General features: G+C 42.8%; 3 protein-coding genes and 1 long non-coding RNA gene across 9 annotated transcripts in view; 3 read left to right on the forward strand and 1 right to left on the reverse strand.

Moving 5' to 3' along the window:
• The window catches only part of PAPPA2 (pappalysin 2), a 232,112-nt gene extending 199,886 nt beyond the window's left edge, over positions 1 to 32,226 (forward strand). For all 3 annotated transcript variants that reach the window (XM_084794567.1, XM_084794566.1, XM_084794568.1), the window contains exons 22-23: positions 27,473 to 27,571; positions 29,576 to 32,226. In XM_084794567.1, the coding sequence (XP_084650693.1) occupies positions 27,473 to 27,571; positions 29,576 to 29,662 (186 nt within the window). In that variant the 3' untranslated portion in view covers positions 29,663 to 32,226. The remainder of the gene's footprint in view (positions 1 to 27,472; positions 27,572 to 29,575) is intronic.
• Positions 32,227 to 51,951: 19,725 nt separating this feature from the next.
• Positions 51,952 to 362,119, reverse strand: ASTN1 (astrotactin 1). 2 transcript variants are annotated; one of them, XM_084772141.1, is made up of 23 exons: positions 361,400 to 362,119; positions 249,218 to 249,405; positions 221,362 to 221,755; positions 219,372 to 219,518; positions 218,306 to 218,413; positions 213,637 to 213,786; positions 212,328 to 212,519; positions 202,763 to 202,847; positions 154,282 to 154,356; positions 146,486 to 146,623; positions 145,830 to 145,980; positions 137,244 to 137,410; positions 134,093 to 134,287; positions 132,590 to 132,717; positions 125,573 to 125,677; positions 123,366 to 123,554; positions 86,223 to 86,491; positions 79,221 to 79,354; positions 75,574 to 75,725; positions 74,399 to 74,534; positions 68,385 to 68,485; positions 60,905 to 61,088; positions 51,952 to 55,121 (listed from the first exon to the last, which is right to left on the reverse strand). In XM_084772141.1, the coding sequence occupies exons 1-23, from the start codon at positions 361,755 to 361,757 to the stop codon at positions 54,884 to 54,886; spliced, it is 3,984 nt and encodes a 1,327-aa protein (XP_084628267.1). In that variant the 5' UTR covers positions 361,758 to 362,119; the 3' UTR covers positions 51,952 to 54,883. The 2 variants fall into 2 exon arrangements, with proteins under 2 accessions (XP_084628267.1, XP_084628268.1); XM_084772142.1 differs by having other exon boundaries at positions 212,352 to 212,519; positions 361,400 to 362,117.
• A 5,544-nt stretch (positions 362,120 to 367,663) lies between these two features.
• On the forward strand, positions 367,664 to 471,146 carry BRINP2 (BMP/retinoic acid inducible neural specific 2). Of its 3 annotated transcripts, XM_084767398.1 has the most exons (9): positions 367,664 to 367,984; positions 368,134 to 368,467; positions 419,476 to 419,820; positions 447,155 to 447,345; positions 448,484 to 448,692; positions 461,018 to 461,123; positions 465,433 to 465,669; positions 467,541 to 467,763; positions 469,503 to 471,146. In XM_084767398.1, the coding sequence occupies exons 3-9, from the start codon at positions 419,552 to 419,554 to the stop codon at positions 470,617 to 470,619; spliced, it is 2,352 nt and encodes a 783-aa protein (XP_084623524.1). In that variant the 5' UTR covers positions 367,664 to 367,984; positions 368,134 to 368,467; positions 419,476 to 419,551; the 3' UTR covers positions 470,620 to 471,146. The 3 variants fall into 3 exon arrangements, with proteins under 3 accessions (XP_084623524.1, XP_084623523.1, XP_084623525.1); XM_084767397.1 differs by having other exon boundaries at positions 367,664 to 368,467; XM_084767399.1 differs by lacking the exon at positions 368,134 to 368,467.
• A 17,421-nt stretch (positions 471,147 to 488,567) lies between these two features.
• Positions 488,568 to 512,828, forward strand: LOC311601651. Its single transcript, XR_014780619.1, has 3 exons — positions 488,568 to 488,704; positions 511,803 to 511,915; positions 512,701 to 512,828. It is a non-coding gene; the product is annotated as an uncharacterized lncRNA (long non-coding RNA).
• Positions 512,829 to 572,821: the final 59,993 nt, after the last annotated feature.

Below are 572,821 nucleotides of genomic sequence, written 5' to 3' on the forward strand. Positions count from 1 at the left end.
TGCTGCTGCTGCTGCTGCTGCTGCTGCTGCTGCTGCTGTTATTATTGTTGTTGTTTTAGTCCAGGAGGTGTGCCCCGGCATCACCACAGCTAATTGCACTGAAAGGGGAGGCCTACGCTGTGCAATAGGCGGGATGTATAGCCCTGCCTCGTTGGCTGAGCAATAGGCAGGATGTATGGCTATGCCTCATCTTCAGACACTTCCTAGGCAGTGGGCTCATCTAGGAGTTTGTTTTGAAAGCATGCTTAGGTTTACACAAGGGTGACTACTTTAAAATGGACACTCAGGGTTCTGCTTCTCTTTATTTTATGTCACACTTGGCATGAAATGCAAGAATTTGCTTTTGACAAAGTATCCCCAGATAATTTTCCCTAAGGTGGTCTTCAGCTACATGAAGGAAGCACAGGGTAAGGCTAGTTCATTTATGGGCAGGTGATTGTAGACCTCTTATTTAGCACACATCTCGGGGTAAAAAGGTGTCCCAGGAGTTCCAAAGCAAATGAAGAAATCACTCAAAAAAATTTTTTTCTGCAGAAAATGTTGACTCCAATACTTATAAGCCAACAAGGATAATAGTTGTCTTAAAACAAAAACAAACAAAAACAAAAACACCCCAAAACTGTGGTTCGTTCATGTTGGGGTAGAAGGCAGGATGCCTCTATTTTTAAAACAACCACTCAAACAAGTGCAAGCAACAGCAGAAAATGTGAGGATCTTCTTATTTATCATTTTCTCACTATTGATCTGATTCTATTTTCTCTTTAGGTATAGCCCTCAGAATGATTGGAAAATACAGGACATGTCAAGGGTAACAAAAATAGCACAAAATCTAGGTAGTCATACCTTTAAGGGAAAATCCAAACACACGGGTTATCTTTAAGCTTAAGGTAAGAAGGAAAACAATTAATATAATAAATATTTTAATTCATTAAAAATTTTATATATAGAAAGTTAATAGTCACTCCCCATGACAGCCCAACAGACCAGAAATAATAAACATAAATTCTAAGTGAGCTATTTAAAGCAAATCTGTCCAAGAATAACCTGGAAGTATTAACCTTTATACAAGGTTATAAAGAGAAGTGTTTAAAAGGCATGTTAGTCTTTCCAGAGTTTTAAAGGCCCATATTTCTCTCTTTCTGACAGGCTGAAATATTTCCTCCTGTCTCAAACAGCAAAGATGTCATGATATTCCATTTCTCTGTAAACCTAGCACTCTGTGTCTAAATGTAAATATATTTGTGATTTTTTAAAAGTAAAGTAGCTGGTGAGATACTTTTATCTGTTACTACCCTAAATGTACTCTCTATAGGAATTTATATAAGAGGGAATTGGGAGTGGAAAAACAAGACCCTGGGGACAAATGTAGCCTCACCACAGTGGCTGCATGACTGAAATACAGGTGGGCAGTGAGGCTGCTTTTACACCTTCAGTAGAGAAGACCAAGCATGCGTCCATCACTAATTCATTCCATCTGCCACTCCGTTCCTTGGATTCCTTCTCCTCTGTTGTCTTGGACTTTGCTCTTCTCCTCCTTTATTATTTATATTCCAGATGGTCCTCCTGTTAACTGTGCTTGTTATTCTGTACTTCTTGATCAGTCGCAGGCGCTGCCTAGTGCTTTAACTCCAAGGGACGCATGGGCCAATATGCAGTTCATGAGGTAGAAAATAGTGGCATTAAAAATTGAATTGTTATTCACTATTTTTCTCCTTGCTAAGGAATGAAGCATAAAAGTATATCATGCTACTATGAAGGGGTAGAAAGTAGCTGAAATCTGACTAGCAAGCACAAGTTAGAGGGCTGTGTTTTACTTGAGAGAACAAAATGCCTTTGTACAGACACAGAAAAGAGACCCTCAGAGGAGGGAGAAACAGGTCAGCCTCTCTGAGATGAGTCATGCCGGCTCCTTTGCTAGAAATGTTGCATGCCTAGTTAGACTGCTCTTTTCCTGTTTTCTAGGATCTGATGAGGCGTGTGCATGTGTGCATATACATGTGTATATGTGTGCATGTGAATGTGTGTGTGTGTGTGTGTGTGTGTGTGTGTTTCAGTTCTTCCTGTTTGATCATGTGAGGCTCCACTGCAGGTAGCTAAAGCCTCACTCTCAGTGCAGCTGTAAATATAAAGATAGTTTGTTTAAAAGGTGTGAGTGCCCAGGGCTGCAGTGATGCCCACATTCCTTAAGGCAGCAGAAAACAACAAAGCAAGAAGAAGATTTCCTCTCTAGTTCAATGTTTCTCAGCATGTGGGTCATGACCCCTCTAAGGGTTGCATATAATATATTTACATTACAACTCATATAGTAGCAAAATTACAGTCACGACATAGCAATGGAAATAATTGTATGGTTAGGGGTCAACACAACAGGAGGAATTTCATTAAAGGGTTGCAGCATTATGAAGGTTGAGAAGCACTGATCTAGAGGAAGGACTCCAAGATGCACAGGGGATGGGTTGGCAGCAGCCTCAGCTAAGAGCCTGGAGCATCTCAGAGACTGGGACCAAGGTCCAGCAGTCCCTTTTATCAAACACCCTAGAGGGCTTGCACACTCAGATTTAAGATCCTCTGGTGTAGTGTAAAAGAAAAATGACAGTAGAACTGTGGTAGTTTGGGAGATGGATCTATCAATGCTAGGCACCCCTCTATTGTCCACAGTCTCTCTTGTTTCTGTTCCCCTCGGCTTTGTAGAGAAATCTGTTCCTGCCCCTCCTCCAGCCTTCCTATCTGTAAGATTTATGCCTGTTACCATCCTTCAGTAATCTGCTTTTCATCACCAGTAGCACAAATTACTCTTCACAAATGCCAAAGGCTTGATAGTATTAAGACAGCCTGTTAGAGACTTAGAAAGGGCGCATGGAATTGCTCCTGATCTTTTGTAGAGCACTTTCATTGGCATCTCTCTTGATGACCTCCTCATTCAAAAGAGAAAAACAAATTGCATTTATGATGGAAGATAGGGTGTATTATTCCAACTTTAGGACAGCTACCCTGCATGATGACGCAGTCAACGTCTCTTATTTCCTCTTTATTTATATGTAGTTATTTAAATAATAGCCAGCAATTAAAATTCTCTTTGCCATATTTCAGCTGTTCAAAACCAGATATACTAATCATCCCTCTTTCTCTGTGGAGACATCCTCTGGGCTTAGTTTGAATTGTTGTTAAGTCTGTTAGAATCTACAGGAGGAAAGGAATTATAAAATGATCGTGTGGGTTGGGAAAGCACTGTCCTACAAACCAGTGACAGTCACTACTTTCTGATTGGAATACTGTACGTCCTTGTAGCTCTAAATCTAAAGATGTGTTAGACGTGTTAAAAATCCAGAGAGGAATTGGAAATTAGCTTAAGCTGGAGCTGTCTTCCAGGGCTCACTAGCTGCCAAATTCCAATCCCCTCAAGAGATTTGTTTGTGAGTTTCTTCGCCAGTTTTGTGCAGTATCTGCACCAGCCTGAAAATCCAGGCACGTCTTTGGGCTTGTCCAGAGCCCCATTCGGTTCAGGGCTCGACTTCAGACTCCCCAGCTGGAATCTCCAAAAATCAGACTCCAAATGTTAATTAGGACTAGGTCTTCACTTTGAAAGCTATAACCATTGTTGTTGTTGTTTTCCTTTCTGCTTTTTAAAAGAGTAAAACATTAAAGGCACAACCTTGCAAATTGTAAAACCTCATTTAGATTAACAACACGCACGAGAGTTTATGCTTGTCCAAAGCTCTCCCAGAGCCACGCTCTGTCAGTGTGGTGGGCTTCCTAGCAAGCTGTGTTTTCCTCCTTTTAAGTCCGTGGGCCTCCTGGGTGGGCAGGCCACTTTCTCACTCACTTCATTCTTTTTACAACATGGATTTTTCTTCTTTCTGTCATTCACAACACCCTTGGTCTAATGTACTCTGCTTTTCCTTCATTGCCCTTCAGCTTCTAAGCCAAGGTTTATAAGTTGCCACAGCTGTTCCCAACCTGTCGGTCACATGTCAGATATCCTGCATATCAGACATTTACATTATGACTCATAAAAGTAGCAAAACTACAGTTATGAAGTAGCAGTGAAAATAGTTTCATGTTCAGGGGTCACATGAACATAAGGAGCTATACTAAAGGTCACAGTATTAGGAGGGTTCAAAGCCCCTGAATTGTCAGAAGATTGAGAGTACTCATCTGCCAAATACAAATACTCACCCACAGAAGTGCCAACTTCTTTTCTTCCATCTGCCACAGCTTTCTGCTGCTTCTGAGTGATTACCCTGATGTTGTGAGCAGTAAGCGCCATTGTATCTATAAATATCTCTACCCGATCTTGTTTTCACTGGGTCTTTGCTAGGTGAAGATGTGTGCTTAACAATGTCGGTTCAATGCTTTCTAGCCAAGACACAAACACATTCATTGAAACTATTCATGAATCCTACCGGTACTGATCATTTTCATATTTACTATCGCCATAATTGGGCATAACTCTCTTTTTTTCCAGAAAATCCATCTAAGTGAATTTCTAGCTCATCTTAATAAAATAGATATCTGTATATTGAATCACATTATTAAATGTTTATTATAATTAGTAAGTCCTATTGAGAATCCTGTTTAATTTCTTATACTTTATTTTAAATGTATTAACCATATAAGCTTATTTTATATAATTTATATATTTATATAATTTATATTTATACTTTATAATTTTATATATTTATAAATTTATAAAAATATATTTTAAGTGTATAAGTTTCATATACACATCCATGTGTTTATATATCTTCTCTTTGGACTAATCCAGCAGTGAAGACAAAAACCAACCAAACAAACAAATAAAAAAGGATGCCACTCTTAAGCTGATTATATATATTTACAAATTGCACTAAATAACATTTGTAGTAGGAAGAATACATATTTCAGATCCTAACTAATGGATTTTACTCTTAGTCCCAATCATATCAGATACACTTATTTCTCACGTTTTGACTCTTTTACAAAATACTTTTATAGAAGAAATGCATGGACTAAGATTGAAAGCCTGATAGTACTCCCAGGCTAGTTTGGAAGACTACCAATGCCCGGTCCTCTGACCCCTGACCTCTACATCGCTCTTTGAAGCTACCCTATCATGTGTTTGTGGGGTTTTTGTTTTTGGTTTTTTTTTTTTTTTTTTTTGCCCTCCTGTTTCTCATTAATTTCTTCTGCACACCCTTGAAGTTTATTTCTTCTACTGCTAATCTACTACTGAAGATCTTCTTCAGATCTTGATGACCTGACAGAGCACAGGGCAGAGTTCCTATTAAAAGGTGAAGGTGAGCTCTGACATCATCACATGTACATGTGACCCTGTACGTGGATGCTCCTGCTTTCACAGGCCATAAACATGTATGTACATGTTGCTACCTTCGCTGGCACTGAACTTTCTGGGGCTGGTAGCATTGTGAATATTTAGCTTTCTGCTCTCTTGAACCTGTTGTGCCAGCTATTTGTTTTCCAGTTTGGGAAATGTTTGGTTCGCAATCACTTTTCAATGTCTTTGCAGTTCTCTTTTTCGTTGAGATGTGCTTTGATATTTATTATTGTTGTTGTTATTATTATTACTATTATTATTATTACTATCATAATACTGCCATCATCATCATCTATTATTTCAGTGGGGTTTCTGGAAGGAGCAGATTTAAAGACAAGGTCAGTTCTTACCTTTTCAGCTTTAAGCCTTGATGTAGCAGACGCTTAGTGACCACTAAGCTGTGCCTCTTCCCTTAGGAAGAATTGATACCCATAGGCGTGAAGAAGAGGCAGCTAACAGAAGTGGTGCCCATTATTCGGCATGTTTCTTCCTCTTTACTTCTAAATTTTTATTTGTTCTCAGACCAAGCAGAACTCTGCTCAAGTTGAGTAACTCCAGAATAAACACTAAGCGAGGAGCACTAATGACTCGAGTGAGATGCACTGTCCATGTAGGGAATTAGACCACAAAACATACAAATGAATGAGTCGAGACCCTACCTGCTCAAGAATCACTGCTCATCCTGTTGTGGAAGTATGTCAGAGGTCTCCAGAGTGGAGAAAAAAAGTGACAGAATTTGTGAATCAAGGCAGAAGCAGGTTCTTGGCAAAGGGGTCTTAGCAATTCCCACTTGTAAGGGGCCCTGGAGGATGTGGCCATTTCTCCAGTTGGAGACAAAGCACAAAGACCACAGGCAGCAAAAAGTGAGTGGGAAGCACTGGGGTCTGAAAATGCATGAGATATTAATAGATGTACTAGAATGTTTGCATATGGAGGCTCAGGCACAAACAAAGAGATAGGGGGCCAGGTTAGGAAGGGCCTTGAGATAGAAACTTCATTCTGAAAACTTAATAGAGCCTCACATACCTCCTCACCAAGAAATAACAAATCAGATGTTATACAATGTTAGATATAAAGCTCGAAGGGGAAAAAAATCAAAGATAACATATGTAATGCTTAGGAGCCTATTTCAAGAGATAGATGATGAGACGGGACATCAGAAATACAGACAGAAAGAAGTAAGGTAACTCCCCGGGAAATGAAGGGGCCTAATGCTATTCACCTCTGTAAAGAAAAAGAGTCAGACTTATAAAAGAGATTGGCTTGAGTTCACAATGAGTTCAGCAAAATTTGAAATAAAAAACCTTAAGCTTAAGAACACAGTGACTTGACTTATGCTGAGAGAATCAGAAAGTGGATGGTAATTGACAGCAGACAGTGGATGAGCTCATGCAGGAAATGTGAGTGGGGTGAGCAGAGGGAACAAGGCCAGGGAGGAAAAAAAGCAACAGAAAGGAAGAATGTAGGAAGTAAAACAAATCACAGAGATGGAGGGTTTTTAGAGAGGGTGTCTTCATTAGAAAAAAAAAAGGTAAAGAAGAAAGGTTTGTGGGGTCATACGTGGGCTAGTGTTAAATGCAGCAGAATGGGAAAACAGGTTGAGTGCTAACAAGAGACCCATAGGTCTATGCATTACCTGAATCTCAGAGAATCTGGTAACAGCAGCGATCAGGGGAAGCAATAGATTGGCAAATAACAAAGAGATTAGAGCAAATGAAAAAAAAATCACTTCCCGAAACACCAGTGTTGGTGAGCTGAGTGAAAAATGGTGTCTATGAGAAGACCTTTGATAGGAGGAACTGAGGATATTATTGGCTTTAATGATGATACGGTTGAGAACATAAGGGCCCACAGTAAAGAGTAGCTTTAGTAGAAGGAACTATAACCCCATTGCTTCTGAGTCAAGTAGGAAGAAAGTTAAAATAACTACAAGTAAGGTTTGTAGGCTTTCAGATGGGATCCAAGAATTCATGGTATTTCTCTGTGTAGTTTCCTATTTCTGTTCATGGCAAGTTCTTCTGTCTAGTTGCTCAGGACAAAATTCCTAACTCTACTTTTATTCTTCTCTTTCTGTTACTGGTCACATCCAATTCATTCAGTAATCCTATTAACTTTGCTATCAAATATATCCACAAAATAACTCTTTTTATTCTGTCTACCCCTTCCACACTGGTGTGAACCGTCATTGTCACCTCCATTGGTGCACCACTTCCTGGTTGGTCTAACTCATACCTCTGTTCTCTAATAAATTGTTTTAATTGGTCTCCAGAATATACTATTTAAATGCACACAGAAGCTGGGTGGTGGTGGTGCATGGCTTTAGTCCCAGCACTTGGGAGGCAGAGGCAGGCAGAGTGCATTCGAGGCTAGCCTGGTCTACACAAGGTTACACAGAGAAACCTTGTCAAAAAAAAAAGATGCACAGAGATTCACAGTTAATATTCCCACTCCCATTTAACTTTGCTTTCTATTGCTGTAATAAACACCATGACCAAAAATAACTTAAAGGGGAGAGGGATATTTTGCTTATACTTTGATGTCACAGACCATCATTGAGAGATTTCAGTGAAGGCAGTTAAACATCAACTAAAGCAGAACACATAAAGAAACACTGCTTACTGACTTGCTCTCTACCTCATGCCCAGCTAGCTTCATTATACCACCCAGGCCTATCTCTGTAAGAATGGTGCCGCCCTTAGTGGGCCAAGCCCTTCCATATCAATCACTGATCAAGCTAATCTTTCTCAGGCATAGTCATGGGCTAATCTGATGGAGGCAGTTCTTCAAATAAGGGTACCTTCCCAGGTGCCTCTAGGTGGTGTCAAGTTCACAGTAAAAGTTAACCTCCAAGTTTCTTGTTTCTCCATAATAAAGCTGGGTGTCTTTATAGTGGCTTGCATTTCCACTCCAAATATTATCTCTGTGACCATTTGATTGAAAGTTGCAATTGTCCTTCCTTTGTCTTCCACTGCCAGTACTCTACCACACAGCATTCTTGATTCCTTTACATAACCTAATTGCTTCCTTGTTAAATATAAAACAGAGAGAGAGAGAGAGAGAGAGAGAGAGAGAGAGAGAGAGAGAGAGAGAGAGAGAGAGAGACAGAAGAGAGAAGGGAGAAACAGAAGCCCCACATAGCTCTTGTAACTCAGCCTGGTTTCTTTTTCTTCTTTTTTTTTTTATTTTTTGACACAGGGTTTCTCTGTGTAGCCTTGGCTAGCCTAGACTAGATTTGTAGACCAGGCTGGCCTTGAACTCAAAGTGATCTGCCTGCCTCTGCCTCCGGAGTACTGGGATCAGTCTGGTTTCTTTCAGGCCAGCAGCTTTGAACTACTTTCTGTATCTCTTTGCACTGACCTTTCCACATGTAAGCACACAATTGAGTGTTAGAACTTGATTAGTGAGAATAGTAACTCAAAGCTGAAGCTTCCCAGCCTGCTCCCAGCACCAGCCCAACAGCTAGAAGTTACCTTCCTTTAGCAGCTCCTTTTAAGAGAACCTCAATTTTGAGAGGATCGCTGCCCTTGTCTTTGCCTCCATTTCTCTAAGCAGAATAATCAGAAGAGAAACACAAGTCTCCAAAAGCCCATCCAAACCCAGTTTAAAAAAAAAAAAAACCAACCATGAATCAATTTTGCAAGCACAGACTTGTTGTCTGACCTGTTGCAAAACCTCCAACCTAGTGACCCTGAGTCACTGTTTTCCTAGTATGAACCCTATCTCTTCTTTAATCTTATGCGTCATTTTTACTCCTATTTAAAATCAGCCTATGCAACCCAGCAAGGAAAAGATTCTAATGTGTCAGAAGGTCCCTGTGGCTTCTCTCAGGCTTTCTTTCCCAGCTCCTTTTAGCCTCTAATATAGTTTGCAAGGATACATTGCCTGGAGATCTAACCCATGGTGTGAGGCTGCCTCTGAGACAGCATTTCAGACTAGTGAGCCAAGAGCCAAGAGCAGGTTTCTTACAGCAAAGGGCTTAGTGTTTCCTTGCATGCGCACATGCACACACAGCTGCGCAGCCTGGGGATCCTCATCAAGAACAGATGTCACTTCCCACAGTGCCAGCCACGTGTCATGCATGGCGTCTCCTCCATTTCAACTCCTGGCAGCTATAGGTTTTTCTTTTTTGCCCCCTCTCTTTGCCCCAACCGTCTTTCTCCACTCCCTACCTCCCACTTCCTTTATAAATCCTCTCCTGATTCATAGTGGGCCAGCTCTGTGCTTTTATTGTTGATGATTTTATTGTAAACATCCATTGCTTCCAATGCTGGAAAGAATAAGAAAAAAAAGCATAGAAAGAAAGAAAGAAACCACAACATCCCCCCAAAGAAAACACGTTCTAACCTAGGAATGTACAATGCTTCATGCATGGGGAGGCGTTTCCCACCTCTCTAAGTTTAGCTACGGAATGCAGGCCTCCAAATTTCAACACACATACCAGAGATTTTCTCTGCTTTTTGTATGAACCTCATACCATTCCACAATGACCAAATTTTTGTTCTCTTCCTCAATGACTAAGATTTGCAATAGGGCATATAGCATAACCTCCTTTCTGTGCTAACAAAACTGTAATCACCTCCTTCGGGAGCATTTATTAATTTCTTTATTCATAATGATATTTTATAAGTGTCCACTGTGTGCTGAGATTACCCAAGAAACCGTCTATGTTCCAGCACAATGTATCCAAAGGAGATTTTTGAAAATCAGATTGTTATCCAAAGGGAGTAATGCAATGAAATAAGACAATCTGTATGGGAGTGCAGGGAATAAAACAAACAATTCATTCAAAAAATGTGATGAAGTTCTTACACACAGAAACCATTTGAAATGGATTTGAAGGATATGTTGGAGCATATGGAAATTCAAAGAAATGATAGGGATTATCATATAGTTATTTCCTGTTAAAATGTTGCATAGTAAGGTAATCCACTAATATCTGCGTCTTAGTAACAAAATTCTTGCTGTGCTCCTAAAGGTTGGATAACATGGCTCTGCTTTAGATCTCTTCCTTAAGGACCCAGGCATTAACACTGCAGGGTCAATAGCTACCTTCATAATCTGAGCTATCTTGGGAAGGAAAGGGAATGCTGCTAATCCCTAAACTTTGTTGTTGAGTGCAGTGTCTGCTACACACATTCATCTTCCATTGGTCTAAGTAAATAATGTGGTTAGGTCCAAAGATAGGAGAAGGAGGAAATAGACTTTGCTAACTATGAAGTCATGACAAAGAAAGGGCAAATGAAAAGAACTGTGGCCTAATATTAGTCAGCCTTTCCTGTCAAATGCGTGTGTTATATTCTATACACAGTGTGTCTCATGCCCAGACATTGCAGAAGTTGACCATCGGGTTTGAATTCTGAACCTGGAATTTGCACCAGGTTGTGATGTAACATTTCTGGAGTGCCACATAGTAAAATCTCAAGCTCTCTCCATCTCACTTACCCTAGATACAAAACGGAGCAGAAACGAGACAAACGCAATAAACATTCACATTCAAGGGGAGTAGTGAGACTCACATAAAAGTCACTGATCCATAGCAATTCTGAAATATGCGAAGCAGAAGTTACAAAAAGACTGTGCTGTGAGAGCAGGGACTGCTCCGTTGGTAGTAACTTGTGATTGTTCCCTGGGTGTGTCTTCCTGTGGATGTGGATCATCCTTCGTGGTTCTTGGCTCCAACCTCTGCTGTCTTGGAAGCCCCTGCCTTCCCTTTATCCCCTTAGGTCACATAAAGGGAGCATCGACAAACATTGCTTTTGGGAAATCTGAGCAACTTTTTCATTCTGCTTTCTCCTGGTAGAACTAAAACAGGCCACAGTCCTCTTCAAAGTTCTCCCTATGTGAGGCTCCTTCTTCATTCACAGGATAGCGGTTTTGAAACAATGCTCATCACAGACTATAGGATTTCATATATATTTAATTCTGGTCAAATCTGTGTGCTCAGAGCAGAACTCTAAAGTATCTCAAACACTTGACCATCTTTATGAATGTATTCTAAGCTTATGTGACTTCTTTTAGATATCATTTCTGGGAATCTTTTGTTAGTTTCAATGATTTCTTACATGTCATGTTTACTTGATTAATGGTTGTAATAACTAGTGTATATTTCCACATTTGACTTGCATTCTTCTCCCAATGACGTTGTCTTAGCTTTTCCTAGACGGTCTTTCTAACCTCCATACCTGTGCACATCACAACCTGGATTCAACTAACTGTGCACAGAAAATAATCCATAAAATACCACATCTGAATTAGCATGCACAGGCTATTTTCTTATCATTATTTCCTAAACAATACAATTTAACAACTACTTACGTATCACTTGTTTTTATTAGAAATTGTAAATAATATAGTGATGAGTTAAAGTCTACAAGAAAATACTTGCAGATGTACAACTACTATGTAATTTTTGCGGAAAAGTATTAAGAGTCTGCAACATTTGTTATCTATAGACATTCTAGTGCCTGCCTACCACAATGTTGTAATAAAGGAACTACTGTAATCAGTTTTAACTTTTAGTATCTGAAGCTAAGAAACATTTTTTCTTTTTCTTGTAGCACCAATTATGGAATTTCTGTTGTTTGTTATTGAGTTGGCTCTACTGGCCATGCAGTGACCTTTTGTGATCTCATTTCTTATTGTAGTTCATTATCAAATGAAGATAACAACCCACTTATTAGCCCTGGTATATTCTTCAAAGATTCTTTACTTTAAGCCAATAAGTTTTAGTATATATTCTGACCTATGAATTTCAACAGTTAACAATATGATTTCTTTCATATACAAGCAATGCAGCAACAGCAAAAACAAAAACTATAGGAAATATTTTCTTTAAATAATTACTGCATCCTAAATAAATAACTTATTTTCTGGTTTCCTAAAACAACTTCTTTACTCTTTATTTTTGTTCCATCTAAGATCCAATCCACATGTTCCAGTTTTAATTATTATGGAACCCCACTTCTGATACCAATTTATTTTATTTAAAAGAATACAAAATTGGCTTTTCACTCATGTAAAGTTGAATGTTACTCTAGTAGAGCCACTCATATGCCTTACTCTTCCACCCTCTCCACATTGTCTCTATGGTTGATTCTAGACAGGCAAAGAATAGAGGGCAGTAATTCCCTGACACTCTTGGACCAAAAATGTCACATGATTTCTGTTTGTCTTTCCAGTTGTTGTAAGCCCACTCTAAGAAATATGCTCTTATACATCTGGATATCTAGTGAGCTTTAAGAGTCTCAGCAAGAGAGGGGGTGATATAATATAATTTGTAATTTAGCAAGAGACCATAATAGCAGATTTAGACTGTGGAACACTGTCATTTCTTTCCTAAACTGATGGAGTAATACAATATTCATCTGCTGGGTGATGAATATTTGATAGTTAGCTATAAGGATGAGGGGAATTGAAAATAAAGTCAACTGGATTGGAAGAATAGATTGATGGATTATAATATCTTATATGTCATATTGATAACATAATTTGATCTGGCAAAAAAAGCACAGTAAGGCATTTGTGAACACAATGCTTAAACTCCTGCTAGAGGGGAACAACTTGGATAAATACTGATACTCACATTTGGCTAATTAGTACTCATTTTGGCCAGCTGTTCTTGTCTTTGGTAAATTTCCCTATTCACTAAGGGTGAAATACTGGGATTCTGAACTAGAGTTAGTAGTTTATTTTTAAATTATGTAAACCTGATAGTAAATGAAATCTGCATTATGCAAACATGAAAAACCTTCAACCAACATAGATGGAGCCTATTCCCCAATGTCCCCTCCCTTTCTGTTGGAATGCTTAAGTTTAATTTTCACCTCTATTGCTCATTCCCCAAGTGACTTTGGGGCATGGCCTTTTGTCTCATTTTCCCCATCAGTGGAATATGAATGATCATATTAATCTGCCTCACCAGGCAATATGAGGACTAATTAAAAATGAGATTAGATTCAAGCAAAGTCTTATAATGTGGGAAATATTAAGCTTGATGAAGCATGTCTGAAATGTTCTTTGATCTCTGGGAATAATCTCTGTCTTTGGAGTCTCCTGTGACCTTGAGGATATTATAACTAAAATGTGAGTCCCTAAAGCCCTCCTGTACTGTTCATCTGCTCTGACATAATGTGCTCATCCTGATAGCTAGTCCTGTCTAGACTAGACAAGCTTGGAACTGAATAACAGAAGACATGAGTCTTTTACCTCTGAGACTTTTTCTCCGGAGGCCAGAGGAAGTATCAGCATCTTTCCCTATCATTCTCCACTTTATTTCTCACTGAATCTGGAACAAAGTGTCTCAAAGCTACTATAGGCAGGGAAACATTAAGAATGCCACCATTCCCTAGGCACCTCTTGCCTCTGCACCTCACAGCACTGTTACAGGCTCTTATGGCCATAGGTGTCTTTTTACATGAGTGCTGGGGATCTCAACTCAGGCCCTTGTGCTCACACAACAAGCATTTTTAGGTGCTGATTCATCTTCTCAGTCCTATCCTTTCACTATGTCTTCATGCTTCTTCTTTTGAGAGGGAAATGCTAAGGATATGGAAGAGCTGTTAAACCCATAGATGCTTAAATTGATAAACTGATTAGACAACTCATGTGTTAGCTCATGCTCACCCTCTGCTCCCTCTCTCTCACACACACACAAAGAGAGAGAGAGAGAGAGAGAGAGAGAGAGAGAGAGAGAGAGAGAGAGGGAGGGGAGGGAGAAGAGAGAGAGAGTGACAGAGTGACAGAGACAGAGAGACAGAGAGACAGAGAGACAGAGACAGAGGAGAGCAAGTTAACATTGTTGTTTCTGATTTTTCTCTGTAAATATTCCTTCTTAAAATATAGATCATCTTTAGAGTTTATTCAATTGCAGATACCTTTTAGTCTTTGGTCCCCAGTGTGTCTGCTGCTCTGACATCATATGCCCGTCCTAGTATGCTTTTTGTTGCTGTATCTATTTTAAACATCTGGTTAAGCCAGCTTCTAGAGGGTAAGAGTCATGGCATGGATAATCTCCTGTAGCTTCAATTGTATTGAATATCAGTTTGGATAAATATTGATATTCACATTTGGCTAATTAGTATTCATTTTGGCCAGCTGTTCTTGTCTTTGGTAAATTTCCCTATTCACTAAGGGGAAGCATATATAGACACTATGTTTGGACATAGAGAAGCAAGTACATGACATAAAACAGACAGAAAAAATGTTTTAAGAAACTGAGAGATGACTGTGGAGTGCTGATCACCACCTGTTAGGTTACCTCCATGGGCTCTACAAACTCTAAGCCCAAGAAAGAGAAGGTACGCCAATAAACCCTGCCTAGTACTGCTTAGAGACTAAAAAACATGAAGCGAAACAGATGCAGTTGATCAGTGGACGAGTGGATAAGACACACAGACAAGCATCCTGTAGATAAAGAGAGTGTAAACAAGACACTTTCAGAAAGAATAGGTTCCATATGGGCAAAAGTGAAATGGGAGAGACCCACCAATTAGCAGAGAACAGAACAGCCGGCTGACGACCCAGGATGGCATGACAGGTTGAGAATAAGAACTACAATAATCAGTCACACAAATTGAATTGTTCATAGACACGAGAACTTAAAAACTAGACTGACCTAAAAGAAACAAGAGTGTTGGCAAGGAACCATTCTAGAATAAACATGACCCATCCCTCTTGCCATTCCTCCACTCAGCTAGACCTAGATATTCCCAGGGGGTCATAAAGTACTTGTGTTTAAGTTGTGGAGAAAGCCTGGCAGAGACTGGACTGAACAGAGAGTGTCCTGCGCCCCTCTAGACCCGTGTTTACACAGGAAAGTAACATGTATACAGCTTCTTGTTGTCAATGAGGACAGGCTTGGCTGCCTGGCTAGGCTGTGAGTCCCATGACTCAGTCCCCGGAGTGTGGCAAGGAGGATTCTTTCTAGCTGGGCTTTCAGTGAACAAATTGTTTAATAAAAACATATCGTGATTCAAATAGTCAGAATGTTATAAACCGTTATCTCCACCAATCTTTCCCCCAAATCTAAGCACTCAGCAATTACTGGCAATCGCCCACAGTCACTGCACTTCTGCTTGCTTTTATCCATCCCACATCACAAGCAGTCAGTTCTGTCCTTGGCTCGGGCTGTTTGATCTGAATGTCTCCCTGCTCATTGTGCCCCCAAATTCTCTCCCAGACACTCTTTGTATTATCCTCAGATCCACCCAATAAAGTGTAACTTTTGTCATGCTCCTCTACTCAAAAACCCTTCAGTTGTTCCCTATTGTCTTCAGGATATGGACCAAATTCCTCTGGATAGAGATGTTGACATAGTTCCAAACTCAGATCATTAAAACTTGAAGCAGAAAACTTAAGATATATCTCTTCTTTCTTTCTTTCTTTCTTTCTTTCTTTCTTTCTTTCTTTCTTTCTTTCTTTCTTTTCAATCTCAAACCTTGGCTGATATTTAGCTTTCCTACTCGGACTATTCTTTTTAATTCTTTGCTCAAATCTTATAGTCTTCAAAGACTAAGTCTAACCCCCTATGCTCCACAAAAGCCTTCCTAAATACACCATCTCCCATATTTTTGAATAGCTGAAGCTATAAATTGTAGTGTTATTAATTACTCAGGTAATTCTCTTCATTGGCTCCTAATTTCTTTTCTGTTGTCTCTGGTGTTTCTCTTACTCTGTCTTATTCTGTGCTCATAGCAAAAGCCTTTTTAGGGCAGTATTTTTGTTATGTATAAAATGTACTATGGTATCCTGTATATAGGGGACACACAATATATATATTATATAATATATATATATATATTAGATGTATATTAGGTGTGTCAGGATTCTAGCTATGAGTCTCATACTTGACTCATAATAAATGTTTTAACATTCAGTATCGTTTTAAAGTTTATACTTAAAAATATAAAGCTAAATTTATGCACGCATTTATGTGTATGTGTATTTACCTACTTGTCTATACATGTATCCTGCATGTACAGTGCCCACAGAGGCTAGAAGAGGTATAATTTGCAGGAATTGGAGTTACAAGTTGTAAGAATCTTGATGTAAGTTCTGGGAAATGAATCCAGTCCTTTGCAGGAGCAGGAAGCACTCTTGACTGCTGAGCCATCTCTCCAGCCAGACATTCAAAATCTTACAGGATACATTTGTCATAGCTTACTGTGACATTGGCCTTTCCTAAGACAGAAGGTAGCTACCCATATTAATGGTGTTGCTGAGGGACAGGACTAGGACTAGCTGTGTAACAGTAAAGACTGTAGGGAAAAATGTTTGAAGAAGTTGACCACGGTGCTGGAGGTACTATGAGCCTGACAGGCCTGGACATCAGGCAGTGGCTCTGCAGGTTGTTTTAAATCACATTCTCTGACAATTCTAGTCCTTAAAACTTTTTGTCTTTTAAATATGTATGATAGTGCCATCACCATATGAAGTTATTGTGAAGACTCATGTGCATACAATTTAGAGTACACAGCGCCCACCACATAAAATTTTAAAATAGCATTTTGCTTGTTTAGAAGAATATGTTTTATATAGACAGTTTGACCTTTAGGTTTGTTCCTTTTGTCAGAGACTTCTAGAGAAATTGTATGTGTGTGTATGAGTGCATATGTTATGTGTGTCTATATCATAATTATGTGGTAGTAATTATACAGCATGTGTCTCACGGATGTGAGAGGGGATATCTACATGTTGTATCATAAATGTGTACCATGATGTATTTGTGTATGTGAGTACACGTATTGACATATATTCATTCATCCACCTATGCATATATTGCATATGTACAAAAGAAAGAAGTTCTGTGAGCTCTAGTTCACACCTAGGAAAACTATGTGGAGTCGCACTCAGAGTGAACACGCTACCTTGACAGGGTTTTCTCACCTAGTGTGGTTTCCCTAAATAGCTTTCATCTTAGGAGTTTCCACTTTTTTCTCTGAACATTTCTTAGTGGGCTTAACTGCTGGGGAAGAGAGGGAGAACAAAAGAGGCAGTGGGGGGGGGCAAGGGGAGACACAGAAAAGAAGAAGAACAGAATGGAAGAGAACGAGAAATAAAAAAAAAACTAAGACACTCAGCAAACAGCAGGAAGGCCAAGAAAAATATTGAATCCAAACAAATGAATATTGTCATTTCCTCCCACAGTCTGCATTCCCAGTCATCTTCCACGGGCGGGCCTGGGAAGCCAAGAAATGCTGAGCTGCCTGGCGCGTGCGTGTGCCTGTGTGGTGGTAGGGGGCAGGGATGAGCACGCGTGTTGGAGCTGTGGTGGAACATTCCAGTGGCCAGTTTAACTTACTTCTGCCTCCCATGAGCTGAAGGAGCCAGAAGCCAGAAGTAGAGGGGAAGAGTAAACTCTAGGGCCCCATGGAACTCCAACAATCTGCTTAGTTTCTTGTCTCCTATGAGCAAGCCTATACCTAGAAGGTTACATTAAGCCACTGTTATAGTCAAGTCTTGCTTTCCAGCCTCGGGCCATCTCTTCATGCCCCTTCCACACATGAACATATGAATTATCCATATCCAGACATGCTACTCTTCTCTTCCCTCAGTCTTTCCTCGTCAGCACAAGGTGAGCCAGCCTTGGTGGCTCTTGTCCACGCCAAGGCAGGGCTAGGTGGGGTAGGCAGAGGTAGAGTTGAGGGTGGGGAAGACAGGACGGGCATGGAGGATTCAGTCACAGTACATATATATCTCTGCCAGGAAAGCATTTATTGAGCTCCAGCTGGCTCCAAGGTACTGACAGGACTGCACACCACTCCATAAAGTCCTAAGCCACAGCATTCCTGCAAACTTATCACCCAACTTTCTGTTGGGAGCCAAAGTAGTGGTTATTGTTAGTGGGGGATGAAGGGGTACCCTCCCTCCACCTAGAGACCTCACTGAGGACAAAATATTCTGTGCCTCCTCTCTGTCACCAAAGCTGTAGGACATATATTTGCAGACTGTGAAAGCACCGGGTTGCTCATTCACAGCTACTGTCATGCCACCTGCAAAATTCCCCACCACTTAAAACTATGCCTTGGCCTATCTAGATGTCTGAGCCTAGTCCCATGTCCTAAAACTCTCAAAAATAACAACACCCTTTTTTTTTTCTATGAGTTACTTGTCTTCCACGCTTTTGTCTGACACAGCTCACCCTGTGTAATCCCACTAGTCTGGATTTCCCTCAGTTACTCCCTAAGCTCTGGTTGTGCATCAACTGCATACATTCTTCATACATACAGTATCTCAAAAAGTTGTTTAGTGATAACAGGTACCAACTGGCAGACCTCTGGGTGATCTGATTGCTTAGGTCAAAGTGCTTACGTTTGTGACAAAGCCCGAGTCTGAGCTCAAAATCCCACAGAAATTGATCCTGCAATACCTCCAGATCTCTCTGGAGTGCCCACAGCAGGGCCTGGGAGGGCTGTTTCTGTTCATGGTTTTCTTGCTGTCAAGCCTGGAGTGAGGCAAGTGGCCTGCTAGTCCCCCTGCTGCATGGAATTTGGCTTCCTTCTTGAAAAGAGCAATGACTTACCAGCTATTTGCTCAGGGACTTCCCTGACTCCTGCTCAGCTCATTGAAGCCTACTGTGTCCCAAGGTCAGAATTCCAGATCATGAACACACAAGAATCCAGTTCTATAGGGATCACAAACAGGGATACCCTCATGTTACTCCCTTTGTATTCGTCATCCTCGTCCTGTGTTTTGGGAGGAATCAAACCAAAGCTTCTAGCATGCTGGGCAAGTGTTCCTCCAGCATCCTCCCCCGGAGCCCTGTTCCCTTACATCAGCCCAGTGTCTAGTGCATCAGCAGCTATATCCAACAGATTAAGTTGCTGTTTAATGGATGGTGAGAGGAGAAGCCCACATGTTTTCTTCAGTGTTGTCTTCATGAACTAACAAGGTGGGCAGTATTTTCTTTCTATTTAAGGATCTCTTTCCCTGTTTTCGTCCTAGTGTCACAAAGGCATTCATTTTACTCTCAGGAAAGAGAAGGCAGTGATGACTGACTGAGACACTCAGCTTACCACTATGCTTTTGAGGATTAGCCAATTTCCACAGCCTGGGAAGGCTTTCTTCTTCTGTTTTTCCATATTCCATACCCTTTTCCTGCATACCTGGCCATTGCTCCCTCACAACTCAAATCCTTCTGTTTGTAATGAAGGAGAGTGGGCAGGATGCTGTCAGAGAAAGGAACATCTGGGTTTGTCCCAAGGTGTTGGTAGCAGAATCTTGAGGCAGGGGTACTGAGCAAGGCAGAACTCTGAGCATGTGTTCCTTTAACATGGTATTTGCATTCTTAGTCTTTGTGCAGGCTCCATAGTCTCTGTGTTTTCTGAGATGAGAGTGCTAGAGCTCTGGGTCCTTCAAAGGAGATAGAGCATTACAGAGAAGAAAGGCATGTGCTCTTATTTTCCTGGATTTTCTTCTTCTACTTCAATTTTTCCACTGCTCTTCTCAATGGATATTGATCTTTTTATGACACTTATGAGATAGATGCCACTCTGTTCCTGGTGTCAGGTATAAGTTAAAGAGATTGTATTAAGGTTTTCTTTCATTTGCCTCCTCTGTGGGTTAGGTAGGAGAAACTTAAGGTCCTACACAGAGTCCATAAAACTATATGTAAACCATTGATACATTGTAGACTACAAGACTAGGCACAGTGGTACAGGCCTGTAATACCGGTTATTGGGGTGGCTGAACTGGGCTACAGAGTGACTTCAAGCAGTCCACTGAAAGAACACAGCAAGGCCATCAAGAAAAAAATAGGGCAGTGGATATAGTTGAGTGGTAGATGGGTTTCCAAATATGTGGAAGGCCCTGGATCCACTCCCCAGTCCTGAAAAGACTAAAGACTAAAATGACTACCAGGCTCACATCAGAGTCCCTCTGATAGCCAACAAAATGTGTCTGTTCACCATTTTCTTACAACTGCTTCTTGCTGACTCTAGATATGAGCCGTGGCCTTCAAGGTGGTGCTTTTTTAAGTTAAAAACCCAGCAGTTCCTTGGCATCTTAGTTACTCATGAGTCTAGCAAAAGTTTGGGTTTGAGTTATGAAGACTTCAGGCCTAATAAGCAGGACCAGACCCCCAGTCTTCCAAGTTAATCACATTACCTGTGCAGTATCAGCATAGGACTGGGCCATTCTCTACAGTTCTCATTGAAACACAAAGAGTGGCACTGATTCCTCCACACTTTGCAAAGACCTGTGCTCTAGTCCCCTGTACTTATCCCAACTTGAGTGCAGATTTGCAACCACTTCTAAGATGTTTGTGATTTACTGTCTTCTTTCTGTTCTAGTTTTCATTTTCTTTGTCTTTTGTCCCCTGGAGAATTTCTTTTCCTTTCTTAAAAATTTTAGCTGTGAAACTGAGAGGATGTGTTTCATATTTTCTTTAAATATTTGATTAGTTATATTTTCTCACATACTTAAATTTGGTTACCCACATTTCCTTTTTCTCATTCTCCTGACTCACTCACCCCTCCCACCTCATATAATTGTCCCTCCAAATTCATTTTACGTGGTTTATACAGGGAGGCCTTTCAGATTCTCTGTTTGACTTCTTACTTGTAGAAACTGGTGCACATCAATACTCTAATATGTAATGGAAACCTATAAATACATAATAGAAATACATAAATATGTGCATGTTAAGTGATGTGCTTCTCATAAAGCAACGTGTCTGTCAAGTATCCTAACAGTGGAGGAATAGTGAAAAGAGGGAATCTGGTCATACATTATGCAAATGGAGTTTGCCTCTCACTTCTAAACAGAACAGTCATACTAATTTATTTGTTGAGAAAGTACTGTGTCTGGAACTTAACTAAAGACTGGGTACTGGAAAGCTTATTAGATCGTGGGACTTGGAATGAACTTTCAGAGTGTGAAGTTTTATGAAGCACATGCAAAGAATATGCTTTAGTAACTCTAAGGCAAAAAGAACTCTAGATTCAGAGAGCTAGATAAGATTTTCCAGAGGAAATATCTAAGATATCCATTTAAAATCGCATTTTCCCAGAGTATTATAACCGTAGAGCTGTGCCATGCCTAGAACTTTCTCTCATACCAGAGAGTGAGTGCTGAAAGAATAGAACAACATTCTTCCCTTATTGCATCCAATTACTACAAGGTATATCAAACTGCCTGGATTTAGCATGGTGAAGGACAGAATACAGTGATTCTGTTGATAGGACTGGAAGAGACCAGCGCTTCCTCCTGGCGAGAGCCATCTTCAGGGAAAATGGATCCAGCAAGACTCAAGCCTCAGCAAAAACAGAGTGTTTAGAAACTTATTTGACATAAACCTTAGGCTACAACTGAGAAATGAAAGAAATGAAATGCACTTTCTGCCATGGAAGCCTATGGAAACTTACATGTATGAGCTTTTCTTCCTATATGTGCTGGGTTTATTTTCAAGCAGTGCATACCTCAGTTCCTTTTGTAGAGACACTAAAGGAATTAATTAATTAATTAATTCCCATTAAATTAAAAGGTGAATAAAATTATCTGAGAGTGAAAAAGAGAGGTCAGCTGACCAGTAAGTGTAAAATCTAACCTCTGTTCCCAGAATTGCCAGGAACTAGTGTTGAAAATAAGGTGGTTCACTTGTGTATGTATGTCTGTATGCATGACCATGTATGTGTGCATGCAATTATACGTGGAGGCCATCAATTAATGCCCAATGTCTTCCTTGATAACTCTCCAAGTTCATTTTAAATGGTCTCTCATTGAACCAGAAGCTCCTTAATTCAAATATACTGGCTGACCAGCAAGTTCTTGATCCTTCTCTCTCCATCTCCTTCGTGCTGGGATTATGCTATGAGTCACCACACTTGGCTTTTCCTATGCATGCTGGTAGCCAAACTCAGGTCATTGTGATTACATACCAAGTGCATTACTGACTAGGCCCTAGCCCCAGGCCACAGTTCACTTTTAAAGACCCCATTTCATTATTTGTAAGGTGGATATTTGTAAGGTGTAATCAGACTTTCAGCCTCCATCTTATCCCCTAGGATTTCCTCTTTCTAGGGCCCTTATAAACAAATTAATAAAAACACCTTCTCATCACTCTTTCAATATGTACCCAACAATGAGGTTGCTAGGTTATGTTTGTTGCAGGAACCTCATACTAGTCTCTATAATGACATCTCTAATTCATGTCCTTACCTTTAGTCTCTTTCATTGCCAATATTTGTGATTGATTATCTTACTGATGAGGAAGTAGAATTCTGGCAATATACATCCATGAAAGGCATCAATAACCTCCCATGGTTTGCCTATGTGATTCTAAGAAAACATTTGTAAAAGAACTCTTGATTTTTACATCCTTTAAAGCCCCCACATGTAAATCCCAGGTATTATGGATACAGTGGACATAGCTGAGGTACCTTGATATGTTTGTGATGTTAAAAGAGATGACTTAAACCTGGGTAAATTATAATGAATATATGTTCCCTGACTCCCATTTCTGAATCCAAGATGTCTAAGGTCAAATTGCCATCTAATGGTGAAAGGTAGAACAGAGATGAGGGAAGGAGGGGTAAAGGGTGGCACAGGGAGGGAAAGAAGCCAAGCCAAGCTCCTCTTTTACAAGGAACTCTCTGCTGAGACACTACCATTAATTCATTTGTGAGGACAGATCTCCCATGACCCAATTCCCTCTTAAAAGTCTCACATCTTAATGCTGTTTTAATAGCAGTTGTGCTTTAACATGAGCTGGGAGCATACAAGCATTCGAAGCACACAGTACAAAGTGAAGTTGGGACTGAGGGTAGGCAAGATGTCATCATTATTGACGAACCAGAGAACGGGGGCACTTGGTCCACAGATCATTCTTCTACGTGGAGCTTAGTGTGGATGATGTTTCACCATCGATTTTCTGGCTCCTGACACAGCCTGATCAATAGGAAGAAATAGATGTGCTCTCATTTCTCATCTGCGTAACAGGAAAATTTGTCCAGTAATGACACACAGAGAGAAAGCAGTGCTTGGTATCAGGCCAAACTTTAATATGTACTCCTGGCTCAAGTCATCCTTGTAACCAAACAAAAATTTCTGCCCCAAGGTTCCCAGAGGGAGAGTTCCTTCTGGTTGAGATGCCAACCTTTATACTAGTACAGCAGGAAAGTGGCTGGCCTAGCCTTCCTAGAACATACTTGTGGCCTTAGGTTCTGCAACCTGCAAAAACAACCCCCCCCACACACACAATTTTAGTCTTGTCCAAAGAAGGGATGTGCCAATCTATCAGTGTCTCTTGACGGTGGGTTACGTGGCATGCTGACTGAAGCCCCCTTCTCTATCATCATCTTCCTTCCTCTTTTATAGTTCTTTTGGCTCCTATTCTCTGTGGAATATTCTAGCCCTACACTGTTCTTCAGAGAGAATAGATGTAGCAGAACAAGTCCCCCCAAGGAGATTCTCTCATCTCCAAATCTGAATCAAGTTATGTCTTATCCACATTTCAGTGCTAGCCCAGCCCTTCAAACTAGGTCTACTAAGAGTGGCCATTCTCAAGAGCAGGAGACAAGTTTTCACTCCCTCCATGTCCCTATGACAGAACCCTCCATATAGAGTTATAGACTAAAGAATGCTCACGGGTTAGCTGGATTACCACAACCACAGACTTCAGGCAGAGCCACCATCTCTGTGGCTCAGTCTGTAGGGGACAAGTCACAGAACAATAAATGTCATTAGACACAATGGGAATAACTTAATCTGTTTAGAAGGAGCCTTCTGTGATAATAGCATTCATGAAGAAGAAATTGTATTTACTGTAGTGAAGCTTCCAAAAGGTATGCAGGTAGAATAGACTTGCTTGTGTTTCAAGTGTGCTCTCATTGATTATTTATGTGATGGTCTCACTTTCTTGCAATGTAACGCCAGCAAGATAAGCCTTTCTGTAACAACCAAAACGGCTACCATAAGGGACTTCATCAGAAAAAAAGCAACCCAGGTACTTCCTTCAATTAAAGAATTTAGTTATAGTTTACAGGGTTGGATTTCTGTCTCAATGTGAAGTAACAACTGAAAGGTGTGTGTGTGTGTGTGTGTGTGTGTGTGTGTGTGTGTGTGTGTGTGTTGTATGCACACACATGTGCACATCAGAGGAAGCATATTTAGCATAAATCTTTCTGAACACTGAGAACTAATATTCATATTGATGACTTTATGTTGTATAAGTAGCTATACTTGATAGATTTTTTCTTTGTCATCATGGTAAATATGAGAAAAGTGGCCTCTAAGAAATGAGCTTTAGATTAAAAAGTACATTGACATGGGACATCTTACAGTACAAATGAGTTGTTCATATAGGTGGAGAAATGTAGCCACGAACACAGAACTGAATCCCTCCCTGCATCCTCTCTTGTGGAGCACTTTTAAGAGAGGAGTGGTACACTGTGCCCAACTTCTTCAGCTGTTGAGATAAAAGGCCACTCTATAGCCAAACTCTGGATCAATTAATCATCTTTCCTTTTTTGTTTTTTTTTTTCCTTTGTATCTTTGGATTCAAACTGCCATTCTTCCAAGGCATATGTTGCCATAGGAGACTCTGTTGAGGCTGGAGTGGTTGCTTTTGGCATATTAAAGGAGGAGCAATTAACTCTAATAGGTATATAGTATATTAAACACTTGAATTTTTGCAAAATGTCCCTGTATTTATGGCCACTCCCTTTTAAAAATAAATTTCTTCTTCCTCCAAGGACCCTTTAGGAGTAAAAAATAACCATCTTTTAGAAAGCATTTGAGGATTACCATAATAGAAATGCAGTGAGGCCTAGAAAAAGGTACCTAGGCTGTGCCGGCTTCATCATGGGTTCCCTTCTGTTCTTGAGAAGTCACCCATTGTAAAGATGTTAGAAATAAACAATTATAGGATTATTTCCTAAAACCATTAAAAATATAGGCCAGAGCTGGGAAAATGGCTCTATTTGTAATGTTTTTAATCTTAGAAGCATAAGGACCTGAATTTGCTCCCAGAACTCATGCATAGAACAAGCAAGCAAACAAATAACACCACCAAAACCAAACTGGGTTTTGCAGTATACATGTCTAATCCTAGTGCTAGGGAGGAAGACGCAGGCAGAGGCCTAAGGCTCTCTGGCCTCTTGTAATTGATCAGTTTCATCTCAAAACAACAAAACCACAAATGGCACCTGTAGAATGACACCTAAAGCTGTCCTCTCACCTCCATAAGCATGCACACACATGTACACAGGCACTGGAATACACAAAAATACACATACATGCATATACAGTATAAACTGTCTTTTTTTTTTAAGGAAGACACCTTCAGGCTTACTATTCCCTCCATTCTAAAGAGCATGCTAATATGTGCAAGAGAAGTGAGAGATGTGAGTTTTTATAATTATAACAATTATGTTGGTAGTAAAAAAAAGTGCTGACCAAGTTTGGACAATTAATCAGCCAAGGTTGGTGGAAGAGTAACCGATCTTAGTATTAGGTGGGTAGGTTATTCTCTAAGCACTTAAAAAAGAAAGAAGAGACTGAAAGATCTTAAAAGATTGGTCTGCTCTCCCAAGCCCTAATTATGTAGGCACCTCAGGCTTTCAGGAACCAGAGTAACTGGTCCAGTGTGAAAGGCAAATGCTCATCCTTGAATCTTTGTCTTTTTTCCCAGAGAGGCCTGTGTTGCAAACAAAATTCATTTCTCCTTCCTGCTCTCAGCTGACATCGCTGTACAGCTGTGTGACAGCTGTTGAAGTCTCCCCTAAAAGTTGCATCTCTTCAATGGTTGGCAAATGGGTATACATCTGGGATGAGATGCTCAAATGACCTCAGGACCCCATAGAATAAATCAAAACACTGAAGTAATGCCTTGGATGAGCTTGTTCTGATGTAACTCAGTGGCTGAGCATTATTTCATAGCCATTACAGAACTGAATGCTCTATCTCATCAAAGCATGATAGACTATGGGATAATCTTTGTACTTGATATTGGGAGGGGGGTAGGACAGAAGTGATCTTCATGTGCAACTGGAAGGTGGTATCAGAACAGCAACATTCTGTGATCCAAAGAGCTTACCCATGAGATATTCCCTAAGGGTTTACATTTGGGCATGAGCTGGAGAAGGCAACCAGAGATGCAGTACAGGTAGGCTGGCTGATAGGCCCTCCTAGATTCCTGTCTGGTCTATTTTCTTCAAGAGGTAGCTGTCTGGAAAGGCAATGTGTTGTTCTGCTGAACTATTTTTTTTTAACCACTTGTTGGTGTTCTTATCACACATTCTCTTTTGGGGTGAAACATTCCATTAACTCTGGGTTTTGCCTGGGCCCCGTTCCCATTTCTGTTCCTGTTAACTGACAGCAGTAACAGAAGCATATTGAAACAATTCAACTCAATGCTCAGAAACTGTGTCTAAGTGGCTGTGAATCAGGTAGCTAACTGTACATGTAGGAATGTCTTTTTTGTGCCAGCCCTGGTGTTCTTACCCTAGGACTACGTTCACCTTGGACAGGCAACATACATGCCATCATAGCACCTGAGGACTCTTAGAGTCTCTAAGTGCCAGGCATCCGCACACCAGAAGAACATAAAGATGAAGAGAAGTAGGATAAAGGCAAGATGATGTGACATATGATGCCTATGTCTGCCTGATTCTGCCTTTTTGAGCTGGGAGATTATTAGCATCTGTATACATTTTTGTTTTCTCACTGATAGACACACTGGCCCCCAAACACTGGCTTTCTTGATAGTTAGCAGAAAGAAAATGTGGAGGTAAGGCAGAGCATGGTGGCACAGGCCTGTAATCCCAGCACTCCAGGAGGCAGAGGCAGGTGGATTTCTGTGAGTTTGAGGCCAGCCTGGTCTACAAAGCAAGTCCAGGACTGCCAAGGCTACACAGAGAAACCCTGTGTCAGAAAAAACAATGTGGAAGTCTGCTACAGTGACTGATTAAAGAGTTTAATGATACAAGCAGAACTTGGGCTAGGCCGGAAGCAGGTGTTTGTTGTGAAAGTAGACAGTGCCTTGGACACAAAGGTTTTTCCTATGACTCTTCAACTGTTTGCGAATGTGTTCTGCCTTTTGGCTGCTCATACGGAGTCTCTTGAGTATTTTGTGAATTGTTTGGAGTAGGTTAGAGGTGATTTGGGGGAGGGGGAATGGGGCCCATGAAACCTCGCAGGACACTGACCCCCATCTCTCCACAGCCTTTCCAAGCAGATGGTTGGTGTGACACTATCAATAACCGGGCCTATTGCCACTATGATGGGGGAGACTGCTGCTCTTCCACCCTCTCTTTCAAGAAGGTAAGTGAGAGCACCTGGGATGGCTGGAAAGGCTGTGGGATTAGCCGGGCTTTGGCTAGCTTTCCTTGGTGCACCATAATTGGTTCCTACCCACTCACCAGGAGGGAACTACAACAAGTTAGGGGCAGAGTTTCTGAAGTGATTAAGAGATTAGGAGATTAAGTGATTAGGAGATAAGAGGGAGAGCATGGCACACTAAATCGCCAATCTAGGGACCCATTGGGCCAGCAAGAACTTTTGTTGCTTTAAGTCTCCTGGTGGCTTGTCATTACCCAGACAAAAGAACATCTTCCTTCCCTAGAAGGTTCTAGATTACCAGTGAAGAGCTTCCCAGTTATCACTCATCTTTGTAAGTAAATAAAAAATTCTAATAGTTCTGTACGATTTGTTACAAGTACATCGTAGGAATGTGCTAGGTAGCTACCTGGACCATATTGGCAGCAACCAGTTACCTGACAGACTTTGCCCCTGTTATGCTTGGCTCTGTTAAATTAAAAAGTAAGATTCTTGGGTCTACAAAATTGAGGGAGCTGAAATTTTTCGATGTTATGAGTAAAACTCCAAGTGCTCTGAGGAGTTTTGAAGCTAGTTGGCAAATTCAGTGAATTTGAGATATGCAGATGTTATTTCCTTCTCTCTATGCATCTCCATAATAAAGCCATAGTCAACTATACACAGACTAGAGTACCATATACTGTTTCCCTCCTCCGATCACTTACTGTGTACTACCCACTATGCTCACCTTTGCACAGGAATGAAGTGACTTAACACGTAATTAGTACTTAATGACTAGTTACATCACCAACCAATTTGGGCCCCTGTTTCTCTGAAAACTAATCCATCTTGAGCTAAGAGAAACAAATCTTAAACTTTGACCATAAGTCAGAAATCAGGCCAGCAATTTTCTTTTCTTGTAGAAGTAGCTACTCAAGGAGCCTGCCTATATACAGGAAGGCCACCTATAGAGAAGTCACTTAACTCTTTCTCAGTTTTATCTCTGTAAACTTGGGATTTGTCTATGAATTTTGGTGCCTCTAACTAGCATACAGAGAAACCGAGTTCATAAAGGCGCATTATTTCACCTCTCTACTGACTCTACATCATCTTTCATTTCACATACGCAAAAAACCTCACCTGTTCTCCAATCTAGTTGTCCAATCACTGAACCCATGTCTACAGTGGATCTTCACTAATATGTGACATTTACATTCCTCTTGTTTAATCACAAGTACCCAAAAGGTAGAATATTTACTGTTATCATGTCTCTGCATTGTTTTTGACACTCAAAAGGAAGTGCTTATCTGCTGGTAACCAAACAAGCAAGAAGAAAGCCACTTATTCTGCCCTGTCTCAGAAATGGGAGAGGGATAATTACATAGAAATGAGGTAACAGCCACACACAGTGGGTAGGGATATGCAGTGTCTCACAACCCCCAAGTATCTCCTAGGCTCAAGAAGGGCAAGAATTCATGCATACCAAGATATCACTGATGATCCCACTGTCCCAACAGCACGGAGAAATTAGAAGTAGGAATATTTAGGGATTCTAGGCTTCTAAGGTGGCTACTGTTGCTCTGATTTAAGTCTGTTCTGGTCCTTCTCATAGAGAGAAAGTGCTAATAGTCATCTTTATGTCTATGACGATTACAACAGGAACAAAAAAATTCACACTAGTATTGTCAATAATACTAAGAGTTATTACAACAAATAGTTATAGGTGTAGGGCAAATTATAATTGTGTCACAGCATCCATTTCACCCAACCCCACAGATGTTCCCTGAAGGGTGGTATTGATGTCTTCTCACCTTATAGATGAAGAAATGATTACCTTGACTAAAATGACATGGTATATAATAAGAAGATCCAGTGTCAATTTCAGATCTATGATGTGAACCCCCCAATCTTATACTTCTTTAGGACCGAGTGAGGGGAATTAAAGCCAGTTGAAAAATGTGAAGCTTGGCACAAAATTGGATGATTTCAACTTCCTGTTCATTCTCCTAGGTCATCCTATTTGCTGCTGACTGTGACCTGGATGAATGTACCTGTCGAGACCCCAAGGCTGAAGAAAATCGAAATCAACAACTCTAGGACCAGAGCACACCCTCCCCTGCTCTGGATGCAGACTAAGAGAGAGAGAGGTTCCTATAGCAGGATGCAAAGGGTTAATGAATAATACAGATCCCGTGGTGGAAGGAGAGCCTAGAACAGAGCCTTAGAGAAATGCAAGAGAATGTTCGTAGGTGCCAATTAATGTGTTAAGTAGCCCAAGTAGGGAGGGCTTATAGGCAAAAGTTTCTGTATAAAGATAAATGATTAAAAATGGAAGAAGAAGCATGGCAAACAGGACCCTCTTCCCCATTTTTACTCTACTCCATCATCTTCTCAATTCTCACACTCCTCCCACTCTGTATTGTCAGTGGCTCAGCCCCACCCAACATGTACACCAATATCAAAACATTAGAAGATAAACTGCCAGGGACACTCTGTTAATACTCATTTCAGGTGGACTGTCATCTTTCAGGGCTCATCTACTCTAAACTGGTCCTTTGCCTTTCTTTCGCATAGTCTCTCTTAAATAATGAGTTAGCTTTTTCTTTATGAGTATTTAAACATAATTATATAAATATATTATATATTATATTTTTTGCTGTTTACTAAGCTAAAAATTATCCATTGTTCCACACATGCTGCTGTGAAATTCATGTCCAGTTGGATACTGAAGCTTCAAAGACAGAAAGAAAGGTTCTTTTGCCCTCCTCCCAGAGAGAGGAATTGGCAGGTTAGATGGGAAGAAGAGAGTAGTTGGAATTCTGGATGCTGGCCTTTCAGCTGATCATCATTTTATGACCTGGGAGCTGGGCCTACTGAAAGCAGATAGACTCGGCTTGCTAAGGGCAAGAAGCATGGAAAGTTACAAATGGGAACCCATTTGGAAGTAGGTCCACGAGAACTAGACAATGGTTTCTAAGTATCTATCAGGAGGAGAACACAAACTCTTCAATGCTTCTCAGAACTCCCAATTGGAGTTGATGGAGTTCAGGGTCTTTTCCATTCCTCCCTCTGCCTAATCGAAGTGCAGCTGCCAGCGAGTCAAAAAGTGTGTATTATGGCTCATTCTCTGAACACAGGCTCACAGGGACTGACACCCTCTTCACACTTGGCCAGTCGGCGGTGTCTCTCTTTGTTGGAAGTCTCCGCGCCTGGCCATCATTCACAGCTGCATCACCCACTGTTGATTTTCTGAGAAAAGAAAATGCTTTGGAAAGTCAACGGTGGGAAAGGTAAAAAGAGATGAAAGAACAGAGAGGGATGGAAGAGCCAAAGGCTGTCAGAGAGGTGAGGGGTCAAGAATAAATGAGGTTTAAGGATAAGAGGATGGAATGAGTGAACAAGTCCCTGTTCCAAGTCTCCAAAAGAGGCCAGAGATCCTTCGAGCAATGAGATAAATCTTATTCAAGTGCAAGGCATGAAATTTGTGGACCAGTAGGCAACATGTGGAGCGAGGGTGACACTCTGTGGGGAGAAAGGAGAATTTCAACTATTTGGGGTCCACGTTGTCTTTACAGATTTCTTGTTCAATAGCTGTATGGACTACACACAAAACAATCACATCGACACTTCCTTTCTGTCCATCTTAGGCTCGCACTTTTGCATGGGGTCTGTCCTGGATATGTTTTCTTATGACAGCTTCTGAATTGCACCTAGGAAGAGAGTAAGGACTCTGTTTCTTATGTTTAACATTGGTCTTGTCTTCTTACAAAGGCTCTAAGCTCTGTCTCCCTTATTTTTTTTTTCTCCAGTGGAAAATAAGTCCAGGCAAAACTTGGAGCCACTTTTGTTATCTCCATCGCTTCTCCTTTTGTGCCTACCAGTGTATGTCCAGGCTCAGCCTCTTCGTTAAGTCCATTAAGAGTAATGGAGAGGACTCTTCTATCTCATAGTTCATTTTAAGATACTTTGTTCTTTCTTGGAAACATATACAGTGCCCTGAGAAGGCAAGAGGACAGTTTCTATGGTGTGTGAAAAGCTCCCCAGGCTGAAAGCCACTTAAGTCATAATCAGCTAGAGACAGAGGCAGTGGTTTTGTCTAGACTTTACGCCTGGGCCCCAGTGTTTAGAGCAACTCATGTCCCTAGTAAAGAAAACGACCAGAGATGGCAGGGACAACTCATGCTTGTCCCCAGGTGATTGCCTGTATTCTGTTTCTCTTAGACATCCATAATGTGATCCAGGGCCCTTCGCAGATGTTCCTTTGTCTGATTCTGTGTTCCAGACTCACCTCTCTATTTCTTCTTGTTTCTGGTAACTAGAGTTTTAAGGTCCACAGGGCCCGGATGTGGCTGACTTTCATAGTTAGCATGACAGCCTTCAATCACAGACACAGAAACGAGGTCAGCAGGGGCAATGAGCAGATCCTGGCAAAGAAGGCAGCAAGGAGAGTCTTCTGGGTTCTTTCCTTTCCAACATTATAAGACATTGGTCTTGACACTTCATCTATTCTGTGTGATCACTATTGAGTGTGTCAGTTAGCACCCAAGGGGACAGTTTGATTGAAAACACAGTGAAAGGAGCTGATCTACTGTATTGTAATGTAAAACAGCTACATCTAGTTATTTTATAAGATGATAAAACATTCATTAAAAAATCAGCACATAAAATATGAAGTGTGTTTGGTGACTTATTCTTTGTTTAAATGATTTGTTTCTGAGTCACTTTTCATTGGCCTGTACCAGATCCACATTTCCCTTATTGGCTGATCATCCCCTTCAGTCACTTGAAAACTATTTGTTATATAAATAGGTTATGAAAGAGAGATAAACACAAGATTCCACAAGAAGAGGTGACATTTACAAAGGTAGAGTGTGAGGCAGTAATACCATGCGCCTTGTGGGCTGTGAAACAATGTTCAAGAATCATTTACATTTTGGATGTGATAAGAATCATCCATGGAGACCAACAGGAGGTGACATTTGAGGGTTGGTTGGTAAAGATTGCATGTGATCTGAGAGGCAGAAGCAGAGGAGTGCGCAGAGAACAGAGGTGAAGATGTGGCAGTAGCAATGACAAAGACTGCCCATTATTGGACATCAGTGAGGAACCCAGCTTAGCTGAAACTTAGAACTAAATTAATATGTACCGGAGAGTTGATAAATACAATCTTATTTAATTATCGGGGAGTGGGGCGGGGGCAGGGGGTGGGGTGGGGAAGAGTCTGAAAATCACATATTCTCACTTCCCATATGAGAACACCAACCACCATTCTGGAGAAGACAGTTCTCAAAGATAACATACTAAGCAAAAAGTTTCAAGGCTGCTTTGTCGGATGCTGGGGTGTAAGGAGAAAAACATAGTGATTGATAAGAAGGAGGTGGTGATGGGCAGTGTCAAAGGTGATGCCCTCACCTCCTGTGACACTGAGGGGAAAGGGGATCAGGAGAACAAGTTTTGGAACAAGAATACCAATTTTCTCTTTTTATGAACTTTGGTTAATGGCCAAACTGATAATTAGTTAGAAGTGTCACAGAGACCTGAGTTCAGCACCCTGGAGGAGACTTCTGCACCTAGAACCAACAGGCTAAATTCTCTGGTCATGCCAGACACATCTGGGATGGCCAGATGGGTTGCTTGTCCCACCTACTAGACACTTGGGAAGACATGATGAAAAGGTGCCTGAAAACATAACCTTGGACTGTGGGGGAAAAGGTTGTGGTTAGAAGTAAGCATTTCATAACGAAAGGAATTACTCCTTGGCATTTTCTGAAATAACTTGCAAAGTGCCTTCCTGCGATTTTTTAGCTATCTGTGGGTGAGGGGTGAGATCACTTTTTCTATTTCACAAGTGAGAAAATAGAATGATGTAGAGATTGTTAGAAATTTGAAGTATATATACTAAGCTGCAGCTTTTGTATTTATTTGTTTGTTTGTTTATCCTCTTAAATGTAATGTGTTTTCTGTTATACTGCATGTACCCCAGTAGACCCAAGAGGGAACCCAGATCCTATTGCCATGAGAAAGTTCACAGCTTTTCATCTGTTTGTGTTTGGAGGTACTAGCTGCTTTCCCTGTTGTTTTCTTAGCCTTTCTGCTCCCCTGCTGCTGTCATGTTAAATGGTAGGGAGTCCTCCTTGAGGACCACCCCCTGCCCCGACTCTCTCTCTCATGCCAGGCTTTGAGTATAAACAGATGCCCTAGAACATGCCAGTTACGACAGCTGGGCAGAAACATCTGGCAAGGTTATATTCTTCTTAATAGTTTCCCCAGGGAAAGTCCTGGACAGAGACTTTGGGGCTCTGGTTTTTATTGACTGACAAACTGAAATGACATGATGAGTCATGAATAAGCCTTGAGCCCTGAGCTAAGAGACCAGCCCTTCTTTCAGGCCATGCAGGTGATGAGAAGTTCTTTGGGGAGCGGGGAGCGGAGAGCGGGGAGCAGAATGCTTTATATGTTCAAATTGTTCCAGTGAGTCTCTGAACCTGGTGTTGAGTCACTGTGTGTGTGTGTGTGTGTGTGTGTGTGTGTGTGTGTGTCTATGTGTCTGTGTGTCTGTGTGTCTGTGTGTGTGCATGCACACATGGGCAGACACACATGCATGCACATATACATGTATTCATATGTGTGATTGCACAATATGTTTGGTATTCATGTATGTTCACGCGTGTGAAGACGAGAGGACCACCTTGGATATTGTTTGTCAAGCACTATCCACTTTTTCTTTTGAGACAGTGTGTCTCACTGGCCTGGAACTTGTCAATAGGCTAGGCTTCCTGGCACTGAGTCCCAAGGATCCATTTTTCTCCACTTCCTCAGTGCTGGGATTACAAATGACCACCATCATTCCTGCAGGGCAAAAGGGTTTTTCACACTGAGATTTCTTCTCAGACTCTGAATCACATTTGTTTTTAAGTTGCTTCATTTGATTTTTTATTTTTGTTTTGGGAGACATAGACACATAAAGACAGAGAGGGGCCAGGGAGACAGAGAGAAGGGAGAAAGAGCACAAGGTTGCGTGGGTAGGGATGAGGGGGGAATCTGGGGGGAGATGGAGGAAAGAAAAGAATGTGACCACAATATATTGTATGAAAAAAGTATTTAAAGAATCCCATTGACTGCCACTTTTTATAATTTAAAGAAGATCATGTATTCATAATGATCTGTGCCAGTAAACTTTCTGTAGGTTTCTTGTATATTTCTCCTGTACAAAGACCAGCTTGGTTTAGAGAATAGATATTCTCCAGTCTGTCAAATTTGTTATCCTAATAGACGCCATGGTGGGGTCCAGTACACTGGTCTGCTTCATTCACATCCTTACAGATGGTCATTTTTTTTAATGACCCCTCTATTCCATCTTAGGGGAACATTGCTAAGTGTTAATAAGAGCTGGTATGATGGTGGTGAAGTACATTCTTGAAAAAAAATATTCTGCCAGTCTAATCTGCATAATGTTTCCAATGAATATTAAAAAGAAAAAACTTCTAAGCTCTGCAATATAGTTCTGAGGAACTGCAATTTGCTAATGTTTTCCCAATCAAATTTTCTTCTAAGGGTAATTTAATATAAACGAGCTTCCTTTTCTTTGTCCTTGTCCACATAAAAGTCATTTATTTGAATATAAATAAAAACGAATAAAGAGAGAGTGTTGACATTGTCATGACTACACATCATGCATCTATTTGCCTTTTCTCTCCACTAGGTAGCCTGTTATCAAAATGCTATTGCCTTTAAATGTTTATAAACATACAGGTATTTAAATCTTACAGAACCTCTGTCAAAATTTTTAAAATGTCCTGATATCACAGTTTTTCAAAGGACAAGCCAAATTGTTAGGGACACAAATGACTTCCAAGTATTGACTCTGTCGGTGATCAATTAATAGCCATGCAAAACATCCAAGCGTCCTTCACACTGGGAAACACTGCTCATGCCTTTTCCACTTTAACTGAGATTTTGTCCTAGGGAATCCAGGGACAAGAATGACTTTCTTACGTCCCAGACACTGATTTGCAAGGATGGAAAAGCCTGGCAAATAGTGATTTAATTCTGGCTGCAACACTCACTAGATAAACATCCGGTTACTCTTTCTGAGCTTCAGTCTCCTAAATGACCAGTACTCTCAGTGCCAGGCAGGCAGGACTTAAGGGGTGTGGGCTGGTAATGATGAGTGTGGTCCACTGTCTCAGAAGTTGAAATGTACAGACTTTCAGGAAATGGGCTCTCTGTGGATTCTAAGGACTTCTAAATCCTCAAGCAGCCCATGAGTCTGATATTAGAGGGCTGCTGGGATATGTAGCGCCATTCGTTATATGCATAGGAGACTGAGAGCACACACTGACTTCCTAGTAGTTGGGCCAGGAGATTTTCTGGCCCACTGATCCAGGGAGAAGCAGATTGGATTTGTAAGGTAATCATGGTAAAGCTCAGCACTGAGAATAAGAGGAAATTCTTAGGAGTTGGAAAAACCATACTTGTAAATGCAATTGGAACCTACTAGAAATTTACATTAGTTACATAAAATTCTGATTATTTTCTTCAAAACACAACTGACTGAATCACTTAATATATCCGTTTCACAGAGTAGCCCTGTCCAATATGGACTTTCACACTGTTCTAAATTTGCATTAGTCAATGTATCAGCCACCACACGTCTTGCTATGCAGTGTATGAAATGTGGTTAATGAGACAGAGGACATTAATCCTGTACAGTACTTTATTCCAATTATTTAAATGTGAACAGCTAAACGTGTACCTAGTGGATCCCTTACTGTTTTATACAGCTGTAGAATGTTGCACGTATCAGTCAATGTGCTTCTTAAATATATTCTGGATGTGTTGTTCTGTTTTGTTTGGCAGTACTTGTCACAGTTAGGGTTACTGTTGCCATGGTGAAGCATCATGACCAAAAGAAGCTTGGGGAGGAAAGGTTTGCATTTCCACATTCTTACAATCTGTTACTGAAATCAGGACAGCAACTCAAACAGGGCTGGTACCTGGAGGCAGGAGCTGATAGAGAGGCCATGGAAGAGTGCTGCTTACTGGCTTGCTCCCCACAGGATCACCAGCCCAGGGTAGCACCGCCCACAATGGGCTGGGCCTTCCCCCATTTATATCACTCATTTTAAAAATGCCTTATAAGCTTGCCTACAACCTGATCTTAGGGAAGTATTCTTTAAATCAAGGCTCCTCCTTCTTGGATGACTTTAGCATGTCCCAAGTTGACATGACACTATGCAGTTCCATTGACCCCTTGTCAAGTTGATAAACAAACACATCATCGTTAAGGCACAACCTTTCCTTTCTCATTCATCCTCAAGATATTACATTTGAAAGATAACTTTTAAAAGCCCCACAGTCCTTATAAATTTGAATACATTAATTAAACATCCAGTATCTTTAAAGTAGCCAGTGTCTTTTAAAATTAAAAGTCTCTCAACAGTGGTCTCCTGCAAAGTCAAAAATAAACAGAATAGTTTCTTAATTCAAGAGGGAAGAACTAGGACAGTCACAATAAAATCAAAGCAAAACCAAACTCCAAAATGTAAACTCAATGCTTAATGTCTGGGATTCACACACGAGCTATGCTCCTGGAAGGGGCTTGGGTCACTTCTCCAGCTCCACGCTCTGTAGCACACAGCTCTTTTTAACCTCCCGCTGGCTCGACACCACTGCTGCTGCTACTCTTAGTGGTCAGCCCATGGTTTTGGCATCTCCAAAAACGTTGGGGTCCCTAGCTGCAACTGAGCTGCACTTTCACCAATAGTCACTCATAGGTTCCCTTCCTGGTGCCAAGCTTCAGATTCTCCACATGACCCCATCAGTCCTAGGCCTTCAACTGCCACTGAGGCTGCACCTTCACTAATGGCCTCTCTTGGTCTCTCACAGTGCCAAGCCTCAGCTGCTCTCTGTGATCCCTGATGCCTTCAAAACCAATACCACTTGGGTGACTTGTACACTACCAAGTTAAGCTACTAACATAAGGTACAGCCATGGCTGCTGTGGAGAGCCACAGATAGCAGCACCCCCTGCTGCTTCCCCGGAGCAATGCGCCCCTTTTGCACATGCGCAGTGAGTAAACCTTATGCGCATGCTCAGTGAGCAAGCCCCTTATGCGCATGCCTGAAGGCATGACGTGAGGTGGCGTGATTCAAACAAGGCATAGCGTGAGGTGGCGTGATCCGAATGCACCAACCAGGAGCGACAATGTGGCAGTCTCTGATAGGACCAGGCACACTATAAAGGTTCTGTGGGAGCTTTTCCCGGGGTCACTCCGCTAGTCCAGGATCCTGAATAAAACTGCTGCAAGAAGAGTTCCCGGTGTTGGTGTCTTTCCTGCTGGTCAGGGGTGGCATCGACAGGCTGCCTCTGGAACACAGCTTTCATGTGCTCTCAGGAAACACTTCCCAGAATATTTCACCTCAACCATGCTGGTCTCTTCTTAATCACTGCTAATTTCTCAACTCTAGCCAACTAGCATAGAGTGTCACAGCAAAGCAATTGGTTTCACCTTAGTAATTCTGGTATTTTGTTAGTCATAGCTGATTCTTCAGACCCAGTTAACCAGAACCGTAAAATATTAATATAAGAAATGGCCCTGATAGAGTGTTTAAACAAATCTCTAAAGCTTCACAAGCCAGTCCCCTAGCATGTGCACTGCTCTCAACATTCTTATCTTCCAGGCTCCTACAGAACATCCAGCTGAGCTCTCGACACTCAGTGGCTTTTCTAGGCCAAAGTTCTAAAGGCCTTCCACAGTCCTCCCCAGAATAGCATGGTCAGATCTGTCACAGCAATGCCACAATATTCTGGTATCAACTTATTCTAGTTAAGGTTGCTATTTCTATCATGAAACATCATGACCAAAGGCAAGTTGGGACAAAGGGTTTATTTGACTTACAGTTTCACATCACAGACCATTACTGAAGTCAGGACAGGAACTCAAGCAGGACAGGAATCTGGAGGCAGGAGCTGATGCATAGGCCCTGGAGGAGTGCTGCTTACTGGCTTGCACCTTATGGTATGCTCAGCCTGCTTCATATGGAACACAGAGCCACAAGCCCAGGCATGGCATTGCTCAAAATGGGCTGGGTCCTCCCCCACGGATCACTAATTAAGAAAATGCCCTATTTGCTTGCCTACAGCTTGATCTAATGGAGAAAATTTTTAATTGAGATTCTTTTCTTTCAGATGGCTTTAGTGTGTGTCAAGTTGGCACAAATCTATCCAGCACAGCACTAGAAATTGAAACCCATACCTCAAAGCTGTCAGACAAATGCTCTGTCATTGAGTTACATCTTAGGCCCTGGGCATGAGGTTTTAAATCACGTTACTTAAATCTCATGGCTGATGTAAGGGTACATTGCACATAGAGAGTTTTTCATTTTGTCTTATATATGTGTGTGTATATATATAGGTATATACAATATATACATATATAGTGTTATATAATATATGCATACATAGTTATAGTGTTATATGTTATGTATAACATATATATAATGTATAACATATATACATTATATATACATATATGTGTGTATAGTGTTATGTACAATATATGTGTATAATACTATATATGTATAGTGTTATGTATAACATATGTATAGTATTATGTGCACATGTTATAATAGTTTGGGGTAAAATGTAATAAATCAACTACAAAAGCCTCCAATGATAAACTGAAAGACAAAACAGGCCTTTTGCTGAGCCATCCTTTCCATAATACCTTTATATAATTTTTACCAGACAAGGAAGCAGGGGGACCCCGGGAGAAATGAAAACACTTAACATACATAAGATACAAGAACTATTCACATAGGTACAGATAGACCAAGGTTGCCCAACTAGCAATTGGCAGAGCCACAATTGGACTCTGTAGTCTCTTTCTAGAGTCTGTAGATTAACCAACCCTGCTGTTCTAGAACACTCCATTTAGAAGCCATACACATAAACCAATGCTCAGTTCATAAGTTCTCACACTTAAAAGTCACTCCAGACACCCCATCGTCACTATTCAGAGAGCTTGTCCTACCTCACTTGAGTCAATCTGGTATTATGAAGCTCACTTTCTCCCAGTGCTGTATATTTCAGATAATAGCCTTCTCTGACTTGAGGGGATCAATGCATGTAACATTGGTGAGGATATCATTGTTGCATCAGTGTGTTTTGTTGAATACCTATGCTGTGCAAATTGGTAAGGAGAGAAAAACACACCCAGGGATCACATTGCTGTCCTCAAGAAGCTTAGCAAGCAGCTGAAGAAGACAGACAGCATTATTTAGAGAGAGGACAGGAAGGGATTATAGAAACAACATGCTTCATTAAATAAGAGGATGAGGCAAGTTTTCATGAAATAAGGCTTAGGAGATGCACTTGGGGGAATGAACATGTGGAAGCAGAAAGGAAGGGGCCCTGGTGAGGGAATAGGCTGAGCACTCCAGTGGGTGGTCCAGGCACTGATGAGGTATGCTGTCAACACTGCTGAGAACGCTATGAAGATAGTGAGGTGTGGCGAGAGGGTAATGAGTGGCCAGGGCTAGAGGGAAGGGTACATGAACTCTAAAGATGTAAAGAAAGTGAGTGATCAGGCCAAGTTAATACTGAGGGGACAATGAACCTAGTGCAGGAAACAGTAGGCGTAGGGTGGGAAGGACTTCCTCTGTGGGAAGAGAAAAACTGACGTGAGCCAAGCAGGACTACAGTGAGGATTGAAGATAGGTTGGAGAAGTAAAGGGTGTAGGCGAGTGCAAGTGGTCCTGTAGCAACCCTTTAGTCATGAGAACGCAGCTGGCTCTCATGCAGAATAAATTTCCTTCCTATGTTGTTTTCCCTATACTTACACACAACTCATGTTTATACATAATAAACTTTCAATACTTTTTTTTTTCACAGCTATCATCTTTCTTCTTACTTGGCCTGCTCTTGCTCTGGCTTTGCACTGGCATCACCTTTTACAAAGGCATGGCGACATCTCCAAGCAGGTCCCACTTTCCTGCTCCTTCTCCAGACATTTCATTCAGCTGCACCCAGGACACATTACCATTCACAAAATACAGCCACAGGAAGTCACTATTGCTGAGGCAAGTGAGTCTATTGCCTCGGACTTTCTGTAATGATAAATTCATCGCAAATCACAGCTGACCTTTGACCCTGAGCTCCCACTGCTTCTGAACAAATACTCTGCCCCTCGAATGACCAGACACTTGGTCAGTGCCTGGACTTTTCACTGTAGTGCCCAGCCATTTCCTGTCCTGGACTTATTTGTTCCTTGTGTTTCCTTCCTCAGCTATTTCTCACAAGTCTTGTTCCATGAAGCCTTGCCTCATCTCCCTTGTTCTGATCTGATTCCTACATCATCATCCAAAACCATACCCAAAAATCAATGTGAGGAGGAGCAAAGGGTTTATATCATATCAAATCTTACAGTCTTTCATGAAAGGAAGCCAGGGCAGGACCTTGGGGAGGATCTGGAGACAGTAACTGAAGCAGAGGCCATGGACAAATGCTGTTTGCCTGGCTCACTCCCTGCGACACACTTGGTATGCTTCTTTTATACCTGCCTAGGAATGCTAACTCTCATCAGCAATTAATCAAGGAAACGGCCTACAGGGGCATTTTACCTGCTGACCAATCAGATGAAGGCATTTTTCTCAGTTGAGATTCTTTTCTCCCCAGCAGATGACTCTAATGTGTGTCAAATAAATAGCAACAGCAAAGTAATCATCACACCCCTATTTGATGAGATTTTGGTTTTATGGTCCCTTCCCAACTCTAAATAATAAGTACGATTGACTGATACTTGTTTTTAAATGTGCTCTTGGCTTTCTCTAGTATTCAACTGTGAATTCTTTGATGACTGATGAAGTTAGAGATCTGCTAAGCTTTTTGATATCATTGTGAGAATTCAAAGAATAAACCTTCCCATTCGAGTGAAAGCAAACCAGTATGAGAGACCTGTACTTCAAATTCCAAGTAACAAACAGTACAGTCCAAGTGCATTTGCCTCCATGACCAGGCAGTAATGGGTAGCACATATCTCATGCCTCTACATGGCAGCTCTAGAAATACTCTCATTCATTTCAGGTCTGGATTTGCCTTCTGTGGTGTCCTGTCCATTGAAACACCGAACTATGATGAATCCATCACCAACCCTCATTTTATAGATATGAGACAAAAGGAAAATCAGACATGTTGTTTGCATATTTGGGGTTGGTATGAGCAGGCCAGGATAAATTTGGGCTGTGTGCATGGCTGACTCTTTTACAATAGCTCAACCAGTGATGTCAGCATAAGGCTAGCACAGAAGACTGTGGAGTTTAACTGCATAGTATGGACATGACTCAATGGTCAGTAACTCAAATACCATTGAATTTGAGGCTCATCATTTGTTAAAACATACGTTGGCCCAGGTAACACAGGTATAAGCATGTAGTCCATGGGGCAGAGGGAAAAGAATTAACAACCATTGGCTTGGCAAGATTTATAGTCTAAGAAGCAGCCAGGCAGCTTAACAAATTGTTGTCACGAGTATATTACTTTAAGTTAACAGAAACGTCCTTGGTACAAGAAGAAACACACTAGTAGTGTGGTAGCAGGAGTGAGTGGCAAAATTTTGAATTTCTGTGTGCTTTATTTTGCCTATAGTGTATGCTATTCTAATAAATTAGTTGATATTATCATTGCTTCTTTAATACACATATAAACGGCAAGCCGTTAAGTGTTCTATGAGTTTTGGGTTGTGTTTGATTTCATCTAAATCTATGGCATGCTCCAGTTTGAAGTCCCAGATTAAATCCTTAGAACATGACTTTAACTTGTGATCCTCCTGTCTCTGCCTCCTTCAGCAAATCCTACCAGCATATGCCACCTTGAAGAGTGAGGAGGGGAAGTATGAGGACCTGGAGAGAAAAGGGGGGCTCATCACTCAGACAAGCTGGAGACCTGGGACACAGAATATAGGGAGGATGTGGGGATGTCTCTAGCTGAGCCTCCTAGCAGTGGGTGACAAGAGACTTGCAGAGGTCACCGATAGGCAGGACTTGTAGTGGGTCAGGGGCCACCTACAAAACCTTCGAACCTAAATTTATCCTGCCTACAAGATGTGAAGAGAAATAAAGACTGAGGGAATGTCCACTCAATGCCTGGCCCAACATGAGAGGCACTCAATAGGAGACAGCCGACCCCTGACACCATTAACAATACTCTGCTGTGTTTACAGACAGGGGCCTTCCTCGACCATTTTCTCATAGGCCCCACCCAGCAGCTGATTGAATCAAATGCTGAGACTCACAGCCAAGCACTAGGCAGAGATCCCAGAGTCCTGTGGAATAGTGGGAGGGAAAGATAGAAGTACGCAGAAGGTACAAGAATTCTGCAAGAAGACCAAGAGAGTCAACTAACCTAGACCCAGAGATGGAAGCACCAACCAAGGAACAAGCATGGGTTGGACATAGACCTCTACATATGAAACTGATGGGCAGTTTGATCTTCATGTGGGTCTCCTAGTATGCTGAGTGGGTGCTACCTATGACATGGACTCTGTTGCCTGCTTTCGATCACTTCGCCCTAATGGGGCTGCCTTGTTTGGCCTCAGTGGATGAGGACGAGCTCAGTCCTGATGAAACTTGATGTGCTGGGGTGGGTTTACAGGGAAGGCTCCCCTTTTCTGAGGACAAGGGGAGACAGATAGGGGTAAAAGGGTGGGAGGGAGAGACTGGGAGAAGAAGAGGAGGGGAGCTATGATCAGGATGTATAATGAATATATAAATTAAAAATAAATTTAAAAAACAATCACACCAAAAAAGAATGTGATCCTAAGTCCAAGTATCAAATGAGAAACAGTTTTTTTTTTTATTAAAAATTGTGTCAAAAAGATGTAATTGACAAGGTATTCCAGAAGGGCACTACAGTGTCAGAGCCCACTCCATCACTTTCTCTAGACAGCATCCATTAATGAACAACCCTTGCTCATAGATAATTTAAGTGTTAAACAACTTACATTGTAAAGTCAAGAGAAGCAAGGACATGGCTTGGACAGCAAGAGTAGGAGAGATTTCTCTAGTTATAAATGCCTCCATTGTTGCCAAAGCATCTGTACTTTTTAGTCCTTGACTCCCTAAGTGTAATCTTTAGTAGACATCCTGAACTCAAGTGTGCTCATTCATAGAGGATAGACTTCAGAAATGAAAACCTGGTTTGTCCTCTCAGCTCAGGGTGGCCTTGAGCAGGTGACTGACTGCTGATGCACCAAGTGAGGAGTGAGTGCAAATTTGTTGGTCTGTTGTGCAAATTCAAATGGGTTGTGTGGAAATAACTCTTGATTGCATCTGTCACATAAAGTGTCTGATAAGTTCTTTACTCCTTCTATAGCTGGAGCTCAATTAAGACTTACTGACAATAGATACAGGGTAGTTCTTATTAAAGAAGCAATTTATGTACTGCGTTTTAAGGAAGTGTCATACACCGTCCATGTCAGCCTTAGTCCTTCACTGTATTTGTAGCCTTTTTTTTTCTGGATATTTTAACCCAGTACCATTTACTTTCCCATTGCTAACACACATCTTTTGATCAAACTGTGAGGGTCTTGAGCTAGCAGGTCTATTCCCACAGTGATAATAGTCTTTCAGAGGACAGGAAACAAAGCAACTGACAGAGGTGGCCTTCTGTAGGGGAAGCCTTTCAAAGTGTCTCCTCATGTTCTGAAAAATATCAGATTCAGAATTTGGGAGAAAGAAATAATTTATCCATCAAGTTTCTTCTGGATCTTTGAAGAGTTTTCCAGATGTCTTCGGGGAGGCCTCCCTTCTGTGGCCAGCAGTAGGAAAATCCACACCTGGGAGGCCTGCTTGCCTTTTCCACTCCCGTCTTTATCCTGAGCATTCCACTGAGGTACAGGCAGTTCCTGCTAGTGGCCTGGCCCCAAGCTTTGCGGGAAGGAGTACAGCTAAGCTCAGACATTCCAGTTGCTGCTTAAACCCAATGGCACTTCATTAAGTCCTGGGCCACACCCTCCTCCTCTAAGTGTTTGCTGCTTTTCCATAGCAACCAAATACCCTTTCTGTATGCCACCCCCACCCCCTTGCCTCACTCCAGTCAGCTCCATCACCAACACCTCTGTTGTAGGCATCCTCCAATTCCTTATTAGTTGCCAAGGGACACAGAGGGTACAGAATAAGGATCAAAGCATCTTTCCCCATCTAATGCCCAGCAGTAAGACTATTTAAAAAGCTGGAGGTCTGAAGTACAACTGGGCTGTAGTCAGAGAACATCATGATACACACATATGATATCATAATAGGTGTCTTAGACTATTTTTGCTCAGTTGGTAACTAGATATCGAAGCAGCTGGGATGGTTTGTATGCAAATATGGTCAGGCTGAAGAATGAGCTGATGGATATACCCCAACTCTTAAGTCAGAACAGGTCCAAACTCAATGAAATCAGAACCAGAGGAGTTCTGGATTTGTCCATTTTCAATAAACACCTATTACCAAGAACATTGACAATGTTGAACTAATGGGTTTTCTCCATGGCAGTAATGCACTGCGCTAAAGACCTGGAAGGAATAGGTCTTTACAGGAAGTACACATAATATAATATAATATTATATATATATATATATATACACACACACATATATATCAGGATTACAGTGGCAGAATGAGACAAAAGAAAGAATGAAAAGTGCTCTTATGATGCTGATAACTGGTAGGTGATCAATTAATACTAGATGCAGCTAAACACAATAGAATATACGGCAACAAAAGACAAAAAGATGCTTTATATATTTAGGGATAACTCACACAAACACACAGACACATACACACACACGCATGCACACATGCAACAACAGTTAAGTAAAAAGAGGTCATGAAATCTAAAGAGAGCCAATGTCAAGAAAATGGAAAGTTTTGGGGGGAAGGAGGAAATGTTGTAATTATATTATAATCTCAAGAATTAATTCTTTTAAAAAAGAAAGATGCTTTGTGCAACATGGCAAAACCTCTCCAAGAAAGCTCAATGTCAAAATTTGAACAGGACCTTTGGTACATAAAAAGGATACATAATGTGAAATTGGGACATATTTTCTTGCTGGTCAACCATGCTGTCAAAAGAAAGCACCCAGAAAATTATGAACCACTTTAAAGTCTGAAGAGCACTGAAGGGGGCGTGGTGTGGGCAGAGCACCAACATCGTTGAGCAGTTGGCACGCTTCCATCATGGTGCCAAGTACCTTCGAAGGTGATGTCATCTTATGAAAACTTCAAGTTACTTAGAACAGCTACTGTGTCTTGATTCACTCTTTCTCACTCCATGATGCTGTTGTTGAAACGCTGCAAGCGTTGATTTATTTTTGCTAGTCAGTCACAGGTTAGGTCTTATTGAATGGGTACAGGAGAGGGCCACTCAAAGGAAGGAGGGGGATGGGACTGATTCTGCCTGTTAGCTCGCTGCCCTAAACGGCTTGTCTCACTAGGGCCTCTTTACCATGGCTGCAGCAATACGTTCAGTCCCTGGTGTCTGGGTTCTTCATGAATCATCCCCACCGTTCCTGAGGGTAATTCCAGCACTGATGAACAATCTTTTGTCCCAGAGAGGATCTGGTGTCTGAGACCTCCTCCCCTTCCCGTGGCTTCCAGCCAAATGAACTGTGCTGTTTTCTGTAGTTATTATCACTGTTCATGCACAAGGCCATTGTCTATCATGGTCCTTGCTTCTCAGTCTGTAATATTTGAACCAATTCCTTATCCTAAATCCTTACTGTTGAGACCTAAGCCTGAGTATCAAAAATGGGGGCTTTGAAATGCTTTATTTTGTGACATTTGAGATAGTAAAATCATACTGTTCATATTCCTTAAAATTCAGTTTTAGAAATGAAAGTGGCATTTCAAAAAAACATAATAGATCCTGGGGCTTTCATCACATATCAGTGAGTCCAAAAGATATCAGAAATGAGCTATTTTCTCTGCTTCTATTTCCATTATCAGAGAACAATGAAATTTTGTTCACTTTAGTGTTTCCATAAGAGATTTACAAAATATGATTCATATACTGCCTGTTTCCAGTGTATTTATAATTTTACATATCTTTGCCTAGTCTGTGACTATAATTAGGGTAGGCAATCAAGAGTCCGGGAAGTCATCATCTTTATATTCTTTCCAGATATTAGTAGATGTCACTTTTCCTGAGCAGGTACTGATAGTCACAGCCTGGATGCTCTTCAAGCCAGGACCAGGAGGCAGTTCACATGTGTAATCAACCTCATGATCAAATTCATCACAGAGCCGAAAACTTCTTTGTTATTCCTACAAGTAGTTTTAGAGTTTAAGTAAATCTAAACTCTGTCATCAAAAACTCAATCTTTAAGATAGTCTCCAAGAACTTAAGCACTTCCAAAAGTCTTAGGTCAAGCACTACGTAAGTACTTCTTACAATAACGTATGTATTAGTTAAAACCCATATAGGGAAACAGAAATCCTATTAGGTCACTTCAGAGAGGAAGTTTGAAACGTGACACCATATAGAAAGACTGGGTGAGTGGAAAGGGAATGTCAGAATTGTAAGACAAGCTTAGATATGGCAACAGCCAGAGAAGTGCCTACTTTGTGGTCACAAAGGATGCACAGAGGAGATAGAAGCCACATATGAGGTGCTGAGGACACCAGCCAGGGTAAAGGAAGGAGGAAGCATCCCAGCTTGCTGCCTCTGCCTGTCCTCTAAGCTTCTGAACACTTATCATTGACCAGTGGAGACCAGTTGATAAGAGAGTCTAGAAATACCATTACTAAAAGTCCATTCGATGTGATGAAAAATAGAGCAGAGAAGCCCCAGCAATGCTTTCAGAAGAGACCATTGGCTGTTGAGGATGCATGAGGCTTGTCTGACCTTAGCTTTGTCCATGTGAATAAACTTCAGTCCTGGGATACCACAAGCACATGGTTTGAGGTTGGTTTACTGTCTAGTGGACAAGTCAGAGAACAGTGTGTGACTCTTTGGACAACAGCCTCAGGGTCTCTTGACATTTAACCATTCGAAACAAAGAGACTTGCCCTTTTTTATTAGGCATAGGGTACAACTGGGCTTTTCTTCCTAGGAAAGGTAGTAAGGAATGAATTACACTAATTTGTACCTCATGTGGGAGAGGATATCATAGACTCTAACAAGAGGCAGTTCAGGTGAAGAAATGTGATGTCAGAACCTGTCTATCTGTAAGGAAATTGGCTATTTGCAGCACACACATTGCAAAAGTCCAAAAAAAGATGTTTGCTTTTTCCCCTCAATTTGGATTCATGCAGACATGAACTGAGCCCCAGATTCCCCACATGAACTGAGAGTAATTTCCATACAATGTTGAGGCTTTAGTTGAACTGGAACTGCTAATTAATTGGTTCATATGAAATAGTAATATTAATGGAATTTGTGGTGGAATCAGGGTTAGTGGTTAAATTTATCAAAATCAGGGCTGGGTTCTGGGTCTCTGTATCAGTCTCTGCTATCCTGAAGGCTACTATCCCCTGAGATCTTACCCTAGTATGGACAGGACTCTGGGTGCATGGGGGCGGAGGAAACAGACCCAAAAGATCCATAATGGTATGTACAGAGCCAGAATAATAGTTCTGTAGCTTTGTATGACCCTCATGTGAAAGAAAAATAAATAAAAGGAAGCCAAACAAGAAATGAAAATATGCTCAGATTGTGAAAATATACTATGGCACTTGAAAGTTTTTCTTTTTCTTTTTAAATCTTGAAACACTTTCATACATACATAAACACATGCATGCATGCATACACATATGCATACATACATACATACAATTATATATACATATACACACATGTATATATACATACATACATATATATACATACACACACATATATATGTGTGTATATATACACACAGACACACACACATATGTAATAGATTTCAACTGTCCATTCCTCTTTCTCATCCCCTTGCATCTCTCACTTATCTTTTCCCCAACAAAAGCCCCTCCTACCTTCATGTTTTCCTTTAGTGTGTGATCCAGTGGTTTAATCGCAGTTGCTTGCCCATGTTTAGATGTGTAGGAGGCTACTTACTAGACCACAAGAATCTTACCATCCTGGCATCACTGAAGAAAATGACTGCACAGCCATCATCAATGAAGCTGCCAACAGGATCTCACAGAAAAGAGAGGCCACATGGAGGCCTTGCCCTAGCCGCAGTGAAATGTTGATGGGTCCAGTCGTGTGCTACAGGTAACTACTACTGCATGGAGATCACAAGTGGGTGGCTATGGAATGTACAGAAAATTACTCATTTGCTAAATAGCTCCCCAGTCTATGGCTTTCACATTCTTTCTACTCCCTCTCCATGGTGTTTTCTGAGCCTTGGAGGCAGATGATAGAGATGTCTCGCTTAGAGAAAAAGCATCATTTCTTCTCCACTGAGCTGATTTTCTAATGGAAATGATGGGTTTCCATGGGATCAGAGATAGCCTCCCCCTCTTGCCTGGCGTATGGCAGGCAGGCAATGATTTGGGCAGCGGGGGTGGGGGGGAGCTCAATGTGAGGAGAAGTGAATGAAACACAAATGCAGTGGGTAGAAGAACCTCATCAGCATCTGTCACATGGGCCTTGGTAGAAGTGTTAGGCTCCTCCTTGTAGATGCTCACTTTCTCTTTCGTAAATATTGTCTTCAGACTTGTGATAAAGACTGAAGGATAGTATGCAGTTAGGAGATTAGCATAGGACCTGGCACATAGGTAGCATGGACCAGCACATCCATTTCCATGAAGTTCCAAATGCAAAAGGACATGCAAACAAGATAGCTGAAAGCAATCCCTTTTCATTCAACACTTTTCCTCATTCTTTGCCAGGCTCTTCTCTCTCGTTTTCTGTCCCTGAAATAATGCCTCCTCATTCTCAGCATTACCACGTATGCTTTGAGGTTTGCTCTCCCGGAAGCACTGTGATACATCATCCCATCTTTCTTTCTGTAGTTCTTTCGTGGACCACAGACTGTTCATCAGTGAGAAGAATATTCTACTTACACATGCATGCCTGTATTGGCTTCCCCTCCTTTCTGAGATGAATTTACACCCAGGGCAGGTCTTATCTGTATACTGGTCACTAAGCAAATGGTATGGGCTTGTTAGTATTCATCAGTCCCTTTTATTTAGCAAATATAACCATTTGACTATTTTATATAATTTGGACAAGTGTCAGGAATTCTGGGCAGACTTGACATGGTAATTCTTATTTTCTTCATCACTTTGACATGAGTTAGTGGTCCTATTCAATAGGTAGGGAGACCAGTCTTCTTTTTTAACATAATAGTTTTATTATGATTATTTGGGAATGTCACATCATGCATACACATTCTCCACTCTTTCCTGTCTGCTCCTCCCTTGTGACCTCCCCCATATCCCAAATAAAATAAAAACAGAAACAAAATAAAACAAGTCCAATCTGTGTTCTCTATATACTCACTGGAGCGTAGTCAAACTCTCAGTGGCCTGCTTCTTAAATAGGACTGAGCTCTTCCCCTCCTGCACCAACAAGAGCCATCAATTGTCAATAAATAACTTTAGCAACCTTATCACACTTCTTATGAGTTCTCCTCAATGACTTTCTCCTTGGGCTCCTATTTTGGGGAAGACTGGGAGTTGGGGTGAGGGTAGGGGTTGTCACAGAAGCCTTCCACAGTCCTCTTTCTCAACTGTGTGTCTGCGATTATCGACACCATTGCAAAAGTAGCTTCCTTGCTGTTTACACTCAGAGAGAACACAAATCATGGGCTTCCACATAGTTTCTGGCCACAGCACAGACCATGAACATGGCCCATGGTTGCAGTAGGCCCACAGATCCAGATACGGCCCTTTGAAGGCAGCCAAGAACACAGGCATCATCGTGGCCTCAGGTGGCAGCACAGGATAGTCACATCAAGTTGCCCCCACTCCCCAGCAGCATGGCCCACGAACGTCAACATGTCTTCGGGCTGCAGCAGAAACCATGGATTCCCAACATCTGTATGGTTGTTGGCGGTAACACATGCCACAGATATCAACACAAAACCCCGCTGCAGTAGGACCATGGGTCCAGACACATCCTTCAATGGTGGGGGCTGGGGAAATAGTCTTGAAGGTATCAGACTGCTTCATTTGTGTATTCTCAGCAGAATTGTCTGGGGGGGGGTGTTTTATGGACCAAGAGCTACCCCATCATGGAGTAGAAGGAAGCTTGGCTGGTTTGGATTTCTTCCATTTAAAAAATGTATTTATTTTTATTTTATACGTAAGAATGCTTTACGTGTGTGTGGGGGGGGGTGTGGGTGTGTGCACGCACGTGCGAGCACACATGCGTGTGTTGCCTGCAGAGGCCAGAAGAGGTGTCAGATTCCCTGGACCTGGAGTTATGGATGCTTGTGAGCTGCTGTGCGGATACTGGAAGCTGAGTACAGGACCTCTGAGAGAAGAGAAGGCGTGAGTTCCTGCTGAACTATCGCTCTGCCTCCAAGTCTTAGATTTCGCATGTGAAGGCTGACTGCTCCAAGAGTATCAGCTCCAGAGCAGTCCAAAATCCAAAGCCTTCAGTGACTCTGATGTAGAAGTCACAGACTGTCACTTCCACCATAAGTGTTTGATCAAAACAGCCATAAACCTGCCCAGACTTGTGGGGAGAGGCAGAACAACACACTTTTAGATGGACGGGGTGTGGAAGAGTTTGTGGCCAAAATGCGGCACTGCCACAGCCTGTGTCTTCTTTTAATCATCTCTGCCTGGGCAGGGCCTCGGACTTTGATCATTGTGTTTCAGGGCATATATTCAGGCCAGACTCTTAACCTCTGATGATTGACGAATTTAAAGTGAATCATGTGTTTTGGTGGCAGACAGGAAACATCTAAAGTCACACTGTAGAGTGGAAAAAGGGAGATTTGGGGTTACATACCAGGAGGCATTTCATAACATCCAGCTAATCCCAAAGGCCTTTGCAAAGCACAAAAATGGATGTGGGATAGCCTTTTGCAACATTTTTCTTAGACATGCAGGGAGGGCTTAAAACGGAGCAGCTCTTCTCCCATCTTGTCCTTTGTGTCAGTCTATCTTCCTCTTGTAATGATGTGCTCAACGTGGAAGGCCATGATTTGACAGGCCAAGCGTGTAGTTCTCTGTGTCTAGCATAGAGTGGATACACAGCAAAGATGGTCCACTGACTGCTTCCTAGGCTCATAATTACCTGCGGAAACCAATTTTTGCTTCTTTCTAGTTAAGATGATGGCTTCAAAGCCTAGGTATTTGGAATCTGAATTATTATAACATATAAAATTTTAATTCACCAGTGGGTCAGTGTGATCACCGAACTTGTGGGGAGACACAAGGTAATAGCCACACACTCAGCACTTACTGACAGCTTTGTTTATTATTTAGTCAATTACTTCATTTCTCATAATCGTACAATAATTCTCTTAACACTGTTATAGTTGAAGTTGGCCTCTTCCTTCTACAGTAGTGGAGTGGTTTTCACAATTATTTTTTAATAGAACATTTGAATATTGAGGAGTGCAGTTAATTAAAAATGATGAATGGACCAAACTTCAAAAGAAACAATTGCACACTCACTTAAGGGTCTGATGCTATACAGTGGTGTGTGTACATTCAAGAAGGAACAAGAGAGTTCTCAGTTGGACACAGAACTGCAGGAGTTTAGGTGGATGGATGTGGCTCCCTTAAGCCTTGTTTGGCAGCTTAGAAATGAGGTTTAACACTGGCTCAATCGCATTAGCCTTTTTAGACAGTTCCTCCAGGCAAGAACTGAGACTCATCAGCAGGGTGTGATTTGTAAAGCTAAGGATAAAAGTCCTCCATCCATATGTATAACCATCTCAAGACTACCACTAACCCACTCGTGCTGGACTTTTTCACTCAAAAGTCCATTGGACCAGTCACAGGAAATGTGTATATAGTGCTTGGGAGTGAAAGTGTGTACACACACACACACACACACACACACACACACACACACACACACACCTGAAGAGAGAACACAAAAGCACACCGAAAGAATAAGGCAGTCAAGAGGAAGAGCAGAAAAAATGGAGGATAAAGGAGATGGATAGGATATGGAAAAACTTCGGAGAACAGGGCAAAGGTAGAAGAGAGGAGGAGAACATGCCTGGAGTAAGAGGAGAATGGGCGTGGGGTAACCAAGTAGTGATCGTAATACCAGTCTCTGTCTTCCCTCCTGAGCCCGCAGGCTCCTGTCTGCAACAGGGATGGCGGCTACAGCAGTCTCACTATCCTTCTGCCCAAAACCAAGACACCACTTTTCTTCAGAGGTTGAATAGAAGAATAGAAAAAGAACAGCAGTAAGGGGAGGCAGCAGACACTGCCATTCCAGCCCATACCGCCCCCTTGCCTGGCAGCGATGAACGATTGCCCTCGGATGAACTTTTATCAAGGCCCCTACACTGGCCACAGGTGAGATGGCCAAGTTTTCAGCTGTGTTTTGTTCTAAAAGTTGGGGAATCTGTGAGGCCAAAAGTACAAGTTGAGTTTTCCAATATTCTTTAGAAAGAAACAAAAGGAGGAATAAGAGGGGTTCTTCCCGCTCCTCCGTGGGGAAGCCAGTGTGCGGCAGTGCTGGGGGCACCAAGTGTACCCTGACTCCAAAGGCTATTGGTGTACTTTGGCTCCTTGCCTTTCCACTGCGTGGTGGGTACAACTGGACATGGTTCCTTAGGAAGGTGAAGTTCTCTGGGAAGGTTCCCTGTGGAGCGTTGAACTTCAATAGCTGTGTGCTATTGAACACAGATAGGCGACACAGAGTAGTTTAACTCCTGTGCTCTAGAGACAGTGAGCTCCTCTTGTAGCTCAGAGCATATAGTATATGAGAAACCTGGGGAAAGGCGAGCCACCCCACTGCCTTGGCTTTCTTATCACTAAAAGGTAGATAAGAACAGAGCTTTCTTTAGGGGATTGCTGTGAGAAATCAGTCATTTATAGTTGCATTCATCACACAGCAAATAGTCAATGTTGCCTGTCATTATTTTGAATTGGAAAGCATTATTAGGACTCAGAGACTGAGTTATACAGCCTTTTGGGCCTGTGTCATGCATTTCTAGGTCACCATAACATTCTTGGGCAGTGAGTGCAGATGGAGGCCCAGTCCTTATGTGTGATCACCAGATGTTCTGGTCTATGCAGAGGCTCTGCTACTGTTCCGTAAGTGGCAGAGGTGGGTGGGCAGGCAGTGACAATGACAGAATTCTGACAGAGAAAAGACTGTCAACATTTATAATATAATTACAAAAATTTAGGAAGGGGAGTGTAGACAGACATGCTTTTCAAATTGATAATAGCTCTAGTTTACTGAAACACTGACAAGAAAGAATATCATTCCTTGATTGGACCAAATATCAGTCAAGTCCTTTCTGTCCAGGGGAAGAGGCTGGGTCCAAGCAGAATCAAGGCTCTTAGATTTCTGATGCCTAGGAGTATACAGATATTTTATTAAAAAAAAAAAAAAACTCCGTTTATTTCCTGCAGTGGGTTCTGTTAAATAGTCTTGCAGGTGGACCTCTCTGAAGCTATATTTGAGAGGTGATGTCTCACTGCCTCTCAAAGATCATGTCGTTTAGAAGAAAGGACAGAAATCTACCAGAAATTGCAGTCCCAGTTTGATAAAGGAGAGGGGAAACCTAAAACTGTATATGGCCCAATGGAGCTATGACAGAATCTGGGTTCACCTGCGAGGTATTGGAGATAGCAACAGGAGAGTCTGGAGAGAAACCCATGAGAAACAGACATGAGTCACCCCATTATCATCTTCAGCACATGCTATGGCTCCAGCATTCCAATGCTTCCTAAGAAATGCCTGAGCTGGGGCATGAGGCAGGTGAAGTATTATAATCTCATGTCTGTCCCCAGGTGCCACAGACTTGGGACCCTTAAGCAAAAATACTTTCACTTTCGACCTTTTGTAGGAAGCAGGATGGAGCTCTTGAGCATCCTGGTGAATTTCTTGAAGGGAAAAAAAAATGAACGAAACAAATGAATACTAAAGTGAGTTTCAAGGTAATCTTCTAAGGGAAAAAAAAATCTGGTGCTGCATGAAGCTACTGGCTGGCGGGTTGAGTGATCATGCGGGTGGAGAACATCACACTGGACAAGTCCTGCAGGGAGCAAGGGTCACCCTCTTCCTGTTTAGAAGGTTCCTGTGGAGCTTTGGATGTTCCATTTTTTAAAAAAAAAGTCTAAAAATCCACAAACCAACCCAGATGTCCCCCTCTTCTCTCCTGCTTTATTTTGGCAGCGACTCCCTGACCCCATGGTGCTAGATGTCTTTGCTGTCCCCATAGTCATTGTAGGGGACACTCAAGGTCTGTTCCTCACATGTCTTCCTGAGGTCCCGGCTGAGCTCTGACCAGTCCAGTCCATAGGGCTTGATCTCACTGTAGCGGCAGCCCAGGTACTTGAGGGAACCACGCCTCAAGCTTATCTTGGGTTCCTGAAGGAGTCCATTGCACCAGCTGCTCAGATCTCCAAGCTGGGAAAGAATGAGGCCCGCTTTCCTACAGTCCAAACAACAACAAAAAAAAAGAATACTTCTGTCAGAAAACAAACAAGCAAAGAAGAGAAGGCTAGGAAAAAAAAATGCTGCCTGAGCAAGACTCCAGATTTTTAAGAAGAAGGCGCTGACCATTCTATGTTTTCCAATTAGCACAGCAGATCTTTCAGGTGTGTCTGTCCAATGAATGAATGAATGAGTGAGTGAGTGAATGAATGAATGAGTGGATGAGTGAATAAGTTGTAGCACAGGTATGCAAAATGGTACAGGCACAAAAATGAAATAGAGGCAACAAATGCATCCCGCCCCTCCCCCCACCAAAAAAAAAGCAAAAATGAGAAAATTAATAACTAACGTTTTAGTGGGGGATATGTAACTTTAAAATCATGGGTCTTTGGTCTTGAAAGAAATCAAATCAACATTCTATGAAACCAGTAATTTATCATCACTAAACGACAAGTAATGTGCTTGCCTGAGTATTTCTCCTTTCAAGGCTGTATTCGAATTGATTAAAAAAAAAACAGTCAATATGATGAAATGAAAGGGATATCTGATATAGCCAATTATGCCTGTGCTGAGGTAATTATATATAATAAGCTGAAGGACAATAGGACTCTGGCCCATGCTCATATAGGAGCCTAGTTTGGACAGAGCAGACTCCCAGGCACACACAATACTCATTTACTCTCCAGGGGAGCTCACACTGCACTCCTCCATCTGCTTCCTAAAGCCACAAGGCCATCTCCATTGCTACCAAGGCCCCATTGGAAAAGCAAGCAAGAGGGTGGGGGCACCTGAGCCATTGAGGATCCCTGTGAACAGAAGGAGAGGAGAACAAGGCTGCCTTGAAACTACACACATTGGGAAAGGCTGATTGCTTAGCAGGTGGGAGACTCTGGCACACAGCCTGGTGTAATGGCTAACATTGGGGTGATTGCTGTGTCCTTTTTTTCCTGGCCTCCGAGATAAAGGATAGCTAGAAGCCAATTCTCAAACGTTGTTGGCTTTCTCTCTAAAGCTCTAAGGACAAGAGATTCCCTCCCTTGGTTGTGTTTCGCTTCAATTCTCCAAAGATGATGCACATGGCTAGGGCATCCTGGAGATGATTCTGCTGATGGAGGCAAGCTCATGGAAGGCTCAGAGTGCTGTGCAGAAAGCCTGCTATACAGAACCCCTTGCAGTATTTACTAACTGTAAGCTGGGAAACATCTCCAGATGATTCTGTGAGGATCATCTCTCCCTTAATCAACAATTCCTTACATGAATAAGATCTTTTTCAATACTTCATTTATAATAAACGTTTCAAAGAGGAATAACTACATTCCTTTAATTCCTCTTTATCTGGGCAGTAAGTATATCATGGAGGAGGGCAGCAGCTAATGTCACTGGATTCCTAGGATGACAGGAGAAAGGAGGGTGAAGCTGATGTTGAAGGAAGGATGCTGAGCTCCAAGCAGCAAAGTCCATGGCTGATGGCGCTGTGGGGGTCACTGGAGGGAAAGTTGTATTTTTCTCCAATGGCGGTAGGTCAAAAGAATTCAAAGGAACACTCTACCTGCCAAACTAAATGGCCTCTCAGAAGGCTGATATGTGCTTTCCCTCTTAGCCTCTGCAGTTTGGCCAGGCAGGTTTTCCAAAAGCCATCACCATTAAGGACTTTGGTGGCTCTCTCCTCTTAATCCTTCCATTGTGTCCTATCATTAGCCAGCCTCTGAGGAGGTAACAGTGGTGGGGGTGGGGGGTAGGGTGGGGCGGTGAAGAAGGAATGAGAGCAACATCTCATCATCTTCCAGAAACAGACAGAGCACAACCCAGTAGCCTTTCAAAAGAGTGAATTGAATTAGTCTATGGAGTCTGTGTAGCTGTTTTCATTGCTTACTTATTGCTCTTCAAATGATAATTACTTCGGGTCTGCCCTTGACCATCTTAGAGGCAACAGCCTTCTTTGTTAGCAGTGGGGCAACACTGCTGTCCTCGGACTGTTTGTAACCTCCGCTCAGTCTGGAGGCCTCTGCAGGTTTTAATGGAATTGGGTTTAGCAGAATTGTGGGAATCCTTTCTGTTTGCTAACAGGAAGCATGTACCCGCAGACCCATTTTTATTCATTCTTACGTTAACCCCAAAATGAATCGATGTCCCTCAAGGCAGTGGACTTTTCCTTTCCTGTAGCTCTCCCTGAGCTCCAGGACATTAAAAACCAAGGCTTTGTTTACTATGAACTAATGGAATAACACAATGTTTTCTACTATGTATTTGTGAAAGGCCAGTATTACCCATGAGAGAGCCCCTGAGAGGAGGGCGCGGAGAGGAGGGGGCACCAATCAACAGTAGGATTTTCTTCGCAGTGACATCCCCCATTTCCTCCCCTGCTCACTTTCTGCATTAAACAAATTTTCTTCTGAGTCTCAAGTCACAAAAGAGAATTTTTAAAGATTCAAATTCCATTAGAAGTAACAATGAAATATGCAATATTGGTGCTATTCAATTTGTGGCATTTATGCTCCCAAACAAAGAACTGTGCATGTATACTCAATAAATCTCAGACAAAAGAAAAAAAGAGGGAAAAGAGGGAATTAGGAACAGACGGGAAATGAAAGAGTGGAAGATGAGGAGGCTTTTAGACAAGAGAATATCAGGTGTGAGCAACAATTTGACCAGGGGCCGAGACAGGGTACAGAGTAGAATGGACGATCCCTAATGCTTATCTCTCTCTAAGCAAGGGTTCATTTCTTAAAACGACTAAGACAAGACAGATTAACTGACCCTTACATATTTCCCTTAGATCCACAGCAGTGGCTTTGTTTGTTTAGCGTCTATTATTCCTTAAAATATACAGAGTGCAGCAAGATCCGGTCTGACTTTATGCAAATAATCTTTTTATTCTGGGAAAAATACCCTGAATTTTTTACTTCCCTAAAAAAAAAATAAAGTAGGGCTTGGAAAGATGGTTCATTCAGCAAAGTGCCTGACATGCAGATGTAAATGCAATTCCCAGAAATCAAGGAAAAACCAGGGCACTGGATCAGGATGCAAGGAGATCAATGCCCAAAGGTGACCTCTGGCCTCCATCCATACACCACACCTGTGTACCTGTAAACACGCATAGTTAAAAACAGATAGATAGATAGATAGATAGATAGATAGATAGATAGATAGATAGATAGACAGACAGATAGACAGATGATAGATAGATGATGATAGATAGATAGATGATAGATAGATAGATAGATAGATAGATAGATAGATAGATAGATAGATAGATAGAAATACAAGGGAAATGCCATGAACAGTGGTTGCCTGTGAATATTTATAACTACAGAGGTGAATGCCCTCAGGTGTCAGAAGAATGGCTGGGATGACTTTTGGGGAAATTGTTCTTCATCTGTTGACTGAAGTTTAAGAACTGCTGGAAAGCTGGGAGTAGGGGATGCGCACGGTACTAGAGAACCAGTTCCACCCATTTACCTTCTTATCTTTATGTTTCTTCTGTTTTCTTTTTCTTTTTTTATATTTTTATTTTATTTTATTTTTAAATATATTTTATTAATTTATTCATATTACATCTCAATGGTTATCCTATCCCTTGTATCCTCCCATTTTTCCCTCCCTCCCATTTCCCCCTTACTCCCCTCCCCTATGACTGTGACTGAGGGGGACCTCCTCCCCCTGTATATGCTTATAGGATATCAAGTCTCTTCTTGATAGCCTGCTATCTTTCCTCTGAGTGCCACCAGGCCTCCTCATCAAGGGGACGTGGTCAAATATGGGGCAGCAGAATTCATGTGAAAGTCAGTCCCCAGTCTCCACTCAACTGTGGAGAATGTCCTATCCATTGGGTAGATCTGGGTAGGGGTTTTAAGTTTACTGCACGTATTGTCCTTAACTGGTGCCATAATTTGAGCAGGACCCCTGGGCCCAGATCCGCCTATCATAGTGTTCTACGTGTAAGTTTCTAGGACCCTCTGGATCCTTCTATTTCCCCATTCTCCTTTGCTTCTCTCACCTAGAGTCCCAATAGGAACTCTGTCCCACTTTCCTGGTAAGTGAAGACTTTCATGGGACATGCCCCTTGGGCTAGTGTCCAGATATAAGTGAGTATATACCATTTGACTCTTTCTGTTTCTGGGTTAACTCACTCATTATGATCATTTCTAGTTCAATCCATTTGTCCAGAAATTTTGGGAATTCCTTGTTTTTAATAGCTGAGTAGTATTCCATAGTGTAAATGTACCACAGTTTCTTTATCCATTCTTCTACTGAGGGACACTTAGGCTGTTTCCATGTTCTGGCTATTATGAATAAGGGTGCTGTGAACATGGTTAAGCAAATGTTCTTGTTGTGTGCTGGAGCATCTTCTGGGTATATTCCAAGGAGTGGAATAACTGAGTCTTGAGGAAGCCTTATCCCAAATTTTCTGAGATAGCACCAGATAGATTTCCAAAGTGGTTGTCTTTGCATTCCCACCAGTAATGAAGGAGTGTTCCTTTCTCTGCACATCTTCACAAGCATGTGGTGTTACTTGAATTTTTGATCACCAACCCTACATCTGACAAAGATCTAATATCCAAAATATATAAAGATCTCAAGAAATTAAACACAACCAAACCAAATAACCCAATTGAGAAATGAGGCTCAGAACTAAACAGAGAATTCTCAACAGAGGAATATCGAATGGCTGAGAAACACTTAAAGAAATGCTCAACGTCTTTAATCATCAGAGAAATGCAATTCAAAGGAACTCTGAGATTCCATTTTCCTTTTCTTGCTCCCCCACCTCGTTATCTCTTTCTGTCCTCTACCTTTTCGCCTGCCTTATCTTCCCTTTTAAAATTTTTTATCTTTATTTAATTAATTTACTCAGATTACAACATCACTTGCATCCTCCCGTCCTCCCTCCCTCCCTCTTTCACCCTATTCCCCTCCCCTAGGTCTATGACCAAGTGGGACCTCTTCCCTGACTGTATGGTCATAGGCTATCAAGTCTCACCTTGGTAGCCTGATTATTCTTCATTTTCTTCCACTGTTGTTTCCATATTCTCACAGCTCTACTTTCATTTTTCACGAGTTTTTGAATAATTTGTGGTACTAAATTTCATGCAACCCACCTCATTATCATGTTTAAGAATTCCAGAATTTCTAGGAGGCCTTCCTTCTCAAGATAGCAATACATGGTCATAATAATTGGTATAAGTGAGAGGGATATTGTTCCACACTCCTCCTTCCTTACTTTCCAGAAGCGGTATCTGAGTTCTGCAATCTAAAACCAGTATGTATTGTGTGCTAGGAATGTGTGACAAGCTTGGGTCCAGGGCAAGTAGGTGAATACCATAGCATCTTAATGGAGGCCTCGTCTCTGATACTGTCATGAAAGAGCATACAAAAGTCCACACAGCATAGGTACCATTCTTATGCACTACATGTTTCAGGATAATCTTAACAAAACTCCTAATTTCCTTTCCCAAGACTGAGCATTCATTCCCTGAAAATTTAACATTTGGAGTTGTGTATTGGTGTGATCAAGATCAGGGGCAAAGGCTTATTTTCAGGGTTCAGGAAGTGAATTCATGACTCAACTGTTTTAAAAGAGCTTATTCCAGACCATTTTTGCACAACCTGGCCTGTGTCAAACAAGGGCACTAGTTCTCTGAGCATCTAAGATCTTTCAGAGAATCTCTGCAACCACTGTGAAACAGTGTAAGTGTGTAAGAGATACAAGAGTCCATGGAGTGTTTAAAAGAGAGAGTACAGTTCATTGAGTAAAAAGAGAGAGTGCAGTTTGTGGAGTACCTGGGTCCTAATTCATCTTCACACCGCCAGGTGAATTCTCCAAAACTCTCGTAGTGCTGATTATAGTGGTAGAGGACTCGATGCAAAGTGGGGGAACCCAGATCCAGAAGGGTGTTGTAGGCAGTCTGCTGCTCCTTCCCGCTGGTGTAGCCGTTGAAGAGATTGTAGATCTTGTCCGCTATTTCTGAGGAGGGAAGGGAAGGCAAGTCCAGCGGTGCTTTGAGAAATGCATCATTAAGCGACTTCAACTCTGTGCAGGTATCGGGTAGAGTGGCGCCAACCCAAACCTAGATGGTGCAGTCAGCTGACATGTAGGGCATGTGATATACACAAGGCACAACCTTTTGCTCCTGGAATCATGACGAGCACCGCAGGATTAAAACAGGATCGAGAGAAAGGACTCAGTCAACGGTAGACAGAGATGTGTGCGGCTGCTGATGCTGTGAAATGGCGTGCTATTTACGACAAGGCATTCTGTTAAGCAGAGTGCAGTTTGAAACAATGCTATGTGTAGAATAGCAAATACATAAGCCAATGATAGTTGCTTGTTACCATGATCAGTATTATGTAGGGCACACAGTCGTGTAAGTTGCATGACTGGCGACACAGTGGATTTGTTTACATCAGCATCACAGGCCTGTGAGAATGCAATCTGTTTTAGCATCATAACTGCTACAGCACTACTGTGCATAGGAAGTCTGTAGCCCCATTATACTCTTATGGAACCATTGGAGTATATGTGGCATATGTGATCTGTTACTGTTTAAGTTATAGTTACAGAGCATTCCCGCATATCCACACTTACATATGCAAGGAAATAAATAGATACATAGTTACTTGTGTGTGCATGATGCTATTTTAAAACACTGACCCTAAAGTGTGAGAGTGACTTGTGCAATTCACCCTACCTCTGTGCCACTGAGTTTCAGTTCTCTTTTAATAAATTAAATGCCTTTGACTAATATACTTTTAAGGTCAATTTTAGCTGCAATACTTTCTGTCTTACCGAGGTTTACTAAAAAATATATAACCTGAGGCAAACGCTCATATATTCATGATTGATTGGAAAATGAAATCCCAGAGAAACAGGGCTGGGGATAAAGGCCAATGAGGCAAAAAAAAATGAGAATAAATATTAAGAATTACATTAGGAAGTGGGAACACCTTTTTAAGAACTGGAATGCTATATTCTGCAGGAGAGGATGTTTGAGGGTCCTGCATCACAACTGGGCCATGCAGTCGGAGAAACAAAGACTCTATTTATGCCTTGATCCAATTAAAGATTGATCCTTCTCTGTTGTATGCCTTTGGATCACTTTACCCTAGCTGGGCTGCCTTGTCTAGAGGGAGAGGATGCCCTTAGTCTTCAGAGACTTGAGGTACCAAGTGTTTGGTACCCCTTGGGGGGTCTCTTTTTCTCCAAGAAGGAGGGATTGAACAGGGAAGGATGTGAGGATGAGACTGCTAGGAGAAGAGAGAAGAGACTGGGATTAGTCTAGAAAGTGATTAAATAAAATTAGATGATAGATAGATAGATAGATAGATAGATAGAAGGATTTTAAATTTTTAAGTTAAAAAAATCAAGAACTGAAGAGATAGCTCAGTGGTTATGAACACAGGCTGATCTTCCAGAGGTCCTAGCTCAATTCCCAGCACCCACTTATGGCTCACAACTTCCTGAACTCCAGCTGCCCAGGATATGACACCTCTTTCTGGCCTCTAAGGACACCACACACACACACATAGTACACTGACATACATGCTTGTAAAATAAATTTTTAAAAAGAAATAACTTTGGATAAAATCTAAGGAAGTGAAAGCCCTCTACAATGAAAGCATAAATCACTGAAGAGAGAAACCGAGGTGGACACCAAAAGATGAGAAGATCTGACATATTTATGGATTATCATTATAAGAATAAATACTGAGGATCCCTGCAGCCTTTAAAGCTGGAGGGAAACAATCTGGTGATGGAAGAACGAAGCCATGTTCACCCCAATGTCGGTAACCAGGGCTGGGAAAAACACAAAAACAAAAGATTGGTCCAAGTTTGCTCCAGTGAGACACTGAAAACCTTATCTGTGCAGGCAGCATTTCCCTGGGTACCAAGTGGCTCTCTAAAAAGCACCAGGGAAGCTCAGGCCACAGGTGGCAGAGATGAATTGAGGCACCACCAGGTAATACCTCTGAGCCATGAGAGGAATCTGGAGAACAATCACTTTGGAAAACAGAACATTTGCTAGAACCATGTAGGCCTGATCTAAAGGTAAGCAAGCACGGGGGCAGAGGGAGGGGCGTCTATATCCAGAAACTGTAGCTAGAATATTATACAATCCCAAATGAGTAATCACTTAGTTTAATTTATGTCTGTGATGTTTCTGCTTCAAAGGTTTCCATGGCTAAGACTGAGTTTGGCGACATGGTAAAGCAGTCACAGTTTTGTATAGGCTTCCAATTTTTTGCTTCATAGCTCAAGGAATGGTACCATTACATGGTTTTTTTTTTTTTCATTACAACTCTCAGAAAAGAGATGCTTTGCATGATCTCCTAAACTTCTGGGAGCTAAGGGCCAGTGAGCAGGTGGGCAACGCTTTCCCTTGGATGTGCTAATTCTGGAGAAAAAGGAACTGAACCCTCGGGTAAGAAAGTCAGAGTGTGTCTATTTGACCCCATTAGTCAATCATAGATGAGGCTCTTTGTGTTAATGCCAAGCAAATTTAGGGATATTGGTAAATAACGGATCCGCCCAAGGGTTTTGTGGAGAAAATGACTAAAACATCCACCCAGTGTTGGCCTCTACATAACACTGCCCCTCGTGGCGACTGGAGGCAGACCTTACTTTCTTGTTATCCACAGATAAAATATCGAGTCAGAAATTGTCAGCTGAAGGGATAGAACTCAGAACGTCGAGGGTAGTTTGGTCCCATTTTCTAGCGGCGTTTCTAAGTGAGCCCTCTCCAAACTGGTTTACACTAATGCTAGAGGCAAAACATGCAGGTAACACATTCAGCTGTGTGTGACTCTCAGCTACACATGACCTTCCTTCAGAAATTCACTTCGGTTTTAGGCTGTCAAAATTCTCAGGTGGCTAAAATGAGGATTTTTAGACAAAAAAAAAAAAGGCAACCATTTAGAAACTGAAGTCCTATGATCTCTCTAGGTCTTATTAAAGGTTTACGCATTAATAAGCTAATAACTTTCCATCTGCACCCCTCACTGCAGATTTATGCATATCCCTCCATTGACAAATGAGATTAAGAGATAGACAAGGCTACCAACTCAAGATCGCATAGCTAGTGTGGGCTGTGGTGAAGGTTCTAAACTGTCTATTTGCCGTTGTTACTTTGCATCAATGCTCAGTCACCAGTGGCATATAAATAGTTGAAGAATCTTGGGCTAACTAGCTCCAGTAGAGCACAGTGGGCAGAGGCCTGGAGTGTGCTGGGGGCCTGTTTAGCAACGGTCTGATTATTTCCTCAGTATAAACATCACCTTGTCTCCACTTTGCTATGTTCTTCTGGGTCTGGCTACAACACATCTATGGGAGAATAACCTCTAAAGCATAAAGTCTCAGGTGGCTCTTCCGTCCCAAGTCCTCAGGGACATCCCATCACAGTCCCAGATACAGTCACTTCCTACCAGTGACTGGGTCCTACCAAATCTGCCCAGAGCCTCTGGGAACTCCTACTCCTCAGCGCCCGCCATGTTTTCCCACAAATATGAGCTAACAACCACAAGCTTCCTTGTTGTCCTTAAACATCCTATAGTCCAATCCTGCTACTTTCTGAAAGGATCTTTGCAAAGATATTAGTGTGGCTTCCTCCTTCCCTCACTTAATTTCCCAAATTCTAGTTTCTCCCCTTCCTTTACAAAGCTCCATTTATTATCTCTGTGCCAGGCATCATCGTTTGAAATCTGCATTGTATTATTTGATTCCATTGCCCAATGTCTTTATGTATACAGTTATACAGGTATTGTATTTTCGCTCCTGATGCCTAGGACAGATATTCTATAAGAACTAGATATTTGTTGGATGAGTTAATAAATCCATGGAATTGATTACAAGATTCATGAAAATTGATTCTGAGTCCAATACTAGGATCTGATAAGTATGTGTTCAGTGACTAATACCAGGAGCTACAACACATCTATGGGAGAATCAAATAAAGGAATGGATACAATCGTGTGGCATCAAGAAACGAGGGCCAATGCTAAGGGAATCAAGGATAAGAGCAAGCTAGCTTTCCTTTGATGAGATTCCATGGGGGACTTTGAGGCTGTCACATCTCAACCTTCATATTAGACACGAAGGTTTACCTTATTACTAATACAGGTTTGCTTCAGCTCCAAAAGGCTAGTGTCAGTGAGAGGGCAGTAGAAACCTACTTGTACAGTGGCTTGAGTGTTATGGCATAGTAAAATTCTCAGACAGTATCTAACTATCTCTGGATAAACATCCTCATGAGGGATAGTGTCTGGGAGCTGACAGCACACTCTAGGTCAAATTCCTATTTGCCCTTAGATTTAAGCTCAGACCCAGGTGAGTTATATTTATGGTCACCATCAGGGTTCAAGAGAGACAAAGCATATGGGGTTTCCTTTAGTAGAACTGTATTAGTTTGGAAGGATGCTCTCAGTTAGCCTAACACATTAATCTCCAGACTTGCTTTGTGCAGGGTGCCTTCCTGGCTGAAGGATAACAGGATCTGGGATTGTTATTCTAATCTCTTAACACTAAAAGGTCTTCTTGTGTCCCCAGTTCCTTTGTCTGGAAGCAAAATCAGGCAGAGAACCCATTCAAATATCCTGTACTGGAACCGACAGACTACGGTAGCCCTCCCAAGAGAGAGGTGCTCTGTACCATGGGCCCCGCAGCACCTACCTGCTGCATCATTTCTCCTTCTAAGCTCCTCCTTGCTATTTCTACTCAGCCAGGAGCTCCATGGCAGCTACCCACTTCTCCACAGATTCCAGTAAACACCAACCAGGAAGACACCTCACAAACAGTGACTGGGGGTGCTATGGATCCCCCAAGACAGACGACTCACACTGTCTTTGTCTTCAGGGAGCTTCATTGACCTTCCTGGCTCAGATTCTGTAAACCAGTTTCATTCCCACTGAGACACACTCCTGCCTCCTACTTGTGGGTTTCTGTTCTTAACCCACTGGACATAGCCCTAACTGGGAGAATTCTTGTTATCTTTTTTTTTTTTTCACAGCATCCCTTTTCTTCACCAGGTTGAAGAGACAATGACCTATTGATTCTTTCACCCAATAACACTCCCAATTTGTCCCTGTAACATTACAAAAATAAATGGGAATTTTGGTCAGATATGGGCTGCAAGTGTAGGCTCCATTAGGTTCTTTGTAACCTTGGGCACCTTATTTACTTTACTCTGAATTTCAATTTTCTTATATGTAAATTAAGGGCAGTGTTGTGTTCATTGCTTCATACATTAACTATTGAGTTTCTATCAGAAGGCAGGCCTTATGCTCAGTTACTGATGACTATGATTCCTAACATTTGATGAGAATTTACTATGCATTAAGCACTGTTTTTGCTTTTACTATTTTAAGTTAATTATCTCATTCAATTCTCACTAGATACCTCACACTGGGCATACTGTTTCCTTGTTCTCTCATTTCACATATAAGTAAATTGAGGCATGGGATAAAGTAACCTGTTCAAGATCAAGTAAGCAAATGGTGGATCAGGAATCCGAACATAGGCTGTTGGCTTCAAGGCCAACGTTAAGTTCTTATGTAACCTTCCCGACAAGTGTAAATGCCTTCTAGATCTTAGGGACATACAGTGCAGAAAGAGAGACTGATTCATACCATCATGACACTCAACGGCTAGTGGTGTCATTATATAAAATGAAAGAAATATCCTAAAGTCAGAAACACAGTACTGTGAGGACACCAGACAGTGGTTCTTGTCCTCTTCTCCTGTGAGGAGGGGACACATGAGGTGAGTTCGCACACTGAGATGAATTAATCATTTGGAAGGGTACAGAACATTTAGAGTAATAAGGCCTAACATATGCAATGACCCTATAATAGAAGTGAGACCTGTATAAGAGGAACTGAGGAAAGCAATAGGCATGGAATGAAGAGATTGATGAGGCAACAGAGAGCTGGCAAGCAGGCGCTGAAGGAGAAGGGGGTCACCCATTTAGCTCCCAATAAGCCTGTTAAATATTTATGCCACAAGAAGAATGGCAATCCATGAGTGGATTGTTACTAGAAAGTGTTACATTACAGTCAAATGTCTTTGAAGATACCATGCCCACAGCATGCCAGTAAGATTAGCTATGAAAATACTTTCCAAAGTTGTACACTACTAAAATATCAGTGGTTTTAATTAAATCAGAGCTAGTAGGTCATCCATTTTGGTTATCCCATTCCTGCTGCAGGAAGCTGTCTTTTTGCTTTCCAAAAAAAAAAAAAAAAAAAATCCTGCAAGCTCATTCTTAAAAGAAGAAGAAGAAGAAGAAGAAGAAGAAGAAGAAGAAGAAGAAGAAGAAGAAGAAGAAGAAGAAGAAGAAGAAGATACATAAATGTAGTCTAGATCATCCTTCACCAAATGATTTTCATCATTGCGGTGTCACCCTACGGCATTCTGGGACTATGTCCCTCTTGGTTAAGATTATATATCTACACAGCCTATATGTAAGGTAATGAGAGGCATCAGAGAATCAGCTTAGCCATGGTCCATCCCTGACAGGAATCTGTAGAACCAAAGTGTTCAGTGTCTCTGTTAATGGAAAGGTTTCAGTTTCAGTTCTGCCTAATAGATGTCAGTGGCTTATGGTGTCACCTTAGTTGGTGCTGGAGTCCTATAAAAGTGCTAAGCAGAACTAAAAGATTTCAGCTTCAGAGAGGTAAAAACTATAGAGCAGGGGATGATGCCAAGACCAGCCAGGAAGCATCTCTTGTGTGATGGATAATGATTGAGGGAAAACTTCCTAGTGGACCAGTACCACTGCCAGTGAGGGAGCTTACACTGAATACACTGAGGAAGTGGCACATAATAATTTCAAAGTATAGAGTTAAAGATGTAGGTGCATCGAAGGAGGGGCTGATAACTGATCAATTCCAAATCTACAACCTTGTAGGCTGAAACAAACTTTCATATGTACAAATTCCCAGGTAGAGCAAGTGATCAATCCATGTCCTGAGGGCAGAGATGACAGGCACTTTTGTATGGGCCTAAGCACACCTATGCCTGGGGACTTTATCCATGTCTGCTGATGACTCCTGCCCTGTGGAGTGGGTGGGACAACAGAATACAATGGAAACTTCTGCCAGAGTGCAGAGGGGCTGACAGAAAGCCCAAGGTTCTACCTTGAACCTGAATTCTTCCTTCTTGCCTCACTCAGTCACTGTGTTTACTCCTTTGGTTACAGGGTCCTTAGTGTGGCAAGGGTAGATGGTTGGACAATCATGAGTAGACCCTGATAACTTTCATGTCTCTTACCTTGGGCTTTGACATCATCCACCACAGGACACGGGGTCTTCACAATCACATCACTTGGCCTGGAACGTCGTCCTGTGTTGTCTACTCCCCAGAGGGTGAACCTGTCAGAGGCATAGGAGAATAGCATTACTAGAGGGTGCATGTCTAGGGGCTGCAGCAGAGCAGCTCCATGTGGAGGTATAGGTCTGTTTGGATAGCTCAGGACCCTGACTGCTCCATCACCCCACACTTACCACCAGCACTCTGGCTAGAAAGCAGTGGCATGGAGCCTTTCACTGCATTCAGTGGTGTGTGGATGGGATATGTGGTCCTGAGTGATGTCTGAATGGAAGCATCATCGTGAACAACACTTCATCTCCACAGGCACCATTGCTGGAAATTCCCAGGCCTGGTTTGGAACTACTCAGTATGACGTGGGAACTAGAAACAAGTGTTTTCCCAAGGTTTGACACTTTTTTTTTTGGTTGGTTGGTTTTTGCTTTCTTTCTTTTAAATTTGTGTATTTCTTTATGACAAGGGGCTCACTATGTTTCCCAGTCTTAAAGAAGAAATTTGTGGCCTCAGTTGATCATGTCTTAGCCATGACACAGCACCCGGCTGCCTTTCAGGTGACACGAATGCCATTTTTATTTTGACAACCATTGGGTGGGAGAAAAAGTGGGTGGACGTCCTTTGAAATGGATGGCTAGAACTCGGATCTAAGGCCATGCAGATTTACAGCGGCCCCCTGCAAGCTCTCTTTTCCCTTGTGTGTGATATGGAGAGGACGGAAAGTCACCGTGAGAATGAAAGGAGGTGATGGTGTACACAAAGCCCTGGAACAGCACACCACACCATGGTGGTTCTGTCCTGTTCCATACTGCCCGGTGCTCAGCTTACACCTTTATGCTAAGACTGATCATAAATCCATCCTTTGCAGTCAGAAGGAAATAGGCGGAGTGAAGGGCCCCCTGCCTTGTCCATGGTGGGACACTCTGTCTCCGGCATGCAGCCTCCTCTGTTCTAGTCATCTGTTTCCACTGAGGCCCGGGAATCTGGAGGGAAGTGTCACAGTCCAACAGAGGGAACACTAGGCCCAAGGAAGTCCCGCTGGGTGATGAAACTGATAAAGAAAGGAAAGACCCCAGGGACCTTTGCCATGAAAACAAGCCGTGGCACCTGTAACTGGGCATCTGACAGCTAACCAGGCCCCCTAAAGAACATCACTACCACCTTCCTGCCCTCCCTTCTTTGTGCTGTGTCACCACAGATTGCTGTGTTTATTGGAAAACATAGATTTTTTTTTCTTTTTGGTTCTTCTTCTTCTTCTTCTTCTTCTTCTTCTTCTTCTTCTTCTTCTTCTTCTTGTCAAACTTACAGAAAGGGAGAGGAGGAAGGGGTAAGGGAAAGAAGAGTGGCCTAGGTAAATGACCGCTGGACCTTAAACACTTGAACCTGTGAAATAGAAAGAAATGAATACTACCTAATTACTCTTCCAAGGAATGTGTTCAAAGGACAGAGGACCTCACGCCCACTGTTCCTTCCTCACAAAGAAGCACAGAGGACAGTCAGAGCAAAGAGCTGACTGCGCTGAGATGCCATGTGGCTTTCTCTCCTTAACCTCACACCAACGCCATGGAAGCTTCACATAGGCAGGCTCCACCATATCAGGACCCCTGCTCTAGTAAGACCTAAAGTGTGATGGCCCACTTAGCAAAAGGCTATGCCGTAGCAGTTGGTTGCTATAAGGCTCTCTCCGCTCTTGGATCAGAGCCAAGAATTCAGCTTTCTTTCTTATCAGCAGACAGGGTTCAGACCACCCCACCATGCTTGCCTTATGCTCTGCTCCTAAGCCCCGCTCAATGGCCTTCCGGAATAGGGCCACCAGTAAAGGTCTTCCCTAACCACATACATCCTGATTCTCAGCAAAGCATCTTGCCATCCTTCTCCTGCCACACCTTCCCAGAGAGAGCCTGGGGCTGCACTAGCACCCCTTACCTCCACTCCAGCCCTGGAAGCCATGGAATATTCTCTCCTTTGACCCTGTGTGCCTCATCAGCTTCTCAGCCCTGATCTTCCCCAGACTCTCAAACCGGTAGCTGAGACATCTGACCTTTTGGAACTAGCTCCTTTTCGGAGTCCAACTTCTTCGGCCAGTCGTAGAGCACACTCGACTACAGTTCCGAGGGGTACACCTAGAGATACCACGGGCTGCTCCCATGCAGACTCACACTTCTTAGTGTGTGATTGTCGTGCCAAGCCATGGTCTCTGTGACTCCCTAATAGTACACGGAGCTGGAGACCCCTGGGATTTGTAGAGAACAAACCTATACTTTGGGAATTTGAGACTTTTTTTTTTTTTTTGGAAGAGGCATGTTTTTCTTCTGCTTGGGCTGCAAGGTTCGGTTATTGCTGCAGGCTCCATCAATCCTAGGAGCTGTCCTCGGGAGAGCCAGGAGATTCAAAGCTCTGTTCTTTGTGGGCTGACACTCCAGACTGGCATGGGCTCAGCCTTGGATCACAAGCCTATCCCTGTTGCCCCCTCTGCTCATAGGTAGCAGCTCTTCTTCCGTCAGCTGTACAACCCCAGATAAGGCTACAGTGTGGCTACTACAGTTACCTTCTATTAAGCTGAAGGCATCAACCTCAGCTCTCTGTCTAAAGCCACTCTTTGCAGCCCATCATAATTTAATCCTGCACATTTAATTATTAAGCTACCCTGGACTATGACATTCTATTCTTTTGGTTTCAAACTGGCTGTGAGATGGACCCTTGACTTTCAGTGCCTGGAATGGAGTCAACCACAACCTCCAGCTAGTCCACACTCCTGGCAGCTCTGCTTCCTCTCTTGTCTCGCTATGAGTTCCAGCTACACTGTGTCAGATCTTGAGCTGAGACAAGGACGCCCCTGTGAGCCTTAAGTCTTACATACTCCGCAGGGCAGCTAAGTGTGAAACACAAGCTGCTAATCTCTGACTGTTTAATGGCACATTTCATTTTCACTATAAGGCAGATCTTAGGAAAGGAAATGCCTCACACAGCCTTCCAAGTACAGACAGAGCTTGACCTTAAGAACTGCTCCTCAGCAGTCCCAGCTCTCCCCGCCCCCCTTTCCCGCAGAAACACCAAGAGAGGAGCCAGGGTATTCGCCTATGAAAGGCTGGGGAGCCCTTTCCACATTATCATGTGGAAACGCCACGTGCTGTCATTTCAGGAAGGCCTTCTCTGTTGTTAGCATTTTTATCCCCGCCACAGCACTGTCCTCAAACAGCAAGGGGGTTAGCTGGAATTACTGACAGAGGAGATAAGCCTTGCTCCAGATCCAGAGGGCTCATGTCTAAGTCCGTTTACTGCCTCTTCCAAAGCTTCTGGGCTTCTTCCCCAGCCACAGGCTGGGACCTTTCAGTGCGTAGTTAGCAACGCGGTGATGACACGGGGGAGGCATGTGTGCGTGGGAACTGACACAGACTGGCTCAGGCCCCAGGGCTGCGCCTTAAAGGTCTGGAGCCTAAATGCTAAGGAAGATCGGAAGCCTGCCAGGGGCTGGCTGCAGGGCTGGCTGCGTCACCTGCCGCTCTCTCGTCTTCTTCCTGTCAGTATGGTGGCTTTTGCTGATCCTCTGATTCAGAAACTGTTTTCTATCATCTGCCTGCTGTCATGTGCTCAGAAAGGCAGGCGCTCTCCTACTGGTTTTTGGTTGTGGTGAAAGCACAGTGGGGAGAGGTGGCATGCCCCTCCCCAGCTAAAATGAAGATGTTGTATCCAACACCCTTTATGGAGTGCTTACCTGTGCTTGTGCCACATGATCTATCCCCAGAATGCTTCTCAAGTGGCAGTAAATGAGATATATGACAAAGAGAGCCAGACGAAACTCAGATGCAACTTCAAAACACACAATGAAGACCAGCTTTTGCTTTAGGGTGCAAGACGGCTTTTCTAGATCCTGCCAGAATAACCTCGGGTGGCCAGGAAGTAAGATCCAGTGTGTGGGGAAGAAGAAACCCTGCTTCGGTGCCTAACCATTTTTATATCCCTAGGTGTATGATTCTGGGGGAAAGTTATTCAATTCTATGGAACCTCATTTTCTTCAGCTATAAAACGGGAACAAGTAAAATCACACAGGGCAAGATCTCCATAAATGATGGCTACCTTCCTTCTAACTTATTAAGTAAGAAAGCTCAGGTGCAGAAAAGGTAAGGGTCCTATTTAAAGGCACTGTGGTTAGAGACAAACCAGGCTTATGGGATGCACCAGGGACGGAAGGCCAAATATCCCTTGCTCCTCAGTAGAGAGGAGTGAGTCCAACCCACATCATTATTTTCCCACAGATTAGGTCTTATGTCCAGGACACCCCATTGCCAGGGCTGAGGAACATCATGTTGCTCACTATAAAGCAAGAGCTGGTCCTCACTGAGGGCTGTGAAGTTACATGACTGTCAGCTAGCTTTTCCAGCGATCTGCAGTGCCACCTGGTGGAGACTGGCTGTCCTTTCACCTGGTGTGGCTCCAGCAATCAACATTGACAGGAAGTAGGGGGGTTTCCAGAACATAGGAAGTGAACACTAGAACAAGATCACGATCACGAAGGATGTTCAGTGTAGAAGAGGATCTTAACCTCAGGGCTTTGAGCAGGAAGCAAAGCAGGCCAATTCACTGACGGTTCTAGACTCGCTAAAGGCCTTTCTGAAAGAGCTGGGCCCATCGATTGCTTCACTAGAACTTCTAACTTCCTAATTAATAAGTTTTGTAAATGGCCATATGAGTCACATTGATTTGGAGACTTTTTTTAAAGCAGATGGCTTCTTCAGTCCCAGACCTGTGTCCCTTTGTCATGAGCTCTTCCTCGGAAGGACCACAGCTATTTAACATCAAGAGAGCTGTTATGGGTCATGGCATCCTTGTCCCAAGAGCAGACAGGAAGTATTGGGTATCGTGTGTATATCAATTCCAGAATCTCAGATATCACTCATCGTTATACATTTTACATTCACCTTGCACATCCCTCAGTTATATCTCCTATTTCTATATGGAAGATACGCAGCTGAATGTCCAAATCCATCACGATCAACGACACGCAGACTTCTAGTGCTTTCTGCCTTTGAACTCTTTAAGAGAGGAAGTGAGGATGATTTATTCTGGAAACCTTGACTTTATGCCTGTGACCTCATCTATAAACTGTTAGATGTTTTTCATACTGATGGGGTCAAAAACCTCCCAAACTGCATCACCACGAATTCTGCGTTAGATCCTGAATTTTTCCATCGTGACTTAGATTCTGTCACCATATCTCCTCTTTTGGCATCTTTTATGTCTCTGCTTGCAAATGTTTTGCAGTTGTTCCCAGATCACAGGAAGGGATGGGAAGGGATCACAGGGAACGTACGGATGTTCCAAGCATGGGGATATAATTCACTGTATTTTCTTTGAAGAAAAATGCTGACCAGTGCTGCACTCTATAAATTATTTCAGAGCCACTAGAGATGGCTTTCTAAAGCACAGTTCTTGGCATTGTCCTCAGCTTTTCTCGGACTTCTCTGACATACAGCGTTCACTCTAGTCTCCTAGGTGCATTTTCTTCCACTGCTTTTTACTTCCCATCTGATTCAGACCTATTGGCCCACCCACTGCTCTCCTTCTTTCCTCTCTACCTTTGCCCTGGGGCGGGGTGCGGTTCTAACCTAGTGTTTCCCTTCCCAAGATCACAGTAACTATTGAATTCTATACAATCCAATTTAGAATCTACTTCGAACAAATCCCCCCCCCCTTTTTCTTTCCAACATGTCCCTGGCCTTTCTAACTTACATGTGTTTCATTCTGTGTTAAGTTGCGATTGACTGTTCCTATCTGTCCTCTGTAGATTGTAAACTGTTTGATGACAAGACTTCAGACGTTTCTCCATGATGCCTATTGAGATAAAATGTCAGAGACTAAAAAAGTCTCTTGCAAAGTCTCTGGGGAAACTTGGGTAACAAAGGGGAGCCAGCGAAGATCTGGAACTTTCTGGGTGAGGAATCATTAAGGTCTGCACTACTTACATGTAAATGGTGTCAGGTTCCAGGCATCGGATGATGAGAGAAATAGTGGTGAGCTGCTTGTCTGGCACCTGAGACGGCATGGCACATGGAGCCTTTGCTCCGGAGATGATGTCATCTACAAAGCTCAGCACTGTTTCTGCACAATGGAGAAAGAGTGGGAGAAGCATGAGAAACAGTGATGTCCGAACAATGAGCAGTGCTGTGAGAACTCACGGAAACTTTGAAAATTCATAGTAGAAGGAAAAAGGAGACCTTGGAGAAATCCATCTTTTCTGACAGTTTCTTTGACAGCCAATCAGCTGAGAGCCATTTGTTCAGAACTAGATCAAGGACTACTAAAGCAGAATAATGTACATGTCACATTTGTGAAAATTTCCACTAAACACCTTGACATTAACAGAGAACAGCGGCGCAAGTCCTTGGGCCCCAACATACTGGCCTTGGCAATACCTGTGCATACCAAGGAAAAGCCTCAGACTCAGCAGCTGACAGCTCTCCATGTCCCAGAGATGTTTCTTCAAACCTCATCACCAGGTTCCCTAGAAATTCTTAGATAATGGGCATCCTCATCCCCCAAAAGGGCCATATTTTATGTGCAAGTCTTAGGATTGTTTATGTAGGCTTTTCTCTATGTGTTGGTAGTAGACTAGTAAGGCATGGGACTTTTATTTCTGTGGGTTATTTCTACTCATGCAAGGCTTCCCTTCTCTCTCAGGACTTGACAAAAGTCAGTTTGCTTTAGGACAAAACATGGATCAAGAGCATCTGTTTGCACATGCCTTTGCCTAGAGGGGGTTATTAGCAAAGGAATTTTTTTTCTGTAATCATGGCCGTGGTTAGCAGAGAATTGTTTCTTAATTGTGGGCTAGGATAACTAGTGTACTATGTTGTTGTTGCTTGTGAGTGTGCCTAGAGGCAATGAAATGGACACCTCTTTTTATAAATAAAAGAAAAGCAAAATCAAAACAAGACTCTGTCAGATGCTCACCATGCAAAAACTTAAATGGACAAGATGGCTACTGCCTGCAAGAGACAAGAGTTGGGACTTTTCCATGCTTCTCTACCCTGAGATGACGGGGGCTTGAAGCAATGCCACGAGGCAGGGTGTGTTTTTTTTTCTTTTGCTTTTACTACCTTGGAATAAGACTAGCCCAGGGGGTGGAGACTTCACTCACCTGTCTCTACTTTGGAGTGGTCCATCCGGTCAGTGACTTTCTCTTGCCGGATCAGGTAATCTACAATCTGCACTCCAATTGGTGGCTCCGAATGTTCCCACTCCAGGACCACAAGAGTGCTACTAGGTTCATGTCCTGTGGAAAGTCTCAGCCTGAGTACAGAAAAACAGAAACACGAAATGGGGACCCAGCTGGGACCTGTGTCACTCTGTAGTCACCATGTCAACACCACGTTACAAACTCTTCTTACAAATGACTACTCTAGGCTCTGAGTGCTTCTCCCTCTCTCTCTCCCTCTCCCTCTCTCTCCCTCCCTCTCTCTCTCTCTCTCTCTCTCTCTCTCTCTCTCTCTCTCTCTCTCTCTCTCTCTCTCTCTCTCTCTCTCAATGCTAATGTTACCAAAGATCTAGGGGATTTGTGTTTGGATGGTGTGAATTAATATATAAGTAAATAAGTAAAGGTGTAAGGATCAATGAAGGTCTACACAGTGTATGTGTTTGGCAATTGGACTCTTCTGATTGGTCTCTTTCATATAGCTCAAAATATAATTTCTGGGTCTTCTCTCAAGGAAATACTGAGCGTATATCATGCAATGTGCACTTCAAATCCCATTGAAGGTGGCACCCAAGAGAATATTGCCTGACTAAAAGCACAATTACTTTAAGATCCATAAGCATCAGTTAGTTTCTGGCAGGCCCCGCTTCCCCTGCCCTTTGTTCTGTTAGGCTTCTCTCTCTTTGTCCATCTGCTGACTGAACTTCAGAACAGGCTCAGCTTCAAAGTAATTCTCACAAATTGGCCACATGCCACATTCTCTTTGGGGTGATATCCCGTGTCTGCTGCTCAGGACCCCGATGTCAGTTTCCGTCTGTCCTTTTGGATGCCTGTGACCCCTGTCCCTGGTTCCAGTCTCCATTTGTCTTTATGTCCAGTTCACAGTCACTTCACTCTTTTCAAGTTGTCTTTTGAACTTGGTGCCTTGCCTTGCCATCTCATACCTCTCTGCAGACTATAGAGCGCCAGTAACCGATGCTGATGCTCACTGGTGTGGCCCTCCTGACTGCCCACGTGGGTTCAAGTTGCTTTCTTGTGCTGACTTTTTGTATACGGCTCAGGTTTCCTTCTTGAGTCCAACTCCTGGTTTCTCTCCGTACCACTGGACTGTAAGGGTTTTTCCAGTTCCTGCTCATTCTAGCCTCCCTCTCTCACAATATCCCTAGCATTCACCCACATCCTTGACCTTGGTCCCTCTATGTCACAAGTGTCTGCAGTCCTAGCCTTTCACCTTCTTCTACTCAGCTCAAAGGCGCCTCTCATGGTCTCAAGAACCAAAGGACAAGACAGCAGAGCTGGGTCACACCAAACTGCCTGTAATGTCCAGTTCCAACTCAACACATATGTTCATATGTTTGTCAGCTGGAAGGCTGTGTGGGAGTGGTACACAAACCCATCCCAGACCTTCTTTTGTGCAATTCAATAAGTATCCAAAACATACCATTATGAATGTGATAAAACTTTAACATGAAATCAAGGGATGCTGTTCGGGGAATAAGAAGCATTTCAACTAGTAGAAAAATAATAAGAAACACATGGTCATTTGCTAGTGGCTACCATGAAGGAGCGCATAGTTTGCATGTGACATTAGGATGGAATAGACCCAAAACAGTGCGGATATTGACAAATTCATTAATTAGAGTCATATGCAGAATGCTATTTTGAAGAAAAAGAAACCACTAGGAAGCTTAAGTTAGTAACTAAGCTTTCTGGGAACTCCAATTCTGTGAAAATAGGAACTAAGGCCAACTCCTATTGAGAAATAGAAATGTGTATGATTTACGTGGACTTATATAAAAGTAGAATATATTATTTCTAACTACGAATTAAAAAAAATAAGATGTGCAAAAAAAATCTGTTGTTGAGAGTAGTGATCAGAGCTGACAAGAAAAGTGCCATTTTAATGAACATTTGTCCTGTCTGATACTTAGCTCATGTATCACTTGGTTAATCCATTTAAAAAAGTGAAATCAGCCACAGGACATCATGGCTGGATCTTCTGTTCCTGTCTTTGACAGTCTCCATGTTACTTTTTCACAGTAGCTTTTCTATCTGGTGAATCCATATGACAGAGCTAAATTCTTAGTGTCATCTTTTCTACTAAATGAAAAATTTTTTAAAAATATAGTTAGGGATGTTGATTCAGGTATCCAAGTTGCAACTACAAAGAGCAAGAAGCCAATGGCTGGCATATTCAATGGCACCTACATAGAGAATAAATTGGCTTGCTGTGACGGTCTGTTGGCAAGTGTTACCCTCTTTCTCAGTTTTCTTCTCCTTCAGTTCTATCTCTTTGTCATCTACCCTCACCTGCAGACAGGGCAGAGGGCAGCCTCTCCATGAGGACTCCTGTCTCTGGTCCCCTGCTCTGTGTAATTAGCCTTCCAACTACTACAGTCTTGATTCTCACTTTGGGCCTTCCTGGTCTTATGAATCCATGGGGTTGTATGCCACCACCATGTTCTACCAGCACTATTTCACAGACATAACATGCTGTGCCTTAACCCCTGTGGAAGGCCCCTTGTCATAGGATAATTTGAACGCCTACATTGGGCTCTCACCCCTCATCTTTTCCGGTTTCATTCGACCATCCCATGAGGGATTAGGAATTTAGACATGGTTTTTCTCACCTACTCTGCAGCACCTCACACATCCCGTCAATGCAGACATTCCCTCATGTCTGCCCTAGGCCTCTGCTCTTCAGTGTGTGTTGCTTACAGAACACCCTTCCTCCAAGCTATGTCTCCATCTACCATCTTTCTGAGACTGATTGGAATCTTATTATCTCTGGGTTTTTTTTTTCTCACAGAGCTCTATGTCCCTCTGCCTATGGAACATCTACACAATTATCCCTCGATCACTGACAGGCAAACCCAACTGGGCCTGGCTTCCTCCTTCTCAACTCCTCACACCTCCTGATGGGTTCTTCTCAACGAGGGCTCATCCCCACTGTGAACAGTCACCATGCTCTGTTGGTTTTAACCCCAAATCATCTCTGGCTTATTCTCTCTGGCATCCCAGTTGCTCTCAGCCATGAACTGCTTCCTGCTCTATAACTTTGGAAGAGTCCAATCCCGCTGAAGCCACTCACTTGTCTATTAATTAAAGGTGTGGTGATAAAAAAAAATGCTTACTTACTCCATATATTGCCTGGCACCCAGGAAGTCTTTGAGAAGTGATAGTGTTGTTGGTCTTGTTCTGCCTTCACTACAGACCTCTAACTTCCTCCATAGCTACAGTACTGTTGCTCGTATGACCTTCTACCCACGCCGTCTTATCGAGTCCTCCATATGGAAGCAGTCTAATTGCTATTTGCTCCATAAAGTCTTTATCATTGCCCAGTTGCAGACTCAATGAACAGCTCTTCACACTTTACAAATGCAAAGATTTGTCACACCACTTCCCCTAAACAGCTTGTGTGCCTGTTAGCATACTGAAAGTTCCCAAGGACAGGAACTATGCACATTCTTCTTTCTGATCCCCAGCACTACTCAGCCTATCGCTTTGATACTAGTATCCACTCGCTCCTACTCTTATATAATGGTGCTGAAGGCATACATGCAGGAGAGGGGTCATGGGAAAAGGGACCATACACAGGCTGTGGGAGGGGCGCACAGGTAGGAAGTCCGTCTGCTCCAAAAGCAGTAGAGTCACATCGACACCAATCCTCAATGACATCTCCAGTTCCTGAACACCAGAGAGAGCTCATGGTGGCCTCCTGTAAGAGCTGAGCAAGAAAACAAAGAGTAAGTGTTGCGAAACCATGGCTGGGTGGCCATTACCCAGAGACCTAGCATCAGGATCCTATGCAGCCCTAAATCACTTTCAGAGAAAGGGTTATTCATTACTATGTCACCATTCTTTACTTTGAAACTGTGTCCCATACAATGGACTATAGGATAACCCCAGCCCTATGGGATATCTGGGGCATCTCTCTCCCTTTAGTTCATCTCCATAGTTAAGAGTTGTCACCTTATAAACCAAGTGCAGTAACACATGCCTGCAATCCTAGCATTTGGAGGCAGGACCAGAAGTTGGAAGTCAATTATATACAAGTTTGAGGCCCATCCTGGGTAAAAAGCTTATCTTGCTGGGCATGCATGCTAGTGCACCCTTTTAATCCCAGCACTTAGGAGGTAGAAGCAGGTGGATTGCTGTGAGTTTGAGGCCAGCCTGGTCTACAGAGCGAGTCCAGGACAGCCAAGGCTAACACAGAGAGAACCTGTCTCGGAAAAAAAAAAAAAGAGGAAGGGGGAGATTTCACTTTGAAAGAAAGTCAGTTTACATCACATTTCACTTTATCACACCTCATACTGCAGGCTCTAGTAACAGTAATTTCTTCACCACATATCTCTGGATGGCCTGTCTTTGCTGTATTTCCCTCTACCTAGTCACACTTGCCCTTCTTCAGAAGCCTCTCTGTGAATCTATGTCTGCCCTGTTCATCCTGCCCTAGCCCTTCACGGCTCCTCGGCCTGTTTTGTGATCCACTTTGAATGTGAATGTGGTTCTGCGTTGGGTTGTGTGATTAGGCATCAAGCATCTTTCTCAGACCGTGAATAGGATAAGCTATGTCACATAAAGGCGTCTACATCAGTCTTCTGTGGATGAGAGCCTCAGCTTTGTCAATCACTGCCTGTGACCTTGGACAAGTTACATAAACTCACTTTCTGCTCTGACAAAAATATCACTTTCCTAATAGGGATGTTGTGACAATTAAATGAAACAATCTATGCCAAGTGACATAATATATGCACCACACCTGATGCACATTATTGTTTTTGAATGACAGGGTTGAGCACTAGAACCTTATAAAAATTACAGTCTCACATAGTTCTTTACTTTACATGGAGTAATCTCATGGAGATGTTTACTGTGGAATAAAAGAACCAAAGGTAAAATCTGGTCAAAGAGGAAACAGCACTTCTGATGGGCCGTTCTCCGGCAAAAGAGCAGATCCTCAGTGAGTGACGACCTCTCCGAGGGCTCCTGCTCCCTCAACTCAGATAATCTAAGGGTGAAGGTTCCAGGCCAGCTAAGCTCAGAGCTGTGTCTCAGAGGCATTCGACAGGACAGCTTTGGCCTTGGCTTTCTTATGATTTTTTCTCCCCTCTGTTCCAGTGCCAACTTGTCCACATGGTACATTAGGGAAAGTGGACGTGGCTGTCCTGTAAAAATCCAGACTCTAAAATCATAAAGAAAAGAAGGAAGTGTGGTAACAAGGAAGTGAGGAGGGAAGAGAGGAAGGCGGGAAGGAAAAGGATATGACTCCATAAATACCGTACAAAGAGACATTCATCTACGGCTCAGTTTTTCAAAGTTTACCATTGGTCACTTCAGGCAATGAGGTAGAATAAAGGTCCCACTGACTTGTCTCCTGAGAGTCTCTATGAAGCAGAAACTGATTCTGGATTGTAGTTGTGGTTAGGTATCGTGTTACTAATTCATAGGCCCATTTAGATCCTAACTCTTGGGTAGATGGTAATAATGAATTACATAGTGAAAGATGCTGAGAGTGATAGTTAGGTACTTGCTCAGAGTCACAGGCTAGGGAGTGCGGCAGTGCCAGGGACTGGGGCCCCGGACATTTCAGGCTCCTCCCAAAATGTGCTCTTCCTTACCCCTGAGTCCAGTAGCAAGTTACTCACCTTATGGTTTTCTGACTGAAATTCAAATAAAAAAGGTGAACTTCTGAAAGCTAGGAAGACAGACTCTTTGAGACAGGTGGAATAAAAGTGAAGTTGTGCCTGCTGTTCGGCAGAGTGTTCAGTCAACCAGTGTTTGCTAAGCACTGACAAGGGGCCATTTCCTGTGCTAAGCATGAAGGATGCAATGACGCAAAAGAAGACACATATGGCCCCTGTCTGCATAAATGCTGCCGCTAGATAATAAACAAGCAAGCTGGATTCATGTAAATATCCAAATCCCACAATTGTGTGGAGGGATCCAAATGGCAAGGTGAGGCACTGTGGGTGCACACAGCAGCAGGAAGCCTCCATGAGGAGAGAAAGATGCTCTTCAGCTGCAAACAAGAATGGATCGCTCGTTTGGGGGGAAATGGAACTGAAGTATGTGAAGTGAAATAAATAGATGAAAACATAGGTATATATTTTCTCTAGTAAATGGCAGTATAGAAGGAAATGACCTGGAAATAAAGGAGGAAATGTTAGGTAAGGGAAAAGGGGAAAAGGAGCAAAGGGAATGGGGAGGAAGGGAGAAGAGAAGAGCGTATAAGGTGGGCTGAATGTGGTCCAAGGACAATATAAGCTTGTATGGAAATGTCGCAGTGCAGCACATTAAATTGAATGTATACATACATATTAATGATTTTACTTCTGTAAATGTTATCAGGTCACAAACATTGTAGTAATATAGGTAGAACATCTAGCATTAAGAAGACTGGACCCTTGATGAAACTAGACCTCTAAAATCAACTAGAAATACTTATCAGTCTCTAGGAGACATGGGGCAAAGGAGTTCTTGGCAAGTGACAGGGCAGCAGGGCTGCGTGACAAAGGGTATGTAATGGGAGGTCCCATCTCAAGAACAACGATGAACCACTGTAACATTTAAAACATGGAACATGGTCATATTTTTAATATAAAAAATGGTGGGGCACACATGTTATAATTATTTTAAATGCCATTTCTTCAAAGGTATTAACTCTCTCCCCGTTCTCCACACCACCTGATGAGAGCACCCACTCTGAGTCCTGGGCTGCATCCAACTGCTACAGGGTTGACACAGGGCTGTTATGGTTTGGATACAACATATCCTCTTCAAAAGGATCCGGTGCAGGAGGCTTGATCCAAGATGCTTGTTCTACTGAGAAGAAATTAGAAGGCACTGGTCCACCCCAATATTAGTGCACTGGTTGCTATGTAACTTAATGGGCACTGGGAAGTAAGCCCTAGTAGGAAGACAGCTCAGCAGGACTTGCTTTAGAAAGTTATATATTAGTCTTGGAATGCTCTTCTTGAATTACTTTTGCTTTTCAGCGACCATGAGCTGAGAAGGCTCCTCTGCCACACACACACACCCCTACTACTGTGATCTTCTACCTCACCACAGGCCCAGAGCAATAGGGTGGGGCAGACATGTACTAAAATGTGAGGAACTGTGACTTCCTTCCCTCCCTTTAAGTTGGTTATGTCAGGTGTGTTGTCGCCGTGATGAAAACCCAATGAACACACAGTAGAAGAGAAGAATCAAAGTGAACCCCTTCTGAGAAGGAAGAGAAAGGGAAACCCCACTTTCTTCTGCACCTACAGTTTGTCATTCCATGCACTTCCCGCAGAAACCATACTTGTTAACAGACTTAATAGAGTCTAGTGGGGAAAACATTCAACATTGGCTAGTGTTTTCCTTAAACAAGAAAAATCTGAATTTCTAATTCAGTTTACCAACTGGAGATTTTTTTTTATTCATTCATCCATCCATTTAGTTATTTAGCATAGCATCAACCCCAGCATTCTGTAGAAGACAAAGCATTGTTCACAGTCTGAGTGGAGCAAATAACCAAACAGCAAGTCTGATTATAGGGGATGCATGCTTTAAGATGTGCACATGTACAGTGGGAGTTCCATAAGGGAGTCTGAGTCAGACTGAGGCCTTGGAGGAGGGGACCAACCACGAGAGCTAGTGATACTCGGCCTGAAATATGGCATGGTAGTAGTTTTCCAGTGACAGAAGTGGGATCAAGTTTGTTTTGGGGACAAGGGCTGAGAAGTCTGAAAGGCTGAATTCCAGAAAGAAAATGTGCTATGTCACAAAGAATTACATTTTGGAGTATAGTGTACTAATGACTTAAGCATTTAAGTGATGGCCGATCAGATCATGAGCATTTGTAAGGATGTGCTAAAGTCTCTAAATTGCACACAGTCTGAAGAAACATTAAATTACCTCGATGCCAATATGGCCAGAAGTCCATACTGTAGAATAATTCCAGGTGTTCTAATACAAGGACCAACAAGAAGGTTGCTGCAATAACACGTCTGACATTACAATGAAGTTAGGTTGTGATGTGGGCCTCGGATACGGGGATAGATGCAGGGTGTACTTGTTGCACTTGACGGTGAAAGATAAGGAGGCATGACAAGGGCACTGATACCCTTTAATTAGATGGGGTCACAAGTGGTATCTATTTGACATACAAGGTAATGAGTTAAAATTTGTTGGGTTGTTTAAATGGTTTAACCTATGTGTTGATCATAATCACAAATCTAACTGAAAGTATGACATCAGAGATTATCCAGTCCAACACAAGGACAATAGATGAAAAAGGCTAGGTAGAAAATGAACCTACATATTGGAGGGGAAGATGAACATTCATACCGAAACACCAGTGTCATGCTGAGCACCTGTCCTCCTCAGCTTCGGTACCCCTTGTCTATATTCTTTGAAAGAAAGTGAAACCGAGAAAGATAGAGTTACAGAGGGGATGACAAGAGCAGGGTGTGTCACACCAAGGAAGGAAGAGGAGAATCCTCTGATAGTGAGCAAATTCTGTTTTAGAGCCAGCTGGTCTGCACTTAGAAATGAAAGGGTTCAGCACAGAGAGCCAGATGAGGAGGGTGCAGAGTAAACCGGAAGTGTGGGTTAGCAGCTTCCAAAGTGAAAGAAATGACAGCGACAGTTTGCTGCCGGACCCCAAGCTCTCTATAACATTGGAACATTATCTACAATCTTCTGGCCCAGTATATATGAAATACATATTTGTGAAGCAGGAGCTATTGAGGACTTGCTTACCCTATCTTGTCAGAGTTTGGCCGTCAACTCTACCTGCATCCAAGCTTGCCCATTTTTAGGCAGAATTCTGTAATTAATTTTATTCCTTCTCAAGACTCTGCTGGAGTTAAAGACCAGATAGTTTAGTTCTACAATTAAGTTTAGTTGTTTAGGAGTTATGATGTTTTTAGGTCTAGAGAGATGTTTTAAGTTGATAGAGATGAGATATGATAGATGTCAATTTACACTCAGAATTTTAGACTCACCAAGATAGGAAAGATGTTTTCTTCAAGGTTGCCAAATATAAATAGCCAAAACACTATGAATGTAGCATTAATATAATTCCTGATTGTTTCATGGTTCTTCTTGATGTATGTAGTTTATTTTCTACGTGTGTAATAATATACATGCATATATAAAATATTGAAAATACATTTTTAAAAAAGAAAGCTGGTGCAGAGAAAGTGGGAAGGTGTTTGGCAAGCATAGAACCCACAGAGAGGCTGCTGGAGTCTGGAGTTGAATATCCTTTGGAACCCTGGTTTTGATTTGATAGTCCCCAAGACCTTTGTCTCTCACTGAGCTCTTCTCAGTAGCTTTGTGCCCTAGTTCATTGGATTGCCCTGCTGAGCTCTCAGCCCGCATGGTACCCAGACTGGTGACACAAGAAGTGTTTGGCTTCAGCTGCCACAACCTGAGAGAGTATGATGCAAGGGTAAGGCAGCCACTGTGTTAACACCCCGCACCTTTGGGTGTCCAATGAACCAAGCCCTTCCTTCTTCAAGTCCCGCTCCCCCCAATCCTTGTTCCGTAACCATCTTTTTCCGATTCAGCATGAATCTGTAGGCCAGCGGGAGCCATTTGTCTTTTTGTTCCTGTGAAAAATTGTATTTTCAAACACTCGCTGAAATATCCATGGAAGAGGTGGGTAGGTGAGAGAAACACACATGCAAAATCCCTCCTGTGGGTCTGAGCAACACCTATGAAACCAACTGTGGCACACCAGGTGTCTCATCAAAGACAAAAAAGAAAGCAATTATCACCCCACCTGGACCAGCATCCCTCTCAGTCAGGTAAGCATTTCAGCATTTGCCTTGCAGAGAGCCTTAGAAGGCTCTCACTTGAAGCCTCTCTGTTTAGGGTTTGGCATGGCTCATGTCTTTGTCTGTGTGCTGCCTTACTCTAGTCTGTACACTGAAGGAAGGAAGTCATCCATCTCGGCTACACCCATCCTGGCCCCTGATCCTTAGGGGCTCTCTCATGTTCTCCTAAGCTCCTTAGGAACAGAGAGGTAAGAAGGAAAAAAAAGGGTTGGGAAATGTCATGACCTTCCTGCCTAATATAACAAGGTCAGCACAGACGTGGTGTTTTGTCCTCCAAGCCTGTGATAATCAGGGTAGCAGAGCTTTCCAGCCTGAGGCTGCTAGGTCCTTCCTCTGGGTCCTGTATTTGATACGTTCCTTCTAGTCCAAGTGCAGCTGGTGGTAGGCTGGGTGATCAGTTAGGGGAGACGGCCCACCTGCTCTAAGGGGGAGATGGAGGTGAGTGTCCTTACAACCCTAGGCCCTTTGCAAAAGGTATTTCAATGGCCCTGATGATTGTAAACCATGTGCTTTCCTAACTATTTCCTTCCAGCTCTTTCTGCTCAAAGGCCACAAGTGTTCAGCTGTGACTCCCGTGTCACATTATTGTGGGTGTTATGGAATGCATTGACTTGATTTGATTTGACTTAATATACAAACATGCAAATCTAAACAAATTAGGTGCCACTCTTAGCTGAACAAAAAAGATTCTCTATCTGAATTGCCGTGTGGAGCAAGTTGTCCGTTTCTGGTACCTTCCAGCCCAGAGTATCTCAGCCCTCTTACCCTCTGGGTCTGGTTATTGGTCACCAGTTCATAGATGGGAGATGCTCGGGTTACTTCCAGCAGAACCGGCTCATCAGGGGTTTCAGGGTTGGACGTCACATGACACAAAGGACAGGATGAGGGGCACCGTCCCTTGCTCTGGCACTCCATTCGGACTCCAGCTGCCATACGCTTGGTGCCAGAGTCTGACAGGCTAGCGATGTATTCTGGGAATGTCAGCACCTTGGGATCTCTTTCCCGTTCCTCCGACTCATCAGATGGGGAGTTGCCTGCCAGACAGAAGAAAAAGAAACAGTGAGGGAGGCAAGACAGCAAGGACTGCCATGACTTGGTGGCTCCTGAGTTCTGAGGTCTAGCCTTGAGAAGTTGGAATGTGTCACCAAGAGAGTAAGATTGTGACTCTGTCATTCCATTTAATTAGGGCACACATCTTCACAGTGACACGCAGAGTAGGAAATGGCTCTTCAAGTATGAGAGTCGGTTGTTTCTTTTCTGAGACTCATCGGCTCCACTGGCCCACTCAGAAGGATGTGTCGGCATTATGTCCACTACCAAGAGTGCAGATAATAACAACAGTGACTGTTCTATGCCTTGGCTTCCTCATGGCACCTACCTTTAGCATTATTAAGCGGATGAATCACAAAATGATTTGGCGACACATGTATGGTGTCTAACATACATGAAGCACTCACCATCAGAATCTTGGTCATAATTACAACTGAGATTATGGAGCCTTCCTAGGACACTGGAGTTGATTCAAGCTCTCCTTTCACCATTACATAACCACTGCTAAGAGTTCACTATTATACCCATTTCTACATATCAGGAAAGGACAATATCATCAAGGTCACAAAGGTAGTGTGCTATGAGATGTGGTATCTGAACCCAGGCATGCATATACATATATATATATATATATATATATATATATATATATATATATATATATACACACACACACACATACACACACACACACACACACACACACACACACACACACACACACACACATATATATATATATATATATATATATATATATATATATATATATAATGTCCAAAGCATTTATGCTGTAAAGCTGTATAATTAGCTCGTGTGTTGAGAATGTGAAGGGAAGTTAGGCCTTTTTAAAAATTATTTTTCTCATAAAGATTTTTCACTGTCATTTGCTGCTCAGAAGTTAGCTCCACAAACTCTTGATCTATTTTTGGTGACAAACATGAGAAGTGCCTACGAGACACCCGCGTCTGTTCCCCACACGAGAAAGCACCCCTTGCTCTTCCTTCCTCCGGTCTTCTTCACGCTCATCCACTTAACTCATTATCTATAAAGGAGTCTGTGGACAGAACCCTCCGGAGTTTTTAAAAGCTATTTCTGACAGTTGGTGTCCCGAGCAGGAAATGATTTTGGAGAGACTGCTGTGCCTTCAGAGATGGTGGCTACACAGAACGTTCTGGTCTCCCGTGGATGCATTCAGAATGTCGTACTTGATGGGGGCACAGTGTGAACTGGTTGAAAGGTTTCATGAAGTACTTCCAGGAGGTGACTGGGAGATATGACTCACAGGCTTATGAAAAACAAATGTTCTACCCCTAGGGTACAGGGAGCACCTTATCCCCTTTCTTGTTTTCTGTGTAACATGGGCTGATTTGGGAACACAGTGAGGTTTCCAAAGCTCTTGATTCCCAAATGAACAACGTCATTACGTGGCCAAGGCACTTCTACCCAACCACTCTTGACAAGGGACTCCTCCTGTGTGTGAAGGCAAAGGGCACACTCAGTGACTGTGGCAAACAATAAATTTAACATTTGCATTTTATTTAATCATAGATCCAGGGCTGAGCTCCTTCCCCGGGTGGTAGAACGGGACAGCTGCACACACACCACAAGTCAGGGACTATTTATCAAAAAGAGCCCAAATAACCAAACCCGAATCGCTTCACTCACAGGTCCATGTTTACGAATATTTAGGCTTCTGAAGCCCAGTCATGGTTCTTCACTTTATCCTAGGTTGAGGATGGGGTTCCTAGCAGTATTTGAAAGGACCACAGACTCGCCAAGACTTTCTGCACCCTCTTTTTAATCTTACCTTACGTCTTCTCCAGACTGCTGAATGACTAAGTCAAAGTAAGTGGAGGTGGAGTAAGGTCTTCGAGAAGTGTCCTGTATCTGTGCCAAGTCTTTATGGGGCTGGGGTTCTTTTCCTCTTTGGCTCTTAACCACCTTTATCACACCAGAGGCACTTCTGTACCAAGCCACAGCCCTCCTTTGTTGAGAGCCCATTCTGTACATGCAAATCTACAATACGACCACTAGATGGAGGTAGTGGATCTAAAATAAAGGCCTTCTGTGCTGTGAAACCACACTAGGGAAATTAAATGCTCTGAGCTCTAAGTATGGTGTGGGTATCTCAGCATTTTTATGGATATTTTTTCTTAACACACAGGGAAAAAAACTAAGAAGTAAAGCAATAACAAATTATATACCTCAAAACTTCACTAGATAAATAAGAGAAACAGGAGATAATGATGGGGTAATTGAATGAAAACTCACAAGAGAAAAATTTAAAAGAATCCTCCCCGAATATTCTTAATTTTGAGTAAAAGTTACTACAAAGCGGAGTAATACGCCGACACGTTTCTGTTCTCTCACCTTTTAAGCAAGCTTTACTGGGTTACTAACTAGGTGAATTATACTGACATGAACCACCAGGGGGCACTGTAACATGAGTGCCTTGTAAAGCCTTAACTTCCCTGCTCTCTAGCTTGTAATTGCTGTAAACATGAAGGGCTGCTCCCCTTGTTGCTGTCTTTGGGCATGCCAATTAAAATCAAGATGTGGTTAATCTCTGTCAATACCCGTCCACCCTGCATACTTGGCAAGATTACAGAATACACAAGGATGCTGAGAAAAGGATGTAGGAAAAGATGATGGGTGCCACCAAATGCTCCTGTTTTGCTTTTTTCTTCAGAACCTTGTCGTCCATCTTGCCCCCACCCCCACCCCAAATCAGGTCCACATACAAGGTCCCTTCTGGACGCCAAGGCCAGTGTACCTTGCTGGCCCGATGCTCACATGAGATGAAGCTGTTTAGCAAGAGGCTGGATTTATACAGAGCAATGAACAGTGAGTTCCCCAAAGCCATCTATTCAGTCTCCAGCCAAGAACAGACATGTGTGTGAGAGAGATTTTTCAAAGAGGAAATGCATTTTCTATGTGCAGTTAAAGATACAATTGGGAAATACTCTTTAAAATGATGGAGTCCATTGATGAAAGCCCACATAAATCACCCTCACCCCAAAAGAGAGTGCAGCCAGTCACTGGATGTGAGTGAATGGCTCAGATCGGAAACTCTTTGGGAAGAGTCTGCTCTTTGTGGTGGAAAGGTGGGAAGAGGGAAAGCCACTTTATCCCCTATCACCCAGTGGTCCCCTCTTCCTATTGGCTGTTTCTATTACAGTCCTTGGCACCTCTCTCCATCCTCTGGAACCTAGACAGAGATGCTCCTGGAATCTGAAAGACTGTGATACTTCTTAGGAAAAGAAATATCTACTTCAGTAGACACATAGTCTTTGAACAAAACAATCTACAGTTACGATCTTGGAAGATAACGATTGGCAAGTGTGCCCTCTGACAAAGAATACCTGTGTGGCCCCTCGCCATCAGTGTTGCAGGATCCACCCTTTTGCTCTCATGTCTGGCTGTGACATGTAGCTTTCTTGCAAGTAGAGGAATCTTCAACCTGGAATGTAGTTAACAACCCTAAAGCTGCAAAGCATTTTGCAAATACAGTTTGCTATAAATAAGTGCCATTTGCTTTAGGCTAAATCTGTATCCTCCAGCACACAGCGGATGAGTTTCCCCAATAGAATATCATGGTATGAGAATATTGGCATCCTTAATGCGCAGAATCTCACTGTGTATGTGCCCATGGCCTTAGGCATGTACATATTGACCCACCTAAATCCAGGGGCACATTAGGATGATGAAAGTGACCAAGCCATTCTCGAGCAGTTCTGCTCTGTTTATGTGAACTGACAGGTCACAAAGGTGAACGACTTGTTATGAAGTAAATTGGTACAATTCCTGTAGGATTCTGAGGACTGCTTAAAAAATCTCTCTCCCGAGCTAGTGCCCAAGGCAATGAGATGCTAATGACATCACAGCTAGAACTACACAGGCAGTTCATTAGGCAGCAAAGAAATCAAATGCAAACTAATCAGCTTACAGCTTTGGGGGGCTAGCTTTGGATGAACAGGAAGAAGGTTGACATGGGCAAAGGAAGCACCTCAGTGAGAGGTCATGGAAGACTGCCCACCCACAGCCGGTATGCCAGGATGCACCCCAACCTTTACCCCTATCTACAATGTGAGCGATGATTCCAAGTTATCTGGTGCACATCTCCTTCATCTCATGGCTTCCAAGGAGAGGAATCCAACCTGGGATGTCATTAACAACCCTAAAATGGGTTCCAGGCAGTCTCTTCAGGTGCTTAATATCTTTGGAAAGAGTTGGAAGTCAGTTGTGTGGGACTTGAACTGAACCACCAGTCACATCATCATCACATATTCTGAGATTCAAACCAAACATCAAGCTGAAAGAATAGAAGCATTTGCAAACAGTTCTCCTATCCCTGACTAAGTCCCTCAAGAATCAAAGGCAAAAGGCAAAGAATCAGTGTGGTAGCAGCTGACAATGTGACTCTACCCAAGGTCTCTTTCCCAAGTAGCAAAGCTTTAGGTGACTGCTACTACTTGACATCCACTTATACAGGTTACGTGACATCATGCCCAAGGTTGCCCTAATTGTGGCCACCATCTCTTCCACACTCTCTTGGCAGCCTCTTCCTCATCTTGCACAGCTCAGCTCAGCAGAAGGACAGCTGATTCCCCAGTAGCTCAACTCAAATTCCCTATACCTCACTGTCCCCTCTCTCTCTCTCTCTCTCTCTCTCTCTCTCTCTCTCTCTCTCTCTCTCTCTCTCCCATATTCATTCATCATCATGATCGTCAATATTACATTACTTTCTCTCCTGACCCCATGCCCTTTCCTCCATGCTTAATGCCATGCCAATGTCATGCAAGGGAAGGAGCAGTTTGAAGCCTACTCCATGGGTTGCCTGAGTTGGCTTTCATTCTGCTTTGTTGTTGTTGTTGTTTGTTTGTTTGTTTGTTTTGTTTGATTTTTTTTTTACTTTATCTCTTTACAGATGGGTGATTTGGGGGCAGGTTCCATAGCCTTCTAGAGTCTAGAATTCCATGTATACAAAGTAGACATGTCTAGATCAATTGATTACTCACTGAAAGAACCCACAACACAACTGAGCATGGAGATACATGCCTGGAGTCCCTGCATTTGGGAAGCAGAGGCAGGAAGACCAGACGTTCAGAGTCGGTTTCAGCCAAGTGTGGCGGAGCAAGCCTTTAATGCTTGCACTCAGAGAGGTAGCGGCAGGTGGATCACTGTGAGTTCAAGGCCAGCCTGGTCTACAAATCATGTCCAGGACAGCCAGGACTACACAGAGAATCGCTGTCTTGAAAAACAAACAAGCAAAACAAAACAATAGCAACAACAACAACAACAACAAGAAAAAGTCCATTTCAAAACACCAAAGCAAAAACAAGCAAAGTGAGTCTTGAGCAGTCCTCAGGACACAATGAGCAGATTCTCAGTTTACTTACTCTGACCCTGCTTGCCTACTCCCCCTGCTCTGCCTGCTCCCAACAGCCTCGTATAAGCGTGCTGTGAAAGGGAAAGTTACGTCTCGCCCTCAAGTACAATACCCCATAGTACCCAATATGTAATAACTCAGACATTCATTAGAAAACATCCTTGTCATTTGTTGAATGACAAGAAAGTTTATTGAATAGTAAAGATTTTCCAATGAGTTGTATATAAAGTGATTACTTCCTGTCATCTTCCAGTGCTAACTAGACATCTGAGCTTCAATTAATGTGACACACTGGTGTCCTAGGTTCTTCTGAAATGTTCTAGATTTGTCTGAAATGGAGGGTACCTGAGTGCTTTCCAGTATTCTCAGGTATGAAAGATTTTTCAGAGATAACTTGTTTACAAAGACTTAGGTGGACTGTACCCCAATAGCTGGGGTAACCAAGGAAAGACATCTGCTGGAAAAGTGGAGTTTTGTTTAATTGACAGTGACTCAGACAAATGCTTACTTTTCCTGCAGTTTTGAACTGTATACAAGCGTATCCATGTGGGTGCTGAGCAATTGTTTACTGGAGATGTGAGGATTTAGACAGGAATATCCAGGATGGCTCTGAGGATGAAGGACAGTGCTTCTCCATGCTTAGAAAATCTGGAACATTGTTTCAAACAATGCCTTCGAGTAGCAAAGGGGTCAGGGACTGCTGGATCTGGGTCAGCAGAATGTCCACAAGCCCTACATGGACATGAAAATGCCAACGGGAGAGGGGAAGGGCAGGGCATTGTGCGTGGGTCTGGGCAACAGAGTCATTCTGAGCTCATGTGCTTTTTTCCCAGCAAAGAGCAATAGCTGGACTCCATGGGTTGTCACAGGAAGGGAGACACCCAGAAACCTGCACCTTCTACAGTTTTCCCAATCCCCCAGTCTCAGCCTGCACACAGGAACCACTCCATGTTCTCAGCCTCTCATCCGTCAATACCAAGTAGCTCCAAGTAAGCAATCTTCTTGTGGAACTAAATAACAGAAACCACTGGTTGCTATCTGACCGATTGTGTCCAGGAAAAGACACTTAACAAGAAAGAGTTTATGTTCTTGTTCTTCCCTACAAACTAATCCTAAAAAGTTCCTTTCTTTGGGGCCTATCTCTTCTTTTGTTCTAACATCAATGTCATTGCACATTTCAGACTCAGTCCCTTGGTATTTCCTTAGGAAATATCTAGAAATAGTGGGTCTTTGCTATAATCAGACCCTGCAACCAGTCCCTGGAGAGAAGTAAGGAAGGGCATGGTGGAGCATCTGTCATTAAATACCCACTGACCACCTCACAAAGTGCCAGCAGCTGAGGGTACCCAAGGAAAGATGTCTACTGGAAAAGTGGAGTTTTGTTTAATTGACACTTCCTCAGAAAAAAAAAATGCTTACTTTTCTGCAGTTCTTGTTGACCTTTTTTCTTTTCTGAAAATGCAGTGTTCCAATTTCCTGCCTGCTTCATAAAGCATTGCCTACCAAACAGAATTAAACCTTTCCCCGAGGTGCCTCCAGGTGATGGTTTTGTTCATCAATTATGACTATGCAGATTTGGAAGTTGGAGGAGAAAGAAATAAAATGGCATCGATGCCCTGATGGCTTTTAAAAATTGATGGATAACACAATGTTATAATTTCTTAAGATAATCTCCCCTCTAAAGGCTTGTTTTCTAACAAATAATTGTCGACTTGAGGTCCCTAGCTAATTAGGTTCATGTTAAATTTAGATTCTTTGTAGGTACAGTCCTTAGTCTTTGCCAAAAGCTGTTAGTCAGTTTTGGGTTGGGAAGAGTAAATTCAATAATAAATGATCTAAATTCACCAAGCATTCCATAATGTCTCCCTTGGTCATTGACAGAGACCTTGAGTTCAAAGTTCAGTCAATGAACCTTTATGGTATCAGAATCTACCAAAGAACCATAAAACAAAACACCAAAACAGCCTTTTAAATGAATCTGTGACCCCATCTGCACCTTCCTTTTAACATCACAATGTTTGTGCAAAGAAATGAAAGCAAGGCTAACTCGGCCGTGTAAGCAACTCCTTGAAAATTCCTGGAGATCATATCTGCACAACCCATACATCTCAGGAGGAGTAAGGATCAAGGCCAAGAACTGCTGGAAGCCCTAAAGATTTCGCTACAAAAACAAACTCCTCGCCGACTCAGGTGCACCGTGAGTCCCCAGTGCGCAAGGAGCTGTCTTATGCTATGCTGCATTGTCGTGCCCAGTGCCCCACACTTGAATGTGTTCAAATCAACGGATGCACAGGAATAGAAAGAAGCCACAGGAATTATGTCCGTCCTCTGTCTGAAACCCTCAAAGGACAGTCTAAACTTTCATTAAGATTCACTATAAGGGCAGCACCAGAGAATTTAAAGCTTAGGCAGATTATCCGGAAGGCTTTGCGAAATGCCTACACAGAGATGAGAGCATGGGGGACTGGGCTGAGCCCCCAGTCGCTCAGACCTAGAGTTCCTGCAATAGTGGTGCCTTCTTTCTCTCCATTCTTTTATTACCCTTCCCATTCTCATAGAATTAATTCTACTGGCAACTTGTACAGACATACACAGGAGACACGGTCAACTACACTCTGTTCTATGCATCCGGTCGCACTCAATTCCATAGACGGGACATCCCCAGCGCGTGCCCACAGAGTCCAGTACAAGTGCTCTGCGAGAACAGTCCAGGTCTTGGCTGGCTTATAAGACTGTCGTGTACACACTGTGAGATGTTAGGAATGGGAACTTAAGGGTTAGACGAAGATCCTTTCCCGTTGCCTCCCATAGACTCATTTCTTGAGTTTCTAAATGCCTTTTCTGCAAATCAGGGCTGATCACCAAGGTTTGCTCTCACCAGGGTTCCTAAGGCTGCATTTACACATCAGCAGCAGGTGGCTTAAGTGATAAAAATGTATCCACTCCAGGCCTGAAGGCTAGAAGTTCAAACTGAAGGTGTGGTCAGGGCCATGCTCCCTCTGAAGGCCAGGGAAATGGCCACCACTGTTTCTTCCAAACTTCTTGGAGGTCCCAGCACTTGTTGGCATTACCTGACTTGCAAAGTTGTCACTCCAGTCGTGGCCTCAGTAGCCATGCGGCTTTCTTCTCTGTGAGTATGTGGCCAAATCTGCTTTTCTCTTCTATACTAGCCATTGGGTATAGGCTGTGTCTTGAGTTCATGATCACCTCATCTTTCCTTTTGCAGAGACTATTCTCAAATCCATTAGCATGATGAGGTCCCAGGTAGGCATGGATTCTAGTCAACCCACCGCTGTGTCCCAGCTTTTAACACCATAGGGTGAGTCCTGCGATGCAGACCTAGTGAGCTTTCATTTGCTGGCCATCTGGGCACTGGCCACCCCTTGGCTTCCTCCCAGGGCACTCAAGCATTGGAAAAGAGAAACACACGTCTGACTTCTTCAGCATCCCGCTGCCCAGCAACAGCTGCGTGCAGCTTCTCATCAATGTCAAAATAAACCTGACATAGAAATTCAGAGTCACATCCTTCAGGATGTGCAGAGCTGGCCTGCGTTCTCCCTGCTGTGTGCCCACTGACGGAGTGGCATGGGCGTGAGAGGGAGTGGGGAGACACAAGGCTGGGATGGAGGTGAAAACGAGGAACACCTGTGGGATTTGCTAGTCTCCAATCCCCATGAGCAGGAAGACAAAGTGAATGGGGACGCATGTTCAGCAGATTACCAGGAGAGAGCCTCCCGTGCCCTTGTGTGAAGGGGCACACGTAGGCTGTCCACCCATAGTTCCCTTGTGTGGCAGGCTGGACTAGGAAAACAGAGATAAGATCCTGTAAAATCCCATGGCAAGTGCTTGTTCTCTTTCTGGGTCCTTCTCAAGAAAGAGCCAAGAAAACTCTCAGAGGAACAGCCCAAAGCAGGGAAGGGAAGAAAGAAACATGACCTCTCAAGAAGCAGAAAGACTCAGAATCCTACAGACAAAAGAGAGCCTCCAGATGTAGCTTCCAGCCCAGGAAGTGTTGAGGATCCACGCGTCTATAGAAGGAAATCAATGACGCTTTCTTCTAGCCATGTGACAGCGTTATTCTCAGGCAGGGGAGCTGCTGTGTCCCTTTGGCTCTCCAGCTCAGCACTCCAGCACTCGCTTCTTCATGGATGCACTCTGGACTTTGGAATGATGGATGCCTACCTTTTGATATACCCCTGACCTCTCCCTTGTGCGCACCTGCCTCTCTGTCTTCCTTTCAACTTGGGCAGGAGCGCAGGACAGAGACACTCTGGAGAGTTCTAAAATAGGGCAGCCCTGATACGTTAGCATGGCTTGCCCTGGCTCCTGCGCACTCTAAGGATGTGGCGGCACGTGCAGTGTGGCTGGGTGAGGACAGGTAACGTGAGTTACACGCAGGTGGGAGTCTCTGGAGTGAACTCAGCTCCATGGTGTGATATTCACAGCCTCACCAAGATGCTGCGGGGGCTGGTTATAAATATCCTTAACTACCAAATGGTCTAGAAATTTTTAATAAAAATATTATTCAATAATAATACTACTCCGACCGGCAAGGGAATGCTGTAACAGCCTCCATTTTCCTCCGGACAGTCATCTAGCTTCTGTTTTTCAAATGAATTTGGATGTTAAATCCTTTTGCTGCCCTGACCAATTTATCCTGAAAATTAACTACATATGACAGAACTTAAAGTCCGTTACCACTTAGCTCTGCTTCGCTGAAATTTATGCTGCTTCTCTGCCTGCTGGGGCCACTAGCTCCAAGCCACTGTGACTTGGTGGTGATTTGGGATTCTGCACAGTCCTCTCACCTCTTGGTCCTCATCTCTTGAGTTCCAAAAATTGCTGACTGGGCCAGGCTCTTTTCACCTCTAGGTGACCTGTGCCCTCTGTTCTCGGGTCCTCTGGTCTCTGCTGCTGCCTCTCTCAGCCTTAATGAAGTTCTCTTTATGAGATGTGGCCTCACTCAAGGTTGTAAGCCAAACCAGCAGACTCCGGAGCCTTGGACTGATCTTCAGTACCACATGTGAACTTTGGAAGCAGCCAAATGGTATGAGACAAAGAGGCTAATGCTGAGCATGGCATGGATGCTAAGCCAGTGGAAGGGTATGAGAGCATATTAAGAGAATGTGATGCTGTGGATGGAGGGCCACGTTGCCATGACAGACCTACACCAGGAGTTGGCTCAGCTTTCCTTGGACCAAGTGCAGAGTCGCATTCACCCTGGGGGAGGTAGTTAGACTTGCAAGACACTTAGCTGTCCTGTGCTGGATATCTCCTAGATGTTTTAGATATCTGATAGGCTATGTCCTAGAAAGGGCACCACATGTTTTCTGTGTAGATCAAAGATCAGAACTGAACACCAAAGGCAGGAAATAAGAATGACTTGAGTTTACTGAACTTTGGATTTCCCTAACTATATGTGCGGTGCCAGAATTGGTTCTCAGTGTTCGTGAAGAAAAATGCAAGATAGTTAAGGAAATAAAACTCATTTTTTTTTCAGTGTTCCTAGGATGGACAGGAACATGGCTATGGTATGAGAGCTTGAGTTAGAGTATTGGGAGGAATTTAGTGTACACAGAGAAGTACTGAGACCTACTCCACTCGGGAAGTTGGGCTAAAGAAAGACACTAAATTCCTTTAAGAATGGCTTTTGTATCTGGGCGCAGTGGCTCATGCCCCCTGTAATCACAGCACTCTAAGAGGCAGAGGCAGAAGGATCTCTGTGTTCAAGGGCAGCTTGATCTGGAAAGTGAGTTCAGGACATCCAAGGCAACACAGAGAATCTCTGTCTTGACCAACAAAGCAAACCAAAACAAAAAAGAATGTCTTTTGTAATAATGCTTTCAGCTTGTACGAAGTAGGGTAGGCAGCCTTGGAGATGAGACGGCTGACTTCTAACCAGAAGTGGTGTTCACAGAGAAGCTGGAGAGCCACTTGGCAGGGATGTGAGCACAATATGGGCATTGAAAAATTAGTCCCATGTCCCTTTAAAAGTTAAATTTAATCTCACTATTTGCAAGTAAGTGGCAGTGGATATCTGCATCTGATCAGGCACCCCTGGGGTGCTGGCTGAAGCAGGCTTCAGGTAACATATTGAGATTTACCACTCCAGTAAGGGCAATATTTTATTAAATATTTCAAGACTACCTTTTACAAGTCTTATAAACATTTCTAATAAATAGAAAAGCTTAAATTGTGGGATAGACTTTTTAGGCATTCAGCAGGTTATTGTTTGATGACAATAAACAATTCCATTGTTTATGGAGGTGTTCTTTAAGCATTTATGCAGCACTCCAGAATATACAATAGGGCAAGTTTCAGAGCTATTGATTTCAGCTCTGATGACCTTGGCCTGAATTTCCAGAAGCAATCAAAGGTTCTCCCCAACCAGGAAGTTTTGCTGAATCTGCATAGGTGACTGTCACAAGCAGAATATTCTATCAGATACCATAGTTAATTTGCTTCCTGAGTTTTACAGGACAAAAATGCTGTGCCCTCTGTCATAATTAGCAACAAATAAAGTCAGAAGCATTTTAGATTCTTGACAAAGAAGAAATCTACTCAATTGCATAAGTTCATCTTCTCATGAAGAATGTACTCTGGGCCTAGGTGTAGGGTCCGTGTATTCAATCCAAGCATGCAGAGGCGGAGTCAGGAGGGTCTCTGGTTCAAATTCAGCCTGGGCAACATATAGAGTTTGATGACTGTCTGGGCTACACAGTGACGTCTTGTCTGAGAAAGAGGAGGAGTGAAAAAGACATTGAAAAACAAGAAAGCAAGGTTCTGATGGAGAAATGAGAGAAGGTAGCACCCCCATACGCAGCCACCCAATGAGACTAGCACAGCCATCAGAAGGAGAGGTAGATGAAGACACGTGCTCTCTTCCTAACATGGCTCCTGTGTGAGCTCACACTGACAGCATGCAGCCTTAACTCTTCTTATTCAAATGTCTGAAGGAAAACTTTATCATTAGGTCCAACAAGATGTGTTGTGATTTTGTGTTACTTCTTGGTATTCTTATAACAATAGTAGATGTGGAGCTATTATAAATATTGTGGGCCTGTTTGTTCAGAGTGACAGGTGGCTTTTGTTCCCCAGGGAACCTGCAAAACTGGGAACCAATATCTCTACAAATTGTCTGTGGATCAATATTACAGGGAAGAAGTGGGGAGAAAAGAGGCTATTGGCCATGCTGAGCTTCATCTCAAAGAAAATGCTGTATTAGTAGAGAGAGATTAAGCTCTGATCCTCAAACCCATTCTTTTCCATTACAAAGGATTCTCCCTGAATTGTAGCCATAGTTGGATGATGCTTACACAGGGTGATGGTGTATAAATGGGAGCCGTTAAGAACTTCCATTCTGTATCTTAAATAACTATTCATAATACTTAGCTGTCAGCACTAAAGCAGTGCTCAGATTTCTAGATTATCTTTTGTTTTCACAGAAAAATGAAAAATGCCTGCCCTTCAAGGTATCAGTAAAACCCAAGGGGTATCTTTACCCTGTCTACTGCTGGAATCAGAAACCTACAGAGAAACACACTCTGATATATTAAGTCATGAATTCTATGTGTTTCCAAAGCTTTCAGCCATAGGATCTTGTATTTAATTTTCATTCTTACAATAACAAGCCTACTGCCAGACAGCTCAGATATTGTCCTTACTATACTGTAGTGTCAAACAAATAAGTCAACACAAGTCAATGTCTATTCCTGTGTATACATGCACATCCCCAGCAAAAGATCCCAGTGCCAGCAAATTCAATCCAGCTAACAGAGCTGGAAGATCCGGGTCCTCTTAAAAAGCCTGATAAGAAAGTTTCTGAGTCCCAGGCACATCAGACAGGAAGGTCTCATACATTGCAGGAGCTTTCCACTTAAATCTCCAGCCCCCAACCACAGCTATTTTCCCCCATGTGTGCATCATTTTAGGTCCTTCCTGCGCTTCCTCTGTCAGCCTCTCAGGACTGTCTTTCTATCAAAAAAGTTTCATGGCCATTGGGCAAAAGTCACAAGACCCAAACGGGAACTCAACTCAATTCAATATAGCAAATACAAAGTTACTGAGTGTCTATTTACACGGTGCCGTGGTAGCTTTCCTGAATATCCCAAAATGAATTATATGTAATCCCTACACTCACGGGATCTATTATCTCCCAGAAGAGAGAAGACAGACACAGAAAATATAAATGCCATTTTACAAAAAAGGATCATGTAAGAGGCAGATTCCATCAGGGAGGTTAGAATGAGAAAGGACCCTTGACAGGCCTCAAGGGATATGAGCATCCTTTAGGGGAGACTCATTGCCATCTATGGCAGGAGGTGACAAGGTCTTTCTATAAAGAACAAGACTGAAAATACTTTAGCCTTTGTGGGCTCCTGGTCTTTGAGGTGACAACTCCATAGTACCTGTATACTACAAAAGCTACCACAGACATTATGCAAAAGAGCACATTTGTTTCAATAAACCCGTACAGTTCCCAAAGCCTCATAGTTTGCAGGTAGCTTTACATAATTTGCACATGTTGCCAAGTTTGCTCCCTTTTTAATTTTTATTTAACAACTTTCAAAGAATTCTGATACTATTCTTAGCCTGTGGCCATTTAAAAAACAAGCAGCAGGCCAGAGCTGCCTATTGAACACAGTGTACAACCAACCTCTCCTCTGCTGACGTTTTACTGCAAAGAAAGGCTTTGTTACACCTGACCTCCCGAATCCTTAGACTTGCTCTCTGAGGTAGGCAGCATCATTCTCAGCTTCCAGACTTCCAGATAAAGCTTATTGACCCTGGGTCATGTGGGTCTCAAAGGCCTTGCCTAGACCACTGGGCAACACTGTCTCTTTATAATGGTCAGAAACACATAGGGACCATGTGATAAATGTTGTTTGGTTGTTTTTTTGTTTTTGTTTTTTTTCCCAGAGGCGCTTCGAAACCCAAGCGGTCTATTAACTAGAATATGAGGTTTGGTGTGGTGATTCTTGCTGATTAGAGTCACTTTGGATTCCTGTGTTTATCCTGTTTTCTCTTTAACAAGTCATGCCAGGGCAGGATATAACACTCAATGATTTTTTTAAAAAAGATTTATTTATTTATTTATTTATTTATTTATTTATTTATTATGTATACAGTGCTCTGTCTGTAGGTACACCTGCAGGCCAGAAGAGGGCATCAGATCACATCATAGATGGTTGTGAGCCACCATGTGGTTACTGGGAATTGAACTCATGACCTCTGGAAGAACTGCCAGTGTCCTTAAGCGCTGAGCCATCTCCCCAGCCCACTCAATGATTTTTATTTCCAGAATATCACCCCCATATTTGAGGAGAGAAAAAAGTACTCTTTCAGTATATATTCCAAAGTCTTCCTTCCATCTCCCATGCCGGGCCAGAAGCCATGTGTGGAAGGTTCTCTAAGGACTGCAGGTGGTGGACGCGCTTGGAGACAGGACTGTCTAAGCCTCTGACTTCTCTCTTTATTTTTTCTCTCCATTCAGAGGCATGATTACCTCTTGCAGGCTTCTTTACGTTCTCTGGTTTAAAATCGATTTCGTGTGCTGGAGGAGATGGAGGGAGAACGGAGATTGCCATGTTTTCTCCCATCACCTGGTATGATTACCCCAGTGGTGGTCTCCAGCCTTCTTGTATCATTTTCTTTCTCTGAACAGAGCTAAACTATCCTTTCAACTGTCTGTGGGGTTTTCACAAATGTAGGCTCTCCCTGAGCTGTCAGCTTTTTGATGGCACAGACACTCATCAGTGGAGACAGACCTATTAGAAATCAGCCTCGTGTCGAGCCCTGGGCCAGGCCCTGTGGGGAGTACATGCAGTAAATTGTCTTTCCTCAAAGAATTTATGATTTACTTAGGATAGAAGACCAACAAATACATAATAACAGCATAATGCCAACTTCTCCTTATTAAATATTTTCCATGTCCCTGGTGTGTGTTCTATCAAATAAAACAAACTTTGGCTTAATAATCAGAGATTTATTCAAAAGCATCATTGCCAAGGTAGAAGTGGCAGGGACACTGTTGCCATACAGAGAGAACCATTTCCATAGTGAAAACACTCTGATGGCGTCTGCAAGTTGCTCAAGTTACATGGAAAAGCTTTCTACTTTTATAGACAGAAGCAAACAGAAAAATAAAGCATATGAAATGCTATACTTGGATAGAGGAGCTGAGGTCAGAATGCTCTCTTGTAGCTGTGTCCTGGCCCTTCCTGAGGGTAGGCCAGAGCTCAGAGGTTGAAGAGAACTAGCTAAACCAAATGTTGATTAACAAACACTTCCTTTTCTGTTGATGATATAAGCAGTTCAGCCGACCATTTATGAGACAAAGAACAGGAATTTAGTAGTTGGCCCTGCAACCTCATCAGAGGTAAAATATGGTATCTTTGCCAAGTCCATCTAAGTATCAGAAAGATATTACTTCTTGAACATGGATGAGTACAGGGATTTCTCAGTTTCTACACAAAATGCATCACCATCCATAATCTGCTTGCATCTTCAAGGTTAGTGCTGAAACAGTCGATCTTACGCCCAGGTCTGAACCCAGGGAATATAATCACTCCTAAATTATATAGTAGCAACCAAAGGTGTAAGGAAGAAGAGAGTGAGTGAGGGCTGGAGAGGCCCTCGGGATTTTGTAGAACAAGTGGAGGCTCCCTAGATTGTTAGGACAGAGTATATTCCTCACAGAGGGGAGGAAGATAAATGCACACACACACACACACACACACACACACACACAGAGAGAGAGAGAGAGAGAGAGAGAGAGAGAGAGAGAGAGAGAGAGAGAGAGAGAGAGAAGGTATAGAACTTAGTAGTTTAGCTCTGCACCCCAGGCATGTTACCTGGGAAAGAATAAACACTAACGTTACACGGTAAGCCATGACCTGAAGAAGCAAGGCAGAAATGGAGGGTGTAAAGCCACATCTGGAGGAAAGCACTTGCTGGAAGCTGACGAAACCTGCCTGGTGAGCAGGCTGAGGAAGGTAAGTGATACAGCATCTGGACTTCAGCCCCTGAAGGTCTGGGTGAACGAGAAACCAGTCAGAAGACAAGGACAGCCACTCAGACTTAGAGTTCCGGGGGATCAGACTAGCAAATGAAGGGAAAACCAGGGGCCTAATGGGAGGATTCTGCAACACGGCTGAGGAAGGACGGATCTCACTGTCTTAGAAGGTAAATAACAACAAAACCTCAGAAATTGTTGAGGTAGGTTTTTAGGAATTTTGTTTACAGACCCTCCGATGGCTCTTTTGTCTAGAATCCTTTAAAAGCATTGTTTAAAACAATAAACAGGCTAACACAAAAGTTTTCACACTTTGAGATGCCAAGAGAGCTCATGTCAAAGTTAAGCCTACAAATCTTCAAATCTTATGAATCTTTTTATAACTCTGTTAAATTCCTAGTATGTATTAAAATCTCATAGGATGAAATAGAGAATGTGGTGTTGGGCAAAATTCAATTCTTGAAGAAGACCTTGTTTGGACCCATGTACTGCGAACCCACTTCAGCAAAGTCCCAGGAGTCTCATTATTCAGAACCTCCCATGGCCTTGTGACCTTTTGGAAAGGTCACAGTGTTTTCAAGGTATCCAGTGTTTTCATTCTTCCATTGTGTAGATGAAAACTCTGAGGATCAGGGTGTTTGGCCCTTTGTTTGAAGATTATATAGCCACTAAGGATCTAACTACTGCCTCCCTACCCCAGCTTAATGCATCCTTCCACATGACAGATGTGCAAGATCGTCAGTATGAGACTTTCACAGCTGACTCCAGAACACCTGATTACCCAATTCTTTCTGAGTTGTTTTCACCACATTCTGAAGTCCTTGCTGGATTTCATGCACTGTGAGCCTGCTGATAGCAGCTTCCAATCTATTGGCATTCGCCTGTGGTTCTACACGGCTTCCGGTGGTATCATTCGGATTTTAGATTGCTCCTCTCCCTTTGTTCTCTAGAACCTGGCATCTATAAACATGACAACACAGGCAGGAAAGGGCACAATGAGCAATCTCCTGCCTCCTAATGCAGGCTGGTGTGCTGTGGGGAAGAGAAGGGGGCGGGGGCAGGCACGGATAAAGTCCTGACGTCTTATACGTCCCTGGAATTGACATGCACCAGGCTAGTTCTCACAGTTGCTCCCATCAAGAACCATTTAGTGTTAAATTTAGAATAAAAACCAATTAAAAGATAACAAGGAAACATATGCTCAGAATAGCAAGAATCAAACACGACTGCTAGCTACTGGAGGGAAGAGTTCGTACGCTTCACAGATTGAATTCTCCCTTGCTCATTCTCCATCTCTTGCCCACATCGCCGATTCATCTCTATCCAAATGACCTGGGGGTGGGGCACTAGGATTTTTACTACATGTATGGTGCATGCAGCAACCTGATCATGCAAACCAGAGTTCCTACTGATCTGGTCCTAGATCAGAGGAGTCTGCCTAGGGTGCCATGAAGTCTTAGAATGGTGACACGAGCTAGGTTTAAGGCACTTCTACATGGGCTTATTGCCATGGCACTGGTAGCTAATGAGATTAAGACATAGATGATATACCAGCTTCCTGTTTCTCCTGTCTACCTCAGGAAGATGTACTTGAAGCTGGGGAGACTCCACAAAGCCCAGAAGGTGATATATGTTCTAGTGCCTTCTATGCTGCTATGATAAAATACTCATCAAAAGCAACTTGGAGACAAAAGGCTTATTTTGCTTAAAATGCAAGGACACAATCAATCATTGAAGGAAATCGAGGCAGGAACACAGTCACGAACCTGGAGGCAGAAATCACACAAGTTGCTTACTGGCTCTTTCTGTCTGTCTATCTGTCTGTCTGTCTATCTGTCTGTCTGTCTCTCTCTCTCTCTCTCTCTCTCTCTCTCTCTCTCTCTCTCTCTCTCTCTGGCTCAGTAGCAGGTGCATGTTTAACTAGCTTTCTTATACAGGCCAGAACAACCTGTTTAAGGATGCCATAGTGTGAATTAACAGTTAAGATAGACCTATAGGCCAATGTGATCTAAGCAATTCCATAGTCTAGGCTTTCCTTTCAGACAGCTCTACACTGGGCCAATTGACAAAGATAACTAGGCCACTGCCTTCATCATTGCCAGCCTCTTCTGCATGCAGAAGCAAGCTGACATAGAACACAGTTCTGGTACCCAGAAAATCATGTCATTCAGTTTTCTGCCCTTGCCATCTTGCTAAATGTTGGCTTGGGAAGTTATACAGGCCCTTGTTGGGTTTCATTTATGGCTTCCTGGATAATCCCCTATGTTAGGCTCCGCTATGGTTCCTCACAGTCTTGCCCTCCGTATCCAGAGAGCCTTGCAACCTGACAGAATTCCCTCGACTCTTGTCACAGCCACAGCCCACTGGACATGGCTTTCCCCTTTACCTAACCTTACCCTCAGCAGTTCCTACCAGCTCTGCTCCAGAATGTTCTTGGTTTCCCATCTTCTCCTATGGTTCCTTTCCCTCCAGTCATCCCTCAGCATATTCTTGGTGGTACCTTTCTAAAGCACAATCAGAGTGCAAATTTTCCTCCTGAAATCTTTCAATGACGTTAAAATAACTGAAAGACGAAGATCAGATAAGAAGATATTGCTGGCTGGCCCTTAAGCCTGGCCCCAACCCCTCACTCTCTTCGGGATCTGGGTGCTCCATGTATTCTGAGCACCTTCACTTCTTGGTCTCACCTGCCAGCCTAGACCCGTGTCCAGCTTAGATGCCCTTCTTGGCCTTGGAAGCACTGAAATTCATTCACCTTCATCACTCAATTCAGGCAATGTTAGTTTTTCTCAATCCTGAACCAGCCCAGGTCATAATCTGCTCTTTCAGTTTTTTTTTGTTTTGTTTTGTTTTCATCCCATTAGTAGCTCTCTTGCTTCATTTTCACTTCTTGTTTACCGGCCACTGCCTAGCTATCTGTGGAACAACTTAAAGGCACTGCCTACATTTTATTCATCAATGTACCCCAACCCTCAGCACTTCGTGCAGGTCTGGGCTGCTGTCCCATATACATACTTCATACACATATTTGAGGAATGCAAAAGTGAGAGGAGAAGGGAAGAGCTGAGCAGAGTTAAGGTTTTCTTCTATTCTCTTGTCATTTTAATATTTCCCTAGCAACGATACAACTGTCAAGCAAATGATCATGACTGATTTGGTACCCTTGTGCAGGGAAGTGGGCATGCCAGGCAGATCCAGGAAGGAAGAGCCATGCCCAGGCAATAGGTATGTTTTGGACACAGATAAAAACAAATGTGTATGTAGTTCTTTGAGACTGGGATGACAGGTAATACAGACCCGGTCCCGGTTTCTGTTCTGTCGCTGTGTGACTCACCAGCTACAGTCCTCCCCTCTAGACCTCTGGGTGCTAGACTGCTAATGGAGGAAGAAGGAGCGTCACAGTACAAAACGGCTGTCTCTCTGGATGATGGTGTCCTGACTGGGAAGTGGCTTCTCTGTCACTAAGCTACAGATGAGGGATAACCTCCTGGCCCTTGTGAAATCTCAAGGGACAGCCCTGTTCAAATCAAAGCTGCACTTTTGTGAGTGAACACACTTTCCATAAGCCCTTCACCAAACAGGATCTTGCTTCCTCATATGGTAAGGCAGTAAGAAATGAAGTATGTGTGGAAAACAATAACAATTTCAAATTTCTGCATATGTACTTCATTATAATCATGTTTTATAGCTTTCACAGTTTTGGTACCTTATGACTCTCTATGGCAGGCTGTCCAATCTGCCTTAGTAGTTTATTACCAGTTTCAGTAGGACAAGATGTGGCTGCTCCACCCTTAGGTACCACAATCTCCCATGTACCTTTACCTCGTGGCCTCCGCTCTATAGTCACTTTGCTGCCCACCCACTTCTTCCACTTGACCTGCAACCAGGGCACCCTAGAGTTGAGTCTTGGGGCTACTCCTTTTTTCCCTGGCAGGCTCATCTCCCCACCTTCCAAGGCTTCAGGCACTGCAGGTTTGCATCTGCAGCTCTGATGCCCCCTCTGAGTTCTAAACTTGGCACTCTATTTCTTTTAATTTCTGCATTTGGATGTCTCTATGGCCACTCAAAACATCCAGGTCTACCTGTAGCTCTTTCCTCTTACCTCTCTCCCACCTGGTGGGTTCCATCACTCCCAAATTAGGAAGTGATTCCTTCAGATAATCAGTTACTGAAGCAAATATCCAGAAACTATTTTTGGCTCCTTTCCCCTTGCTCCTTACTCCCAAATTCACCTCATCACCAAATTTCTCTAGCAATTACTTTTAAAAAGGCAAACATCTCTTTTTTGATCCACTGCCAGGGCACTGCTGTGAGCCACTTACAGCTGTTCCTGTGTCAGCTATGGCTTCTCTTAAGCCATTTTACCCAGAGGAGGGGCGATCTGGAACTCTGATTAGTGACCTCCTACCTAATGTCCTAGTTGGGGCTGCATGGCTCTGTCTGTCAATCCTTAGCCTCTCTACCTTCCCAAGCGAGAGGTCATTGTCCCATTGTTCATATTGCAATGTCCTACCTTAAAAGTTCTGACTGGTCACTGTACTCTGCCCTCTGCCCCCTGCCCCCACCCCATGGATGCCTTTCCTCTACCTAGCTCATCCTACACAGCTTTGGCACGGGCAATTATTCAGCTGCGACTTTCTTGATACTTTCTATTATGGGCAGCCTGACCTTATTCATTCTAATAGCTATTCAGTTAACTCAAAACCCATAATCATTTGCTGTTTATTTACTTCTTTAGCTGCCATCCTTTCCACGGCCTCTGTCTCTAACAGAGCAGTGACGGCTTCCCTGATCCTGTGTTGTTTGCCCAGTAGCCATCAGTTAGAGACTTAGTAACTGTTCACTGCAGGACTTAAAAATAAAGTTTGAAAAGAAAAGCCAATTTCACCGGTTTTGCATTTTTCTCTTGTCTTTATCTGTGAGTCACCAGTGACCTTTGCCAACTCTACAAGTGCAGGGTACATGATCCGTATGAACTGAAACATACTGAAGACCCTTTGGGAAGATATTGAAGACAGTTTAGAGGATCCACCCTTTTTTCTCCACATAGTGCTCTAGAAGAATCCAGAGAGCTTTGTGTCCAGTTGTCCTCATCCCACTACTGTGGCCAATACCCAACGCGAACTCACTGTGAGCAGGATCTGTGGCAGCACCTAGCGGGGCTGCAGGGAGTGGGACAAAGCCTGCACTGTAAGTAAAGGAGCAAACGGGGTATATTTCAATCTTCTATCTGTTGAGGCTTGCTTTGTGACCTACTATGTGATAGCCAAGGGATAGGTCATTCTCCACAGATGAGTGAAGAGTAGGGACTGACTTTCACACAAACTCTGGTGCCCTATATTTGACCAGGTCCCCTTGATGGGGAGGCCTGCTGGCACTCAGGGGAAGGATAGCAGGCTACCAAGAAGAGACTTGATACCCTATGATCATATACAGGGGAGGGGGTCCCCCTGAGTCACAGTCATAGGGGAGGGGAATAGGGTGAAAGTGGGGGAGGAATGGGAGGACAGAAGGGATGGGATAACAATTGAGATGTAATACGAATGAATAAATAAATAAATAAATTTTTAAAAAAAGAAAGAAAAGGAGTAAACAGACGGAATGAAATGTATACAGCCTAAAGGTCCCCAACACATCAATATAACAGAGCCAATTACCACAGTCATTAACAGACTGACAGGAGGAAGCATGGCCCCTCGCCTGGGCAGTAGAGGCACATGCAGGATGATTACAGAGTGACAGTATAAGACCCCTCTGTGGGGAAGACAGCAAAACCTCCCAGAAAGAAAAAATGCCCAGGGAGTGTCGCTGTCAGCTTAGCCCATCACGCTGTTTTCCTCTACTGCTGGCACTCACATTTCACCTCCAAAACTGGCACATGTTTTGAGAAATTGAACTGCAGAAGGACATGTTTCTCCCTTTTCTTTTTCTTCATGTTTATCTTGTCTTAAACAACCAAACAACCAAACAAAGAACAACTCTCATTTTTTTTCAGTTACTCTAAATTAAAGACTTCTACATTCTAACTCAGTGGGATGTATACTTGCCCTGCCTGGGTGAAACACTCTGGTGAGTTTGTGTGATTATTTGACTTAGTGGAGCAGTGTGATCCTCTTTTACTACATCATGCTTACAAGACACCAGCGAAAATGACACCAACAAAACTGCCTTCACTGCCCTGAAGTTTGAGCTTTGCTGAATCCTACCCTGAACCAGAGGGCAGCCTGATGTCTACCAGTCTTAGGCTGTCTAGGGTGTGCCTCGCCTCCCCCCACCCCCAACCCCAACCCTGCCCCAGCAGCTACTTGCTCTTAAAAGGCTTATGTAAATTTCCTTCGCTCAAACCTTCCTCACAAGCTCCCTTGCTTTTCCATTGTTCATCCCACCAAGGGCAGCCATCTCCATTATGGTACCCTGTGTGTGAAAAACCGAGCTCTTGCTCTCTCGCTAGGGAGTGTATTTTGAACTTTTCATCAGCTTTCCTTGCTTCTTCTGTGGGACCCATGGAAGGAACCACAGGCTCTTTCCTGAACATAATGACTAGGCAGCTGTTAAATTCACCCTCAACGTTCCCTGTAGGGAGAGTTTAAGGAGGGAAGTGGATGCAATTGAAGAACCACCGGATCAGTAACAGATGAAAGAGGTAGACCAGGGCCCCTTGGCTGTTGTAACATGAACAATCTACATTTCAAATAGTTACTGACTGGCCAGTGGGACCAGGTTTGAAAATGATGTCCCTTAACTTCCTTTTAAAAAATCACTTACCATATATATATGTGTGTGTGTGTGTGTGTGTGTGTGTGTGCACGCGTGTGCGTGTGTGTGTGTCTGTGTGTCTGTGTATGTGTGTGTGTGTGTGTGTGTGAATCCTGGTATATATTTACATATTAAAATATATTTATACTTAGAAATATATAATATACATATATGATTCACATCTATACATATATAATGTATATGTATATATATTTACTGATTCCCTAAACATTAATTTTTTCATATGTGTTTCTAGCTTTTTTTCTTTAAATAACATCTTAAGAGCTCTCTAGTAGGCCTAAGCATAGCAGTCATGGAGCCAGTAAGTCTTACCCTCTCCTCTCCTTTCTTTCTCTTGCTAAACCTTTAAATTAGTCCCTTACGCAGGCCACCAAGGTCTATTCCCTCATTTGGCCACTTCCTTGTGACTGACTAAACCTCTAAGGTTTAACTATCAGAACACATAGGCCCAGCAATCAGAGCTCATTATTTGGCTTCGCTGTCTGGCTAACATGTGTAATTAGGACTTACCAACTCCCTTTTTCTCTCCTTAAAAACTCCTCCTGCAGAAATACGTGCTGTCAAGAAGGCACCACTCCCTGTTGTTCCTCCAGAGTAATAAATCTCCTTTGTACTGAGAATTTGGTGTCTAGGTTTGTAATGTGCCGACTCTGAGGCACATTTCACTATGAATGGAACCAACTTCCAGGAGTTCTCTAAGACTAAAGAAAACTCGGTCTCTGATACAGAACATAAACTTATGAGAGCTAACAGTGAAGGGATTCAGTTATGTGTTGATTTTCTTCAAAGTATTTTCTTATCTGGTGTGTTTCTTTTAAACATAAGTTGTACCACCTAACACTTATCCCCTTGTCTTTCATGGAAAAACTCTTTACATTCACTTTACCAAAGAAAAGCCATGAGAGCTGGGCATGGTAAACGTAAGCTTAAAATCACAATGCTTATGAGCTGGTCTGGGTTACACTTGGAAATCCTGTCTCAAAACAGAAAGTTAAATAGTCATTCCAAAAACGATCTGAAAGGTGGCAAAGAAAAACTTGCTGTTGATTTCCTACAGTAAGTATTGGTATTGATAACCCCAAACTCAGAATAACAATCACAAGTTAGGAGTCAGTTGTGAATCTAACCTGTTGCTGACGTAACTTCGAGTCTCACGTCGTATTGGATGACTTCCTTTTCCTATCTAGCTCACTCTTTTAATGCCACATTTACAGGCAGGACATTATTACCACACCAACTCCCATAGGTGATGGAAGTCTGAGAGGAAGGTGAGGTTTTGGAGCAAATTGCCTCTGGAGTCTGGAAGGGCTGGCAGGCATTTATAGAGATGATCTCTTAAATAATACCTGGCCAGTTTTCTTGAAAAATGAAAAACAGGAGGAGGGAACGGGATGAAGAACAGAAGGAAGAGGAGGAGGAGGACGAGGAGGAGGAGGAGGAAACAAATGGAACTAGAAACCATTATGCCACGAAAATAACCCTGACTCAGAGAGACAGTGCTCAGTGTTTTCTCTCCTTGTGCACTCTATATTTTAGTTTTTATGTACATGTGTGTACATGTGAGGGGAGGATGCCATAGTCCTGGAAATGGGACCATAGAGGGGGAACCTGAAGGAGGACAAGAAGGTGACAAAATACATGTGCTGTGAAAACAGAAGATGGGGTGGAGGGGGTGGGGGTGGGGGGACTGGGGAACCAGTAGGAGGGAATAAGGGGCACAGAAGAGGAAGAACGAAAGACCAAAGGACTAAGAATGAATCAAGGTGGCGTGGCGTAATGAAGCCCATTACTTCGTATGCTAATTAAAAGCAAATACAAAGTCTTGTTTTGTTTTGTTTTGTCTTTTCAAAAGGGAAGGTCTGTGCGGCTGAACAACCACTTCCCCCCTCCCGGCCCCCCCCCCCAGCTGTTTCTGCTTGGAGGACGCCTCCACAGTTCCTAAGCACTTAAAAGGCAGTGGCACACCCGCTGCTCCTCAGAGGTTTTCTTTGGGCACCCCTTTTCCACAGGGAGCTAGTGTTCGCACCCCCTCCTTCAAAAGACCTCCTGTGAGATACAGGTTTGATCCTTGCTCCCAGGAGTCTGGCTCTTAGGAGATTTGTCGCTTGTGAAGAAAACAGCATTTGTTTGTTTGCGGGAAGAAAGGGAGGGTTTTACTGAAGACCCTTCAAAAGTTTTTAATCTGTGGCCATTTTGTTCAAAAGTAGGGAGATGAGCTCCGTATTTCATGAAAATGCTGATAAGAAACACAGAAGCAATAGCAATAATCTGTGTCTTGGTGCAGCAAATACAAAGCACCAGATATTTTGCTTTACATAGGAAGCTTGAATCCCTTCCTTGTGCCACCTTGCGAGGCATCTTACTGGGCCTATCTTCCGGACAAGGGGACTGAGGGCCACAGCCAGTTAGCAAACGTCTCGACAGCCACATGTAATAAAACATCTGATGCAGTTCTGTCAGACACTGAGCCCTAGCTGCAAGCAACTCCATTAAACTCCTATTGCAGTATCAGTTGAATTAACCTATTTAGCCTTGAGTCAGGCGTTATTAAATGTTGCATTATGTTATCAGAAATAGAAATCATTTGCGGAGTTTATAGAGTCACAGAACATTAGAAGCCGAAGAAACTCTTAAGTGTAATCTAATTTCAAGTTTGTTATTATAGAGACAAGAAAATTATTTTGAAGAGGGTTAGGTAATTTCTTCAAGGTCAAGCTGGCTGGCTAATAGCTCAGCCAAGACAAAAGAACCTGGTTCTCTAATGATGTCCCTACTCTAGTGGCCCTCGCCTCCACCCACGGCGACAGAGGAAGATGAGACTGGCAGGCTGAGGAAGAGCACTCGTGCCACAGAGCTGCGAGAAACCCAGTGACATCAAGTTCAGATTCTCCCTTTTGATACTGTCTCCTCCCAAATTACACTCTTTTCTGTATTTTTCTTTTACCATAATTCCTGTAGAGGTAATTAGGTGTAGAATTCATCCAAAAACTTTAATCAAGATAAAAAGCCCCCAAAATAGGTGCATTGCATTGCTAAGCGTCTAGCCATATGTATTTTCCTCCTGAGTCTATAGCATCTTTGCAGCCCACTGGTATATGTTGGATAAAACTAAATGGAGCAAACAGAGTTTCCACGTTTTACATTGGTGAATTTAGTGACTAGAATATATTTGGCCATATGCAGAGTCTCTCCTCTTTATATTCCATTCTCTTTATATTGCACTCCAGAATCCAGCCCTCTCTCCTCTCCACAGCCATGTTGTTTCACAGCCCGGTATTTTTCATAACTCCTCGTGTTAGTTACTCTATGTGCGGCTGAGACGACAGCACATGAGAAAAGCAATTTAACAAAGGAAGTTCTATTTTAGTTCACTGTTTGAGGATATGGCTAATGTGGGAGGGAAGTCAAAGGGGTGGGACTTTGAGGTGATTGGTCACTGTATCACAGTCAGAAAGCATAGAGAAAGGAAAACTGATACTAGGCTTGCTTGCTCTTTTCTATGCAATCAAGATCTCCAGCCAGTAGAAATGTATCCTGTCATTTAGAGTGGGTCTTCTGGTCTCAGTTACTCTAATCTAGAAATTACCTCACTGATATGCTTAGACGTTTGCTCCTAGAGGATTTTTAGGTTCTGTTATATTGATGATCAATATTAATGATTTCACTTCTATATGCACTACATTATTCTAGGAGCTATAGGAATAAAGGAAAAGGGCTATATGGCTATTATTGCATCTGTCTATATTATTTTGCCCTCAGGGCTTTATTTTTCATTTTTTAAATTTTTATATGTATGAATGCCATCTATGCAGTGGATCCCCTGGACCTGGAGTTACAGAGTGTTACCGGTGCTCAGAAGGAAATCTGATTCCTCTGCAAAGGAAGCAGGTTCATCTAACCACTGAGCCATCTCACTACCCCTGTACCTAGGTCATCATGGGGCCAGCCCCCCTCTTATCTTCTTAGAGCTACCTCTCTCTGTCATCACCGGGTGAGTCTTGATGGTTTCCAACTTCCTCCATCACCAATTTCCTAGTGAACCTTTAGCATGTCAGCTGCTTGTAGTGATATGAAGGCGTGGCATAGACTCCTGTGTGAAGCCATTGCTTTCATTCAGTCACTACTTGCTTATTTTCTCTCCTCTCTAGTACGCGAAACTCCAGAGCGGTAGATTTTTCTTCTGCGTCATTCATCATATACGCAGCACCTAGACCAATGTCTAAATAGAGAGAAGCTACTGCAGAAATAAACGGCTAAACCTAAAACCCATTCTTAGGAACCAATCAATCAAGCTGCAAAAGTGAAGCTTATATATTTGTAGAGACTGAAAATAACCCAGAATACAACTGTGATGGGTGATCTTGACTGTCAATTTGAAGGCATTAGAAATAAATAACTGAACTACCAGGAATGCCTGTGAGGAGTCATCTAGGTTAGGTTAACCGGGGCAGAAAGGCCTGCCCTAAATACGCGTGGAAACGTTCCATTAGCTGGAGGCCATAAGAAGAGAATGACCTGTGCAGCAGCACTGATCCCTCCTCTGCTTCCTGACCATGGACACAATGGGATTGACTACTTCCTGCCTGCCACTGCCACTGCACCTCCACTGCCATGGCACATCACACCGTCTGAAATGTGGAGCCAAAATAAACGCTTCCTGAAGCTGCCTTTGCCAGCTATTCAGTCACAGCATGAGGTCAGTAACTAATACAACAAGTCAACGACAAGGCTGCATAACAAATATGTTGCTTTTCTACTGTTGGATCTAGACACCAGGGTTATCCTAGCAACCAAAATACTGTCTGGGTTAAGATATGAAATTATTTGACAAACTGTGGTACCCAGAGGGGGCAAAGATGACCATCTTGTCTTAAATATAGTTTGCAGCAATCTAGATATAGCTTGCTTGAGATAGTTGGCAAGATAGTGTTGCCTAGAGTACAAAGCTAAGCACCTTTAATCCTGACTGATGTGTATTTCAGATTCTCTTCAGTGTCCAAGTGCTTAAGACAGTGGCACGCCGGCTGCTTCTGCACACAAGCTTAATAATGAATGGCCTACTCAAAGCCATGTCTCCAGCCAAGCTTAGTTCTTCAGCCTGTACCACTCCTTTGCAGAAAGGACACCAGGAGAGAGCCCTGCATGGTACCAGCGCTGAAGTTTGTTGCTTAAAACGGTGAGAGAACATTCTGCCTGTTGATCTTTGAGAAAGTATACACAATGTGTTCCTGGGATGAACAGCTTTGGTGTCATCTGGAAGCGGGCTGGAATGCAGCATCTGAGGCCCCACCTAGGCTAACTTAGTCATTTTCCATTTGAAAGAGATCCTATGCAATGTATGTGCACATAAAATTCTGAGAATCATTGTTGGGGTTGGGGAACTCCTGGTACCCAATACCCTGATGAAAAATAATTCCTCAACAAGCCACCCAGATCCAGAATATTAAAAGAGAATGACAGAGCATCCACCATGCACCCAGCAGGGCTGGACATCTCTCCTTGGTGGGCTCATCTTAGATCAATTTCCTGACTTTGGTGATTTCCTGATCTCACCTTGAACCCTTTTTGTAATGTGTACTTGATTGGTAACATGCAAGAAGCCATTTTCAGTATATGTCATGTGTGTGTGTGTGTGTGTGTGTGTGTGTGTGTGTGTGTGTGTGTGTGTGTATGTGTGTATACACATATGTGTGTTTGGGGACCAGACATCAACTTTGGATGTTATCCCTGAGGTTTCATTTTCCTTGTCTTTTGAGATGAAGGAACGCACCAGGTCAGTTGGGTTAGGTTTCCGGCAAGTTCTGGAGCTCTGTTGTGCAGCCTCTTAAGCACTGAGAATATCAGCATGTACCGTCATGCCCAGTTCTTTTTCATCTTTTATATCTTTAATGTAGGTTCTAGGGATTGAACTCTGGTCCCCATGTTTGTTTGAAAGTGCTGTGCCAATTCAACTCTCTCCCAGCCTTGCGGTCAATCTTTCTTGGCCTGACTGGCTACCCATTAGTCTTGTAACTACATACAAATCACCAAAGCTCTGTGGAGATTTTCTTTCTATAAATGGGGGAGGGGAGGGCTTGAGTGATCTGTCTGCTAGAAAATTAAATGAGCAAAGCTACATTGTGTGTATAGCAGGTTATCCGGCTGAGAACAGCATTCAAAGCAGTCATTATTGGGAAATAGCATTCTTATTGATATCCTTCCTCAATTTACAGATTCTGTTTACTCTGAGCTCATTGTATCAGAACCTAAGGAGCCAAAGCCTCAAACTGGATGTTCGCACATATGTTTAGGAAAGCTTAGAGGGTCTTTCAGAGGCCCTGCCTATGGCACTGTCATGCTTAGATCTGGTAGCTCCTTCTGCAAACCTGTAGATGCCGCAGAGCAGCATAATTCTCCTGGTCCCCTCTTAGATTACTGCAGGCTTTTACATGAAGCAGACCCTTAGCAAATGTTTGCTGAATGACTAAATGAATCATTTAGAGAAAATAGCCATATGCCATAATTGCTTTGCTACTTGAGGGCTAACTTTGTTGTTGCAAATATACACAGAAAGGGCCTTTGGAGATGGTTTGCAACCTAAGGGTCATAAAACAAAACATTACAGAAAATTTAATGACTACTTTTCATCGGATTTCTGTAAGCTTGTGTCTTTAACTTGGTCACATTTTCAAGGCATGCATTGCAATCTGGGACGTTAGCCTGAAACCCACACTAGTGTAAAATATATGAGACCAGATTTCAGCCGACCAGCACTCAGCCTGGCATCTGAAGGCTAACCCCTGATGCAGTGGCTGCTCTTGTGACAGCTGGAGCAGGGATCTGTTTACTACCCTGGGAAAGGGACTGGCCAAATCTGTCCAAGACCAAGGCCACACAACAAACAGCAAAGCAGAGAAACGTGGAAAATCTGATCCTAAGTGGAGGAGATACAATGCCACAGAGGTGAATTCCTACCTTTTTTTGCCTCTAATCTGACCACTGATGGCGTAGAACTGGAGAGCATAAGATGGGACAAACTCTCACCAAAATTTCAGAGGAAAACAAAGGCATCCTGCTCAGCTTTCCCCATGGGAAGGAGGCCACTGTACTGATAGCAGTGTGCACTATGCACTAGCATTATAGGCTAAAAATTATGGACTATGCAATAAAGACTAAGCATTATGGACTATGGATTATGGACTAGGCATTACAGACTAGCATTATGGACTAACAGTCAAAGCAGAAAGAAAACCGTGCTTATTGCAATTCGTCAGCCTAGATGCCTCAGCTGATATGCAGCAAAAAACACTGGTCAGGAAGGCAAAATGGCCAAAGGTGGCATCTCAAGTAACAATGCAAGTCATATTGAAAAAGGAGGGAAAGAAAGGCCTAAGGGACCAGCTCTGAGCGGAAGCATTAACAAATAAAAGAAAGACAGGACCTGTGCTGGGTGAGTGAGCAGGGGATTAAGGCTAAGACTGTAAAAGGCTTATCTGAGGGAGGACCACTGGGTTTTGATCACTCTTCTGAGATCCACAGATCTATAGCTTTTTACTGTTTCTTCAGAAGTGAGGGAAGGTAAATTACTCATTCTTTTCCCAATCTGTGGGTGCCAATTGTACACCAGACCCTCTCTTGAGGATAAAGACTTAGAAACTAATAAAATGTGGTCATGATGCTTTGTATTTCTTCCCAGACTTTTGGCCAGAGTTCAGAGATTTGCTTTTTCTTTTCCTTTTTTCTTTCTTTTCATTGGAAGAGGGGTTGCTTAATGTTTTTCATTCAAAATCTCACATAATCCAGGCTAGCTATAAGCTTGCTGGGTAGCTGAGGATAACCTTCAACCTTTAACTCTCCTATGTCCACTTCCCAAAAGCTGAGATGACAACCAAGCCGAAGCTGAGCTATGTGTAGAAATAGTTTGCTTTTGGAGGTTAACTTTTATCAGTTTTTCAAGATAACATAAATTTTTCAGAAAATATGCTTTAGTTTTCTAAAAGTGTTTATTATAGAAAAGGTATATATTTTTGTAGGAAATGAAATATAAACATTGTCACAATAAAAAAAACCCTCTATTATACTTGTCACTAATCAATCTTGGAGCAAACAGCTAGACAACGTGCTCTTCTATATAAATGAAGTGATTTTGAGATTACATATACATTATATATATATATATATATAACTAGTTAATGTGTATATTTGTGTGGGGGGCATAAGTTACTGTGTAATTCAAACGCTGATTTCTGCACCCTCACATCTGGTTGAATCCTTGTTCTGAGAATCTCCTGTCTCAGTGTGGTGTAAACACTGCTCCCCAATTGTTCCCTGATGTCGCAATAAAGCAACTTACAGCCAATCACTGAGCAGGAAAGAGAATAGGGCTAGACTTCCTGAGAGCAAGGACAGAAGGAGTTAGAAGAGGAAGTAAGGGATTCAGCCCCTGACAGAGGTCCAGGAGCAAGGAGAAAGATTCAATGGGAGCAGAATAGCCATAAAGTGCAAGTATCTCAGGGATTTTGGAAAAGAGGAAGCCAGATTAGCTTAGAGGGTTAAGAATAAAGCAATAACTGCTCAGTTATTGTGTTGTGACACTTGTTTAGCAAATAATATCAGAGTCTCAATTAGTGGGTTAAGAGAGAAACTGAGAAACAAACATAATTATATAAAATTAACTGTAACATGTGTGAATTTATATATACATATGTCCATCTCTATATGGATCTATACATAGATAGGAATATAGTTATACAGAGAGAAAAGAGTTAAAAGTTTTTATATGTATATTTATGTATTTATGTATTTGGATACAAACATCACACACATATGTATAAGACTAGATCCTAATTTAACTCTCCTACAATTTTTTCATATGTTTATAAATAGTGAAGAACAGAATCTCCAGATGTCCAGAGAATAAACTAGTAGTGATCTGATAGTAAACTCTCTTCTTGCCTCTGGTGAGTAGATTACTAGGAAACAAGATTTGGGTGGTGGGATTTGTTTCTTGTTTTGTGCACCTTGAATATTTTAAACAAATACACTTAAAATTCAAAAATAGGAATAGAAATATAGTTAATGCTGCCAAGGTCATCATTTTGGGAGACAGTCCTACACGGAAATGACAACACAGGGGAGTGTGAAGAATGTTTCGCCGAGCCTACGAAGCACAAGAGAAGCAGGAAACACACAGCAAGATCTGCGCTTGGAGCCAGGAAGGCCCTGTGGCAGTGCTGTTGCTCTAGTTAGTTCCTGCAGGGTGGAATGGAGCTCCAGGATGGTGGGCAAGCTTGGGTAGATGGGTAGCCCCAGGCTTCAAGGCTCAGAAGTCCAAAGAGCTTCAGTGCCAAAGCAGGATCTGAGAGAGCCCTTGTTCTCTCTTCCAGATACCAGCCCTGCAGGCTTCGGCCCACTGAGCCTGGATCTGCACTTCTGCTCTCCAGAACTAGAAGACTGTGCACCTACGTTAAGACTTCAGTCTCACGTAATTTGTTACAGCAGCCACAGGAAACTGATACAGGGAGTAAAGCTGCACTTCTCATGCTGAGACAGCAGGATCGAGTGAGCATACGGTTTCAAGCTGAGGAGCAATGCCATTAAACTGCATTTTAAAAAGGTAACAGATGGTGAGGTTTAGAATGCAGTGAAATAGCAGGAAACAGAATCAAAGGAGTTACAGGAAGAAACCATTTAAATGGTGTTGTTATTGATGCAACAATAACTGTACAGATTTACGGGCACAGCATGACATGTTGACTGATGGATATTATGTACATGCATGATGTTATGCTTGATGTAATAATCAAAGCAAGGTGATTAGTATAGCCATCACCTAAAATGTTGATCACTTATTCATGAAGAATACACTAAAATGTTCACTAATAGCTACTTAGAATATGATAGCATTACATTTAATTATATTCACCCAACTGTGCAGCACAGATCTGGACTTAACTCCTGCTACCCATCACAGCACACCATGCACCATGCTCTAACTATTTCTCCTTCCCCTTTACGCTCTTGAATCTGAATCGATAGCAGTTGATATAGTAAATTTAGCCTTGAAAAATGCCATACACAGGATCAGAATCTAGTGGCTGCAGGGAAACCAGGTGTTGATCACTGCTGCTCTGGAAGGAAAGGGATGATCCAGATGAAAGATGAAAGGCGGCTGGAGAGACGACTCAGTGCTTGAGAGCACTTGTTGCACTTTGCGAAGACCAGCGATCAGTTGCTGGCATCCGAATTGGGTGTCTCACAACCACTAGTGAGAGCTCCAGCTTCAGAGGAGCTGATGCCTTCGCTCGGTCTCTATAGGCACTGTCACACTTGCGGACATACACACACACACACACACACACACACACACACACACACACACACCACACAAATACACACCACACACATACACACCACACCACACCACACACACACACCACACAAATACACACACACACCACACACACCACACACACCACACACACCACACACACCACACACACACACCACACAAATACACACCACATACATACACACCACACCACACCACACACACACACCACACAAATACACACACACACCACACACACCACACACACCACACACACCACACACACCACACACACACACCACACAAATACACACCACACACATACACACCACACCACACCACACACACACACACCACACCACACCATACACACACACACCACACAAATACACACACACACCACACACACCACACACACCACACACACACACACACACACACACACACACACACATACACACACCACACAAATACACACCACACACATACACACCACACCACACCACACACACACACCACACAAATACACACACACACCACACACACCACACACACCACACACACACACACACCACACCACACAAATACACACACACACTACACACACCACACACACCACACACACACACACACACACACACACCACACAAATATACACCACACACACATACACTGAGAGAGAGAGAGAGAGAGAGAGAGAGAGAGAGAGAGAGAGAGAGAGAGAGAGAATAAATCTTCCAAAAAAGGAAAGATTTGCATTCTTATTATAGATGTAAATGGTTTCTTTAAAGGACTCAGGGCAAAGGGGATGAAAATAAAGATTAAGAACATAGGAAGAGAGCATGAACAGAACAGCAGTAGGAACATCAGTGAAGAGAAGATTTTTAAGGAGTGGCATGGTGATAGAAAAGTCTATAGATAAGATGGATGGAGTGGTCACAGAATAAATGCTAGTGACACTCTGATTAAAAGGTCCTTGATTTTCTCCTCTAGTGCTGTTAAAAAGCAATTGGAAGAGTGAAATGAAGTCAATGAAAGGAAGCAGAGAAATGACACAAAAACTCTTAGGGAATTTATTGAGAATATGTTTAAAGTAAACAGTCATAAAAGAAAGGCTCACATTTGCGAGAAGATGAGTTTTCAAAGATTCGGCATTGGGAAAAAGAAAATCTGGCTGCTGAAGAGGTTGTAAAGATTTAAAAAGGACACAACTAATGAGCAAGGTGTGAGGAGAGAGAAGACGGTTGGGAGCCAAGACACAGGCAGAGACGTGGGCCTGAGGTGGAAGAACTTCCCGTTCTTGGTGCTCAAGGGCAAAGAATGGTGAAAGAAGAAAACAACTAACTTTACAGATTTATGTACAGGGACAAAGGCTATTGGGAAATTCTATTTGCCATTGTGTTCTTTTGTGAAAAAGAAAGTGAAAGCGATCAAGCGATCAAGTCTAATCTTAGATGTAAGAAAAGGAAGTGTACTTTTCCCACAGGTTTCCACAATTTTCATGTAAAGATATTTAATCCAAATGCTAGGCTACACAATGGTATCATGAAAAGTTAAAACAAAACAAAACAATATAAAAACAAAAAACTATTGAATGGAAAGCTGCCTTCTAACAATCTGGCCGACAGCAAGCACCTCTGAGTTTTCATCAGCCGTGTAACTAATGCTGCATGCCTACAATGGTGCCCACATAAAAGCCCAAAACAGAAGGGTTTTTGCATCAGTTATTACCACTACTATATCCACTGGCAACAGCTGCACGAAACCATAACAACAGTAGCAACAAATGATCGTGTTTTAGAGTGAAGGGAGACCAGTGTCCAACAGGACAAACAACAGCACAGATGAATCCTGTAGCTTACAGAGAAGTCTCAAGAATGGGTGTACACCAGGGTAAAGATGGACAGTGGTCACTGGTGACTGCTTACAAGTCGGGCATAACTAAAGCAAACTGAAATGATTGGACACATTTTAAAAGGTAAGTGGCAAGCAAGAAGTTACATAAACCGTATTCTGAGAAGACAAGGCAACAGCTGGGCCCTGAGTGGCAAGAGTGGCTTCCCATGAAGAGAAGCAACGCACCATGCCAAGGCTAGGACACATTTCCCTACTAGGCTCAGCATTTATTTTTAAGGACACTGCCGTGCTGTGCCTGGAGAGAAGCAACATGTAAAGGCAGGAGCTTGGCGAAAGGGCAGATGTTCATTTCCCAGAAATCCGGCCTTGTGATTCAGTCCCTGGCTTCGGGAACGGAGACTTGAGACAGTTTTGCTATCTGGAACTGATCTTATCTATGTTCGCTTGTACTACGCTGTTCTCTTGGCAAATTGGAATCAGAGCATTGCTCACATTCCAAAGTGTGAGAAGTCCAAGGTTGCGTCTTTGGTGGACTCTGGCTTGGGGGACCGTTCCTACCGGCGGGTAGTCCAGAGATTAATCTTTTGGTCCTGGGGAAAAGATGCCACCCAGAAAAGAAGCCATAATACATCTGCATCCTGTTGAGGAAGGAACACAGGTATGGAGCTCACAGAAACAAGAACTCTCAAGCCAAAGCCGTAATTGTCCTTTTGGTGGAACTGAAAGAAGAGGGTCCCTAGTCTCAGTGGAAGTTTTGATCCATGAGTGTTAAGGTGTTCAGTTTCTTGAGTTTCATTTATCAGTGTAAGACGTCCCCATTAGCAGCTCGTACATCCATAAGTAGCTCTCACCAGAATACCATGCAGATCAGCTCAGGGGAAGTCCAAGAATGGCAATGCTAAATCGGTCTCGATATGATTATAAATACTTAGGACAGCACCACTACCATACAACAAAGTGACTTCTGAAGACTTGAAAGTTTTCAGGATATTATACTTATTTAGACTGGCCATTTACTCGCTGTTCAGAGAGTGGGGACAAGGGAAGGTTTTTAATCCTGTCATCCATTAAGACATTCCTTCAAAACACAAATCAACAGGGAAAATGGAAAATAAAGCTAAACATTGTGCAAGATGGAATGAGAACGGGCTTAGGATGTCACTCCTGTGAGGGTTAAGAGGCAATATGTTGGGGGTCACTGTGGGTAAAGACTGGAACATTCTCCTTCTTTCCTCCTGTTCCACTGCAGTGGAAGAGATGGTGGCTGTCGACCGTTAGTGGATACTGTGTAGTAACTATCACAGTGAACATATAGTTACCATTCCATTCTGCTTTGTATAATATCCTCCTTTTGAGGTTTGATATTAGCAAGCTGACTAAGAAAATCTGAAGATAAGCACACAGAGATGAGGGCAAGCTGAACGACCCTTTTCCGCTGGTGCCTTTATGTTTGGCTATACAGATTGTATGTGGGCAGACAGTACTTTTGCCACTGAGCAGGTCACTCACCTTTACTGATGTCCTCATACTCCAGCCAGAGTCGCCGCTGGACTTGCTTGTTTGGGTACCAGATGGAACAGGATTCCTCAAAGCCATAGACAGCTTCCTGGATGTAATGGTTACCAAACTGATCCAACAAGGCCACAAAATCTGCACGAGATGTAGCCCCATCCAAGGAGTGGAGAGCATTGCTGAAGGCTATGGGAGAACATCACCCAAGAGTAAATAAGGATGGGAACTCACCAGTTAGGGTTATATGGATTCCTAGGCAACTTTGTCCCATATGTGACTGTGTGAGCTAAAGTGACATTTGAGAGCTAAGTAGGAATAATATCATGCATTTCTGTTTAACTGAAGTAAATATTCCTGTTCCTAAATAGGTATCTTTTCAAGTATGTTGGTTGCTTTGTTAATTTTATGCAAGTTAAGCAGAGGAGTGCAAATTCTGACTCCTGAAACCATTAAGTAAATGGTTTTGTGTCCCCTAAAACTGCAGTTCATGACATTAAATCAATTTAGCTGGTTCAATTAATAGCATTTTAAAAATAGAAAGAGAGTAGCACAGTCTAAAATAGAAACATAAATATTAGCAGGGAACATTTCACATCACAAGATGAAGTGTTGTTTTATGATATATGTGTTGTGTGAGTGTGGGTGTGTGAAGCACAAGGTCATACAATATATATATAATTACAAATTATATATAAATTATATATAAATATATAATATATATGGGTAGAGACCAAGATGACTAATACCGATTGTCAACCTGACAGAATCTTGAATCACTTAGGTTAATGAGCTTCTGAGCATGTCTATGAAGGAGTTTCTAGATTAGGGTAGTTGAGGTGTGTCCAGGTTGGTTTTGTAAGCCTGGCACAAACCTGGACAAAAAGAAGAAGAAGGAGAAGAAGAGGAGTAGAAAGACGAGGTGGAGGAGGAGGAGGAGGAGGAGGAAGAATATTGAGACAATGTCTCCATAAGATTTGACTATAAGCAAGTCTGTTGGGAATTTTCTTTATTGATGATTAATGTGGGATAACCTAACCCATTGAGGGCAGTGTTAAGCTTTGGCAGGTGGGCTTCAGTTGTTTAAGAAAACAGTCTGAGAAAGCCATCAAGGAGCAAGCAAATAAGCAGCACTCCTCCATGGCTTCTGCTTCAGTTCTGGCCTGGAGTTCCTGCTTCAGCTTCCTCCCGTGATGGACTATTACTTGGGAAGTAGAAGATAAAACAAACCCTTTCCTCCTGAAGTTGCTTTTGGGCATGGTGCTTTGTCACAGCAATAGGTTAATAAGTGACGCGGGTGGGAAGATATTCCCTAACTCTAGCTCTGTGTGGTACCATTCCATGGGCTAGGGTGCTGGGCAGAATACAAAAGGAAAGCGAGTTGAACACCAGCATTCATCTCTCTCCACTTCCTACGAGCAGACACATGTGACCAGGTGTCTCCTTATCCTGCCTCCCTGCTTTCTCTGCCGTGATGGTGAGGCAAAACAAACAAACCTTTCCTTAAGTGAACTGTGCCAGGTGTTTCTGTCATAACAATGAGTAAACTAAGGAATACAGGGACCAAAAAAGCTTGTAAAACATTTGACTAAGAAATGGGTAATGAAAAAAAGTAAAAAAGAAAAAAAAGAAATGGGTAATGAAAAGACAACAGAAGCCGGGCACAGTGTCTCACGCCTGTGATCCCAGGACTCAGGAGGAAAAACAGGTGGATCTCTGTGAGTTTGAGGCCAGCCTCGTTGACAAAGTGAGTCTAGAACAGCCAAGGATACACAGAGAAACCCTGTTTCAGGAAAAAAAAAAGAAAAGAAAAGATAATGGAAGAAAATAGGTAAGAAAGGAAAAACTGCTTATATTCTATTTTATATATGTCAATGAAGCAATGCTTATATTTTATTTTAGGAAAATTGAAGGCCAGCCTGGTCTACAAATTACATCTAGGACAGCTAAGGCTCCACAGAAAAATCCCTGTCTCAAAAAAAGCAAAACAAAACAAGGTGTATAAAATATACCTTGCAACTTAATCTGTGCCTAGAAAAAAATCACATGTTATCCATTTGCTCAGAGGAGTCATTCTGAGCGTATGGGTTGCGTGCCTCACAGAGTGTCTATGCGTTAACCTGCTTCTGAGCTTCATGGTCCCTTTGGAATGACTGACATTCCTAGACCTGGGGGAAGGCGGAGGGAAGGCGTGCTCTAGTGCTCACCCTGAGAGACAGCTGCTTGGTTGAGTTTGATGTGGTACATCACAGACCGAACCTTCCAGTGTTGCCGCACTGGGTAGCCAGACACTTCACTGAAGTTCACCATCCCTGGGGACAGAGGAGACGAAAGGTCAGTGTGTGAGGCTGATTCGCAAGTCCCGAGTTGAAAGGCATGACCCAGCTCAATTAAGCTAAGGATGTAATGGTGAGAAAATTATAAAGTGCTCTTTGATGAAGAGACTTTCTAGAAGCATAGTTGTAACAACCATCTTCTATTGAACTCTTGCTCTCCGCTGGGCATTTTGCTAAGCACTTTGCATATGTTAAGCCATTTGATCCTTGTCCTATAGGTGTTAGCATCTGCACCTGCCAAATGAAGACTCTGTGATGCTGAGAGGGTTCCTATATAAAGTACCCAGGACACTAGGTTAAGCCAGGGTGAGCTCCCAGAAGGGCCTGGACCTAGGACCAGAGTCCTTACTCATTCTCTTGTAATATCTAAACAATAAATTTAAATTCAACACTAGACTTACCATAATGCCAGATTCTTAGTCTCTAAAAAAATATTTTCACTAATTGACTCAGTTCACGTATCTGTAACATCGATTTTTCTGTCTCGTTTAACTGATTTATATTTGGTATTTACACTTTAATTATTCTGAGGCTGATAATGCTTATTTCTCCTTTACCAGAAGGGATAGTGTCAGGGTAACTAAGTCGTTAAAGGGTAGTGACAGTCAAATATCAAGAGTCATCTATGTGCCAGGCAATACATTTAAGGAGCACCTTTCCCTATGAGAAAATACAGACTCTGAAACACTAAGTCTGTTGCCCAAGGTTCGCTCAACATGTGTCTCCTTGGAGCCTTTACACATGTTATCAATGATACTCTTTTCCTTAAGAGCTGGGAGACAAAGTTCCTCAGTTTGAATTCTAACCTTTACCATAAATTTAAAATGCTATAGAAACAAAATGATTAGGCCTCAGGAAAAAAATGTCTTCTTAAGTTTATATTTTAAAAAACAATTTTAGCTTCATTTCTGTGCTTGACATTTGTTATATAGATGCCACATATGTGCTTATGTGTGTGCATATATGTACACATATACAAATACATACAGCAAGTGTATATACACTATGCATGACATATAGAAAGTATATGCACAAATATGGCAGTGAAATAGCCATACACTTCCTCAAACTAAATCAACCAACTTAACAGCAAAACTGAATGAAAAGTGGGCAGGATTAATTAGCTGCTTGTCAACTCTGATCAAATTAGGTGAGTAATTACCAAATTTCCAATTTTGTGTGAATCATATGGGAATAATTATTGGTAAGGTAAAAAGAAGAAAGGTCAGGAAAAGTTTTTTAGTGAAGTGATTGCTTAAATTTAATCTCAGGTAATCAAAGAGAAGTTTCATGCAGTGAAGAGAAAGTCTAGGGTGTCTGCATTCAAGTGTTTATCTTTCAAGGTATGACGCCTTTTGATGACAGTCACACGACTGCAGATTTTGGCCTTCAACCTCTCTATTGACCTCGAAGGCACACATAGGAAGTTCAGACTTCACAACTGTAAGACTTCATTACCTTAAATATAGAATTCCCTGGCACAGAAAGCACGTGTGCAGTGTGGAGCCCTTCCATACAGAGTCCACATCAGCACATTCACTCTGCTGCTGTCTGAAAAAAATGCCTATTTATAACACACACCAAGTCTAACAGATACATATCTTTAATAATAGGGGATGGATCCCACTAACTATGTCCTAGTAGGAAAAGAAAAAATAGACAAGTAACCAGATGACCTGGCCGCCAAGGTTTGCAGTGTTGCTACAGCTGAAAGTTTCAGAATGACAATTACATTGATGCCTGCCACTTTTCCTTCTTACAACCCAAGTAGCTTCTGTCTGGCTATGTGGCTATGAGACATTTTGATTCCCAGACGTTTAATCTGCCAAGGCAGAGGGATGGCTGAAATAAACTCTGGTTTCCTTTTCAGTCCTGTGATTTCAAATAGCTGTACATATGACTTGAGGCAAGCGGTGCAAACGTTTCTGTTTTCATATCTGAAAAGCGGGGCTGGGGGCATTTATCCCATTTACTATACGGGTAGGTGGCCATAACAGAATAAAGTTATGAGTGTAAGACAGTGTGGAGGAGAATAAAGTAGCATGTGCGTGCATGTTCCTGTGGTATTCTCACTTTTCTCCCCTCCCCCTCCCCACAAACATATGTAAACTTGACATTTTTTTTAATGCATACATTGCTGTGACCTTATAGACTGCACTTCAGAACGACACAGAGAGTTTAAGAATAGGGATGATGGCATCTTCTCTCTACCCACGATGAGATAACAAGACTAGATGTGCTTACTTAACGGCCAAACACAAATCCAGTGGCGGTGCGTAGGCTCCACTGCAGTCAGTGAAGAGGGTACATAACTGTTGGTGCTTGCGAAGTGTCTGCCTATGCCTATTTACAGATAGTTGCTCCCTAGTTAAAAAGGAAGAATAAAGTACGTATTTTCCAGCTGAGTCATGTGTGTTTTTTTCTCAGTGTGTCCTTAACTTGCAGTCAGGTTCATTTTATTATCATTTTTGAAACATATTTGCACCAAACGGCTATTTTTCAAAAAAAAAAAAAAAAACAAAGCAAAACAAAACAAAACAGAAAACAAAACAAAAAAAAACCCTCCATGTTTTTTTGAGAATGGGTACTGGTTTTATTTTATGTATTTTAAACTATGCTTGAGTTGCTGAACATACCTCTGTCGAATCTGAAAAGAGAAGGGGGAAGAGAGAAGGGAAGGAACCAGAAGAGAACGAGAAAGGGAGAGGAGGGCAAAGGAAGGAAGGGGTGTGCAAACGGACAGAAGACAGAACAACACAGAAGGAGAACGCTACCCAAATCTACCGCGAGCACTCGGGGAAACCATCCCAGCCATTGTCTCTAGTAACAGAAAGCACACTTAAAACCCATAAGTCAGTTGCGTGGAAGCCAGACCCTCTCAAGCATCCTACATTGGAAGCCCAGTGATTATTCTTATAACAATTTCATTCCTACACCCAGGATCTTATTAACAACTGAGTATCCACTATGTCTCCCTAGCCAATGGCATAGGTCCCAGTTAGCTTTCCTACAGGTCCCGCACATCAACAGCTGCCAATCATACTTGCACCCTCCCCCTCTCTCTTCATGAAGGTTTCCTGCTTTCCTTCCTACTTTTGAGGCTGTGCCAAAACACACAGGATAGCTGCTGTGTTCCTTGCTATCACCAGCCTGGGATAAATAGCTGTTACCTGTTTTCATCTGGCTGGCCTTCCTTTATTTCCATGCAACCTGTAACAATGAAAGGCCTGGGAGCTTAACTGTTACTGTGAAGACGCCAAGGAAGATTTATAAATCAGTATTTCGAGTGTGTTATTTAATAATTCTGCCAGATGGTCTGTGTGCAAAGGATTCTCTAATTAAATAGGCTTGGGAATCGCTGGGTTAAATAAAGTGAGAGGGATTTCTTGCCTGCGGGCTTGCTAATACTAAGGTGATGTAAATTACTGAGAGGAGGGTGCCATGCCACATGCAGCTTTCCTGAATGTATTTGAAGTCAGAACCGGATTTTGAATAGAACTTCGATTTTTCATGAAAAGATAAAGAAAAAAAAAAGCTTAGAAATGCTGAGACGGAAGACTCTGAAGATCACTTTAGCTCTAAAACCCTCCGAGCTTGTAGGTCCAGGAGGATTATGACCCATAACCACACCGAGTGTGACAGGATGAAAGATTGGCTGTATCACTGCACGGAAAGTTATCACTAAAATATTGCCAGAACTAGCTGGAAAATATGGAAGGTATTTGGTCAGCCATCTCTTTCTTCGATCCTTCTAATTGTTCTGGGCTTTAAAACTACAAAGGAAAGAGTTCCATCTTTGCATATATCACAGATAGACGTGCCCTTGTTCTAACTAGCTCTGCTTAACCAAAATAGCTTAAAAGTTGGATAGAAAAGCATCCAGGTCAAGAAGCGTTACCTCTGTGATTCCTATTTCCCCTGTCTTGGAGCCATGCAGGTTAGAAGTGTCTCAACTTGCCATCTTTAGAAAAGAAAACTCTAATAAGATATGTTAATAGAGGTCCAAGAACAAAAGGCCAAATATAATTTTGTTGTGGCTAAGATCCTAATTTGAAGCTCTTCCTTATCTCAAAGATGTGGGTTTAAATCCAGGTACTACTGATGTTTTCCAGCTCTAGCTCTGTCACTCCTTCTGAACTGCTCCTGATCTGCCCTGGGTATCCTCTGAGCCTGGGAATTTCAGAACAATCTTCCCTTCCAAAATGAGTCACTAACTTGGCAGGCGGGATGTGTGTGGCCCCTGGTGAGTCTTTAAACAAGTAGTTTGTTAGTAGCATGAAACTTCCCCTACTTGTATGTGTCAGCTCCCAAATCTTCTTTACACACACACACACACACACACAGACTAGGAGGGGAAGAGAGCAAGACAGAAAGAGGGAGAGAGAGACAGAGAAAGACAGACTGACAAACAGACAGATACACACACACAGGGTAGGAGAGGAGAGGAGAGGAGAGGAGAGAGAGAGAGAGAGAGAGAGAGAGAGAGAGAGAGAGAGAGAGAGAGACAGAGGACTATCTCTTGGTAAATAAAATGAAGTGAAAAATTATAGCAAAAATGTACCATCCAAACCTTCTTTATAAGTCCTTACACACACACACACACACACACACACACACACACACACACACACACGAGAGAGAGAGACAGAGACAGAGACAGAGACAGAGACAGAGAGACAGAGAGACAGAGAGAGATGGTGGGTGGGGGATGGGAATAGAGAGAGGAGTGCTTCAGTAAATAAAATGGGAAGTGCTGCTGGAGACCTATGCTCCTTATAGCACGCCTATAGAACCCTGTCTACCATACTGTATCAGAACCCAATAATTATTCTTATAACAATTTCATTCCTACACCCAGGATCTTATTAACAACTGAGTATCCACTATGTCTCTCTAGCCAATGGCATAGGTCCCAGTTAGCTTTCCTACAGGTCCTGCACATCAACAGCTGCCAATCATACTTGCACCCTCCCCCTCTCTCTTCATGAAGGTTTCCTGCTTTCCTTCCTTCCTACTTTTGAGGCTGTGCCAAAACACACAGGATAGCTGCTGTGTTCCTTGCTATCACCAGCCCGGGATAAATAGCTGTTACCTGTTTTCATCTAGCTGGCCTTCTTTTATTTCCATGCAACCTATAACCATGAAAGGCCTGGGGAGCTTGGAGAGCTTAACTGTTACTCTGAAGATGCCAAGGAAGGATTATGAATCAGAAGTTCTATTCACTTGTAGTTCTACCAGTGGGTCTAGCCACAAGTAGCCCTCCTGAGGCTACAAGTTATTATCATAAGGGCTGTATATGTGTGTGTGCACGCGCAACGTGTGTGTGTGTGTGTGTGTGTGTGTCTGTGTGTGTGTGTCTGTGTGTGTGTGTCTGTGTGTGTGTTCAGTCTTCCACAGGCAACTGATTTTTTATTTTAAAGATATCCTTGAAAGCCCAGAATGTATGTACTTTTTGTTATTATTTTTATGTTGCTTCCTTTCCTACCATAGGGAAGATACATAAAAGACATGGCCAACCTTTTGACATTGAGACATGACATTGTTGAGACACAATGTTGTCATCTACCAAGTTCTTGCTTAAAAGATGCCATACAAAAAAAGAAAGAATAAAAAGGATAAGAAGAAGGAAAGACACAAACAAAGGAGAAAGAAAGAAAGAAACCAAAAATTACCAAATTATCTCACAGTGTTTTAAGTAAGTTTACCATTTTCCCATCATATTCAGCCACAGGTTGTACATACTGAACGGTAGCTTTCATTGTTACAGTTATTTAGTCAATAAACACAGTTGTCACAATGTGTTAGGAATCATTTTTATTAGTGTTAGTCTCTCATATAAATTCTATGAAGAAGATAGTGTTCTAATACCGAATTTTAAAGGTAAAAGAAAACTAACCACAGAAAGGTCCAGTAGCTTCCATTGAACTCAGACTAGTAAGGAGCAGATCCCAGCTGTCAGGCTCTAGAGCCCACGCTAAGAAATTACTATGTTTCATTGCTTCGGGAAGAGCCACCTCTAATCCCTGGTATCTGCTGAACAGTTATGCTCAGCCATTTATTAGAAAATGGAGGAAAAGAGGCAGAAAGTATAGAATAAGGGAGACAGAATGAATACAGAGGGATAATGGAGAAACAAGCATAAGCAATGAAATTGAGCTCATGCTATTGTCCTAGCAAGCGGTGTCAAATCCCAAGTCACCCATCTGCTACAGCTCAGGGGGCCACCAGAAGCCCACCTTCTTAGCTCAAGGAGGATCTATTCAGATACCCGGACCTGGCAGGGGATGGCATATGCTTTGGGCCCTGCCCTGTTAAGGAGGCAACATGTCTGTCCCTTACAGGCCAGGAGAAAGAACCGTGGGATTGAAGAACAGAGATGCAGGCTTCATTGTGTCCTTCACTTGATGAGGGATCCAGAGGCCTTTGCGTCACACAGCCAGATTCAAGCACAGGGTCACTGGATAACAGAACTCTGCCCGTCTCTGTCTTATCTCACTGCTCCATAAGTTCTTTGCAGGGAACTCAGCCACACTATGAACGCACATTCAGGCGATAAGTGCAATCCATCTTCTCTCTGCCTCTATGACCTACATACCTCTAACCCAAGCAAAGCATCTGAATGCATATTCTTCCCTTCTGACATTTTTTTGGGAGAATTCCTATACAAATTAGCAGGAAAAATATTATCACATCCATTTCGTAGTAATTATGTGAGAATATTGCCTTTACTGACAATCCTAATAATGTTTGATTTCATAACTATTGTTTATCATGTTTCAATGAAATGACTGGCTTAGAATCAAAATTGACATGATCAAGCAAGCCTCATGATTTTAAGAGACTATAGACGGCTGCCTGGGTTTGGCTGGAAAGAGAAGGTGCACTTACCAGTCAAGAAGTCAGGGTCAGGAGTGGGCTCCGAGATTTCCTCTAGACACTGACTCTCCAGTGGGACAGTGGCCACCACAAGACCATCTGGCAGTTGTTGGTCTAAACCACGAGCAAAGTTATTTTGTCTAGAAACAGAACAGACCTTCGTTTTCTGAGTGTCCATGGCATTCTTTAGCATGCAGTCTATATTTCAACACACAGTGTAAGAACTCTTTCTTGACCAAATGTCATGCCTCACTTGGTACATATGGCTTGACCTAGTCATACAAATAAGGGAGGTAAGGGGGTGCATAGAGATGAGCGGCAAATGAGATGGGAAAAGTCTATTGACAGAGTAGAGAATGCTTCCTTCCACCCCAGTTTTTCCCCTCTGCTTCCTTCTTTGCAAGACATTAACAGCCTTAGTGACATTCATAGACTACAGAGAATACTCTGGCCATCACAAGATCAATTCTGATACCACACTTCTTGTCCTGGCAAACCAGTGCCATCGATGAAAATGGAAAATACTTATAAAGTCTCCTGTACAGAAGAGATTCAGGAACTGAATCCAAGTACTATCTTGAAAATTTGCCTCTAATTTGTTCCCAAAAGTATATAGGCTTAGGTTATTACCAAGTCATGTTTCATGATAAAATATTAACATCATCATCATCATCATCATCATCATCATCATCATCATCATCGTCCTCTAGAAAGCATATTCCCATGGGTTCTAAGAAAATTCAAATAGCCCCCCCCAAAAAAGAACAAGAATGAGGGTCAAATTGAAGAATCACTCATATATTTTCTAGATATATGCTTCAAATATTTTGTCCTCAGAAGTGCTTTATAATCTTCAAAGTAATTAAATGTCCAAATGCTTGGTCCTGGTCATAAGTGTCAGTATTTACTATGTTTGAAATTAAAAAAGAAAATTTAAGAATTAATTCATATAAAAGTACCAATAAGCACATTTGATATTAACCTGTTTTATGGGAAAGAGGAGACTGGCATTATTTTATATATTAAAAGTCTTAATAGAAGACAATTGGATTCTTACAACTGAACCAACTTATTACAACACGTTTTAGTTGAAGTATATGAAGGAAATTTAGCTTTTTAATAGGTAGGATTTAAGTACTCCCTAAAGAAGTCCAGTAATGTGCCAGAGTCCTTTGCAAGCACCCCGAAGACTGGCATTCTAGACTCACTTAAGCCAGGCCTTAAGGTTTGGCGGTAGAATGGAACTTGAACATTTCAGTGTGGCTTCAATATAAAATCGTAAAGGTGTGATTTCATTTAAGATTCTACCATGTACCCAGAAGGAGCCCATGTCTTGGATTTTTGAATGAGGAGTGTAGAACTGAACAGGACTGTGGCCAAGACCACAATCTGTCCCTTTAGGTATATCACATTCACCCTGATCCAAGACGCACAACGCTATGCAGATAATAAGGTTCTTCAGAGAGGAAGATGCATCAACTCTGAGGAAGCAGCTTCTATGCATATGAAGTTCACCTGAACGTTCCTTTTAGCACCTGTCCAGTGGCCACTTCCTTGGACTGGTTGTTGTAACCAAAGAACATCTCCCCAAAGAGAGTCTGGTTCATGGGGACCTCTCTGCCTTCCCCACAGTCGCCTCCCTCTGGGCAGGTCTCGGTGACCAGTTGGCAAGACCGTCCATCCACACCAAGCTTGTAGTCTTCGATACACCTAAACAGACCAAGACCTTGAGCTAAGTTACTCATCAGTGACTCAGAAGAACAGACACATTCAACGAATAGGGAAGCAACGACCTCGCAGAAATGCTGCCTGGCCACTAACTAGGAATACTCCAAGTTGGTTTTGTTGTCTTACAACTCAGTTTCTTAAATCTATAAATTGAGGTGCTTTTCATCGTGGCCACATCAATTTTTTTTAATGCTTCCCTAGAAATGAAGTCTTTTAGGCTTAGGGAGCATCCACCTCTCCTAGCCTTCTGATTTTCAAGTCCAAGATAGGAATTAGAGGCGATCAGCTCATAAGCGAGTCAACATCCTTAAGAGTAAGGTGTGCCGGCATTTGTATGAAGACCATTCTATGGAGCTTCTGCATTTGTTTGCGAGGTAGTTAGGTAGCAAAAGAGTGACACTGTGCTTAAGAAATTAATAACTCTCTAAACGGGTCCTGTGGCAAGTCAACCAACAAATGATGAAGTTTGTGATCTCCTGGCTGTCTTCTGTTTGAATACATACAAACAAACCAGCAACTCAAGCCAACTCCCCTCCAGTCAGCACTGACATCCCGAACTAAATGGATGCCTGGGCCACCGTGTGCTCCCTAAGCCGAAATCTGCCTCCTCGGTGGGTGCTTTTCCTCATTGCACTGCTCTAATTAGGAAGTAATACTCATTTAGTAACCATGGGTCAGTGACTCATAAGTCATTAATTGGACTTTATTTGTAGTTATGTTATGAATAAGATACATTTGTTAACTCAAGTAAGACTTAATATTTTTAATAAGGCTGTCATTGTTTAAAAGAAAAAGAAAAAGAAAAAGATTTGTTTTCCTCCTGAGAAATAGAACAAATTTAAAAATGTAAGACAATTACGATACTGAGAACATCATTTATCGCTATCTGCAATAATTGCAATAAGTTAAAGAACTCAGCCTTTTGTAGAGGAACAAAGGATCACAGTTTTCAAAAGTGAAACATATTACTGAAGCAACATCGAGGCCATCCCTAACTAGGTAGCTCTGGACCAGTTGATTAAACTCTTAGCAGATTTCATTTCTAAAACTGCAAGAAAGGTGAGGGAAGTAGCTGTTGTACTAGGGCCATGGAGGGAATTAATTCATATAGTCAACATATAGAGCTCACGTCATGCTGAACGTACAGCTGGTTCTGGTTAAATGTTGCTATTGCTATTAGCAGGAGTACAAACGAGGACCATGCTTGTGCAACCGTCACTGCTGCTGCCTTTCCCCAATTATATGGTTGTATCCGCAGGTGTAAGTGGAGCTCTTTATTTGTAAGTGAATGCGATTACCTCAAATCAGGACTTACCTGCCAGGCAGACTATATATATAGTACCTTGGGCAACACATGCCTAATTTTAACTGAAACCAGAAAGAAAGCCCAGCAGGACGTTACAGCTTTTGTCCAGGGAACAGCTATGATTCAAGACCCACAGAGGACTGATTCCAGAGGGACACCATGAAATGATTCCTTCCTTAAGCCATATAAACCAGAGACTGGACAACAGGATTAAAGTTGGCTGGTTCCATTTCAGTCCATCTTAAACATCTTGGCAACTGCCTGTCCTTCCCACTCATTCTTCTGTCCAACTATCACACAGCGGATTTCCTTGAAATGGGAGCTCGAGCTGGGCATCCTTGGTTGCTCTTGTGTCTAAGACCTAACTAGGTTTTTCTGCACAAGCACATAATAAAATGTATATACAGTCAATAACAACAGACGCAACTTTGGCTGCCTCTGCTTCCGCTAATTGAAGTGGGTCAATCCTAATGGTAACATTACAGAACATTAAAATTTAGAGCAAGCTTCTATTTATGGAATTGGGATTTTTTTTTTTTACAAGAAACTACATACAAAAATTGCTCAATTGCAAAGGGAATGAGATAAAATACAATAAAATAACATTACACGCGCACTGGATATCTTCTCCTAGTTACTCAGCAGGCACCGGCTTTTAGCAAGCCCCTAACATAGTTTTATGACTATAAACATTGATTTTTTTCACTGCATGCTTATTAGATGGTGAGATCCTTGAGGACGCAAACCTAAATGCTAGTCTCTTCCTCAGCCACCTAGCGGCCAGTGTAGGTGTAAAACCTATAGCAGAGACCCCCAACTGACCTGCAGCAACAGGATGGGGTGGGAGAGTAGGGCAGGGAGTGTGGGAAGGGAGGAAAGGGTAGACACGCAATCTATAGGCATAGCAGAATTGGCTAAATCTTTACTTACTTGATAAATATAGCATGAAAATGACTTTAAATATCATCTCACTCAGTGATACAAATTTAAATTTTGAGGAGACTGCAGAGCTTTTAAAAAGTCAGAAAGGGCCTGAATTCTGGTCCTCATCTTCCTGTCTTCCAGTCTTGAGGGAGATAGTTCACTCCACCAGACATTCCTTTTCTCACCTATGAAGTAGGGTGGGTGGTGGTGCTCGCCCTGTTCCCTCACAGGAGTTTGGGGGAGGGCACAGTAGAGCATTATACTCCCAGGAGTCAATGCCTTTGCCAAAGGAGGAAGGGATATGTAAAATGCTGGGGTTTTGAGAAGTAGAATTTGAAGTTTCCATTCTTCTAAAACCGCCCCTCCCTTTTGACAATCTAGCAGTTTCACATAATCTTTCTCAAGTTTTGGATTACGGAAACAGTTTCTGTCATAAAACATATCATTAACATAGCTCCTCTAAGGCATAGTTTGGAACATCCCGGCTTAATTTGCAATGATTTACGTAAACCATGTGGTTAATTTCCTCCTTTCAGGTAAGCCAGAGGCTGTGTTTCTGTAGCCACTGGACTAGACTTGCCCTAAGGCTTCTTCCTCTAAATTAGACTATCAAAGTTCTCCTCCTATATACCAGCTCACTCCTTAGAGCCTAGGGAGTGAAGCCTACTTCGGGTTCCGCCCAGCAACCTCATAGCAGCTCCAACTCACCCACAGAACATCAGGATGTTGTACAAGGTGGGGTCGTCCGGAAAGGGCGCCATCTGCTGGAGACAAAGCTGTTCGCAGCCGCCGTTGAAACCATCTGAGCAGTCCACCCCGATGTGGCGGTCATAGCAACCTGAGCTGTCCTTCATAGGGCTGAGTCCTGAAGGGCACTGGCACAACCAGAAAAAGTCCACACAAGAGGGTAAGCAGGAGATCCGAGTGGAGACACTGACACACTCCACGTTAAACTATTACCCCTGGGCAAGCAATCCATGAATTTCCTTTTTCCCCTTTGTCTCCTTCGAAAAGCTAAATAACAGGCTTTTTTTTTTTTTTTTTTTTTTTTAACTTTCTGCTTCTGTCTGGGCACAATTCACACACATTTGCATTAAGCCTCTGGCTGTGAAGCAGGCTAGCACGGAGCACTGTGGCAAGACAGAGCAAGCGAATAAAGCTGCTTCCCAATCGGACCTCGGGCTGGCAGAAGAGGCGAAGTGGTGGGCCAGGATTAAAATGCATTAAGCAGGGATTCCTGTGGTCTAGGGAAAGCAGTGGTGCTGTTTGGACGCCACATTAAGAGGGCACTTCATCAAAGTTGCTACTAGTTGGTGATGCTGGGAATAATGGAGTGAGGCAGGACTGCCCGTCTGAGGGCAAAGGAGACTTTTTTTTTTCTTGCAGCCTTGGAGAGGAGGGAGATGCCTCCTCCCACAGTGGGAAATCCTGGGCTCACCACCTTGATTTCTCAAATGCATCCCTTGGAAACCACAGAGCTGACATCTGCTACACGAGGATGCTGTGCTTGGCTTTGGCTAGCTAGTCTTAATGTGAAACATTTGCTCCTCTGTACGCATTGTCCCCAGTCAGCTTCCTGACAGCCAAAGAGGTGACAGCAAAGGAAGAGATCATAGAGGTTTCAGACTCTGGGAAAGGTCACGGAGCAAGGTGAGCCCGGAAGCACCTGCACAGCCCCGAGCCACTGGCCTACCTCATTGTCTAACCCAATCCTCAGGACACCCCGTGAGAGGGGGAGTGTGACCCATCTGAGGAAACTGAGGCACAGGCCGTTTGACTCCTGCAATCATAGCTGTTCCACTGCGGCCCACATTTCAATCCCCAGCAGATTGGCTTTGGCATCCTGGTTGCATGGCTCTATCGTCTCCTCATGTCACAGTCGAACTCTGAGTGACACACCTATTTACTAAACCCCGGGCCTGTGATACTTTCTCTCACAATGCCCTGTGTTATCTTCATCCTAAGTCAAGGAAAACCCTGATATTGCTCTAAACTCTCTATGATTAAATTTTTTAAAAATTGCAACCTTGTTCCTGTGCTTGTGTGAAGATGTTGAGCATTAATATTAACACTGAATCTAACAGGCTGGGCAGAAGACAGGTATGAAAGCCAAGCTTGAGCAGCTAGAATAGGGCAGAGCTGAGAGTATGTCTAGATTTGATTCCAAAACAATATTCTCTCTCTCTCATCTATCTATAATCTATGTATCATTTATCAGTCTATTTACCTATCTATCCATACATCCATCTATCCACCCACCCACTATCTAATGTATGTACATATGTACGTATGTATATATGTATGTATTTACCTATCTATCTATCATCTGTCATCTATCTAAATATCTATCTACCTATCTATCCATTATCTATCTATCTATCTATCTATCTATCTATCTATCTATCTATCTATCACCTGTCTGTCTGTCTGTCTGTCTCTTGCAAGCACATTCCTCCAAAACCCAAACAAAACTTCTGAAACTTGGCACAGTGTGAGCACTTCCCTTCACTCTCCACTGCCTGCTTGTCCCCTCCCTCTCCTGCCAGGCCCCTTGGCTTAGCGTGGAGCTTAGTGCTTCTGCAGATGTCTCTGAAAAGCCACCCTCCTTCCTCCTCAGTCCCCAGTCAAAGATCGCAGCAAGATAGGCACTGTTTACTGACACTAATTCTGCAATTTCCTAAACAAATGCCCCCCCCAGGACCTGCCAGGCCCCCAGCTTGGTCTATTCCCTTTCCCAAGAAGGCAGATGGTATGCTGGAAGGTGGCAGCATTTAAAGCCAATTCCAAGGGCTGCCCCCTGCTGCGCACACCCAGATGTTTCCCATAATGGTTATGATGGCAAACAAGCAAATGCAGAAGCTGAGGAATGCACCCCCACGATTTGTTAGCACCCCATCCCACACATCTAACTCCTTGGCCACCCAGCTGTTAAGCCAGATGTGTCACAGGGGGTGCTGGCTTAGACACCCTGTAGCTGCCCAGTCTTGATTTGGGTATGGAAACAAATGTCTTGTACTAGTGGCCAGGAGTTGCTCCCCTGCCTCCCCCACCTCCCCCGACCCCCTCCCTTTACAAAGCCTGTTAGAAGCCATCAATCAGAGATAATGCCAGCTGTCTTGCTAATACTGCTTCACGTGATTTCAGCCCTCATACCAGCTAGCTCCATCAGCTTCCAGGCAGGACTCCCCAGCTTTGCAGCCACCTGCCTTTCTTCCAAGTGTTCCATCATGCACAATTTTTGACAAAGACTTCAGTGAATGCAACCGAGCAAGTAGGCTTTGTTCCAGGAACTCCATGTCCTGGCATATTCATGTCTTGCCTGGCCCTAATGTCTAGATGACCATGGCTGTTCCAAATTGGACCACCTGATGTTCAGCTTCTCTTAAAAGAGTTGGAGAGAAGACAGTATTAGCTGTTTTGTAAAAGTTGGATATTTTTTTTTCTTATAAGTAAAGCTAAAATATAATAGCCAGAGCTATCATGAATTAGGCAATTCTTTCTGTAGTCTGTTTTTATCTATTGTATTTTCTGTGGTCCCAACAATGCAGCTACACTTTGTCTTCTTAACTTTAAAGGTGGCTCAGAGAAAGAAGGAAATGTTTAAGGTCACCATGATAGGGAATGGAAGAACCAAACTTTGGACCTAGATTTGTCTGAATCCCAAGCTTCTGTGTGTCTCTGACATCCTGCTGACTACCTGTGATAAAATCTGCCTCCCTTAGAAGAAATAAAAGCCATGCATCAACAGCATAAAACAACCCTGTAGACTTGCCACTTGTCTATTTTAAGCTATTTCTGAAGTATATTCTTGGATCAATTATGGACTTAGAGGTTTAGCCTAAGTTTGTTTATGTGTTCACACACACACAAACACACACACACACACACACACACACACACACACACACACACACACACCATGTTATTAGTGGAACTATTTTACGACAAAACACTGCAAGTTGCCCAGAGTGATGACCTTGAAGGCAAAACAAGATCTGCAGTCACTGAGAAAGATGCAATTATCTTCATTGTACTGTAACTAACTGGGTGGCCGTTCAGTGTATTTTTAAAATGTTTTCAGGAAAAAAAAATATTGACATGAAATACTGTCCTTGGTATCTGGATCACCCGTTCCCCAGAGATCTGATCATTCAAGCATCCATGAAATAAATTTGGTTTCTCACATGTTTTCCTTCTGTTAAGACATTCAAATTTCAGGTTCGCTCAAAAATTTTGATCTGACTACAAAGAAGGGCTTACAGCCAACTGTGGCTTTGTTTCTGGAAATCGGTACAGCCTCACCCAAGGGATCCGAGGAGCTCTTGTCTATAGCAGTTTCATTTCCTGCTGGTAAGATTGGGGTGTTCTCTCTTGGCTATGAAAAATCCTTCCATTTAGTCCTTGAATAAGAGCCATTTGCCCGGGAGAGAACCCCAAGGTCATATATTCACCCCTCTTTGCATAGGTTACATTTAGCAGTCCCAGGGACTTTATGAACTACAGGCTTAGGAAGAAAACTCTATTTATTATAGCCATAACCCTCCCCCACCAGGAAGGCCTAATAAATGAGCTCATATTTCAGTGACCCCTAAAACACATGAGGTTAATCGTCTTTCATGAGGTCTTCATGGCTTCTTGACTCTTTACTGGTCTAAGGCATAATTTGCTAATGAGATTAAAATGATTTTCCCTATTCAAGTCTTTTTCTTTGCTGTCTTTCCCCCTCTTTCTCTACCAATGAGTTTTGGTTGATTAATTACTCAGGAGGCTAAATTGGAGACCACAGACATCTCAGGTCCAGATTACAAAGTAGATACTCTGATGCCAGATGGATATGAGTGAGAGACGCATGAGCTTATTCATATCCCCTGGGAGAAGAGGGACAGATTTCAGCAGCTGAGCCTGCCTCACCTTACTTGGATGATTCGTAAGCCATGCGACCACATTTTCCTACTGGAAATAGGTTCAATTTTTACTGTGTCGCAATCTCATTCATTTTGCAAGTGATGACTTCCAGAATTTCTTGATGGGCTTTGACATGCTGGTTCAAGCCATGCAGGACTGCTCCCAAGGCGAAAAGTATGATGGAGTTAAATTTATATTTCAGACCACTATGGTTTTCTGCCCTCATTTTTCTGGAAGCCTCTGAAGTGTATTCATTTACCCATTGTCCTACAGAGAGAAAGAGAGGTGCTCATTTCTAATGGTCTCTATCTCTGTACATGTGTGCTCTAGTGAAGGGAAAATGGGATGTGTTATGGGAAACCCTGGTGGACAGCAGGTGGAGGAAGGGTGTCAGGGTCACTGAGCAAGCCAACGTTCCTTAGAACATAATGGTCAGGCAGGGAAGGTTCTATACACAAGAATTCAGGAACACCACCCCTGCCCCTTGCACGGCCACAGTCTACATATCTAGTTTATTTCAACATTTTGCAAAGCAGAAGCATTTGTTGGACACTTTCAGCATGAGTGTGAGTTAGTAGGTGAGGAGGAAATGTGGAATTTCCTAGTTTCTTCATTTGTAGTGTAACAGAGTGGCTGTCATTTTCTAATTTTCAGGATACATTTTCTGCTGTACTTTGGTAGGTAGGACTGATAAGAATGAAGGGGGCCAGGAAGATGGACCAATGAGTAGAGCGATTGCTGCACAAGCATGAATAGTGAGTTCACATTCCCAATACCCATAGAAAGAAAACCTAGTCTGTATGGATGCAAGTAATCTCAGCACCAGGGAGATATACATGTAAGGATCCCTGGGGCTTTATGGCTTTCAGGAAGATTATCTCAGTGAATTCTTAAGATTTAGGTTTAGTGAGACATCTCATCTCAAAGAATAAGGTAAGGGGTGATTAAGAAAGACAATTGATGCTGCTCTTTAGAATTCACATGAATGTGCGCATACACACACACACACACACACACACACACACACACACACACACACACACACACACCAGTAAGGAAGCCCTTATAAAAACTGGGGCAGGGGTGAGGAGGCTGGAGTTCAGTCTGCTAAGTCTACTCAATCTCCACTGCCATTAGTCATGGATGGTTCAGCTAAATTTGTCTATATTACAATCATAGGAATGTAAGAGCATATCTCCTTTCATGAACAAAAGTATGTTACAGATGTGAAATCAAGGATCTTGAGATGCGGGGATAAGTTTGGATTACTTAGATTGGATCAATATCATCATAGGAGCTGTTCAAAGTAGAGGAAGAACATATAATGGAAAGGAAATAGACTACACAATAATGGTTAGAAAAATACAATGTCTCTGCCTTTAGTTTGCGGTCTACCAATAGAGCTCTGAGCTGACAAAAATGTATGGAGTCTAGGAGCTGAAGGGGGTAAAAGTGTCAATTCTTTCTAGACTTCCAGAAAGGAATACAGTCCTGACTACCCCTTAGTTTCAGCCCAGTGAGACCTATCCTGGATTCTCACGTAGAGCTGCAATATTAGAGCTGCAATATAATATATTTGTACGGCTTTAATCTACTAAAATCAAGTGTGATTTGTTTCAGCAACAATATGACAGTGTCTGGTGCAGGAGAATTTAAGGGCAGTGAATAAGACCCGGCTGTCAATAGTGGGTGGTAGGTAGCCTTATGCCTTGGAAAGGCTCAGGAAGCTTTCACAGTCCTTGGTTGTTGGAGAGGAGTCACATTTTGACAAGTGAGTTAAGGTTTGCTCAAGGAAATGCCTCTCATGGATATGTTTCCTGTCCTCAGAGACTATATAAACAACAGGATAATTAACTGGTAGCAATTAACCCCTGAGAATTTATGCATAACTAAAAGAGAATGAAGGTTGCGTAGCCAGTGTGGAACATAACATAAACCCTACCTGTCTGGCTTGAGTTTAAATTAGAAAAATATGGAGCTGCATCTTCTGTAAAGTCCACATCTCTGACTTCTTCCCAGGTTCCTGAAGGCCCAGGATGCTCTTGTTTCTCATTCTTTTCACCTTTCATAAAAATGTGCCTTTCTTGGGCAGTCTTTCCATTCAGCACTCAGAAGACTGGAATGTGCAGAGGTGGGCCAATTCTCAGATTGCAGGGGGTGCAGATATTCTTTGCCTCTGGCCCAACTCCAGATGACGCAGGACCACTCTGCTAACACGCCAAGACTTTGAAACAATACAGGTGCCCAGTAGACTCAGGCCAGGCTCAAAGTCAGATCCTGAGTCATCTTTTCACTAGGGTCACAAGCCTCATGGTGTGGTGTGTGAGCTCTCACAAAATCCACCCTTCTGTTGAGGGATCATATGCTTCACAGCCAATAAGAAACAGTGAGTGGGGTGTATCTGCCAATTGGCTTGGCCCTTTTGTCTCTGGGAGCCACGTGGAGTCACAGTGACTTCAAAGAATTATGCTAATAGAGTACTGGTATAATTGGGTGACTTTCTGCAGTGGCTCTGATTCTGCAAATGCATATTCATCAGGGCTATTTCTGCTAGCTCTGTCTCACAGATTACAATACGAAAACTGTAGAAATCCATCAGTGCAGCTGCATGCCAAGGGAAAGGCCAAGGATGGCCAACAGAATGCACCTGAAAGGCAACACTCCCGCCCCGGCCCCCCCCTCCACCCCCACCCCCACCCCCACCCCCACTCCTGAGGGAAGAGTCCTGATAGGAAGAAGTAACAAGTAGGAGGGAGTCAATTCCTTTGTATGACTATTCAAATCCTATGTGTGGCTAAAAAGAGTGGATAAGGGGTGGGGGGTAGGGGGAGAATCACATAGGTGCAGTCCAGGTTTCAGGACTTAAAATGACCCCAGAAAATAATGAGTGGAAAACTGAAGTCAGAGTAAAGAAAAGCAGACTGGGTGGTAAAAGAGAAAAGACAAAAGTACCTCATCTTGGAACACAATTGAGCAATGAAATTGTCTCCTGGGAAACCCAGGCGGGTAGAACAGGCTAAAAGGAGGAGAGCACTGAGGAGCTTCCAGCCATTCACCTCCTGGCTGTCCTGGAAGCCATGAGCTAACAAGCACTCTCCTGTTCTTTGTCTTCTTTGGGTATCTGCCAAAGCATCCTATCTGCCCCACACCTTTATCCCTCTTTTGCTTTTTCCTGTGTCCACTTCTTTCTGAGGTGAGCCAGACTCCTCCTGGATGCAACTTAGTACCAGCTTGGCGACTACACCCTGGACATTCATCATTGACACCGAGCAACTCCCTGAATGGAACAGATGCTCAGAGTTGAGTAAGAAAGAGTGTGAGAGATGGTGTTGGCTCTGCATCCTCACAGCTTCCCATGGTCTGGGTCCCCTCCCACATCACAGCTGTCAGGATGGGAAGTTAAATGGGGCACCATATCCTCCCCAGGGCTGGAAGCTCCTGGTTCTTTCTCCCAACCCAACACGGCAGAAATGCACATCTCAATGAATATTCTCTACCTCCTCTGTCCTCACATCAAGCATCTTCCCTGACACCTTTCCCTGAGCCAGCCTCTCTCCCTTCTTGGCAATTTTATGATTCTTCCTCCAAACCTTTAAAGAAGGTATGACTAAAAACAGATACATCTGTTAGGGCCAATATAAAGCAATGGCCAATATAAAGCAACCCCCCAATGGCTCCATTATCTTGTGCCTCCATTTACCTTTCTGGTCTAGTATAATTTTCATTTCTATAACCCAGGAGATAGCATAGTATGTCCTAGGCCCCAAAGTCTTACTGCGGAACAATGTCGCCCCCCCCTTTTTTTTTAACTAGCCAAGGTTATGGCCGTGAAAACAAACAAACAAAAACAAAAGAAACAAGAAATCAGATCACAATATATATTTTTGGACACAGTATCCATGTAGCCCTGGCTGACTTAGGACTCATTATGTAGACCAGGTTGGCCTCAAGCTGTCAGAGATGCCTGCCCCTGGACAGGAAGCTGGAGTGCTAAGCAGGGTGCTGGGGACACTTTTGTTGTCAGTCTTAGCCTTTAACAGCCGAGCCATCTCTCTCGTGCTCCCATCACATTTTAGTTCATGTTTTCCCCTAGCATTCCTACCATAACTTACTCCTTTCATTTCCCTAGCTTTCATTGGTTTTCTCCTAAATTTCCCTATTAGGCTTGGAGACAATGCTAATTGTTGAAGCAACTGATTAGCTTTCAAATAGCTCCCACCAAGTGGAAAGACTATACTATGGAAATTCATCTAGAAAGGTCTGGAACACCTAGTAGTGTTCTGAGGACTTTTTGATTAACTCCTCATTCCAAGAGAAAAAATTTTAATTTAGACTATCCCATCATCACTCCCCCATACAGGAACCTCCATGACGGAAAGACCAACATACCACACAACCAGTAGAGTCCAACTTGCGATCTGAAATGCAACGAAAATTCTTACTGCAGCCTCCATTATCTTTGCTGCAGTCACGCACCGGTCCAAAGGAGTCTAAAAGGACCTCCAGGCTGTCAAAGGATGATGATGTCATCAGCTCCTCTCTGTATGAAGAAGCAATGGAGGAATCAAGGGATTCCAAATGCAACAAGCGTCCCTGTATTTCCACGTCCCAATCTGGTCTGCTTTTGCTGGTCTCACTCTCGTTTATAAAAATTGCAGATTGGCCATACTCAAAATCTTGAGCAAACAAATCATGGGCATTTGCCATATCTGGGAAATGAGCCAATGCTATAATGCCTGGTCAAAGAAGGAGATCTGAATGTAGGCAAGGAAATTATCATTTTATTGCCTGTCAGTCCTTGAGGTTTGTGGGAAGTGCTTACAAACTCGAATTTTATGTCCTTTTCCAGTGAATGAGCCTTGGCGTACACAATGTCAATCCAGATGAAGAGCATGTCTGGACTGTGTATGTGGGGAACTTGAACACAGCTTTGTCAGCTTCAGCTTGCTAAAACACTACCACCACCACCATTTCCACCACCAAGCTTTGCTACCTTGATGTAGTTTCTCACTCCACTTCCTAAGCAACCCTGAAGCAAGACTCACCTGACCTCCACAGCGTCTTCCATCACTGTCATGTCGGTCTTACACTTTGCCGATGGATTGATGGCCAGTTCAGCTGGGGGAATCACGAAGCTCTTACTGAGGGGCAACCACATGCCTTCCCCGAGGGTGTAGGTAAATCTGCACAAACACACATACCAGGTGGTTACGGCTGAACATAAGTGTCGACTGGTATTCTGTCACTAGCTGCCCCCTCTTCAGTCTTCATGGATCTACAGGTTCCCACATAGCAGGTGACTCTGTAGGGATCTACACACCAGGTAGTTATGGTGTAGCATAGCAATTACACTAGAGGGTCTGAAATTCTGTCTCCACTTGCTCCTTTCTCATCCTCCTCTTCCCTTGCTGTGCTCTTCAGATAGGTGAGACAGTTGAAAGTGTCCAGCATGGACAGCATGATTGAGGCAGAGAGGCCTCCTCCCATTCACGGGCAAAAGATTATGGTACCCATTCACCAGATGTTAGAAATAGCTTTCATCAAGTCATAAAAAGTGAGTGTCAGATTTCTTCCAGGTTTGAAGCTGGGCTTCCCTTATGTTAAGTCATACAAAATATGGAAGCATTGCAATTGAAGCAAGGTGCTGGCCACGCCCAGCTGCATCCTATAGTTGTATACTTTCAGTGGCAGCCAGGGTTTCTCCAGCCCTGAAAAGGAAGAGGTTGCCTTTTCTGGCTTCTGTATGACAGGAACAGAAGTAACTGAAATAAGGGGCCTCCAGGGGTAAGAAGAGAGATGAGCAAATGAGCAAAACATTTATTTTCTAAACCCCTAACTACACCCAGCGCTAACAATGATAACCCATGGGATACAGGGAAGACTTTTTTTTTTATTTATTCTTATAACAAGAGCTAAAAGGAATAAAAGAATCAATCAGCATTTCAAGGGAGAGCTTAAGGAAACCAGGAGAGATTATTTGTTTATTTATTCATTCATTTCATCTCAAAGACATTAAAGTACTCTGTATTCATGGTTTAAAAAAACGTCTGAGGGATTAAAGCCACTGTGGGTGGAACATCACAAGGAGGTGGCAGCCTAGCGTCTCCTCCCAATGTGATGTGGAGGGAGGAACAATAGAAAGATGTGTGCAATTAAGCAGAACTCTGCACCGCTCCCATCATCGTGCTGGTCACAGCTCTTCTCTCCCCTAGCCCACAGTCTTCTCTCCTCTCTGGGTTGCCTGGGATGTTAGGAAACCAGACTGATGCCTTAGATTTGTTTTTATGAAGTATGTAGGCCACCCCAGAGTGCTGGCCACATAACAGATGCACAGACTGGGGATGCCTAGCTATATCATTTCTTCCCATGACTGAACGACAGTTCGTTGCTATCAGAGTTGCTGAAAGAGGATAAGACAGGTTCTAGCATCACCACAGGAGGCTCTGGGAGAGGGGTGCATCTCTGTGGAAGTGGGATGTGGCTTGATTTGGTAGATATTTCTCCTATTTCTAATTCTGCTTCTTACTCCTCTACTCTTCTGAACCTTCTGAGCTTCTGGGAATGTTCTGAGATGTCCTTGATGCTCTAGAAGGTTCTCAGATCTTCCTGCTTCAAAGGGTATGAGGCAATAGGCAAACCTATGACTTAGGGGGAGGGTTGTGTGCAAAAAACTATTGCTGCAGTCATTAAGAACTCAACCTGGTTCCTTAACCCCCACTGCTGAAAGTCTCAGCTAAGGTCACCCCATAGACTCCAGGGAGCTTCCCCCAACTCATAGATATCTCCCCATTGATTCCTGTTCTCTCTCCCAGTCATTGGGATGTCCCCTTTCCCCACACCTGATTCTGACCACTGTTACCATCACCATCCCCTCTCCTGCAGGTCCCTCCTTCCATCTACGTCATATGTCTATTTTATTTCCTCTTCTGAGTGATATTCAACCATCCTCCCTTGGGCCTTCCTTGGCTTCTTTGGATCTGTGGATTGTAACATATTTATCCTCTACTTTATGGCTAATACCATGTGCATCTTTCGGAGTCTGGGTTACTTCACTCAGTATGATGTTTTCTAATTCCACCCATGTGCCTGCAAATTTCGTGGTATCTTTGCTTTTTGATAGCTGAGTAGTATTCTACTGTGTAAATGTATCACATTATCTTTATCCATTCTTTGGTTGAGAGACATCTAGGTTGTTTTCAGTTTCTGATGGGACTTCCAGTGGAGGAAGGGAGACATCAACCCACCCATAAAACCTTCAACCCAAAATTTGGCTTGCCTACAAGAAGTATAGCGATTCAGATAGTGCAGAGACTGAGGGAGTGGCAAATCAATGTCTGGCTCAACTTGAGACCCAGCCCTTGGAAAAGGGCTAATCTCTGACACTATTAATTATACTCTGGTATGCTCTCAGAGAGAAGTCCAGTATAACTATCTTCCAAGAGGCTTTATCCAGAAGCTGATAGAAACAGATAGAGAGACTCACAGCCAAACAATAGGCAGAGCTTGAAGAGTTTTGTAGAAGAGTGGGAGGAAAGATAGAGGGAGCTGGAGGGGTCAAGGATACCACAAGGAGACCTATAGAGTAAACCAACACGGGCCCATGGGGGCTCTCTAGACTTAGAGCTGTACACATATGTAGCAGATGTGCAGCTTGGGTCAACATATGGGTCCCCTAACAATGGGAGTAGGGCCTATCTCAGACTCTGTTGCCTGCCTCTGGATATCTTTCCGCTAGCTGGGCTGCGTTGCCAGGCTTCAATGGGAGAGGATGCCTTTAGTCTAACTGCAACTTGAGGTGCCACGGTGGGTTAGCACCTCTTGGGAGCCTCGCCTTCTCTGAGAAGAAGAAAAGGAGCATGGGGGAGGAGTGTGTGAGGGGTGAGTGGGAGGAAAGGCAGGAGGGGGCTAGGACCAGGCTGTAAAGTGATTAAATAAATTTAAAATATTGGTGAAAAAAAGAGAAATCAGCCAGGGATATTTATTAAAGGCATAGAAGCACATTTACACACACACACACACACACACACACACACACACACACACACACACACACACAAACTTCATCTGGTATTATGACAATAATAGGCTGATCTGAGGTGCACTGAGTCTGGGACTTAAAGATAAATGTGGGTTGAAATATATAACCTTCAGGCATTTGAATGATTTAATTTGTATTTCATAAAAGATATTCTTGAGGTGGCCACTTATTCTAGGCAGCTTGGACAAGGGCAATACTAATACGCACCATTTCAGAAGAAGAACCACAAGTTTGAATGGCATCAGCATTAATGTGGCTCATGGGACATTGACCTCTGCTTTTTATTTTGGCTTTAAAATTATAATTTTACTTGGATAATATAACAGGTTTTTGGAAATAGTTGGCAGCTCTGGCACATTTTACTTTTATGGAAGAATAGGGTTGCTGCCCAACCATCTTGCAATGTTCCTAAGGGGAAAAAAAACCACTTATAATTTGTCCCAACTGAAACTATTTTTCATATTCCTGTGCATGCAAAGTTGAAGACTCTGAAAGTGTCATGATGATCACATCTTTTGCTTCTTCTGGCCCCAACCCTGCTTCATATTTTCATTGCTCGCATATCATATGACTGTAGCTCCTACTATCCTTCTACACTTTTTATCACATTACTCTTGCTTCTGTTATTACTTCTTGCTGGATTTTATTTTCTCCTCACCTAAACTGACTCACGTAGACGTTCATTTACAGTCACAAACCCTTACAGAAAGTGTCCCAGAAATGTGGTCTTCAACACTCAGGCTGAGAAAGGGACTCCTCTCTTTCTACATACATCATCTCTGCTGCTGGTCCTGTATTGAATTGTACCTGTCATTTTTGTGTGCTCATCATCACTAAGCAGAATGCGCATTCCCAGGTAGCAGAGGACGGTTAACATGATTCCTAGAATAAGGGCCTCATTCAATAGTTACTATTCAACAGGCTATTTTGCTTCCTTCATTATCAATGGTGTCTGGGTGACATCCCTTCACTGTTCAAATTTAAAGGACGTATTGGTGAAGCTAATTCTTTATGGTAAACAGGGTGTGAGATAACTGTTGAGTCTGGATGGATCTAATGACCAAGACATTATTTTCCATGAGCAGAAGATGAACTGCTCTGTTAGTTAACAAGCATAACAATGTAGTCTCCTCCAGCCTGTGGCAGAATCAAGGCAAAACACTGTAGGAGAAGCCAAATTAGATGTGGAATGAAACTGACATTTGCTGAGAAATCTCAAGACAGAGAGAGAGAGAGAGAGAGAGAGAGAGAGAGAGAGAGAGAGAGAGAGAGAGAGAGGGAGACTTGCCAGAGCTGCTCATTTATCCTCATGATGGCCCTCTCAAGGAAGTACTGTGGCACCATCTTACAATCATATCATATAATACTATATGGAGGCTAGTGACCTCCTAAAAGTCAATCCTTTGTAGGAAGAAAAGATGGAGTTGGTCAGGTGTGGGTCCCAGCAGCTTGCCAGCCCATACTGACTGGTGCCTATGAAATTCTAAAACTTTATTTCACCCGCAGAAGCTACTGAACTCCAAAAACCAAATATAGACCAAGCTGTTAGAAAAAAAAAGTTGTGTCCTGAAATCTCATATGTCCCTCATTCGTGCAAATCTGGCAGGGATGACTTTTAAAACACTACCCTGGGGGAGGCTGGGTGAGCATCTGGAATGCTCTCCCACACTGTGCCTTCTCTAGAGATAGCTGGTGATGACCACTGCTGTTGAGGACTCAGCTTTATGCTACACAGAAATCCAGATAGCTTTATGCTGTTGAAACTCAGACAGAAATTTCTGTCCAGAGGCAAACACTCATTAGCTGCTGTAAGACAAAATAAGCATGTGGTCTCTGTAGCACATATAGACTGTGAGAAAACAGAATAGCTTTTGACCCGGTGTCTTTACCCTTCCTTGGGCCAGGTTTTTCTAGGACAAGGTATTATTCTCAGGGAAACAAACATATTTGAAGGGAAGATCATAGTGGGAAAAAAAGCCTATACTAGTCCTTGGCAGCAGAGAATCCAGTGGAATGGATGGATCTTCACAATGAGACACCACACGAATGTCATTGCTGTAAAAACTCAGCTGGCTGAATCAGGGTCCTCTTCCATGCAGTTTGGGGTGGCTGGTTTTTAAAGCTGGGGTCACTGTCCATGTCCTTTCCTATTTTGATTTCAAGAGCTTGGGAGATACCTCGAATGAGCACCCAAATATACCTGCCAAAGGCCTATATATTCAAAAGCAATATCAAGTTTATAAAGCTTTCTATGGAACTCCTTCTTTCCTCAAGAAGACAACCATCTAATTCAGAATCAAATAGCCAAGTTAAAAATAAATCTGAGACAAATTAATTGACAATTATCTACTATAGTCATTCATTATGAATCAGTACACTGAAGATTTATAAGAATGCTTATCATTGGCTTGTAGATGAAATTTACCATGATGTGCTCAGAAAGGATTCATCCCCTGGGCACAACTCCCAGCACTTTTGAATACATTGGTTTGTGCAGGGTATGTTGGTCCTTATATTTTCTGGCATTATCATCTAAAGCTAGGGATAAAAGAGCATCTCTTGGTTGAGTCAGAAAACTTAAAGACAGGAATCTTCTTTATCAAGTTTATGAAGGTCATAACTACAGCATCTGAAAACATGCTTTGGGATGACAGATACTCAAGAGGATCATGGATCTGGAGACTTGGTCTGAACTGCGGACATGTTCAACACTTATATTACGAGGAAAATATACAATCTTGCTGAATGACAGAGTATGAGAAAATACTGGATATAGTTGATCAGATACAATGGGAGGTGGATTTGACCAAGAAAGGAAATTTCCATAGGAGAAGATCAACTTGTTTAATAGCTGAATGTCAACATTCAGTGGGGAGAGGACTGAAAGCCACAATTTAAACTCTATTTCACAGGTTAGAGAAATCTTCAGTGACTTGGATTGATCAAAATAAAACCGTGTTAGTACAACAGCAAACAAATAAAGTTTTCATCACTGACCAGATGAAATGTTTCCCAGAATTGCCATTGGTAAATGGTTGACTTTGATGCCAGAATGGTTTTAATTTAAAAGTGCCCAAAATAAGTGAAGCAAACCCATTGTATTCATTTGAGAAAGGAGTTATTGCCATGTTAGGGACCAAAATTGTTAATAACATATTGATCACTCCATTGGCTCCTGAGGCGGTGAAGTCATGGATTAAACCACACACCTGCTCCCCTCTGTAGATCATGGCTGTCACATACACTTGGCAACCAGCGAGCTCGGGGGAAAAAATGATGCTTTTGGAGATGGCATGCATTTTTATATTCAAGTTCTGCTCTAATAGAGATTTGACCAAAACCTTTTGGGTTTTAGTATTAACTTAAAATTTTGTAGAAAATGGGTAATTTATCTATGTCAATCAAAGGAACTGCTCCCGACTACCCATCACCTGGTTTTGGTTCCCTCAATCACTCTAGCAGGAGAACAATAAGAAAATGAGGGGAAAGTCATTAAAAAAAAACATGGTTGGAAAATTTAAGACCAAGCACTGTTGTTGATTTCTCATAGACCACATGTGTTCAAGAGCAGCCTGATGCCAGTGTCATTAACTTGACTCAGATGTCCCTAAGAGAGACATTCAGGAGACTGAAAGGACAAGGAAAGGCCATTTGAGGAAGTGGTCCTGTAAATGGGAACGGTAGCTGCATCCATGCTAAATCATGATGGTGAATGGTAAACACGTTGCATGAGGTCGTGGCCTCATGGAGGCAGATGCATGGGGCAAAATCCACAGGGAAGCTGGGTGTAATTGAGAGAGACGGGGTTGGAGAAGGTGGCTGTAAGGAAACCTCAGCTAACCGCATTACTGCAGGAATGAAGAAACAAGTATTCCACCCGTCCCCCACTGCTCACCCTCCAGCAATGGCATGCAGTAACTGAGCGCATTCTCTGACAACATCCACCTGTGAAGGTGTGCTCAGTTCCTCCAAAAGCAGGTTTGCTCCTGGAAGAAGACAGAAGTTCACACTGCCAGGCCAAGCACAGTCTCTGACTTTAAACGGCTACATGCTAAATGGATGGTAAGGGAAAGGCATACCAACTACAGGAATGAACAATACGATCTTAGATTGGAAATAAGCTTATGTTCCCGAAAAGGCCTGGTGTGAATTAAATTTTGTGAAAATTCAATAGTTCATGGCTGGCACCCAAATTCTCCCTTTGCTTGTGAGTCTTTCTAATATGTGCTATTTATTACCAGATATGCAGGTAGAAGTTGGGAGGGAGTAGGACCATCAAATTTGATCAGGAAGGTAATAGATAAAAGAAAATAATAATGAGGTAGGGTTGAGAATAGAGGGAGGCAGGGGCGGGATAGATTAATTTTGAACAACTTAAGCCTCTATGAGGAAGGTGCAAATTAGATGTAAAGCCAAGAGGCAGAAGCTGACATTAATTGCCTGTTCTGTGCCAGATTTTGTGCTGGGGACTTTCCCTGTATTATCTCGCATATCCTTCACAATATCCAGCCAGGCATGTAATATTGCCCCATTTAACAAACGGGGAAACTGGAGTGTCTGGGAGTTCGAGCACAATCCTGAGGCTCACTGAGGTGACAAGGAAGGAAATTAGACCCAAACAGGATCTGACTGACTTCCCAGTCCTCCACGCTGCCACCGGGGATGATGTGGGTCAAGTACTTTGTTCTAAGTAGGCAAAACAAGTCCAGGTGTTTTCCGTGTCTAACACTGGGAATGTTCAGTGAGAGGGTGGCACACTGGGTTTATAGACACACACAAGCACGTCCCTGGACATGAACTTACCTGAATATTTTATCAGAGGGCTGTTCTCCCAAGACCAGGTCAAAGCCTCGCTGAAATATTGTGTAAGGCCAAGGCCTAAAAGGAGAAACATCATCCAATTAAAGTCCACTCAGCAAACACTCTCTTCCTGCCAGGTATCATGCTGCTTCTAAAGACCCAAAGAAACAGCACACATTCCCTGCGCTCAAGATGCTTGCTAGGGCGAGCTTGTGTGCAACCTCGAACCCAGGGAAGGGGTCAAGAACAAGGTTAATATAAAACCCTTTGAGCTACCATGAAAGCAGAAATTGACAGACATAACATTGCTTCTGTTTAGCGTGAGATGGGCTCAGCCATAACTTACTATCTTTCTGTTGTACATTCACAGAAATCTATGTTTGACTTACTTAAGAAAGATGGGGGGTATAATACTTTTAAATAGTCAAATTCTTTGAACTTAGGTATCCCTGGATTCAAAACCTGCTCTGCTACAGAGCCAGCTGTTTGAATAAGGGAGATAGTTTGCCTTGTTGACTCTACCTCCTCATTTGAAAAAAACAAAAGATGTAGGGGGTTAATTACAGCAACCTAACAGAATTTTTAGGTCAAGAGTCATAGGTCAGAGTCTTCACTGTTTCTTGTCCCTACTCAAAAGAACATGAGGGTTCTTAGTGGTTGAGATAACTCCAGATATATCCAAACATTTTAATGCCTCTCTTATAGCCAGGCAGTGGGGGCGCATGCCTTTAATCCCAGCACTCGGGAGGCAGAGGCAGGCGGATCACTGTAAGTTCGAGGCCAACCTGGTCTACAAAGTTAGTCCAGGACAGCCAAGGCTACACAGAGAAACCTTGTCTCAAAAAACAAAACAAACAAACAAAAAAAAAGCCACTCATACAAACAGAAGATATTAACTCTTTTCAAGTCATTATCGACTCTGCCCTGCTAGCAAACATCTGAGTACTGGTAAGAATTCTAGAAAGTAGAAAAATATCTCTTTTGACAATGTGGATCCTTTCACTAGCTCAGCCATGGAAACCCCAAATGAGTTATTAATTCAAACGAGTGTTAGAAAGCCTGGAACTTGGGCTGAGTACTGAGCTAATGTGTACACTGGGTGGACTTAGTCCTTCAATTATGGAGCGTAATTATGGAACAGCCTCATAATTGATCCAATTACTGAGCATTTATTTTTGGCTATTCCTTTGTTTCCTGGGGGGCTACGAAAAGCCAGAGAATATGTTATAATTATTATTTGGGGCTGAGCCTAATATTAAGCATTAACTCTATGGTTGCCAGCACAAGGCTTAGCACCTGGGAGACAGAATTGAGGGAAATGTAGAGGATTGCTCTGGAATGACACAGTGGTAGTTGAACAGCAGCACTGGCATACAAAAGGTAAGGTTAGGATGATACTGTAGTCACCAAGACACAATACTGCTGTGCACAACACATGTCCAGCATATGGCCATTTGGTTAAGCGCTAAAAAAAAAAAAAAACCCTGCTTATAAATCTGAGCCTAAATGCTAACTCGATTTACATATAAACACAAAGTAGTTTGTACAGCTTTAATACAAGATCCATCTCAGGGATCCATCTCAGGTGTGTGGCTATTGAGAAATTATACATTGCATAGTCATTAATTGATAAAAAAACAGCATATACTTGTCTACATTTATTTTGTTTTGATAATTTTGAGAAAGGGTCTAATGCTGCCCACGCTGGCCTCAGATTCTCTTCATAGTCAAGGGTAGCGTCAACACCTTGGTCCTTTTGTCCCTGCCTCTGAAATGTTAGGATTTCCGTGCTGTACCACCATACCAGATGCAATATAGCATATCCCCATTAGTCTCCATTGCTCTTATTATATTCACGTGTCCATTATGTCTTACAGTAGGCAAATTGTATTCCATACAAATGTCTGCAATAGCACTTTTTTTTGTGCTGTAATAGAGTATTTACATGTTAAAAAACAGTTATACCACTATAAATTTCCTTGCTATTTCTCATTTAATTGCTACTAAAGCATCCTATTTACTTGTAGAAATTCTGTATGCACAGCTTGTGTTATTTATGAAATTAAGGAAAATGCAAGAGATTTTAAACGGTTGTTATAAGATGGGGTATTGTGCTAAATCAAAGTTGAGAAGCGCCAATTAACCTAACCAGGTAAACTATCAAAGGCACAGGAGAGCCCATGCTTCACAGGAAGAGGAAGGAGGAGCCATTGGTGTGACAGAAGGGAAGACACAGCATAAGTGATGCCTTTTTGTGCTTACTATTTAGAAATGCTTTCTTCCTAGAATTCAATTTAGAAATATCCAAGGCTTCAGAAGTATCTGAACACTGCAGAATGAATAGCCTCCACATCAAAGAAACCTTTCCCCCACTAGATGCTGTCTATGTTTGTTATGTTCTTCATATATGGGTGCAGACCCATATTTAAATCTGTTCTTGTTTGGCTTAACAGGAAATGATGTATCCTGAGTACTACAAAAGATGAACCAATTCAATAAAAGATGACCCAGCTGACCCTAAACACAAGAACAATTAAAAATAAGGAAAAGAGGCTTGCTCCTTTTTTTTTTTATTTGCGGGTAGTATCATATTCACTTACTATTGTTTAGTAATTTTAATACACAATTTGCCTTCAAGTCACCTCTCAGTGACTTGTGTGTGGAATCGGAGTAAATTCTTGCCTTGGTTCCTGGATTTTTAAAAAATATATTTTTAGGTAGGACTAGCTTGATTACAATGTGAGTAAGAAATGCATAGGCACACACACACACACACACACACACACACACACACACACACACACACACAGTCTGTCTTCAAGGTACAGTTAATGAATCAGCCAGCTTGGAAGCACTTAAGCAGACATCTGCATGTTTCTCAATGGAAGTAGAAGAGGCCTCCAGCTCTTGAGTCAGTCCAAAGCTTAAGTAACTAATACATGGAGGGCTCAGATATGCAGAATAGACTTCCCCTCCTCTCGAATGCTCACATTTAAAGGCAGGTGATTGGGACATAGGTTCTGAAGCGAGTCTGTGTGATCTGAATTCCAGGCCACTAACAGCCCCTATAATGACCTTGGGCAAGTTCTTTAACCATTCTGTAACCTCATGTCCTCATCTATGAAATGAAGCCAATGACAGTGGCTGTGGCTGTCAGGTAAGGTAGCAATGAGGAGACACTAGCTCATCATTAGTATACGCTCAGAACAGTGCGTGCATTTAATGAGTATCATAGAATCCGTTATTATATATGTTAAATTTACTAACTACCTGGGTCAAATATAAACCCTACAGTAAAGAGTGATTTATCCATGTCTATAGAAGAGTGTTCTCAACCCACGGGTGATGATCCTTTGGGGGGTGGTCACATATCAGATATTCTATTAGCTATTTCCACTACAATTCATAAGAATAGATAAATTACAGTTATGAAGTAGCAAAAAAAGTTATTTATGGTCAAGGGTCACCACAACATGAGGAGCTGTATTAATGGGTCACAGTCTTAGGAAGGTTGAGAATTTCTCCTATAGAGGAAGCTGTGTCTTGCCCCAAGGTACAATGCAATGCCAGCACAGGCTATATGTAAAACTCAGATTGTAGACACATTGGAATTTTCAGGAGAGAAAACAAGTGTGAGTATGGGAAAGGCAAGGCCCCACCCAGTGGAGCCAAGCACTCAGTATTGACACTAATCACCAAGAGACGGGGAAGAGGACATCATAAAATTGCTGTAGAATTCAGGTAGCTGCAGATCACAGTAACAATGGAATAAAAAAAAAACATTTATTTTTTTTCTCCCCGTTAGGCAGGAATGATCTGGCAAAGACAGGGATTTTAACTTGATATATTTGCCATCTATTTCCAGAGGCCTATTGTGTGTTAACTGTGGTACTAGGCAACAAGAACTGGAATAAGGAGATTCTTGCCCTCCAAGGAATCTTCAGTTTTTCTGAAGAAACACATGTTCATTTAGATAAACAAAAGAGCGTGTTAACAGCAAAGATGGGTAGAGTTATAGGAAGCAGGCTACATCCACACTGGCTGATAATAGACCAGCCATCCAGAGAAGAGAAGGCTGTGTGTTTGGCAAAGCCCGAAAATGATGGTGGGGAGTTTGGCTTATAGCACTGGGGAGGCAATGTCGTGACTCAGGAATAGCAGGAAGTAATGAGGAAATAGTATAACAGCACCAAAAATACTTTGAAGTTGAAGATCTGGAACCAACCCCAAAAGGAAAGGTTTCTGTTATTAGAACTCCTTGAATTAAGTCAAGAAAGAAAAATGCACTGGTCCCAACACAAGGAAGCGCATCTCGCCTCAGGGCAGAGCTGATCCTTGAGGTTAGATGCTAGGTCTACAGGCTGTTAGAAATGTCTCTCTCTTTTCTTTGCTGCTCACACCATGAACTTTGTCCTCTCCACATTGGTAAAGCACATGGTAGATGGACACAGTAGCCACAGCTCACGTCTCCACAGCCTCAGACCTCAGGAGAGAAAGTCCTCTCCCTCATTAGCAAAGCTACAACTGTAGAATTATTGGGTCATGTCTCCCAGGTCTCTCCATCAGATTGTGGCCCAGGACAGAGGCATCTCAGCAGGTTTCAAGTCACGTTCGTTCCTCAGCATTAAATCTGGGAGATAGTGTACCTTATTAATCAAACCTGAGGAGTTCTCAGTCTTTTGCTTCCTCTTGGATATGTAGCCTCCAGTATTTCCTGTGCTGTACTAGGCAATACACCTGCATCGTCTTAGCTCAGGGAAATGGGCAGAATCTGAAGTTAGAAAATAGCTTTTTTTTTTTAACTTGGTACACAACTTCATTCTGACAAATCAAGGCGCTGAACCTTCCCCTGCCATATGGGCATCCTCAGATGGCCTCTCCACGAAGGCCCACTCAGGCCAAGTCAGTGACTGTCTTAGAGCCATTGCTTCAGACACAAGCAGACTGGTGAGCCACCGCGAAGCCCACTGTAATGACGGCATGGCAGCCGGAAGGGTCTACACTCAACTATGCAAGCTGAGAACACCAGCAGCCTCTTACTGCTTTTCTTTTTCTGTTTATGTATCAGGTGCTATCCACAGCATACTCAGTCTTCTCCATGTACTGACGATTTCTTAGCTTTCAGTTTCTGTTAACAACTCTCCCTTTTCCCAAGTCCTAAGGATGTGCTGGGTCATGAGTGAGTTGGTTGTGCACATGATTGGCCTTTTGGTCTTATTTATGATTACTTTGACAGTTCCTTCACTGTGTGACTTGGATATAATTGATTTAGAAAAAAATATTTGACCAGCCTGCTATGTGTTGGGCTGAGAACTCTCTTCCTCTGGGCTCTTTCTTTGCAGAAACAGACTACTTGCATTCTACATGAGGGTCCTTTATATGCTCAAGGGCTAACTCTGATTTCCTGTTAAGTAGGGCACTGGAAATAGAGAGTAAAGCCTTTGGCCAGAATGTCAGGTGATGGACTCTATTGTGGAGGCATCACAAGGGAATGGTGAATAAATGTGTGTTTTTATCCGAAGTCTTAAGAATAATAATGGTTAACGGTGGCCAGGCTTATATATGACACCTATACCCTCAGGGTATTTGCAGATACTTCTATACCTAGAATCTTTCCTGCCACCATTTATATTACTCTTAATTCATACGATTGTGTATTATTAATAGTGTTTGAACTACTAAATAGTATATTTTGCACTGTCTTCATTGTATGTTGTAGATAATTAATACTATCTAGTTTAGTGTATAGTTTTACATTTAGCTTAAAAAAATAGCTTCCAAACTCTTAGGCCATCCCTGGCTCTTTTCTTCCTAGAACATACAAAAATAATAAATATATTAAGTACTCAGCTAACATACCCCCTCGCCATCTAGAGAGGTCATGATAACGGCTATGTCTCTGGTGGTCACTGCATCACACAGCAGGTACTCAGGAAGCCTCACTAAATCACAGGGGATGGATGGTTGGACAGATCTGTCTGTTGCCCTGGGTGAGACAGTCATTGAACTGCACACTGACAGTAAATCACTTGATATTCCCAACCTAGTGTAACCATCTATGGGCATGTGCAGATGTCAATCAATGAGCACTTTCAGAGCCCATTTGAGGCTAGAAATCATGGATTTACTGTGCCAATCAGCAAAGTAACCAAATGCAATGGTCATTGAAGTTATTGAGTGCTAGAAATATTTTGGTATATAGAATATAATACATGAACGAAATCTTACTTGGTATATTAGCACAGACTTTGGCTGTTTGAGACACATTAATACTGGATTCCTAAGGAAAACATTTTTAGGACAGCTATCCATTATGGTTCACATTTCTACTTGGTGAATAGAGAACGCATTTATAATGTCATTATAAAATATGAATTGTGATGACGACAGCATACTTCATAAACTTGTGATCTTGTAACATGTAAATCTCATGGGATGTAAAATTAAGCGTTCATGAGAACATATCCATTGTTCAGTGTCTATTCATGGGTAACATTAATTTCTAGTCTTATATGTAAAATAACATGGTTATCAATAACTAGCAAAGTAGTCAGGAGTGGGCTCAGGAGCTAGAGCAAATGGTTTCATATAGGCTTCAAGAATTGCTAACTCCGTGATTATAGAAAATTCATACTTCCTAGCACAAGACCATTCCACCCACTTCTGCACCTTGCCAGTCCCGCCACAGCCACAACACCTTCTGCCTCCCTCCAGTCTCACAGTCTAGATCTTTGTCTTTGCCATGGTTTCTATCATTCTCAGTTATTTCAGTATCCAATGAAGTGGTCCTTTCAATGTTTGTGCTAGATAGTTTTATGTCACCTTGACACAAGCTAGCATCATCAGAGAGGAGGGAGCTTCAGTGGAGAAAAAAAAATGTCTCCCTAAGATTGGGCTGCAGACAAGACTGTAGAAGATTTTCTTAATTAGTGATTAAGGAGTGAGAAATATAAGCCAAAGGAAGCCCTTTCTCCCCGGGTTGCTTTTAGTCAGGGCGCCTCATCATAGCAATAGAAACCTTACGTAGGACAATGTTCAAGACACTTTTCCAATGATCTCGTCTCTTGCCTTCATTCCCACCACCACATCCTCACTTGCCACTCTCTGGAACCCATCACTGATGTCTGAGCACAAGAATCCCAATATCTAGTCTGGCGTGGTGGCGCACGCCTATAATCCCAGCACTCAGGAGGCAGAGGCAGGTGGATCGCTGTGAGTTCGAGGCCAGCCTGGTGTGCAAAGGGGTTCCAGGACAGCCAAGGCTACACAGAGAAACCCTGTCAAAAAAAAAAAAAAAGAATCCCAATATGTAACTCTCTTCATTCACATTCTTGCCCCATTCCTGGTATCTGCCAATATTCTACTGCCCTGCGACAGAGAGCCAATACACCACCATTCCCCTAACAGTCACCCAACTCAGGTACTTTCTTTTCATAAATTAAGATTAAGTTCAGTCATCAGTTACTGCAACAACTCCCTTTCGTGTTGACTAGTCCCCACACTTCCACATACTTTTCTGCAATACAACACTGGTTAAATCCAATGGGCTTGGGGCTCCATTTCTGTGTTACACAAGGGAAGGCAGCTGGCAACCATACTGTTGGGTTTTTTGTAAACCCCTGACCATTCACCTCAGTGTGTTCTGAATTCTTCCCATTGACCAAGTTACATTTATTTTGACCATTCGCTCTCTTTTCTAGACTACTATTTAATTACTGTCTTCTTTCTCTTCGAACCTCTGACACCTGACCCCTCGTCGTCCTTCAGCTAATGTCTTCTCTCCACACAACTGAGGAGAAAAAGGAAACCAGATTCAAAGCTTCCCTCACCACCTCTGTGACTGTGGCTTGGCCTCTTGATGATAACGAGGCATAGAAAGCTTATGGGAAGTTTAGGCTCACCACTGGCATCCTACGAGAAATGGACTGTGAGGCAGAAGCGTTATATGGAACTTAAAATCCACACACTTTCTTCAGATCTCATGCTTTCAAGTAAAAAACAAAAACAAAAAGCAAAGCAACAAAGAAAAACACCGCAGAGCTCCACTCTCTTCATATGAACCCTTGATATTGTTGAATGAAGTATGCATAAATAAATTTCAAACCATTAAGAATCTTGGGTTTAATTTTAATTCAGTTTTTTTTTGCAGTAGTTTTCATTCTATATTTTATGTGTGAACATGAATATGCTTTACATAAATTATTTTATTTAAAGATAGAGCAGTGAAAAACTGCCACATCCCTGCCTGCGTGTGGCTCAGTTTTCTCCTCTATAATAGCACCTATGTCATCAACTGCACACAGTGAAATTATTTTTTTCAAAGATGTGCACTCAGAGTCCCATAACTCTAGGATAAAGAAATTAACTATTATCATCTATATATTATATGAATGATTAAGTTGTTAAAATGAAAATTTTAATCTTTGTATTGTATATAGTGTGTGTATGTGTGTGTGTGTGTGTGTGTGTGTGTGTGTGTGTGTCCAGAGGCACACATATGTCACAACACTAATACAGAAATCAGAGAATAATCTTAGGAGTTGGTCCTCACCTTCCACATCCTTTGAGATGAGGTGCCTCTTGTTCATTCATTCACTGCTGAATGCACAAAGCTAGTTGGCCCAGAGCTGCTAGAAAGTTCCCTGTCTCTATCTCCTTCTCCCATAAAAGTACTGGGATCACAGATACCCCCAACTATGCCTCAGGCTTCTGTGTGGGTTCTGGAGATCTAATATGGGACCCTTGAACTTGCACAGCCATCACTTTGCTCACTGAGCTGGCTCCCACCCCTTAAAATGGAGTTTTACCTGAAGACATTTCAGAGGTATATAAAGTGATTTGGAAATGCAACAATGAAGAAAATGTACTCCGCCCCCCCCCTTAGATTTGTGGATTCTGGGATACAGTTTGACCACCCTCTAAAGGAGCAATAAGCAAAAACAGACATATTCCCAAATAAATTCCACATTTGGCTTCTTCTTCTTTTTTTTTAAAGGGGGCAATTTGGATAATATAGGAAGTAACTCCAATGATATGGAAGACATTAGTACTTTGACTCCGAGCACCTGACTTATGGGGAGAAATTCTACATGTTCTTTGAATTAAGAAGCATCATAGAAGGCAGAGGTAGATTGCATGTATCCTCAGATGGGGAAAGAGGGCCTTGTCTTGAAGTTCCCCTGAATATTTTGGGATTCAGGATTATTTAAGGCAAAATGAGGGGGAAAACTCTTGAATGAGTCAGAAGAGGCTGGTAATAGTAGCTGCTATTTATTGAACACTTATCATATGCCAGGCAGGCACCACACTGCAACATCCATGTAAAACTCATAGCCACTTACAGAGACTGCAGCTATGTAATCATTATGCACATGATGCATAAGTGAGGAGATATGGTACAGTTCAGTCAGTTGCTTAAGGCTGGATAGCTAGTAAGGAGGAGAGATGAGGGTCATCATGTATCACCTGATCTACTTTCTGTCACGTCTTGTTCGGTTCCTCTCGCCACCATGGGATGAGAGCTGTTGGAGAAAATTTATAAATACAGCCTTGGGTCTAAACCCAGGAATATTGGATAAGCACTGACTTGGCTCTTTGTGTAGAGATCATCCATTGGAGCAGAAGTTATCTCCAGTCCACAGGAAGACTCCCCTGTACTTTGGCCTGTATTTTTAGGGCAAGTACATATGGCACAGATAGTAATAAAATCACTCATTTCTCTCCATTTTTGGATGTTCTGAGCCACACATAGCTACAGAATCTCCTTTATCTCTACACCACTCAGAAGTGACACTTAGCACAACATTTCTCAAACTTTAGGGTGCTGCCTAAAGACTTGCCTGCAATATGACTATAATGATTCGGAGTTGTGGGGTTCTCTCATCCACATATCTAAGGTTTGGCTAGACATAAATATTTTGGGGGAAGTGAAGCAGATGACCCCGAAGCCAACATTTCAGGAGAATACTGATCTATCAGCCAAGCACATTTTTATGACACACTTGGTGTTTTATAAACTATGGCTGCCATTGAAGCGGAAATTATAATGAATCCTTAGAACTCAATGAAACCCATTTATAAAATTCTGAATGATGTCGAGGAAGAGAGTATATTGAGTTCCTTATTAATAAACTAAGATAGCCTAAATCTCGTTGCTCTTATATGTGATGCAGATTTATTTTTATAAAACCCATCAGTCATTTTTATTTCTGTAGATCAGCATTCCCATTAATACAGCATGTTTTAGTCAGTGTTCTGTTGCTGTGAGGAGACACCACAACCACCACAACTCTTAATAAGAAAAGCATCTAATTAAGCCTTGTTCATGGTTTCAGAGTTCCATTATCAGCATGGTAGGCAGACATGGTGCTGGAGGAGCTGAGAATTCTACAACCAGATCTTCAGGCAGGAGGAAGGAGAGAGAGAGAGACACTGGATCTGGTTTGAGCATTTGAAATCCTGGAGCCTACCACAGTGAGACACTTTCTTCAGTAAGGTCACACCTCCTAATCCCTGTCAGGTCGTGCCATTATCTAATGACCCAGTGTTCAAATATATGAGTCTATGGGGGCCATTCTTATTCAAACCATCACACAGTATTACACAAAATTATGGCTTCCCACATATATCAACACATCCACAAATACGGATGTCTATGCTCCAGGAGATGTGACACAAGCCACATGCACAGTCGTGGAACTCATATTACTCAGATTGTACAGCTACAACATTTCTTGTAGGGTTTGGAGACCAGATAACCTCTGCTCTACCCTCCTAGCAAGTGCTGCAGATAAGAAAGCACTAATGCGGAGCACAGCTAGCTGAGGTAGGAGAGCGGGCCCCTCACAGACTACCACTAGCCCTGAGGACATTCAGACAAACTAATCCTAAAAGGTCTCACTATAGCTCCTGTGGTGTCTGGGCTCTGAGGTCCGGCAATCTCTAGTCAAGTGCAAGGTCTAGATCTGAGTACCGTGCCAGCCACGTAAAACTGACACATGTAAGATACTTAACCCTTCAAGTACCCGCTCCCCCTTTGCATAAAGATGTTAATAGTCAAAACTCATTTCTTAGGGAACTGTAAGATGATTAAATGAATGAATAAGTGGATTTTCAGGACATTAACTGAAGTAGAATTGTCATTTCTGAATAGAAATTTCTTCTCAGCTTTTCTCAGTGGATTCTGCATTTAGAGGCTCAATAGTTTTGCACTCTGGGCTAATGCAACCTGGGTCTTAAGTTCAACCTTCCTGAAAGCTTGTTAGTCTTGCTTTCTCTACAGAGCCTGCAGTATGTCCCTGACATCCAACTTCAATCCCAAGTGAACAAAGAGAAGAACTTGGCAATGGATCTACATAAATTCACTGGCAAACAAGGAAAATGGTTCAACATCCACCCGTGACAGAATGTGACCTCCTAGGACAAGGGAAGCCACAGACCTGTGGCCTCCTACTCCACCACAGATGCACACATTCATTCTTGTAGGGAAGTAAATAGTACTAACTCAAGCGAAGGGAGAAGAATGAGGGAACAGAATGTACAGTGGGAGGCACTGATGGCTGAGTTGGTATGATTAATAATGTAAATAAGCCAGAGAGGAATAAAATATCCATCAGGGAACCCAATTTGTATTTTACTAATCTCCCAAAGCCCCCCATCTACCAATTTATTTCAATTCAACATATATTTAGAAGTTTTGCTTTTAATTGAACCTCTCATCCATTTATTCATTTATTTATTTACTTGAAAATATTAATTAACCAATTGCCATGTAAAAAACACTTTGCTAAACACTATCAGGGGACATTGAAATGATTAATAGACATTCCTTGCCATCAAGGACTTCATTAATGTACTAAATCATTCCCCAAGCATCTATTATGCACCTCTGATGAGCAGCCACTATGGAGAGCTCTGGGACACAGACAAAAGGCTGGGTCCTTGTCCTGGATCATGGTCCAATGGGATGAAGATGACAAGTAAACAAACCCTGGCATTTAGGTTATGACTGAACAAGTAAAAGCTGCAGTTTATTGTATATTAACTAATAGTCCTGAGCAAGTGCTTTACATTTGTTGAATCAGCTCTCATTAAGAACCATAGAGAAAGCTACTGTATTAGTCCTACTTAATGTACGGTGAAAGCAAGGCTAAGGAAATCTAAATAGCATTAGTCAGAAGCTTTCAGCTAATGCAATAGAGACAGAGTTCTAGTCTCAAGTCTTAGAAGCCAGAGCCCTTTCTGCAGTGTTTGAGAATCCCCACCACCCTGTTCAGCAGAACAGAGGATATTGAAAAATTAGTGGGGCTAATGGGATGAGCACACCATCTGGATCCCGAGAAGATACAAGATACTCCAAGTGAAATGGAAGCATATGGGCTCAGAGGAAGAAAAGATTACATCCAGTTCAAAGGTCATGAAAAAAAGACTTGTGCAGGGAGAGACTGTTTAGAGAAACGGGAAAATGATCTGAATCTAGGTATTTGTGGTGCAGAGGATAGAAAAGACTTGCTGCAGAAGGAACAGTGTGGACAAAGGCATGGACCAGGTGGACACCAAAGAACACCAGAAGCAACTAAGGGGACAGTCATGGGAAATGTAATGTAAGGGCAGTTAAGAGGAGGGGAAGTGAATCCCAGAGTCATATGGTGATGGTACTAGAAAATGAATCTCTACTATTATGGCAGTCGGGAGCCATGTGCCAGATTCGGAGCAGAGGAGTAGTAACATCAGAACTTTGAGCCTAGGAAATCAGGACACATGGATTATAGCAACTTTAAGATAAATCAATAGCTGACATTTTGCAACCAAGGTGAAAAAGATGCATAAACTTGGTGGTAGACGTGACTCTTAAAGAGACGTTGCCTCCTAGGGCATGGCCTCTCTGTGGTTGCTCAAAGCAGTAGTTGAGAAACAAGGGGTAGTTTAAGGTGGCTTTTGGGTTCAGAGATAAAAGGATGGGGACAATAATCCTGCTGTGAATTAAGCCAGTATTTCCAAAGGATGGTTTTTCATGGGATGCAGGTGTAGAGGAGCAGGTAGCTAGACAAGCTGAAAAAGCGTGGACCAGAGAGGCAAGAACACAGGTGGAGTCTCATGTTGAAAATGGCAGACACACAGGAGAGAAGAACATAGTTACATCAAAATATGGTGACTAGTCACTTCATGCTCCCGTTTTGCAGACAAGCTCAATGAAGTTTGGTGACTAAATCACCAAAAACTCACGGAGAAGAAAAAGGAGAAAAGATAGCTTATTTGTTCATTTACTCAACAAACAGTGCTCCTATGAGATGGAAGTAAGCAGAGGCCGTTGGTGACTTAGTGAATGTGTCTAGAAATGTATCTATAAAGGCAAGCTGAGGACGGTGCTTGAAAAGATCACGGTGAGGCAGGAAGAGCCTCAGTGTGAAGGCAAAGACCAAGGTTTTGGGGGCCTAGAGACTGAAGAAATCCCTTCTTTAAATCCACACCCAGACCATACAGGTTCCTGTATGATGCCACCCTTCCCACTGGTCAACCTCATCTCTCACTTTTGCCTGCTGTCATGGTAGCTAACAGTCCCTAAAGGGGCTCATGCAGTCCTTCTCCAGCACCTTCCAGGCTTCCAAAGCTCATGTCATCCCTCCTGGCCTGCCTGGAGGCCAGTGCTCAGCTTCAGCTCAGAAGTGCTGGCTTCCAAACTTTAAGTCAGCCGTCTCCTCCCTGTCTCCTCCCTGTCTATACACCTCACTGTACTTTTCAATGTAAGTCCTTGTAGTGTTTGTTTGTTTGTTTGTTTGTTTGCTCTGGTGATTTCACCACATTCCTAGTCATTGGAAGCCAGATACCTCAATGTTTTATCCACTGTTGTGTCTGTAGCCTGTATTAAAACTCAGTACAAAGCCAAAGCCCTTAGAGTGAGTGGGGAAAGAATATAGAAAGAAAAACTTCAATTAACTATTTGCGTGATTATAAACTAAGTGTGTGATATTAGAACATTTTTATGAATATGAATATAGGGCATGGAACAAAAAGGGTCAGAGAGATTACAATTTGAGTTTAAGGTTTTAAGGCACCAACTGTAGCTCCAGCACCCAGGAGATTCATCAAGGAATTGGTGATAAAGACAAAACCAGTATATGTGTACATTTTCCTTAGGAAGTGCAGGCAATGAAAGTAAGTCAGGAAAATAGTAAAGGGTCAGGGGCTCATTTTGATATTTGGATAAGGGTGAGAAGATGACTCGGTATAACAGAAAATTCAAGTATGGCTGGCCACGGGCCAGACTACAGAAAGTAGAAAGCCAAAGAATCCAGCTAGTGAATAAAACTATGATTCCCAAACACATACTGGAGTGGGGAAGGATAAAGATAAGGAGAGCAAAAGATGAAAAAAAATGATGAGGGAGAGAAAGCAAGAATGTTGAGGAACAGGAAAATAACAAAATGCCGGAGCGGACAGGAAAGGCTGTTGCCACATGGCAAGAAATAGCATGGTGATGCTGCTGTAAGCCCTGACCTGGTCTTAGAGCGGACACAGATGGCTCATTTCTGTGAGGTCTGCCTTAGTGCCAGGAAGTTCCCGAGCAGAGAATCAGGAAGGAAGCCATTCCAGGCAAGGCTTGGGATATGCCAGACAGAGGTTGCAGAAGAAAAAGAAAACAAAGATTTGGGGGTGAGTGTAAATATACTGTAGCAATGGCTTTTCTACTGGCCTGGGTTGGTTGAGGGAGCAACGGAGTCAGAAAAGGCCAAAACAAGCCTGGTGGACATGAAGGACATTAAGAAACAGTGTCCAGGTATGGAGCTTGGGGAGAGTAAAATGGAGGAAAGAGAACGTGGGGAGGCTGGGGAGGGATCCACGGTCCAGATGCCCTTCCCACTCGTTCCCTGTCTCAAGCTGGAGATTTCCTCCTGAAAAAAAAAATCACAGCTACTAACATCTTGTTATTTTTCGTAAGAGACAGAGAGGAGGACAGAGAATACAGTGTGTGAGTCTTGTTGGATCGCAGCAGATTTCAATCCCTTTTACTTATTTATGGGCCCATTTTCCCCAAGTGCTCCCTTTTCCCTGGTATATTTGTAAACACGTTTTTATTCCACTTAATCCTTTCGGCAACATTAACTCATTCTGCACTTCACCGCCTTTAGCTTTCCCATGAAGTGCTCATAGACAGTTAAAGCTCAAACATGCTTTTTTCTCTTCTACCACTTTTTATTTTGGGGGGCTTTGTGGGGTGTTTCTTTTCTTTGTAGATCCCTTTTTTCCCCTGAAGGCAACTTGCTCATCTGCTCAAAATTTGTTTTCTGCTTTTCACAGCACAGTATCTCTGTGCAGTACACAGCCTCTCCTCTCTCTCTCTCTCTCTCTCTCTCTCTCTCTCTCTCTCTCTCTCTCTCTCTCTCTCTCTCTCTCTCAAACCTCTAAAGTATTCACTCTGACCTTGGACATGGGCACAGTGGTGGGCAGCTTCCGGCCTCTGGACTAACAAAAGGTTTCAGATCCCTGTGGCCGTGCCTCACGCATCTCCCACCAGTCTCAATTTCACTCCTACAAATGACAGCTGCTGGCACTGCGACTGTTGGATTGTGCCGCGGTAGAATGTTCTGGCTGGAGCCTAATCCGTTCTGTCAAGCTGACTGACTGTGAGCAGAGACTCCAGGAACTCCAGCAATTGTAAGAGCCCAGCCAGAGGCAAGACAGAGAAAGAGACAGCAGCGGAGCCTCCTGTCCTCCCCCTTTACGGACACTGTGAGTGTTTTGCCATTTCTTCAGTTTTTTTTTTAGCATCTTCCAACATGGGGGCTTATTTTCCCTCCACACCACTGCTGCAGTAGCCAGGAACAAAAAGCAGAGGCTGTAATTGTTCAGAACAGACAGTGACAAGAGTGGAACAGTTCGAAAGTGCATTCTGCCGTGTTTGGCTTTTGATATTTTTCTCTTCCTCCAATTTAAGTGATGAGGGATGGTAAGCATCACTCTGGGGATAAAGGGATGAAGAAACTTTGCCTCTATTACAACCATGGGAAAGCAAAGTCATTGCCTTATAAGGTATCAGGGTGCCATCACATTGAAAAAAGTTCAGACACTGAACTCTGTGGGAAATTTTGAGATGATGGTAGTCTCAGTGGACAGACTGGACTTCTTTGCTTTGTGAGATCATAAAACGCTAAGGTTTAGACTCCTGGAAGGCATGTCCAATCTGCAGCCAGTGGGCTGCACGCCATCAAGGACAGCTACAAGATGCAACCTGACACAAAAATCAGAAACTTACTTAAAATATTGCAAGACTTTTTCGTGATCTTTTCTATAATCCAAATGTGTGGTTCTCAAGTGTGAACTTTATAGGTGACAATGTCGTGTCACACCGTCACAAAGTTGGACATATCTCATACATTTCTCCCGACAAACCCATTGCCACGTGCAATTATTGTGAGCTTCATTCCCAAGTGCCAAAGGATGGGACACATATTGCCTCTCAGTGCAAAGTATTCTATTTTGAGATGGTGTAATGGTGTTGAGCATTCTTTCTTTCTTTTCTTTGAGACAGTGCTGGGATTACAAGTGTGCGTCACTATGCCTTGCTCATTTGTATAACATTTCAATTGAAATATGCTCCATTCTCATAAGCCTCAGCCTTTCCTTTCTGGGGCAAAGCACAGAGAGCTAGCCTCATGTTCTTACTCCATTGGTTTGAATATGTCTCTCTTACTTCTTCTGTAGTGAGTGCTTCCCCATAGCTAACCAAGCCCTGGTCACTCTTATCTGTATTCTCCTCAGCCTGTCACTGAATCCCCTAGACTTATATCATGATATCTACAATTGGCATATTCTAAGCAAGAGTCACATAAGCATCCGTGTCATCTGCTCTGCCCTTTCCTGGACACAATAGATCTCCTTGAATCCACGCAACATGACCTTAGCTATAGTCAGGTGAGACTCACGTGCTTCTCAAGTTTGACCCTTAGGCCAAGTATCAATGAGAACACCCATGCTCTTACCAGTCCATTCTGTTCTTGAACCCTGGGATACAGCACGGACACTCCCTCAGGCACCAGGCACTCGGGTTCCCAGATGGAGAACAGGACTGTGGACTGAGTACCACCAACCCACCATTGGGGATTGCCCTTGGCAGAAGGGAGCTGCTTGGACTCATAGTGGCCTGCTTCTCAGGGAAGTTTAGATCAATGACTAGTCAACATGGGAGGCAGTGGTCTAACTTCCAGCTCCATTGGAAACCATTCTAAGGCCCATCCTAGATCCAAGCTCCCCAAGCTGCCAGTTATGGCCTCTTCTCTTTCTGTACATTTGACATCTCTCAGTGTAGAATCTGTGCCTCTCACTCTTGCCAGAGCACGCTCCTGAATTCTTCTCCGAAATTTCCCCTATCCAAGTCTTCCCCTACAACTTGACTTACCACCTGTACCCAAACCTCTCTCAGGCATCTCTCATACCCTGCTTTGATGCAATGTGAAGAAACCACTTGCTGCCTTCTACTTCAAATCCAGTGAACGTTTTCTGCAAACACCTTCCCATCCTAGGGGAGACTTGCCTGTTCAGATATATCAAAAAACCCTTTCATGTTACCCTCTCTTGGGACAAACAAGGTTAGATAACATGCACAGTCTGTGCCAGGTCAAGAAAATGCCCGAGATGAGCAGACCAGTGTCCACTTACCTGTGTGCCAGCCCAGCATGTGTCTCTACTCTCTCTTTGTTCTCTCCCAACTGCTGGCTCACCCCTCTCAGCACTAGTATAACCTGAGCCCCATCACCCTTTCACTGTTGTGTTGTGTGCCTCTCCCCACGCCCACCCTCGTTTCCCATGTTTCTAGTCCTCAAGGTCACTGGAGCTTTGTGTTCCTTCATTCTGTTCCTTGCTCTTAGCAGTCACTGTACCCTCTAAAAAGAAGGCTGGATGATCAAACAAGGATTCTGGGCTAGAGTGAGTGGCCTGAACAACAGGGGCATGCTTTCAGTATCCCCTTTTGTGGCTTGCTGGTCCAGAGGACATGCCTTGGTGCCTCATACTAGACCAAAGCCAAAGTAACAGGTCTGTAGTCTTCCATCCCTCAGCCACACCTGCTTCCTGTGTCCACTGCTGAAACCCTTCTCGCTGGCCATGTGTTGAACAGCCTGTTCTGTCTTTCTGGCCCCACTCGCCCTACTAGATCTCTGCTGGTCACTAAATGGATACCTTTACTTTCAAACCATAATCTCTAGTCCTTGCTATTTTGTTGTTATATGATCTCCTGTCTAGGTTATTTTCTGAATGGAAGAAATGGGGCATTTTCTTGCTACAGAGGTGACCATGAAAACTCTGATAAGATCAGAGAAAGCCAAATGACAGATGTGCTGAGGTGGTGCCTGAGCCCTGAGAGGCTGCCCTTAAAGCTGATTCTTAAACTCACTCTCTTGCCCCTCAAAGCAGTGTCTTTCTCTGTGGTTGTCTTCCAGGGTCCCACATTCATCTTATACACAATTCTCTTCACAGCACATCTATTTGCTGGGCACAAACTAACTAGGAAGACTCTAGAACTGATGTTTGGTTCATATAGAAAATTAACCCAGCTCCATTCCAAAAAAGCCCACTTTTGGGCTTTTTGGTAAAGCCATAAACAACATTAGTGCAGAGCTAAGGAGCCACCTTGGCAACCCAAGTCATGTTATACTGACTGATACAGGACAAGGAAAAAAAAGATGAATGAAGAATCATCTGAAGAGAGATCCTAGCTCTCTTGGTGGTTAAAGTGGAACAAAAATGGTCTAAAGCAGGGGAGAAATAGCCCATAACATTTTATTTTCTACAGTGTCATACCCACTGTGCCACCAAAGCACATCAAGTCTCTTCTCTTATCACTCAGGAGAGTTTCATGGTCACATATGTTAGGTTGGAAGCCAGATGGGGTGCAGAACATAGATTTGACATGCTGGCTGGCTGACCTTGAGACAATCTTACTCCTTTGTCTCATTTCATTCTGTGCACAATAATAATCATTTAAACCTCACTGGAGAGTAATGACAGGACAGTATTTACCTCATGAAATTGTGGGCAAAATCGAAGGGGTTAATGCATATAATGTGATCCCGCCAGTGGTAGGCACACAGCAGCACTGTGGACATGTATGTTTTTATCACTGTGTCTGCCATCCCATGTGGCAACAGAGTCCTACACTGATGTTCTTACAACACTAATGCTGAAGTCTACAGTGTGGGTACAGGCAGACACAAACACACACACACACACACACACACACACACACACACACACACACACACACACGGGGTGGTGTCTAGCCCTCTCCTGACTTGGGAAGCCTGCAAACATTTCTAACTGTCACAGCTTAGGGGTTGCTTGCTACACACGTGTAGTGGAAGGAAGCCAGGGACATCAGAATCCATACTACAAATGACAAGAGGGCCCCATAGCAAATGGCAATACCTCTGAGACCGAGAGCTTTTTATGTAATGCAGGGATTGTCAAGCTTTTTCTGTTAAAAGCTCCATGATAAACATGTTTAGCTTTGTGGGTTCTGCAGTACTCGTGGCAAGCACATGACGTTAACACTGTAGCAGGGAAGCAGTGCACAGAATACACTTAAAGGCACGGGTATCAGTGTGTTAACAGTAAAACTTTACTTATAAAACCATGTGGGAAGTCTGGTTTGGCCTGAGGCCACTCCTGTCATACCCTCATGGCCCACCTCACATCCCGCTCTTTACAGTTCCCCATGTCCTATTAGTCACCACCCAAGCTAACTGTTTGGAATCCAAAGGCTTCTTCAGTTTTCTCTCCTTGCGCTCTTGCCTCTCCTTTGAGAACCCACAACATGATCACACCACCGTCCCCAAAGAAGCTGTGCACATTCCACAGCCCAAACCCTAGTACTCTGCCCTACCATAAACACCACCACATCCCAGATGGGATCCCCTTGTTCCCTCCTTCCTTCCTCTCTTTCAGAGGCATGCACAATGACAGTGAGGGCAGTCAGAACGGCACTAATGGTGTCTGAAGACACTGGAGCATTCTCGGGGGCAACTGCTTTGCAAAGAAAAGAAACAAATAGCATCAAGAGGCATTTCCAATACGAACAAATCGGGTCTGGTGATTAATAGTAGGTATGTGAAGGAGAAAGTGGACAGGGTAATTGTGGGGGAATATGGAGACTTTCTCCCAAATTACTCACCTGGGAGGATGCTGGGTAGATGATACTGCTTATGTGGGCTACGATGTTGGGAGTCAGAGGAGCTACCCATGTGGGAGTAGGCTTCATGTTCCATTCTGGACAGGCTAATTTTAGATACTTAGAGCAAATCTGTGAACAGATATCCAGAGGCAGCTAAAGATGGCGGCATAAAAATAAGACTAGGGACGCGGATTGGAGATAACACCTTGGAAGTAGCATATGGACTAGAGTCAGGACTCCGGGATGGGGAGAGCTACTGGGGTGGGGTGGGGATAATGTGGTCATGGAAGGAAACAATGACCCTGCAAAGCCTCCAGGAGGAGAAAGGAAATGCAGGGAATGTCACTGGAAACAGGAACGTTTCAGATCCTCAAATGAGTAGACTTGTCTTAGTGTGGCAATCAAAGGAGTTCAAGGTATATATTCACATGAATAGGAATGAGGGGGAAATGCACTTGTAGCCCTAGATATAGTAACAAAGAAACTTCCAAATAAAATTTCTCACTCCCTCAAAGAAACTTGGCTCTGGGTCTAAACCCACACTCTAACTAAACCTAAATGTGCTTTAAAGGATCCAACGGATGCTACTGCTTTTGGATCCTAAGCTCAGAGATGGTATTTATTCCTTGATGGAACCTAAGAGCTATTTGTTGCTCCTTCATTTAAAAAGAAAGTATTTTGAATTAAGGATCTTACATGTTTTTAAATCTCTTTCTTTCTTTCTTTCTTTCTTTCTTTCTTCCTTTCTTCCTTCTTTCCTTCCTTCCTTCCTTTCTTCCTTCCTTCCTTCCTTCCTTCCTTCCTTCCTTCCTTCTTTCCTTCCTTCCTTCCTTTTAAACTTATGTTATTGGTACCTGTACCAGAGCATCACTGCAAGAACAAGGGGAGGCAGAGTTGCTCTCAGATAAAAGAAATCAAAATTCATCATTAGGACGTATAGGCCAGGTGGAACTAAGTATTTATACAAACATGCGCATTCTACTGTTTGTTCAAATGGTACTAAAATATCTCCTTGTGTAAGGAACACTGGGTGTGACAGTCACTCCCTTGTTAAAACTGAGGAACTCTACACAATGGGATTAGCATCAAGCCTAAATGCAGGAAATGTAGGCAATTACCCAGTTGACACTGCAGTAGGGAAGAGGTCTCAAGTATTTAATAGGCTGAAACCCAGGTTTAAAAAAAGAAAAAAAAAAAAAGAGTATTCACTCAGTTTTGACTGGTCCTGATCTTTTACAGGATTGAGGTTAAAAAAGTGAAATGCTAAAAAAGTGAAATGCATTTGCCATTATTTTGACTCACATAGGGTTATAAGTGTGATGGAAGAAGAATGCTGTGTGACAAGATAGTTCATTTTGGTGTTTGGAGTTTGTGTTACTTTCTGAATGACTGCGGGCCTAGACATTCAATTTATTCTGATTTAGCAACTTTTTATCCAGCTGTCAGAGGCATAAGATCTACTCACTGCCACTTTCTTCGGAGAACAGTAACCTCTGCATGGCAATATTTTCTGTCCCTTTCAGTAGTAGGTAAAGAGCCAATTAAGCGTCACCCTGCAGAGGTACAATGGCCAAACACACAAACCGCAAACCTAGCAACTCCATTAAAGCTTTGCAGTCATAGCCTGTGAACACTGAAAGCCGGAAGAGGGTACCAGTCACACCAGGCCTCTAAAAGTGAGGGTCACTTTCTCTTTTTAAATGAAGGGCACATGTGGTCCCCTGCCTTCAGTGTATTTCTTCTGCTTTTTTAAGAGTGCACGGAGAAGAGGAAGGAGAGAGAAGAAAAGAAAGGGTTAGCCTGGATGGTGATTTTTTTTTCCCCAGTAATGGAGGAATAATGGCTCATTCCAGGAAGACAGAGTAAATGGGCTAAATTAGAAAACATTTCACAATGCTAGGCCTCAGTATCAAGTTGAGCCAAACTCAATCCAGCACAGCAATTTCCCACCTCCCAACTGTTTCTGCCTGTGCTCAAAGCTCCAATTATATCAGCCCGAATCCTTCTCCTAAACTCCAAACTCTGGCTTCTCCTTTGCCTCCCCCTGCCCCCACCTTGAGCTCTCTCTGGCTCCAAAAGGGAGTGTTGACTGTCAGTGGATTTGGGCTTCCTTCCCTCCTGCAGCTTTCTTGAGCTGTCTCCCTTCTCTCCGGTTTCCTTTATTAAAAATGCTAATGCTACCATTTTCTGCCTGGATCTCAGACAAACACAGTCAAGAGGAGCCGGGATGGGAGGGGACAGAAATGATCTGCACCAAGGAGCAGCTTTTTATCTGGCTGTCCCTCTAGTGGATGCTCCCAGCCTTCCACTGAGGCTCACAGCACTGCAAGCACAGCAGGGTTTGGGGGAGGAGGAGAAGGGGGAGGAGGAGGAGGCTGATTTTTTTTTTTCATTTTAAAATTAAAATCCCCTAAAAGGAGAAAATGCTGTCCTTGTAACTTTGGCAGAGACTTTCGGCTTTTGTTCTCTTTGTCAGGGTGGCAAATTTCATCTACTTTGGAGGGAGAGAAGGGAAGAACAGAGGCATGCCATATACCGCGTACCTGGAGGAAGAGGAAGCCGAGGAAGAGGAAGGATAAAGAGAGGGATGAAGGAGACTGAGTGTAAGGAGGTGGTGGCAGCAAAAAGTACAGAGGGGAGAGAAAAAAAAAAACAAACAAAGGGCAGATTGGAGTGGACTTAAAAGAATAGGGAAGAAACAAAAAGTAAGATGACAGTTCCAGAACTATAAAAACTGCATATAGGAAAATGACTCACGCAAACCTCCAGAGATCGGCTATCATCCCCAGGTATGTTCCCCAGGACTTTGTCCATCTCCCAGGCAATGCAGAAATGTGTGTGGTGCCCCCTCCTGTACTGTCCACATCACCTAGCAAACATCAACATCACATTCTCTTCCTACATTTTCTTCCATTTCATCCCATTTCCTGGTTATATCTACTTAAATAATTTTTTCTGCCCTATCCGATGACATTGTTATCATATGGATATTACCAGAGCATGGGCACATCTCATATAAGTATGCTTACCAAATTATACACCCCATGTTAGTTCTTTTCTCTCTCCCTGTAAACTAATGCCTGTCCCCCCTATAATTAGTTTCGGTACTCTTCGCCAAACTCCCTCATTTTTCTGTACTTCAGGTAATAAAACACCCTTTACATCTGGCTGTGAAAGCTGCAGAAGCCATTATGAGTGGTTGTCCAAAGCTGGGAAGAAAGAGTTCATTGAAGAGGAAATAAATGCACAAGCAGGCCCCTGGAGACCTGATCCCTGATAATTCAGCATTAATCAGCTGTGTGACCAGCTGGATTTGTGTGAAGCCTGCTTTATCTCTGACAGTCTTAAGACCTGATCTTCCTTAAGTCTGTAAGAGAACAGCACACTGGGGGACGGGGGATTGGTTTCAGAGCCTTCCAGTCTTGGGCTCAAGTCTTGGCTTTACACACTTACGAGTCATATAGTAATTTATTTGACCTTCTGATGGCGATGTCCCCAGAGACAAGCTTGGGGAGATAATGCTCACTAGGTGAGCTTCTTAGGGTGCTGCAGAAAGTAAGAGGAGATGCTCTAATGTGACTCTCTAGTTTTCACAGCTCCCCTAGGCTGAAAGAAATATTTACAAATTTCATTTACTACAGATTTTGTATTTATAGCTACAACTTTGCAGCCATTAGAAAAAACTAATAGCCATAAATTCAAAGTCATCAGTATAGTATGTGGCCTTCACTGCTGTTTGCTTGATAATTTAAAACACCTGACAATGGCTCTGTAAAATGCCCCTGAGGTAATCCAGTGGTTCTCAACCTTCCAAATGCTGTGACCTTTCAATATAGTTCCTCATGTTGTGGTGACCCTCAACCATAACATTATTTTCAGTACTAATTCATAATTGTGATTTTGCTACTGTTATGAACCAAAATGTATATATCTGTGTTTTCCAATGGCTTTAGGTGACCCCTGTGAAAGGGTTGCTTGATCCCCCAAAGGGATTTGGACCCATATGTTGAGAACTGCTGATGTAAGTGAAGTATGGGTAAAATTCTTCGTAAGGACACAGTAGACCTCCTACAAATGACAGCTTTTTCTGCTACTAATGGGAATATTTCACAGCATCTGAGTTGGACCTACAGAAGTGAATTCACATTGATCTCATCCAGACTCATTTTCTTCCCTATGGTGTTAAAAATACGGGTCCAAAGGGATGCAGGAAAAAAATTCAGAAGTCAAGTCCTGGCTGGCACACTGCTTTGAAGGAAATGTGTGTGTGTGTGTGTGTGTGTGTGTGTGTGTGTGTGTGTGTGTATGTGTGTGTATGTGTGTGCATCCATGTATATGTATATGTTGTATATGTCTATATTTGCTTATATATTTCATATACAAACATATAACTGTATAACTATATGTAACTAATATATATGAAATATATACATGTGTATATATAATATATATGTACACATATATGAAATATATGTATATATATGAAATGTATATGTATATGAAACATATATGTATATATATGGAATATATATCATATATATATATATGAAAAGTTCCAAAGATAACCATTTTGAGTGAGAATTCTCTCTTGGATCTCATTAGAGGCCCGCACCATGGGACCCTGGGCTACTGACATGAAGAAGCAGGCTAGGTGACTGTGAGAACACCCTCCACTGGACCCCGTTTCTCTCCTTTGGGGTTTGCCATCCCTTCTGAGATGAGTGCTCTTGTGCAGTTTGTGCTGGGTGTGACTTTGGTGGAGGGTTCTAAAGCAGGAGTGACTCAGAAGAGTAAAGAAATTCCTGTTACTCTTCCTCTGGGAACCAACCTCAGAGAGACGGCAGCCATTGGCTCTGCTCCTTCGTTCTGATGTGATTCTTACTCAGCACTGCCCTGGGATAAAGTGTGCCTCTCCTGAAAACCAGTCTCTTTGCAAAGGCCTTTAGAGAGGTACTAAAACTAAAGAAGGATGTGGGGTGAAGCTCTTATTCAGAGGGGACTGCTGTCCTTAGGAGAAGAGGAAGTGAGGTTCCAGAGCTTCCTTTTCTGGGTGAGGACACAGTGAGAGTGCATCCATTGGAAGTCAGCTGTGGCTACCTAAAAAGCACTCCAACCTGGGCCTCAAGCCTCGCCAACTGTGAACAAATCAAATAAATGTCTGATGTTCAAGGTATCTAATATGCAGTCTCATTTTTTTTTCATTCTTATCTATCCTTTGAGAATTTTGTGTGTACACACACACACACACACACACACACACACACACACACACACAGAGAGAGAGAGAGAGAGAGAGAGAGAGAGAGAGAGAGAGAGCGTACTCTAACTTCTTGCACTCTGATATGCATGGGAATTGAATGTGAATTGGTTATATCAGGAAGATTTCTTGATCTACAAAGTGAGTCCAGGACAGCCGAGGCTACACAGAGAAACTCTGTCTCGAAAAACCAAAAAAAAAAAAAGATGGGTTTTTTCCCCTCTCTCTGAGTGTATGTAGTCACTTCTCCTTCTGTGTTATAACACAGTATAGAGTTCATTATCAGATGTTACCATATGCTTTTAGAAATGACCTAGCATATGGTATTCTGTCGTAGTGGTGGAAAACTAACCAAGAAAAGACAAGGTGCTGATATAACAAACATCTGAAATACATGACTTTGGAAATGTACAATGTGAAAAGGATAGATGAATTGAAAGAAATATGTGGACCAATCCTACAATTGCCTGACTACAGCATTAAGAGCAATTCTGACAAAGGAGGACTTGGAAGATAAAAGCTGTAGTAAGGCCTTTTGGAAGTCTCTCGATAGTTGTGACTGGATCGTGGATAGAGACATTATTATGAGATGTGCACCAGTCTAGAAGAGACCAGATGCATGGATGGCTCACTGCATGGCAGCCTTCTCTTTCAAGGTCATAGTCAGTCTGCAAGACCAGCATGATACCTTGCATCATGACCTGACAGCCTTCCAACATTTCCTGCCTCTTAAAAGTTTTCACCAACACAACACTGCAGGGTTGAAATTCCAAGTACGTGAACTTCTTTGGAATCAACTACCCCCAAAGGGAAGGTTTCTGCAGGGAGGTGGCGGGGTGAGCTATTGAAAACTGGAGTGAAGGCCATATTTACCATACAGTTGCATAGAACTCGATGAAGTTCTATCTGTATCCCATCTGGAACTTTATGGAAGGCAAAAGTGAGGAACGATAAACCTTGATATGTGGCCCCAGGCATTGAAACTTCTACTTTAATGTAGCCACTTTAGCCATATACACTAAAGTCAAGAACAGAGAGATGATTTAAAGATGACATGTATAATTAAAGTGTTACCAGATTGGGAGAACTTGGAACCTGGCTTCCTATAGATTAAAAGAGTAATGTATAGGAGAAAATACTGGAGCTGTAGACCTGCCCACCAGCAAAGGAAGGCAATAGGACAAAAACACTAAAGCACCGAGGGCCCCCTCCTTCTAAGGGTTGCAGAGATCTAGAAGGGTAGACTAGTTTATGAAGACACTCTATGGGATCCGTGCCTGGAGCTTTCTGGAGCCTCTGCTCTCCGTTCTTGGACAGTTTTCCCAAGTCATAGCTTAATCAGCCTCAGGTACAAACTGGCTCTGGCTGTTGGTCTAGAAGGTAGAACTGGCAAATCTTAGCAAAGTCAACATGGCCATAGGTCTCAGGCTCCAAGGATGTAAGCGCTAGGGCAACATGGTTATCCTGGGTAAGATTCTGATGGGAGGCCGTCTAGACAAAGCCTTGCCAAAAAAAGCAGAGCCACTGCAAACAGCTCCATCATAGTGAAACATCTGAGCTGGAGCTGCACTCGAAACCCAAGAATAGTAGAGATACCAGCATGAAGTGCCAGCCGAGGATAGCCACGGGACTGAGACTCCAGCCCTAGAGGAATAGGGCTTAGACATAAGGAGCAGTTAGGGGTTTGGGAGCCAAGTCTCGTGTGCCCTGTTGGAAAACATGGACTTGACCGCCATTGTCTTTTAAGACTCAACACATGCCCTGTTAGGTTTTTGGGGTTCCTTGGGACCACCCCATTTTCTTGCCTACTGCTCTTCTTCAGAACAGGAATGTCCACTCTGTGCCTATCCCACCTGGTTATCTGGGAAGTAGAAAATGTGAATCCATGTGCTCACAGCTGAAAGGGATGTGCTTCAGGTTCAATCACACTTGAGTGCCATCTACAACCGGCTTAAATGAAACGCTGCCCTTTGGACTTTGGACTTTATGTTTAGAAGAATTTAGACTTTGCGGCTAACGTGTGCAATGAATTTATTTTGCTTGTGAGAAAAACACAGGCTTGAGGGGACCTACTATCATCAAATATACCTCTTTAAAAGTTATGCTAGCTGGGCGGTGGTGGCACGCATCTTGAATCTCAGCACTCAGGGGCAGAGGCAGGTGGATGTCTGTGAGTACGAGGCCAGCCTGGTCTACAGAGTGAGCTCTAGGACAGTCAGGGCTACACAGAAAAACCCTGCCTCGAAAATTTGAGTTAATTAATTAATTAACTTAATTAATTAAGCTGAAATTTAATCTGTCTTAACAATATTAAGAGCTTATCTACCTAAGCATATTTGACTCACAGATGAGTGTTATCTAAGGAATGGTTAAGTGATCTCTAGAGTAGTGGTTCTCAGCCCTCTTAATGCTGTTGCTGGTCCTTCAGTACAGTACTCACATTGTGGTGACCCCCCCCAACCATATAATTATTTTTATTGCTACTTCATATCTATAATTTTCTACTATCATGAATTGTAATGTATATATCTGTGTTTTCTGATGGTCTTAGATGAGCCTTGTGAAAGGAGTGTTCCATCCCCCAAGAGGTCATGACCCACAGGCTGAGAACAACTGCTCTAGAGCCAGCTCACTATAAAAGGGAGTTGGATGTTCTGTTCTATCTTCTTTGAGGTTTCCTGCTGTAGTGCCACGCATGGCACATGTGGCAATTGCTAGGTGCTAACGCCACTGGACTTCCCAGCTTCTATAGCTAAGATAACTTCTATTGCTTATAAATGATCTATTCTATGCTATTTTGGTATGTTGCAGGATATTTGATCCCATTGTGAACCCTGAGATTGTGAACTGTAGAAACCTGTTTCTAGTTTTGGAGTGGCTCAGCCCTAGCACACACCTTTAATCCAAGAGCTAAACAAAAATCAATCTTAGTTCAAGAGGTGGAGCAAGAAACCAGCTGACAAGCTGGGAGTGGTGGCGCATACCTTTAATCCCAGCACGTGGGAGGCAGAGCCAGGCAGATTTCTGTGAGGCCAGCCAGGTCTACAAAGAGTCTTGAAAAATCAAAAAGACAGAAAAAAAAAAAAAAAGAAAGAAAGAAAAGAAACTGGTAGACAGAGATTAAACAGAAAGGAAAGATATTGAGAAAAGGCGTGTAAGAGAGTGCGTAGAAGAAGGAGCTTTTGGCTTTTAGCTTTTGGCTTTTTTCATCTGCATTATGAGCTGAGTAAGAAAGGCCCTTTTCCTTCTGGGAAATTTTAGAGTAGGAAGGTCATCTGGGTACTTCATCTGCCTCTCTGAACTAGCAGGCTTTCACCCCAGCATCTGGCTCCTGAGTCTTTATTGGTAAAATCGAACAATTGGATTTTTCCTTTCACTATAACAACATTGTTGTACATCAAAATGCATTAAAAATCCTGTATATTCTACATAGCATAGATCCAAATGGCTTGTATATAAAGCTTTGGACAAATAACTAATGCATCGCCTTCCTTTTTATTTTCTTTCTTGCCAATTTCAGGTGCCTTACTCCTCACTCTTGCTCTAGGATTGCATGTTCTTATATAAGCTGGTTCTAGCATCTTAGACTAAGACAATCTCATACAGGTCGTTTCCACATAAGGATGCTTAGCAGTGACTATGAGTTTATGTAGGGGGAGACATTACAAGCAACTATAGAATCTATACTTTGAATGAGTTTTGATTTTTGGATTTTTAAATGTGAAATATGATTTTCTCTTCATGATGTTGGAAAGTCACAGCTCCTGGTCAAGCCATGCAGTTGCCAGGTGAATAAGTAATACTCTCCAGCACTAAGTTTATAGGGTTGTGAGTATTAAGAGAATGTTTGTGGGGGGGGGGGGAGGGGATGTTACAGGAATTAACTATGTGGTCCAGAGTAGCCTCAAACTGACAGTTTTCACTCTGTATACTCTGAAGTATTGGAAGTGTAGGTGGGAGCCACCACACCTGACTAAATACAGTTTGACCTATGGTGTTTCAGTATATCATAGGTTTATTGGTAAGTATCCCCAATATTATTTGAGGTGTATCTGCATTCCAGTTTACCCAGTTATAAAATCCAGATGGACATTGGCCATACCTTCTTCTAACTTTGTTGTAGAGAATAAATGAAGTGAGTGCTTTGAACAGAGTCTACCTATCATCAGCCCTGAGTGGTGGCTAGTTATTATTATCTATCTCTTTTTCCTTAGGTACCTAAGACAATACATGAGACATCAGCAAGGGCTTTATAAATGAATAAATAATAGCGGTACTCTACTTTAGTGGTGCTCAGAAGACAAATGAGATAACTCATAAAAGAATACCATGCCATAAAACACTGATTTCTCCTTAGGAGACAGAAGGACTTAAACACTAGGTGTCATGTAGGGGTTTGATAGAACCTGCATGCTTAGCCCTAAGTACACCCATTCATTTACTCAGCCCATGAACATTTATGGGGTGCTTAGAAATGAATGTGACAGGAAACACCACAGAGTTATAAAAATGACACATGCAACTTGGTATAACAAGGGCACAGGGAGATACACACACAGATGATTATGGTTACCAGATTATGGTAATTATCATTTGAAACCAATAACACAGGTATTAATGTGGATAGCAGGATAACAGGAGAGGCAGAGGGCTTCTTGTAGACTGGCTATCACTGGTAAGCATTGCAGAAAGGGCCATCTCAGTATAGACTTAAACACTCATATGGTGCTTGCGTGTCCAGAGGGAGAGAGGAGGAGGAGGAGGAGGAGGAGGAGGAGGAGGAGGAGGAGGACAAGGAGGCTTCCCAAGCACTGGGTATCTGCAGACAAAGATAGTAGAGACATGGACACAGCGTGGTACATACACAGCCTCTGCAAGAGCCACACTGCCATAGCATTCCAGACGGAGAGCGGTTGGAGTGAGATGGCTGGAGGGCTTGGCAGAGATGTGGCCAGGGAAAGCTTCTAACTCATCTTGGACAGCTTCATGTTTCTTTTCTGTAAGGCCACAGAGACGACAGATGAGTCTGAGGCAGAGTGGGAAATGGCCAGCCAGCTCTTTTTGATAAATCCTTTTGGTGGCTGCAAAGTAAGGTCTTGGGGGATAATTAAGGATGTGGGAGCCAGATAATAGCCTGGCAAAGGACGCAATCAGAGACAAAGCTCCTACCTGGAGAGCTGTGGTCCTACAGAGGAGTCTATGTGCATCCGTGAGAGATCCAATGAATAAACATGTGGGGGTGGGGGTGCCCCGTGGAAAACTTTGAGGAGTAATCGCAGAGACCTGGACCCCATACCAGTGTCCTTTTTTAATGAGTCCTATAATGGAGAGTCATCATGGGTCTTCCAAAGCACGGGCAGGACAGGCTGTTTTTCTTAGAGTGCCAAGACATCAGCACTGAAATCCAATGCCCAAATTTGTGCAGAAATTTAAAATATGATCTTGGAAAGATATTTTTGTTAAACATTATTTTATTCACATTAGCCAAATAGCTTTGAAGGGGGTTGAGGGCTAGAAAGCTAGAAATAGAGATGCTCTCTAGCTCCTCAATAAATAAAAGCTAAACTATGGCACCAGCCAAGGATAATATGTGCAGTGAACTTCAAACCCCTACCCAGATCTAGCCAATGGGCAGGACATTCTCCACAGTTGAGTGGAGAGTGGGGTCTGACTTTCACACGAACTCTGGTGCCCCATATTTGACCATGTCCCTTGGATGGGGAGGCCTGATGGCACTCAGAGGAAAGATAACAGGCCACCAAGAAGAGACTTGATACCCTATGAGCATATACAGGAGGAGGAGGTCCCCCTCAGTCACAGTCATAGGGAAGGGAAGTAGGGGGAAAGCAGGAAGGGGGGAGGAATGGGAGGATACAAGGGATAGGATAACAATTGAGATGTAATATGAATAAATTAATAACATACATATGTTAAGAAAAATAAATAAATAAAAGCTAAAATTCAAAACCATAGTAAAAAAAAAAAACAAAAACAACAATCAACCAACTAACTAAAAATTAAAAAAAAAAGAAAGAAAGAAAAAAAATAGAAGGAACAGAACAACCAAAACAGCAACAACAACAAAACTAAAGTCTTACTAATCTACACGCACACACATGTACACACGAGAGAGAGAGAGAGAGAGAGAGAGAGAGAGAGAGGAGAGAGAGATTGTTTTCCAGCTTCATAGCTTACAGTGATTATCAATTATATTTTGAGTATCTTCTTCCTCAGAACCATTTCTTTTTCTTACCAACCCCTATCTCACAGTAGCCTTAGGCTATCAACTCGAACTCCAACCATGCCCTACATTCTATATTGTAGGCCATAATAAATTTAATTTCTAAATTGGCTGAAGATACAAAGAATGGGAAGAAATTCTAAGATAGCATCATCAGCCTACTCCCCGAGTTTCAGTTCAAAGGATTTGTGGTTTAAGGCCAGAAAACAGCAGACTTAATGCATATATAGGCTCCTGTCTCCCCACCCCCTTCCCCACAATTCTCTGGTGTACAAGGGTGGAGCAGGGGGTGTTGGGAAACAGAGTCTTTGATGATGTGTCCTCCCTGCTGTGAAGACTAATGACTTCAAAGAGGGCATCTGCTGTGCTGGGGGCTTCTGTGGAAAATCTGACTGCAGCTTAATTAGGCAAGAGGCCTGCGTTTAGGATATTGTGTCCAACAGCACCCTCCCCTGCCCAGTGCGAAGCACAATTTCGGGAAGAGTGAGACAAGGCTTTTGAAGAACATGACTGTCTTTGAAGCCGGCAGAGAAAAGAGAAGAAGAAGAAAAAAAAACAGTCAAAATCCAAACTAAATAGAACCCAGGCACCCCGTGGCCTCCTAGGCAGTGACTGAAGTTCAAAGTTTGGAACAGTGGTAGCGAGACCTCTCTTCTGAAAGCCATGTCCCTAGCAAGTGTTGTGTCTGATGCCAGAGTCCCTCATTCTACAAAGAAGAACCGTTTAACTTTATTGTCACTGGTGTTACCAGCCTTCTCTGGGAGCCATACACCTTTGCCTTCCGTGATTCTGTCATTTACAGTCAGCCTTCAGGGTGTGTGTGCCCCCTGACAGAACTGCATCCATACTGAGCCAGCACGGACTCTCCCTTCTCGTTATTTCCTAAGCAACGCGGTGCAGCAGCTGTTTACTGGGTGTTTACAGTGTACCTGGTGATTATGAGTAAGCTAGGGATAATTTCAAGGTTATAAGGAGATGCACATAGGTCCAAGTGCAAATGTCACAGGGGCAGAAGCCATCTTGGATTGTGAGTCTGGGAGCAGTTAGGAGAGCCAATCATCTGAGAATGCTGCATGCTGTTTTTACTTCTTACTGGCCCTCAAAGAAATAGTTACTGTTAATGACTCTAATTCATAGGGGAGGAAGTGGAGATGCAGAGAGCTTAGGGATTTGCTCGGGGGAAGTAGGTAGGTAATAAGGAGTAGAGCCAGGAATTGGGCCCAGATGATCTGTAGAGACTTAATTCTCATCTTCTGGCTCAGTTCTGTACAGACTAAAACGTCTTGTCTCTGAAATGAACTGGATCACAGAGGGCTTCTGGATCACCAAAGGGTAGATAGTAAAGAAGAAATCCCTGGTAGAAGTGATGTATTAGAAGCAACATCAAAACAGCCCTTCCTTCATGACCCTCACATAAAAATTTGTCCTGTGAGTCCATATCTCATAGTATTAGAAATCTCACTAGAAGCCACTATTTAATTTTTATTAAACATCTATTGTGTACATCTGAGAAAGAGTCTCAGAGATATTCTCTTATTCCAAAGCCTTATTAATGAGCCGGGTGTTAAGACAAGACAGTACAGGACGCAAAGTGACATAGCAAAGTCATAAGCCTGAATCAACCAAAGATGGAGATGGCTTCCAAATGGAGATCCGGGAAGGTTTAAGGGTGGAGCAGTTATTTGGGCTAGCCTTGAAAGAAAGGTAGATTGGGGCACTATTCTGAGCTACTCAGGGGCTGTCCTGAGCCTTAGTGGAGAAGGTGGTATGGACAAGTGACTCAATGGGCTGTTGGGTCCGCCTTGGGAGAAGCTGCTGTCAGAGACCCTGGTGCGTGCTTCCATGGGGCCAGATTTATCCGCAGACCTCACAGGTAGCCTTTGGCCAGGCTTCTGAGATCATCACACCTCCTTCCACCCCTACTGGGGGGGTCTCATGCAACCTCTGCATACCTTTGTGTCCTGACATCCTCACTCCTCAAACTTGCAGAGGAAGTGATGTGCATATTCATAAAGCTTCTATCAGTACTGCCTGCCACTGAGAAAGCACTTAGTAAAAGTGACCTGATACTAGCTAAACTAGGTGCCAGACATAAGCAACTAGATTAGTTCATCACTTAGAAGGATGTACATGACATGTCATCTCCCTTCCTCACTTACAGGAACCATGGGACAATTGCAATGAGTTCCTCAAGTGTACCCTGTTGATGTCTGCAGCAGTTTAATTCTCTGTGTTAAAGTCCACTTATTCATCATGTGATATTTACCAAAATCCAAACAATCCTGGGACCTAAGAGGAAAACCTCAACTGAGGGCCTCAAGCCTAGACAAAGAACTCAAGGCAGCTAAGGAATGCTGAGAAACTGTTTTCTCCTGGGTAGGGTTCCCTCTATTGATTATCCAATACCAATTGTCATCTCTAAAACCATATACGTGCAAGTAATAATATATGGACTGAATAGGATGTATTTATATATTTAAGAACAGATAGCTAGACAGACACATCATATATATGTTTAACAAGCAATTAAAGAAAAAGAAAGCATGAGTTTGAGAGATAGTAAGGAGGTAGGGACATAAAGGAGAGATTGGATAGGAAAGGAAAGGTGGGATATTGTAATTATGATATAATTCAAAAATAAAAATCACAATTAAAAAGAAAATAAAAATACTGTTAGCTGATCTAACTGATTTGTTTTAAAACCAGTGCATATCTATAATCCCAGGAGAGGTGGGGACAGGCAGATCCCTGATGCTCACTGGCCAGACCCAGCTTAGTAGAATTAGTGAGCTTCAGGTGCGGTGAGAGACTCTGAGAGTGACTGCAGAATTCTAGCCTCTGTATACACGTCATACATCACACACACACACACACACACACACACACACACACACACACACACATAAATACACTCATGTAGACATATATCACACACATACATACACACATATGTGCCATGTATACATCATAGATCACACACACATACATACAAAAATACATAGACAATGTACATCACACATACATACACAAATACATACAGCATACATCACACACATACATACATACACCAGTATATATACACATGTACATCATGCATACACACACACACACACACACACACACACACACACACACACACAAAGTGGGAGAAGAGAAGGAATAGTTGGAGATTTAGGCATTTTTGAAAAGAAAAGTCTCAAAATAGTTATCCTGTACACACTGATCTGGAACATCAGAAAAATTAAGATCCAGCCAGCCCACACCTGACAATGTTATTTGTTCTCAGGCATCCACCCTACACTGCACAAAAGTTCAGTGTATTTTTGTATCTACATCAAGCTATCACAGGAATTAGCAGTGAGGAATAGAAAAAGGAAGTAAATACATTGATTTTTATTCCAAGGGACAGAATTGGCCAAACAGGTGAAAGCCACAGGGGAACATTTTTATTCAACCCAAAGATCTGTTTAAGAATCCATGTTACAACCACAGAATGAGCTGCCTCATCAAATGCCATTGTCCCTGTCACTAACGATGTTCAAGCAGTGCCTGGAAGGCCATCTGCTACAAAGACTGCAGGAGGGATGTCTACACGGAGTGCCACATTGGATAATATGACCTTGAGGTGGGCTCCCAACTCTGAGTTTCTAGATTTGTCAGTGATCCAGCTGATAAACTCCTGTTCTTGTCCCTAAAATTAGATATGTGACTCACCACTTTCAGGAGAAAAACTAAAATTTAATAAGGTTTTATATAAGACCTGTAGAAAAACAAGGCCTGGTTTTGTCTTTTCCAAACCACATCCAAACTTGATAATTCTAAATTGGTCACTGGCTTTGCCCAGGAAGGATTCCTCAAGATGAACATGTATTTTTCACTTACTTAACAAATATTTACTGAGTTACTACTATGTTCCTGGCAGCATGTTATGGTATGGCAATGCAATGACATAATGAAACACTATTTTTTTCCACCATGTAATTTATATTCTGGTTGTAGGTTCTGTTAAACTCACCTGCAAAATTGACATTAAGATTGCATCATTTGGTGAATGATTAAAGAGCAGAAAATAGCTCACAACTAATGCTAAACAAAGATTTTAGCATTCACTGTATACTGATCCAGAACTTACATGTTTATGAATATTATTGAGTGGAACACATCATATTCAGGTTGTCTCAATAATCCTTATGATAAATTTTATTAAGTAGATATCATTATTCTTTATTGTTAATGGCAATGAAAGCAAGGTTTATAAAAGTCATAAATTATCCAAAAACAAAGGTCTTTCTTAGTGAGTAAAAGATTTGAACCTATGTCTGTCAGACTCAGCCTCTTGCATTTTGCTTTGCGCTATCTCCCATAAAGGTTAAATGTGAACAGGTGAGGGCAGTGGGTAAAGCTCAGTGATAGGGTGCTTGCCTAGCCTGCAAGATGTTCCGAGTTCAGTTCCTAGAACCTAAAATATAATAATAAAACCACTGGGTAAATATTAATCCTTTGTGGGTGGGAGGTATACAGTTTCCTGCCTAGCAGGAAGTTTGATCAAAACTGCTTGGAGTCTGTTAAGAATGCCCAAGACTATGCCTGAAAGAAAAAAAACCTCTGAGTACGCCCCTGATGACCATGTCCCTAGGTCAGGTAGCGGGAGGAAGATGGGCAAGTCTGTCTTTCAGACGCGAACAATGTAATACCCACTCATAACTCACTGGACAAGGGGCAAGGGCTGTGAAAGATGCCCAGAGCGAGGGTCTGCCTCAGCACTTCACTCCCCTGCTGTAGGTGGTGCATCTGCTCTTCTGAGGTGAGCCATCATGGCCGGGTGCTGGCCATGGTTTTGCACTAACAATAGCACAGAGATACTCAGCAACAGACGCCTGTTCCACACAGACAGTTACAGCCTAGGGCCCCCCCGGCATATATGTAGCTCAAGTGCCATTTTACCTGAGTTGGACCGAGGCCAATGGCACTTACTGTGCTTTAGCCTCCAGCAAGGTCCCTCTAGTGACTTGTTATCCTCCCTAGGATGTTATGTCATTCTGAAAGATTCTCAACTCAGAACACAAACTTACTGTTTTAACCCAGTCCCAACTCCTAAAGTCTCCGTCCTCGGAAATCTAAAGCTAAATTTCAGCCTTGTGTCTGTTTTCCTCTTGAGACTCTTGGAAACACTTACTCTTAAAGTGTTTGACCAAACAAAGTCCTCTGTAGGGACTAGGATTTTATCGCCTTGCCTATATAATGTGGACAAGGATCTTACCTTAAAGTTTTGAAGTGAGAATGAAATCTCATCTAGTGGTGGGTTAGTGAAATTGATAGCCAACTTCACACAATTTACAATGACCTAGGAGATGAACATATGTTTGAGAGGTTTTTGGAGGCCTATTTAACTGAGGTGGGAAGACCATCATGCATGGGGGGTGGTGCCACCCCACAGGCTGGGGTCTCCGGCTGCATAAAAAGGAGAAAGCTATCTGAACCCTGGTACTTGTCTCTGCTTTCCAACTGCGGGTGCAATGTGGCCAGCCACCTTAGCTCTAACCTTCCCTACTATGACGACTGTAGCTTCCAACAGTGAGCCAAAACAAGCCCTTCCTGAAGCTGCTTTTGTTCAACAGTTTGCCACAACAAACAGAGAAGTAACTAATACAGGTACTTAGAAGGGTGGCTGCAAAGACCACGTAAAGGCCACTTTGTTACTATGACTATTATCATCACAAGCGGCACTCCTGTACCCGCCGGGTGGAGGACGAGGAATGTTTTAATCACTGGCATGTGAAGTGTTATGGTCCTCAACTCATGTCAGTTCCGCACTAGGTAGGCATTTCCCAGAGTTGACTATGTTCCCTCCGGAGACCCTCTCACAGTTGTGAACCCCGACTCCACTAAAAGCCAGTGTTCTCACATGACTATAAAGAAAAGCATCCCTGATGTACATCAGCATGGATGGACAGACTCCATGCTGAGAACTAGCATCTGAGAGGCCTCATGGGAGACTTGCATCTCTAGAGCTAATCGGGCTGATGCAACCTCAGGGTTTGTGCAGCTGTTTGTGGCCTCATTTCACAGTCCTCTACAACAGAAGTCTGGGGATTCCAGAATGCAAAGGTCTTAAATCCAAAAGCCAACCACGAGGGGTAGGCGTGGACTGGCTGTACATGATTGTGTCTCCTGGCTGTATCTCCTCAAGCTGTGATGCTAATCTCAGTGTGGGAAAATCCTGTGGGACGATTAATAAACTAGGTGAAAAAGAGACTACTAGGGAAGGAAAGGAAGATTCCAGTTGATGAACACCACTATAGTATAATGAAAATAACCCGGATGTCAGGATCAGAGTTTAAGGAGTTCTGCTCATGCCTCTGTGAAACTGACCAATGTACTACTGAATCTCAAATAATAATAATAATAATAATAATAATAATAATAATAATAATAATAATACTTTTGGGGCTGTGTGTTTGTATTTACTTCAAGGGATGAGATTTTACATTACCTGGATTCTCTTACTTTTTGCTGCTCTCGGTTCCTCCCCCAACACACAGATCTTTTTCGGCCCTATGCATTGCTTTTCTTATATGAAGGGAAACAAAAGACTCAGCACAAAACTTGATATCCGTGACAAACTGTTTATTTCCTAATTTTTGAAATTATATATAACATTTAAAGCCTAGGAAAATAGTTATAGTGTGAGTGATTGAAAAATAATCTAAACCACTTGTCTAGGAGGAATACACCATAGGATTACTTTTAAGGAAATAGCTTTCACAGAAATTGTAGGTGCCATAAATATCACTAATTGCCCATCTCTTTAAAAAAGCATTGTTTGTAGGATTTTTAACTAGATAGATATCGTTCACTCACTCACTCACACACACACACGTATGATTTTTTTAAAAATTATTTCTATTTGGGGGAAGTGTGTGTGTGTGTGTGTGTGTGTGTGTGTGTGTGTGTGTGTGTGTGTGTGTGTTGTATGTACAGAAATGTATGCAAGCACTCATGGATGTCGAGGAATGACATTGGTGTCCTACTCTGTCCGTCTCTGTTTTATTCCTTTGAGATACATCTCTCACGGAACCTGGAGGTAATGTGACAACCAGCAAGGCCCAAGCATCCTCCCATTTGTATCCTCCCCAGTTCCAGGCACACGTGCCCATGCCTAGTGAGTGGTGGGACTTGAACTTGGATCCTTGTACTTGCTCAGAGAGTGCTTTCACTCACTAAACTATCTCTCTAGCCTCTTAGGGTGATATAGCTTTAAAAACAGCTCAGCATGGTATTTATCCTTACATGCAACAAATGATAAGAATTAGTTAGCATTGCATGAGGAACTGCTCTGTATGTGAGAACACTGAAGTTGTATTATACTAACCATCACAGTAAACGTGTAGGCAACTACTTGCTGTTCACGCAGCTTTTTTCTTTTTTTATTACGCTGACTTACAGGGGCGTGTACTAAAGTCTGGGCCTGCATGCTAGGCTTAAAAACCACTTGTTTCTTCTAGCTCACTATAACAGGTTATATGTGTTAATTTTCTAATGGGAAAAAATGACGTTTCCATTAGGCATCAAGACTAACTTCCTTATGGAAAGTTTTGAGAAAAATAATGTGCTGCAAGAATACTTGTAATGATCTTCTCTGTGTCTTTCTGCTTTTCATGATTATAAAGCTTAGGCATATTCATTGCTAAGCTATGGGAAAGAACACAATGCATGCAGATGGAAGAAGGTGGTAGCAAGGAGAATTTCTGATGCAAAAAAAAAAAAGGAAACTGGAAGGAAATACACACAAATGGCAAATGGTAAAGGTAGTTTAAACATAAAATAATGAGTGAATTTCTTTTCCTATTGATTAAAAAAGAAAGATATGTAGCTCAGATTCCAAAGGGAAGGAAAAACTCACAGCAGTCACCTACCTAGTATTCTGAGACTGGAACCTAAGAAAACTGAGGGCTCCGGGAGCATTTTTAGTGGAAAACATCCACGCATCAATAGAATATATGAATTCAGGACACTCTCTGGAAAGCATAGGCAAGACATAAAACATTCATTTCTATAAAATTGAAACAATTTATCTTCCATTCTTGAGCAGATGGGAGGGTAAATTGAGGTTGATTTTTTTTCACCCTGGTGGTCAAGTTGGAGGAAATATGAGAATTCCCGCCTCTGGCACTGTTTAAAATAAGTCTCCTGGTGCCTTGACTGGGCTAGGCAGAGACAGCAGTGTGGTAGAGGGCTACCCTCCTGTGGAGGGTAGGCAGCACCGGAGGTGGATGCCTGCCACTCAAATGGGGGAAGCCTGCGATAAAGATGAGTTTAGCTGCCCTGGGATAGGGAATGAATTCAAGCAAGCCTGCCACCCACCTCGAGCTAATAACTGACTCTCAGAATAGTACACACTTTTCATTCCTCTCCCTTAAATATTTATCCAATTGATTTATCTCCAATAGTCAGTTGTTACTATACAGCTTGGCTACCAATTATGTGGTCCAGAATAAGTTATTTCACCTCCCAGTAAAATGAAAATAACTTTTAAAGTTACTATTCCACAAACCCACTCTTATCTTCTCGGGAAAGGGGTGGAAAACTGATGGCAGGTGCCCTATTCACCAGGTTTGGAAAGTGTTTGCTTATGAAGTTTTCTTTTCTATTTCTTTTTTGGTTTTCTGGGACAGGGTTTCCCTGTGTAGCCTTGGTTGTCCCAGACTCACTTTGTAGACCAGGATGGTCTCCAACTCAGAGATCCACCTGACTCTGCCTCCCTGAGTGCTGGAATTACAGGCCAGCACCACCATGCCTGGCTTTTTAAAAAATTCTTTTTCTCTTTTTTCTTTTCCTTTCTTTTTATTGATTTTTGTGCGAAGTTTTCTTAAGTTTGGCTGTGCTTCACTGTCATTTGAGAGAGAGTATTAAAACTACATACTCAGAGACTGAGGAGATAACTCAGTTGATAAAGCATAGCCTTGCAAGCACAAGGACCTGAGTTCGGTCCCTAGGGAACGCACATGGCTGTGATGGCTCATGCTTGCAATTCTAGCATGCAGAAACTAGAAGATTCCTGAAGTTTGCTGGCAGTCAGTCTATCCTGATTGCAGAGATCCAGGACAATGAGAGATCCTGCCTCAAAAAGGTGGACAGTGCTCTTGAAGATGATACCCAAGATTGTCCTCTGTGCACCCATATTTACACACAGGCACACACACACACACACACACACACACACACACACACACACAGAGACACACACACAGACACAGACACAGACACACACACACACACACACAGACACACACACACACACACACACACACACACACACACACACGCGCATGCACGCACACCCCTATTAAAATCCAAACCAAACCAACAACAGAAATATTCTACAATCATGGCGCTCTCCAAGACTGATGATACTGAAACCATCAAATGACAAAGTCAGAAATGGGATTCCTCAATGATAGAAGAGTAGTTGTTCTGTGGACTGCACTGGCATGCAGGAGCCTCTCATCTAGGCAGAGCTTGCTTTTAGGTCATCCACAAGTGACCAAGACAGTTATAAGTGTTATTCCTAAGAAGGGAGCTGAGGGCTTTACCCAAATTGACCCTGAGGGTCAGCAGTAGCTGAACAAGGGCTGTTGTGCAGATTAGACACACAGAGTTTGCCACAGAGGTGTCATGCCTTGGAAAGCACAGGCTGGATTAGTCTGTCCACAGAAGATGAAGTGGTCATTATACTCAGGTGGATGGTCATACACTTTCCATAAAAACTGGTGACATATGAAAGGTTGTGGGGAAAGAGGAACACTCTTTCATTGCTGGTGGGAATGCAAACTAGTACAGCCACTTTGGAAATCTATCTGGTGCTATCTCAGAAAAATGGGAATAGGGTTTCCTCAAGACCCAGCTATTCCACTCCTTGGAATATACCCAGAAGATGCTCTAGCACACAACAAGAAAATTTGCTCAACCATGTTCATAGCAGCCTTATTCATAATAGCCAGAACATGGAAACAGCCTAAGTGTCCCTCAGTAGAAGAATGAATAAAGAAACTGTGGTACATTTACACTATGGAATACTACTCAGCTATTAAAAACAAGGAATCCTCGAAATTTGTGGACAAATGGATTGAGCTAGAAATGATCATAATGAGTGAGTTAAGCCAGAAGCAGAAAGACTCAAATGGTATATACTCAAAACTGGACACTAACCCAAGGGGCAAGTCCCATGAAAGTCTTCACCTACCAGGAAAGTGGGATAGATGTAAGGACATCCTATTGGGACTATAGAAGAGAGAAGTATGGGAGAATGGGGAAATAGAAGGATCCAGAGGGTCCTAGAAACGTACAAGAAGAACATTATGAAAGGCAGATTTGGGCCCAGGGGTCCCGCTCAAACTAAGTCACCAGGCAAAGACAATACAGGCAGTATTTAAACCCCTACTGAGATCTAGCCAATGGACAGAACATTCTCCACAGTTGAGTGGAGAGTGGGGACTGACTTTCACATGAACTCTGGTGCCTCATATTTGACCATGTCCCCTGGAGGAGGAGACCTGGTGGCACTCAGAAGAAGGATAGCAGGTTACTAAGAAGAGACTTGATACCCTATGAGCATATACAAGGGGAGGAAATCCCCCCCAGTCACAGTCATAGGGAGGGGAATAAGGGGAAAATGGGAGGGAGGGAAGAATGGGAGGATACAAGGGATGGGATAACCATTGAGATGTAACAAGAATAAATTAATAAAAAAATTTTTTTAAAGTAAAAAAAAAAAACTGGTGACATAAAACCTATTTTCATTTGAGAAATCTGTAAGAGTGGGGTCCAGAGTTTGTCAAACAATTTCTTGGTCAGGGGATGAGGCTAAGCCATAGAGGAAATCCTGGCATGTGTGGGCCACTTTCAAGTTCTGGCTTGCTTATTCAAGAAAGAGGTGGTCTGTGGACTGATTTCCGGTTGCAGTTGGCTTCTGCAGAGAAGGAGCCAGGAGATTTAGGCTTCATTCTAAGAGCCCACTTCTAAAATTCTAACCTTGAAATGAGGAGGAAAATGACAACAGTATTGCTTCTGACTCTTGAGGGGGAGAGGGGGAGACAGAGGGAAGGGATAAAACAAAGCCAAACAAAAACAGAAGGGGAGAAAAAAAAAAGGAAAACAAATAAATTCATTGAAACTCTTGTTAGGAATTAGTGACAGTGATTACAGATGGGGGCGAAGAGCTAATGGGAAGATAATCCCATTTGTGGATGGCATGGCAGTGACAGGAACTGGGCACAGACAATGAGGTCTGGTCTGGAGGGCAGGGGAAGAGGCACTGAAGATAAGGCAGCAGCCGGTGGCCTTGCTGTGTGTTTTATCTGAAGGGTTAGGGGAAGGTGGGTGGCCCTGGTGACATAGAAACAAGCAAGGGAGTAGGCTAAAAAATAAAAAAATAAAAAAATAAAAAAAAGGCCAGATTGTGAGATAGAAACAGGTTCTCCAAATTCAAGAAATATTGTCTTACCAAGGACTTTAACTCTATCTAGAGTCACTTCCAAAGAGTTTCATTGCTGGTCAACGAAGTTCACACTAAGCTCAAAACCCAGGATAGAATTAGAGCTACACAGAGGCCTCTAGCCCAGCTGCGAGGAGATGACGCACTGGTGGCCTGAGGACCTGGGTTCGGCTCATCGTCTCTACATAGAAGGCTAGGCGTAAGGAAGCCCCCCCCCATAAGTAATCCCAGCTTTGGGGAAGGGGATACAGGTAGATGCCTAGGGCTTGATGGCCAGCCAGGTGATGAGCCCCAAGTCCAGAGAGAGACCCTGTCTCAACCAATCATATAAAGAAGCAATTATGGAAGAAACTGAATGTCAATCTTCAGCTTCCATATCCACGGATACACACGCATATATTCACGTACAATGTACGCATAATGGAATACACACACACACACACACATAGGCACGCAAATGTGTGTGCATGCACACACACAAACAGAGGATTTCATGGGCTTACATGGGGACATTAATCCTTATAAGGCTGGATTCCCTGCCTAAGCAGAAACCACTGGGTAAATCAGAATGGAGAAGTTGCAGAAACGGATGAACTGCAAGCTCCTGGGACAATGGCAGAGCCATCCTAAGGCAGTATAGACCATGTACGAGCAAGTGACTCAGTACTGAAGATGTCCTGGGAAGGGTGTCATCTCCCTGGGCAGCCATGAGAAGAGCAGTAGTCCTGGGAGCAGGGTCAGTCCTGCCAAAGGCTTTGAAATCCTCGCAAGCACCACCTGCTCATTTCCCGCAGCAGGCCTCTCCCCAGCTCATGAGTTATCACTCTGTCTTTATCCTTCAGCATGAAAGCCCAGTGATATTTTATAATTTTCTATTGGAGAATCTCCTTGGTGTTGCCCTCTGCAGCTGAGATGCCAGAATAAGTAATCAGACTATTATTTACCAGGAACCTCTGAAAGCATGAATTTGATCTAATTGTGGTATTCTGAAAGATGTTTCTAGAGGCCCTTGAGTACACTTTTAATTTAGCAAAAAGCCATTATTATGGCCTTTCTTAATAACTCTGAAGTATCTAAATAAATTTGGGTGTCTCTTTTCTTCTCTGATATTCTCATGTAAATCAATCTTTCTTGCTTCTTCCACCCCCACTTATTGTTTTCATTTCTCATCTGTGAACATTTTCAATTTGTCCTAGCAAACAAATATCAAATGCAGCCTCTGGCTGGGTCATGCAGCCACAATGATGGGAGGGCAAGAAATCACCGGGAAAATTCACACAGGAAAGACAGAAGATACAGAAAATATGGCACTAGTTCAAACACTCCAGTTCTGTGCTCTCAACTGGCAGTTGGGTGATATGGAGTGTTACAATCGGGAACGTTTGATTTTGTTGCCAACATCAAAGATTAAGGATGCATTTTCAAACATCCCATGTTCTTCGAGTGACCCACTAGAAATCTGTAAGCCACAAGTTCTCTTTAGTCCTGAAACCATTTTTACTCTCAGTGAAAATTTTCTTCTTATCCAAATGAATTCTACTATTTTACAATCTTCCACCTGGACCCCTTGAGCTATGCAAGTTGGAGCAGCTGGCTTTACCGTGCAGAAAAAGACATGACTGTCTCAACCTGCTTGCTTTCTCCTGGCATTGCTGGCAGGACTGAGGTATCAGAATTATTGTAATATAAATCCTTAGTAGATCTTAGACATAGTCTCTCCAATTCTCAGCCATTCTCTCCTATTTGTCTACAGGAAAGTTTCAGAAATATATTTAACTTGAAGAATGTAGGTAAATAAAACCTACAAAATCCCAATAGGTTTTGATCTTGGTGTGTGTGTGTGTGTGTGTGTGTGTGTGTGTGTGTGTGTGTGTGTACAATTATTTGAAGTCATTATAAAGGATTCCCACATTAGCTGTGTGGGGAGAAGATGCACAAACATCTATGAGAAGTTCCCCTCTATTAACAGTTCTAGGGTCCTGTAAATGGGTTTTAGTGTTCGTAGCTTCAGTAAGCAAGACTTCTTTGAGAGCTAGCTTTTACCCATTTTAGCTTTCCCTCTTGGCCATGTTCAAGGCTTTTAAACAAAATTGAGCTACTTATCTACCATTCCTGGAAACCACTGCTCCTCGTATATCTACCTATCGAATAGAACAACTCAAAAATCTGGCTTCTCCATTAAACTCTATTTCAGTTCTTCATCTTTATCTAAGCACCACTTAACTATGCTCTCACTGACCTTTGCTCCACATCTTCCTTTTGGTAGGCCTTAGAACTATTTCTACTTGTTCATTGTATGTCCATCTTCCTACGTGGACTATTAAGTATCCCAGAACAGAATATCAACCTTGTTTTCAGGCATAACAACTATACGCTCATCACCTGGTGAGTAATGGGTGAATAGATACTGAAAACATGAATGAATTGAAGAGTAAATGACAAGACATAGTGGTGAGAGCCATTGTATAAGCATACTGGCTCATTTCATATACACAGTCACACTGCACAGTCATAGAGACACCACACACACACACACACACACACACACACACACACACACGGCAACCAGCAGTGGCACAATGTCTCACAGTTAACTCCTCTAACTCACATAAGCACCCATCTGTAACTTTTTGTATGAACGTCCTTGATTAATTTTCTTCCATGTCTGAAAAATCACTAATGCCTTTTTTGCCACTTTTCCCTGACATATCAACCTTGATTTCTCACAAATGACTTCAAGTATTACTAGACCTGGATTTGGTTTTTCTGCCTAGAACGAACCTACTGCAGTCTTAATGTATGCCTCATCAGTATGTTAAGAGGCAAACATAAGTACCCCTTATGTGGGCTGCTCACCTTCGCCTTCTAGAACGTTAAGTGAAAATCCTAGGAAAATTAGGCTTACCATTGATTTTTCCATAACACTCCAATATGTATCATAATTTAGAAGTCTGTCAGACGGTTTCAATTCAAATGGCAGTCTTTACACTCAAACCAATTTAGATTAATTTGGGGGGAAATCATCTAAACATTACATTAGTTTGGTACCCTGATTTAAATCACGATGTATGACATCTTCTACTTTTCACTTATCTTTTTTATTTCAGGAGGGAAAATGCATCCATTTGTCTGGCATTGTTTTATAAATGTGAACTCAAGCTGCTTATCACTGCTGCTCCAATGTCCTCAAGATACTCACTCCCTTCCCTCCTCCTGATAGTTGTTCCATGATTTTATTAGTGTCCACAATGAGACCTCATAGACAGTGACGATCATAGAATAATGGAAATTAGAGATGGAAATGACAGATTGGGTGTCTTTGTCTATTTCCTGGGGCTAGTGCTCTCGTCAGTGTGCAGCTCAGTGCTTTAGTCTATCTTGTTCCAAATGACACCAGTGTTGGGACCTCGACCGTTTCTCCCCCGAGGCTCTTGTCTGCATCCTAAGACTGTCTCTACACGCAGCCATAGGGAATAACAAAAGCTTTGCAATTACCAAGTGAAGTCAGGCCCATCCTTACGCGATATGTCTACAAGGCTAGGGATGTGGAGGCTTGAGCGATTTAGCCACCAAATCCAATCACTGCGGAGGGCCAGCCTGGATCATTTAGAGCAAACGTGAAATGATATTTTGGAGTTGTTTTCTTCAGCGGCAAGATTGCAGGCTATGAGATAGAGAGGTGGTGATCCATCACCTTTCACAACATTTTACTCAGTAAGAACCGTGGTCGGTAAGATCCTCAGCCATCGCAGAAGCTGCAGGGCTGGTCCCACAGCAATTGTGCAAACAATTCAGTGCCAACGAAAGTCCGAGAACAGTGTGAAGCGCAGCCAGTGCATGTCCTTCTACGTTCATACCTCACTGGACAGCCATTGGCCAATCCTCTGCTTTTCTCTCCAAACACATCCTTTTAAAGTTTGTGGACTGCCTATCTGATAAAAGCTCAAATTCCATACAAAGCAAGCCAGTCTTCACTTTCACTAACACAAAAAAGATTTCATGGCCGTTGGACTACCCTAACTTTTCTGACCTGTGACCCAGATTTCTTTTTTCCTAACTTCATTTACTCTTGTCCTTATCCCTTAACTCCAACCGGGTTCCAGAACATTTCCCGTTTTCCGTGTCTGTGGACATCTATCAAACCCTGGCTAGTCCTCAGCTGGCTAAGTCATCAGCATTGAGTTCTTCCCTTCTCTTATCATAAATCACTCCCCTGGGCTCCTCAATCATTTTTATTGCTCTTCTCCAACTCTCACCCATTTGTCACCATATTTATTGCTTTGAGAGTCCAGAACTGCACTCAATATTCTAGGTTCGGTCTCATCAGAATCACGTAAAAGGGACAGATTATTGACCCGGGAGTGAGAGTCTCTATGGCAATGTCAGAAATGACATTGTGGTTTGATTGGGTTCTTTCCCACGTTGTCAGGCTGCAGTCCAGAAAATCACCTACCAACATGCCTTGATTTCCTTCTGATTCTCCCTATCTCATTGACTAATATTATCAGTTAGCATTTAATAGTTAACATTTATTGAATGTTCTCACCATATGCCCAATGCAGAAATCAAGCTCTTGGAATTTAAAAGAGGACACATAAATTGCTTTTAAAAAATCATCACAAGACATAGGGTGGTGATGGCTCTCTAGTGATATAGGCTTACTTAATTTCATTGAATCATAGACTCAGAACCTATTAACATGGTAAATTCATGCTACTTATGTTTTATTACAATAAAAACATTTAAAAATGTAAGAAAAAAAGGAATAGATAAAATAGCTACTTTCCTCCAGTCACATGGAGTTGTGGGAAAATAAAAGTCATACAAAGAAATGGTAACTGGGGATCTGACACAAACGCTCTTCCTTAGCACAGAGCACTTTCTTAGTCTGGTACGTCACCCCTGTTGACAGTGCTGCTGGTAGCATGTTTTGACTCCTGTCAGTCTCTCCCAGGACTCATCAAGCTCCAAGAGCTACAGTTGAGTCTGTGTTGCTTCATGTGTGCCAACGAAAACGTCAGCTAAGTTCTGCCTGAGAAATTCTCATGGACGGAGGTAGAGTGGAGAAGAAGAGGAAGGCAGCCTCATTTCCAGATCCCACTTGGAGGCCACAAGTCAGAAGCATCATCCCCCGACTTGCAAAGGCAGGGAAAGATGGCATGGACATCACTGGCACAGCGTGACTATGAAAAGGCAATGACATTTTTACTATGGGCTGTTTGGAACACAACCACCCATTAACTCTGCTTCCCTGTGCACAGTTGCCCCCAACATATCTGCATACGAAAGCAGTGACATGGGAAAGTGCCAACTTGTCATGTCACTTACCCCTGGTTTGTCCCCCATTCATTCCGAATGCAAAGATGCTTGTGGACAGGATCCTTCATGTAGCCTTCATAGCACAGACATTCCCCTTGGGATCAGGGTAGGAAGAAAAAAGAAACAGACAAAAGTCAAAGATCAACTACTGTGTCAGTACTTGAGAAAGTTAGTGTGAAATGATCAGATTAAACCTGACTTCATTAATAGCATAAATGAAACATACATCCCACTGTATTACACATGCTCCTCTCCATTGTCCTCATGAAGGAATCTCCCCACTTTCCAATGTATGACAATTTTGTACACTGAAGGACCCTAACATCTGCAAGCACCTAGTATGTGTGTATGTGTGTACTCTATAAACACAAAGACCAGTGAGCCTTTGAGGAAGGGGGCACCTTACGTTCATTTTACCAGTTGCAGGGTACTACATGGCAACTAGCAAGTGATGGTAACTGTTTAAAGTCTGCACGTGTGAACAATTTCAAGTTTCTCTAAGAACCTAGGTATTGTTATTATATTATATGCTGATGAGGAAGACGAAGCTTGGGCAAGTTATGAGACTTACCAGCCTCTTAAAAATGACACAGTTAACACGTGAGCCCATGGCTATGTGACTTGAGACACTCTCATCACGCCATGCTATGTCAAGGACATTGCGCTCTCCTCTTCTGTTTTTCTAGGAGCTCTAGGTTTTCCAGTGACAATGGCTAATGGTCTCTTGAAGCTAGTAAATAAGCCTGAACTGTTCAGAATCATTCTACTCTTCCCTATCATTAGTTTTATGGGAGGTTTTTGTTTGTTTGTTTCTTTTGTTTTGTTTGTGCATACTGAGAGGTCCAAAAGCCCTCTAGAATTGCACACAAGATTACCTATCTGAGGGTGTCAGTCTCTCCAAGGCAGGGTTGCATGGAGTTCAACCAGTTAAGAAGTAAACATGAGACCTCCCAAAGGGTTAGCACCTACTGCTCTCTTGAGTAGCAATCCTGAGGACAGTAGCTGCTGCTTCCTGATGTGACTGCTGTCATACATGGTGCTACTTGTCTCTGAGCCATGTGACATGTTACCCTAAACCATTTGCTTTTCATCTTCCAATGGCTGGCTATTTAATTTACAACCAGTGAAATAACAAAGTGTGACTTCTTGAAATTTGTAAATAACAAATTTACAAAGGTGCCAAATCCTGAGGAGACAATACGTATGCAGTCTATTTATCTCCCAAGGAAGAGAAACTTAAGCTGGATATAAATAGAATAACAGCTTTAAATGCTCTTTCCTCCTTATGAAGATAAAACTTAATAAAAAAAAATGAAGAGAATGTATCTGACAGAAGAGTGTGAGTGGGGCAATTTTTGTTTAAGATTTTAGCTCATACATTAAAAGCTATCATCTCTTAGGGCCTCTATACCAACTAACAGTCACTTAACCCCTATCCCAAACACACTCAGATCAATGTACTGGTGGATGTAGTGAAAAGGGGGTGACTTCTTTGTTTCAAACAAATCTAAAGAGTATTAGAGATCGGTGCATTGTTTTATGAGTAGCAAATTCTGATTTTAGTATCATGGGCTATATTGGAACCCACTGACCTACTTTAGGTGCAAATTTATTACCTTCACTGGTACTGGGCTATAGCTACAAATGGCCATGGAGCTTAAATTGAAACATCAGAAATGCAGCTTGAAATTAGATGGCTGGTGATCAATGATGGCCATTGATAAAGGGAAAGGTAGAAGGCAGGTTCGAGTTCAAAGTAAAAAGAGAATAAAGGCTTTATGCCTCAAGAATTCCAAAGAACGCCTAAATCCCAACTGTAAAATACACAGGACAAGGATAAGGTTGATCTCCTCAAACAAGTAGGCTTTGCATAGATACTGTGTGCATAGTTACTTGTCTTGCGTTATGACAAATAGTGGACAAAGGCAATCTATGGGTTATTCAGTCTCCTCTGTATGATCCATCAAGGGGGCAGGAATATTGCATCTACAACCATGAAGCAAAGGACAATGAATGCGGCACTGAGCTGGGTTTATCCTTTGTGTACAGTCCAGGAATCTAGCCCCTGGAGCAGTACCTGTTAATCTAAATGACAGTTCTTGCTTCAATTATCCTAATCTAAACAACCCCCATAGACAATGCACAGAGGCTTGTCTCTCTCAAGAAAAGTTAACAATCAATATTAACCATCAAACTATGGTTCACCAATTAAATAATTAAAGTGTTTAACCTGAGAATATAGCTCAGTGGTAAAGTGTTTATTGCTCAAGTATATAAGAACTTGAATTTGGATTCCCCGGCATCCATATTCAAGGCAGGCATGTCAGTGTGCACTTGTAAGCCTAGATCGTGAGGTGTAGACTGGTGAGATTACAGAACCCAAATGGTCAGACAATCTACCAGAAGGGGTGAACTCCATATTCAGTAAGAGACTCTGTGCCAATGAATGTACACACACACACACACACACACACACACACACACACACAGGCAGTAGTAGAAAAAGATAGCTGAAGTGGATCTCTAGACTTCACATACACACCCATTGACACACATGAATATATATGCACACATAGGATATATCACACAAAAACACAAAAATAAAGGATAGAATCTGTTTATTGATAGCAATAACCCCTAACACCAAAATATCTAAGCGAATTAATGGGTTAAATGCCCAAATGTATCTTTTCTTTTGGGAAATGTACTCCCCTGTTTGTCCTCATTGGCAGTTAGATGAGAAGATGATGCTTAAAAGCAGGATATACTCATTGGAGAGTGTCAAGTACATCCTTCTGAGTCTCAGAATGGTCTCAACTGGACCTTGGGTTGCAGCTCTGTTGGTTGAGTACTTGCATGCATTCGAGCCTGGGTTCAATCCCTAGTACCACATATACTAGACATGGTAGAGAATGCCTGCAACCTCAGTACTGAGGAGGGGGGCATAAGGATCAGAAGTTTAAGGTCATTTTCAGCTACATAGTGATTTTTAAGCCCATCCCAGACAACATGAGACCCTGGCAAACAAAAACAAAATAACAAAGACACGAAACAAGACTAATCTCAGCTGGACACCTTGTCTAGAATTAAGGATGAACAATAAAAGACCATCCTCTTCTCCATCTCATATCTGGTTACCACAAAACATGTAAAAATAAATTCAGTAACCACTCTGAGTTCAAGCAGAGACCCATTTTGCTAATGACGTAAATATCTAGCATTTGTACAGTGCATTTACCTTCTCAAATTGCCTTCATGGTCATTATCCCCACATGAGGCTTCCATCACTCATTACCATGTGGGGACCCACTGCTGACAACAGATAAAGCTTTTCCCCATATAATGGCATATGCCACCCTAAGCCAGAGAATCAGGAATTTTCAAACATACCAGGCTAGAGTTTGGGGATATCCAAAATCTGCCTCTCAAACAGATCCTCATTTCTGGACTCCACCAAACTTCCCTCTTCTTTATTCCTCCTTAAACCAGTTTGGACATATATGCTGCGAGGAGAGTTCAGACTTGATGAGGAAAGTTACTATGGAAACCAACTGCTAAATCTTGACTTCAAGAGGGGTTTCATGTAAGCACAGACTCCGGCTGTTAGCTGTGAATTTTAAAGACCCCACAAGGGTGTTGGATGCCCTCCTAAGCCGAAGTGTTACAGTCTCCGCATCTGCTGTGACAGATGGCAGGGAACACATGAGGTGCTGACTCTGTGGTGGTGTACATAGGAACCCAACAGAAGGACATGTCGTGGCCATGGAGAAGTGCCCAGCCAGGAGAGTGTAGCATGTCACAGTGGCTGCAGAAGGTATTCTGTGGATCACACTGCCAGGGAAGAAAGCCCACTGAAAGGGTGCAAGGGACAGAGACCCCTATACCTACTTTTGTTTGGTACCTGGAGAGCAAGCACCCTGGGCTATGTTGCATGGTGACCAGCACCTTTGGTCACCTCCCATTATACAGTTGAATCACTGCGACAGAAATCTCACCTAGGCATTAAGAAAGACCTTCAAGTTAGGGGTCCTCATGTTTGACTGGGATCACCACAAGTTGCTACGTCATAAACCCCAAATCAAGGCAAAAGCCTGAAGTCATTGCATTGCTTCAGGTAGCGGTTGGCTTTTATTACATAGGACTGGCTGTCCCTTGCCTAAAAGAAAATGTTCAACTGGACGTGGATAATGTCAAATTGCCTAATAAAACCCTACCACTGGGAGTGAGCAGGAAAGAGGCATGCGCAGGGCTGAATGACCCCCATGAAACTCTGCGAGAGAATATAGGGAACATGCAAAAGCTCACCCTGAAGGAAGACACTATAATGGAGCAATGGAAGTGAATTTGGAATGTGTATGTAATCCAGGTTAGAGCAACAAAACAGAACTGAGCTCTCTTGATAAATTGGGCTTAAAAATGCCCAGTGAGAGAGACAGAGAGAGATGAGGGTACAGGAAAGTGGGGGAGAAAGTGGCTCAGAGCAAGGAAAAAGGTTGAGGTGACTTGTTTGGAAATCTGGCCCATGCTCCTAAGCAGCTTGGTACATTTTGACCTGGTTGTGTTGGCCATAGAAAGACCTGGGAAAGAATAGATTTCTGAGAACATGTTAGATAGATATCAAAATATTCAAGTTGAAGTTTTCTTGGATATCTGTGCTCCTTGCACACGTGAAAAAGTGACACATCTTGAAGAAGGTCAAGGTGGTGGGGGCTGTGGCCAGAATTGATGTGGCTGAGAAAGGAAGCAGGCACCCGAGGCCCCCACAGCTGCGCGTACGTCAGGACAAAGACTTAGAATGAGTAGAGAGAAAAGCCAATGAAACTAGGTAGACTGTCATCAGAAAACAAAGCGGAGACAAACAGCCACCAACAGTCACACTTAGTAATCACATAGCAGGTCTGGTGTGATGGCACACACCTTTAATTCCAGCACTCCAGAGACAGAGGCAGGTGGATTACTGTGAGTTCGAGGCCAGCCTGGTCTACAAAGTGAATCCATGACAGCCAAAGCTACAGAGAGACCCTGTCTCAAAAAAAACAAAAAGAAAGAAAGAAAGAAAGAAAGAAAAAAAAAGAAAGAAAGAAAAATAAATCACAGGGCAAGTCAGCCTTTACAGGACCCAGAAGACACTAAGAAATGGTGCCTTAGAGCATCTAACTTGGCCAGAGATCCTTCAGGGGTGATGGGTTGGGGTGGGGGTGGGGTGTCAGTCTTGTGAGGTAGGCAGGGAGATTGGCAACTGGCAAAAGGCCTCATTGGAAACTGAGGCTCCCAGCAGCCACCCAGAAGGAAAGAGGGCAACCCTCAGCCTTACAACTAGGTCGCCTTCATAAGAAGAAGAACATAAGAATAAACATTACAAAACGACCAGACGTGTGGGTTCTGATGTATCATGTACCCTGAGAGTACAGTCCATCTGGGCTATTCACTGGGCAAGGGTGGTAAGCCAGTTAGTTGGTCAGCACCTCTCTAAAGTGGAGATAAAAATACTGTCGGCTTTATAGGCTTGTGTGGGGAGCTTTGATTGTCTAAGCAAATCACAGTGACAATAACATGATGAGCTCCTGATAAGCACTGCCTAGCATGATTTATTTATATTTATTTCTTTTTTCAGAAATCATTTTCCCACACATTTTCTACTTGACATTACAGAGCAGTGGGGAGAAGGACCACACAGTATGTTGTATGAAGTCATCAGCAGTCTGCACCTGTTTACAAGCATCCCAAGTTTTCCCACGGCCAGGTACTCGGACAGATTCATCACAAGTTGATATCTGCTAGAAGAGGACCACAGTGTTTGGCAGAGATCGCAAGGGGCGGGCATGAAGGTCTCCGCTTTCTCAGGCACAGCCACACACAATCAGAGGGTCTGAGGAGTTGGCATGATTCTAAGAACATTTAGCAGTGATGATTTGCTATTGTCCAAAGTTCGTTGGTGCCTGAGCTCCATCCGTCACCGGTAACATGGTGTTAGAATGTCAGTGGAGAAGAAGGAGCAAGTTTCCTGTAGCCCTGATTCCTTCATAGGTCCTCATATATCTTTAGAAGTTCTAGAATTATGATGGGGGTATAACATGCTTCTTTCCTTTAGCTGTTTTTCTTTCTGCCTTTGGCGTGTTAGTAGCAGATCTCAAACTCACGTGTAATAGCAAAATCAATTCATCATGCCATTGTAGGCCAGAGGGGAACAATGTGGGTTTTGTGGGGCTAAGATCAAAGTGAACTACATAGTAGGTCTCTACAGAGCTATATGCTCCTTTCTAAAGGCTGTGAGAATCTGCTTCCTTGCCTTCCTCTTTCTAAGCTGCCTGCATGCCTGGTTCATGACTCACCCTTTGTCTTCCAAGTATACAATACCGTGATGAGTCCTTCTTTCATCACGGCACTTGTCCCTATTTTCTCTTCCACTTTTGAGAGGTATCTGCACAGCATGGGGACCCCCAGATAACCTAGGGTCGTCTTGCTTTTGTAATATCAGTTGTTTGGCAACCTTAATTCTACACGCCGTTTTACCTTCCTTTGCCATGCAACATCACACATCTACAGATTGTGGGGAGGAGGATGTGGGCATCTGGTGGAGTAGGTCCATATATCTGTCTCTGCCACCTGCTCCTGTAGAGTCCTGTGCAGTTAATGTGTACACACACACACTTAACTTTGGGATACTTTTTGGAAGGCTGCTTAGGGAGTACTCCAGGCACCAAAGGCTGCTCCTTCGCAGTGCCTGAGCATCTGTGTTTGTGTGCTTGTGTGTTTATGGGTACGTGTGTCTGAGTGAAAAAAAAATACACAAGTGCATTTGCACAGCCCTATGCATCCATATGGGCAGACCCCTCAGCTCGGCTGAGAAAGCACATGTCCCAACACTCTGACATTTCCAAGTAAGCTAGCTGGAGGGCTGCAAAAAATAACGTCGACTTGACTTGAAGCCAATTCCCACACTCAGCTCTTTAGAGAAAGGCTCTAGGATGGCGTGTGGGAGGCGATAAAGTTTCTTAGTGATGAGCGTGTGGGATGACCACATCATCCCATGTGCAGAGAGAAGCAGCACAGGGGTGGGTGGGGGTTCCAGTCCCAGCGTTAATGAAAACGAAAGGCTCCCACGGCATCATTTCTCAGCTGCCGCGCCAAATGAAGATGTTGTACCTTAGCTCTGTCGCAGGGCCTGGGTTCTGGTTTTTAATATCCCTTGTGACTTTCCTGTTGGAAATTCATTAGTTGTTAGAGATACCAGGAAACCATTTGCAGTGGAGGGGCTTCCCAAAATCTATTTTGTGGGAAGGATTAGAAATTAGACATTTGGATAGGGCTGGACGGTAGACAGGACGACTTCTGTATAGACAACCAGCTTCCTGGCACACTCACCAGGGATGCTTAGTGCAAGTTGCCTCCTACTCCTAAAGAGCTGAGTGACAAATATGTTGGATCTGGCATACCTGGGTATATCAGGCTTCCCTTGACAATCCTACTTTTGCTCTGACTTCAGATTAAACATAAGTTCTCCTTATAGGTAGCCATGAAGCTCTGGGCAAATCAGGCCCAGAGAATCAAACGTTATGTAAAGTAAGAAGGAAGTGTGTGTGTGTCTAACCCTCCCGAGTGTACACCAGTCACCTCCTTTGCACATGTCAATGTAGGCCCTTTATTTTCTTTCCAGGCCAAGAAGGAACATGTGCGATCCTCTGGAGGTCTTACTGCTCTCAGAAGTGAGTTTATCAGCTAAGATTGTCCCAAATCCTTGTAATCCTGACCAGCTGGAGAACGAGGGAACCAGAGACCAGCTTTGCTACATGGAGAGTTCCCACCTCTGAGTTGAGCTCTTTTTAATTTCTTCCAAGCATACTAGCTTTTGGGCATAGTGCACAGCCCATCTGTTTGGTTTGGTGTTTGCCTGACAGCGTAGGAGGGACAGCAAGCAAGCACCGTCTTAGACATCAGATGTTGAAAGTGCTGTACTTTCTCCTCCATATGGGGACCTAGAATCTCTGTGCTGGGCCCACGTAAAATAAGTTTAAAAACCTAAGAACATGAACTTTAGATGTCACAGTTACCTGCCACTTTCTCAAAGGGATTTAATAATGGATTACAACAAATGCAGAGTATATAACTTAGGCTACATCTGTAGAAAGACCTTTCTGAACTGAACTTTCTGAAGATGGCCCACCCCCTGTCTGTCTTAGGAATTACACATGAAAGACAAAGATCTTGAGGATTTCGTTCATGACCCCTTCCTTTGTTCTACAGTATTGCACTACTTCTCCAAGAAGGGTTCCACCTGTGGATTTAAGCTCCTGAAAATGGTCTTCCTCACAGAGGCTACTATGTATGAACCTCTTATTATGGCTTAAATGTGAAATTTGTCTTTAGGACTATGTGTTCGACTAGTTGGTCCCCAGTTGGTGGCACTGGAAGGCTATGGAAACTTTTGGGCATGAGGTTTAGCTGGCAGGTGTAGTGTTATGGGAGCAGAAGCAAGGTTCACAGCTTCTAGGTGAGCTCCATTTCCATCTTGAGATCTCCGGTTCCTGGTCCATAAAGATGCAGTAAGCCATGCCACACTTTCCACCATCACATCTAGAACCCGATATGCCATGCCTTCCCTGCCAGAATGGACTATGTTGCCTTCAACCATAAGCCAAAATAGAACCTTCCTCCCCTAAGTTAGGTCTGTTCAATATTCTTCCATGATAACAAGAAGAGTAAACTCCCTTCCTGCCACAAAAATATAAATCTATCTGGTGTAGAGACGTGAGCTCCTGGGTGTGCAATGCTCTTGGTGTAAAAGGCAGCAGTTCCACCGCTGAGTCTGCACCTTACTCAGAACTACCCTAGTCCTGCTTGATGGAGTAAGACATTTAAACATGTCCACAGCCTTTGTGTAGTGATCTACCTCTAAGATTCACTGGGAAAAAATAAATTCTTATGTGCTCCACATTTCTTTGTTGAGAGTTTTGTTTTCATAGTATTCATAAAAATGAAAAAAAAATAGAGCTTCCTAAATTCAACGTAATGAGACTGTTCAAATGAGCTGTGATACAGAGGTACAATGCAACAGCAAATGACCATTAAAATGTGACTGAGGATGATGATCACGGAAAGTTCTTATGATAGAATATTAAGGAAACAAATTCAGGAAAACCCCAACTAGATTTCCTATGGTTATAGGAAAACTTTAAAAAATTATGCGTAGGTTAGTGGTGGAAGGAAAGGACATACATTTTAAAGTGATTTACCTAGGAAATAGAAATATAGATGATTATAATTTTCTTCTATACTACTTTCATAATAAACATAAATTGGTTTTGCCATCATAAAATGGCAAGCCATGATACCTAGAAAATGACAATGTGGGCTATAGAGGTTATTCCAAACTGGCCTTTCCTGAGTAAGGATACAGTGGAGGTCTTGCCCAGGCTTCTGCCAGACTTGCTTATTTTTATGCTCAGTGGCTCAAGCACTTGGTAATATGCATGTGTGGTCCATGCTTAAGATGGAAAGGGGACAGTGAAACTGGGAGAGATGGCCTGAATTTCAAGGGGATGATTTCAAAAGGCATGCTCTCTCTGACAGTTACCCGCTGCCCGGTGCTCCCGCCTACCAGTTTCGGGGTCACATTGGTGTTCACAAGGGTCCAGGAGCCGCCGGGCACAGAGGTCCATGGCCCAGGGCCCACTGGAGTTCTGTTGAGAGAAGAGAACCACTTGGGCAGGGTTCAGCCAGTCACTGGCATCCAGCTGGCTCCCCTCCAGCAGGATGAAGCGGCTCCCTACAGGGTGACAGAGAAGCAAATCTGAGGGTTCGCACACAATACCGGGGCACAAGTCACCAGAGGGAGCATACATCCTGATCTGGGATCATGGCTCCCACCAGCCCTAGCCTACCATTAGTACCAGCACAGGGGATCAGCAGATGGAGGTTCTACAGTCACACTGACTGCTGTGAGGCCAGGGACATCAAGCCTTCCAGCCTTATCATCATCTACTGCCTCGCCTCATCCCATATTGCAGGAGTGTTCCTAAGGGATAGAGGGACAGAGTGGCTCTGTGGTAGCCATGGCGTGGCTCCATCAGACCTAGCCACAAGGCATGGGCACTGAGCCAGGTAACAGGCATGCACTGCCTGTCTTCACTTGCTGTGACATAGCAGGTCCTCTAACACTGTGAGCATTCCCCCACCTGTTTCCAGCCTTGTAGCAACAAAGAGAACAGACATTAACAAGTCAATTAGGTGCTGTGGGCTTAAAGGACTCAGGGAATCTCAGAACCCATGGTATGCCCTTAATATATTGGGGTCCCCTGCGTGAAAGCAAATAATTCCTTTTGACTTCTAGGTTCATAACAAGTTAACGTAGTTAACAGTCTCTCACCTGAACAAAACAAGCCAATTTTTCTTTGAGACAAGAGTTTCTCTGTGTAGCTTTGGCTGTCCTGGACTCACTTTGTAGACCAGGTTGACCTCAAACTCACAAAGATCTTTCTGCCTCTGCCTCCCAGAGTGCTGGGATTACAGGCATATATCACCATGCCCAGCTGCATGGCTGATCCTTAACCACCTCTACTGACCTGTTGAGTTTTTCTTTTCTCAACCAGTGAGGGACCATAATGTCTACCCATCTATATAGTCAGTGTGCATTGCATTTCTCTACAAAGAGGGGCTTATTTATAAACAGAATGAGCATAGAGAAACAGAGATGACTCATCCAGTTGATTAGCCCAATTTCTTAGATTATTAGCTGGCAGACAATCTAACTGTAACCCCTATCCTACTCTTTTGAACATATCCCCTCCAACCCACTCTAGTTATCCTTAGTTTCTTCATCTTTTCCCCAGCCCAAGAACTGCCAACTACTGAAGGTGCTCATACTCTTGGCAGAATAAGCTCACCATCGGCAATCAGGTGCTCGGGGACATGTAGGGTGATTTTGACAACAAGAGGGCAGCTGACATGCGAGGAGCACACAAGGCCAATCACACAGCTGGTGATGCTGATCAGGGTCAGGGTGGTCTTATTCACCGGACTTCGGGGAGAGCCCACTGAAAGCAAGACAAAAACAAGACATGGTGGTAAAAATCCAGGCCTTGACCATCTACTCAGCCTTCAGTTAGCAAACAGAACCCACAGCGGTCAGACATAATCTCTCTATGAGACCTCAGGAAGCTACATTCAGGACATCACATGACCTGATGAAGCCGGGAGGAGCCTGGCCAGATGATAGCCCTCAAGGTCAGTAGTGGTGAGTTGGGTACAGATTCTCTGCACTTTGACTGGGTTGGGTTCACAGGAGGCCACGAAGACGGCAACTCTCCCTTGACTTCCCTAGATGATCTCAAAACTCTTGGAGGCAAAATTGTTTAAACCCTACAGCACTGTCCTATTGCTGTCTGCAAAGCGTGTCTTAAGGCCATGCTCCCAGTGTAAATCTAGGCTTCCAGAAGAGTTTGCCCCACCGGAAGAGAGTGCACTTGTTCTTTGGTGAGCAGATGATGTTATCACACCAGATTCTTCCCCCGAGTCTGGACCACTGGAGGGAATGGTAAAGGAGGGGCTTGTGGTGCTCATCTGGGTGGCTGGAGATTTTCTGCTGCTTTTGGATCAAGTGATGGTAAGTAGAGGATCTTTTACTTGGAGTCAGGATGCATGTGGGAGGGTAAGAAAGCAAGGCAGCAAAATGTATAGTTCTCCTGGAATGTTCTTATTTATGTTAATATTTATTATGAATAGTAATACACATCCCATTATGGAAGACGCTCTGCTAAGCATTTCCACACATTATTTCCTTTTAAATACTTGCCTCTTCATAATACACCTGTGAGCCTGCACAGTGACTATCTACTTTGCAGAAGAGGGAAATAAGTCTCCAAGAGATGGCCCTAATTGTGACAGCTCACACTTATGAAGTGGTCATTATGTGCTGGGTACCTGTGCTCAGGGCTGTACATGGCTCGTGTCATTTAATAACAATGGGCACAACACAAAGTAGCTGTTGTGAGAGGCAAAAGAGCAGAGCCAAAGCCAAGGAGCTATAAAGGTTAGAGCTTTGGGAACTGCTGCTCTCAGCAAATGTGGGGATGAGTTTGGGGCCCAAGACCACCCACCTATCAGTGTGCAGAGTCTTCTGAGGGGCCCTGGAGAGAGCTGTGAGGAGGAAGAGATGCTGAGGTTGCCGGTAGTTTCTTTTTCTTGCAAGTTGGAGAAATACTAATCACACTAGTATCTTTAAAGCATGTGTTAATTCTGAGATTCTCTGGGGGGAAAACAATCCCACCATTTTGGGCCAAATTTGAAGCAAGCTTTATTAAATTAAGCCTGGACCAAGAGATGGACTTTGGTCAGGTCCATTCCCTAGAATTTCCCAGCAGAGTGGCCCTGAGACCTATGTTTTAAGGGTCTATGAAGACAAACCTATAGGCCACCATACTTTCTCATGAGGCTTTGTGTTATGTATGTGTGTGTGTGTATGTATACATATATATATATATGCATATGTGTGTATGTATGTATGTATGTATGTATGTATGTATATATGTATGTATATAACTACAGCATTCCAGACAGTAACCTGGTCCTTGGGCAAGTGGGGCTTACAGAATACTTTTGCACATCAGACATGCAGTTTGTTCCCTCACACTTAAAGATCAACACAGCTTGGTCAGATCAACCAACAGAACACCCCCACCCCCCACCCCAGCCCCACACACTGAAATGCTACATACAGCAAACGACACCTGTCATATTTTTCAAAACCTAGCTTCCTGTCTTATCCCCATTGTCCAGGGTCTGACTCTGACATTGGATGTCTTCTCAACTCAAACAACTCCATTAGGTCCAACTTGCTCCCCATTTGCCCACAAGATACACTTTCTTACCACCATTTTATTTTCCCCCATTTTATTAAAAATTTTACCTCCCTTCTCTCATGTTACAGTAGAATCTGGCAGTACCCATCTTGCCCTCACAGACAGATGTCCTGAATCTCAGCTCCCATCTAGACTACCTAAAGAGGAGACTTCCTCATATCACAACTTGCTAACACAGAAGAATCAAGACCTCTCCCGTCACGACCAAGTACTTCCTGGATTCTGCTGATCTCTTGGCTTTCTTTCCTGAGCAACCCACAAACATGTATCCTAGACTTTGCTAGAGGAAACTATTTTTTCAGCTTTCTCACTAGACCATCACTTCCATTCCAGTGACATTGCACATATTATCTCCTCCTCCACAGAAGGCCATTTTGTCACCTTGTCATCCCGGTCCACACCTACTCTTCAACAACAGCTTCTTGAAAATACTTCCCTGAAACCTTCAAGAACAGATCCTCAGGCACCGTAGCCCTCAGTGCACCCTGCTGTTACAGCTCTTATCACACAATGTCATCACTGTTTGCAGGAACTTGCCACTGCTCTCCTGTGATTGCAGTAACTTGCAACTGATATTTTTGTCCCTTTCATCTGTTTGCATCATCAACCCACAATCCAGCATCCTAGCCCGCCTTCGCATTTTCCAATGGTTTCCTATTTGTTTACAGAGGCAAGTACAATTGCAACAGCGTGGCAGGTTTGTGCTTTGGTAGCTAGCTTATTCTCCAGCCACATCCCTACCTTCCTTATATGTTTATATTTATATCCTAGCTACAACTGCCGGCTTGGCTCCCTCATTTGCTTGACAAGCACATTGCTTCGAGTCCTTGGAGCTTTTTATGTACTACATTCCTCTACTGAAATGTTCCTACCTAAGTCTTCTTTTTCAAGATATTCTATACCTTGCTTATATTTCAGTGCTAATTCTTCTTTATTGCCTCCTATTGCTGCCATGTAGAATTAAGGGTTATTGCTTCTGAGTATTCATTTTATTTGTTTATATTATTTAGTGAAGCCTTATTGTTGTGTCATGTTTTCATGTTTCTGTTGCCTATCATAGAGGCTGACCCATGGGAGGCAGGTTATAAGATGTTTTTGCTGGTCTGATTGACGTATCCAGCCCAATTAAGCAGACACTTACACATATAAATTATAGGCAAAATCTTTTAGTAGGCACTTTGAAAAAATGATTACAGGAACGCTCTACCCCTAAGCTACTTACAGTTTACTTAATAACAGTAGAAAGTAATGACACATTACAGGGGCTTGGAATTTAAAGAAACAAATAATTTTACGCTGTAAACCAACTAATTCTAACTCATTACCAGGGGTTTTCTCAAGCAAGACTTTATTAAAGCAAGACACAACCTGCTTTGATACAGCCTGGATTGTACGTCTGCTCTATAAAATGTTTTGGGGGTCGGGGAGAGAGGATGGTGCCATCCACATTCTCACTTTCGAAAAAACAAGACATGTACATTAGGCAATTAAGAGCCCCACTGGCTCTTTGGAGAAATAATAGTGAGAAAATCTCAAATGTTACAAACTGGGAATCTTACAGATACTGGAATACAGAAGGAAAACACCTTCCTTCTTTCAGTCTCTGGGAAGAATAAATTCTGTATGAAGAGAATTTGAATACAGGTAGGGTTCAGGCACATGTGTGAGTTCTGAAGGCTATTGGCTAGGTATTGATTGGAAATGCTACTGAGCTGTGTCCACACAAAGGGGACAATGGATGCCATTCATATATCCTCCACAGCGTTTCAAGGGAAGGCTGCTCAATATATTCGAGGGTGGGGCTCTGTAAAAACTATAGATCACTATTGGGAAGATGTGGCAGCAGCAATGGGGACTTCATAGCACCTTAACCATTGCCAAAATAAATAAAGGATGTGCTCCGCACAGAAGCTTTATGTATGCGTTATTGATAAGTCATCCTATATATGTGAGAACTGATGCTCAGGGAACTGTGTCCTTACCAATGCCACATAGCAAGTAAGTGCAGAAGCTCACTGGCATTCAACTGTAGAACTCCCTTGGAGGTAATAGCAATACCAATAAAGCCATAGATGGTGGCAACTACAGCAGCAGGAGCCATGTCTGAAGTCACTAAGGATGAGCCTGCCGCAGTACATACAGAGGCTGCACAGGGAGATGCGTCAGTGTGGAGAACAAATTAGCTTCTTAAACTGTGCCAGGAGAAATGAAGGGCCTGTGGGCTTGGGACTCGAGATTCTACTGAATAAAGACTTAAAGGCCAAAGAAAGCTGTGTCTTCTCGACTCTTAAACAATTCCTCACTGGCTGTGCCCTTCTACCCCAGCCTAACTCAATCCCAAAGTCAATGCAGCTGAATTGATGACGAGTACACATATCATTCATTTATCAAACTTCATCCATTCTTTTGGTCTGAATAGCAAGGCATGACTGCTGAACCTTCCAGAAGAAATGGAGAGTCTTCTGACCAAGAAACAGCCTTTCAAACAACTTGGAAACTTGTTTGAGAGTGCCATTATCTGGGAGAGATGATTCTCACTCTCAGCGAACTCTAGGCTTTTCCTTCTTCCTGGGAGGAAGCACCAGCTGAGATCCAAGCATTCTTCCTGCTGAAGTTGGCTCAAGTCCACAGAGCCCTCTGTGGCCCCTGCTCCCCAACCTGCACCACATCAGAACTCCTGCCCCACCATCCCTACCTCGACTGCGCCTCCGGCTCCGAGAGGGGTCCGTGTAAAAGGTCAGCTGTGGGTCATTTTCTGCCTCTGTGCCAGAGTCCCCCTCAGGGTTCAAGAAGGCAGAACCAGCTGAAATAGAGAGCCAGAACAGATATTTTCACTTTTCATCATGTAGAATCGTAGGGTAAGGCATAATTGTGAAAATCAATACAGATGAGAGTGGTTGACAGACACTCTGGGAGAGGTAGCTGAGGGGCTAGAACTTCTTGATATCCAGGCTTGTTGGGAAGAACAGGCATTCATGAGAACAACTGATAGTGCTCTGAACTCCACAAAGAACATGGTTCCGTGATGAGGGAGTGGCTGACTCTACTTGTCATGGAGGACTTCCAGAGGTGGGAGGGAAAGAAAGAAGAAAGGGAAATGTTCCCTTCTGGTTGATAAGAAACCAGGATTACATCAGAGCAGGAAAGACATTCTACTTCTGAGTTTTTTTTCTGATTCCAACATATATATTCAAGCCCTCTAAATCAGAAACAAATTCTTTTATCGTTTGATGTATATACCCTCTGTTCTTTTCTAACACTGAAGCAGGCAAAAGGTTTTTTAATCTCCTTTTAAAGTGAAATTATGTCATACCTTCATTATAACCTCATCAGATAGATAGGTGGGCAACTTTCCATATTAACAAATAAAGATCTATATGATCATTTTAAATGACTACATGGTAAGTCACTGGACATTAGGCAGCTGTGCCAGATAGTTAAGCAGTTCCCTCTTGGTGGGCATCTAAACCATTTCCCATTTTTAGCTTGTTAAAATCTAATAAGCAGCAATTTACCCACATCTTTGCACACTTGTTCAATTGGCTCCTAGAAAATATTTATGTCCAGGAAAGTATGTAACCAAAAGGTTTCTACTCTTAAAATTTTGGGGGCAAGTAGCACTTAACTGGCTTGCAGAAGACTGTGCCAGATAGATATATATATCTTTGTAGCCATGAATCACCATGCACGTAGTCAGTTTAATGGCCCTACTTCTCACGTTCTGAAACCCATCTGCAAGACGCAGGGCTAGATATGGGTACCTCTGGCTTTGTTGTTGATCCTCTTCCTCTGGCTGCTGGAAGTGTGGGAGAGCAGAGTGGCTTGCTGGTGGTTGGCATCCACCGGGCTTGTGGCTATGATATTATCTTTATACTTGTTCATCAGGGAAAGCTTGGCATTGTCACTTCCTGTATAAGGAGAAGTCAAGGCAAAGGGGAAAAAAAAAACGTAAGAGAAAAGGCAAAAAAAAAAAATATGAAAGGAAGTGAGAAAAATCTTCTTGAGCTGAGTGGATGGTTCCGGGAATTGAAATAAGGAACATATAAAGTGGGAAGCTGGTGGAAACGAAGACACTCCCCCTCTGCTTTCTAGGGGCTACAAAGATACAGGAGGGGTGAAGTAAGAGGATTACAATTGAAAATCCAATTTAGCTAATGCTGTATTGATAATGGTATTGCTTGCCAGCCCTTGGCTAAACACAGAATGCAGGGATGTTCCTTCTGGCCAGTACTGAGTCTTAGCAGAAATAGAATCTGTGTGCATTCAGACAGAATGTGGCCTGTCTTTCATCACAGACTTCACCGTTCCCGGCTGACTAAATGCTAGCTACTGCTCACATTGGTGGGCTCTGTCTGTTCCCTAAAGGAGTTTGGGCTCGAACCTCCAAGAACCCTATGTCCAGTCCGTGGCCTCGGTACTATGCCGAGTGTGGTGTGGAATCTGTGACCTGTGCTTCCAAATCCTCCTTCCTATTCTTAGGTTTGAAAGTTCTTGGATTTAAAGTTGTATTAGGAAATGATTATTGATACAGGTCCCCTTCAAGCTGCCAAATAGAATTTCCATTTTCTGCTATGTGGTTTCACCTTTTGCAGCCTCACCAAAAGCCTGTGCATCTTTAGCAGCAGTGTGCAGTGTCAAATGTGTCTTCCTCAAAGAAGGTACTGGGCAGTGCCTTGAAGCATCACTGTTGAGCCGTTCTCTTTCAAGATGTACTGATTGGTAGAAGTTTGAAAGCGAGAGAGGTGGGCTACCATGAAAAGAACAGTTCGTCCCACTCTGCGTGTTTTTGACCCTGATCCTCTTCTGCTGAGCTACTGGCCAAGGCTCTTCGATCCACAGTATCCATAGATATACCTAACATCTAATATCAGCTGCTTTGATTGCATTCCTTCATTTTCTTTGAACAACAACAACAAAAAAAAATGCACCCTGTGTAGAGACCACAGAAGCAGGGGCAAGATAATGCAATTTAGAGAACCAAGGTCCACGTTTTAGGAGACAGAGAAAAACAGAAAAAAAAAAAACCAACCCTCCATGTCACTAAAGAATTAAGTTGCCTGTGCAAATATGTGACCTACAAAGAAGTCAGGCCAGGTTGGTTCCCGATGCTTCCTAGAGGATTCCCAGTGTATATGAACGTGCTCTAACACACTTCTGCTCCCGAGCTAGGGGAAAGTGGAAGAGGAAAGAGATCCAACTTCTACTATCCTTCTTATTTTATAGACTAGAAAACCAGTACAGTTATCTAAGGAAACAGGTTGGTGTTTGGTTTTTGTATTTGAGAATTCATAAATGTATACAATGTGCTTTGATCAGATGCATCCCTCACGTCCCATTCTTACTCCTATTACATCCTCCCACGAGCTTCCCCATCCCAACTTTATGGCCTCTTAATAGAGTTTTTTATTTCTTTTTGGTGCTGCCTGTATGTATGTGGGTGTCGTGCTGTCCACTAGGGCCCAGGTAACCTACTGAGGTTCACACTCATAAAGACAACTGGCTCTTCTTCTCCTAGGAGCCATTAACTGATAATAGTTCCTCAGTTAGGGGTGGAACCCATGAAATGGGTTATATTTGCCTACCTGAGGAAAGGCATTGGTACATCTTGTTATTTAATATATAATATATAATTAATATATACAATATATGATAAATATATAATATATAATAAAGGGATGCCCACAGCTACCCCTACCTACTCTAGCTCCCTGACCAAGGAATAAACAGGCTTCATCCCTTCTCCATTCCTACCTGGTGTGAGGTCCATGCCAGACTTCTCATTGCAGCCCTGTAGGGAGTCCAAAGTGCGTGTGACCTGACTGGCAAAGTCCTCCCCTCCATTCATGCACTCCCTCTGCAGGTGGTGACGCAGGTCCGTGATGTCATACTCATAGCCATCCAGGATGGGTGTCTCCCGGATGCTCAGGGTGCCGCTGGAGTTGTGTCCCTGCACACGGGCATTGCGCAAGCTTTCCCGCCCATGGCCTCCAATCAGCACAGATGGAATGTAGTGGATCTCATTGGCTGCCTCTGCACTGGCACTCTTCTGGGGCTGGGGAACCCGGCGACGTTTGCACCAGCGCCTGCGAGTGTACAGGATCATCACCAGGCACAAGATGGAGAGGAGCAGGGCAATCATGCCACCCTGGAAAGACAGGACATCGGGTGTTTGCACAAGGAAAGACGAGCTCTCCCTGCAGTGCCACTGCTCCATTTGCTAACTCCACTCATCATTCGTTCATTAATTCATGCAATCAGATGTACTGAGCACATATAGTGAACATTACGCAGCAATCAAGGAATACTCTGCTGGCACTTGTGTTTAACGAGGGGAAAAAAATGAATCGGCGTGACTAGTGCATCATTTCAAAGGCTCCAGTTGCTCCTGGCTTAGCAAATATTTGAGACAGAGGATGGGGAGGACTGAGATTTTTGGGGCTTTTGGTTGTAGAAGTCTGAAAGAGGGCTTGTTTCTTAAATCAAACGTGCTACACATAAGGCTGATTTCGGGCTCTCTTTTTAAGGGCCAGCATGGGGTGGCATCGAGTTTCATCTCATTTCTAAACAATCAATCTTAGATGGATCCTAACACTGGATCCACAAATCGATACGTCCTATCAGTTCTGAAACTCAGACTTCTTGTCTGTACAGGGAAGAACTTAGCTCCTCATGGTGGTCGCTAAGTCTTAGGTTAATTGTTGATGTAAAGTGACCAGCTCAACACGTCGCACAACCTCAAAGCTCTGCTCAGAGTGACCCTAACTGTCTCCATTGGAATAACCAGCCCAGCAGGGGAAACCATCAACACATTTGCAGGCCTCAGAGTTGAAAACCAGCTCGGTGAAGAAACCCCACTGTTTGTGCGTACCTTGGGTGGTGGGGACACAGTTCGGTTTTGCTTCCATGGAGGAAAGGCCTGATACCATATCCTAGAGTAGTCAGGCTGGTGGGGGAGGTTCCTGCTGAACCTTCAGGAACCCAGGGGCCACCATTTCGGTGACCAATTCTTACAAGTTGGGACAGCACCAGCTGTCTGCTGGAGACAAGGCACATTTGCTCAGTGAACTGAACAATTGGATCTGCCAAGCCCACGCTAGGGTTTGGAGAGGTAAAGAAAGAGAGATGCTCTCGTGCTCTTTCCTCTACAGCATTTCACTGGCATCAACCTTCTAGTATGCAGTCAAGCGCACCCCTGTGTTTTGGTTAATATCCCTTCAAATCTATTTCATTAGGTTCGCCTCCTGACTTTGGCTGCAGCCACTGTCAACCTACATATATTATAGAGCTAAAAGGTCCTTATCATTTCCCATGGGGCCCAACCACGTAAAGATGGATCAAGAACATGCCCCCCAGCAAATTAAATGGTCTGATCCCCCCCCCCAGTTTCATAATGATTATGTTCTAGATTTATAAATACGGTCTTAAAGTAAATCTTCCTCTGTATCCTCCATTTACCACCATCTCTGCAGGAAAAGGACATATGTACTCATAATGTACAAACAAGCACACGCACACACATACATACAAGGCTACATGAGGAGGTAGAGGAACACATGGTAAGTCAGCTGCTAAGTGACATACTAAGCCAGGGTTTTTTTTCTGGGAACGTAAATGTCTGCTTTTCGAATCTTTCTTACTTTATTTTGAGGATGCACTCTTCTGATGCAATCTCTTGGGAAAATGCAGAGAGAGGAAACACATTCTGGTTGCACAGAGTAGAAATGTAAAACCAAGTATTCTATGGCCTCTTTAAGTGCTGCCTCCCCTGCAGTCCACACCGGGGAGGCTTAGACACACAGAACAGAGCCCCATCAAGAGGACACTGCACTCGACTATACAGAACCACGATCTGAGCTAATCCACTGAAAGTAAGCATCTGTGTATGACCTAGTAGTTTTCAGCAGAGCCATCAATCATCTTCATGTCAGAGTCAGATGGGCTATCCTTTCTCTCACCCCAAACTAAAGCTGCAACAATAGGTAATTAAGCCACATAGAAGGAATAACTTCCCGACTGAGAGAAGTTGTCAGACATTGAATTAGGCCACTGAAAGCCAGAGGTAATTTTATTCCCTAAAGAGCTGTAAGAGCAGCATAAACATCAATCCCCAAGGAACGGCTTAAGCACCATCCTTCTAGTTCATGCAGGGTTCCTTAGGAGGCCCTCCACCCTTCCTTACTAATTCTGCATACAGATGGTCACAACAGGGTTACAGTAAAATCCAGCCCATAAATCCATCGCCCATATCACTCAATAATAAAACAATAGCAGCTGTTCATTAGTGGGTTCTTACTATGTGTCAGACAGTTTTAACTCTAAGAGGCAGTTTAACCACTGTTGTTTGGGGCGAAAATGAGGCATGGAGGTTAAATAATTTGTCCAGTCACACAATGTGTAATTAAAAGGTCTAAAGTGGAGCCCTAGTGACTAATTTCAGAGCCTATATTCTCTGTAGGGAGGGGGGGTGTATGAATGGGGTACATGCATGTGCACAGGCCACAAGTCAACATTGGGTGTGTTCCTTTATTGATAGTCACCTTACTTTTGAGATAGGGTCTGATGCTGAACCCGAAGCTCCTGTTTCGGCTAGACTGTGTGGTCACCTAACTCCCAGGATCCTCCTGTCTCTGTCCTGCCCTACGCTGCATTCAGTTATAGAATCTCACCACAGTGAACCACAGCACTTGAATTTTATGTGGGTGCTGGTCATGAACTCAGGTGCTTAAGCTTGTGCCATAAGCACTTTATCTACTGAGGCATCTCCCTGGAGTACACGCTGCCAGACTACAGCCCCAGAGCCTCTCGGCCTCCCTCATGAGCTTTGCCCATACAGACATAAGCTCTCTCTGGCTCTTCACAAATCCAAAGGGCAGAAGAGGAACATGGTGGTGCCTGTACCTAGATCCATCCTCACTTTTTACAAATTAAACAAAAAGAAACCAGCCAAAAGCCACATCTAACTGACCAGAGGTCAGACAGAGCATTGTCACAAACGAGAGACTGTTTGCCAAGCAGCTACTAGGAATCCGCACTCAAAATTATTTGCTAGGAACACAACCAACCAACCACTCCACAGTTCTCTCACACTTTATTTTCTCTGTGTTTAAATAAACCATGTGTAGCATGTCCCCCTATATGCTAGCAAGATGCTATTAGGTCCTCAGATGTAGCTACATTTTAACAAAGAAATGTATGCTCTCTAGCGACCCACTGAAAATCTCTAGGTGGGACCCGCCCCTTCCAGTGATGAGCAGCCTGAGGCTCAGAGAAGTTAAGACATTGGTGGAGCTGAGTGGGTGACTCCCAGGTCCTCTTGCTGCTCTTTTCACGAGGCCATTTTTGTTAGGTTCCCATACAATTAACTTCCTATAATAGAGTCCAAACATTCAAGCAAAGATATCTAATTTTGTTTCTCTCTATATATACCTATATATAACATATAACCTATAGAAAGCTGGAAGTCAAGGTTTTATTTGGCTAAACGTGTGTATTTAGTATTTCTAGTGTTGCTTCAGTAGACTGTCTTCTGTTGAGAGGCAGTGACTTTTGATGACCTCAGCTCTCTAGTAATTGGTGACCAGTAATAAGCTCCAGTCAGCAGGGGCAATCCGCCTCAGGCATAGGGGACAGGATTCTCAGGGCTGAAGTTCTTCTGTAGTTTCTTTGCTCCCATAACACAAATTGGTGACAAGTGTCTCAACACATTGCTGTGACCTGCTAATTAATTGTGGATTATTATGTAAACAAAAATATGTAAGATGCAATGTTATATAATATTTATATGTTACCTAATAATGAGATTTTGTGATAACATCAATAAGCTCTCTGTGTCTAAGTTCCTCTGAAGTACCGACATGCTCTATTCAATGTTCAGATTCAAATAGAAGTATGCTTCATGATAAAAAAAAAAAGACCCATTTTTATATTTGAATAGGGTACGTGTCTAGAAAGCTAAACAAACTATCTTTGTACAATGAGAACTCAGAAGTCCACTCTCACATCAAGCTCCTGTTATATTCTCATACAAGCCCAGTTCACTGGAATGTCCCCGAACTTCATATAAAAGTTAACAAATGAACACAGATGTCTTAGGATATTTCTTTTGAAGATGCTAAACAAGGTGGCATATGAAAATGGCCCAAACCTTAGGTCAAGGGCAGCTGGGACTTCTTGTTAACCAAATGAGGAGAAATGACAAGATGAAGGTATTATCTTATCTGCAAATGAAAGTTTATTGGGAGATCAGTCTCCTTCTGGCATCTGCGTGCAGATGGACTTCTGTCTCCAGGCAGGCAGGGGAAGCATAGAGTTGCCGGCAAGCCTTGGCTGGCTCTGGGTTTCTGGACTCCCTCACTTTGCTCAGAGTGTATTTGTGTTGGCCTCAGATTTTATGGCATTGAAAATGCAAAACAAAACATTAAGGTGGATCTATATTCAGGTGATGAGCAATAAGTTGTAGACTTTGAACATTTAAAATAAGTAAAGACTGACTTCATGGTATAGCACTATTTTGCTCTTTGTTCACCTTTGCATGGGTTTTCTGACTATTTTATTGATTTGTTTCAAAATTGTTAACATTTCATAAGTACAATTGTACTGAAAGTATATGAGGACTCCACATCTATTCACAAATATCTTGCAAAAAAGTGGCATTTTAAAACACATTTTTCTTTTTAAAAAATCAATAAATCATTTCTACTGGCTTTAATAGAGATCAAATAAATGAGAACAACCTTTATTTTATTATGAAATTGACATTTATGCTACTCACCTGAGAGAGAGTAACATAAAGTTTATCAGATAATTTGTATATTTTATAATTTTTAATGTAACAGTGTTTTTTTCTATAATATTGGTGGTAATAACCGAGGGTCAGTAAATATTTATTCAGATTTTTTTGTGTGTTCATCCTAACCCCCTGTTTCATCCACAAGGCCCTCTGCGTCCTCACTCTCAGTCCTGGGTCATGCCTCCCACTTTAGCTGACTCATCAAAGTTAGTTCAGCATCGTTGCTTCCATGGACTCCTCTCAAGCCTCAGTGCCCTGGTCATAGAACCTTCCACACAAACCCTAAGTCCTTGTGCCTTTCACTGGCTTTTCCATCTCTTCAGACATAGTCTAGGCTTAATGAAAGTCAGAGTCATGTCTAACATATCTTTTAAGCTCTGGAGTTGATTGTAGTGCCTGGCATAAAGAAGAAAGTCAATACCTGCTTGTAGGATGAAGGAAAGAATGGAGGAAAGGAGTGGGAGAAGAAGACAGGGCTCATAAACTTTGAATACATTGTATTATAGACATCTCTATGCCTACAAGCTAAGCTGATACAAGCCCACTACATATGAGACTAATGTGTCTGTTACTGAGCTATTCAATGAGACCTGCATTAGGAATGTGTGTTTCTAGTGGGTTGTTATCACTGTTACAGAAATAATACAACTAGGGCTTCTAACCTAATGGAGTTTACATCCTAGTAAGGGAACAAAATCAAGCTAACAAAAATAAATGCAAGCTTAAAAGAAAATCGGGCTGATTATCAGTGCTAAAAGCAGCTAGGGCTTTTTTGAACAAAAGGCACAGCAATAGGTAAATATTTGTTGTACAAGAAATGAGGCTCTGAGTAACCTGGGAGCTGGTGAAACCCTTTCTTGATCAGTGGCACATGATCAATGAATCATAGAATAAAAGAGTAGGGGTCTATTAAATGTCACAGAAGTTTGGAGCATCACCTGGGCTGTGTGAGCCATTGGCAAGAAAGTGGAAAAGCTGAGATTTTGTTTCTAGTGACCATCTGTCTAGAGACTGTGGCCAATCAATCAGCTAGCATGTCAAAGCCTAGCAGAGGAGTAACAGTAGAGTGAATCTGAGACATCATTAATTATCCCTCGAGACAACTGGACACATGGAATTCAAAATCACATCCCTAAGGGAATTAAATAGTGGTGAGAAAAATATAAATTAAGTAGGCACATTTGTTCTCCCGTTTTTCCTTAAGAAAACCTGAAGAGCAGGGACAAGACTTATATGATACCAGTAACTAACATCTGCCTTTGACTTTTCCAGGAACCAGAGAAAAAGAAGACTCGGGAAAGCCATGGGAGCATCTATATTGTAATCTAGAACTAGGTTTCCCTGGATGAAGAATGAACAACATGGATGGCAGACAGGAAGATGATGAACACATAGACTAGTTAGTTATATGATAGACAAATAAATGTTACATAGATGGATATATAGAAGATAGATAGATAGATAGATAGATAGATAGATAGATAGATAGACAGACAGACAGACAGACAGCTTCAAATCCGTTCTGACCTTGTGATTTGTAAGTCTGGTAGAACCCTAGCCTAAGTTACTAGTATGATGATCTCTGTGATGATTAAACTAATTTGTTAACTTGACTGGATTTTAAATCACCATAGAAACATACCTGAGTGCATCTATGAAGGTGTTTACAGAAAGGTTTAACTGGAGAAGAAACCCCAAATCTGACAGTAACTGGCACCATCCCATGGCCTGAGGATGTAAGCAAGCACTAGAACTGATAACCCCAAACATCCCTACTTCCTGTTTGTGTGTACCCTCGGCTTCAAGCTTCTCCTACCATGGCTTCTTCATCTTACCGGACTGTACTTCTTGAAATATAAGCCAAAGTTAAGCCTTCTCTTCTCAAGTTGCTTCTTATCAGGTCACAGCAACAAGAAAAGAAATGAATGTAGTTCCAAGTAAAAGAATGACTCTGTCCAACTGTGCAGCTCTCTGCGAACTTCACAGCCTCATTGAACGTAATACAGACCTTCCTCTACAACATAAGGTGATTGAAGAAAATGCAGCAATTCATGTTATCAATTGTTGATGACTGTAATCATTATCCATGACAAGCAGAAAATAATGCTAAGGTAGTAGGGTATTAGTTGTCACGTCTACCTGCCTATCAAACCAAAACTACAGACTAAGGACATAATGGAGTTGATTCAGAAGCAAACATCAATTCCATTTAGCCCTGATAACAAGACACCTCCCTTCCCAAAGGTACAGGCAGATCTTTGAAGTCAAATACTGCCATCAAGATATGGTAGCATATTCTTAACCTTGAGGATCCCCTTTCTGCCAGAAGAAGCCACCCAAACTAGGAAGAAAATCCCTTGGTTATCTTCCCTGACAGATTTTCTCTTCTGTGGTGACTGGTGAATAGAAATCCATTATCCCTTGCCTATTTCTTTCCCAAGTGGAAGACAAGTGGAACGCTTTAAACATATTGAGTAGCAAGTTCTATTTGTATGTTTTTAAGAACATCACCTTCTCTTGGGGGATTTCTGGAGCTTTTAATCTTGTGGAAATGCTTTCCAGTTGCCATGGGCCACCCATATTAATTAAGAGGCTACAGTATGTGCACTGAGTCTTCAGACATGAATTGTACAACTCACTGGCAGGAGCTAGCCTACCACACCTGGCTAGCCTTCCAAGGGAGTGTGCTTTTACTGAGACTTCCAGATTCCCCCTTTTCACTCTCCTAGTTCCAAGTAGCCAGTGCTTAGAGGAGAAATGGGATGTTCCTATGATCCTGCCTCATTAAAATGCTATCTGTCTCGTCAAGAGAGAGAACAGCAACGTCCTATAAACAAAAGACCAACTCTGGCATGAAGAATCTTCTAGGTAGGCAGGGTGATCCTTAGCCCTACCCCCACCCCATCTAGTGAAATCATGAGCAGACTGTTCTCTAAGGCATCTCAATGTTATAATTTCTTATTTATTTACCTCATCTCACTTTTTCTAGGTCTGAGAGCGTTAAGACACTTAGCTTTGATCACTGTCTTTCCTCTCAAATCTGGAAGGTTTGTCTTTAACTCTTCTATGAGACTCAGGAGTTTCATCTAATGAGCGCCCAGAGCCAACAGGGACTGTGGCTGGAGGCAAGCTTGCTGGAGTCAGCCTGGGCTATTTTGAGTTATCCTCCTTCGAATTCTTTTTTTAGAGATGCTTTTTATGGTTCTTGAGTTTTTTTTTTTTCTTGACTCAGACCCCTGACTTTGCTGTCCCACTTCAACACAAGGGAATACATTTCTTCTTAAACTGTGCCCTGATCCTTAGTGGCCCCAGTTACCTGTATTTGCTTTAATGAGAATGCTAAGGCTGAGTGGTGCTGAGTGGAACAAAATGATAGAAGAGAAGTTGACCATGGCTGTGCTTTTAGATCCAAGGCCACCTCAGTGGATTCTTTCATTCTAATGAATGGCTTAGATCGCTAGAAGGGCAGTGAGGAATCAGGCAGAGCTGAGGTGAGGTCCTTACATCCCTCTGGATGTAAACTCAACAGCTTTATGAGAAATGATGCAATTGAGGCAGACATTATGGATGTGATCCCTAATCAGTGTCAGATATTAAAAGGACAGATCCTCATGGAACCCATTTGTGTAGCTGTGTGTGTACATCCGTGCATAAATGTGCATATTATGCATGACAGCCAAGCTGGCAGATTAAAGGATCCACATAGAAGCAAAAGCAGTCCAGGTCGCTGTTTCAGCAACCCATGGGCAGAACAGCATGAGGCAGGCTTTCTCCCTGGGCTATGAGCACCAGCCCTTCAAAACTTCACTAGCCAAGCATGAAGCCGATAAATACACATCTCCAGCTGGCTAATGCCCAATGCCTATTCTTGGCTACACTCCTTTTCTCTTCCCTCCTTGTTTCCATGCAGTGGGTGATCTTGATGAAATAAAATTGTGATAATAATCTGCTCCATTAGGACCAGACATTAAGGGGATTATTGAACAAGTAACAGAAGAGGTGGTTGGTATTTTTGCTAATGACCATTAGAATTTTTAATCAGATGGAATTATTTGAGATTTTCTTTTATCTCTTCAATTGTGAGGCATCCCAGTCCTAGGGGAGAAAAGAAACTCTTAAAGAGTTGATGGCTTTTGTGGGCAACAGCTGGAACTGAGAAAAGTAATCAGTTACTTTAAAACCAAGTCGTTGCAGCAGACCATATGCAAAGCATGCCTGGACATCATAGTGACTTGAGATGAAAATGGCCTGTGACCCCATGAGCTGAGAATAGAAGTTAAGATTTCCCTTAATTGACTGGCTCTGACATGAACTCTGGTGCATCATATTTGACCACCTGCCCTTGGTGAGGAGGCCTGGTGGCACTCAAAGAAAGAATAAGCAGGCTACCAAGATGAGACTTGATAGCCTATGACCATATAATGGAGGAGGAGGTCTCCCTCAGTCTTAGACCTAGGAGAGGGGAATAGGGTGAAAGCGGGAGGGAGGGAGGAACGGGAGGATACAAGTGATACAACAATTGAGTTGTAATCTGAATAAATTTTTAAAAAATTAAAATTAAAAAAAGATCTCCCTTAATTTGGTCCACAGTCTTGACTGACACGATATAAGCATCAAAGTTATAACATCAAAGATCTGTTTTGTTCCAAGATGAAAAATCAGAGGAACCCTTGAAAGCTGTGCTTCTCACAGAAGCTACACAAGGTCTGGGTGGGAAGGCCTTTTAGGTGAAGTATGACCTTTGTCATATTCATGACCCAAGTGTAGGGTATAACTTGATCATCATGAATGCTATGAGGCCTGTTTTTATTGATCCTATTCAGGTAACCAGACATCCTTGCTCTTATTATTCTCCTGTTAAAGATTCTTCAATGACAATAGAAGAATGGCAAATCTATATAGCTGATAGTTTGTCTGAAGACAATCTCAAGGACAAAGCACTTCTCATAAGTCTCAGCTTTTTATCGCAGCTCCACTGTGTATGCTTCATTCTGCTTTGAGCTTCTGTCTTGTTTGGTCATTAGGGGAACATACTGTCATCTTCCCATACTTTTGGTATTATGGAGACAAGAAACTAATAGTAATGATGGTGTTTGTTGAATTCTTATCGTGTGTCGGACACAATGCCTAATTAAACTCATTACTTCATTGAATGTGACCAATAACTATAACTAGAAATTAATGTTTTTCATTTTAAAAAAGAAAATAGAACATCAAAAGGGTTAAGTAATTTCTACAACTTTATCTGGAGGTCCAAAGTCAAGTCAATACATAACTACTGACCTTATTAATACAGCCACGGGACATTTTAAAAGAAGAAAGGTCTACAATGATGACCAGGGTTCTTGTCATACAAATCTCTCATTATCCTCTCTAAATTAAACCCTGGACTATCTTGCCTTGACATCTAATCTTTGGAACTGGGCAAGCAAGGATCTCTATGTGCCTATACTTGGTATTATCAATATTGCCTGCATCAAATGTCTCCATGACCTTTAGTGAAGCTCGATCATCAGGCTACCTAAATACAGAACCCAGGGAAATAACTCAATTGTTGCAAAGAGGGTCAATTTACATAGATAGAGGAACTTGATATTAATAGTTCTGGGATAGATGTTTTCAAAAGCATAAGCAGTGGGCTGGGAAGATAGCTCAGTCCGAAAAGTGCTTGCTTCCCAAGCGTGAGGACCTGAGTTCTGAGGTCAACAAACTGCAAACTGCAAAAAAAATAAAAAATAAATAAAAAAATTAAAAAATTAAAAAATAAAATAAAATAACCAAAAAAACCCAAAAACCGAAAACCAACACCAATAACACAACAATGGATTTAGTGGGAATTACCAACAATTCCAGCTATGGCAAAGATGGCTAGAGGAGATAGCTGGATCTGTGGAAATCTGCATTCTAGACAGGTGGATCCCTGGACCCCCACATGTCTGACAGGTAGGTCCCAGGAAAGCCATATGCCAGCCATCCTGGTGCATTGGGGGGAGGGGGGAAGAGTTCCAGGCCAGGGAGACTTGTAACCCCAAACAAAAGATCCAAGTACTTAAGAATCAGCACCCAAGGATGTCTTCTCATCTCAGCATCCATGCTATGAACATCCATGCTCACATCTACACATGAAACACACACACACACACACACACACACACACACACACACACAGAGAGAGAGAGAGAGAGAGAGAGAGAGAGAGAGAGAGAGAGAGAGAGAGAAATATATATGCACACAGACTTGAATCTCTTTATTGTCCATAAATTCTTATCCTACAATTAGAGACCTGTGTGAAACAGTAGACAGTTGGACAGCATTACAGCATACAACAGAGACGGTTGCATTTTACCTCTTAATGGAGACTAGGAATCATGTTACTGTCAGACTCCCCTCCCCAAATTTCCTACTCAGACGTGTAGACACAGAATATAAAAAACAAAACTGCCCACGTGGCATTTTGCATTACGATCTGGTCTAGTTTGATTTCATTTGCTATGATAAACACCTTGACCAAAAGCACCTTGTGGGAGAAGAAGGTTGGTTGGTAGGTCCTTCCAGACCACAGTCCATCCTGGAAGTCAGGGAAAGAGCTCTCTGGGGAGCTGAAGCAGAAACCATAAAGAAATGCTGCTTCCTGGCTTGTTCTGTGGATTGAGCTTCCTCAGCGTTTTTAGATGGCCCAGGACCACCTGCTTAAGAAATAGTCCCCTCCACAGTTGCCTGGGTCTTTCCATTCTAATCAATAGTCATGATGATTTCTTTCAGACACGGACCAGGCCAGTCTGATCTGGGCAATTCCTCAATATAAATTCTTTCTTCGGGGGTAACTATGGGTTGTAACCACATGATGATAAAAATTAACCAGCACAGACTTGAAGGATAGTATAGTGTTCACTCCCAACACAAACCATTAAATGCTGGTCATGAGGTGCCTTCAGCTGCTAAGTTACCAGACCCACAACAGTCAAACATTTAAAGACAAGCCCTGAGTTCTTACCTAAACCCTACAGAGAACAAAGAATTTACAGTCACATCCATTTCAACGCTCTAGCTGTGGCTCAGTCCTGGCCTCCAAGAAAGATGCACAATAGGGTTAATGACTGTAGCATAAGGAAGGAGAGAGGGCAGTTAGGGTTTAGGGGAGATGCGGATACCCAAGCACGGACAGAGCATTGTGTGCCAAGATCCCTTCCAAGCCCTCGTCCCTTGCCAAAGGCCCTACGCATGAGAGGAGGAGGACAGAGGTAAGGCGGGCAGGCAGAGCTGCCTCTCCAGGGCCATGAACTAACTGGCATGCTTCTCGTTTCTCCCTTTAAAGAACGTGTTGTGTTCCCTTTGGCTCCGGAGCTAATCAAGCACAAAGTCAGGAGAAGAGGCCTGGTTTGTGAAGGCAGTCTGAGCGAGAGCCTGACATCCTCATTAGGGCAGGCTTCGTTAAACCACCAGCTCCAACATCAGCAGCATACTGTCCTCAGCTAATTACATTTTTTTCTGGCAAAGCCATTAACCAAGTTTTCAAATCCTTCCCATCATTAAGGTGAAAACAACAACAACTAAATCCCCAACTGCCCTACCAGGCCTCCTCCTTTCCTCGTGTCCCACCCACCCACCCTTGCCACATGCTGCCAGCTTTGTTCTTCTGGTTTTCAGGCGTCCTCTCTTATACATGGTTTTTTTTTGGGGGGGGGGAGCAGGGGCGAGGGGCAGGAGTCCCGTGGAATGGTAATGGTGTGAGGTAGAGAGCTTGACCCAGAAGCTTCTGTTCGTTCACAGCTGGCCGTGCTTCTCTTTGTTCCCAGTCAGATGCCAGCTACATCCACCAGGACCTTGGGCACAAGCCTGATGCTTACCAGCTTAAGACGACCCAGGGCAAAAGGAAGCTTGAAGCTGAGCCCTAGCTTCCCCTGCTCCCCACTCATGGGAGACAACAAAAGGCTCAACTGCGCTATTGTTTGTCGGATTTTAATTTACTGATCAGTGGCTCAATCATGCAGAGCGAATCTGTGGGTCAGCCTGATCCAGCCAAGGATGATCACATGATGGAAGAACAGCAGAGACTCCTGCTTCCTAGGCAACTGGTGAGGCCGACCTCATCTGCCAAGCCAATGTCTCATCCTGTGTCTGGGGCAGGCGACCCTGGACTCACTGTTCCCAGCCACGGGGTAGTGCCATTATGAATTAATTTTAATTTAGATCACAGTGTTCATGAACTTTCAGTTTTCCACATTTTTAATAGTTGTGGCTTATTCTTTTTTATTATTCTTAACCCCTTATTCTCTCTCTCTCTCTCTCTCTCTCTCTCTCTCTCTCTCTCTCTCTCTCTCTCTCTCTCTTTCTCTCTCCTTGCATGTGTGTGTGCGAGAGGTACAAGATAACAGAGCTATTATTTACGCCCATCTCTGAGCCTTTACTCTTCTTCTGCCCTGACATTTCCAAGCATGATTTTGTGCCCAAACCCATCCCTCCTATTTGCCTAAGTTCACCCCACTCTTAAACCCCAGCACACATTCTCCTTCTGGTATTTTCCAACTCCCAAAATATACGCTGGTATCAATTAAACATGAATCCATACTTTTAGGTTCCTCACATCATAGTGCTGACTAGACTGGCATGCATCAACCACATTTTAAGTATACATACCTTCTAGAACCCTTGTGTTAGAAGAGTGTCTAGCCCACAGCAGACCCCTGGTGAGTACAATTCTTCAGCTAGCTGATACCCAGTGTCTCAGTGAGGTAGCATCACTCTCACACCGTTTGTCACCTGTCTTTGTATCTAGTAGCTGGTTGGCCCTTGGGCTGGCTCATTGGGTCACAAACTTAGCTACCCAGCCTCCATGGAGGAAGCCGGCTGGCGTAGGCTGAGAGTTTTCTCACCTCCAAGATGTTCAAATAGCAGGTGCATTGTATGGATTCACAGTTCAGTTCAGAAAGAGGGCTGTGTTTTCAGAGAGCCAGATATCTTTCTCCAGCCCCACTCTGGCACATGTATTTTGGTGCTGTTAGCTAGCAGTTCTGAGATGGCTGAGGGCTCAGCTCAGTGGACACGATTTTTTTTCCTGGTAAAATTAATTAACTTGTATTTAGATCTTACTGTTCCTGCCCCAGTCCGTGGGGCACCGCATGAATAGTCTCATCACCAGAGAGGGCAAAGAAATTTGTCACCATTTTTTTAAAACATCTATTTAGCACTTAATTATCCATGGCAACCTGGATCACGTGTTTTGTAAAAGGGACAGTGTGTTTTTTTAAAGGACCCTTTGCTTAGAAACTAAATCTCTAATTCTCATTTTTTTAAAAAAATCTGTACATTGTGTGTACTTATTTCTGTTAAATCACTTACACTCATGTTTCTGTTTCTACAGTGACTGGAGAGAGGACAGAAAAACTCTTGATAATTCCATTCTGGACTTGGAGGGGGGTAAATCTGGCCTGTAGGAGGACCAGATGTTGCCAGGACCAGCAGTTTTCTCTGCCACCACACCATGACATATAAGGGTCACAAGCTAGGGAGACCTCACAGCCATACTGAAGGCTCCACTCACCCCACAGCAGCTATAGCACCGTATTTTTTTCCTCTTAATCAAGAAAGCACATTGGAATGTGAATTGCGTGGGAACTACCTTATTATAGGTCACTTATAACCCAGACTCCACTCTAATGGGAACAGGAAGCCAGTTGTGGATTTTAGCACTTTACTTGTTGTTAGGTTCAAATGTACTTCCCACATCTGAACAACTGATGGGGACATAGCAGGTATCATGACATTATGGCTGCAAACTGCAGAAGTGTGAAAACAGCCACCAAGGACAAGAAAACAAGGAACAGCTGGCATTGCTGCCAAAAGGCTGGGTAAGAAACTCCCCAGACTTCCAGAACTTTAATGCATAACGCCACCATGTGGCCTCAGGCCCAGGACTTATTCTATGCCCCCTGACATTCAGAACTGGAGTTTTCACTCTAAAAATCTTTCAGTCGTTTTTTTTCCCTCACTATCAACTAAAATATGTATATGAACCTATTATATGTAACAAATTATTAATATAATCAATTATGATGATAATGATATGCTTATTTATGTATGAGATACATTATATATGCAATATGGAAGAGATATAGTCTCATGGCCACCCACTTCTGCTGTGAGTAACAGTCTTCACTTAAGGTTCTAGTCCCATGAATGTAGAGAGGAAAGGGAGCCAAGACCACCAGAAAGGAGGAGGCGGGAACAAAAGCATCCATCTGAAAGGAAGTCCCTGGTTTTTTACCAACTCCCAGTCATCCAGCCATTGTGCATCTCTGAATTTTAGCTCTGTGGTCAGACCTGCTCAGCCTTTCTCGCGGGGCTGTGATCTTTACCAGAGTCCTTTAAGGTCTCTTACCAGACGGTCAGCTGCTGACTAGGGATACAGAAGCCCTTACTGCCTCCCAGTGAGGCATGCCCTTCCACGGGAGGCACCCTCATACATTAAGAAGGACCACGGGGAAATGTCCATCATGACTCAACATAGCACAGAGGGAAGCAGAGTTGGGGCCAGTTTCCTAGAGGAAATCAAGAGGTGAAGATGGAATTTTCAAGAATTAGAAGAGGTGATGCCACACAAAGGCAAAATCATTGTGAGCCACAGGGTCGTCACTGCTTAAAACATGGCAGTATTGAACAGTGAGGAGGTCCAGGAAGCACAGCTGAGGTGCTCAGGGTGGCTAGGACAAAGAGTAAATATGTGTATGGAGGCTGAGGGTCAGGCTGTGACAGGTTCGACACCTTGGGCTTTAGTGTTCTGGCGGGAGGGGACTCCTCAAGGCGCTTTGCCATGGAGAGAATATAGTTCGAACTCAGTTTCATGAGCACAAGGGGCTGATGATTGCAGCAAGGGGCGGGGGTTACTTCCTGCTGGGAAAGTTGGAAGTTCATCTAGGGAGACACTTGAGAGGAGAAGAGTCGACACCACCGACACCGTGTGATGAGAAGCTCAGCAAGTTCTGTCACCTGCCAAGAGGCTCCTCTGTGCTGTGGGGAGAGATCACCGTCACCAAGCCTCTCCCAAAGACAGTGGGAAGGAGCACATCCCTCTCAGATGGAACATCTTCCATTCCACCTAACCCATAGCCACACAAACACACCCCCCCTACTTCCCCACAGTCTATTGCTTCATGTTAATGAATGGGGGGGGGGGGAAGGGAAGATCGAGTAGCTGCAGGGAATGACAGTTTCTGCATAGATTGCTTTCAAGTATGTCAACCAGGGACCTCTGTGTCCCAGACATCCTTCACTTTCACACACCAGAATGTGATAGCCCAAGGCTACCTGCAAGGTCGTCTAACCTGGGATGCCCAAGGAAGAGGACAGGGCCTGCCTGTGTGTTCCTAGAACGTGGCACACCAATGTCTGGTAGAAGGGCGAACCATTTTTATTTCATCATCAGTGTTATGAAAAATGATTTTTAACCTGCATTGAGATAATTAAGTAGACTTTCGAACCTGAGCTTTTATTGGTATTTTCGTCTCAGATAAAGAATGAAATAAGCTTAAGCTGGACTCATCAGTCAATTTACATTAAAAATGCTTGAAAAATGCTAATGCAGAGTAAATTAAAATATGGCATTAAAAAAAAAACAGAGTTTTCAGAATGTTTATTTCAGCCAAAGTCCATATTTTGAGATGAAAACTCACAAGAACCTACCTGAGGTTTCAGAGGGCTTTGATTAAAAAGGGGACGTTAACCCCTGACTTAGATTTCAGTGGCCTTAGCTTAACCCCAAGCTGTGAGTCTCACTGGCTTATTTCTCCTCATCACTGACATGATTCATAAGGTCCAATACAGGTTATTCTAGAAGAGCTGGGTTTCTACTCGTGCAGCCCTGCTATAGAAGTTCCCAGCACAGCCCCATTTGGCATGGAGTGGTGCTGTCCTGCCCCGTCCTTGGGGGAGTCCGAGAAGAAAGAGGAGGCCCTGCATGATTGCAGGATTGGTGCCAACATAGCCATCTGAAATCCAGGCCTGGTGACTTGGATGTGCATACTGCATGACATTTAGAAAAAGGAAAGCGAATAAAAGATGGCCACTTTGATATCACTGCTGGGACACAGAACCCTCCCAGGTTTGTCCCGTCTGTATGACAACTTACCTCGCTCTGTAAGAATGAGTCTAAAGCCAGAAAATGTCAGCTTCTGTCACGTCCACGCCAGTTACAAATGTCTGCACGCCTGAGTCCCAAACCCTTTCATAACCCTCCTTAGATAAGATATAGTACAGAAGAAAATGAATGTTGAAGTCTTTTATATCTGGCACCACATCTTCCAAACACATCTTCCATTTAGCCCTGCCTTCTTTATGCTATCTGGGTAGCAGAATATACATCACAGGGCCACCAAAAGTCGTTGTACAAAGCCCCAAATACAGGTATCGAGACTGCTCAATGAAGCACTTAGTTTTGCCAGCCACCACACAACATCAACAAATCGACATCTGATTCATCCCAAGTTAGTCAGCAACTTGACTCATCTCTGGCTATTCAAGGATGTCAGCAGCAGTGGTAGAGGTACCAGGATGGGAGGAATCAGAAATAGAAAGGCAGCAGCTAAAAGTACCTGCCCTTCCCCGATCTCTCCACAACTTCAGGCTACTGACATCATCGTCTCAGAAAAGCAAGACCTCTACTGAACTTCAGCAGACACCGAAAAGTTGACATGATAAGGCAAGGTCTGAATGCCTTTGTCCACCCTGAGCCTCAGTAAGGATACAAGAAAGCAGCAGGCTTTGAAAGCATCCTAATACCACTCTCCACGCAAGCTATCTTTATTGTTACACTGCATTTGGGAGCACAGTTCTACATTCATTGTTGTGCATTTATAGTGAGTGTTTGCTACAGAGGAGTTTTTACATATCCTGACATTTCATAAAAGTCAGCAGTGTTGCAGCAAAGTTGAAACCAAGCAGTAACCATCACTATTACAAATGAAAAAAAAAAGCATACCATGAATATACTGCTTACATTCTCCTGTCAAGTATAAGCATTATTTTGTTCTTACCAAGGTGTGTCTTGACTAAAGCTATCAACATCTCACAGAAATAGATAGTGTGCTTAGAGTTCGTCTGAATTTGTGAATACCACATGGTCTTCAATTTCTCACAAAAATAATGTATGTCTTAAGGAGCGATTACAATCAATTTATACAGATCTGACTAAAATAGTGTGCTGTCATTGCTTACACTGAAGACGGGACTTTAGCACTTATCTGACAGGTTATTACATTTCAGTCTCCTTAAGTTCTAAAGACAAGATGAGAATTTATTTGATCAAGCTCACAAACTATAGCATATAGTCCTAACGTGGCTCACTGATTGCTTTTTTTAAAAATTTGTTGGGAAGCAGTCATACCAATATATTACATATTACATATGGTAGTTTGGGAACTGCTTTGGTCAGAGTTGAACACTTGAAACAGCTCACATGCCCTCAAAGCTGGACAGGCTTATCAGGTGCCCTCTACAGGCCATTAGTTTAGATAATATTTGTCCCTGCAAGGTTCTCTCTGTGGGTTTATAGCTGGCTCCACATTCTATATTCAAGTCTATTATGTCTGTAGTGAGAGCCTGAGGGTACAAGTTTACAGTCAGATTTAAAGGCTACTTCAAGTCTATAAGAGAATCCTCAAATTGATTGATTGGTACGCTAAGAAGAAACAGCAGTATCGTCTGGAGAAAGACAACAGCACCAGGAATCAGAATCTCTGTTTTCCGACAATGTTAGCCCTGAGTATTGCCAATCATTCTATGACTTATTTTTGTGACTGTAAACAGAAGAAATAACAATCTTTGTATACATGGATACCTGGGAAGAAAAGGAATTCCCATAATGACATCACATGGGTTGATTAAAAATTAAGTCCACTAATGAGTTGGAGATGGGATTATCAGCCTAAGCCATAGGATACTTGCTAGGATACCTGCTAGGAAACCTTGTAAACAATGAAACAGAGGCCTATCAGTGCCTGGATATCCATGAACACATGCTATAGTTTGTAATAGACCAATTCTGTTGCTTTCATAGACCTAATTGCTTCAATCTTTTCCCTAAGCACAGATCCTCCAGGACTTCTGGAGGGGTTGCTATGATCCCAGCTGCTTTTATGGCTCCCTAGGGTAGCAGCCCCATGGGTAACACCTTGCACACTGAATTGTTACAGGCAGTTTGCATAGTACTCTGAGAATTTACCTAGCTGGTATTTACTGGGCATTTCCAACAGTCCTGGCAATGTAGGAAGTGCTCCATAAGAATCCCTTATGTGATCATCAAAACAGCCCCTTGAGTAAGACCTTGTACTGTCCCTGTTCTAAAGAGAGTTTAAAGAGATAAAGCAATTTCCACAATGTCACTAGAAAATCTAGTAAGTTCTAGGCTTATGATTTGGCTCAGTCTCTGATAGCAAAACCCTTGCAGTAAGCTATGTAATGGCAACTCAGCGCTGTAGAACTTACAGTCTTAATATGGTTCTCAAAGACTAGTGTTTACTCTTAGCCAACGCCAGTCTTGGTTGGAAGCCTGGCTCTCACGGTCCAAAGCAGCCCTTCACCTTTTGAAGTAGCCTAGAGATCATGCGATGGCGGCAATGCGCTCAGTTCCATATATATATCTTCCTAATCTTCATCAAGTATGGGATTTCTGCTGTGCTAGCTGAAAGAAACAAAACTACTTTGCAGTTTGAAAGTCTCCACAGACCAGGCAACCCCGAAGCTACCTGCTCAGGGGATACTGTAGCAAAGATGAATCTGGATACAAGAGCTGTGAGGCCAGGACTCACATCTCATGGTGCATCGGGCATTTCCCTAAGTGTCGATGTTCACATGTGGAACATGGAGTCATTTTCACTCATTTCACAAAATTCCTATGGAAAATATTTGGTGTTGGGCATAAAAATGATCTTGTGTGGTGCTGTGGAAAGAATAAAGTACTCAGTGAGGAACAACTTCATTAATTTGAATATCGGCTTAAAGGTTTACTGTGTGTGTGTGTGTGTGTGTGTGTGTGTGTGTGTGTGTGTGTGTGTGTTTGTGTGTATGTGTGTGAACGTGTGTGTGTGTGTGTGTGTGTGTGTGTGTGTGCGCGCGCGCGCACCACATGTGTGCAGATGCCCCAGAAGGTCAGAAAGTATTAGCTTACATGTAACTGAAGCTACAGTTGTTTGTCAACATCTCTGTGGGTCATGTGAACCAAACTAGGGTCTTCTGAGAGAGTGCCAAGTGCTTCAATCCCTGATAATTGATTTAAACATCATAAAGATTATGACTCCTGCTCTTATAGGAATCTTCAGAGATTTGGGGAAACTAAATATTCAAAAGCATATTGTCAGTTTCTATATGAAATGGTTTAAATTGCTGGACAGAATATCACATCAAATGGTTCAGAGGCAGCAAAATATTCATGAAGATCCAGCCTATTTATTACTTTCCTTGGTTTCTGGAAAGCTGGGAAAGCTGGAAGGCCTCAATGAAGCTTAGGATATCCAGCAAAGCTGAAGGAAGATACAAACAAGAAAGGACTAGAGAGGAGACAGCTGGTCCACTCGACTCTCAGGTCTGCCAAGGGCTATCCGCAAACATCAAGTATTAATAAAATGATTAAATGTTCTGTGAAGAAGAACCTTGTAATACTTAATTTCTATCTCTTTAGTATCTTTAAAGATGTCTGAAGCCTGAAAAATACAGTTAAATGAAAGAATCAATACTGAAATGAGAGAATGAGTCAATGCTTCATTTAAATCTATGGCAGATCGGCAATGCTTAAAAAAGAAGAAGAAGAAGAAGAAGAAGAAGAAGAAGAAGAAGAAGAAGAAGAAGAAGAAGAAGAAGAAGAAGAAGAAGAAGAAAATCATTCTGATTCTTAAAACTTTCCTGCAAGAGGACAAAACTGTATATAGAGAGAAGCCTGAGTTTATCATTATACGACTAACAATTTCAGCGTTGGAATTCCCCGGCTGGTCCCTTCTTTCCTTGCCAATAAGCTCAAAGCCAGCTGTGAGGAGGGGCAGTGGAAGCCAAGGTTAGCAGGTGGGTTTAGTGAGGCTGAAAGGAATCTGAGCTTCTGAGGTCAGCTGCATGGTAGAGGCTCAGAAAGCTCTGTGTTCTAGCAGGGCCGTGGGTCCTAGTGCCCACAGACTTGATGGGCCAAAGCAACAAAGGGGACTGTACCAGACCAGGCTCAGCACAGGTTCCCAAAACAACACTTGCTGCTAGTGAATACACGTAAGTACTACAGCCAGGTTGGTTACTTCCATTAGGACAGACATGAGTTGGGCCCCTCTACAAGTACAGACAAAAAGGCTAGTGAGATGCTCAGCTGGTAAAAGGGGCCGCCTCACAAGTATGAGGGGCCTGATGTAGAATCCCTAGTATCCACGCAAAAATTGGGTGCATAGCACAAATGTCTGGGCTCCTACTTGGACAAGATGAACTCATCCCAGAAGAGAATGCCCCTGCTAGCCTGTATATCTGCAGAAAAACAACAAATAAACTCTGCTTCAAACAAATGTGGTAAGGTTGTCTACTCACTTCCACACATATGTTGTCTATGTATATGTTTTAATGTGTGTGTGTGTGTGTGTGCATATGCGCGTGCATCACCCACACACATACAAATGCACACAGCAACAAAGACATACCTGTTATCATATAGAGCCTAAACTGTGCCAACTATCCAGATTCAAATTCTGGACCAGCAAATTAATAGCTTTTAAAATTAGGCTTTAGCCTTCCTATTCCTTAGTCACCTCTTTTGTAAGACCAGACAGTGACAATTTGTAATGTATAGTGTAGTGGTGAAAATAGAAAAAAAAAGTCTATATACGTTGAAAGCATTTAAAATAATATCTGTCTTGTAGCAAATACACATTCAGATTTTGATGATTATGGTGCTGATGATGATGGTTAGTGATAGCGAGGATGCCTACATCATCTGTGACTCTATTCACAGCTCTTCAAGTTAGATCTTAGTGTGCTTATCATGCTAAACAAATAAACAATGAAAGCACTGTTATTCACCACACACACACACACACACACACACACACACGCGCGCGCGCGCGCGCGCACACACACACACGCGCGCGCGTGCACAATTATGCTGTTCCCAGCTGTGCCAGGAGCAGGAGTTTGCCACTAAACCACCTTAACTACAGCCAACATGAAAAGATTAGGATTACATCTACCTATGGGTTAACATGATATGAAACCATTGAAAAAACAGGAACTAGGGTAAATGGTTTGATCCGCCTGTTTTTCCCCTCTTAGGAGGTAGAATTAGAGAAAAGGGAAACAGAAACAGTGGGAAACAAGTTGGAAAAGCTATGGTTAGGAGAGGTCACCAATGAGGTCACATAAAGAGTAAAGGAAACTTCAAACATATGAAATCATCAGAATGTTAAAAAAAAAAAGGAAGAAGAAGAAGAAAAAAAGAAAAAAGAAGAAACAGTGAGTGGACCTGTAAGAAGCTAACCTTTAGGAACAAAACAATAGAAACAGTGTGAAGAAGCCAGGCTATGATCCCAGAGGCTGAAAGCAACTTCCAGTCATGGGAATCTCTCATTTGAAAATCTATTGTTTTTTGATTGTTTGTTTTCTAATCAGGGAAGTGCTGTCTCTCACATCTCCATATGAAGTCCTGTAGCGGAACTCCATCACAGGCCTGAGTGCGGCTCTACTGTCTAATGCTGGAAGGCCTCACCAATGCACTCATCCGACAGATGGGATAATGAAGCTTTCAGAAAGGTCAGTACATAACCTGCAGTGGTAAAAATCAGCATGAGAAGCCTATGCCTGCAGCTCTCAATCAAGGACAGGTTTATACTGTAGCCAGGCTCTGAAGGTACAGGACACAGAGAGGCACCGATTAGAAGCAGGAGGGATGAGCCACTGAATCAGCAAAGGAACTCACGTATAACTGAGTGCAGTGCTTCCTGGCAGGAGAAGAGCCATTTCACAGTGACAGGTGAGGGAGGTCTGGAAGACAAATCTTACTAAAGTCTGGGCATCAGTCCCAGTGAGCCAGGGTACCTCTAGGATTTTTGCATAGTGGTCTTCCAAACAAACAGAGCAAAGACAATTGTTTTAGGGAGCTTGTTGATTATCTTAGAAACTGCTCCCCTGCTCCCCCATTTTGTTAATGAAAGGGAAAATATCTTGTGATGCCACGGACAGATGTGGATAAGACCAGTCACATGACTAATGCAATAGGAGTTATCACAACAAAAAGTAGACAGATGGACAGAAAGACAGACAAAACTAAAGGCTAGTTGCTGGGAAAAACTTAACCAACCTATGGGCATTTAGAAAATCTATTAACATTGCCATCTCTAATTACAGCTATGAAATATAGAGATAATGCATTTACAGTCTATTATGCACCATTAAATTCTTTTTACGTACTCTAAAGAGAAAAATGTGCATCGTATGTTAAATTACCAGAAGTACTATGTAGAGATTTAAATCAGCAGTGTCTGTTATAAATCGTGTCAAAATCTAGTCTTCTGTGGAATAAACAATTTGCTTTGTTGCAGAAAGCTTTTTTTCTTTTTTTGTTTTTTTACTTTTGGTTTAAAATTCACACTCGGTTTTAATTCATCACTTCTGCTATCACTAGTCCAAGAGTTTGCAAAAGAATATGCTTTCGTACTGTCATGGTTCTAAGTGTCAATTATCCTATAAAATTCGAAATAAATCTCTTCAGCCAAGTTTGAATCATGCAAGAGGTTAAAATATATCCTTTGACCCTCAAAGCAATAACGTGAGATTTCAGGAGGGAAATCCAATTATTGTATGTGATGAAGGAATGGTGACTCTTTTGAAAAAATAATTCAAAAAATTTTAGGATGTGATTGAAAAATAAAAAAAAAGAAAGCTTTTCCAAAGTTTTAAATTGCCAAGTGCCCAGCTAGAGTATTGGTTTTGTGCAAGCCCCTGGTTTTGCTGATCACAGATTTGTACTGGATGCTTTTGGTGAGAGAGTTTGCACAATTCTCTTTCATGTAAACTCAGAAGAATGCAAAAAGATATATTATTGGTCATTCCATCATTCCTTAAATGTTGTGTTTAAAAGAAAATATAGTGAAAGCATAATATGAAAACAAATGCTAGGCTCTGCATTAAGGCAACACATCTGAGAAAAGTGTGAATACACAGAAAGGTAAACTTGAAGGCTTTCACAAAACCATCCACTCCTGGTGCACATATTGGAAATATTTAAGAGTGTCTGGTAAGTTTTTAAATATTCAACTTCTTAGAGGGAGAGAAACAGGGGGGCATATTCATGTTTTGATAATAACCTTTATGTTTCTAATATTCTAATTTGAAATTAAAAAAGAGTATCATTATGGAGCATTAGAGTCCATAGGAAAACAGCCGTGTTATTGTTATTTCATGCGTAAGAGAATCGAGGTGAAATCATGCCACTGTCCGAGACTATTAGTAGCCAAAGGGTTTTACTATCTTCTGACATTTATCAGGCTGCTTCTCCAGATGCCTCAAGTAGCTGCCTACATTACCTCTAAAGGATATGGTATAAAGTGAATCAAATACACTCTACCAATCCCCGAGTCTCTTCAGAAGAAACCATCAGAGACTCTCGGAACGACATCTTCAAACAGGATACCCTCAGGCTTGGTTTCTGAGCTGAGGGCAGATCCTCAACTTCAGACTTTGAAACTGTTTCTGGAGAAGCAGCCTCAGGATGGTGAGGTAGCGTGGGTGGGTGCGTAGGGTGGAAGGAGAATGGGAGCAGAGAGGGGAGGCCAGGTGCGTTTGTCGCAGGCTCCGTGTTGAGCCACTTTTTACGAGGATGGGCGGGAAGACGGCTGTTGTCTCTTCACGTTGAGATTCCACACAACAGCTGAGGACGAAGACTTTCTAAACACGGATGGGGAAGTGAAGCCTGGCCACACCCCGAAGGCAACCCAACATTTGCCATCCTCGTCCTTGTCCCCTTTAAACCTCTGCATTCTCCAGCCTGGCTGAAAATGAGATTCAGTATACCAAAAGGAAGCTGAAAGGAATGCCCCATTTTATTAGAAAAATTAAATGTTACTGCTGGCCTGTGATGGGGAACTGGAAACATAGAAGAAGGGCCTGAAAGCTGGCTGCAAGGCTGGCACTGTTTCCTCTTCATTCTAATGTCAACTGCGTACGAATCCCTGCTCAGGGACGCTCAACTCAGGCATTAGCGTGTAGGGTGTCTCATAGGTATTGGTATAGCACAGTGTATTCCCTGAAGCCCTGTGGCATCCTTGATCAACATCTTTTTATTCTTTAAAGCTACTAACGAATATGCATGTGCACACATGAGCATTCTGGACAACTTGATAGAACATCTCATTCTAAGGATGGATGGTAGCATCCTTGCTGCCCTGACTGTGTGATGCAGCCTCTAGGGAAAGCTGCAGGCACTCTTGGGCCATTTTTTTTTTACCTTGTATCCTTTTCCTCTGCCAACCCCCCACAACTCCAGTTGTTGGTGCCCTCTCCTCACATAGCCTTGGTCTTAATCTTTAGGCGTCAGGGTCCCATGCTCTGATGTGATCACACCAAATGTTCATCCTTGGAGTTTTATCTGGTTTTTACATTTTTGGTATAAAAAAGCTAAGCCCTTCGAAATGGTCTCAAATCAAATGGAAGACAGAACTAAAATGGCTTGTGAGCACAAGTTTGAGACTAGGTGGTTATGGGGGACATTGCTGTCATAAACATGAACATGATCCAGGCCCAAGCTGACTGGGTGTGGCTGTTTGAGGCCACAGTTCTTTGGAAGCCATAGCTCGCACTAAAGAGGATACCCTTCCCTGGGATAGAAGACTAGCTTTTTACTAGAGGCCCACAAGTACTGTCTCCCATGAGTCAACTGACTGATTTCAATTGTGACGCAGAGTGTCTCCTTTCTTCACTTTATTTACAGTCTTACCCAGACATTGGGGTTCACCATTTCCTGTTCAAGAACCCATTATCCACAAGTGCCTGTGTCCATGTAGGTAACCTATCACTCCAGTTATCTATGAGGACACTGACTAGAGAAGAAATCAAATGTTTACATTCTGAGAGACTTAAATCACTATTTCAAGAAATAAAAGTCACTTTATTGTAAACAACTTGTAGTAAACAGGTAAAAGGTAGATGAGTTGTTAAAAACAAAAGAGGAAAAAAAAACAAAAGAGGATATAAGGCCATTTCTTTTTCTAGTTTTAAGTGTCATGGATTTCTCCTTTATTGTGTGGTGAACACATGCATCAAGTGTAATTGATAATAGAAGCATAAACTCCAAAGTGCAACTTCGTGCTACTCTCACTATCCAGAAGTTCATTAAGATGTATAGACACTGGGTCAGGACAAGTGCCAATTTGAGTGGCTACGTTAGTATAGATGTGCCAGGTTTTTCTAACTAGGATTTTTATGGAGAAATACTTTTGCATCCTAAATTTTGGGTAATAGAGAAATTTATGCTATATAAAAATGTACTGTTTTTCTTCCAGGCTACCATCAATAACAAAATATCGAAAACGTACTCTGCTCACTGCACTGTAGCAGAGACTAACGCAGTGCTGGGTAGAACTAAACAACATGTAATGATATCAGAACAAGAGATGAAGTAAAGCTACATGAAGACCTGGGCTGGGCCAGTTGTGAGCATGTTAGTGCAGAGGGAGCCGTGCACTACACACAGCCCATGAGGAACCAGTCCAGTGTCAACACACTCTCCTTAGAAATAGATAGAGCACTGGCTCACCAACACATTAGACGTCAAATGAATTGCATACTTTCTGTCTCCGTTGAAAATGTATGCATTTGTTCCACAAATACTCACAATGCATTGGCTATGTGCATACATTTTTCTATTGCTAAGTATTCACCAGTAAACAAGACATTACCAAAGCAAATCCCACATCCCTCACAGGCCTGTCATTATAGCATCCACTCTTAGTGATATTCTTGAGAACAGGTTCCTAGTTTTTAGGAAGAACGTCATGATGTTGCTGAAGCTCCATATTGCCATATAGATGGGGTGATGGTGGTGAAGGTTTGAACTGGGCTATAGAGCATCTATTAGTGTACCCTTCACTGTGGGATGAGAGAAAACCCAGGGTGCTGATTTTTCCCAGTTGGGATAAAAGGAAAGAAGAGTTGGTAGTAGCAAGCACCTTGGAGATTAAGTCATTTAAAAAAAAAACCCAAACAATAATAAAGGCACCTCCATGGAGTAAGTTCTCTAAAACATCCCAGAGAAAACAGTTGGGAAATGATGCTGTAGAAAGAGCTGAAACTTTCATGGCACACGTGGTTGCATTCTCCCAAAATGAGAAGTTTACATCTTACCGTGTTCAGTGATCTCCCTGGATTTAGATTTTACCCAGCTATGTCTACTGCAGTGGTTTATATGTCCCCTCTCCCTAAAAGGCTCATGGATTGGAAGCACAGCCCTGAGAATGGCAGTATTGGGGGTTGGTGTGAAACCTTTAAGAGGCGGAGCCTCCGAGAAGTCCTCTGAGGGAACTGTAGAGCCCTCCAGCTTTCTGTTTAGGGTGCCACCTCTTCCATACCTGTCCCGGTCATAGCCATATATCATGATGTGAATAGCTGCAAGTGTCCTCCCCAGAGCTGAACTGATACAAGGACTATGCCCTTGACCCCCCAGAACTGCATGCTCCTTCATATGCAATCACCTTGGATATTGTGCCATCAAGATGACAAACTGATGAGTACAATGCTGGCAACAAGTCTCTTCATATCAAGAGTGAGCACAGGCTACTTCTGGCCAGAAGGCTGCTGCTAGGCTGCTCTTACCATGACTGAGATGTGGAGGATCCTCAGCTCCTCTTCTGCTGACTCATGCTGGGGCTCCTCAGTTGGGTCTTGTCCAGGGAGACTTGGAGCACCATCTTGGTGATGGATATGAAAAAGCAAAGTACCGTTCTCCAGCCATTGCTGCCTCCAGCGCACCAGGGGGATGTCCTCCGTATTCCCTGAGATCTCTAGAGGAAAATCACCAAAGTCACGGGGTTAGATTTTTAGACTGGTCCAAGATTTCACATTCCTAGTTTCTGGTACAAACAAGCCAGTTCTGTCTGCAGACAACGAAGGGTTCTGATTACAGTCAGGTCAGACTTATTGCTGCATATAAAACTCAAGAAAGACATGAGATCTAGAGAAGAGGAGAATTATTCCCCATAGGCCTTTCTATGATAAATCTAGTGAGCTGGGCTCTCACCCAGTGAGAAAAATACTGAGGTGAAAACTCAGGCTCTTCCCCCTCATTCTGTGATCAATAGCATCCCTTCCACTGCACAGTTTGAATACCCCGAGGTAAATACAAGGTTTTTGCCTCTTATAAATCTGGACCTGTGAGATCCCTAGCAATTACTCCTAGATGCCCGTGTCTCTACCAAAGAGAGAGCTGGTAATTATGGTGCAGAGAACCGGCATTTATGGGACAGTCCTGGGAGGTTACCGTGGAGCCACTGGGGCTGCAGGCCTGTTTGTGAAACAGAGGCAGCACAGCCCACTGGAGACGTCTGATAACCTGTCATGACACATAAAGGAATGTTTTGGTTCTTTTTGTTTGTTGGTTGGTTTTCCTCTTTAGTTATGCAAAGCAGGGTATGGTGCATAAGGAAAGTGGTGTGAATTGGGCCCTTAGCAAAGACATAAACACTCTCTAGCTTCTGAGGAATTTCAATCTAAGCTGGACTATCAGCAATATAAAATGCCCAAACCAACAAAACAAACAATTTTGCCTTATGCACTGTAGTACAGGCCGAGGTGTTGCAGGAACACCCTGGCTACATATTGTCCTTTATCTTATTCCTAAGAGTTTTGGGCATCGCATGGTGGAAAAAACTGATTAATCCAGTTTTCCCAGAACTCCATTTAGCCTACAGACCGTGTTTCCTTTAACAGCTATTACAACCTCAAAGGGGGAACCAGTGTTCTGCTATACACACTTTAACAAATCATTACTTTATAAGATTTCATTTTCAAAAGGCATGCTCTTCTCTCAAAATTTATCACCTTTAGCCAAAAATTATTCCATAGATATAAAAAAGATTTAATAGACACATTTAGAATATATTCTCATCAAGCATCACAACCATAAAGAGAAAAGCAATTTTAAGTATTTATGGAATTTATAATTATCCTTCACTATTTATGGAAGAGCACACAGATATTATTTATTGGTCTAACCACTCATTGAATAGACACACACTGGACATGCGCCGTGTGGCAGGCCTCGTGCTAGGCACTCAGGTACTATCTGAAATGAGGACCTTCGCAATGTTTTAAAGCAGCCCGCCATGACTGAATACGCTGAATGAATCCTTTTAGGACCTTGAGAGGAAAAACTGACCTCAGCAAAGCATGCAAGAGGGCAATAAAGTGGTTTTCTCTAAGGAAAAAGATGCCTCATGGGAAATGGGAAAGGAAAGGGAGGAGTAGACAAGTACAAATGAGGAGGAGAAGGAATGGGTATAGCCTTGGGTAGTCTCTGTAAGCCAAACTGAGGCTTTCCATGGGACACAGGCCATTAGATTGAGACACTGATACAATGATGGTCTAGCTCACTCCACGTCACACTCACCAGGGGGAAGAAGAAACCTGAGATTGTGAAGGTGTGCTGCCAACCAAGTATCTCCTCTCATGCTCAGCCCCCATTGTCATTTGTTGAGTTAGTATATCCTCTGTGATATTGTATGTGATTGGCCTAGAATCCAGGGAGCTTCTGAGGGCAAAGAGACTGAGAAGAAAAAAATTTGTGTTTCAGACCTGGTTTTGTTCAGTGTAGTGGTGACTGCATTCACTGGGCCTCTAAAGCAATGGTTCTCAAGCTGTGGGTCACGACCCTTTTGCGGGGGGAGGGTCTATTGATTCTTTGACAGGGGTCTAATATCAGAAACTCTCCATATCAGATATTTATATTATGATTCATAGCAGTAACAAAATTACAGCTATGAAGTAGCAATGAAAATAATTTCATAGTTGGGGGTCACCACAATATGTAAAGTTGTGTTAAAGGGTAGCAACATTAGGAAAGTTAAGAATGATTTTTCTACAGTGTCTTCCATATTCTCAAGTGAGAAAACATCCCCGGAAGCATCACTGGTGGTAAGCACTAAAAGGAGCGGGAGTCAAAGAAATTGGGTGTGGGCCCATTAATCACCATCTCTTCCAGGTGCATGGCTGTATATCCTGCAGGAAGGCACTCCTCATGACTTTGCATGACTTCAAAGTACTAGAAGACTTGGAGAAATGCACCCTCCCCCAAGCCCTTGCTCTGCCGCTGCACTAGGAACCAGAGTCTGTGCCCATTTCAGCAGAGGTAAAAATCCGTCATCATTCCAGCCCCCAGTACTGCATTTGATGGTGCAATCAAGTCCAGCTTCTTTTCGGAACCATCCTCACCCAGGCTAAGATTTATTCTATGCGTGTCTCTCAGCCCTTTCTGTGACTATTCAAAAGGTTCTAACACCTGTCCCTTTAAATCACTTCGTAAACTTGATTTTGTTTCCCAGCAGATTTCCATCAAGTTGGTCAGACTCATTACCCCTGCTTTAACCAGGGGAAGCAAAACTAAGGAAGTACCTTGAGCAAGGTCAACCAACCTGGCACAGAACACAGACAAAGACAGATGAACCATTAGATGCCATGTATGCTTTTCACAAAAACAGACAGCATGACCTCGGAATATGGGGAGGGCGGTGAGAGAGAGAGAGAGACAGAGAGAGAGAGACAGAGACAGAGAGAGAGAGAGAGACAGAGAGAGGCAGAGACACACAGAGAGAGACAGAAACAGAGAGAGACTGAGAGAGACAGAGAGCCCTAAAGTAGGAAAGCCATGTGGTCTTTATGAGTTTAGTGGCTATCATAATCTAATCTTTTGGTCTTAGTATTACATGACTAATTTTCAAATTGAAGTGAAATTTAAATGCCTAAAGTCACCTTTTAATATAGTGGAGTTGTGTGTGTGTGTGTGTGTGTGTGTGTGTGTGTGTGTTCATCATGTTGTATAATCATCACTCAGTCTAATTCTAGAACATATTTATGAGCTCATTAAGAAATTTTGTATCTATGAGCTACTATAATATTTCAATGAGGAGTAAAGTGTTGTAGTCTATGGAATTGGGCATGGTGGTACCAAGGAACGTATAGGTGCCTTGACGATGCTGACAAAGTGCTCCATGAGGCAGTGGGATTAGCACACAGAGTCTCTGGCAGTGGCTTCCAGGTTAACCCTCTGAACCCTTCTGTGGGTTGTGTATTCCCATCCCTGCAAATGGTGACATCATGACTCTTCACAGACTTGGTTTACTCCAGGGCAAGAGGTAAAGGAAAGAGGCCACCATGTCTGCCAAGGGCATTCATCAATTCTTAGTTTCAAGATAATTACGCAACGATAGCTTCATCCTTGGCATTTTTCCCTCTTCCTGATAGGATCTGACATGAAACAGCTCAAATGCTAAACCAGGAACTTATTTATATTTATGCTATATCTGGCCTGACCAGCTAATGAAAAACCACACGGGACACAGTAAATGTCCTGCCAACTTCCTCACCAACAAGACTGAGATCTGATCTTGGAACATTATCGTAATCACATTGGTGTGAATGGCACTATCTTAAGAAGAAACGTAATGCAAGCCAGTCATGAGACTCCAAGGAGCAAATTGGAGTGCTGATATATTTGCTACACCAATCCAAAGCTACAGAGGATTGCCACTGAGGCTCACAGGGGATCTTTGTCACAATGTACTGAATAAAACAAATTCCAACAGGACCCCCTATGGTTATTTCCAGATGTCACAAGTGCCACAATTGCCACAAGCACTGATCCTTTCAGCACACAGTGGGGCGGAGGTCTCCAGGAAGGGTAGGCTGTCTCGGCCCTCACCATGGCTATCCTTGCCGCTACAAGCCTTATAGCTTCAGCGCCTCCCCAAATCCTGCACCACAAAGAAAGCAGAGTGCCATTCCTTCTTATATAAAATATAAATATTCCACAGTTGGAAATTAAACTATAGACTCCCACTCTCAAGGCGCTTTTCATCTAGCAGGAAAGTTCAGATGTGGCCAGGGCTAGGTGACAGCAATGCTGAGCATTGGGTGAGACTTGGCTGGGCAATCACTAATGGGAGGTAATAAAATGGAGGGAAGTGCTGGAGACACAACCCCTGCTGATGAGCACAGTGTGTGCAAAAGAAGCCGATGGAAGATGCACATTGTCAGAATGGCAGGAGGTCTGGTTAAGCTCAGGGGCAGGGGAGATGTAGAAGGGTCACAGGGGAACTACTCTCAGTCTTGAATGGCATCTTAAGAAGTTCACAGATAAGGGAAAGTCATTCCCGATTCTATCGGGCAGAAGCATGAACCAAGCTCATGATCAACAAGACTCAGAATGACTGATATACCAGATCGAGGTGTCACTGTGGCTCTGACTCTGCATTCTTCAGTGACGAGAGGGGTGTGACTCCTGAGGCCTGGCCTAGCCTTGCTCTGAGGAACTTTGAAAACGCTCCCTCACTTTGAGCTTTCTCATCTCTGTGAACCGTGCAGATCAACTTCAAGATTCCTTTGTAACTTTGATAATCCCATGGTCCTGTCTTCAGAGAGCATCTTAAGTTCAGTGTCACAGATGACATCAAACCTTTTCCCAGGTATAGCCTATGCTCCACTCCGGGTCAGGTCTAGCCTATGCTCCACCTTGGGTCAAGAGGCTATGGACAGAGACTTCATCATACAGTCCCAACTTCACACTGTACCTCAATCTGCAGAGGGAGACCCTCATCATGCTGCCATAAATATCTTGATTTTAAGAGATAACCGTTGAGCTCCATGTCCCAAAGAACTGTACTGGTGGAACAGAGAGCAGGGTAAGTCATAAGAGAGAAAGCTTGTGTTGGAAAAGGCAAAGTGAGATGATATCACTTTTAATTAGCCTTACTCATTGTTCTAATGATAGCTTGTGGGTTGGGAGTTTGTAGTCTCTTTGTGGGGTTACTTCAGGACACCCAAAACTTTGCTGCACAAATTTTAGTACCTGGCATTACAACATGTCCTTGCTACCCACATGCCTTTTCCCTTCGTTGTGCATACCCTCATACTGAGAGTACCTGATCTGAGTTGTCAAAAAAAAAAAAAAAAAAAAAAAAAAAAAAGGAAAGAAAGAAAGAAAAGAAAAGAAAAAAAATTCAAGTCAGTATCAGAATTTCTTTCCAAGTACCAGATCCACCATGCCCTTGTTCAATGAACTAGACAATTCCAATTGGAGTATGGATTTAATTGGGAAAAATCTCAAGGATCATTTAATTTGGTGCATTGCTTGGTGTATGTTAGGGCTTCTTGGGGCCCCTTTGCACTGCTAGCAAGCCTGAGTTTCAAGCTGAGTTCAGCTGAGTAGTAATGAGGTACTGTGGTTTCTGAGGTCAAGGTAGGAGGTAGCATTAACCTGTCCATGCTTGGCCTCATGCTGAGGGCACCAGCTGACCTGGTCCTGTGATCTTTCAAGGTTGATGTTGACACCTGCTGGTGGCCACTCTGCCTGCTGAAAGGTCTTGCTTGGCTTTTTCCGCACTCCTAACACAACCTTTTCTCCAGAGCAAATCTCAAGTGCTTTCTGAGGGACTCCCCAACAACAGTTAGAGAAGAGTTAGTTCCATTGAAGGAACAATAAAATGCATTGCTAAGCAAGACCTTGCTGGTAGAGGGTGCAGGGGAATCTCTAGTTATTTAGATTTATTGGTTATTTTCAATTTTTAAGTGTGATGTTACAAATACCTTTATACGTATTTGTGAAATAATTTCATGTAAAAGAGAACCTCTCTGAAAATAGAATCAAACCCCAGCTCCACTATATTCTATCTTAGTGCCCACTGTGTGGTAAGAATAATGTGGGGGGACGGTGCCTCAGTAGGTAACAGGACTTGCTGCTTAAACATGAAAACCTTTAGTTCAAATCCTCAGGACCCATGTAAGAAGTCAAGCGTGGGCATAAGTGTGCAACGCCAGCACTATGAGACTGTAGAAACAGTAGGATCACAAAGGCATGCTCACTGCTAGCCTAGCCAACAAACAACACAAAAACAAAACAAAAAAAACCACCATCAACAACAAAACCAACCAAACAAAAAAAACCACTGAGCTCCAAATCAGTGAGATCAGATCAGGGGAATAGGCATAGTCTGATAGAAAAGGAAATCCAATGTCTAACCCCCACATATGTGCATGTGTGTGCCTATGCGAGCACATGGAACACACACACACGCTCATGCCCACTCACATAGGCACATACACACATACATGCACACAGACACACACACATACACACATAAATTAAAATATTAAGCTCATATCAATAGTAGTGCTAGACCAAACCACCTGAACCAAAGTGTAACAATTGTGTCTTGTCTATATGATAGTGATTGTCAAAACTGCTACCAAAGATGGGCCTGAGACAGAACAAGTCCACTTTTCCTTTTCCCTTTTTTTTCTTACCTTCCTTCTCCACTCCCTAATTTCAGAGCTTGAAAGATATTGATGGGAGGCCTAGTTTTCCACATGGTTTCATTATGGTCTTCTGGCTGAAACTATTAACAGTGGTATTAACTTCTAACACCTTTGTAAGAAAATAACCTGCTGAAGTCAGGGGTTAATATCAGCCAAGGATCACTAATTATCCTGCAAATCTCCACCCTGGTATCAAAGGGACACCAGTCTTTAATGTCTCAGGAACAGCAGCCTCTGAAGGCCTCAACTTGTTTCATAAACATAATGACAGCAGCACATTAGTGTCTTGGCCATCTGTGAAGGAAGATGAGGGGCAGACAGAGGAGAAGGGAGTAGAAAGGACAAAGTCAGTGAGAAAATGAGACCAGCCTGAGAAATGATGGTGCTTGGGCTGAACTGGCTGCTGCCATGCACTGCTCACTACAGGGACCATCCGCTTTGGAATTCTGATGGGGGATGGTCACACATCCCAGAGTGACCATCTAAGGCAGCGTGCCACCTCTGAGCCTGAATTCAGCCAGCCTAGATGCCAGGGGCACTGGTGGTTTGCCTGGAGTGTGAACTTGCTAATGCCGAGCTAAACAGACAGCATGTGAGCTCTCAGAAGCAGGAGACTCTGGTGTGAAGATGTTCATAGACCATTTAGGAATGTGGCTCTTGTTGTGGTTTTGCATTCAGTCCACCGGGCAGCTTGGAGCTGTTTCCTATCACTCTGTTCTCTGTCCTCTTTCTCCAAACAAACTTCCGCAATGACTACAGAGCTATCTGGAACAAAGCTTTAGATTAAGACAGCTTAAGACACCAGACAGCTATCAACAGAAGCAAGGACTTTCTTTTCTCAAGTAAACAGGACCTCCTTGACTTGCTGGGATTTGGAGTAGAGAATTCAGCCATGGCTAGATGAAGGGTAACTAAATGTTTATGCCCTCAGCTTTGTGACATTTCACTCTGCATGACACAGAAACAAGGAGCTCAGTACACTGCTGGCCCAGTGATGAAAAATGGAAGCACAAGGCACCCAGGACACTGACAAAGGTATGGAAGCAGGTCTGTGGGTATCTGTGGAGCTCGTGTGCCTTGTCTTCAAGAGATGGGATGGAAGTCTCCAAAATCCTCAAGTTATGACCTCTCATTGGTGTCACTAAATCGAGCACATGGTGATAGTCAGACCCCCAGGTCAGGTGCAGGATAACTATATTTTTCCAGCCACTTAGATAAAAATCTCTATAGATTTTCAAATTAGGCTTCCTCTTAACCTTTGAATTAGAAGTGTGCCAATCCGGTCTATCTCCCTGTAGAGTGAGGGCTGGCTGAGGTGTCTAGGGTCCCTTACGGAGACTCTTCCACATATAGGTATAAGTACTTCCAAATGGCTGCCAGTTGGCTACTAAGCTGCATTACACTATGTGTATATAAGGAGAGCCTACTTAAAACATCATCTGACCCTTTAACACGCTTAAACAATATCTTTTTTTTTTACTATACTCCAAAAATCAGATCAGAGTCTTTAGCTATCTTTCAAGCTGCCCACCCACCCATTTCTTTTCCAGGATTGGACAAAAGTGGAATAAAATGAATCAACACAGGGAGCAGGCATGGTAAATGGAAGAAAATAGGGGCCTGGGTAGTCCACAGACTGCCATCTCTGAGGACAGTTGTGGGTGGGAGCTGTGGGAAATGGAGGGTGGCTTTTTAAATCAGCCTCCACGGAAAGCAATGAGGCTTTCTATGGATGCTCCTGGAAGTAGGTCACTCTATGCTCCTCGGTGCTGGCATGAATAGCAATTGAGCAACCCGCACACACATTCTGTTTACCTAGTCAGGAAGATGAAAACATTCCTGTGGGGGAAAAGATGCAGCCAAAAGGTTCTGACACAACCAGACAGATGAGAAGCATTCAAATGGCGTGTGATTTCATCCAAAATGGTTTGCTTGTTCCTACAACAGTGTTTCTTTGGATCTTTTCAAACCTCTGCAAAGAGTTTACCCACATGATACTCATTAAAGTCTCATTTGAAAGGAGGAAAAAGAGCCCAAAGCTCTTTGAAAAGGACCAGGTTATCTGAGCTGCAGATGTACTGGTAAAAGGGTTTTTTTTTTTTTTAAGCTTCCATCTAGTTCTATTCTCCATTGCCACATGGCTGACCTTTGTAAATTGAGATAACGACATGCATTTAACAAAATCTGACATCAAGTAAGATGTGTAATAATATTTAAACTCCAAGATGTTAAAATATGTATTTATAGATCGTTTTATACGTTGTGGGAAGAATAAGTCATTTGAAGTCTGAGGTTTCTCCACTGGCATTCTAATTTGAGCTTTGCAAGTCTTGGAGGGTTCCTCCTCTCCTAGGTGGCACTGGGAGCAATAGGGACACCTGGGCTTGAGAAACTCAGAACACTTGTTACAAGGTAATTATAGGGAACCCTCCCCACTAGAGCCTACAAGAGCTGTATCCTCACTAGGAGCACTCTGGGATGCGCCTGATCATTTGCAAACAAAGCTTTCAGTATCTGCTACAATTCTCATATCCTGGACTATTTTGAGGTTGTGAGGTTCTGTGGCTCTTGCTTTAAAAGGTGCATGGGTAAAGGGAGTTGACGATGCAAAAATCTCATCTGTAAGTAGTGTGTAGAAAGGGAGTGGTGTGTTGCTTGCTCTAAGCAGTCTTGATTCATTTCCACATCTGGTTAGTTCTCATTCAATTATATTTCTGTTCTTAACTGTCCATGATTCAACTCCACGAGCGATGAAGTACTTGGCTGTGGTGAGCAGCTCTCTCAGTGTTTCCTGAGTGTCTCAAACCCCACGGCCTTTCAACGTAGGACCCTATCTCCCTACTTTACAGGTAAGGAACTTGAGTTCCAGAGAAGTTCGCCTACTTGACCAGGTTTTCTCAGTTAGTAGTCACTAAGATGGGGAGAAGGGAAAAGCTATGTCTTCTGGCTTTATAGCCACTGTTCAGTACCACACCTTCCAGTCCTTGCTTTACAAAGCCTGATCTCAGGATACAAGCCAACCGGATGCTTAGTGGTTTCTGCCATTTAACAAACAAAAAAGACCACTGTCGTTGCTGTTGTTATGATTATTGGTGTCATTCGTATAAATGCAAACACTGCATGATAAGTTTTGACAAAAGTCGGCAAGTGGTACCTTCAAATAGTCCCAGGGCGTGCAGACACTTCTTAAGTCCAGAAGCTGTAAGCCTATGGATTAGTTCAGCTCTGACTAAGAAAGGTAGGCCAGGTCACAATGCTGCATTCCTGGAAGTAAGTGTGTGTGTGTGTGTGTGTGTGTGTGTGTGTGTGTGTGTGTGTGTGTGACAAAAATCAAATAATACTATCACTACGTTAAGACCCAGTGATTGAACATCCCCCTATGCATGCCCCGGTATCTGTGCCCACGGAAGGCTGGCACAGGAGACCAGCTTTTGGTGAACTGAGTGTCAGGCACTGCACAACATGGCCCTTAATTAAATTGTGCAGGTCTTGCTGGATAAGGTGGTACACACCTTTAATGCCAGTACTCCGGAGGCAGAGTGCTTTCCTACAGAAAGGTGGGCATAAGTGAGCTTGAAAGCCTCTTCTTACCCCACAGTTCTCTTGTGTCACCTTCCTATCATCTACACTTGCCATCTTAGGCCTGGGACAGAAGCTACTCCAGCGTGAAGATTAGATGTTGTCATTATCTCAGAAACCACCATTGTGCCATTCAGCCCAAGAGAGCGACGTATCAAGGGATAGCTTTGAAGACTTAGCTCCATGCCAACTCTTTTACTATGGCTCCTGTCTGAAAATTTGCAAAGCCTTTATTATAAGCCCCCTCTTTACAAATTATTCAGCCTGGAGGGGTGGGGTTCATAGAACTAGAAACCAGAAGTCCAAAGAGGGGGCTCAGTCCCTTCAAGGGAGAGAGTTAATAAGATGGAATAACAGGGCTGGAAACTTGTCTTCCACCTCACAGCACAGCACTTCACCTAATCAAACAGACTGTCTACCAAAGTGATGCATATTTACTCTTGAAACCATACGCCTGGTTCTTGCACTTCAGAAAAAACAAAGACATCCAGAATATATATCTATCGATAGTAAGCATGTGAAGGCATTGAAAGAGTTGAGGCTATAGAGCTGAGACTGAAATTTTGCTCTTAATCCCTTCACCCTAGTGTGCAAATCTGTGGTTTCAGCACACATGGCCCCTGTGGAGGATAAGATCTGCCTGGTCTGTGCTTCCAGTTTCTGGTCCAAAGACTCTTGACATTGTCTTGGCCCACTTCTGCAGGCTGACTTGCATATATGCTTCTTGGGGAAAAGGGTCAAGATGACCTCTAAATGACGTGATAGATATACCCTCATGGAAATCTTTGATGTAGACATCTAGTGTTTTCTGGGTGGGTGATTTAAAAGAGCTCAAGGTCACCTGATCTATGAGTTGTGTGATGCTCAGCTGGGAAAGATACACATCCACTCCTTGTTGGTTCCCTTTCCATATTTACAGCTTTAATTCTGAGGTCCTATGTCTGGAACACACAGGGACCCTTTTGTGTTTTTCCAAGTCAGAAGTTATTGAATAACAATAAAGTTTTGAGTTACAATGTTTTGGTTGGCCGTGGTTTACCAGTAGTCCCAATGCTCTTCCATTGCTGACCAAGGTGAATTCCTTTATGCCACTCTCAATTGTTCACTCTCAGATCACATAGCAAACATCTCTCTAAACGTCAGTATATATGTGTAGGTTGCAGAATGACTACACAATGTTAAAGAGGCCAAAGCAGGGTCCAAATTGATCCAGAGAGGCCTTCCTACAAGCCCTAGGCAAGAGATTGATGAAGATGCAGGAGGAATGCTTAGATATTTTTAAACCCATCAGGAATCCAGGCATGGTGGTGCATACCTTTAACCCCAGCACTCTGGAGGCAGAGGCAGGCAGATCTCTGTGAGTTTTAGGCCAGCCTGGTCTACAAAGAGAGTTCCAGGACCGCCAGGGCCATTATACAGAGAAAACCTACCTTGAAAAACAAAACAAAACAAAAAAAGCAAAAACCAGCACAAAATCAGCAGGAGCATTGGTCCCAAAAGTGAAGCCAAGCCTCAGAGTCAGAGTTTAGCTGAACCACAGGGTCTGATTGAGCTATCTGGCAAGGTGTGGACCACGAAAGACACAGAGGCAGAGGGCAGGCCCAGGTGAGACAGATGAACAGGAGGGTGAAGCCACTCAGGTCCTGACAAACAGATGGGGGCAGGAGGGACAAATGAAAAACAACAGGAACTAAAGGCCCTGGGATGGTCAGAAGTTACCTGCTTATTGGTCCCTTGAGACACTCGCCAGATCATCAGAAGACAGGCTGCTGGGAGGCAGGCTAGAATGCCTCCTCTTCATGGAGCCCAGGTGACTAGTGTGTTCAATAAGTTTCTATGTCTGATAGTATTGATATGATTTTAATATACCCATGAGCTCAGAAGGCTATAATCTTCTTTGAAGAATTTATAGGGTGTAAATTTTTACATAAAACTATTATCAATCTGTGTCTCCTTGGTAGGGACAGACAGACTGTTTTTACATGATGTACAAGGTACAGAATCATCCTGTCTCTGCATTTGTAAGATGGAGTCAGATGCTGTTTGTAAAAAATTGAGCTTTGACAAGGCCTAGATTTGCTTAAAGCCAATGTGAACCAGTCCATCAAGTGAAAGAATGTGACTGTAAGCTAAAGCCTCCAGGGCACGATTCCAAGGCTGTCCTTGGTCTCCTTTGGTCCCCTAGCTCCTGCCCTTCCTCAAAACATTGGTCTCTACACTTATCATAATAAATGTGGTTGCTCCCAGTCTCTTCAGGTTCTTTCAGGAGAAATAAGCTGACCAACAGCAAAACAAAGACTTCTGAGGGAATCTTGGCAAGTCTTCTGCTGCGGCCTACCTGACTCTCTCCCATCCTCGGCCCACATTCCGACCTTCCTGGGCCCCCACAACAACCCTACTGAGCTGTGAATTGGTTAGAGACTACATTGTCCCTTATCATCAACAGAAGGCTGGAATGTCAGAACCAAAATGGCAGATTTGCCTAAACTGTAGGATACTGTTCCTGCTCACTCCAGTCATTCCTCAGGAGCCTGTGAAACAGGTTTCTGTCTGCCAGGAAGATTTGCCTCCCTATTGACAACTACCTGTGTTGAATACCAAAGCCATGGACCCACAAACCCCCTCCTCTGCTATCCTAGACTTAGTTCACAGCATTTCTCCCTGAGCCTGAAGTTACCAGTTACGCCTTAAAACTCATAAGAAGCTCTTTCCCTGTTCCAGCTCTTCTATGTGCTCCAGAGAGATAATTCTGACCCTTGCTTATCTACCTGTCTCTTCTCTGCCCCACAGAGGTAGATTGGCTGCTTGGACTTCCCCCAAAGGCTTCTGGATATTCTCTCATCTCTATATTAAAAACCTTCCCACCCTTAAAAAAAAATGAAGCCTTGCATTGGTGAGAAGCCTGAGTGACAAGCCCTAGGCTAATGCCTCAGAACTGTGAAAGCAGAAGACAACAGTCTCAGGAACTGCAAGACGGTTTGTGAGCTCAGTGAGCAGCCTTCATGTAGATCTGTTAGGACAGAGGAACCTCAAAGGAACAGGTTAGGGTTTGGGTGGCAGAGCCAGGCACTGCGCTCCACATTTGGTTTTGCTGTTTACATTCCTTTGTTGAGCCCACATTTTCATAAGCTTTTTTGCAGGTAAATTCATTTCTGCTTCATGGTGAAGACAGACCCAGAGGCTATCCATACAGGCAACAGACTTGTCTGTTTTCTTCTGTCTTTTTACATGATTATGTCTACTGCCTTATCTTGATTTATAAGTAAAACCTACAAAAATAAATGTCTTGTGGTTTATTAAAAACAACAACAATAAAAAACACTTATTGTGAAGCTGAGCTCTATCTCTGAAACCCTGAAACCCACATGGTGGCATGAGCAAATCAACTCCCAAGTGTTGTCCTCTGATTTCCATTTGTACACATACAATAAATAAGAAATAAATATATTTTAAAATGGAGTCTCTTAGGACAAGGCTCAGCCAGAATGTTGTTTACATAATAAGAAGTAACTTCTCCGCCCTGGCAGGGCAGCCTTGCCAGGCCCCAGCGGAAGAGGATGCAGGCAATCCTGATGAGACTTGATAGTCTGGGGTCAGCTGGTAGGGGACAAGGGTCCCTCTTTCCAAAAACTAGAGGAGGGGGGGAGGGTGGTGAGGAAGAGAGGGTGGGGCCAAGAGGAGATGACAGATTGGGCCATGGTCAGAATGTAAGAAATAAAAAAATGAATTTTTTTTAAAAAGTAACTTTTCTGAGGAATAAGGGATGGAGTGGAGGAAGATGGAGGGAGGTGGGGACTGGAGGAGAGGGGGGGGATACAGCTGGGCTGTATGGTGAATAAATAAATAAATAAATAAATAAATAAATAAATAATGCAAAACATTTTGTAAATAGTCTGGTAATCTATTATACCCAGTTATATTTCCCTATTATATGTTAATTCAGCTTTCAATCAAATATTTAATCATTTTAAAGATAATAAAGATATCTGTACTTTTCCTTTAAAAAAGAAAAAAGAAAAGAAGTAACTTAAAGTGGGCACAGCCTAAACTCAACATCATCTTTCTCCACGTAATTAATAAAAAAAAAAAAAAAACACCCTTTAGGGGCCGAGTGGTGGGAAATGGTAGCTATGAGAAGGAGGCATTTTAAATGTGGAGATTTGAGGCTGATATCCAGAGAGCAATGTGAGCCCTGTTGATCGCATAAACTACATGTTGCATTGCTCTTCCTAGCTGATAAAACTCAAAGCCCCATTTGAAATCCAAGAAGAATGAGTTTAGTGGACATGAAAGGAAGTTTGGCTTCACCCAGCTGGCTCCCTCTGTCACTGATGCCTTTGTGCCCTGTTGCATTCAGAGGTGGCTTTGCTTCTCAGACAGTTTGTTCTTCCACCCCCACAAGCCCCTGGTCACTATCTGCCAAGTGTCTATGAGCTATGAGTGTGTTTATATTTTCCTTCTATCTGTTATCCACTTTACAGCCTGATCCCAGTCCCCTCTCTCCTCTCTTCCCAGCCCCACCCTCATCCCTCCCCCAACTACTACACTTTCATACACAGTTCCTGATAGCCCTTTTCCAGTCATTTAAGTCTGTTCTCAAAACTATGTCATTTAAGTTTCAGCGCCTAAAAGCCAAGTGTCATATTTTGTTTCTGCTGCGTCAGAGTATACTTTAAAGACACGCAGCTGTAAGTTTCATCAAATAAACCAAAGCATGAACAAAAGAAAGGCAGCTAAAATGAGTGGATCAGTAGGTTCTAGACAGGACACAGAGACGGACTGAGGGGCAATGCTGACAGCTTCACTTTCTCCTTCCCATTCTGTGGACAAGAGACGGAGAGCAGGGAGGCCATCGAGCGCCTCTTGAGCACTTCCCTGATTTCCACCTGGGAGCTGTGCTCAAGCTCAGCTTCTCAGGAGCACCACTTCTTTCAGTCTTTCATGCATCAAGTGCCCTGTGTCTTTTTGGTTGGTTCTGTCTCTGTCCCTCCTTCCCTCCCTCCCTCCTATGCTCCCTTCCCATTCTGTTGACTATACTCCACCTTGGGAAATGAGTTCCCTAAGAATAGAACCTGATTAATGGAGGTATACTTCCTCTCATCTTTCCAAAACTCACCTTCCTTTGGGTTTCAAACAAGTTTTGACATCTATCAGTTGACCACATAGAGGACACAGTCACCTTGTGCAATAAACCCTGTCACACTCTTCTCTTAATCGTTCCCATTCATATTGTTTTCCCCGTGCTTGGCTCTGACATGAAGTATGGGTTATGTTGTGGACTTCAGTTCCATTGACCCAAACTACTTTCTATGACCACAGTAGCCTCCTCTGCACACTCTCTCTGTTGATCAGATGCAGTCCCTGGAGTGGAACAAGACAGTATTGCAGAAGTAGGAAGGAGTCTTAACACTGGAAAAGCAGAGCCTGAGGTAAGGCTCCTACATGTAGAACCTCTTGAGTCATTGTGCCTCAGTTGCTCTTACTTTAAAAAAAATGGTAGTAATAAAAACATATGCTTCAGAGTGCTAGTAAATGAATATGCACACAGAAAGGCTTAGAAATATGAGAAATATTAGTCCCATTCATCAGTAATATTACCATTTAAAATTGCAGATAAGAATAATTTACTTTATTCCTGGGGTAGCAAATAGTCAGTATGGTTTCCCAAAAATGTAGAGTACTACTATGTTTCCTACATTCTTCATACTGGTATTTTGTTTCACCTTTTTGGCCGGGACATTATACTGGGTTGATGTTTCCACACAATGGGTTTAATGGACTCTAGATAATTTCCCCCAAGCCACCAGCAGTATGGTAGAGATCTTTTCCAATTCATAACTATAGGGGTCCTTCATCCATGAGACTGTTACCTTAATGATGATTACAGAAGAGAATCACATGATACCACATACCATCCCTTTCCCTCTCAATAGATGCTCTGATAGTCTTCACAGTCTGTCTCCACCAACTTGCCATTTTAGTATACAAAGTATCATCAAGGCATTGCTAAGGATTGGCAGTTAAATCCTTTCAGAACTGAAGTTCTATGCCCAATAGATACAGTAATGTGATGGTTAATCTTCACTGTCAACTGCTTTTGTCATTACCCAAGAGACACATCTCTGAGTATATTGGTAATGGTGTTTCCAGAAGGGTGTACACGAGGGAGAAAAGTCTCGCTTTGAATGTTGGTGGCATCATCTGATAAGCTAATCTCCCAGACAGAATAAATAGAAAGACATTATCCTTGTCCTCAAACTGTGGGCCAGGTAACACCTTCTTTCCTGAGTGGCTTTTGTCAAATATTTTGTCACAGTGATGAGAAAAGAAACTGATACAAGCAGTAGCTTATTGTTTAAGGAAGATGGATTTTAAAGGCATCCATTTGAAAACCTAAGTAGACCTCCTTGATGACTGTGTGGTACAGACAACTCGGGATTTAGACTCAGTTCTTCCTCAGACTCCCACCAGTAGCAATCTTCCTACTCCTTGTTCCTTACACTCCTGCCCATCTTGACTGGTTTTCAAGTTTTTACAGACGCCATCCAGCATCATCAATTTCAATGTTCTGCTAGCAAGAGGAAGGCAGAGTTATCTTCTGTAGACGATGAATGCTTTACCTTTCCCTAACTCACCTCTGAAACCCTTAGAGATTGATGAATGTATTTTATGTAGCACTATTATTTTAAGTATTCTTATTTTACAGCTTGATTTGGGATAGTCTTAGGACTAGTGATTACTTGTTTCCATACTTCAGTGTCAGAAAGTAACACACTTGTTGAGATTTCATTAATTCTTCAATAGAAATTGAGAAAATTTATGCCATCAGTTACTTTTTGAATTTCCATCATTCACAAAAATAAAAGAACTTCAGGTGTTCTGAGTGGCGTCATTTGTCCATATCTTGAGAAGATTTCTTACATGCCTATGGGTGATAAAACTGTTGTCATTTAATTTCTACTTAGCGCCCACTGTTTCCTGCATAGTCGTCTAAAAACTTAATAGATTTGTTTTAAGTCCTTGATAGTTTGAAATGATGTTTTAAAAGGTTCTGTTCATTCAGAAGCACTCTCCAGGAAGCTTTGCTTTCATTGATAAGGCTTTCTACAATCATTTAAGGAAAGTAAATTAATTAATTAATTAATTAATCCCACTCTGTGTTATCTTTGGGTTCCATAGACATGAGAGAATAATGCTTCTGATATAAGTATTGTTTTCTTTTTTTCTCTAAGACTTTTCTTCTTTAGTGAGAGATCCCTAAACTGCAACTCCTCACACACCACCTACCCTCAGAAATAACCCACAAAGGGCACATCTCCTCAGATCTGGAGACTTGCAGCCAAAGAGGATGATTAGACATTTCCAAATGGAAGGGCAGTTGCTGGAAGAAGGATTGGAGAAGGGAAGATGCTCCCTGTCCAGAGTTCCTTGAGGCTGTGCTACAGATGATAAACCTAAGATGAAGGGACTTTTAAAAGTAGCTGGCTCTGCCACTTAATTATCTTGTCTAGAACAAAAGGGTTGCCATCAGCCTGGAGACCGCTATGTTCAGGAGGATGATTGGAGTGAGGTATTTTTCCCTGCAATCTAAATTGCTTCGGTTTTCCTGGAATTGAGGCCAGCCATAAACCTATCAGTGACTCGAGAAAACTGAAGCAATTAAGTCTGCAGGTGTGCATATCTGTCATCTTAATGATGGATCTGTGTTAATACAAGGCACGGAAGACTTCTGCATGGAATATTCACTTCAATGAAGGATGCAGCCACCTTGTGGCAGCACCATGACTCCATAATGTTGATTTTAAAGTGACCTTTCCCATGGGTGTGGATAGACCTTTACAACCACAAAGTGATGTCTACCATGCCAGGGCTGCCTTGGAGGGTGCTAGCCCACTGTAACCCCAGTTCCCGTGGAAGTCCACCCAGGTGAAGGCAGTGCGAGTGTTGGATAATAGTTGCTGGGGGAATATGCTTTGAAAGAGTCAGAAAGACCCGGCTTAAACACAACCCTTTCTATGTCTAAACTATTTTTCTTTAGCCATGTTGAGGCGTTGTTTTATAAGATGGCTGTGAGGATCCAAAGCTCTGAACACAGTGTTCAGTAGTCATGGTCACTTTTTTTCCTTTTCTGACCTTGAAGCATTTCAGTTCCTAGAAATTCATTTCCAGCCATTCTTTGTTGGTTTCCAGATGACTTCAGGATGGGGAAGCATTAGAAAGCATTAGGAAAAAGCCGTAGGCTCCTGCCATGGATAAGTCTATTCTCAGGCCTGCCCACTGCCTTTTCAAGGAGAGATGCGCTGTCCTCTGACGGCCAATCTTCGCTGAGCCCTTTCTCTGACCCCTCTGTGGTGGATGCCTTATGCACGGATAGCTGAACTGCAGATGGTCCCATGACCTGCTGCATGGCTGGACACAAAGAGATGAGCTAATCAGCTTCTCACTCTTGGGAATTTGAAATAGGGAATATGGAACAAATGAGGCATAACTCAGCAGACGCACAAAGCTCAGAGAGATGCATAGTAAAAGCACAGATGGGGAGTCTGGGCCATAAGGGCCACTTCAAGCTGGAGAGATGAGGAAATAGAAAACCATGAGTAAGCAGGAGTGTTGATGTGGAGACAAACCGGAGGGCATAGAGGGAAGTGCTAGTGAGAAGGCAGGGAGAGACGAGGCGGTGTGTGGGAGGGTTGGAGGACCCTGGAGCATCAAGGGATTGCCACCTGGTCTGTTACAGAGCCCTCACACTCTTGGATCTCACCGCTTGGAGACTTAGCAGCAGTCACTTGGCAACTCTGTCTGCATTCCTGTGAGCTTAACGTCTCTGCAGAATGTGTGCTTCAGACAGGGATTCCCGGCACTCAGGAGCAGGAGTGAGTTGCTTACCCTGGAGTCATTGGAAGCTATTGGAAGTGCCGCACCCATTAGAAGACATAGTATGCTTCTCCCTCACTAGATGATTTTGATCACAAAAGCCAGGAAAGGCCCAATATAGGCCGAGAAGAAACCAATGCCGACCAAGTACAGGCCCAATGGAGGCCCAGCAGTGCCCCAATATAGGCCCAGTATAGGCCCAGCACAGTACTAATACAAGCCTAGAACAGGCCAAATACAAACCTAGTGCAGGTCTAGTAAAAACCTAGTATAAGTGAAACACAGGCCTAGCATAGGCCCAGAACAGGCCCAAAAGAGGCCTAGTACAGGCATAGCACAGGACTAGTACAGACCTAATACAGGCCCAGCTCAGACCCAATACAGGCTCAGCATCGGCCCAATGAAGGCCCAGTACAGGCTCAGTACAAGCTTAGTACAGTCCTAGTATAAGTTAAACATAGGCCTAGCATAGGCCCAGCATAGGCACAGAACAGGCCCAAAAGAAACCTACTATAGGCATAGCACAGGACAAGTATAGACCTAATATGGGCCCAGCATAGGCCCAGCACAGGCCCAGCGTATGCCCAGCACAGGCCCAGAATAGGCCCAGCACAGGCCCAGCACAGGCCCAGCACAGGCCCAGCACAGGCCCAGCCTAGGCCCAACATAGGCCCAGCACAGGCCCAGCACAGGCCCATCACAGGCCCAGCACAGGCTCAGCCTAGGCCCAGCACAGGCCCAGCACAAGCCCAGCACAGGTCCAGCATAGGCCCAGTACAGAACTAACAAAGCCTAGCACAGGCCCAGTACAGGCCCAGTAACAGGCTCAGTACAAGCTTAGTAGAGGCCTAGTATAGACATAATACATGACTTGTACAGGCCCAGCACAGGCCCAGTATAGGCCAAATACAGGCCTAGCAGAGGCCCAGTATAGGCCTAGTATTGACTTAACACAGTAGCACAAGCCTAATACAGGCCCAGTGCAGGCCCAATACAGGCTCAGTATAGGCCCAATATAAACCAAATACAGACCTAACATAGGCCCAATACAAGCCCAGCACAGGCCCAGTATAGGCCCAATATAGGCCCAGCACAGGCCTAATACCGACCTAACACAGGCCCAATACAGTCCCAGTACATTTCCATTACAGCCCCCAATCTGGCCCAGTATAGGCCTAACAAGGGCCTAACCCAGTCCCAGCACTTACCCTGAACTTTCTGGGAATAACAGGGCGAAGTGCCCTGTGAACCTATGCCTAATGCAATCCTCTGAATTCTGAGTTTGCAGAGGAATCTCCTACTCCACGTACAACTGATTATTAATACTTGCCACTCTCTATGGGAGAAGTCACTTAAGAAACATTTGTTCAGGTTATGAGATAGTAAGCCAGGTTCCAGATCTATTCACAATTAATTGTGTCTTTTGAAGTCTATGTATGGCCCTGATGTCCCTGTATAATTTTTTCCATGTGTAAAATGGGACTTACAATAGTGAGAATATCAGACCACAATATGCCACATCTGTAAGGTCATAAAAGCAAGCAGATTGTGATGATCTTGGAAACCTAATGCATTGGTTTTATTACTAAAGATTTTCCTTTGCCAACCCACATAACTTAACAGTCAGCAATAATGAGAAAGGAGACAAAAAGAAACCATGGCACATGACAGCTAAAATCAGAATTTGATAAAACATTCTACTTCTAAAGCGATACTGTCATGTTTAAAAAAAATCAATTTGAGTAGAAAAAATATCTGGCTTGTTTATTAGTTTTTCTCCTAATGCCACCAAATGGACCTCAATCTGAAATGGCTTTTGAAATCAAATTTGCTGTTCTCCAATTTTGCAACTTACTCTTTATGCTAATTTGTCTGCACCTGCAGGGACAGAGAGGCTGGCAGCATTGAGCATGAGATCCAGGAAGAAAAAGTAACACAAAGATTCAGGAAATGAAAGCAAAGCTAAATCGTATTAGGTGTAGAGAGGCCAGGCTCCATACAAAACAAGGGGATGGGCGGGACGCCTGGGTGTTTGGAGTAGAGACAGTGACGACCTTTCCCTAGGTCTCAGAACACTGTGTGGGTGTGGGGCAGTCAGTGACGTCAGGCCCTGGGCTATGCCACGTGGCCCTTGATCTTCCCGTTGCTCAGACCTAAGGGTTATTATAAACATTTCTTTAAACCTTTTCTCCTTTAAGAATTTAGCCCACAGCTACTCAAGTTAGCTCTTGTTCTCATTTTCAAAAACTTGAAAAATATGAAGCTCTGTTTAGAAAAAAAAATATTCCGAATTTAAGCGGAAAAAAATGCTGTCTCCATTTTCCCATATGTGTCCTTCAATGTGCCCCCTTCCCCACTTGTTTTCTGTTACTCCATCAAGTATGGTCTCAGGGTATCTATCTGGAGATCAAGTCCAACAGCCCGTGCGTTATAATACCTGAGGACATACATACTACAAAGGACTTCCCGGTTCTTTCATCACTAGTATAATTTCCCACCCCCTATTTGAATGTCATCATATTTTAAAATGCAACAAGTATTTTCTCCAAGATTTCATGAAGGCATTAACTTAGAAGCAATCAAGAGAAAGAACTCCTAAACAACATATCTCTCTGTTGTAATACGGGGGGTAGCCGGGGTTAGGGATGGGGGACAAACTGGGGACTATAATTTATATGTTCTAGGATTTGATTCTACTTTGCATAGTTTTTCAATTGCCGTGTCCAGTGTATTTAATTTTATATGCTCTGCATTGTATAAAGGCCCCATCAAACTTTAACTTCTGTAAGCAGTCAGTAATGGCTGTAATCCAATGAAGGCTGTGAAGCTATGTGTTCAATGCTCAAGCCAAAAAAAAAAAATCAATTCTTTTTAGTTATTAAACAGGAAAAGAAAGTCAGGTTGGCTCATCAAATGTTCTGCTTATGATTCCCCCCTTTCTCTCCCCCAAGATCCCCAGAGCACCTCTTCATTCCTTAATTCTCTTCACTACTATTGAACATGAACAAAGGTAGACTAAACCCATTAGCACAGGCTGCTTAAAGCTACATGAAATGAGAATCAAACATTTGCCCACTGCTTGATTTGGATTTGGCCAATCCCTTTCTTTTCTTTAGACCATCACTTGCTTCTTAGAGAAGTACGGGTACTTTTAGGGTTGGCAATTTTCATTGATTCATGAGAATTGCTGAGTGGCCTGTATTTACTAATACAAAGACATAGAACATAAGTTTAATTTCCTTTCTCAAAACCACATCATGCTACAGAGTTCGGGCTAGAGATCACAGCTCCTACCTCCCTCTTTCAGTCCAAGCCAGAGACTAGTGTCTTTTGTGAAACTTCTTGAGAGTTTCATGTCCCTGGTTCTGTTCTGTGTCCCTAGGGAATCTAGGGAGGAAATTTAGCGAAGGAGAAATGGGCTTTAGAACCAGGTAGGCATGGCTAGATTGTCAGCCCGGGTGTTTGCCAGCCCTGTGAGTCTAAGCCACATAGCTAGCCGAGGAGTCTCTGATGTTTCCTCTATAACTGGCAGAGAAGGGTACACACCCCCAAAGGCTGCACGAGAATGAAATGAGACCCTGTGTGGGACATGTCATCATTCAAAATATGTGTGCTTTTCTTACTTTTGAGACAAGGTTTCTCTGTGTAACCCTGGCTGTCCCAGACACACTTTGTAGATCAGGCTGGCCTCGAACTAACAGAAATAGGCTTGCCTCTGCCTCTCCGAGTGCTGGGATTAAAGGTGTGCACTACCATGCCCAGATATGTGTGCTTTTTTTTTTTTTTTTTTTTTTTTTTTTGTATTCTGTCTTTGGAAAACTAAATACAATTGGGGCAAAAGACTGAAATAATAAATTCTATGTACTGAGTCCTAATTTTCTTGTGATTTCTAAGGTTTTAATCTGATAACAGGATACATTTTGCTTTGTTTTGTTTTGTTTTGTTTTAAAGAGGCAGTAGTAATGTAATACTTCTTTATATATAAAATTCTTTCTCTAGGTAGCATAAAATAGTGAAAATATGAGTTGGTACAAAGATGACCAAAGACCTCTTGCTTGGCTACTGATGAGCTGTGTAAGTTTTCAGTCCCTCACACATTCATTTATTCATTACTTTAAAAACGATTTCTTCCTGAGTCTTCCTTCACACCACCAGACATGGCAGTTGGAGACATAGTAAGACTCTGAAGAGAGATTTTATATTTTAGAGTGAGCAAGTAAAAACTCTTCAGTAGAAATACAACAAAGGCTGCATGAAGACAGAACGCACACACTCAAGGCTGTATCATTCGGGACACTCTGTGTGCTAAGAAGCTTGACTTCGGTGTCTACAGAAAGAGAGTTTGCTTTCTCAAGAGTACATGAAAAACGTGTGGATGAGTGCAACTGTACAAATGAGCCAGGCTGAGAATAAGCGTGGTGGTGCTGGCCTGGAAAAATAAAAGGAGGATGGAGGTAGAGATTGAAAGAGAAGAACCAGCAGATGAAGTCAAGGCATGTGTGTTGACAGGAGGGAAAGGCATGTGGATCAGCCCTGAAACGGAAGAGCAGTTCACACCTTCCTCCTGCCAAGGAAGCAGAGGTTCAGGTGTAGGAGTGGAGGTTTGAACACACTGACTCCCGAGTGTCATGTTGGACATCCAGATGGCCCATCCCTGCCATCTAAACACACACGTGAGAACATGTGCTGAACTCTGATCTGCAGGCACGCACAAGCTATGCCAGTCGAAGCCAAGGGACTGGATGAATTTGCCCACAAATGTGCTGTATGTAAAACATAGAGGGCAAGAATAACAGCGAGGCCGACACGATCCTTTACGGACATGCTTCCCCAGTCCTCATTTTCCCCTTTGATTACAGGAGAGGAGGCACTGTTTTCTTTGTGGTTCCATTCACCTAAAAATGTCTCATTCAATGCTTTTTTTTTCCCCCTAATCTGGTAACGGAATTTCACTTGCACAAGCTCTTTTCTTTTCTTCCACCTTTGTTATTTTTGGAAAAAGCAGATGGAAGCTTAAGTTCCTCTGAAGTGGCCCCTTGATCTTTCTGTCATAAGGACACTCACACAAAGGGTACAGGAGGGAGATTTTTACAGCAGAAGAAATGGGGAGCGAGAGCCAGGGCAGGTCTCCGTGCCACGATGTGCCCTTTCCCATGCCTTCAAAGGAGCCACAATAGCGAGCACTTCCCTCCCACTCCTCAGTGGTTCAGAGGAGATGTTTTTGATACAGACCAGAAAAATAACACTAGGGCTTAGCATTAAATACTTCTGGCTTCCTTTCAATCGGGGATGGGGCAGAGGACGGGGCGGGGGGTGTCTTGTGCCTAAGGTATTGACATCACATTACTTGCTAGTAGATTTAGAACTTACTAGAACCGTAACATTTTCATTGGTCACATCAATACTTATCATTTTACCTGTATGCCACTTGTCAGTGTATATTTCCTACTTTTCTACATCCCTCCTCCAGTCAGCCACATGTAGATAGTCTCTGCAGAAAATACATCTAAATTCCTATTAAACCCAAGATAAAGGAGAGGAAATTCAATTTGCTTTTGTATACTGCCCGTTTCTCATTAGCCTTGACTTCTTAAGCCCTTGGGTTATGGGCCAGTGCTTATTTTCATGGCAGCGTTGCTAGATTTTATTACATTTGTACCGAGAAGCAAGATAGTCTCATTTTATATCTGGAGAAATAGGTTTAGTGACCTGGTGACAGCAGCGAGCCATGGATCAGTATATTTTCCTTATTATGTGAGTCTAGGGCCATATGTTTTTGGTTGTCTAGCCAGACTATAAAATGTATTGCTCATCACGCACAAATTCAACACCATCAAGCTACTGTGCTCTTTCTAAAACTCCCCAATATTAGGATGTGACAGTGCTCAGGAGTCTCAAAAATGTGAAGCGGGAGACCCTGTAAGCCCCAAAGCACCCTTCTTTTCTCTGTCCCAGTCAAGTCACGCCATGTGCTTTCGGGAGGAAAATGCCTCTTGTTGCATCGTTCAAAATGAAAGAGTTGAATTTAGGTTATCAGAAGGTAAGAATTGCAAGTGTGGAATGAAAACTGGAGAAAACCGTGTGGCAAGTAGAGTATTCTGTGTGCCAAACAGAGACAAGGCATTAAAATGTTAACCTCTGCAATAAGCAAGCACCTTCCAGCCTTTATGAATCAAGCAAGCAACAGAGGGAGGGATCCCATACCTTCTTGTTTGTTCCATGGAAGACAATGGGATTCAATGAACCACCCCAAATCCTGCATTGTTAGCACAGAGCCAGCGCAACCCCGCCACCTCCCCATACACACACACACATACCTCACCCCCTGGACAATTTACCCTTAGTGAGGAACACCAGGGATCAGGACACCAAGACTATGGTTTAAATATAGAATCACAAGCAAGTTCTACCAGCACCTGGACCAAAGCCCTGTAGGTATCACTGCTTCTGCCTCTCACAGCAAACCTCCAGGGCTCTGAGGACAGCTGCTCTTTGCTCCCCTCTGAACTGTCTTCCACCAACACTTACACTTACACTAACTCACTCAGATGGTATTCTTTTTTTCCATAAGAATCCAATTTCCCTTGCACCACTTAAACCCATTCCTTTGGTGTTGGCTTCTGTGAGGATGGAAAAGTGCCAAGTTTGGAGAATCCTGAGAACACCTGAAAATGCATGGCCCCCTCCCTCTGGACCACTGCATGCATTGCCCCTGATTCTAAACACAATGCTGCTCCAATCCCTGGTGCACTGAGCTTAGGTGTTCATGGTTTGCTCCCCTTAGGAGATCGTCTCAGGTTGGGAGTGCTTGCAGAGGTCCAGCTCCAGCTGGGATGAGAGAAAGGCAAACAGCCACACTAAACAAAGGCAAGACAACCATCTAGTAGTGCTTCCCTGAAATTCTGGTCCCGCATTGTGTGCTAGACAGAAGCCTGTCAAGTGAGCAGCAAGGGTTAATGGAGCTCCTCGGTCATGGATGTGCCTCACCATGAGCCCCAAATTTCCAGATTTCACATTCTGTTCCCAGGGTCTATCTTCATAGGTCTAATCTATTCTCCCAACCTAATTCAACCTACAGAAAAGTTGAGCTTGCTAAACATCCGTGCTCTCCATGATCTAAGACTCTTCACGTCTTCATTTCTACTCTTGTATCCTCTCTGTGTCAGAAGGAAGTAGCTCTGTTGCTGTCCATAGTTAGCTCTTGCACTGAGCCCTTGATACCCTCTTTATTTGTCATCTCCAAAGGATTTGTATTGTTATGCTCCCTTTTAGTTTTGGCCTCTCCCTTATTTCTTCTGTCTTGGTCTAAAATAATGTTAAGTTATTCTCGCTGCCATCCTCTCCAAAAATTACATCTGACCTCAATTTTAACGTCTCTTATGACTTCCTTTCTTTTTCCCCCCCTTTCATGAATTGTCCACCTGTTCAAAACTTGAGCCTGTGAATTCAGTCTCCGTATTCATCCTTGCATTCAATCTTAAGCCAACTGGGCCTTTGCTTCTGTCGCAGATAATATGGGATGTGGGCAGAAAAGCACTGCTGTAAGATAATATGAATGTCTAAATGTGTTGGGGGCTTCTTGAAAACATGCTTCGAGCACAACAAGTGAATGGTGAATGAAGAGAGGATTGAATGCAAGGTGGGGATGGGGATGTGGAAAAAAATAACAAAAGGTCAGCTCAGTGGATGGCATTTATTGGAGGACTGGTGGGAGTTTGACCCAAACACTGGCAGAAGTTATAAATATTTGTCTTATTTGAGTATAGATGACCTTGGTTCTTAATGCATGACTACTCCTAACTATCTAAATGATATTCAACAAGTTGATTATCATTTCTGGATCCTCATCTCTTATTCATAAAAGCTTTGTCTGGGCTAAAGAACTTCTCACGCTTCTTGACATCTCAGAGATAATAAGGACATGTGCTTGGTTATATATGTTGGAGTAGACCTTAGAAATGAAGTAATGTTGTGAGGACTGAGGCATCATTATTCTTTTTAAACCTGACAGGGATCTTTGTATTCTGCTTATCGTCTGGTTTAATATACATTTACTGTGTAACAATTTATTTCTCTCTCATTTTACACCAATACAGATGACTGGAAGCATGTGGTATTGTGACAAGATCACTGTTTCTGGATCCATGCCCTGTGAATCCGAATCCCACTCTGTCACTTACCAGCCAAATGATCTTCAGGTAGAGCACTTCATTGATTGAGCTTCACATTCCTTCCCTTCAGAGTGCATAGAAAGCAGCAAGGAGAGCCCCTTGCTGACAAGGAGCCTCTGTCACTCAGTGCTGGGCACCATGGAAGCATGAGACCACTATGGGGTCCCCTGGCTTTCTTTGTCTCTTTCTTCAATAGGGAGATAAGAATTATCATGTGGTTCTTACTTCATCAGTGCCCCTAGCTGCTCAAATCCACTGGGCTAGTCAGTGATGAAGTAAAGTTCATAGAGCTGGTGTATTTACAACTCATGTGGTTTTGATGTCCTTTATTATGCTATTTTGATTTGAGACATGATCTCTTTGTCTGCCTGTCTGTCTATCCCTCCCTCCATCCCTTCCTCCTTCCCTCTCTCCTTCCCTCCCTCTCTCCCTCCTCTCTTTTGTAGCCTGATTTCAAACTTGTGATTCTACTGCTTTGGCCTACCAAATAGGATTTCAGGTATGCATGTCTACCCTTCACACATTTGGTTCTTATCCAAGCCACTCACAGTGCTATTCGAGGATATACTTTTATCTCTATCTCTACTGATATATACAGAAAGACAATTGTTGACATTTTGTGGCAGACTTCTATTATACAAGATTTCTCAATATTATTGGACAATCAAATGTCCTGAACTTTTATAATACTAACTGACCTCTCACTTCCATGTCTGTCTGTCTTTCTTCTTTCTTTCTTTCTGCCTGTCCATCTTTTTTTCTTTCTTGTCCTTTTCTGGCACCATCGCTGTAGCTTTGGATACATCTAATCAACTCCTGTCTCTAATTTTTATCTTTCATCTACTATCAACTAGATTTAATCAGAAACTAAAGGGTTTTTTTAAAGGGGAGGGAAGCAATAACACTAAATTCCAACAAGTAAATTCATCCAACAACAATAATTAACAGTTAAACGTTAAACAAATATATACATACTATGGAAATGAATTATTCTAAAAATGTTCTTCTTGAGGTTGAATGAGCAAATGTTGGAATTCATTTAGATGCACAGAACAGATTGATAGGTGATTCTGTGGGTATATGATGGAATAGGATATTCAGTTAGCCATCATAACGTAAAAGAGCATTTAACGGCACAGCAGAGCACTGGCGATGCAGAGTTAAACCATTTGCTTCTTACCAGACAGGGTCTCACTATATATTACATACATGTTGGCCTGAATTCCAGGGCCCTGGAAATAGGGGTCCTGGAACTAGAGGTCCTGGAATTAGAGGAATATACTCCTCAACTGATGAAGTAAAAAACACTATTTAAGCTTTCAAATGTGCAAGATATGAGTCCCTTTTACTTTAAAAAAAAAAAGCACGTGGAAAGAAAAGAAGAGAATGTGTATCTGATGTTTGTTATATGCCCTTGAAAAATTAGAATTCTAAATGATTTAAATTTTTGCTTTAAATTTTTATTTAGATATTTTATGTTGTTCCAGAAGAGTAAATATTTTAATCAGAATCCAACAAGCATCACTTAGCGACTATGTATGTTCTCTGCCTTTATGATAGCTAATATGCATGCTCTGAGTGTTCTAACACGTCAATCTGCCAATGCCATTACATGGGCATGAAATAGTATATTTAAAAGGACCTAGAGAAAATGCATGTGTCCTAGAGGTTTCCTTTTTACAGGAAAACTCTTCAAAAGGAACTTTAGCTGTCTGCTTTGTTATATTGATAAAAGTAAGAGTTATTTTGTTTCCAGCAAGGATAATGTCCCGGAGTCCCATCATTCCCCACCCTCTCCTATTCCTTGTGGCAAGTGAAGGATACCAGTGAATCCTTTGGATCCCGGAGAACTTACTTGTGTAACAATTATTTGTCATTACCCATTTGCCTGGATGTTTACCTAGGCGACACACAGGGCAAGTTTTTAAAGGTATTTGGAAGACCCACTCTAAATGTTGGTGGCAACATCTCTTAGGCTGCGGTCCAGAGCAAATAAAGGGAGAAAAGAGAGAGAGAGAGAGAGAGAGAGAGAGAGAGAGAGAGAGAGAGAGAGAGAGAGAGAGAGAGAGAAGAGAGAGCACCAGCGTTCACCTTCCTCTGTTTCCTGCTGTGTGACTAGTCATGCCCACCACACCCACTCCATCATGATGGACTGTATGCCTTCAAACTGCAAGCCAACCTGAAGCCTTCCTCCCATAAGCTGCTTCTTGTGTATTTGGTCAGAGTGATGGAAGAGTGTCATGCCACCTATGAAGAACCCCATACCAAAGGGCAAAGAAGTGATTTACACAATCATTAGCTTCCTTGTTCCCTCACACTGAAACAAAAATCCCCAACATTCAGACTCCTGAGCTAGTTGCACAGCAGACAAAACTATATGAGGAACTCATCTTTCAGTAACACTCTTGGGAACTGAAACCAGTGTCCATACCTGCGATGCTGACTATGAATAGCTAGCTATCCTCAGCAATGCACTCAGCAAGCCATATGTTGAATTCTGCCTGTTCAGCAAGACTCCGGACATTATTTATTATTCAGAGGTGACCACGGCCTCTTTTACAACCTCCATACTTTGCAAATCTCCTCTAATCCCCACCTCTGCCCTCAGGCTGCCTAGGTTTACAAGAAAAACTAGTGAATTCTTTCCCCTTGTTGCAATGAATCAATGTCCCTGTAGCCTGCAAGTCCTCAACCAAGCTCCACACAGAGCCAACTTGTGGATGGGAGCCTAAAACTCAAAATCTTCCTGAAAGCATTCAAGAAGCCTAAGGTGTTTATAGGAACTGGGGAGTGTTAATCCCTACTTGTGAGGCCAACTCCTACTCTGGTAATTACATTTCTCCTGGAAAAAAAAAAACAACCCGTGTCTCTGCTGCTGCTAGTAGAGGCAGTCTTCATTTTCACCTCACAGACTGAGGTTTGGTCGTCAGGTATCTCCGAGGGTGGCTTGCTCACCTGGAGTACTGCTTCCTTCAGGAGACAGCCACATTTCAGCACCAGCTGGGTGGGGGTCCAGGTCCTGTGGTTCGGTGAGTGTTTGGCAAGAGTTCTGGATTAATGAAGTTGTGTCCCCGTAAGGTATTATTATCACCTAATCCTTTTCTATCTTCTACCGAGGTAGGAGTGATGAGAAACCGACCTCACATGCCTCAGAGTTTCAGTTCAGTATATGCCTAAAGGCCAGGATTTTGACAAGACATCGGAACCCCTCGGATGTGACAGGATTGGATTGGAAATCTGCTTAAGCACCTGAAGAGAAGAGAAGGCTTTCCACTTGCTAGTACACATAGAGATGTCTGCACGCCACCTCTGCCACTGACAAGGAAAGCAAGGCCAACTTCCCCTTCAAGTAGTATTCACTTCTAAGTATCAAACATTCTCTGTCTTTCTCTCTTTATGTCTCTATCTCTCTGTCTCTCTCTCTCTCTCTGTCTCACACAGCCCAGGCTCACTATCTAGCCATGGATGACCTTGACCTTCCCCTGAAATTATGAGCATATACTATGACAAGAATCAGTTTTGTGAGGTGCTTGCCATTGAAGCCAGTATCATGACAGGCAAGGACTCTGCCAATGGAGCTATAGCCCTAACCCCCAAGCAAGTTTTCTCTTGTTCTTCACCCCACAAAAGTGAAAACAGAGGTACCTCTTTTCATCTTGAGAAGCAGATCAATAAATGAAAAATATGGAAGGACTTGAATGGTTGTGACACTTGAAACACGCTTTCTCGAATGTGGCCAGTGTCCATGTCAGTGACCATAAGAAGGCAGGATACCAACAAAAGATAAATCTCTGTTTTTGTAATATCAATCTGCAAAGATATACCACTTTATTTACAATTTTTTGGAAAAAAACTTACACTTTATTAAGAGATTATTCTGTGAAGAGCTATTTTACATATTTTGCCTAAAATTGTAACATGCTTACTTTAAGAAACCAAACCATAAAAAAGTGTTCATTTGTTTGTTTGTTTATTGACAAGATCTCTTTATGTAGCTCAAGCTGGCCTTAAACTACCCTCTAGCCTATTATTCCTAAGTCATCATGTGATAATGTTCTAAGACAACCTATATGTTACTCAACAATCAGGAACATATGTAGTAGAATTCTCGTAATCTCCTGTGGCTATTTACTGTGCATTACTTTATACATTCTCCCTTCTCTAATATAAATGATCACTAAAATTAATTGAACATATACTATTTCATTTACTATTTAATTGTGTCATTATTACTATTAATTCTAAAAACACTACTAGGGTATTTTTATTATGATGGGATGTTATTCTGAGTTCAGCTCCTGCTAGAGTATCTGAAGCTAATGGGTACAGGGGCCATCAGAACTGCTTGAGCGATAAGTACCGTTGTGATGAAATATCAAAACTAGAAAGCGTTGGAAAGATCACAGACACCCTATATCCACCTTCTGTTAATCCTATACAACTGGGCGTGAGAACTGTGCTAATAAAAGTCAACTGTGTCTCCATCCTGAGCAGAAGACCATGGGCCCAGAGAGCACAGCAGAAACGCACTCTGCATCGACTCACAGAACCTCCTTCTCTGAGGCCATGATGCACAAATCTCTCTCTCTCTCTCTCTCTCTCTCTCTCTCTCTCTCTCTCTCTCTCTCTCTCTCTCTCTCTCTCTCTCCAGATATCTTTGTTTATTTGGTTTGGTTTTGGCTTGGTTTGGGGTTTTTTGTTTGTTTGTTTTTTGTTTTTGTTTTTATTTAATTAATTTATTCAGATTACAATTCAATTGTTATCCCATCACTTGTATCCTCCCGTTCTTCCCTCCCTCCCGCTTTTACCTTATTCCCCTCCCCTAAGTCTATGACCAAAGGGGACCTCCTCCCCCACTATATGATCATAGGCTATCAAGTCTTATCTTGGTAGCCAGCTTATTCTTTCTTTGAGTGCCACCAGGCCTCAGTTGAAGAATGGATAAAGAAACTGTGGTACATTTACACTATGTAATACTACTCAGCTATTAAAAAAAAAAAAGGAAATCTCGAAATTTGTGCACAAATGGATGGAACTAGAAACAAACATACTGAGTGAGTTAACCCAGAAGCAGAAAGACTCATATGATATATACTCATTTATAATCAGGTACTAGCCCAAAAGGCATGTCCCATGAAAGTCTTCACTTACCAGGAGATTGGGATAGATGTGAGGACATCCTACTGGGACTCTAGGTAAAAGAAATATTGGAGATGGGGAAATAGAAGGATCCAGAGGATCTTAGAAACCTACAAGAAGAACATCGTGATGAGTGGATCAGGGCCCAGGGGGGTCTCTCAAACTATTTCACTAACCAAGGACAATACAATTAGTAAACATCGAACCTTTACTCTGATCTACCCAATGGACAAGACATTCTCCACAGTTATGTGGATAGCAGAGACTAACTCTAACAAATCTCTTATATTCATTAACTCTTCTCACGGCTATGGGAAATCTTCAAATATTTGATGTTAGCTCTCGTGACGCCCAGAGATTTTTTTTTTCCTGACCAGACACAGCTAGTACATTCAATTGTTCCTTGTCTTTTCACACACTTCAGAGGCCCTCAACAATTCATTTACAAGTTTACACTTCCTGGAGAGGGTGGTGGAGATGTGTTGGGGGCAATAGACTAAATGTTTATAAGCAGCAAGTAGGATGCACACATGGGTGAGTTGCTTCTAATCTAATGAGGTAATATAGGAGTAGCAGGACTGGTGGCTGAGAGGAAGGCTGTGCCCTAGAAAAATGCCTCCAATGGGAAAAATATAGACCTTAACAAAACTAAATGTAGTATGCATTTGAGCTAGGTTCACCCACTGATCTAGGTGGTTCTCAACACAGCCACCGGAAGTGACCTCAAAAATCTGAGTGTCACTCAACCAACGCTCAATAAATTGTTGTTAATTTCTTACTGAAGGAACTTTACTTCCTTTAGTGCTGCAAACACCACATTAACCGTTCAGAGTGTGATATTCCCTTGACTCACTGCAAGCTCCCTGGGAACTAAATCCAGGAACTATTTTTATAGGGTAGTTATTAGTTGCTTTTCTTGAATGAAGTTTGAAGAATCTATGTTTACTCTGACTGCGTTTTATGCTGGCAGAGTCAACCCATCTTTCCAATCTGTCAAGTTTCTTCTGCACTCTGACTGCCATCTTTGCATCCAGTACAAGCATTGCCTTTGCCAGTTCCATGCCACCTATGGCTCCAAAGCACACATGCTATAAATTGCCTCTTATAAGATGTACAATCAACTGGATGATAAACACTGTGCATCTATCACTTCTGTCTAAGCCCAGAACAATGCTTTGTTTCTCTGTAGATCATACAAATTTCTCACTGCTCACATCACATTCCCCCCTTCTTTATCATTACCAACCATCTCATTCTCCTTCTACCCAGCCTTGGGCAACTACTAGCCCACTTTCTATATATATATGGTTGCCTTTTGTGTACAGTTCATAGAAATGAAATCACCAACATGTTGCCTCTTTGTTTCCTTTTCACTTAGTGTAATTTTTTGAAGGTACATTCATTCTGTAACCTGCGTTAGAACTTGTTTTTTTTTTTATATATAATAATGGCATACTGTAGAAATATATTTTGACTGTTGATGGCTGCTTGGATTATATCCATTTCTTATATAAAGAATAATGCTGCTATATATAAAATATACATTATATATAGGTCTCAATATAGATATAGACACATGAATACATATATGGTTTTCATGTGAACAAATGTTTTTCCTACTTTGGGGTATATATTTGAAATGGATGGCTGATCAGGGGAGAATTCTGTTTAATGTTTTATAAACTGAGATTTTTTTCCAAACCAGTTTTTCCTTTTCTACTGTGTGAGAGTTTTGATTTGGAACATCTTCCTCAGAACCTGTGGCTGTATTTCTTATTGGAGTAACCCTGGCAGCTGTGAGGTGGAATTTGAGTTTTCATCTTCTAATAACTAACCTTGTTGTATCTTTTTATGTGCTCATTGAGAATTTGACTATTGGCCATGGAGACAAGGCTACTGAAATCATTGCCCAAATTTTAATTAGATTATTGGTCTTTTTGTTGTTAGGTTGCAATAATGTTTATTATATCACCAACCCCTGATCAAAGACAAAATTCACGAATATCACCTGCTACCTGTGGGCTTGATTTTTTACTTCCTGGTGGTATTCTTTGAAGCACACATGCCTCAAACATTGAATTCTAAATATGCCTAGATTTTTTTCCTGTTACTTGTGGTTTTTGTTATTGTTCCAATTTTTTAAAAAATTGTTTTCATACAATATATTTTGGTCATACTATATTCCCTTCTCCAACTCCTCCCAGTTCCCACTCCCTTCATGTATGGAGAAGAAAAACAATTTTTTTTCCAGTGGAGTAACACTGGATATATCAACCACAACCCCAGGCAGGCTGAATGCTCAGGAATAGTTGGCTAACACAAAATGCACTCTATGTTTCTTGTTTTTTGTTGTTGTTGTTTGTGTTTTTGTTTTTTGAAAGCATAAGGGTTAGGGTTGGGCTCGGGATAGGGCTAGGGCTAGGGTTAGGGTTAGGGTAAGTGGATTCATTGCCTAATCCAAGATCATGAAAATTCTACCTACATTTCCTTCTAATGGCTTTATAATTTTAGCTCTTGCCTTTAGGTATTTGGTCTGTTCTAGTTTATTTTTATGCACGACACAAAGCAAGGGTCCAACTTCATGGTTTGCATGTGATGGATAGATGTTTCTGTAATTGTCCCAGAACTAGCTGTTGAAAAGACTATTCTTCCTCCATTGAATTGCCTTGGCACTCCTGTCAAAAATGCACTGTCTATAAATATAAGGAGTTATTTCTGAACTTCTAATTCTATTCCATTTGTATATGTCTGCGCTTATGCTAATAGCACACTGTCATTATTGTGCAGCTTTATAAACTGTGTTACAGAAACCAGTCATAGCAGTGTTAAAGAAGACTAGACTGAGTAAAGACCTCTGGGTGACACCTGACCATGAAGCTCAGGAACACATGGGATTCAGCTTCTTTGGCTACTAGTACATTTTTAGTAGACAAGGTTTTGACATATGATTAAGCTCTGAGTAAATATTTGTTCACTAATTGACTGAATAAATAAAAAAATAAGTAGAATCCATTTTCAAATTTCAATCCCATATAAATCTACTTACCTGGACCTGCCCCGCCCCCCCCCATTCCTCTCCCATGGTGTCTGTCTGGGACACGAGTATGAAATAGCTTGCCAAATGTCTTGCTAAAGTCCCAGCTATTTGTTTTAACTCTTGGTGCCAAGAGACTGCATGTAGCATCCATCACCTTAAAGTCACCAAAACAATGCCATTCCTGTCGTAGGCAGCCCCTCCCCCATGATTTGCAAATGAGCTTTGTTACCAACGTCTATGAACTGTAAGTTTCACCAACAATTATACTATTCTTGTTGAGTAGAGCAGGGGGGGAAAGAATCACTGCCCAAATCATTAAGTGTCACTATCCTTTGCCAAAGAGCCAGCCCAGAAAGTGATGAAAGAGGCAAAGGAAAGCCCCTCTATGCACTGTTTGACAGGGCCAACCAGGGGACCTTCCACTTCTGAGCAGGGCCTGGAGGAGATGCAAAACATCATGACAAGTACATTTTCATCTCACGATGAAATAAGTCAGTCAAGACAAGGAGACATTTCAATCTTTCTTCATAAATCCAGGACTTTCTTATTTCTATAAAGCAAATGACTTTTAAATCATCAGGAAATACCACACACATGCACATATGCAAGGCTTGAGTGCACAGATGCACATGGGTATGCACACATGCACACACACAGACACAGGTACTTGGAGCTGTCGCATCTCTGTATTTAGCTGAAGATTGGTTTCCAAGATCTACATACAAATACTGACACCGACATTGATACCCAAGCTAGCTTGTCTTTGGAAATGCCCTTGCCTGAACTTACAAGCAACTCCTGCAACATATCTAATCATTTCTGCCTCAAGTACTAGCACAGATTTCACGTGTATAAATAATAACCATCACCATTATCATCCAAGATTGCTATGCGGGTTATCCCATTTACTCTTTTCAGACGAGATAGATATTTTTCTTTACTGCAAAAATGAGACCATCAAAGCTCAGGGAAGCTGGAAAAATTATCAATTCATAATCAGAAGAGCCAGAACTTAAACCCAGATCTATTTGATACCAAACTGTATGGCTTTAATCACCGTGTCATGGTGCCTCTTAGAAAGACATACTGTGCTAAAACCGTGCATAGGGCAATCTTCAGTAAAGAGAAGATGCCTGTGTGCCCGAACGGTTCCCAAATATAATCCAATTGCTCTTTCTCCAGCTGCCAGCCCTGGACTTGCCCAGGCCAAATCCACATAATCATAAGACTGCCTGCTTCTCCTTCTCATAGCCTTGGGACTGCGTATTTGGAGGGTTGTTCGGGTTTCTTGTTTAGATTTTTATCTTTTGTTTGTTTGTTTTGTTGTTGTTTGTTTTTTAGCTAGATCTCCTGCTCTAGCCAAGGCTGATCTAAAATCATGATCTTCCTGCCTCTGACTCCCAAAGTGCTGAGATTATAGGTGTCCACCATTATGCCTGGTGTGCCTTTTCCCTGTAACAACAAAGCCCCACACCGAATGCACTCTACCCCCTTAACAATGTTTCTCTTTGTATTCTTAACCATATGCACAATTGCTGTACAGATTACTCTCTAGAACTTTTACATCTTACATGACAATGACTTTGCATTCATTGAGCAATTTTCCATTTGTCTCTCCCCTAGCCTCGGCTAACTACTGTCCTACTTTTCAGCTTCTGTGACATGACTGCCCTACATGTGTTATGTAAGTAAACTCGTGCAGTATTTACCCTCTATGGGTGACTTAGTTCTTTTCTCAGCATCCTCAACATTCCTCCATGCTGTGACACATGACTAAATAATATCACACTGCAGCATCTACCACATTTTCTTTGTCCATTTGCCATTCTGTGAATGCTTACTTGGATTTGTCATTACACACAACAACACAACAAACGAGAGAGGGCAGCTATTTTTTCAGGGCACTACTTACCATTTTAAAATAAATATCCACAAACAGTGCCAGTAGTATAGATCAGCAGGTAAAAGAGTTTACTTAGCCTGTGTATTGGAGTTGGAGCCCCAGAACTTACACAGTGGAAGAATAGAAATGTTTCCATAAGTTGTCTTCTGACTTGCACATGTGCACACCCCCAATATAAAAAAAAATAAATGCATGTAAAAAATAGTAAATAGAAATAGAAGAGATAGAATTGCAGGGTTGTGTTTTGTGTGTGCAATGTATATGTGTGTCTGTGCCTGTTTCTGTGTCCATGTGTGTTATTCCGCATGTGTGTGGAGGTCATAAATAAATATGGAGGTGTCATGTCTTCCTCAATTGCTTTCCACACCGTGTGGGTGTGAGTGTGCAGAGATACAGATTCATGTATGTGCATGAGTATCTGGGGGTTGAGAGTCAATATTGGTTGTCTTTTTTTTTTTGCTCTCCACACTTATTTTTTGAGACAAGGCATGTTACCTAATGTTAACCAACTCAGACTGGCCAGCCAGCAAGCCCACGATGTCCCTGCCTCCATCTCCCCAGCCCAGCACTGAAGTTCAAGACCAGCTTGGGCTATACAGGGAAATCCTATTACACACACACACACACACACACACACACACACACACACACACACATTTTTTACATATCATAAGTATGTGCAAATATATATATATGCATATTTCCTTAGATATTTTTATAGTAGCCCATTATGAAGATAATAGTTTACAAACAAGTATTACTATTACATAAATGTCACATGTTGATTTTTACTTCGATGCACATAAGCTGTTTAGTTTGAAGTTGTGATGTCATATCTGGAAACTTGTTACCAGAATGGTGTCCTCACGTGCCACCAGCCCCCCCCCCCACATGCCCAAGGAGTTTTATTGTTCCAGGCCTTACAATTTTACTCATTTTTGTACATAAATAAAGATCAAATTATAAGTGGATATCCAGTTTCTCCAACACTATGTGCTGACTATCCTATGACTTTTTTGGCATTTTTGTTGAAAAGAATTTGACTACAGAATATGGGTTTATATCTGGATTTTCTACTCTATTCTGTCTACCTATATTTTATCTTGTTATATCATTCTATTTTGCTTACCATAGCTTTGTAATATATTGAAGAAAAAAATGAAGAAAGAACCTAGACACATGCAGCAGAAGATTTACTACGGTGTTGGATTCATTCTTTTTCAAAGTCCCAGAAGGTCTTTTTGTTGTTGTTTTGCAGAACTACGGAGCAGGGCAGAGGAGGATTACGGTTGTGCTATATCTTGAAGTTCATAGAGAATCACAAGGGATCCTAAATAGCCAAAAGCAGCCATGGGGAAGAACAAAGATCTAGGCTTTAATTCCTTCCTCCTTCTTAAAGATAAGTTCACCACAAATTCTCTCACATTCACATGATGTTCTCTTGGGGAGACTATTTAAACAAATGAATTGCAGAAAGCTAAAGCGGGTCTCAATTCTTCAAGTCCTCTCCAGGTAATTTCTAGACGGAAGCTGCTATGGTTTGGATGCTCATGGCCTCCAGGTTCATACACTGAAACGCACCCTACAATGACGATGTCAAGGGCATGGAGTTGGAGCCGTTAGTTGCAAAGGTGGGAAAGGAGGAACGAGGTCAGCATAGAAGGTTTCCTTGCCCCGGAAGCCTTCTGCGCTATGTAAGTGTACAGCAAGTAACATCCACACATCAGCATGGTGAGAGGGTACCACCTATGAACCAGGAAATGGGCCTTCAGCACACATCAAATCTACAGAAACCCCAATTCTGGAATTCCTAGACCTATGCTCTGTGTAAGCTGTCTGGCACATGGCATTTTGTCACAGCATCCCAAATGGGTTAAGGCAGGAATCCAGCTCACACCAACCCTCATAGATTCAAATGGTTTCTTCCCCAAACTTGATATAGAACCCATGAATTTCATTCAACCTGTATCATTTCATTCAATCATTATATCTGGTATGATGATGCTGTGCATTTTTAGAGAAGGTCTCATTATTTTTCCCCAACTTCAAATGCCTTTTTTATTAACTTATTCATATTACATCTCAATTGTTATCCCATCCCTTGTATCCTCCTGTTCCTCCCTCCTTCCCTCCCGTTTTCACCCTATTCCCCTCCCGTATGTCTGTGACAGAGGGGGACTTCCTCTCCCATCAAACCCCTACCCAGATCTAGCCAATGGACAGGACATTCTCCACAGTTGAGTGGAGAGCGGGGACTGACTTTCGCATGAACTCAGATGTCTATTTAAAAAAACCATGACATGTCCAGTTCTCATGTACGCTTAGACCCTAGTTTTCTCATCTATCAGTTCCATGTCTCTACACAACTCATTCAGTGAATCCAAGTATCAATGATATCATTTAAGCGTAGCTGTACTATCAGTCCACATACGTCATGACACAATTCAAAGTGCATCCTTGGTCTTTGTTCGTGGTTCCTAGAACAGATGCCCTAAAGCACTTAGAATTTCCTGAATGGCTAGAAGGTGAAAGGGACATTTTGTTGCTGCTTTATTCATAATTTTCTTCTTTCAAACATACCTCGTTTTGCTAAGCACTTATGCGTGGAACTCTGGAGAGCTTCGGAATGAATAGAAGGGATGGAAGCTTCGTCAAAGGTCCAGGAGGATACGAACTGGCGACTGAGTTGATGAGCAATGGCCAATGATTTAGTCATTCACATCTATGTAATTCAGCCTCTATGGGAATACCCAGGACAGAATTCAGAGACCTAGGACAGCAAACTGGTGGGAAAGACCAACTGGAAAGGCACAGAAGCTTTGCTCACCCTCCTCTCTATGCCTTACTTTATGCGTCTTGTCCCTTTAACTTGTCCTTTTTGCTGTATTGTACTCTTTATAATAAGATAAGAAATGTAGATCAAGCATTCTCCCGAGTTCTATGAGGAGTTCTCACAAGATACTGAACCTGTGTAAGAGGTTAGGGGAAGCCTTCCACTCCCAACTATAGACACGACCAATCAGAAATATAACGGTAAGATTTGAGACTAGCCTACAAAGTAAGGGCAGCTCAGGGTGCTTTGAGTTTGGAAGCTAGCTTCTGGTAGATACTGTCAGAATTGAATTTTATTGTTAAGCATCCAGTTTGTGCCCGGAGAGACGCAGCATTGGCTGGTGGTATGGAAAAGCCTCGTATATGTAATGACAGCAGGCTGTGAGTAGGAACAAATCTTCCTAGCAGTAGATATACCTATGCCAATGCTTTGATATGGAGATTAAATTAAATGACACAGTGTCTGACATAGCTTATCAAAGACTATGTGTCATCTCCTCCTAGTTATGAACATTTACATCTCTGGGACTTATGGGTAGTCGCTGGTGTCAGTCACATGCTTTCTATGCACAGCATCTGTGGCTTTTCAGAACTGGGCAGGCGGATGAGATGGTTCTTAAAGAATAAGAAAGTGGGGGGAGGTGGAACAAAGGAAGGAAGGAGAAATGGGGGTCTAGAGAAGAAATGAAGAGGGACAGAAAAGCAAGGTGGAGGAGTGATTTGAGATCTACCCATTGCCTGGTATCTCCTGTGGTGAGCTCGTCTCCCCTTGGCATAGGACAAATAAGGAAATATAGTCCCTGGATATACCCTGATGGAAGTAAAGGTGAGAAAGCTCCTCCCTGTGACCCCGTGACCTCCTGCTAACTGGCTTTCTACTCCTCCCTGACGACCCAGTCTGATTTAGGTTCTTAGAGGTTGAGACGGAACCCAGATCACTTCTATGAATGTGCAATGAGCCTGTAAGTGCACTGTGGGCAACAAATCAAAACCACTGTTAGCAGTTACTTCAACTCAGGAAGCTCCTCTCTCTGAAGGACCAACTGCCCTTTCATTAAAAAAAAAAACCTTTTTCTGTGTGAACAATACACGCACTGTGGAAGGACACACATTCCCACTAAGCAACATCAATTCTCAACATTCGATATAATCTCTTGGGCTCCTATGATTAAAAATTAAATAAGAAATGTTATGTCGAAGAAGCTCCAAAGCTGATTTTATGTACTCACTTTTTCCTCTGAAAACATATTACTTACTAGGGTTTTTCCAGTATAATTATATTCCTGGGAAAACAGGCAAGCAAAAGAATAAATCAACATATAATCTGTCTTTAAAGTTCTAGTTTATATTTTATGATCTTTACAAGTTGTTAAAAAAAATCAAGTCTGAAATTTTCTACAGTGAACACATACTATTTTCTCTTTTGTTGATGCTTGTAAAAGGAAAATCATATACAATATTGGTTCAGTTGTACCTTTAAGACACAGAGAGAACCACAGGCTTTTACTCACTCTAAGGATTTCTGCTAGCATATTTCTTAACACAAATGCCTGACACAACGATGTTGCTTAATAGATTTTTCTGAATGGATAAACATTAATATTAACAATAAAACCTAAGAATATATTTGAGCTCTAGAAAAGTCAATGTTTTGCCTACCTGACTTTCCCTACCATACCTTCACTTTCACAAAGAGAGCAAGACCAATCTCAAGGGAAGCATAAGGCATTTTGCCATTTTCCTTAACTCACTTACAAGGGACATTCTCATTTGTTTATTTAGGAAGGTCACAGACCTCAGAGAAATTTACATCTGCCTTTGTAAGCTGTGAGGGGGAGACTCATATGTTCAGATACAGGAAAAATCTGATTACATGAATCTTAGTTGACAAGTCCAAACTGCTTACATTTTAAAACAGAAGATTTTTACATCAAGGGAGAAACCTATCCTCTCCTCTGTAAAGTTACAGACACTGAACTAAACTGAACTGAGTCGTCCCAGGGATACAGTGTGATGGCTAGTCTTGGCTGTCAACTGGACCACATCTGGAATTAACTAAAACCCAAGTGGCTGGGTACACCTGTGAAGGGTTATTGTCTTGATTAAGTAATCTGAAGTGGGAAGATCCCCTTGCAATTTGAATCTTTTGGGGTGGAATGATACACACCTTTAATCTGGGCCACACCTTTTGCCGCCAGCCTATATGAAAGTCATGGGAGAAGGGGCTGGTTCTTTCTGTTGCTTTTTCTCATTCTCACTGACCAGTCCATTCCGTCACTGGCATTAAAGACTACTTCCTGGGAATGTTGGCGTACATTGAAGCCCAGCTAACACTCAGCCGTGTGAACTGAACAACTACTGGACTGTTGGAATTTACATTGGTAGACAGCCGTTGTTGGACAAGCCAGACCACAGCCTGTAAGGCGTCCATGTGTACGGCTTATACGCCTTCACTCTATCAGTCTGTTTCTCTAGAGAAGCATGAAAAATACATGGAGACAGTAATTAATTGGCAGGCAGGACTTGTTCCCAAGCACCTAATTCGCACTCTCACACATGTTCCACCACACTGCACCGTGGTGTGGACTCCTTCAGTGGGTAGGTAGGAAACGTTAGTTAAGGCAGATGATGACAATAATGAAATTTCACTGTGCTGGAAACAGAAAAAAAAAATGAGGTCAGTCCGCTGGCATCCAGCAGAGCTTTGTTAAGGCAGTACACTCATTCCTGTCTCTCTCTCTCTCTCTACATTTAAAAAAAAAATTAGCCCATGTTCTTCATTTAAAATAAGCCCTAGGCAACTAAATATCATTCATTAAAAACAGTGAAGACAAGTGACAGCTCCTAGTAGTACATTTTGAGAACAGAACAAGCAGGATAAAGATAGCTTAGAAACCATGTACAAGCAGAATTCTTCCACAGCCATCCTGGTCCCCTGCTGGCCAATTTTTAAAAGTGTGTGTTTTTTTTTTAATCACAAAAATAAATACTCTGGGGTTTTGACATTCAGAGAAAGGCTGGTATCTCTGTAGAGGTGCTGTGCCTTCAAGAGTCTAGGAGAGAAAAGTCCTAGCCTTGGCTGAGGTTCCTAACTCCAGGGATGGAACTTGCGTGGGTATCGCAGCTCCATTTCAGTGGTACTTAAAGGTCCACTTGAGGCAGACACCTCCGTGTCCAAATGGAAGAGTGGGTTCCTGGCAGCAACTTGGTCTTGGATGTTTTCACGGTGTTACCACAACCAGGAGTTTCTCCTTTACGAACATGAAGACCTAGATTGGGGGAGTTCTACAGCTGTGTCTGTGAGAGCTAAGCTTTGACCCTACATAAGCTCTACATTCCACTTATTGGAATAGAGTTAACTAAATGTATTTAGACATGATGTCACAAGGCTTTCAGAGGTTCCCAGCAGCCCTGGTTAAAACGGCCCCAGATCGGAAACAATGGTGAGTGCTGGTGGTGGTAGGATGGACACATTAACGCACCGTTAGAGGGATCATGAACAGCTATTCTCAGTCATGAATACATTCCTATGAAAACCGTCGGTCAAAGAGGCCAACTCCACCCACAAAGTTTGCACTGAATACTAACTTGTAAACTAATCAAATTATCTACAGTGGTAAAATTAAGCCAATAGGTAGTGGATCCTACCTGAGAAGTGGTCCCTAAAGGCAATCTTAAGAAGTAACTGACACTCTTGTTAATATTAATAATAATAAGTTGTCTTATGCACGATATGTTCATGTGGACATGCATGCCACAACATGTGTGTGGAGATTAAAGTACAACTTTGTAGAGTTGGTTAGATCTCTCTTTCCACTTTTAGATGCATTCTGGGAATGGAACTCAGGTTGGCAGGCATCGTACCAGCCCTGGTGATTTTGTTTCTCAACTTGAGTTCTTTAGTAAAAGCCAGCGAGCACTAAGCTGACCGAGTGTGAGTTTATAAGAATGTATGCACATGACATTTTTAAAAATTGAAGTCCTAAAAATTGTTCCTATAGAAACACCACAGGGAGTGATATCAGTTAGTAGGAGAAGCAATCTGTCACCAAGGTGAAGACTGATAACCCCCACAGGCAGCCTTTCCTTTCCTGTCCTGATGTTCTCGCTTCCTTGATTATGAAACTGGTCACCAGCCCATAAATGAGAACACAATGTATTAAATGTCACATTTTTATGCAGGAACCAAGGCGCTCACTTCTTTGTGCCCGAAGGCAAGATCAGGTCTCAGTTTTTATATACTAAAAATGGACCTATTAGGATAATGAGTGGGTTCATGTCTGTCATTTTCAAATTGATTGCTGGCAATGTTCAGTACCTGAAACATGTCCTGCTAATTACAAGGAGCATTCAGCGACGTTCAGGGACATTCAGGAACATACATCATTTGGGGCCATGGACTAATTGGTATGTGTCCTTTGTAAAGTCTGTTGAAAAAACACAGAAGTCTGTCCTCCAGGTTCAATAAAGGGAGAAAGGTAAGGGAATCAACTTTTAAAATTTCTTTTAGGAGTTAATACACAGTTAAACATTTATATAATCTTCATGATAGTTTTCCATGATATATACTACTAGCCACAGTTTGTGGAACAAGAGACAAAGTCAGGGTAAGTTATACTAAGTAAGTTATACTGCTACTGAGTAAGGGGAAGATTGAAATCTGAGTGTGTGTATGTGGAGGGAGGGCGGGGGTGTCAATTCTGCCACACACTTTCCTACCAAGGTTGATGGTATTCTCCAAAACAAGTTCTTTGCAAGTCTACTTCTCTTCTATCCCAGTACAGATGAGTATTCCAAATGACACAGAAAACAAAACAGCATCTTTCTCAAACAAGGACAAATGCTTTCAATAGCTGAGCCAGTGTATGCATAAAAGTATCTGATTTGTCATCAATAGGCCAGATTGTGTCCCCCAACTTAAGCCCAATGTTTTAAGGAATGCTCAGGGAAAGACCTTCGGAAGCAGGACATAATTGTCTACTTTCAATGTGTCTGACTTCTCTTAGATCTAAGGGTGAACCATTCCCCTCCCTCTCTCTCTCTCCCTCCCTGCCCCCCTCTAACACACACATACATACACATTACCTAGTTTATTTTATTACTGGCATGTATATCTGTCCATTACATGTGTGTTGTGTCCACAGAGGCCAGAAGGGGACATCAGATCCCCTGGGACTGGAGTTACAGATGGTTGTGAGCAGTCATGTGGATGCTGGGAACCAAAATCTGGTCCTCTGAAAGAGCAAGCAACATCCTAAGCAGCTGAGCAATCTCTCTAGCTCCCACTCTTCACTGTTAACATTATATAACTGGTCAATATTTACCTAGGAGAAAAAAGATAATAAATGGGACCTTATGCAACCGAAAAACCTTCTGCAAGGCAAAGGATACTGTCAAAAGAACAAAATGACAGCCTATAGAATGGGGGAAAAATCTTCACCAATCCTACAAGAAATAGAGGACTAACATGCAAAATATTTAAAGAACTCAAGAAATTAAACATCAACAAATCAAATAATCTGATGAAAAAATGGGGTACAAATCTAAACAGAATTCTCAACAGAGTAATATCAAATGACCAAGAAGTACTTAAAGAAAATTTCAACATCTTTAGTCATCAGGGAAATGCAAATGAAACTGAGGTTCCATCTTACACCTATTCAAATGGCTAAGATCAAAAACTCAAGTGACAGCACATGATGGCATGGATGTGGAACAAGGTGATCACTCCTCCATTGTTGGTAAGAATGCAAACTTGTACAACTATTTGGAAATCAACCTGGAGCTTTCTAAGAAAATTGGAAATAGATAGACCTTAAGACCCAGCTATAGCACTCCAAGACATATACCCAAAAGATGTTCCATCATATAACAAGAATATTTGTTCAATTATGTTCATAGCAGCTTTAAAAGTAGTATCTAGAATCTGCAAAAAGCCTAGATGTCCCTCAACTGAAGAATGGATGTATTTTTTAAATTTTACACAATGGAATACCACTCAGCTATTAAAAACAAAGAATGAGCATTTCCCAGGCAAATCAATGGAATTAGAAATGATCATCCTGAGTGGGGTAACTGAGACCCAGAAAGACACACATGGTATATACTTACTTATAAGTGGATAGTAAGCCATAAAGTACAAGACAACCATGTTATAATTCACAGACCCAAAGAAGCCAAGGAAGGTCCAACGAAGAATGCTTGAATCTCACTCAGAATAAAATAGACATCTGAAGTAGATGGCGGGAGGGAACTGGGTGGGAGAAGGGTGGGGATCAGGTCGGGGAGAGTGGGATGGGAGTTGGAGGAAGAATCAAGACAAGAATGGAAGTCTGCAGGGGGGAGGCATCCCTGGGACAGAAGAGACTCCCAGGAGCCTATGGTAGTAACTCGAGCTGAGGTGCCTAGCAGCGGGGGTTAAGGAACCTGAATTCTCCACCTCCTGTAGTCAGGTGGGACCTCCAGTGGAGGAAGAGAGACACCAACCCACCCAAAAAACCTTAGGCCTAAAATATGTCTTACCTAAAGAAGTGTAGGAATAAAGATGGAGCAGAGATTGAGGGAATGGCAAACCAATGACTGGCCCAACTTGAGACCCAGCCCATGGAGAGGGCCAACTCCTGCCACTATAAATGATACCCTTCTATGTTTGCAGACAGGAGACTAGCATAACTGTCTTCTGAGAGGCTTCATTCAGCAGCTGATGGAAACAGATGCAGAGACCCACAGCCAAACAATAGGCTAAGCTAGGAGAGTCCTGTCGAAGAGTGGGAGGAAGGATAGTAGTAGCCAGAGATTCAAGGGCACCACAAAACCCTACAGAGTCAACCAACCTGGGCCCGTGGGGGCTCACAGGGACTGAACAACCAACCAAAGAGCATGCATGGGCTAGACCTAGACCCTCAACTCATATGCAGCAGATGTGCAGTTTGGTGAAAATGTGGGTCCCCTAACAATGGAAGTAGGGGCTGTGTCTGATGCTGTTGCCTCCTCTGGATCCCTTTTCCCTAGTTGGACTGCCTTGTCAGGCCCCAGTGGGAGAGGATGGGCTAGGTTCTACTGTGACTTCAGGTGCCAGGATAGGTTGGTACCCTCTTAGAGGTCTCCCTTTCTCTGTGAAGAAGGGGAGAAGATGAGAGGAGGGAGCATGAGGGTGAGACTGAGGGGTAAGGAGGGGTAAGGAGCTTTCTCAGAAAATTGGAAATAGATAGACCTTAAGACCCAGCTATAGCACTCCTAGGCATACACACGAAAGATGTTCCATCATATAACAAGAATATTTGCTCAACTATGTTCATAGCAGCTTTAATAGCAGTAGCCAGAATCTCAAAAAACAAAACAGAACAAAAAAAAACCCCTATCCCTAGATATTCTATCACTCAGTTCCCTCATAATACAGAAATACAGAAAAATGAGAATATCTACCTGCCATAAAGCATGAGAAAATCCCACCCATGTCTTTAAAAAGCTTTACTGGTAACAAAGCACCATAAAATATCTATGGTCCCCTGTGATCATAAGGGCGTTGAAGGAAGCTGGCCTTGGTCTGTACAGGCCTCACCTACAGCTCTCTCTACAGCTCCTAACAGGGAAGGGTTGAGAAAACTCCTGACCCCTAATGGTACGCAAAGGCAAATGGATAATGTAATGTTATACTTGGGGATTGCCTGGACCTGAAATTAAGTAGAAAAAGAAAACTAATAGTGAATTTGCCTGGATAAGGAGACTTACAATCAGCCTTGACTTTGCACTCAAAGGGACAGGACAGACATCTGTCCTTTAGCATCTCTGTGGCAGTGTTTGAAGAGTGGAACACTGGGAGAATCGTCCAGAGCCACATCAGAGAGTGTCTGTAGTAACAGAGCAGGCAGAGATAGATTTCCTTTTTTTTTTTTTTTTTTTTTTTTTGACCTAAAACTGGATTTAACAGAGAACAGAGAATAGGAGACAATGTGTTACCAAGATACCCCATGATTATGCAAATACAGAAAAACAATAGATAAATCAAACTTAATAGCTGGTATACAGTCTTGTGCCTCTCCACTCCAAGGCTTCCATCTGGTGTCAAGCAGGAGTGGATAATAAAGACTGCCTCTCAAGACCCCGAGTTAGGTCGTTTTACATATTTATCACACACTTCTCAAACCAGACCCTGAAAAGCACATATTATCATTTTTAAAGAAATAAAGGTCAAAGTGACATAGGAATTTGTGTAAGACAGTCAGAGACAAAGCCATCACTAAAATAGAGGTCTGGCTGACACAAGAGCCCTTGATCATTAAACTGGGTCCTCTTGTCTCTCATCAGTTATGCACAGTGCATACTAGTTCTGAGCAGATCTTTGGGCCAACCCGGTAGGAAATCCAAACCATGATGCTGCTTTGAAATTGCATAGGATGTCCTGGGGTGTAGTGTCATTCACCAAGCATTTGAGGAGTGCCAACCATGCACCAGGGTTCTGATAGATATGGCTGATACAGTGTTCTTCCTGGCCTGTACCCACTGATGTTCAACAGACCTCAACCACAAACAGCCTGTTAGATATTGAAGCAACCACAGATGAAGTGTTTGCCCCACCCCCTTGAAAGTAATTCTTAGCAAACATAAGCTCCTCAATAAACAATACTTCCCCCCTTCCTACCTTCCTTCCTCTCTATCCTTATTCCCTCTCTCTTTCTCTTTTTTGGAAGCAGGTCACATGTAGCTCAGGCTGTCTTCAAATTCACTATATAGCCCAGGATGACCTCTACCCCTCAGGTGCTGGGATTACAGATTTATACAACCACAGTAGATTTTATACTAGGCAAGAGATCAAGCCTAGGGCACCATGCTTACTAGACAAACACTCTAGCAACCGAGCTTTACTCCTGTCCTTGGAACATATTCTTTAGTCTAAATAATTGTGGCCATTCTTTATTAATTTCTTGACGTTTCTGGCTGAAAAGCTGCTACACATTCTTTTAATTACAGGCTCACAGAAGGGTTGACTGAAAAAAGAAAAACCAAACTAGTAAAATGACTGCAGAAAATTAACAGCCTTAATAATTTATTCATAATGCTATTAGGCAGAGCCACGCTTTATTGGGTAGTGCATGCTTATGTTGTGATGCAAAGGCCTGTAAGGCGGAGCTCTAGTAATGTATGATGGTGATTAATACTCTCCACATATGTTCACCGAACAATCAGCGTCTTCACATCCATTAATGATTTAGGTAACTACCAAGCATGGTTTTCCCAATTTAACTATTTTCAGTTGAAGGACTACCATAGACATTCAATCCTAGCTACAGCAGTGGCACTTTAGGAAAAGGGAAAGATGAATGGTAGTCTGAAAGGGGGATCTTGTCTCGGCTTAGTCACTAAGTGCAGGTGACCTTGAGTTCTGCACTCTTCCTCCATACTATAGATGAAAAGATTGGGAAGAGGCAGTACCTGGCTTTCCAGGCTTTATAACTGTGCAGGCTGACTTTGCCAGGCATTATCTTTATCCCTCCTTGATCACTGCAACCTTTTTATCAAGTATCATTTGGAATTGGGTTCCTCCCTTCACAAATGGCATTCTTCTATGACTACTTAGCCGAGCCCAAAGTTACACACAAAATGGAGACTCGCTGGCTGGGAGGAAAGCAATGGTTCTCTTTCACTCTGCTTTGCTGTTTGCCCTTGAACAGTGAGTCGCTTAGGAATGCAGGCCCATCATTTCCTCACTGATGGGGGATTATGTGACAACACTCAGCTACCACAAAAGACTGAGAGAGGATTAAATAATATGCTTGTACAGGGGTTTACCCAATACTTGATGTAACACTGGATACTCAGTAATAATTACCTTTTGAGATTCACAGAACTCACCTGAAATGCCTTCCACATTCAAGGGCAAATGGTTCCCTAAGAGGGCTTAGCTTCTTTTCATTCCCCAAGGAGCATTGTGCACAGACAGCATCTTGATGTGTCATTAAATGCACGGATTTCCCCTTTAACTGTGTCTTCCCTTTCCCCTCAGAGTACGGAAGAATCACTCTGCCCTAAAGTCCCAGATCATTTTTCCCCACACGCCTTTCAAAACAGATGATTATTATGCTGAGAACATAATGGGAAAATATCCAGCATGTATTTCAACACTGTTAAGATACGTACATACACCCAGCATAAGAAAGTCGGCCATCCCATTGTTAACTAAATTTTCACCCAAGCTGGATACAACAACACAGCTTTGTAGGGGTAAACCTCATATTTATGCAGGAAATAGACCTTGATTAGATGATAATAATAATTATTGCGAGCAGTGACTGAAAATGAGGCGTATCCTAGCATTGTTCTCAGCGATCCTCATTTACCAACTCCACTCGGGAAGACGCCCCTATGGCATTGTCTAAGTCATTTCCCTGTATGAAGAATGTACAGCCAGGAACACCAGGCTCTGTTTGCAGAATCTGTGCACCCCAGACCTGAGGTGCACAGCCTCACTTAGAGTCAGTGCTCTTTATCATCATCCTATTTTTCACAGAAGCTGTGATGATTTAAAGGCTACATGGAGAGAACTGGCCATACTGTGAGCACCCAATAGATAGGATTTTTGTATTATTTAGGTTAAAGAAGCTATTTATTTGTTATTTTATGGGGGGGGGGTCTGTATGTGTGTGTGTGTGTGTGTGTGTGTGTGTGTGTGTGTGTGTGTGTGTGTGTAGTATGTGCATATGGGTCTGTCCTGGTGCCTGCACTTGTGCCTGTGGGAGTGGAAGCCAGAGGAGGATGTTGAGTAACCCACTCTGATCATTCTCTACCTTGTTCCCCGAGGCAGGGCATCTCACAGAACCTGGAGCTAAGTGTAGCCACCAAGACCGAGTGACCCTCCTGCACCCAGCCCCTGAGTGCTGCAGTGAGGTGCACAGACAACCCCACTAGATCTCTGTAAGTGGGTGCTGGGATCCTAACTCAGGTCCTCATGCTTGAACAGGAAGCATGCTTGTCCACTGCGCCATTTCACCAGCGTTCTAATGTTATGTGTTGTTTTTCTCAATTAGGATGAAAAGGTGTGGCCTACATCCTCTTTCTCTCCTTCATTATCCAGTATTCTCAACTCCACTGGCCTCATTGCTGTCTCTGCCCATGAATCCCATGTTCAGTGGTGGTATCTACAGTCATCACCAAGGCAGCCTCTTTCCTATCCCGAGTTGTAACTTCCCCAGTCCCCGTCTTTTGGAGCTTTTCCATAGCTGACTGTCTGGCACAGCTTTAAGGAACGAGCGAGCCCTTCCTCCCTTCTGTAGACATTCTCTGTGATTTGCAGGTGCTTGAGTCCTAGTCAAACAGTCACTCACTACACATTATTCCAGAGTTCTGCTATTGAACAAAAGGGACATGGATATGTTAATTTAACCCCCTAAATGTGAAGCTCACTCCAAGATTATAGACTCCCCACTTCCCGCAACTCACTGATCCGATTGCCAAAACATCAGCAGCTTGTTTGGCTCAGGTAAGCATCAAGCTAAATGATGTTCAAACACATGACAGCATCGGTGAGGCAGATAGCAGGACTTACAGGACACTGTTCCCAGAAGATAATCGTGGTAATTGGCTGTCATCGTTCTTTCACGAGTCCAGGGAGAAGAACAGCGTGAAGTCATAACATAGGAGGCAGAAAATTTGAGGCTCAGAGAAGTGCACAGCACACCTGAATCCTAGGAACTAGTGGTGAAGCCAAGAAATAATTAAGTAGCAGATGGCCAGCCATGTTGCAGGAAGGGGGCCCCCCTCCCACTGACTCACCTATCTAATTTGGGGCAGCTGGCAGTTTATCTAATGACCATTTTCAACTAGTTCAGTGCCTTGCTCTTCAAATGAAGCCCATGAACTGGCTGCACAGGCATCACTTGGGAGCATGTTACAAATAAAGAATGTTCCCTGGGCTACAGCGCCCAAAATCAGCATCAGTAATGGGTTGTTCCTGAGGTCTTTTTGCTGGAGAGGTTCTGAGAAATGCCCCATAGCTCAGGCTAAGACAAGCAGGCCATGCCTAGTGATGAAATGCACTCTTTTAAAGATTTAAACGAATGAGTGAGTACAAATTAAGTACAAAATCAAAATAAGGAAAATGGAAATTAAAGTTTAAATTCTGATCAGGGATGAATGTGGTAACAGCCAAAGAGAGACCAACGCAGAATCCCAAGGGCATTCGACTTGCCGCTCCAGATCCAACATCTACTTCTCCTGCAGTTCTGCTCAGTGTGCAGGGAAGCAGGAATACAAACGCTGTGTGAATCCCTGGGTACCAGAATGACTCGAAATAGGTTTTTCAGGAGCTACAGAATAACAGACTGGGATTTCTTGCGTGTTGGACTCAGGCTGAATGTGTCCCCCAGTAACAGGCACAGCTCTCTCTCAGCAGCCCCTTCTGCCTAGTGAGTTCCAGTAGCCCCTCCCTTCCTCTCCATCAGGCCTAAGGATGGCAGTAGCATCTTCTGCCTAACCCCTACACACTACACTATCCTTCTCGGTACCTTTTTAATAATCCCCCTATTGCCCCCCCACACACACGATACATAATAGGAGTAGATCACCCATTTGTAGGAACACTTATTGATGGGTTTAGACAAAGTTATTCACTGAAAGAATGGAAGGAAAGTGAAAAGTAATAGCATGCTGTTGGAGAGGAGATTTGCAAGAGTCACACATACAAGGAGGAGTTACAGTAAGTCTGACCAAGAGATTAATCTACCCACTGTAGGAAATAGGTTCTCATCCTGAAGTTGCCTGTTTACTGGTTTTGTGATCCTAAATTCCATCATTGGGGACAGTACTGCATTTCAATCCAGATCAGCTATCTATCCACATCTACCATCTCTTTTGTTTTGTTTGCAATATTGAGAAACAGACAAAGGACTGTGTGTGCTCAGTAAGTATCCTACCACGGTGTTCTATGTCAAGACATGTCAAATTTTGACACAGGGGCCTCACTGTGTCATTGATGTTGGTCTTGAATTCACTCTGCACTCCAGGCCAACCCTAAAGGTGCCATCCTCCTGCCTCAGCCTCCTATATAAGGGCCATTATAGCCCATCCATCAGGTTCAACACTGTATTTTTAATAGCAAAATTCTTGTTGATGCTCATCTGGCTTTAAGACATGAAACAGCTGTGGAAGAGAAGACATCTGCACTTGTCTTCCATACCCTACCATGAGAGCCATCTTTTCATGGTCAACAGTTTGTTCAGTTTTCTCTTCTTTTTGCATACCTCCTATTTCCAGAAACAGATCTGATCATTTTTCTCTCCCCAGAAGTTTGTCTACACAGAAAAAAAAGAAAGAAAGAAAGAAAGAAAAAGAAAAAAGAAGAAATGTCTTTTTGCAGATGGCCTGTGGCACATGCCCCTCCAGACCGTCCAATGCAATGAGTAGTCAGCATGACCAGACCAATGAAATGGCGTGTTTTCCTGCACTTGCCCACCCACTATGACCATTCATTCACCAAGCCCAGGTCTTATATCAACAACCAACTCTCAAGGATTCTGCCTTACCCAGCATTGAGGGTCCTCAGAAAGTCTTGCCATCTTTGTAAAGCCTTCCTTGCAGCTAGAGAAGATTAAAAAGGTCGCCCTCATCCAAAATCTTCTAAGTCACGACCCATGGGACTCCTTTAGCAGTGCACACATCTGCCACTCAGGGTAGAAAGACTCAAGTACAACAAATGAAGCTCCTGACTTGAGAAGAGGGTCAAATGTACTTCGCTAATTTTCTAAAATTCGTTTTCATCTCTTAGATCTCCCCCGTTTGTTCCTGTAGCGTCGTTCCACACTTGTGACTACTCAGAGCATTCCTGTTGTTGAGAGTTTCTTTTTCTGGCTTTGGCATATTACATTCTGTGCTATTGCACAGGGAACTTAACATGTTCCCTGACTTTTCTTTTTTATCTAGGTAAAGTGCACATATCATAAAATTCACCACTGGCTTCTGCTATGTACAATTCAGTGGCATTCAGTAAATTCACATAGCTGTACAAGCATCACCGTTGTCAACCAGAATAGTTCTCACCATCCCAAACTGGCCACTGTATCAATTAAACACGATTCCCCTAACAACCAACATTCTACATTTTTCTTCTCTGCATTTTTCTACCCAACTTACTTCATGTAAGTAGAATTTTATGATTTTTTCTCTTTGGGGACTGGTTCGCTTCACGTCTTCAATGATATCTACATATGAGGTATGCCATACATATCTTCCTTTTTAAGGTTAAATACTATGCTATTGAATGTAATGCTCACATTTTAGTTCATCTGAAGAAGATGAAGACTTGGGAACTTCCACCCTTGTTCATCGTAAATAATGGTTGGAGTAAGTTTACAGTACAGAAAGGAGAAGAAATTGCTTGGAAGTCGAAGAGAGACAGAGAGAGAGAGAGAGAGAGAGAGAGAGAGAGAGAGAGAGAGAGAGAGAGAGAAGAGAGAGAGAGAGAGGGGGAGGGAGGGAGAGAAAGAAAATGAATCAAAGGATAGGTCAGGCTTCAGTGTCTAAGAGTCAATTCTTGTGTAGATTAAATTTGAGTGGATCCAAAGGGTCTTTATATAAATTTTTGGTTCCCAGAAGGTGTTATTGGTGTTTGTAAAATCTTTGGAAGGTAGAACATTGCTGGAGGGTTTTAAGTAATTGAGAAAATGCCCATCAAAGAAAAGCTTCCCTTTATCTCTCTTCTCCTAGCCTGAAATATGAACAGTGGCCACTACACATGACCCTGATGTGCCACCATCAGTCACACTCACCCCGAATGAGCTGACTTTGAGCCTCTAAAACTGCACTAAATACATTTCTTATCTTTATAAGTTTGTTGTTTCAGGTATTCTATTGTAGTACCATGATGCTAAATAAAACACATATAAAACATATATAAATGTGTTCACAAGATCAGCAACACATGTGAAATTCAGGCACAACGTTAGCAGTTACAGGCATCTCGATAGTCATGGTAACAAAGGAATGAACAAGATTGTCTAGAAAAAGCAGGAAGGCTAAAAGGCAGCAGGGGTGGGGAGGGGGTTGTTTGAGCCCTAAAGAACTCCAATTTTGTGGCTAAATGGAGGGAAAATGAACCAAAAAAGGAAGATAGAACAGCATACAGAAAAATAGAAATTAAGTTCAACAGAGTGTGTAGTTTTCACAAAACACCTGGAAGAGAAAAAAGAATAGACATACACATTTATGTGTGTGTTTGTATATACACATATTCACACATATATACATATATACATACATACGTACATACATACAAATATACATATATGTCTGTCTTGTGTTTATGTGGTGTGTGTGTGTGTGTGTGTGTGTGTGTGTGTGTGTGTGTGTTCAGAGGGCAGGACTCATGAGGGTGATAAAACTAAGATTGAGGATAGAGAAAACGGAAACTCATCTAATTATTATTAGTATTGGTCTTTCAAACATGATACAGTGAATAAAACATCTCAGCTTAAAGTGAGTGAGAACTGGGAAACACCCTGCCCAAGGACTAAGTACATGGATGTAAATACTTACTGGGAAGTAAGTTAAATGGTGATGTATTGGTGACAAACTGTTAGATGTTTGCGATGTACCTGATAAAACCTTCAAAATGGTTTTAAAAGAGATAAATCATACTTACACACACACACACACACACACACACACACACACACACACATCCCTCTAAAGGGGCAAACAACAGACTACATCAACTGCATGGAAGCCCCAGGATGGAATGTTTAAAATCCAGCCCTTGGCAATGTAATATCTGTAGAAGTAGGTGTTGTGCAAGAAACACAAAAGTGAGATGAGAAGCCAAGATGCACTCTCTGACTAGAAATTGCTAAATAAAATAAAATAAAATAAAATAAAATAGAACGCTGGTGGGGATCAAGAGACCACAGAGTATCCTCCTCTCACTTCTCTCTCAGCTTTTCTATCTGTGGAACTAGGTGTGTGCATGCCTCAGGAGGAAGAAGGCAGGCAGTGAGGAGCTCTCTTGGATCTCTGCTTTCATAATAGAGTGTGATTGTCTCTGCCCAGTTACTGCATTAGAAGGAACGCTCATCTTTCTTTTTGTGATATGCCAGAATAGGGAGCCCAGCTAAGTTTCTCAAGCTCGTTGCCTTTGCACCCCCACAAAGCTGGAGGCCTTTCTCCTCTTCTACTTCTAAATACTTGCTGCTTGTTCTTTCACCCACTTAATGTTTGTTTTCCAATTTAAATTCTCCCCTAACTTATTTTTCTACTAAGAAAACTCATTAGTATTTGATCCTTTCTCACTAAAGTCTGTTATTTGAGAACCAAGAGATAATGGATAAATATGAACTAGCTATACATTACATATAAAAAAAGTATTAAGAGGAATTCCACTAGGTCAGAATTTTATTACTTTTGGCCAAAGGCCATAAGACTTAGAGAGAGAAGACAGTCTACACAGGTTTCTTTAAAAGAAGCTATAGAGAGATAAAGCAAATGTAAGTTAGAATGACTTCCTAAGTTCAAAAGTAGGTAACATTTCAATTACTACATTAAAATGCATCTTAAGTCCTATGTATCATTAAATTATTTGGCTAGAGTATCTGATATAACATTAGCCCTAATTATAAAACCAGTGAGCAAAAGACAATCAAATGTTATGCATGTGTGCCAACCATGCAAATCCAATGATACTCTAAAATAAATATTGATCTAATTATTCCAAAAAATGCTTGAAGTTCCTTCTAGAGGCCAAAGAGAAGCAAATGAGTATGCATGGAGTACCTAGTGCATGCAGAGAACTTCATAGCTTTTCACTTCCTCTTCTCAGTGACCCACAGAACAGATTCATCAGTTCCATTTTCCAAATAAGACAATCAAGGCTCAGAGAGCATGGGTAACACCCCAGTCACACGTTAGTAAGTAGCAGAGCCACAATCAGGATCCAGGATCCCTCAAACTCACATTCCATGAAGCTGGCCATGTTCTGCTTTAGATGAAAAGAAAAAAATGGAAAAGGCCCGATTCCAGGATACCTTTAATATAAGCTCAGTAGACCAAGAAATAAGCCAGTGTCTTGCCTTTGCTTATGAAGTAGACATGATTTTATAAAAGATTGCTCTGAAAGCCTGGTTGAGTTTAAGAGAGGTGAGATCGATTGAGCAAAGTGCAATTCTGTGTAGCCCTCCTATAATGCTTGAAAACACTGGTTTCTATAAAAGCCAGCTCTTTGGGACAGGGGTGGGGTATTTTATTCAAGGGACCTCGAACAGGAAAACTTGTTGGTAGAGAAACTAAACTTTATTAAGCTTCTCTTCTTGCACAGAACTTGATGTCTATTATCTAATGGAATTCTCATGTCAGCCCCAGTGTTGTGATATCAAAATAGAGAAAGTGAGTCTTGGGATAGTGAGAATTTTGATTGACATTACTAGGTGATTCAGCTGAAGTTCAAATTTATATTGGTCTTGGAGTCTAGGCACATGCCTTAGTTACCTTTGCATAACTGTAGCAAAGTGCCTTGGAAAGAACAACTATTTATTTAGACTCAGAGTTTTAGAGCTGTCCATCCATCGTGGCAGAAAGAACAGGGAAGGGCATTTCATTATGTGGTGGCCAGAAAAGGAGATCTGGAAAGAGGCTAGGGCATGACAGAGGCAGCAAGGACACGCCCCTAGCAATCTATTTCCTCCTTCTAGGTCTCATCCTTTACATTTGTTATCTCCCCATAAAGCCACCATGCTATGAATATATAAAGGGTCAGAGTTGTCAAGACCTAGTGACCTCTGGACACACCCTCACAGTCACACCCAAAGGTGTGCTCCATTAGTCTCCCAGGCATTTGCTTTGATTTTCCTTTTGAGATATGGTCTCAGGCAATCCTGCCTGGCCTTGAACTCAGTATATAGGTCTGCATGGTCTTGAGCCTCTGGGTCTTTCTCTCAACCTCCTAAAAGCTGGGAGTATAGGCAAGTGCCACCTTGTCTAGCTGGAAGTCTTAGGGGGTCAAAGCCTGGGCTTTGTGCATAGGAGGTGAGTATTCTACTCACTGTGGTACACCTCCAGTCCCCCTAGGCATGTCTCAGTGTAGTCAAACTGACAGTCAAGCTTAGCAATCATGGTATGTTTACCACATGTGTATAAGTTCAAGCCCTCATCTCAATTTTGAAACATTTGGACAACAGCTGGACACGGAAGGGGTTGCACAGCAGCCGCTTTCTGTAAGGTAGAAATCAGAATTGTCCTATAACCATAGAGGACGCCAATGTTCTGAGGGACAATGATCATACCTTTTAGGTAGAGGCCAGCTGCTCTCAATAGGAAAGAGTAGCTGGCCTTTTAGAGGGGTTTGAGGCAAAGGTGCTGGGTAATCCTTTGTAAGGTTCCAGTACTCTAGCTGACCTTTGGCCCACTCCTGTACCATCCTCCCACGCACAGATCTCCTCCACTCTTGCCCCCAAATTATCAGACAACCTCCTTCTCTGGATGGCAAGAAACCATCCTCCATGTCTGCAATTCATCTTTGGGGAATGCTGTGCTATTTTAGTGGAAAACAGCTTCAAAGAAAATTGCTCTGGTTGCCATTGGGGGGTCACTTAGGTGTTCGCGGTGTCTGCATGCTCTGCAGTAATTGCTTTACTTCAGCAGGAAAAAAAAAGATACTTGTTACCATGTTCTTGCAGCTGATAGTGGCTTTTGTGGAAAGAATCTATCTCATCAATGAATGAGGGGGTATGTGGACAACACACACACACACACACACACACACACACACACACACACACGCACACACACACACACACACACACACACACACACACACACACACACACCAGCTGTTTTCAGGATGACTCTCTCCTATCTACCATGTCTCCTCCAAGCACCTGGCTGAGACCAGGGTATTAATCAGAGAGGAGGTGTCCACGAGGTCACTGCACTCTAGTCCATATTGAGTAGAGCGGGTGTTACCTGGGCAGCAAGCAGATAGAGACACGTTCAAAGGCAGATGCAGGTAATGAGGTCTGATGGGGGAAACAATTTTAAATAAAGCTTCCTGTTCCCAATCAATATTGCCACAATGAGTGGATTTTGCTGCCTCCAAAATAGGCTTCTCTGTTTGTTCCTCCTTCTCACATCCCTAAAGCCCTCAAGTTTAAGAGTTTAGTCTAGGAAGGGAGGTAGGAGAGGGAAGCACGCAGCGCAGATAGGCCCCCAACTCTAATAAGATGCCTGTGCTACCTTTTATCTGTACATTTCACGCAGCTTAGACAGTCCCAAGGCAGCCGACAATCCTTTTCTTTCTTCCCTTCTTTGAGTCAGTCTGTTATCATGCCCAGCGCTCTTCTCATTATTTTTTTTTTCCACATCATCTCCTGCTCCTCCCTCTGCAATGACCTCTCTCCCCTGTGACTGGTTCTGAGGATTCTCTTTCATTTTGCCTGCAAGACTGTCTTTGTAGCGCTAACTTTAACTAGCCGACCAATTCTTTCCCAACCCTGGAAAAGGCACCCCGTGAAAAGACACGTTAGCATGTGCTGAGCGGATGTGCGTAAGGTCAGCAGCTCTGCTGACTCTCCAGCCCTCTCTGCAGGAGCTCGGCATCTTGCCTGAAAACTGCCTCCTCCGCAGCTCGAGGAGTTCAGGCTTGAAGCGGTATGAAGGCAGCCAATTCACTATGGGAGCCAGCAACTCATAACCACTGTGCTTCCTCCAATCCAGAACACCGAGACCTCAGGTGGTTTCCAGCTTCCACCTTGTTCCTCAAAACCAAGACTATATCACATCTAGTAAGAAATTCAAGGGTATGTAATCAATGTCTTCCAGCAAACTGGGATCAAGGCCAACTGCATGGCACTTGCTGCTGTCCACATCCGGGACCTGTTTGCTTTACACAGACAGCATAAATGATAAAAGCTATGAAGAAGATGCCATCCAATGCTGTCACACCATTGTTATTTTCCTAGCTTTCATTTGCTGCCACATTTGTTTTGGTCTTCGCCCTTTCAGTCTCTTCTTTCTAGGACAATGGTTGGTTTAATCCCTCTGGTCCCCCTGCAAGATGTCTATGCACCTGCTCCCCTGGTGTTAGACCTTGAGTTGTGTGCAGCTGAGTGGTCCTCAGGCCTCTCTATCTTTCAGTGTGGGCCACAAGATTCATTGATAGCGAGAACAGGCCCTGGATGAACAGATTGTATAGACAAGCCGTACCTAACCCAATAAACAGTGGGGAATGACTCTCATACTAAGAGAGAGTTCAACTGCTTGATATAAAAATGTAAGTCTATAAGTACAGACCAGAAAAACATGACTTACAGGAAGATGCACAAAATATGTAAGTGGGGGGGAGCAATCAAGTTTACAAAGAAAATAGTAGTAATAGCGAGTTTACCTACAATAGTAACATTAACCTAGCAGGATGTGAATAGACTTAAGAGATACTGACATTGTGTAGTCATAAAATATGTTTAATGAAGTACTCATGGCTTTCTAAAACAAGAGATATATTTCCATATAGCAGGATGTGAGCCCCACTAACTAGAGGAAGCAAAATTGCTTGAAGAAATTATCGTGGCACTTAGATTATCACACATGGGAAACAATTTTAAAGATCAGTGTGATGAAATGATAGCTGTGAGGAGTGAAAACACCTCTATCCGTGAGAGCTCCACACCGTCAAGGCAAACGTGACATGTGACAGCACAGAGGACGTGGTGTGTGCTGACAAGCGCATGCTGTAAGTCAAGCTGCCTGGGTCCTCTTTACTCTGCAGTTACCAGTTGGCTGGACATGAGTAAACTACTTAACTTTTTGAGCCTTAATTTTCTTATCAATCAAGTAAGGATAATAATAATAGCTATCATAGGGCTAATGAATTGATTAAAAAGGAATAATGAATACAAAGAACATAGTTACCAAAGTGCCTAATACATAATAATTTCTTAATTGATAGATGTTTTTAAATGCCTTATTTTTACTATCAAAACCAAATGAGTAGTTGCTCTTACACAATCTAAACTGACCATGAGGCATGTGTGTGTGTGTGTTAAACCTTTGTTTTAAAAGTATAGTGAATTCAATCATATTTATCAGACGTAATTGAATATTATATATATATTTTTTTTTTACTCAATTTTATTTCTCTATCTTGAAATACGATAGTTCAGTATCACAACTGAGATACAGACACCACTAAATCCACCCATTTTATTAACAATCCCCAACTGTGTGTGTGTGTGTGGGGTGTGTGTGTGTGTGTGTGTGTGTGTGTGTGTGTGTGTGTACATGCACATGCATGCATGCATGCACACACAACTACCACCCTGGTCAAGATACACAAGACTTTTTTTTTAAACCACAATGATATGATTTTAAATGGATTTAAAAATCAAGATGTGGGGGGGGCAGCAGTCAAAATAACAGGTTTACCTTTCTTTTAATTTGTGATGCCTTTTACTGATGACACACAGAAATTTTCTAGAGCTCTCTTTCCTTCCTCCCTTGAGTATGTCTCAAAAGCACACAGAGCATCAGGAGAATTGCCAGCCGTGTAGGGGAGGCAAGGAGTGAAGAGTCAGGAGCAGAGGAAGTGAGAGTAGGAAGAAGGGAACAAAGAGAAAGGAAAGAAGAGGGAGGAGAAAGGGGAAACCTCTCCAGTGCCTAACTGACAAGGGGCTCAGAATCACCCATGCAGGCCAGGGAGGAACCTGGCAGAGAAGATGCTTCCACCCTATCCAACTTTTCCACAGGAAATTCTGAAATTTGATTGCAAACACAGAACATCCTGCTGGCCCCACCACAGGGGTTAGAAAACTAGGGCCCCAAACTCTACTTACTAGAAAAGACAGACAGTAGAGCATACATGGGCAATTCTGCTGTTGCAATATTTAAGTCCAGGTTTTATTTAAATAGTTTATGCTGATGAAGATAATATGAATTAATTAGATACACTTGGCAAGGATGTAAAAATACAAAGAAGAAATAGCAGTGTTTTATAATCTTAGCACAGAGAACTACTCTCAGAGTTCCTGTGGGGCACGATACCTTGTCTCTCCTTCTATGTGGGTATCTCCACTGTGGCCTTTAATCTACAAAACTTATGCTCTACTACACAGAGTGTAGATTGGATTTCTCCCTAATGTTTTGCTAGATCTGCCTCATTTTTTTTTAACATGGTAAGTGGTGTATATGATAAAATTTCATGCACACCTTCTGGAGAACTAGTCACAGGTTTCTGGTCATCTGCTAATAGGCCTCAGCATCTAGGCTACCAAACATTTCCATAAAACATGAATTCTAGAACAGTGGAGTTCCCTTTCTCTCTGATATGACTTCACCTTGTTTGGGGCTACACAGCCAAGCCTAGGATGAACTGTGACACAGGTGTAGTTACACGTTCTTGCTACTACTGTAAACCTATATCAATACAGCCCAGGCCAAAGGAGACTGCAAGAACAGTCATTGTTAGCATGGCTAAATATCATCTTGATGGACTGTTGCATTAAAAATGTATTATTTCATGCAGATAACAGCAAGTGTCTTGGCTAGAACCCCTTTTCTCAAAATCATATACATTTTTCTATATTACAGGAAAACTGAGTATAACATTAATCTTTATGTAGCCATATTATCTCACAAACATACCTTTTCCCCCATGAAATGTAAAATATTTTATATCTTTCATTAACTGTCATCTCTCTCAAGTTAGATCTCCCTCTAGCACTTGTAACTTCTTGTGTTGTCTGTCTCTCCCATTCCACTGTGGTCCTAACTTAACCCTGATGATCATATAGTGGTTATTATGGCTGTGATGAAACACCACGGCCAAAGCAAGTTGGGGAGGAAGGGGTTATTTGGCTTACACTTCCACGTCGTTGTCCATCACTGCAGGAAGTCAGGACTGGAACTCATACAGGGCAGGAACCTGAAGACAGGAGCTGATGCAGAGGTCACAGAGGGGTGCTCCTTTACTGCCTTACTCAGCATGTTTTCTTATTAAGCTAAGGACCACCAACCCAGGAATTGCCCCACCCACAATGGAATGGGCCCTCGCCAATCAATCACTAATTTAAAAATACCTTATGGCCAGATCGTATGGACGTATTTTCTCAATTAAGATTCTACCCTTTCAGATAGATAACTGTAGCTTGTGTCAAATTGACACTAACCAGCCTGACAAATTTTGGGTTCAAGGTTTTATGTATGGGTTGGTGTCGGAGTACACATGGCTAGACCTAGACCCCCTACGTATGCGTGGCAGATATATAGTTTGGTCCACATGTGGGTCCCCTAAAAATGGGAGTAGGGGCTTTGTCTGACACAGTTGCCTGTCTTTGGCTTCCTTTCCCTTAGCTGGGATGCCTTGTCTGGCCTCGGTGGGAGAGGATGTCCCTAGTCCTGCTGTGAGTAGAGATGCCATGGTAAATTGGTGCTCCTTGGGGCCTCCCTTTCTCTGAGAAGAAGAGAGAGGGGAATGAGGGAGGGAGAGGGCATGAGGGTGGGGCTTGGAGGAGAGGAGGGAGGGGCCTGGGATCAGGCTATAAAGTAATTAAATTAATTAATTAATCAAAAAACTAGCCAGCCTACCTATCATTTCACAAGCTTCTGCATTTTTCCATTAAATACATGCTTTACTCAGCTTCTCTCTTCTGACCTTGTGATCTTGCCCCTTGATCCCCAAGGATACTCAGCCCCCTCCACTCCCCTCGTCTCAGTGACCACCTCCACTCTACTAACTCCCACAGCTTGAACTGAGGCTTCTGTCTCAATGAAGCACATGAAGGAGATTGCATCAATTTCCCCTTTAAGTAAGCATCCGAGTGAATGTCTCCAATTAGCCTTTCTCAAAGCTCTTCCCCCACCCTCTTTCTCTCCGTATTCCCTCTACTGCCCTCCACCAAGGGGGCAGCTCCTCTGTGGCACTCTCTGTGTTGGGTCAGTGGCAGCCAGTGATTTGTTCACTTTCATGAGCAAAAGGTAGTTGGACACTCAGACACATATACACTCAGGGTCCACGGCGCTCAGCACATATCTCAGCTCTCCTGGCTGCATAGCTTCCTTTGCCTTCAGTCTTCAGTCACCCCGCCTTCAGCTTCAGGCAATCTCTTGAACTACTCCGATAGCTTTCTACCTTGATAACCTCCCTGATTCCTTACTCTCACATCATCACCAGAAATCAATTCTAAAGCCCCACCGGAATCCCATTCGGCAGTCATCTATTCAAACCTACTGTGTGCTGGTCGTCGGGATAAGCTCTTGCAATCCAGGAGTGAATGACATAGGTAGAAGCCCTCAGCTAATGAAAATTATACTCTAATGGGAACAGACAGACAATAAATAATAACCATAATCACAGCAACTCCTTCCTCAAACATCTTTGAACATCTCCCACTTCCACATAAAGTCCAAAGTGCTTAGCATGGCATTAAGAGTCTCACCCAAAAAATGCTTGCTGTAGCCCTGACTGGACCTTCTCCATTCCCCAGGCTCTGAGCTAGCCCTAGCCTTCCACCATTTGTCCCAGCAGTTTCCTTAGTCTGCCTTTTTCTTCTCTCTATTCCTACTGAAATGCTCCACTATTCTTGAAATTCTATGGAAATATGACTTCTGCACAGTTTTTCTTTCCTGAGAGACCTAGACACCCACCAAAATGAATGACTTCTCTACATTCATACAACAGGTTTATTTAACCTGACAACCACTCTGCTTTGTATCATACTTATCTGTGCATCTCTGCCCTTTCTTCTATATACTGTAATTTGTATGATCTTGAAAATAGGATTTGTTTTTTATGCTTATGTCTACCACAATTCAATATAGGATGAATGAATGAGTGAATGAATGAATGAATGACTAAATATCTCTATCACTACCATATTAGTAGCAATGTTGTTTGTGATATCTATAGTCTGAGTGTTCAGTGGATCTAAGTGCTGGAAATAGTCTGCATAAAAGTGCTCAATTGGTTTCAACAATTTACTTCTTTAAGGATGATGGGTGTCATTTTTCAATTATCACCAATTAATATGCATGGAAAGTTTATGGATGACTGGCACTGATCCTAGGGGCACTGTGGAACATTTCAGAGGGGGGCCTTGCTCTCCAGTGCTCTGAATGAAGTAATTTATCTTTATATTCTTAGTGTCAGGATGCAAATCAGTGCATCCTTGGCATGGTAGAAGCGGGAGTTCAGGGAAGGTGTGTCCCACTTTTAAAAAGTCATTTCATGGAAAGGCAAATGAATGATGTGAAATTTGGGTCGGAGGAAGTATTCCGATCTCCAAACAGAAGTCTTAAAAACAAACAAACAACAACAACAACAAAACCAGGCTGATCTTTACAAACCAGTCCTGGCCACTCCCTGGCTTCCCTGACACTATGTTAAAATTACATTTCCACACCATGTTAGAAATGAATTTGGCCCCAAAGCAGGTGTAGTGGTCAAGGCCCACTAAGGCATGGCAAGTGCAATCACTCCACAAACCTAAAACCAACTGAACATAGTACCACTGAAGGGAGAGCCTTCAAGAGCTGGGGATAAAGGCTGCAGAGAGAGCCAAGGGTGCTGGGTAGAGAAAAACCACAAACAAATCAGGAAAGAAATGCTTAAGTGGATATTTCTTCTGCTCGGTCGATGTTATCCCCACAGGAATTCCTATGGTAGTCTCCACCTGGAGAACTCCTACTCACTCCTCTTTGCTAGTGCTTGAATGCCATCTTTCCTCGACGGCTTCTTAACATCCTAAGAAAGTCAGCTAGCTGCACCCTCCCTATATTCATGAAGCACGGCACACATCCACTGTGGCCAGATGTTATGGTTCCTTGTTCCTTTGCCTGTGGTTATCTCATCAAAGCCCACTGCACACACACCTTCATGAGTGCCAAGGACTCTGTCATGTGCACTCACCAATTCCCAGAAACTACACATCCCTGATGCCTGGAAGATGTTTAATAAATGCACAGAATCTATGTGTAATGTCAAGGAAAAAAAAAAACAGCATTTGCTAGTGGATTCACAGATTACTCCCTTAATTCTATGTCTATTTTTTTTAAATGTTAATAATCCAGGAAACTGAACTTCTCCTGTAATGTTTTCTGGTTCAGCAGCACTAACTCCAGAGTGGGCTGTCACAGCCTTGTAGGCTGCAAGTAGGTTGCCATGGTAACAAGGTTCTGGATGGAGGCTCTGGCTAAAGAGCTCTTCTCAACTCAAAGGAAGCTGCAGAAATTCGAAAGATATTTTGGTTCCTCCTCCTTCTTTCCTTTTTTCTCCCAAACTACTCTTCCTTTCCAGCAACTTAAAAGTTGAAATGAGCTAAGTTTCGGAAGCCAGCTCTTCTTGGAACTCCATACCACACTTGGAATGGGTTTGCCAACACAGAACAGTGTAGGTTTGTTTCTGGACGGTGTTTAATGCCTTTGTGTTTCCTTCCTCTCCCTTTCTCTTCTTGCCTTTTTTGTTGATTTGCTTTAGCTGACGACATTACTCCTTTCCTCTTTGCCTCATTCTGAGCATCACATGAAACCATCCCAAGTATGTCTGCTGACATACGTGGTTACTTACTTTTCTTGGTGCTGCCATGTAATGTTCCCACAAAAGCAACTTCCAGAAGGACAGGATTATTTTGGCTCACAGTTTGAGAGCACACAGTCCATCATGGCGGGGATAGCATGGCAATAGGAATATGAGGCAGCTAAACTGTGCCTACATTCATAAAGTAGGGAGAGATGAATACTGGGGTTCAGCTTACTTCCTCTTTTTAATTTGGGCCAGGACTACAGTCCATCCAATGGTGCTACCAACCAATGTGTAGGGTGAGTCCTCCCACCATACTCAACTCAATGTAGGGACTCCCTTACAGGCATGCCTAGCGCTTTGTCTCCTAGCTGATTCTTAGTCCTTTAAATTTGACAGCCCATATGGATCATCCTTGTGTCCTTCCTGTCCTTGGTCATTGCATATAGGCAAAGGCATCCACTTATTCCTACAAAAGCAGGGTATGGAACAAGATAGGTTTTGGAAGAAGACTGCAAACCCCCTGTAAGCCCTGACATGAAAGACAAATGACATGTTAGACAATCTCCCAGAGGGTCTGTTTCTGAACCAGATAGAGAAGTCAGGCAACAACTCCTTCCTCATGCTAAGCAATGGTATTTTGCTGGGGGTTATTTCCTCCACTCTGAACAAAAAGCAAGAGTATCATAGCACAGGGCTGGGAAACGGAGTGGCTACAGAGCTCCCGTGTATAGTCTCACAGTAGACAGGCCCCAAAAAATCTGCTTGCTGAGTGACTGATGTTTCATTCAAACACAAATTGTCTCCAATCTACAGAAGCCCAACTTCTGATTTTTTTTTTCATTTCATAATAGTGTGAAGACAATAAGTATTCAAGGGAAATGATACTTCAGATTTTGAATTCTCATCTTTCCCTAGACTAGTGATAGATGGTACAATACTCTCTCGTGGTGCTGTTCCAGCAGAGAGCCACAGCTGTCACTCAGCCCTTAGAGTGTGAGAGAAAACAGTAGCTTCTCCCTCCACATATGGAAAGGGGCTGTGCATTGTGTCACTAGCCTATGCTGTTCTGATAGATGTATTAAATGCATTTTCAAATTATGATACTTCCAACTTAGAATGGGTTTATCAGGACCTAAGTCCTTCCTACTTCAAAGAGCGCCCGAATTAAAATGCCAAGCTGCGACCATACTCCCCTGAAAGCATCCCCGCCCCCCACTTCCCTGAGTCACTGGTAAGGCTTTATATAAAAACACTATAAAAATTTTAATATGAGAAGCTTGATGGAGAAGCCCCACTGGTTTTGGGGACCCCTGCCTACCATATCACCACTAAAGGCTTTCTCCTGAGCTCAGGCATCCCGAGAGGGTTCTCTTGATCTCAATTCACACAAAGCTAAACTTCCAGGGCAAATCCTGACAGAAACTCACTTCCACAATCAAACTGAAAAGCCCTTCCTGAGGCTAGTTCCCCAGAGTTATTTCATTCTCCCGGCCTCTGAGTTTCTTTTTCCTTCTCTTAAATAAGCTTATTCTTTTGATGCAATATTCATGACTCCCAGACACAAGGAGGGCCCTCCATTGCAGAAAGACAGCACTTTCTTCTATAATGAGTTTTCACTCTTCCTATCTCTCTCACACAGCCTCTGTCTCAGTCTTCCTGACTAAGCTGATATTCGCCTCAGCTTTCCTACAGGCTGATGGAATTCTACAGGAAAAATGTACAGGAGGTACGCTCAGTCATGAGAAAAGGTGTGCCCACCTGATGACAACACTCAGACTACACCGCGCGGAGACATTCCTCTGCCACATGGTCCTTCCTGCCCATTGGAATCTTCAGCAAAGTTTTTCCTCCCCCTTCGGAACTGAGCTGGCCCAGCTGACACACTACTGTTTCCTTTGATCGGCCCCAAGCCTGTAGCTTCATCTATGTACCGACAAGGCTTAGAAATGGACACTTTTCCACAGTGCAGAGCATTTTCAGCTCATGCAAATCAGGATATGAATTCAACGCTCCATCAGTCAGGTTTGGTTTTGTTTAATCTGCTGCTGCTTCGACTGCTGGTTTCTTGTTATAAACATCATGCAAAGCACATGTGCACTCCATGATGACAATTAAAGGCTGCACATTTTAAAAACCTCAGAGGCAGTGTCACCAAACACCAGCATCCTATAAAGGCTGACAGGGAGCTCTGGCTGCTTCATAGGAAGAGTGCAGAATAAACGAGTGAGAAAGCTCGCTCCTCTTATCAGCTCTATGACCTTGAACAAGTGACACAGAAAGAATCCATTTTCTGTTTGCTCAGAACGAAAATGGATGGATGGGCCCAGAGCAACTTTAATGCGCGCGCACACACACACACACACACACACACACACACACACACACACACACACACACAAACAACATAAACTTCATTTCATGGGCAAGAAGTGACCCTTAAAACTAGACTCCTACAACTGAGCTTATTCAAACAAACAAACAAAAGGGTAGTTTCGTGGTACACAGTTCTGTCATCCCAGTGCTCAGAAGTATGATGCAAGATGATTGTGAGCCCAAGGCTAGCCTTAGCTGCATAATGAGATTCTATTATTAAAAAAAAAACAACACACATCAAAACATACCTTACAGCAAAAAAGCTGTCTGTTGATGACTACACTGGTAGGAAGTTACAGTCATAGAACCTGAGGTTTCTCTGTTTAAAAGGAGGCCAGAGATAACACCGTGTGTCCCCTTTGTATCTTAGGAGGCATAGTGTAAACCCTAGAGACTGAGGCATCCTAGTACACTCAAGGGGTCCCCACAAAAGTCACATTCCAACCACCTCTCTCTCCTCTCTCTACACTTCCGGGAGCTTCCACACTGAGTTTCACGACCTGATGAAGACAGACCTCCATGGTGTGTACTCCTCGTGCTCCACTCAAGCACCTTAGACTTGTAGTGCCACCGGATAGAGGTTTAGCCCGGGATACAGGTTCCTAGGACCAAGAGCCTAAGCCGGGGGAACAACGATGGCAGCTGAGCTGGTGGCACTGTGCCATTTAGGGGCTGCGGTAGGTAGGGTGAAAGAAAATGCAATGAAAAGAGAAGCCTTCTTGACCCACTTAGCGTAAGCCTGGCAGCTTCATCTCTTGGCTCAGGCAGAATGCATAAAAGCTGAAAGGAGAAAAGTGTCCTGGTCACCTGGAGCACTTCGGGGTGACGGGGTTAAAAGAGAGATCGATGGGAACCCTGGTCTTAGCTGCCAAACCCCATTTTCCTCTTGCCAAAGTGGTTTAAAAATGAGATGCAACAAGATAAGAGTGAGGTTAAACCCTATGCTACTGTGGGACTGAGCGAGAAAACCCAGTAAGTTCACGTGGACGGCCAGAGATAGCAACAGGCGAGAGATGTGGATCAGAAATGGCACGAGCCTCGTCTCTCCTGTTCTTCGAGAGGCTGAACGTGATAGCCCCTGCAACAAAGCCCAGAGAGTGGAACTGTCTTTGCTTCTTGTCAACCTGATTAGCTCCACTACCTGGGGACACAGGAGCTAAGCAGTGACAACTCCAACAGTCTATTTGATTGTTGCTGTAATGTGGCAGCAGGGCAGAGTCTGCACTTGCAAGGTCACAGGGGCTCCATGCAAGACACTGGGAAGGAGTGAAACCACCGCCTTCCCCATTCTCTCTTTCCTCTCCAACCCAGCATCACTGCACAGCACCCTAGTCATCTCAGAGCATGGACCTAACGCCCATCCAGGAGGCCTGAGTCCTTATGTCACCGCCTGACTTTTTGTTTTGTTTTGTTTTACGTCTGGCCACTCTTAAGACTCCTTACCTCACAGTGGACAGCACTCTGTCCAGACATTACCTAACTCGTCAGACTCACTGCCTTCCCGAAAGGGAGGTGACGGTAACCATCCTCCTCCCTATTTCAGAGAACTGGAGGCAGGAATGTTCAGGATCTAAAAGGTCTCCTCAACTGCGTGCAATAAATTATGGAGAAGACTGAGAGAAAAGAGCCCTGGAGATAGTGAACTAGGATCAAAACACTCCTGCACTGCCTCTTCTGGAGCCCTCACCTTCTGTCTCTCTAGGGATTATTCTGACTGAAGAAGCACTCCCCAGCTCCAAGGCCAGGGCACTTTTCAACCCTCCCGGTGGGAACGCCTGGCACAGCTGCTTATACCTCCCTCAGCGAAGCCACAGGCAGCCTGGCTTCACCAAGGTGTCACTTGCTGATGAGGAATGAACAAACACATTCCTTTGTGAGGGTTCAGGGAGGGAGCCAAGAAAGCCAGTGCGCCTTGCCTAAGATGCGTGCATCACTAGTTGTCCCATGCAAAGCCCCCTAGTGCATGGCACACTGTCATTCCATCTGTCAGCAGGAAATACGGGTGAAGTTTGTACACACACAAAAATGTCAAGTCACTCATTTAAAAACAATGGGGAGGGCTGAGGAGCTGTCCTAGTCAGTATGGTGCTTACCCGGAAAGCTGAGGCCTGGAGTTGGAACCCCAGTACCCACATAAAATGCCAAGGTCGACAGCACACAAAGGCAGTGGATAGTGTTGCTGAAGATAACACCCAGGGTTTGCATCTGGCCTCCATATGCACAGATGCATACTTGCATGCACACATTAAAAAAAAAAAAAACAGGAAAAAATTCTCACCCAGTATCAGGTAAATAACATTTAATATTACGGTGGTCCTGGTTTTTATTTTTTGTTTTATTTATTTATTTATTTATTTATTTATTTATTTATTTAGCTTGTGGGTATGCATGTGTTCTGTTCATGTTCCCATGTTTAGGCCAGAGGCATGTGTACTGTGTACGGGTGTCTGCGTGCTATAGCATGCGTACAGAGGTTAAAGGGTAAATTACAATACTCAGTTATCTCCTTCCACCATGTGGTGCCCAGGGGTTGAACTCAGGTCGGGCCAGGCATAGCAACAAGTATCCCTAACCCCTGAGCCACGTGACTGGACTTGTGTTAATTGTCTGCTTGACACAATCTGTACTGGCCTGAAAGGGACTTTTGATGAGGGATTGTGTGGTCTACAGGCTGGGCCGATGGGAGCGTTATCTTGGTTAAGTTGATTGAGATCGGAAGGCATGCCAACCGTGGGTAACACCATTCCCTAGCGATTCTGAACTGTAGAAGAGTGGAGAAAGCGCGCTAAGGACCAGAACTCAGGGATTAATTCATTTCTCTCTGCTCTTGACTTGCTGCTTCAAGTTCCTGCTACTTTTATTTTCTGCAATGATGAACCAGAGCCTGGGACTGTCAGCCAAGGAAGCCCTTTCTCACTTAAGTCTCTTTTACCAGGGCATTTTATCACAGTAATGGAAAAGAAAGCTGACAACTATTTTCCCTCACTGATGATAATTAAAGTCTAATAACTTCCTAGCATCTTTTATCTTTTACTTTCTTTAAAAAACAAAGAAATATTTCCTTCGTCAGTGCCTATGGAAGAGACAGGGTAGCTACATTTTTTTCCCACTTTGTACAAAGGAGGGAGGCAACCAAGCCTCCAAAGCATACCAGCTTAACTGAAGGTCCCAAAGATGTTTCCACACTACGGATGACAGAACATGTTGGCTACTCCAGCTTCCTACTCTAGCCCTGGTGGAGCCCAGAGGCACATGGGCACCTTCCTTCTTTGTGCTGGCATCCCTGGTTCTTAAAAGAAGACATTCTCTGTAGGCAGCAGCTGTGACTTCAAGCTGTCTCTTCCCCACCCTGCCTCTGTGAACTGATTACATCTTGGCCAAGGGCACAGCAAGAAATTGGCAGGTCCAAAACCTTTGGGAGGTCTCAGGATCGACAGTGAGCTAACCTCAGGCAGGATGCAGAATTCCGTGGCTCATCAGCAAAGCAAGGAAAGAAAAAGGAATTAAATAGCAGAATGCTAAGTCTATTTCTATCTTGCCTAGGAGGGGCCAGGTCTGTTGTGTGAAAAGATTTGATTTCAGGACATTTAATCTTGTTCTCTGACAGAGGTTCTTGAGGATGCCTTTCAGGCACACATCTGAATATGTGTGCTGTTGCCCCATTGAGGCCTTGCTTCCCTACCACGAGGACCAGGGTTCTCTTTCTAAGAAGCATTAAGTACAAATTCAGCATTATTCCCATACTAGATGAAAATATGAGCTTGAAGCTCAAAATACCGAATAGGATTCAAGGAAGCACCTGTTAGTCTCATTTGCCCAAAGAGTTTACATATTAATATTTTCACCTCATTTCATCCTTACAGGAAGCATTGGAAAGATAATGAAACTGAAGTTGAGAAAAGTTCAGTAGTGTGTGTGAGACCAAATGACCCCAATTATTCTCCCACAGAGTCTTGCCTGCTTCCCCCCCACTACATATGAACTTCTCCCTCCATGTATCACCAGAGAGAAGAAGAAGAAAGAGACCCTTGAACTCCCAGTAGAGGCTTGGTGAGGGTGTGAGCAAACCCCCGGATATTGCTATGGATAAAGGCAATACCACCTCAGCTTTTAGCTTAGGAAGAACTTACCAATGATAAATTTCTGTGTCGGATATAAATTGCCTAAAGCATTTTGCTAACAGCTCCCATAGAAGTCACTGTCCAGGGGAACAAAGGAAAAAGATAAGACTGGCAAATTGTCTTTTTAAAATCAGGTAGGAGATTAAGTTTTCTTTATTATCAATTAAGTGGTCCTTAGGATTCGCCAGCATGTTTAGATAGAGGAGGAGGAGAAGAGGGAGTTAAGCTAGCACCACTAAAAGGTGCAATAACTTTTATTACTCTCGGTGAAAATTAAGGACTGCTTTCATTATCCAAAAGCAAAGAGGAAGCATTTTCACTTGGAACTACAGAGAACTGCCTGCTATGCCATGTCTGGGTGATGCCAGCTCATGTGCTCCTCGCACTCAGGAAGAGTTCAGCGGGCATCAACTCAGTGGCTGACGGGGTCCTGGATGCTGAGAGAGTGTGAGCAGGCTGTGAGATCTCACTCCTGTTCATACCAGGGTTTTCAGTTGAGTTAGGATGACATCATCTGTGCACAAAGTAATTAGCAACCAATTCAAGACGGCACACAGCTGAATATTTATGTCAAAAACAATAAATGCCAACTGATTTAAAGCAGTGAAAGGCCACAAAGAATGAAGTGGATAGAGAAGATTTTTTTATGGAGAAGTGGGAATTGGCCTAAGTCTTTTCAGAGGATGGATTAGATAAACAGACAGAGAAGAGAATCCAAGTACAGAGATTAATTTAGGCAAAGAACTAGAGTTCAGAACGGGTGTGATGAAACTAATGTATTTTATATTTGTGTTTCAAATGACTAGGCAGAGATCAAGTGGATTGATTGCCCATTTAATTCCTCCCTGGTTTGCAGAGGAGAATTAAATGCTAACAGACTGAGTATTGACAGAGGCAGAGTGGCCCTTAATGTGAACATCATCCCTTCCTAGGAATGTGGGGTGCTTACCTAGAAGGGGTGACAATAATTCTGACACATTCACAGCTCCCTCCATCCCTGGGGGGTGGCAAAGTTCCTGAAAGAACTGTGGACATTAATGATAAATACAGAAATGCAAAACTCTCCGTATTGGCTCAGACCAATGTTCCCCTCAGAGCAGCATTCATTCAGTCAGTGAAAGGACCCCAAGCATAAACCTGAAGGACATGATGGTCTTTCGTGACCTCAATCTTAAATGGTTGGGGGTAGTACCCTAAATACCCTTAGTTTCCTCATGAAGCTGACTGTGGCTCCATAAAATACAATTTATCTAAATTAGTCTTTAACTGGTTTGTCTTTTCTGCCAGTAACACCTCTAAGGGTAATTTTTCATATATTTATTACCCATTGTATTTAGTAGTAAGGAACCTCTCATTTCTCCTAAATTAATTCTCTCCTTCAAGCTTTAGTGTGTGCCTTTTATTTCTAATACTTCATGATGCTTATAAGCAAGTCTATATCCAAGCCTTACATTGAAGTTTTCTCCCATCTGTTGATTTTTTTTTTTTTAAACAAAGGAGCCTATAACTTAAGCTGGCCTCAAATTCATAATGTAGCTAAAGATGACCTTGAACTTCTGATCCTCTTGTCTTTATGTTATAAACTCTGGAATTAGAGGTGACATATTACCACCTTGGCTTATGTGGTCCTGAGGATTGAACCTGGGGCTTAGTGTAGACTAGGCAAGTACTCTACCACCTGGTCTACATACACCCTGAGCCTCTATTTGTTGACTCTTACTGGCCTTCTCTGGGCTATTCATGGTTCTATTTTGTACTGATTGGATTGTTATTTCTTTGTATGTTTACTTCCTTGCTTGTTTTTAATCACTGTCATCATCGCTACCACCACCATCATAATTGCCAACATTATCTCTTCAGATGCATTTTATAACCCTTATCTGATTGCCTAGGCCCAACACCATCGCTCAGACTATTGGCTCTATTTCACTTGACATGAACCAGCATGGCATCTTTGCCTAGGACAGTTCACTTCTGTGGAAGTGACAGGCCCTCAGCCTTAGATAGAGATTCATGGCCAAGTCTAACACATTTGTATCTCAATCTCTCTTGAAACTTTCAGATCAGATATGACACTGTGTTTTAGGGCTTAAGATCTGGCATCGTGAGTGGTCCTGCAGGGGAAGATGGTGTGACCTGGAAGAACAAAGGAGATAGCAAAGGACTAAAGGGAAACAGGAAGGAAAGGGGGTGTGTGTGTCAGAAGATAAACCATGTCTTCTCTTTAGTCTGAAGCTGTAAGGGGTACTTAGTCTAGCGATTCCTGTGTTACACAGTGTGCATGCCAAGTGACCTGCTCAGTCTTCTTGATGCTCTCCAGATGCAGTGGCCACTATGGCTGGCTATGCTCCTGAAATACTCCTGCTCTCCCTTTGTCAATGCAATTCTCTTCACTTTTAAGGTCCTTGCCTTGGAGATGAAGCAATGAGAGTTAATCCTTGCCTCATGTTCCGCTTTCTGGGAAACTTGAGCTAAATAAGCATCAAAATGTCACCAAAAATTTATTGAGAGGCAAGTGCACTCTTTGGTACTTATTCTGGTAATCTCAGAAGAAAAGCGTCAGTGTTACTGATGATTGATTCAAGGTATAAATACATGGAAAAAGGAAATAACCATCTTAGACCAGCATATTATTCAGGCCAAATAAAACATAAACCATGAGATACTCCAAGATGTGAGCAAATATTGTAATGGACAGAAAAAAAAACTAGTGCAGGTAAATTATGCTTATCAGATTATAACATGGGAAATTTCATTTTTAAAAAAAGAAAGTTATCCTTCAACTCTCATCTAACTTTCTCTAGCAATTATAAAATTTATTTCTATTGGCTTGACATGACTGCATGTGGAAGAGTTTAATGTAGACATTACTGTATGGAGAAGAGTTTAATGTTAATTATACACTAAAGAAATTTCATTATGATCTCTCTTTCCTATAGAAATATTAAAATGTTAAATTAAAAATATATGAAGCGGTGGTTTCTATAAGACCTCCTGATTAATGATTTTTTATTCCAGGAAATACTCATTTATTCTCTTCAACATCTAAACCAGTTCATCACCCATGTCGCAGTGTCTTGGTGTTTGTCTGCATGCAATCCTTCCTCTCTGAGTATGGCTTTATCAGCTTATGCATTCAAATGCCCTTCTTATTGTACATTCTTCACCTCTCTCTTACAGCAGAAGAGTTATCTTAGGGTCCAGAGAGCCATTGTGAACCCCTGGCTGCCTTGCACACTTGCACAAGCAATCCAAGCCTGGGGAGTCTTGTATTATTTGGCCTATGGCTTTCCAATTCTACCTCAAGTTCTTTCAAAAGTACTGGATGGATGGCATCCCATTTTGATGATTTATTTAAACAGTTTGTCAGGTCAACAGCATCCTGTACGTGTATGATTCAAAACATAAATGTTAGCTGTAGATGTAATTTTTCATGTCAACTTATGCACCAAGGGAAAATGACCTTTATTCTAGAGAGATGAGATTTCTCTATAAACACTAGCTTGTAGTGCCCTAGCAGAGCATTCACCACATTCTAATAAAATAAGATAATAATAGTTCAAATGTAGGTTTCAATTTAATAGCAGATTTTTTTTCCAGAGGATTCATTTTTTTTCTTAATTACAACCCTGTGGGAAACATAAGTTTTTACTTGTATAATTTTATTATTTTATGTTATTAGATGATTTTTAGCAAATAACATTTCTAAGGAGGATTTATATAACTTGGAAGAACTGGATAAAAATAAAAACAAAGGTCTCCATTTCTCTGTTTTTCATAAGCCTCTTTGGAGATTAGGCCTGAGCTCCGTGGGCTACACTCTCCAGATTTTCTCATTATACCCTGACACATTTGATGCCTTCTAGTAGGTTTTTCATGGCTAAGTTCAAAAATTGCAAACCACATTCACTGTTGATTTAAATGACTCAAAGGTCTAGGAGCCAAAGAGAGTTAGGATTGTTATCCTCGAATTGTCCACATATTACTATTTTTAAGGCTGAACAGTTTACTTTGAAGCAAGGGGCACAGTCTTAAAAATATTATTTTCTCTAGTTTAGAGACGTTAACATCCACTGCTGTTTTTGAAGCTGGTGTATGGCTGTTTGTGGTGAATATATGCACCAAACACGAGGTTCCATAAATGACTCGCATGTTACAACCTAGAAGAAACATCTGAGAGACATTGACACTCCTCCTCCCATCCTGTCTCTCTTTCCTGTGATTTCAACAGCCTTGGTGGTCCTTGGAATCTGAAAAGTTCTGAAAAACTAGTCTCCTCTAGGAGCACCTACAGAAAAAGATGCTTCATTCTGTAGAATGAATGAAAACTTGGTAGCACTAAAAGCTGAGCCACGGATGTCTGTGATGGGCACTGGCCTCCAGGTAGAGCAACCACCTTTCTGTCCTCTGGGGATAATGTGAGACCAAGACCTGAAGTGTGGATATAAGACATAATCAAAGAAAGAAATATGACTAATCTAAGAAGAAAGAAGAACGAGCCCCTGAGTGTCAGAGTTGTCAAGGAGCTCTAAGAAGGATGATATCATCTTCAGATAACTCAGGGATCATGCCACATTTCACAAATAGTGAAATTAATCTTTTCTCTTTTTGAGACAGAGTCTCACGTGTCCCAGGCTGCCTCTCATATATCACCATGGCGAGTTTATACAGTACTGGGGACCAAACCTAGGGCATCATACACCCTAGGAATGCACTCTATCAACTGAGATTCATTCCCACACCCAGGAGGATTAATTGTAACATGGACACAGACCTAAACAGCTATTGACAGTGTCAAATTTCTCAGCAAAGACGTGTAAGAAGAGTCAGGAGTCAAAGTTCCAGACATGTGTAAACTTTGAGGTCATACGAGTTGGAGTGACTTCCAAGCAAGGAACTCAGACCTAGGACACTGTCAGTCAGGCACGAAAAGAAGAGGTAAAGACAAGAAGATGGTGAGACGGTTTGGAAGATGCCACCAAGGATGGAAAGCAGTTGTCAGATGGGGCGAAATGGGATGCTGTTTCTTCTATAGAGAAAAGCTCATCAGAAAGAAAGAAAGAAATGGGAAGAAAGTAACAGAGAGAGGGAGAGAGGAGTGGGGGGAGCACATTCCTGAACCACAAGGACAAGGTAGCCATGTTATGTCCTCTCATCCTGCATTCATCTGTGAATGGTAACAAACATCCAATGGCCTCTCTCAGTACTGAATTTCACAGAAGAGGAAACAGGCTTATGACAGTGAACTACTTCATCTCAGGGTTGCAGAACCTGTAAGTAGAATCTCATTCTTGGTGAAACTTTAGTTTGTAAACTCGATTTTTTTCTAATTTCTTTGACGTCTTCTTTTTCTGTGGTCCCCCGTCCCCATTAAAGCTAATTTCTCAATGGAACAATCTTGCCTTGGTAAAATGAGGTGAAACAGTCCTTTGTAATTCTTGCTAAAAGGTTAGGCCCTTGCTCCACAACAGTTGGAAAATACCCTCAACTCTGGTCATAGGAGAGGGCAATAGAAGATTTTAAAAGATCAGAAGAAGAAAAAAACTCATGTCCCCAGGATGTTTACTGTGTCTAGAGAGGTACCACGACATGTACTGATGCTGGTGCTCTTAAATTGTCCCTGCAGTTCCTTCCCTGAAGTGAAGTAAGGTCAGAGGTTTCAGTGATGGTCCCCTCTCAGAAACAGCACACCTCAGGCCCTGTCTTTGCACTACGGTCTCCGAGCTGGAGGCAGGGTTTATGTACCTGACAGAGTTAGCCAAGGTAAGGACCACACCCTTTCAGTGAAAGCTCTAAAACCCCGAGATGCGGCTCATTAGGGACCTTAGCTTGTTAAGGCCCATCACATGCTGCCAAGGGTAATTAAATCAGGGATTAGTGTCACCTAGAGAGTTTGGTGTGAGCCTGGTCCATGTTAAAGTGCTTGACATTGAGTAGTGAAGGCAGACAAGGACACTGTTAGGTCTTGGCAGGCAGCATTCTCTCCGAGGTTTGCAGTCACTGGCTGGTGGGTCCCTGGAGTAGGAGAAAGCTTTACTTTTCAGTTTCCTAAAGCTTTTTTCCCCCGATATTCTGAGACCCAGCTTGCACTTATTGGATTTTTTAATTAAAGAGCATGACATACTTCACTTTTCAGACCCTGTTGAAGCTACCTCCCTCAAGTCATCAGATGCTCCTCTTGTCCATCCTCCCAGGTGGATGGGGCTGTGTGAATGGTCCTCGCTACTGTGCTTGCTCCCTGTCTATGGCGGGCATAGCAAAATATGCTCCTCTAATTCTCTGGAAGTATAAATTAATACTGTCTTTCTGGAAAGCCATTTGGCCATATGTTCCAAGAACTTAAATAATGATCATAACTTTTTAAAATTGAGGATATAAGTGTACTTCTGGGAATCTGTCCTAAGAAAACAACCAGAGATTAAAAAAAAAAAAGTTCTAACATCAAAGATGTTCACAACAACATTACATACAATTGCAAAGATGTGGAAATGTCAGTACTGAGTTGCATATTACATCCACACATTAGAGTGATATTGTTCATTCTGTTGGATAGGTGCAGAGAAGCAGGTTTTGTTTACTTGTGCTGGGAGACTATGTTGCTTCTTAACTTTATAATGCCTTGGGAACTTAGCAGTGTGCTATGCATAAGCATAGACAGCTTTTCCAGAGTCTACAAAGAAACATTATTTTTAGGTCCTGTTAATATTGGGATTTATCCACGTTAATATTTTAAATGAGAAAAATATTTTAATTTTTATATACCATAATATTTCAAGTAGTTAAAACTAATAGTAAAAGAAGAAAAAAATGTAATCTATATTTTCTAAACCAATACTGTGAATGTACATTATCTTTATGGTTTTAGGAGGTGCGAAAGTATTGTGTTTCTAAAATCCCAAACATCAAAGCAAACCCCTTTCTCACGAACAGAAAACTCTATCCTCTCTCAGGTAAGGAGACTCAGGCTGAAGAGCTGGCTCAGCTGGGAAGTGATGGCCCTGCAAGCATGAACATTTGAGTTCAGATCACCAGCAGCCATGTACAAGCCAAGCGTGTAATGCCTGCAGGGCTATTGCTAGAGAAGCAGAGCCTAGGATTCCTAGAGACTGCTGCCTATTTATTCTGGCTGAATTGATGAATTTCAGGTTCAATGAGAAGAGGTATATTTTATATATACATATATACAGAGATTTATATATATGATGAAGAATATAAAGACATCTCACATTAACCTCTGCCATCCACAAGCATGTACGCGTACATAGATATATGCGTACTACATATGAACATATACACATGCATATATTACACACACATATGTACATACATATACAGGGGAGAGTCAGGCCTTCCATTTTCAAGTCCCTAACTAATATCTTCTATTCTATTTACATTCAATAATTACCAAGAAGCTAAGACGCAAACAACGTTAAAAGATAGGAGTGATGTCACATGGCTTCCCCTATCCAGTGACTTCACTCATATACCTTTATGGTCATTGAGTTAACCCCTACGTGTTTTATGCTGGCCCCAATATCTCCTCAGCTTAGCCCTCAGGAGAAAGTATTAGTGGATCAGCATCAGATCCCAGTTTCATCCTGTCAGCCCAATGGTGACCTGGAAACAGTATTCCTGAACCCACCAAGGCCTGAGTGCACGCTCAGCCATAACTGGCAATGGCTCTAAAGACCCTGACACAAAAGAAGCACCTGTAATCCTCAGCAAGCCACCTAGTACCTGCCTTGGTCGGCACTCTACAACTTGCTTAGCAGAGTGTCTGTGTTTAGCAGGTGTGAAGCTAACAAAGCTGTTCGTTGAAGACCTGGAATCACACATTTGCTCATGCCGATCCCAAGCAGAATCATGGGTGCTAATGGGTATTCATAGCCAGAGTGAGAAGAGGGTAAAAAGAGGAGGAGGAGGAGGAGGAGGAGGAGGAGGAGGAGGAGGATATTCCTATCTGGCGTTCTCCTCCCTTTCTGGGTGGCTCAGCTTAGGTAATATTTTCTAGGAGGAGCAGCTTCATGGAGACTTTTAAAGACAACATTTAGAGTGGTTCTCACACCCCAGAGTCATTCTCAGACACGGAGGCTTATCACGGTGGATCTTCTCCAACTAAGGTTTCTGCAAAGATGTCAGTCGGCAGTAACCTAAGAATAAGGAGGGCTACCAAGCAGTGCACGTGTGGCTGTTCTTTCCTAATTCCCAGCAGTGAAAAGCCAATCTGAGCTCAGAGCACAAGGGTACCACTCACTCATGATGGGGACTCCAAGCGAGCTCTGTCTGGACACGCTGCCCAAGCTTTTCTCTCTCCATAGCACCATGTCACTTTAGAAAACTAAGAGTTTATTTTTAGAAGGTTCAAATAATTTTCTTTTACATGCAAAGTCCCCATGACAGGTGGCCTTGAGTGGCATCCCAATGCCTCATTTTGCCCCTTTCATCTCTCCATCTAGTGATGGATTAAAATGTCTGAAGTATAATGATAGGGCAGGGACGGGGCTGTATCTTTTCATTAATAATGCTTGTACACTTAATACCATCAGATCAAAGACTAGAGCTATTACATTGCCTACCACCCAGCTAATAGAATGATTTTCCACTTAAACATCTACCAGTAATTTGCAGGTAAGCATTTCTAGTTATGTACAAACGGATGAGAAAGTGTGGGAATGGCTGAGCTTATGGATTATTCTTGTAATAGTCATCTTCATTTTTATTTTTGAGGTGGAAAATAAAGTGCCATCCATGGACATAGCTAAATTGCTGCACACTGTGCTTGAGAAAGCTCTGTGAGAAGGAGTAGGTTGCGTTTGCCTTGACCCTTATATTCATTCAGACTCTGACTTATTTAGCTAACATTTCCATCAGATGTCAAGGAGATAAAACCTTCCGTACCTAGGTCTATGGCTTGTATATATTAGTCCCTCAAGGACTGAGTGTTGGATACACTTATTTACCTTACATAACAGTGGCAGGAAAGGGGGCACAGATCTCCGGATTTCCCAAGTTGCAATCTGTTGTGCTAACACCTGCAGAATTCAACGTGCCTTGTCTGCAGCTGGCCTCTGTGCTTCCAAGGAGCCCGAGATGCAGAGATTAGTAATGGACTGCAAACGTTAAGGATGTCATTTCATCAACACTAAGTGGGTTACATTTTCATTCCACTGAGTGCCTTCTCGCTTCTGAAACACAGGCCCACAAAGAAGCAGCACCTAGCTGACCTCCGCACCACTCATTAGCCACTCCTGCTCCATCACAGGGACCTAATCAGCTCTCCCAGCCCTGATCTTGTTAGAGCACATTGGTCTCCCACCCCTGGAGCTCTGCCTAATACGCTACTGGAATCAACCTCACCTCAGTGGTGAAGAATCCCAAGGGGTCTGGGTTTTTGTTTTTGATATGAGCCAATGAAACCCCCCCCACCAACACTACACACAGTGACTCTGGGAAATACTAAACAGCTTTTTCTTTCTTACCACTATTCGAAGGACAATGAGAGGAGCTATCCTATTTAATGCTTTAAAGGGACATGAAAGAAATTTATTGTCTCAAGACTGTGCAAATCTTCAAAGAAGACTCCACTGAAAAACAATGACTCTTTATAGCTTAATATATTGATTTTTTTCTCCCCTAAGTTTTAAAAAATAGCCTTGCTGGATGTTGCTAGAGCATGCAAAGAACTAGTAAGAAGGCAATAATAAGCATCATCTTATAGGAGGCTACTTATAGCAATAACCTGATGAGGAAGGAGAAGCCAGGAAAACACTGCAGCGTATAAATAATGAAGTTGACATGATGAAGGCACAGGCCTCCTCTTTTTCCACCTACTTTTTCCTTGCACTCTTCAAATGCAACATTATAGACGTGTCCTTCACGAGATTCTAAGAACTTTTGCTACACATAGGGTCGGGGATGGAGGTAGCTGTGTTGCTGCCATGGAACACTACCTTTGCTTTGTTGCCCTGGTTCTCAGCAATGAGGAATACCAGTTCCCCTTAATCTGTGCATCTCCTTCCATCATCAAGAGTGGCCCTAAGCCAGATAGAAGGGAGTTGCAACACCCTTCATTTGTGGCCAAGATTAGAAACCCTTTCTAAGAATCTCTTACTTCATCAAACAAAGACGGCACCTGATTAGCCTACCAGTACCCCATCTCCAGTTTCCAGGAGCCTTTGGTTCACCTTCCCTGCCACAGGAACTACTCGAGTTCCTTTCTTAAAGGCATCTCATAGCAATGAGCCAGGATGCACAGTAGCTACTGCCATTCAAATGACAGGAGCTTTAAGGAAAGGGCCTGGCCCAGGTACAAAATTCACAAGTACTAGAGCCTATTTACTTTCAAAATGAGAACAACAAGGGCCAGTTACACTATTCAAACTCCCCAAAGCCAAGGAGCAAGATGGCGGTGTAGAGAGAGGAAAAGGGAAAGATCTAGAAACTGAACCAAGTCTGGCTATCAACTCACCATGTTCTGCAGTTGAGTCTCCTCTTTACCTTGAGAAATATGGGCTTGGCCTAAATGACCTTTGAAATACTTTCTACCTTAAACATTTGAAAACTTTGTCACTCAAGACATGCCTATGGCTAAGGGTATAGCTACCACCTACAGCTTGTCAGAAATATTATATCTTTGTCCCTGGCCCATAAGTACCTAAAGAGACTGCATTTCCTTTCATGATGTCTCCAGGTGACTCATAACACATTAAAGTTTTACAGCAATGTTCTAGAATATTTCATCCAAGTTTTATAGTGAATTTCCAGCTCTAGCTTGAGAATTATAAGATAAACCAAATAAACCAAAATGAGTGTGAGACTTGGTGGCTTCTGAAGAAAGTATCATCATTGTCACTAAGATGTATGTGACACACCTGAAGTTTACCACCAAATTCAGTTGTCCTTTTTCAGTGTTATACCTGCTCAGTCTTGTTTCCTACCACGACCCCATCATGCAAGAACTCAGGAATCATTGCTAGTATCTTTGTGAATCTTCTTATGTGGAACAACCTATTTTGAATTTAGCTCAACTGGATAATTCCAAGTCCTAAGGTTTTATGACATTAGATTAAATATCCCTGTAGAATACTCTCTGTATCAAGAGATTATATAAACTAGCATCACTGTAGATTTGATCAGACATCTCTCTTCATTTTCTTCGCTTTGCCTATGAAATGTCAACACAACTAAATTCTGTCTTGGACCATGATTACTGTCTTCACCTACCCAGAGGTTACTCAAACAGTAATAAATACCATCTTTCTTTGCTTACTGTGCAACATTATGCTGCATCCTATGAGCAAGAATATGGACATTTAAGTTTCTATTTTGAAGGCATGAAAAATGTTTAGATCAGGGTTTCTCAACCTCAACATTGTTCACACTTTGTACCTAATTATTCCTTATTCTGGGGGGCTGAGCAACTGAGGATGGTCAACATGTTCTTGGTCTACCCATTAGATACCTTGGATAACACAGGTCTCTAACCCAGTTGTTGTCAACCTTCCTAATGCTATGACCCTTTATACAGTTCCTTGTGTTGTGGCAATCCCCAACCATAAAATTATTACCGTTGCTATTTCATAACTGTAATCTTGTTACTGATATGAATCAAAATGTAAATATCTCATATACAGGATGTTTGATATGGAGGCCCTGTGAAAAAAACTTTTGATCCCCAAAGGGGTTACAACACATAGACTGAAAACTGCTGGTTGAAGTCTAAACATTCTTTGCTTGTAGCAAAAAAATCACCTTTGTTAACTATCTCTGCCCTGCCCTTGCTCTTCAATTTAAAAAGTATTTGTGTTAGCAACTTAAGTATGGGCTGGATTTCTTCCATTCCTGGGAATTGTTGATTTGGACTCTGGTTCTGCAGTGATAAGAATCTGGTTCCATAATACAAGTGCTGAGCAAGTCCATGGATTGGCGATGACTGTGAAAGCCAATGGATTGGTAAAGAAAGAAGGAAGATTCAAGGCAGAACTGACTGAACTGTGATCACAAAGAAGAGAAATCAAGAGCAAAGAACACAGGCTTTTTTCCTGGGCATAGACATTGTAAACTAAGATGGAAGTGATATGAGAGACAAAAAAAAAAAAAAGTTCAAAGATACCATAGGCAGGGTTATTACAGATTGAAAATGTTACTTTGAAGAGTTAATTCCTAGAGGCAAGTTGACAAACATAGGTCCATAAATGCTGAGCATGAGATTATCCCACCATAATGTCATACACCAAGTCCTTAGAGACAAGTGGGCTTGCTTAATGTCACATTCATACCAAGTCAGAGCTGGAACACAAACCATCAAGGTCAATGAAGGCTTAGGCATGCCTTTGGCTACTGAACACCCAGAACTATACCTAGAAAACATTTACGACCAATAATTGCTGTGCAGTCAAACTGAACGTGGGTCTTCTACACCTTCCTCTAACGTTCTCTTCAATACGCCCTTCTGTTTGCTGTGATTTATGGTGATTTTATAGACTAGAAAGCCTATAAATGAAATGTTAACAAAAATAGCATCTAGTATATTGGAAAACATAAAGCATGCATCTATGGGTCTTAGAATAGAAAATGATGAGGATAAAGTTTAGAGTGAGGTTAAGAAACCAATACTCAAGGGAGGAAGAAGGTGCTTTCAAGGTACCAAAGACAAGAACAGAGAACTCCAAAGGCTGCAGAGGGGCTACTGATGGTAGAGTTGTCATACCACCTCTCAGCAACCAAAGCAAGCTTTCAAAACAAAGCCAAGAGCAACAATTCCCAGGGGAGGAAGGGATTCGGCCATTAAAGAATAGAGATCGCCCTTCTGAGCTAATATACCCTCTCACCTTAAAAAGGCTAGATAAATCTGGCTTCCATTCAAGGTCAGCTTTAGATAGAGCATGGTGAGACTGTAGAATTTCCCTGCCCTATAAGATCTCCCTGCCTGCTATGCCGGTATAACTTATCACAGGATAAATCTTCTTATTTCACCACAGAAAGAAAAGGCTTAACAATATAACTGCTGGCTGGGTACTGCGCAGGCTAACCCTCATTCCTATTCAAGTACAGTCTGTGTAATGAGATGAGATCCTCCAGTTTTTGCGGTGAGAGTGGAGGAGAAGCCATTGAGGAATCTCTGGTTGCTGAGGCAAGGTAATGAAAAGACAAGTCTGCAGAGGGAAGAGGCTGTAGCTCCAGATATTTTTAGAACAGTTGGTCATTTTTGCTGAGCCAACATGGCTCCACCTTCAACTGGACTGGGACAAATAGCTGTGTCCTGAGGTGGTTTTTGTCATGCTAATGCACCCAGACAGCTTGGCTTCAGAAGATTTAGAGGGAGGGTTGTGAGTTTGTTTGCACCAAGCTGGGCTTCCTTAGAAAGCCTTCATTAATCAGGATATCACTGAACCGCAAAGGAAAGGACACTTGGGAACTACCTGAGAGAAAACAGAGGAGGCAGCCTGGGTGGAGGCCAAGGGAGGAGCAAGAAGGGATATGTTCCTGCTGCCAAACTATGCCTGCTTCCTGCAAAGACAACCATTTCCTGCAGTCTTATGGGCAAAGTGCTACCTTACCCACACAGTCAAACCAAGCCAATAGAGTGATTCGCATGGCAGTTGTTTGGCCCTGGCTGCTGAAAAAAAAAAAGTTGCAGATTCTCTGACACTAAACCCCTTGTTCTTTTCATCCAGCTATGCAAAAAAGCAAGGAAGGAAAGAACAGTCTATTGAACAACCATTACTAGTACAAGTTAACAAGACAGAGCTCAGGATTTTGTGAATCTTGTTTATTCTGTGACTATGTGATGCACATAATACTGTTCTAGCCTCTGATAAGTCAAGTTCTCTTACCAATAACACCTTAAGAAACAATATCTAAAGACCTTGATACCCTATGAGCATATACAGGGGGAGGAGATCCCCCTCAGTCACAGTCATAGGGGAGGGGAGTAGGGGGAAAGCAGGGGGGAGGAATGGGAGGATACAAGGGATGGGATAACAATTGAGATGTAATATGAATAAATTTTATATATATATATATATATATATAAAATTTGAGCTCAGGCTCAAATCTCCAAGGAATCCGGATACAGCAGACTCTGTGATGGCAACCGAGAGCACTGGACATCATGAAGACTCTTTAGGATCAAGTGCAAAGGGCTGGTGGGCTTCAGGATTCATCTAACGCAGTTGCTATCCTAATTTTATAAGTGGAAGGTTATGGTGGAGTTCCGGTGGCAGGTCCACTACTTTCTCTGTTAGGGTTAATTATCACCTAGGAGATAAGCTATTTTACTATCAAATGAGTGAAAACATGTCCCAAACATAAACACTTCAACCTCAGAAATATGTTCAGTTGGCTCCAACCAGAACGAATATTAAAATACAGACGTACTGCAACTGAGCCAGAGAATCAAATGTATACAACAATGGTGAATGAGTGAGTGAATGAATGGAGGTCGTCATCATAGTGGTGCTGCAGTGGACATGTTTTTATTTTTAAAAAAAAAAATGTTACATCAACTAAAACTGGCTCTTCTTGGAAGCCACGGTGGCTCTCCAGATGTTATCATCTTATTGCTTTCCATTTATTGGTATATACAGGACCTTGTGATCCTGCACCATGTGACCAGTGTCATCTGTCCCATCAAAGCATTGCCCTAATTTATCTCTGACTTTCCTGGCTCACAGCAGACATTAAATACATCTTTACAGGTACATAAATGGATGAACTGATCTAAGGTATGGCATAACACTTTTTGGAAAACACAGCTAATCTCTCACCTAGCATACGTTGGTTCACAGATAAAGACAGTTTGGACAGTCTTGGGCATACTCTGTTTATCTACATGGTAAGTCTTTACCTTTCATTCAGGTTTGGAGTCGCTTGGGTATGCTACCATGTGTTTTAGTTAATTGTAAGCTACTGTCTATTCCTTGTAATTTGTCTCACCTAAGCCAAGATGGGTCTTCCATTAAGGATGTGGTGAAGTAGAGAAAGATAAGGCTTTGCATCCAGGCACGTGGAAATGGGAAAAGTGGCTAACGAGCCAAAGGCCTGTAGGATGTCACCCTGTTCTCTAGACATCAGAGGCTTTGGGGTCAGGCAGAATGAAGCTGAACTTTGTTCACTACTTAGCTGTGTGCTCTTGACGAAAGTACTTACCTCTAAGCCTTAGTTTACATTGTAATAAAACACACCCACTTCCTAATATGTGGTAGTGATTGTGTGAATACTGTGTGGGTAGGGGGAGCACCGAGCCCGTGTGGAGTTTTCCTTACTCTGGCTTCACGTTTTCATGCATCATCACAGCATCAGCACAGACCTCTCTACCTTCTCACACATCGTGGGAAGAAGATGAACATATCAGACTGGTGGCTATAGAAAACGGAATGGATCAATCCGGGCGGTGTCCCTCTTGCTCCTCTCTGTGTTCTTAGTGTCTGCACTCCTGTTGAGTATGCTTCTCTGTTCTGCCTCTACAGTTTGCAGCAGGGCAGCATCAGCTCTGCTTCTAAGGAGACCTGACACTTGCAGAGGTGAATTTTATTTTGACAAAATGGTAAGTGAGCATTTTGACCATACCCAAGCCCTGTATCCTAGCATAACTTTATCGGATAATTGTCGTGTGTTCACTTCTCCCCGCTGGCTCATGTCACTGCCCTTTCATTGGTTCTGAAGATGTGTAGAAGAGAAAAGTGGGACTAATTAGATATACTTGATCTCAACACTAAATATATTTTTGTGAATGGCATGACAGTGGCACAAAAACCAAGGCATATACCTATGTGCTGTGCTTTCACACATGACTGTATGGAATTGCCCAACGAGGTAGTTAAGTGTAAGATTAAAGTCCACATAAAATGTAGTACTTCCTACATGTCCTACTTTCTCTCTCAGCATGAATAAGTTCCCCTCACACATCTAGTGGGCATTGGTCCAACCAGAATATATAAAACCGCAATTGCCATTATGCCGTGAACTCCAGCTGCAATGGCTGTGCAGGCATCCTCTACGATGGCTCCTTTGATCATATTTATTCTGTGTTTATTGTTCTTTGAGGTAATAAAAATAATAATTGCAAATTGCTAGCAAATTTTCAAATTCCACACAAGATGGTCGGCATGTAGCTCCATCATCAAATTGCTATCGTATTTTTGCTATTATGTATTTTTAAAATACGCCTGTAGTACCAGCAATTGTTACATAATATGCAAATCCAACAAAGAGAAGAATAATAAAAAATAAGCAAGACAAAGCCAGCGCAGGAGACCAAGTTAACTACAGGTTATATGTCTGATGTAGAGGAATGTTAATTCAGAACATGGCTGTTCTGGCGAGAGATCACATCCAAAGACCTTCTAGGTCTATGTGATCTGGTTTGGCAAGAGATCACATCCAAAGATCTTCTAGGTCTGTGTGATCCGGCTGGAATTCAAACACACCTTTAATCCAGGAGATAGAGGCGAACAGAGCTGAGTTCATGGCCAGCCAGGTATAGAGCAAGATCAGGTAAAGAAAAGCTTAGATCGAGGCATGCTGATACATTCCTTTAATCCTAAACTAAGGTAAAGTTAGTTTGGAAAAGGAAGCATCTGTGTTTGAAACTGATGTCTAATTGAATGGCAGAAAAGGTGACCAATCAGAGAAGATTTCACAGAATAGGATACACCCAACTCTCATGAAAAGAGAGACAAAAGGGAAGCTCGTTAAGAGGCAGGCTTTTTGTTTGTTTGTTTGTTTGTCTGTTTAGAGAGAAGAGGCAGTTTTACCAGGACAATACTAGAGAGATGGGTTGCAGAGAGAGAACTCAGTTGAAGATGGAACAGGCCGGAAAATGAGAAGAAGCCAGAAGATTAGAGCAGATTGCTGAGTTAGTTTGAGGCTAAGCAGAGCAATTCCAGGCCAAAAGAGAAGCCAGATTAAATAAGTCAGCTGAGAGAAGAGTTTGAGTCAGAACAGCCCAGGGCTCACAAAGAACAAATAAGGGTGAGCTCATTAAGCAGTAAGTCTCAGAGGATGAAAACGTTCTAGGCCCAGGTTAGATTATACAGAGGCTGGGAGGCTCCAGGACTAGGCGTAGGCCAGCAGAAGGAGGTAGTAAATCTCCCAGACAACAATTGACGCAGGAGAATGAAAGCTACTTTTATAGTCTGTTGTTTATAAAATTGCATATGGTTGTTCACCAGTACTTGTGGGGCTTGGTACCAGAGCCCATGGCAGAGACAACAACCTGAAGTTGCCCAAGATCCTTTAAAAAGTGGCAGAACATTTGTATGTAACCTGCCCATACCCTCCTATATGCTTTGAATTATTCTACATGATTTATAATGCCTAAAACAATACAAGTCATAGTAAAATGTGTGTTATATCATATCGTTCAAGGACTAGGACAAAGAAAAATGCCTATACGTGTTTGGTACAGATGTGTATGTGTGTTTACTATGCTCTCAATCTGGCATTGCCTGAAGCCTAAGATGTGGAGGTCACAGATGCAGAGAGCAGACTGCATTTATCCTGCTACTCCAGGGCTCCTTAAGACTTAAGCAAAGTAATTCCGAGCACCAGATGACATGGCTTGGTCTGGACATGCAGGCACTAGAAACAAGAAGCAAGAGCAGACAGGCGAATTGCAGCTACTTGTCAGAGGTCCGTTCATACATCACTGCCACTCTTCATAGTCAAGATGCTACACAAAATATAAAATGAAAAATCCAAGGTGATCTGAAAATTGGGTGGACTGAGCAGGCGTTCACTAACAAAGACTGGTTGAGAAGCAAAAAAAGAAAAAAAATAAACTATGAGTGATGGGCCGTGCCTGTAATCCCAGCACTTGGGAGGCAGTGGGGCAGGAAGATTGCTATCAGTCTGTGTTACACAGTGAATTCACCAAGGAGAGAGAAAATAACAGCCCCCATAGCACACCCCACAATATCCAAATCATTTTTTCCACTATCTGGAAAGTCATTATCTAACCGAGTAAGGATCTGGCTTCCCTAGCGACAATCAAACAGGGGAGCCCATGTCTGAAGCCTTTTGCCTCACCAAGCTCACAGTTACTAATAGTGACGACACATGGAGTGAATCAAGATTCTGAGGTGTGGGGACCTCACACGGCTGAGCTACAAATTATTTAAAGTGAATTAGACTCCCAAGGGAACAGAAAACACTGAACTTTGGAAGACAGATGTCAGCAAGTTCCCTTCCAACTTACACAGGAGTTGCCCCCCAGCCTTCTGCCTGGCCCCGTGGGTGCCTAAGGCTCTCACGTAGCGATCCTGTGCCCCGCGTTCTTAGTAATCATCTCTGCACAGAACTCAGAGGACGTAAAACTGCCATGCAGCAGCATGATTTACATGGTGACCTGGAGACTAAAGCAGTTTTTGCATTTATATTGGGGAAAATCCATTAACTGGATAATTTACATTTCCCTCTTGAATCTCCTTCTAGTAAGAACACTTCCAAGTTGTTGTCAATGTCCAGTCTTTGGAAGAACATTAACTTCCATCATCAGCACCATAATCATCAATCTACATTGTAATGTGAGAATTACGGGTGAGTCTGATTTGCTATGGCCGTGTGCAGGGACATTATTCTAGGTTTGACCACCATCTGCCTATTGGATGGTGAATGCAGAGCTCTTAGAAGTGGTACCCTGAAACAAAAGGGCTGTTCTGGGAAGCCATCATCCTGGGAGCATCAGTCATAGGAGCATCCAAGGTAGAAAGTTCTTCAAATATCTAAGTCATGAATTTCTTTTAACACAGACTCCGAAATGCCAGACAATCAAGTGATACTTTCATAATTAAATTTAGCTATGTTGAAAATTAGTGATTTTTATTAAAATATACTTTATGCTTATTTTTTAAAGATGTATTTATTATGTATACAGTACTTTGCCTGCATGTGTGCCTGAATACCAGAAGACGGCACCACATCTCATTATAGATGCTTGTGAGCCACCATGTGGTTGCTGGGAATTGAACTCAGGACCTTTGAAAGAACAGCCACTGAGCCATCTCTTCTTAACCACTGAGCCAATTCTTTTTTTTTATGATTTATTTATTTATTATTATGTATACAGTTCTGCCTGCATGTACACCTGTAGGCTGGAAGAGGACATCAGATCATATTACAAATGGTTGTGAACCACCATGTGGTTGCTGGGAATTGAACTCAGGACCTTTGGAAGAGCAGACGGCACTCTTAACCACTGAGCCATCTCTCCAGCCAGCCAACTCTTTTGTTAATTTTAAAAACTGAAATCTAGTCACAAAAAATTCGATGAAATGATAGACTTGATATGGTTATTTAGTTGGAGTAGGGGAGTCCTTATTATGTGGTCCAGGTTGGCTTCAAGGAAACCATCCTTTTGTCTCAGTCACACAAGTGCTAGATTTGTGAGAGTATCCAGTAATTGGGCCTATTGTTTTTCTAACACATGCTTTCTAATATATGGTTAAATGTTTTTTTAAGATACTTCAAATGCCATTTAAGGTATTCTCAGACCTGTGTTAATTTAGTTCTATTATAACAACTAGGCACGATGATAGAGAATAAGGTGGATAAAGGACACAATGGTTTATCTAGAGATGCTTAGAAGTGCTTTCCTAGCTTTCTGAGTGCTTTAATGCCATTTCAGAATAATACGACGCAGTTATTAGGCAATCCCAATAACGAACAAATTCAAACAAATAAAAATGTACACTCATTTACTATATGATCTAGAACTATATCACGGCCCCTATGAAAAGTATGCTTATTGTAATATTATGTTTTCAGTTTCTACCTTGTGTTGATGGTATCATAGGAAACTCTGGGATGTAATCTCTATTCCAAGTTACATGAGTACACAAGGCTAAGTCGGGAACAAGTTTAAAGACTAGGAGGAAATGGAGCTCCATACTTTGATCTTACCCAAGAGCTGGCTCACTGGACTAGACTCCAATCCCCATATCTTACAGACAATCTGATGCAATCAAGAAGTGACAGTCTTCAAGTGCTGGGAAAGATACAGCAATAGCTCACTGCATGCATGGAGATTTCAACCCGTTCCCACAGAAATGGTCCAAGCTAGAAAAGTATTCCAGAAAGGCTATGCCACACCACCCGAGGATTTTATGGATAGTGAATGTGCAAGGAGTGTCTTCTCCACCTACCCTAGGGATGATTGGTGGGATGAGGAAGCCTGCTATTTACTCATCACTTCTAAAGATGTATCACTGAAAAGTTCTGGAAGCTCCTCCTAGGATCTTCTGAGCACCTTATATCTTTATTTTTTATTATAATTTATTCACATCACACCCCGATTGTTATCCTCTCACCATATCTTCCAGTTACCACCCTCCCTCTTCTGCCCTATTCCCCTCCCCTAGACCTCTGATTGGAAGACTCCTCCCCCACCATTTGATCACAGCCTATCAGGTCTCATCAGGGTAGCCTGCATCCTCTTCCTCTGTGTGCCCCCAAGTCGTCACACTAAGAGGTAGTGATAGCGCTACCTCAGCACCAAGCTGTACCACTCCTGGGTATATACTTGAAAGGTGTTCCAGCATTCAACAAGGATATATGCTTAACTATGTTCATAGGAGCTTTATTTATAAATAGCCAGAATCTGGAAAAACAGTGATATCCATCAACCAAAGAATGGATAAAGAAACTGTGGTACATTACACAATGGATTACTATTCAGCTATCAAAAACAAGGAAATCTTGAAACTTGCAGGCAAATGGATGGAACTAGATCATCCTGAATGAAGTAACCGAGACCCAGAAAGACCAGCATGGTAATGCTTCCTTACAAGTGGGTATTAGCCCAACATAGAAGTCCTCTGAAAAACTCCACCCAGTGGGGATTCGAGACAGATACTAGGACTTGTAGCCAGACCTTGGGAGGAGAGCTGAGAGCTGATTGGAAGATTGCGGCATGGGGTGGGGGGAGGAATGGAAGGACTCAGAGAGATCAGGAGCTGCACAGAGAGACCACCAAGGCCACTGGATCTGGACACAGGATCTGCACACCTTGATGCACCAACTGAGGACAAAGCATGCAGAGTACTGAGACCCCTTGTTCAGATGGAGCGGATGAACATCTCATGCTCCATGTGTGGTGGGGATGGGGGTGAGTGGGGAGTGCATCTGACATGAACTCTGGCACCTTACATCTTTAAATCTTAAGATGTGCCCAATCCTCAGGATTGCCTAGCTCTGGCCCAACTCTTAAGAACCGGATCACTCTCTAGATTGTTTAACATTTAGCATTGGAAGGATTTGCTCTCCCTCTGTTTCTCTGGTGACAGATGAAGGTACAAATGCCTGGGGTTTTGAGTGCCTGTCCTAGCATAGCTCAAACTCTTCCAGTAGCTCTAGAACAATAATCATCATCACCATCTCCTTTAATATCAGGGCCCCAGGGAAATAAGCCAAGGTTGGTTTAAATGTCAGTCTCCTGATTGCTCTCCCTGGTGACCTTTGGGTAACCATAACAGTGTGACTTGCAGGCTCACTACACTCTCAAAGTCCCAAAGTCAGTGGCTGAATAAAAGCACCTGTGAAATCCCCTTTAAGTTCCCAGATGGCGAGACTCTCAATCAACAGCCTTCCCTTTCTAACCCACTGACATTCTCAAGTGGCTGAAGTAGGTTAAGCTAAGCATCGCAAATCTAGTTGGTAGAAGTTATTGTGGAGGAGGGGGAGCTGCACTCAAGGTGATAAATAAATAAAAGTTATTGTGGACACAAAGCTTTGCCCCCCCCCAAAGTAGTCACAGAATACTCACGACACTTCAGTAGTTAAAAGAAAAGGGAACCAGAACCTGAAGTAGAATGAGATCGTGGATGTTCATATGTTCATTCATCAACTCGTTCCATCCACTCATTCAATATTATGTTCATTGACCAGATTCTACACACCAGTCTGACATGAACAGTAGGCTCAGAGACTAGGAAATGCAGACACACACACTTATGTACCAGTGGGAAGTGTGACACTAGAGATGTAAGCTAAGTGCTGTGGCATCCATATGAAAGGCAGTGGCTCCTCTCCGCAGCACCAGGGTCCATCCCAGCCGAGACGCTTTTGAACTGGGTTGGTAGTTCTCACATTCTTGGTATCTTTAAACCTTTTTAGTCCAGATCTTACAGAGCCCACAGGGAGTGTCTGTTCATGTGGGTTGTATCTATCGAGGTGTACCATATCTGAAGCCAGAACTGAGATTTTAAAACATTCACTGCTCCACTTAAAATAATAATAATATCAACCCTGATACATGCCATCATTACCCATGGAGTCTATGAAAGATAATTATTGATAAAACAAAGCCTTGTTAATATAACAGTTTCTAACCTATTTTTGCACAGCTTTTACGTGTTGTCTTGGGAGTTGAAGAGGACTCAGTCATTAAGAACTCCTGATGCTCTTGAAGAAAACTAGAGTTCGGTTCCCAGTGCTCACTGTAAAGCTCACAACCACTTGTTACTACAACCCCAAGAATCTGATCCCCTCTTCTGCCCTCCACAGGCAGCCCCGTGTGTGTGTGTGTGTGTGTGTGTGTGTGTGTGTGTGTGTGTGTGTGTGTGTTAATAAAAGTCAGCTGGATTCTTATCTCAGCATCTACACCAAACAAAGCACCAGGTTATTTGAAATGTGTAAAGGTTGACTTTGATAGAGATAATCTTGCTTAAAATGGATATGAATCATAACTGATTGTGGTTAATTTTTCCTTAATACTAGCCCCAAAAGTAATTTCTTTGTGGTGCGGGGCTATGTGGCAGCAGAAGCTAGAGGTTGAACATTCTGTACACATTGGATGTAAAATCCACTGTCAATTTTGAAATCTGAAGATACTGTCTTTATTCATGCATGCTTTCGAAGCAATACTTGGAAAATAGAATAGGCTTATTGTATAGATTTTCTGAATGTCAGTCCCTTTCCTACTACAGGTTCAAAAATTCTCACTCTATTAACTCTGGTTTGTTCATGGAAGTCTTTCAACATTGGAAAACTGTGATGTCTCTATGGTCATCACAAGTTTTTATAATATTTGAATGGTTCACTTGAAAGCTTGAATCTCAACATTGAAAATAAAACTGTTAGTTTGTTATTTAACCATGCTCCTTTTTAATCCATCTTTGAAAACACCTTTGCTAAATACATTTGAAAAGCTACAATTTGCCTGCCTATTTTTTCTTCAAATAAAAACTGTGTGATGAGACAAAAGCAGGTAGTTTAGCTTGTGACTCAGACACACTGCAGCTTGTTGCAAATGTGCATTTCTCCATTTTAAGACTAGTAGAGGGCATGGGCACAAGGGTCAATATTTAACAAATGAATTGTTTATATTGTTTCATTTCAGTTCTCCTTAAGTAAACACTGTATCTGTAAAAACAACCTGTGAGTGTGGTAAAAAGTACAATGACTGCTACGGCAGTTGAAGTGACTGTTCTTACTCCTGTTAAGGTGTCTGCATCTTTCCCCATCAGTTTCAACACCTAAATCAATGTAAATATCAACTTGATTTATAAAAAATACAGTGATATCTTAATATTATGATGAAACCCTTTCACATTAAAGAGCTTCTGCAAAGGGTCACATTGACCACTGGGGACCTGGTATATTCCTTTGCGAATCAGAGAGTTATACATGAGGCCTCTCTGGAGTCAGCCAGCTGAAGATCAGCAGAACCAGGGTCAGATGTGCCAACTATGCACCTACTTCAGGACTCATAAGTCTCACACTGGACCCTGGGGAGCTGGAATGTTTTCTGGGGTGTTTGTTTTGAAACCGTGATACACACAAACACACACACACGCACACACAAATACATACAACACACATATGCATATATAACACATACAAGCACACACACATACACATACAAAGCCACAGCCATATACACATACAAACGTAGATACACACACATACACAAATACACACATATGTACATACAACACATACAAGCACATACACATGTACACACATGCACACACAAAACCACAACCACATACACATACATACATACACACATACACAAATATACACAACACAATCATATGCACATACAAGCACACACATGCATGCGCGCGTGTACACACACACACACACACACACACACACACACACACACACACACACACACACCAAAGAATGCAAGCAATTCAAGGTTAAAACACAAGTGCCAGCAGAACATCACAGTTTTGGAGCAGAAGACAGAGTTGTAGGCATGACCTTGAGGTGGCCCATTAACCTGATCTCTGTCCAAGGAGCCTGAGAGTTTAACTTCAGCTCCAGAACAGATCCTGATTTTTTTCAGAGCCAGCTAACTACTGCATCATTCTGGACAGAAACAAGTCCAAAGATTGCAGGTGTAGTTCTGTTCTATTTACTAGACCAAACAGTGGAAAGGAGTGACTCCCAGGACCTGCTGGGAAAATGCTGTCTCCTTTCTTTCAAGTGAAGGATCCAAATCAATCTTGCCTCTTTCTCTGGACATTTTCCCACATGATGTGATGCCTAGAACTGTTGCAATTATCCTATGATCAGACTGACGCTGGCTGTGTAGCCCTACTCATCACTTTAAGGAAGAGCAACAGTGCTCAGGGCTAAGATGAGGATGGAGGAACGAGCTGTATTTAACTTCAGGGCACCAATGCTGACCAGGAGAACACATGAGCAGGTAGGTAAAGAGACTTGAGGATATTTGTAAGATGAAGGAAGGGACCTAGAGAAAAAAGTGGATATCTAGAAGAAAGAAATGGCAGAAAGAGAGGGGGCCTAGAAGTGGAAACCCTGCTTTTGTGGAAGTCTCCTTTATTTTGACTAGATTGTCAAAGTCAAGGGTGACATCTAGGACTCAATATCTGCTCAAAAAATTCTTGGAAATTGGAAGAAAAATAATAATGAAAGTAGAATTAATATACTTTGATTGGAGGTTGGAGTTACAGAGAAATCAGAACTTCTGCCTAATAGCCTCAAAACCTTAGGTAACGAACAAGACAACATGCTGGCAAGTATAAAGATGCAGGAATTAAGTTGAGAACTTAACTGTCTTACCAGAAGTCTGGTTTAATCACTTGGGGAAACGTGACGGGCAGTTCATCAAGCTCAATAAAAAAATTAATATCAATTTTAAAATTAATTTTAAAAATGTTCAGGAACAAATCAAGATCAGAACTCAGATAATTACAGAGCCTCAAATCCATGCAAGTAAGAGTATTTATATACAAACTTAGCATTTGCTCTGGACCTGGAAGAAAAAGCACACAGATCTTGGGAGCCGATTGTCATCTGCTCATCTGAGCACTGGATGCTGGATAGTCACAAAAACATTATAATTGAATATAGTGATAAAATTTATATAATGGAATAGATGGTGTCAGAGAGTTCTAAGGTACATGGGAAATACAAGAGGATCAAAGGGGAATTTCCAAGAACCAAGTGAGGGGCGTAGTGGAACACAGCACGAGAAAGCTGGAAATAGACGTTGTGGCACAGAGAGACAATATCAGAGTTAGGCACATTTAAGGACCAGGAGAGTATGGCCACAGTCGTACACGTACAAAATACATTTTTGAAGGTGGACTCTGGGAAAGGATTTCAAGGAATTATAAGTCAGACATTAGATGTACTGTCTATATGAAAAGGCTGGCCAGCTATAATGTGTGGGTCGCTTGTAATTTTTCTAAATAAAATTTAATGGAACATAGCCACAGTCACTCATTTGCCCATTATATGTACCTAGTATCTATGGGTGGTTCTTTTTTTTTTTCACTGTAAGCATCTATTGTCCAGTTATAGAGACCAAGTGGCCTAAGATTGAAAATATTTACCACCTTGTCCTTTCAGAAAACACTTGTTAACCTGGGTCAACACAGTTAATATGCTTGTATAAAGGCAAGTGACAAATTGAAAGAAAAACAAGGTCAGGGCCAAACACACTGGTGAGTAGCCTGGACACTGAAAAATGAGACTGCAAGAAAGGCAGAAGGGGACAGAACGGAAGAAGTGAACTTCCAAAACTAAGGGATGTTCTACAATGATGGTGGAATTGCATATGTGCAAAGGGATGCTTCTTTATTCTGGAGGTATCTTTCCATGCAGTCTCTCCAGAAATGATCCCTTAATTTCTCTCTGTTCTTCTTCATCTCCTTCCTTTGTTTTCTTGAACTAAGTCTGGTACATGGCCACCTAAGTAGCATCGCATTCCCAGGTGTGGCGTGGTAGTGTTATGGATGTGTGCAGTGTTTCCTCATTTCCTTATGTTAAAAAAGCATTATCCTGAACACCGGCCCTTCCTCTTCCAGCAGGTCCATGCATTCTCATGAGCTGATTGGCCATAGAAGAGGATACTGGCCTTCATCAAAGCAGAAGAATATGATAGAAAAATCTTAGGCTTCTAAATAACCGAATAATGCAGAAAATTCTGCCAAACTTATCCACTGACCCCAGAATTGCCACCTGAGGGGGAGGAAGACTTTCTCTCTACACGTTAACAAAGCCTCTTTTTTTTTTCCTCATACAGCTAGCCAAGCATGCTCATTTAAAAAATACCTCCATATCTAGGTTTACATTTACATATGCATTATATATTCAATAAGCTCTGGGGTCCTGATGCTGCAAATGGATGCTAGGGAAGCTTCAGTGGTGTGGCGAAGAAAGGAGCCATCATCCCATGAGCATAGGATATGTCTGAGAAAACGTACAGAGGAGACACGCCCCACACATTGGCATGAAATTCCATCAGATTATGCCCCTGGTCAGTGCTAGAATAAAAAAGCCCTGTGCTGTGCTAGTCACACTTTTGTTTCTGTGACAAATGTTTGATAGAACCCAGTTGAGGAAGGGCATGTTTGAGCCACAATTTCAGCGGTTTCAGTGCATAGTTCACTATTGCTTCAGGATTGCTTCAGGACCATAGCAAGAGAGACACACCACAGAGGAAGCATTGGTGGCTGAGAGCTGATCACCTCGTGTAAGCCAGGAAGTGAAGAGGAATAAATAATAAGAACAAAACATAGCTTGCAAAGGCATGCTCCCACCCAGACACTTCTTCCAACTAGACCCCACTTTTAACAATTCCACTGTCTCCCGATAGTCTATTTAAATTGTGAGCCCATCAGAGAAGCAACCATTGATTATGTCATGGCTCCCAAGATCCATGGTCCCAAGAGCTCTGACAATACACTCACAGACACACTCAAGTGTGCTTTATTAATTTCCTAGGCGGCTTTAAAAACTAAGATTCAACATATTAGTCACCCAGGAAATACTATAAAAAACAAAGAGGGGACACAGAAAAGGGAGTAAGGCTAAGAAAGAAGAGAAAACTGTGCATTAAAAATTAGTCTGAGGGAACTTATATGCAGAGAAAAAAAAGTAGCTCTCCAGGGGAAAACAGGGAAACCCAATGCCTCAGTCAAGACCACAGTGGCAGAATTGCCATCAACATCATCATCATCATCATCATCATCATCATCATCATCATCATCATCATCGCCACAATGTACAAAGAGTTAAAAACAGATTTCACTAGGTACTGGTACATAGTACATGTTTAATCTCACATCCCTTCAACTATGTGTTGTCATCTTTAGACATGGTACCAAAGTATTACTTAAGTATTTATTTATATTCCTTGACCAAGTTTTGGATTTACTCTTTTTATTCTTTGCTGCTTAAGCTACAGCTCATAATTTCTCGTGCAAATCTCGAAGTCCTGTGAGCCATTCATACATGGCAGCATCCTTTGACTTAGACCTCTTCCCTACATGTTCATTACCTCACTAACAAAGTCACTCACTCACAACTTGGTTGTGATAATCATCCCACTACTGGGGAATGATTTAGACACCATAGATCATTTCAAGGCTGTTTAAATTGTTCTTTAAAAAAAGAAGCAATTACTCTTATGAAGCAAATGTAAAATTGATACTAAATTCCGACAAAGGTTACAACAGTGAGAAAACCTAAGAATAGCCTTGCATAGAAATAGTGATGCAATGTACTCTCTGTAAAATATTATCAAACAAAGCCAATTTCATATTCATAGAGCAATTAATTATTACTAGGTAAAAACTGCTTCACAAGCGCCAAAGCTGTTCAAAATGAGGGAATCTATGCATATAACTCACTTTTCAAATAAATCCAGGGAGAAAAAAAAATCTTTATCATTAGCTCTATAAATACTGAAAAAAATAATTATAAAAATAATCTTCATGAAGGAAAAAAACAATTATATCTTTTTTAATATGCTAATTTTTATTAAACCTAACTTAATTTCAGAATCAGACCTAAATATATTATTAAATGAGTACAAAGTAAAGTGACAGTCAGGGGGACACTTGTGGCTGTTTAGCGAATGGCATAGACATATGAGTAACTATAGAGATGGCTAATGTATTGCTTTACATAGCATCACTGGAGAGGGTTATACCTCATGCTACATAGCAGAATAAGCTCAATACCTATCAAATATTTAAATGTAATAGATAATCAATAGGTAATAAAAGAAAACTTATGAATCACTTTATAATCTTAATGTGTAGAAAGCGTTTTCAGCTAACACTTGGAGAAAGTGTAGAAGCTAAAAGAAATAATTAATGCCTTTAATTTTTATAAATCTTAAATCTTTCTGAGAACCCAACAACAAAATGAATCAAATAAGGTCTGCAATGGTGATGCACATTTTTCCATCCAGAACTTAGGAGGTAAAGGCCAGCCTGGGCTATATGAGACCCCCCCCCCAAAACAAACAAACAAAACAAATATAATCAAAGGTAAAATACACAACATCATGTAAAATGTTTATAATTTATATTATAGACAAAGATATAACCTACCAAGTATCTGAACACTCCTAACACACAAAACTGACTAGCAATGGAATGTCAGTCTAGTAGACTGGAAAGTCTGGAGAATGGGAGGAGGCAGACACCTTCCCACATCGCTGCTGAGAGTGCAGACTGGTATAACCATTCAAGTGAAACCTGACAATGTTGTTATGTATTTATCATCTTTATGAACCAAAAATTCTCCTCCTGGTTGTGGTATGTGAATTTCCCCCAAAAGTACTTAAGGACGTGCGCACAAAGATGATAATTACAACACTACAGGAATGGTAAGCAGTAGGAAGCAACCTGGGTGTAAGCTATCCAGGGAGCTGATAAAATGTGGTTAGCATTCACAATGGGGTGTTCTATAGCACCTGTATTCCTTTGCACAATGGTATCAGGGTTCTGAATATGCACTGCTAGATATGACGGGCTATATATGTGTGAGCTTATTTAAGAGTTAACTAATTCAAAGTTAAAAATTAAAATTTAGCCGTTCTGTTGCACTAGCTACATCTGAAGTGCTCAAGAGGTGCATGCTATTAGGAACTACCATGTTGAGTAAGCCGTATATAAAACAGTAACATTATTTCAGAAAGCATCGCTAGATAAAAAGAGGCCTATAATCACACATCCCAGTACTAGTGCTAAGTAAATAAAAGAGGAGTGCTCAATCACACCTGTAGTCCTAACACTTATGAGGTAAAGGCAGGAGTATCAGAAATTCCAGACCATCCCAAACTACATGAGTCTCATTCTATAAATAAATAAAAATGTAAAGACTAATTGCGGGACAGTAAAGTGATGTGGTAGGCAGAGGTGCTTGCCTACAGGCCTGAGTTGTTGAATTCAACCCCTGGAGCCACAAGGTGACAGAAAAGAAATGACTCTCATGAGTTGTCCTGTGACCTCCACAAGTACAGTGTTGCATGGAGCACCTGTACTACTACACTCACACTCATGCACACACACACACACACACACACACACACACACACACACACACTGCATGCATGCATATACACACAATGAACTTTTTTCTCGGAAGAGTGAATAAGAATTGGGAACAAAAATGAAATGAAATGGATATCCGGATAAATTAATAAACCACCAGAATGAGAGGGGTTTCCAAAGACTTGAGATAAAACTAAGCTGTAAGTTGGGCAAAATTTTTAGCATAAATCTCTGAATTGAGATCACAATAAATAAATAAACACAAAATAAATAAGTAAACAAAAATTTGTTTGCAGGCTTCAGCCTTCTTGACAAGTTGAGGACATTTTAAAAAAGGGAGACAGTCAATGCATGTTCACTAGGACTCTAGCAAATATGAACTTGTTTCCTTGGTTGCTTAGGTACGAATATATAAGAAAGATACAGTTGCAAGCATAAAGGGAATGGGTGCCACTAAACACACACACACACACACACACACACACACACACACACACACACACACACACACAGATGTTTCCTGACAATACTGGAAGACAATATTATTACCTGATTCTTTGATGACCCTACGGTAAGCACCCAGGATCAAGGCAAAAATCTAGCCAAAATAATGAATATGTGTGTCAAACATATCAACAGCCCTAGGAGTCATGATAACTTCCTGAACATGTAGAGAAAAATTATGAGACAAACAAAAGCACTGAAGAAAAATGCATCTAGATTCACCTGAAAAGCCAGTCTGCTTCACCGAGAGTCTAGAGTTAAGGAAATATGGATGAGAAGAAGGAAGACCAGGGTATTTTGTAAGATGGTTCAGTTATTCTGCATAACGCCATAACTGTGGGTATATTAGCACAGGAGAAAAAATGAGAGGCACTAACCCATGTACATTTATCACAACACATAACTTTATAGTGCCAAGGGCCAACTCTAATGCCAGGAAATTAAAATAAAAGAAGTCATTTAGAAGGTTTGAGGACCCTAAGATAAGCTGAAGAATGTGACAAAAATTCTAACTCTAATATAGATGCATGAACAGTCTCACGGAAGGCAGTGAGGGGTAAGTGCTGACCCAAGCAAATCTGGAAATGAGTAATGTTTAAGACTAACGCAAAAGAAACTGTACCCAAAACTGTACTCTAACTGCTAGTCGGTTCCCATAGGGATGTGGATAAGCAGTTCTAATATCAGCTACAAATTGCATACTGGAATAGAAATTTTAAATATCTAGATGGCAGATGCTCAGAACCAGGTTTCTCCTTGCTGAAGTGAGATAACCAGGAGGTCAACCACAGGACGACTCGTGAATCCATTAATAATACAGAGAGAACAACAGCGTTAGAGCCAGCAGCAGGAGCTGATACTTAGCTTATGCCCACGGATGGTACACGTAGAAATGCTTAGGAATACATGTGTGTAATAGTCATCGTACACATTCCATTCCTTTGTTGTGACAGTCGACAGAGTAGAAACAACAATACCTAGTCAGTGCATAAAATCACATATGGTGCCTATATGTTGGTTTTTATTACCATTTTCTAATAAGGAATTAAGGCTCCATGGAGACAGAACTATTTCAGGTAGAGGTGGAGAATATGCCAGAAAAGCCTGTAAGAAACCATATTTTCTAAAAATGAGAAAGTGCTCAGAACAAAAATCCACACTAATAGGGGTATGTGAAACACACAGGCACCTACTGAGCGTTCCCAAAAGCTAGACCAAGCAATTTGAGCAATAAAATCAATGGGATAGTATTGAATTAAAACCCCAAATATAAAATAAATGTTTCCTAGATTATAAAATAAATATTTATGAGTCCATTTGTTATGAATGAATAAATAAATAAACAGAAAATACAATTCTCTCATATAAGATGATTCTAAATAATTTATGCAGACACTAAGCCTATAAGATAGGTGGACCATAAGTAGCTTAGTGTGGTCTGTGCACAATGTATTCTGCTGGAGTTGAGTATGAAATGGAGAGAAAAGTGAGCCTCTACGGAGGAGACCTCACAGCACAACCTCACTACGTAGTCAAGATCAACAGTACAGCCATGTTGCTATTGCATAATAAAAATGACAGACTATACCTTCTTCCTCAAAGCTCACATCTTTTCTCATTACTGAGAAAAGACCAGAAAAATCCCAATGGAAGAACATTCTACAGATAGCTGACCAATATTCTTCAAACTTTCAAGGTCATCAAGAACAAGTCTGAGAACCTGTCATTGGTGAGAGAAGCCTAAGGAAACAAGACAACTAAATGGGATGTAGTGTCTTGCGTGGGTCCCTGGGCAGAAAGGCAAAAGCTGGTTCTTCAACTGAGACAAGAACATCATACTAATGTAAAAAGTTAACAGAAGAGCCTGAGTATCACGGAGCAAAAACTGTTCTTAACAGTAGCTTATTTTTTCAAACTACAATTAATTAATTAACTAATTAATTTTGTCATCATCTTCAAAATTCCCTTTATTCTTCCTCTTCTCATTAAGACCTTTTATTAGAGGTGATTCTATTATTCACTTTGTCTTTTGCATGCTTGCTTTGTATACACATTAAACCACGCTGTACCTGTCCTTACACAAGATGGCTTGATCGTCTTCCACTAGTTGAGTGTGTCAACATATTTACTTCCAGTCTTCTGCTAAGGGTGCTTCCAGGCTTTGCTGTTACCAAGTGCATTGTTACAAATACTCACGGCATGCACAGAAGACTTTCTGTGCCGTGTGATACATAGCTAGAAGTGAAACTGCTTGGTCTTAGGGCGGGCATATTTTCAAACCTGCTTTTGCAAAAGTTGTGGTATCGATTCAGATTTCCATCAGCAATAATTTAATTTTTCTGAGTATTGTCCTTGGAAAAGAATCATCATGAAGAACCATGAAGATATTTTGATTTTCTTATAAAAGTTTTAAAGTATATCATATTTGTAATAAAAAGTAATATGGTGTTAGATGTCATTGCAGTGCATTAGAGACTGCCATAGGCTCACATCCTGGGTGATTAACTTGCTGTTGTCCACGGGAACATATCTGAATGTGGTACAAAAATGAAGAAATTAAGATTTGACATGTCATTTCCAAAAATGTAGAAAGTTCTATTCCCATAAACTGGCACTTGTCTGAGAAACTCCTAGCCATTTAAATTTAATTATGTTCAAAAGGAGGCAAGGAAGGGAGGGAGGAATAAAAGAAAAGCCTAGAAGAAGGAAGCAAGGAAGGGAACATATGTAAGTGTAGCATATACATATGCATGCGTGCATTTGTATATGTATGCCTTTGCTCTATAAAACAAGATCCCAATCTTCCCTCCAAAGAGGAATAAAGAAATTAAGCTTGTATTTATCTCTCTTTCATACTCTCCAATGTCTTGAATTTAAGCTGTATCAGCAGATTCCAAAGAACACTTGAAGAGTTGTAAAATTCATCATTCCTGCATTCAAAACTCCTTTGAAGTAAAAATCCACATTTCTGTGGAGAACCAGTAAATAATAACCCTCTCAGTACTATAAATAAGCGCATTATGCTAGTATGTGTTGTGTGTGTGCTGAAAACGCCAGCTTAAGATTGCCATCAGCCATCCCACCATGTCTCAGACGACATCGCAACCCTGTATAAACTTGTTCACTGTTAACCTAAACAGTTCGCTGTAAGGAAGAGCAAAAGAGCTAAAGGAAGTGCATTTTGAAGTTCCTCTTTCAGTGGCAGTTGGAGGCATGTGGGAAGAGAAGTCGTGGATATTGAAGTACTTTGGTTGCTTCCTGTTAACCCAAAGCCCACCTGTAAGGAGAAAAGGCTGTCCAGTGTTGCATCTGAGGCCAGGTGCTCGCCTCTGAGAGTTTGCTCAGCTCTGACAGTGGATTCAGAGCACAAGACCATATAACAAAGGTCAGAGACTTCCTCCAGGAGCTGGCCCTGTTTCCGTGCGGCCTCATGGTTTCAGCCCCTTCATATTCTGTTTGCATTTCTCAGAATATTGAACATATTACCATCCCCATCCAGCTTGTTCACCGTGCCTGTGAATGCGGTAAAATACTTCCAAGTAGTAAAGGAACAGGACTATATATAAGAATTCCCAAAGTCTTCAAGGCCAATAAAACTTCTTAGGTGTTTCTGATGGAGCTCACCTTCTGCATTAAGGCTTATGTAAGCAACCACTCAATGGACAGAGATATTCAAGAGTCATTGGCACAAAAACCACAAAGGATTTCTTTGCATAAAGCAGGTGAATACATTTTGTCTATCATACTCTTTGCCAGAGATCATTTATCTAACTGTAAAAGGACAATTTTTGGGAAAAAAAAAATTAAACCATACAGCAAATGATATAGAGAAAAGCCTAAATGTCGTATTAACTGACCTAAGTTTAAATGACAGGTCAATCTGCTGTTAACAAAGGGATCCTGAGCAATTTATTTACCGGAAACATCCTCACCTTTCTCCATTGTTGGAATGGACAGCAAGCCAGAAGCTGACACCAGATCTGTCTTCATAGCCTGTTCTGTTAACCACCACACTTTTGACAGCATCTTGTATGTGGGTCCTCGCTACACCTCCATTAAGTCCACAACAGCTAATACAAAATGCCAAGGCGCAAGGACAAGCTGTCTCTTCACTAAGATCTATATATGCAAAGGTTCAAGAGCTGGGTTAGAAGCAGAAGAGCATCCCCTTCGGCTAGCACTGGGAGTGGTAAACACATCCTAGTCACAGCAGAGAGAATCTGGATGCCCCTCTTCACATGGACCCTACTCCATGATCAAGTATGCCTCCAAAAGCAGAAATGTCTGCTGTTATGAAAGCTGAGACATGATTTTTTTTTAGTTAAGATATTAATCTGGTAAACCTTTGATTCCTCCCAGGAAGTTAATGTAGCTTATGCTCTCAAATATTTTCAGTTAGAAATTACAGTTGCTTCTCAATACTTTAAAAACCTTCACAACATGCCTGAAATCAGAGGTTTAGATCATCTGACTTGGAGTTGCCTGACAAGCACCATAAAGAAGACAGTCTGACACAGTAAGAATCATATTTGTGGGAAGACAGGCGAACTAGAGATGACAGGACCTGAATATAACCATTCCAATTCAAAACACTGTATAGCCAAAGAAGCTGTGATTTGCAGGGCCATCTTACCCCTGTACCCTAGTCTGCAATTTCCACCTCAAAGAACAAGAGACAAAGACTCTTTCTACCCTACCACATGAGGTTATTTTAGAAACAAAACGGGCAGAGCTGAAAGCTGAGATAGCCTCTGGAGCCGCGTCTCACTGCTTTCTTTGTCACCAGCCTTCTCTGCCTGTGGAGAGCCATGCCCTATGCTCCAAACCCACATGCAGTTCCCTCCATCCCCATATTGAGGCTCTACTCTAGCCATGCTAATCTCTGCCCACAGCTGGGCCATCCCTATGCCCATGTGTTCATAGTCATCACTTTCCTGTTAACCTTCCCTCGTGACCTCAGATACCTCTACTTCTAGACAAACGCAAATCATATCTTCCTTGCATTTCATACATATATATATATGTTTGTGTGGAATACACATACACAAGACATGTACATATAGGTATATGTATGCATATGAAATACATATATATATATATAAATATAATTTTTCTTAGTCTTTGTAAATAAAAAATACAAAAGTTTACCAGATGAAAGTGGGCTGTGGTAGGCTTCACAGAAAAGCTATATGGTTGCAGTATTCATACGCCTAAGCAGCCATGGGCTGGGAAAGGATGGAGAACCCTCTTGAGAGAAGGAGGCATATGCAAAATATTTAATGAATCCCCAAACTGAAGCTGATTTGGAAGGATAAGAGGCTTGAAAAGCAAGATCCCTTTTTAAAGACTATTGCTTGGACAGACTGAAACAGATGCTGAGACCCACAGTCAACATTGAGCAGACTGCAGAGGGGGGAGTGGGGGGCAAGGAGAAAGACAGAAGAACCTGGCAGGGACAGGAACTCCACAAGAAGACCAACAGAGCCAACTAACCTGGTCCCATGGGGGCTTCTGGAGACTGAAATAATAACTAAGAACCATGCACGGACTGGACCTAGGCCCTACTAGGCCCGTACGCTTCATGTGGATCACCTAGTAAGAGGAGTGAGTGGGTGGGGCGGGAGTGGCCCTTCTTCCAGGCTAACCTTGGAAGAGTATGTGCTCAGACTTGATGTGCTGGGATGGGTTAGAAGGGGTGGGGGTGGGGGTCGGGGTGGGGGAGTGGAGGGAGCCTTCCTGTCTGAGGGGAAGGTGAGGGGGAATAGAGGGAAGATGGAGGGAGGGTAGGACCAGGAAGAGAGCAGGAAAGGGCCACAAGTGGGATTTAAAGTGAATAATTAACTAAATTTTTTTTTGAGACAAGGTTTCTCTGTGTATCTCTGTGTATCCTTGGCTGTCCTAGAATCGCTTTGTAGACCAGGCTGGCCTCAAACTCACAGCGATCCACCTGCCTCTGCCTCCCAAGTGCTGGGATTAAAGACATGCACCACCACGCCTGGCCCTTAAATAATTTTTTTAAAAGACCCTTGCTTGGAATGGGAAAAGTCTGTTTGCATCATTGAAATGAGAGGAATTGATCTTTAGAAAGAAAGAAAGCCAATAATTAGTGGTTTTTTTGTTTGTTTATCCTCATGTTTTGATTCCAAAAGTGATGAGATCTGATTTTAGTCAAGGTGCTGTTAAGCCCCTGCCCCATGGAGCCTGCTGTTCTCATTGGAGCATCTCTTTCCTCAGCATTCCTATGCTTGTCAACATCCAAACACACCACTAGGTATGATTATAGCTCTTACAAGTATCTTTCTGTTCCTGAGTCTAGGGGGTACCTGGGTCCAGGGATGCTGTAGTCAGTCCTGTGTCCTGAAAGAAAGCTAAAACATATTAGCCTCATAAATTCTGACAACTACTGACTGGAAGCTAGTGTGCTTCCAGGGAAGGGTACGACAAAAGCTCCACATGGATCATTAACATCCCTCACTATGGATTTTGACTTGCATCTCTCCGAACCACAGAAGTTAAGTTTAAGAGCAAGTATCCTTCAGTCTGTCCTCCAGTAACTTCTTCCCTCTCCCCTTCTGCTCACGTAGATGTTGTTCCTTTAGAGATTCCAGGCCCAGAGGGACAGACACCAGCAAACCGTTCATTCTGAGCATATTTTGGTGACTGCGAAGTTGGAGGACAATCATGTACTTTCTGGTTCAGAAGTGAAAGTGCCTGGGCCTCTGTGCAAATGCCTTAGTGCAGCAGGTTACCATAGCAACCCCAACAGGGTGCTGCAGTGGGCAGCTTTGTACAAAGGCACAGAAAAACCCATTCCTGGACATCTGAGCTTTGGACATCCAGCTCATGTAGGTCTATCACAGTATAGAGCCTCGGCTTTGGAATTCTTCAAAAAAGGAAAGTGGAGTTCTGAGTACCTGCTAGTCCAGCCTCCCTTTTTCATCCACGTGTCCACTTTTATGCACAGTAAATACTACGTACGGAACCACAAGCAGCCTCTTTAGAAATGTATAATTTTCCACATTCATTCTTACAAAGCATGATGAACAGATTGCATTTGCACATCAGCAAGACTTCAAAGCGAACTTCACGTCCACCGAATAACTCAGCAAATTGTATGCTGCAATGAGTAGCGTAGCCACACCATTCCTATTCCTAGCCTGCCCCCAGTCTTTATTATGCTATTGGTATTTTTCCTGTAAAAGAAAAATTAAATCAAGTGTGTAGGTTGGCTTCTGTGGATTTAGCTGAGCTGCACTCCAAGAACTCTAAATGAACTTTTCATAGGTCTAGGCAATTTTTAAAATTACTTTTCCATTGTGGTATGGGAACAAGGGTTTACTCGCCTACTCCTTAATGCTCTCAGTATAAGGATGCATCTTTGTGAAAGAAGGGCAGGGAGAGAGGTTATAATTTCACTTGTGGCTTCAACCTACACATGGCTAGCAGGAAACCATGTGCCTACAAAGTGAACTTGAGTTTGTAGGACATCAAATACATGCAATAGCATCCCAGAACGCTCTCTCTCTCTCTCTCTCTCTCTCTCTCTCTCTCTCTCTCTCTCTCTCTTTCTCTCACAAAAGGTTACCTTTAACCTTTCTCCTGGATAATATTAGAATACGTGAAGTATATTTTAAGACTGCATACACTGTATTCCAAAGAAATTAACTGCACGTTGGGTGAGGAAAGCTTGGAGAGGCAGGACTTCAGATAGAAAAGTAGAGAAATTTGTTACTGAAGTCACGTGAGCCAATGATGCTTTGCAAGTTGCTGGTAATGAGAGCAAGGACCGAGGCACAGGGATATAAGACTCAGTACCCAAAGGAATTTTCTGGCCTAAGGAATTATAAGAAAGGGATCAGAGAGATGTAAACAAAGGAAAGAAAAGCCTCTTGCCTAGAGAGGCCATTCTGTGTCCAGGAATATCCATAGTGACCTAAGGTAGTTTAGAGAAAAGAGGAAAGCAATAGTAATAATTGGGCCATACAGGTGGGCCGCCTCCTTATACAAGATACTTTAAAGTGTCATGGAGATGTGGAGGTGCCTGAACAAGGAGGTTGTTAGACTTAGGCATAGAGGTACAACTTCCCAAGATGAACTCCAGGCACATAGAAACTTATTTGGAAGGAAGGGTATCCAAGCCCTGATGACAGACAGAGTGTTTTAGATGAGTGAAGATCAACCCTTGCAGTGAGGGATGCACATCCTGGCAAGAGGACCACTAGGTTCCTGTTCCCAAAGCTTGGGGATGGCTGTAGGTGGGTATGGGTGCCCAAGGGTGTCAAGCAAAGAGCTACTAAGCATATGGCGTGCAAGCAGGGAGAGAGAGGCCTATGAGAGTTGGGTTGGAAACTGACAATGTTCAGATGTTTTCCTGAATGAAAACTCCCAGCTCAAGGCTGAGGAAGGTTTCAGAGACATTCCAGCAACCTGTTCCTTTGGGGCAAAGCGACTGAGAGGGGAGGGCCAGGTCTCCAGATTAGATCTGGGGAGACATCAGGTGCGCTGAGGCCCAAGAGCTGGCTTGCAAGGAGGTGTGGAGAAAGGTCCGAGAGTGGGGCGGATCCAGGGAGGTAGTGTGGGGGAGGGGAGGTGGCGGCAGCAAGTGGATGTGTGGAGCGGGCCCAGTGGGGGGGTGGGGGCGCCTGCCCAGCGCCTCCTCCGGCCTCATTCACCTCTCCCAGGACTCACCCAGCACGAAGTAGGGTAGCTCCGTGTTCTCTAGGTCGTCCACCACGACCATTTCTCCAGGGAAGTCATTGCGCACAGAGAAGAGGAGCTTGGGTTCCGAGGCCGAGGGACTGTGCATGATGCTCAGGTCGTTCTCGCGCAGGAAGGGCAGCGCCGACACAGTGATGCTCTTGAGCTTACACTCCAGCTCCTTGGAAGGATCCACGTCTCCCGCCGCTGTGGCCAGCACCGCAGCCGGCCCCCAGCAGCAGGCTAACAGGGCGCAGAGCCGGGCTAAAGCCATCTTGAGCCCTGGCCGCCTTCCTCCCAGCGCTGCGATGGTGGGGGAGGCAGCGAGCAGGGAGGGAGCAGCGAGCATGCAAGGGAGGCGGGGGAGGTTGGGGAGGGGACCGGAGCTCCACAGCCCTGGTCCCCGAATTGAGATGATTCTCAGAGAGCCCCTAGGTTCCAGCGTCGAGGTCTGGAGAGCCTGGCTCTTTGTTTCCCGGAGCTGCTTATCAGGAGAAGGGAAAAGGGGGATGGGGGAGGACGAGAAAAAGAAAAGGAAGGATGTTGGGAGGAAAGAGGAAGAGAGCTGAGGATTCTAGGGAATCAGGTCAGCCCCCAGCTGGCTGATGATGCTCCTGCCTCTCTTCTCTTTTCCATCCCCCAGGCTCTTAGTTATTAACTACCTGCTCTGCATTTTTAAAATTGCGTCTTTGTAATGCAAAAATCTCTCCTGTCGCAGCATCATCCAAATGGCTTGGGAAAAGGAATACACTGGCACACACCTTAAAGGGCTCTTCTTCAAAGCAGGTGTAGTGGGTGGGTGGGTGCGGGAGAGGGAGGGGTGTTGTCTTTATATATAAAAATGTACCCAGTGTTTGGGGGGGTGTGGGGGGGTGTGGCTTTCTTTCTTTTTTTCCTTCTTTCTTCTCTTGGGGGAGGTGGGGCAAGACCCAACTTCTTAGATTTGTCTGTTGGATTAAGAGCCTGTTGAGATAAATGCATATGTATACATTTCAACCCAATATGGATTCTGCAGAACTTTTAAAGATAATATTTGCAATATTGATATAAATAGAGCAATCGAAAACGATGAACAAAAAAGAAGGAAGTCAATATAACTCACACTGTTGAGCAAAACAGAACTTTCACTTGCAACTTATGCCGCATTTCATCTCTATCACAAATGTTATGTACACTAAGCAATAAAAAGATGATGGGGATGCTGTGATTGATAGTGGAAGCAGAGTTAGCTCAAATAAACCTTAAGCATCTAACTTTAAGAAATTCAGAGCTCAGAGGATACTTGAGAACTAAAGTTTCTCAGCGGTCACAACCACTGGGAAATAAAAGAATATTGCTGGTTGTGTTCAAGGTCAATCCAAGCTCTGTCAAGAAAAGAACAGGGCAGATATTTAGCCCCCTATGTATTCGTAGGACCACCAGCACCACCACTACCCGGAGTTTATACAATTTCTCTTCCTGCTAGAACAGGCTGATGTTGTCATATATGCTGTGTGCAATAAACTATATAAGAACACCAACATTTGGGGAATGCTGGGATATGATATTTGGCTGAACTTCAACATAATAAACAATGACTTAATTCAAAAGTATGTCCTGGCAACATACCTGTTCAGACACGGAACAAACTCACCAGATCCTCAAATAGGACGCCAACTTTGAAACAATTGCTGTCCCAATCTACCTGGTATAACTTATTGACAAATTGTGCTGTTTAAAAGATAAAAATGTGTGTCACACGTTTCACAAGACTAATCAAACTGAATAGTTTGATGCAGTTGAACTAGCCATAATTAAGGTCAGATTTAAGAGATGACAGGAAATAAGAATAAGAAAAAGATTGATGATTTGATACAAGTCTTGTTTTAAAAATCCGGCATACCTGAAAATGTATGCATAGGATGTTGCCATCTTATCATTGCAAACTACTGAAAAAGGATGCATCAGCTAATGACCTTTCCAGCCATCTGTATTGCTCCCCTAAGGGTGCTGAAGGATGTAAAGACTTCATGAAATCTTTTCCTCTTCTCTAGCATAGAGAAAAGCATGAGACATAGATAGGCAAAGTGATCTCTCATGGGATAAAGTAAAGCCAGGAAATGGAAGTGGCCCCCGGAATGTAAGAAATGGAATGCAACTATCAGTACAAGCAGAACGGCTTGTTTAATGAATGAAAAAAACTAAGACCAATAAAATAGCCAGGTGCCTGATGAGCTCAATCTACAAAGAGTACATGCAACTAAAAGCAAAAACAACATTCCATAGATGGCAGCAATTCATTCATTCAGCAAACACCGAGCACCCGTTGTTCTCTGGGCATCCATCATCAGCACATGGGCAGAAAGAATAGTCCTCCTGGTTTTTAAATAGTAGGTGACCTGCTATAATTTTGAAGTCTTTCTGACTTTGAAAACATCAAATGTTGTATTTGAAAGCACAAGCAAACTCTATGAGTGACTTCCCATAAGTCACTATGGAGTCTTCTTAAAATATCATAGTTGGTGGCACTCAGAGGAAGGGTAAGCAGGCTGATAAGCTGTGATCATATGGTGGGGGGAGAAGGTCACCTTCTGTCACAGGCCTAGGGGAAGGGAATAGGTGAAAGAGGGAGGGAGGGGGGAACGGGGAGATACAAGCGAGGGGATGATAATAAAGCTGTAATCTGAATAAATTATTTCAAAGAATATCATAGTTGGGGGTGTTAGATACCAACATCTTGAATTTCTATATGATGCCATTTTCCGCAGAAGAGTTTAACAATAGAGGTTATGGGAAGAAAGGGGCAACGTGTTTTGCCAAGACACTTGTTGTTTGCACACATGCATGCAATCTCACACGGTCTACTTTCCAGCAGTTAAATACCTAGAGATGAGGATAGAGATTGCAGTTCACAGAAACCAGACAGTAGCATCCCTTTAAATGGGATGAGGAGATGCGGATGTGCCTCAGTCATTGTTCGTGTATAAAGGCAATGTGCTAGAGCAAAGCCACATATGTGTTTCAGGGCTTGCCCTCCTATTCTCCTTTGGAGGAGAATTTAAACCTTGTTCATCTTTAGTTTCTCATGAATAGAATAAATTCAATTGTCCCTATTCACATCTAATGCCATAGGTAGCATATATATAAGTATTTATATTATTTAAAACTACAAAATACCAAGTTGTGTTAGTTGAAAGACTGCGTTTTCTCCTGAGGCCCACTGTTCTATATTTCAATGTCAGTGGCCTCTTTTCTTGACTCTTATAATACCTTTGTGATTGCTGTTCTTATTAACCGACTACGGACCCAGATACCCGGGTACCAGAATTCATGAACTCTGGCTTTCTCCTTTCCACTAGAGTTTTTCTACACATTTCCACGGTCTGGAAATTTAAAGAATGTTTTTTTTTTCTTACACCTAGCCCCCTAGGTTGGTGGATCGCTGTGAAGAATCTCATTCCCTGATCACTACTTAAAACTTGTGTTTGCACACATACACGCCAGTGAAAACGAGGCCTATTTCCCATTTCCACCCCTCCCGTGTCCTTTTGTTCATATGGAATACACTGCTCTTCATTCCTAAGTTGGTCCAAACTCCTCAGGTAAACCTCCAGCCTCATCTTGGAAGTGAGAAATTCCATCACTTCCTGTTTTTACAGTTCCACTTTATTCAATGAGCGTGCACATGTGCGCGTGCGAGAGCGCACACACACTTAACTGCATGCACCTATTCAGTGCAGACAATTAATACAGTGTTTTGCAGTCAGTGTTTTCATTTGTTGTATTTAAACAACAATAACACTAATACATAAATAATAATAAGAATGCATAATTGGTATGGTGTTCATGAGAAAGAAATGAGGTTCCGTATGCAAAGGACCTCACACACTCCGACATTTAGTTGTTGTTCAGTGGTGATCACCCTCACCACTGTCACGCTACCTTATGTAACTGTTTCAGACAGAAGCAGAACTTTTGAATCATTGCCGCACAAATTCCTACACGGTCGGTGTGAAAAGTACATCTAGTGATTTATAGTCCTTGATCTTTACCCAGAAGTAATGACATCACGTGCGCACACAGGAGCATCACGAGCAGGTTTACTACTGCTGCTGCTACTAATGGAGCCAAGTCTGGATCCAAGTCAGAGAGTTATCAGCTTCAAGTCTCCAAGACATGATGACGAGTAACAGAAATAAGGTGCAGAGCACTGTACCCCCTCATATTCTACAGCTTCCAAATTTAAGAGCAAGTAACATTCTTTGGGAATGGGGTTATCAGAAGAGTAGTTGTATTGGGGTGAGTATAAGGTTTCGACTAGGAAGGAGCAGCGTTGGCTTCCTGAAATGTCGGAGAAGATGTGAATGGTGCATAATTCAGGGCCTATGCATTCATCCGAGGAACTCGTGTGCAGTTTTTAATGCGTGTTCTTCCTCATTAAAATATCATGGATGGTTTAAGATAACACAGAAGAAAACATGGTCAAGTTTCTTCCTTTTCATGTGATCAGCTCTGCCTCCCTTGGAGCAAGTCTGGCTCTTTCCTCTTTCCATTGACATGAGTTACAGCTGTTCTACTGTTCATCCATTTCTCACTTCCTCAAGTCACGTCACAAGAACCTTGACCTCCAACATGTTCTTACTTGGGCCAGGTTCAGTGGGCCTCTGTCTCTAGCAATCTCAGGAACAACGGGGTCCACAGTGAGGAAACAGTTAAATTCTCAGCGTTTTGGCCTAGATGTTTTAGCTTAGTTGAAGGCTGGGGGGCTCCACAGGACCACCATTCTTTGGCATATTTTATAGCCGAGTAACAGGTAAATGCTGAAGAGGAAACAGGGAGGACAGAAATGGTGGGAATGAGGGTTTGTGTGTAGAATACGGTTTCTCAGCTTTCCTCTCTCATTCTAAATATCTGCCTAATGAGCACTTTTTAGCTAACCCAGATATATACTACCTTTGCACACATTAAACCTTTGCCCTTTTTTTTTTTGTCTAATTCTTTACAAAATGCTATCGTATGTTGCTGTTAACTCAAGGAAACTAAATCAAGATACTTCTCCCCCTTTTTGACTCTTCTTCTCTGTATATCCCCCCATCACATGACTTAATCAAATCTCCTTCCACATCCCCGCTGCCGGTTCCAACCTCCAGATCTTCTATTGAAGTGGATTTTTCTTCGACAATGACTCTTCCCTGCTCTTGCCAAAATTTTGTGTAGTTCACTAGTTAGTGGGATGTATTTCAGCTTCACACATTTATTAGAACATCAGAAATATATTATTCACACCCTTCAATTGAAAGTTAATATTTTAATCCCTCATTCTTTCCTCCTTTCTCTCCCTTTCTCCCTAGCTCACCGCCCCCTACCCCACTTCCCTCTGACTCACAGGCTCAGCAAACACCACCTGCTTTGTAGAAACAAGGCTGGTCCTGTTCTCCTTTCTCTAGTTTTCCTTTAAAAACCGAGTCCCTCTTCCTGACAGTCACTGGAGTGAAAGGAGACACACAGAAGGAAAACATCACAGGCAAAACAATTCTCTCCTTTTTTTGGACGCAAGCCATTTCAAGCATCTCCTCAGAATGCCCAAGTTCTTCTCCTTGCTGTTGTCCTAACAGTCCTGGCGTGGGGGCGTGAGGTGTCTCAATTTAGCTGCCCAGCGATTTTAACACTCTCTGCCTAACCATCTTACCGATCTCCTGTGGCCCACTGTGTGTGTGTGTGTGTGTGTGTGTGTGTGTGTGTGTGTGTGTGTGTGTGTGTGTGTGTTTTCATGTGCTATTTTTCACTTGGGGGTTCACTTCTAATTAAGTAATTCGGGAGTCTTAAAAAGCGCAGAACAACCAAATGAAACCTCAAATAGGAAGGAAAATGTCTCAAGCGGGCCCTATCTCTGGGAGTTCTGGTTAAGCAAGCAAACAAAATGGGCTGGGACAAATGATTATTGTAACTCGAAAGATTGAAGAAAATGTAATTAGTTCCCTGTTTGTTGTTTCTCAGCCTTTGACACTCTCCAGCTCTTACTCCTAACCCCACACGGAGCCGCGAATTTATCCAATGTTTCCTCATCCATCCTTGCTGGGGGGGGAAAAGTCGCTGCTGCAAAGCTGGGAGGGTTAGCAGAGCTGGTACCCTAGCCTGCCAGCTAGCCAAAGGAGATTGCCGGTAGGCCTCAGAACCCGCCCCCTGCCAGGCTGCCCAGCCAATGGGCGTCTGTGGGGAGTGTGGCGCAGGGTCCTATTGGCCGCCAATCTACGTGCATAAGAAAGAACCAGAGAGGCAGGCAGGGCAGCATTGTTATCTTAAGACACTCATCTGGTGTCTGAGTCTGCAGGTGACACTGGTTAGGTACGGACAGTGAAGTCGGAGTAGGTACGCGCCGGGCAGCAGCCCTAGGATGGAATCCGCCTGCCTGCCCAGCGGCTCGCGGCTCATCCCGCAGCGCCTCCGCTGAGCTCGGCGGGTTCGGGAGGACTTGGGAAATGCACCTGCCGCGCGCTCTGAGGACACCGGCGGGTCCTCAGTCAACCAAAGGAGCCCAGACACTGGAGGAACGGTTTCTGCCCAAGTGCAAGGCACAGATATTGGATGACAGAGCGGGTGAGTGTCTTTAGAGTTTGGGGAAAAAAAGGCAAGATCTTGGGTTTCATCTCGGTCAAGGGACAGGGGACTCCTCAGTTGGCTTCCCACTTTCCTCACCTCTCCCACGCAACGTGCGACCCAGCCTAGCTCCGATCCCCACTTCACAGATGCTGTGGGTGCCTGGGATGCTAGCTGCTCCACGACAAGGCAGCAGGCAAGTGGTCTAACCGCGGCGGCGGCGGCAGCGGCTGAGGCAACAAGCAAAGCCCAGAGCTGGGGAATTTGAAAAAAAGACATCCGTTCCCTCTCACAAGCTGAGGGGGAGGCATTCGCTTTTCCCCAAAGGAGAAAGAGCCACAAGAAATCATGAAGTAAAAACTTTGGAAGGCCGCCACTGGAGATGTTGCACAAAAATCGGGCATCCTTTAGGAGTCTCCTCGCAGTCCTTGGTGGTTTGGGGAGCAGCTGATACAGCAAGAAGGGCTCTTGCAAGGATTCAAGGTAACAGTACAGGGGGGTCTGGATCCCCTGGGTTTTTTGTATCCTCTTCCGTTGTAATTTTGATGAGTCCTTATCCAGCCTCCTTGTCTGGTGCCTGGCAATGGCAAGCAAAAGGAAGAATTCCTATTCCATCCCTCAGTTTCTGTCAGGTGGAGCTTAGCGGTGGACTTCGGGTTTGATCTGACTCTGGTATTGCCTCCTGGTGTCGCATCGCTGTCACAGAGCTTGGGCATTCTGCCTGACCTATATTGTTTTTGCCTGGTTTAAGTCCTCAAAGTTAGTGCAACTCCCATTGGCTTTGGGAAATTCATTCAGGCTCCATAATTGCAGAGGATGACAAGGACTTTTGCTTGCCTAAGAAGAACTGCACGAGGGTCACTGTGTTTGAGGAGGACCCTAAAGACCTGGTATTGTAATGTGCAATACAACTGTATTCACATGGTCTTAAAGCCTTGCAGCGTGCTTTAGAGGCCAGTCTGTTTCTTCCGTGGACATGTAACCAGGGACAAAATTAATTCCAAAGAGCAAATCCCACAGTCTCCTTTGGGTGGTATAACATAAGCCCCAATTGTTTGGGTCAATCCTGGTAATGCACTGGAGTCACTAAAGGGGGAGTGTTGCTGTGCTGAAGGGAAGGGTCTCCTGACAACAGCTACCGGATTGTTCTCCCTGTTCATACACGAGTGTGTGTGTGTGTGTGTGTGTGTGTGTGTGTGTGTGTGTGTATGTGTGTGTGTGTGTGTGTGTGTGTGTGTGTGTGCACGCTCACAGCTGTATGCAGGAAGCTGGCTGCTCCCAAAAACATTAAGCATCTGTGCCTAGCCCCTGCCCCAGGCCATGGTGCCTGGAGTGACCCTGCCCAGTAGGAGGATGAACTTGTGCACTGCTATTCTAGCCCAGAGGAGTTCTCTCTTCACCAAGCAGTCCTTCTGCACCGTACGTATTTATCCAGGGTATATAGACTTGAGCCAAATATTAACTAACAGTCAGCTGGATGCACTGTGGTGTGATTGAGCAGACCTCTCTGTAAAGAACTATATGTGTGCTTTCCCCTGTCCTGGGAGCAGGTTGGCCCTGAGTAGGGACAAATGTGCTAAGAGAATATCAATTATAAAATAAAATCTGGACCTTATCCAACAGGGGCAGTGATGTGTTAGCATAGGCCAATAAGCAGAATTAAACGTACGCTGTGAGTCAAGTATATCTCCCCAGGTCTTCTCTAGATGTGTACATGCTGATAGCTTTCCTTTTCTCACCCCCTATCCATGCTCTTAGAAGCTTTGCAATGCCAGTATTAACCAGGCAGCTAAAGAATTCTACTAAATCCCCTGGGGGGCAGTCTGATGACATCAGGCAATGGCTAAAGTGATGCTGGAGTCTGTGTTTCCCACCCCCCTCTTGATTTCACACAGTTATATGCATTTTTTGTTGTTGTTCTTGTTGCTGTTTATGACATGACCCTCTGGAATTCCTTCTCACCTGGAATGAGTTGCTGTGTAGCTTTGAGAGCATGACCAAGCAATGCTGCCACAGTGCTCCTAACTTACCAGTGCCATAGCTGCTACTTACTCTGCAAAAAGAGGCAGGCTTTGATTCTGTGAGGAAGGATGTGATCTGAAAAGATGCAGAGCAAGGATGCTGTGTTTGAGGGTAAGAGAGCAAACGTCAGACCAGAATCTTCGCTGCTGGAAATCAGCTGGTTTTAAGGGGGTTTGACAGCTGGGCTGCAGCCATGGGAAAGCCAGGAGCATTCTTGACTCTTACTTCTGTCTCCTCACAAAAATAAATAAATAAATAAATAAATAAATAAATAAATAAATAAAAATGGAGTTGGCTTTCCTCTCCCAGAACAGAGTGGTATGTGCTAAAGTATGGGAAGAAGAAAGAATGAGGGAAGGCTGGGGAGGAGAGAAGGAGCCTATCCTCCGTGTGTTGGCCTGGTACTGAGGATGGGGAGCATTTCATTCTTTGGGCACTAAAATCCCCTTCTGGGTGTTCCTAGCTGGCCTCCCGACAGGTTGTTTACCGAGCAAAGCCAGAGGGCACAGAACATCCCTGCGTCATCAACTCCTCCTGATCCCCTTCCCCAAGGTACAGGCTAGCACCTGGGGAGCACCACCTAAGGCCTATCCCTCTGAGAGGGCACTCCAGAATCCCTCTCCACTCACAAACAAGAGGTAACCTAAAGGGACTGGAGACGTGTGGGCATGCTCTGCTGACTGGAATGTTCCGCGTTCAGGTTCCTGGCTAGCTTTTAGGCAAACAGAGTGTGGTGTTATTTCTGGAGATTCAGTTCCTTCCCTTAAATAATAGGTCCTTGCGTACATCTTGTAAAGGCATCCTTTCCCCAAGAGCATTTGCAGAAGTTCTCTAAGTGGTCCTCGCATGCCTCGTTGTCTCATTTGTCTTTGGTTACCCTAAGATGCAGAGCTAGAATGATTCCAGCCTTCTTCTTGGAAAGAGGAACACAGAGCACCCCAGGAAGACATCTGTCTTACCTGGGACACATAGCAATAGGGGACGTCATGGAGTGGGGTCTGGGTCTTAGTGTTCCTTCGTTAACCTCAGTGCCATGGGCTTCTTCTGAGGCACAGTTTCATCTCAGGGATTGTGATCTGACTTGGTGGTTTTATGCTTTACAAGGCTTGGGTGAGGGGCTGCTGTGGTGTGATCTGGGGCTCCTCCTCCTCCGGCGGTATGTCAGGGTAGTGAGGGATGTAAGCTTTAGAGACTGTGTCCTTGGCGATTTTGTAGTCTACTTGGGAAAATGGGCAAAAGGTAAATGATGATGTAAGTTCTCAGCAGAAGTTCAATGCAAGAGAAGTCAAAAGGCTGACCTCACTAATCGCCAATTGATCCTTACTACTAATAAGAGCCATCTTGATTCCAAGAAAGGAGAATTAGAATTGAGCTATGAGAGACCTGGTGGAATATCTTTGGGTAGGCAGTGAGGGCATAAAGGGTGCCAGCTGATAGAGCCCCTCACTGAAGCACAGGTGAGGGAGAAGCTGGAAACATCCTGGTTGGCATGGTTCTTCGGGGCCACCTTCTCCTCTTGCATCCTGGACATCCTACACATCTGGGCTAGTTATATTAAACATGGATGGCCTAAGAGAAGTTGGTCCAGGACCCAGACAGAGGACTCTGAAATCCTGGACATCTCATCGGGCATTGAAAATGTTACCAAGCCATCCACCCACTCCCAGGTCTAATCCACACACAGTGGGAAAAGCACTACCCAAGGTCATAGAGTCAAATTCATATCCAAAAATTTGAATAAGGATCCTGGGAAAAGCAGGCCAATTTCAAGAGAACACGAGAAAAACCTTCTCGTATTTTAGAATCAGAATCTCTTAAGAGGGAGCTTTGATTTTTTCCTCCATTTCCTATTTCTCCACCCAAATGTTCCTCTTGGGGTTTACTTGGAGCTGGCAAAATGCCAAAGCCCTTAGGCATTTAGCATTGAGCAGAAGATTTTCAATCTTAAGATTCTTGAGCATGCCCATGTACATAACCTCTTGTCTCTTCTTCTCTTTCCCTTTTAATAAAACATATGCTGTAGCAGTCACAAAGGAGGAGACCACAAAAAAAGCAGGAGGGGGTTGGGAGTGGTACTGCCCGCAGCTGTACCACTAGGCACTGTGATTGCTCAGCGAAGCAAGAAGGGGAGAGGCATAGTGTCAGCCTGGGCAGCACCCAGGGAGGTCTAAGGGCTGCTGATATCTACCAGGAGAAAGCTCCAGCCAGCTGTGCATACACACACACACACACACACACACACACACACACACACACACACACACACTTTTCTAGGAGTAGGCCTCTCTGCCAGAGAAAAGATCAAGAACAGCACAGGTCCTGTGAGAGGACTAGCCGCTTGGCCATCTCAGTCTTCACTTGGTTTGAAGCACCGTGCAGGCTGCATGTCACTGCATGAATAGCTCCACTCCTATAATACACAAAGCTCCCACTGGGCACGAGAGGAGAATGACTTGCCACCATAACTTCTGTGAGGTCTGGAGGAAAGTCCCTGGAAGCCCAGTCTCATTTTGCACTTTGGCCCAGGAGTGCAATCTGGCACCAGATCTTGAGACATTAACTCTGTCTTGATGATTCCACCCTTTACCCCACTAGTACCCTTGTGCTGATGACCATCAGCTGAGCTGTGCGTAGGGCGTCTTCTCGCCTTACCTTTCAGAGACGTACGCTGCCATGTTGCAGGTTGAGGCAGAGCCCCAGGCACGTGGTGTGTAGTTCATATTTTTGGAGGAAACCGGCTCTGTTTGGGAAAAAAGTGTAGAAGGCTCAGTTATGAAGGCTGCAGTGGGCTAGCCCTCTCTCAACATACTGGTGCAGGTTAGTCCTCTTTAAATTGTCACTCTGCTATGCAGGGAAAAATAGAACACTATCACCACAAGATAGTATCTTCAATGGCTGTCCCAGACCCATCAATTATTTTTCTGAAACTCACTTGCCATGCTAAGATACCTGCTGCGCTGGCCTGGGTAAAATGAGCAACAATTATAGGCAAAATCTCCCTAAAAACTCCCCATGTAGCTAGGGAGGTCTTGAGATGTGAGCTGGACTGTAAAATGCACCTAGGATTGTAAAGATTTACTTTTTCAAAAGCCATATAATAGACTGGGTGTGTGGTTCAGTTGATATAGTGCTTTCCTAGTGTGCTCAAAGCCCTGGGTTTTATCCTTAGCACCATATAAGCCAAGAAAGGTGACACACATCTGTTTGTTAGTCATAGTACTTAGGAGGTAGAGGCAGGAGGATCACAAGTTCAAGGTCACCCTCAACTATATAGAAGGTAGCAGGCCTGCATGGGATATAGGAGACCCTGTTTCAAAGAACAAAACACCCGGCGTGCACAAACAAAAGCAATGTAAAAATAATCTTATACAAAATGATATAATATTTCAGATATGCTGGGTTAAACAAAATCCTGTTAGTTTCATCCATTTCTTTTTAGCTTTTAATACAGGTACCAGAAGTTAGATTTACACCAGGGGCAGGCATTGCTTTTCTTTTAGACGGTGCTGGCTGGGCCCTGCAGAGAGCCATGGCAGGTTAATGGGGAGAAAGGGCAGAGCCAGAGACTGGAGGAGCCAGAGTAATAAAAAGAAAGAGAACTTGGAGACAGAGGTCAAGAGCAGCCCAGAGGGAGCCTCGGGGTATGGATTTCTAAAAATTTAAAAGCAAGGAACACAAAGAGCTTACATGGCCTATATTTATTTGAGGAGGGACCTAACTGACGGTGACTCACACTTCTAGGAGCTTTTGTAAATCAATGCAGCTCTTAGCTCACATGGCCAGAGTGAGTTGGTGAGAGGTCTCCTAGTTTTCACCTACTGTTTGTTCATTTGTTTGTTTGTTTTAAGTGGTGATAGTAAAAATAACTCAGTGTGTTGTTTTTAACAAAAATCTCAAATTGTTCGATTTTACCAATAAAGACTTGGGGCCAGATGCTGGGGTAAAAGCCTGCCTATCTCAGAGAGGCAGAGAAAGCACCTAGCTGACCTTCCTCCTCAGCTGATTTTCCAAGAGGAAAAGGAAGTTCTCCCTCTCCAGGCCATCTCATAAAGCCCTCAAACTGAATGTCCCTCCCTTCTACTTCCCTTGTGTCTCTTAACCCATCCTCCTGACTTCCTCTTACTCTTTATGGTTTTTTCCTATGTTCACTCCCTGTTAACTGGTTGGTTGCTCCACCTTTTGACCTATGGTTGACTGTATTTAAACCTGTTTACAGTAAGCAGAGAGCTCTTGGATTAAAGGTGTGTGCTGGGGATGAGCCACACCACAACTAGAAACAAATTTTTCCAGTAAAAAACACAATCTCGAGGCTTACAGTGTGATCAAATATCCTGCAGTGTAAGTGAGCGATCTTCTCGGTGTTTCTCCAAAGTGTGAGGCACATCCTGTTGCATCTCTGAGTATGAATCCTAACGCCCCGCCCCCATATGACCTCCCTTCCCATGAGTCTTTTTATTTTTTTCAAAACAGACATGTCTTAGTGTGGTGGGAAAAAAAAGAAGAACCACCATTAGGTTTTAAAGATTATTTAACAAACCACCAATTAAAACAGGAAGACGGAAGGATCAAAATTTTGTTAATTATGTATTGAACACTAACATTCCTCATCATTATTATGTTAGTACTGTTAGTCATTGAGATAAGGTTTGGAGACGCCTAGAACTTCTCATACTTCCTTAGCCTCCTATCACTTGCAAAAGACATTCTCCCAAGCTATATTTCACTTGATTCACACAACACCCCTAGTGGGGGGGGCACAATTATTATTTCCTTCCTATGTTTTTCATGATGATCTAGCTCCAAATTACCCTTACGACTATATTTTCAAATCCTTCTCTTTACATGTTTTTTATTCAGCCTTGCTTGTAGTTCTTAAATAGGAACCATGTCAAAGAGGCATTATTACATCCCACAGCCTCGCCTCAGCACCTATTAGCACAATTATGTCCTCTCTCACAGGGTGTTGTTCTCAATGTGAAATGCAGCAGAGTGCCAAATATAGCTTCCACACATTGTAGACCTTCAACAAATGCCATGCCCATTTCCTGCTGAAGATCTCCAGTTTGATACTCTCTTGGTTTTGGTATCCCAATCTAGACTCCCAGTCATTTCTTTTCCCAGATACCTGCTCAATAAATGGCACAATCAGACCTCCAGAGACATGATAAAGAAATGTGGAGCTGGGCTTAATGGAACACATCTGTAATCTTGGCACTGGGGAGAGGTAGGCAGAAGGGTCAATGAAAACTCAAGGCCAAACTCTTTTACACAGTGGAGCTCCAGGCTGCCCAAGGCTAGCAGGACTCTGTTTCAGAAAAAACAAAAGCTAGGGTGAAGCCTCATTGGGAAAGAGAGCTTGATTTGGAGGCTTGAGGACCTGAGTTCAAATCCCCAGCAGCCAGGGAAAAAGCAAGCAGCCAAAACCAACCCAGAATAGCTTCATGTTTCTGCAAATGCACTACTGGGGAATGGAGCCAGGCAGATCTGGAGGGCTCACTAGCCAGCTAGCCCATCTGAAATGACAAGCTTCTGGCTGAGTGAGAGACCCTGCAATAAAGCAGAGATCAATGCAGGAGGATACTGGACATCCTGTTCTGGCCTCTTCATGTAAACTCACGGGTCTGCATACCCACACACTCACATGCATCTACCACATACACACATACCTTCAAAGCACACACACTCCCCCCCCCCACACACACAAAACAAAAAGACGAATTATATTGGTTTCTTACTTTCTCTCATTCTACTCCCCACCCCCATCCAATCAGTCAGCAACCCTGGAAAAGGGGCGGGCCCCTGGTGACGTGGAAGCCCTGTGCTCCTTGTCACCCATCCTGCCACTCTCTAAAGTCAGACTCTTATCCCTTCTTGCTTGGTCTTCCCTGCCTTTGCTCTCCCTGTTTCCTGCATCTGGGCATAGCCAGGTCTGTTTCCTCCTTGCAGCCAGAGTGATCTTTCACAACGGTAAACTTGATTATGGCTCTCCTCTCATTGCGATTATCCTGTGGCTCCCCACAAGCATCAGAATGAAAGCCAAGTTTCTTAGGCTGACAAACGGAGCTCCTTCATGAGCTACTCCAACAGCTTCTCTGTGGCCTGGTTGGCCTCCCTTTCTCACTGCAGCCTGTAGTGGAACCCCCAACCCTCTGGCCCTCAGCTATGCTGTGATGTTCTCTAACGGTGCCCGCTGGTTCCTACTCTCTGCTTCCTGGGGGTTACTGAGCCTCAAGACTCTGTAAACCTTCTCTCCTCTGTGACGGCTTCTCTGAGACTCTGGGACAGAATTAATTGCCTCCTCCTCCAGACTCTTACTGTTCTTGCTCAGATCTTCTCTCTCACTATATTCACCTCGATGCTTTGTTTGTGGGACTTGGGCAATGGGGTTGCAATTAGGGTTCTAAGACACGGTTCTTAGGAAGTATTGAATATAGGGAGTATATTATTGGAAGGCAAGCTCAAGCACAAGGGACTGAGCATATGCTAACAGACACCAGAGCCTTGTCATCTAGGCATTTACATTCTGGGGGAAAGTGTGGCACTATGGTTCATATAGGCATTGTGAATAATGGCTAACACTTTGATAGCACCTATGTGTCAGGCCCTACTGAACATTCTGTTTGCATCAACTCATTTACTTATCATAGTGATCCCATATAATAAGTTCATCCTTTCCATCTTAAATAAGACTAATTGGAATTTCAGAGAAATGAAAGACCTAGGGCTGGAGAGATGGCTAAGTGGTTAAGAATCTGTCCTGCTCTTCCAGAGTTCCTGAGTTCAATTCCCAGCATCCATGTTGGACAGCTCAAAACTGCTTATAACTCCAGCTCCAGGGAGAAACGCCCTCTTCTGGCCTCTTTAAGCATCTGCACACATGTGACACACATGTACAAAGACAAACATATACATACACACAAATAAATAATACAAGTAAGTATGTTTTAAGAAGAAAAAAATAGAAGTGAAACAAACAGTCAAGCAAGCTGCACAGCTAATATGTCAAGGAGCCAGTATTCCACAAAGTTTAGGTCCTGGGTCCATCCATAGGTCTTATTATGATCTTTAGAAAAATAACCTATAGGCAAATAAGTGAATGAGACAATTGCAGGTAGTCATGATGAAGAAAGAAACAACAGGATATTATAGGAGAGCAGGACTTGGATAGTGCTCAGGGAAGGACTTTTATTGGAAGTAACTAACACTTAATTTGAGGTGTAACTTGTCCTGAGAAAGGTCAAGAGTGATGCATCTGGATTGAGGATAAAGATGAATCTGAGCACTGAAAGAGGGAAGTAGGGTAAGTGAGGTCTCTGTTGATGTGGTCCAACCCTCACCCTGTGGGTACCACATTCAGTCTAAGTAACCTTGAAGAATAGTGAATAGTCCATCCAGTTGCTTCCAAGCATCCCATCCACCATCCCATTTGTTCCTCCAGAACTTTTGAGTGAAGACACATCTCATACTGTGCGTGGCTTGATGCTCCTGACATGGACAGAAAGAGATGACACATGAACACACAAGAATACACACACACACACACACACACACACACACACACACACACACACCCCACACACATGCACATACGCACACACACACCATGGCTTTGCTGAACCACTTTTATTTTACTTCTCTCTTGTGAATGAAGTGTCACTCAGAACCTTAGCAAAGTGACAGGCACAGCAAAGGCTGGCAACAACCCAAAGGTATGAGCAAAAGGGAAAAAAGAAAATTATTTTTTAACAAGATAAAAAGTGAATTGGACTACAGGGAGAAAGGGGAACTTGACCAAGGAAGGGCATACAGACAGGGAGGCTAATGAGATGCTGACCAATCGCTGGGCGGCAGCTTGGTCATGATTTCAGTCTTCACATAACACCCCAAAACCATAGATCTATGTATTTGTTTTTCCTCTGTGAATGTTTTTATAATGAAAAGTTAAAGAAATGGTTTGAAGAGCAGGTAAAACTTATCTGGAACAAGCCGATCAGTACTTAAGTTGCATCGTAAAGTGGTAACACTTGTACTTGGCTGATTTTTGTCTGTGTCATCTTACTTAAATTTCATTCTTAGCCTGTGAAGTTGGTGCCATTCCTATTTTATAGACTGAAGTCAAAGAAAGTAAGTTCAATGGATCTAACACGGAAACTCAGGCTCTAATTACTGCGCCAGGATTTCCGACTTAGACCCTGGGAGGCTCTGCAGGCCCCGGGGAGAGGAAAGACCACCAAGCTCTGGATCAGAACAGCTTCAATCCTGGGTTGGTTACTGGCCAACTATGTGACATCAACCAAGTTATATAACATTCATGAGCTAGTGTACCTCCACCTTAAAAAAAATGGAAATGGTAACATCTCCTGGGAACTAGAGACAACCTTTGAAAAAATATCCACAAAGTACTTGTCTCAAAAAAAAAAAAAAAATAGGCATTCAGAAAATGGTAGTTGCTGTTTCTGGTGTCTCCAAATATGAGCGCTTGTGAGATGTTGACTTCCATATAGGGCGAATCTGGGACCCAGGCATAGACAGGGAGTCAGTACTACCTTCTGCCTGCTGCTGGGAGGAAGTGAATCAGGTATTTCCTAAGAATCGTTGCCAAGTGCCAGGTCCCATGCTATTACTTTCCAAGCATTTTCTCCTGTGATCATGTGACAAAGCCATATAAAATGGGTTATTTTCTGTTTATGGATAAGGAGATGGAAGTTCCCAGAGATTAAGTAACCCATTCAAGGCCTCCCAGCTTGCATGAGCCAGAGTTCACACTTGGCCCTAAATCTATCAGATGTAAAATCCATTAGACCTGACAGTGTATCATTGTCTTAGGTCATGTTCTGGGGAAGGTTACCCTGGTGGTCAAGGTAAGAGGAGCTGCTCATGTATCTGAGCAGATGGTTCTTAAGATGGAAGCATTCTTAACTCTGAAGGGATTCCCAGGAGCGGGCCACCAAGGCTGATGTAGGGTAAAAGATGACGCAAATGAGAACACCGGGAATGCAAAACCAGGCAAAACAAAACAGAACAGAAACCCGGACTAAACCCTGAAGAGTTTCTAGTGCAAAGCTTTACACAGCCCAATCACTTAGAACATGGAGTCTGAATATTTCAAGTGCTGCCATTTCTGAACACAGATGTGTTCTTTTTCTTTCCTTTTTTTCTTCCAAATGAGCAAGGCTTTCAAAACAAAATTAGAGATGAGTATCCTTAGGTTTGGAGGAAAGGCTTCCTGAACTACACAAGATTTTTTAACCTTTTGGGAAAGCAGAGGACTTTCATTAATAAACCTTCGCCTAGAATCCTAATACACGCAGCCGACGCATGTGGAAGGCTCTCGTTGGAGCAGGTCTATCCTGGAGCTGGACCATCCCATTCTTCTTTCCTCAGTCAAGAGTTCTGCCCAAGGCATCCCCTTGGAGCTGTAAAGTCTCCCGGAAACACACTGAAAAGCAAGCACTATAGAAATCCTTCAGAAAGCAAGCCTTGCCATTTGTTTAAAATAATAGGTGACATATTAAAATTGATCATAAAATCTAAGACCTTTGCCAGCTCAGACACATCTGTGACACGTAGTGAGACTAGGACAAATTACTTCTCTCTCTTACTCTCAATGATTGAAAGTGCATGAAAGCCAATGTCTATGAATAAACACCCGCTGTGTGCCAGGGAACTGGACCAGACACTGACTATGCTCCATGGGCAGACTCCTTCAATCACCACACCCACACCCCTAAGGCTTCTATAGCAGATGCAAACGTCGTTAACCTATCTCGATGTTTCTTCCTGGAGAGCCACATGCTTCAGCTGTGGGGTTGTACCTCACCTCTTTGTTTCCACAAGGCGTTCTTACCCACCTCCACCCTCCACCCCCAGACCCACGCTGTGGATCCCTTTCCTTGACTCTTCTCTTTCTGGCCGCCTGTTCATCAGGGGGCAGGCGGCTAACGGCAGCAGGAGCGTGAAGGTATAAACCTCCATTCTTCACTTGGGGACTTCATGCAAGGGCGGGGACACCCTAAGCTGGAGGTGGCCTGCCTGAGAGCACAGATTCCAGCTGAGTTACTGGAAGAGTGTGAGGTCTAGGCTCCAGAGAAGTCCTTGTAATCCCCTTGGGATAAGGACTGCAGGGGTTGCTCATTTCTGCCTCCCCTTCACTGTATCCGGCCATTTAGCATACTATAAATATGTTGTCAGACAAGAAACGGGCGCAGGTGATGAGCAGCGTTCCTGTGGGCGATAGGTCCCCCAGAGGCTTCCTGAACACCGTGCCTCTTCCGCAATCTTTGCCCTTTGGGATTTGAGACTCAGAAATCACACAGTAAGGTCAGCATCCTCCTGAAGCCTCGGGGCTCTGGAGACCCCTAGAGGCAAAAGCCTGTGTTACAAGCCCCCCTGACCTCCAAGCCGGGAAGGTTCTTGCCTCGAGATGGCAGGCCTTTCCTAAAAGCATTACATGAAGCACACTTCTGGCAAGCTCAGAAGGCATAGCCTGGCACACGGGTGAGAGTGCCTGCGTGTGGGTGTAAAGGGGTGGGAAAGGCTGGCTACATTTGTAGAAGCAATCCTGTCTAGAACTAAACTGATTAGGCTTGGTCCCTTCTCTGCCTGCCTGAGCCATGCTCCCTTGTGCCCGACAGCTAGCATCTCTCTCAGCCCCTGCAGTCCGCCCTTCTTGGCAACTCCCTATCACCTCCATCAAAGCGATACTTTTCCTAGGGCCCCTTCACACCTCTCAGTAACCTGATCAACTCATTTGTGCTGAAGTATTAATGACTAATAATGATTTAATGTGCTGCCTCCCAATTAACACTGGAACATTTCAAAAGAGAAATTCACATATTTTTTTAACCCAAGTGAAAGACCCATGGTTTTTTTTCCCTTTTCAGAAGGATTGCAGGCCCCTCAAACTGCGTGGAACAGACAGTTGCCTGGATAACAGCCACTCTTAGAAACATTTGAAGGCACCGTATAGGAGCTTGACTAGACTCTCCCAATAGTGCCCTTCACTCTGCCACTAAGGATAACACTTGTCTACATAACCTCATCAAGAGAAGAAGACTGGCACGCAAGAGCTGACCTAGTTGGCTCCTGGTGTCTCCATAGCAAAAACTAGATGCTTAAGGGTTTTCATTCATTCCTGGGAGTGAGCGAAGAGGTACAGACACTGGCAGACTCTGTGTCATGTGATCTTGCCCACTTACTGTACTGCACAAGCCTCAGTGCACATGACTATAAAATGGATGTAGCAAAATCCATAGCCCAGGATTGCTTGGGGCATGAAATAGTGCAGAATTATCACCTATAATGTCTAGTGTTTGAAGAATGTCCACCCCATGACAGCTCTGTTCCTAATCTTACTTTTATTTTTATTATTTTTTTCCCTATCTTAAGCTGCCAGTGCAGTGCAGCATGCAAATGCTATATTTATTGATCACTCAGAAGATTCACCAGCAGTCCAGCCTCCTAGGCGTGGTTGGTTTGGTAATGAACTGATTTCTTTCCAGATGATAGCACTGTATGAGTGGGTTTCTCCCCCCTTCTCTGCTTGGTTTCTTTAAATGTATCCCACAAATGCAAGTGAGTGAAATGGATTTGGCAGTGGCTTAGAAAGACTTAATGCATTTTGGAAAGGAAAAAAAAAGCCATAACAAAACCTGGTTTGTTTTTGTGATATATGGTTCATATGATATGACAAAAATCCATTTTTATGCTTAGGAAAATTGGCTAATTTTAAAACAGTTGACACATGCCATATGCATATAGAGTAATGATCGAGTTTGCTCAGGCAAACAACAGAAGAACACGGGGCCAGAAATATCTGCTGAGGCTCTCAGCAGTTAAATTCTCAGTGGAGGGCAAACCTGCCCTGCCTAAGAGCAAGGAGGGACATAGAAAATGGACTCACAGTGGCCTACAGTGCTGGCGTCAGATATTAGATCATAAAAACACCAATAGTGAAGCGTAGATGTTGCGTGTTCATGAACTGAGTGAGAAGAGAGAGACAGCTACCACACGTAGCAGGCCTTATGTGCCAGACACTGAACAGTTTGAAAAAAATATTAGCTAGAAGAGGGATGCATATAATGAAAGGGCTGTGGAATTCGTTAGAACCCCTGATTTGGGCTTATAAGCTTTTTCTGGTCATTTCTCTTACTGGCAACATGCACAGTTGTTGGCTCTTAGACACTATTTAAAGTGTGCTTTGGGACCCTCTGTAAACAGTTCTACATCAGTCTGGGCATCAGTCAGAAGCCTGGGCCCTTATGGACTGATGGTGTGCAGTCCTCTGGACTCGAAGCATTGTATTTTATTTCATTTTATATATTTCAAGACATGATTTAATTAGTTAGCACAGAAAAAAAAAAAGGCAAAGAGCTCAGAGGTTTATGGTCAGGTCTTCAAGACCCAGCAGTTTGACATTTTAATCCTGTTATTTCTCACCTTAATCTGAACAGAGTCAGCAGTCAGTTGCCTTTCTTCCTATAATTCATTAGTTATTAAGTTTTCTTTCCTGTTATTCTTCTTTCCTATCCTTTGTTTTGTGCGACTCTTTACTCCGGTCCGCCACTGCACTTTTTCTTCCTCCTCAGGATATCATAGAACAAAGAAAGCCAATATCTTGGTAGCTCATTTCTGACTAGACCACATAGAAAAGAAATTTTTTTCCTGATGTATTTTTGCCTCCCAGAATAAGTCCCTTGTCCCTGGTGACACTGACCATGAAGGTGACTACAGTCAGTGATTTGAAGAGGGAGCTTAGCAGGGTTCTGCCTCCCTCCTTATGATAGGCATATCACCCTGAAGGCAGGAGCCGGGGTTTGTCTATCCTCTTAGCCTCTCCTCCTTGGCGCAATATCGATTACTGGGAAGAGTTCTTTTATTTACAAAATTAACAGAACCAACCCCAAAACCACCTAGACCTCACTATTTATCCCACCACACCCATTTTCACAAAGCCGTGGACTGCTGAAAAGTCACCAGGCATCCCATCTTTTGAGGGTAGGGTATTCATTATTCAGAACTTCGCATTTGTGAGAGTGTAAAATTTGGGAAGTTTTTCCTGTAAGGCAGTGGCTCTCAAATTTTAATGTGCACCCGGGGAGCTTATTAAAATGCAGCATCTTCAGCCCGTTCTCCAAGGACTCTGGTTCCGTAGGTCTTATGTGAAGTGCAGAGAGCTACATTTTAACATGCATATGCACGTGCACCATTTTAGTCTAGCTGGATAAAATTGCATCCAAATTTAGGTTAGTAGACTATGAGAGTCCCTCAGTTGGTTAATAGGTGTCTTTTGAGGGAAAGAAGTCTATCATTAGAAACATTGGAGGAACAGCATTGTGTTGCAAACAGCTGTCTCTCAGACAGGTTTACTGTCCAGGAGGAAGAGACTGGTTTAACTAAATAGTTCATATATATATATATATATATATATATATATATATATATATGTTGAGAAATTTGATATGGGAGGTATTGCTCATAGGGAGCAGGGAACTCCTACAGGACAAGAGTGGTATTGCAACCCAGCAGTATTCTCAATTACTAAGGAGGGAGTGGTCAGGAGTGTGGAGTTGGAAGATTGACTAGCCATGGAGGATAGCGGAGCATCTGGAGAAGTGTTCATGAAAGCAGCCATCACTTATTAAGCATTTGATATTTACAGGCACCATTCTCTCTTTTTAATTATGTATTAACTCAGTTTATTCTCAGAACAGCCTTATGAGTCAGACTCTTTTATTATCCCCATTTCACTGAGAGGGAACTAAGACACTGAAAGGTTAATAATATGCTAATGATCATGGAGTTACCAAATGACACAGTGGGACTTGAACATGGGGCATCTCACTGGAAATCGTACCCTGTTAATGGCTTTCCTGGGCAGTTCTTCTGGGAGCAAGGTCTTAGAAATTATGGACAGCAAGGCGTGACATAACCCGTCTAAGGAAGCATGATGTTCCAGGCCTTCTGAACAGACTTGTGTAGGTGAGCACTTGTCATCATTCCCTGTTGTCCATCAGAGAATTTATTATAATGCCCGTAGAAACTTCGAAAATACTCTGCTGCACTTAAATAGAGAATGTGCTTAGTAAAACAACCTGACACGGATGATTCATGGATAACAATTAGGTCCAGAATCTTGTGCCTATGAAATCCCAAACTGGGTTGACAATCTGGCTGTCCTGCTGACACCTTGATAAAAGCCACAGTAACTTTGCCTTCCTTACCTACTGCATTCTCAATGCCCCCAGGAGGGATTTCCGCATGACAAATAGGGAAGACTTTCCAATGGTGGGACTTCAGAGAAAGGCTTTAATAGTTATACTTGAGTCTTTTGGAAGTCAGCCTTTCTCAGCACGCCCTCGTTGTACCCAAGTTATGTGGTTCCTCTGCGTCAACGATTTTCACACTCCGTGATGTTGAATCCACACGTTAATAGAAAATGTTTAGAGTACATCCGCTTGGCTGACCCACCATCAGCTGTCAGCTCCTCAAGCCCAACTGGACATAGGTGATTTTTTCTTGGCTACTCTGTCTCCCATTGTGAACTTGTGTCTCTGGGACACAAGTCCCCTGGCATTGAAGAAACCGAGCAGAAAATTCTTCTGTCTTGAACTAAGCAGGCACACTTACCAGAGTGGGTTCTCGTGCTGCTTGCCTTTGGATACGAACTCCCTTACACATGCTGAACTCAGAGTCAGACACAGTGAGGGCAGAGCCCGCCATTCCTCTTGGTGACATGTGAAACCTAAAGCATCAGGTTACATAAAGGGAAAAAGAGGATCCAGCCTCTCAGGAGCTCCCCAACCTTTCTAATACATGGCACTGTCTTCGTTCTGCTTATCAAAGATCAGCTTCCTATTCCCCATAATTGATCATTATAACTGACTATTATAAGTGGTGAAGACTGTGGACTCTGGATAGTGGGCTAGCCATGGATTTATCACTGTTGGTTGAAGCTGAGTGAAGGATACTTACGGATTAGCAGAACCATTTTGTTACTTCTACACACACACACACACACACACACACACACACACACACACACACACACTTTTATACACACACATATACTTTCATACACACACAAACACACACACACACACACACACACACACACACACACACAATATGGGTTTAACATAGTCCTCTGAGGATTATTATGAGAATTAAGTTTGATGGTGGGACAAATGCAGCACAATGATTGACCCGTAAGTGTTTGATTAATAGCAACTATGATTCTTACGTTTACTGTTGTCTTTGTAGTTAATGTCATTTGCTGAGTTCCTTACAACAAGTACCATGACTTATTCCCCTCTATATCCATATATGTTCTATATTGTTCATTTCCTGGTTCATATAAAGAAAACAACAAACACGTACAAAGTTCCTTTGAGGCTCCAGGAGCGAGAAAAATAGATATGAATGAAGCAGATGAAAATAAAATTCCTGCCCTGTTGAAGCTCGGATTTTGATGGTGGTAGAAAGGCAGACAATAAACAGAACATGTGATACGTATGTTTTCCTGTTGTTAGAAAGTAATAGATTCTATGGTAACAATACAGCAAGAAAGACTGGAGGTTCAAAGAGGACATCAAGATTTTATTATAATCCGGTTTGTTCTCAATGAGGTGACGTTTTTACAAAAACTAGCAGTTTGGAAATCAAGCCATGTAGATATCTGAATTTTCACACGGTGGAAAATTAGTGCATTTTGTCTAATGATTGCTTTATGGTGGGCTTTGATGTCTCTTTCTCTTGTGTACTTCCTCTTACCTGCTGAGGTTTTCTTCTTCTCTCTCACTATGAGCTTCTTAAAAGCCTTAGCATACAGTGTATTTCCCATTTGTGTTTCCACATCGAGCTCACAACTTGGTAGTGTGTGGAGATGAAGAACTCGCTCACCGCTTACAGGAAATGAACTCACCTCTCTTTCCTGGAAGTTCTCATTTAAAAGGCAGAATCACAGCACGTAGATTTAGATTAAACCTCACACCATCCACACACAGGTTTTCAGAACACTCACTTTCCCTAGGTTGCGCTTGCTTGATATTTTCAATTAAGCCAACTGAGGACAAAGTGCACAGTAGCTGTAGGGAAATCTGCAGTTCCAGAAGGTTCTGGGAGAAATGAAGAAGGGCAAAATGTGGGAAGGTGAGGGACAGACACAAACGATCTCACTATACAGCCTGAGATGTGACAGAACACTTCAAATGTCCTCACGTCGTTCTAAATTGCAGTTGAAACTTTTCTGACCTTAAAGGAAACCATGGTTCTAGGAAGATTTGACTTCAAATCCAAAGAAATCACAGAAGACTGTGAGAGAAGAGGCTAAGCAGAAGTAAAATTCGGATTTATTTATTTATAATGATACAATCACAAATGTTTTACTAGTCAGTCAACTGAAATGCGACTCGACTCTTGTTTATCAACAAGGCCCTTCAAGCCACTGACTCTGTCAGCAACCAGTGTCCCAGCTCTGAATCCAGAAAGCCTCTCCTCTGACCACGCCCACGTACCTTGCCAGTCACAGGGAGGTGACAAGATGATTCATTTATTCATTTGGCTGACGTACTCTTCTCACAGAAGAAACATGGTCAACAGTGGCAAATTGTCTCTAGGATGGTAAATTGCCTTTAGGCTAGTGGCAGATCCAAACAATCAGAGATACTAATCGGTCCTCCTGCACATAGACCTGCCCCGTCTGATGCTGAAGAAGCTTTTGATCTTTTACCTCTAGCAGTCGCTTCAATATAAATGCTTCTCCACTTGGGAACTAGGGCACATTGATCATTATTTTAAACAGAGGCCTCTCTACATTGAGATGTTTTGTCCTGAAAGAGCCTGATGGAGTAACACATTGTGCCGCTGTCACTCTCCAGAGAGACCCTCACAAAAGCAGGTTGTCTATCTCCTGTCTCCTAAGGCAAACTCATGAATAAACCATCTTAACATTAAGTCATGTGCATAAATAATTTAAGATTGGCTTGTGAGGGGAAAAGAAAAGAGAATACTATGTAGGACACTAATCATATCACCGGTGTGCTCTCAGGTGAGATTTGGGATGGTCCTTAGAGCTTGGTAACAGGTGTTATACAGATAAGATCCAACTGAGCAGAAATCCCATCCTGCCTTATTATCCTCTTTCTTGGAACTCAATTGACAATGGAACTTAGCAAAGCTGAAGCTTCCTCAAAATAGTCCCATCTCTTGTGTTTTACTAGGCTGCCTCCAAACTGCCATGACCTGGGTAGTTTCTCTTCAGAAACTGGGTCTGGGTCCTTCCATTAATGGAGCCACCCATTAAATAACCACCAAGCCTTTCTACTGACAAGCAGCAAAACCACCGTAGAAAGGACCATGTTCCTCTCCTTTCTGGTTGTGTCTCTCCTCACTCACTTTTCCTCACTAGACTGAAGTGATGTGACATTTAGAAAATGTCTTTTCAAGTCTATTTACCCATCTGTCGCCTAGAACAGTCTCTGTCCCTCATTCTTTTTCTCTTCCACATATATTTCAAGTGCAGCTCTTTCTGCTTGTGTCACAGTTCTCTCCCATCTCTCTCCCTTGTTCTTTGTCAGCCAGCAAAAAAAAAAAAAAAAATCTCCCTCTTCTCATCTCCAAAACAGCCTACAAACCATCTGCCAAGGTTGGCAGCCTCTACTTTGCTCCTCTCCTTTTCCCTCTGGTGGGAGTTGGTAAAGAAAAGCATGGAGATTCCCATTTGAATCAGCTTTGGGCAGAGTGGACCCTTATGTCCATTTCGCTTCTCTGATGGACCTTCATCTCACAGAAGGGGAAGCACACTTTGGGGGCTCAGAATGCCACTTGGGTCCAGGCACCAGGATAGATGGTAAGACAGGTAACGGGAACAGACTCTAGGGTCAAACTGCCTGGGTTCAGACCTGAGCTCCACCAGCTCTGTAACTGTGGCTGAGTCTTTCTGATAGGTCCAAAGCGTCTCACATAGAGACCATTGATAATCACTGTGTCCTCCGTATGGGCTATAGCAAGGATTAAAGGAAATAATTCTGCCCTTCACATGGCTTCCCGGCTCATACATGTTAGTTGTTCTTAGTATAGCTTCTTCAGTGAGCGTACTGAAGCGCACCTTCCCTGTCTTCAGCCAAGAGGAGTACTTCAACACCTTCCTACACTGTAAGACTCTTGGGGGTGGGGGGTGGGCGGTTGATCAGGATGCAGAAAGCCTTGTCCTGCTCAGGAAAGCTGTGTCCATTGGCTTCTCACTCACAAACCATTACCTGATATATCCCCAAGTCTCAATGCCAGAAGGGCCATTATTAAACCCTGGGTTTTGGTGGAACAAGTGGTCATTTGCACAAAGACCTTTTCTGAGATGGAATTTCAAAGGGTCACCAGCTTTGGGCTGAGAAGACTTTTTTAGTGACCGACCCTGCCCCTTATTTCTAATCCTCTGGGGGTTGTATTATTTAAGACTACATATAGTACTGGGGAGTATGAAGATGAGAACAAACTTCCATAGGACCATGGGACTCCGTGGGCTCTTGGTCCCTTTCCAAATCTTGCTCATATAATTCATGTGTCTTTTACTTCCCACGTGTACACAAGGCACACACACTGGACATGCGGAAGAATTTTCAGCTTCTCATTTTAAGCTGCACATGCTCAGTGATCAGATCTATTTACACGTATCAAATTTACTCGCTGTGTTATAGAAATTAAGTATGCCATTCTTCTTGCATTTTACACAATACAAATCATGCTTTAACCTTACATTAAAGAATAAAAGATTACAGTGTAAGACCATATTTCTTTCAAATAGGTTTTAAAGTGGAATCAATCAATGGAGTAATGAAAATAATGGGAAACAACTTTTGAGCGTGGAGTTCATGTTCACAGCGGAGTGATTATGCCAATAATTGCTCTGCTACGAGCAGACATAATAGGAGTCTCCTGCAAACCTTATTTCCTCACATTACTTCCCATCTCTGAATCCTCAGAATCTTCACTAAACTCCTAACGTTAAGTCTGTTGTGATTTGAAACCCGGAAAACGTGGATCTTTGCAGCATAGATGAGGGGCCTAGGCTCTTTAGTTGATAGCTAGCATTTCTTAGGTTATAGGCGGAGGTCCATATCTATGGAGATACATGGATTTTTTTTGTGGTGGATTAATGGACCTTGCAATTCTGTATTAGTCAAAAAAGGAAATGATTTGCAGAAGTAAATGTGGTATGAGAGAGACCATTGTAAAAGTTTTCTGCTCCCAAACTCAGTCTAACTTGTCCCTCCCTGCCTCTGGTGCCGCATTTTCTGTGTGTATATATTGGCTTGTGGAAAGGAAATGAACCCATATTAGCTCTAGTCTTATTAGTAACATCACTCATATCCCTTATACAACTGAGTTTCAACTTTTATTACTACCACTGACCAATGGCCAGACCTTATGTTCAACTTTGGGTTATTTATAGTGGTATGTGAAAACATGAACAAATGAAACTTGGGGAACACTTAAAACTTATTTTACCATGCCTTCCCATAGCTATCTCATTGTAGCAATGAACAAGGACAGAATAGACCAGGTTTTACACTTCTCAGCCTACATGCAAGAATGAATGAGTTACAAAATAATTGAAAACATAAAGTAGATCAGGCAATATACCCCCACAAAAAAAAACTAGATTTAGAAATACTCAAGGTTAAATAACTCAAGCAAAACTAAGGTTTGACCAAAGACAAGAGGCAGGTTGTGTAGGCAGCAGAGTGAGTCTATTGCACTGAATGTATCTGCTCAAAAATAACAACTTACAATAACAGAAACATTGACTCTCCTACATGGGTAGAAAGGCCTGGGAGGTAGATAATTCCCTGGGCTGTGAAGCATATTATGTTGTGTCTGCAGACAAGAATGGACATAATATGTTGTGTTTGCAGAAATGGGGCAGGTTTTTGTCTACCTTTCCTTTCTTTGTCTAAGTGATGGATATTTTAGTACCATTGTTTCATTACGCCACCCTCATAGACTGAAGCCAGAACCATAGCACGGGTGAGTGGAAAGGCATGAATCTCCCCAATAGCATCATCATGTTTCCAAAGCAGTTTTGATCAGCAGTAATAAATTACTCGACTTGAGCAATTTCAAGCCATTTCCCAGTCTATGAGGATGAGGGATTAGAGAGACAATTAGACAGAATCATCAGTGTTATCTTATAGAAAGCAATATCAGCCTTATGTAATGGCATTTATAGTATCCACAGAGGTTACACTAATGGAATTACAGGGGACATGGCCAGGAATGCCCAATAGGCGTCTGTGGCAATTCAATTAGAAGAACCTTTAGGCTCCATATAATTGCATGAAATTCTTGCTTTCCCCTTGTTGGGTAACTTAACAAACTTTTTATTTGTCTCTCCTCACATAAAGAAGGAAATAAATGTGTGCTCGCTTCTGAACCTGAGCCATGCCCACTGATGCATGCCCCAGTTAGAACTCAACGGAGCAAAGTCTAGTGTGTCCAACAGGTTCTTTCATCAAGACCAGAGGTCCTTACATCAGAGCTTGCCGCGGGCTTTTTTTCACAGAACATTATGGCTTTATGCTTGCCTTTCTCATCACATGGTGAAACTGTATTTACACAGCCCATGGGTGTCAGATGACAACAGAGCCACCATCTACTCTGGTCACTCTTCTTCATTTTATTGAGCTGAAGTTTAGGAAGTAGTTTGCTTAAAGGAATGACTTGCTTGGAGCCACACAGTTTATCATTAGTAAAAGCTGCGACTAGAACCCATCTTTTTTTCTGTCCCAGGCCACATCTCTCAACTTTTACCTGCTTCTATTACCATGGAGATGCTGAAATTAACACTAGAAAAAATATTGACTCTTGAAGTAGGTGCTAACGATGCGTACAAGATGTTTGCACATGTATATTATCATTTGTACCATGCAGAAGGCAATAACGTTGACAGATTCTATCTCTTATCATTATTCAATGTACAAGAGCAGAAGTTTAATGGTTTTTTTGTGTGTATGTTTTTCCTAAAATCACTTTTAAGTAAGACATACAAAAGCACATTTTCTATTCCTTTCAATACTCTAAAACATTTTTTTTCTATAAGATGTCATTTTGTCTCAGTTCCTCTCATAAGCAGGATATTTTTGTTTTCCTTTTTTCATCTATAGTTCAAAGAGGGATAGATAATGACATATTCTTCTCCAATAAGGTGTTTCTGAGAACCCAAGTCTAGACCTAGGATTGCGTGTTGTCCTAGACCCAGCCTCAAAAACACATGTTTGTTTTTAATGGATAAGATTACTGGAAAAAGACAAGAGTCACTCATCTGTCTAGCATGAGTGATGGGAACTGCAGGCAAAACCTTGTGCCTAGCCACTCAGTGCATCTAATCTCCTTTTGTCCTCTTTTGATTTTAATTAGCCTTCATTTTTCTCTCTTTCTTGAACAGCTACCCATGACTAAGAAGATTTAACTCTCTTTTCTTATGTGCAAGAGTATCTCATACATATTTACAAACGGACAGAAAACATAGGAGTGTAAAGAGACAATGCCGTGTGTGCACACATGCGATGTGAATATGTGTGCATGCATGCAAGTTACACACATTATGCCTTGCACAACCCAGTGATACGTGGCCTTGCAATAGTTTCTAGCCCCGTTGAAGGACCTGACACTCTCTCAGATAACATTCTACTAGTTAAAGTAGTTTTGAACTTCGTAAAAAAGAATTCATCTTATGGACATCATAAAAGACAATTTCCACTTATTCATCACTTTGTTACATCAAACACCGATAGGTAATATACTGTATGACAAGAAATACAAACAGGTCTCTGGTTATACAGTTTTAAAATGGTATACTTGGCTCTCCTGAGGGCTCACCGGCCCAGGGCTTTCCTTTTCATCATCACTATCCCCTTTCACAATCATCATGTTTGGTTCCAAATGACTTTTTATATAAACATAAATTCTCCCTCAAAGGACAAATATTTGCTACCATTAATTATATTTACAGGAACATGCTTCTGGCTTAGGAGGCACTTCCAAAAGTATTACTGGGTCATTGTCATGGCCCTGGAATAAAGCAGTGTACCTGTGGGTTCCTTTGAAGCATGTGATTTCCTTTTGGGTGTTTCATTTCTAGACCATTTCCTAAAGTACTGTTTTGCTTGTGGCCACAGGTTAGTGGTGGCCCCAGGCAGACTTGAAAAGGGGGAGCCCTTTGCCCTTCTTCCCTTTGCAGCATCTTTCTTCCTCTTCTGTACCCACTTCTGTCTCAAAGCACTAAATCCCCCTGTGCTGTTTCTTTCTCCATCTGAGTCTGAATCCCAGGCCTGCCATTCACTGGCTTTGTGGCTGTAAGCAAGTAATTTAATTCCTCTAAGCTTAAATGAAATCAAACCAACACCAACACCCACAAGGCAGGAGGGAATCACTTCCTGAAAAGCAGCTGGCAAAGAGCCAAGCCAATCTCGGATGCCAAAGGGCAAAAGAGAAGTCATTGACCAGCCGTGGAACCAGCCATGCCAAGAGCCAAGTGGAGGGAAACATGCAGGGCCCACGTCCTACAAGAGCATCCAAGAAGGCCTGTAGGTAGCACCGGCAACAACAGAGAGGGCAGGAGAATGAAAGCCTGGCAGATGGCATTTTGCTGATTTGTTGCTTCTTTTAAAAGGGCTGGGTGTACCCCCCTCTCTGAGTTGTTGCCTCAAAGCATCTGTAAAGAATGGTACCTTCCTCACTGGGCTATTTTAAGATTTGATGACACACTGAGTATGAAAGTGCTTTGAAAACTGTAAAGTGCTCTACAAATGCTAATTTCTCTACTTACCCCTTTTCAAAACTGCTCAAAGCTGGCAATTTATAGTGGGATAAGAGAAAGACATTCATGGTCAAGAGTAGACAACTGATAAAGTTGAATGGGATGCACGTTTTAGTGGCTTACATTTTCCCCCACTCAGTCTTCCCTCTTGCAAAGAGTTTAAAGTTACCTAAGGAACTTTCATACCTGTAGTGCTCAGGCCACGGGCATGAGGATTGTGCACTGATTGGTCTAAAAAGAGGCCTGTGTATTGGTGTAGTCTAAAATTAAAAACAAATTCAATCTAGAATTTAGGAGAAATATAAATTATGGTAATGGTGTTAGTATGTGTCTGGGCAATCCTGCATGTACTCTCATTCAATATATATTTGCTAGGTAGCCAACCTGCTCCCCTCCTCCTAAAACTGAGCTGATAGAACTTCTAAGTGTGCACATAAGGTCCTAACTTATGACTCTGGTAAGATTTATAGGGTAAGGAGGCAGTAGGGGAAAAGGCTGAAAACTCTCTCTCCCAGGGAATATCAGAAGCCTGTTCTAGAAATCTGAAATTTAAGGGAAGTGATGATAAATGGGCAAGATTTTGCCAGGCAGAGACTAATAATGACACCCAATACTTATTAGACAATTATTAATAGCATAGCCAACCCCTGCCCTGAGCACTGTGCCCTGACACTCATGGAACCATTCCGGTGACAAATGTATAGTAGATACTGGTATTTTACAATCTAGTTATAGGAAAGAGGTTCTCTGAATGTGGGCAACTCTAACAACAGCATCACTACCACCTGGGAGTTTGTTTGAAATGAAACTTCTCAGGCCTCAACAGAGACTTTTGGGCTGAGAAGCCCTTGGGCTAGCTTCAGAGCTTTAATAAGGCTTTAGGTTGCTTGTGATGTGTGCACATGGTTGATGAGCCCTCAGAAATTGATATACATATATATATATTATATAATATACTTATATAATATTAATATATATGAATCTATTTTATCCCCTCTGTGTCACATGAAGAAGACACCATGAGTGGCCTTCTGCAAAAAAGTAAGCTCTTTCTCAGAAACCAAGAGCATCTCGACCTCAGACTTCTTCATCTTTAGATGCGTGAGGGTGATTTCTGTTGTTTAAGCCACCCAGTTTATGGTATTTTGGAATGGCAGCCTGAGCAGACCAATACACATTTTGCTTGGTTCTTTTAAGAGCAGCTTTACACAGCAGGAGAGCAGCAAAGAATGGTTATTTGACACTGATTGGTCAAAGAGAGTACACAGTGGGAGAGAGACCATGGGATCCACAGTGATGAGGAACGAGAAGGCAGGGCATGTGACATGAAAAGAACTAAAGCTGGAAACGTTGAAGCCAGCTTCTGGAGGCCCTCTTATTCACAGAAAAGGGCTCTAAACTTTTTGTGTGAATAATGAGGAGCCAATGAAGCCAATGAAGATTTTTTTTAAAGGGATCAAATTTGCGCGTTAGAACAGCTATGAAGGGTAAAGGGAGGGTGGGAATGAATACAGTAACAGCGTTAAGGAGGAGATAGACTGATAAGTTACCAAGCTGTTGCCCCATTCAGGTTCAAAGCAAAGAAAATGAACTTAAACAACAGAAGTTTGGTTCTAAATCTAAGACGCATTTGGGATTATGATGCCTATGTAGATTTGCATAAGCCTGTTTACATATACATTATATGTAAGCAGACATCTACATTCCTGTGCATGGAGCAAGTTGCCTAAAGACACTTATTAAATGCTTAACATTCCTTATTCAGACTAGTGAAACCAGAGAGGGGAAGAAGAAATAATTACAGCTCCCTTAAGCCTCAGTATTGTTTTACTTATTGCAATGAGCATGCGGTGCTATTTAATTTTTCAGCAAATTCAATAATGCTGGTTCATGCGCATGCAGCTCTGGAGCTCAGATGTGCGCACAGCCCTTAGCTTGAGATGTGAAAACGGGAGATATTGCTGGATAGGTCACAGAGAATACTGTGTGATTTCATAAACCTTGGGAAGAAGGGAGCAAATCTTCTGAAAGCGCCAGCCTGGTGACTGGCCCTGTCCAAATGATTGATGGACAACAGAGAGCAGATGGCAAGTAAGGTGAGTCAGAGGAAGGACGTTAAAGAGTCCAGGATCCCAAGGAAGCATTTCTTTTACCATTCGTGGTCTCGCTGAATCTTTCTGACACATGTCAGCCTGGGTTAAAGCAGATGTTAGGGCTAGGGAACACTGAAGAGGGGGAACAAGAGTGGTTTCAGCTAAGTGTGAGGTATCTAAGCTGACGGGATAAATGGAAGGATGGAACTCTGGGAAAAGCAACTAAGCCAGTTGCAGCAGGTTATGGCCAGCTCCCACAGAGCTTCCAGTAACGATGAAGGGCAAGGCCTCCTTGCCCTTTCCACTAGCAAACATCTTAACTCCATGGGTACCTACATCTCTATGCATATCCTTACACCCCATGGACGTTAATTCTAACAGACTGAATCGGGGTACAGAAAGTCTCCATCTACGCCAGGGAGGAGAACCTCGCATGAGTGGCAAAAAGAGAAATGACAGACATGGTAGAAAGGTAGCTTCAGTTCTTATCTCACTCTTTTCTTACATTCCATTCCTCCTCACTTCCCACCCTATTCACTAGGTGCTTGCTTTTCAGATAAATCCATGGCCTCTCTCTGGCCCCTCTCCTACTGTGTACTCTTTTCCTTCCCCTGGGCTGTGACCAATCAGTGTCAAATAATCGTCCTCTGCTGGTCTCCTGCCGTGCAAAGCTGCCCTTAAAAAAGTCAAGTATAATATGCATTGGTCTGCACAGGCTGCCATTCAAAAATATCTGTGATTGGAGGGTTTAAATAACTAGAGGCAGCCCTTGACCATCACCTCTCGGCTGGCCGTGTCTGCCTTTCCACTCTAGAGAGTGCATTCATTTCCTGTTTTTGTTTCCTTCGTTACTGCACTAAACCTTGACTGCCTGCTCTGCCTATGCTTGAGTCTTATTTCTTCTTCAGAAGCAAAAGAACCAAGGACCATTCTTGTCGTATGGCTGGGATCAGAGGGCAGGTGGGAGGAGGAATCTCTCCTAGCCCCTAACGTTGCTACAGTTGTTTGGTGAAATAATATGTCTCAGAGAAAAAAAAAGAGTTGCATCACTATTACACACTGCTGGAAGGTGGGGAGTTGGCTCACAATACACCCTTTGAATTTGGTGATTAGGACTCCTGGTTTAGGAGAGTCAGAAGAAAAGAAAGGCTATTTTCATTTTCATTTTTATTTTCTCCCCTCTGAGGCATGCCTTGTATGTGACATCGCCCTTCCTAATTCTGATAAGAAATACAGCCCCATAGTTCCACAAACATGCGCAAGCTTCACACGGATGTTGCGTTCTATTTTTGTCCCTAGGGTAATATTTTAGGAAAGGGAAAAAATAATCCTTAGAGATGTTTTGCTCACTGAAGGGAGAGGATGGGGGAGAGCACCAGTTGAAGGTCTTTCACCTCATTCTGCCTTATTGCTCCCCAGCGCTGCAGTCGGAAACTTCTCCACTTGGCAGCAGGATAATTCATTTAGAGAGAACAATCGGAGGACAGATTTGAGGGAAATCAATGACCTATTTTCAGTAGGTCAGTAGTTTTGGTTTCCGACTTTGGCCACCTACATGGGGCACCTCTAGTGTGACTTATTAAAGGCAACTTTGCCCAGCATGAGACAAACAGAGTGTGCTTATCTGCTGTGGTCTGGTCCCTCTACTTCTGAGGCTCGAGTCTCAGAGATGGGGTGAGTCTTTCGCCACGTGTTCTGGCAGACAGGAATGGAGGCTATTTGAAAAGTCCGTTCCCATATTTAGTAACTCCCAGTATCTGATGTGGCTCTCCTTTGTATTCAGGTGGAGTCCAGCATGGTGCAGATGAAGCCTTTGCCTGCATTCTTCAGTAGGGATGTAAAAGGCAGCTCGCTAGCACTTACAAGCTGAAAAGAACTTCTTAGCATTCTAATTTTAAAATTGTATTTAGGTTGAAGAATTTAAGATTCAAGCATGTCCTGAGAAGTTGTTCATATCCTATAAAAGCAGGGTGAGATAAAAAGTTGGAGAATGTCTACTTTAAAAAAATATGCACCTAAGTCTAGAGCTTGCCCTCACTGCCTTCCTTGTCTATGCTCTCACCAATGTGTGCCAACAGATATCAGTGGGTCTATGGGTAACATCTGTAGAGAAGCCATCCATTTTACCAGCTTCCCAGCTATCATCCCAGTCCCAGATACCATCGTCTCTTATCTGACCAAGGAGTCTGAACCAGCAACTAACTGGTTTCTATTTTCACTCCCCCCGCCCAGACATTTTAGAAGCTACTCTCAAAATAACAGCCAGAGAAAGCCTCCTAGTATACAGTGTCCCACTCAGACTAGACACAGAGTTTACATTTCTATGGGGTCATCACTTGAAAAATTCCGGTCACCACTAAGTAAATGACCTCGTCTCCTCCAACTTTCTCTCTCAGTGTTCCGTGAAGCTCTTGTCGCTTTGCTGTCCTTGAGATGAGCCGAGCGAGCTTCACTTGCCTCCACTCTTGCCTTGAGTTGCCGTGTTCTGACCCACCATATGCTCCCTCAAGACGGTACCCCACTTGATTCAAGTCTTGGCGCAAACGCAACTTGCACTAAGAACTCTGGGTGACAGCACTCCCCACCACAGACATATTCCCACTTGATATATTCATGCTAAACTGTTCCTATGCTGGCTCTGTGTGCTCTCCACTAAAATGTAAACCCTATCACATTTAAGAACTACTTACTTAGTGCTTAACAAACAGCAATTACTCAACATTTTTGTGGAATAAGCATGAAATAAAAATGATATTCCCTGTGCCATATAGTATATAAAACACACACTGAGTAGAACTTGGGCATCCAAGAGCAGCAGAAAGGTAAACTCATGCTGCTACATCTAGGCCTGTGGCTTATTTTCTCCTAATGTATCTTTTAATTAGGACAGGCTTGAACGGGCTTCTTCAGGCACTTTCACATTCACCAGTTGTATCATAAAGGACTGTTTCTTTAAGAAAAGAGAAGGTAGAATGTTTCTCTAGTTTCCCCCGTGAGGCTCTGAGATGAGTCTGCTTGTCTTTGGAAGTCAGAGACTTTGCATTGTTCTCTTGGTAGCCTGGGTAGGAACGTGCTGTTTCACGAATAGCTGGTGATCATTAGAAATGTCATGCTTGAAGAACAGGAAGTGTTGAATAGTTGATGGGAGAAGAATTCCCTGACATCTAGACCATGCCTGGCGCTCCATGCTTGACTCTGAACTGGGCAACAACTTTATAACCTTGTTCTAACTAGGATGACTTGGGATGGGACGGGAGAATTTACTGAGAAGTGAGAACCACACTTAATTCATTTTCTACTGATTTAAGGAGTATTGGGGGCATCTCTTATATACTACTTAACACTTAAAGGGCTAAGAATAAATTATGTGCCAAGGCAGATAGGGTTGAAGTCTCTGTGCAACTCACAGACTAGTAGGGAAGAGAAAATTTGACAACCCAAACAAATATGTAAAATTACAATGAGCCAGCTCCATGAGTAGAAAGGATGTATTGTCAAGGCTGTAATTGAGAATTTAACCTTGACTGAGAGATTAAAGGAAGCCTTTCTTAAATAAGTCATGTTAGGACTAAGAGCTGTGGGTTGAGCAAATGACAAACGACACAACAAAACATTGATAACGTCACGAATGAGGCCCGTAAAGAAGATCTGTGTGGGTGATTTGCAGAGCAAGGTAGAATGCTTGAGGCTGGAGAAATCAGGAAGTGGGTGGCCATTCGTAACCCTGGATTCATTGCAATGATTTTTATAAATGTGTATACAGCAGTGGGAAGACACGAGATGACTGATGAGTATGGGAAAGTACTGCTTATAGCTGCATAACAAATCACCACCCTTATAGTGACTCGAACCAACGCACATTAATAATCTTACAGTTTCTATGGGTCAGGAATCCATGCTTGGCTTAAGTAGATCTTTGCTCAGAAGCTCACAGGGATGGCAGCATTCAGAATATGGGCTGGAGTTCACTCTCTCCCAAAAGCTGGCAAAGGGGAGAATCACTTCCAAGATCTTTCAGGTTGTTGGCAGAAGTTATATCCTTTAGTTACGTGAGTCTGAGGGCTCCATCCTCTTCCAGACTACCAGCCAGAGGCTTCCCTTGGGTCCTAGCACCCACCAGCAGTTACAACTTACATCATCTTCACCACTGATAATTGAGCACAGAGTCGTTTTCTTTTTCAAGGCAAGCAAGAGACTCTGTCTCTTCAGTTTGCAAAAAGAGAGTCTTATAGTCCGCAATATAATTGTAAGTGACGTTCATCACCTGTGCTATATACTGCATTGGCTAGGAGCAAGTCGCAGGGCCTACTTGTTACTCAAGGACATGGAATTAGAATGGGCTCAAGCCATTTGGGGGTCACCTCAGAGTGAATCAATTGCTGAAGGAGCCAGGAAGATGATGTGATCAGATCTGATGAGCAGAGAACACACTCAAAGGCTTGATGAGAAATGGTAGTTCAGCATAAGGGACCAGCAGTGGATATAGAATGGTAAGCACATGTGAGCAATGCTTTAGAGTTAAAAATTGATGGATCTTGGTGATGGGTTGCACTTAAGGGGCAAGGAAGAGGGAGATAATCAGAAATACTAATGGGTTTCTGTCTGTCAGATAAGTAGATCAGGGGCACTCAACATTGTCACTTGTTAAGAAACATTTGGGAGCTTTAAACAGATACTTACTCCAGACCCCCATTCTAAGTACTTAAAACCACAATCTTTGAGGGGGAGGGTCCAAGAAAGGAAGTTTTAAAAAATCTTTTTAAATGGTTCAAATATGTACATAAGATTGAGAACCTCAAGAACACTATGACAGGAAACCACCTGAGATCATCATGAACCTGATTTAGGATGCCTTAAATTTGAGGACATTCCTAAGATGTCCACTTAATCTGTGCAATCCAGTAACATATACTTCATTTGAGTACAGGAGAAAGGCCAGGGCTAGAGACATGAGTTTCTATACTCTAACTACATTCCAAAGCCATGGGTGTGGGAGCTGCCTCCTAGGGATGGAGTTTACACTGAGTGACAAGAGCTGAGCTTTGAGGAACAGCAACACTTACTGATCTGATAGAGCGTGAGAACGCAAGAAGAAGCCATACAACCCCTACTCCCCCGCCCCCGCGTGCGTGCACACACACATAACACAAAAACATTAAGTATGGAGCAAGAAGAAGAAGGAAAAGAAGTCTCAAGACAAAGATGATTGTCAACAATGGGAAATGAACTCATATAGTTGAGCTGCAGTTGCTAAAACGTGCGAGCCCCTCCCCAGTAACGCATGTTAGGAAACTCCAGCTACCTTTTACTGAACCTGAAACAAAGTGGCGGAATGTTTTTCTCATTGCAAAGGTAATGACTGTAAAATATTGGAAATTTGGAGAAAAGAGATTATGTGAGATAAAGGGAATTTTAATTACTTCATATACTTGGCAATGATAAGATTTACAGGTGATGTGTGTGTGTTATGTGTATATCTTTTTCTGTTAGAGTTTTTTCTAAACATATATACAGTTTTTAGTGGTGAGAGATTTGTTAAATATATGTTACTTTTAATACAATAATAGCACACATGCTGTTTTATAACCTGTATCTTTAAATTCATATATCTTCAACAATTTTCTGTATCATTGAATATTCTAGAATAAAAATACCTTTAAATGAATGTACTGCACTGTATCGTATAATTATGTTATAATTTGCTCAAGTCATCTATTATTTGACATTTAGGTTATTTTGAACTTCCTCTGATCACTAAAATAAAATATAAATAGATTTTGGAATGTTGGAGGGCTGATCAAATGGCACTTCCTTCCTCATCTCTACATTCGAGATCCACCAGAAAAATGAAACCCAAGTAACAATGAGCTCCATCAGAGCACAGAACGTGACCTAGATCTAGAACAAACCAGACAAACGAGGCTTCCTGTTGCTGCCCTGCAGACCTTTCACGGAACAGCAGAGGCAGAGCTCTCTGTGCTGTTTGTTGTATAACACAGAGAAGGCAGAATGCCCATCCTTTGCCGGCAGACGTCAAAGAGAAAGAAGTCTAGAATGAGCAGCGCCAGATGAGGTCTAGCCTTCAGACTCAGTACAATTTTGCCTTGCGGTGACCAGAGAGCATCGTCCCTTGTGTGTGGTAGCTAGCCTTCAAGATGTCCTTCAGTGATGCTCAGTCCCTGGTGTCTACGCCGTCGTGTAGTTCCCTTTGAAACACAACAGCACTTGTTTGTGTAGACAATAAATGGAAGAGAAGTGATGGAGTACGACTTCAAGGCTAGATCCTAAACACTGTGATTCTAACAGTGCTGTTTCTAGGGACACTGTGCTATGAAGGAAGCCAGATTCCAATTTGTGAGCATCATCAAGCTGCCCAATGGAAAGGTCCATGTGAAGAGGAACAGAGACCTTTTACCAAAAGTCAGCACGAGCTTGCCCTGTGCCACCTTATACGTGAATCTTCCCATGCCAGTCAAATCCTCAGATGGCCACACCCCATTGTGATGACAATCCCATGAAAAACCTCATGCCAGGACCTCCTAAAACCCTCACCCTAAAGACCTTGTGAGGACAATAATAACCCTTTGCTATTGTTTCCAGGTGCTAGAGCTTAGGGTAACTTGTTAAACAGCATGGTTTATGATGAAAAGTATGTGCTTTGAAAACAGAAGGTCATATCCTTGGTACTTTTCCTTCCCTGGTACCAACCAGCAAGCATCTTTGTAGCCAAATCTTCATGTTAACAGTCAAAATCATTGCAGCCCTGCTAGATGAGAAGGAGGAGTAGGATCCTGATGTCATGTGGTTGAAACCTGGCTCCATTATTTCAGATGCCACAGCATTAGCCTTAAAGCTAAGCTATCGCAACCCTTGCCTCATTCACACCCTTGCCAGAAGGGTAGTGTCATTACTGTCTGTGTGGAGACAAATGGGCCAAGGCTAATAAAAGATCAATGATAACGTCCTCCAAAGTTGGTAGGAAGCACAAAGGTCTTTGGGCATGTGCTGACTCTTGGGGAAACATTTTTATAAACACAGAAGAAAAAGGTGTCTTACAGATGCCTAGTGTGCTTGCATTGGCTTAATAAAGGGCTTCATACAGGGATGGATATATTTGGTGTGGGGGAAGATAGAAACACACTGATGGTTGGGAATTCAATCCATATCTAAGAGACATGTGGAGAAGAGAGAAAAGAGGCAGGAACAAAAGAAACAAAAAAGCCCAAAGCAATAGTTAATACCTGTGATGTTAGAGAGTTAGAGGAAGACAACAAGGGCCACAAGAGAAGGAGAATTTAGTGAATGCTCCCCCCTGCAGCAAGCTGCTCTTGTTTATGGGTAGGAAGCTATAAAGTTCCAACAGTTGCAGCATCATACTTTTCAAAGGCTTATTTTTAGACTGCTCCTGATAATGCCCCAGGAGTTGCTAGATCTGAATTAAAAACTCCAGGTTTCTATCTCCCCGCCCCTTTCCTAAATAAAGAGTTATTGATTGACTAATGGCCTTCACATCCTGCTGCAAATAGCCCCTAAAGAGGAAGAGAGATGTTACCCAGAGCCCAAGTGGCTAACGGGTTGGAAGAAAACAAGATTGTGCATGGATAGACTGTGAGATGCCTTCGAGCCTACAGAAAGTCACTGGGGAGGGTAAAGGCAGAAGCATTTAAGGGGAATGAGCCAAGCTGTTGAAAACAAACATGGCTGCAAGGCACAGGTACATGAGCATGGATTCATGGGAAGTCCTGTGTGACTGGTAACTCTCTACTGCTACTTTTTAGAAATCAGATTCTTTTTTGAGAGAATGGTGCTTTTTCAAGGGTCCCTGTACTATAGTGAAGAAAGTTTGCGCAGAATATAATCTGAAATCCACTACCAATTGGCTAAATAAACTGATTCCTTATAACCACTCATTGGACTTTAAAACAAGGTACCTTCCTGGCCAACGCATGTAAAATTTCAGGTGTTGCTTGCAGATAGGCTTTCCCTATTCCCGGTATGTTAGTCTGCAATATTGGTGTGGGGTTTTTTGTTTGTTTGTTTGTTTGTTTTGTTTTGTTTTGTTTTGTTTGGCATGGGCTTCCCCTTCCCTGCTCCCTTAAGGCTATTCCCAGGACTGATTTAGAACAGTCTTCCAATAACAGACAGATGTAAGGCTATCAAATTGATCAGGATGCTGAGTTTGGAGAGGCAAGACAAGGCAGAACTACAGAAGAAAAGGGAAGGAAAACAGCGTGGAAGGTCCAGCCATGGCAAGAGCTTCAGAATCACACGGTGATCTGAGAGAAGAGGACAGCGGAGAATAGAACCTAGTGACCACATCCTGGCTTCTTGTGTCAGATACTCCATGCTGGTTGTAAAGTACTGATACCCTGGGCGGCTAACTTACCCACCTACCAGCTCAATTTCACCACCCATAAGAAGAAAACAACTTTGGAAAACAGAGTGTTTTGTTGTATTAGGGAAAAGAGACAATGTATTCCAAGTAGGATAGATGTCTGGTACCCCATAAGTTCCTTAGTAAATAGTATTTCTCAGTAAATACTACCCACAGATAGTAAAAGAGGCTCCTGGTTTGGCGATGAGAAAGTACCTGGGCTTTCATTGGAGTCAAGCTTCATGATGCTTGTGGGATGCAGTATGGGTGGCAGAGGCTGCTATGCAAGTATAAATCCAAGAACTGTATTCAGAGGCAATTGGGGGGGAGGGAGGGGGTGTTTGTGTCACAGCTGAATCTAACAAATGAGAATGGAAGGTAAGGTAAGTACTTTAAGAGTTATGCTCAACTACCTCTTCCCATCCCTGCTCCCTCCAGTGGGAACAGTTTGCCCACCAAATGTTGATAATTGCTCTTCAAAGAAGTGGTGTCTGGTGGCTTAAGTCAGGACGCCATACATTACTATTACACCCCTACTATTACACTATACTATCATAGGTTCAAATCCCAGTCCCTCAGGGGACTCTACTATAATGGTTTACTGATGGCACATAGATATGTACATGGGCCAGACAAATTCACCTTTATTATTTCTATATCATGTGCTTGTTTCTTTTTCTTTGCAAATGTACTGTGTCATCAAGAGATGTCTGTCACCATTTTCAGGACTGGGAGATAAATGTTAGGCAGTAGCAGAGCCCCTTGTATGCACTTAGGATCTTAAAGGCCCTGCTCCAATGCCATTCGCATAGGCTACAGTATGAGTGACACTGCTTCGTGTAGTGCAAGGAAGCTACACCCCTTATGCTGTGGCCTGGCAGCAGAAATGAGTGTTCTAAGTGACGATATTTAAAAAAAAAAAAGAAAAACACACAACAACACAGAATTGGGAGCATCTTTAATTGAAATTTCCAGGGACAACAAGCACAGAAGGCATATGTGTAATTGCTCCCAGGGCCCAGCACACCAGCTGGGATGTGAGGAGGGCAGTTACAGCCTCCGGGTAGCTCATTAGGGCAGAGTGAGGATGGATGGAGGAGACAGAAGCCATGTCCTGCTGAGTCACCGGTGTCATTTCCAGGATCTGCCTGGGTATCCCCATGGGCCTCCTGGCCAAGGACTGACTAAGCACAGGACTGTAGAGTTGGCAGAACATCAAGGCTGTGAGGGCCCAGTGATAGCCGAGGGATAGTCATTTGTGAATGAGTGTGATGGAGTGTTTCTGTTTGTTTACACTAAACCCAGATCTGTCTCACACAGTGGAGCAAACAAGCATGAGATGCCATGATGGTGGAAATGGAAGATTGTCTGACCAGCTGCTCAGGTTGGTGGCTGAGATCTTCCAGTATGGACAGCTAGACTCGCGTCTTGCCAAGAATCTTACAGACAACAAAATGAGGACAAACAAGCACTCCTAATACTCATCTCTCCTTTATTTTCTTAATTAGAAAAAGGCCGTTTTCCTCATCACAAAAAAATGCATTATTCTATTAAAATATGGGAACATACAAAATAACAGAAAATAACCATAATTTCAGCATTTGGCAACAATTATGCACATAAATTTATTTGTGATACTTTCCTTCACAGAGTTCCCAGACTTTTGCAGATATGTTCTGGTTCATTCTGCTATGCAGGTGTGTGAAGACAGATAAAAGAGAATTGTGCATCTTATTATTATCAACATAGGAAAGAAGTGAAAGTAACTCAAACTTGTTTTGCCTAGCGATGATAGTCTGCTGTGTACCACATTCATATACCTAAGTTCTGAGGCAGAATCCATCATGATTTAACAGCAGGGAAGTGGGGGATTAACTTAGTAGATGGATGTGGAATGTCGGAGTCAGGAACTTTGATCCCTTCACTTGTGTGGACCCATCCTTCATTCAAAGTCTGTATGCTTAAGGCAGCAAAATGAAAAGCATGCAACCATTCTTCATGAAGATACTGTATCAGACCACATCATGGCAGTTTTATGATCTTACTGGCTCCTAGCAGGTGGCCACATGTGTTGTCTTATTATTGATAATGTTAACTTTAACCCTTGGAGTGTGAGGGTAGCTGCTTTCTGGATTCTTAGAGAGATACTTTGAAATTAGGAGACATCTCACCAGCAACCTGATGAAATCATCACCCTGGCTTGGCACTGGCCTGTTTCTTGCTTAAATAGATTATCAGTGTGATGATTGCTAAGTGATTTTTCTAAATCCGTCTTTTTTCCTCTGTTAGTTGGCAAGTTATAGATATTTAAAAAGTTTATCTCCTTCATCTTCTATTTACCTGTTTTCTACCTACCAGTCTATATCTGTGCATACAAACTGGCAGACAAGATAGATGAGATAGATGATCGAGAGATAGCCTTATGTGTGTTTATACCTTATACATTTATACCTCATTCACTGGTGTGTACCCTGCTCTTCTTGTCCTGGAGATCATGGGAGCAGGATTCTCAAGGTTCTTCCCTGTTCTTTTGAGATGTGCCCATTATTCTTTGAGAATTTGTTTCTCACTGATGTGTTGGAGCTACAGCTTAAGAGAACCCGAGGGAAATTTTTCAGGAAATTTGTGAGCCATTCATATCCTGTTGGTAGCTTGGAATTAAGCATGGCAAGAGTACTTACATCATGAAAATTGGCAAATGTCATAATAGTTTTTTCCCCCCAGATCTAGCTGTTAAAAAATTTACCAGCATATCACCATTTCTCTCACACAATGAATGTTGCTGGCTCCTCTTATAGGTTAACTGCCTTGTTCTGTAACCATTTACTTTTCCGAGGAGAAAACCAGTAGCTTGCAGCCAATGAGTGTGGTGGGGTGATCTAAGGGGAACAAACTAACAAAGATGTGTGTGTGTGTCGGAGGTGGGGTGCCTGTGGCCACAGACACTAGGAAATATATATGTATACATAAGTCTTAATAAAAAAACTATTTTAGAAAAAGTTTAGGTTTATAGAAAAGTTAGAAAGAATACCAGACTCTTTTGTGGCCCCCACCCAACTTTCCTTATTGTACAACCATGGTATAATTGAAACTGGGAAATACTCAGCACTCAGAAAGTAGAGGCAAGAGAGTCAAAAGTTTAGGATCATCCTCAACTACACAGCAAGTCTGAGATCAGTGTGTCTCAAAAATAAAATAAGGCAAAATGAAAACAAACCCCTAGCAGTTAGTATTATCATTGGTACAGGCTGTTTTAGATTTCATAAGTTTTTCTACTAACATCCTTTATTTCTGTTCCAGAATCCAATCCAGAGTGCTATATCATATTTCATCCATAAGGAAATACATGTATAATTTTACATATCTATCAGTTTATCTACCAATCTATCAAAATCTTTATTTTTTTCTATCTATATTTAAAGCTAGTTCTCATACCTGTAATTCCAAGACTTCACCAGAAGTCTTATTTAGCTTTCATCCATCCCATAATTATCACTATTCTCTGGCCAAGGAACTTGGTTCTCCTCTCTTCAATATTCTTCTTTATAGCTAAACCCCTTATATGTAATAAGGTTGTTAACTCCACTGAGCTTCTGCCCCACTCAAACGTATTTGTGTGGCTTTAGTTATATGTTTTATGAGTTGTCCTTGTCCTCACACAGGCCCAATAACTGAATGCTTTAGAATAAAAAAGATGAAGGGAAGGAAGCAAGTTGTAAAAAGGTATTATTATCTTTTCAGTTCATTCTCCCCAAGTGTTAATCATACCTTGATGGAAATAAATTGCTTCACACAGTTTGTAGTAGAGAGTGCTCAGTAAATAGAATTTTCCCATTAGCTTTCTTGTTGATATTGAGGACCGATGAGCAGATAACTAGAGGCCTTCAAGAAAGCAATGGGGAAAATACAAAATTTGGGAACATGTACACCATTACGTAATTTAGAACCTAGGACCTAGACATGCATGAATTAAGTTCCATTAAAAGTTGGCCTTGCATTTTTCAGAAATACCTCACAGTTTAGGCTCATTAGAATTCATTAACATAAATCAGGATTTAACCCACTGTGTGTGGCCCATCCACTCCATCTAGTTCAACAACAATAACATGTCTGCAGGTATAACCCAAGGCCTCTAGGAAAAGAAACTCCCTTTTCTCCTTAGTTGAGAGCCACTTGGCTGGCTTTGTCTTACATAACTTCTCTGATTGGCTGGCTTTGTCTTACATAAATTCTGACTGGCTGGCTTTGCCTTACATAAATTCTCTGATTGGCTGGTTTTGCCTTACATAAATTCTGTTTTCAATAGATGTAAGAAGCATGATCTTTGATTTTATATTTAAAATTCTTAGTCCATTACTTCATGCTAGTTCTCCAAAGATTTGGACCAAAACTTACAGAAATAATTTACAATGGGGCAGAAGATAATCTTAGCCTTTATTCAGAGACCAGTCATCTCTGGGATCATAGAGTTGTGTGAGTTCCAAGACCTCAGTGGGAAAGTTCCCTGACAGGAATTGGGGCAACAGGATTTGACAAAAGAAAAAGGGCTTTGTAGCCTTCTTTCAAAGAACCGGAAGCATTACCTCCTGGCCTCTGATGCCTACCTCTCCTTTCAGTTTTATGTCCTCCCTAAATGGAATGCTCTTCATTAAAGAAACATTAATTGCCTTTTGGGTTCGAGCCTAGCTTTAAGCAGATGAGCTAAAAGAGGTCATGAATTTCTAAAAGAGCAAGGAATGGTATATGGAAGGGCTTGGAGGGAGGAAAGGGAAAGTAGAAATGAAAAAGACATAATTATAAAAAGGAAACAGTCATTTGATAGATGGTAGATATTTATTAACTTCCCTAAAAGGAAATAAGTTGGAAGATGACTGCCACATTTTAACAAAGGGTTTTATTTGTCAGAGCAGTTTAAGAAATGTGTAGCAGTCTGAGTCAGAATCAAGTTAAATTTCTTTAGAATTACTTCAGTTCTCCATTGGGGACTCTTAAACATTTTTTTGCTCAAGGGCCACTACTAGGCAGTGTTCAAATCACTGCACCATTTCTAAGTTTATACTTCACATTTCGATGGAAGAAGAATCTGGTGTTGAAAAACTAAGATGGCTCAGCACATTTAAAAAAATGCCAAGTATTCAACTCTAACATCTTGACATTGATCCTGGGAACTCAAGGTAAAAGGAGAGACCTGACTCCCAAAAGTTGTCTTTTGACCTCTGCATGCCACACGTGTGCCTTGGCACATGTGCACCTGCACTCAAATGCACACATAGGGTACACACACACACACATACACACACACACACACACACACACACACTTTTTAAGAGACTGAAGGCTAATAAAACAAACAAATAAAATAGCAATAACATAGTAATTTCACAAATTCGAAAGGACTGTCACAAGCTCTCAAGACAACATAGAAGTTTCCTTAAGTGTAAAACACTCTTTTATTTTGAGCCAATGACTTAGAGCAGTGGCTTCAGGGATCTGGGAAAAAAAATAATAATAATAAAAATGTGGTTTGTTTGTTTGTTTCCATCCGTATCCAAGATTGTACAGCAACAAGCCTTTGCTGCTGAAGACTGAGTGAGCGGCCCTGGAAAATCTTCTAGGGTACTGACATCTTAGTGTATGAACAGCAGCTGCAGGTAACTTCCCATTACTAAGTTAACAGGTGGACCCACAGGTAAGATCTAGGTGTCTGTAAACATCAATCTAAGGGAAGAAGAGTCATTTGGCTCAAAACTAAAAAGAGGACTCACAATGCAGGATGGATAGACCTATTTCCCATCAATAGCTATTGGCAAATTACCAGGGGGTAACCAGGACATTCTTTTAGACTTGGTACCTCAAGGTTAGGCGCCTGAGTAGGTTAACTTCAAGGCCCAGCCTTCCTCATAAACCATCAAGGTCCCTCCTGCTACCACATTCACTTCTCCCTTTAAAGCAGCCTTACTGATTGCATTCCCTTTGTCTCCTCATCCTACTCTACAGTTCCCCTTACACCAGTACCAATCAGAAAGGGGATAGTGAAGAGTCACAGTGAGGTTGGGGGATGAGGAAATGAAAGAAAAAGATGGAGGTGAAGGAAGGGGAAAAGGACTTAGACATGGGTTTCTTGGACTACGCTACCAAAAGGGATGATTCTTCCTCGGTGTACTTATTGACATTCACTGAGCAGCATATAGTTTATTTTAGCTCAAGTTTGTGATGTAGCATCTATATTTAATTCTGCAAGCTGTCGGGCAACTCATATATTTACAAACAGTCCCGGAAACAATGTGTTTGCTGCTCACATCTGCATCTCTAACATCTCAGGGCGCTGTGTTGTTTGGCACAGCTCAGGGCATTATCATTTTACATTCTGGTCAGTGCCAAGGCCCAAGTAGGGCAGGTCCTGGGCTAAGAGTTCAGATTCGATGACAGGCCTGGCAGGAAGCCAATAGCGAGAGACGCATCGAAGACTGAAGGTCAGAATGGAGAGTTGATAGTCAGCCCCACCTCAGTGCTGCAGCCTGCATAGTGATGAGAGAGTTCTGTGTGTTTGGCTTGAGTTTCTTTTGGCTTTGCAAGCGTCCAACTACTCTATGTGTATAGAGAAGCTCTGCTGGGAAGCGAGCTGGGGCTCAAGCTATGGGCACCACACAGGTGGAAGGAAGCGAAGGGAGAGGGGAAGCAGAGAAGATTTCTTCTTGAAATATGGAATTGGCAAAATGTGGAGTAGTGACTGCGCCACAGTAGATACTAGGGAAGACACTTGGACATGTTTAGAGAGAAAAATCAAAATTTTTCCTAACAGCAATCTTAACCAACAGGCCAGGATACAGGAAGATGAACTCCGGGTTAAAGCGAAGCTCAGAATGAGGCAGTGGGTAGGCAGGTCTTGGAGGACTGTCTGCCTACCAGTGAACTAGAGGAACGTATAACCGAACACACAGGGCCCAGCAAGAATTGTAAGCATCCCATTCCTTGCCCAGCCTTGCTGAGATTGGGCCCGAAGTGGGACGACAGAAAATTGTGGTCAGATGCTCAGTTGGCCTTAGGGAAATGAGCCTGAAAAAAGTTTATTGTTTTTATTTATGTGTGTATGCCTACATGAGTTGCTGCGTACCGTGTGTATGCAGCACCCGTAGAGGCCGGAGTGAACTGGGTTCTTTGAAATTGGAGTTCTGTGCAGTTGTGAATCACCTGATATGACATGCTGAGACCCAGATTTGGGACCCCTGAAAGAGTAGGAAGTGCTCTTAATTGCGGACCAGTCTCTCCAGCCGTTGACCTTAAGGTTTCTGGGAACACCTGCAGGAATTACCACTGCCCTCGAACAGGCCATGCAGAGAGGCAGTCTGAGAAGCCCACAGCTTGAAGGAGGAGATGGTGTTGAGTACTCATAGCCAAGCTGGAAGAGCAGTGGTAGGTGCCTCTGCTTTCGTACTTGCAGAGTTTAGTGTTTCCTTGGCTCACAGGGCTGTTTTAAGTGACCTAAAGATGTCTAGAGTGACCTCCTGCTTCGACAGCTCCTGTATGGACTCTGTAGCTTTTATGTTTCTAGGCATTTAGAAGGAGCTAGGATTTTCTTGGGGGAATCTTGAGAGACCATTACTGGACTTCTGAATCCTCTCCTCTGTAAAATGTATATAGTACAAATGCCCATTGACTTGTGATGGAATTATGTTCAGATATGCCTACTGTAAACTGAGATTAAATGTAAAAATGCATTTAATATATTAATACCTAAGAATGGAACATCACAACCTGCCACCTGAGTGCAGGGTAGAGTATGGATGGTTCCCTCTCGTGATCATGTGTCTAGATGGAAACCTGCCTTCATTGCTACTGCCTGGCACCATGGTAAAGTCAAACACTGTAATTTGTGCCATTGTGTTGTCAGAGGTCATCTGAACCTGCATCAGCCTTACAGGGACGTTTTCATAAGTTAATGTAGGACAAGCGTTTAGATCAGTGGCTGGTCCATGGCAACAAGGTCTGAACATATGTGGAGGATTTCTAGCAACAGCTCTGAGGCTCACAGGTTTTAGACTTTGAAGTTTTCACTCTGCCACGAACATGGGCAAGACAGAAACAGAACAGGCTCTATTTCCAACATCAGACCTGGGTTTCATTCCTAAACCAGCAGGGCAGCCTTGGGGAACTGCTTGCACTCTGGTAGCCATGCGTGGTTTTCTCACCCATTGAATCATGGGAGCGGCTTCCATCATGGGCTCTCACCTTAGCCTCTCAAATTATGCTGAAATGTAACATACTCCAACTGAGGAGTACTTCCCTCCCTTCCGTCCTCCCGTCCCTATTTATATCCCACTCCTCACATCTCCCTATGCAGAGTATAGCCACCAAAGGCTGGACAGAGTCATCGGCTCAGAAGAGAAGCCAAGCAGCTGTGCAGTCGGCACCGAGCCTCACTTTGAGAGGTTTTCTTGGAGGAAATGGGTCTGAAAGGCATGATGGGCAGTTGTGGGCCCATCTCCTCCAAGAAGCAGGAAGCAGTGGCACGGTGGCAGGGCACTGAGTTTCAGGTTTGAGGGAACTTCAGAATGAGGCCAACACTTTCCTGGACTGGGGCTCAAGGCCTCTGCTTTAAGTTCTGAGAGGCAGTGTGGGAGGGGGCGCCTCTGAGTGCAGGAATTGCTAACCACTCCTGCAAACACAAGCTCTGGAAGATTACCTGTTTGTGCTGCTTTCTCCCTTGTAAGCAGCTAGAAAACTGGCAAATGAACAACAACAAAAAAGTCATGTTCAGTGAAGCGGTGTCTATGGACTGTTGCTTACACTAACTAATAACTTGTGATACAATAGAAAAACTGAGTGAGCTCCCCTTCCCTCTCACACACAGCTCTCTCCAGAGGCCATGCTTTTTAAGGGCTTCAAATCCTCTCAATCTGATGTAGTACCATTGTTATAATTCCTTTGTCTTTTGAGATAGGGTCTTATTAATGCGGTCCTGGCTGGCCTGGAACTGATTATAGAAACTAGGATGGCCTCAGATTCACAGAGATCTGCCTACCTCTGTCTCCTCAGTGTTGGGATGGTGTGTGCTGCCATGCCCAGTTTCTATTTCCCTTTTCTTGATGTCTACTCTGGGAGATAGTTCTCTTTGGATGGCTCACAGAGGGTTTCAGGGCCTATAAGAGGAGGGAAGATTGGTTGGTAGGGAGGCAACAGGAGCTGCTAGGATTTCTTAAATGAGGAAGAAGCTGGAAAGGATTCTGGGGACTCATCTTTGATCTGCAAAGCGATGAGTTTTTAAAGCCTCAAAACATCCAGCTTTTCACTAGAAGATGCACTTGATCAGCAGTGCTACCTTCATCTTTGCTGGTGAGCCTTCCTGACCTGAGGAGAGGACGTGGTGCATGGCAGCCTCCCTGGTCTACGATCTCTGACCCCAGCTTTATGATGTGAGGCTCTGGGTCAGACAAGTCAGCTAGCTGGTCTGACCCATGCAAAGTACCAAGGACACCCAGCAGACAAGTGTGACGCCTCAGCAACTGACAGATGACTCTGTCCCTGACAAGTGAAAGGCTAGCTGTCAGAGAAAGAAGTTTATAAATTTGGAGCCCTAAGGGGATGAAACCTAAAAGGGCTAATGTCACTGAAACTGTCTTCTGAATGTGGAATTACTTATAATGCTCCGTCCATGATCCTCAAGTCCTGAGTGTATAGACATTGCTTAATAAGCGAATGACTGCTTGATGGACAGGGTGAGGCGCAATAAGGAGAGGTGAGTTGTAGGCCTCAGAGTCACAATATCTGGGTTTTGAGTTTTGCTTCTGCCTTCTGTGGAGTGGCCTCCTGAGAGCCCCTATGTCTCTCTCAGCCTCCCCTCTTAAAGGTCTCAAATTAATGTAAGAGCATTTAGTAAACAGTAATTATGATTAGCTCCTCTCTGCATAAATAGTTATTAATATTGTTGACCTGATTCTATGCAGTGAGGATATCTACACCCTCGTGTTCGAAGTTGTTTTCTGGCTGGAGAGGGATGTAGGATTTCAAATGCAGCATCCCTGGTCCATGCCAGTCCTGAGGCTGAAGCTGGAGGTCATGTCTTAGAGCTTAGGGAAGAAAGTGACAACACACATGTCCTACCCACCTGCATTCAAATGAAGGGATGCTTGGAGGTACTGGGGATCTGCAAAGTGCAGCCCCGGGACCTTTATGGCCTGTACTGAGCATGTGTGAAAAATTGCAGCGCTCAGCCTAACAGAGGGTAGACTCCAGACATTGATGGGAGCCAAAGATTCCTTACTTCCACACCCTGGCTGAGGAAGCCACTTCTGTCTACCCTTTCTTTCTAGGAAAAACAGGTTTTTGCATCAACCTGTTGTGGATGACAAGAACAAATAACACTTCTGTGATTTTTTTTTCTTTAAACACTAACACCGTCAGACTTATTCAAGAAAACAACTCCTCAGTAGAGTTGGCCAATTAACTACTTAAATGGCTTGAAAACTTATTTAATGTCACTGCCTAATCTCTTTATGAAATGTCACTGCTCTGGCAGGCAAAAATTTCTGCCTCATACCTCATCTCTCTTATGCTTTACTCTTCCTCCGGCACAGCCCCCTTGCACATGTGTCCCTTCTGTTTGCATAGAATTATGGAACTTCGGTGCTGAGCAGGATTATGGAGATCATCTTTGCTCATAAATCATATTACCGAAGGTAAAGTGAGGCTCCCACAGGAAAGCGCCTTGCCTATGGGCACTAACTTGTAAGTGACAAAGCAAGTACTCTCTATAGCTGTAAGTCATGGGACTGGTGCGGTTACACTTAGGCAGACTCGGATCTGCAACTAAAGCATGGCGTCTATTACATGCACTGATTCACTCTTAGCATCACTGTTCTCTGTTTAAAGAGGTAATTGTATTATCTGTGCTTTATAAGCAATAGCTATCACATACATATTAACTACTTTATGTGGTATTTTGTTAATTATATTTAACATTGACAACTTCATTAATCAAAATATTACCCTTACACCTACAACTTAGCTATGCACTTAGCCTCTCCAGGATGCAGCCCTCCTCTTCAGTAATTGTCTTTTACTGTTTTTGTTTGTTTTTAATGCCCTCAGCACTAAAAAGATTTAACACAGAGCCTCACACATTCCAAGCGAGTGCTCAGCCACTGAATTATACCACCAGTCCCACAATAATTTTCATTCATTTTCCCTATCTACTTCATTTGCCAAGATTTTACATTAGCAGCCTATGCCACAAACTGTGATTGTACCTTATGCCGAAACACCAAGCAGATATGGAGACTGAAGACAAGAGAACTCCAAAGAGATTCACACCTTTTCAGCGGGGTAGTGACCTCAGAGTGGTGGTGACATGGTCCTTATAAAAGCTCTTGTTTTGACGATTGCGCTGCTCACTTCTCATGTGACCTCATCTTATACTTGATTTTCTCTATTGACAAAACTATGACCCATTTAATTCGTGGCTTACAGAACAGATTTGAGCTTATGCACCGAGACAAGAGAAACCTATAGCTTGTTAAACTTGTACCTTTGGTGCAAAGCCAATTTATCTGTCTCGGTGTAAAAATGCCTTAAGTGTGGAGGACAAAGGAAATTATTCATCTTTCTCAGGTAAACCCAGGTAAATTTTTCATGAAGGTGCTAGCATGGTCCCTGTGGAACCATCCTCACAGGTCACATAGAGGCCTGCTCAGAGAGTCAGCTTTTGGATGCATGGAAGAATCCAAACTCAAAGCATGATGGGAAAGGCAATAAATGTTAATGGTGCCTCCAAAAGCTGTGAGAATTTCGACAGTCAAGATTTCCTATCATAGATTGCTGTTACAAACTATCCGGTGATATTCTTGTGAAGAATAAACAGGAAGAAGCCAAAAGCTGTCCCCCCACTTCAAAACTTCAAAAGCCTGACTTTCATACAACTGTCAACCCAACAATTTTCTTTCTTTCTTTCTTTCTTTCTTTCTTTCTTTCTTTCTTTCTTTCTCTTTCTTTCTTTCTTTCTTTCTTTCTTTCTTTCTTTCTTTCTTTCTTTCTTTCTTTCTTTCTCTTTCTTTCTTTCCTAAAAAGCTTTTAAACCCATTTAAGGATCTTAACTCTTAAGAGGAGACATTTTTAGTCAAAACATCTTCAGATCCCCAGGAAAACCACTGAAGCAGAAAGTGTGTGATGCCCAGGCCAGGTTTTTCTGAGGAACAAGGAGCCCTGAATTCAGGCATTCTTGCTGCGCTCAGCAGATGTGGCCCAGCAATCAAAGCCATTTGATTCCAAAGCTGATATTCCTGTAACAGGCAGGTTCCAGCTCATTGTGAGCTCTGAAAAAGCATAATTACAAACAGAGCTGACAAGAAGCATGGTTAACGTAGTCTGATGCTTTCAAGCAGTTTTTCCAGAAGGCGCTCACCTGTCCTTAGGAACCCTCATGCGGCAGGTGGCTACCATGATATCAGATGCACCGGGACCAGTCTGTCAAGAGGCCAAATGGCCGGACCAGGTTATACCTTGTCACAATCTCACTCCTTGATGATGTACGTGAAATCTGATACACCACATAGCTTGAGGACTGATGAGACAGCCTATAAGATGACAAAAAATTACACATGACCTCGCATGGATCTGCGCACTTGGCAAGGGAGGATGTCATATGAGGGCAGATCTGGGAGAGATGACCAATACCGCTCTGTTCCAGAAACTTCCATGATTGCCTCTTCTCCCACAGAGTAGCATTCTGGTTTCCTCTAGGGAGCATGAAGCACCAGACCCTTGTCAGAATAGATGTGGCAGTAGTTTCTTGTGTTTCCGTGGTTTTCCTATTGCCCTGTAACAAATTTGGTATCATCTAAAGTAATACAAATTTAGTATCTCACACTGCTGCATGTATGTGGAGGACAAAGGACAGGCACCCTCCACCTCCTTTCTTCTTCTTCTTCTTCTTCTTCTTCTTCTTCTTCTTCTTCTTCTTTTCTCTCTCTCTCTCTCTCTCTCTCTCTCTCTCTCACTCTTTTTTTTTTTTTTTTTTACTTTTTTTCTCTTAAGACAGGGCTTACAGGAATTCACCATGTGGCTAGGCTGTCCTGCCAGCCAGCCCCAGGGACCCACATGTCTCCCCCTAGCACACATCACTGCATCTGGGTTTTCTGTGTGACTGTTTTAAGTTGGTTGTAAGGATACCAATTAGGTCCTTGCTCTTGCAAGATATGTAACTCACTGTCTGCACTGTCTCCGCAGCCCTGTCTCATAGGCTTAGGCACTCAGGAGACTGGACACAAGGTAATTGTTCCTTTGCTCCAGTTTTCACCAGTCTGAAAGCAATGTGCTGTACATGGAAACAGATCTATGTGGGGTACCAAGCACCCTTCCACTAGCAGCATTTGTTTCCTTGTGGTTGTAAGATGGAAGTTCTCACCTACTTCCTAGTTTCTGGCTGGAGGTTGCTCTCAAGTCTAGGTGCCACTTCTGGTTCCTTGGTACATGGCTTTCATAAGCAGTTCCCAGCATGGCTGTTCGCTCTGCTTGTGGTCTGCTGTTGTCATCTGAAGGCTCACCCAATTAGATCTAACTCATGCGGGGGACATTGTCCAAAGTTACCCTCAAGTCTTTCTTTGCCTCTGCCATCATCTGAGTGACTGTCTGGGCTTTTCAATTTCAACATTCAGCACCTCGAAAGTCAACTAATAGAACCTGATAGTCCATCTTACTGACAGGCCTTGTCTATGCTCAGTGGAGCAGATTATAGAAGGCGTGCTCAGAAGTATGTAGGGCTTTGTGGGGAGGTCACTTTAGGACCCTACTTCCGACGTGTCTTTCCACCAGTGGCTGTAGACGTCTACCTTACTGTGTTGGCCTCCTCCATCAAGGAGCCACAGCTTCCCAAATTAACAAACTTGCCACCCCTACATCAAGTCGTCTTTAGCAACGCAGCAATGTTTTATAAAAGGGATGAACCACTAACGGTAGAACGGCAGGTAGGGCAAATGAGCACCTGCTTGCGTATTGTCAGTTCCGAGCATAATGTCGGGTGCTTATGAGTTCTCATTTATGTTTCTTCAATGGATGAATATGCGAATGATTAAATGGAAAATATTTTGGGCATCCTCATCAAATTGTTTCAGTATAAAAATTGTCTACTCCTTCCACATGCAAGAATGATTCCTCTTTTTAGTTTTAAATCACTCTTTTTTGTTCCCCTGGCAATGCAAGCTTATTTAAAAAAAAAAGCACTTGGGGATTTTCCTTCTATGAGTCTACATTTTTATAGTTAACTTTTTATTCCATGTGGAACTAAGTTCTCGCTGCTATGTATTAAATATTCCATTCTTACCCAATTAGTGTGTGATTGCTTTGCTTTTATATACTAACTGCTGGGTAAGGTTTAATGCTGAGCTCTCCTATTTCATTGATCAACCTGTCCAATCTGTGAGCTAGCATCACTCTTTTAGCTATGAGAATGTTATTGTGTTTTAAGACCTGATGGGGCTGACATGGGGATCTTCCAGAACCTCGGCTTGTCTGGTTAAGTTAGGACAGGCTCACTTACCCCTACTCTGGCTTTCCAAACAGTGAAGCCTCTTTTGGCAAAGAGCCAGATTGAGGTTCACATTTTGCCTATTTTCCTAACTCAACTCCCCTGGCTCCCATCATAATATAATTTTGTAGTTATAATGCCTACTTAACAAACTTTAAGAATGGGGGCAACTTCTAATGAGCTCCCAGCACCCAGCACCCAGCTCCCAATCACTAACTACAAGAGAGCAGGCGGAGGAGAGCTGTCTGAATGCCCAGGCTCCCTAGCGTCCTTCTGTCCTTCCACCCTTATATACAGCACTCTGAAAAGCATCCTGTACCAATGTGCATGCCTCTGCCTCTCAGACTCAGTATAACTTCGGAGCTGAGGATTTCTGGGATGCACACCTACCCCCCAGCAGACCCTCTTAGGCTCTCTGCATTAGCGAGCTAACACATCTCAGAGGGCCCCTGGGGGGTTACTCTGGAAGGAATCCCTCTTTTTCCGCCCCTACAGGGGAGTGAAAGTTCAGAGAATTACCACATCTGTCTCAGCCCTGGGCATCCTATCTCTGGGCTTTGGCAGCCGGAGACAATCCTCAGACCGTGAATTACAGGCCCCGGGCATTGGAAGGTGTTCTGGCACATGCTGAAGTGGTGTTGGCGAGGGGACGCGCACAGAGCTCTGACAGCATGTACTAGAAATTAAAGATTGGAGAAACGGCAGCAGCAGTTCCAGGAAATCCTGCGGTGTGGAATGCTTCCTTGCATCCAGAGGTTGATAAAGGTGACTAGTTGTCCTTAGACAAAGTGTAGGTGCTGGAAACCAGGCTTGGAATGACACACAAGGTAGCTAGGAACAGAGAAGGACAGAAGCAGCCATCTTGCTGGCATCTACCCTCCAACTCAGAGAAAGCAGGGGATACAACTAATTCGCTCCTTCAAGCTGGATGTCTGCAGACATGCTCCATGCTCTCAGCAGCTACACTAGCAGGGTGAAAGAAAGAGACACAGAGTGGCTCCTGCCTGGTGATGGGAGAAGGAGTTCCATGTTCTTTGTGTGGGAATCACCTCTGAGTCTCCATTCTGAGCCCATCCCTGTATCACCTTCAGAAAACCATTAGCGAATTCGGAGCCCCTGGTTTATTTCTAGAGCCCCACCTTCAATACAGAGAGAGGAGAGGCTTGCTCGGGTTTTCTTCGCATCAGAGCAACAAATGGGTGAACATAATTTTCTCTCCCACAAGTCTCCATCTGAAACATAAGTCTGCTCCTAGCCCGGTGTCAAGCTTCAGAGGGCAACACTCAGTCTCTGGGGGCAATTACTGAAACATGTGAAAAACGTTTGTGAGACCAGTGATACTTAGGGAGCCCAGATAGGAAAGGAGCCGACATTCATACTCGCTAAGCTCAAACTCTGTTCTTTGTTTTGCGTGGCTGTGAGGACATAAGTCACCGTCTTAACCTGAGGCCCCTTTTCTCATCTGTGAGATGCTGACAGACAGCGGTGTTTCGTCATGAGTTTGTGTTTAAAGAAATAAAACCATGCATACCAAGCTCTCAGCTCAACGTCTTAGGGCATCCGTTGCATTGCAGCACTAGTACCGAGGACTTCTCAGTCCAGACATGTATGATGATCTCAGGCCAGATATGGCAATCTACTCACCTCATATCTCTCTTTGTACTTTTCTAGTTTGGAGCCCTGGAGGAGCAGCACGGAGTGGGAGAGCGTGGCGAGAGAATGAAGACACTAATCGCCCGGGAGAAGCATGAGGTGGCAGTGCAGCTCTCGGTTTAGAGGGCTTTGGCCGGAGGCCGCCCCATGGGCAGTCCTGCTGGCACTAGGCGTGCCCGGGTGGGTGCTGGCTGTCTCGGCCACGGTGGCCGCTGTGGTCCCCGAACAGCATGCCTCCTCGGCTGGCCAGGCTCCGCTGGACTGGCTGCTCACAGATCGAGGCCCCTTCCACCGCGCCCAGGAGTATGCTGACTTCATGGAGCGTTACCGCCAGGGGTTCACCACCAGGTATAGGATCTACAGGTGAGTGGAGTCTCCTACAGGGCCCAGCTAGGCGGTATCCAACTGGCTGGTGTGTCAAGCCTTACGCCTTAAACTGATTAGAATGCCCTCAAGCTGAATTAAAGGTGAAATATGGAGAAATATCAGACAGGGTAATAAGTGTGCCTTAAAAAAAAAAAAAAAAGAAAGAAAGAAAAAGAAAAAGAAAACACATACAAACTAGAAACCTGCTGGTGCCTCCTGGGGACTTAGCAAAAGGGTTTCTATTTATAGATTGTTCTGCTTATAAATTGAGGACAAATCAGGCGGCTGGCAGACAGCATGTGGCCCAGGCTGCTGTAGGAGGTCAGAGTCAAGCACTGGGCCTGGCTTTAACTAATGGGTTAGGGACGTTTATGAGTTGTGATTACTTAGCCATGCAAGTGAAGGAAGAGAAGCTTCCCCACTGCCTCAGAGGACTGGGGAGCCTGCAGGGTTGGGGACAAATCTACCTTCACCCTTGACAACACCCCACGCTCAGCTAGCTTTGGCCGTGGGAAGAGGCCCATCTCTAGGAACATCCCATGTGAAAGGCAAATGGGTGTGTCTAGTTAGTCCAAGGTATTCCTGGGTGCTATGGCATTCTACTGAAGTGGGAAGCTTCTAGACTCAGCAGGATCACGCAAGCACATATCTGGTTTCAAATGTCCCTTTGCTCTTTTGGCATCCTTGCCCTTCTACCATCTCTCTCCTTTTTCCTTGCTGAACTTATCAGCATTAAAGGCATCAGTAGCCATCTGGGAGCTTTTCTGATATTTTTTTTTTCTATTTGAAAGCATTGATTTTCTAAATTAGCTGGTTGTTGTTGTTTGAGACAGGGTTCCTCTGTGTAACTGTGCTGTCTGTCCTGAAACTCGATTCGTAAGCCAGGCTAGCCTCAAACTCAGAGATCCACCTGTTTCTGCCTCTTAACTACTGGGAGCAAAGGTAAACGCCACCACACCCAGTTTTAACATAAGTTTTAATGCAAAACAATAGAAAGAAAGTATGGAAGAGTGCAAATGGAAACAGAACACACAATTACTCATTCTTTTAACATCTAGACATTTGTTCACATTCTGAGCACATTTTCAGTTCTGTGAGCATAATTCAAGTCTTCGGGTCTTTTTCTAGACTTAACACTTAAATTTTTACGTAATTTGTTTATATCTTATGACTGTGTGGGGTGTGTGTGTGAGTGTGTGCGTGTGCATGTGTGTGTGTGTTTGTGTGTGTGTGTCCAGCCTCACATTCCACATGGTGTCCATGTGGAGATGAGAGGACCATGCTCAGGACTCAAGTTTTCTCCTGCCACCATGTGTGATCCAGGATGGAATTCAAGTCATCAGTGTCTCTGTTGACAGAAGCATCACATCATCCTTCATCTCAGCCCTTTATGCTACTGAAGATAATCTCCCCATTTTAAGTCTTTCCAAAATTTTTAGTGATATGGAAACTGAGGCCCAGGAAAGTTCATATAACTTGCAACAAATATACAAGTTTAATTTCCAAATAGTCTGATGTCAGAGTCTGAGTTCCTAGAATAGAATTAGAGATCTTTGAGATCATCTCGTGGGAACTTTTTTTTTCTTTTTAACATTTATAGTATCTTTGCCAACTTGATTGGGTTAATATGGGGTGTCAGAAACAAGATGTAGAACAATTAGGGAATGGGAAGACAACCAGGAACAGATACTTACAGAACCCAGTCACATAGTTTACAACTCTTAAACTTGGATACAAACAAACAGTCAGGCAGCTGACTGACTGCTACAGCAGGGACCTTCTCCTCTTTCCTTGATGGCCACATTTATCCACTGTGCTTAGCCCATCCCAGTCCTGGAAGAGACTGCAGTCCACACACTCTGCTTAAATGGTACTGGTCCTTGTGTTTCTAAGAGTACATGAGAGAGTCACACAAAGCCACTGAGGGAGAGAGTGAATAACTCAGGCTCAGGTTGGCTGAGTTAATACATGCCTAGGCAAAGGCAGAATAGTACAGAAGCCAAAGCATACCGTGGACTCTACTCTCAATAAATATGTAAGATTTTAGGCACATGTCCCCAAAAACTTTCTATAAGGCAAATTTAGGGTGATCGTTTTTCTATCTTACAAAGAGTGAAAAACCTCCATTTTAGCAGAGAATTCTTCCAGTCCAGTAAAATGAGATTTAATTTACCTTCCATGATTTTGTGCACCCATGTCTCCAAGAAGCACTATCTTCACAAAAATAATTTTTATTAAGTATATTGGAATTGAAGTCAGGCTAGGAACCCTAGTATCACTATAAACTTCGGAGAGCTATGGGAAAGAGAAGGACTGAGCCATTCTTTGTTTGTTTCCCTTTCCCCCTTTTCTCTTCGTGGTAGATTCTCTTCCCCTCACTAAGGCTCAGACCCAAGTCTGGATAGCTTAGCAGCCAGTTAACTCCTGGGCGGCGGCTCAGAACTGGTCCATGGGGGAATGTCTGAAATCACTTCTGCACTATCAACCCTCTAGCAGGTAGTCATGGTTTTTTGATCATTTAACGTGACAAGCTCTTCCACTGTGCAGTTCAGTTTTTCTGGGGTCAGTTATTGCCCATGAACCTGTACTTGGAGAAACAGTTACCAGTCATTCTGAAAGGACTGCAGCATTCTGATTTGTGGCCCTTCGATGGGGCTAGAGGGGAACGGTCACACGCCACTGCTCTGGGAGCCTTCTGGGAGATTTGCCTTCAGTGATTAAGCAAAAATGTTGCCTTTACAGATATTGGTTGGGCTCTCTCTTATCCCACCGGGAATTCTTTTGTAGCCCTTTCCTTTTGGGATCCCATGGCAATTGCCTCCGACAAATTCATGACCTTGCTTATGCTGACTAAAGCAGGTCACAGGAAACTGGTAAAATATACACTGAGTCATATCCAAATGTCTCCTCTACTAATCAAAGGATTAAGGAGGAGAAAACAGCTGACAGAGACTATCATAAGGGCTTTGTGGAAAACTACTGTGCCTCAAGAAGAATTGAGTCTTTCATTTCACCCTTTAAGGAAGCTTTTTGGTACATAGAAATCAGATGTTATGCACGTATTGCTTCTTTATGAAGGGGTGTCAACTGATAGCAAAGAGTATGGTTTTGGGGGACTGGAATGCAAGGTGCAGCATTACATGACAACTATCTCAACCACAGGAGAGAGACCTTCCTTCTCATGGAGCTGCAGATGCTTGCTTGCCCAGCAAGGGCCTACTGTTAACCCCTCTGATGCCATGTAGTTTTAGTTAACTATCAGAATAAACTCTCAATCTGAAGAGATATCTAATCACTCCAGAATAAGTTCAGCCCCTCCACCCATGGACTTCTGAGAAAGTTGCTTATTGCATTACATTGGTTTTCTATACGTGCGAATGCTTAAGGGTGCCGACTCTAGAGCAAGATGCCCTGGGGTCTAGTTGTGGAGCTGAAATTTCCCAGCTGTGAAATGCGTGGTGAGCTACTCAATGTCCTTATTTCCCAACTTCCTTATCTGTAAAGTAGAGAAAATAACAGTGCCCACCTCAGGGCTGATGTAAAATTAAATGAATTAGGCACTTGGACTAGTGTTTACTAAATATTACTTATTGATATTAAGTTGTTTCCAATAAATGAAAATCTGGGCAAAAATGATGAGAGAGGAACTGCAGTGATGGTTGTCATGATGTGTGCTGAGGGCTTAGCACGCAGAAACTGATTTAGGATGGGAGAACTCTTTCGTTTGTTGTTTTATAGCACTTAACCTTTACCCCTCAACCTGGCTTTTTAGGAAGAGAGGATCTCAAGTGAAGAACAATTGAACTCACAAATGCACTCACTGGCCACAGGAGCTACTAGAGGAAGCCAGATGGCTTTTGGTATAATTGGAGCTATCCTGGCCTTAGTTCTTGCTTCTGCAGCCATGGGTAGCAGAGTGGCAATCCGTGGGTATGCCCTCCACCGGTTGATCACGGCATAAGCTCCCTGGTCCTGGGGTGTGATGCTTGTAGGGAAAGACTGTGTGCTGTCTGGGTAAGCCCCCACAAACAATAAGATGGTCTTAGCAGTTAAATGCTTTAAAATCCCACTGATGGACCTCTTAGCCTTTGCTTCTCCCACACAGTCATGATCTGAACAGTCAGCCCACTTCTTAGGCACCTACTGATAAGAGCTGTAGGAGCAGAGATCCTCTCTCCAGGTCCATTTGTGACCCACCAACTGCCCTTGCCCTTGATTCACTTCCTAGTCCCACTGTAATAAACACTTAAGTGCCTAACCTCTCACAACCATGCTACAAGGCAGAAAGAGCCTATTAGGGTCTTCAGGCAATGAGATGGAGATGTTCAAGGTCAGAGAGGTAGCCAGTCACAGCCAGAAATAGCACCAGGGCTCCTGACTTGAAGTCTCCTGCTCATTACTCTAGCCCGTGCCACTTCCTTTTGACGGCTAAGTGCATCTTCATCATAACGCGCAACCTAATCAGGCCCCTAAATGGAGATGATGCAAATGTAAATATGGTTTCTCGAAACACTCTAGCAGTAATGTTCCATTCTTTCTGTTCTGCAAATCAAAGTAATGAGCAGTCTGGTTTTTTTTTTTTTTAATTTCTTTTTGTATTAAAGTTTTAATAGAGAGATAATCATGGGATTGGAAAAAATCCAAGCCACTATGATGAAACACTTAAAACTCAGAGAGAATACGTTAAAATTGAGAAAGTTGGGAATCATACAGAACAGTGAAGATAATATGGTTATTGGGAGAAAAGCAAAGCCAGATGTGATCCCAGAATATTAGCCTCACTGTGTGTCTACCTAGTTTCTTTGGGGGAAGGAAGGATCTGAGGTTACATTGTATTCTGGGAAAACTCTACACATTTCTAGACCCTAAGAAGAATACAGTTCAAAATCACATCCATGTAGGATCTTCAGGGCTAGAGTCAGAGCGCATGCTGAACGGCAGCAGTTAACAAGATAACAGAACTTTACAGCAGGCAGCATGGCAGTAACCCTGCGAAAAGACAATCTGTTTGGAATTAAGACAGGATGCAAAATGAGATCTGGTAATAAGTCACAAGTAAAGAAGGTGACAGGAAGAACCAAGTACGTGATTTACATTCCTGAATTTGCAGGCCCTGGATTAGATCCATTGGTGCCTACAGCTTGCTGAGAAGACAAACCCTCAAGCCTCTCCCCAGCCCCCACAGAATCAGAATCAGCATTTGAACAAGATGCTTGAAGGACGACCATAGCTCTAAAGCTTGAGGAGTATGGCAGTGATTGCAGTTGGTGTGTGGAGCTGAGAGAACAAGAACGAACCAGGCCTGGCGGTACATCCTGTAATCCCAGCAGCAAGAGGCTGAGGCAGGGGGATCACAAGTTTAAGGCCAGTCTGGAACTGTATATAAAGCCCTAATATGAAAAAAAAAAAGGGAGAGAGAGAGAGAGAAAGAGAGAGAGAGAGAGAGAGAGAGAGAGAGAGAGAGAGAGAGAATGGATGACCAAGGCGGATAAGGAAAGACCTTATTGAGGGAAGCCATCATCCCTCATAGTGCATCTTCAGTAGAGGATCAACAGAAACTGTCACACATGGAAGAGAATAGCAGTTCAGGCAGGTTAGATTTAGGAGATATTAGTACCAAGCCACATGAACTCATAAGAATAGTTGCAGCAGCTCAGAGAAGACATTAAAAGCAGAAAAGGCTGCTGGGGCCTCGGAGCAGCCTGTGGGTGCCTCTTGGGAGATGGGGAGGTGAGGAGGCAGAGAGCAGCTGTGGATTCAACCATAGAAGAAGCACCAGAGCTGATTTATCTTCCAGACCACGTCCTGCTGACTAACAAATACTGATTTGGATAAACAGCGAACCCTGGGAGAGGCACCATCTCCAATTAAGAGATCACAATCCACATAAATAAATGGCAGCCAAAGGCAGCCTCAGTCTGCTTAGGTAAATCCCAGCAATTTCTTAGGCATTCATTACAGCAACGTGTTGTCATGCTGCTGCAGGACTCCATAAAGGAGCCGTGGTTCTCCAGAGCGCAGATAGGCAAGAAAGAAAGCTGGCATCTCTGGACATAGACCAAGACCCATGTATTGGGTGATCTCTGAAGTCATCACGAGATTTACATTTTGGCTACATGGAGCTTCTGTAGACAGGAGGGAAGGGCTGCCCACCAACTGGTGTTGCGATGCAAAGTGGACTGTACTTTGCAGCTTATGGCAAGGATGAGCTATTGGTCATGGTCACACACATGCTTTCTAGATGAATGAAAGCATGGGGAAAGACCAAGAAAAAAAATGGTTTAGAAGTTGCATTCACCAAGAGTCGGGTGGCTAGCTAACTGTGTAGCCATGCAGACATAGGAATGTCAAGCTAGATTGTGGACTCAGTATAAAGCATTTTGGTCTCTCAAGGACTTTCATTCCAGGAATGCCTAGAAGTTGAGCCCCAGCAAGTCCCTCTTCTTGTGCAAACTCTTGTCTCCACCTCTGTTGTGAAAACCGACCACACGTGTGTAGGACACCTATATGATGTCCTGGTATTTGATGTCAATAAAGGGCTAAATGGACATGTGCACTGCTCTCTTGCAGCGAGGTTAGAAAGATCACGCAAACCCCTACAGTTGAGAGGAGAGCAACTGGTATTTTGAACAAGTATTGTAGAGAGCCAGATCTGCGTAGTATTTCATGAACTACTACACACCATGAAATAAGGGAGGAGTACGATCTTTGACTCGATGGTGAGTTCATTTGGAGAACGTGTTAGGTTATTTGGCACAGACGGGTCTGAGGGCCTGAAGGTAATGCTTAGGTGGGTGCTAGTGGGTGGCTGGAGGCTCTCTCTGGAGAGCTGGTGATTAGGACTGAGACAGCCAATCCCCTGTGCCAACCATGAAGGTCAAGACATATCACGCTATGCCCTCCCCTTCCTGTTCTCATCTTTGTATCTTTGTGCTCGCAGGATGTACAAAGTACTTCTTAGATACACATTTCTTATAAGGTGGAATTTTAAAGACTTCTCAGAAGCACAGACATGCCATTTTATAGCATTGGGAGTACATTATACAAACTAAAAGTAATTGTGTGTTGAGAGAAAGTAATTCCTCCTTTTTTTTTTTTTTTTTTTTTACTTTGAAAAACTGGAATGTCAGTATTTGCTTGGTGAGGAAATAATAAGCAATTCTTTAAAGCCCTACAATGGTGGTGGTTCAAATGCAAATCCAGCATCATTTATACTTAAAACCACGGATGAAGGCAATCTTGTCTCATCAGGCTCAGTATGTCCTTACCCAACTACTTATGTGGGGGGGGGTCTCTTGTCAGAGAGTTCTGGGCACTATACCAGGATCAAAAGATAGAGAAATGGGGTCCTAATGATTTCTGGAGAACCCAGAGCAGTTTGAGAAACAGAATAGATACTAGAAAACAAACTGAAGTGTAGCTCCACAAGGCCTAGGAAGAAAGTAGCGCTAAATGGCTGGCAGAGAGCTCTGGCTTATGGATACTGAATGAGGATGCCAGGCCCAGGTTCCTTCAGACTCCGATGACTCTTTCCCAAAATAGCCCCATATCTTTTGGGGGTAATAGCCAGTTGAGCAAGCGTGCAGAGGAAATATGAAAATTAAAATGTGCAAGAAATAAAGAGAGACTTGGGGGAGAGCTCCGTGGTGACGTGCTTGGTGCGGAAGGATGAGGACTTCCTGACTTCGCTCAGTGAGAGCTCCTGCCCTCTTAAAGCTTCCAGAATGAGAGAGAAGTCAGAGATAGGAGAATCCTCAGAAGCCGGTGGGCCAGCTAGCCTGCTGTATATAACAGTAAGCAAGTGGTAAGCAAGGTACCTGTCTCAATAAGGTAAAAGTCCTAATAGCTGAGATCTAATAGCTACTAATCTAAGTACTAATATCAACTACTAGTGTCTAAGGTTGCCATCTAAGCTCCACACTCCTGCTTAGCATTTACAGTGTCTACACACACACACACACACACACACACACACACACACACACACACACCAAAGAAAGAAAAGAGAAAGGAAGGGAGGGAGGTGGGGGAGGGAGGGATGGAGTGAGGAAGGAAGGGAGGAAGAAAGAAAGAAAGAAAGAAAGAAAGAGAAAAAGAAAGAAAGAAAGAAAGAAAGAAAGAAAGAGAGCCTCCAGGGTGGCCGAGGAGGGGGGAGCAAGATCAGTTCTGTTTTCAGACAAGATTTAGTAGAGAGATCTTGAGTCAGTCAGGCAGAGAAAAAGAGGATTAGTTTTTGCTTCAAGAAATAATTAATTTGCTCATGAATGGATTGCTCCTTACAGATACTCTAGAGCAGCGAGGAAGGCTGCCTGCCTCCAGAAGCTGTCAATGACACAGACACAGGCAGACAGGGATACTGGCTAGTCACTGGTCACATGTTCATCTCTTCTTGTCATCTCTTCAAGAGATGAGCTTTTTTGGGGGTCAGGAATATTCTCTCTCTCTCTCTCTCTCTCTCTCTCTCTCTCTCTCTCTCTCTCTCTCTCTCCTTTATTCAGCATATGCTACATTTCTCCCCTCAGAACTTCCCACATCTCCCACAAAAAATTCTTTCAGTTAACAAAGCTTGGAGAGTGAGTGGCTTGTGACAAGGCCCCTACACTGGGCACCTAGTTAGTGAGTATCTGAGTGAGCTGTCGCCACAAGTGCTGGGGACAGGCCCAGGCCCAGGGCAATCAGCCCTCCAGGAAAGCCAATAAATGAAAGCCATCCAGTGTGGCAGAGGTCCGTGGTGCAATAGAAGGCCCCATGAAAGGCGTTTGACTTCCATGCCAGTTACCAAGCTCTCTCCACAGGGTCAGAAACAGCAGAGTACGCTACAAGATGCTGAAGGCAAGTTTGCAGATCACGGTTTAGACATGAGTGGGAGATGGGCTTCTGATCCAACCATCTTATCCCAGCTCCAGGCTAAAGACAACTGGGCCTCACTTATTCAGCCAACTGCTTGGCCCAGTCTATGTGAAATAGAGAGGACTTCAATGGGTGATGTATACAGGAGCCCAAGCAAGTGGACTGTGATGAAGAGAGAACTGGAAGGGTTGTCCACCACCTGAGGCTTAAGTGGCCCAAAGACAAGTGGCTTAGGCTGAACAGAGATCTCACTGTGTAAACTGCACTACTGACAGAGCACCTGGAAGAGGAGGCTTTCTCCATTCTCCTGATGTTAGTAGGGGAAGAAATCAGTCGGTGGCAAAGACAATGGCTGGTTTTGCAAGGACAACCAGAACTGGGCTTTTTTTTTTAAAGTTTTTATTTGTAAAATATCTTTTAATTTAAGGGTATTGTGTCTCACTGTCTCTGTCTCTGTCTATCTGTCTGCTGGCTCTCTGTCTGTCTGTCTGTCTGTCTGTCTGTCTGTCTCTCTCTCTCTCTCTCTCTCTCTCTCTCTCTCTCTCTCTCCCTCTCTGTCTCTCTCTCTCTCTCTGTCTCTCTCTCTCTGTCTCTGTCTGTCTGTCTGTCTGTCTGTCTGTCTCTTTCTCTCTCTCTCTCTCTCTCTCGTTCTCTGTGTGTGTGTGTGTGTGTGTGTGTGTGTGTGTGTGTGTGTGTATGTGTGTACATGTGTGACTATAGAGACCATCAGAGGACATCAGATCCCCCTGAAACTGGAGTTACAAGTGATTGTGTGCCACCCATCCTGGGGTAGGTGCTGGAAACTGAACTCCAGTGTTCAGCAAGAGCAGGACTAGCTTTTCAGCACTGAGCTATGTCTCTCTAGTTTAACACTTTCTTAACATGAAGAAAGGGAATTTTCTCTGCACTAGTATTAATGATATTCATAAATAAGAGCTAATTAATATAGACAGCCTACATTTGTACATGTATAGGTGCGGCATACCCATGTGTGTACACATTGTGTGGGGGCTTACACACTCTGGTGCCCTTGCACTGTGGCCACTTCTTGAGCATCCTCTCTCGCTCACTACCTTATTTCCTTGAGATGAGGTCTCTTATGATACACGAGATGAACTCTTGGGGGCAGGCTATGGGAGGAGCTAATAACATGAACAATCCTCCTGTTGCAACATGACCCTTCAGCTCTAGGGTCACAGCCACATGTAGCCACACCTGACTTTCTCTGTGAGTGCTGAGATCTGAATTCAGGTCCTCACACTGCACAGCAGACATTCTTACCCACCAATCCATTCTCGTGTTCAACATATTACATTAGTTGATATTTTTCTAATAATCTCTGAGCAGACCCCCCTGGGCCCCGATTTACCCATCATGATGTTCTTAAGCAAGGACAATACAATAGTGAATATCGAACTCCTACTCTGATCTACCCAATGGACAGGACATTCTCCACAGTTATGTGGAGAGTGGGGACTGACATTGACATGAACTCTGGTGCCCCATATTTGACCACCTCCCCTTGGTGGGGAGGCCTGGTGGCACTCAAAGAAAGAATAAGCAGGCTACCAAGATGAGACTTGATAGCCTATGACCATATAGTGGGGGAGGAGGTCCCCCTCGGTCATAGACCTAGGGGAGGGGAATAGGGTGAAAGCAGAAGGGAGGGAGGAATGGGAGGATACAAATGATGGGATAACAATTGAGTTGTAATCTGAATAAATAAATAAACAAAAATTTAAAAATACAATAAAAAGAAAAAAATAAATTTAGTTAACTAAAAGCATAAACATTTTTAAAATTTTCAAGAGCACTTATCTTCCTGAACCCTTAAATGAGTAATACTATTTATAATTAAAACAACAAAATGTCAATAAATGATAGATGTAAAATGTACATATATTAATATATACATTACACATGTTTTTAACTTTATAATTAAATATATATATTTACTGAATAGATAAAAAATAGAATTTTATGAGCACATGCTCTTTGTCCATCTGTATAATGGGTGAAGATCATGTACTTTAAAGGCTGTTCCATAACCAGGAGGAAAATGCAGTGCTCAGTCCACAACACAGGAGGCCTGACTACTCAGTTATTAACATGCAGTTAAAAATACATCTGAGCTACCTACTTAGTATTCCCAGAGAAAAGATGTCTCCCCTTCTCTTTTCCTCTTAGCATCCCAGTAGATTCTTGAGATACAGAAGACAGGCCGCAAGGGGCTGTAAGGTGGCTTATCCTATCTCATCTTCTTGCAGTCCCCACTTTGCACCAGAGCTCCCCATCTGCACTTGGGCTCTGGGGAATCCTGAGCAGGTGGAAGCCATGCAGGACTTTCCTGAAACACAGAACCCATGCCACAGTCTGTGTGTGTGGGCTTTGCACCACTGGTATGGGATACAGTATAAATCGGATTTCTGTAAGCCAGATCCTCTACTGGAGGGACATTTAATGTCATTTCCCAGATACAATATCTTATTTCTTGCCTGGCAATGGCTTATAAAAATTCAGTGTTAAGTAAATTTGAGTAAATCCCTGGCCCTAGCTTTTAGGAGCAGGTAGACACTGATTTATAAACATAACATGTCCATTTGGAAATGTCTCATATTTCAAGGGATAGCTACATAAAGCCCAAAAAACTTGCAATGCTGCAAATAACCTGTTGTTTGAGAAACTTTGTAAATTGGGATTTAAAGGATTTTTTTGTCTGTCTGTTTGTTTGTTTTTAAACAGGGACAGACAAGTTTTCATGTAGGTGTTCAGACAGTGCTGTTTGACATCTCTGCCACAGTACGCATTGCAGTCAGATGAGAGAGTGCAAGGTGCCTAGGGCTGGCCTAGCCAAGTCATGCTTAGGGAAGAAGAAGGAATCTCTCAGGGCTGTCTGGCCATGTCTTTTTGTTTCTTGTTCAACGCACCATGATTCTGTCACCCTGCCTCTACCAGTCTCCCCCCCAAAACCAAAGATTTACCTCTTCTCCCCTCCTCCTCCTCCTAAATGCAAACAAGCTCTCCATGTCAGTGTGCCAGAGTGAGCACAAAGTCCCACTCCCTGGGCAGAAGGCTCTGAGGGGAAAAAATGATGTTGCCAGAACCTTTATTACAACCCCAGGGCCTGGGAGAATTCTCATTTTCCTAGGGTGTCAGGAGAGCCCAGGCCTTACCTAGGGACATGCTAGTGACGAAGAAAGGACAGGAAAGAAGGTTCTTTGGGGAGTGACTTCTACTGCATCCACAGAGACATGCAAACACCTAATGATCCCTTGCCATGGGCTACATCATTGGTTTATTAGTTACAGAGGTAAACTTTGGCACGGGAGCCAAGCTCATCCTCTGGTTCTGTGTCTGTTCTAAGTTAAGAATTTGATTAAGGGGGCACAGGGAGGAAAAGAGGCTGTGAGAACCTTTCAAAGTTGGCCTGGTTCATGAAAAAGTCACGTGCATGTGTGATTTCATAGGGAAAAAAAATGTGACTTGAGGCTGCCAGGACGGGCTTTGGTTTTCTGCAGGCTCTAAAGCAGAGCTGTTTGCAGTCTGCTGCTTACATGTCACAGCCAGGCCAGGAGCTTAGAGCTGAGAACCACTAGGCTTATGAGCCGGGGATGAGGGGCCAAACCTGCACAGACAGTATCAGGGTGTGCGAGGGAGTCTGATGACATGAAATGGCACATTGTAAGAACCAAGGAATACTTGGATGTCTAAATCAGAAGGAAACTCCAAACTCACTCATTTCCCAACTAGTGCAGACAACCAGGTCTGCAGTCTCACAAGGGTAATTACAACGGCTTGGCTGGAGCAGTTCCCAGCACAGGGACTTACCAAAGCCCGTTTTCATTGAGCAGAGTTTAGAAGACTGTGATGATATCACCCTCTGTCCTTCCTTCCTTCCTCCCTCCCTTCCTTCGTTCCTTCCTTCCTCCCTCCCTTCCTTCCTTCCTTCCTTCCTCCCTCCCTTCCTCCCTCGTCTTTTCCATCCGCTCTCCTTCATTTTCTTTCCTCTTCTCTTCCTTCCTCCATCTCTCTCAGAGAGTCCTACTCTGCAGCCCAGGACTGAGTGGAACTCACTGTATAGTCAAGGCTGAAACTCAACTCATGGTAGTCCTCCTGCCTCAGCTCTGGAGTACTATGAAGATCTTTCTGAAATAAAATCTGTCTTCCGCCCCAGGAGGTCACTCATTGATTGTGACCCTGCCTTCTCTTCTCTGGGAGAAGCCTAAGTCAGGCTGACTCTCTTAGGACGTGTTCTTAGCACGTCACCCAGAGGTTCCTGCCTTTCTCCCCCTGCTCTCTTCCCACACATTCTCTCTTAAGCGGATCTTGTTTATTTTACCCCAACTCTCCCTGCTTCATCTTTCTTCCTAAAGAAAATAAATTTTATTTTATTTTATTTTTTATTTTTATTTTTTTTATTATTAGTTTACTCATATTATATCTCAATTGTTAGCCCATCCCTTGTACCCTCCCTTTCCTCCCTCCCTCCCGCTTTCCCCCTACCCCCCTCCTGATGGACAGGACATTCTCCACCATTGAGTGGAGAGTGGGGATTGACTTTCACACAAACTCTGGTGCCCCATTTTTGACCACATCCCCTTGATGGGGAGGCCTGGCGGCATTCAGAGGAAGGATAGCACGCTACCAACAAAATTTACTTTGACAAGATTTTTTCCCTTAAACCAATTTTGGCTCCCCAGGACTCCACTGGTTTGTGCACTTTCCAGAGTTCGTAAGCACTGCCACAGATCAATATCTGTAGCCCATTTAGAGCATCTTACACCCAGCTTTTCTTCTTCCCAGCATTCTCTGCCATTCTGGGTGATTGGCAGCCTTGGTTCTAGGCACCGGCACACCTCAGGATGCAGGGTCACATCTTGGGAGCTGAAGCATCACTTGGTATCTCCTATGGTCCATACTAGTATGTTTCCTGATAGGAGTATCATCCCATGTCTGAAACTGCCACCTCCGCTCTAACCTTGTCCCCATCTGAACTTTATGGCTTCAACTCCAGCCTTCTGGATTCATCGTTGACCACTTGTACTTTTGTCCTCATCTGCAATCTTATTTGTCTGGTGGTCCCTCTCACCCAATAGATAAATCCCAAATCTATTTCCTCATAATATTCATGTCCCAATTCACCTACTTCCTACTTCTTCCAATAGTCAGTGAGTAATGAACTCAGGCCATGGAGCTTGCATTCCCGTTGCTCCAGCCTTAACGCACAGCTCCAGATCTCCCCAGGCACAGGAGGTCCATTTGACAGCATGTCTTTTGGTGCCTCATCTCTCTCCCTGCAAAGATTTTTTTTTTCATATTTTCATTCTGGGTTCCCACACCCCTTTCAAACAAGGCTGCTTTGACACTTGCCAGAGGGTTGGTTACATCTCCCAAGATTCCCCACTCCTTCTTTACAGTTCTGGCATAGATCTTATGATTCTGTGTGCTTACTTACCTTTGACTGTGACTTGTGTGCGGCTCTTTTGGGCAAAGGGCACATCTTACATCACCTTCCTATCTCCAGCCCCAGTGCCTACACCATTGAAAGACTGAGAGGATGAAACCATCCAGTACCAGTTGGACTGTGTCAGACTGAGTTAAACGCCACATACAGAAGTGACTGGTACTCCAGGCTCTGGGATAGGCTGCCTGAATTTCACTTGCAGTTCTGATAGGTGTGTAGGGCGGTATAAATGACTTTGCATGTTAGCTTCATTTCCTCAACAGTAAAACTGGTAGAATACTACCACTTTAACTACTCAGAGATTACTAAAAATAGATTTGTTGTTGTACTTCAAGATAGATGGTTAGTGTGTGTGTGTGTGTGTGTGTGTGTGTGTGTGTGTGTGTGTGTGTGTGTAGAAGGTAAATATGGAAAGTACCAGGGTAGCAAATCTAGATAAATGTGTAAGGAAAAAAAATAGACAAGTTTACTCAGAAAGAGCAAAGAGAGGAGAGGTAGTCTCATTCTATCAAACTTGTTTTACTACCTGAAAATCCATGCATAAATCAAATTTATCACTTAAAATCTATGTGCTACTCTCTTTAACTGTAGCCTGAGTTAATCTTTTGATTTTATAGTTATAGGAAGGTTTAAAATAAATCCTTTGTGGTGATGGTGCTTTCACTGTGGAGACTTTCCCATCAACAGCCTGCACATCACTGCCTCATGACCAATGCCATTTACTATGTGTGTCCAAAAAGCTAGAAGAGAGACTCGGTGAGCTCAGAAGTAGACACTCAACTGTTTGACCATGAAGACCAAATACCTAATACAAGTCACTGAAAGGGAGAGACTTACCCAGGTTGACAGTATGATCCAACAGTAGTTCTCCTTGCTGGAAAATCACGATGATATAATTCAGATAGCATTAGTCTATTCCCGCTGGGTGCTGAAACAAACAGCCCTACAAAGCTTGGTGACATGGTAGTCTGCCTTTTTTTTCCTGATCATTTCACACTACAGCATAATTCATGGGAAGGATTAAAGTAGATTGCTTCAGGACCTCATTTGGGGATGGGACTCCTTTGACCTAAATTACTTTGTCATCCCTAGAGGCCTGAAGTCTAGCCCTCTTCTAGATCCTGATAGATGAGGAAAGAGGACAAATAGATAGAAGCCTGCCCCCCACCTGCACTCACCTTCTATTGCCCAGAACTCACTCACATGGCTACACATGAAGAGAAAGTGTGGGTGTGGGGAGCCGGGAGGCTTGACCATCTGTGAGTCCAAGACAGAAAATGGAAACAGCACAGAGAACAACTTTCCAATCTTCGCCACAGGGGTGGAATGTAAGAGAGCAAAATGCAAAGTCCTAAATTTAAGTTGAAAGTGTCAGCTTCACAAATATAGGATATAGGCGGCCTTTCTTCAGCCTGTCTTATGAAAAAAGCAGCTAGGGCTATAAAGACATATAGGGCACTGCGTGATCACAAGTTTGTTGTTGCACAATATGCTTTATCTTTAAGTGACGATGATGGTAGTCAAGTGAGAAAAATAAAGGGAAGATGGACAGTAGAAAGAACAGAGACCTCACCACTTAGTGAGTTGTGTATTCTTGGTAAAGATAAATTCTTATCTGTTAGCCCAGCTATGAAATGGAGCTGATATTCAGTGTTTAACTAGTGCCACAACTCCACATATAAAACAGGGCAATATTCAGTGGGTTAAAATGGTCATTTACTCATAGCATGTATGGAGAATCCACAATTGCTTTGCCTCATCCTGAAGATCCGCAAGGGGTCAGTAGGTAGGTCTGTCTCCTAATGTATTTTAGGACCATAGCTAAGAGAACAGGAGTGGAGTACCCCATTGGTGTGATTGTCCTAGAAAGGAGCGAGTAGCAGCTGGGAAAAAGGCAATAGGTGATGACTCTTGAGAAATTGGCCAGGAATTATCGCACAGTCACTTCTGCCTTGATTTTTTTGCCCAAAGCAAAGTGATACAAACACATTCTTTATATATAGGGCTGAGAAATAAGTTCTACCCTTATAAGTAAGCAATTCTACTGGGCCATATATCAAGGACCCAAACACAAGCATGATTGATGACATTGACCTCTGTGTGATCTCTGTGGTAATTTTACATTTATAAGGCATCCAGTCCCATCTCTGGTGACATAGAGGACCAGTGAAGATTGGACCCGTGATAATGTTCATGAAGACCATGAGAACGTTGGTAAAGATGATGATGTATTAAATGTACTCTCACTTGTACCCAATGTACTCTCTCAGTCTTGGGACACATCAGCAGGTCTTTAGAAAGAAACGCATTGATAGGTTCGTGTGCAAGAAGTGAAAGTTAAACATGAAGGACTAGAGGTCTGGAAATTCTTACAGGAACTAAAACTGCTTGGTCCAACACAAATATCCTGTATAAAAAGCAAATACCTTTGAATAGCAGAAGGCCCACCTCATTTCAAAATGAGTAAACTTGTAGAGTACTGGAAGAAACTATAGCCTGTGGGATTATCTTGACATAAAATGGCTAATGGGAAGCCTAGGGAGAAGTCTGCTGGGGTGAAGGATGCCGTGGACTGTTGGCTTGCTAAGCAAACAGGCACGGCAGGAGGTGAGCAATGGTGAAGAGGGTAATTTTCTCCACGGGCAAACAGATGAGCTTTAGAAGAGCAGGGTGAGTGGCCAAGGCAAAGATGGGGTTTCTGTGCCTGCAGAGATGCTCAGTATCTTGTGGAGCTCCTTCTACTGTGATGGATGCCCTGGGCCACCTATACAAGCAAGCTATTGCATTTCATGTTGATTCTACAGACATGTCACTCTGGTGCCCTCTTCAAGGCCCTAAGCTCCATGGGGACAAGCATGACTCACCAAACAGTGATCTCTTCCTCCTCCCCTTAAGCTTGACTCTCCCCTCCCCACCTCTTCCAATCAGCCTTAATTAAACTGTTTGAAAGCTGCAGCTTGATTTTAATTAGAGCAAAATTGAAAAGATTAGAATGAAATTGGCCAATCATTGTTTACGGGCCGTTGTTTGAGAACACAGCAGGCTGCTAAATTACCTCCATGCCAGGCTTCTTGAGTTCTTCCAGACAGTGAGAAAGGACAGGGCACTTGGACATCAAGGAAGCACAACCCTCACAGCTGCTCTTGGGCCTTCGATGTCAATGTCATAGGGGCTGAGATCTTATTTAATCCAATGATGCCAAAATGGAAGCTCTCTTGCCTGGAATTTTCTCCTGTCCCAAATAGTGAACAAAGCAGGATTGTCTGAGAGGAATGGCAAAGGTGGGTGGTGGAACCTGAGCTTAAGCCCAGCCTCCACACTAAGACAGAAAATCATTAGTAGCACGACCTGGAAGCTAGTCAAACTCAGCTGCTAATCAACCGAGTTTTGAAGCTAGTCACTTCTCTCAGTTTCCAGTCTCTTTACTTGCTAACTTGTAAAAGAATAACTTGGCCAGGCATGGTGGTGCATGCCTGTCATCTCACAACTCAGGGAGGCAAAGGCAGGCAGCTCTCTGTGAGTAAGAGGCCAGCTTGGTCTACAAAGTGAGTCCAGGACAGCCAAGGAGATATAGAGAAACCCTGTCTCAAAACACACACACACACACACACACACACACACACACACACACACACACACGGATACTAGTTGATTAATAATATTATCTTTATCTCCTCTCCATGGTCTGTATAATAAATTAGCTAAACATGCATGAAAATTATTTGCAGTTTAAAAAATACTAAAAGATTTCACTATACCAATATAAGATATTATGATTATTATTATCATTTCTTTTTATGACTCAGATTAATCATGTCTCATTCATTTCAGCAATAGAAACTCTAATAGCCAAGAACATTATAGTAAACTGTTGTTGAGACAGAGATCTTTTGATGGTGTGATGTGTCTAGAAATACTGTTCTCTGTATAGGAGCCAAAACACTTATAGCTCTCTACACCCCTAATATATCAATCTGGAGAAATTGAAACTCTTTGAGCTGAGTCTTTGAGATGGAATCCCTCAATATCCATGTTGGCTTTGGACATACCCATGAGTTTTTTGAGTTTAAAACTCTGGTCCTATGGGGGTAAAAAAGAAAGAAAGATAATAGTAGTTTTGTATGGCAGATTGAACCCTGAGTATGTAGAACATTGGTAAAGACCAGGGACAAGAGACCTTGTGCTGGAAAATCGGTGATTCAACAATCAGTGAGCCTCCTGTGTCAAACCAGGAAGCCTTAAGCTGGTGGGAAAACATTTCTCTAAGAAAAAGATGCACAGCTGCTTGAGGTGTGAGAAACGATCTGAAGGGTCAATGGTTGATAGTTGACTAAGAAATGTCATGGAAGATGACAAAATCATCCATGTCTTTGACTTAAGGCGTGTTCATTGTTCCAAAGTTCTTAAATGGTTTATTCCATACCCATTCTGTGGCTTTCTTTATTTTGCAAGAAAATCCAGCCATACACTTTTCTTATGATCATTGTTCATTCCAAAGAGACCACTTGGAGAATGATAGTTTAGTCCCTTTGAGCATCAAGGTTGGATGATGGCTCCCAAAAGAGAGGCTACTGAAAAGACATTAGAACGATACAAAAGGGAAAAGAATAATAGTGTTTATTATATGAGCCCACTTGTGTGAGCCATTTACAAATGGCATGATGCTGCTTGGTGCTAGGCATCCTGGGCTCTATGGCTGTCTTAAGACTTCTCCCATCTCTCAGGGAGTCCCAGTCCTATTCTGAGAACTGCCGCCTGAGTGAGCAGGTGATGATCGGTTGACTATGCTGGAAACAGCAGTGATCACCAGACTCTAACTCAGGAGGAAGAAATGGCTCCTAGCACACAGGGGTGCACTGACTCTAGGATGGGATGCTGCCAAGCCTGCAGGGGTTCTGTGGTGAATGCATATGCGGTGGAACTGCAAGATCAGAATGTGTGGAATGTGACTTTCCAGATGACAACTGCATGACCTTGGTAAGGTGGTGAACCTGTTTTTCATAAAGGTGGAAAGATAAAGATTCATTAGGAAACCGGTAGTAAAATAATCTAGCTCTTAGCACAAAGTGTCAACACAGCCATCCACAGGCCAGACCGCTATTCATTATAACTGTATCTCGACTCTTAAACATCTATCATCTATTTATCCCTTATCTATCTATCATCTATCTACCTACCTATCAATCATCTATCTACGGTCTTTCTATGCATGCACATATGTATGTATGTATGTATGTATGTGTGTATGTATGTATGTATGTGTGTGTGTGTATGTATGTATGTATGTATGTATGTATGTATGTATGTTGCATGGGTTTGTCTGTCATTCAGCTATCTTACCACCTACCTAGCTACCTATCTATCCAGCATACTCTATTTTTAAGTGTCTCTCCATTAGGACTTTACAGGTAGGAAACCTTCATAATTAATGGCTCTTCATGGGGCTGGATCAATGCTCTCAGTTTACAAGCCTGAAAAGTGGTGCTTAAGTGGAAACAGCACCTGGGTAGAAGACCCCAGCTGTGCACTTTCTAAGTCTTTCATCCTCAGCTGCTGTGAGACCCTGCAGGGAGGCTCTTGCTGGAAGATTTGTTGTTGACCTTGGGTTACACAGGACACAGTGCTGTAGGGTAGTGGTGACCTGGAGACACCACTTCCTATTTAGGAGTTTTGAGTTAGAACAACCTGTAGCCATTTGACACTCTCGATGGAGACCCTCTCCCCACCTCTCTTGGTTTCAAATGCTGCCTCGGAGCTGACTTAGTCTAAATCCCTGCTGAAGCTTCTGTTACTTGAAATTTGGCATGAGTGTGATTCAGCTCTCCCTAAACTCATGTATAATCATCATTGTTCAACTGGAAGGGCCACTCGTCATTTACCAGCAATCTAGGCCATTCGTGAGAAGCAGTTTTGGACAAAAATAATAGTGATAACTTTGGAATCTCTCTCTCTCTTTTTTCTTTATAACTAAAAACGTTTGAACACATGGCTGTGCATGGTATGTGTGCCTGATATGACCACCGGGTTCCACATTTCCATCTGGAATTCAGCTTTCTTAGGTCTTATCTTATCTTAGTTGTTATTGATGATTTATTTTTTATATTAACTGGCCCATGGACAAATATCATTCTTCTGGAGGTAAGCCCTGATTGCACTAGAGGGAGGTAGAAAATATAGTGAACTTGTATTGATGTTATCCAGCTACTGAGGCACCCTTTTGAAATGCGTACAAACGCCTTTTTCTCAAACTCCACCTGTTTATCCTTTGGCTCAAGCCAGAAACCGGCTCTGCAACGACCTCTGATGTTCTAGAGAACGTTCCTTAGGACTGCAGTGCTGTTTGAAATGTTTTCTTTCTCAGACTGTTTACTGAGTAACAAACACAGTGGGAGAAGATTTTAGGAGAAACGGCTAAATTGAAATGGAGATTTACTTGATGTCTTAATTGAAACAAAGATGATAGCTTAACGGAGGCAATGTGTGTTAATATAATTGATATATGGAAACATTCTTTCTTGGGGAAAATAAGAGCCTTGATTATTTTATTACTGGAAAAAAACCTACTAAATGAAAAATCGGAAATGAACACTTATTGTTTGACTAGCTTAGGCTTCCTTCCAGTATTGTCTTCTTAGGATTTTAGATGTTGGAAAGAACCAGGTCAATAGGTTCGATAAGCACATTTTTACTATTTTCTTACTCAAATTCCGTTCACAAATTTCCTCCAATTACTTGATTGGAGTAGAAGTGTATGGTTTTTGGAGGCTTGGAGTCTGAACCTTTCTGTAGTTAGCATCTAATTCTAAGCTGATGCCTGTATTAGTCAGTATTCCATTACTATAACAAAATGTCTGTAGCTGGATACTTTACAAAGGAAAGAGGCTAATATAGCTCACAGTTTGGGAGGACAAAGGATATGGCTGCTGGGGGCAGTTTGCTGCTGCTAAGGACCCACTTGGCTGTATTACATGATGGATGGAGTCATGGTGGGAATTTAAATCAGGAGGGAGAGATCACTGAATAAGACAAGAAGGGGCAGTCTTGTGAGGGGTCGGGGGAAGGAGAGGAGAGGAACTCAGAACATTATTTTCTATAACAGACTTCCCAGAAAACTACCCACAGTACCATGAGAACTTTGATAATTCCTTCAGAGTAATCTTCCTCCCCCTCTCTCTCTTGTAGAAATATTATTAATATTTACTACTGATTCAAATGATTATTAATACAGAAGTTATTATTCTTTAACCCACTATTATAGAAATAAAAGACACAGACACCTGTTAGATTTTTGATAAACCTTAAATACACTGAAGCTGGGCAGATATTAACCCCCTAAGCTATCTTGTCTACTTCCCTGTCAAAATCCCCATAAATGCTCACTGGCATACGCCTTCCACCTGAGCTGCTTCTTTCCATGCCAATCCTCAGAGCAAGCTCCTCCCAGCCATGTGCTTCCAGTTCTCCCTAAGCCATGAGCCCTGCTCAGTTCCTCCTCCTCCTCCTTTCTCTCTCTCCCTTCCCTCCTGGTCCTTTGGCCATTCCCAAGCCCTTGAACCTTGGCTCCACCTACCTCTCTTCTGCCCAGCCCAAGCTCTGGCCACTTTATTAGCCAATCAGGAATACTTGGGAGGCAAAGTTACCACAATGTCATTTTTGGATACAGGAGAATTTGCTTGTAGAACAGTAACTATCTTGGGGAGCAAGCAATTAACATTTGAATACATAGTAGCTCCAGATCATCCCCACCACTCCCTACTTTTTAAGCTCCCACTACCTCTTAACATTGCCATTCAGACTGTCAAGCTTCCAGCAAAAAAGCCTATGGAGGCAAAACCATGCACAAGCCCCGCCTGTGACGACAGGAGCAGATCTGGCTTCTGTGGGTTTTTCCTGTTTTGTAAATGTAGTCCCCTGATATGAATTCTTTATTCAACGAGCTTCTCTAGTCAACAGCTTCACATTAAGTCCCTACCTTTACGCATTATTTCTCTAGCAACCTTCTCTCTTCCTTCCCCTCCCTCCAAACTTCCCCCCATAATTTTACAACCGCTCCTTTGCTTTTCATGGGCAGAGATGCCGTATCAAGGTGCTCAAACCACGTCCTGTCAAAACAACCAGTGTTTTAACTCTGATTCTGCCATCTATTGGCTGTTACCAGCTAGGTAAATTAAAATATCTTGCCTTCATTCCATTATCCACAAAATGAAGATAATTATGTTTTCCCCTTATAGAGACATTTTATAGATGACTCCTATAAGACACTTAGAATGCACATGGTAAGGATTCATCAAATATGAGCCATTGTTTTTTGTGGTTTGCTCATAAAATGCTTGCTAAGACAGTGCCACTCACTTTTCTAGGTCATCTGTTAGTCTGTGTTATGATTTCCTGAGCACCCATGGAACTTAGACTCAGGTCTTTGTCTGTGATTCTTCCCATGATGCTTTGCTTAGGAACTTGATTGCCTTCTCAATCTCAATTTCTTTTCCTACAAATGGGCATATCGAAACCACTGTAATCAAAAACAGGGGTTTGCCATAGTATAAACGGTACAGTATATTGAATATACAGTAAATTCACATTAAAAGAAATGGAATGTTCTGGAGAATGACACCATTTTTGTTAGATGATAACCAGCTTTCTAAAGAGAGTATTTCAGGGACACAAAGGAAGATAGAATTACAGAAAAGCAATATAGCCTTGACCTAAAACACGAGCACTGAAGTTCAAGCTTGGCCTCCCTCGAATTGTGTGAGTCTGGCCAGTTACTCCCTTAACATTTCTGAGTTTCAGTTCTCGCTGCTGTCACTGTCACGCTAGGGCAAGGTCCATGTGCTCTTTTTGCTCAGGCTCTGCTCTCAGCTGGGTGTCTTCTTTTAGGCAAACTGTGGCATCTTTGTTTCCTGGTTTTCTCAGCCAAGGTGCATGCTGGGATCTGCATCTGCTACAAGTGGATTATAAAGATGTCAAAAGGTTCCTAAGTCTTCAGAACAACAGGGCAAGCCCTAGGGTGTTAAGACTTTTTCCTCTGATTCACCTTGCTCTGAGCAGCTTCATTTGGGATTCTAAGAGAGCATTTTCTTCCCTCCCCTTCCCCCCTCCCCCTTCGTTCTTTCTCGATTCCTTGCCTCTCCTTTTTCCATCTTTTTGAGACAGGATCTGATTCTATCTTATCCTGGTCTGGAATCCATGGCAATCCTCCTTTCTCAATGTACATCACAATGTGGAGCAGTGTGGCAGATGGAACTCAGACGTCTCCTCCACTTCTAACAGCATAGGTTTCTCCAAAGCTGCGTGACAGTAGGCAATTGCTTAGCTTTCTGAGCTTCAGTTTCCTTATTTCAGTAAAATGTTGTTTAGCTATTGACTTGCATTAAATAGACTTTCCGAGGAGGCTGATGTCAAACTGAGCAAAAGTGTATAACTCCAAGTGTGTTGTTCCTTTGGTCAGACTTTAACATAACAAGTGGTAGAAATGACTGGATTCACTGCAGAGGAATGGCGGTGTTGATCATAACATCTGAGTGTAAATCACAGCAGTCGCAATTTGGAGACTTTTCATCCATTAGGCTTTGACTTTGGACAGTGGACAGTCACAAGAGTAAATGTCTGCTGCAGACAGTGTTTGGCTTTGGACAGTGGACAGTCACAAGAGTAAATGTCTGCTGCAGAGGATCCAGACAGTATAAAAAGAAAAAGAAAACGCTGGCAGTGTTTACTATTTATTTAAGTGGGGTCTGTCTGGCCTGAAACCCACTAGACCAACTGTGCTAGCTTCATACTTGTAGCAATCTTCCTGCCTCTGCCTCCTGAGAGCTGAGATTGAAGATGAGCACCATCATGCCTGACTTGATTTGTATCTTTAAAACCCACAAAATCATGCTCCTAGACTTTTATAAGTAAGACTTAACTTCCTGATACACACACATTTAGAATGTCTCATTTCTTGTCAGATCAATCACTAATTGGTTGTTGCTTCCTGGGTTATTTTCCTATAACTATTTTTAAATCAATTTTCCATTAATTTGAAAATGAGTGGATTGGGAAAGCTACGACATGAAAGGGCTTGGAGAATGTCTCCTTCAATTACTCAGCAAACCATGTTGAATATCTCTGTTGAAAGAACGGCTATATGAATCTAATGCTGGGGATAGTTAACAGCGGGGAAGAAATCCTACCCCAGGAGAAGTTTATGTTTTTTAATGGGAGCAGAAGGAGGGGAAAAAATAGGTGGTATCAGGTGGTAATAAGTCTGAAGCCATGAATGGGGGAGAAAGTGAAGGAAGACGCCCTACTGGGTGAGATGGCCTGGGAAGTGATGGGCTTGGGCCTTTGTAAGAAAGCATGGAAGAAGGAGAGATGTCTCCTCTCCACCCTCGAAGCTGGGAAGAAAACAAGATAGGAAGTATTAGTTAATGAAGTCTATGTGTAGCTCATCCTAAGGCAGAGCGGCTGGGCTTGATGACCCTAAGGATTTTCTTCTGATTATATTTTGTTTCTGTTTTTAGTAATCTGATTTTATGATTCATCCGTGTAATTATCCTCTAGCCAATGAGAGGGTACTGGTTCCCATCCAGCCATCTACAAATGAGATCAGGCAACTGTTCCTTACCCTGCAGTGGGATTTGGGATAGCAAATGCTTTTGACAAATACCTTGCACTTTAATTAAAGTTTAGCGTTTCCTGCACAAAAGAAATAACTGATGATATATTATTATTAACTTGCTTAGTTCGATAAATAAAGCCACACGATGAAAAATTTGAAAGACTAAGTTGAAACCATGAATTATTAGTCACCATTCCCCTTTGTTCCCTGGTGATGTGTGACATAAGCGCCTCCTTCCCTTTTGAGCCTCTATCTTAGACGGGTGGGGGAGACTTCTATAGGCTCGGGTTAGGCATGGGCCTTCATGTACTCCTTCTGACCTATCTCATCGTCTGCAGCTCCATCGTAGGCACGCCTTGGTGTTTCAGGGACCATTAGACCGAGGATGTGCACGTTCACAGTGAGCAGGATTGGGGTGAGGGAGGGATGTGCGAGGATGGGATGGTGGAGGGATCTGCTAGGACTCTGCTTCCTCCTGCTTCCCAAGACAAGAGAGTTGGCCGGTCCCAGTGTAATACGGGAGGGTGGTGGGGAAAGAATCATTCCTGCAGTTACTTAAAGTTCAGCCCAAGACAAAGATTCCACCTAGAAATCTTTCCTTTTGGAGATTCAAATGTGTCAGTGAGGAGCGAATCATGAAGAGTAAAACCCTGGATGTGTCTGTGAAGAAACCCAGACACCTGAAACAGACTGTATAAGATGTGGTCTTCTTGGGTCCTTGAAGGAACCCATGTGACATTTGTGTGTGTGTGTGTGTGTGTGTGTGTGTGTGTGTGTGTGTGTGTGTAACAAATAAAACTGATATGTTAATAGGAATGAAAATACTCATCCCGAAGGAATCTGGTAGTCATGAGCTGTTCGTCATTATTCAAGTGAACTGAATGCATACACACACACACACACACACACACACACACACACACACACACAAACACACACAAACACAGAGAGTGGAGAGAGACAGCAAGACACACGCACAGAGGGAGACGTAGATGGGCACACATAGACAGAGACAGAATCAGCCAGCTTCGCTTACAAATAAATGTCCTAAAGCGGTGAAATCTATTGACAGCATTAAATATTGGCCTTGGATACATGTCTTTTGAATGTTCCGTGAGATGAAACGGGATGCACACCCAGAGCATGTCTGCAGCCATGGAGAACTATGCGATTGCCAGGGGAAATACATATGTGGCTGAGCTGTGAGCTGAGCAAGCAACTTCTCCCCTAGAACTCCATTTTTCTTGAAAACAAGAGCAGTAGACAACCTGTAGTTATTTAGAGTTAAGTGTTGGGCAGACATTTTCTAAACACAGAAGCAAGCTAACTCTTAAAAAGAAAACTGCTGGCATTTTGTTAACAAAAACAAAATTTCAGTTTCTCTATGAAAATTTAAATTCTCGAAAAATTATACTCATTATTATGAGCTAGCCAGTTTCCTAATATTTAAAGGTATTTCTGATGCAGTTAGTGGTGGGATTAATTACTCTGATGTTTTAAGACTATAAAATGAAGAGTCAGGAGGCTAAAGGGCTGCATATCTCAGCGAACACAGATATACAGGATGCTCACTGTACCTGTGTTGTTAGGTGTTCATGCAAGGTAGGAAGATCCATTCAAATAGAGAACTTTGGATTTCCGTGAAGTAGAGTACAAACCTTACTGACATGGTTTCAGACACCGCGCTCTACATAACGTTTAAGAAATAGCCATTTCTTTAGTTTAGTGTGGTCCCAAGCTCAAGAGTCCACAATTATGATTACAAAGCTGAATGTTGAAACAAATATGAAACAAACTGTTCCGTCGAGGCAATATGAAAGATTTACAAGTCATAAAGCAATGTGCTCTTCTTGCTAAATTTGTTTCCATACATATAGTTATTGTCATAAAGTGCATTGATTTGGTTATATGTAATGGGCTTATTACTGTTAACTTCCAATGCAATATTGGATAGATAACTTTAATCCTCTCAATTTTAATTTCTGATGTGGTATCAATCAATATATGCCGCATAAACAAGTACTGGGTATATAATTATATCCAAGGGTATGAAGGCCTCTGAGCCCCAAACATTAAAACACTGTTCTTTCTAGAACAGTCTTCCAGATGACGTAAGTCAGCTACTGTATGACAGCTGGGACTGCAAATCTCTGCCTAGCCTAACACGTGCATGTTTCTGCTTCTCTGTGAGGCAAGGCCTTGGGGAGACTCTGAGCTACCACCGTCTAATGGGAAAGCTGGGTGGGAGAAGCTCTGGTGGAGGCAAGCTTCTCAGACCGGAAATGAACAGCCAAGAGCGCAGCCTCTTCCTGCACTGGGTTCTCCACTTCTTTATTTCGGACCTCACACTTCTTGTTCTGAAATACAATGGGCTTCTCCTCCCTTTCCTCACTCCTCGTCTTTCCTTGCAGGGAGTTCGCCCGATGGAAAGTGAACAACTTGGCCCTAGAAAGGAAAGACTTCTTCAGTTTGCCCCTGCCTCTCGCCCCAGAGTTTGTCCGCAACATCCGCCTCCTCGGAAGGAGACCCAACCTGCAACAGGTTACTGAAAACCTCATCAAAAAGTACGGCACTCATTTCTTACTTTCTGCCACTCTTGGAGGTAAGCTGCATCCCCAGTTCCAGCCAGTTGGTTGTTCCATTGTTGAAATTAGCCTTTAAGACCTGTTGAATGTCTCCCTGCATCTTTGTTTTTTTATTTTCCTTCTTGGCCAATTGTTGCTTGAGAAATATTTTCTTCCTGGTGCACCAGAGAACACTGTATTCTCTCTGCACCTAAATCCACCCAAAACATTTCTATTCTCTTGCACGTAGAATCCCTCCCGAGGAGAGGGGGTTACTGGGTAAGGAGGCTGGGGGAGGACACATAGGTTTCTAGTAAGCATACATCGGCAGGGGGCGCTCCTACTTTTATTTTGACTAGCCGTCTAACCACGCCCCTCCCACCCACCCACGACTTCACTTCTTAATTCTTACTGTGGCTACAAACGTCAGAATTATAGGCACAGAAAGAGATAGATGTTCATTGAGTCACTGACCCCTCCTCCCTCACTGTGAAGGTTGGTAACCGGCCAAACCACAATTCCAACAACTTGATGAATCTCCCTCTGGTAGAATGGGGGTGGAAAGCTGGGCTGTGCAAAATGGAGCATGGCCTCTGGACTCCTGGACTCATAAGGCAAGATCACAGATCACAAGAGTTCTCCCAGCTATGGGAAGAGGAAAGCGGGGTTTATCATAACACTTAGTTTAAGTGTGCAGTAGACAAAACGCCGCTCCCCTGGGGTTGGGGCCAGCTGCCGGCATGTGGTAGGTGGTGAGTGATGGAGAGCGAAGAGGCATATTGCTGCCTCAAAGCTTTTGCCCTTCCCCTGGAAGCAGTAATAGCCATGTGGCTTCTCATAAACAACCTGAGAGGGGAGAATTGTGTCTCCCCCTTGGAGGCAGATTGCCTGCGATGGAGATCAATAGAGGATGTTAAATGGAGATGCTGCCGAGGGTGAGCTTTGGGAGGCTTTAAGAGCTAAGAAAGGAGGGCTTCCCAGGCAGGGAGGCTTGTGACCCTGTGCACAGGCTGCGGAGAGAGCTCTCAGAGTGGAAAGGACGGGGAGAGAGCCACAGCAGGGGCAGTGTTCTCTCAGCTCAGGTCTCCTCCCCTGCCTGAGGGCTAAAGGTTCTTAGTGGTGGGGCATGCTGGGGCTCACAAACCTCACCAATGAGCTCATGTTTTTTTGTTATAGGAGAAGAGTCCCTGACCATTTTTGTGGACAAGAGGAAACTGAGCAGAAAGGCAGAAACACCAGGAAGTGGCCCTGTAGTCGGGGCCACTGGGAACAGCTCAGCTGTGTCCCTGGAAACCCTGCACCAGCTGGCGGCCTCCTACTTCATTGACAGAGAGAGCACCCTGCGCAGACTGCACCATATCCAAATAGCCACCGGGGCCATCAAGGTAACAGTCTGCCAGCACCAGGCAGGGGAGCCAGAGCCTTGGCTAGTTCCAGGTCAGCCAGGCCATAGGAGCAAAGGGAAACAGTGGCTTTCTGGTGACATCTCAGTCAGTCCTTGCAAATGCTTGCATCACCCATCTCCTGATGTGATCGCATTCTAGTGGGGGCTTGAGAGACTCAGTAAAGGGAAGGTGATTTCAGAGGGCCATGTAAAGACATGGCATGCATTTTCCAGGGTTGGGGGAGGGGTCAGCTGGAGTTAGGTTAGGTGGGTTAGGAAGGGCGCATCAGGGTTTACCCCATGAGGGTGAGACCTGAAAGATGGGAAGTCTACTCGTGTAGTACTTAAGACTGCTTTGGTTTTTTTTGTTTGTTTGTTCGTTTGTTTTTGTTTTTTTAATGCTAAAAGCGAAGGCACCAAGTCAGCAAGCAGCTTAGTGACCATTGACACATAGGTGAGGACAGAAAAGTAAACAGAAAGGCACTATACAAGACAAGGTTCTTAAGTAGGCTGGGGCTGGTGGCATGGCCATAGAAAGGAATTTTATCACCAGGCAAGGTAAGAGTTTTAGCAGGAGCATGACAGAATCTCACGATTTCATGCATGTCTTTAAGGGATAAATAGTTATTGTGATTTTTTGATAGTTACACTCCCCAACTCCCTGCTCTAATTAACCTGTAGGACATTTCTACTAAGGGTCCTAGGGTTAATGATTGACTAGTAACACTTTTGGGGCTGCTAGGGTATTTAAATTGTAAGTGTAATAAGGTGGGCTTTTGTATCATCTGAAATAGCACGGGCATTTTGTTTACTCATGGTTAACTCAATAAGTGTTTCTCAAGTACTTAGCACACATCAGACTCTGTTGTAGATACCTAGAACACAACATAAAAATTTCTACATTCACGAGCTTGTGTTCAAATAGTGGAGTTATGCCAAGGCAAAGGACAGAGTGTGATGGGGTTGTAGGAATGTCACCTAAGGAAGAACCTGCACCACTTGGGTGATTTGTGTAACCTGAGCAAGAGTATGCTAGAGAGCTAACACAAATGCCTTAAAGAGGGATTGCGCTCAGTATGGCCCAGAGTACCAAGGAAGGAGATATATTTTGTATGGGGTCAGCAAAGTAGTGAAATGAAAGACAAGGCTATGGAAGTCGCAGGGCCAGGTCACTAGGGCAGTATTGGCTAGGGAACATAGGAAAGAGTGTTTCTAGAGACCAGTGTAGCGGCCAGGGGGAGTGTGCTGGGTACAATGGGGCATTGCGGTGTCTTGGACAAAGAAGTTGGTGGCACATACAGTTTGATGGTAGAGAGGTAGAACACACAGGATGAGGTAATAGATTAGAAGAAAGACATCAAAATTAGATGCCTGATATTTGGCTTGAGCAATCAAGTGACTAGTGGTTACATTTACTTAAAAGAATAAATTTGGGATCTAGGTATAGATCCAGAGGAGCGGTATGGAAGAAGCGAGTTTTAGATACCAACATATTGAGTTGATTTTCCAGTTAGACATCCAAAGAAAGGAATCTAATAGGATATTAGACACAATTTCCAAGGTTTCAGGGAAGTTGTTGTGATCTGGCACAGGAATATGTGCATGTGGGCAGTTAGCAATGAGAAACCTGGAGGGCACAAGAGGAGCGTACTTGAGGACTGAGCAAAGCTAATAAAGTAGTCCCCAGGTGAGTGTGCTGCATCTGATCGATACTCGGAAATGGGAGGATGAGGAGGGTGTGACCAAGAAGAAGGAACTAGACTAGAGCAGAGTGTGGATAAACGATGTGTGATCCCAAAGCCATCCAAAGAATGTGTTTCATCAAAGAAGCCACGGGGAGCTGTGCGAAGCTCTTGAGTGGTTGTGACAGTGAAGACAGAGAATTGTAGGGGACCTTGGTGACTCGGAGGTAACTGATATCCTGCAGAGGATTAGGTTTGGTGACACGAAGGCTACAAATGGCTGAGTGGAAAGGATCCAAGGTAAGAACCCAAGTGAGGAGCTGGTTGAGAATAGAAAGTGTGGTTTTGCTGAAAAGGAAAGCAGAAGAACGGGTACTTGCTGGAGAGTGAGGTGAGGCCCACAGAGTGCATTTTGTTTCCATAATGAAAATATTCTAACTAACCGGCATATTAGTAAAATAACTTGGCAGAAAGTGATAACGTGATGAAGCAGGAGAGAGAGAGAGAAAGAGAGAGAGAGAGAGAGAGAGAGAGAGAGAGAGAGAGAGAGAGAGAGGAAGGGAGATAGTCTCAAGGGCATGGGCCTTGAATGAAAGTGTTCACATTTCAAGTGGGAATGAAGAGACGGGCCTTATGGAGACGCACTCCATTCTTTGTGTCGGGGCAGTGTAGAGTGTGTGAGGACACCTGTTGAAGGACAGTAGGATGTGGTGGTAGGAAGATGTGCTTCTTTTCTTCTCTGGCTGTCTACCCTCAGCTAAACAGAAAACAATGGCCTTGGCTAAAAGGAAGAAGAAACTGTTGTGGGAAAAAATGTGTGAAGTGGCCACCTCGGAGGCAGGAGGGAGGAGAGTCCATTGAGTAGACACACATAGTGGATTTGGGGGCAGCTCTAGGCACCCACAGGATACTCATGGCCATAAATGCAGCATGAGATGAGCCACTTCAGTCGGGTGACTCTTATCAGTTCTAGTCATTGTTCCAAATGCCAGCAGGCATGCCCTAGATGGAAAGGTGGATTTAGCCAAGGTGCAGGTATGGGCAAGGTGAAGGAAAAAGCAAAGGTGTTAAAATTATATACCAAGGAATGCACTGTAGATTCAGGAATCTAAGTCAATCACCGAGAGAAAGAATTTAAAGATGATAGGTCAAGTGCAGAGGTTGAAAGTCTAAGCCTAATGCTGCAACCCTTTCATATAGTTCCTGCATGTTGCAGCGACCCCAAACCACAAAATTATTTTCATTGCTATGTCATAATTGAACATGTGCTACAGTTATAAGTCATAATGGAAATATCTGTTATGTAGGCTATCTGATATGCAACCATGTTGAAGGGGTTGTCCTATGACCCTCAGGTAGAAAACTGAAGTGCAAAAAGACTCAAGGAAATATGATGTGGTGTTTTTTATTGCAGTTCTAGAGGAAATGCAGGCTGATGGTGGTAACAGTAGACCTCCAGTACAGCAAACCCTCAGTGAGTCAAGAAGTGAAACAAGACAATAAATATCAATGGTGATAGTGGGGTACACTGCAGGATGGTTCTGGCTTCCAGGAGCCAGAGATGGTTAGCAAACTGCAATGGGGGACCTGCCTCATTTCTATGCTCAGAAGTATGAGATGTGGGAAAGATAACAGCCACCACTAGAGAAGGCTGCAGGGGAAACTAAATCCCTAGGGAAGCGAGGCTGTAGTCAGATCAAAACAGGTGAAGTGGACTTGAGAAGAGCCTGTGGTTCTAGAGACGTTGCTGAGGACCAGCCATGCCGTGCAGGGAGCATGGTGGAAATTAACAGAAGAGAAGGTAGCAGATTACAGGGTTACAATGTCCGCAGGTCGCTCCTGGGAGAGGAGGATGGGTTTCCATTAACAGAATGAAAAGGTTAGTTTATGAAGCTGGGATCGAATGCAACTCAAAATGATGAAAAGGGGCTCTAAGTGGCCTGGAGAGAGTTTTACCAAGGTGTGAGGGCTTTGTAGAATCTCCTCTTGTCTTTTCGTCTCATATGAGCCATGTCACAGTTGGAGAAGAAGCACAAAATTCTTACCAGGAAAAGAACGGCAGAAATGCTACCAGCAATTCAGAGATCTCATTGGCTGGCAGTGGCCCATTCCTCTCACATCCTAACGCAGCTTCATTATCCATCACTACCATTACTCCCTACCCCGGATTTCTCTCCATACCCATTTTGGCTCTCCAGCCTCCTTGTCCTCCTCAATTCGTACCCAATTCCCTTTCATGTTGCTTTCCTATGCTCCTCTCTCAGCTCTTCTCCTTGACTCACTCTACATTGTTACTACGAGTGTGAGCATTACACGCTGGTATTCCCTGATTCCATAGCACTAGACGTAGAGCAAACCTGTATGCCTGAGCAGGGTGCAGTGTGACTCAACAGAAAGAAAGCAGCCTCTGCGCCAAGTTTGAGTCCCACTACTGCAAGAGAGATAGGGGTTGGGCTTTGAACAAGTTAACAAACTTCTTTGGACTTCATTTTTCTCTCTCAAATTATTCAACAATTAGAAGAGTTTCAAACTGAAGAAACTCTGTGATATTTAATAAGAAAATATACAGATTGCCCAGAGCATAACACAATTGGAGCTTGAAAAGGGTGATTGTTCTTAGCAAAACAAAATCACTGACAATCTGCCCCTGCTGCCTTCCTCATTTCATCACTAAACCATCCTCTTTCTGCCCACCCACTTTTTACCCTCCACTCCCATCCCATAACCCGGGCATACCCAAATAGACACTATTAAAATGCTATACTCTCATATCTCACTTCCATTGTATTCCCAATGGCTAGCTGTTGACCCAAGTGGCTCTTCCATGCCTTCTTCACTCAGTTCAAGAAAGTGACTCTTGTGAAAATTTCTTGACTCCTGACATAGCTAAATATGCCTTCTCAATGTGCTGAGCACATCTGAATGAGCTTGTCATTTGAACTGTGGTTGCTCGCTAAGAGATCCTTGTAGGAGACACTAAATTTCATTCACCTTTCATTCCCTAGAAGGGTACAGAGCTGTCATGCTGTGGGTAGTGAGTAAACAATCCATTGTCAAATGATGGAAGTCTGTCAGTCTGTGGACCTACCATTTTGCACGTCAGATAAATCTGATTAACATGCTCACAAATACCTATATATACATTTAGTTCAAAGAAACAGCAATCTATCCAAGGCAATAGGAGTATACAGAGAATTTGTTAAGAGTTCTGTAAGGTGAGATACTAAATCTATTCCAAACATCTGTGGCTTGGGAAAGGTTGGTCACACTCTCAGAATATTCCTTTGGAGTCTTCTTTGGATACATGTTTGTACTTTAAAGAAAAAAATTCTCATCTGATTTATTCTCCAGCATCTGTTGTTTGAGAGACATCTTCTCTGTTTATCAGACTTTCCTGAACCCCATGGCTTTGTCTTACAACTAGCTTCCCATTGCTGCAGAGCTGACCCTGACCCTGACCTAAGGTTATCTTTCTGTTTCATCTGCCATCAGTGCAGGGACCACACCCTCATTCATGGTTAAATAAGAGTTCCTGGTGTCTAAAAGAATAGCTTTAATTCTTACGATACATTAGCTGAATTTGTAATTATCAACCATCAGATCCTTTTACGTTTTTTTTTCTCCATATAATTCTCAATTCTCTTCAGTGAAAAATAACTGATTTAAAGTTGACTTTCAGCTCATATACCCATCAGGGTTTGCAGAGCCTCTACAATGGGCTCCTAGACACATCCTTTAAGTCTATGGTGGAAGGTAAGTATTCAATGTCATCTCCCTTATAATGCCTGTGGATGGCTCCAGAGCTGCAGCCACTGCCTGTCTCCTCAAAGGAGGGACCACTATCCCAAGTAGCCCTTTTATGGAACTCTTCCAAGGACACATTGAAATGGAACTCTTCCAAGGTCACATTGAATGTGAAATGACTATCCAGTCCCTACTGCACTGACTGACCTGAGGCTTTCTTTGGGAGTACAATGGGTTCTCCCCATAGGATACGACTCAGAAAACCATGCATAAAAAGAGATGATTTCATAGTTTTCCCAATCACCACCCTTCCCAGTCCTTCGTGAAATAGACAGATTTCAAGGACATTGTGCTCGACTGAAGATGAAACGGTTGTATTGGTAGCCCATCTCACTGGTCTGCTCACCTGCTGGGTTTGATCCACAGTACTGCTGTCAGCAGATTTCACCTCTTCTCTCTGAGTGATTAGTACTTATAGACCCAAATAGGATGATGGTCCAAGAGCCAGGACGCACTCTGCGGCACATCCTTGTAGCTAACAGTCCTCTGTGCAGTACCACTTACCATGTGCTGCCTTCTACTAAGCATGCATTAGCAGTAGTCTTGCTGTGCTCCACCTCTTTCATTACTCTATCCCTGGGTGGTGATGAATCAGGTTCTACTTGGGAGGGTTCTACTTACTCCTCTGCCTCCATAAAGGTCAAGCAAGTCCTCTAGCCCATCTGCCTGTGCTGTTCCTACAAGCAGCATGTCGCTACTTTAATGGCCATCTTACCAAAAGCAACCTGCAAATTCACTGTTTCTTAGTAACGTCTTTGTATTCACGTAGAGAAACAGGTGCTCTGCCCCCTCTGGTTTGCTTTTCTTGGAACCAGTAACCATTACTAGGTGTTGTAAGGCTTGTGTGATGAGCGCACACTTTCGAGTTAGGATTTGCCACATTCCACTCTGTTTGTTTGATTGATTGCCTGTTTCCCTCCTCCCCACATCCACTGTAACAGCAGGCCTTAAAGTAGGTCCTCTACTGCATGCACATAGTTCCAAGTCCCTGTACAGCATCTGGCATGTCTTGATGTTCAATAAAATCCTTGAGAGGTAAAAATCAGGCTACTACAAGTCGGGCATGGTGGCGCAAGCCTTTATTTCCAGCACTCAGGAGGCAGAGGCTGGTGGATTGTTGTGAGTTCGAGGACAGCCTGGTCTACAAAGTGAGTCCAGGACAGCCAAGGCTACACAGAGAAACCTTATCTCATAAACCAAAAAAAAAAAAAAAAAAAAAAAAAGAGAGAGAGAGAGAGAAAAAGAAAAAAAAAGAAAGAAAAGAAAAGAAAAAAAGAAACAAAGGAAAAAAATCAGGCTACATGGTTTAGAAGGAAACAAACCAAGTGGAGTGAGAATACTTGGCTTTCAGGCCCTGCACTTACTATTTCTATGATCTTGAGGAGTCATTGAACTCCATTTGGCTTTTTCATAATCCAAAGGAAAACTATGCAAATTATGTGTGTGTGTGCAAAGTATAATATATATACACACATGTATATTGATCTGTAATTTCCTACATGGGATCAGCACCAGGAAGAACAGAAAGGACCTCTTTCTAGTTAACCACTTAACTCACCTTACACAAGACTTTCAGCTAATATGGCCACCCCTGTTTTTAAAACATTGAAATACTTCAACTCATGTACCCTAATCACAGCCACTCTTCCCCCTGGCTTGTACAGATCACTTTTGGTGACACTCAAAGGGCAAATGCACTCAGGAAGCCTCTGGAACCCTTCTTGGTACTAAGGCTGGCATCTCTATCAATTAGTTACTGCATTCATATTCTACATGGTGGTAAAGATGACCATTGTCATCCCTGTCCAACTCTGTAGTGCTGGGTGACACCAGATGATACAATCTAAAGGAAAACTATGCAAAGTACACATGTGTATGCAAAGAATAATGTATATACATATAATATATACACACACATGTATATTGATCTATAATTTCCTACATTGGATCAGCACCACGAAGAACAGAAAGAGCCTCTTTCTAGTTATAATTCACCTTTTTGCTAGAAGGATATGGAAGGATGGAAGGACTTGGTGGGGAGGAACTGAAAAGCCCAGGAGCAGATTGAATAGAGCCAGTCAGAAGTCAGCTCGACCCTAGGCAAATGGAGAGTTTCTTGTGTACTTATGATGTATACAGACATATATATGTCTATATACACATACACATATATAATGTATACACATGTATATATACATATGATGTACATATACATACATACATACACACATGTCTATGCACACACACACACACATAGATGTATACATACATACATATGATGGGGCTAATAAAAAACTCTCCCTTTGCCTGGGGTTGAGTTGGCTTTTGACTGGCTCTATTCAGTCTGCTCATGGGCTTTTCAGTCCCTCCCCACCAAATCCTTCCATCCTTCCATATCCTTCCACCAAAAAGGTGAATTATAACTAGGAAAAAGGCCCTTTCTTCTCTTTGTGGTGCTGATCTCATCTAGGAAATTACAGATCGATATACATACATGCACGTTTGTGTGTACATATATATTATACTTTGCACTCACGCACATGTGCACGCATACATAAACACACACACACATACACACACACACACACACACACACACACACACACACACACACGCTTGGAAAACGTACAACAGCCTGTGATTCACTTTGAAGCCCTCTTAAGCGCGCACACACCATCTCTGAGCTCTTTGTGCTCAGCCCTATCTCTCACCATTAGAAGTCCATTTTCCTCTGCTGTTAGCATTGCAGGTGTCCCCCAGGTAGGGCTGTACAGTCTGGAAGTAAGAGATGGGGGAGGAGCCTAGGCTCACTGGAGTGATGCTTTGCGCAGTCTGGCATTATGGAAAACCAGATATGCTAATGAACCTGAGAAGCATCAGGGCTGTCTGAAGGCAGGGTAGACTCTGTCAACAGACCAATTAGCACACAATTATTTTCCCCTTCTGAAAGCTTATCCGAAGCACTTTTTGAAATGTGTGTGCCTGAGTGAACTGCACTTTCTGTTACTTCTATGGGCCCTCTTAATAATCTCACAGAGCCACCTGCCCCTTTTCAAAAAAGCTACCGGATTCTCTAGACTTGCCCTTCTGATACAGGCGCTTTCATCACATGGGTTGGGATCAGGGCTCTCTCAGCCTGTACTGTTTATCCAAGTCAGTGCCAGGCAATGTCTACATGAGACCCTTTCCTGGCCCCTTTCTTCTTCCTACCTCTTCTAGGGAGTAGAGGTAGATGGTCTCATAACAGAATAGATGTAAAAGGAACTCTGACTTTGGGATCTAGCGAAGTCTGAGCAAGCCTTCCTCATGAAGACCTGACTTGCCACCCTCCCTTCTGCTGGGACATGGGTGTGATGCCAGGGTATTTCCTCTTCACTCTCACCCTTGCATCACAATTGGCAAAGGGAAGCCCCTCCTCTTCTCACTGACCTACCTGACTGATAGCCTTCCTGCGGAACTGACATTTGCACCAGCAGAGAAAATAATAATAGTAATCACGAGGCCACAACCAGCCTCAGTATGCTGAAAATGGTGGGCAGGAATAGATGGGTGAGTGCTGCGTGGTAAAAGGCTTGAGAGTAGGAGAAAGAACAGGGGAGCTTCCCTTGTGTCTCTCCTCTGACCTGCCCTTCCATGCATTAAACTTGTCATCTCCCTCCCTTCCTGAAGCTAGTTGGTGAGTCGCCAACTCAGGAGTGGGTAGAATAAAACTTAGTGATATTTTTCTGGCCAGCATACCTGGAGGTAGGAGCAAGCTAGTTTCTCAATACTATAGCATGCCACCTTACCCCCTGCCATTCAGCCTACCCCATTCACACAGACTTTTCTAAATTGTGCTAGTTGTTGGCCATAGCTCTTCTTATGGGGAGTTTTACAGAAAGGGGAGACTGGGCCTTGAAGTAAGTCTGGCTGTGTCTTCCTAGTCTAGTCTGGTCACTAGCCAGCCACTCATTACAAAGTATTCAGTACATAGAGTCCACATTGAAAGAGAGGGCAGTTCAAGGAGATCTACCAGAACACTGGGATTCTAGAAACATATTCCCATCAGTCTGCAGATACCATACAGGCATGAACTGTCAGATTCATCTATGAGTTGCTACTAAATGAATAAGGCAATGCAAGAATATATTGAATTAATCCTAGCCCCATAGGATACAACATATATGAATCTGAGTTGATTGTTTAACTTATCTAGGGCTTGTTTTCTTAATCTCTGATAGAAAGATATTGAATGAAAGAATGAGGATATGACAGCCCCTAGGTATGTTTGAGAAGAAATTTTAATGTAGATATGAAGGACAAAACAGCCAGAGGCATCTGAGAGAGTCCAGACTGAACCAAGCGATGGAAATGGGAAAGTAAGGGAAAGAGAGAAAAGAGATCAGGGTGGGGGCGGGGAGGAGCAGGACCAAGAAGCCACAAATAGTCCAGGAGAATGAGAGGCCAAGAGAAGGACACATAGACCAAGAGGGCTAGCAGCTACAATGGCTGAATTATATAAGGAAGAGAAGCTTGGGGAAAGGGACACATATACTCCACCCAGTTTAGGGTAGGGGGTGGGGTGAGAGGTGCTGGGAGGAGCCACAGATACTGAGTGAAACTTTTCAGACTACTAACTTCCAGCCATTACAGTTTGGTTTGTCCAAGGTTAGCCTTCTGAGGAGGGCAGAATACAGCATATGAGGTGGACTGGTCCATTTAGAATATTGTTTAGAAAGTGATGACATTTAAGATGGCTTAAGTTCACTTTACTTCCTGCAACCCTTTGCCTTGTTTTCTTAGGAATTGAAATGACACAGATCTAGAGCCTGAACACTCCAATGTTAACGTAGCTATCTATCCATCCATGTATGTATGTGTGTGTGTATGTATGTATGTATGTATGTATGTATGTATGTATCTATCTATCTATCTATCTATCTATCTATCTATCTATCTGTGGCTCAGGCCTGCAATCCTTGCTCTTAGGAGGCTCAGGCAACAGGATTGCTATGAGCACAGGCTAGGCAGTAAGACCCTATCTCAAGATCAACCAGTCAGTCAATCAATCATCAATCAATCCTGAAGAATATTCTTCCTTTCAAATACCGCCAGGCCAGCCACTCAGTTCTCTTAACTGTGCTTTCCCTTTGGGAGAATGGGTGGCTTGAGATTTGGCTCTGAGTGCCTGTGGTGTTTCTCTAGGATGCAAAGCTGGAGGGGCTGATGTGAGCCCCAGGGATCAGCCCTGTCTCCTTGCCCAGGGTTTGTGGTATCATCCTGTCTCCACTTGACAACTCTATTTTCCACACATTTTCTAAGCCTAGGTAAACAGGATTCCCTGTGTGAGGTCCTCTGCGTTTTGGGCTCCTTAGGGAGCCATCCCATAACTCCTCAACTGCCTGCTTCCAGCTTACCTTTTTGATTTGTTTTGTTTTCTGAGACAAGGCTTTTCTTTATAGCCCGTATTGTCCTGGAGCTAGCTCCATAGATCAGGCTGGCCTTGAACTGAGAGATCTGCCTGCCTCTGCCTCCCCAATGCTGAGATTAAAGGCTGCTCCAACACCACACAACTTCTTCTTACTCATCTTGAAAGACTGGCTTCAGTGCTGTTTCCTCTGCTCCATTTGTTTTCCCTCTGCCTGGGGATGTGCTGCTTGTGACACATCCTTTGGTCATGATTCGGGTGTCAATCAGTCATCTGTAATCTCCCTGCCTCCGTGAATGACTCATTATGTAGCTTATATGTCATTGTGCCTATCTCCCTGGAAAGATGAGAATACATTACTCATTCATTCTCAGGTTCCCTGCTTATGATATTCCAGATGCACTGGCTGCTATTGACACCGTAGCAAGCAAAATAAGTATGAGCTGAGTTTGCCTCTGTGGAGACTAGAGTGTGGGAGCCAGGCTTGGATGGATCAAATACTCATAGGAAAGGATGTAAAACTGCAGCTCACGTGCTGCTACAAAGCACAGGTGCCTGGGGCTACAAGAGGAGGTCAGCAGTAGCAGGTGGAACCCCGGAAGAACTCCAGAAAGGGACTCTATGAATGTTTGATGAATTGTGTGGAATTGAACAGGAGCTGCTCAATAAATACTCCTTGATTGGTTGATTGATTGTTGGCAAAGACTTTGGAGCTCCTGAGAAGAAAGGGCCTCGGGTCCCCATCACTCTTATTACATAATTATTTCAGTGAATTTAAAGCTGCCCATTTTTCATCTTATACTTTAAACATCAGGGGAAACTGATGGGCCAACTTTATAATATTTTAAAATACGGTGTTTGGAATATTACGTGGCTATAAGCGTTTATGTATATTTAATATACTTATTAAAATATGCAGTGAGCCCATGGCTGGTTTCCTCTAAGGACATCTCGGTGCTGAGGTGGGACTTAAATGTTTAATACTAATAATAATACTCAATAACTCGTAATTTCTCTAGTGCTTTTCATCTTCAGGATCCCTAAAGGCCTGTGAGCAGCACATCACATGCGTGCAGCAGCTCACTCATAGGCCAGCAGGGTCCATCTGTGGCCCTGTGCCTCCCTCTAGATGAGGACCAGGGCAGATGCCAGCTTGAAGGTTTCACTCATATCCAGTGTCCTGGTTCTGCCTTGGATTTGCTTCCCTCTGAAAGGCTCTGGGTCACCTGTGACTATGCCACCCACCACACCAGACAGATGTGCACCGACGCAGAACAAAGTGACACGGTCACTTTACATTCCTTGGGTAGACACATGCAGTTCCTTTGGTCAGGGTTGGGACACAGAGTCTCCATGTAGACGGCTAGCAGGAAAGGGCAAAGAGAAACCTTCTTCTTGTTTTCTGAGTCCATATCTTGTCCCTTCTTCCCTAGGTCACAGAGACCCGGACCGGGCCACTGGGCTGCAGCAACTATGACAACCTGGACTCGGTCAGCTCTGTGCTGGTTCAGAGTCCAGAGAACAAAGTACAGTTACTAGGTAAGCAGCTGCAGGGTGATTTCACACTGCTCGGGCATGGTGGAAAACCCAGACCCCTCAAGAGAAAGGAAAGATCTTGGTTTCTCATTTGAGTCTGTTCTCAGGAGTAAGGGTCTGGGGACGGGTGTGTCTAGGCTCTTGGCCTCTTATTATAGTACTGAAATAAGCACTCCTATGGATTTGCAAACTAACTTTATCCAAAGCAAATCAATAGTACAGATCGGAAATACACTGGCAGAACTGGCAGCAGGCTACATGAGTAAAGACACTCAAGGGTCCGGATTATTGTATGGTCCTTGCATTTATAGTGCTCAAGAGAAGGAGGAGATGGTTATCAAGCATAGTTTGGATGGTTCTCTATTCTGACACACAGATTAAACTCCATAACCCTATTTTCTATTGTGCATGTTGCTTCCCATAAAGTGTGTGATTTTAATCAAATCCACACCCAATTACGCATAGGCATAGGGTGATAAATAATGGATTCTCCCTGAAAGTTGACTTGGGGACACTGTGCTCAAAAGCAGTCTAGGCCACATTGTTCCCCCAGCTACATACCCGGACAGAAGTGGAGTACAACTGAATAGAATGCAACTCTGAAGACTGAAGAAGACACCCTCTAGCTAGACAAGCCTCCTAGTGGAGAAAGGGGAACACCAACTCACCCACAAAAACTTCAACCCAAAACTCACCCTGCCTATAAGATGTGCAGGGATAAAGATAGAAAAGATAGAGTAGAGATTGAGGGAACGCCCAAACAATGCCTAGCCCAACGCAAGACCCACCCCATGGGAAAGAGCAAAACCCCTGACACTGTTAATGATACTCTGCTATGTTTGCAGACAGAAGCCTAGAAGTGTTGTCCTCTAAGGGGCTTCACCCAGCAGGGCTGCAAAACAGATGCTGAGACTCAAAGCCAAACATTGGGCAGTGTTTAGGGAGTGTTATGAAAAAGTGGGGGGAAAGTAAAAAGGACCTGGAGGAGACATGAGCTCTAAAAGAAGACCAACAGAGCCAACTAAGCAGGCCCCAGAGGAGCTTGCTAAAATTAAAGCATCAATCAAGGACTGGGCATGGACTGGACCTAGGCTGCCTACACAGATGCAGCCTATGGAAGCTCAGGCTTCATGTGGGTCCTCTAGGAAGGGGAACAGGGGAGTCTTTCCTACATGGACTTTACCAGCTTTTTGCTCACATCCCTCTGGTGGAACTGCCTTGCCTGGGTACAGGGGAAGAGAAGAAACTCAGCCCTGATGCAAGTTGATGAGCTGGGGTGGATTGGAAGTGGGGTTCCCCTTTTCTGAGGAACAGAGGAGGGGGATGCGGGAGAGGGAGGGAGGGTAGGGCTGGGCGTTGAGGAGGGATGGGGCTGTGACCAGGATGTAAAGTCAATTAATTAATTAATTTTTAAAAAAGGAATGCAACTTCAGTGGTTGTAAAGAGGAAGAAAAATGTACTCCATTGTTGAGAGCTGGGTATGCATGCAGCTTCTTGAAGGTGGGTGTTCTAGGTTGCTAATAGGTGCTAGGTGTTTAGAGTAGAGTGTGTGTGTGTGTGTGTGTGTGTGTGTGTGTGTGTGTGTGTGTGTGTGTGTGTGTGCAAAGCACATGCAGGTAAAAGCCCTAGGCTGGCAACTGTATTTAGAATAGAAGTGCGTACAAGTAGAGTCCTGGGTTGTTAAATTTATGCTTACCTGCCTCAGTTAAGCCCTTCTTAAGCCAAGAATCATTGTAAATCCTAGGCCCTCCATGTAGCAACTTTCCATCATTTTGGGGGGAAACTTCTGAGGATTTGACCCACACCCATGAACCATCGCTCCCACTTCATATCTAAATTCCTCCATTATGTTCCTTCTCAAAACCTGTATCAATGTCCTGTAGGAGTCAGACACACAACCATATAAACCTGGTACTAGTTCAGCGATTGCTATGGTTACCAAAGTCACACTAAGGAACAGGTGGCCTTTGCAAAGTGCTTGCCGGCTCACTAACTACCTCAAACAAGAGATTTACAAGTTTTGTAACTACTGATCTGTAACTACAACAGGAGGGTGACTCTTGCATCCCATTTCTCTATCTGTGGCCTTCCATGTGAACTTCAAAGCCAGGAATGGAATTCAAGAGGAATGAATAGGAACATTTAGACTGGGGACAGAATGGACAAAGCAGAGAAAGGAAAAGAAAAGGCCACTATTCTAGGCCCCAAAATGGGAGACAAGTGGAGAAGCCAGATGCCAGCTCTGTTTTAAGGGAAGAGCTATGCAAACTGATTCAGTGGGGAAAGTTCATTTCTCATAAGAGCTAACTGAATTGGCCTCTGTTTAAGAGATCGCTACCCTAGCATTACAAAATCAATAGCCCTCACCCAGGATCTACGATTACAAATTCCAAGCAGTCTGAGCCAGATGTGACCAACATTTCTTTAGGAATCAACAAACATACAATAAAGCAATAAAAAATATCTACTCAGGGATACCCAAGACAACTAGCCCATCTCTCTTTTCCTGTGCCTCTATACAAGCTGGATGCGTGCATGTCTGGAAATTAGCAGTGAGTGAAGTTCAAAATGTCTGGTGGTTCATTTGGAATAGTTTATGCTGTTTAATTTTATAGCCCATCACTCATGCACACGTTGCTCAGGGCACTTACTTTATAGCAATGGGAAATGCTCTGGAGGAGGAGGGAGGCAACAGAGGGATGGAAGGAGATTACTTGGAAAGGATAAGTGTTGAAAGCAAGCATGTGCATAGGGTATGTGTGTGTGTGTGTGTGTGTGTGTGTGTGTGTGTGTGTGTGTCTTGAAGGGGGACTGTCAAGTGCCACGGTGGGCACTGAGTCAAGAAAGGGAAATTTTTATTTCATAGTAGCTCAGAGTAGGAGGTGGACCTCAAGTGAGAACAGAAAACATCCAAGGCTGCTGACAACTTTAAGTCATAGTGTGAGGTCTGCTGAAGCTGAAACACAGACTGTGAGCTCTTTGATTCGCTGCCAAGGACAAAGTCAAGGATAAAGAGTCAGCCTACATTTGAGGAAAGGGGCTCCTCATATTTAGGGGTCCTTGTACCCTTATTTCCCTGGCACAAGATCTACCAATATCCTTACAGGAGGAGCCTCCTAAAGATCTCACTCACATTCCATCCATCCATAAGCCACACTGACCCTTCCTTCATCCTTTGTAAGCTTCCAACAGCCACTTTACCTGTGGCTTAAAGGCAACCTTATAACCTAATGGCTTTCTCAGATGAATGAGAAAACTGAAGCTTAAGGTAGTTCAGTGAATTGTTTCCAAGACCAGAAGAGGCCAGTTTGAAGAGAAAGTCATCTGTACCTATCCAGGCCTGATGGTCTGGTGAATCCTGAGGCACAAGTTACCAGACTACATTCATATCTTCTTCTTTTTTTTTTTTTCCCATATCTTCTTAAGAGCTAAATCATACTGAGGTAGGCAACAATTCCAAAGTATGCAATGCCACCCAATGATACAAAGGCAGTGAGTGACTGACACCAGTGTTGTGACTTGAGTTGGTCACTGTGGCCTTTTGATTTTTACTTCCTCAAAACAAAACAACACAAACAAAACAAAACAAAACCTCCATGTGGCATGCACTGGCGATCCCAGCACTTGGCAGGCCAGAGGCAGGGGGATCAGAGCCATCTTCTTTTGGAGAACAAAATAGAGCAGCGGCAACACCACCCTTTAGGATGGGGATGACCCTACTACCAATTACATACAGGAAGTACTTGGCTTAGTAGCTGGGCACTGTATACCTGTAGTGCCTGTCCGTATCTCACAACCAGAACAACATTTCCGGTGATGCAGGCTGGAATGGGAGGCCCAGAGAGGTTAGCATTTAGTAATACCAAGCATGCCCACTCCTAACTTTAGTGAAATTACAAGCAGGATGCCTAGTGAAGACAGAGCAAGCTCATCAAACCTCACAGGTTTCTCCCATGAGGGCTTTAAGCTTATTTTATCTGAAACACCTTCCTGTTTCTCTCTTAGAAATGCTGATGTGTAGCCAGTAAGCCAGTTCTTATGATATGCACGCTCTCAATTTGGCTGATGTGAGGAGTTTGGCTAAGCCTTGGGCTTTGATGTTCCTCATCTGCATATTCAGATACTCCCCCATCTGTCATAGGGGCTAGGAGAGCCCGGCTCTTCCAACCAGCTCAGCAGGACTGGACCCTGGGGTGACCATTCTCAGACCTAGTCAGCAAAACCCCTGTTTGGATTCCAATAGCCTTGGGTCTGAGAAACAGAGTCCCCACAGATCGGCTCAGTGGTTCCTTGATTCACCTTTTTTTCCCAGGCTTGCAGGTGCTGCTTCCTGAGCACCTGCGCGAGCGCTTCGTGGCTGCAGCACTTAGCTACATCACATGCAGCTCTGAGGGGGAGCTTGTCTGCAGGGGGAACGACTGCTGGTGCAAGTGCAGCCCCACGTTCCCAGAATGCAACTGTCCTGATGCTGACATCCAAGCAATGGAAGACAGCTTGTTACAGATCCAAGACTCCTGGGCCACTCACAACAGGCAATTTGAAGAGTCAGGTAAGCAGGCCAACTAGCTCAGATTCCCCCAGTCCCCACCCCCGCTGAGACTGTGATGTACAGGGCCAGAGCATGAAGAATCTGACTTGGATCCCAACTTACTATTTCTGTGAACTTCTAAGGAAAAAAAAAAAGATTATATGGTCACCAAGGGTCTGAAGTGGTGTGCTTTTCTTTATGAAAAGAATCACAGTGCCTAACTTTAGAAGTATGTGTTAAGGACTCAATAAGCTAAGATAAATATCATTTAGAGTATAGATTTTGTTTGTCCTTCTGGCTACTGATTTCATGGTGTCCAGCACAATGCTTGCACATAATAAATATTTGCTGAATATGTGATATATATATATATATATATATATATATATATATATATATATATATATATAGAGAGAGAGAGAGAGAGAGAGAGAGAGAGAGAATGGTTCTGGTTGGTACCCAGTGGAAACCAACTGTTGTTTGTTCCTGTTGTAACTAATTATCAAGGTCACTTTAAGACCTTGAGTCTGAGGGGTTAGTTTTACTTCTTGTCCTATTACAGAACAACATTCCCGTGTCGGTTTAACCATGCAGTTCCTGAGTTCTATAATAATCTCATCTTTAAAAGAAAGTGATAGTAAGAGGTTGATGCAAGTAGTTATTAAAAAAAAAAAATCAAGTTCCAGTCGCTAGTCCATGCTTTGGGCTAGAAGCGATGGGATTTGTTTTACATACAACAACACAACATCGGCTTTCAACACTGAGTTACTATGGGTGAATACATGAGACCAGCATAGACCTCTGACACTTGGTCAGGGGGAGGCAGGTCCCAAGGCATGGCAAGGAAGAGATACATAGGCACACATTCAGAACGCGTACAATGCCCAGGGCACTCAGATGAACTCAGACTTGGGGCTTGGAGGCAGAAATCAAGTTGCTTCTCTATTAGCTACAGGGAAGAAAGCCTATTGCCCATGAGCCTTAGAGGGCAAGAGTTATCTTAAAGAATCAGAGCCAGCTGCAGAGGAGAGGAGAGGCTCGGCGTTTACATGTCTCTGAGATTTCTGAGCTGCCTGCAGTCCCTTCTCTTTGCCAACATCTGTCTGTCATGGAGCTTGTTTACCTCTTTCACTGGAGAGGTCTGGTGTTGCTGCAGAGACTTGGCCTAAGACAGACAGAAAGGGAGTGGGCTGGGAGGGAAGGGGAGGGGAAAGGAGGGGAGGGAGGGGAGGGATGAGGGAGAGGAAGGGAGGGGAGGGATGGGGGAGAGGAGGGAAGAGGAGATAAACTAGAAGGAGTGGGGAGGCTGCAATCAGGATATATAATGTGAGGAAAAAAGGTCATTCCACGGGTGCTATGTGGAGAAGTAGAAGGAAAAAAAGGACAGATCCCAAGGCTATTAGTAAAAGCCGGACTTCTAGCCATTTGAGGCGTGGCAGAGACCTGTTTTGAAAGTCAAAGACTTATTGGAATAACAACAACAACAACAAAAATCTTCTGAAGCCAGGGCTGGAGAGCTGGCTGGGTAGTTAGTTAAGAGCATGACTTGCTCCTCCAGGTGACCCGAGTTTGCTTCCTTGCAAGCATGCTTGATTGTTTACAACAACCTCTAATTATATTCTTTTGGTTTCTGTGGGCGCCTGCACACATGTAGCACAGACACATGAAATAAAACTTAAAAAAAATAATTCTGGAGCTATAATTCATGACACTCTAACTGATTTTCAATAAAGCCATATGTAATTTTGAACTCTAGAACAGTGGATGTGTGAACACTCTTTCTTATGCAGTGACTCTGAGGGCCCCTGGAACGGAGGACCAAGCAATCTGTGTTCCTAGGACTCTTATCTGCATAGCTTTGCTGTGCTCAGATCCTGTGCTTTTGCCCACAGAAGAATTCCAGGCCCTGCTGAAAAGGCTGCCCAGTGACCGATTCCTGAACTCCACAGCCGTCTCCCAGTACTGGACCATGGACACTAACCTCCAGCACCGCTACCAGCAGCTAGGAGGCAGCTTGAAAGTCCTCTTGAAGAAGATGCACAGGATTGTCCGGCGCCTCTTCAACCTCTGCAAGCGCTGCCATCGGCAACCTCGCTTCCGCCTGCCCAAGGAGAGGTGAGCACCTGGGCTCCAGAGCCTGAGCCCGGTACCTCCTGGCCATGGGCTGCTGAGGCCAAGAAGGAAGCTGTGGTCAACATGGGAGAGCAGACAGTGGGGGCAAATTCAGTCATTCTAGGCCTCCCCACTTGTCACTCTCAGTCACTGGGTGTGTGTAACGAAGAGAGCCTTGTGTTCCTTGTGTATAATACAGTAGATCCAAATACTGTTCTAACAACACACTGATTCTCACTTACTCCTTTCCAATTTTGTAAGTCTTCTAGTGAGGAAAAGGGTTGAGTTCAAGCTCGTATATCAATTGCAAATGATGAGGAATAAACACAGTAGATCGTTTCAAAGAAGTGACTCTCATCACTCGCCTGAATCATAGGAAAAAAAGAAAGCTGCGACCAAACTCTCCCAATAGGCTGCGAATGTGGTATGATAGGATCCACTTTTCATTCATTTGCTCAGACACACATTCATTACAAATGTATCACACCTAGGTTCCATGCCCTGCTATTTAGCTATAGGGGACACCATTGACAAGGAAGGATTTAGCAAACACGTAAAGACACAAAAATTAAAAATCTTGTCTGTATCAGCCGCTAAAATTAATGGGGGTGGGGGCAGACACAAATCAAAAGGACGTAAATTTTAAAAGGAAACAGAAATATAAATAGGATATTTCCCAAGAGGCACAGGCTGGAGAGAAAAAAAAAAACTCTTAAGAGAGGGGAGTCGCTCGGACAGCTGGTGGAAGAGAAGATAGGAATGCTCGTCATATGCTGGTGAGAAGGTGTACCAGGCAGGGCAGCCGCTCTCACAGCAGCCCAGCCATGTCAGTCTGAGCCATGGGGAAGGCAGGAGGTAGGAGTGGATAAGACAGGCCAGCTGAGGTTGTTAAGATGATTAATTTTTTCAGCAATTAATGACTAAATGCCCGTTATGCGCAAGAAACACATTTACTCTCTAAGAAAGTGTTAGTCACAGCACAGAGTGCCCGTTCTCACTCCTCTTCCACAGAAGCCAGCTATAAAGAAGTGCTCAATAAACCAACAGCAATTTTACATACACATAGTTGTCCCAGATTAAACAGGAATATAGCGATGAGACAGTGACGGGAGTTGGCCTTTGAAAGAGACACAGAAAACAGTCTATTTGAGGCGGTAGCTAAGAATTGAAATCCAAAGTTTGAGTAACCCCTAGAAAATTCCAAGACTTTTTTTTCTCCCTCATGTCATTTTAAAAATTAATTTTAACATATACATTTATATTATTACTCATGAATAAAATAAACTACATGCAGCAGGAAGAACCATGAGTTAATCAGGAGTTAAATAAATGTTACATTCATAGTTATTTGGCTATTTGTATTTGTCAAACTTGAAGAAAGCACCTTTTTCCTATCTTGTTGGGCCTAAATTTCTGAATGAAAACCAATATCTATCATACCACATCTCTATTAACTTAAAACATCTACCTTGATCTAAAAACATCTTAACCCCTAACCAACCAAGCTCAATTGTAAGACTAAACTATTGTAAGAAAGATAGAACATGCAGTTTCAGGCTTAACTCAGTCGGTTCAAAGGAGAACAACAGGGTTTCCATCACTCAGTGAACTTGTGGCTTTGATTTTTTTTCCTTGTCTCCTCCCCCAGCCCCCACCATTAACTCAGTTCCCTTGACACGCTTAGGAAGGACAGTGGTGTGCATCTTCCTTTGACTCTCGTGTCTTTATTTTATCTCTTCAAGATCCTTGTCTTTCTGGTGGAACCGAATCCAGTCCCTTCTCTACTGTGGAGAAAGTACCTTACCTGGGACCTTCCTGGAACAGAGCCACAGCTGCACCTGCCCCTATGACCAATCTTCCTGCCAGGGCCCCATCCCATGTGCCTTGGGTGAAGGGCCCGCATGTGCCCACTGTGCTACAGACAACAGCACCCGCTGTGGCAGTTGTAACCCTGGCTATGTGCTAGCTCAGGGACTGTGCCGGCCAGAGGTAGCTGAGTCCTTGGAGAACTTTCTGGGTCTGGAGACAGACCTGCAGGACTTAGAGCTGAAGTACCTGCTGCAGAAGCGAGACAGCCGCATCGAGGTACACTCCATCTTTATCAGCAACGACATGCGTCTGGGCAGCTGGTTCGACCCTTCCTGGAGGAAGCGGATGCTGCTCACCCTGAAGAGCAACAAGTACAAGCCCGGGCTGGTGCATGTGATGTTAGCCTTATCCTTGCAGATCTGCCTCACTAAGAACAGCACCCTGGAGCCTGTCATGGCCATCTATGTCAACCCCTTTGGGGGCAGCCACTCCGAGAGCTGGTTCATGCCTGTCAATGAGGGCAACTTTCCAGACTGGGAAAGGACTAACGTGGATGCTGCTGCTCAGTGCCAAAACTGGACTATCACCTTGGGGAACAGGTGGAAGACTTTTTTTGAGACAGTCCATGTTTACCTACGGAGCCGAATCAAGTCCCTGGATGACAGCTCCAATGAGACAATCTACTACGAGCCCCTGGAGATGACTGATCCCTCCAAGAACTTGGGCTACATGAAAATAAACACCTTGCAGGTCTTTGGCTACAGCCTGCCCTTTGACCCGGATGCTATCCGAGACTTAATTCTTCAGTTGGACTACCCATATACTCAAGGTTCCCAGGACTCCGCACTCTTACAACTCATTGAGCTCAGAGACCGGGTGAACCAACTCTCTCCACCCGGCAAAGTCCGGCTTGACCTTTTCTCGTGCTTGCTCCGACATAGGCTCAAGCTGGCCAACAATGAGGTAGGCAGGATACAGTCCTCCCTGAGGGCTTTCAATTCCAAGCTGCCAAATCCTGTGGAGTACGAGACAGGCAAACTCTGTAGCTAATGGGGGGGGCTCCCCCAGGGCTGTTCAGAGAGTTGATCCACACGTTCAGGGTGCAAAGATAACCGGAGCCCTCACCTCAGTGCCAACAGGGTGCTTCTGCGAGACTTTTCAGCACCTGGGAGATGGGAGCTCAAGGCTTGGACTGAAGCAGGCGAAAGACAATAAAACAGCCCCTGCACACGTGCACACATGCACACGTGCACACAGTCCCCCACCACACACACACACACACACACACACACACACACACACACACTCTCACAGGGAGGCCACCGCTCACCAGCCTCGGATCTGTACAGTTGGTGCTCTCTAAAATGAATGCATTTGAAGAAGAGCCAAGGAAGAGATGAAAAGAACTGGCTAAATCCAGAAAGAGAGGAGTGAAAATGCTTCAATGTGATTGGTTCCTGTCATCCGGCATAGCAAGAGGGGACAAAAGTGGGAGGGGCGGGATACCCAAGCCCCCTCTGTGGAGTCACTTTTGTATTCTTTTTAACCAGGTTTCTTAAAATGTTGTTGTTCTGTGACCCCCTGCATCGGTTCTTACTTTTTGTATACTGCCTCCCTGTACCCTGGAGGCCTTGGGCCCACTGCTTTGGGTATCACTTCCTTAGAAAGTGTATACAGTACCAAGGCAGAGGAACCGGCACGAAGGGCAGGCCACCGCCTCCTTGCTCTCTCCTTCACTTCTTCCTCCTGCCAGCCCCTTCACTTCCTTGGCCTCCCCAGTTTCAGAGTTTTGACTTGTTCCAAGAAACCCTCACAGTTTATCCAGAGCCCTCTTTCCGCAGCACCGTCAGTCCAAGAAAGCAGTTTTGTCCAGTTAGAGAAACAATGTATATGGAAATGTTCTTTTTTAAAAAACAAAACAAAACAAAACAAAACAAAAAATATTTATTTTGTGATTGTTTTTCTTGTCAACCTGCTCCAGTCATATGAACCTCTAAGTAAAATTTTACTTGGTTTAACACACTTTAAAGACCTAACGTTTTAGTGGGAAAAATGAATGAGAAAAGAGAAACAGTTTTTACTATTGTTGTCGTCCTGTGTCTGTGAGAGGGTGCCCACAGAAGATGCACATGTCCATGTGGGAGGCTGCTTGATCAGTGTGTGTATAAGTTAATTGGTGCCTGTGTTAACCCTGGGGGCGGGGCATGGAGTGAGGAGAGAGAGACTGAGAGACAGACAGAGACACAGAGAGACAGAGAGACAGAGAGAAGCGGGGAGGAGAAACATCAAATGAAAATGGAGCAGAACTCTCTTAGTTAGTCAGCACGGGCCCTGGTCCAAGGACATACCATCATGACTACAGGTCCTTGCTCACAAAGAAGCTGCAGTCTTAATGCTGAAACCTGCTGAAAAGGGCTCAGTGCTGCCACTGCTCCTGTGGACATCGGGAGGGTTTCCGATGTTCTACACCTTATGGCCTAGAATCACCGTTTAGGGAAACTGACAAGGATACAAGTGTGGTACTGCTCTCCTCCAGGCTGTATGCCACTTCCCCAGCCTACACATTCTAGACAGATGATGCATGCTTCTCAGCTTGGTACCCCCTCACAGCGGCAGGGGATCGCCTCGTAGAGCATTATGTATAGAGCCATTTCTCTTTTTACATGCTTCCCGTCCTAAGTGCAGTGTGTCAGTACGACAATGCCATTTTTATTCAGAGCAAATCACCACAGAAATACTATCTCATTCTGTAGCTGTGGTACATGTTGGTTGGTAGAAAACACAGTGGGAGGCAATGATAAGATAGCCCCATCTTTTATGCACATTGTTGCATATAGAAGAATTTCATGTCATATTTAATTATTGTAGCATCTTTCAATTACAACAACAAAAATCCATCATAGGTAAGTGGCCTGAGTCACTTCTTGACCATTTCCCTTAAAGGCTTTAAGGATAGAAATCCAGAGAGTGTGGATTATTGGACATGAGCAAAGATACAGGCTGTATAGTCCTAGTTTAAACTACTCCTTGCTACGTGGGGGTTTAAACCAAGCTTCTCAGCTGTGGGAAATAGAACCAGCAGATGACATCTTCATCAATGGGAGTTCTGAGAAGTACCAGAGGAGGGTACTCTTGGAGAGAAGCGGGTTGCAAATGTCAGGAAGGCTTTGATATATGCCAACAACGGGCTTTGAGAGGCATAAGGCAGACAGCGGAGTCTGCTTTTAGCACTCCAAAAGTTCCTGTCTACATGCTGTAGGAGTGGGTGGACAGAAACTTCCACTCATAAATTACGGGCACACTTTTTATGTGGCAAATTGTCAGCCGCTGTGCGTAGCAAGCCTTGGAGTGGGAAGACAGAAATTGGGAATCTACCGTGCATAAAGTTAACAGCGTGGAGCCCTAGCAGTGAAAGGCGACTGCCTCTGTAGGAACTGAGTGAGCACACAGAGAGACAGGTGTCCCTTGAGCCAGTCCCACCATTGTGTTGAGGGCTGAGAAACCTCAGCCCTATGCCCCTAATCAGACATCAAAATGGGCTACAGTGTTGCTGGCCTGAAATATACTTATTTGAAAGATGAAGGTCACGTTGAGAACCTCTGAGAACTCTGATGGTGTGAGATGTTCTGGTTTCAGGAATGTATTTACCTATTACAGAGGTTTCTTCCCTTGCCTGCTGAAAGCTTTCAAGTGGGAAGGTGAGTGTATCAACTGCATATAAAAGTTCTGTGCTGTATCAGTGCCTCCTTGATCTCAGGTGCAAGAAACAATGACGGAGGTCTAGATAAATGCTAAATATGAGAGTAGACACTTTAATACTTTGCCTACTCATTTGTCTTGGAGCCATGATGGAGTATTATGGAGTGCCTAGTATAGAAGGGCTTGGATTAAAGCAGCAGACCAAAGATTTTGCTCCTAGAAGACAAAGAAATAAGGGAGGGGCAGAGGGGGTGGGTAATGACATTTAAGAGCAGGGGTTCTCAATCTGTGGGTCGTGACCCCTTTGAGGATTATATATCAGATATTCTGTGTATCAGATATTCACGTTACAATTTATAGCAGTAGAAAATATAGTCGTTAAGTAGCAAGGAAATAATTGTATGGTTGGGGGCTCACCACAACATGAAGAACTGTATTAAAGGGTCACAGCATTAGGGAGGTTGAGAACCACTGCTTAACAGGAAGATTGGACAACTTGGAACTTAGTTAAACAGAGTTTTTCATAAAACTAGGCTGTGAAGCTATTTAAGAGGAGGGTACCCATTGCTGAAGATCTCTATGTAAAGTCTACAAGAATCTAAAGATGTGAGTCACGTATTCTCAGACACATGTGCAAATAAAGAATTGTCATCAATTAGTAGTGGTTTGTCAATGCTGGTGAACTCATTGTGGAAGTAAAGCTGAATCACGATTCAGTTACTACCATGCTCTGGATAATAACAGTCAGAAATCCAAGGCTTAATTGTAACCTCAAAGAACGAATACATCAAATGTTAATCTTCCCTAGTACTTGAGACTAATACCGCTAATACTAAATAATATATTTAATACTTGCTGCTAATAGTATAATGCTATACTCCATAAATGTACTCGGTGATGAACTGCCTGAAACATAAATGAACTTGCAATATTGGGTATCACATATGGTTCAGATCCTGTCCTTGGCTTCTTTTCAAAAGTATGAAAATAGAGGTTCATGATGAGCAGAGTTGCCTCATAGGAGACAGAATACACTGCCTGCATGACATTCTGCCCGAAAGTCTATAATTTCATCAGGTAGGTTTGTCCTGAATTTTAAGAGAAGTCTTCTTTTGTCATTATGATCTGCATGGAAGCTAACATGTCCCTTGGGAGAAGTCAGTCTTACAAATTCACCCAATGGAAAAATAGAAGACTGCACTCTTGGAGCAGGAAGTTCTGTAGAGGCCAGCCTAATCTAGTCATTACTGGCATGAAGGGAAAGAGACTAGGAGAATAAAAGAGAGTAAAGAGGCTGCCTAGTTTGTATCTGTCAGCAGAGCTGGACACCCTGCCTTGTCTTTCCCTCCTCGGTTTCCCCCTGCCAGGAAATGGCATCCAAGTCTTGGGAAGGGGGCAGGGGTGAGCACAGCCCAGTTCAGGACTTGGGGGTGTGGAAGTAGACAAAGGAAAACAATTTTCCAAGAAGAAGACCACTAAGAGATGGTAATACCTCAGTGTTATTCCTTGCTATTGGCTCTTCATAGTTATATTTTCTGTAAACTATCTACTACAGATTTTGAATATCACTAAGGTCTCCTGGTGTCTGCATATGTTTCTTCTGAAGGCTAGAAGCATCCGTTGCCACCAGCACTGAAAACCTTGACCTGTCACTCTGGACTGGATCTGAACAGTAGCCCAAAAATAGGCTGGTTTTAGTGCAAAAATTAAGCACCAAGTGTTTCTGGTGTCTCACCCAACAGCAAACCAGCTCATGCTTCTGGCACAGCCTCATTCTCTCTAGATGAAGCGTTGAGCAGGTGAAGGAGGAAAGACTGGTTGGGAATTCTAGGTAGTCTGCCTGGACTACACATACTCTCTCCAGACTCTTACCCGTGGTCCTGCCACCTGTCAGTCCTGTGATTAAACTAAGTTTTTCTACATATCTGAGACTCAGTTTGCTCCCCCATGGAAAAGGAAGTGGATTTTCTGCACAGATTCCAAGGTCCCTCTGAGAGGTCCTTCAGTAGTGTGATGGGCATGGAGGCAGAGAAGATGGTGTGGCTCATGACTCAAGGCAATCTGCATTTGTATCCTGGACCCATATTTACGTCTAAATGACCTTCATCTCCATCTTCTTACCTACAATCCAACTGCTTTGTCTGTATTTTTCTTTAGCTCAACATTGATCTCCCAACATTCTTTTTCTCTACACTCTTCAACTTTCAGAATGCACGTGCCCCCTCAAGTCACCAAAACATAAAATTCAGCCACCTAGTCTAATCTATTCATTATTGACACATTCTCCCTCTATTAATTACCAGGTTCTACACTGAGTTTAGGATATTCAGGTGCCTACAAAACATGTTTACACAGTTGTGTATGCAGGGGATTGGTATATTCACTTACACAAGAGTGGTTCATGGTCCAGTAGATGTCTATGGAGTTTTGTGAGAATACAGAAAGAGTAAAAACTGCTCCTTTAAAGAAACAATCATAACATAGTTGAGACTTTTCTAGCAAGCACAGGAGCAGGGCTCCAGATGTCCAGATATACCACCAGATCCCATTTTAGAAAAGAAAAAGTGCAGAGTTACCTCCCCTGAAGGTACTGTGTGGGTAAATTGCCGTTCACCAAAGAATGCACATGGTTTTCACAGGAGCACCCTAAGAGTGCAGTGGTGTGAAACTGGAACGTCTTCAGCTTTATGTCTCTGGATTCACAAGGTCTCGGCTAGGGCTCTGCATGACTAACAACCTCCCAGGGCAATGCTGCTGCCACCGCCGCCACCACCACCACCACCACCACCACCACTGCTGTTGTTGTTGTTGTTGGTCCAGGGACCACACTTCCAAGGATGCTCTCAGAAAGCATGTCTAAATAGAAGACTCTGGGGGAAATATAGGCACGAATAAAAGGATCCATCACTTCTGTCTTTGAGACAGGGAGTTTACAAATGAAATTCTTGGTGCTCTCCTGCCCCTTAATTTTTCCTCCATTTAAGACACAGATGTCTGACCAATATTCACCAACCAATAGGGGAGGGAGAAATGGTAGAAAAGAAAGGATATTTTAATAAATGAAATATTGGAGGTCTCCAAGTTGATTTGCTTTATGAATGTGTGTTTTCAGAGAAGTAGCTCCAAGGACTGGCTGAGTCACAGTGGCTGAGGCAAGGCCTTTTCTCCAAGCCTATCAGAGTCAATCTGCTGAGGAGAGGGCCAGGGAGTATCCGCCACTGTATGGAAACATACATCAGACGAGATGATTAAACCCACACTAGCAATGTGCAAGCACCCAGAGGCCCCCAGACTATAGAATGCACCCGGAGCCTTCTCGGCACCTAATCTAAAACTATGAGATGAATTATTCTTACTTTCAATTCTGTCCTTCTCAGCTCCAGCCTGTACGATTACCTTGCTTGCATCATTAATAGAAACAACGGCCAAGATTTATGAAAGGTCATTCTTTCAAGGCTCTCAGAACTTGGAGGAACGAATCAATCAAAATTATTTATTGAGCATTTCAGTTAGGAGAGGTGGGGAAATAAAGCAAACATGGATTTAGTGTGTACACTTCCTTAATTCAAAAGGTCTGCGGATGATGGAGGAAATGAAACTCAGACTACAACCAGGGCTGGAGGGATGCAGAAGCTGGGCATCCCTTCCAGGGTCAGGCCATTCCAGCCGCACCTTGCACAGGGTGTGCAAGGCTGGATATGCCACTCATTCTCTTTGAGCCTAGGTTTGTACGGAAGTGAGGGAAGGGCAATAGCATTATGTATTTATAGGATGTGGTGATGGTCAGTCAACTGACATGACACATGACTGACAGACTCAAAGCACATGCCCAATACATTTGGGTTGTTTTTGTTGTGTTAGATGGTATCTATTACTGAGGGGAAGGAAAAGGAGGGAATGGAAAGGAAAAAACAAATTGGGGTAAGACTCACGTGACTTACTTGCTAAGCAAACTTCTTCCTGGAAACAAAGAGGGATTTATCATCTGGGCCTTTACATAAAGGTCATTGGGTAATATAATGGAAAAACTCTCCTATTACAGTTTTCAGAAGACACGAATAAGCCATTCAAATGGCTATTTCTTGTATAGACCCTCTATAAAAGCAGAGAATATAATATTACGCCATAAATCATCACCGAAATGTCTGTGCCCAGCGGGGTCATGTGGCCCAGGGACATTGCTCTGATGATATAACTTATTTCTGTGATAGAGCCTTCGAGTTACTGAGAGAATGGCTAATTAACGTGTCCATTAGACTGCCTTCTTCCAATGATGCATCTTAAGTGCTCTTGTCACAAGCACCAAATTGCAGTCCATTCCTGGCTGAATTATTTGATGGGGAACCAGGGTGCAGTTCTGCCATAAGGCTCCTAGACACAGACAGGAGAGAGGCAGCGTTTGTATTCCAGCTATAATGGAAGCATAAGATTGTAGGTAGGCAGGAAGGCGGAGAGAAGTGTGCTAGGCGATGAGGGCAACAGATATCCATGAATACAATGGAGAGTCTGCAGAGAATTTACATCCCATGACTAAGCTCCTGAATCCATACCCTCATGTCATTATTTACAAGAGAACAGCTTCATTAACATGCATCTCACGGAGTTCATCCTCTTAAGCTGTGTAATTTTGTAATTTTTTATTTTTAAGGGTGTGGGTAGATCATCACTAACTACCTTCAGAACATTTATATGACCCAAGGAAGGAACCCCAAACACAGCAATGTCCCTCACTTTTCACATAGATGAGCAACCCAGATGAGAAGAAACATTTATTTTGGCCCAGGGTTTCAGAGCATTTAGTTTGTCATGATGAAGAGGACATGGCAGGACACAGGACCTTGCCCCATGGTAGCCAAAGAACTAGGAATTATTTTGCCTGCACTCACTAACTTCCTTCTTTTTTCCCTTTCTTCCACCTGGGTCCCCCAGCATAAGGGGTGGTATTCTACTTCCATACCTAATACTTTGACAAATGCCCCAACTTAAAGCAGCCTTAAGGGAGAAAAGGTTTATTTGACACACAGTTCTAGGCCACAGTCAAGAAGGAAACTCTTAAAGCAGGATCTCAACGCAGAGCCACTTGCTGCTCCACGTAGTATTACCTCTGATCAAGAAACTCAGTTCCCGGCCAAAGAAGACAGAGGAACCACAGAAGATAGATCTTGATGGCTGGCAGCAAATTCTTAGTTACCTTTCTTATATAGTTCAAGACCAGCTGCCTATGGAATGTGCTACACACAGCAGAAGTGGCCCTCCTGTCTCAACCAAAACTCAAGACAATCTTCCCTCCAGATGTGTCCCACAGGCCTGTCTGAACTACATAACTCCTCAGTTGAGATTTTGTTGCCAAATAATTCTAGGTTTTGCGAAGGTGACAATGCTAACCAAGCCAAATGTCTTGCCTTACAACTCAGGGTAGGCTTCTCCCCTTGAGTTAACATTTTTTGGATGTCTCCAGTAGACATACCCACATGTTAGTTTTACTAAGTTAATTTCTTCTCAATCTAATCAAGTTGATGATCAAGATCAACCAAAGGACAAAAGCAACCACTCTCTATTCCTGCTCAATCCAAACCTTTAAATCTATTTTCTACCTGAATGGAATTAACCTATTCTGAAATTTTCATGTAAATGGCACCACACAAAATGTGGCCTTTTGTGTTTGATTTCTTTCAGTTAGTGTGGTATTTTCAAGGCTCATCGATGTTGTAACACACATCAGAATGTCAGTCCTTTGTAAGATTGAATAATATCCCATTAAATGGTCATAGCAGTTTTCATTTATTCAGTCATCAGATTATAGATATTTAGGTTATTTCCTCATTTTTCAGTTATTAACCAATAATTTTGCCATGAGCATTTTGTACATGTTTTCATGATTTTCATTCTTCTCAGTACATACTTCACATGGAATTGTTGGGTACCATGGTAACTCAATGTTTAACAATTTGAGGAACTGTTGGATTGTGTTCTGAAGCAGCTGCATTCTTTCTCGTTCCAAAGCACATCTCTTCTAACGCAGGAGTCTATCTCTTGACTACAGCCATCCCAATGGATGTAAAGAAGTATCTCACTGGATGTTATCTGCATTTCCCTGTGGATGCCAAGAGTGATGTGCTTATTGGCCATTTGTGGTTTTGTGTGTGTGTGTGTGTGTGTGTGTGTGTGTGTGTGTGTGTGTGTTTAGAGACAAGTTGACTCAATCATTTTTCCTATCATAAAAAGGCAATTATATTCATTTTAATTTGGTGAGTTGGAGGAGCTCTTTATGTACTCCATGTATCAGAAACATGATTAACAAATGTTTTCCCTCATTAAATGAATTGGATTTTCATTTCTTAATGCAGAGATCAAAAATTTTAGATTTTGATGGACTCCATTTACCCACCAATCAAATTGTTATTTGTCTTAATATCTAAAAACATGTCATCAATCTGTGGTCACAAAAACGTGTTAACTGTATTTTCTTCCAAGAATTTCAAATTTTTAACTGTATATTGTGACCATCTGATTTATTTGTGGATATTTTTGGTGTGCTATCTGGAAGCTAAGAACTTCACTATTTTGCATGTAGATGGACACACAATTGTCCTAGTGTTGCTTGAAATTTTCCATGGAATTTTCTGGGCACAATTGTCAAAAGTGACTGATCATAAATGTATGGCTTAATTTCTGGATGATAAATTCTACTTCAGTGTCTATCTTTATGTCAGTAACGTACTTATTACTGTTGTAGCATTAGAGTACATTTTGAAATAAAGAAGTTTATAGATGCTGACTTTGTTTTCCTTATCAAGATGTTTTGGATATTCTGGGTCACTTACTTTTCAACATAAACTTTAGATTCTATTTATCATTTTCTACAAAAATTTAAGGAAGTTCAGATATTTTGTTTTTGTATAGAAGTACAGCTGACTCTTATGATCTTATGTCCAGCAACCTTGTTAAAGTTGCTATTTCTTGTTCATTGCGTATGCATGTGCTGTAATGTTATACATTCAATATCACATTCATACATATATAGACTTCCTTTCCTCTTCATTTTTTAGTTTTCCTTTTTTAGCTAATGCTCTCTAACCCTTGAGTTAGAATGGGACACGGGTTCTATGATTTTTAAGCTTTTACTAGAACCATCTGAGAAAATTATTTTACTATGGGATTAGATTATCATATAGAAAAAAATCACTGCCAGACTATGTGAAAACACAAAAATTATCCAAGCATTAACATAGACGATGGTGAGAATAGTCAGTGATCGTGGTGCTTGCTCAAAGGTTTTACACAGCCTCAATTTTCTTAGCTATCTCCAAGGACCATACTGTAGGGCAGCAGTGATTATATCAGTTTTAATAAATGAGACAATGCACATACGTCTATACTTGCATTTGTGGCTATTTTGTTTACATACTCCTTGTACCAAGGTGGCCAGTGAGAGAGACTGGCCAAGTTATTCTGCCTAACAGTTTAGTGCCTCTTCTATGGAAAATCCTCTTTGGTAGCATTAACATGTAGTTCAGACGTCTTCACATTTCCTGTGCACTTCTTGGTTCTATTCACAAGCCTCTTTTCTAGAATTCCATGTGTCTTTGAATTATTCTCCTTCTAGGCCCTTAACAAACCAAGCAGGGCATTAATCAATGTGATAAATTCATGTATTTTTTTTTTATTGTGGGTCACTGCTCTTTCTATACAAAGTGGATGACCAATTATACCCCATAAAAGACCTTTGGCCATAGAGAGAATCTTTACCTATCACTCTCCATCAAAGCCATCCTATAAATAAAGCTTGAGCATTTTATTTCTCTGCATGTTAGATATTAAGTTCTTTTCATTAAGCTGTAGATTAAATCTACAGGTGAAATGTTGGTGCATTAGTAATAGATCTCATAGAGTTCTGAGTTACCTGCTTGTTCAGCTTGTTTGTGCTCTCTGTCCCTGACTGTGCCCAATCTTGTATATACCATGCCTATGTTAGAATGAAATGGTGCACTCTGTAATTTGGTAGCTTTTACCTATGTCATCAACTCATGGGCATCCCAGGTTGCTTATGGCATCATAGCCAGAAGCTCTGTGTTTGGCAACCTGAGCTGCCCATGATCTGATGTTAGGTAAAAGCTACCAAATTACAAAGTGCACATTAAGAGTTGATGGATCATTATTCTTTGTTAATAGCATGGGCTTTCTCCAGAAGACAAATGTTATACACTAAAATTCTTCTATTGGATTTTCCATAAACTCTATGCATTATTGTCATGGCTAATCTTGGTTGTCACCTTCACACACCTGGGATGAGGGAAACTCCATTGAGAAATTGGTCCATGGGAATGTCTGCAGGGCACTTTCTTTACTGCTAACTGATGGAGGAAGGCCCCCACTCCTGAGCACTGTAGTGGCCCTGGGTTAAATACGAAAATTAAGTAAGCAAGAGAAGCAATAGCATCCCATGTGTTCACTATTCCAGTTCCAAAAAAACAGGTTCTTGCCTTGAATTCCTGCTTTGGTTTTCCTTAATGATATGCTACAAAGTGAAAAATGACATAAATCCTTTCCTCCCAAAGGCGCTCCTGGTTATGGCATGTATTATAGCAGCAACAAATTAGAACAATTGTCTTCTCCTACCATGGGTGCTGTGATGCGTTGACTGTAAGCTCGATGGAATTTAGGATCCCCTAAAATGTAAATTTCTGGGCGTATCTTTGTAAGCTCTTCCAGAAAAGTTATAATCGAGGTAGGAAAACACACCCCAATTATTAGCAGTACCATTACGTGGGCTAGAGTTCTGTATGCAGTGGGGACACCACCAACATTCCAGAGTTCTCTATGCAAATGGAGACACCACCAGCATTCTGGAGTTCTCTATGCAAATGGAGACACCACCAGCATTCTGGAGTTCTCTATGCAAATGGAGACACCACCAGCATTCTGGAGTTCTCTATGCAAATGGAGACACCACCAGCATTCTGGAGTTCTCTAGGCAAATGGAGACACCACCAGCATTCTGGAGTTCTCTATGCAAATGGAGACACCACCAGCATTCTGGAGTTCTCTATGCAAATGGAGACACCACCAGCATTCTGGAGTTCTCTATGCAAATGGAGACACCACCAGCATTCTGGAGTTCTCTATGCAAATGGAGACACCACCAGCATTCTGGAGTTCTCTATGCAAATGGAGACACCACCAGCATTCTGGAGTTCTCTAGGCAAATGGAGACACCACCAGCATTCTGGAGTTCTCTATGCAAATGGAGACACCACCAGCATTCTGGAGTTCTCTATGCAAATGGAGACACCACCAGCATTCTGGAGTTCTCTAGGCAAATGGACACACCACCAGCATTCTGGAGTTCTGTATGCAGTGAGTAGAGCACTATCAGCAGTCATCTCTCTGCTCCCTGATGCCTGACACTATGTGACTTACTCCCTTCTTCACACTCTTGCCAAGCTTTCCCGGCTGTGACAGACAGTACCTTCAAACTGTGAGCTAAAATAAATTCTTCCTTCCTTAAGTCGCTTTGTCAGGTACATTGTCATAGCGATAGGAAACATAGTGGATACAAATGCCTTCAGTGCTATTGGTTCTCCTGGGTTATCCGGCTCAAGGTTCCTGACCACTTTACCACAGCTTGGCCATTCCACTAAGCTCCTCCCTTCCTTGCTAACAGCCTCCAGAATTTTTGGGGTAATTAGAAAATGGGTCACAGTAATATTGCCTAGCACAGAATATTCAGCATGGCTCTGAGAATCTGAAAATATCATTATGTTGTGCTGTTGTATCTGTATTGGAAGAAATAAGATACACTCCTGTGTGGTTTACGTTGGAGGTGGTGTGCTGGAGTGTTCAAGAGCTTTGGACTCCTGAAAAAAAATCATTCGTGTGCTGAGACTCTGTACATCCAATGGCTACCTTCTAGAGCATAGGTGTTTTAGTAAGGCTTATAAAATATCTGCAACTTACTAGCATGGTCCTCAGCATGACATTGTCCATATAAATGACTCATGTGATGTACTATGGAATGAAAGGTCTCTCTCTCTCTCTCTCTCTCTCTCTCTCTCTCTCTCTCTCTCTCTCTCTTGCTCTCTCGCTCTTTCTCTCCAGTGTTGTGACAGGGAAAACTGTTATCATAACAGTTTTTTTACTCGCCAGTTCACATAATTGTACACTCTTCTACAGTTCACCTAAATGTGAACTACTTCTGGTCCTTCTTCTTGTTAGAAATGCAAATGAATTTGTTCAGCAGCTTACCTATTAGTGTGTGCTGGAGTCTGTCATTAACCCATTTTAGTGAAAACACATCTGGCACAGTAGCTGCAATCAGGGTCGCTATTTGATCAGGCACTGATTCATTCAGTGGTGATACATTCTCCTTTTTTTAGGATCCAGTTTGAATGAAACTCCACCTTTGCATTCCTTACCTCTTCGTAATCAGCACCAATCTCTACCATTTCCCTAGATTTCAAAAAATAAATTGGGTATGATGCTTTATTTACTATCCCAGCTTGAGTAGGTACAAAGATTCAGTGACTTCCATGTTACCCCTACTATTATGTCACCCCACGGGGTGAAGAACAAATGTGAAGATTTTCACCAAATCCCAAGAACTATTTAATTACACCACTAGATTACAGTCAGATAGGATAAGCACAGTGCATCTGCTGTGAGGCAGACCTACAATTCCAGGTTTGCATTTATTCCTCAGCCCTACACACCGTCATCTAATGGGGTACTGCGTAGATTAGTTCCCTTGTTGAGTATTAACATCAGTTCTGTCACAAAGCCCAACAACCCTCTGGATGTCTTAGTGTCCCTTTTCCCAAATGTTATCTCTTGAGTAAAGGGCCATGCCTTTTGAAGGACTGGAGGACTGTCACCTGACCTCAATTGCTTCAAACTTGCACAAGTCCTTTTCATTTGGAATCAATGTCTCCTTCTGCCTCCGGTGGCCCAGGGGTAAGAACTGACTCAATTCTGGACACCTTACAAAATTACGCTGGCTTTAATTTGAGAGATTCTTTTAGACTTCTCATGCACTCTCGACATCTCTTACTTCTGCAGACTGGAAAGTATCCTCTTTGACTACTCATTGAATACTTTTCTGGAAACAACAAACTCCAGTGATGCCTCTGAAAGTAGGAGGGCACTCCACCAGCCCGATTTAAATGCTATTTGAGTTCCCATGCACCCTAATATCTGTGGCTACTGTGCTTCATTAAAACAATTGTGATCCTATTGACTCTGAGCACCAAGTGTCACCACCTATGTACTTATTTGGGGGTACTCAAATCAGACTAATTACTATTGTCAGCCTCTTCTGTCACTGTCTGTCTTCTAGAGAAAACAGGCACCATCAAGCAGGTCCTCCCCTCCAGTGCAGTCTTCACTGCTTTGACCCTGGGAATGGTCCTCACTCAGACTCCGTCATAGGACATGCTCAGCGGGGAGGTTTCTGGCCCTACATTTTATATGCCATTTTCTCTCTTCTGTCACCATCCTCCATGGCAATACTAACACATATTCAGGTGGCTTTATATTTTAGAGATTGTAAGATGCCTTCCAGTGGCTTGTTGATAGCACCTCCAGAGTCCTGGTTACGGTACCAAATCATATCCAAAAGGACTACTGTGACACAAAGAAACTCCTAACTCTCTAATCCTGTGCTCTGCCCATCCTGATCTATCGCTCCACAGTTTGATCTCCTGCATATCCAACCACATTTCTTTGTCCTGCAGGTTCTCTGGTATGTGTTGGCTCATTCTACAGCAGAACCAGCACACCTCTAGACTATTACAAACAAATTTCATCTGCTTGCCAGGCCAGTAACAGGTACACTACCTGTGATTACTCTTTGTTGACTATTAGAAAGTAAGTCTACGCAGATCCCAAAAGCAGGCAAAAGCTGCCTTGGAAACTGTGGCTTCTGCCTCCTCTTTAAGTAAGTGACTTACCTGTTTGGGCCCACTACCTGGCAGAAGAAGCTTCCTGGGGCCAAGGATTTAATCCAACCTGAAGTCCCCACTACTCTACTGATTACGCCCCAAGCCTAGCTCACTGTTCTTTTGATATTTGGCTGCTGTAGAGTTTCCTTAAATGCTGCTAAGAAGGCCTTTGGAGCTCTAATTTTGCCTTGGAATGGAAATAAATCATCTGAGCCTGTCATTGTTTATCTTTTTACAAATCACTGGTCCTCAGAAAGTCACCAAACTCCATATTAATAATCATCATTTCCCCTATGCCCTTCAGGCACAAACAGCAGTGTTTCGGACCATGTCTGTGGCTAATTCCCATCAGTCCACCATTGGTAAAATGTTAATGATGGCACAACGATGTCCTAGCATTTAACAACTGCACTGATACAACCCAGAGGCTGCTCTCCTCCACTCACTGCCGCAATGAAGTTTGCAGTGCGGGATAGCCAGTTATTGACCCATGGACAAAACTCCATTTTAATAATGAGCTTGGTAAAAACAACTTTTTGCATCAAGGAATTTTTAGATGGAGAGCTGGTGATGGGACTGGAATGGCCCTTTAGAGTTGTCCTTAGGAGGGATGAGGGCCCCGCTTTCCTATCACCAGCCAGGCAGCCACTGGCAGGGGCTGCCTCCCTAAATGGAGCCATGCCTTTAAAGGAGATAGTTCCGTATGCCTGAGGGCAACTTCTGGTAAGAAACTAGTATGACTCATAAACAGTTATCTTCCAGGAAGCTAAGAGATGTCTGTGTCAAGCATGGAGAGGTCACCATATGGCACACCGCCACAGGGATTACATTGTCTGTTGTGGTTTGGATAAAAGGTGTGCCCTCACAAAACAGGACAGGAGGGAATATTTCTTGAGAGCATCTCAGAAAGTAGCCAGACTCTACCACCATCACAGGCTCCAGGATGTAAAAGCACACACTGATTTGGGGGCTTTTCCCTTGAGAAGAGAGCACTACAGCAGCCCCTGCGCCCACCAGATACATTTCACCATGGCCAGTTGTCCAGGTTTAGAGTATCAGTGGTCAAAATGGGTCCAGCAACCATGTAAGCTAATAGCAAACCCTGGTACCAGGCACATGGTGCTAGGTTTTCAGGCATTCTGGTGCCTGAATGTGTGTGGAGGCCTACACCCATGGTATGGAAATTACCTTGGAGATTGCTTAGCAGGACACAGGGTCAGGTTCTCTGTGAGCAGCTCCTGAATAGCTTATTATGGAGTTAAAACTAAAATGGATGCTGTACCAGAGACCCTGGGAACTTAGAGATACCAGAGAGATAGACTGCCTACCATTAAACAAAAAAGCACAAGCAATGAATAGAGCCATCCCAGGAAAGAAAGTGTGTGCGGGCACCACCAGCGAAGGCTTTAGAGATGAGGTTGCTCAGGCCTTTGAAAGCTCCAAATTTTCCAGATGGCACACATGAAACTACAAGGTTTCCTATTTGCCATCCTAAGTTCAGTCTTGTTTGGGGCAAATTCCTCCTTTTTAACACTGCTGTCTATTTTAGCTTACAGGAAAGGGCTTGAGTTGACTCTCAGAAAAGACTCTGGACTTGACATTTTGAACAATGTTGGGGCTCTTAAGAATACAGGGACTCTTGGAAATGGACTGTTCTAGTTTGCTTCTTTGTTACTGTAATAAAACACTGTGACCAAAAGCAACTTAGAGAGGAAAGGGCTTTACTTGGCTTATGAGAGAAGCCAAAGCAGGAACTCAAGGCAAGATCTGAAACATGGAGTCCGGAGGAATGCTGCCTACTGGTTTCCTCCCCTGGCTGGCTCAGCTACCATCTCATTCAACTCAGGCCCATTTTGTCTAGGGACAGCACTGCCCACAGTGGGCAAGACCCTCCTCCATCAGGAAAACACCTCACAGACAAGCCTATAGAGCAGTCTGAAGGAGGCGACTCCTGAGTGGAGACTTACCCTTCCCAGGTGACTTTAGGTTGTTTCAAGTTACAAAACAAAAACCTAATCAGCACATGGCCTGAGTGCATTCTTGGACTGCGAAATGAACATGAGCATTTGGGAAGCCAGCGGTGGAGGTAAAGGGTTTGAATATGAAGGATTCCCCCTCAGGCTCATGCCTTGAAGGCCACCCTACTGGTATTCAGGAGGCATTTAGACTATAAAGGCACAAGCTTCATCAATGTGTTTGAGCTTTGCTGAAGTAGGTCATGGAAGGAATAACTTTGAAGAGTGCATTTTACTTTGGATATTCTCTCTGTCTCTCTGTCTCTGTCTCTATCTGTCTCTCCCTCTCCCGCCCCCTCCTCTCTCTCTCTCTCTCTCTCTCTCTCTCTCTCTCTCTCTGTCTCTGTCTCTCTGTCTGTCTGTCTCTCTCTGTCTCTGTCTCTGTCTCTCTCTCTCTTGTCTCTTTCTCTCTCTCTGCATCCTGGCTATCACAAGGTAAGAAGGCATCAACTACTCCTGCTCATCAGCTACTCCTGCTCATCAGCTGCTCCTGCCCATCAGCTGCTCCTACCAAAGAGATAGGGCCAAGGGACTATGGATTGAAATTCTGAAACTGTAAACCAAAATAAAAGTGGTTTCCCCCCCCCCCATTTTCTTTCGGGTGTTTGTCACAGTGATGAGAAATCCGATGAACATGACAGCCATTTCTATTGTCCCTCCACCAATATTGCTGCCTGTGGTTCAATGTCCCTTGCATCCTGGACTCTCCGTAACTCTGAAGAGAAGACTTCTTATTCTGGCTACTCAGGGTTGCTAAGCAAGAACAATGCACTCTTCTACTGTGGTACTATTTTAAATAAACTTAGCTTGCAAGTAGAGGTCATAAATGACACCCTGGTGGCAAATAGTGTTGGTAAGATTACTCTGGAGTCTGCTATGTTGGCAATGTAGCAGCTGTACTTGTTATATTGGCGAGGCAACCTGATTACATTTGTTTGTAATGCAAGAGAAGGAAAAAAATGTCTTGACATTACAAGTCCGATTATGACATTGTCCTGACCATTAATCACTTTGGAATGTTTGGTCATTGTCTGCTAATTAATGTGGCCCCATCTTGTAGTCTCTTGACTCTTTCACCTCCAGGGTCAAGTAATAGGACAAAATGTCTATCCTCCCCTCATAGGGGAAAAGAAAAGAGGAGAATGACTGTGACAAAAGCTGAGTAGATGTTCAATGAAACCCTCCCCCCATCGCCCTTTTTCTCCTTGGCATGTCTTAAATCTCTGTTTGCCAGTCCCCTCTGACATCAGATAGAACCATGTGCTCAGGCTCTAGACAAAGAAAAAAGAGCAAAAGTGGTTTTCCCGCCCCTCCCAGACCCACATTATGGATGCTCATATAAGCTGTTCTCTCTACTGTCCTGGGGAAGACAAGGAAGAGCTAAGAAATGAATGTCAGTCAAGGTCAAAGGCATGGTACAGAAAGAGTACGGGTCCTTGCATCTCTGCTTGGAGGAGAGCTGCCCTTGGAGCATCAGGCTATGAGGTAAACCATCCCTTGTAAAGTCACTCCTCTGGGGTACGGGGTTGTCTGTTACAGCATTTGGTTTGTACTGACTAACAACCGAGTGAACATGAGTCAGCAGCAACCCAGGGGAACCAAACAGAGCTCTGCTGATCACCAGCTCTAGGCGCTAATTCCTTGATTACACTGTTAGCATCTTAGAACCTATGGGGTGACTCCAGCCATGTAAAATAGTCATTTCAAAAATAAACAAACTTCCATTTGAAAGTCACCTTGGTGAGCATAAGAAATAGGCAGAACTTCTTGCGATCAGAGGCCCTTAACTCAGGTAAGATTTTTGGCAGCCCTCCACAGGCTTTGAATGAGATCACGGATGACTTATGTAGCCTCCCCACTTGCTCCTAGCGGCTCTCTTCAGCCCAAGTGGCACACTGGCACACTATGCAAAGCTGTATCCTGCATCTATTTGGAAATACTTGTGTGTGTGTGTGTGTGTGTGTGTGTGTGTGTGTGTTGTTTGTTTATTTGTTTGTTTGGGTTTTTTCTTTCTTTTTTGTTTTTGTTTTTTTGTTGTTGCTGTTGTTTGTTTTTGTTTGTTTCTCTTGTTTTCTTCTATGAAACAGAAATTGTTGATCCAAACACTGGAGTTTGGCTGGGGGCATTCCCCAAGTGAAGGGGCACATGAAGGCATGTGGGCTCTGGGAAGACATCCTTGCACCCAGCCATGCCAGCCTGGTACTATGTGATGTTCATGCTCCTACAATTAAACTGTTCGGTTCTCAATCATCTGGAGCTGCTGCCAACTGCTGGCTGCTGATAGTCAGAGAGGCTGCTGCCAGTAATGCCAGCAATTCTTCTGCTCTGCCCTTCCTGACTGGCTCTATGGGCGCTCTCCTTCGTGCCCCATGGCAGTCAGCTATGCATTTCCTTTCACCTGCACGGTATCAAAAGAGTCACCTGGGCCAGAGAAGCAGAGCTGCTGTGCAGTCACTCCCTTTAGAGCCCATAGCCTGCGCTTTGCACCTTGCCATGTCAGCACTTTAGACACCACTTCTTCCTGGCGGGATGGAAGTTTTTATTTCTGAGAAGAGCAAACAGCATGGGTAATGGAGAGAACACTGCTGAATACTCAACTCCATGCAGCCTAGATTAGCTATGGCCTATACGCGGCCTCAAAGAAGGGTAACAACAATCAACTGAGAAGGAAAATGTTGCTTATTGAGCTCAGACAGGAAGAATCTAAGGAATGCTTGAATATTTGAATGTCTATCTTCTTCTCTTTATTCCCATTACCAACACCCTGGATTGGAAATTTGCCAGCATTCCCAACCCATTTACATATATGTACGTATACCAACCTCTGTTTTAGACACTGAATTCTCTCTTTTACCCCTGCAGTCTTCAATATTATAAGCTATTAGCCACAAGTGGCCACTGGGTACTTGGAGTATGACTAGACCAATTAAAATATGCTGTAATCATAATTAACATGCTTGATTTTTAAAGACTTAGGACAATTGATTATGTGCCACATTGATTATATTAACAATGCTTTTAATGCAGGCATTTTAGATATGTTACATTCAATAGAAATATCCCATTAAAACTGTTTTTCCTTTTTAAATAGGGCTTCTACAAGTCGTAAAATTACACACAAAGCTTGCATTTGTGGTTCACAATGTCTAGGAATTAGGTTTTCTGGTGTCCAGGCATTGACCAATATGTTCAGTTTGAAGCAATGGTTTCCCACTGCCAGCTGGAGCAAGTTCCAGAGTCTTGAACATGGCTAATAAGATTCTTCATACTTCCTTTCTTGCCCCCCCCCCCCCCCCGAACCCCCGGCCACATCTCCCAACCCTCTACTTTTAATTTTATGCTCTTGGCATCTCTAAGTGTGGGTAATTCTTCAAACGCACATCATTTCTATTTCTTCTGCTTCACTTATGTTTCCCATCTCATTGAAATGCCTTTCTCCCTGAGTTACCCAGAAGCGTCTGTCTCCCTGTTCACCTCTTCAGACTCGATAACTTCTAAAAGCCTGCCCTAATCCTTTCTCTTATCTGTCCTCTCCCAGCAAGTTCTAGGGTGAAGCAGGCTAGGAACTATGGGGCAAAGCTTAAAGGGGAGAGCATACAAGCATAAATTATGCATCTTAAATGCCTGGTTTGTCTCACTAGCTCTTCCTGTTCAGGCTCTACCACTTTGCACGCTCTCCCACCTTACAAAATATCTCGCATTGGTGGTCCGTGGCTGCACTTAGCAATGTCTTAAAATTATCTCTGGGCTCTTGTTTGAGGGGCAGGAAAGGATGATGCTGTACTCATCAGTGAGCCCCTGGCACTGACATCCTGTCCATGACCTGCTGTTGACACCCACAAGGGGACACTCACTCCATCCTGCGCATCAGCTTCTGGTTTGTCAGACACTTTCTTATAAGCCACAAATGCAGTAGCGATGCACAGCCTATACTTAAAAATGTCACAAATCAGTGTGCTCTCCCATCCTTTCTACTTAGACAATAATTTCCCAATTTTGAGATGCCAGCTACTAGGTGTATTCCCAGATCCCATAGGATGGGTTCTGATTCTGTAGCTCTGTGTTGGGTCCAGGTGATCTGTGAGAGAACAGAGACTGTTCTACTACCTCCCATTAATAGACTTCCTCCTGTGTGAGAATTGCTGACTACCTACTCATGCATGTCTTTGTTGTCCTGGCTGTTATGGACATAAAGGGAAATCATGAAGGACCATGAGTTCTAGGCCCCATATGCACTGTTCTGCTTCAACTCTGGAATAAAGATTATGTTTCAATAAGAGAGATTAGGTCGATTGGCCAAGATCACATAAAAAGACGGAATGGATTCAAGGTCACATGATGAGTAGTTGGGGGGCTGGGGGGTGGATAGGATGACTTAAATCCAGCCATCTTCCCAGGTGAGCTTAGAATGTGCCTATTAGGTTATTTCAAAAGTCCTAAGAATCTCATACCTAGGATTCTCAAACTAGCCAGAGGAAGGCAGAGAAAAAGGAAGAAGAGGGTCACAAAAGCCAACATATGTCCCAGGGTCTAAACCCAGCTGGGATCCCAAGGGTAGCTCCCTATGTAACTGTGTAACAACCAGCCACAACCTCCCAAGCCACAAGGATCCTCTTCTGCCTCCCCCATCTCTTGAGCTTCTTAGCTCTGGAGACCAGGTTGTCAGTTAAATGTACCTGACAGCTGACAGCCTTCAAGAACAGCAGGAACATAATCTCTCTCTCTCTCTCTCTCTCTCTCTCTCTCTCTCTCTCTCTCTCTCTCTCTCCCTCCCTCCCTCCCTCCCTCCTTTTTCCTTTCCTCCCCTCCTCTCCCCCCCTCTTCCTTTCTCCTGTTGTTGTCTCATGGCTGGAAGCCTGACTAGAATTTAAAACAAGTCTTTGAGATAAAAATATATGCTAGCACCAGGCCCTGCTCTCTCAGCTTCCTCCTCAGATTGGCAGCTGTCCACCTGGTGGGATTGGAGAACGCAACAGCTGTAGATGCTTAGATGCAGAGACAGAGGCAGGGGCTGGGGCTGGGAGGCAGGCAACAGGCCCTCTGCTCCCTGAGTAACCTTCCGTCCTGGCACTAGTCAAATTTTTATTTGGAGCACAGGAGAGGCAGGGAATCCCCCGTGCCCCAGAGCATGCCTGTAATGTGTCCTCATCCCAAGGCTCTTGACTGTCTTGGAGTCCGGCATGCCTTAGGCATATTGTGTCCTGATCATGGTATCCATCTTTGTTCCATCAGTCCCTGCTTACGGCAGATAGATAAATAGATGGATAGATAAGAAGGAGAGACTCTATACAGCTTAAATAAACTATCCCATTTGCATCTTTGCTTCAATCTATCAATCCATAGGTCTGTCTGTCTAGCGTGGACTCTCTCTCAATCTGCTGCTTCAGCCTCCATTAACCACTCATCTGTCTTCCTTTTGCCCTGTACTTTCCCCCTTCCACCCTTGTTTCCCAGAATCACAATAAATCCGAAGCTGAGACACAATACACAATGAGGCTTGTCCTTCCACTCCAGTTATCCTGGAAGGGTGGAGGAACCAGCTGACACTGGTGACGTCCTGGGGGGGGGGGGAATATGCAAATGTCCTTTGAATGCTCAAGGGACAAACACCAAGTGTCAGATCTGTTGGGCTAGCCCTCAGGTTCTCAGTTTTGCAAACAGAGCAAAAAAGCTCCCTAATCCAGGGTCTCATGGGGCTAAGAGAGGCGATGGGAGATGGCAGTGGGCTGGGAGGAAGAGAGGCAGGATCAATTTACATTAATAGGGAGACAGACCTAAGCGCTGAATAGTTGAACTCCAGACAGCTTTGTTACTTTTCAAGTTATTTGGACGACCCGAATGATGTAGTAGAAAGGGAAAGAAAAGAGAAAACAGAACGACCTGCATCTCATCATTGTCCTCTTACACTCAAACAGTTAACATCTTGGGACCCTCTGAGCTTCACACCCTGCTACTCTCAGCATAAGGGGCCTGTTTGGATGATTATATCCCCAGTCGGAGCAGTGAAAACTCATATTAATTGATTTTGAAAATATCAGCAATTTAAAAGAGAAAGAACGAGACTGAGCACCAACCTCAACAAATAAAGTCTTGTATGTGTGTTTGGGGAACACATACACACACACACACACACACACACACACACACACACACACACACACACACACACAGTGAAGCCATCCTGCCCTTTCCTTGGAGTCACCAAGCATCTAATTTTGCTGGATCTTGAAAACACAACAATCTCCAGCTCCCCATCACCCTCACGAAGACCCTGTCGATCCTATTCTGATAATATTACCTGCAAGCAGGAGCCCCCATAAGCTCTCTCTGAAGCCTTCCCTGGGGCCGCACATCCCTTCTTTGACTTTCAGACAAGTATGAGTTAAAGAAGTCAGGAAGGGAGGAAAGAGTAGAGCAAGGCAGGGTAGAGCTTTGCTTTCTGAGAAGACTTAAACTCTGTGTTCAGCCCTGTCTTCTGATTGCAGATCAGAGATGTAAGCCTACCGTAGGCAGGGCATGACTTGCACTCTGGGATACCAAGAGTCCAATTCCAGATGCCAAAGGCAGCAGGCTGTTCAGCATCTGTGCCCATACTCCAGAAGAACACAAAGTAGCTTTCAGAACAGTCCAGGGACCTACCTTCCAGCGATAACATGGAGACTCCTGGTGACTAATAACCAGAGTATCACAGAAAAAGGGGTGCAGTGGGACAGGAGAAACGGGGCACAGGCAAGAGACCATGAAAAAAATGAAGTCTAGTGCAGCTAGAAAAAACAAAGTAGAATAAACATTTTACTCATCTACCACTTAATAGATATTGGCTGGCTTACCTTGGAGCTTTGTGATATTTATTTATAAGTGTACACTGGTGAATATCAGATGTCAATAAGTAATTATGAGCTCTGCCAAAAAGAAAAAGAGAAAAAAAAAAAAAAAAGCAAAAAGCAAAACCAGGCCATTCCTCAAGCTAGCCAGATGAATATTGGAAGGGCAGTATTTTTGAAGTAGGCAAATATTGCTTTTATATATATTACTTTAAAATAAGATTTCTGAATAAATAAGGAGATGGGAGATGGGGACTTGAGCCTTGCAATTCCAGAAAATCCTTCGGTGATTCTGACTCTAGTGGTGTTTATTTGTAATTGAAGGGGGCGGGTGATGCTGTCTTGTACTTCTGAGTGCCAGGGACCCTAAGGCCCCTCCTAACTGCATGATGCATGATTTTGAGATGATCAATCAGTGCTTCATAAGTCAAGGGAAGAAAAATTTTCTTCCCACTTTTGAGACATTCTTTGGGAAACAAAAAGCATAAAACAAAACAAAAAAAAAAAATCAACAATAAGGCAGAGAGGACAGCCATTCCAAGCTTTACTCACTCAAGGAAAAAAAAAAAAGAGGAAAAGGAGGCTTTTAAATCAGAGGGACTGTGAAGACAAAAGGCCTGCTGAGAAAGAATACTGGCAAATTAGTACATGGATAATCAATAGTTGTAAACAGTGGCTGCTCAAACAAGGTTCTCAGAACCACAGCCGTCTTGTATAACTGCCCTGCACCTAGCACTTCTCTAGTGAAGGAATTCAGAGAGGTTTTTTGTTTGTTTGTTTGTTCATTTGTTTATTGTTTTCGTAAGAAAGAACATTCTGTGTGTGAGGCATTGTAAGTGATTCTGTAAAGGTGGCAGGAGAAGATAGAACAGTATAGGCACTGGCTATATATATAAAACACAGCCCAGAAAACCCTGTTAAAATGTGAATCTCAGATGTCACCTCAAACCCATTGAATCAAAATCCCCAGGGTGGTGCCTAGCAACCACGCAGCTCCTTATGTAAACTACCCTCTGCTATGCTAGGGTAGATGGACATTTGAGAACTTCTGGATTAGGTGATATCATAAGGATCTCCCCAGCCTAGGATCTTATGGGCAAAGAGAGTTCATCCACTGTCCCTTCATTGAATATATACTTCACTCTTAGTAAGGCAGCATAACAGTGAGGAGGAAAGCCATGTGTGTTTCTTTGGGCTATTCCTGAGCAAGGAAAACTTGATTTCTAATAGAAAGACACCCAAACCATGGTGGTCCACAGTATTTTTTTTTGCTTTGAAGTTCACAGAATAAAAGTAATCTTTGATTGTATGATGATCTTTTTTTTTAATAAAGCACTTTGCACACAGTATTCATACAGTGCAATGAGCTAGGCTTCCTTAATATCTTATTTTATGTATGAGGACACTGATTCTTGTAAAAGTTAAATTATTTCTCTTGAGTTACCTAATTTACATATAGGAGAGCGAGAAATAGAATCTAATGTTTGACCTCCATAATATTATCCTATTTTTACCATCCCTTAGAGATACTTTACCTATGGAATGTAGTGTAAATGGTCCTGTGAGATTTCTGACAGTCTTTGATATTTTAGCTAGGTGGCAATATCTCCAGAGTGGAATAAAGTATCTCCTTTATTAATACAAGAAAACCCAGATCCATCATTGAGCACCTCCCCATTGACCTAGTTCCTTCCATGAGACCCCACCCAGAGGTAGTCCATGTGGACATTAATCCATCATTGGATACTCATGGCAATGAAGTGAGAGGCTGAATGATCCAATCACCCCCAAACACTACTACACCAAGCAATCAATACCTGTCCCTATGGGACATTGCTGATCCAAACCACAGTCAGGAGGAGCTTTTATACAGACAGAGCGGAAGCCGGTGAGAAGATGCAGCAAAGAGACACTAGAAAGATGTGGTCCTGTGTTAGAAAATGCTGACATCTGCCAAAACTGCCGCTTTTCTGAAAAAAAGGCAAAACTTGGATTGCTCTCTGGAGCTCCCAGAGAGCACAGCCCTGTCCACACCTTGACTTAATCCCATGAAGCTGGTTTCAACCTACTGACCTTCACCACTGTGAGAGAATAATTATTTTTGAGACAAGATCCCATGTAGCCCAAAGCTGGTCTCATGTAGCTGAGGGTGATCTTGAATCCTTCGTTCTCATAATCCTCCCGTACACACTCATATTATCGGCCTGTGCCACTGTGCTTGTTTTATGTGGCATAGGGGATTGAACTTACAGCTTTGTGTATTCTGGGCAAGCATTCTACCATTTGGGCCATACTCCCAGCCCTACAGTAAGCACCAAGCTTGTTGCTATTTCTTACAGTGGCGCCAGGAAGTGAAAACAGTGGGACTGTTAAGTAAGATTGGGAACAGACACGATTAAGTTAACACAATGCTACCCAAACTTGTTTAGCCACAACAGTATTTCCCCCATAAGACTTATTGATGGCAAAACAGAACTCACATGTGAGCATCAGCCTTGGGAAATGATGCCTAAAGGAAACTTTCCACTAGTTATCAGGGCTGCCACTGTTGGTCTTGAAATGAAGATGCTTTGCATTAATGTTGTGACCCAACAGGAGCCAGAAGCCTGTCCTGACCACTGACCACTCTGTAGCATCGCTGAGGCCAGAGGAGTATTCAAATTGCGTTTTCCTAAAACCTGTGGGTAACAGAAAAAGGAAAGCTGAAAAGCATACAATGAAGCAAAAATAAGAGACAGCTGGAAAATTTGTGCCTCCACTTAGAGGGTAAGTGGATGTGGTGAGCTACAGGGATCCCGTTGGCTGGTCCCAGCCACTGCCGTGCTGCCAAAAATATCTATCTGCAACTCTTTGCACCCTAGACGACACTTGAATGTTTCCAGGCTTCTCTGCAGGATTTAGGACCTATCTATATAAGGAGTTTATACATCAGATGGCTCGTGTAAAATGACCAAGACCTAGACAATATGGGCTTTTGGCTGTAGGAGAGTAACCCACTCATTAGTCCAAGAGACAAGAATAGTTGAGGGCGAGGAGACTCCGCCCTCACTTTTCACCTACCTTACCCCCACCATGAAGCTGTGTAGAATGGAAGAACACATAGGAGAGAAAGCCAGGTCAAAGCAGCCTTCCCATCCAGGCAGGGACACTTTACCTTGTTCTGCAGGAGCCATACACAGAAGCGCGTTAATGGAGAGACCCATGCTATTACAAGCCCCATCTGCAGCCTCCCTCCCCTAATGGCTACTTGTTAGGGCCATTATCAGTGTCGTATACTCCTCTCTCACATGAACGGGCAGCTAGAAAGTAGCACTTGGTCTGCTTTACTGCCGTTTGCCTTATGTAGGCCATTAAGACTTTACCACCCAAGCAAAGAGATTTAATTTCATCTTTAAATAAGAAGGTTATGTGACTACTAGGCATCCATCAACCCAACCTGGGTGGAGGATGGCTTTTCTAAGGAGGGCAAAGGACCTTGTGTCCTGGTCATTGAACAAAGAGGTCACAATGACATTTCAGAAGTCCCTTTATAGGTTATTCTGGCTATGAATTCTTGAACAAGAAACTCAGAAAGTGACAGAGGGGAGAGGTTAGGAGAGGAGAGGAGAGAGACAGAGGGAGACAGAGAGAGAGAGAGAGAGAGAGAGAGAGAGAGAGAGAGAGAGAGTACATTAAGAGAAGAAGGAATAGAAAGGCACGTGACACATGCACAGTGACGCACATGCACAAAACACTGCCTGCCTGCTCCAGAGTCCGAGTTTTGGAGTAATTACTTCAAGCTAGGCTGCCCCCGCTTCTCACTGAGCTGATTCCTCTTGACAAGGAAAGGAAAGGGGCCGCAGAGGGAGCCGGCTCATTGTCTCCACTAACACGGGTGAATATTGTATGAAACCTGCTTTATGATAGGAAGAATGCCATGGGAAGCTATTGATATTCATAATGTGCCAAAGCCATCCTCCCCCGTAACAGAGTCTAAAAGCATTCACAAAAGCCATAGCAAGGGGCACCACTCTAGGTGTGTGCCTGTTATGGCAATCTGAATGGAGTCTATTTTTTCCAGTGACCTCAGGCTCACACAGGCTACCTTCTTCCCCAGAGCCCTGGAGTTGCTTTTTAACGGCTGAACCTGTGAGCCTCAAGGACCAGCTTTAAGGAAGTTTCTGTAATTTCTATGAACTGATGGGAGAGGGAGATCCTCCTCCTCTCATTGGAGCAGACGATGGCAAACACTCCCCAGGGAGCAGAGAAGAGGAAGGAGAATGTTTTCATGGGGTTGGCAGGGTGGTCAGAGGAGGGGAAATGTCACTCTGAAAGCTGAGCAGCAGGCCACCGCTCCCGCCTGGCTGGGCACACAGCAGCTTTGAGGATGTTCCTCGCAACCATGACAGCTGGAAGCAGGTGAGCTGGTGCAGATAAAAGAACCCACCTCTGCCTCTGGAAGCATGAAAACAATCTCCACTAACCTTTATATGAGGCATTTATTCCCTTCCAACCATTGTTTCTGCCTTTCAAAAGCCCTAGATAGAGCCAGCCCTGTAAACACTAGTGTGCCGGTTAAAAATGTGAGCACGCTAGCCCAGCAGTGCCAGAGCCCATTGGTCTGCAAAGGGGCAGCAATTTGAGGGGAAAGAATGGAAATCTAATGGACCCCCTTGGGGATCACCTGCCTCCACACATTGTTCCCTGCAATCATCACTGACCCCAAAGGGGACCATCTGATGGAGAATGGGCTGTGTATCCCACAGACGGAGTCAGCGCCATATGGAACAGGCATTGCAATTGCCCATTGCAATTCATAAAAACAATTCAGGATTCTAACTCTATTTCCCTGGCAATCGAGTTGAACCATCACCGGGCCCAGCATAATCGGATTCTGCTGCTCTATTTATTAAATATAAGTTGCTAAACACATGGCTCGAGAGATGGTAATAGGACTTAGACTCTAGCTTAGTGGGCCATCATTTCTCAGGTCTGCCTGTGGATATGCAAGGCAATCATATGTATATAAGTAGCAACTGTCAGCCTACGGCTGTGCAGAGCCAATAAAGAATGGCTCATCCCCAAAGTGACTATTTTTTTTTAAATGGCATGTAGCTGGCTAGAAGTAACAACTAAGGAGGTCTAGATTGTGGGTTCAATCCCAGGGCCAGGTAGCTCTGTGTCTTTAATCCAGTCAAAACTCTAGTGGCTATATGCTACACGCCCTTGCCAATGGCCCTTTCAGCAGGAAAGGACGGGAGATCTGTCTGCCTAGAAGTTGTGGGGAAAGGCCAGAAAAACACAGATTTTAAAGCCTCATCTGTTTGATACCATGAAATAATGTATGGATGGATCACAGATGGATCTATGTGGGAGCCACAAAGGAGAAATAACTAGCATACAACCGTTCCCTAGACGTGCGTGCAGGGCCTTACAGTTTGTAATGCTTGAACTTCAAACACAGCATCAAGATTTGCATATTTTTGCCCTGGGAGAAAATGAAATCATAGAGTTCAACTGCCTGAGAGTATTCTGCCCATGGATGAGGATCATGGGAAAATACACTACACAACCTGAGCCTCACTGGCTGTCAGTCACACAGGAAGAGATTGTTGGAAGATCAAGAAAGTACCTCCCAAGACCCAGGCTCAGGCCCCTGACTGGTGACCCTGCCAGAGCACATCCTCTTTATTAATTATCTGGGTTGTGGCCTCCATTATCTGTGGTTCATGGAACACAGAGCTCAGAAGTACTGAAAATGCAGAGAGAAGTATGGTTTAAACCATGGCAGATTAAGTGCAGCTGCATATCCGGAGCCTCCCCAAAACTCTAGAAACGACACCTGTCCTAGTGTGCTTTCTACTGCTGTGATGAAACATTCTGACCAAATGCAACTTTGGGGAGCAGAGGATTTCTTTGGCTTGTACTTCGTGTCTCAGTTTGCCCTTGAGGGAAGTCGGAGGAGAAACTCAAGTCCAGCAGGATCCTGGAATCGGAGATTGGAGCAGGAAGCATGGAGGGACATTTCTTATTGTCTAGTTCCTCGTGACTTGCTCAGCCTGCTCTTTTGTACTATGTAAAACATAGCCACCTGCCATGAAGTGGCAAAACCTATAGTGTACAGTGCTCTCCTTTACCAACCTTTGCTTTTGTTTTTTGGTTTTCTTCGAGACAGGGTTTCTTTATGTTATCTTGGCCATCCTGGACTCGCTTTGTAGACCAGGATGGCCTTGAACTCACAGTGACCCTCCTGCCTCTGCCTCCTGAGTGCTGGGATTAAAGGGGTGCACCACCACACCCAGCTTCCCTTTACCAACCTTTAATCAAGAAAATGCCTCACAGAGGCTACAGGCTATGTCCAGATGACAATGACAACAGCAACAACTATTCAATACAAAAACAAAGAGACTTCTTTAAAGGTTGCCTCTGGGGAGCTGGGTGTGGCTCAGTTAGTTGCATGCCAACCTAGTACCCAAAAGGCCCCTGGTTCCATCCTCAGCACTGCCAAACAAACAAAAGCTGGGCATCGGGGCACATGCCTGGAATCTTTGGACAACAGATGCTGAGACAAGAGGCCAGTTAGAAGAGTGAAACCAGCAAGGGCTGCAAATAAGCTCTAGGCTAGCCTGGGCTACATAGCAGACTCCTGTTGTTCTTTTAAAAAACTAAAACAAACACATAAATACAAAAGACAATAAGCATAGGGAATAGCTTAGCAATATGGGTCTCCACTGGAAATCATCTTTCTGCACGCTCTCTTCCAACAATGCACTTGTCAACCTAAGCTATCTCCTGCTCGCACTATGAACACACACCCCTCTTCAACCAAACACTGCATCTAGCAACCGCCTAGCAACCTTGGGCCCCTTCCATACTAGGTTGTATGCATACCTGATTTAAACAATGAAAATGAATCACTCCTCTACCAGTCCTTTGACCACACCCTATTTCTATTCAAACATGTCCTAGAATATAGCCTGAAAATAAGGAAGATGCGCCAGTCCAATCTGAACTTGTTTTGTACTAACGAACAATAAGGAAAACTTTGTACTCTGAGTAGAAAATCTCTTATTTGCCTTCTGATACCTATGCATAATTGGGCACATACATCATTAAACCAGATGCATGATGGGAAATGTATCCTTAGCAACCAAACTCCTCATTCTGTTGAACCTCATCAAAGGAAGCCCCAAGCGACAATTGGGGCCTTTGAATAGCCTCGCTTATGTGGCTCACTGACATCCCTGAAGATGTATTTGCTCCTGACCTGTACTATTTTTATCTGTTTTTCTTTGAATAAACTTTCCTCATTACTTTGAAGTCTGTATGATCCTTTGTTTCAATTCTTTAAATAAGAGGCCATCTATCTGGGAGCACCTGGCCAAGACCCTGACCATAGGCAACAAAATCACCCACCAACAAAATTTAAAAAGTAGAAATTTCTAAGAACGAACTAAAAATGAAGGGGGAACACAGACACAGAAGTCTGGAGCTATAAGGAGATAAACAAGTTAAAAAAGAACTAAGCATGCTGGAACTGAAGCTCGAAGTGGGAAAAGTCTAGAAGTAGATATATCTGTACCTCAGAAGGCCAGAGGAGCCTGAGCAATATAGACTCCAAACACCTCTAAGCAAGAGTGTGCAGGTGGAGCTGAAAACAAGACATCTGCTAAACATCTATATGAAGCATAGACTGACCCAAGGTGGCTGTGGGTCTCAACCCTGGTGGGAAAGAAGACAAGAAGGGTTTGAATAACTCGAGACAGAGTGGCAGTAGCATCTGCTGAGCAGAGGGTTTATGTGTGTATATATGGGTGTGTGTAGTGGGACGGGTGATGTCCTGAACTACAGGACTGCCCACCCAGCCCCACCCACCTTGGTCTGAGAACTCTGGCTACCAGATTGGTGTCCATAGACATGAAATCTACAATGCTGAGCCATCACAACAAAATGTAAAGCAAAATGCCTACAGTAAAACTACCTGTCAGTAAACCAGGGGCAAACACTGAGCATCCAGGCACTGTTTTGTGGTCCACACTTGGGAGGAGTGTGGGGGTGCTTGAGCATTATGGGCAGCAGGGTCAGGTTCAAAGTCAGTCTCAGCTATATAGGGAGTTCAAAGCTGTCTGGAATATGAATGAGGCCCTGTCCTCAAACAAAATAATAAAACAAAACAATGTTTTCACTGTTTACCACAGCATGAATTATTTCAGGAGGCCTTTAGCATGGAACAAAGAGCCTCAGACAAACAGCTAACTACAAACAACAAAAAGTACAGAGACAAACAAGAAAGGAGAAAATTATTTTCAAGAGAAACTCCCGTAATTATCATCTTCAGAAAGATGAAAGAAGATATTGCCTACATAACGATCACAGCTGATGTGGGCTGCTCACTCTACACGCAAGGCTCTGCTCTGAGTACCATCAAACTATTAGAGTCCATAGAAGAAGCCTACATGGAGAGAGTACAGCAATTATCCCCATTTTATAGTTGGAAAACTTTGCTGCATAGGGATTAAATATAATGTTGAGTGTCACATAGAGGGTTAGGCAATGATGCTGTGGTTTGTACCAAAAAGCAAGCTGCTCCTTCAGAATGTCACCTCAGCCACTATGCAAACCTTCAAGACTAAAAAAAAAAAAAAAAAAAAAAAAAAGAACTCAGAGAACAGAGTGGAAACTACAATTACAGATGAAATATTCCTGAAAAAGGAGAGTGACAAACTAGTTGAGAGAGAGGCGGGGTGGGTGGGAAAACCTGAGAAAGAATATAAGAAAATGAAGGAACTATACACCCCAACATGATGATCTAAAGATGTACCAGAAAAGAGATGAAGAAGAGAAAAATATTAAGGAAACAATTATAGAAAAATTCCAGGTCCTTCCAGATCTAAGTTTCTAGAATGAGAACACTTTGTGTCCATACAGTATTATGAGTGAGTGGTGATGAGTCATATATACAGGGTTAGTGCAGGTGTGGAGGCTGGAAAACTAAGGAAAAGCCAACTTTTTTCTCTGGGCAACAGGAAACCATTGAAAAGAAACTGGTGGCTTCAAACAAACCCACTGTCTCAGCAATCCGTGAGAAGACCATGAGAGAATGATGAGTTTCCATTCTGTCTGTCAGGGAGGAGAGACAAAGATGACCTGAAATTCAGTCCCAACCTGGCATCCTTTCTTAGAAAGCCAATGGAAGACTGAGCGTAGATCAATAAGGAAGGAGAAATGAAATCTAGAAAAGTCAGGAAACCCAACACGAAAGTGTGTGAGGGACCCAAAGAACTACAAATGAAGCTCCCTGGGAAAGGCTGGGAAGCCAACCTCAACGCAGCCATCTGACGGCCACAGAGGGTGAAGGTCCTGGAAGGATGCAGTCAAGGAGACCGGAAACCAGCACATTGCCTGATGTGCGAGAGCATGCAGAGAGCAGGTGACATAGGGGCTGAAGGAAAAGAACAATAGGCAAATTATTAACTAACTTTATGGGAAAATTGAATTAGTAAAACAAAACTGTATTCCCCATGACCCAGCAGTGTGAGCGTATTACATTCACTCTCAAAATAATGAAAGCAAGGCACAGTCACCTACAAAAGAATTGTGATTAATGAGACTGGGGAAGTGTGTGTGTGTGTGTGTGTGCGCGCGCACATGCAAGCACATCAGATGGCTGAATGCTAGTAGGGTAATCAATAGATTATGCCTAAAATTGAAAAACTAGCTGTGTAAGCATGTTATTTAAAATTATTGAGGTAACTGCCAAAGGAAAGATTAAAATAATTGAGTGTGATTGCCTCTGGGGAATATGAGCCTAGGTTTGGGATAGAGTATTAAGGGTTTTTATGGGTTTTACTGCAAAATACATAGAACTATTTGAATATCTTGAACTATGTACACCTTGTCAAAACTGAATTAATTTAAAAATAATTATTATTGTCTTTCTTAAGGCATTAACTAGTAAACAGTGTTTTAAAAGATCATTTATCCATTTACTTTATATGTATAGATGTTTTGAAATGCCTGGTGCTGGCACAGGCCAGAAAAGGGTGTTGGATCCCCTAGGTAGGCTGGGGAAACGTATCAAATTGCTTGAGATTAGAGTTACAAATAGTTGTGAACCACCCTGTGGATGCTGGGAATCAAACCTGAATCCTGTAGAACAGCAGCTAGTGCTTTCTACCACTGAGCCATCTTTCCAGTCCCTAAACAGTTGTTCTTAACCGGACAAATTCAGCTCCTTTAGGCTGGGAACTAGTCCCAGTCACTTACCAGAGAATGGTACCCAGACTGCCTGGGCTGAAATTCAACTTTCAGTGTGCTGGAGCTTGTCTGGCCTTGATCCCCTTCTGCTGGCCACAATCCAAAGAAAGCCACTGAAACAGAACTTGGGGGAAGTAACAGAAGATAACAGGATAGCCAGGTTTCACTGTGTGAGAATTAGACCAAGGCCAGATTGCTTTCCCAAGGGATGAGGGGTTGTTTGCCCCTTCCTGTGGAGGCCATTTCCCAGCAACGAACCTATTTAGAGAAGGATGATAGAGGTTTCAGTAGGAATGGAGATGAGGTGACTTTTCTCATTAGTCTGAACCCCACAACCCCTTTATTCTCAGCCTTATGAATCAGGAAGTCAAGCAGCACAAGCTTCATCTTTGTGATGGAATCAGATGTGAGGTACAGATGTCGAAATCAGCTGCTGAGTTTGCAGACTGATGTGGAGGACAGGAACACTAGGAAGTAGCTAAAGACACTAGTTAAAACCCTGAGTGACTGCTGTTTTCCCTTGGAAATCCAATTTGGTCCAACTGTGACCCAAACCCTACTTCACCCATCTCTATCCCAATTCCTAATGAATGCTGGGTGCTCTTTGTTGTCTCCATCTGTGATGTTTTGAATGAAGATGGCCCCCATAGGTTCCTATATTTAAATGTTTGGTACTCAGTTAATGGAACTATTTGGAAAGAATTAGAAAGTGTGGCCTTGTTGGAGGAGGTCTGTTGCTGGGCATGGGCTTTAAGGTTTCAAAAGTCTACTACTCCAGGACCAGTGCCTTCCCTTCTCTCTGCCTACAAATGATGGGACAGATGTGATCTCTGTTTCAGCACCATGCCTGCCTGCCTCCATGCGCCTTGCCATGATGGTCACGGACTAACCCTCTGAAAGTATAAGCAAGCACCCAATTAAATTCTCCATCTATAAGCTGCTTTGGTGGAACAGTAACTGAAACAACATCTGAAGGGAAACCATGCTGGTGAAAATTGTAGATTTCTCCCATCAAAGCCAAGGAGACTTCTGTCTTACTGTTCTTTCCTATTTCTTCTGCTCTTTCTTGTTCTAACACACAGGAGGGCACAAAGCCAAGGAGCATTTTGTAGTTACCTTCTGTCTTGGCTTCAAGTTTCCCAGTGAAGGGGCCACTATTTGAGTCAGCTTCCTGGGGGAATAAGAACAAGTCCTTTGATAGGGAGACTTCAGGTCAGATTGGGAGGAAGAAGTGAGTGTGTGTGAGTCAGTCTCTTATTTCCTTTTGAGTGGCAGGAGAGAGAGAATTCATTCACTGCCTCTTCCTGTGGCAGCCAAACTTCAGATACAAGTCCCATCGGAGAGACAGAACCCATTTGCCCAAAGACTTCTGCCATGCCCTCTAATCTACTTGGTTTTGGCTCTCAGCAACAAAGCTGACATTTCCACCTCATACGGCATCAGTACGACTCGCATGTCCTCTCAGGCTATCTACTAGTAGTTTCCAGAACATGCCACACTGCTTCACCCTCTGGGATCATCATATCTACCTTCCCTGTGCCTTCATCGAGTTCATTCTCCCCTGAACACTCCCCCTGGAGGAGTGGTTTACCAATCACAGCCCCGACTTGTGTAATTAGATATGTCATATATCCTTGAATATAATTTGCTGAATACTGTATGATAATGTGTAGCATTTCCCTCTTCAAAGGATGTTATTTGGTGATAAGGACTTTGCCATGTTCCTGACTATTTCCCCAATACCTATAATAATATCTTGTACAAGGTGAGTCCTCAATAAACATTTTTGATCCACCAATGAAGTGAACATTTTCTACAAAAGGATCTTACTTCTAGTTTTGAAACATGGCATAGCTCTGTTGCTAGCATAGAAAGTGGATAGATGCCTGCTCTTCTTTTGAAGGCTGATTTTCCACTATTTTACTGGGTGACTAGTTGGGTCCAGATCACAGTACATTGGATAGCAGTGGACCTTTCCATTTGCAGGTTAGCAAGTGTAATTGTCACCTACACACTTTACTCTGCCCACCTCCTCTAGAGAAATATGTCTTCAGTGCAGAATGAATCTAGTGTCTATTGTAATCTGGTGACCATTTTAGTTACCAGTCCTGTCCATTCAAATCTATCTCAGGGCCATTCCTATTTTATGACTTTCTTATTACTTCCAATCTACAATCAATTTTATTTTTATAACTATCTTTTTGTCCCAAGTGAATCTATATCACTGTCTTTTAACTTCCCCAATCTGGAAGTCATTTTTTTTTCACTAGCATTTTTCTTTTGCATTAAAAAGTTAATATCTATATACCTTGAAGGATTTCAAAAGTCATGAAAAACTTCATGAAATCATAAAAACACTACATTTATATTTTATTAGAAATAATCTCATCTGGGTTGGCCACTCAGGAGTTTTTAACCCATAGTCATAGAATAACTCTATGTTTTCTCTCAGGGATTTATAAATTAAATTCCATCACAGTGTAGTAAGGGCTTCCCTGAAGCCACAGGCTTCAGAGATGCTGTGTCTTAGAGGTTCTAGTCAGGACAAGGACAAAAGACAAGGCAAATACTTGGGAATGTTCGTGAGCCACTCAGTCCAAGTAACTCCTCTGTGTTGCTTCTGGGTAGTTCAGAGTTATTCTTGGGCTTAAAAAGAAAACAAACAACAAAACCCAAACAACAACAAAAACCTAGAGTGAGTTTATCCTTCAGATTTTCTAAATTTACATCTAAAATACATGGATGACTTGGCTCTGTGCCTCATTCACACACATGCAGCCATTTACTGTACAAGGACTTTTGAGTCAACAATGGACCAAATATATTATGGTGACACTGTAAGACTATAATAGAGCTGAAAAATGTCTGTCACCTGGATTTGTCATAGCCATCATAATATTATAACAAAATAGGCTACTCAAGTGTCTGTAATGATGCTGGCATAAGAATCCTGTTGCATTGCCAGTTATGTGAAAGCATCATGCGTATGGTTGTATGCTGTATACAGTGCTTGCCAAATGATAATAAATGACTGTGTCATTGGTTTAGATGCTTACTAGAGTATAATTTTAATCATTGTTTTAGCCTTACACTATTTCTATGGAGAACATTTTCTGTAAAGAGTATGCATATGCATAATTATCACATATCTTATGTTTACTGCATTCTTGAGCACACAGAGTGACTGGCCTATAGGTTTTAAGGCTTGTGTAGATGCACTCTGCTTACATAGTGTCAAAATTGGCTAAGGATAAATTTCTCAGAATATATCTATATCTCATCAATAAACATATGGCTATATATGTGTGAACACATGTTCGTATGTATATTCATATTATGTAAGAGAGAAATGTCAAGTGTCTTTGAAAAACAGCTAACTGGTATGGTGTTTCAAATTAGAAAATGCTTCCTTTGGAGCATTGTTTTTGGCTTTTCCTTTTGAAAATAATTGAGTAGCATTTTCTAGACTTCAAGGAAAGTATTTGTTATAGTCTAACGTCCTTGGATGGACCTTAGGAGCCCAGTGGCTTAAGGAAGAGGTGTAAAATATTCTGACTTACTACATAAACGAGGCCACATGGTACATCTAGTGATGCCAAGGTAGACTAGGAAAAGCCACAACTACTGGTTGAGTTAGTATATACCCCACATCAGACGAAATAAAAAACATGCCAAGACAAATACACTAGACCATCTTCCCTTATTGTGGCTTAATTTTAATCTTATTCTTGTATCTTATAAACAAGCACAGGTTTATTATGTTACATATTACACAAAGACAAAGGCAATAGAAATATTGTCTCATGTACATGACTATAGTACATGTACTAAATTCATAATGTATGCATGTGTGTGTGCGCACACACACACACACACACACACACACACACACACACATATATATATATATATATATATATATATATATATAGAGAGAGAGAGAGAGAGAGAGAGAGAGATTGCTAATCCTATCTATAAAAGATGCTTAGATTCAATAAAATGTCCCTCTAGAGATAGTACTACCTGACACAATTGCTTTTATTCTCTCATTTATTAGTACCCATTAAGCTGCTTAGTATTACTGTTACCAGGGTGTTGTGTGGCGACTGACACAGGCTATGGGCTATGGAAAACAACTCTTAAAAGGAGAAGGCATGCCTGACGATATGCTTAAGCAGACAGTGCTGCTAGAGGCAACCCGACTCACTGATCACAAATACAGTATTGATCAGAAAGGCAGAAACTTGAAGGCCTTCTGAGGAAGAAGACAAGAGTCTGGCAGAGAGAACTGTGGGTAGCAGGGATGTAGTCTCCAGACTCTGTCATATGACTGTTGCTCTTTTGGTGTCATCCTAGCCTGCAGCAGAGAAACACAGAGATTTCAGAATGAGCAGAGAGGGACCCAGAGAATTAAATGACAAGTGATAGCTGTCCTGTTAGTTCAAAACGAAGTTGAGTTTACAGAAACAAACAACTAGATGTGTGGGCAAGACTTGGGACTCCGTCTTTCTTCAACTATCCAACTCCTTTCTTCAACTGCTTAGAATAGAACTTGGTGTGCCACATGCTCCGGGTGTTCTCAGAGCAGAAAACCTGAAATCCTGTGAGAGGTTGCTTTACTGTTGTTGACTTGACAGACTCTACAGCCACTGCGGAGACAGGCCTCTGGGCATGCCTGTGGAGAATTATCCTGATTATCGTAATTGAAGTGGGAACAGAAGCCCCTGTGGGCTGCACCATTTCACATGCTGAGTCCTGGCCTGAGTGAGAAGGAGACTGGGGGGGTGGGGGGGGGGCTGGTCACAAGCATTGCTCTCTCACTCTGCTCCTTGGCTAAGAACTTGATGGAATCAGCTGTCTTGAGTTCATCCCATGCTGTCTTTCCCACAGTGATGGGCCTGTGACCTGAAATCAACCATTTCCCCTTTAATTTGCTTTTGTAAACAAGAAAAGAAACTAAGACACGATCTCAAAAGAAATATCTCCAAAGACAGAAGAGAGGATTTCTTAGCTCTTCAGTGCCCAGTAGCTACCATTGACTCTGTTAATTATTTTCATCTCACCTTCACCGGGACAAGAGAGGACAGAGACAGACGACATATGGATGGTCCTATACCACAGTTCAAAATTGCAAACAGAATGGTAGTAACTGGGATAAAGACAAACAATCCCCTGGGCCCCTGGAAGGAGAGAAAAGTCCCTAGACAGGCTGTTGTGGCAAACAGGCTAAAGTGATGTCCTAACACCGGAGAGCACACAGTGATGGGATAAACGGTCCCAACAAAGGAAGGAGGTAATATAATTTTAATCAAGGAATGTGAGGATAAGATGAGAATTAGAGTGCCATAATTTGTGAGAAATGATCTATAAGAGCTTGTTCTCTTTCTGATTAGGAGCATCACCAATAAATTAGAAGTTGATAGCATAAGGTTTCTATATGAAAGTGGTGATAACGATGTTTTCATTTAAGGCTAAATTCCTGGTATGAAAGTTGTTTCACCTTGGCATACTGGTCACATGAGAAGTCTGAAAAATATATGTTGCATAAATAGAATAAGCTATCATCTCTGTCTGCCTATCTTTCTAATTTATGTGCAGCTGAGACCAGGTCTTGGTATATAGCCAAAGCTGGTCTCAAACTCATGGTCAGTCCTCCGGCCTCTGCCTCTCCTGTGCTGGGATCAGGTATGCAGCACCTCCTTTGGCTTTCCACCTGTTTCTTTGTTTGTTTTTAGCTTCATGGTTATACATTATACATAACCTTCTAATGACTACATTCCTAATTGTAAGCAAAGTACCATAGTAAAGAAAACACAAAACAACTATAACGAAATGACATCAGGGAGGAGTTTGTGGGGGCTGGAGAGGTGACTCAGCAGTTAAGAGCGCTGACAGCTCTTCCAGGGTCTACAGGTTCAAAATCCAGCATAATTTCCATTTCAATGGCAGCTCATAACCTTCTGTCACTCCAGTTGCAGGGGACAGAACTCTCTTTTCTGGCATCTGCAGGCACTAGGCACACATATGGTTCACAGTCATACATTCTGATAAAACCTACATACTCTTAAAATAAAAAAAATTAAATGTGGAGAGAGAGGAACACTCCTTCATTGCTTGTGGGAATGCAAACTAGTACAGCCACTTTGGAAATCTATCTGGTGCTATCTCAGAAAAATGGGAATAGGGCTTCTTCAGGACCCAGCTATTCCACTCCTTGGAATATACCCAGAAGATGCTCCAGCACACAACAAGAATAAGCAGGCTTATTCATAATAGCCAGATCATAGAAACAGCCTAAGTGTTCCTCAGTAGAAGAATGGATAAAGAAACTGGTACATATACACTATGGAATACTACTCAGCTATTAAAAACAAGGATTTCTCAAAATTTGTGGACAAATGGATTGAACTAGAAATGATCATAATGAGTGAGTTAACCCAGAAGCAGAAAGAGTCAAATGGTATATACTCACTTATATCAGCATACTAGCCCAAGGGGAATGTCCCATGAAAGTCTTCACTTACCAGGAAACTGGGATAGAGGGGAGGACATCCTATTGGGACTCTAGATGAGAGAAGCATGGGAGAATGGCAAAGTAGAAGGATCCAGAGGGCACTAGAAACCTACAAGAAGAACATTATGATAGGCAAATTTGGGCCCAGGGGTCCCGCTAAAACTATGGCACCAGCCAAGGACAATACAGGCCATAAACTTCAAACCCCTACCCAGATCTAGCCAATGGACAGAACATTCTCCACAGTTGAGTGGAGAGTGGGGTATGACTTTCACACGTACTCTGGTGCCTCATATTTGACCACGTGCCCTGGATGCAGAGACCTGGTGGCACTCAGAGGAAGGACAGCGGGCTACCAAGAAGAGACTTGATACCCTATGAGCATATAAAGGGGGAAGAAGTCCTCCTTAGTCACAGTCATAGGGGAGGGGAGTAAGGGAAAAATGGGAGGGAGGGAGGAATGGGAGGATACAAGGGATGGGATAACCATTGAGATGTAATATGAATAAATTAATAAAAACAATTCCAAAAAATTAAATTTTTAATAAATTAAAAAGGAGTTTGTATAGTTGTTTTGTTTTGTTTTTGATTCTGTGTGTATATTTACAAAGGGATATACTAACAGTAGACTGTATGAATATTTTTATTACTATTCTAGATGACTCAAGAAAGCCTGTTTTGGAAGTCTTAGGTTCTTTGCCTGGAATTTACCTGAAACTTTAGAGCATTTTATCCATTTTAAAACTTGGAAGTAGAAGAGCTCTTCTGATGGCTGTAATGTCTCTTGACTCATAAGTCACAGGACGAGGCCTTGCTTTCTGGTTTAAACTCTTCTGAAGAGTTTATAGAAACGTTCACTCTCCGGTGTCTGCGGAGTGCACAGGTCTAAGGCCTTCCGAGACACCTCCTGCTGCCAGTGACGGACTCTGTTTCCTTCTGAGAACATGGGGAGCTGGCACAGGCTTTCTATTTTTTGCTTTAATGAGTGGTATTTTCATTTGCTTTACAGAGCCATCCCTAGGAAGACTAGTGACAAGATGAAGCACCACCGGTTTCCTTTTTCCCTGACAGGTTCAAAAGTGCCACGCAGGTGGCAGATTAGACTTGGCTTTCTATTAATTGGTAAGAAGAAACTTTCTCTCCTGCCATTCAGATTGTCACTGGCTTCTTTTAGGGCCCATTGAGGTCTTGTGGCTTTTACCGTTGTTATATTTATCACTGCTGCTGCTAATGCTGTAGGCAATATTTCTGGGGAAATGATGAAGAGCAGATATCACAAGCCTCCGTCAATATATGTCTTAAAATAAGCCAGAAACTTGAGCTAACTCTTAGGGTAAAGAGCACAGCAGTTTATACAAATTCTAATTTAGGGGTAGCTCTGTATCTGGGCGAAGAACTTATTCTGGAATCGCCTTTAAAGAGTTGGAGAAGGCGAGGTGAATAATATTAATGTTGCTAATGATGTCCACGTAGCATCACTGGGTAGAGGACAAGCCCAAGGATCTGAATTCAATTCCGGGGAACCTCATGGTAGAAAGCGAGAACTGGCTCCCTCCCACAAGTTGTCCTCTGACCTCCACTCACACTTGTCCATACACACAAAATAAACACACAAACAAATAACACATAACCCTACTTTTTAGAGTGTGTCATTGCGTATCAAGCTCCCATAACATGCTGGTAACACAGCATGCTTGTATTTGTTCATTTAGTGCATGGAGTGAGCCTTTTGGGGGCAGGGTATTATTCTATGAGCCTTGGACAAGTATGAGATTCTCCCAACTTCCCACAGCACATGGACGGCAAGGCAAAGATTCATTCCCAGTTTATAACTGAAAGAATCACAGCAAAGCAAGAATCACAGCAAAGCGAGCACCAAACACGCTTGATCCGTTCCTCCTTTCTAGGCATTCCAGTAAATAGACCCAAAGACTGATGGGGTAACAGGATGAAAAGAGTCCAAGGACAATGAAGAAAGAAGAAGAAAATGTGATTTTTTTTTTTTTTACATCCAGAGACCTTTGTATTGGTGTCACGGAGGAGTTGTGTTGGTGCTGGTGTTGGTGTGTGTTTGACAGACCCACTCCAGATATTTTATGGAATAAAAACTATGATAGTAAAACAGAAATATTTGATGGTGTGATGGCTTTTTGACATATCAAGTTGGTTAGCCTCAATGATGCCCCCCAAATTTCCCTTCTGGTATATTCCTGTCTAGAAATGACTGCAAAGGGGGTGGCTTTAGGAGAACTAGAGAGAGTGTCCAGGGGATTTTCAGCCATTTGTCATATACGTACACCCATCAATTACTCAATCAAACACCAGCAAAGGCACTACTGTGGAGAATTTTACAGATGTAAATCAAGTTCCAAATCAGTTGATTTTCAGCTAATCAAAATAAAAACTATCCTGGATGGATAAACCTGGCTTAATCAGGTGAAGGGTCTTCGAGGAGACACCAAGCTCTCTCTGAATATGAAAGAGTCCACGTAACAGGAAAGAAGGTTTGTTTTTAAACAATTTAAGATTTATTTATTTTATCTACTTTTGGTGTTTTCCCTATATGTCTGTGCGAGGGTGCCACGTCCTCTGAAACTGGAGTTATAGACAGTTGTTGGCTGCCATGCGGGAGCTGGGAAATTGAACTCTGGCTATAACCACACTACAATCCACAGACCTAAAAAAGCTAAATAACAAGGAGGACCCTAGGGAGGATGCTTAACTCTCATTCAGAACGGCAAATAGAACAGACACCGGAAGCACTTGAAGAGAGGGAACAGAACAGGAAGCCTAATATAGAGGATCTCTGGAAGACTCCACCCAGCAGGGGTCTAAGACTCACAGCCAAACTTGGACAGAGTCCTAAGTGTCTTATGGTAGAGGGCGGGGAGGAATAGAAGGATCCTGGGGGGACAGGAGCTTCACAAGGAGACCAACAAAGCCAACAAATCTGGACTAAGGGTCCCTGCAGAGACTGATGCACCAAGCAAGGACAACCCTTGAATAGAACCTAGACCTCCTGTTCAGATGTAGCCGATAGGCAGCTCAGTCTGCATGTGGGTCCCCTAGTAAGGGAAGCAGGGCCTGTCTCTAACAGAGACTCTGATGTCTGCTGTTTGATCACTTTCCCCCTAGTGGGGTGGCCTTGCTAGACCACAATGGAGGAGGAAGCAGGTTGTCTTAAGAAGGGGTCAGATGGTAAGGGAGGAGGGCTCCCCCTTTCAGAGGATTAGGGGAGGGGGAGGGGGGGAAGAGAGAAAGAATGGGAGGAGATGATGGAGGGGGTTACAATGTAATGTGAATAAATTATTAAAAATAATTTTTTTAAAAAAAAAGAAGGGAAGAAGGAAACTATAAAATATCTCAGCACCCTGAGATCTTGACACTCAGGCCATTGCTGGTCACTAGTGTCTTAGGCACAAGAAATCAACTGCCACTTGTTCCCCCTGCTTCCTTGGTTTCTGCGTTCTGCTCTGTGGATTTGGGGCATCATGAACCTGTACTACCTGCCCTCTTTTGTTTGCTGTCCACCTGGAGTCTTCGGTCAGATACAAATGTGGGGTACACTGGAAAACCAGTGTTCTCTGCTAGCCAAGCAGTTTTAAATAGGGAATTGTCTCTCCTGAGTGGGAGTGGGCACTGGCTTGAACAGAATTCTTATGTTAAAAACATACTCGGGAAAAATTCATATGCCCAACTGTGGGGAAGAGGGAATTCCTTTAATGAGACAGTATACTTTACCATGTTGGCTAACAAAACTGCGACACAACACACTGAATGGCTCGATCACAAACTTGGGTGCTGCTGTTCTAGATCCACAAGCTCAAGGTCACATCAAAAGCAGGGTGGCTTGGTATTTTATGGTAGGGCCTCCTTTTTCACCTTGCAGATTGTGTTCATCTGATTTTGGATTTGTTTGCTTTGCTTTTGAATGTATGAGTAAAGATTCAGAGAGCTCTAGTCTCTCTCTCTCTTTCTTTTTTTCCTATCTGATTATGGCTCCACCCTTATGAATTCACATAACTGAATCACAACAAAGAAAAGAGCCTTACTCAAGGTGACGTCACATAAGGGACCAAGGCATCAACTTCTGAATTCGGATGCTCATAGCTGCGTCTATAACAGCATGTAGTGAGCAGAAGGGAGAAAAATGCTTCTGAAAGTAAGAATGCCAAAGGACAAGCCAAGCTCAGTGACATTGAAGGGAAGTAGGCTTGTCCTGTGGCTCTGAGAGCCACTGCATGCCTCAGCGCATCTTTCTCTAATTTTTCTTCTTTTCTTTTCCCCATCTATGTAAAATGTTTCTTTGAGTTCACCAGATTATAAGTCAGTACTGGACCAGTCAATGTTTTTGTGGGAAGAAAGAGTTCTGTTAATATATTTTACTGAAGAGCCACAAGGAAAACAAAGTTTTCCTCACCCACTCCCCAGCAAAGTACATCAAGTGTTCTCTCTGGTTGTAACTCTTCTCTGTTTTTTGCTGTTGTCCCCTTTGAGAATTCCCTAAAGTTATTCTTTCATTTTTCTATTTTCCCAAGCACTTCTGTCCCTAACCTCGGGCTCTTATTTAGTATAACATAAATTCTCCACCCCATCTACCAGGTTCAATGATTTATCAGATAACACATACTGATATCCCATAGCGGCATTCCACTGAAACATTTTTCTCCATCTTGCTTCAAGAAAAGCAGAATTTCTAAAGGGACTGATGTCCCCACAGGACACACACAGCAGCCAAGAGTACTCATCCAAGTGGAAGGTGGGCCAATTGAGGGACAGAAGGAAGAAGGGCCCGCAGGCTTGGAGCCACTCAAGGTAAGGACACAGTGTTTCCTAAAGGCCAGACTGAATTATCCCAGAGAGAAGAAGTGCAGCTAACCTAGTGTGGACTGCCTTAGTCAACCCCTCCCAATCAGCCCAGAGAATCAGGCTCGGTTGTGACAGTCTGCTGGGACCTGGGCTCCTAGAACGCAGTGTGAGCGGCTAGCCTTGAAGAAATTCCCTCTGCTACTCATAAAAACGGCTAATTTAACACACCATCAAATTAATAATGGAACGTTGCTTTGGCACAGCACCGAGGGCCTCCCATTCATCTGCTCATGGTTGGGAAGTGCCCTCCCTGAGCCCTTTCCTCATCTCATTACCCAAGAGCCTCTTTCCGGGACTCACCAAGAATTGTTCCCCATGGAACTCCCACACTCTGGGCCTGGAAACTTGTTTTGAGGTGATGTGAGTAAATCTGTGATGCCAATGGTGAAGACAACACAGGAATATAAGTGTTGTTGGGTGGAGTGGCATATAACTGTAATCCTAGCATCTAGGAGGGAGAGACAGGAAGGTCAACTGTTCAAGGCTAGCTTCAGCTACGTTGTGAGTTCGAAGCCATCTTGGGTTACATGAGGCACTAAACAACAAAAACATGGATGTTTCCTTCATGTGTTGATGTCTGAGGAGCTAAGACCTGCTCAACTCCTGAGTGCCTTCCAACAGGTCACTTTAGTTTTTGAAAATTCTGTTTCTTTCTTTGTTTTCTTCTTCTTCTTCTTCTTCTTCTTCTTCTTCTTCTTCTTCTTCTTCTTCTTCTTCTTCTTCTTCTTCTTCTTCTTCTTCTTCTTTTTCTTCTCCTTCTTCTTCTTCTTCTTCTTCTTCTTCTTCTTCTTTTCTTCCTCCTCTTCCTCCTCCTCCTCTTCCCCCTCCTCCTCCTCCTTCTTCTTCTTTGGTAAAATTGTGGCATTTAGCTTTAAGATCTTATCTGGATGAAGAGTGACCATGACCATCTTAATGGCTTGATACCCAATATATATTCAAGCCACACTTAGGCACTCCCCTAACTTATCTCATGTATTCCTTGCCACAGCCCTATGAGCACAGCATCATTACCACCATCCCTAGTTTTATTTTATTCATTATTTATCTTATGTGTATAGGTGTTTTGCCTGTATGTATGTCTGCACTATAAAGGAGAGAAGGGGGTTGGAGTTATGGATGGTTGTAAGCTGTCTTGTAAGTGCTGGGAACTGAACCTGGGTCCTCTGGCAGAGCTTCTAGTTGGTTTTTGTTTGGTCAGTTGGTTGGGTTGGGTTTTGGAGATAGGGTTTCTCTGTGTCCCAGAGCCTTGGCTATTCTGGACTCACTGTGTAGACCAAGCTGGCCTCAATTCACAAAGATCTGCCTGCCTCTGCTTCCTAAGTACTGGATTAAAGGCATGTACTACCATGCCCGGCTTGCAGCAAGTGTTCTTAACCACTGAGCATCTTGCCATCTGAAACACCCCTAGTTTTAAAATAAAAATTAAAAGTGAGGCATAAGGATCTTCAGTAGCTCATCCAAATTCTGCAGTGAAGGAAGGCAGCTGGGACTTTACCCAGGAAGTGTGCCACGGGTACTGTCATCTAGCAGCCACTGCCATATTGCTCCCAAACCCTTAGGTATGAAAGCCATAATGACACAAAGCCCTTGAGATTGTCCTCACGATGGCCCTTATTCTCCTCCGGCATCTTTAAAGTGGTGGTGGCAGGCTTCTCAAAACCCTTCAGTGTTTGTTCTCAGGTCTGGGATGACCAAATGAGAATACATCTAGTGAATACACGTGCAGGAGTGAGACAGGCAAAGGCATTTAACCCACCAAGGATTCAGTACTTGACTCTGCTCAGGCTAGTGCCCAAAAACATCTTATTTCTCCTTTTGACCATATTTACATATGAAGAACCTATAGAACCAGGTTTTAATGCCACTAACACTGACCACTTTCTACCTGTGGGTAGACAAGCTGTGTTTCCCCACATAACTATAGGACCTCCACCTGTGAGTGGGCAAGCTATATTTCCTCACATAACCATAGAACCCTAGAAGGGTAACACAAACATTTAGAAGGCTGCCTCTCACTTAGGACTTAGAAATGGCTCAGAGCAACAGCCTTATGTTAGCCCTGGTTTCTACTTATGCTCTGCATGTTTGCCATGCCACAAATGGCCTTCTCTTTCTCTTGCTAACTTTAGACTTAGGCTTCCAGAACAGCCATCCACAATGGTATCTTCTCTGGCCTGGGCAACACTGCCAGCTCTGTCCTGTTTCTTGCCTGTCCACACCCACTGCCCCTCATCTGAACTAGTGGGGATATTGGAGAAAATAGAGCACAGTCTTTAGGTTCTCTACAGTAGCTCGATTCCTACTGGCACAATTGGTGAGCTGGGTTTGAAAGAAAGAATGGCACAAAGGGATCACTTCCTGCAGCAGCATTCTTGGTATTTGACTTACAGAACAAGACCTCTTACTCATGACTAGAATTTGAGCCCTTTGGGACTTAGACCCACACCTGGCATCCCCAACTGATGTTCCTAGATTATAAAGATTAACAAAAACCTCTCAATAATAAATATCATCTGGAAAGGACATCATAAACTGCCATTGGCATCCATCAACACTTTAATTCGTGATAGGCTTGTAGAAACCCAGGTATAATGTTAATCATTGGATGATCAACACTTGGAAAAAGGTCAGGTCTAAACAGGGGAAAGCCAACTTGTATACAAGGATGAGGAAGGTAAAGAAGAAAAATGAGAGAAAAGTAGAAATGCCTTCCGGGGAGAGAGAGAGAGAGAGAGAGAGAGAGAGAGAGAGAGAGAGAGAGAGAGAGAGAGAGAGAGATTGAGAGATTGAGAAAAGAAAGCTATCTTGTTCCTAAGTCAGCATTTGGGGAGGCCTCCTGAGCCATTTCTGTTAAAGTTAAAACACGAATATACACACATTCATTGGAGACATAGAGAATCATATCCTATCAATTTACGATCTAAGGAAGCTACAAACTCTCCTTATGTTTTCAAGATCTAATTTGACATTCTGGGCAATGTGGATTAAGTGATTTTGATTGCTGTCTAACTTTGAAGAAATTGCCTTTGAATTATCCAGCCTTTTTTGTTAAGAGAATTTAACCATAGTTTACAAAGAGGACTTTCAAGGTTAAAGGCATATTTGGGCATCTTCAAGTTCAGGAGGCTTGTTACGGAAGGTAGAACATCTGCTATGTTCAACAAGTAAGTATGCTTAGACCCTCTCCTGGGTACATATGCTCAAGACAGGAAAGGGAAGAAGAAGAAGAAGAAGAAGGAATATTTGATTATTGCTATCAGAGAGTGTATGAGGGTGAAACAGATACACGTGGCAACACGGGCATCTGCAAACAATGCTTGTTTTCTGGCTGTGAGAGAATAAGCTTGGCTGTCTCTTCTTTATCTTCCTTAATAGTTCTTATATTCTGAGCCAGAGGAAGTTATGGCCATTGATATCTTTCTTAGGCATGGCTTGTCTTTCCTTGTAGATTTTATATGCATTGGAAACCCCTGTGCCTGTGCCCTTGCCCCAATCTTGAGGAAATGATCTTTTAGAAACAACCACAGCAGCAGAAAGAAAACTCTTCTATTGTGTATGGTATTTACAGTAGTCCTTCCAGACAAACTTGCCAGGTATTGAACTGAGCTGTTAAGGTCGAAGTCTGATATTGCCAGAAAGCCCCTGAACTTGGCGCTGCATCCCTTCCTCTCCACCTCAGGTCTTCTGAGGAGTATCACCTAGTCCCCAGGGAGATGACAGGCTCAACCCTTTCCAGATAAGAAACCTATTCGTTGTGCACCTGGGGATTCCTTGGAATACCCTCCCCATACTAAGGAGATATCTTGGTTCTTGGCTTCTAGCCAAATACCTTTATCCATACCTCGAAGCATACCCAGAATTCTTACCACCCGACCCCTGCTGCCCATAGAATTAAGTGCTGCATTTCTCTTCTTATGAGAGGACTGCGCTGCTGCATGCAAATGAAGTATCCCTGGCACTCCTTGTCCCAGTGAATCAAACACATTCACTCCTGAAGCCCCTCCCTCTGCCCAAGGTTTATAAATTCCTGTTTCACACGACATAAAAAACCCTTCACCACCTACTTCAATGAATGTCTGAGACTAGTCATCAAATATTCTGGGGAAAATAAGGATTCCTCTCCTCCCTGAAGAATTCACCACTGGACCCTACCTGTCTGCCACTAGCCAGATTTTGTTGCCTACCTCTGTGTGAGAGAATTGCTGCCGCCATCTTCCCACCGTAGTGCCCATCAGTTGGAGCGAGCAGCCAGCTGTTCCCGAAGCACCCACAGGCTAGCCTGAATCAGGCCTGCCTTCATGGCCACCTGGCCTGGTGCTGGCAGCCCAGCTAAAAGAGTAGTTAACACCTACTGAGGAGAAATCTTTTCTCCCTCACCTCTGGCTGAACGGAGATCTCCTAGCATGGATTTCATTTCAGTTTTCCACACTGCGCAGCTGGGGAGACCGGCATTCCTGGGAGAAGCGGAACCTTTGACTCTGTGACTCTAATGGTACTCGGACTTCTGCTGGGACTTCCTGGCACTTCGCTGGACAGCAGTGGTGACGAGAAGACCTCAGGGCTTGTTTGCTCTCTGGCCAAAGTCCTTTTGCTAAGTCCCTCAGCTTTGTGAAAGATCCTGTGTAGGGCCAGAAAGAAAAAGCGAGTTCATCGTCAGCTCCTTCTTCCATGATATGATTTGATTTTGATTTTGATTTTTCTCTTTCCAAATGTGTAGAGTTTCAGGTTTCATTTTTACTACAAAGAAAGGAGGAGAGATAGAGAGAAACAGATAGCTAAAAGTAAATAAACATAATTCATAACTTATTTTGTTGATCATATTTAAAACTGGATTTTGTTGGAGAGATCAAATCTAGTCTGGATGATTAGTTACAGATGTTTTAAGGTGCCCAGCTAGGTGCTTGGAGAGGGATTGCCTATCAAAAGACCGCTTTACTTTCTCTTAAGCCTTATCATGGTTCCCAATTTGTTTCATTTGGATTTTTCTAGAATATTTCTATGATACGTTTTCTCATGAGAAAATATACTGATGAAGCATTGCCTTGAGTGCAAACCTGAATTGTCCTCCAGGGATCTGGAAGAGGTCCAAGGATGTTTTTGTATTTGTTCTGAGGGGAGCTGGTAAAGACCAGAGGAAGAAAGGCAGCACTTTTCCCTGAAAGGGTAAACGGGGGAAAGTAAAAAGTTGCTGCCTCTGCTGATTTTTTTTTCAGAACTGAGCAATGGGTAAAGAAGTTAATGATGTCACTGACTAGCATACTCAGTATATCCTGACCAATAGATGATATCACTGATTTGCATATTCAGTGGATCCTGACCAGTGGATGATGTCACTGATTTGCATACTCAGTGGTTCCTGACTAGTGATTTCAAAAGCTGATTTTACGGTGTGTGTGTGTGTGTGTGTGTGTGTGTGTGTGTGTGTGTGTGTGTGTGTGTTGCTTGCTGACTCTTAGGTTAGGGGATATTTTTGTGTTGTAAATGTAGGGCAACAGGGGAAGGTTAAAAATAAGCGCTTTCATTCTTTAGCAAAATCAATGTGAATCTTTAACACTATCTATTCAAAATATGCCATGTTGTGAAGTAAAAGTGACTCCTGGGAATTTCTCTATGATGCTGTCCTTGGGGTCTGTAGCTCAGAACTGCTGTCATCTAAAATAATTTCCTAGCTATGATGCTAAGAGGACAGAGTATTCTACCTGCATTGCAAGATTCTGAAGAAAACCAAAATTTCTTTCAATTACAGGGCCTGTTAGTGCACTAGAGGTGTCATTGATATGTTCTTATGACTAAAGATAAGAAAATAAATAAAATCAGAGTTAAGAAAATCTATAGATAGATAGAAAAAGGAACTCCCTAGCAATGAAGCTTGAGAGAACTGAGAGAAAATGGGGGCGTGTTTTTTAATTCTTCTTTCTAGAACATTGTTTTAGACTGGAAGATACCAGTTGACTAGAGAATACTTATGGAAAAGACGTGGGTCCTGTAAACCACAAAATCAAAAAGTTAGTACCAGTGTTCACAAACACTGCCAGAAAAAAAGAAAGAAAGAAAAAAGAAAAAACCTCACCTGACAGTTCTGTATGAAATCTAGTTACCATCGCTTATTTTCAGAAACATTGGCATGGTGGAGTTGGGTTGCATCTGGCAATCTGTTTTGATTTTGCAGCATGTCAGCTCTTGCAAAGCACAAATGTAGTTGTTAAGGCTTTTGATGAAGATGCCGGGAGCCTGGGTTCTTCCGGGAGTCTATCACTAATTCATTAAAGAGACTTGACTAGCTGCAGCTTCCTAACCTGAAACTCTACAAACGCCTTCCCTCCTCTGCTCACTGCACTGGTTCTTCCAGCCTATGAGGCAAGAAAGAGGTGGCACCGGCTTCTTACAGAAGAAAACCACATTGCAAATGTGACTGAATATTCCTTTATAAAATTTTACATCTCTCATCAATGACTCTCCCAAATTAATCAAGTGAGAGCCTCTTTTTTTCCCAGCTTATTTTGCACGTGGAGTATCAAATCCTCGAATATTAATTAGGAGCCTGCCCTATACACAGACCTATGGCAAGCAATACTGTCGCTATCAACCTCTGTAATATGGCTCAAATTATTGGGGTTGTCTGAATTTCTATATTCTACCTGTGAAAATAAGATGCTTTTACCTGCTGTCCCAAGGGTGGAGTCTGGGAAGCCATGGCCAAACGTAGCTCTTGTCATCTACAAGCTTTAACCCTCTCAGTCACCTTTTCCATCTCCTACAATGGAAATGACCACGTTATGATAGAAGCCGAAGTCGCCATTGTATCTGGCACAAGGTAAAGCTACTAAAGGCGTACCCGGAATAATAAGTGAGCTTTTACTTTGCCAAAATTCTCAACAGAGTGCTCATTATAAGGAAACATGCAGAAATGAGGCAGCAACATCTAATCCTAGGTGGGTGGTAACAGACATAGAATTCCCAGGGCCTCTAGCAAAGCAGTTCTGTGAGCGCTCAGCCTTTCAGCAGGTGAAACTCAGGGATTGCGGAGGTTTTTCTCGTGGTGTCAAAGAAGCCAACAAGGTATATTCCCCGGGGGTCTTTTCCAGTCTCAGCCCTGGAATGAGTTTTGTATCCATCTGGCAAAGAGACTCATGAAAATAAATGGCTGTTGGAGATGCAAGATCCTATAGAAGAATAGCCAATCTATATTTTGGGTGGGATTTTCAGGAGTAACCATATGAGGCATGTCATCCATAATCATTTCTGACATCCAAAGAGAGCCAGTCTGGCAGGTGGCAGGTGCCTCTGGGAACACGAGTTTTCTTTTCTTTTAATTGTTTTTTTTTTTAGGAGTCCTTCTTGTTTAAAAATGTATCAGGGTCTTTGGGGTGGTGGTGGTGCATGCCTTTAATCCCAGCACTCGGGAGGCAGAGGCAGGTGGATCCCTGTGAGTTCAAGGCTAGCCTGGTTACAATGCGAGTCCAGAACAGTCAAGGCTATACAGAGAAACCCTGTCTTGAAAAACCAAAAAAAAAAAAAAAAAAAAAAAAAAAGTATCAGGGTCTGCAACAATAGATAGCAAGGAGCATCTAACACTGAACTGGAATTTGTTCCCTTTTCCATATCATCATCATCATCATCATCATCATCATCATCATCATCATTACTATTTACATGTTCAATGATATGCAGAACTATCCTTGAACCCACAACCCAGGAATGCTTTTAAAGGAGACAGGAAGATGCCACTTGGCACGTGGCTTAGTGTGTGGACACCCCATAGCCCAGTGAAGGCTGGCCTGTCACTTCCCTGAGTATAGGTTTGGGAGAAATAACCAAAGTTAAGGCCAGGCCTCTCTGAGTGTTCCATGAAGCCCTTTCTAACTCCCACTCTGCAGCCATGCCATCACCTGCAGGTCTGTAGGGGCATCATAGCATCTCCTGAACCCATCCATCTGCCCAATCCTTGCCTCGAAGCTAACTTGTCACCTAAGTTTCTCTCAAAAACACTCCGTAGCCAGCTCATTTCTTACTCCTTAACTGGATAGAAACCTCTCCCTTGTACTTCATCACAATGACCTGAACATGTATGGATTATTTTCCAACTATCTATCCATTTATCCACCCAGCCACACACCCACCCACCCATCCATCCATCCACCTATCCGTTCATCCACCCATCCATCTATCCACCCATTCATCCATCCATTTACCCATCCATCCATCTATCCATCCACCTATTCATCCATCTACCTATCTATCCACCTATCCATCCATCCACCTATCCATCTATCCACCCATCCATCCATCTATCCATCCATCCATCCATCCATCCATCCATCCATCCATCCATCCACCTATTCACCCATCTACCTATCCATCCATCCAACTATCCATCTGTCCACCTATCCATCTATCCACCTATCCATCCATCCATTCACCTTTGTATCCGTCTGGTTTTTCTTCTCCCCTACATTGAAATCTCCTGAAGGCAGAGGTTAGGCCTCACTCATATTTACTCTTGATTTTAGCTTCTGTACAAAAGAGCTCAGTAAATGTTAACTGGATGATTCATTGGATAGGTAGATGAATAGATGGACAATTTAAAAAGTAAGTATCCTCCGCTGAATTAGTCTCTTTTTTTCAAAACTGCAATTTGAAAGGCTGATATACCTTACATTTTCCCTCATCCAAGATGCTTGGAGTGAGATGCTCTGTTTGCCAATGATGCTGTGGTGGTTTGAATGAAAATGGCTCCCATATAGACTCATATGTTTGACTAATTGGTCCCCAGTTGCTAGAATTGCTTGGGCAGGATTAGTGTGTATCACCTTATTGGACGAGATGTGTCAATTAGGTAGCTTTGAGGTTTCAAAAGACTAGAGCCAAAGACCTGTACCACTCCCAGTATTCTTTCTCTGCCCCATACCTGTGACTCGAGATTTGTAAGCTCATAGCTATGCCTGCCACTATGACTTTGCTCCACTATCATGGACTTTAACTGTCTGAAACCATAAGCCTTCAAATTAACCACTTTTTTTCTAAGTTGCTTTGGTCATTGTGTCTTATTATAGCAATACAAAAGTAATTAAGACAGATGCTTAACATCTATCAGAACAAATAGTCTAACTCCGTCAGCCACTTCATGTATGGGGAGTACAATTGTGCATCTTCCTTTGAAGGCTGTGAGATCAGCTGTATGAGCCCTTCAGACTGGAAGGTGGGGGTAGTGAAGGAGTGCCTGCTGCTCAGCAAAGCCTGACCTCTAGGTTCCGGCTTTGAAAGGAAGAGAGGCTTCTGGAAGGGAACCTGGTATCTATTTGTAGTTTACAAAGTAGAAAGTTTTAAAATGGAGAGAGAAATTTCCTAGGGCAGAGAATCTCTTAGAAGATCAAACTTGAAAAATAAATACTCCAGGGAGGTGGCTGGAAACTTAATGGAGAAATGTTCTGCCACATCCAGTCTTTAGGAATCATCCAAGATAATGGCTGCTGAGGGCAAGCAGATCCCTAACTTAGTCTTTTTGGACACCAATTCCATGTTCTAAGTCATTTTACTTGTAGCTATTCCAAGTTAAGCACTGGCGATGATTCCTATAATGGTGCACACAGCATTATGTCAAGCTTCAGAGACTATATTGAAAAGGTGGGAGACATAATTGTCCTGTATTACAGAGAAATTGGGGTCCCTTCATGGTTAAGCTACCACAAGAATGGCAGAAGACAAAACTGTCTTGTTGTAAACACAAGTGCCCCAGAGAGTGTTCCCTTGCTGTGTCTTAGAATGACTCAAGGGAAATTTTAAAATATCTTGATCAAGCCATACTGTGTTAATGGAATAAAAACCTTCAGAAAAGGAACACAGGCCTCATTATGTCTAGCTTTCCTAGGTGTGATTCCAAATTTCAGATAACTTGGAGACATGATGTCAAGGGAAAAGTCTTAGTTATAACAACTAAAAGGTTGAACTTCCGATCCAGTCACTTCACAGCCTGAGGCTGGCCAGTAAGCATCTGTGAGCCTAACCAGTTCGGGGATTTTTTTTCTGTCTCTATCAGTATGCTTTAAGAATCCAAACTCTTAACATACTGACCAATACAGAGGTAGGCAATAGTGAGGCACTTACTTGGAAGAATATATGAGCGATTACTCAATAAGCCACCAACCGAAGTCATCAGTAATACTATTTGTCAAAAATAAATAGTGATGATATTATGGCTGTGGCAAGGAACAGCAAGAACTGCAGTAGACATAACCCTAGTGCTAACTAGGAATCTGTACGTAACAGTGCTGCATATATTTGTTACATTGATAAGTGCCTTGGGGGGGATTGGAAGAAAGAAAAGCAAAGCTTTTCAATTCACCTTGGGAAACTGCCTATTCCATTGCTCTTGTCTCTGTCCATCTGCCTATGGAACGAGATGCCAAGCCAATAAGCCATATGGCAGTGGCTCAGCAAAGTGCAAAGGATGCTGGGAGAGGAGGAGGAGACATAAGAAATCTTCTAGGAAAAGGAGGAAGGAGTGGTGGATTGTGAACATGGCAAGGGAGGGATGTAGGGGGTTGCGATGGGGGAGAGTGACTGGAGAGGTGGGAAACATCTGTGGGACCCTGCAGTTCACAAGGACAAGATGACAACAAGGGTTTCATTTTCTGATGATGCGTCAGCACTAGGACTGATCTCTGGGGGAAGGGCAAGGACGAGCCATAAGAACTCAAATAGGACAGTACAGCCCACCACTGGCGTCTTCCTTTGAAAGTCTGAAGGTTGTCAAATTGCCTCCCATTCCTAAAAAAGACCAGGCTGCCAGCTCCCTCTGGGATGCACATGAACTCTAAAGCTTCTCTGCTAGAAACACGAGATCATTCCACCCACCCGTCTGGTCTGCTGCGGTCCTAGCAAGCACGATGAAACTTTATGAGGCTTGTTACAAGCAAATTACATAGGAAACTGCAAAGCACTGGAAGAAGGGGGTGGCAGTGGGGTGCTGAGCACACTGCTGGAAAGAGGAGCAGGTAAAGATGCTGGGCATAGCCTGGGCTAGGAGTGCACCCGAGCTTATCACTGAGCAGCTGGCAACTCCTGCCTCCAGGGCCCAATTTTCCAAGCAATGACTTGAGTGTTCACACCTGCACTGGCTGAGGCAGCGGCCCTCCCTTTTCAGAGTTAATGGGGCAGGCAGAACCCAGGGATGCTCTTGGCTATGACAATGACTGCTCTCCTCCTTGGCCCTACCTTCTCTCCATCTGCATGTGGCCTCCCTGCTACTGGGCTGCTCTCTCTGACAGAAAAGAATCCCAGCACCAGCTCTCTTTTGGCCTTCCAGTTCACAGACCTTGAGCATTTAAGTCACGACTCTGCTTCCCGTGAAATGGAAGCTTAGCCAAGTCTCTGTGATTTTTTTGTTGTTGTTGGTTTTGTGGTTTCTGCTGAAAACAAACCTGAGATGGGAAAAACTAGGACTCTCTATCCCAGAAGCTGAGATTTCCATGGTTCGGTGTAGTTACTAAATACACTAGGGAGGAAAAATTAAACAATGTAAAGTCTAGAACAGATTATTTTTCTTAGTCTTTCCTGTAACAATTGCTGATAAGAAGCCTCTATAACTAGACATCTCTATTTTCATCGTAAACACTTGCACACACACGCACATGTACACGAACATATGCGCACTCAGAACCTTCTGACTAGGTGCCTAGGGAGGCCTTGAATACTGTGGGCAATTTAGGAGAGGATTGCAGGGTGAGTTCAACCAAGGCAGAGCTTAGGCCAGAGGCTGTGGACCAATCTGAATGCAGGAAACCAAAAAAAAAAAAAAAAAAAAAAAAAAAAAAAAAAAAAAAAAAAAAGTGGAGGAGAGGTGCTAGGTGAATGCTGTTACACAAATTTTCCTCCCAGCACAGCCTGAGGTGGTTTAGATGCAGTTTCCATCCAATGGGAGCTCCTTAAGCTCTCCTACTAATGCTGGAAAAACATTCACTTAACAGGCTTGTCCAAGCAATTCCGTTTTTAATTCAGACATGATGAACTGCAGGGGCGAAGAGGAGCCCCAGGCCTGTCCACCTCAATACCATCACTCCTGACAGAGCACTGAGCCACACGCTCACCTCAGTGGCCCATTAAAAACCCTGATGGGGAAACGATGCTATGGTCAGGTTACAGAAACAGGCAGAAAGCAATTAAGGCCTTCCCAGTAGCCCTACCCTTCTCTTTTCTTTTTCTTCGCAGCACATGCATGCAAACCGAGCCCTAACAGTTGCCTTCTCCTGAATGTCCCTCCACAAGCTCTCTCTTTACCGCCCACCCGCCTTCTTGCAGACGCTCTAGTTTGCAATGGTTCTCCCATACTCCAACTTGCATGTCACACAGCTGTCACATGCTTGCCAGATCACAGCTACACCCACAGCCTTTCTTTGTCTGGTGCACAGTCTTTCCAAATGCATTGCTTTGCCATTTCTTCTCCCTGACCTTGGACCTCCTGCACCTTCCTTTCTCATGAAGAAAGGCATTTTTGTGCCTCTGCTTTCCCAGGTTCTGTCTTTACATCGTTCACATGTCTCCATCTCTCAGTGGCCAGATCCTCCCCGCAGCCCCACCCCTCCTGCAGGAAGCTTCTTGAGGAAGGCTTATAACTATTTTATTGCTTCATCTCACTTTTCAATTTCTGTCCTTCCAACTGAACTAGATTCCCCTGAGTTATAAAAAACAAAAAAACAAAAAAACCTGGGTTTGGATTATGTAACAAGTTCCTTGGGGAATACGTGAGGATTCAGCCTGTCACCTACAAGTAAGCAAACTGCAAAACAGAGAGAGAGAGAGAGAGAGAGAGAGAGAGAGAGAGAGAGAGAGAGAGAGAGAATATGCCAGCTCACATAGGATCCTAATTAAAAAGAAATCTAGTTGATGGAAAGTAGTGGGAATAGAAACAATTCCAGGCTGGCTGATGTTAGTTTCTTTTCCAATCATCATTTTTAAAGTGTTAGCAGGATTTAAAAATAAATAAATAAATAAAAGTAGTATTGGGTAAAGTATGCATCTATGAATTCTTAATATGTGCTTGCTTAGATATGTGCTATGTAAACTATAGTAATGTTCAATGCAGTGATATAAAATGTATTCTATAGGTGTAATTAATTAGCGAGTCTATCTAAACCATGTGATATGAACCATTTGCCATTATGAAGTTTAGTAACATTGTGGATTACACTGTGATTAATACCCATTCAATTACCTAAACATGGCTGCGCTGTGCTTATAGTTTGAGAGATATGGAAATCAATGTAACACATCTCACACATATTTCCATATATAACATTTTTTCCTGTGATATTTCAAAAATTGGATGCAGTCCCCATGTGACTGCTCAAGTGGAAGCTCATGCGTGCTGAGTTCAACTCATAGGCTGGCTTCCAAAAGTAGCAATGAGATGCACAGGGACAGCGCAGTTAGTGAAGGGGCAAAACAGAGCTAACAGGCAGGCTCTCCCTTCACCTCTCTTTGTAGCTGTAGCCCCTAGACATATCAAAAAAGTGAAGTTGTCCCAAACCGTTGCTAAGTGCTTCCTCTTGGGAGAAGTTTAAGAAGCTAAGTGGAATTTGCACAGCAATGTCTGGGATGCTGTCTAGAACGGAGGTCTGTAGATAACCGCTAATAGAGGGTAGATACATAGTAAATAGTTCTGCCTTTGAGGATCCTATGGTCTGTGCTGCAATTGCTTAATCTGCTACTACAGCATGAAAGGTTCCACAGGGGAAAACCAATGGATGTGGATCTGTCAGAACACAAAAGCTATGAACACACTGACATTAAATTTTCATTCAGTCTTCATATGACCCTATACGTCCATTTAAAACGCAAACAAAAGTTCAGCTGGTAAGTAATACTAGTGTAAACTTTTAAGTTTTAAGTTGTGTTTCACTCTCAGACCACTGCCCCCTTGTTCTCTGGAGGACTTTAGGCAGATACTGCCAATTGGTTGCTCCCCATGTACCTTTTCTACCTTCTTCCTTTCCTTTCTTTGCTGTCCGACTCTCTCCTAGTGCTACCTCCAGTAGTTTCCAAGCTTGTTGCTATGTAGAGTTCTGTCCTCTTATTCTTCCTTTTGAAAACCCCACAGGGGGAATGCCTTTCTGCACACCCTCATCAAAGAAGCTGCTTCCTATTTACAAGAGAGGGCAAGAAGTGTGTTGTTTGTTTGTTGCTGTTGTTGTTCCATTTATACATTTATCCCAGTGAAAAGAGTAGTGTGAGGGGAAAAAAAAGCCTTCACGTAACTAGTGTCACTGGCCATGAGTCTTTGCATTTTCCTACAACACAACCAAGTTAGCCATTTTGGGATCTGCATCGGGATTAGAACTTGTTAGTTGGGGCTGGAGATCTGGCTCGGTGGTTAAAAGCACTGACTGTTCTTCCAAAGGACCCGGGTTCAATTCCCAGCACCCAAATGGCAGGTCACAACTGTCTATAACTCCAGGATCTGACACCCTCACACCAATGCACAAATTAAATAAAATATTGTTTTAAAAAAGAACTTGTTAGTTACATGAGCTGTCGAAGAGACCACAGATGCTAACACCTACCTCTGCATCCCATTCCTATGCCAAGTCCCTGTTGACGAATCTCACAGAGTCTAGTTGGCAGTGGGTGATACCTCAGCCCATCTTTGCAGTGCTGTGACAGAATGCCCGAGACTAGACAACTTATAATAAAGAGTTAATTTTGCTTTATAGTTCTAGAAGCTGAGAAGCTTTGGATTGAGGTGTTAATATTGCGGGAGACGGGCCCAAAAACATCACTGTGCTCAGCAGAAGGAAGAATGATAAGGAAGTGAAAAAGAAAGAGAAACCACTCTCCCAAAGTCTTTTTAAGAATGTTATTCACTTATTCATGAGATTAGAACCTTTTATAGCCTAAACATCTCGCAACCCCTGATTTGGCATTTAGGAGTCCACATAGACTGGTGGGGAACATGCTCAAACCATTGAGACAAAGCAGAGCATGCAGAGGATGGCTGTATCTCTATTTCCAAGTTTCCCTACAAACACAGGGATGGCACAGTAGACTCCCAAGAGTGTGGACTATAACACGGCACGGGGTCTGATTTTGCCTCTAGTCAGCCCCGACTTCAACCAGCTGTAACGTTTACCAGCGTTAAGTGACATATAAGGGACCAGGAAAAGTGTCATTTTATCCCTAAGTTATAGAGAACACTGAGATTCAAGTCAGGAGGGAATGTGACTCAAATCAGGACATGAAATCCAAATATAACAGAAAATATGTTACCTACATTCCAAGCTCTTGTCTTTAATATAGGACTCATATTATATTCCTTGTCTTTAGTGGGAATTCTCAACCATCTTCAGCAAGAACATTTGCCAAAATGCAGCCGTGCACACTAATTGAGTGCCATACTCCATGGATCACCTCTTTCCACTGCTGAATCCAACAAGTGAAGAAATTAGACTAGATCTGAAATAACTAAACCTACAGATCCATCAAAAGGATGCATTGCAAACAGGGGATGCAAAGTCTCACTTTCTGTTCTGTTCTGTTCTGGTCCTTCCATAGCACCCACACTCCTTGCTGAGTGAGCCATGCCTGCATAGAAACCAGAAACAGGAGCTTTCCTAGCTCTCTTTAACGTTTGAGCATGGTACAAGCCCCATACTTCCCAACAAGTAACTAGTTATCTCTAACCATGCCAGCACAATAATAGCAGCATTAGCTGCAGTAATGGGCAGCTCTGGAGGACTGTGCCTATTGTGAGATACCCTTTCTCCCTGCTGGCAGGCAAGCAGCACATACTTCTTAGAAAATGCATTCTTCTGGAAGGCCGGAATCTGTATCCGTATTAAACAATTGGTCAATTCTAGGAGAGCTATTGGAAAAACCACAATGCTGTACTGCTCCGCATCACAATTGGGAAAAGGTCAGAACGCATTTACTAAAAGCTTGCATTACATGGACAAAAGTCAGGAATCAATATGAAAAATGTGATATGTGGAAAGAGATTATGATGAGATCGTGTCAGTTACTGTGAACCAAATAACTGTCACATGAACAGCAGCTGAGACTGCCAAGGCCCATCCAAGAGAATTCTAGTCAGAGCTGGTAATTATATTCTTCCCAAGTACGAATTATATATTAAGCAAAGGTTCTCAAATGTTTTATGAACCAAATTATTAAAAACCAACTGCTGACTTTTGTGTGTTTTCCTTTACAAAAAGACTCTGAAGATGGGGGTGGGTACGGGCTGGGGTATACTGAAATAACAGTTTCAGAGACAGGCTTTGTGAGGAACCACAAATAACATTAGGCCTAACCAACTCTTCAAAGAAACATTGTTACCATTAAAGTCCCCGAAGGAGAATATTTTCACTCTTTGAATTGATCAGTAAAGAAGAAAGTGTTGCCATTAGAATCATCCAGCATCTGCCCCAACCTCAGGAGGAACTTATTATAGATACTGCAGGCAGACTCCCTTTCATCAATCTACGTGTTCCTTCCCAAACATTTACTTAAACATTTACACTGCTATGCTTTATACTCTGAGATATCAGGTAGCCTCCAATTTGACAAAGAGTTAACATCAAAATGAACTATTGTAACATAGTTGGACAATACACATTACAATGAGGTGTATAAAAGAAATACTCACTACTTACAGCAAGCACATTAGGATGTTCGGAGCCATATTATTTACATACAATTTTTTTTTTAAATGAGCAAGTGGGCTAGCAAGATGGCTCAGCAACGACGATGCTTGCTGCCAAGCCTGCCTGACCTGAGTCCAGTCACTGAGTTCCATATGGTAATGGCAAGTAATTGATTTCTGCAAGTTGTCTTCTGGCGTCCACACCTATGCTGTGGCACACACATGCAAAGAAAAATACATGAGTTAGTAAATAAATGTATATTCTTAAGTGAGTAAAAAGAGTTTTGATCAAGTGTCTTCGTACTCCTGGGCTATCTCTCCAGAGCAGGTCATGTTTAAAGTTTCCAAAAAAGCCTTTAGGGAAGAGTGTACCTCCTACAGAAGGCACAACATACATAAAAGCAGGAAGACACAGGAAAGCATGAAGTATATAAGAAACTACTAGTGTGTTGGAGGGGCCCTGAGAACCTGAGCAAAAGGAGACTCTTCCCAAAATAACACCGCCTGCTAGGATGACAAGTGGTCCCACTGCCCTTTGCTGTGATTTTCCTCCAGTGGGAAGCATTGTGCCCCAGATCATGCTGTGCAGATCCACACCTAACTCCCCGCACCTCTTTCCTTCCCTATATGATCCACCTGTTTACTGCTGTGATAACCTGTCCCAGTGGGAACGGCAGATTGCATTCCACATTTCCAACCAGCGGCCAGCAACAAGCTAAAGAGCTCTGCAGCAGGATCAGTCTCTGTTTACAATCTGGACGCCAGCAGCCTGGGGGAACACGTGCTCTGAGACCTGGGGGTCCAGGTGCATCTCACTCCTGCTATGATTTACTCACTCCTCTAAATGCCTCCTAGAACCTCTGACTAGGAAAAAAAACATTTCAAAATACAGTCCTTTTTATTACTTATTTATTTTTATATTGTAGTTACAGAATTTCCCCTTCCCTTTCCCAACTCCAAACCCTCCCATATACCCCATCTTGCTCTGTTTCAAATTAATGGCCTCATTTTTAAAGTTAACTGTTGTTACCTACATATATGTGTATGCATATATATTGCTAAATACACAAATACGGCCTGCTCTGTTTGTACAGCGCTACTTCTGTGTATGTTTTCCGGTCTGACCACTTGATAGAGCATAGCAAGCCGGTAAGCTCTTGACTCTGGGGAAGACTGGATGGATTAAAAGAAAGGAGACTGGGGTTCTTTTTGAGTCTACCACTGACTAGCTATGGTACTTCCATATTATCTCTATTCTACCCAACCCTCAGGTTAAACACTAGTTTGAGCAGCTGGATTAGAGCTGGTAACTTCCACACCCTTCGCAGGTTGGAGGTTCTGGATATGATGGGTAGACACTCTCGGCATAATCAGAGTTTTGTTAGGAGTTGTATCCTAGACGATCATCTGAGAGCAAGAGTTAGCAAACTGCATCCCAACAAGCTAAGGATACTCAGTACAGTTTTGAATGGACTGCAAGTGAAACAAGAAAGAATATGTGACAGGCCTGCGCTGGTGCCTTACAGAAAAGGCATGTTGAGCTCTATGCGAGGACACCCCAAAACTGTTCAGACTGGAGACGTTGGCTTACTGAAAACTCTAGAGCAGGAGCATATTTCCCAACTCTGTTTAGCATGTAGGGCAGAGTGCTGCTCCACCTTGCTACTGCTGTGACCCAGTAATATAGTTTCTCATGCTGTGGTGAGCCCCAACGATAAAATTATTTCATTGCTACTTCATGATCGTAACTTGTCGACTGTTATAAATTATAATGTAAATGGATATCTGCTGTGCAGGATATCTGATACGTGACACCCAAAGGGGTTGAGACCCACAGGTTGAGCACCACTGCCTCAGAACATCATAGAGAATCTAGGCAGTTACAAGTCATACAGAGTAGCTGCTCACTGTGTTTGTGGCCTGAGAGAAAATACTAATTGCTTCACCATGGCCTCCATGGCAGAGCACAGTCTTAAGTGCTTTACATGGACTGGTTCATTGCTCATAACATTTTCAAGGCATCGGTGTCATAACTTTTATCTTAGAAATAGAGAAACTCAAGTTATAGTTAGCTGTGCCCAAGCTAGCAGGAATGCCATTTGACTCCAGTGCTCCTAACCACTCCGTAGGATTTAAGTTCAAAGCTCAGGCCTCATAGGGGCTTCAGACATGGGAGAAGAGGAGGATGGCTACACATCTGGAACACTTTGCTGTACAGATTATGTGCGAGGCCCAGCAATTCTGCAGACTGCTATAGGGAGCTACACAAACTAACCCGGCTTACCAGCTTACTATAGCAAGGCAGAAAATAACTTCACTGACACAAAAGAATCCTGCTCATCAATTCACAGTTCTGCTGGCCCGAGTCTGGACATTGTCAGGGCTGGGCTCTTTCCTTGGAGTTTCTCAAACCAAAACCATGATATTGGGCAGCCTGCTCACATATCTAGGTTGTAAGCACTTCTTCTATGGTTGTGAAAGACTTCAGCTCTTTACACTGAAGGACTGAGGTCCCTGATCCCTTGTAGGGTATAGCAGGGACTGTTATTAGACACTAAAAACCACTCATATTTCTTACCACGTAGGATCTCCATCTTCTATGCCAGCCATGGAGATTTTTTTTTCCTGGCACCAATCCCCTGTCACTCTGAATTCTTCAGGAAGAGACCAGTCTCACTTAAGGGCTTACTGGATTAGGCCAGTCTCAACCAGGATATTCCCCTAAACTCAACTGATTTGGCTGCCTCTCAACTGCACTCTGAAAATCTCCTCACAGCTGTACCCTCATTAATGGTCCCCAGGCTGACTTGGAGAGGTGTGTGCATAGCAGGGACTGGGACTCCTGGGGACAGTCTTAGAATTCTACACGCTTGGAGAGCAAAGGGGAAGGACAGGCCAACACATAGAAGCTGCATCACACGTTTCTCATCCTCCTCTACCCTTGAAGGCCCCAGCAGAGGGGTACCTGCCATTCTGTAACCTTCAGGCGGATGATTATACAGTAATTTTAAATCTGGGAGTGGGTTTTGGAGAGGTGAGAGTACAAGCTCATAAAACAACGACTCTGCATGTTAATGTGATGTACAAAGGTAGAGAGGCTGCAAACAGTGGTGCCCCATGCTGGCTCCCCATCTTTCTCCTCTTAATAAGGTCTCTGTGGAGAAGATTCACCCCAGAGGGGATGAGCTGGGCAGGGTCTGACTTTGCGTTTCCCCCACAGTCCTGTGTTCTCTGCAGAATGTTCTGCCTTCATGGTGGAAGTTGATTATTGAATAATGAATTATCATTCTTTTTTAATTTCCCAGCCCTCTTCAGAACGGCACTGCTACTTTTCTACTTAGGGAGGCTCAAAAATAATGGGAAGGGGAAAAAAGGCTCTTTCACACAGAGGAAGCAAAATAACCCAACCTCTCAACGCCATTCTGATCTTGAAGATGATAGTAAGAATTGTTTTAATTAATTCTCTGATTTGGAGTAATTTCATTTCTCAGTTGACCAGACAGGAATACAACGAACAATGTGGCGCTTCACTGGGTAATCAAAGGCAAGGCACTGGGCTGGACCAAGAAAGCACTTGGCTTGGAGGTGAAGCTCACACCTTGTCCAGTATGTGCAGGGCTCTGGGCTCAATCAGGAGCACCAAAGGAGGAGGAAGAGGAGGAGGGGGAGGGGGAGGAGGAGAAGGAGGGGGAGGAGAAGGAGGGGGAGGCAGAGGAGAAGGACAGAGAAGGAAAGGAGGAGGAGGAAACTGCATGAACAGCTCTGGTCTTAGGATGCCGGAGGCTGAAGGGAGAAGGTCTATGAGTTCTAAGGCAGCCCTGGCTATACAGCAAAACCTTTTTCAAGAAAGAAGGGAAGAAAGAAAGAAAGTGTTTGCCATCTTGGAGTCGGAGTGCTGCTTGCTCCCCATGGGACAGGGACTAGACAGGAAGAGGTGACCCTGGAAATAGATACTCCACCCAAAGAGAATAGACCTGTGCCTCAGTAAGAGAAGAGAGTCATTCTTCAAAGTCCTTATGGTGCTGCAGTGGAAGGACAGCATGAACCTCTTGTCTTGGGGTTCGGTCACTATGATACACCATAGTTACAAAACCTAGGAATGCTTTGAGAAAAGAAAGGGAAGAGATCCACACAATAGGGCAAATAGCCACACTTGAGAAATGAGAAAGAAATGCCACTTTATCAGGCAGCCATAACAAGATATCACAGACTTGTGTGTAGTGTGTGTGTGCTGGTGGCAATTCTTTCCATCTGGGAGTCAAGACGCCCAAACTGAAGGAGTTAGTAAGGTTTGTTCCTCTTCAAGACTGTCTTTGACCTTTGGCCTCTCTTTCACGTGCCTTAGATTATGTCTTCTTTATGTCCTGGTCCTCCCTCCAAAATGTTCTCTCTCTCTCTCTCCCTCTCTCTCTCTCTCTCTCTCTCCCCCTCCCTCCCTCCCTCTCTCTCCACCCCCTCTCTGTTTATACATTTTATAAAATCTTTGAGAATGTCATAGAATGTATTTTGAGCCCCCCCCCCAACTCTATCCAGATCTACCCCCACCAGACCTCCTACTTTCCCACTTCACATTAGTGTCCTTTTTTGTTGGTTTGTTTAATAACCCATCAATTCCAATCTGTGCTGCCCACATACCTTTGAGTGTGCGGGTTGTTCACTGGGGCATGATCCTAAAGACTGGTTTTCACCCTTCCTGATGCTGCAACCCTTTAATACAGTTTCTCATGTTGTGGCTATGCCCAACCGTAAAATTCTTTCATTGCTACTTCATACTTTGCTACTGTTATGAATCACAATGTAAATATATAATATGAAGGATATCTGATATGCAACCCCCATGAAAGGGTTGATCTACCCTCCCCCCAGGGGTCATGACCCACAGGTTGAGACCACTGGTCTGAAAGCCACACCCTCTTAAAGAAAACTGACTCATTTGTTAAGAAGCATTCAACTCTATATAGTTTCTCATTCCAGGTCTGGCCTCTCTTCTCATGAGGACAATCCTCTTACTGAATTATTTATATGACCGTAATTGCCACTAACCATCTCTCTAAAAGCTCTGTTTCCAAGTAAGCTCACATTTGGAGGTACTCAGCCTGAGAACTTCCGTATGTGAGTTTTATGGTTGGGGTGGAGGTGGCAAAATTTAGCCCATCACAGTTACTCACATAAGGCATTTGAATGAAGGAGTTTTGAATTTCTTAGCAAGGAAAGCAGACACAGCCAGAACGTGACTTTGTGGAAACCACCCTTTAAGCCAAGATCACTCCTTAGGTTACTATCTTCTCTAATGTACAAGGAAGGACAGGATGGTTACAAAGGCTGGCTTTGTGACGGGGCTGCCTCAGTTGTCCCTCTACAAGCACTGACCACAGAACTATCTATCAGTGAGGCACTACGGGAGAGAAGTGTGAACTTGTATGCGAACAAACAATCTGAGCATGAAATTTGTGAGAGTATGCTGTTGGGGGTGTGGGTGACTCTGAGCATGTTATTGGATATAAATGTGCCAAAGCAAGAGTGTTTAATGTGCAAGGAATAAATGTGTGAGATCATCATATAAGTGTGTGAGTGTGTGTGTGTGTGTGTGTGTGTGTGTGTGTGTGTGTGTGCAATAACTGTTGTGTGTGTAGGTATGAGTGAATAAGAGTACGTATGCATGTGCATGAAGAAAAGAGTGACAGTGTATGTATAAGTGAGTGTGTGTATGTATGTGAATGTCAATGTGAATAAAGTCAGGGTGCATGTATTCATGGGAATAGAGTGTATGAAGGTGTGTGGGTCTGTGTGGGTTTGATGCTGGAAAGAATTAAAACACAAGCCATGTTACTTGGGTCCTCAGTCACCTTTTTCACTCCTATAACAGAGTACAGAATTTTGTCTTAGGCAAAGGAAGGATCCTATAATGAGTAGGTTCCAAGGGTTCAAGAGAGTGGAGGAAAGCTAACAAAGCATGTAGTCTTGTAGACAGAAAGCAATATGCAAGTTCAGATGCCAATAGTCAGATAGAAGATGCAGTACAATGAAATCGGTTTGCAAAATCATTTTTTTTATAGATAAACATCTGCTTGGACCTTTAGCTCATAGACTACAGGTTTTTAAGATGTCTTATCACTGAACGGATCAAAACTGAATTTTAAAATGTAATGTGTAGCTTCGAGACCTCTGGATTTCTCTTAAATTTATTCACCTTAAGGGCATTTCTCTTTTTCCTTGTCCTGGAATTTTATAATGTCCCCTAGGGGACGAAACAGCTCATTCATTCTGTACATGTCCTGCAATCCCTTCCTCTGGGTGGACTTCTGTCTGCCTCTCGGCATTTATCAGTGCGTAGCATGGTAAATTTTCTTAAATTTTAACTCATTTATTCTCTGGCTCCTTATCCATCATTTTTCACGTCTACACTCCAGGGCCTTAACTGTTATGTCCCACAGTAGAGGGCATGGAAATGTCTTCTTGGTGAATGAGCACACCTGATGAAGGCCTACTGTGCTCTAGGCAACCTGCTGAGGACAAGAGAAAACACAGCAAATGAACTCCTGACTCTTTCTTCAATTCCCCAGTTGGGTAGAATCAGAGTTTCAAGCAAATGGCTAATATGCAGGTGGTTGAAATTGCTTGGGATTCTGTGAATGATATGGCAATTGACAGTACCCTGCACTGGACCAAACAGAAAGACTTGGGTGAGACTTCATAACAGGCAGATACTTGAAAGTTAATGATGTGACACAACTGATATATATGTATGTATATATATATATATATATATATATATATATATATATACATACATATACACACACACACACATATAACACACACACACACACACACACACACACACACACACACACATATATATATATATATATATATATATATATATAGTATGTGTGTATGTGTGTGCACACGTGCACATACTCTAGATAAAGAGGTGAGTGGGTGGAGCAGAATAGGGTTGGGCCAGGCTTTACTACAAGGATAATTTAAAACTTGTAGATTGCTTTTTTTCAGGGAACTTCTTGCTAACATTTTTACATTATGCATTGTACCAGATAACTGAACTCATGGAAAGCAAAGCTATGGACACAGAGGATTAAGGTACGCATCATGGAATAGAGAAGGTTAGGATATAATATATACTGGGCAGACTACAGACTGGGGTTTTGTTTGATAGGAAGCTGGAAAGTCATTTTCAAAGGCAGCAGAGAGATTCATAATGACATCAAATTGGCAACTGTAGAGCGACATGTAAGAGAAATACTAGAAGGATGGCATGGTGGTACATGTTGTAATCCCAGCACTCAGGAAGGCAAAGGCAGGGGGATCTCTGCGAGTTCAAGATGAGTCTGGTCTATAAAGTGAGTCTAGGATAGCCAAGGCTAGACAGAAAAAAACTTGTCTCAAAAAACAGGGGTGGGGGAGAGAGACAGAGACAGAGAGAGAGACAGAGACAGAAAGAGACTAAAGCTAGAGAGTTGGGAAAATCAGCAAAAGCAAGGTGGCCAGGGTGGACAGATGTGGGGACAGAGGTGACACTTAAAAATGACTAGAGAAAGCTAGGGAGACAGGAAGACAGAGTCATTGGGAGGGATCTGAACTTCTGGCTTAAGCAGTTGGGTTAATTGTTGTTAAGTGTTGTGCCGGGGGCAACAGGGCATACTGTGAAATGGCCATCCCCATAGAAGCACTTAGGAAATAGTTCTGGAGCTGGGCATTGTGTCCCATGTTCAGAGTCCCAACCATTGGAAGGCATAGGCAAGAGGATCACCAGTTTAAGGCCAGCCTCAGCTGCATAGGGAGATTGTCATAAGGAACATGAGTGAGAAAGAAAGAGATTGGAAGAGGTAAGGAGAGGAAACAGCCCCGTTCTCACCCTCAGAGCTGTGCAAGAGTCCCTAGCATTCCTGCACATGCTCAGTAGAAAGCAGTCATTAGTCCAGATTTTGTTGTCTTAAAACAATATACTAGGTGCAGCCAAGGCATCAGGGAGATGCCGCTAGCTGTTTGTTGACTTGAACTTAATAAGCTGAAGATTCAACGGAAGACTGATTTTTAGTAGACTGTATATTTTTTTAAAATCCTCTTAGCTTGATACCTGATAAGAAAGTTTAGGAACACAAAGAAATAAGTAGAAATACAGATACAAATAAAAGCTGCAGCCTATACTTGTGAGAGACATTGTCCTTGTGCTGGCATTTTTCATACAATTAATTGCAACTTCACCAACTTAAAGCTCAAAGCTTTAAGTTCCTGGTTGTTTAAACAATGTTGGGAACGAGAGATCGGACAGCACCACTCTGTACCTTTAGAGGCTTGGGGAGAGGGAACAGTGTACCTGTCCCAATAATGTCAGAGACCAGAGGCATTAGTGTGGACAGCTTCCCTGAAGAGAATCCAGGCAAACTCGACCCTGACAAATGGGCACAAGACACTTTCCTACGTCATAGGAAGCTCCCATGGAGAGAGAGAGAGAGAGACAGTGTCTTCTCAGATGGGCCATTACTGTCAGGTTACAACAGGAAAAAATAAAAAGATTAGCATAGACCCCTTGTGAGGAGAAGCAGATTGAAGACAGTCTGCTACCAAGTTCCCTAGTTCTCCTCCTTTGCAAACAAGGCTCTGAAAGGGCTCTGTAGAACTAAATCCCAAATCATGCAGGGGAGAGGAGGGAAGTCTGGGAGGACAGGAAACTGCTCTCAGAAGCACAATGGGGAAGCTGCCAAAAACCTGCAGGAAGGGGCCCTGGTGACAGGAAATGAAGAGCAGAACGTGTGGAAGCAGAGTAGACAAAGACGAGGGTGGAAAGCTGGAGGCTGAAGACGATGGGAGCAGAAGTGGGAGGGTGGCCAGAACCCTGCCTTCTAAATCCTTCTAACACGTTCAGGAACAGGATGCATCCGTGTGCCGGCATGGGCACAAGGAGAGTTTTGGCTGACACAAGTTACTTGTCTATAATTTGGGAGCCGCTACCACCACCCTTCCTTCTGGCAGCTAGGCAGTCTACAGCACAGAGAAGGGCAGAGATCTTAGCCTTCTGACGCAAGGTCGTAAAAGTCAGATTCTAAGGACTCAAGCCAATCGTGTGAGCAAGCGACCCCAACCAGGTGCAGGAAATGCCATTTGCCTAGGTTGTGCTACTAACAGAAACATGAACGCAAATTGTTGTCTACCGTTGGGTTTGCAGTGTAAGAAGATGACCAAAGGTTTTTGACAGTCAGCATCCAGGCCATAATGCAATAGATGAGATGGAGGATGTGTGACCTGGGGGATGTGTAGCAGACCAGTGTTGGTAACTCACCCGAAAATGACACTGTTAGCATAAGGCAGTAGGTGTCCAATGGCTGCTGCATCTGGTGTTCAAGGACAGATATACTTACTTCTTTCTGATGTCCACCAATTTATTTTATTTTATTTGAATTTAAAAAACCAACAAAGAATCTCCTTATAAAGATGGCTTCAAATGCGGTAAACCAGACACTGGGCAAAATGTCCTCATTTCTGTCACAGACAGAATTCTGCCTAAAAGTAGGCAAGCTTGGAGTTGATGGCCAAACTCTGCCAAGACAGGGTAAGCAAGTCTTCAATAGTTCCTGCCTCACAAATATGTCTGCCAGATATAATAGGCCAGAAGGCTGAAGATGGTGCACCAATGTTATAGAGAGTTTTGGGTGATTGTCTAGGCAGTGAAGTGTCTCTGCCATTTTCTCATTTTGAAAGCTACTAACTTGCACTTCCTGTTTACTCGGGTAATTCATTTTATTCCTTCTCAAGTCTCTGATAGGGTTGAAGACCAGATAGTTTAGTTTTACAAGTAAGCTTAGCTGTTTAAGGGTTAAGATGTTTTTAGGTCTAGATCGATGTTTTTACATTGATAGAGATGAGATATGATAGATACTGATTTACACTCAGAATTGTAGGCTCACCAAGATAGGAAAGATGTTTTCTCCAAGGTTGCGAAATACAAATAGGTAAAACATTATGAATGTAACACTTATATGATTTCTAATTGTTTCATGGTCTTTCTTGCTGTATGTAGTTTATTGTATATATGTGTAATAATATAAATGTATATGTAAAAGTTAAAACAATAAAGTCTTTTTTAAAAAAGAAAGAAAATGCTTCTAAAATAAATGATGTTTCAAAGCAAAACAAACAAACAAAAAAACCACAAATGAAAATTTGAATAGTATGTGCTCATCTTACAATCAACCTAAAAACCTCTGACATGTTCCAATAGTATAGGCCATAGAGAAGTAGCCTATCTTCTCTGAATTGGGACAGTGCTGTCTGCAGAACCTAGTTCTCCACAAATTCCTGTCTCTTGCCTCTCTCTCCCCTTATTTCAGGCAATTTCTCTGTGTTCCCCAGCCTTCCTCCAGACTTTGGAATCTGCTTTGGTTTCATTTCTGCACTCTGGCTGTCAATGTCATCACTGCACCATCTCATCAGTAAATATTCCTTAGGCTAGTACAGTCTATGTGCTCAAACAGAAAACTTACTCAACCCTTCAAGACAGTATTTGCCTGACTTCTGTCCCTTCTCCAACATGTCCAAATTTTAGTCCCCAGAGCCTATGAACACTCTCCAGTTTGAAGGAAGGATCTCTGCTGATGTAGGATGCTGAGGAGACCATTCTGAGCTGCCTACTGGGCCCTACATCTAAGGACAAGTGTCTATATAATAGGGAAAGAGGACAGTCACACAGATAGGAGTGTGACACTGCCAGTGTAGATATTGGATGAGAAGATATCGGATGGGTGTGTGTGTGTGTGTGTGTGTGTGTGTGTGTGTGTGTGTGTGTGTGTTAAAGCTGTAATATTTCTTTCTGATGTAAGAAATGGATTTCCTCTGATATAAATTATAATGATGATGACATGTGTATGCTCCAGTCCTCATTTCATTCTTTAGAATAGTAGTCATTGACTCTTCCACCTGCCCTACCCAGCCATCATGTAAATGTGGCAACTGTGACACTAAGAATTTACATGGCTTCTGAGCACTATCTAGATCTAGAATTTAAATCCCATATTCTTCCATAATCCTAAGAAGTGCCTCTCATGGCTTTTCCATTATAACAACAGATAAATTCAGATGTTTGTCCTACACAGTGACAGATTTCTAACAGCTATTTTCTTTAATCCAAGTTCTGTCAATCAACACACACACACACACACACACACACACACACACACACACACACACACGGCATGTCCAGTGCACTGGGTTCAGGCAGAGCTGTATAAATGTACAAAGTTTTCCCATGAGAGCAGGGCTGAGAAATGCACTGTGATGAGTCATCCTGAGGAAAATCCTTGGCTGGTCAGTTGTGTTAATAACTCCATCCTCTCAGATCTCCGGGAACTACCACCACAAAGGCAGGGAGGGGAGCACTGCGGCTCCATGGTGCTTGGGCAGACAGGTCAGACTGTGGGCAGTCCAAAAGTGGTGTAGGTTAAGGAGGGAGAAGAGAGGCTACTGGCATCACACAAAGTGTATGTAACTGGAAATACTTTGGCAAGTACATTCTGAGCTAGAGAAATAAAATTGAAGCATGCATTTCAAATATTAAGCCTGAGTGCTTAGATAATTGGAGTTAATCTCTCTGAACTGCAATTTGCAACTGTAAAATTTTAAGTGTAGAATGACTGTATATATTATACAAAATACTGTCTAGGGCATGTTTGGTCCTCTATAGACAAATATTAAATTATTATTGTTGTTGCTGTTTTTTTTAAACTATGAATTGACTATGGCTTATCCGTTGCTTGATTACACAAAATTTTGACTCGAATATTCTTCAAGAAGATAACATAAAATGATCCTATCCTTCAGCTTAATTTATCTTTTTATAGTTATATAATGAATTGCAATTCCGCACTAAAAATAAGCACCCTTTCAAATTATCTTTTAAAATAACTTGTTGCAAGCAAACATAAATTCACCCCGTGTATAATATTCTTTCAATTGACTTTGAGATATGAAAGCAGACTTGTTAGAGGAAGAAAATCTATAAAGGCTGTGCTCATTCATCCACCAGCTATTTATGAAGAGACATCTCTGGAATCAATGCAAAGTGCAGTAATTGCCCTAAGAGCTATGGATAAAGTGACATGGGATTATAAATAGAAATACAGAATAGTTGGCTAATTAAAAAAAAAATTAAGTGTAAATGCAGAAGCAAGAGAACTCCTTTTCAATAACATGCAGAGTTGAGGATAGAGGGATGGAGTGATGGAGGCAGAGGTCCCACCCAAGAGGAGGTTCTGTACAGCCCAAGGGATGAGCCATAAAGCAGCTGCTGGCTTCTAGTAAAAAACGAGAGATAAAGGTCCTGGGTATCTGTGGAAAGCAGCCCATGAGTCTGTCATAATGGGGCAAAAATGCATATAAAAGTATCAAATTCAACACTAGAAGAGCAGATGGCAAGAGGACCCCATAAACTTGAACACTGGGAGGGAACCTTCCTTCTCAGCTAATAAGCGTCCTGACATCGTAGTGGTGGATCGTGGTAGCTAGAAGTGAGCGCTCTGTAATTTTAGCCTGTAGCGGTGAGAAGTGGGCTTGAGAGACTATCTATAAAGCCATTTCCGTAAGAATGAAGTGAAAGACAAAAGGTAGTTAGTGGAGAGACAATCGATAAGATAGGCTAAGTGCTTGAAAAAAAATATCAAGGATGATTATACAGTTTTAAATCTAAAGGCCCCAAGAAAACTCTTTCAGTACCAACCTTAATAAGGAACACAGAAAAGGGCCAGTTTCTTGAACGACTGGTATGTTTAGTTTGGCTGAGCCAAAGCTGAGGGTGGGGGTGGGAGGAGGGTGTGGGGTGGGGGTGGGGGTGGGAGGAGGGTGTGGGGTGGGAGGAGGGTGTGGGGTGGGGGTGGGAGTAGGGTGTGGGGTGGGAGGACGGTGTGGGGTGGGGGTGGGAGGAGGGGGTGGGGTGGGGGTGGGAGGAGGGGGTGGGGTGGGAGGAAGGTGTGGGGTGGGGGTGGGAGGAGGGGGTGGGGTGGGAGGACGGTGTGGGGTGGGGGTGGGAGGAGGGGGTGGGGTGGGAGGAGGGGGTGGGGTGGGGGTGGGAGGAGGGGGTGGGGTGGGGGTGGGGGGAGGGGGTGGGGTGGGGGTGGGAGGAGGGGGTGGGGTGGGGGTGGGAGGAGGGTGTGGGGTGGGGTGGGAGGAGGGGGTGGGGTGGGGGGAAGCAGCATATTGTTCAGAAGAGCGTTTGACCCTGGAGGCTGAGAACAGAGCTCTACACAGAGTGACGGGAAGAAGCCTTGAAAAGCTGTGTGATTGCTAAGAAAGAACAGAAAAATAAGGAGAAGGAGAGGGATGAGAGGAGACAGAGCCTGGAGGGTGCCAGCCAATGTCATGTGGTTTACAGGAGTAAATAACAGGTGGAAAGAGACAACTAAGAGGCCAGGAAGAAAAAAATTGGCCCAAAGTGTCCAAAGCCATTAGAGTTCTCCAGAGAGAGAAAAAGAAAACAATTGAAAAGAACATGGAGATACAGATGCACTAATAGATACTAAGAGACAGATAAGTATAGCTGTTATTATAGATTGATATGAATACAGATACACGTAATATAGGTACAGATACATATGAGAATGGGCCTGTTAGGAACGCTGGCTTATGTGATTATGGAGGCAAGGGAGCTCCATCATGTGCCGTCTAAGAGGTAGAGAGACAGGAATATTGGTCTTGGCTCAGTCCAAGATCAAAGGGGCAAGAACCACAGGAGGCGAATAGTGAGACTCCCAGTTCTCTAAGCCAGAGGCCTGAGATGCTGAGGAGCTAGCTGCCTGTGCAAGTCCTGGAGTTTAAAGGCAGGACTTCTGATGCTCAAGGGACAGAAGAAAGGTGCCCCAGCTCTTGAATGGGGGAAGGGTTCTACTTTCACATGCCTTGCTGTTCTAGCCAGGCTATCGTGCAGTAGACAATGCCCACGTAAACTGAATGACAGTGGGCTTTCTGTGCTCAGACCACAGATTCAACTGCTAATCCCTTTCGTAAACATCCTTAACAACAGTAAACAGTGGGTATCCTTCACCCAGTCCGGGTTTCACTTAAAATTAACCTCATATTGTCATTGTTCAGATCCTGTTTAGGAAGCCATACTATTGAGGTTATCATGCGTGTAGCTTCCCATTTGAAGGAAACACTATGTCGCTGCAGATCTAGACATGCTAACACAGAAGAGGGAAACATCTGGGACCCCAGTAGTAGACAAAGAACTACAGGCAGATAGTGACTTCTGAGAGATGGAGATTTAGCTGAGCCCAGAAGGAGCCCTCTAACTGGCAATGCAGAAGGTGATTATTCTTGAGATCATGCAGAAAAGCCACACTAAATGGGCATGTTTGTGTGTGTGTGTGTGTCTGTGTGTGTGTGTGTGTGTGTGTATAATATAATAATAGTGAAAAAGTATCCCATCAATTTGAAAGGGAGTGGGGAGGCATGGAATGGCTGGGAATGAGAAAAGTAAAAGGGAAAGTAATAAATATAATTTTTAAAAGAGTTAAAAAATAATGTCATAGTCTCTAATGTCTTTGAATAAAATGTAGATAAATTTAAAGAGCAGTATCCTAAAGAAGTTGGGTTTTTGCCAAAGCTGTTTCCCAACTTGAGATGACAACCTTATCTATCCCTCCACATCTAGTTAATTCTAATTCATCCATGGTGCTCATTTTATATGTAACTGATTCTGAGAAGTCATCTCAAGACATGCCCAAAACACGGTGTTCTTACTTTACATATTTACATTTGGTCCTATCATCCCATGATGCACTCCAGGTGATTGTTCTGGGCCCCAGGGCTAATACTGAAAATATAAACTGCATGACCAGCTTCAACCAGCTTCAGTCACCCTTCTGTCCTCCAACAAGAAAACAAAATGAGGACTTTAGCATGAGTCTCTAAAATCTGTTGTCATAGTCATAATAACTTTCATAGGCTTTTAGTCTTATAGATAAAATGATTTAAAATAGACTTAGAAGAAAACTCGGAGACCATTATATTAGAGTTTGAGCAAAAAGAAACAACAGAACAAGTTAGTTGAAGACTGTGGAGCTGCCAAGAGGAAGAGAATGGCTAAGAGGCAGACCCAGTCATGCTTTCTGAGTCAGAAGTTTAGAAATCAAGCTGGCTAAGCAACAGAAGTCTGTGATAGTTGCTTGTGTGTGGGAGGGAGAGTTTCTTCAGGGAGAGAGAGAGAGAGAGAGAGAGAGAGAGAGAGAGAGAGAGAGAGAGAGAGAGAGAGAGAGAGAGAGAATATGGAGTACTTACTTAGGACTTGGGCTGATATCTGACAAAAGGGAATCAGGAAGCAGGGGAAAGAATTTTCTATGTCAGCGAGCAGGCTGATACACAGCAAGGACCTGTAAGCAACTGTCAAGTGAGGGCCTTCTGGAGGATGTATGCATCTCATACACATCTCATCAAGGTAGTGGGGCTCAACCTGTGGGTCATGACCCCTTTGAAGGTCAAGTTACCCTCTTAAACACACAGATCTTTACTTTACAATTCACAACAGCAGCAAAACTCCAAAGATTATTATAAAGTAAGAACAAAATAATTTTATGACTGGGGTCACAGCAACATAAGGAAGTGTATTAGGGTCACAACATTAAGATGGCTGAGAACCACTGTTTTAAGGGGTAGTAATTCTTCTCATCTTAACATGGTGTCAGATGTATTGTATCTCTTTTTAAAAAGGTTTTTTATTAATTGCAATTATTGGCTGATTGGTGGTGGTGGCGGCAGCGGCGGTGGCAGCGGCAGAGTGTGTGCGCGTGCGTGTACGTGTGTGTGTGTGTGTGTGTGTGTGTGTGTGTGTGTGTGTGTGTGCATGCGTGCATGTGTGTGTGAGAAAACATGTGTGTGTTAGTTCTCTCCTTCCATCATGTGAGTCCTGGACATCCAACTCAGACAGTCAGGCTGGTGGCCCCTTTACCCACTCGGTATATATGGCCCTATATCATATTTATGGGAGTTTTTGGAACAGAAACTGCTCCTGAGGATCAATTTTGATTCACTTGCTTGACAAGTGCCTGTGGAGTAAGTCTTAGGGGAAGGGATAATAGCATATTTTTGCAATCTTACACAATATTTTGGTCAATTTAGAATGCCATATCTCCTCCTAGGCCAGACTTACAATGCATATCCCATTCTTTGAACCAAAAATCATGTAATGAAATAGAGTAAAAGAACTGAAGAAAAAAGTTTAATGTCTAAAACAGCCATGATTTGCCTCCACAGCTTTTCACAAAGCTCTTAGTACCGTCACCTTCCTCCCCTTTATGCAGTGTTTGAAATCCTAAAGAAGAGAAATTGTGACCCTTCTTCCATCCTTTACTGTCCTATTTTACTTTAAGAAGAGAAAGTTGTGGTTCTTCCTCTTTCCTTAAAATTACTGAGAGGAAGGATAGCAGGCTACCAAGAAGAGACTTGATACCCTATGAGCATATACAGGGTGAGGAGGTCCCCCTCAGTCACAGTCATAGGGGAGGGCAGTAGGGGGAAAGTGGGAGGGAGGGAGGAATGGGAGGATACAAGGGATGAGATAACAATTGAGATGTAATGTGAATGAATTAATCCATATATATATGGAAGGAAAACTGCAGGTGACTGTGGAGTTCCTTAGATGTATAGTAAAAAAGGCTGGGTAATAATGGTCATTCTAAGAACCACTGCACTGTGTGACACACAAATTGTCTCAATAAAGCTGCTTTTAATATATATAAAAAAATTATTGTGTTACCAGGGAAACCGGAGGTGGGGGCCCAAAGCTGATTATGAGGGAGAAGTCCCTCTTCCACAATCCTAAGCCTGCTAATGTCTGACAAGTTACCTAACAGGCTCCTCAAACTTTCTGCAGGCCCCCAAACTATTTGCCATCTTAAAAAAATAAATGATCTTCCAAAATAAGAAAGGGGAGAGCCAGACCAGGTGGTACACGCCTGTAATCCCAGCACTGGCGAAGGCAGAGACAGGTGGATCTCTGTGAGTTCGAGGCCAGCCTGTTCTACAAAGTGAGTTCAGAACAGCCAAGACTACACAGAAAAACCTGTATGAAGAAACAAACAACAACAACAATCCAGAAAACAAACAAACAAACAAACAAAAAAGGGGAGAACACCTTACAAACAAAAAGTATATATTTTTAAAGTTCACATGAGTAAATGCATTGACTACTCAAACATGATTCAAATCAAATATGAGTTGGAGTTAATGTGGGTCATATGTATATTGTATATGCACATAGTATAGAAATTTGTTTTATGTTATTTGAAGCCATACATCCAACAGTACATGTACCCTGAAGGTATAAAGGATTAAATTCTTCTAAAAGAAGGCTATTTTGAGGTGACAACAATATATATATATATATATATATATATATATATATATATATATATATATATACATATATATATATAGTTTACAGGTCCTCTGGCTACTTTATCTAATGAAATAAGAACCTATGAAATTGACCTCAAAGTTCACCTGCTATAAGTGTCTCCCTCAAGATGTATTATCCCCTTTAAATTCATCATTCTTTGATTTACATAGTCTTGACCTTGGAGAACAGGAGATACTCATCTTCTGCCTTAGCAGTTCTGTGAGCTCAGCTCAACCTCACAAATAAGTATTTGACCTTTATTAAAAGTTTAAATATTTATTAATAAACAAATGCATAAAAGCACCATTCTGCAGTTTTTTTTAAAAGAGTACTTATAATGCTTTCAAAATCAAGATGGAGACTTGCCAGACAACTAAATGTTTTCCCATGGCGACTTCCAGCCTGTACCCCATCTCTATGCTTACTTTCATTGGCTTTAGAAGATGTGTTAAGAAAGGACAGCAGTGTGGCTGCCACTGAGGTACAATGCCTGCACAAAGCCTGAGGGCTGGAGTGAAGCAGTCAGATGAAGATAAGCAATGTCTTGTCCCTGAAATTTTCTTCCAGTGGTGTCTTATTATTCGTTTCAGACTTAAAAATTATTAAAAATGGAACTACATGCACAGCATCCATCTAATTTATGAAAATGACAGTCCAGAATCCTATTTCAGACCCAATTTTCAATACATGGAAGTTGTCTATGAGCATCCGAGTCATATTAGGATATTCTAGTTAAAATTACCAGTCGGAGGAGAAAATTGACCTTCTGAAATATACCATAGGGACCACCATTATAGGCCCTTTAAAAGTTAGCATACAATTTTCTAAAATATGTAGCTAAATTTTCCAAATAATGTACATTTAAATAAAAAAGCATCACATATATATATAAGGTGTAAATATACACAAACATGTTTATTTAAACTATATATGTTTTACTGTACCAGTGGTATGATCATTTTATATTACCTGTCCGACATTGAGTCAGTGTCTTTACATATGCATATTTCTCACTGGTTATTTAGAATGAAAAGGCTCCCTGGTGTTTTATTAACATGTCTTTAAGATAAGAGAAGTAGAGGCAACTGCCTTTCTTGGCAATCAACCTCCTTAGTGTTATTTTCAAATTTTATTCATGAAATTGCATTTGTGAAGAAGCTATGAAGGTGGGTGGGTGAATACTATACAGAGAACAGGCAAAAAAGGAAAAGAGAGAGTCAGACACAAAGGACCACATCAGGACATAAATAGATGGGCAGATGCAGTTTTTAAATAATGAAGCCTCGTTGTTTTTAAAGTGCCATTCCACCTTGTATAGTGTTCTGGTGATAAAAATCCTTGCCTTAGAGTCTGTCCTTTCCCTACGACCATACCAGAAAGTCCACAATACAGTGCAGCATTCTCCAGCCACCTGTGACATGACAAGGGACAGCAATCATAGTCAGTGACAGACAGAGTCAGGCTGCAGTCAGTAACTGCCTCATCTGCATTTTAATGGTCCTCTCTGCTGACTTCTACTTTTTCAGAACTTCTATTAACAATCAACAAGGCTATCCATAAGGTACTTCCTGAGTTGTTTTTTTTTGTTGTTGTTGTTGTTGTTGTTGTTTTTTAACTTTTTCAACTACTTACACATTTGGAGGGACCAAGCTATTACATTAGTTGGGTAAATATGCATTTTAAGAATAAATGTTAATGAGGCCAGATGAAAGTTGGTCATTTAAATAGCCAACCCACCTTGTGAATGCTAGGATTCTGTGTCCAAAAGGAGGTTCTTAACTGGGCCATGGATGTGTATAATTGTAGTAATTCCCATGTTCCTCTGCTTCAGTGACTATAAAACTCTCTGGACTATGGAGGCATGTGCCCATGCCAGTCAGGGGGGATGCACTGGCTCTTCCTCAAGCCAGTTGCACTCTCCCCTGGGGTTATCTATCACCTGCTCTGTGGACAGGTGTGTCGCCTGTTCTAGATCATCGCCTATTTCCCTCTGGTGTTTAGATTAGGAGACGCTAGAGTTAGAAAAGCATTACTTTTAGAAGTCATTCATTGAGCTCCGCCATTTAGCTCAGAGAGGGAGTAAGTATCCTGAGGACAGGAGAGGACCAGTAGGTCAATAGGACAGGCTTCTCACCGGATTTCTGTGGCTAACCAGTTACACAGTGATAACTAAGCAGGCCATGTATTCAATCCCTAGGATATCCCAGGTTAAAACGGCCAAAGGTACCCAGATTAGACCCAAGGGAAAAAAGGTCAATGTATCCAAAACTACTTTCTCTTCTTGGAGGTCCCCCTCAGTCACAGTCATAGGGGAGGGGAGTAGGGGGAAATGGGAGGGAGGGAGGGATGGCAGGATGCAAGAGATGGGATAACAATTGAGATGTAATATGAATAAATTAATAAAATATATTTTAAAAAAAGAAAAAAAAAACAAAACAAAACTACTTACTCACTAACACCTCCAAACAATACCATCGTTCTAGCCCAAGGGATACAGAAAACTACATTCGTGGTCCTTGTCATCTGTGCCTTACTTAGACCTTCCCATTAAGTAGTAACTATTACACTCAGAGTTGGCAGATAAAAAATTTATGAACATAACTTTCCCAACACTGTTTGTTTCCCAGTTGCTGGGCTGGGGACCTGAGTTCAAGAGAAGGTGCTGTACATTCTACTTGAAGGAACCAGGCGTTGTACTAGCAGCATCAAATAATGAGAGACCCCAAGGAATTCTAAGAAAGAGGAGAAAGCTCTACAGAGAAAGATGGATTCAGCCCAGGGATCCCAATTTGCTGCAATTTCAAATATTGTTTTAGCCCTCAGGACAAAGAAAGTGATACATTACAACTGTCAAAAGAAAAAGAAAAAAAAAAGACTACTCCATTTTCCCTTTATTTCTTCTTTCCAATCAGAGGTGAGGGACACACATTGATATTCAGACTGAGCTGACAGAAAATAATGCAGAATGGCGGGTAAGTAAACCCATTTAATTAGGTGATTACAACAGTGCAGATGTGAGTGCAGACAGGGACAAGTGGCCACCAAGGAAATACTAACACCCGAATTTCAGCAACTTGTTATATCATAAATATATACAATATGGGGGCGGGGGGAGATAAAGCCAGTGCACTCAAGGACTGTGTGAACTAATGTGACATTAGCAAGCTATGTCCAAGCAACCACTGTAGTCTTTATGCCCTGACATTATCACCAAGGGGACAGTAGAACATAGAGGAACCATATCAGCAAATTCATACCAGACAGACTTGAGCCAATTACCTTGTTACTTAATTTTTAGAGTTCAATTTATCTCTATAAGGTGTGAATTTAAGGCCTACCCTGTAGAATGGGAGGACATCTTGAGATAACACCTTGTGTAATGGGTAGCTTTCATCGTCAACTTGAGTGGATCAGAGTCACCCAGGAAATACATTCCTGGAAAGGAGATCAACTCTGAATGTGGGTGGTGCCATTCCATTGGCTTGGGTAGTAAAAAAAAAATAAAAAGCAGGCAGAGGAGATGAAGAAGCTGGTAAGGTCTGTTGTGCAAACATGAAGATCTGAGTTCGGATACCTGGGGTCCACATAAAAAGCTGAGCATGGCAGCACATACCTGTAGTCTCAGTGCTGGGCAGGTAGAGACAAAGGGATTTCTAAGGCATGGTGGTTAGTTGGTCTTGATGAATAGGTAACCGCTGTGTTCAGTGAGAGGTCCTATCTCAGCAAATAAGACAGAGAATAAAGACTCCTAATATCTACCTCTGGCCTCCACTTGCATGTGTCCACACATGTGGGCTGACATATTGTTAATTTAAAAGGAGGAGAAAGCAATCTGAACACCAGCATTTATCTCCCTCTGCTTCCTGATTTTAGATGAAGTGTGAACAGCTCCTTTAATCTCTTGCTACCATATCTTCCCTTCCATGGTAGACTGTATCCTCTCAAACTGTAAGCCAAAATAAACTCTCCCCCTCCCTGGCTTGTAAAATGTTTTCAATTTAGTGTTGTTATGACCAACATGAAAAAAAAAAATCTCAGATCATTCCACTTAACCCGAATAGGACATAAGTCAGTCCTTTGTCTACCACATCCACACTATATAGGTTCCTCACCCTTCAGTCACTTACTCTCAATTATAGTAATCAAATCTATTGTTATGTTTTATTGGAATGCTTGTGTAAGTCTGAGTTTACTTAATAGTGATCAAGCACTGGAGAAGAGATGAAAAAGCTATATTAGGGCACAAACCATGGAAGGACAAAAGGATTTTTCTGCACAATATGGCAATGCTACAAGAAGTATAGGAAAAGCACAGTGCTGTAGTGTATTTAGAGTGCAGTTTCAAACATCCACTAAGAGGCTGAGAAGGAAGACATCCTACGTGGATAAGGGAAACTACTGTGCTCATTATTTTTATCAGTGTCATTACCAAGTCATAGAAAGAGTGATTGGTTTAGGCAAATATGTTTCTGAACCTAGAGTCATGAGCACATAATAGAGGTCAAATGTTATTGAATGTTGCTTTGCAATAAAGAATAGTTTGAGTAGATGAGTTTAACACTGTTTTGAACCTACACACAATAATTTAGTATTTTATTATTAGCAGTAGTAGTACTTTATTTTACTTTATTTAGTGTTGTAAGACAGGCTCTCACTACATAGCTCAGGCTAGCCTCAAATTCAGGATTCTCAGGCCTCCTTCTTCCTAGTGTTGTGTTTATAGGTGTGCACTGCCACAGCCAGCTTTAGTTTAGTATGTCAATACATCCCATAACATATGTTGATAATGATCGTATATTTTGGCCTTTAAAAAAGAGTTAGTCTCATTTAATGCATTCAAGAATTTTCTTGAAGGTATATATGCACATCTTACCTCTCCTAGTGCTTGCAGAGGCCCAGAAGAGGACATCAGATTCCATGGAGCTAGAATTACAGAAAGTTGTACGCCACTGGGTGGGTGCTGAAAACTGAGTCTTTGACAATAGCACCAAGTGGTCCTAAATGCTGAGCCATCTCTTCATCTCTTAATTTGGCCTCTTATGCCATCAAATGTGATAACAAAAGCATGATGCTTATCGACACTAAGACTTGATAGACTTTCTTGAGGAATGGCCTGGTGCCTATGCAGAGTCCGTTCTCCCCAGAATCTTCTCTATTGAGTTTCAAGTGTCTCCATGAAGAACAGATGAAGAAAATGTCAACGTGGCCTGCTTAAACTTCTAGCTGTGCGGCTCAAAGGTCACCCCAACAGCTTACACCAAACCCAGAAGAAAGAAAAGTGTAGGCTTTGAACTTTTACAAACCTACTTTATTTGGGGTTCTTTAATCCCTACACCTCCCTTTCAACCCACCTACCCTAAATAGGACAGAAAAGAGGTTAAATGGGGGACAGGATTCAGTTCCTCGGTGTGACCCCACTCCTCACCATCAGGGTTCCAGCAGACCTGTTAAATGGCAAAGCAGTAATTCAGTAAAAGTGATCGCAGCAGCAGCAGCCAGAACTTGGAACCTCGATGCATTCTTTAGAGCATTTCTCTCCAGGAGCATCTCAAAGCAGAGCGATGATTTCTCTAGTGAACATGGGTTCTTTTCAGAGACAGAGTTATGACATTAGCACACTGATCAAAAAGCCAGGAGGCACTGGGAGCACAGGTGATGAAACAGAGACCTCAAGACCTATCTCACAAGGAGAAGTCTGGTGAGAGACTGAGGAACATGTTGTACATTATAACCACAGTTAGATTACTGTTATTTATGTCAGAGGTCAGAAGTCTTTCAGGTCAAATGAGCAGCTAATGGGCTACTTTGAGATTTATCCTTATATTATCATCATTAAGTTTGAGACTGGGTACAGGCATTCCCTTAAGTGTGCTGGAAAGCAAGACAGCTTTGTTTGGTTTTGTATTTATTATTGTTTCATTTGCAACCGATGAATTATTCTTAACAAATTACTACTGAAGGCACTAATGAAAGCTGGGTTTCCCATCCTATCAAGTAGATCAAATGTAGAAAAATTCATCTTTTGGGAAACGTTTTTTTTTTTTAAATCACTTCTTCTGCCCTAACTTGACCTTCTTCTCCTCTACTAAAGTTGAGAGAGCCCAGGCTCACAAATGAGCTGAGAAGGTAGGAAGAGAACAGTTGGGAACAGCCCCTCCCCACTCTATCCCAGGCCCCAGAAAGGCACTCCAGGAAATCATACCACACCTCCTGTTTCTTTGTCCTTTTATATGCAGCTGCTCAAATTAGCTTTAAGTTCCCTGAGGGCAGGAATAAGGTCTATTTTCAAACTGTGTTCAGAATCTAGCACCTTGCTTAATCAATGTTAAATAGTAACAGTGCATTTTAATTGGCCTACTTTCAGAGCATCAGATTAAATTATTCTGCTAATTAATTGGTTGATCTCATATTTCACTTATATTGTCAGGTTATTATTTTTCCCTTTAGGGCTCAAGGCACGACTGACAGTTCAAATACTTCTTCATTAATTACCTGATCTTAGATTTTTGCATAATTTTATTATAATTATTTTGATACCATATTTATCAAGTACCAGCATACACTGGGAACAGTTAAGAACACAGAGGCCATTGTAAATTCTTTGCACTCATATATAAATGTTCACTATATACAAACCAGTGGAAGGTGCTCCCAGTTTGGCAGAAAAGAATCTTTAATCAGGTTTAATTGGTCAGACATTAAACTAGTTTCATGTAAGTGGTCAATGAACATTTTATAACATTGGATCAAGTTTCCTTTTTGCCAGCCAAATGTTTTTGTTAATTGACTCCTCCTGCCTTCCCTTGCTGATTGTGAAAGATAACTAAACCAATCACTATGTTTTAAGAGGAAATTAGGTAAACTGGTAATTTTTTTTTTTTAAGAGGAAAGAAAGCAAAAGCAAAAACTGTTTGAAAACCAGGAAAGGTCAAATGGCTAAACGAATAGTGAATGTTTTTGCCTGGAAGCGGGGGTGGTGAGATCTAAGAGCGCCGTGTCACACTGAAGAGCTTCTACAAGTAGGCAATGGGTCAACGTCATGATACAAAACCAAATCCAGCGAGTGGATATGAAGGCAAAGAGACTTGCACACCATCCAAAGACTCTAAACAAACTCTTAAAATACCTTGTAGAGTGAGGACCTTTATAGTACAGATAACTTGTCATTCAGGGCATAGAGAGTGTTAATTACTTTTTGTCTGCTTTGTGCACTCAACCCAGGACTTTGTACAAACCGTCTAATTGCTCTTCCACTGCATCTCCAATCCCTGTTAATATCTTAAAATTTAACTGACGATTACAAACGTCTACTCTACAAGATACTTTTATAAGAAAGTGTGAACAAAATGAACAAAGGATGGTTACCAAGGAGCTTAGTTCTTAGTGGGCTTGAGGTAGTTCCAGCAGGAAGAAGCAGACATTTTGTCCCTATGATGTCAAGGAAGTGATACCAGGGAGGTGGGAAGTGGCAAGAGCCTGTCTGGGATTCGTGGGGGAGGGTGGAGAGTTATGACTTTAATCCAAGTGCAGAGTAGCCTTTGGAGGGGTGTTAAGTGAGGACAGTGTTGCCTGATTTGCATTTTTAAAAGATCACTCTGTCAGCTGTGTGGAGAATGGATTAGAAGTGGGGAAAGGAATGGAAGTGGGAAGAACAGCTAAGAGACAATTAAGGAGTGAGACAGGTGAGACACGTGGGTGGGTAGATTTGAAGAATGTTCTGAAAGCAAAGCTGCTACTGGATCGCTAGGGAGAGCTGAAGGGTCAATGGCAGGTGGGGACTCTACCTCAAGGAATGCTTAAAAGAGGAGCTGGCCCTTTAAATGAGTGGCTGAATATAATGGGTTCTCAAGACCCTCTCTGACAGTAGTGGAATTTACAGTTAATCTTGGAGGTGGCAACTCTGTAGCCCCCATCTAGTTTCTGCTAACAGCAGGAACACTCACGTGGACGCTGCATTGACCACAGGACAAAGGGAAGCCAGCATATACAAAGGCAGAGACGGTTTAGTGCTTCCTTCCCTAGTGAGTCCTAGTGCCGATCACAACACTCAGAAAATAATCAGAGCCTAATATAGACTGATGAACAAAGTGGAAAAGAAAAACTATAATGTATACTTAACAAAAAGTGTAGTTGATATGCAGACAGAATCTCACTCCCACTGCAGTTCTTTTACTGTTATAGAAGAGTTACACTAGGGTGCAACACAAAAAATAAACAGCCACATGTGCAAGAGTTGTGGCCTAGGAGTTGACAGGTCAGAACACTTCCATTTCCAAACTCAAAGGAAAAATAAAAAAATAAATAGCAGGAATAAAAGCATACTATGATTACACAAAGCCACTTGAGTCACGTTTACACTTTAAGGATGCATGTGATACACAGAACACCTGGGATGCTTTGTTTCAGAATGTTCTGTGAATCCTCAGAAGATGGTCTTCCTGTAGGTCCCCTAGTAAGGAGAGTGGGGCTGTCTCCAACACGAGCTGGCTCTGTTGCCTGCTTTTCAATCACTTTCCCCTAAGGGGGCTGCTTCAGCAGGCCACAGGGGAAAAGGATGCTGCGCTCAGTCCTGTTGTGACTTGATGGGTTGGAGTGGGCTGGTGGGGGGAGTAGGGGACAGAGGACAGGGGGAATAGGAAGGAAGGGTGGGACAGGGAGGAGAGGAGGGAACGGGGCTAGGATCGGGATGTAAAGTAGTGAATATATAAATTTAAAACCTAGCAAATAAAAAAGAAAACAAACAAAACGCAACAACGAAAGAAGAAAACATCAATGACTATATCACATCTATGCTCACTGAGGAGAAGGGAAATAGTCGGGTGGAGCACTTTGGAGTGTCGCCTAAGGAGACACCTGAGGCTTGTGACTTCCTTGGGACCCATGTTGCTCACTGGAAGTGGTTTGTCTGACCAATGTTATCTATTTATTTGCCTGTAAATCATTATGAAAAAAATCACATCTAGATTTTAAGAGCATTTTTAATGTATATAATTGTCACAGAGGCTCCAAAGACTCCACAGAGGTTCCCAATGGTAGCTTCCCCTTTCTCCTCTCAACACTCTGGATCATTGCTGTTGTTTTACCTCAGCCTCAGAGTTTATTCGCCTCTCTTGTACTATGAGATGGAAGGGAAAACAATGACAACCGAACAGTAAACTTCACTCTCAGCAAACAGAAGCTGTTGCCAAGGCAACTGAGCAAGAGAGTCCCTGCATCCAACTATCACAGTGTGAAGTGAGTTTCAGATGAGGAGATGGCTTAAGGGACAAGGAGACCCTTCAGGAAAAGGCTGACCTAATAAAAGAACCCACGAATTGCCATTCTGAGTGATGTCTTTTTCTCAATAGAGAGAGGAGCTTGCAAAAGCCCCGAAAGACATGCAGGCTGGCAAAAGTAGATGAGATTTCACAGGGGTCTGGGCAATTAATCCAACTACAGGTAGATCTGAACCATTGTGCTTCTGGGTACAAGCAGAGGGGAGACTTTGGGGTTAGGAGTAACAAGAAAGGGGACAGGGTACAAAACGTGCTTCTGATACTGTGTATACTATAAATAAGAGGGACTGACTTTATTTGTACAATGCTTTTTGTCCAGACCCAGCACTCACAGCACAGACATTATCTACCTCGGCTTCCAAACACCCCAGTGAGTAGAGGATCAAGGAGGGGATTATTTTACAGATGGGAAAGCTGGCACTCACCAGCAACATATGTGCCAAGGCCCCTTTAGAAGGAAGCAGTGCAGCCAGAAACAGGATGCAGGTAAAAATAATGACAATGAATGTTAAAAAAAATGCTTCTTAATATCTTCTTTGCTGGATCTAGATATATTGCATGTACACACACACACACACACACACACACACACACACACACACACACACACATTTAAACAATCAAATTATTTTAACAAGGAGGACCCAAGGGAGGACAATTAAATATCACTAAGAAGGGTAAATAGACTAGACAACAGAAGTAGTTGAAGAGAGGGAACAAGATAGGAGAGGGAGCACAGAGAGAAATGAGGGTAGAGATCAGCCCTGGGGAGAGTGGAGGAAGGAGGACAAAGGGCTGGCAAAGAGAAGAGAAACCACCATGGGCAGAGGCATCTCTTTTGACAGGTTGAAGACATAGGACAGGGTAGGCTTCTGGGAGGATAGGGGGTGACTCTGGCTGAGATTCCTAATAACAGAGGTCATGGAAACTGAAAAGGACACCCTCTAATTAGACAGGACTGCTACTGGAGGGAGGAAAACACCAACCCCCCACACACAAAAACTTCTACCCAACATTTATGCCGCCTACAATATGTGCAAGGATGAAGATAGCGCAGAGATTGAAGGAATGTCCGACCAATGCCTGGCCCAACCTGAGACCCATCCCGTGGGAGAGAGCCAACCTCTGACACTAGTAATGATGCTCTGCTATGCTCTCAGATGGGAGCCTGGCATAGCTGTCCTCTGACAGGCTACACCTAGCAGTAGAGCCAAGCAGATGCTGAGACTCACCACCAAATGCTTGGCAAAGCATAGGAAGTCTTGAGGAAAAGTGCGGTGGTAGTGGCTAGAAGGACCTGAAGGTGGCAGGAGCTCCACAAGAAGACCAACAGAGCCAACTAATCAGGACCCAGAGGGGCCCGTGGAGACTGAAGCACAAACCAAGGACCATGCATAGAGTGGATGTAGGCACCCTACACAGATGTAGCAGGTGGGCAGCTCGTGCTTTCTATAGGTCCCCTAGTAAGGGGAGCGAGGGCTGTCTCTGACATAGAATCACTTGCCTGCTTTTTGATTACTCCCCGCTGGTGGGGCTGTCTCACCAAGCCACAGGGGAAGAAGATATGCTCAGTCCTGATGTGATTTGATGACCTGAGGTGAGTGGGTAAGGGTCATCCCCTTTTCTGAGGAGTAGGGGTGGGGGAGGGGGAAGAGGGAGGGAGGGTGGGGCTGGGAGGAAGGGAAGGAGGGGCTATGATTGAGATGTTAAGTGCATAAATAAATAAATAATTTTTTAAAGGAGTCAATTTATTCTGTCTGGCCCCAAAACAGTGAGCAGGTATACTTGGCACACAGTTTTGCTAAACTCTAAGACCCTGTGACTGAGGGGATAAAGGGTGACCCTGAAGACTGACTATATTTAATGGAAAAACACTCAGGAAGTGTTGAAAGTGCTCTTGAATTTACTTTCCTTTTTTAAAATGGGAGAACCTGTAGGAGATTCATTTTGGTACCTCCAACCATGTGGATTCTCCATCTGGGAATCTTAATCAATCAAACAAATGTTTATTGACTGCTTACCATGTTCAGATCTAGTGCTGCAAATGAATAACAAATGTTGCCCTAGTCCTCACTTGATAAGATCGTGTATCCGTCAGAGTGCCTCTGCAGAAGATGTACAGAATCCATGCAGCACAGAGCAAGTGGACAAGCAGAAAATGAAAGTTTAGCCCCCACAGAGGCTGATAGAAGGTGTGTTCTAATTCTGTGGGTGTGGCGGAATGAAGTTGGAGCCCAAAGGCCCAGGATAGTCTTTGGTCTGCTCAACGCACATTATATATAAATGATGGTGCGGGCCCCAGACAACACTTACGATTTCACACTACTCTGGAGTTTGTGCTTCAGAGATAGGAGTTGGCCAGCGTTAGTCTCTTTTCTTGGTGCTATGATAAGAAATACTGATAAAAGAACAGACTCACTTTGGCTCACAGATGAAAGTTATAGACCTAGGCAGTGAGGAAGTCAAGGCAATCGGGTCTGGAAGCAGCTGGCCAAATCACATCTATATTCAGAAATCAGAATGTGATGGTGCTGGTTCTCAGTTCATGGTCTCCTTTTTTGTTTGTTTTTGGTTTTGTTTGTTTTGTTTGTATGTTTGTTTGTTGTTTTGGTTTTTTGAGACAGGGTTTGTCTGCATGGTTGTGGCTGTCATAGACTGGTTTTGTAGATCAGGTTGGCCTTGAACTCACAGAGGTCTACCTGCCTCTGCCTCCCAGAATGCTGGGATTACAGGCATGGCCACTGTGCCAGGCTCACCTTCTCCTTTTTATCCAGTGTGGCACCACACAGTTCGGAGGATGGGGCCACGTTATTCTAGATCTCATCGAGATGACAAGTGAGAATTACTGTCACAGGACAATCACTCAGCTGTATAAAGTCTTGCTTCTTTACACTGTGCTCTTAGTAAAGACCTATGGTATTCATCTGTGTGCCTGACTGTATGCTTGCACATGGCGGGCGAGTAATCATAAATACTAGATGAAGGACTAGACTACATACTAAAGAACGTCCTGGACAATAATAACTGGAAAAGAGAAATTCTAATCTTGTCTCAAATACTGCAAGAATTCAGGGCTGATAATAAGTAAATGAGTTCACTCAGTCCTCACACAGCAAAGAAGGCAAGCACATGGAGGGAGGTCCGAGTGCCTGCTGTGCCATATACTCGCCTGCCAGCCTCAGGACAAGGCTCTAACTCTTTGTTTCCTCATTCATAAAATATGAATAAATTAATTCCATTTCTCTCAGTGGCTTTGGTAAGGATCAAATTAAATAATGCATGCGAAAACACTTTGCAAAGCATAAAACAATGTACAAATCTCAGCGATTATTGCCATCAATAGCATAATTTAGCATATCATTAATTTATGTCATCCATTACACATTTTCTTATCAAAGTACTATTGAAAATCATGGGCCAATTAGGGCTGAAATAGCCTCTTAAGATGCATAAGCTAAGGTAGAAGTAAAATGATTTCTCCTAAGCTCCAGCCTCGAGGAGTAGAGTCATATGTAGTCTTTTCAGGCTGTGCACCTTCTACTGATTGACTTATGTAGGGTCCCCAGGAGATGAATCTGATGGAAACCATATGGTTGCCTGTCTCCTGTGCTTTTGTGCCTACTTCCACAGAGCCACAATTTCCAGCCATCTTCTCTTGGGTTAAGGGACAGCTCAGTGCCAGAACAGTATGCTGACATGCAGGAGATCTTGGTACAATCCTTTTCACCACACACGTAATAGAACACCCTTCTACTTAGGACTGTGCCTCAGGTCTTCTTCAGCATGAGGCTCACCAGATGCTCTTACTGTACTTTTTCATGTGGAATACTCACAAACGGGTTCTTTTCACAGGTAAGCATATTGTATGCCTATGCTCGACATATTTCTGTTATTATCCTGAAATGCCTGAGAGAATTAATTTATCCAGAGAGGTTTGTGCTGGCTCATGGCTTTAGTTTCCTGTTCAGGACTAGCCAGTGATAAGGGTGATGGTAGTTAGAAATAGCAGAGAGCATAGTGAAGCAAAAGACAGGGAGAGAACTTTCCTGGGGTTGCACATTTCCCTTCGAGGACATGTCCTCAATGGCAGAGGACTGACCTCCTGCAGTGCCTCTTTCCTTGAAGGTTCAGTCACTTCCCAGTGATATCATTCTGGAGGTGAAGCTGTCTACGCTGGTTTCTAGGGGACATCCAAAACCCACACTAGAAAAGAGCCTGTTTAGATTAGATTCCAAGGGTATGTGTTTCAAGTCCTGCCTTCTGGAATCTTACAACACAGCTGATGATAAGAAAGAACATGCATAGAATAGTATTGTCACTTACTTAGTCCTGTTATCTCTAAGTACGTCTCTCACTCTTCAGTCTGGTCTGTTTATTCAGTGTGAAATAGCTGTCCCTGGTTTTTTTTTATTGTTTCTCTTTTATACTGTACTTGTACGTGTAGGTTTCTCTTTGTCACTCACACTCAATATTTTCACACGCATATCTATCTGTGTGAATGTTGAGGGTCCCTCACAAAAGCATAAGCTGGGAATTTTGATAATTAGCTCCTGTCTATTGCTCATAGGTAGCTGCCTGTATTTGCTTTCAGAAAATGGTAATAGATATTAGCTGAAAGCAGTCACGCTGCTTTCACTGTTACTGTCACACTGACACACAGACATACAGAAAGACAGAGAGAAAAGACAGACAGATGGACACATACACACACACACACACACACACACACACACACAGAGAGAGAGAGAGAGAGAGACAGACAGACAGACAGACAGACAGACAGACAGACAGACAGACAGAGAACCACAGCCCAGGAGAATGCTAGAGAGCCCAATCAGCCTCACATGAAAAAGGCACCCTATACCTTTTATGACAACATAACACTGAGAGAAATGTGGAAATGCATAAAGCAGGTACCAAGGATTGCCAGGTCATTCCTATGTCACCAGTTTCACAGTTTTACTGCATGGCCATGAAGAATTATCCTCACTTCCTCCTAAATCCCTTCAGAATCTGCTTTTATGCTTCTGGCATGTAGCATATGTTCTTTCTCTTGTGCACTGAATCATTAATCAAAGATTTGTTAAGCAGAAGAGGATGCACATAGTCCTGTTGTGACTTGATGTGCCATGGTGGGTTGGTACACCTTGGGGACCTCCCCCTCTTTGAGGAGAAGGGGAAAGGAGGATGGGGGACGGGTGTGAGAGTGCGTACTGGGAGAAGAGGAGGGAGGGGGCTCAGATCAGGCTGTAGTGTGATTAAATTTAAAAAATTCATGAAAAAATTTGTTAAGCATCTATGGACTCTTGCTGTTGATAAAGCAGGGAACTCATCACAGTCTCTCTTCTTCAGTAGTTTGCTGTCTAACAAAGGAAGTAGAATAATAAGAGATTGCAAAAGGCAAAAGCGATGGCCAAGAAAGACTGGAAACCCAGTAAGGGAGGCAGCTAATCCAGGAAGGGAAAGTCAGTCACCTGGAAGAATGAGCTGAGGATGAGTGGCTCTTCAGTGAAGTAAAGGGGAGGGTGGAGGCGCTTTAGGAGGCGCAATCTTGTGAATTATTTTACTATTTTATTCAAAGTTCTTGTACTACTAGCCATATCATAAGGCTCCCCAAAGACAGACATTAGACCTCATACACTGTGTGGCCTGCTTGTACCCTCAAATAGCCAAAATATGTGACTAATGGATACTCAAATTCCACCCGCTGCTTCTAGAGAGAATCCCATTTTGATGTGTGGTGGTTGTCGAACTAAAAGAAAAATAGTATCCCTCAAGTTGGACATGTCACTGGCCCACTGACTTAGGAGATAAGAAGGCGGTGCTAGTGTGTGCTTGTTGGGAGCTTCAATGATCCTGTTTGGCCTTGAATACTCTAGCAGAGAATTAAACCTTTCTATCCACAACCATATTATTATTACATGCTGTAGATTTCAGGAGATTGGGAGGTGGTGAAAGCCGGGGGAATCGGTCAATTCAGAAAGTGCAGGGACCCATAGACAACAGCCTCTGGCAGGCTCTCAGAAGAGTGTAGAGTTGAATAAAATGACCTAGACGGGATCTCTATCTCCTCTGTCTCTATACCTATCCCTATCTCTACCTATATAATCTATATCTATATCCCCTATATCTCTACCTTATCTATGTATGTATGTGTTTATCTATATCATCTCTATCTAGTCCCATTAAGAAATGCTATGTATACTTACCTCTGCTGTAGACAGCATCTCCTGGTTCTTATGACAGGGAAAGAGGTAAGATTGTGTTATGTATATTTACGTGTGTTCTTCCCACAAGTTCCCCCAGGAAGGAGAGGAAGAAACAAATGTAGCTAGCAGAGCCCTCTACGCAGCTTACCAGGCTCCTTATCCAGGGAGGCCCAAGAACTTCTTGCGACATACTTCTTGGTTCCTTATTCAATCTGTCCAGGGAAGAACCCTGAGTGGATGATTTGGTCACAGACCAATGATGTAAACTTTGAAGAGTGTATATTTTAAAACACACAACTTTTCCAAACACGCATATGTTATGTGAACCATAAGTAGAACTCAGTAAAATAAAACAGGCTCTCTGAACAGCAGGACTCAAGTTCTTAGGAGATGCTGCCCATAAGTCATTTCCTAAGTCTCCTGCAGCAAGGTTCTTTGCAAACTCATCTTCAATCTAGCTAAGAAATCCACTGAGAGAAATGGAAGACATATATAGGAGCCATTGGATGTGAGAAGACCTCTATTTCTCTTCTGGAGATGGGGTCTACCTGTGTGGTGTCCCTCACTGGGGTGCCATTCTGTTCAGTCATGACAGAGCATAATAAAGATCAAGATACCAATGAAAACACAAAAGAAGAGCAGGAGATCAGAGGGAGCATTTTAAAATGATAACACAGAGTTGAAAATAAAGACAAAGCCAGAAAGCTTTAAAATGAGTTCCAGATAACCAAGAAGAACTGGACAAGGAAAGGTTTAAAATGTGGGTTTAAAGCCTCCAGTGCCATTTTATAAAAAGGTAGGAATGAAAAAATAAAAGGAAGCAGAAGAACACAAATGATTAGAAAACAAAACGACCAGAGCTATCGAGGTTAAGAGATTAAAACACGGAAGATGAAAGGTATAAGATTATGATAAAGCTCAAACTCTAATATAAGCTTAGAGGTTTTGGGAAACAGGGTGAGGAATCAACAGAAAGAGCAAGCTTTTACAGAAGGGAGGTAGGAGGAGACGGTCTAACAGACAGGCTGAACTCTCCAGCGTCTGAACATTGGACTGTGAGAGCTACAGCTTTTCCCTCTGTACAGTGCAAACTAAAGCACCTAATATATGCTGTTTGTATCTACCTTGGCCCTGTAGAATGCACATGGATAATTCTGTCACCATATCAGGCTCAATTTTCACTCTCCCTGGGCTAGGAAAAGAAGCATAAATCCTCTATCTATGGGCAAGGCATAATTCACCTCCTCACTTCCTGCAGATACCAAGAACTTTGTTAATGTCTCCTCAGTTTCCACTCTAGGGTGCTCATCAGCTCTGAAAAGGAGCATTGGGGTCTGGTATCCATGATAGATCACTGCCAGGGGCTGATTTCTATGATCCCCTACTGTCACTTTCACTCATTACTTTCCCACGTGATGGCAACAAAATGGCCACCTAAATCAAGCTAAAGGATAGAGAATTTATTCTGGTTCAAGAGGACCATTCTAATATTGTGAGGAAGACATGACAGCAGCAGGAGGAGAAGCCAGACAGTCACATGGCATCCAAGGTCAGAAAGAGAAAGAACAGGAAGTGGGCCCCAAAGTGACTCACTTCTTCTAGCCAGGCACTACCTCTTAAGGATTCCACAACTTTCCCAAACAGGTCACAGAACCCAGTGTAGCCACATGATTAAAGGATAGATAGATAGATAGATAGATAGATAGATAGATAGATAGATAAATAGATATGGATAGATAAATAAATGGATGGATGATAGGTAGATAATAAATACATAAATGGTAGGTGGATAGATAGATAGATACATAGACAGACAGACAGACAGACAGAGAGCTAACACATAGGCCAAGAGAGGGATATGGAATATGGCTAACCAAAACTAAGGATTATGGGAAGGTTTATTAAAAAAAAAAACCAGTACTTTGGAAGCTAATTAAAAATAAGAGGTTGAATGGACGTACCCTGAATGGTTGGAAGTTGCCATCCTCACAACCTAGAATCCCTTTAATAGGGAGCCTATTGAGGAATTTTCTACAGTAGGTTGGCCTGTGGATGTACCTATGGGGATTCTCCTGATCGTCTTAATTGATATGAGAAGATTTACCCCTAATGTTTATAGAACCTTTTGGTAACATCCTAGATTTAAAAAAAAAAAAAAGACATGGAAGAAGGCAAATTACCTGGCTTACCTTTTGTTGTCAAGTTAATTTACCCTGTGGCTGCAGTTGATTCTTTCAGTGATTTTAGAAGCAGCTTTTCTGGACTTCCAACACAGACCGAGGACTGACCAACAGTTCTCTATGAAACTTCTAAACCTTTAGTGCCAGATTTGACTGTTGGGGTAGCCAGCCTCATGGACTGAAAAACTACTGGCTTTGGTGTTGGGCTATTTGAACTGTATTTCATAAATTATAAATCCATGTAGATAGATGATAGAAAAATAGATAGGAGATAACTAGATGTGTATGCATCTGTCTTCATTCATACCGTTTTCTTCCTGTAAAAAAACCTTAACTTTTAAACACAACACATTTTAGTTGAAAGACACAGAGAAATTAAACTACATCTGACCTGAAAACTTCCTCATTGTTGTCTTTAATCATATGGAGAAGTACTGTGTAGACCACCAGCCGAGAAGGCTCATCAATGGTCTTATCCAGTAGTGGATACTGCATACTGGCTTGCTAGGCAAAATGTGTGCTCTAGTGCAATAGTGGTATGAGTGTTATAGGGGATAATAGACTATTTTCTGATTGGATTTGAAACCTACTTCACCAGAGGAAATGTATGCCTTGTGTTGTAACCCAGTCAAAAACCTACAGCTGCGAAAATAATAGGTCCTGGGGAGGGGGAACTTACTACTGTAGTTTTATTAAATATTGTCAAGTTGCCTTCTATGTTCTAAATATTTATATTTATACCCGTATATTCATGCTCCATTCAATCTTTGTTAGAGAAACTTCTTTTTGAAGTGGGCATTAGTTAAGGCAGAGACTTGTAATTTGTCAAAATCCTGAGTATAAGTGACTACAAGTCCTCAGCTTTAACCAGGACATCTGTATAACTTCCCCAACAAAGCCTTGGGGATGATTGCAGAAGAGAGGGTAGAAAGATTGTACGAGCTGGAGAATGAGGAGTAATGTCATGAAATGCTGTCTCCTGACATGATATGGCCACTGCATTCATGGACTGACAAATGATATGGTTACCTGAAAGTGATTCACACAGGATCCACCCACAAATACCTCCACATGGATGAGGGACATGAGGTCCACCCCTGGATGAAGACCTATTAGCAGTCAATGGCTGCTGGGGAACAAGGAACCATTTTCCTTTAGACGGGGAGCCACTAGTAAGGTGTTACCATGATCCAGTAAATAACTTCACACCCATATACACGAAAGCAAAAGTAATTAAGTTCAATAGGTTTAAAAATAAAAGACATGAAAATGGAAGTAGAACATGGAGAGAAGAAAAAGGATTCCAGAGGGACTCGAAGGAGGATAAAAGAGGAAAATAGAGAGTAATTCTGATAAAAATATATTACATACATGTATGAAGTTGTCAAATAATAGATAAAAATTATTTCAAAGTAGCCATATTGCATCATCCCTATTAAAAATAGCTCTGCACCAAGAAGACATAGCTGTGTAGCACTATTTGGATCTCTTTGGGTCCTGTTAGCCAGAGTTCGAGTTTGATTTTCCTTCCTTATGCTCACGATTCTATCTACTGATTCTCATTCCTGAACTTTTCTCCTATTAATTTCTGGAAGTTGGTTTGGTTTAACTCTCAGTGCACCCTGTCTCTTAACCATTCACTCTTTAATTATCTTTTAATTTTTCCTTCACTTTCTTTTTCTCCCTTTCCCCTTTTCCCTCTTTTCCTTCCTTTCTATTCTTCCTTTCTTCATTCTTTCCTTTTTGGTTTCTTTCTTTCTTTTCTTTCTTTCTCTCTTTCTTTCTTTCTTTCTCAATGTAGCCTAGGAGCACCTTGAAGTTTGGAGTTCATATATTAGCCTCCAAGTGCTAGGATTTCAGGAATGTACCACAATGCTCACTTTACTGCCTGCCTTTTGTATCATTTTACTGAACTCAAAGTCTTCTGAGGATTTACAAGGCACCTTGGTGCCCTCATACTATCTGTATTAGATCTTACTTCTATATAATGCTGAGGTTGACAGCTGCATTTTTTCCAGTGACATCATTCTGATTCCAGCCAACCATCTAAGAACACTCACTGGTCATGGCGTACAAAGGGGACAGTGTTTGTCTGGTTCTAACCATGAGCCCATTCTAACTACTAAGAACAAAATAAAACACATGCTGTGTGGAGAGTGGGGTGGAGTGTCATGCTCCTACGTGAGGCAGCCCCTTTGTCCTCTGATCAACACTCTTTGGAGCAGGCAAATATTTCATCTCTCTCTTGTTTTTTTTTTTTTTTTTTTTTTACATTTAACTAATTCTTTGAAGTGTAAGGACAACACATGTGAGGAATATATCCTGGCATTATAAATCCAGAGAAACAATGAGAAGTGAGGAGTTTTGTTAACACTGAGGCAATGCCCATTCCATACTGCCACGCCTGATGTTGACTTTCATTTCTTTACCTGATAATGATATTCCATATATCAGTGACGTTTCCCTGAGTAACACAATCAAAACTGAACATCTTTGTTGCCCCAAGTGATAACATGGACCAGTGTTGCTTTTTGCTAAAGCTCTCGAAATGCAATTCTTACAGCTGCCTGCACACCTGCTCAGTGAAAGGATGCTGGATGACATCAGCTGGATGACTACATCAAATCATCTTCCTCCTAAACTAAACCTGCCAATGGAGCAGCTAATTAGGTCCTGTGTGTTTGATCCAGAGGGATTATTATTATTATTTACCTTTTTGATGACTTAAGACTGGACACAGGAAAGCACAATTTAATGTAGACAACTGTGAGGTACCATTTTAGGGCAAAAATTCCATAGAGAAACAAGGCATGTGAGCACCACGAGCTTTGGAGAGGGGAAAGGCAAGTCACACCAGTGTTGTGCCAAGCTGCCTAAGATGTGCACAGTAGCATCCTGACATGTGCTGACCTCTTCTGGACATCTAGGTCAAGGTGGAGGAGGGAGTATCTTTTGTTCTTTAATCCCAGGGCTGTTTATTTCCCCTGAGGCTGGATTAGTGTCCTTTCAAAGGAGGAGATAGAAAAACAGTAATCAGTGTGTCAGGTTATCAATTGAAGGCTCAGGGCTTCACAATTCAACACAAAGCCTTCACCCAAGGGAAGACTTAGATAGGGATGCAGTCTTTTCTAAAATCCCCAGACATGCTTTTAACCCAGAAGCACTGGCTCCAAGCTTTAGAAAATACACAGACTCAGACATTTACAGGGCACATGCTATCCTTCTGTGTGGAGCTCATTTGAGGTGTACCTGTATCCAGGTCAATAACTGCAGGTTTATTTGTTTGAGTTTGGTACCCACGAAGCTGACACCTAAGTCAGGCTTTTGATAGCATCTCCATTTCTCACTCCAGGTTTTTCTTTAGGAAGATATAAGAGCTGTGATCGTCAGTCTTCTTAGTGATGGAAGGAACCAGTTCCCTCTGTCTTATCTTTATAAAGCCTGTGCTTATTTCAGATTAAGATGGTTCACTCCTCATCCTTTTAGAACTCAGCTTGCATGCGTCTCTGAATTCTGTTCCCAGAATTCTCAGAACCTCTCTCTTCATGGGTACGAGGACAGTTAATGCCACCACATCTGTGTGTTCTGGCTTCCAACTTCTGCATCATCTGCTCTGAATGACTTTGTCCATTTGACTCGTGTTTTTTCTGAAACAACACTTGAGTTTATTTTCTCTAATAATCATCTTGTTTTGGAAACGTTGAACGAGGCTTTGCATTTCTTATGGGTCCAGAAGCATGTTCCTTCCACATTCCAGTGTCTGTCCACCAGCAGAAACAATCCACCCCCAGTCTTCTCAGCACATGGGCTTTAATCATCCACTTCCTTCTGATACCTGCTCACTGAAACATGAAGAAAAGTATGGGAATTCTTGATCCACGAAGGTAATTAGAGGTTGCACACCAATCACTGAAGATGACAAAATGGTAACATAATTAAAACCCAAAAGGCAAATGAAAGATATCTGTGTCTGTAGTTCAAGGTGATCGGATGGAGGCCACTAAGTCAAAGGCTCCTTTTAAGCTCTTGGTTTCTCAGTCAGCCACACTGGAAAACGGAAGAAGGGAGTCAAATCAAGGGGAGTGGAACCTTCAGGCCCCCACAGGGCAGGCTAGAAATGACCATTGTGGGGAGCCATCCACCGGCACACATGAAGTGAGCAATGTTACTACTAAAGAAGAAAGAAAGGCAAGACTGAGCGATTCCATTTCCTTCACTGGGAGGAAGTCAGCTAGGCTAGCTGGGCAGTGTGAAGGCATTTATTAGCTTGTGGGATTCAGGCAGTGTGGGAAGAGTCTGCAGAAGAACCAAGAATGACATGCTAGAGGTATCATTCTTCAAGGAGCCGTCGGAGACAATGGGCTGCGGAGCTTGGTGATGACTAAGTGTTTGCTATGGTTTCCCATAGGAACGGTGTGATGAGGGATGTGTAACAGCCTTGCTGTAGGTTTCTCTGTACTCTGGTACTGCCCATTTGATGTAAATGATGCTTTCTATCATAGCTGCCCTATAGACTTACTCTGCTTCATGCGCCCACCCTATTATAAAGTTAGCATATGTTTCTTTAAGGAACATAGAATTAAACAATCTATACCATTATCGTAAGAGTTCTGAATTTCTGTTCAGTGGTTTTTGGAAGGAAGGATGATGAATGTGTATTTAAATAATTCATACATGTGTGCATATGGATGCATAGAATTCAGATGATATGGTGAGTTCAATTTGTAACAATAGCTACAGGGTGTGAAAAATTTTTATTTCAATAAATAGCCTTTAAAAACACATTGAAGAAAAGACTGCGAATTGAAATTCACCTAGCATTAGATTAATCATTTTAAAGTGACCAATTCAGTTGCAGTTAGTATATTCATGATATCATCAACTTCCATCTTTATCTAGTTTCAAACAACTCTGTAACTTCCAGAGAATACCCCAAATCTGTTAGGCAGACTTTCCTCATCCCCCTCCTCTGTCTAAAACAACCAATTCGTATCCTGTCTCTGCCTAACTATGCAGGGCATTTCATCTAATGGAATCTCAGAGCATCTGGTCCCTTGTGCCTGACAGCATTCTCTCCCCATGCTTCTTGAGATACATCTTCATTGTACAAGTTAGAACTTTATTATTTATGGCTGAAGGGCACTCCATCATTTGTGTATTCTACCACTTGTCTTGAGTTATCCATTAGCGGACTTTGGGCTGTTTTTTTCCTTTTTAGCTATGAGTATGTTTGAGTGCCTGCTTTCAACGTGTTTGAGTGTGTACCCAGAGTGGGACTGTAGGATCCTGCAAGGAGTCCTCTGTTTAACTTTTAGAGGAGCTACCAAGCTGTTCCATGGCTGCAGGGTCATTACCATCCCCACAAACCGTGTGTGACTGTTATGATTCCTCCCTATCCTCACCAGCACTTGTCAACTTTGCTTTGCTTTCTTCCTTTATAGATGCCCATTGCATCTATCAT

This window comes from Acomys minous (assembly GCF_964271855.1).
Source record: "Acomys minous genome assembly, chromosome: 1".
Classification (NCBI taxonomy): domain Eukaryota; kingdom Metazoa; phylum Chordata; class Mammalia; order Rodentia; family Muridae; genus Acomys; species Acomys minous.

Coding starts and splice junctions, on each gene's coding strand:
- ASTN1 (XM_084772141.1), bottom strand. CDS start 361,757: ATGCTCGCTGCTCCCTCCCTGCTCGCTGCCTCCCCCACCATCGCAGCG. Junction 219,519..221,361: donor TGGCATGGACCTCACACCAG/GTAGGAATGGAG, acceptor CTCCTTATACAG/GAAGTGACAATGCCAAGCTT. Junction 55,122..60,904: donor GAAGATGAATTAGGACCCAG/GTACTCCACAAA, acceptor TTTGGACTGTAG/GAAAGCGGGCCTCATTCTTT.
- BRINP2 (XM_084767397.1), top strand. CDS start 419,552: ATGAGGTGGCAGTGCAGCTCTCGGTTTAGAGGGCTTTGGCCGGAGGCC. Junction 419,821..447,154: donor ACCAGGTATAGGATCTACAG/GTGAGTGGAGTC, acceptor CTTTCCTTGCAG/GGAGTTCGCCCGATGGAAAG. Junction 465,670..467,540: donor CAGGCAATTTGAAGAGTCAG/GTAAGCAGGCCA, acceptor TTTTGCCCACAG/AAGAATTCCAGGCCCTGCTG.